Genomic DNA, 576716 nt, shown 5'->3' on the forward strand with positions numbered 1-576716 from the left:
TCATTGGAAAACTGCAAAGATGCCAAGTTTTTATCTGGTTTATTTTTAATATCATCTTTGTATTTCAAAATTACCTGTAAGTCTGAGAATAAATTTGTGACACATTCAGTGTGTGGAAATTCATATTTTTCATTTTCTTATTAAAATATTTTTAAAATGTTGCCTGTCTTTCATTGCTTATATATGCAAATCATTTCAACCAATCTTCTTTTGGTCCTCCTTAGCTTCTCTTCCTCCTCCTCCTGCTTTCTCCTTCATACCCCCTCTCCTTCTCTTTCTCCTTCTCCTCTGACCTCCTGGAGACTCCTACCTTGATCCCTATCTCTCAGCTTATACACTCTTTGTAGTGCCATACTCCAGGTGAATATAAGGGCATAGGCCTAGTGAGTTTCTTTTGCCTTGAGTACTGCTCTTATTTATCTGACTTTTCTGACTTTGACTAGTGCACTTTATTTTCAAAGCATTTGCTCTTTCTTTGAACCTTCTGTTTTGTTTTGTTCTGTTCTAGTTTTGTTCATGTTTTTATTTGGAGATTTCAGGTTACAGATTCTTTTTTTTCCCCTTTCTAGACTTGACAAAGCCATTCTTGTAATCAACTTGTGAGACTGCCAAAATGAAGAGCATATTGGAGGTATGGGCAGAAAAATATCTACCTCCTCTGAGCAGATTTCTTAACTCAATTAACAAAGTATACACATACCATAGAAAGCCAAATTAAGGACAAGAGGCTTTTCTATGTAAACCACAAAGCAAAGCTCACCATTTCTCAATGTTAGTTTCAAAACATAACAAAGTTGTACTTAAAAATGCTATTTTAATATACCAGTCTACCATTCTTTCTCTCTCCCTCCCCCACCCCACCAATGAACTGAGAAAAAGTTTACATTGGGTTTTACTCTAGAGAGAAGACTAAAAAGAAGGCTGAATTTATATGGAAGTGGAGGGATTTTTAAAAATTTATCCTAATTTTTGTTATAATGTCAGATATTGAAAATACAGAGATGATCAAAGCTAGGTTCAAACTCTCAAGAATATGGAAAAAAGAGCTATAAATAACTATTGACAATATTAGGTAGAAAACATTAATTTCCATAACAGAGTCAGGAACTAATCACTTTTGAAGTTCCATTTTTTAAGTGCTGGCATAGCAAAGCAAAATTAACATATTTTTGATTGAGCAGAAATTGAAATAACCTACTCTGATCAGCATTAAAAATTATCTAACCTATTTAAACTAGAAATACATTCCTAGTATTTAATATCATAACTCAGATCTGGATGACTGACAAGGGGCTGGGTTTCCCTTTCCTAAAGGCTGATGGTCCTGAATTAGTTTTAAAGCATTAGACAGAGGTGTGGGACAAAGGATATGTACATTTCTCCCTAAGAGTATAAATTTTTACATTTTTAATATGTTATACCGTAGTCATATGCCAAAGTAAAATTAAAATAGTACTCACCAAGGAAGACGGTCACTAGCAATAGAAACTCAGGCAAAGATTTCACAGAGGGTAATTATCTCTTTACAGAATTTTGAACAACTCTATCTTCAGTGGGAAAATATTATTTTATTGGCTTATTTTTTTTTAAAGATTTATTTTTATTTATTTTAATTCCCCTCCCCTCCCCTGGTTGTCTGTTTTCTGTGTCTTTTTGCTGCGTCTTATTTCTTTGTCTGCTTCTGTTGTCGTCAGCGGCATGGGAAGTGTGGGCAGCGCCATTCCTCAGCAGGCTGCTCCCTACTTCGCACTGGGCGGCTCTCCCCATGGGTGCACTCCCTGCACGTGGGGCTCCCCTACACGGGGGACACCCCTGCGTGGCACGGCACTCCCTGCTTATACTTACTCCAAAGGAAGAAAATGAATACTCATATATGGATACATTTTGTTTTTACGTTGTTGTATTTGTTTTTGCTTTATTAAATCAGTAGAGGTGACAGAACCCAGGTTGTAGTTGAGTCAAGTCTTGGAGCTATATAAAAACAAAGGAAACAATATCACAGAATGTGCTCTGAATAGCCATTTTTTTCTCAAGCACTTAGATTCAAAATTTAATGTAAATGTCAGGGACGTGAGAGACAAGATGAGATATGCACATATTTAGAGGCATTTTACCTTTCCATTGAGAAATCTTAAACACCTATTGTTAAACCCTAAGTGATTGCAAAAATAAAGGTAGCTATTTTATGATAAAGCCTTTGATTAATCGACATTACAGAATTATAATAATAAAATGTGTCCTTCTTTGTTGCACTTTTCAGCCAACTCATAAAAAAAGGAAATAGTCAATATTTATTGAGCAATTACTATTTAATAGCCATCATTAGAGTACCACAAAAACAATTATTTTAATAAAATAACAATGTAAAATTACTTTAAAGTTTATTAATACATGTATATGATGGATAGAGAAACAAAGATATAGAATGGAGTAGGTGAGAAAAGATTTAAACTTAGGAAATTTGTCCCAGAGAACACACTATTTACCACTGTTTCAGTTTTCTTGGCTGCTTAAGCAAAAACTATGAAATGTATGGGGTTAAACAATGGGAATTTATTCACTCATGGTTTGAGGCTGGGAGAAAGTCCAAATTAAGGTGTTATCAAGGTGATGCTTTCTTTCCAAAGACCATGGAATTCTGGGACTGGCTGCTGGTGATCCTTAATCCTTAGCTTGCCACATTGCAAGGCATCTGGACTCATGTCTCAGTCTTTCCTTTCTCTTCTGGTTTCCCTTGATGTTCAACTTCTTGCTTCCTATTGCTTTCTCTCTGTCTGTCAGGACTTCATTATGTGTATATAAAAATTCCCTGCCCTGACTACATGGGCAGTGCCTGGTGAAGGAAGACAGATCATTATGCCAGGCCCTTCATAATGATGATTGTACTTCTGAATTTTTTTGTGTGAAATTGAAACTTAGCATAATATTATATATTGTCTAAGAGTTACATCCTGAAAGCCTCCTAGTTCAAATGTGGTTTTTCTCTAAGCTAAACGCACCATGTTAATTCAGTAACTTCTCCCTGGCATGGGACAAAACTCCCTGGAATGAGCCTCCTTGGCACTGAGGGATTATTACCATGCACTGACTAGTGATGTATCTGGAAAAAGACTTTGACCAAAAGGGGGAAATATTAAATACAAATGAGTTTTTATGGTTAAAAGATTTCAAAATGAGTTGGGAAGTCATTCCAGAGGTTATGCTTATGCACATCTCAGCAGGATCTCTCTGACTGCCATGATAAACAGTGCCTCAAACAAAGGTGCTTTTGAGGGCCCTAGAAACATCTAGACACTTTAAGCAGGTCAGAAAATCTCTCAGGAATTTGATGATCTGTCAGCAGGTCTTACTTTCAAATTCATGTCCCCCAATATAACAGAGTTCAACTCACTTATAATCTCCCCACACATGGCTCTTTGGCCCCATTTATTTGAACCTATAATTAGCACTATACTTGTTAACTATATGCCCCAGAGAACTAAATATTTGGTCTGTTCATATGCCAGTTGAGGCAAGAATCTGAGCAAAGTCGCAGTCAACATCTACTCTCCAGTGCATTGGACTCACCCAGGACAACAAAAGGATGTTAATGAACAACACTGATCCCAAAAAAACAGAACATGTCTACAACTGCAGGCAAGACAGTTTCATCCATCTGCCCCAGGGAATCTAAGCCCCTCTCACTCAGAAACATAGTGGACACCGCTATCTCAAAGTCCTCAAGATTGGAGAATGAACAATGAATTAAAGTAGACTTATTATTATTCTATTATAGACTTATTATTCTAGCAATGGAAGAACTTGTATCACTGATAGAAAGACAGTGGCCACCAGAGATTCTGAGGGGAGGGAGGGGGAAATATTTGTGTGACATGGGGGCATTTTTGGAACATTGGAAATGACCTGAATGACATTGCAGTGACGGATATATGCCATTATACATTCTTTCAAAACCTATAAAATTGTGTGTAGTACAGTGTAAACTATAAGGTAAACTATAGCCCATGGTTAGTAGCACTGCTTCAATATGTATTCATCAATTGCAGCAAATGTACCATACTAATGAAAGATTTTGCTGGTATGGGAAAGTGTGGGAAAGTGAGGGATTGGGGTATATGGGAATCCTCTATATTTTTTATGTAATATATATGTAATCTAAAGCTTCTTTAAAAATAAAAAAAAGTTTTAAAAATTCCAGAGATAGAATTAAGATTATCCTGATTGAGGTGGGCAACACATTAACTCAACTAACCTCATCAAAAGTCATGAAGAACAATGGGTTCACAGCCACAGGAATGGATTAAACTTAAAAAAATTGTTTTTCTGATGTGTAAACAGTTTCAAACAACTGCAACCACCATATAATTCAATTTTTCTTAATTTTATCTTTCCTGCCTCTGTCCATTCACTTTGTGGTGTTCATTCTCTTGTCTTAAAATAAGTAACACTTATGAAAATATTCAATTATGCTAGTTTAATGTGTATTGAGGGACATGGGGCTGAATTAATGAATAAAAGGAGATGCCTAAGAATAGGTTTCTTTAAAATAAGAGTATAGTTAAAATAAGGCGTATTTTTAAAATCACCTTTAAAAAAATCCTTGATTTGATTTTTTCAAATAAAAATCCATATTCCCCTTCTCTCAAAACCAACTTTCCTCTTTCTTCTATGGAATTCTTTTCTATTTCCTTACTGTGTTATTTAATTACTTTTTGTTACTTAAATGTTGGTCCACCATACAACTAACAGTCACCAAATACACATTTCACACAAAATATTTTGTTTACTCCAATGTCTTAACCTTTGCTTGCATATCTAAATTCAGCTTTCCTTTTGTCTCTATTGATTATAACCACATTTATAGAATGTTATTTTCCTGTTATATCATCATATATGTAGATTTCTTGTTTTTCAAATATTAAAGTACTTTTTTTGTCTTTATTTCTTTAATGTTCATTCAAAAAATATGAGAGGTCCCTAAATACTCCCCACCCCACTCACCCCATTCCTCCCCCCTTAACAACAATCTTCTCCATCATCATGAGACATTCATTGCATTTGGTGAATATATCTCTGAGCACTGCTGCACTTCCTGGTCAATGGCCCACATCATAGCCCACACTCTACCACAGTCCACCCAATGGGCCATGGGAGGACATACAATGTCCGGTAACTGTCCCTGCAGCACCACCCAGGACAACTCCAAGTCCCAAAAATGCTCCCACATTACATTTCTTCCTCCCATTCCCTACCCCCAGCAGCCACCATGGGCATTTTCTCCACACAAATGCCACATTTTCTTTGATTACTAATCACAATAGTTCATAAATAGAATATCAGTAAGTCCACTCTAATCCACACTCCATTCCTCCATCCTGTGGACCTTAGAATGGTTGTGTCCACTTTAATTCACCTAATCTAGTTCAATATTCCTATCATTTGTACATATGATATTTTCCTATCTTAAATATAAGATATTTTAATTATGAATTCCTATATCTAAAATATAATGCTCAAAATTTTGTTTCTATTTAATGTATTCAATTTTACTTTTTAAAAAACTTCTGTAGAGCATTTCATCGTAGGAACATATTCTTTCTTTTATCTTTTTATCCCTCATTATTTAAGACTGACTTACTTCATGCTCGGAAATTCACCTGACATATTTTCAAGGATAAAGGAGATAATAACGATTATTATAGGTAGTAGACATAAAAATGTATTAAAGCACATAAAGAACACAAAAACTGAAATTCTTGATGAAACTCTTCTCTTATTAAAAGCTTAGAGTAGTTAAAAATCCATGAATTCAAAGAAGTCACTGAAAATATATTCAGATGTCACCACTGTTAAGTTCCTTGTGATATATTCTGGCCAACAAAAAAAAAGAAAAAGAAAAAAAAGAAAAAAAAAGAAAAAGGTGCAATGCTTTGTATAGAAACCTGATGACATTTCCCTTATTGTGAAAAAAGGAAGAGTTGGCTGTCTTCCAGTGTTATATGGGGACTTATCCCATTTTTATTTGAATTTTTGTGGCCTACTCTTCACAGCTACATCAATGATAAATGAGGACCTTATTTTAGTAACATAACATACACTATAGTTAACAGGTATCTGAAGTTTGACACGTTGCTAATTAAATATTGATTTGTCGAATGAACTCTAAGCCTTTAGTATTTTTCTAATTAGAATAATGGCCTTTCCATATGCTGACAGTTGTTTTTCTCTCTAAAAATTAAAAGACAGAATTATTTTGAAGAAATAAATTATTAAGCATATTGTATTTCAAAGTACTGTTAATAAATTAGAATTAATAGGTTCAGATAAATTGCTTTTATTGCTTCTAATAAAGTTTCCATGCTAATAAACCAGATTGGTAATGGTAAAATATATCACTTGATATTAGGGATATGACCTTTTGGGAATATACTTATTCAGGAGATTTTGCTCCATTCTTAGTGAATGGCTATCCCATTGGATTATTATGTACCATATTAAAAATCAAAAGCTTTAAAGAACTCACAACAGATTTATGTTTCATGTTAATTGCCATAAATAAATATTTATCAATTGAATTAACCCAAATACAAGCAATACTGAATACAAGTGTTATATATAATGGAATTGCTTTAAATCATCCTGAGCATGGAAACAATAAACATTAAGAAGTCAACAAAAGAAAATATCATCATATTTTTTTTTGGGGGGGGAGGGTAACAATAAAGCAGTCCCAGAAATTAAGAGTTCTATGGATAGTGTTATGATGAGTCTTGTCTATGAATTTCCATTTATAAAATAAGTTGAAGCTTAGGAAACAAGTAGTGAAGTTAGAAAAAGATGTGATGTGATGACTATGTTTTAAAGTTTTTGCAGAGTTTACCACTTTTAATCCATATAAGAAGTATATAAGTTAATTTGTTCTTTCTTCTCCCCACATCCCTTCCTTCTTCCTTTCTTTTCAACTCATTTTTCTTCTTAATTCCTATTTTAGTTACTTTTGGTTTTTAAATATCATGTAGATACATAAACGATGTGGGATGTAGAGAAGAACAATACACAGGGCCTGGATATTAATAAATAAAATATAATCATTATCTTGGAAATATACCCTATGTCTCCCTCCCAATAATTATGCCAATTAAATTCCAGAAAAAAAAAGCATTCATGTTCCTATTTCTCCATATTCTTCCAACATTTGATACTGTCCAATATTTCAATTATTTAAAAAAATGAGACTACAAATTTTTATCTGACTGCAAATATTATAACACTCCCCTGATTGTTGATGATGTTCATTTTCCCAAATATTTATCAGCCATTTTTGTTTAATCTTTTATGAAATGCTTGTTCTAGAGATTGGTCCATTTTTCTTTTGGTTTGTCATCTTTATTTCTCTGTAAGCGATCTTTCATGGATTCTAATTTGTTCTATGCATCTTTTGATAGGATATCTAGGACTGTTTAAATATCTTTAATATATCATCTATTTGTCTATCTATGTATCTATCTACCATCCATCCATTCATCTGTTTTGATTTCCTCCTACTCATCCTCTTGGTGAAGGATTGATCACTAACCCTAAATAGTATGAAAAGGTAAGACACATGACACACAACTCTGGGCAGATTAAATCAAACAGGGGTTTATTAATAAAACATTCTCACAGTCCCAGAGTAGAATGTAGACTCCCATGCTGGACCACATGGAGTTTACACTCAGGAATAGAGTGAACAAGAAGAATCTGTGGGGGCAGTTTTTGTGCCAAAATAATGTGTGGTGACCCTAGTTTCCCATGGGAGGATATGATTGACTTCTAGAACATTTAAGGGCCTATTTAATTAAATTTATCCCTTCCTCTCTCCCTCCCTCCTTTCCTTCCTTCCTTCCTTCTTTTTTAATCAACTGTTAATTTCTTCCTGATTTTGTTCACTTTTTTATGACCTCTGACTCAAGGTCATTATTCCTAATCCTATTTTTGTGAGTATATTTAATTCAGTTTGAGTATTGTCTTACAGTTTTCTTATGCTTTATGTTGATTTTATTCAGAGAGACTTTTTATCAGCTAAGGCCTATTACATCATATTAATTAATTTTTATCTTCATTTAGGTCAATTTTAATTGGTATACAAGATTTCTCATATAATGAGAATTACTCCTGGCATAGTGGCAAAGTCCATATCCTTTAGTGGACATGATAATTTTAGGAAGATGTGTTGGAGATAATATGTCCTCTGAATTATGTTTCTTTTTTGTTATCTAAGAATTTACCATTTTTTCTTTTGATTATTTTCTTTTCCAACAACCAACTGCCAAAGGGTGTAATCACTTTTTTCCTTTTTTCTGCCACAGAAGTTGTGCTTTTTGAATTATGTTAATTTATTTGCATTTAGATCAGTAGTTCTCATGGAAATGGCTGGGCATTTTGTCCTAAATGTGATGTAGGGCAATGTCTGGGGCCATTTTTTATTGTCACAACTCTGGGAGGAGTGGAATTTTGCTGCTCACATTTGTTGGAAAGAGACAGGAATGTTCCTAAATATCCTGCAATGTACAGGACAGCATCCCACAAGAAAGAATTATCTGGCCCTAACTGCCAATACTGTGGAGATTAAGAAACCTTGGCTTAGATCACCCACTTATGTACTTTTATTCTTATAATAGGTTTTCTCCTTCTGGCAGTAGTTATACCAAACTTAGAGAAGAGCTTCCCTCTTCTCTATTCTTCATGATTATTTTTATGCCTGCAAGTGCCCACTCTAGACCTGTTTTTGGTAATCAGTGGGGTCAAGTCTTGGATTATATAGTAAAGGCATGAAATCAAGCTCTGTGAGCAGGATAGATATAGGAGTGGTAGGCTGAAGCCCAAGCAAACACTCTAAAGAATATATAATATGTCCTAAATTAAAATGATATATAATATATTAGATTGTTTCCTTTATTATACCCCGCAAAGAAATTAAACTGTTATATTCTTCTAATACTTCGTTGACATCACTCCTCTATTGTTTTCACTTTCTCCACTTCACCTTTGTGTTCTTGAGTAAGAATCCCTCAGAACATATTATCCTTTGAAACAATGAACTCTTCCCCCTATAATTCAACCAATACGAGAATATTGCAGTCAATATGTTTTTATTGCATAGTCTTCTGGTGGCCAATTAAGGGGTAGTCAAGTGTTAAATATTAGAAATTATCACCACTATTATCATCATGATTGATATCAATATAATTCTGTCTTTTATAAGTAATAATTTTGAGTTATGAAGTATCTATAAATGACTTAGGGAATTTCTTTATTTATTAGAGAACAATTTATTTTATATTGAGAACATGTCAATCACTACTGTCAGTATAGACCTATAAATAAGATATGCATCCTCATATTTCTTGATTATATGACATAATTTGAAAGGATCTATTATGGAAGAGGAAGTTTTAGTTCACATGTCTCCATATGTAATTATGTTCTAACCATCCTGCTAGTAGATTTTTGTCTTTATTTTTGTTAAATCATGTTTTAGAGTTTACTTTATTATGAACATATTTTATTTACAAATGTGTCATGTAGTATACATGATTGCATTTTTTGCTTTTTGCAATCATTATTGATAATTGTATTTTATCATTGTGTTTCTCTATATATTTATTGCTAATTGAACCCTGAACTGTCAGCTCCAAGATATGTCCTGCAAAGTTTGAAAATATCAATTTTTGGATCCTTTTTCATAGCCAGGGTAGATGGTGGCCACACTTTTGACCTGTTGCACAGCTTCCATACTGGGAACTCTCTTCATCATCACTCAGAGGATTCTTTCTGTACTGAGTTCCTTATTGTGTAGATTTCACATTTCTCTATTTGGTCCCATATTCTAATGACTCACTTTTTAATGTAACTTCTTGAAATTAGGCACATTGTATTTTGATAAATTTGTCTAAATTTACATTTGATAAGTAAATTTTTTGTGAGTAAAATTTGGGAGAAAGCTATTTATCACTCAAATATTTGAAGACACTTGTATTTTCTTCTAGGTTCAAGTGATGATCCCAGAAACTTGATTCCATTTTAATTTCCATTTATTTTATATGAGCTTTTTTTTTTTTTCCTTTCTGGCAACTTTTGGCATCTTTTCTTTGCCTCCAGTATTCCTTAATTTCACAATTTTTTCTTTGTGTGTGTGTGTGTGTCTTTGCAATTTATTAAAGGCATTTTTGGAGGACTTAGAATTACAGTCCAGGGAGCATAGATTCAGGTAGAACCCATATTGTGTCTGGTCTTGGCATTTCCAGGCAAGGGTTGTCCCAGGAAAAGAAGATTAGACAAGTTTTTGTGGTTGGTGTGTATTTGAGGGATTTTAATTATCCTTCAGGTTAGATAGTTAACTGAGCTCTTTATCCTGAGGTTTGCTTTCTGGTCCAGTTGCAGTTGGGTTTTAAGTAACATCATTGCTTGAGTCTTCACATATTTTAGCTGTTTGTGATACCTGGCTGAGACCTGCATGAGAGGAACTTCCAGAATGAACTCCCAGCTCCATTTCAAATCTTTTTGCCATAATATCTCTTTTTTTTTTTTTTTTTTAATTCTTTTGACAGTCCCTTCTATCAGCTGCTGCTACCTTCCTAGCCTGGCCTTCCATCTGGAGTGTGGTAACTCCCTGCCAAAGCTTCCAGGCACTACTTCATGATAGGGAAATGTTAAAGGGTATTGTAAAAGGACCCCAAGCTCCTAAAGTTACTTAGTTACAAAATAACCCATTAAGAAATGACTTTGCCATCTCAGACCTTTGTGGAACCAGACAAATACACCACAAATACATAGCTTAAATGAGCCTAATTGACTTTTTTTGTGTGTGTGGCAAGCCTTGGTTAGATTTAATTTAATCAATTATAAAAAACAGATAACACTACAACAAACATTTACAAATGTAAATAGTAATTCAAATATAATAAAATAATTACAACATAATTCTAATTTTTATATTACATCTGTAACTACTGGGTATAATAATCTCTAAGATTGAAATAAATTATTGGTGTAGCTATTTAATTTTCATTTAGGCTATAATCCTTTCTAAATAATCAAATTCTTATTTGGGAATTCACATCTTATTGGAATGAATTACAGCAGATAAGTTTGTCAACTCATAATTTTGTGTGGCAAAACATCCCAAAATCTTTTTCAACCATAGTCATGCTAAATCTTTATTGATCCAGATAGATTATCTTAAAAAGTATGAATAGGAAAGGGTTAAAGAAAAATCAATATCCAAAAATATATCTCATCTCCAGCCCTCCTCAATTAAATGCAAGTGTTTATTTTGTGTGAAAAAATTACAGAATACTGATAAAAGGAACAATTAGTCAGTTGGAATGAGTTAATCCTTTTCTTATACTATAATGTTATTTTACATTTATCTGGTCTACTCCAGCTGTTTTTTTTAGTTACTATTTGCATGGAATATCTTTTTCCAACCTTTCACTTTTAACCTGGTTGTGTCCTTATATGTGAGGTGGGTCTCTTGTAGACACCATATAGATGGCTCATATTTTTAAATCCATTCTACCAGTCTATGTCTTTTGATTGGGGAGTTTAATCCATTAACATTTGGATTATTACTGTAAGTGCATTACTTACTTCATCCATTTGTCCTTCAGTTCTTTGTTGTCATATCATTCTGTTGTCTGTCTTTTTGTCTTTTAGTTTATTCTTTTTAACCTTCATTTCTAAACTCTTCTCAGAATCTCTCATTCTTGTTTATTTTTTCTTCTTTCAGGCTGCAGCACTCTCTTTAGTATCTCTTACAAATCTAATCTTTCTATCAAGTTTGTTTTTCTGTGATGACTTTGAACCCTCTCTCATTTCAGAAGGACAGCTTTGCCAAATACAGAACTCTTGGTTGGCAGTTTTTATCTTTAAGAATCTTAAATACATCATACCACTTTCTTCTCTTCTCCATGATTTCTGATGAGAGGTCAGCACATCTTATCACGTTTCCGCTGTATGCGGTAATTTCTTTTTCCCTTGCTGCTTTCAGAATCCTCTCTTTATCCTGATATTTGTCATTCTGAATAGCAGCTGTCTCTGGGTAGGTCTATTTGGACTTATTCTATTTGGGGTGCTTTCTCCTTCTTCTATATTGATATGTATGTTCTTCATAAGGGTTGGGAAGTTTTCATTTATTACTTCCTCAAGTATTCTTCCCCTTTTCCATTCTTTTCTCCTTCTAGGACACAAATAATGTGAATGTTTGTGCATTTTGAATTGTTGTTCAATTCCCTGAGACTCTGATCTATTTTTTCCATTCCCTTCTCTCTTTCTTCTCCTCTCTTTTCCAGTTCAGATGTTGTGTCTTCAAAATCACTAATCCAGTCTTTTTTAAAAAAGATTTATTTTTTATTTGTTTCTCTCCCTTCCACCTCCCCCTCCCCCCAGTTGTCTGTTCTCTGTGTCCATTTGCTGGGTGCTCTTCTTTCGTCCGCTTCTGTTGTTGTCAGTGGCATGGGAAACTATATCTCTTTTTGTTGCGTCATCTTGCTGCATCAGCTCTCTATGTGTGCGGCGCCATTCTTGGGCAGGCCCCAATTTCTTTTGCACTGGGTGGCTCTCCTTACAGGGCACCTCCTTGCACATGGGTCTCCCCTACATGGGGGCACCCCTGTGTGGCAGGGCACTTCTTGCATGTATCAGCACTGCATGTGGTCCAGCTCTACATGGGTCAAGGAGGTCCAGGGTTTGAACTATGGACCTCCCGTGTGGTAGATGAATGCCCTATCCACTGGGCCAAGTCCACTTCACACTAATTCAGTCTTCAAGCAATTCAAATTTGTTCTTATGTGCCTCTAATGCATTTTTCTAATTCTAATTTTCTAATTCTAATGCAATTTATTTTTAATGTTACATTAAAAAGTGAGGTCCTCATATACTCCCCACCCTCCTCACCCCACTCCTCCCATAACCCACAACCTCCTTCATCATCATGGGACAGTCATTGCACTTGGTGAATACATCTCTGAGCATTGCTACACCACATAGTCAATGGTCCACATTACAGTTTACACTCCCCCCCAGTCCACCCAGTGAGCCATGGGAGGACATACAATGTCCAGAAACTATCTCTGCAGTACCACCCAGGATACCTCCAAGTCCTGAAAATGCCTCCACATTACATCTCTTCTTCCCATTTCCACCCTCAGCAGCTATCATGGCCACTTTCTCCATCTCAGTGCTACATTTACTTCCATTACTAATCACATTAGTTCCAGAATAGAGTATCAGTAAGTCCATTCTCATCTATACTCTATTCCTCCATTCTGTGGACCCTGGGATGGTTATGTCCACTCCACCTCTGTATCGAGAAGGTGCTTCAATTCCACTTGGATGATGGATGCAATTCTCCTGTTTGCAGTTGTAGGCTCTCTTGGCTCCCTGGTGTGGTGGTTGACCTTCTTCACCTCCCTGTTAGCTTGCTGGGGTAAGTCCAATAAACCAGAGGGTAGGAGTTGCAAGTCTGTTGAAGCTCATGGTCTGACTATCACATGGACAGTGCAGAGATTCAGGTCTCCTGGGTATACACTAAACCCCAGTGCCAACCACAGGTCTGGTAAAAGTGACAGGAGAAGCTTGTGAACAAAGATCACACCTGAGTCCAACTCCATCACACTCAAGAACACAAACTCCAAAGTAGGGCCAACTGACATGGCACTGAGGTCCAACTGCCATGACCATAGAGACTGTGGGTCTCTGTAGCCCTCAAAAGAACCAATATATGGGGTTGCATCTACATTAGCTGTCTCTGGGACTCTGCTGAGATGTGCATAAGGGCGACCCTTCTGATGACCTCCCAGTTCTTTTTTGGAGACTCATAGTTGTATAAATTCATTTTCCTTTCCATTTCCATTGTCCTTTCCATTTCCCTCTTTTATTCAGGGCCAAAAAGCATTTTTATCTCCTGATAGTACATGTAGGCTGAGATATTCTGCTGATCTGAGTTGACCCTTTTATTCAATGTCTTTCTCTAGCCACATCATCAGCTGGTACTTGGAAGTAATCCCTCGGTGCCAGGGAGGCTCATCCCCGGGAGTCATGTCCCATGCTGGGGGGAAGGCAATGCATTTACATGCTGAGTTTGGCTTTAAGACTGGCCACATTTGAGTATCTCATCCATTGTGTGTTTCATTTACATAAGATCTGTTACTTTTCTTTGCAGGCTTTCAAATTGTTCTTTATGCTCTTCCAGTGTCTTCTGAATATCCATTATTTGTTTAGTCATATTTTCTTTAAATTTCTTTAGTGATTTATGAGAGTTGTGTGATTATCACTGATTAATTGTCTTCAATCTTGTATCTCTTCAGGATATTTGGCTTGTTCTTTTGGCTGGGCTATCTTTTCCTGTTTCTTAATGTGGCTTGTAATTTTTTGCTGATGTCTAGGCATCTGAATATGTTGGTGAATTTACTCTGATGCCTAATATCTCCTTCACCTATTGTTGTGATTTTTTTTTCCCACAGCTCTTCTTTGGTATTTGATTTAACTTATAGTCAGTCTTTAAAATTGTCCTGTTTAAGTTCAAAATTGTGCCAGGGACTCACTGGTGAGGCACAGATTTTCTCCCAGGGGTTGAATACAGAAAGCACTAACAGTTTTTGTCAATGCAATTTCTAGACTGGACGCTATTCAGTGCACCCTTCCATGGAGGTGTTTCTCTCTCAGCTTTCCAGTGTTCCTGTGTTGAATCTCCAATCTGGAGAAAAAAGCAGGCTTTGTTAGCCAAATTCACTGAAGAAAAGCATCAACCTCCCTTCCCTTTTCCCTCAAAACATCTGACATGGAGAAAGATTTCTGTTCCCCTCTCAGACATCTACTGTGAGCCAGGCATTTTGCCCCAGCTTAATATCTTGGGGTGGGGGAAGCAAGCCCTTCCCAACTATCACTGCGTCTTGGTAACTCATGTGTGCTGTTATGGCTTTGTCTCTCTGTCCCTACCCTCCTGGGTATTGTGTATCACTGTCCTAATCAGCTGACCCACAAAACAGATCCCTTGATCCCTTTTGATTCTTTATTGTTTTTGTGAGAGCATTCAGCTCTACCTGTTATTCCATTGCCATCTTCCCACAGTCCCCAGGTACATATTTTTTGATTGAAATGATTGAATCTTTGTTGTCTTTTTCATTTTCAAAACATACTTTATTACAAATGCATACTTATTTGAAACTTTCTTCCCCTAAAATGACTTTCTCTCACTTTCTGGAGATGCATACATCTGGATGATGGAATTTATGATACATTGGGTTATGAACCTTGATCTTAATTCATATTCCTGTGTGTGAACACCCATTGAAAATAAGACCTCTTACTATGCCCCAAATAAATGTGGTTGGGCTTTAATCTGGATTAATGGAGGCCCTGTATAGAGAGCTTGAAAGTCACAGATATGAAAAAGAAGAGGGCATAGCCAGAATGAGAGGCAAATATGTAAGTCAACTAACCCCAAGGATTCCTGGCTAGGAAAAATACTACTTAGTCCAGAGAAAGTAAGCCTTCTGGTCTCCTAAATAGTGAGATTATAAATACCATTGTTCAACTAATCCATGTTTAAACCAGGGGTTCCTAACAAGGTCTGTGGGTTTGAGTTGAAATACTGAAAATATTATTCTCAACATGTAGGTGTGGTTATGATATATTTATTAAATAATACACAATATAGTGTGGATTTAGTAAGGGGTCCATGATTTTCACCGGACTGTCAAAGGGGTCAGTGGAACAAAAAAGGTTAAGAACACCTGGTTTAAACTAACCAATTGTGTGGTTTGATAGGAGTTCTGGAAAACTAAGACAGAATTCACAAATGAATCATCAAAAGTAAATATACATATGTATCTTATATGAATGTGTGTTTTAATTTCTGACATTCATACTTGAATTTCTCCCATTTTGTATGTCATCCATGCCTTCTTTCATGGATCTAATACATTTTTCTCTTTCTCTATGGCTATTAATTTTCCTTTCTCTCTTAAGTACATTATTTATGTATTTCCCAAGTTCTGCTAACTGGTAGCAGTTTTTCCTTTTATGAATTTTCCTCAAATATTTAATGATCCATGGGTCATTATATCCATATAATGTTTCAGACTATTGGGCTCTATTGTTTTAGCTTGGTAGCCATTGACTGAACTTTTTCTTTGGATGGCATGAATCTGTAAATATCTTTGTGTCTCTTCTCTTGGGCTGGTCACAGAGAAAAATATTCCATTTTCCTGTATAAAGAACAAGACTGGCTGCCACCATTCAGGGAACTTAGAGGGGGCAGGACCACTTGTCTCACCTCAGTTTTCTACAAATAGACCTAATAACTGCCTTTTTTTTTTTCTTCAGTAAAAACACCTCAAAACCTCTGTCATGGTGAAGCAGAGACTATGAAGCCTGATGATGTAACTACTACTTCATCAAACATTTGACCAATTCTCTTTTTTTTAGTCTCACCTTAACAGAACTTTCAGGAGTACTTGATATTATCCATTCTTTACCCTTGCTTATTTCTAGAATTTTTTTCAAAAGCAGTTTTGAGTTTGCTAACCACAGTTACCATTCATCTTTCTGCTTTTCAGCTGTGAAAAATTTTTCAGTCAATTTCACTCTCCTTTTCTTGACTGCTATGAGCTTTTGCTTAAAAATCCTTTAATACTCATTTTACTAGTGTTAGAAGAAGGAACAGAAAAAATCACTCTGTTCAGTCTTGAATGTTAAGCAGAAGTATTAGTGTTTCTAAAGTATGCGTAGATTACTTTTATAACATGATATAAACAACCTTCCAAAGGTTACTTATCTTAATTATTTATTCATTAGGTCTATTTTTTAAATTTACTTCTCATTTCCTCATGACATAATTTTTGCTGTGAAAATTGTGCATATTTGCATAGTCTACATGTATTATTAATAATATCTGAAAGTTTTGTATGTATTTTTTCTTGCTAAAACAAATTCTTTTGACTACAATTGATAAATTACTTGCTATGGACTTTCAATATTTTAAGCAAACTCACCCTATTTGGTACCTAGAACTTTCTATAGTCCCTTCCATTTTAATTACATTCTTTAGGGAAAATCTGCTTGAGAAGCATTTATCATGAATATTATTCTGTCATTGTATTATTTGTTTCACAAACAAGCACAGAGCTATATGGGTAAGTATATAGTTGAATTTTAAAATATTCATAACCTTCACCCACAATGTTTATTTAGCATAATTCAAGGAAATTATAGATATAGTAGATTTTCATGTAGAATATTTCACAAGAAAATTATAATTAAAAAGTCCTTTGTATGGAAGGATATTCCATGTTTATGGATTGGAAAACTAAATACAGATTCAACAGAATCCCAATAAAAATCCCAAAAACCTTTTTTACAGAAGTGAAAAACCAATTATCAAATTTATTTGGAAGTGTAAGTGGCCTAAATAGCCAAAAAGATCTTTAAAAAGAAGAACAAAGTTATAAGACCTGCATTTCCAGACTTTAAAGCATATTACTTAGCTACAGTGGTAAAAAAAAGGCATGGCTCTGGCATAAAGAGAGTCACATTGACCAGTGGAACCAAATTGAGAACTCAAAAATAGACCCTCACATCTACAGTCAAGTGATTTTTGACAAGGCTGCCAAGTCCTCCTAGCTAGGCCAAAACCATCTGTTCAACAAATGGTGCTGGAAGATCTAGATATCCATATACAGGAGAAAGAAAGAAGACTATTACTTCACACCTTACTCAAAAATTAACTCAAAATAGATCAAAGACCTAAATATTAAAGCAATAACCATAAAACTCCTAAAAGAAAATGTAGGAAAACATCTTCAAGATCTTGTGGTAGGTGGTAGATTCTTAACCCTTATCCTTGAAGCATACAACAAAAGGAAAAATAGATAAATGAGACCTATTCAAAATTCAGCACTTTTGCACTTTGAATGACTTTGTCAAAAGGGTGAAAAGACAGCCAACTCCATGGGAGAAAATATTTGGCAATCACATTTCTGTAAGTTTTTAATCCATCATATATAAGAAGATCATACAACTTAACAATAAAAAACAAAACACTCAATTTAAAAATGGGTGAAAGACTTGAAAAGACAGTTGTCCAAAGAAGAAATACAAATGGTGAAGAAACACATGAAAAAATGTTTGACATATCTGGTGATTAGGGAAATGCAAACCAAAACTACAATAGATATCATTTTACTACTATTTCACTGGCTGCTATTAAAAAGTCAGAAAATTATCCTCATCTTATTTTCCTACAATTTTTTATCTTTTTTCTGAATTTTTTGTGGCAAAATAATACCTGAATATTAACTGTCAGCTCAATATCTACCATTTACACCCTAATCTTCTTTGAATAATCTGACTGAAAATCATCTATTTTATGTTTGATTACATATAGCATTCTATTTGTATTTATTTCATGGCATTCATCACTTAATAATATATACTAAAAAGACTTCAAGAAAATGACAGAATGATACTATGTTACATGGTATTTTATAAATAGGAAAAATGAAAAAGAAATAAAGATATGTTGATGCACATAGATAACTACTTCTGTCAACTATCCTTCTATTTTATAATAAAATATTTTCTATAGTGATAAATGTCTTCTCTCTGGACATTTTGGATTTTATCATTGTTGATCTTTCTTAGTTTCCTCAACACTGAATGCCAGTTTTATGAATAACTATCCAAAACTATTTCATGATTATGTAACCGTAAGTTTCACACTGAACAGAATGGATAGGTATGTTAGGGATAAAGATATCATGCCTATCTTAGATAACAATATTGTGTTCTTTCTTTAGAAAATCAGCCACTGAAATTTGAACCATTCCCATTTTCACCTGAAAAACTGAAGTAACTGAAACAATTCACTGAGGGCCAATTTGCCAAATATCATTGCTATAAAAACAATCAAACAAATAACTAATTCAGCAAATAAATGTATTTCTTTCAATTATTTAATGTTATTTGATAGGTTTTTTTTTTTTTAGGATATTTTGAATTCAATATGTGTCTGCCCTTATATATTTATCATAGACCAATTTAACATATCATAAATTAATTTAATTTCTTTATTTGTAAACAGGATACACAAATCAAAATGATTTATAATTTACTTTAATTTCAGTTTTTCCCATAAGGATTGATATCTCATCTAATGAATCTGTAGACCCTGGTTTGGATCCTCAAAAATTCATCATAGCAAACTTGCACTTGGCTCTTTTCTAGAAGTGGAAAAGCAGAAATACCACATTACTTTACCTCATTTTGCAGTTAAGGCTGCATTTTTCCCTGAATCCCTTAAAGAATTTGTTTTATGCATTATTTTTGAACATTGAATACACCACTTTTTAAATATCACCAGATATATCTGATATTCTTAAAAGATAATTTTGAGGTATTGATTCAGTGATTGTTGTGAAAAGCTGTAGAAGTTACCTTATCACTCCATACCATAGACTCTAATTCTCTTTACCTAAATTATGAAGACAATATTTGCATGCTTGAAGAGTATTCCATTTAGCTATCTCTTACACTGAAATTATTGTACAGATAATAATTCTCTAAGCCCACTCCTTTAGTTTTAGGTCTCAAAAGGCCTGATTGATATCCTCAATTGCCTTAGTGCTTGACATGTTAATCAATGATTCTTATCTCTTAAAACTTGTGCATGTTTCCTATTGAGCCTTTTTAAAGTCGTTTTTTCCCTCTTGAAAAAATGGCAACTTCAGCCTTGCATGAAGACTTTTTATCATCATATTGCTTAGGAAATCCTTTTCTTCATTTTTCAGGTAACCTTTGCATAATTTACTTCATGTTCTAATTAATCTTAAGGACTCCCATTATGTTTACTGCCCTCCCTATGTGTCACTTTATTTCAAGTCTCTGATTTCTGCAAAGTCATAGAGATAAAGTTATCCCTGATGATGTTGCTAGATAACGTCCTACACACCCCCAACTCCTAAATGATTCAATACATAGTTTAAATTATTCTCCCAAGATAGTTATTATTAAAGAAATTCAATTTTGGAATTTGTCTTCATGATCACTCTCATTGAGGGACATTTTTGGGTTAACTATATTAATCAAAACCTCATACATTATAATATGTGCTACATTGGAAGTTAGTGAAATATTAGATAAAATAACATTGAAAACATTTCAATCCCCAAAGTCAAGTGTTATGATATTGAATATATCCATTAAGTAAATATTTTTATTTTAAAAATATGATATTAACAGGAAAATTGGCAGTAATTTTCAGATCCAACAGCATACGTCAGTAGGTGGAAACCAGACTTAAAAATAAAACAAAAATCATAAACTTTTAAAGAACAAATGCATAAATAGCAATTTATCTCTTAAAGTAGATAAAGGTATAAAACAATATAGAAGTAGAATAGCTTTTCTCTTATAGATAGATTTCACTACAGTGAAAGTTTTGGAATAAAGTATATGTCTAAATATACATTTGCTTCTTTTCTCGCAGATTAAGGATTCATTGCTCTCTGCAGAAGTAAGCTACATATTTTCTAAAGTATAATAATTAACATTCACAAACAGAAATGCAGTTGCATCTCATAATTTTTAATTGGAAAATACAATTTATTTAAGCTTTATGAAATTTCTTTCATCCTGCTTCGACTTTATAAGTGAACATTGCAAATGCCAGACACTGCCCTCTAAGATATCATCAGGTAAAAATTAATAAGAAATATGTGTAGTAAAGAATAAAAAGGAAAGAAATGAGGCTGACCTGAGAATTAGGAGATGTGATCCCTGGCCACAACTGTGCCTCTACCCAGATAGTGTGCTCAGTAATTAGATAGCTTAATTATTATGTGCTTTTGAAATCTTGTTTCTAAGACAGTCAAAGAGCTGCTTTTTCCCGCAGAGTTCTCTGTAAAAGGAGGGCACAGCCATCTTTCTCTGTGGCCTCTTTCACCCCTCCACATATTAATGAATGTTGTGCACAGTGGACCTTTACTAAAGGTTCCAGACTAACAGTGAGGGCTCCTGATACACAGATTCTCTGTAAAGCATTTAACTTAAGAATAGATATGAAACTTACATTGTTGTAAAAATTGACTCCAAATGTTTCCCTACTCTGGTTGCAGCCTCTTCCCAATTTTTTTGCTCCCCCCTTTTCCATATTTCTTCTACACCCAACAACTCATAAAAAAATCAAGAATGAAAACAACTACATCATCATCAACAGTAGCAGTGTCTGTCCCACAGCAGTTGAAATGTCTTGCCTCTTTATATACTCAAATATCCATGAATCTGTTCTACCTAATAATGATGCAAATTCCTCCTGAGACTTAATACTTTCTTCTCACAGTTTACTGTAAATAAAAAATAACAATGCATATTTGTGTTCATAAGTGTATGAATTATGTCTCATCCCTTAGAACGTTGAAGATCCTACAGTACCTTTTCCTTTAAGAATTGACAAAAATAGAAAAGAGCATAAAAACAAAACAAGAATCTCCTAAACTGACTACCAAGGGTATTGTTTAACACTTTACCATATTTGGCTAAATGGTTGCTTTATTTTGCATATTTTAAAAACTGTATTGAAAATAAATCATAATTCAAGATAATATATAAAATCATGTGCAGACTCTAAAGCTGTGCTGTCCAATGTGCTCTTAGTAGGTAAATGTGGCTATTTAACTTTAAATTAATTAAATGCAAATACAATTAAAATTTCAGGTTTGAGTTATTAATAGTCAATGGCTACCATATAGGAAACTGAGACTGAACATTATCATCATCAGAGTAAGATCTAATGGACAATGCAGATTTCATTTTAGGTTTATATTTTATTCCAACTCAAATATTTTGATAATAAAGTACTGAAATAATAATATTTAATATTTTGAGTGCTTACATGTGGCAGACCCCTTTTTTTTTCAGACACTGTTGTGAGAACTTTATGTAATGGTTAATGAAAATCCAGGAACCACAATGAGGTGAAGTAAAAAAAAATCAAATAAAAAAATGGAGCAATTTATTATCACCTAATCACTTGTGAAGAAAACAATGCAGAAGAAAAATGAGATAACTTCCTAAATAACAGAGGTTGCAAAGCTCAAATTTGAATCCAGAATACCTTGCTTCTAAGTCTTTTCATTTAATATTTGTGTTAAGCTGCCTCTTTATCTTAAAATATTAAATTATACTTGCAGAAGAGAGGAAAGAGTACAGACCTTTTGTATTTCTCAGGAGCAGGAATGTAAAGTGACTAGGAGGTTATAAACTATGGGCTTCATATAATCTCTAGGAAGGATTTTTGGATACAGCACTACAGTTGACATCAAGGCTGCATTTATTTATAAGTGACCTACTTCCAAAGAGGTTTAAAAAAAGTTTCCAAGACCAAAAGTTATTGAAGAGATAGTGAAGAGGGATGCTTGTCAAAAACAGTGAAAGATCTGAGATTTTATCTTCCTTGCAAGCTAGCAAGTTAGCCTGCCATTGTTTTAAAGATGCTTCTAGAGTACACAATACCCCTGAGTCAGGGACAAGGGATGTGGCACAGCAAAACTTCTCACATGGTTCTCTAGTCCCCGAAGTCCCATGGGGATGGTGATGAGTGATCCCGGAGAGTGCTGTACAAATAGAGTGTCTGTGTAGTAGCTGAGGAATCCTGAGCTTAGGAAAACCCACAGTCCTATACAGACACTGGAAAACCTGCTCAACCTTCCCCATGCAAGGAGATATTATCTTTATTAGCCTGGTCACAAGAAATTCTGTCCTCTGCCCCAGCAGGAAACATTAAATCTCCCAACGTTGTTTGCTCCACACTCACTCTTGAAAAGTTAGTCCAGAAAGTTGTCAGAAAATATGTAGGAACACATGGAGAATTGTCCCCTATCAAAGTCAACATAATAAAGTAAAAACTATACTCTGAACCTCCATCACAAATGAAGATCTCATCTAGCTTTCCATATTTAATGAAGGGAAATCCAGCTCATCAGGAAGGAGAAACCTTTTCCTGACCTTGAGTTATGAAAATATTTTATTATGAGTATTGTGTAGTGGAGAATTAGGCAAAATATCTAATCTCTGGACTGGCCATGTGCCAGCTGAGACCTGAGCCTCATCAGAGTTGCAGCTCCTACTATCTGGTTTGTTCGAATTCCACAGGTCAGCTAACAGGGAAGTGAAGATGGTCAACTAGCACACCAGGGAACCAAGAGTGCCTACAAGTCCAAGCAGGAGAATTGCATCCATTAACCATGTGGTATCTAAGCTCCCTCTCAATATAGATGTGGAGTGGACTTCACCAACCCAGGGTCCACAGGATGGAGGAATAAAATATGGCTTAGAGTGAATTAACTGGTGTTCTTCTATAGAACTATTGTGACTAGTAATGGAAGAAACCATAGCATTGATTTGGAGAAAGTGGCCACACTAGTTGCTGAGGGCAAGGAGAGAGAAGAGATGAGATGTGGGGCATTTTCAGCACTTGTAGTTGTCCTAAATGATGTTGCAGGGAAAGATGCTGAACATATATCCTGCCATAACCCACTGAATGTACTGGAGGAGACTGTAAACCAAAATGTAAACTATAATTCATGCGGTGCAGCAGTGCTCCAAAATGTATTCACCAAATGCAATAAATGTGCCACAATGATGAAAGAGGTTGTTGATATGGGAGGAGGGGGGGGAGAAGGGGTTGTGTGGTATGAGCGAACCTCATATTTTTTAATGTAACATTTTTTGTGATCTATGTATCTTTAAAAAGAAGACAATTTAATAAAAAAAGGAAAAAAGTATTTATTTAAATTACATAAACAAAATGAAATGAAATACCACATGTGGATGTTTTCCAGGTTTTTCCTCAATGTATTCAAAGGCATCATAAGATAATAAAAATGCAGATGACTTATTGTTGGTTGATAAGAGATTTGACTAAGACTCATACTTTTTTTTATATTAAAAATGTATTCCTCCTTAGTTTAGTACATTTGAAGTAATACATTTACACAACTGATAATGTTCTTCCACAGTAATTAAAATGAATCATTCCTTGGTGTTATGCTTTAAATTTGAATCCTGCTTTATAATCTTTAATTGTCTTGTTTTAAAGGGTTTGATATAGAAAAACTTTGAAATAGTCTAGCTTTTAAATCATAAATATCATGTTTGAATTGCACCTAAATCTTTTTTATTACAGGAGAAAATCTTTATTAGTCTCATGATAATTTTCATAGTCCTTATAATTAAAGAAACATTTTTGGAGAAAAAAATTATAAAAGTAAAAAAAAGCAAATTAAAGTTCAGGAAATTTTCTCTAAGAATTTTTATGTAAATTGTACAAAACTGTACCTCAATTTCTTGCTTCCTGATATACAGTAAGTATCAAGTCATGACAACTAGTAAATTATCCTGGCAAATACAGCAAAATCTATCCCTCTGAAAAACAAAATTCCAAATTCTTTATGTAATATTTTCTGTCAGAAATTAAAAGAGAAATTTCCAACATCTCAGATGCTGTTATGATTTCCTGTTTTCTTTTTGAGTATACGAACCTTTCCATATGAAAAGAATTGAAGTTAATCCAAATGAGTAGAGGATATTCGTATTTAAAAGTCATTTTAGTTATCATTTATCATTACCATACAATACATTTGGAATGATTTTTTCCTCTTATTCCATTTTATTAGAAATATTTACAAGTAACAACATTTTAACTATGCAGGCAATATCCCATATGCAAACTGCTGTTAAGATCCAGGAATACAGGAAAAAATAATTTTGATACTGAAATAGATATATCAAATTTTCCACTATAAAATTCATGCATTTGACTTATAGGAAATGCTCTACTGTTTCAGAGCCTTTTCTAGCAAAACCCACAGTTAATTTGCAATCCAATAGTTAACGGGGGGATCGTGGCAACAGAAAAGCATATTAACTTCTAGCAGAAAGCTCAATCCAGCAGCCTGGTACAACGGTGAAATAATTTTTATACACATTTTATTGGGAAATATTCAAGAAAGTGTACAAATCATAAAGAAAGAGCTCTAAAATATATATTTTTAATATACAAGGAAACAAACACTGGACTGGAGAAAGTGAAACCCTCAGGCCATTTATTCTAAGGGCAACCAGGCATATACAACTCATTACAATCTGACAGCTAAACTACTACAACCAAGCTCAGTAATTCAAGCTTATGATGATGTTCCTGGATTTTTGGGGGCGGAAATAAAACCAATCTTAGAGCATATTACCAATATCACCACACACAATCCTTGCAATCATCCATCGTCAAGTACAGGTTGTGTTAACTCAGTTTTAGGAAAGAACAAAGGGAAACACTATAGAGGAGGGATTTCAACTATGGATATTCGATGTGGATTACTTGGTTCAAACCAGTCTCCTGAACTCAGCAACTGACACAATTTGGTCAGGGTAGCGTCTGTTTTCAGATCTGTAATTGGAGATGATAATATAATGAAACATATAGTATTTTCTGGAAGGTTTTAATAATAAAAAAAAAAAAATCCCAAAAACTATGTATCATGCTTAACAGATGACTCTATATGTAGAAAGTACACAGTAATTATTAGTAATTGTTTTCATTCCACTACTGCTATTTCTCCTGTCACTATTGTTGTTTTTACTACCATTATTATGCTGTGGTAGAATAGGCAAATTTACTAAGAGGATACAGCTACTAATATGCAAAGAGGATACAAACCATCATTTATATTTCAATGTTGGGCCTCGTTCCACAAATTTTCACTTTCACAACATTCCTCTTAAGATACAAGAAAATTATTTATTTATTTATTTTTAATTCCATCATGAATGACAAAAAATCCAGGTTTGGTCAGTGGTTTTGGTCAAGTAAAAATGAATTGCTTCCTGATTTTTCTCACAGACTTTGTCTTCTGTCTTTTTGTCTAGTTTTTCATACCAACTATTTTTTTCCTTCTTTATTTTTTTTAATGTTACATTAAAAAAATATTTGGTCCCTATATACCCCCCAACGCCCTCACCCCACTCCTCCTACATCAACAACCTCTTTCATCTTCATGGCAAATTCATTACATTTGGTGAACATTACCATACCACATGGAAAGTGGTTTATATTGTAGTTTACACTCTCCCTCAGTCCACCCACTGGGCCATAGCAGGACATACAATGTCCAGCATCTGTCCCTGCAGTACCACTCAGGACAACTCCAAGTCCTGAAAATGGCCCCCATTATATCTCTTCTTCCCTCTCCCAACCCTCAGCAGCTACCAGGGCCACTTTCTCCACATCAATGCTACATTTTTTTCCATTACTAATCACAATAATTCCATAGGAGAACACCAGTAAGTCCACTCTAATCCATACTCTATTCCTCCATCCTGTGGACCTTGGGATGGTTATGTTCACTCCCCCTCTATATCCAGAGGGGTCTTAGATTCCATATGGATGATGGATGCACTTCTCTTGCTTGCAGTTGTTGGCACTCTTGGCTCCCTGGTATGGTGGCTGACCTTCTTCACCTCCCTGTTAGTTGGCCAGGGTAAGTCCAATAAAACAGAGGGTAGGAGTTACAAGTCAGCTGAGGCTCAGGGCCTGGCTGTCACAGGGACAGTCCAGAGATTCAGGTCTCCTGAGTATACATCACCCCATTGTCAACCACAGGTCTGGTAAAAGTAACAGAAGAGGCATGTATAGAAAGGTCACATCTGAGTCCAACTCCATCACACTCAGGAACACAAACTCCAAAGTAGGGCCAACTGACATGGCACTGAACTCCAGAGCCATCTGCCATGACCATAGAACCTGTGGGTCTCTGTAGCCCTCAGGAGAACCATTATGTGGGCTTCTACCTACTTTGGCTGTCTTTGGTACCATGCTGAGGCATGCATAAGTGTGACCCCTCTGATGACCTCCCAACTTGTTTTTGGAGACTCATAGCCATATAAACTCACTTGTCCTCTTCATTTCCCCCTTTTATCCAAAGTCATAATGCAGTTTTTAACACCTGATATTACATGTAGGCTGAGATATTCTGCTGGTCTGAATTGACCCTTTTATTCAAGGTCATTTTCAAGTTACATCAACAGCTGGTGTTGGAAGTAATCCCTCGATGCCTGGGAGGCTTATCCCTGGGAGTCATGTCCCATACTGGGAGGAAGGTAATGCATTTACATGCTAAGTTTGGCTTAGAGAATGGCCACATTTGAGCAACATGAGACTCTCAGGAGGTAACTCTTAGGCACCCTGCAGCTCTACACCTAGTTCATATTTCAGGCACACAGACTCATAATCATAGCTATCAGTATTGAGTGCTCATTGTTGGACCATCTGCCTTTATTGGTCTTTGCCATTGTACTCAGGGGATTGTTGCTTTTCCATTGGGGAATGTGATAGAGCTTCCCTGGCTAGGAACTCAGCACTCCCTCAGTTGTCACTTTTAACTGAAACCACTATGAAAATATCCAAACATTTTTGTGTATCCTGTATACATGCCCTGGAGAACTCACTCCTAACCATGTGCCCCTATCAATAACACCCCACACCAGTTCCTCTCCTGCCACAGTTGAACCTTTTTGTAGTCTGAAACTTCTTTAAAAAAGAAGCCTAATATATTGCCAGGTTCCATTAATAGTAAAATATATGATGGGTTTAAAAGTTAGGTATAAAATACATACTAATTTAGAAAAATTAAATAAAGTAAAAATAAATTGGGTATCAAAAAATGAAGAAGCTTTGTTTTTGATATTTTGACTTTCATCACTGCTATAGGTGTTGCCCTGTATGTACAGGGGCAAGGCAATTTCTTCCATTTCTTCCTCAGTGTCTACATCTTTTTATTTTTTCTAATTATTAAGTTTGTCTTTACATAAGTTTTATTTTTTTCCCAAATTCTACTCAATTTATTCATTTTTTTAAAAATATTACATTCAAAAAATATGTGGCCCCCATTCACCCCCACTGCCCCCACCCCACCACTCCCCCCACAGTAACACTCTCCCCTATCATCATGACACATCCATTGCATCTGGTGAGTACATCTCTGGGCATCGCTGCACCCCATGGCCTGTGGTCCACACCATAGCCCACACTCTCCCACGTTCCATCCAGTGGGCCATGGGAGGACATACAATGTCCGGCAATTGTCCCGTGAGCACCACCCAGGACAACTCCAAGTCCCGAAAATGCCTCTACATCTCATCTCTTCCTCCCACTCCCCACACCCAGCAGCCACCATGGCCACTTTTTCCACACCAATGCCACATTTTCTCGATTATTAACCACAATAGTTCATGAATAGGATATCATTAAGTCCACTCTAATCCTTACTGTATTCCTCCTTACTGTGAACCTTGGTTTGGTTGTGTCCATTCCACATCTATGTCAAGAGGGGGCTTAGATTCCACATGGATACTGGATGCAATCCTCCTGCTTTCAGTTGTAGGCACTCTAAGCTCCATGGTGTGGTGGTTGACATTCTTCAACTCCATGTTAGCTGAGTGGGGTAAGTCCAATAAATCAGAGTATAGGAGCTGAAGTCTGTTGAGGCTCAGGGCCTGGCTATCATATTGTCAGTCCAGAGATTCAAATCCCCTAGATATATCTTAAACCCCAGCATCAGCTACAATTCCAGTAAAGTAGTATGAAAGGCTTGTGAAAAGAGATCCCATCTGAGTCCAGTTCCATCATGCAGAAACACCAGCTCCAAAGAAGGGCCAACTGACATGGCAGTGAACCCCATCTGCCATGACCATAGAACCTGTGGGTTTCTTTAGCCCTCAAAAGAACCAATACCTGGGGTTGTATCTACTTTATCTGTCTCTGAGACTCTGCTCAGGTGTGCATAAGGGCAATCCTTCTGACAAACTCCAGACTCTTTTTTAGAGACTCATAGCCATATGAACTCATTTGTCCTTTCCATTTCCCCCTTACTTTAGGTCAAACAGCATTTTTAACTCCTGTTGTTATATGTAGACAGGGATATTCTGCTGGTCTGAGTTGAGCCTTTAATTCAAGGTCATTTTCTAGTTACATCATCAGCTGGTACTTGGTAGTGATCCCTTGGTGCCAGGGAGGCTCATCCCCGGGTGTCATGTCCCACGCTGGGGGGAAGGCATTGCATTTACATGCTGAGTTTGGCTTTGAGACTGGCCACATTTGAGTAACATGGAGGCTGTCAGGAGGGAACTCTTAGGCACAGTGCTGCTCTAGGTCTTGTTCTTATTTTAGGTGTATAGGCTCACAAGCATAGTCATTAGTATCAGGGGCTCACTGTTGGACCCTCATTCCTTCCTGGTCCTTACTGTTGCACCTGGGGGACTACTGCTGCTCCCCTAGGGATGACAACAGAGCTCCCCCCCCTCCCCCAGCCAGGAACCCAGTACCCCCTCAGCTGTTGTTTTTAATTGTTTCCACTATGAGTATATTCAAACATTCCATGCACCCTGGACACATGCCCTGTATAGCTCCCTGTCAACCATATATCAACTGTCAATAACATCCCATACCAGTATTCCTCCGCTGCCATTCTTGAACCACTCTGTGATCCAAAACTTCCTGAAAAGTGAAGCCCATTGTAATGTCAGGTTCCCTTACTAGTAAAATGGAATATAGTGATGAGTTTAAAGGTTAGATATAGAATATATATTGATTTGGAAAAATTCTACATCCTATCTTTTTCTTTTCTTTTTTCCTAATTATTGAGCTTCTCTTCACAAGAGCCTTAGATCACAGTAATTCATATATACAATATACAGTACTCCCACATATCCATTATAAAGCCTTTTCACTTCCACAGCAATAATCTTTTAACTTATTCATATCATATTTACTGAAACTATGTACAGATATTGAGACAATAGCTTTCAAACAAGGCAACATTCATGTTTACATTGTGGCTTATACTTTAGGCTATAGAGTTTTCTAAATTTTTTAGTTATCCTATGTTTTACATTATGGTTTACATTATTAGTCTGTCATCCCCTATATGTTTTGGTGTAATATTACCTGTTTTATATCCATCCTTGTGTACTCTTGTGAACTACTTCTTTTGCCGACACATTTACTTTGGTTCCATCTATTCAATATCTATTTCCCCCTCCCCTTGGGCCCCACAGTGACAGTCAATCTTCATTTCTTGAGGATCCATGTTCAGAGATACTTGCAACAGTGTTGAGGGCTTGACTTGCTCAACTGCCCTAATGCCTTGGGAGCCACCCTTTCTCTTGAGAGATACAGTACCCTCTGTTTGATGGCATTAGTCCTCCCCAGGATGTGGGTCTACCTTCATTCTCATTATATGGGTCTCTACCCAAGGGTATAACCCACTCTGGCAAAATGAGCATTCAGATATTCCCTAGGAGTCTGTCCTGTGTCAGATTATCCCCTTTGAGTATCTTAAACAGGTAACTTTCTTAATTGTATTTTGAAAAGGTTTACTCAGCATTTTACTTTCAACCAACACCTGACAATCTCCTATGTTCTTATGTTGCCCCTCCCTCCCCCCAATTTCTTGGGCAATATTACCCATCCGCCCATCCCTAGCCCCCCTCAAATATGCAAAGCCCCACCCAAAGGTAACCCTATGCCCCCATTTTATATCTTCCTTGTGCACATACTTACCGCCAGCTTATCATAGATTTCACCCATGTAGATGTCAGCTTACATCCTTCCTCTACCCCCCGATTTCCTATAAGCCTATCTTCCAGTCTCTAGCTCTCTGAGGCAGCTTTCTTATTTCATATCATTGAGGTCATGTAGTATTTGTCCTTCAATGCCTGGGTTGCTTCACTCAACATAAGGTTCTCAAGATTCATCCATGTTATCACGTGTGTTTGCAGTGTATTTGTTCTTAAAGCCGAGTAGTATTCCATTGTATGTATATACCACATTTTATTGATCCACTCATCTGTTGATGGACATTTGGGTCGATTCCAACTTTTGGTGATAGTGAACAATGCTGCTACGAACATTGGTGTGCATATATCGGTTTGTGTCCTTGTTTTCAGTTCTGGTGGGTATATACCCAGCAGTGGTATTGCTGGGTCATATGGCAAATCTATGGTTAGTTTTTTGAGAAACCACCAAACTGTCCTCCAGAATGATTGGATCCTTCTGCATTCCCACCAGCAGTGGATGAGTGTTCCCCTTTCTTCACATCCTTTCCAGCATTTGTATTCTTCTGTTTTTTTCATAGCTGCCAATCTTATTGGAGTAAGATGGTATCTCATTGTAGTTTTCATTTGCATTTCCCTGATAGATAAAGATTTGGAGTATTTTTTCATGTGCTTTTTAGCCATTTGTATTTCTTCTTTGGAGAAGTGTCTGTTTAAATCTTTTTCCCATTTTTTAAATGGGTTGTTTATCTTTTTATTTTCAAGATATAGGAGTTCTTTATATATGCAAGTTATAAGTCTCTTATCGGATATATGGTTGCCAAATATTTTCTCCCATTGTGTAGGTTCCCTTTTTACTTTCTTGACAAACTCCTTTGAGGTGCAGAAGGCTTTAATTTTGAGGAAGTCCCATATATCTATTTGTTCTTTTGCTGCTCATGCTTTTGGTGTGATGTTCATGAAGCCATTTCCTATTACAAGGTCTTGTAGATGTTTCCCTCCCCTGCTTTCCAAGGTCTTTATGGTCTTGGCTCTTATATTTAAGTCTTTGATCCATCTTGAGTTGATCTTTGTATAAGGTGTGAGATGGTAATCCTCTTTCATTCTTCTATATATGGATATCCAGTTCTCCAGACACCATTTGTTGAATAGGCCATTCTCTCCTAGTTGAGAGGGTTTGGTGGCTTTATAGAATATTATATGGCTATATATATGAGGTTCTATATCAGAACTTTCAATTCAATTCCATTGGTCTGTGTGTCTCTCCTTATGCCAATACCATGCTGTTTTCACTACTGTAGCTTTGTAGTATGATTTTAAGTCAGGTAGTGTGATTCTTCCAATTTCGTTTTTCTTTTTCAATGTCTTTGGCTATTTGAGGCCTCTTTCCTTTCCAAATAAATTTCATAGTTAGTTTTTCTAGTTCCTTAAAGAAGGCTGTGTTGATTTTATTGGGATTGCATTGAATGTGTAGATCAGTTTTGGTAGGATAGACATCTTAATAATATTTAGTCTTCCTATCCATGAACAGGGAATATTCTTCCATTTATTTAGGTCTTCTTTGATTTCCTTGAACAGTCTTGTATAATTCTCAGTGTATAAGTTTTTTACATCTTTAGTTAAATTTATTCCTAAATATTTGAGTTTTTTATTTACTATTGTGGTGGTATTTGTTTCTTGATTTCCTCCTGATCTTCCTCATTATTGGTGTACAGAAATGCTACTGATTTTTGCGCATTGATCTTATAACCTGCAACTTTACTAAATTCATTTATGTGTTCTAGAAGCTGTGTCGTAGACCTCTTAGGGTTTTCTAGTTATAGGATCATGTCATCTGCAAATAATGAAATTTTGACTTCTTCCTTTCCAATTTGAATGCCTTTTATATCTGGTTCTTGCCTCAGTGTTCGAGCAAGTACTTCTAAGACAAGTTAAATAGATGGGGAGACAGTGGGCATTCTTGTCTTGTTCCTGACTTTAGAGGGAAGGATTTTATGATTTATCCATTGTAAATGATGTTAGCTGTAGGTTTTTCACATCTTTATCATGTTCAAAAAATTTCCTTGTATTCCAATCTTTTGGGGTGTCTTTACCAAGAAAGAGGGCTCTATTTTGTCAAATGCTTTTTCTGCATCTATAGATATAATCATGTGATTTTTTTCCTTCAATCTGTTTATATGGTGTATTACATTGATTTTCTTATGTTGAACCACCCTTGCATACCTTTAATGAAACCCACTTGGTCATGGTGTATAATTCGTTTAATGTGTTGTTGAATACGATTAGCAAGTATTTTGTTAAGTATTTTTGCGTGTAGGCTCATTAGAGAAATTGGTCTGTAATTTTCCTTTCTTGTGGTCTCTTTGTTTGGCTTTGGTACTAGGGTAATGTTGGCATCATAGAAGGAGTTAGGCAATGTTCCTTCTGTTTTGATTTTTTGGAAGAGTTTCAGCAGGATTGGTGTTAGTTCTTTCCAGAATGTTTTGTAGAATTCACCTGTGAAGTCGTCTGGCCCTGGGCTCTTCTTAGTTGGGAGGTTTTTAATGACTGATTCTATCTCTTTACTTGTGATTTGTTTGTTGAGATCATCAATTTCTTCTTTCATCAGTATAGGCTGCTTATGTATTTCTAGGAATTTGTCCATTTCCTCTAAATTGTCATTTTTGTTGGAATATAGTTTTTCAAAGTATGCTCTTATGATAGTCTTTCTTTCTGTGGGGTCAGTGGTGATATCATCTTTCTCATTTCTTATTTTGTGTATTTGCATCTTCTCTCTTTTTTTCTTTGTTAGTCTCACTAAAGGTTTGTCAATTTTATTGATCTTCTCAAAAAACCAGCTCTTGGACTTGTTTATCTTTTCAAGTGCTTTCTTATTTCTATTTCATTTAGTTCTGCTCTTATCTTTGTTATTTCCTTCCTTCTTCTTCCTGTTGGATTACTTTGTTTTTTATATTTCTAATTCCTCCAAATGTGCAGTTAGTTCTTCAATTTTTGTTCTTTCTTCTTTTTTGAAGTATGAATTTATGGCTATAAATTTCCCTCTCAGTACTGCTTCTGCTGCATCCCATAAATTTTGGTATGTTGTGTTATCATTATCATTTGTTTCAAGGTAGTCATTGATTTCTTTTGAGATTTCCTCTTTGACCCACTGTTTTTCTAAGATTGTGCTGTTTAGTTTCTATATCTTGGTGTGATATCTGGGCCTCTGGCCCTTGCAGATTTCCAGCTTCACTCCACTGTAGTCAGAGAGATTTTTTGTATGATTTCGATCTTTCTGAATTCATTTAGCCTTTCTTTGTGGCCTAGCATATCATCTATCTTGGAGAATGATATATGTGCACTTGAGAAAAATGTATATCCTGCTGCGTTTGGGTGTAATGATCTGTATATGTCTATTAGATCCAGCTCCTCTAATATACTGTTCAAATATTTTGTTTCTTTAGTGATTCTCTTTTGAGATGTTCTGTCCAGAGTTGTTAGTGGTGTATTAAAATCCCCCATTATAATTTAGATGCATCTATTCTTTCACTTAGCTTTTCCAGCATTTGCCTCACGTATTTAGAGTCTCCCTTGTTAGGAGCATAAATAATTATGATTGTTCATTCTTCTTGACAGATTGTCCCTTTCACTAATATGTAGTATCCTTCTTTGTCTCCCACAATTTTTTGCATTTAAAGTCTATTTTGTCTGATATTAATATAGCTACTCCTGCCTTTTTTTTTTGGTTATGGTTTGCTTGTGAGATTGTTTTCCAACCATTCACTTTCAGCCTCCATGAGGCTCTGGGTCAAAGATGTGTATCTTGTTGACAGCATATAGATGGATCATATTTTCTTATCCAATGTCTCAGTCTGAATCTTTTGATAGGTGAGTTTAATCCGTTGACATTCAGTGTTATTACTTTCAAGGAATTATTTATGTTAGCCATAATTTGATTGGACTTGTGTTTGACATATTCTGTTTGTTTGTTTTTTTTCCTTCTCTTTTTGTCTTTTTGTTGCTCTTACACTCTCCTCTAACTCTGCCTGTCCTGTTTTTTCCATTCATCCTGCAGAACTCCCTTTAGAATTTCTTGAAGGGGAGGTTTCTTGTTGGCATACTCTTTCAATTTCTGTTTATCTGTGAGTATTTTGAACTCTCCATCATTTTTGAATGCTAGTTTAGCTGGATAGAGTATTCTTTTTTGGAAATTTTTTTTATTTTAGTACCTTGACTATGTCATACCACTGCCGTCTTGCCTCCATGGTTTCAGATGAGAAATCAGCACTTAATCTTATGGAGCTTCCCTTGTATGTGATGGTTTTCTTTTCTCTTGCTGCTTTTAGAATTTTCTCTTTGTCTTGAGCATTGGATAATTTGACAAGTATATGTCTTGGGGTGGTCCTGTTGGGGTTTTTGATGTTTGGGGTGTGCTGTGCTTCTTGGATATGTACATCTGCCTCTTTCAGTAGATTTGGGAAGTTTTCAGCCATTATTTCCTGCAACACTCCTTCTGACCCCTTTCCCTTCTCTTCTCCTTCTGGAATGCCTATAATAGGTATGTTTGAGTGTTTTGCATTATAATTCAGGTCCCTAAGTCCTAGCTGGATTTTTTCTATCTTTTTATCGACCAATTCTACTATCTGATTTCCAATGTACTGTCTTCCACATCGCTAATTCTCTCCTCTGCCTCTTCCAATCTGCTGCTATTTCCTGCGAGTGTATTTTTGATTTCTTGAACTGTGGTGTTCATTCCCATCATATCTGTTATCTTTTTGCATATGTCTGCAATTTCCCCTCCAAGTGATGTCTTCATATTGTTAATCTCTTCCTTTACTTCATCAAATTTGTCTCTGATATATGTTATGACATCTTTAATTACTTGTGTGAAGTTCTGCTCCCCTTCCTGGTTTTTAGTTTGTTCATTGGATTCAGCCATATTTTCCTGATTACTTGTTTGGTTTGTAGATTTTTTTGCTGACTGGTCATCATTTTATCTTGATGGGTTTAATCAGTTCCTTAGCTTCTTTGTCTAGTCTTGGGGATTAATTAGCTGTTGTTTTTGCATAAGTGTTATATCTTCTCTTTGTCACTTTGTTCTTCTTATTCTAGTTTCTTATTGCTAGAAAAGTATTATTGAAGGACAGTATTAGGGCCACAGAAAGGCAATTGTGTAAGCAAGGTAAATGTGTAAATTAGTATTGGTAATAAATGTTAACAGAGCAACAATATGAGATCTGGGAGGATGGATATTAGATTCATGTAAGTTGTGTAGAGTTATAGCAGTAGGTAAAGTACCTATAATGAGGTAGTCGACTGAATATGGGAGGAATATGGTATGAATTAAAAAGATAGTGTCTTTGTGAGAGATGGAAAGAGAAAAGAAAGGCAATAGTATCAAGAGTGGATAAAAGGCAGAAAACAAAACAAAGGTATTAGAAATTAAGAATTAGACAATTTGGGGATCAAAGAAAGGTGAGTGGAATATAGGAGAGACAGTAAATGATGGAGGATATCAAGATGTGGAGCTAGGGGATATTGTAGGTAGCCAAAATCAATTCATACAGAAATGAGGCAACAGAGGATGAGGAAACCCAGCAAATGTGAGGTGTTTCCTGCAGCACATATTGTATAATTAAGATAAAATAAAATAAGAAGAAAATGAGGGACAAGAGAGAAAAAAAAAAAAGAGAGAAGAAAGAAAGAAAAAGGGGGCGGGTAAAGGGAGGGGAACAAGTAAGGAAAAGGAAAAAAGATATAGAACAACCACAACAGCAACAACAACAAAAAACCCTAAATAACTGGAAAAAAAAAGATTTTGTGGGATACGATGGGAGAAAATATTAGGAGATAATGCAATGTTAGCAATCAGGACAATAAAAATTAAAAAATAAAAATAACAAAACAAAACAAAACCAAGAAAAAGAAAAAATGGAAACATTGAGGACTAGGACATTCAAGGACCTCAGCTGGACCTCAGGGCGTGATGGATTCAGGGATGGAAAGTCTGTGATATTTCAGACTCAAGAGGTGTGAGTCTCTGGGGTGTGAGCCACCAGGGTTTAGGGGACTCAGACCTGGCAACCTCAAATCTGGTTAACAGGGAGCCTGGGAGCACCGCAGTGCAACACAGCCTCCAGGGATGCCCGCAGCTGGGTGCCAGCCCTATGGGGGGGGTCACATCTGCAAACTCTGACCTATGTGTCAGAACCCTCAATTCACCCTCTCCTCGGGTCTCTTCTGTGGCTGTATCACCAATTTGACTTCAGGACACCTCCCACCCAGTAAGCCCCTGAAGTGGCCACCTGGGGGCGCCTCTACCCTGAAGCCAATTTAATGATGCTGCAGATCAGTAGCCAGTCCCAGGGGGTGGGGCTCCAGCTGGAAACACCGATATTAGAGTCCAAAACCAAAATTCCCATGCTTCACAAAATATTCCCCTAATTGGCTTCTAGATGTCTCCCACCCTGCCAGTCCCTGAAACAGCCTCCTGGTGATGTCTCTTTATTGCAAGCAATTTAAGGCTGCTGCAGATCGGCAGCTGGCCTTGGGGGTGGGGCTCTAGCCTGAAGCACTATTATTTGTGTCCACAATCAAAAATTCCCTGCCTCACAATAAAACTCCCGTCTGTCTCCCCAAATCGGTCTGCGAAGGTCTTCTGCCCTGTTAGCCTCCCAATAGCCTGCTCAGGGCTTATGAATTCCCCAGTACCAAAAAGTCTCCAGGAATCGCCGCCACAGCACCGGTGCCGTGGCTCCACCCACCCCAGGAGGGAGCATCCTGCGTGCAGCCCCCACCTCCATGTAATAGAGTCTCAATTTTATCTTATACACGAATTTTCTCTGTTACCTTCCCACCAAATCGATGTCCAGACACCTCCTGCCCTGCAAAATCCTGAAACAGCCTAGTCCCAGAGAATTTCCAACGCTGCCCAGTCACCTCTTTGCAGGAGAGATTATCAGGTGTGCTCACTCAGCCATCATCTTGCCCTGCCCCCCTTCACATAAGTTTTAGATCACAGTAATTCACATATACAATATACGGTACTCCCACATATCCAACATTAAACCCTTTGTCCCTTCCCAAGTAATGATCTTTTTAAATGATCATATTATATTTGCTGCAGCAGATGTACAGATATTGAAACAATAGCTTTCAAAAATAGTTTCATTTGCATTTATATTATGGCTTATATTTTAGACTATACAATTTTCTAAATTTTTCATTAACTTATGTTTTATATTATGTTTTACATTTTAGCCTACAGACTTTTATACATTTTTGGTGTAATGGTAATTTAACATGTCCTATATCCATCATTGCATGATCTTGTGGAACACTTTCATTGCCCCACATTTACACTGATTCCATCTATTCAATCCCTCTTTCCCATCCCCTCAGGGCACACTGTGACAATCATCTTCACTACTTGAAGGACCATATTCAGTGATACTTGCAACAATGTTGAGTGCTTGACATACACAACTGCCCTAACCCATTGGGAGCCACCAATTCTCTTGAAAGATACAATTTCTTCTGTTTCAGAATATCAATCCTCCCTAGGATGTGTGTATAACTTCATTCTCATTCTATGGGTCTCCATCCAATGACATAACCCACTATGACAAAAAGAGCACTCACACATTCCCTAGCTTGCCCTGTGTCAGATGCCCCACCTTAAGCATCCTAAACAGGTAACCTTCTCATTATATTTTCTAAGAAATTTTCTCTACATTATAATTTCAAACATATATCTGACAATCTCCTGTGTTCAAATGCTGCCCCCACCCTCCCCCCAATTTCTTGGGCCATCTGACCCATCTTCCCATCTCTAGCCCCCCTCAAACCCACAAAGCCCCACCCAAAGTTATCCCTATGCCCCAATTTTATCCCTTTCCTATACAAATACTTACTTCCAATTTATCAAAGATTTCATCCATGTAGGTGTCAGCTTGCAACCTTTCTCTATCCCCCAACTTCCTTTAAGCCTATCATCCAGTCTCTAACTCTCTGAGACAACTTGGTTTACTTATTTCATATTGGAGAGGTCATGTAGTATTTGTCCTTCAATGCCTGAGTTGTTTCGCTCAACATAAGGTTCTCAAGATTAATCTATGTTGTCATATGTGTTTGCACTGTATTTGTTCTTATAGCTGAGTAGTATCCCATTGTATTTGTATACCATATTTTTTTATCCATTCATCTGTTGATGGGCATTTGGGTTGATTCCAAGTTTTGGCAATACTGAATAGTGCAGCTATGAACATTGGTGTTCATATATCAGTTTGTGTCCTTGTTTTAAGATCTTCTGGGTATATTCCCAGCAGTGGAAATGCTGGGTCATATAGCAAATCTATAGCTAGTTTTTTGAGAAACCACCAAACTGCCCTCCAGAATGACTGTATCCTTCTGCATTCCCACCAGCAGTGGATGAGTATTCCCATTTCTTCACATCCTCTCCAGCACTTGTAATCTCCTGATTTTTTTTTTTAAGATTTATTTATTTATTTACTTCCCCACCCCCTCCCCTGGTTGTCTGTTCTTGGTGTCTATTTGCTGCGTCTTGTTTCTTTGTCCACTTCTGTTGTCGTCAGCAGCACAGGAAGTGTGGGTGGCGCCATTCCTGTGCAGGCTGCTCTTTCTTTTCATTCTGGGCAGCTTTCCTCATGGGCGCACTCCTTGAGCATGGGGCTCTCACGCGGGGGACACCCTTGCGTGGCATGGCACTCCTTGAGCGCATCAGCACTGCGCATGGCCAGCTCCACACGGGTCAAGGAGGCCCGGGGTTTGAACCGCGGACCTCCCATATGGTAGACGGACGCCCTAACCACTGGGCCAAAGTCCGTTTCCCTCTCCTGATTTTTTGATAGCTGCCAGTCTTATAGGATGGTATCTCATTGTGGTTTTGATTTGCATTTCCCTGTTAGCTAGTGATTTTGAGAATTTTTTCATGTGTTTTTCAGCCATTTGTATATCTTCTTTGGAGAAGTGTCTGTTTAAATCTTTTCCCCCTTTTTTCAATGGGCTGTTTTTATTTTTGAGCTATAGGAGTTTTTTAATATTTTCAGGATATGTCTCCTATCAAATATATGGTTACCAAATATTTTCTCCCATTATGTAGGCTCTCTTTTCACTTTCTTGACAAACTCCTTCAAGGTGCAGAAGACTTTAATTTTGAGGAAGTCCCATTTATATATTTGTTCTTTTTGCTGCTCGCACTTTTGGTGTGAAGTTCATGACAATTTTTCCTATTACAAGATTCTGTAGATGCTTCCCCACATTGCTTTCCAGGATCTTTATGGTCTTGGCTCTTACATTTAGGTCTATGATCCATCTTAGTTAATTTTTGTATAAGGTGTGATTTGGTAATCTTCATTCATTCTTTTGCACATGGATATCCAGTTCTCCAGGCAACATTTGTTTAAGAGGCCATTCTCTCTTAGTTGAGAGGGTTTGGTGGCCTTGTTGAATACCATATGGCTGTATATATGAGGATCTATATCAGAACTCTCAATTTGGTTCCATTGGTCAGTGTGTCTATCCTTGTGCCAATACCATGCTGTTTTCACTACTGTCAATTTGTAGTATGTTTTGAAGCCAGGTAGTGTGATTCCTCCATTTTCATTTTTCTTTTCAATATGTCTTTGGCTATTCAGGACCTCTTTCATTTCCAAATAATTTCATAGTTAGTTTCTCTATTTCATTAAAGAATGCTGTGTTGATTTTTATTGGGGTTGCATTGAATCTGTAGATCAGTTTTGGTAGGATCAACATCTCAATAATATTTAGTCTTGCTATCCATGAACAGGGAATATTCTTCCATTTATTTAGGTCTTCTTTGATTTCCTTGAAATGTGTTGTGTAGTTTTCTGTGTATAAGTCTCTTACATCTTCAGTTAAATTTATTCCTAGGTATTTGACTTTTTTATTTACTATTGTAAATGGTATTCATTTCTTGATTTCCTCCTCAGATTGCTCATTATTGGTGTACAGAAATGCTACTGTTTGTGCATTGATTTTATAACCTGCAACTTTACTGAACTCATTTATAAGTTCTAGAAGCTTTGTTGTAGACTTCTCAGGATTTTCTATGTATAGGATCACATCATCTACAAATAGTGAAATTTTGACTTCTTCCTTTCTAATTCGGATGCCTTTTCCATCAGGTTCTTGCCTCAGTGCTTGAGCAAGTACGTCTAAGACTATGTTAAATAGTCTGGTTCCCAATCTTAGAGGGAATAACTTTAGGAGTTCACCATTGTAAATGATGTTAGCTGTAGCTTTTCATATATATTCTTGATCATGTTCAGAAAGTTTCCTCCTATTCTGATCTTTTGCAGTGCTTTTATCAAGAAAGGGTGCTGTTATTTGTCAAATGCTTTTTCTGCATCTATAGATATGATCACGTGATTTTTCCCCTTCAATCAGTTTATATGGTGTATTATATTAATTGATTTTCTTATGTTGAAACACCCTTGCATATCAGGAATGAATCCCACTTGATCATGTTGTATAATTCACTTAATGTGCTGTTCAATAAAATTGGCAAGTATTTTGTTGAGGATTTTCACATCTAGGTTAATTAGAGAGATTGGTCTGTAATTTTCCTTTTCCGTAGAGTGTTTCTTTGACTTTGGTACTAGTGTAATGTTGGCATCATAGAATGAGTTAGGCAATATTCCTTCTGTTTCAATTTTTTTGGAAGAGTTTAAGCAAGATTGGTGTTAGCTTTTCCTGGAATGATTGGTAGAATTCACCTGTGAAGCCATCTGGTCCAGGGCTCTTCTTAGTTTGGAGGTTTTTAATGACTGATTCTATCTCTTTACTTGGCTGCTTATGTGTTTCTAGGAATTTGTCCATTTCCTCTAAATTGTCATTTTTGTTGGAATATAGTTTTTCAAAGTATCCTCTTATGATAGTCTTTATTTCTGTTGGGTCAGTGGTGATATCTCCTTTCTCCTTTCTTATCTTGCGTATTCGTATCTTCTCTCTTTTTTTCTTTTTTTTGGCTAGCTAAGGGTTTGTCAGTTTTATTGATCTTCTCAAAGAACCAGCTCTTGGCTTAATTTTTCAAGTGCTTTCTTATTTTCTATTTCATTTAGTTCTACTCTGATCTTTGATATTCTTTCTTTCATCTTCCTTTCAGGTTAGTTCATAGTTTTTTTTTTTACTAATTCCTCCAAGTGTGCTGTTAGCTCTTCAATTTTAGCTCTTTCCTCTTTTTTGATGTATGAATTCATGGCTATAAATTTCTCTATCAGTACAGCTTTTGCTGCATCCTGTAAGTTTGGATATGTTGTGTTATCATTTTCATTAGTTTCATTGTAGTTATTAATTTCTTTTGAGATTTCCTCCTTGACCCACTGTTTAACTTCCAAATCTTGGTGCCAAATCTGGGTCTCTGGCCCTTACAGATTTCTAGCTTCATTCCACTGTGATCAGAGAAATTACTTCGTATGATTTCAATCTCTCTGAATTCATTGAGACTTATTCTGTGGTCTAGCATGTCATCTGTCTTGGAGAATGATCCATGTGTACTTGAGAAGAATGTATATCCTGCTGTATTTGGGTGTAATGTTCTGTATATATGTATTAGGTCCAGCTCCTCTAATATATTGTTCAAAACCTTTCTTAATTGATTCTCTTTTGAGATGTTCTGTCCGAAGTTGATAGTGGTGTATTAAAGTCTCCCAATATAATTGTAGAGGTATCTGTTCCTTCACTTAGTTTTTTCAGTGTTTTCCTCACATATTTGGAGACTCCTTTGTAAAGATCATAAATGTTTATGATTGTTCTTTCTTCTTGAAAGATTATCCCTTTCACTAATATGTAGTGTCCATCTTTGTCTCTCACAATTGTTTTGCATTTAATGTCTATTTTGTCTGATATTAATACAGCCTCCCTGCTCTATTTTGATTATTGTTTGCTTGTAAGATTGTTCTCCAGCCTTTTACTTTCAACGTCCTTGAATCCCTGGGTCTAAGATGTGTTTCTTGTAGACAACATATATGGGTCACATTTCCTTATCCAATCTTCCAGTCTGAGTCTCTTGACAGGTGAATGCAATCCATTGACATTCAGTGATATTGCTTTAAAAGAATTTATATTAGACATATTTTCTTTGGATTTGTGTTTGTCATGTTTTTTTTTCTTGTTTTTGTCTTTTTAGTTGCTCTTACACTCTCCTCCAACTCTATCTTTCTTGTTTTTTATTTTTTTTCTTCCTGCAGAACTCCCTTTAGTATTTCTTGAAGGGTGGGGTTCTTGTTGGCATACTCTCTTAGTGTCTGTTTATCTGTGAATACTTTGAACTCTCCATCATTTTTGAATTCTAACTTTGCTGGATACAGTATTCTTGGTTGGAATTTTTTTTTTTCTTTTACTACTTTGACTATGCCATACCACTGCCTTCTTGCTTCCATGGTTTTCGATGAGAAATCAGCACTTAATCTTATGGAGCATCCTTTGTATGTGATGATTCTCTTTTCTTTTGCTGTTTTTAGTATTTTCTCTTTGTCTTGTGCATTGGATAATTTGACAGGTATATGTCTTGTGGTAGGTCTGTTGGGATTTATGCTGTTTGGGGTGAGTTGTACTTCCTGGACATGTACATCCATCTCCCTCAATAGGTTTGGGAAGTTTTCACCATTATTTCCTCCAACATCCCTTCTGCTCCCTTTCCCTTCTCTTCTCATTCTGGGATGCTTATAATGTGCACATTTTTGTGTTTTGCATTGTCATTCAGTTCTCTAACTCCCTGGTGGATTTTTTCTATCTTTTTAGGATTCAGTTCTACTATCTGTTTGATTTCAGATGTATTGTCTTCCACATCATTGATTCTTTCCTTTGCCTCTTTAAGTCTGTTTTTATTTGCTGAGAGTGTATTTTTGATTTCTTGAATTGTGCAGTTCATCACTATCATATCTGTTATCTTTTTGTATATGATTGCAATTTCTTCTGTGTTCTCTCCAAGTGTTTTATTCATATTCTTAATCTCTTCCTTCACTTCATCAAATTCATCCCAAATATATTTTGAGAGCTTTAATTACTTTTCAGTGTTCTGTTCTTCTTCCTGGTTTTTAGTTTGTTCATTGGATTGGGACATGTTTTCCTGATTATTGGTTTAGTTTGTAGTTTTTTGTTGCTGTCTGGTCATCATTTTATCTTGATGGGTTTAACCAGTTGCTTAGTTTTTTTTGTCTAGTTTGCAGTTTAATTAGTTGTTTTTGCATGTGTGTTAAGTCTTCTCTTTGTCACTTTGTTCTTCTTATTCTATTTCCTTGTTGTTGGCTAAGTTGATTTTTGCAAGCACTACTTCTATCACGGTCTCTCCAAATTGATGTTCATACAACTCCTGCCTTGCAAGCCCCTGAAACAGCCTGTTCCAGTGAGATCCCAACCCTACTCAGTTGCTTCTTTGCAGGAGAGATTGTGAGCTGCACTCACTCAGATGCCATCTTGCCCTGTCTCCCATACCAACTATTTCGAAACAAAGTGAATTAAAATTGGGAAAGAAACAGCACCAGAACAAAGAAATGAAAAGGGCCCTTTTCAATGAAGAAACACAGTAAGAAATGCTGCCAACTTCATAGGATCATCTTCTATTGCTTTGGAGAAAACTTCAACACGAAATATTCAAAAATAGAAACAAACAAAATTTTTTTAGAAGAACAAAGAAAAAATTAAGTAAATGATACCAACTCCCAGAAGAAAGTCAAAAGCAAAGAAAAACTATAACACAAATCTCCAATGTGAATTAAATATTACTTAAAAATCAATTGCAGGTATGAATGAAGGCCATGGATCAGAAATGTAAAATACCCAGTATAAAAATAGAATACAAGCAATAGGGAATGTGTAGTAAAAAAGGATCAAACATAGGAAACAAATTGAATGAAACATGCAAAATAATATTAACAAAGAAGACAAAATTACAATCCCAAAGAACATTAACATGTAACCAATTGAGCACTAAAGAAGAGAGGATAAATAAAAATAACCAAATAAAGCAAAATTTATGGGAGGTGCAATGTGAGAAAGACTGGAAAATACCAATAATATAATGTATTAGTCAGCCAAAGGGTTGCTGATGCAAAATACCAGAAACTGGTTGGGGTTTTATAAAGGGTATGTATTTGGGGTAGGAGCTTACAGATACTAGACCATAAAGCATAAGTTATTTCCCTCACCAAAGTCTATTTTTACATGTTGGAGCAAGATGGTAGACATCTGTGAGGATTCAGGCTTCCTGGGTTTCTCCCTTCCTGAGGCTTGCTTCTTTTTCCTCTGTGTGCTTACTTCCTGGGGCTCCAGCTTAAGGCTTCAGCAGCAAACTCCAACTTAAAAACTCCAACATCAAAAACCCTGGCATCAAAAGCTACAACTCTGTCCTTAGCCCTTCCTTTTGTCTGTGAGTCCCCACCTAATTAATGATGTGGCCCAATCAAAGCCCTAATCATGACTCAATCATGCCCAGTAATAGACCAGATTATAAACATAATCCAACATCTATTTTTTGGAATTCATAACTATATCAAACTGCTGCATATAACCTTTAACCCATTGTTGTCAATGGAAATCAAATCCAGTAGATAAAAATCTGTAAGGTTAGAGAACTACACCACAACATCTAAAATAGTTCTTAGTAACATAATGACATCATTTGATCAACATTTATAAACTCATTCTTAAACCTAACATTGTTTTGCAGAAAGAAGAAAAATTTTCTTCATAATAGGGAAAAATATAAAGCACCACACACATAAATAAACCCCCAATCAATTTTTAAAAACATTACTAAAATCCAATAAACTCTCATAAGGAGGGAGCAGTCAATGTAGCTTAGTGGCTGAGTGCCTGCTTCCCATATACAATGTACCAAAATGTTAGATATTGGCTATAGATGCAGTAATATTTTGATGGTGGATGCTTTTTAATAGTTTGTAACAAATGTTTCACAATAATGCAAGGTGATGGTGTTGGAGTGATGTACGAGAGCCCTGTATTATATGATATGCATGCTTGTTTTGCAAATTTTATTTTATAATTATTGTTTATGTATGTTTAGGTATGAATAATATACTTCAATGAAATGTTTATAAAATCTAATGTCTCTTTCAAAGATTTGGGAACCATCTCAATGAAATGCAAACATCAAGGAAGTGAGTTCACATTTCTATGTGCATGGGAATTTAGTTTAGGTATTAGGCTACCTGCCATAAAAATATGGTAAGTTTTATCATTCCTTTATATAGAGGCAATTAGCAAACACAAAGACCAAGCCAATTACCAGATGAATTTAAGATGAAATATATTTGAAAAATTGTGCTGTCCAGTCCTCTAACTAGACAATATACATGTAATGTCTTGTATCTACTTGACTATACAAAAGGGTGAGATTTTTTTCTTTCCTTCCAAATCTCTTTAATGGATTACCTGTGATGCATCACATTCTGATTTAGTGCTTATTCAATAATAAAACTGTTTTTCTTTCTCTTCTACTTTCCTGGAGTCATTTTCTGGGCTGGGGGACTATTTTATTTTTAATTGTATTTTCCTATAACTGATCACCAAACATTTAATGTAATTATTTCTGTCACTTTCCAATATAAAGGACGTGAATTTTTTGGGGGGTATACTGGAATTTTATATTTTAGAATATGGTCCTGAAAATAATTATAGTAAATAAAAGCTAACATTTATTTAAAATTACAATTGAAAATTAAAGGAATTTCCTGAAATGTCTTACTTAAAAATATTTTATGTGGCAATTAAAAATAAAGCAATTTTATGAAAACTTATAATGTGCCAATTGTGTTCCTGAGGAATCCCTCCGAGATGGAAATTTGTATGTGGGAATTTTATTAAGGCTTTCAGAATCAAAACCTGTGGGAGACTGAAGGAAGCAGGTTTGGTGGGAAGGAGAAATTGAATTGCTATGCAGTCACAACAAAGGCCTGAAACAATCCCATGCCGAACTTTGGAGCTTGGATGGCACACCACAGCAGCCCTCATTATTTAACCTGCAGACTTCACTTCATTTGTCTTAGAGGATATATTCAATTTTATTAACATGGGTTTTATTTTTAGCTTGCAAATATTCCATGAAGAGTAACTGAGCAATATGTAACTAACACAATCTTAAATATAGGCAAATACAGTAGAAATTAAATACAGGTTCATTGTTATCCAGCAATTAGCAATCTCTTGGTATCTATCTTACACAAAATATTTTTAAATGATATTTCTAAAAATTTATAGTTTACTCTATATTGATTTGTTTTCTTCATATCCTATGAAATGATGTTTAGAATATGTTTTCCATGTAGAGAAAAGCATTATTCCAAATGATATCATAATTTAAACAATTCTATGTTATATATGTTAGTGAGTTATGCATTAAATATATACTTTAGTTGATAAAACTAAACCCAGAATTTTTTTTGCAAAATAGTAGCAAAGCAAAGTTACTAGTGCAGTAGATATCTTCTAGAGCAATGGTAGCAGAAATGCAATAATTGAACAAATTTCTAGTAAATATAATTGTTTAGGAATAGCTTACTTATGCAAAGTGCAAATAACTGAACATATAGAAGAAATGATAATAATTAAAGTATGCTTTCAATTAGATGAAAAGGCTCTCTTCTCCTAGATTTTCTTCTCTGAGGCTTTACTTTTCTTGTTGAACAGATCAGAGATGGGTCCAAGAAGATAAGTGGTAATGCCGAGTGCAGTCTTCCTTTCAATTGCATGTTTGAAAGTGATTTTTATCTTGCCTTGAAAAGTGCCAATTTTATAAAAGATTTGAAAAAAGACCCTCAGGAAGGACCAAAAATAGAATCATAATTTTTACCCTTTCTCCCCCTTGAGTTCTTCTCATTTTTACTATAAATTCCAACATAAAAATAATTATGCATCTCACCATGGTATCAGGGCTATTTCTTGTAATGGGTATGGAATAACTGAGCATTGTAATTATCTGTTCAAAAGTATAATTAAAGTAGTTTAAGAATTTTCTTTCCTTCTTAGTTTTACAAATCAATGTTCAATTTAATAGTACTCTTTATTCTCCTTTGAAAATAAACACAATTTTAATACAAATGGTTTGACCATGTGAGAAACTGTTCAATGTTAAAATTATGAAATCAACATTTTCCTTTGTTAAAAATGACACTCTTATATTTTCTTATTTTCCACCCAAATACTTCAAGTACAAATGTTCTGTTTCAGATATATTGCTTATAATTACTTCACAAAGAGAGGTCAGTTTGTCCCAGTAAAGAAATGTGTTAAGAAATTTTAAAAAAATGAAACGTCTTATATCGAGAGTTGGACTAATTTAAGGTTTCCTCAATATCCTTATAAACTAAGTGTTATTGTTTTTATTTCACAAAAAAAAATTGACAGTGATTTTTATTTAACATACCTTGTAAATAACATACTTGATGTTCAAAATCAATTTTCATGAACTTGACTGGTGCATCTGAATCACTTTACTAAACTGACTCTTTGAAAGTGGTCACTGCATTGGCACAGGCTAAATATGTTGATTTCAACAATGGTATTCCTATAATTCCAGGATGAAAGAGTGACCATTCTTAAATTGTGTCTTTAAGGTAATATATAGGGGATCTTTTAAGTGAGTTTCTGTTTGGGGTGTTGCAGCATATTTTACTGCCTTCATTTATTTAGCAGTAAGAAATTTAATAAACATTGAGATTACTGAAATATATATTTACCCCTATTAGACAAGAATTAAAATTCTAACTTTTCAGACAAAAATCTCTGGTCAAATGGAAATCTTGATGCTTACCTTTCTTCTCACTTAGTGTTCTCTTCTCACTCACTGCTAAAATTTTGGAGAATGCCAACATTTTTTTTTTTTGTACATGGTGGGTATTTTTAAGACCCGTAATAGTTTCTTTCTGACCATTAAATCAATATTAATGGAGAACATTTCATTCAGGAGATAACATTACATGTTCCTGAAATGTACTAGAGTAGCTTCTTATATAATGTTTAAATCAAGGCAGAGAATAGAAACCAGTTCTTCTCAAGATTAAGGAAAACTTAAGAATACTCCAGAGAATTTGTCATTCAGTTCAGATTTGTCATTCATTGCTGAAACCACAGAGTTATATCAACATGCTGATTGGGGAGTGAAATAATAATAAGAGCAAAAATAAAATAGTATTAGTCATCGGCTACCTCCTAAGGGTCAGGCAGTGCACCAAGTTCTTTTTACATGCTATATTTAATCTGAGCAATAATCCTTTAGATTAGGGGGTTATTATCCCCAGTTTATAGACAAATACCAGAGGCTTAGAGAAATTAAATAATTTTCTCAAGGACTGCAGAAGTAATAAGTTGTATATTTGGAATCGGAGCCCTAGGACTTTTGTCTCTAAAGCCCATAATCTTGGGACAGACCATGAATGCAGAGAACATATTAGAAGGTTGTTCCATTAAAAAATTAACAGACAGAATACAACCAGCCAGATGGCAGCAGTGTAAGGAGCTCCTAGAGTCATCTCCTGCTACAGGGCAGTTAGCAAACACCCAGAGCTTTCTGGAGCTAGCTGAAGCACCAGTTTGGGGGCTCCAGGAGACTAGAAGAACATCCTGCCACATCCTTAAAGGAGTGGGAAGAGGAGACTGCCCATCTGCAAAGAAGACTCATAAATAAAGTTCTCCATGCCACAGAGGCTGGTGCCCATACAATACTGGAGGCACAAGCAGCCTCAGGACCTGGTCTGCGGCTGGAATCGAAAGCTCCAGTTTTCCAAAATGGGGGAGGAAGAGATGATTGGGCACCAATTTCAGCTACTGATGAGGAAATTCAGTGGGCTAAAGTATAATCCTGAGAAAAGCTAAAGCTTGAGACTGTCCAAGTCAGAAAGAGGCCAGTAGCTGCCATCTTAACTGTGCACCTGGCATGAGGGGAAGCAGGGCAGATTGAGAATCCTACTGATGGTGGAGACCAGCTTCTTTCCATCCAGATCACATTGCAGGTCTAGCCTAGACCCCAGTGCCACCTCCAGCAGGGAGGAAGCTGTGGTGTCCTGTGCCAGTCTCTCTGGGAAATTACTGACCAAGCCATGGAGGCTGGTGATTGTCCTACTCTGGTGGCATGAGTCACCCCAGGAGCTGCTCTGTGACAGGAACTGGAAGCTCCATTTCTCAGAAACAGGGGAGGAAGAGACGGTTGGCTGCCGATTTTGGCTACTGACTGGTAGACTTGGCTGGCTAAGAGATAACCCTGGGAACAGGGGGATGTGAACCAGCCGAAGTCAGAAAAAGGCCAGTAGCCACCATTCTGACTCTGCTTCCAGTCTGAGGGGAAGCTGGGCTGACTGAAACTCTCAGTTTCAGCAGGAACCAGTTTCTTTCACACAGATCAGTCTGCAACCTGCCTAGGCTTCAGTCCCACTTCTGCTGGGGAGGAGGCTGAGGAGCCCTTCACCAGCCTATATAGGTAACTGCAGGTAACTTTGGCTGCCATAGAATGAAAATCAGAAGTCTACTGGAACAACTGCAGTCATTGTGGAACTGCACTGCATAGAATGCTGCCCACACCTGCAACTCCATCCCTGCCCCAGGCAGGGGAGAAGGGGTTATGAAGATTTCACCAGTCCCTCTGGGCAACTACAGTCTAGGCTTGCACTTGGATTATTCCACATAGCTGTGACTCTGTCCCTACCGCTGGCAAAGGAGAAAGTTGCAAGAAACTTCATTGGTCCCCGGTGCAATGAGGGTAGTTTGAAACTCCACGCTTACATCACCAACTACATGCTTGGCTCCTATTGCACAACCAGCAAGGGAAAAACGATAGGAAGCCCTAAACTAAAGAGAAAAACTGTACCCAGAATAAATACTCTAGTAAGCCATATGCAAAGACACCAACAAAAATTTACAATCCACACCAAGAAACAGGAAACTAAGGCCCAGTTAAAGGAACAAGATAAGCCTCCAGATGAAATAAAGGAATTGGGACAACTAATCCTAGATATTCATACAAATCTCTTTAATAAATTCAATGAGATGGCGAAAGAGATTTAAGGATATTAAGAAGACATTGAATGAGCACAAAGAAGAACTTAAAAGCATACATAGAAAAATAACAGATCTTATGAGAATGAAAGGTGCAATCAATGAAATTAAAAAAACATTGGAATCACATAATAGCAGATTTGAGGAGGCAGAAGAAAGGATTGGTGAACTTGAAGAAATGGCTTCTGAAAGTGAACATACAAAAGAACAGATGAAGAAAAGAATGGAAAAAATTGAACAAGGTCTCAGGGAACTAAATGACAGTAAAAGGCATGCAGACATTTGTGTCATGGGTGACTCAGAAGAAGAAGAGAAGGGAAAAGGAGCAGAAGGAATATTTAAACAAATAATGGTAGAAAATTTTGCAAACCTATTGAAGGACATAGATATCCCTGTACAAGAAGCACAAAGTACTCCCATCAAAAAAATCCAAATAGACCAGTTCCAAGACATGTACTTATCAAAATGCCAAAGGTCAAAGACAAAGAGAAAATTCTGAGAACATCAAGAGAAAAGCAATGCCTAATATATAAGGGATACCCAATAAGATTAAGTGCTGATATTTATAAGAAACCATGGAGGCAAGAACACGAAGGTCTGATATATTTAAGATACTACAAGAGAAAAACTTCCAGCCAAGAATCTAATATCCACAAGACTGTCTTTCAAAATTGAGGGCAAAATTAGAATATTCACAGATAAACAGAAACTGAGAGAATTTCTAAGCAAGAGACCAAAATTTCAGGAAATACTAAAGGGTGTCCTAGAGCTGAAAAGAAAAGAAAGGAAAGAGAGTTCTGGAAGAGTCTAGATGTGAAGATTATATCAGTAAAAGTAACTAAAAGTGTCAAAAGAGTGGTGAAAATAAAATATGAGAGATAAAGCTCAAATAGTCAGGAATAAACTTAACCAATGATGTAAAGCACTTGTATTCAGAAAACTGCAACTCAATGTTAAAACAAATCAAAAAAGCCCTAGATAATTGGAAGAACATTCCATGCACATGGATTGGAAGACTATATATAATTAAGATGTCAATTCTACTCAAATTGATATACAGATTTAATGCAACCCCAATGAAGATAACACTAGCATTAAAGAAAAAAATTGAAAACATGATCATTAAATTTATTTGGAATTGTAAGGAGTCCTGAATAGCCAGAAGCATCATAAAAAGGAAAAGTGAACACTCATCTCCAGACTTTAAATCATAATACTTATCTATAGTGGAAAAAAACAACAACATGGTACTGACCTAAAGACAGACACAATAGACCAATGGAACCAAATTTATGGTGAAGAAATAGACTCTTACAGGTATGATCAAGTGATTTTCGACTGGACTGTCAACCTCACACAGCTTAGGCAGAACAATCCATTCAACAAATGTTGCTGAAAAAATTGGACATCCATAGCTGAAAGAAGGCAAAAGGACCCCTATCTCACACCTTATCCAAAAATTAACTCAAAATGGATAAAAACTAAAAATAAAAGCAAGAGCCATAAAACTTCTAGAAGAAATTATTGGAAAATATCTTCAAGACCTGGTGGTAGTTGGTAGATTCTTAAAGGAGATAAGAGAAGGACTGAATAGACTACTGATGTTTAATGTACATAGAAGTTTTAATTAGTTTTACTGTAAAATTGTGGAAATGTATAGAGTGGATGGTAACACACAGTGAGTAACAGCTAGTTTATAAATGGGATGTGACTGAAAATGGTAGCAGTTACGTAAATGCCTATTGACAGAATGCTTGAGAATAATCTAGGAACTGGATAACACAGTAAACCAAGAGGTGGGTGAAAATTGTGGTTGATGGTACAGATGCAACAGTGTCCATTGTTAGCTAGAATAAATGTATATCACTACTGCAGGGTGATAAGACTGTGGAGAAGCATGAGAAAAATACAGCTGGAGTGACCAAGGACTGTGGTTAATAGTAATAATATAATATTCTTGTATCTATGCAAAAGATGTACTGTGTTGATACTGAGGCAGTATAGGCAGCATGGAAAATGTGAGCCAAATGTACACTATGAACATGGCAACAATCAGATGATATTATTTTCTCTGTAGCAAATGACACACCACATTGTGGTGTGTTGATGGAGGGGTGTTGTTTGGGAATTCTGCACATGTGCATGATTATTTTATGTTTACAACTTCTGTCATAAAAAATATATTTAAAAAATAATAATAGGGTGTGTTGGGGAAAAAAACACACCAAATGTAAGATAAGGTCTATGATTAGTATTAAGATTTTGACAGTGTTCTTTCATAATTTATAACAAACATCTCATGACAATGCAAGGTGTTTGTGATGGGACCCCTGTATGATGTTATGTGTGTTTACTTTGTAAGTTCACAACTTTTACTATACACTTAATTGTTTATATATGTTCATATATAAATGATATAAAGATAATAACAATCGGATTGGTTAGAGGAAAACTACTTTGTTTAGTATTAATATTTTGACAATGCTCTTTAATCATTAGTTTAAGATGTTTAAAAACAATGCAAGTTATTGGTGTTAGGGTGAGATGTTACATATGTTTGTCTGATGTTATGTATGTTTGATTTGTAAGTTCACAACTATTACACACTTATTGTTTATGTATGTTTATGTATGAGTGATATATTTCAATAAATTTAAAAAACTTATCAGAGAAGGGCAGTTTCAGTCATAACATATATGATTGCATGGTATATAGTTATTTAATTGTTCACATAATACTAAAAAACAAAATGTGATTAGGTCAAGGTCTCAGGCACCTACCTGATTTTTCATACTATGATTGAAAGGATCTACCAGTTTTTCTTTAACACTTTTGTTCACTATCCTCTTCCTCTTTTGCATGGCCACCCTGAGGGGTCATGTCTAAACCAAGGCGCTATGTGCCATATTTAAATTTTCAGTTCAGACCTAGTTTCTTATCCCAGTTCCGGAAATCTAATTTTCAACAAATGAACATCTGGCCATGGAGGTATCCTAGTGCTTACAACTTAATTAACATTAATTTAGATTTATCATTGGTAACTCAGGTTTGCTCCTCTCATTCTAAATCTTATCATACCTGATACTCCAAACCAAATATCTGATCAACATTATCTGGTCATATGTTTTATCATTTATCTTTTCAAATCAGGAACTCAGTTCTGCCAATTCTACCTTATTATTTATTGAGTCCATCACCTTCCCTCCTCTTCAACCCATAAAATTTATTCCTGTTTTAATTCAATATCGTTTCTTATCTGGATTGTTGAAACACATTTTCTGTGTTCTCCCTTCTCCATTCTTTCCCTTTCCCATTTCTCTACCACACGTCTTCCAGATTTGCTTATGCAATCAAAATAAGCATGCATTGCCAGTTTAAACCATCTCAGTAGCTTCTCACACCTGCATAGCAAATTCTAAATTAGCAAAATGGTTTATAAAATTTGCATTACCTGGTCATATTCTAGTCACCAGGTTCACCTCTCCCTGTACTTCTCATAATCTGTGGTGGTAGGCAGAATGAGGTTGTCCCAAGTATATCCACAATTTAATCCCTGATATCTGTGAATATGTTACCTTATATGCCAAATGTAATGAAGTTAAGGACCTTGAGATGGGGAGTTTATCCTGGATTAAACATTGGTCCAATATTAAAACAAGGAATCTTAAGAGTGAAAGGAATCAGAAGAATAAAGTGAGAGGGTGATATGACTACAGAAGAATGATTAAAGAGATATAATGTCGTTGGCTTTAGAAATGGAGGATGGGTGCTGAGAGAAAAGGAATGTGGGTGGTTTTTAGAAGCTGTTAAAATCGAGGAAACATTATCCATAGAGACACAATAAAGGAACACAACTCTGATAACGTCTTAAATATAGCCTACAGAGATCCATATTGGACTTCTAATCTATAGAACTATAATATAATAATGTTCTCGTTTAAGGTAAGTAAGTTTGTAGTAATTTGTAATAGAGGATATAGAAAATTAATACAACCATGACTCAGAATACCATCATTTTCATGAGCTGATCAGTTTGTTTCACAATTACATGATTTTGTTCATTTTATTTGTTCTCAACTTACTTGTCTTTTACAAACTTTATTTTTAGAGCAGTTTTAGGTTTACAGAAAATTTTCACAGAAAGTAGAGGGAGTTTTCATATACCACCCTGGCATGCATGCAATTGTTTTCCTATTATTAGCATCTTGCTTTGGTGTAGTGCATTGGTTACACTGATAAACCAGTATGCACCACTAATTTTCTTTTGTTTGGAATAAATTCCTGAATTTTAGACCTTTCAGAGAGGATTTTGTGCAATCTTGTTGCCTTCGAATGTAGAGGATTTTTAGGAAAAAAATACCTCCCCACACCCCCATACACTCTCCAATGGCACAAATGGTACCATGATAAAAATGACACATAGAAAGTCATTTTATAAAATATATATATTTATATTATTATATATAATATACGCATTTACAAGTTTTATAGTGAGTATATAAATTTATCTACTTCTGTAACTTATATATGTGCAATGGTCAATAAATAAAATAATATATTTTCATTATAAAGAGCATTTACATAAAATAACACAATACATGTGTGCCAATTGGAATAATTGAGAGATCTTTTTGATGAACTTAAAAGTAACACTAAATACATGCAATATGCAATATTTTTTTGAATTTGGAAGGCAGAAAACCATAAAAGTGTCATCATTTGCAATATTAATATATGACAATCAATGCACTTTCAATATCCGTCCCAATGATGTTTTCATAGAATTAGAAAATATAATTAAAATTGAAAAATAAAGGGTCATAAGAAATTTTCCCGGTTAATGGAATTTCTGATTCAATGTTTTCAACACAGTTTCAGAAGTTGTCCTTGTATGTCTTTCCATCCTTAAGCACATCATAAAGATGAAAGGATGTTGCAGTAAACTTTGAATACTACCAAGCAGAGTGCTCAAGGAGACAGGTCAGAAAACCTTTCCAAATTCAAACACCTATAATGAAATTATTACTATATGTCCTAAATAATTAAAATGAAATGGAAAGCACCCATTATGAAGTTTCAAAATGTGGCAAATTATTCTATTCAGAAAAGGGGACAGTTTTTAAAACAGATTTTAATTTTAGGATTACATGATGGATTGATATACCAGCCAAGAGCAATGTTTCTGTTCTAAGGGGGAGGGATTAGTGGGGTATATTTTAGTAAGGTCTCCTGTCAGCAATAAATGCAAAAGGTAGAAGGGTCATAGAATTTCCCAGTACAGACCTAAAAGAAAATGAGGAATTATAGTCCAGGGATAAAAACTGTGGGAACTTTACAAACTACTATAACCTTTGCAGCTTTCCCATGTGTGTACTTTTTCTTATTCCTTGTCTTTGCCTTAATATTGATTTATATAAAATAATGTATTAAGAATTATGTAGGAAAGGAAGGAGGAGTTTTATGTATGCAAAAGAACACTGTTGAAATTAGTGTTTTGGGCTCTTTTTATTTTTGTTTCATTCCCTACGTACGATATTTTACAGTAGGGCTGTATTTTTAAAGTCTTATCTTTAATGTGTTATTCTGCCGCCTTACAGGAAGACCTTCTAGAGACTTTCACACCAGTGATAAGAAATCTATGTAAAATGACTTGCATTTAATGCAAATGAGAATTCTGCAAAATTTAAAATCTAAACAAGCACTAATAAAATCTCACTTTATTTGGAAATTTAGAAATAATGTGAAGCTCTTGAGAAGTGTAAATGAATTACGTATTTTTAAAGTGCAGAAGCCAAGCGAAGTGTAAATCATGTTTATAGTTGTCACATGATGGGTGAAAATTCAACTGGCAAAGAGAAATAGCTGCCATAATTTTTCAGAATAATTTTAAACCTACATTTATACATATAAGAAATTTTCTGAGAAACTTTGCAGACATGTGCTATTATTTTAATAGTTACGGTTACTATTACTATGACTAATTACTTAATTTACTTTTTAAATTGTGCCATTAAGAAAAGATGTTTCTTCTAGTGCTGAAAATGTACTAAACCTGAATGCCCGTATATTTATTATAGAAGTAAAAATACCTGAAAGAAAATAAAGATGCTACACTTTGTGATTAAATTAGGAAATAAGATTTGAATATATTAAAGATGAAGCTGAAAAAAAGATTCACACTTAATCGACATAATATTAAAAAAGTATTTTAAGTTTTCAAAATTATCTTGACAAGGCAAGGAATGCATAATCTTGAATTAATTGGGGTGACGATAATATGACGTATTTAGAAATATACCCCTCATATTATTGAAAATATCATGCATTAGATCACCCTTTGATATATTTAAAAATATCTCGGCTATGTGCAAATAACTTATTTAACACATATTCAATTCAGAGTGACAGGACTATTCAAATTATCATAAATAATGCTTCAGAGTAAAGGTATAATACTGCCTGCTGTTTTTCATTGCATTCCTCTTCACCCATCTTTTTTTTTCCCCTTTTCTTTCCTTCTCCTTTCTTTCTTTTGCTTATAGAGCTCTATGTATCTAACAAAAACATGCTCTTAAACTTAATCCATTCCTGTGCCTATGAATCCATTAATTAGTAGGACTTTTTGGTGAAGCTCCTTCAGTTAAGGTGTGGCCCATCTCAATCAGGATGGGTGTTAATCTTGTTGCTGGAGTCCTTTACCAGCAGAACAAAATTGAGAAAGATAGAAAATCATGGGAACCGAGAAGCTGAAGGTCAGCAAAACTCTGAAGGGAGAGGTCAGAAGAGACTGCCACGTGCATTGCCATGTGACAGAGGCCAGGGCCAAGGAGCTAGCCTTAAAAGACCAGTCTTCAGGATGAAATCATTGCCTTGATGACACCTGGATTTGGAATTTTCCCAGCCTCAAAACGCTGAGCTAATAAATTCTCATTCTTTAAGCCAATCCTCTGCATGGTTTTTGCCTGAGTAGCTAAAGAAACTACAACAGTATCATTGACAAGAAAGGAAGTCTTCAAACAAATCCTACTATATTGGTGTAAAAACCAGGCTTGGAATTAAACCTTCTCTAAATTATTATAGTATATAGTTACCAAAAAAAAAGAAACAAGGGCACTATAAAAATCTAGAGATCATTTTAGGTGAACCCAAAGGTCTTTTAGAGTACTAGAATTTTACCTCAAATAACTCCTCAGAATATAATTTAACCCTTAGTATATAGAGTTTTTAATTTACAAAAAGCAATATTGCACTTGTCTTTGTTACTCATGACCATTTATGCTAAAGATTACCTACTTCTCCTGCTTTTGAGTCCTAAATTTCACATTACTGTTCTATTCATATAGACTTCATAATTCATAGGTGACTCCTTAAATTTTATCTGAAACATTATATATCACAGCACAGTTTAACTGTTATGTAGAGATTAAGCATTTTTCTATTTTGTCTGAAAATAAAACAAAGTGCTTTACATAAAATGCAGTGTAAAGTATATTCTAGGATTTTTTTGCTGTATTCTAATTTAGCTATTCTTTTAAATAAGAGAAATTTTGTTCTTATTCTCAAAGTATGTATACTCTCTCTCTTTTATTTTCTTTCACGTTTTGCTTTCAAACCCGCAAAAACTATTCCTGGAAATAGTCTGTTAGATTAGTCCCAGTATGTAATTTTCATTAACCCTCCTTATTTATGCTTCATGTTTTATTTATTTTTCTAATTAGAAACCCAGCCAAGTTCAAATGCTAAAAGCAGTAAGCACGCTGAAGGGACCCACATTTGTCTTCTCAGGTTGAGTCTTAGGTGCACATAATCAGTGTCCCTTATAGAATTGCACTACATGAGCTAATTTTTATAAAACTGGAACAAGTCTCATATAATTTTTATAATACCATAAAACCTAATGTTATATTAAATTATATTTTATATTCAACAAGGACATTAGGAGGAGACAGAAGTGAAAAGGGACATTTTTTCAAAGTTCTTTGCATTTCATTCAATGATGGATGCCCCTTGATTTTCTAACTTCATTGCCAGCGAATTGTGACAATTTAACTTAAAACAACAACAAAAAAATTAAACATTTTAACACATGTGGTTTATTATATTTTCAACTTATTTTCATACCACATACATTTTGGAGCTGATGCATTTTCTTGAATTCTTAAGAGAGATATGCATTGGCAACCAGAAATGTTGCATTCATTTACAAATGAAAGTATTCTTTAGTTAGCCTCCATTTTCAGACTTAAATATTAATCAGATCTTCATAACTTAGGAGGAGTTCGACAAATATACCACGATTTTATCCTCCCTTTGCATTTTACTCTTTGTCAAACAAAAATATCTTTTTAGTAAGTATCCAACTATTGTAATAACAGCAACTTCAAACTAACCAATAATTTTATTAAGATGCTGATTTATTTGCTCTTAATAATGCAAACCCAAACAAGACAAAACTTCAGATGATACTTGAAGCTATTATTACAGCTTGAGGGTTTGAGAATTTATGCAGTTTATACAGGATCACAGAGATTCATTCTTTGACTTTCTACATCTAAATTGTTTTAGATTTTACTTAAAATTGCTCCAGATTTTATATTATTTTCCATTCTTACCACCACCATCCTGTTATAGGTATTACATCAACTAATTATTGAATTATTGAAATAACTTCATTTCTGGTCACATTTTCTCTAGTTTTTCCTCCTTCCAATTTCTCTCACATTAACAGACGGCCAATTATTGCTGGAAGACTGCTTTTTCCCTGTTCCTACATTGATGAGGAGGACTATATTGTACTCTTTATTGCCTAAATATTCTCAATCTATATGCACACTACTTATCTAACCTTTCTATCTGTATTATATCTTAAGAAATGATGTCTGATTGGTCAAGTATTTTCTCGAAACCCCTAAACATATTTCTCATATGTTGGAGATTTGGACCCGAAGTGTATCGGGAATGAAAGAAAGTGAAAGAAAGAACGAGAGAGCTGGGATCAGGGGGTCTGCGAGTAATAACTCTTCAGACAACTTTACTGTTTACAAGGGGCTCTCTATATACCCCAGGGTACGTGACAAGAAGCAGACATATGTAGGCTATGTGCCAATAAGCATAAACACATAGCCTATGTGTCATCAAGCAGCAACATGTATTAACTATCAGCATTACCCATAGTCTAAGGAATTTTAAAAAATCTTATCTCAAGGTACAAAGTCTAAGTGTTCTATTCACAATAAAAGGTATGTGCTCATCTTTTCTTTCAGCCTTTAACACTTCATCCCATTTGCCTGGAACTCTTAATTGCCACATTCCTTAGGTTGCAAGCGTAGTTATGAAGATAGCACTAGCATGGAGACAGCACATCTCTCCTTGAGAGGCCACTGTGCCTCAGTTTCCAACACTCATACCTGACTCTGTGTATTGCTTAGTCTTGTCTTTCAACGTAGTATAGTCTTGCCTATCTCTATGTTTATCTAACTTCCAATCACTAATTAAAAAAAGAAGTTCTGCCTTCTCAAAGGATCTTACTCTAGTGGGAAACTGCTCCAATCCAGGATATTGGACGCCATGGTTTGATAGGATAATCCCTATTCTAAGGAATTCTGCCTCCATCAGTCATGAACACAAAGACGATTTCAAATTCAGAGTTTATTATGGCACATCTGAAAAAGTCTCTCTTTGGAATAATCTGGAATAACATAATACATACAGGCACGCACTCTAAAACTATAAGGATTTGCACCTGGGAGTTTGAATCTTTACCTAAATGTAATTTGGTATTAGTGTCAAGGGTGTTAATTCAGATCCAAATGTTACAAACAGTACTGGTGATAGTATATGGAAGAGTGAGATTTGAGGGTGTTAAGAACAACTTTGCCAAGGAAGTGACATTAAGCAGACAACTAAAGGATGTATTAAAAAGTTTAAAAGGGAGCCCACAAAATTCTTAGAATAGCTATATATATATATATATATGTATACATTCAGATAACGCATTTTGTCTTTTTTTCCTAAGGCAAATCTAGTTATATGTGATTTCTATCTCTGAAATGTTTCTCACCAATTTTGAGATGGATTTGCCTTAATATTTTTAGGATAGGTTTCTTTATGTGGCTTTTTAAACAGACTTTCATTATGCCTCTTTGGTACAGATCTTTTTTATTCTTCTCAGAGATAGTAATTTAATGCCTTGCTTTTAAAATGTAAATAAGCCATATCTCTGATTCCTAGATTTAGCTCTCTTTTTAATTGAATTAATTAAAAATGTAATAATATAATATATAAATGTATAATGATAAAATAATATGAAATGTAATAATACAATAATGTAATAATAAAATAAGGCAGGGGTCCTTGACCAGAGGTCCACAGGGTCTGTCAGATGATTTCAGATGGTCCAGGAGCTTGAAGTAAAAAAAAAAAAAAAATGAGCTTATCTTTATTTTCTCTGACAACTAACTGAAATCTAGCATTTCCTTCACTTATAAATGTATGTAATAAATAAATTACCGTAGTATTCATTCCACCTGATAGGCCAAGGGATTCATGGAACAAAAAGGTTAAGAACCCCTGCTTTAAGAGATCATTTCTGTAGTTCCTTACTAGGAAAGGTTCTCTGAACATGTAAGGTATTGAAAACCGCTAGGAGGCGCAGCGTTCTTTCCTGAGCGTGAAGTAGGTTCTATGCATTGCTTTCTTGGAATTGTCTATTGCCATTGACGATGGCTCTTCTCTTGTATTTTGGGGGAGTAAGAGGGAAAGAAAGCAGTCTGTGTGTTTTGTTTGTTTGGTTGGGTTTTGTTTGTTTGTTTGTTTAGTAAAGGACTTATCTAGTTGCTTTCGAAAAACAGATCTCAATTAATTTACACCAGAAACATCATCAGTGGTGGAGATGCCCCGGCTGCTGGTGAAGTTGCATAAACAGGTCCAACCAACAGCACATTTTGAAAACTAAAACTTTATTAAATCAAATGAAAAAATGTAATATAATATGTATAATATGGAAAAATGTAATATAATATGTAAGCAAGGATTAAAAAAAGCTGAGTGGGAAATAGCAAAGCATCAACTTTTTCTACTATTCTTATGGAATGGCAGTGAGTCAGTCAGCCCAATAAGGTTTAAGTTGAGAAGGGAATTAAAAAGACAATAGTTATTATGATATCTCATAGCCATTACTTGAGAAGGAAAATAAATTAGGAAAAGTTTGGCCAACATATGCAATGTGGATATCATATGTTTACTTTTGTCATTTGTTAATAGGATAAAGCACACTTATAGATCTGTCTATATTTAAAACAACTTTGCATAACTGTTGTATCATCACATTTAAATGTATAACCTTTCTTTTATACAATTTTGGATTCATTGGCTAACATTTATTTTAGGGTCTGTATATTTATTTTATTTATTGAAATAGGCTCATAAGTTTTCTTTCTTGTATTTTTATTCTTGCTTTTGGTATTATGGCTTGTGTGGACTTGGAAATGAAGTGCGATGTGCACGCTTTTTTTCTGGTCTTTAAAACGTTCTCTTCAAAACGTAGTCACAAACCAAAGATAGCTATTTAAATTGTAACTTAAAACAGTAAAAACTAAATAAAATTAAAATTATATTCTTTAGTCAAATCAGGCACACTTCTAGTTCTTATTAGGCAAGTGTGGCTAGAGATCACTTTTATAAAGTACAGATATAAAACTTTACCAGATAAAGAAAATTTCCATAATTGAAGACTAAACACTTTCATTCTAGATTATTTTGTAAAAAATTGGTGTGGTATATTCATTGAAAATAATGTGGGGAGAGTTTAAACTTCTGACAATTTCTTTTATAATAATAAGAGTATTTAGGCCCCAAATCAGTAATAAGTAAACAAACTAATAATATTTTTTAAAGGAGCAGGAGTCAGATTTAAACAGACATTCCTCAAAGAAGGCAAATTAAGGACATGATCAGCTTCATTTTCATTAAGGACATGCAAATTAAAACCATCATAAGATTCACTACACGCTTATTAAAATTACTTAAAGACAAAACAAAATACAATATCATGTACTAGGGAGGATGAAAACAACTGCAGCTCTCACACATTCCTGACATGGATACAAAAAGGAAAGCCTCTATGGAAAGTAGTTTAACATTTCCTAAAAATTTAAACTGATACCATACACTCCAATCAACCCCACTCCTATATATTCAGCTAAGATAAAGAGAAGCTTATGTTTATGCAAAATCCTTCACAATAATGGCAATAGCAGCTAATTTCATAATTGCCAAAATGTTTAATAACTCAAATATCCTTCAACTGATAAATAGACAAAGAAAATGAGATACATAAATACAGTGGAAATTAGTCAGCAATAAAAAGAAAAAAAACTGGATAAATGAGACAACATGGGTGAATCTTAAATGCCTTATATTAAGGGAAATCCAGACCTAAAGACGACTAGTGGTTGATTCCATTTTTATGATATTCTGGACAAGGCAAAATTATAGTGACAGAACAGAGATAATTCATTGCCAGAGGCTGGGATGACCAGAGATGTTTCTGCAAAGGGAAATGAGGACATATTTTTGATTGTTGGAACTGTCTTACATCTTTATCATTGTAGTGGTTTCATTATGTGTGTTTGTCAAAACTCATGGAACTGTATACCAAAACAGGTGTACAGGTGAACAGCTTATTAAATATGAAAATAAAAAAGAAACAGTGGGTGAATGTTGTTCTCTCTGGGATTTGACTTGATGAATTTTTACCTCTATCTGTCTAGATTATGTTTCTTTTATGGGTGCGATATTATTTGAGACATTAATTCATTTTCAGGGTGATGGAATTCTTTTATATTATGATTGGTGTGGTGGTCACAGGATAGTATCTGTTTGTCCAAGCTCAAAATTCTTAAACTGAAAAAGGAAACATTTAATGGACATAAATTATACCTCAAGAAACTTGACTTACATATTTTAATGGAATTATATTGAAAAATATACATAGGAAATGAAAATTAATTATAGGAAATGAAAAATAATCTGGTGATAAATATATTGTGTTAAGATCAATTAATTATAGAGACTCCTTTAGATGTTTAATAATGTTGAGGTTGTACATAAATTTATCAAAGTTTAGGAAGTAAATTTCTTTGCAGTTAGTTAATTTGGTTCTGTTTCCTGAGGTAAGTATTTGGAAAACTGTATTTTGCCTTACATTGTAATTTTGAACAAAAGTTTGCTGGTATGGATCTGAATACATACAAATCTCCACTACCAGAAATAGCTTTTCACCTATTGCATCATCCAAGGAAATGGAAAATGGAAATCATCTACAATGAAAGAAACGCTAGGCAGAATATTTTTGAAAGACCATTTTGTGTCCAGTGCTTGTAAAATTTCAAATTGTATATATGCATCATAAATGAATAACGAGGTTTAATTCAGTAAGTATTTAACAGTCATTTCATTTGTACTGAGAAATTCCTTTCTTCCAGGAATTTTAATCTATCAGAAATTTTTACTTCATTTTTAAATTAACATAGAGGTATAAAGAAATAGATCAGTCTAAATAAATTATAAATGTAGCCCATTTGAGGTTGTATGAGAATTGTTAGTTTTCCTTTTGAATGTCATACTTGTCTTTTTCCAATTCCCCTGTACCCAGGAAAATAAGAAAGAGCACCAACAAGTCCTTGACAAAGAATGCTTGGCAGAATGGATAACTTTTCTAGGGGTATGTGTGTTTGTGTGTGTGGATCCATGTACTCACTTATGTTTGGGTGTGTGGAATAGCTTAATAAGTGGTAGCTTTTGAAACTGTAAAACAAAGGTTCAAAGCTTTAGTGTGTGCATTTGGTGTGTTTGGAAAACCACAAAATAATTTGGTATTATTGTGCAAAGCATTATGTTGAAAATATAAGTAGAGGCTGTACAGTAAAATGCTTTATGATATTTTAAAAACCAAAACAATTCTATAGATGAAAGTGAACAATTGTCAGGTCATTCAGTAAAAATTCAGAAGGTATATTGCTCTGCTAATAGACTGGAAGTCCTGTGATAAGTTAGATGCTATTGACAGGCAAGAGGTGAGTGGACATTAACTAAGCAAATGGAGGAGAATAATGAGGGTTCTTAATCCAGGACAAAATCTTGTATTTAATCTTTAAGCAGAATCATAAGCAATCAGGACTTCACCTGGCCAGCCTCACTGGGGAAGACTGCATTAGAAACATAGGATACAGCTGGCAACAGCTTCTGAAATGCATGTGTGTAGTTTCTCTAATGACTAAGAATAACTTTTTTCTTCTCCTTCTTCTTTGGAAAAAATCAAAGAAATTGATGTCTTGATTTAGGTGGCCATTTCTGGACAAGAGAACTGTGGCAGCAAGGGCAATGTTATGTGTAATTCCAACTAAACTGGCAATTTTGAATAGAGGAAGGAGCTGTCTACAATGTGGCATGTTGAATAAATGAGACATTATATATAGCCAAATATTACATGTGCACTAATGATGTCAACTAAAATATGTGGGCATACATATGTTCAAGTCCATATATGTTTTTGTTTTTCTATTTTTTACTTCAGAAATTTTATGTTTTCTTCCTATAAAATGTCTTTTGTTATTTAATTTAATTACCTTTTGGGAATCTCTATTTAATTAAACATATATAATCAAATGGTAAAACTTAAATCTTTATGCACTAAACCTGTATCAAATTCAATAAAATACAATAACATTATAATTGAATATATATATATATATATATATAGTAATTGAGGTTGTGCGTAATGATGAAACTATTATCTTCTTCATAGTTAGAACCATTATAAGGAGTATCCCCATGCCAATCACTGAATTAAATTAGAGACAGAGGTTAAGAAGTTGTTGTAGGCCAGGATATAATTATTAGAAAAATAACAATTAAATTTTGTTAGATTAACATATTGACACTAAATTCAAGCTTCAAATGAGTTTATCTATAATTATAATTCTCAAAGAATATCATTTGGCTATGATAATACCATTTAATTTCAGAAATTGCAAGAAAGTTCATTCTAATCATGAATGGTCATATTTCTTTAAAATATAAAATTTAACATTTTGAATTAGATTAATCAATGTAAGAAATGTCAGTTTTCTTTGTCAAATTTTATTGAAAATATTTTGGATAATTTAAAATACATTAAGAATAAAATTTAAATCCCTGTCTTTTTTTCACAAAAGTACAAAAAGTTAAGGAAGATTGAAAATTTATCACACTTTTATTCTGAACCATGCCTAAAAACAAATGAAAACTAAGACAGTCATTTTTTTCCATACTGTATCCTTAATTATTTAAGGAATTGTGTGAAAAAAAATCTATTTAGAAAACTACTAAAAATGGCAAAACAGAATAACATTTTATAAGATACTCATTTGTGGGTTGTTATATATGTGTGTGTCTAATGTATAAATGTGGAAAACTGCAATTTTAAAAGGTTCTTGCATATTTGTGTCGTTTCTTTATCAATTTAAGATCATTTAAAGCACTGGAAATAAGGGTGTATACAATATTTGTTATTTTAATAAATTTCGGTTGAGGCAGGTTAATTTTCATGCAATAAGTTTTAACTAGTAATTCATAAGTGAAAGAGAAAGCAAACACAAATTTGCTGCCATATTCAGTCTACTTTAATAGCAATATGCAGATATATTTAAATGTATTTTTTCTATAAATGGTTCTCAAACTATAGTGAAAAAGAGAATTGAAGTTCTGATTACCTTGCAAGTTTTCAGGATCCAAATTCTGAAATATCATTTAATTCCTGGTAGAAGCCACGAATTTATGTATTTTAATATATGTCCTGAAGTGATTAAGATAAGATGGTTCTCAGTGCACCATTTGAGGAACAATATTCTAAATCATGAAAGGTACTTATAACATTAACTGAATATAATTAGTAATTATGGAATACTACTCTTTTTCTTTGGAAAATTAGTTTCAACATTAAAATATTATAAAATGTTAAGTATTTTATAATAATTTCAGCTAAGATTAATTTGTCTTAGATGTCTCTTTCCTTACTTTACTTATCCAATTAATTTAACTTATGCATATTTAAGATTAAAGAAATAAAAAAATTTAATCAGAGCTGCCAGGTATGGAGTTGGTCAAATAGGATACTTTGACAAACTCAAATAACAATCATTAAAGCCTTTATTCACTTCCTAAGGTAGTATAAGCCACAGGCTAAATAAACAAATAAAAAGTAGTGCCAACTCCAAACTGTTCCATTTTTCCCCATGGAAAGGCACCAGACTAGGGTCAGATGACATGGAGTACAGGCAGGGGAAATCATCTCCCTGTCTAAAAGTTGCCACTATTTTATGGCCCCAGCATATGGGACAGAAAGGGAGTGTTTGGAGTGGAAAAGGATCAAAATAACACTGAAAATCAGAAAATTGCAGAAGGGAGAAATGATTCAATATCAGTTTTAAGTTGCCCCTTAAATCCACTTGTAAAACCAAGTCATTTTTCCATAGTTAGATTGTATAACTTTTCCTCAATTAAGTCTCTGCCATCCACATCTATCCAATGAACAATATTTTTCTATATCAGTTCAAGTATATTTTATCAACTTTAAGCGAGAGTTCTGACTGACATAGTTCATTTTAGTTTGCTAATTAGTCTCAAACTATTTGTTGTCCTAAAACTAGAATACAAGCATTTCTTATATTTAAGCAATAACAATTCTAAAATTATCTCACTGATGTGCCACAAAACTGTTGACTTCTGGTAGTTACTTGAGCCAACCTATGTACATTTTATAGTAACTTACTGATTATTTTTTATAAATCAAATTGTAATTTTAATAAACACTCCAACATGGGTTCACAAATTCTATTGGACAATGAACCTTTATAAAGTGAACACATTCATGAAACCACCGCATGGAGCAAGAAATAAATCATTGCCAGCACCCAAGAAGCCTCCTTGAAATTACCCATTGAAATTACCCCTACCTGAAATTAACTAACACAATTTCTACTACTACCCTTAAAGATTTTATCCTGCTTGTATGAATATAATTATATGGTGTGCACCCTTCAGCATACTGTCCTTACCTGCACTTAACATGGTGTTTGTGAAATCCATCCATTGTGTCATTTATAGCATTAATTTGTGCTTTTCCATTGCTGTATAAATATCTTCCAATTTATTCATCCACTTTATGGTTGATGGCATTGGGTTGCTATCAGTTTTCACCTTTTATGGATGCTGCTGCTATGAACATTTTTGTACATTCCTTTGGTACAAGAATACAGTCATTTCTTTTAGATATGTTCCCAGAAGTAAAACTGCTGAATTATGGCATATCTGCATGAAAGTTTCAATTATTTTACATTATCACCAAAATATTGTTCGGTTTGTATGTGTGTTTTCTCTTATGTTCTGGGTAGGTAGTATGATTTCATTGTGGGTTTAGTTTGCACAACCCTGATGATTAATAAGATTAAACACCTTTTCATATTTTTATTAGACAAGATTTCTTAAGTGCCTGCCAAGTCTTTTGTTTATTTTTCCATAGAATACTCTCTGAGAATTTTTTTACAGATTTGAAAAAAGTTATTTATATAAATACTATATGCATCCATTGTCAAATATGTTTTATAAATATCTTACCTCAATTCGTTGCTTGTCTTCCATGCTCTTAATAGATTACTTCAAATCTAGTATCCATTATTGTTGTGCACATTTTAATAAAGAGTAACACAAGAAACAAATTTTCAAAAGAGCTTTTTCACTTAAAATATTCTGTAAATAATTGTGATACAAAAAAATACTCCTTAAAGATTATTAAAAGCTTAAAGTTAGAAAATTTCACTACTCTACCAATTATTTTTCTAGGGCTTCATTTCTTTTCTTTTTTTATACACTTTATACCTCATAAAGCAATATTTCCCTCATTAGAGAAAGGGTGGGTCTTAATAATCTTCCACATTTACCCCTAGGTACTTTTTTTGAACATATTAAGAAAGATTGCATGTGTTCAAGAGGTCCATTTTTATTACATACATGAGAATAGGAAAAGAGTCTCTTGGCAGAGGCAGGATATTCTTGCTTAAAGATACCAACCCTGGGAGAGCCATTAGGTTAAGAGTAGTGGAAGTTAAAATTATTTTTATTGTTTTCTGTTTTCTATTTATTCACATAAAACACGTGGAAGCATATTTCAACCTAAAATTTAACCTTCTATTTGGAAATCATGACTGATGTCCCTATCTGTATATAATAATGGCATAAATAATATATCTGATGCTTTCTTATTATAAGGTTCTCTGTGAGTATGGACACTAGTAAGAAGTAATAGCTTTAGCTCTATTATATTGTCTTAAATTAATCTCCATTTATGACTTCTAGAGTTGTTTCAGTATCTGACGAAATTACTCCTTCTATATAATTGGAGATTATTAACACACTTACTGATTGTCTAACTCAATGATGGAATACCCAACAACTAAAATTAACATGATTTAAAATGAGGTAAATAACTAGAATTTTGGTAAAAATTGAGAAAGCATTTTAATTTCATCATGCCGATATCCTATCACTTTATAAAATGCCAATTTATTATGCAGTATATGTTTGTTATTATACCATTTCATCACTATCTTAATAAGCAACCAAACAGAATGAATCAACTCTTGTTTCATTATTCTAGCTGCAAACACTGAAAAAAATACTTAGCTAATTAAATTTAAAACTATATTAGATCACATTTATATGTTGGTTTCAATCAAATGTAGTTGTCAATTTCTTAAATATCACACATCTAACAAGGACCGCATTGAACCACTGAAAGTAAATTTAGTTAGATACTCCATAGTATTATTCCCAGAAGATTAAATCATTTGCAAACAGTTTTTTTTAAAGATGTTGATAACAATGCAGTGACTATCAATTCTGACAGTTCGTTGTTACATGTTACTTTTAATGCTATTTTAATTTTACTATTGTTAAGCAAACAATACATACAGTATTACACAATTAAGTTATTTACAGGTAATTATGTTACATGAAATTTTCAGTAGTCTAATTTAGTGCTATTCAAATTGATGAAAATAGTATATATTATTTTGAAATGTAATAGCTAAAGAGTATTTTCCAGAGTACCCTCTTATGATGTTTTCCTGTTGTCTTTATTTTTTTTATAAGAGGTTGTTTTCAGTTTTATTGAGGCATAATGGACATATATAAACTGCACATATTTAAAGTGGAAACTTAAGTCTAAACATGTATACTCCTGTGAAACAATTACCACATCAAGACAATAATCAAGTCCATTACCCACAAAAGTTTCTTTCTGCTCCTTTGTAATCTCTCCATCCTAACCGCTTCACCTCTTCTCAAGTAAAAACTGAATAACTTTTTGTCAATATACTTTGCATTTGCTAGAATATTATGTAAGTGAAATTAAACATTATAAATGCATTTTTGTCTTGTGTCTTTTACTCTAGACCTATTCTGATACACATTCATGTTTTTATGTGGATCAGTAGTTCATTCTTTTTTATTGTTAAGCAGCAATTTGCCTATCTATTAATCTGGGTTTTTTGGATGTTTTCATCTGGGGGCTATTACAAATAAAGCTACCAAGAACATTCATGTTCAAGTTTCTGAACAACTCTGTTGAGTAAATATCCAGGAGTGCAATGTTAGGTCAAGATGATTTAAGAAAGTGCCAAGTTGTTTTCCAAAATTATTGTACTGTTTTATAATCACACAAGCAGTGCATATGGACTTTATATGCCCCAAACTCTTTTCAGTGCTTGGAATGGTCAACCTTTTTAAGGTGTATATTGGTATCTCATTGTGATTTTAATTTGTATTACGCTAATGACTGATAATGTTGGTCATCTTTCATGTGCTTATTTGTCATGTATATTAGTCAGCCAGAGGGGTGCAAATGCAAAATACCAGAAATTGATTGGTTTTTATAAAGGGTATTTATTTGGGGTAGGAGCTTACCAAGCCATAAAGCATAAGTTACTTCCCTTATCTAAGTCTATTTCCATGTGTTGGAGCAAGATGGCTGCCAATATCTATCAAGGGTTCAGGCTTCCTCCGTTCCTCTCTTCCAAGGGCTCCAATTTTCTCCAGGCTCAGGTGCTGTGCTTTCTCCACAAGGTCAGCTGTAGACTATCAGGCGGCTGGCTCTGTCTCTCTCCCCAGGGGTTCTGGCCATGTCTAAGGAGCTGTCTCTCTTCCTCTGTGTTCTTTTCCTATGTGTTCACTTCCCAGGCTTCAGCTCAAAAATTCTCTTGTGTCCTCGTTCTCTGTGTCCTTACTTCCCCAGGCTCCACATCAAAAATCCAGCATCAAAACTCCAACTAACTCCTGCTCTGCCATGTAGTTTTATCTGTGAGCCCCCACCCACCAAGGGGGCCAGGACTTAATGTCCTACTGATGTGGCCCAATCAAAGCCCTAATCATAATTTAATTACATCCAGGTACAGACCAGTTTACAAACATAATCCAATACAATTTTTGGAATTCATAAATAATGCCAAACTGCTATACCATGTGTGTATCTTTTGTGGTGAGGTGTACGCTCATATCTTTTTTATTATTATTGTATTGAGTTGCTTGTTTTCTTCTTATTAAATTGTAAGAATTCTTTAAATAGTCTAGGAAAAGTTCAACATTGCATGTATAATTTGCAAATATTTTTTTCCAGTCTGTGACTTGGTTTTTCATTTCTTTTGCAGTATCTTTTGAAGACAAAATTTTCAATATTGTTGTAGTCCATATGTTTATTTTTTCCTTTGTGTTATGTTTTGTAATTTTTTTAAAAATTACCAAAGTTAAGATTGTGGATCTCCTATGTTTTTTTTCCAAAAACTACTGCTTTGGCTATTATGTTGAGTTCATGATGTGTAATGTCACATTAAGTTTGAGGTTCATTTTTACAAATGGCTATCAAAAGTTTCCAGCAACATTTGAAGAAAACTATTACATTTCCCTAAAGAATTGTCCTGGGACCACTGTCAAAAGTCAATATATGTTTCTGTATCTGTGTTTTCTATCCTGTCTCATCTGTCTTTATTCCCAAATTATACCATTAAAATTAATGTTATTTTCCAAGAAGTCTTGACATCAAGTAGTGTAAACCTTCAAACTTTGTTCTTCAATGTTGTTCCTTTGTATTTCTATATATATATTATAGAACCACTTCTCTCATTCCATTAAAAAAATTAGGCTGGCATTTTGACTAAAAATGGGGTGAATTGGCATCCTAACAGAAATTAGTTTTTTAATCCATAAACACAGTCTATATACCATGTATTTAGTTCTTTACTTTTAGGTTTAATTTGCTAATTTATCAAGAATTTTAACATTTATATTCATGAGGTATATGGTATGTACTTTTCTTGTAATAGCTTTTCTACTTTGCTATAAGGATAATGTTTTGTGCAGAAATAAGTTTGGGAGTATTTTGTTGCTTCCTTCAGTGTTTGGTCGAATTCACCTGTGAAGGTATTGGAGTCTGGACTTTTCCTTGTCTATAAGTTTTTAAATTACTTCAGTCAATTTCATTAGAAGTATAAGCATATTCAGTTATCTATATTTTTTAATCAGTTTGGTTTGTTTGGGCTTTCAAGAATATGGTCATTTCAACTAAGATGTCAAATTTATTCATATAAATTTGCTCATAAAACCCCTTATTATCCATTTAATAATTGTGGGATCTGTACTGAGATCATCCTTTGTTTTATTGTGATCAATATGGCTAGAAGTATTAACTAATTAACTGATCTGCTAAAAACAACCTGGATTTTTATTTTTCCCTATTGTCACTTTTCTCTCTCATAAGTTTATCTTTGTGATGCCCTTCTTATGTTTACTTTCCTTTTTACATGCATTTTTTTTTCTGCTAGTTTCTTATTGTAAAGGCTGAGGCCTGTAGTTTTTCATCCTTTCCGATATAAGTGTTGAGTGCCATCAATATCTCTTGAAGGGCTCATTAGCCTCAACAAATGGGATTTTTCCTTTTGGAGTAATGAAAATTTTCTGAAATGGGCAGAGCTGATGATAATATAACTCTGTGATGAAATTGAGTCACTAAGGGTATATTTGGGTGAATTGTACAAGGCAGAGGACCTATAACCCAGTGAACTCCATGGTGAATGATGAACTATGGTTAACAGTACAAATATGAACATATTCTTTCATGAACTATAACAAATATACTATACTAATATGTGTTGTTAATATTAGGATGGCTTATGGGAAAAACACCCAAATACAAGGTACGGGCTATAGATAGTTGTAACATTATGATGATATTCTTTTATCAATTGTAAAAAATGTGTGACAACAATGTAAGGTATTGGATGTTGAGTGATGCATGGGAATCCTGTATAATACACAGGATTGTTTTGTAAACTCACAACTTCTCAAATGAAAAACAAAACAAAACATGACACTTCCATCTTCAATCAATGCACAAAAGTGCTTCTAACTATTTTTACTAATAAAAAATGCATCAGCCAGTTATTTTATTTTATTTTTATTTTATTTTATTTTTTTTAATTTTTTTATTTTTTATTGACTTTGTAATAATATTACATTAAAAATATATATGTGAGGTCCCATTCAACCCCACCCCCCCACCCCCCCTCTCCGCCCCCCCAACAACACTCGTTCCCATCATCATGACACATCCATTGGATTTGGTAAGTACATCTTTGGGCACCTCTGCACCTCATATACATTGGTTCACATCATGGCCCATACTCTCCTCTATTCCATCATGTAGGCCCTGTGAGGATTTACAATGTCCGGTGATTACCTCTGAAGCACCATCCAGGGCAGCTCCATGTCCCGAAGACGCCTCCACCTCTCATCTCTTCCTGCCTTTCCCCATACCCTTTGTCCATTATGTCCACTTTTCCCAATCCAATGCCACCTCTTCTATGTGGACACTGGATTGGTTGTGTCCATTGCACCTTTATGTCAAGAGGAGGCTCAGATTCCACCTGGATGCTGGATGCAATCCTCCCATTTCTCTTAATTTGTATTTGTCTGGCATGTTCTTATGATTAGAATGATGTTATGCATTTTTGCAACAATGTCCAGAGCATGATATTAAAGGTAAAGGTACTGACATGGCTCATTACTGGTGTATTAAACTCAATAAACTGTTTAAGGTATTGTCTATTGGATTTCCCACTGCAAATTTACTACCATTCCTTTTGCAATTGAGATATTGCAAAAATATTTCTAATTTTAGCAGTTGTCAGTAGATCCTGCCTGCAACAATTATTACTGTGGAATTCTAAGTGATTTTCTATTTTCTCTTTCCTTTTACACTAAGTGGAATTCTTCTGTAAGTAGAATTGTCCCTTCTCCTAATATTTGTTCAATTATCTTTTTTATAACAGAATGGATTCATATATATTTCCATTGAGTTATATACAATTTTCTTTCTTTCTTTTTTCTTTTTTTGATTAAATTATTCTGGCTCTGGTCTTTGGGGGTTTTATCAAGTTGACTCTTTGCTACTTTGGATACACCCTCAGTCTACCTAATTTATTTTATTTTAAAAAATGTTTAATCACTTTCTAACATTCAGTACAACAGATGTTACAAGTTTATTTATTTCCCTGTCTGAGCTCTGGAGTCAACCATTTCTCCAAAGAACCCTGATTATTTTGTTTCATTTTGTTTTTAAAAATAGTATATAGAAATCAAGATCCTGGTCCTAGAGGTGTTCTTTGCTTCCTGAGTGCCACTGTTTCTAAGCCCTCTCAGTAACTTAAGAGGAATCATCAATGTCCTTTCTATAATTTCATATATGGATAATATTTGTCTTCTTGAGATTTTTTTTCCTTATCAGTCTTTCCTTTATTTTCCTTGCTTTAGGCTCAATTTATTTTTAAATTAAATATTAAATTTCTTACAGTGCAGTTTTAGATTACTGGTGTGAGACTTTCTTACTTTCTTATTCAATGTTAATGTGATTTTGCCTGTAAATATAAATTTTTCTATAATTTCTGCATTATTTATATTCCACATATTTTCATTTTTCTTATATCTTATTTTTACTTATTTTCTGTTTTTTTTTTTGTTCTTTATATCCCACATATTTTGATACACTGTATTTTTATTTTTATTCAGTTGGTTGAAAATTTTCCTTGTGCTTTCCTGTTTCTGAAAGTGTTGTTTTGTTTTTTTAAATAATTTAATTGACAAATAGTTCACAAGCCTTATAATTCACACATTTTAAGTGTACAATTCAATGTTTTTTAGTATTTTTTGTTCATTGTCTGCTTGTTGTTTTTGCTCCTTGTCTGTTCATTGCTTTTCTTTAGGAGGCATCAGGAACTGAGTCTGGGGCCTCCCATGTGGTAGGTGGATGTTCAACTGCTTGAGCCACTTCTGTACCTTGAAGGTGTTTTAATTGGCAAATATTTGGGATTTCCTGAGTAAGTTATTTACTTGCAGTATAAGTCCTTTATGGTCTGATAGCAACCTTTCAGGGATTTAAATTAAGTGTTAAGGCCTGTGTTATGGCACAGAATATTATCTATCTTGTTGAACATTCCACATGTACTTGAAAGGAATGAGCATTTTGCTGCTGTTGCAGTGTTTATAAATGTCAATTTGACCTTATTGGTTGATACTGTTGTTTAGATCTTCTATATCCTTACTGATTTTCTGCATATTTTCTTTGTTAAGTACTGAGAAAGCAATGTTAAAATTTACAACTATAACGTGAATTTCTGTATTTTCCTTTGGAGTTCTTTCAGTTTTTGCTTTATATATTTTGCATTCTTTTGATAGTTCCATATTTATTTAAGATGGTTATGTGTTATCTTAGAAAATATCTTTATATCACTATAATATGGGTCCTTTATCTTGCACAATATTCCTTGTTCTGAAGGCTACTTGAATACAGCTACTTCTGCTTTCTTTGCATAAGTTGTTTGCATGGTAAATTTATTTCCAAAATTTCATTTTAAACTATTACTCACTTTATATTTAAAGTGACTTCATTGTTATTAGTACATAGTTATGTCTTGCTTCTTTATGAATATGCCAATATATTTATTTTAATTGGTGCGTAGACCATTCACAATAAAGCTGATATCAATACAGTTGGATTAAAATTTATCATGTTGCTAAATTTTCTCTGTTGCATTTTTCTTTCTATTATTTCCCCAGTTTTTCTGTCTTCTCCTTGACTAAATGAGTATTTTTAAAAAAGATACAATTTTGCTTCATTGGCATTATATTTATAAAATTTAATTTTTTACTGACCGTAATAGGGTTAACAAAATATATCTTTAATTAATCAATCTTTGTGTATATCAAGCCATTAGATAATTTCAAACAGTTCTTAGAAAATCTGTTCCTTTTCCACTCTTTTTAATTTTTTTTTTTTCCAGCTAGAGATATTAATACTGACCTATCTTCAATTCACTGAGTCTTTCTTTGGCTGTGCCACATCTGCTGATAAGCTTGTAGAAGCTGATCTTCACCTGTGTTACTGTCCTTTAGCATATTCATTTCATTCTTTCACTTGTTTTTAATTGTTCTGCTGAAATTACTCATCTGATCATAGTTATAAATGCTTGCTCCATTACATATGTTAATGTATTAGACAAAGTTATTTTAAATACACCACCAGATAGTTGCACTATCTTTGTCACATCTGTGTCTGGTTCTTTTGATTATTTTTTGCTAAGGGTTTTTCTCAATGCTACGCTTTAATTTACATTTTCTCTTTGTTCTGCACCTCAGATAGATTCTCTCCATAATTTTCAACTCTTCCAGTGGTATTCCATTCTTGCTTGCTTGTTGATGCTTTTTAGCTTTTTGGGGAGAGTGGATGGTGTTCTCTGTTTTCCTAATAAGCAGCAGATCTAGGTAAGCGCCCTGTCCCAGGCTGTCTTGGATCTGGCCTTCTCATTGTTCCTGTGCTTTTTTTAGGGATAGATCTGGCAGGAGTACATCAGTGCATATTCCTGTCTCTCACCTAGTGTTAGAAGGTTTGCATTTTTTTTTTCCCTCCCCTAAAAGATGTGGGTTTTTGCAGAAGTCAAAATGGAAACAGGAGTTTTACCATTTACTTCACAGATATGGATATGTCCTATAGATGAGAAGTTCAAGTGAATTCTCCTGCTCATGTTGCCGTAGTTGCTATTCTACTTAGTACGTTTGAAGTACAAGAGGCATTTTCTCTCAAATATCGCTGTTTGTGGGGATCGAAACTGATAATTGAGAAAAAATCTACAAAAGCATATAAACACACCTATATCAGCAATCTGCAGGAGCTTCAGTCTCTCACCAGACCACAGGCGACCTCAAACATTTAGATAATTACAGAGCTTAATTTTTCATATTGGCACTTGGCTATGTCTGCCTTCTCAGATATCTGACTATCCTATGATTTCAGACTAGTGGGTTTCCCTGTGATTGTAGCTTTCTGATGGTTTCGAGGAAGTTTACAAATTTGCAGTGTGTGTGTGTACATGTGTGTGTTTAAGGGTAAGGGTGATTATCTTTCCAGGTCTCTACATTCCCAAGTAAAATCAATAGAAATTGCCTTTGTATTTTTAAAGCTGGGAAGAGAATTAGAGATTACCACTCCTATTTCATGGACATGTTTCCCCTCCTACCCACCCACTTACCATTTTAGTGCCTTTAAAATGTTGCTGGACTGAGTTCTGGCTTCCCTTCCTTCTAAAGAGAAGTCTGTTAATATAATTTTTTCCCTTTGTTTACAGTGTGCCCTTTTTTCCCCTCTGGAGACTTTCAAGGTTTTCTATTTGGCTTTGGTTTAGAAAACATAATTACAATACTATTTTGCTTAACTTGATATATCCTCTACTTGAGTTTTTGTTGGGTATTTTATTTTAAGCTTCTTGGATGTGTGGTTTTTCTACTTTTCATTAAATTTGGAAAAAAATGCCATTATGTAGTAAAATAGTTTTATTCCTTCAAAGTATTTCTGTCTGCTACTTTGGGGTCCCTAAATACACATATATTTGGCCAATGCATATTGTCCCCCCATGTAAAGATGCTCTGATCTTTTTATCCAGTGTTTTTCTTTGTTTCATTTTGAATAGTTTCTATGAATATATATTCAAATTCAGTTATTTTATTTTCTGCAATTTTTAATATATTCTTAATCCTATCCTGTGAATTTTTTACTATAGAAATTGTGGATTTATAGGAAAATCTGACACAAAATACAGAAATCACATATATCACCCTATTAGTAACACCTTCCTTTGGTGTGATATATTTGCTACAGTTGATAAAAGACATTTTTATAATTGTACTATTATATCCATGGTTTCACATAGGGTTTACTGTTTAAGTAGTGCAGTTTCAAGGATTTTTTAAAGTTTTATTCTATTCTATTAACACTTATACAACTTAACTTTTTCCTTTTCACCCACCTTCAGATATATTTGTCATTGCATTTAATTACCTCCATGATGTTGTCCTAACACACCACCATCCATTACTAAAATAATTCTATCATTCTAAATAAGAACTCAGTATATTTTAAGTCTTCACTTGCCATTCCTAAACCCCACCCTATTCCATGGTAACCTGTTTTTTAGATTCTGCCCCTATGAATTTTTTAAAATAATTATTTCATATCAGTGAGATCCTACAATATTTGTTCTTTTGTGTCTGGCTTATCTCTTTCATCATAATGTCTTCAAGGTTTATCCATATTATCTCATGTATCAGAAGTACATTTCTTTTTGCAGCTAAATAATAACTCCATTATTGTATATACCACATATTTGTTTAATATTTTCCTTTCACTTTCACTCTATTTATATATTTAAATTAAGGTGAGTGTCTTGCAGGAAGCATATAGTTGTATAATGCTTTTTTAATTTATTCTGTCCAGTCTCTGCTTTTTGACTGTAGAGTTTAATCCTTTGATATTTGAAGTAACTACTGATGATGCAGGACTTTCTTCTGCCATTTTGCATTTTGGCATTTGTAAATCTTACACTTTTCTTGCCCCTCAATTCTGTCAAAGCTTAATTTTATGTTTATTTGATCTTTTGTGTTGCACCATATTGAGTGCCTTCTGTTTTCTACTCTGGATGTACTTTTCATCTACTTTCCTTGTGGTTACCATATAGTTAAAATTTAACATCATAAATATACAAAAATCACATTTGCTTTGATACCAACTTTACGTCAATGGCTATACATACACTTTTCCTATACCCTTCACCCCCCACCTCGTTTTTATACTTGTTACTACCTATATCTTTGTAAATTATATATCTAATATATAGATTTATCATTACTTTTAATGCATTTGCAGTTTAGCACTTGTTGGAAATAAGAATTATATAATAATTATAATTATTATAATTATATATAAATTATTATTAAATATAATAATTATAATGGAAATAAGAAATATATAATAAATTATATAACAAATATATATATAAATACTGGCATTTAAAATTACTCATATGATTACCTTTATAGGCAGGATTTATTTCTTTAAGTTGCTTTGAACCACTGTCTAGTTCCTTTCCTTTCAGTTTGAAGAACTCCCTTTAGCTTTGCTTATAAGGCAGTTCTACTGAGGATGAACTCCCACAGCTTTTGTTTATCTGAAAATCCCTTGATTGTGCCTTTATTTTTTTAATTAATTTATTGAAATATATGACCCACATAGAAACATATATAAACAATAAGCATATAGTAATAGTTGTGAGTTTACAAAACAAACATATATAACATGATACAGGACTCTCATAACTCACCCTACCGCCAACATTGTTGTTAAACCTTTCTAACTGAAGATTAAAGAGTGTTGTCAAAATATTACTATTAACCAAAGTATTTTCCCCCAATCATCCCTGTTATTATCTTTATGTCATTTATATATGAACATATATAAACAATTAAGTGTATAATAAAAGTTGTGAACTTACAAAACAAATATGCCTAACATCACACAAGGGTCCCACACCTTGCATTATTGTGAGATGTTTCTTACAAATTACAAAAAATATTGTCAAAATCTTACTACTAATTATAGTCCTTATCTTACATTTGATGTGTTTATCCCCCAACCCACCCTATTATTATTTTTAAAATATTTTTTATGATAGAAGATGTAAACTTATAAAACAATTATGCACATGTGCATAATTTCCAAGCAACACCCCTCTATAAACATACCACACTGTGGTGGAACATTTGTCATAGATAAGATAATGTCATTTGAATGTTACCATATCCATGGTATACATTTTGCTCACATTTTCGTTACTGCTCCATTATCAACACAGTACATCTTTGGCATAGATGCAAGAAGATTATATTATTACTGCTAAACACAGTCCATAGGTCATTCCAGTTGTATTTTTCCCATGTGTTCCCAACCCCCTCAAGTAGTGATAACATTTGCTCTAGCTCACAAAGGACACTCTTGCATCTGTACCATCAATCACAATTCTCATCCACCTCTTGGTTTACTGTGCTATTCAGTTCCTAAATTTTTCTCTAGCATTCTGTCAATTGGCATTTACATCCCTAGACTACCTTTTCCAGCCATTTCCCCATTTATAAATTAGCTATTACTCACTATTTGTTACCATCCATTCTATACATTTCCACGCTTTTACAGTAAAGCTAATTAAAACTTCTACATACATTAAACATCAGTAGTCCATCTCAGTCCTTCTCTTATCTCTGTTAATAATCCACCACCAGGTCTTGAAGATATTTTCCTACAATGTCTTCTAGAAGTTTTATGGTTCTTGCTTTTATTTTTATGTTTTTGATCCATTTTGGGTTAATTTTTGGATAAGGTGTGAGATAGAGGTCCTCTTTCTTTCTTTTGGCTATAGATATCCAGTTCTTTCAGCACCATTTTGCTGAATGGACTGTTCTAACCGAGTTGGGTGGGTTTGACAGGTTAGTCAAAAATCATTTGACCATACATGTGAGGGTCTGCTTCTGAACCATCAATTTGGTTCCATTGGTCTGTCTTTAGACCAGTATCATGCTGTTTTAGCTTGGTAGAATGATTTGAAGTTTGGAGATTAGAGTTCGCTTTTCTTTTTATGATGTTTCTGGCCATTCGGGACCCCTTACCCTTCCAAATAAATTGGATAATTGTGTTTTCAAGTTTTTTTTTTTTTAATACTGGTGTTATTTTTATCATGGTTGCATTGAATCTGCATATCAATTTGAGTAGAATTGACATCTTGATGATATTTAGACTTCCAATCCATGAGCATGGGATTTCCTTCCAGTTATTTAGGACTTTTTTAAAAATTTCTTTTAACATTGGGTTGCAGTTTTCTGAATACAAGTGTTTTACATCATTGGTTAAGTTTACTCCTATTTGAGTTTTATCTGTCATTTTATTTTCACCACTCTTTTGACACTTTAGTTATTTTTATTGATATAGTCTTTATTTCTAGACTCTCTTCCATGACTCTCTCTCCTGTCTTTTCTTTTCAGGATCTAGCACAACCTTTAGTATTTCCTGAAGATTCTTGACTGGGAGTTTTTCTCTTGTAGTATCTTAAAGGTATCAGACCACTGTTTTTTTCCTGCATGGTTTCTGGTGAGAAATCAGAACTTAATCTTATTGGATATCCCTTATATGTTATGCATTGCTTTTCTTTTGCTGCTCTCAGATTTCTCTCTTTGTCTTTGGCATTTGACATTCTGATTAGTATGTGTCTTGGAGTTGGTTTATTTGGACTTTTTCAGATGGGAATGCATTGTGCTTCTTAAACATGGATATCTAAGTCCTTCAATAGGTTTGGGAAATTTTCTAACATTACTTCTTTAAATATTCCTTCTGCCCTTTTTCCCTTCTCTTCTCCTTCTGGTACACCCATGACATATATGTTTGCACATTTCTGGCTTTCGTTTAGTTCTCTGAGAACTTGTTCAATTTTTTCCATTCTTTTCTTCATCTGTTCTTTTGTATGTTCACTTTCAGAGGCCATTTCTTCAAACTTAGCAATCTTTACTTCTGCCTCCTCAAATCTGCTATTATATGTTTCAAAAGTTTTTCATATTCATTTATTGCACCTTTCTTCCCATGAGATATGCTATTTTTCTATGCATACTTTCAAATTCTTCTTTGTGTTCATCCAGTGTCTTCTTGATATCCTTAATCTCTTTAGCCATCTCATTGAATTTATTAAGATTTGTTTGAATATCTATGATTAATTTTCTCAACTTCTTTATGTCATCTGGAGGTTTATTTTGTTCCTTTAACTGGGCCATATCTTCCTGTTTCTTGGTGTGGGTTGTACTTCTTGGTTGCTGTCTTGAGTATTTATTCTGGGTGCAATTTTTCCCTTTAGTTTAGGGCTTCCTGCCCTTTCTTCCTTGCTGGTTGTACAGTAGGAGCCAAGGATGCAATTGGTGCTATAAACTGTGGAGGCTCAAGCAGCCCTCATTGCCCCAGGGACTGGTGCAACTTCATGTACCTTTCTCCCCTGCCTGGGGTGAATGGAGCTGCAGGTGTGAGCAGCCATCTATGCAGTGCATGTCCAAGATGACCGCAGTTGCCCCAGTAGACTTCTGATTATTCAGTTTGTGCCAGCCGAAGGTACACTCAGTTACCTGGAAAGACTGGTGTAGATCTAAGCAGCTTCCTCTGAGCCAGAGTTGTGACTAAAGACTAGGCTAGGGCTGCAGGCTCATCTGGGGGAAAGAAACCTGTTCCTACGATCACTGTGATATTTGGTCAGGCTGGGTTCCTCTCAGGCTGGGGCAGAGTCAAAAGGGCAGCCACCGGCCTCTTTCCACGTTGGACAAATTCATACCTCAGCTGGTCCCAGGGTTATTCCTTACCCATTCGAGTCTACCAATCAGTAACTGAAACCAGCAGCCAACTGTCTCCTTCTCTCCTGTTTTTTGGGAAATGGGGTTTCCAATTCCAGTTACAAACAGCTCTTGGGGTGGCTTGCATCACCAGAGTAGGACAATCACTAGTCTCCGTGACTTGGCTGGCAATTTCCCACAGAGGCTGGTGCAGGTGCCTGCAGCTTCCTCCCTTTTGGAGGCAGCACTGGGGCTTAGGCTAGAGCTGCAATCTGACCTTGATGGAAAGAAGCTGGTCCCACAAACACTGATTCTCAGTCTTCCCTGTTTCCCCTAGTCCCAGGTACAGAGTTAAGATGGCAGCTCCTGGCCTCTTTCTGACTTGGACAAGCTCAAACTTTAGCTGTTCTCAGGATTATACTTCAGTCAGCTGAATTTTACTCATCAGTAACTGAAGTTGGTGCCCAACCATCTCTTCCTTCTCCATTTTTGGAAAGTGGGTCTTTCAATTCCAGCTGCAGAACAACTCCAGATGTGGCCCTTGCCTCTGGTGGAAGATGGACACCAGCCTCCATGGTGTAGAATGCTCTACTTAGGAGTTTTCCCTGCAGATGAGCAGCCTCCTCCTTCCACTCCTTCAAGGATGTTGCAGGATGCTCTTCTGGCCTCCTGAAGCCCCCAAACAGGTGCTTCAGCCAGCTCAGATAACTGTGGGTGTTTACCACCTGCTCTGTAGCAGGAGCTGACTCCAGGAGCTACTCACTTCCCCACCATCTTGCTGTAATCCTGTGCCCTTATTTTTTAAAGAAAGTATTGCCAGATGAAAAATTCTTGGGTGAGACTTGTTCTCTATCAGCACTTTGAGTATTTAAAACCACTGCCTTATTGGTTCCAAGTTTTCTGATAAGAAATCATCACATAATCTAATTGGGACTGTGTTGGGTCTGAGCTCCTCAGTCAGAGTGGGGGAGTCAGGGCCATTAGCAAAGAAAAAGGCACGTGGAGCCACAGGGAGTTTATGCATATTGAGTTTATTCCATACTCTTTTCCACCTTCTGCTCTCTCTCTGCTCCTGTTACTTTAAGCTTCCTTTGTTCTCTCTAGGCCTGTTTACATGGGGGCTGCTTTTATGTTACTATTATAGAATATATGATTAGCTCTTACAGTGGCATACCTATCATTTACATATACTGATTAGCTGGCATATGAGTTAGTTGGGATCAAGTTCATCTCTGGAAGCTGAGTGCAGTTGTGCTGTGTCATTGCATTCCAGATATAGGAAAGAAGTATCCAGGATGCTTAGGCCATTTAACTTTTAGGCCCAAAGAACTGGAGAGTAAGAGTTGGCTGCATATAAGCTTGGTTTCAGGGCTTTACTAGCTTAGGAAAATACAAAGACTTTAAGTCTCTGAGAAATATACTTCATAGATAAATTGAAAATTATAGGTCAAATAAAAGAAGCAGAACATGGTTAGGGGATTTATAAATGAGTATACTTATGTTATAATGGAGATAAAATTTTTCCTGTAATCCCAGATAGAGCCTGCTGAGGGGGTATTGATTTCATGTGTCCATATGGCTTGCCTATGGTGTCTGGATTTCCCTATGGCCTTCAGGAACACTTTTGTCTGAGACTTTGTTTACTGTGGCAGTTTGTAAACTATGCATAAAGTAACCTCTGGAATGACCTCTGACTCACGTTGAAATCTTTTAGTCATAAAAAACTCTATTTTACTTAATTTTTCCCCTTTTTGATCAAGGTCTTTCTCCAAATACATCTCCAAATGCTTGGTAATAAGCTCTCCATAGAGTTCCATAGAGGCTAATCCAAGTCATATCTCATTTTGGGGTAAAAGTAGTGAGTTTATTTGCAAAGCATGGCTTAGAAAGAACTATACTTGAGTAACAAGTAGTTTCTCAGGAGGTAACTCTTAAGCATTAATTATAATTAGGTTTAATTTCATTATTACAGGAATAAGGTTCATAAGTGCAATATTAAGATCAAGGCTGTATTCTTTTATTATACAAGGCTTAATATATTCCAGCATTTTAGCTAACTTTTTTGAGAAAGTAATGGGAATTTCTGAACAGGGAAGTTTAATATTTTGTTAGCTGCTGTGAAGGCCTCTATCTATCTTGAAAACGTATCTATGACAACAGGGACACATTTATAATCCATGAAAGTATGTAGCTATGTAACATTAAAGATGTTCAAAAGACCCTGTCTGTTAAGACATCTAACCATGTCCCACCTTTACCTTCTTACCAGGGTTATGCTAATTTATATACATGTAGTGCTTGTTGTGTAAAGTTCTTTTCTTTTTTTTTCTGAAGATGAAGATTTAACCTGGAGCTGGCTATATGTATTTTCAGAGAAGCCTCAGAGTAAAACAGAGTAGCTGACAAGGAAATTGGTTGTTTTGTGACACATAACATCTTTTTAATATAAAATAAATACAACGCTCTCATAATCTTCCCTATTGTTGACATTTAATATTGATGTGATATGAACTGCTGTTTTTTATCAATGAAACTGCGACTTTACAAAACAAACATGCATAACATACAGAATATCTATATACCACCCCACCACAAGCACTTTGCATTGTTGCAGAACATTTGTTGCAATTGATAAAAGAACATCTAAATATTATACTAACTATAAATATATAGCTTACATTAGGTGTATTTTTTCCATAAACCATGCTATTATGGAAACCATGTCTTATTATCATGCATTTGTTATAATTCATGCAAGAATGTTCTCATATTTGTATTAACTACAATCCATCACCCACCACAGGGTTCACTATATTATACAGCCCCATGCTTTGTACAATCCAATGGCTCTAAGTTTCATCACAGAATTGTATTGTCATCACATCAGTCAGTTTTAGAACATTTTCCAGAAAGAAAAATCCCTTTCACCTTCTATCCCTCTATTGTTGTCCCTTAGCATTGATGTAGTACCTTTGTTGCTAGTGATGCAAAAATATTACAATATTTCTGTTAACTTTAGACTATAAGTTACATTACTTATATTTGTTCTGTGTTACCATATTCATATTACACCTTGTAATGGTGACATAAATATGTTCTAGTTTATGGAAGAACATTCTTATATTTGTACTATTATCCAAAAACTTAATCCAGTAACAAGTTTACTATGTTATACAATCCCAAGAATATCCTCTAGCTTTCTTTCAATGGACATTTACATCTCTAAGCTACCCCTTTCAGCCACATTCTCGTGTGTGGGGAGCCACCTGCTGTGAGGTCTGTTTATAGCCTCTCACAACACAGCTGGAGTTCACAAATCTGCCCTGTCATTCCTTATTCTTCTCCTCCCTGCTTCTTTGTTCTCCCCCTCCCGCCACTACTCAGGTGACCACAGCAATACGCACGCGCAAGGCGGGAAACTCCGCAAACTGTGCGAAAGGTGCAAACTGTCGGCCAATCCCCTCCTTGGACGTCTGCCACCCACGAGACCAGCCTATCACCTATGTACACGCTCCCTTCCCTCACTATATATCCCCGTGTTTTACCCCCAATAAACGAGGCTTGATCTGAACCTTGTCTTGCCTCCATTCTTCTCTCGACTCCTTCCCCACTCTGCTTCTTCCCACACGTCCCTGGACTCGCCCCCGCCAGCCGGAGCACACATGTATAAATCAATAGGGTTAGTTTTATTCACTATAATGTGTTACCATCAACTCTATACATTTACTAACGCTTTACTGTCAACTCTATTAAAATCCTTCAACAAAATAAGCATCAGCTTCTCCTTCTCAACTCTTGTTCTTTCTCCTAGTGACCTATACTTTAGATTTAAATCCATGAGTTTATTCATCATATTTTGTTCATATTAGTGAAACATAAAATATGTTTCCTTTTGTGTCTGGGTTATTTCACTCAACAAAATGTATTAGTGTTGGGGGGAAAAAAAGACCTCAAAAACAAAGCTATGCTATTCCAATCTGCTTTTGTAACTCACCTGGGAGTTTTTCATTTCAGTTATTGTAATCTTCAGCTCCAATATTTCTGTGGTTCCCTTGAAAAATTTCTTTACTAAGATTCTTGAATTGCTGATTCACTGTTTTCCTGATATCATTTAGCTCTTTCTCTGTATTTTCTTTCATCTCCATTTTCTGGTTTTCTTTGTTGGTGTTTTTTTTTTTTTTTTTTTTTGGATTTTTATCCTTTTCCTTTAGACGGGCCATCATTTCCTGTTTCTTTGTCTTGTATTCTTTGGTAGCACACTGTACATTTTAATATTTTAAAATGTTACGTCTGGAATTTATTTCCTTAGCTGTCTGTTTTTTTTTATTTTGTAACCAGTTGATAATAAGAGAGATATCTTCTTGAGTTTCAGCCTTTCTTTCTGAAAGGTCCCCCAAAGGCAAATGTAGTCTTTAAGGTCCTCCCTGTCTTTCTGGCCCTGTGTCTTATCAGTGGTTTTCACTTGTTAGTTGTTTTGGACTTCCCCTTTTTATAGGAGTTTGAACATCTGTTCTATTTCTCAGGAGACAGACCTCCCTCTCTGAGGGCAGGCAACCATTTGTCCCGGTCTGTCCACTTTCATAGTTTCTTCTATTCCTTTCATTAACCTACTTTTACCTGTAGGGCAAATTCTGGGAGGAGGTGCATACCAGAGAGGAGTTTCCTAAGTCAGTCTCTCCCAACCATGGCTAGGCACCCATGGAGGGAAACAGACCAGTTTAAATGTGCCCTGGGGAAGGGATTAGGAGGAGTGCCAGGAGCTTTTTCCAGTTTCCCAAAACTGAGTTCTCTTGATCTGCCTATATGCAGCCATTCCACTAAATTTATCCCATAGCCCTGAGTAATTTCAATGTTTTTAAGTCTCTTCTGCCACTGACTTTGTCTGGGTGTGTGTTGGAAAAATGGTCATCCTCAGTTTTGGGCTTCCAACAATCCAAAGTTGCTCATCAAAATTTATGTTCAGTGATCTGTCATGCCCATCTATGGTCTTAAGGAAGAGGATTTTTATGTCCTTTTCTGTTACCAGTGAGCTAGCCAGGGCTGCACCCTACAGCAGTCTGCCACCAGAGTGGAAATTGTGTGCCAGTAACCACTGTACACAAAGAATAATTTAATGGTCTTTACTGTAATTTAACAGCTTCTCCTCCCACTTTTTCTTGGATGCTTTTTAGTATTCTCCTGAACTCCAGAATTTCAAAATAGTAGCTTCAGACAATCCCTGCCTGTTTGGTTGTTGTTCTGGTGATGCAACACAAAGAAAGATCAAGAATATGTATAAGGCATTAAAATATCCAACAATAAACAAGGTAAACTTCACAAATTCTGGCATCCAAGGAAATTATCAGACATGAAAAGAAACAGTATAATAATGAACAGGAAATCAATCATCAAAACAGAAGAAATGGAATAGATGATAAAATTAGTAGAAACAGACATTAAAATAGTTTCTATGACTAATCTATATGTTAAAGAAGCTAGAGAAAATATTGAACATAATAAATAGAGACATGGAAAATATAATAAAGACCAGAATCAATCTCATTGAGGTGAAAACTATAATAGCTGAAATGAAAATTAGCTGGATAGGAGGATTGTGGAAAGACAGTAGAGTAGAAACTCCAAGATTCAGTCTATCCACCAGAACAAATTAATTTATATTTGGGAAAAGATCGATCCATTTTAAGACTTGCTTTTAAACTTTCCTAAGTGGTATCGTAACAGTCTTTAGTTTAGGGCTAATTTGACCCCACTTCTGATCTAATAATTTTCTAAGTACTCTACTGGAGGCCCAATGAATTATGAGATTTTCCCATTCATGGGGAAATGATCTATTACTTTCCCTAAGAGCACTCTAGAGATCTTTTCCTTTCCTTTTTTTGTTTGGTTCTTTTTCTAGGCCTCTGTAATTTTCACAAAAAAAGCACTCTCAGGGCTAGAAAGCTGAAGATATGAGGGGAGCCTTTTACAGATTTTCAAAGCAGATTTCTCACTCTCTTTCTCTGCATTTCTTTCCTCCCCAGTACTCTACCTTGTCAATTCCATCATCCTTGGCCTCCTCATACTCCCAGATCCACGTATTTACCTTAGGAAGAGTGGAAGGTGCCATCTGTTTTCCCTTTTTTGTACTGCAGCCTAGAAACCCTCAAGTGAATAACTGCGATAAACTTAGGGCTTGCTTCATTATTACTTCTCTCTTAGTGATTGCTGTTCCATGTTCCTGATGTCCAAAGTCTGGTAGCTTTTTCATATACTTTATCCAGAATTTTTAGTCGATTCTGGTGACAGGATAAATACAGTCCTTGTTATTTCACCTTGGTTAGAAGAAGTCCCTGTTTCATTCTTTAATTATATTTTTTAATTGTTTGCTTATTTAATGAGAAATACGCTATTTAGAAAACATCACCTAATCATTATTCATCTTTCATATTATCTTCTAACAATCTTTCTAGTTGTAAACACATCTTCTGCTTTCGGTATGATCTGAGAGAATGCATATGTAGTTTTGAAGTAAATTTGGAAATGTTTTTAAAATGCAAAGCTGTATGTTGGAAGAGAAAAGATAAAACATAATCTTTCCGCCTTTGCAAGGATTAATTCTTCGGTTTATTAAACCGAAGGAAACAAAAAATACTGAGCCAACTTTCAACTTACTTTGAGTTTATCTTCTCTTTAAAAAATTAATTCTCATAACACACAAGAATAATGTTTAGAGAACCAATTAAGTTTTCTTTTTTTTTTTTACAACCTACCTTTATCATGCAACAATATCTTTGCAGTGCAATGCAGCAAGACAATTTAGATAGTGGCACAAGTATTTGGAAGCAAGATTATTTGACATTGCTAATAATGAAATAACACTATAGGAGGTTTTCTTGTGTATATTCTGTGTTTATAACCAGCAATGAAATACATAAGATTATAGGGAAGAACAACACAATGGTAAACCATCAGAATAATATATTAGACTATACACTTCCTCTATACAGGAAATGAACACCACGAGATTTAAATACAGATACTTTGACATTCAACTACACTCAAAGACATGAGAAAAATTGTAAAGACATTATTTCTCTTCCTTTATAGAAAATTTAAGTATCTTTTCAATGAACAGACCACCTCTCAGTATCTCAGCTTTGATTTATAAATGAATCCACACTTATTGCAAAATTTCAATTATGTTAAACAAGATCAATACAAGAATCTAAATACTTTATAAATGTATCAAACATTAAGTTAGACTACAAGACTCTTTTACTACTATAATTTTATAGAAATAGAGAAATGCATATGCCCTTTACATTTCCTTTCTGAAGTTTCCAGCTGACCTACATAGCCAATCAAGCCCCTTTTTATTATCTTGACCAATATAAAATAAAACCCACATATCCTAAACCCATTCCTGTAAGATTGACAAGTCCTCATCCAATCAGTAGGAATCAAGCTAACTTCCTTTTTATTTCTATTAAAATTATTTGCCATCTCTAGAAACCCAGAGCTATTTCTGTTTTTGTGCGTGATCTGGCTTCCTTTGCTGCAGTAAAACTTTGGTATCCTGGATAAAAATGCAGTGAACTATAAATTTGATTAAAATTTTTCTTTTGACAAATTTGTGGTTCCCCTGAAACATCTGTGTTCTTCCAGTGCTACAGGCTCTGGCAACTAGCTAGGTGAAACTCACAATTGCCAAGACTCTGCCTTCCCTGGGAACCCCTTCTTATATCTGATATCTGCAACTTGCGTCTATTTAAGTTGCCTCTTATTTTGGCTTGAACACAATTTCCAAGGTCATTTTCAGAACTTAAGTATGCAAGGTATGCAGGATGTGTTTTTGCTAAGGAAAAGAGAATAGTTTTGTCCTAAACTACTTCTTGTTGCAGAATGAGAAACAGGAAAGTGTAGGACAAAACTGAATGGATACAGAAAGCTGTAGAAATTTTGTGGAAATGAATTTTATTTGTCCTGCCAATGCTGAATAGGATTTGATAGGCTTATTTATAAGACTTAAAGAGCTTTCATATCAAACTGTGTATTCATGCAAAACTAGAATTTGGCTTTTCTTTCTGTAAAAGTGATGGAATTTTTTTGGATTATTGGTCTGATCTTATTGAGAGTTTATAAAAGGTTTTTCTTAATTACTCTGAGTAATCTGCCTAGTAGGCAAAGATTTAGTCTTATCAGAATAATATCCATTTGATTTTTATGTATTGATCTTTTCATCCTTAGTTTTTGTAAGTCTTCTCATTTGAAAAGAACTATTTTTTTCTTTTCTTCTTCTTTTTCTTTTTTTTGCAATCATGTTAACTCCTACATTTACTTTTTTAAATGGATACATATAATATATTTTTTTAAAATCATAGAATAAGTTACACAATATATTTGGTTCATACTAATGCCATCATACAGTATTTGTCATTTTCTGTCTGGCTTGCTTCCCTTGACATAATGGCATCCGGATTCATCTGTGTTGTCACATGGTTTACAACTTCATTTCTTCTTACAGCTGCATAATAGTCTGACATATGAATATACCACAGTTTGTTTATCCATTCATTGGTTGATGGACAGCTGGGTTGTTTCCAAATTTGGAATCATAAATAAAACTGCTATGAACATAGGTGTGCAGATGTCTACTTGTGCTACTGCTCTCAGTTCTTCTGGGTCTATACCCAGTAGTAGTATTGCAGGGTCATGTGGCAAGTCTCAACACTTGTAGTTCTCTGTCTTTTTCATAGTGGCCATTCTGATAGTGTGAAATGATAGCTCATTGTAGCTTTGATTTGCATTTCCCTAGACATTAGGGATGTTCAGCATTTTTTTCTGTTGTTTTTTTTGGCATTTGTATTTCTTCTTTGGACAAATATTTATGCAAGTCTTTTGCCCATTTTTTATTTTGGGACATTTGTTTTTCTTTTTTATTGTTGAATTGTAACATCTCTTTATATATCCTGGGTGTTAAACCCTTATTGATTGCAATTTCCAAATATTATCTCTCATTGATTTGGCTGTCTTTTACCATTTTGACAAAGTCCTGTGAGGTGCAAAAGTGTTTAATTTTGAAGAGGTCCCATTTATCTATTTTTTCTTATGATATACATGTTTTGGGTATAAAATCCAAGAAACCACCACCTACGATAAGGTCTTGAAGTTGTTTCCCTACTTTTTCTTCCAAAAGATTTATGGTCCTGACTTTTATATTTAGGTCTTTGATCCATTTTGAGTTGATTCTTCTATACGGAGTGAGATAGGAGTCCTCTTTCATTATTTTGGTTAAAGATATCCAGTTCTCCCAGCACCATTTGTTGAAGAGACTGTTTTGTCCTGTTAACATGGACTTGGTAGGTTTGTCAAAAACCAGATGGCCCTGTAGGTGAGGGTATATAGGTGAAATATACTCTCAATTATATTCCACTGTTGGAGGTGTCTATCTTTATGCCAGCACCTTGCTGTTTCGACCACTGTAGTTCTCTATCATGTTTCAAGATCAGGCAGTGAAATTTCTCCCATGTTGTTCTTCTTTTTCAGAATGCTTTTGGCTATTTGGGTCCACGTTCCCTTCCAAATGAATTTGGTAATTGCCTTTTCTAATTCTGTAAAGTAAGTTGTTGGAATTTTTATTGGTACTGCATTAAATCTATAAATCAGTTTGGATAGAACTGACATCTTCATGATATTTAGTCTTCCAATTCCATTTGTTTAGGTCTTCACTGATTTCTTTTAGCATTGTTTTGTAGATTTTTATGTATATGTCCTGAACTTCTTTGGTTAAATTCATTTCTAGGTATTTGAGTCTTTTTGTTGCTATTGTAAATGGAATTTTCCCCCTGATTTCCTCCTCAGATTGTGCAGTACTAATGTACAAAAACATATTGATTTTTGTGTGTTGATCTTGTATCCTGACATTTTGCTGAACACATTTATTAGCTCAAGTAGCTTTGTGATGGATACTTCAGAGTTTTCTAAGTATATAGGATCATGTCATACACCAACAGTGAGAGGTTTACTTCTTCTTTTCCTGCTTGGATGCCTTTAATTGTTTTATTTTTTCTAATTGCCCTAGCTAGAATTTCTAGTACAATATTGAGTAACAATGTCTTGTTCATGATCTTAGAGGGAAAGCTTTCAACTTTTTCCCATTGATTATGATATTGATTGTGGGTTTTTCATATATGACTTTTTATCATTTTGAGGAATTTTCCTTCTATTCCTATCTTTTGAGGTGTTTTTATCAAAAAAGGATGCTGGAATTTATCAAATGCTTTTTCTGAATTAATTGCGATGACCATGTGATTTTTTCCTTCAATCTATTAATGTGGTATATTACAATGGTTGATTTTCTTATACTGAACCCGTCTTGCACACCAGGAGTAAGTCCCACTTGGTCATGACATATAAGTCTTTTGATATGCTGTTGGATTTGATTTGCAAGTATTTTGTTGAGAATTTTTGCATTTATGTTCATTAGAGAGATTGGTGTGTAATATTCTTTCTTGTATCTTTATTTGGCTTTGGTATTAAGGTGAGGTTGGCTTCATAAAACATGTTGGATAATTTTCCCTCCTATTTTTTTTTTTTTTTTTGGAAGAGTTTAACCAAGATTGGTGTTGTTTCCTAAATGCTTGGTAGAATTCACCTGAGAAGCCATGTCGTCCTGGACTTTCCTTTGCTGGGAGATTTTTGATGATGGCTTAAAAATGTGACTTTTTTTTTTAAAGTTCTTGAATTTCTTGTAGTGTCAGTGTAGGTTGTTTGTGCATTTCTAGGAATTTGTCCATTTCATCTAGGTTGTCTAGTTTGTTGGCATACAGTTTCTCATAATGTCGTCTTATGATCCTTTTTATTTCTGTGGTGTCAGTTGTAATCCCCCCCCTTTCATTTCTGATTGTATTTATTTGCATCTTCTCTCTTTTTTCCTTTGTTATTCTAGCTAAGGGTTTGTAAAATTTATTGATCTTCTCAAAGAACCAGGTTTTGGTTTTGCTATTTTTCTCTTTTTTGTTCCCAATTTCATTTATTTCTGCTCTAATCTTTATTATTTCTTTCCATCTGCTTGCTTTGTGATTAGTTTACTGTTCCTTTTCTAGTTGTTCAGTTAAATCTTTGATTTTAGCACTTACTTCTTTTTTAATATATGCATTTAGAGCTATAATATCCTTTCCAAAACAGCCTTCATTGTACCCCATAAAAAGTTTTAGTAAGTTGTGTTCTATTTTCTTTTGTCTCAATATATTTACTGATTTTACTTGCAATTTCTTCTTTGAACAACTGATTATTTAGGAGTGTGCTGTTTAGTCTCCACACATTTGTGAATTTACTTTTTTCCTGTCTGTTACTGAATTCCAGTTTCATTCTGTTATAATCTGAGAAGGTGCTCTGTGTAATTTCAATCTTTTCATATTTATTGAGAGCTGCATTGTACTATATCATATGGTCTAACCTGGAAAAAGATCCATGGGTACTTGAGAAGAATATATAACCCACTGGTTTTGGTTGCAGTATTCTGTATATGTATGTTAGGTCTAACTCATTCATCATAATCTTCAAGTTTTCTATTTCCTTATTGACCTTCTGTCTAGTTATTCTATCAAAAGATGTGAGTGGGGTATTGAAGTCTCCAACTATTTTTGTACAGATGTCTATTTATCCCTTCAGTTTGCCAGAATTTGTCTCATATATTTTGGGGCACTCTGGTTAGGTGCATAGATATTTATGACTGTTATATCTTCTTGGTGGATTGTCCCTTTTATTAATTTATAATGGCTTTCTGTATCTCTTATAACTTTTTTGCATTTAAAGTATGAAATTAGTGTAACTACCCCTGTTCTTCTTTGGTTACTATTTGCATAGAGTACCTTTTTCCAACATTTCACTTTAGTCAGTTTGTATCCCTGGGTCTAAGGTGAGTTTCTTTTAAGCAGCATATGGATGGCACAAGTTTTTGTTTTTGTTTTTTAAAATCTATTCTGTCAGCCTGTTTCTTTTGATTGAGAAGTTTAATCCATTCACATTCAATGATATTATTGCAAATGCATTATTTACTTACACCATTTTATTCTTTGGTTTTCATATGCCATATCATATTTTTGTTTGTCTTTTTATTCTTTTGATTATCCTTTCTGCTATTCTTCTAGTCCTTCCTCTAGACCTCTCTCTCTCATTTTTCTTTCAGGTTCTAAGCTCCTTTAATATTTCCCTCAAAGTTGGATTCATTTTTATGAACTTTCTTAGTTTCTGTTTATTTGTGAATATTTTAAACTAACCTTCATATTTGAAGGACAATTTTGTTGGATAAAGAATTCTCAGCTAACAGTTTTTCTCTTTTAGAATCCTAATTTAATCATAGCACTGTCTTCTTGCCTCCATGGTTTTTGATGAGAAATCTGCACTAAATCCTACTGGATGTACCTTGTATGTGATAATATGCTTCTCCCTTGCCACTATCAGAATTTTATCTTTATTGTTGACTTTTAACATTTTGAGTAGCATTTGTCTTGAAGTAGATCTATTTGAATTTGTTCTGATTGTGATACAGTGTACTTCTTGAACACGTAAGTTCATTTCTTTTGTGAGAGTTGGGAAATTTTCAGCTATTATTTCCTGAAATATTCTTTCTGCACCTTTTCCCTTCTTCCCTCTGGAACATCCATGCAATGTATGTTGTTGCATTTCATTTTTCCATTCAACTCTCTGAGCCTCTGCTCAAGTTTTTCCATTCTTTTCTCTCTTCAACTTCAGCTTTTTTGTCTTCAGCATCACGTTTTCTTTCTTCTACCATTTTGAGTCTGCCATTCTTTGCCTTTAATGTATTTTTTATCTCATCTATTGTGTCTTTCATTCCCATGAGCTCTGTTACTTTTCTGTTCAGGATTTCAAATTTTTCTTTCTGCTCACTCAGTGTCTTCTTGGTGTTGTTTATTTCTTTAGCCATATTGTCTTTCAACTCATTAATTTTATTTTGGAAATTTTTGCATATCTGAGTAATTAGATTTTTCAAATCCTGCATCTCTTCTGGGGCTTTGATATATTTATTTTCTTGGACCATGTCTTCCATTTTTTTAGTATGACTTGTAATTTTTTGCTGATGTCTAGGCATCTGGTTGATGCAGTTTACTCAGATACTCAATTTCTTTCTCTTTTGTGGGGATTTAGTGGTGTGAGGCTTGTGTTACTGCTGATTCTGGCTCAACCAGGATCATTAAGATTGCCCTTTGTAGTTGCTCAAAACTGAGCTCTGGACCCAGTAATTGTTTGCAGACCCACTCCCTAGGCCCTTGGGGAGGAATGTAATAAAGATAGGGAAAAGCCTTTCTTACTTATTTTTAATGTTCTCATTTGCGCTTCCTGGTCTGCCAGCAGACAGTGCTCTTTAGCAGCCCTCTCAGTTCAATGTCTGGTTAGACTCTTTGTTTGCAATGCAGAGTGGATCAATGTGATAGTGTTTACTGTCTGGAAGCTAAAAGCCTTATAATTGAAACTTTCTCAGAGACAGTTCTCCAGCATTCTCTGGAAGCCACCTCCCTTTTCCTGGGTAGGAAATATTTCCACTACTCTCTGCATCCTCAACAATCATTCTTGGTTAGTAGAGAAGGAGATGGGGAGATCATATCCCCCAAGACAAACAATGGAATGGCCCCATCCAGCCTGGCAGGGCTCCATGGACACAGCGGACCAAATGTGGGGTCAACAACTGAGTCAGCCCTAGGCAGTGTCCCTCTCTCAACTTTCATAGGGAGGTGCAACTTTAACAATCAGTACTGGTTAGATTGAGAGAGCCAGATTTCTCCAGTCCTGTGCTGACCCCCAGGGCAAACGATGGCCTGGCCCCACCTGGCCCGGAAGGGCTGGTGGGAAACAGCAGACCAAATTTGTGGGTCAGAAATTGAATTAGTCTTAGGCTATATCCCTTTCTCTTCCCTGTCCGGGGATGGTGGAATCCTGGAGTCCCTTTTATCTGTATCCACTGGCCCAGAGGTCTGAGTGTTCTAAAGTATCTTTAGTGTGGGGGGAGGGTGCTAGAAGCAGCAGCTGCTGGTTTTAACCCACATTTCTGTCATAGTAATTCCTTTCCTTTGTCTCTCTTTCTTCTGGGCAGTGTCAGGATTTTGCCTGGTGTCCCAAACTCTATAAAATCTTTTCCCAGACTGTTTTAGCCTGTCCTCTAGCTATTTTTCTGAAAGAGAAGAGAGTCCCATGTCTTTCTAGTTTTCCATCTTCCCATAAGTCTCTATATTTACTTTAAAAATGTTTTATTGTCACTTTGGGTAAGCAGGTAACTGATTATTGTTTATATGTAACCTAGATCCTATTTGGCAAAGTTATAAACCTCCTGACAAGTTTTGACATTTTGCCTTCTCAAAATAAAATTCTAAAAAATACCTTTTTTCTTTAAATTTTAGAGTGTCTTTGGTATTTCCCAACGGGCTCTTAGAAAATCACAAAGGATTTGTCCTTTCACTTTATACTAAGAGCTATGCTAGAAATAGTTTAATTTATTTGATATGTTATGAGTTACATTGCAAATGTTGTCAAATTAAAAGGGATTTTATAACCTGTTTGCTAAATTGGCATTGGTAAAATTTTCTTCTTCATTTTTTTAAAAGATATAGATCACACAAAATGTTACATTAAAAAATACAAGATGTTCCCATATATCCCACTCCCCACAACCCCCATTCCTCCCACATCAACAACTTTTTTTATTAGTGTAGTACATTCATTGCATTGGATGAGTACATTTTGGAGCATTGCTACACAACAGGGTGAATAATTTCAAACCTATGAATTTTATGTAGCCACTAAATGTTTCTATTAATAAAATTTTACCAACTATAATCCATGCTGTTGGTAAAATTTTATTAATAGAAATATTTAGTGGCTACATAAAATTCATAGCCTTAACAATGTTCTCCCTGTCCATGATATGCCCTGTTACTAATTTGCATATTAGACAATAATGTATTATTGTTTATCTTCTTCCTAAGAAATACTACAGGCCACAAAAACAACCAAATTTCCTTCTCAGTTACATTGTTTTACTTTGATGCTTCTCTGAAAAGTGCTTGCAGCAGCTATTGGTCAGAGCTTCATCTTCAGCAAAATTTTAAAAAAGAAGGGACTTTGCACAAGAGTCTAGGAGAGTAGATCAATCATGCTTAACCTGTCAATTAATATGACACTTGTAACACTGTAAAGGTGGGACAAGATCAAATACCTTGAGCAACACAGTCTTTCTAAACATCTTCAAATAGACTTTACACATACCTTCTTTGGGATATGAGTATGTCCTTGTTATCATATGTCTACTTTCTGGATGGATGGAAGCTTTTTCCTTTTCACTGGCTACTACCCTCATAGTAGCTAAAACAATATTAGAATTTGTTTTCCCACCTGAGAAATTCCTTTTCTCAAGTGGTAGAGGCTTCCAATTTATTGAAACCATGACAAGGAAGTTTGCAAGGTTTTATCCATCAAACAAAAACTTCACTGTCTCTAATATCCACAGTTTTCCAGAAAAGCAGAAAGAATAAATATAATTTTGAAATTTAAATTAGATAAATTATCTTAATCCCTCTCTCTTTTTGATGTAGAGCTTTTTCCTTAACCTTGAGGGCCATAAGAGCAAGCCCATAGGAATACACTGGCTAACCCCTATTAAATAATAATATTAAGACCCATGAAGCTTATTGTTTATCCTCTTATAGCAAGACTCCAACATATCACAATTTGAAATTGTTAATAATTGTAAGAGACTAATTGCAATTACCCAGTTCCACAATTAACAGATCTAGGCTGCCTTTCCTGCAATTCCTTGGCAGCGGATTCTACATGCCCTTCAACCCAAAGGTATGATATACTGGAAGAGATGCAATTGAACGGCTAATTTAGAACCTAGATGGAAAGGATCTATTAAGTCTTATTGACCACCAGTATGGCAGTAAAATTATAGTGAATTGGCCCCTGGATCCACATGACAGAACTAAAACTTGTTCCATACTCTTGGAAGGTTTCCCATATTCGGGGCTTCAAATTAAAATTGACATGAGGATTCCAAAAGCAGATGGCATCCAATGTAGATAGTTTTGCCCAAAACTATGAACAAGTTGTTGATACCTAAGATCACAGATCAAGACACACTTGAATTTCCTTATCTTATTCTCTCTCTTCCTTTTCTCTGTTTGTCTAAATGTTCTGTAAATCATCCTATACCCCTTACAATGCTCAGTTTCTATTCCCAAAAATACTAATAATAATAGCAAATGAAACTAATCACAGTCACTGCTGGATGTTTGCGCATCTCCTACTTAGTCCCAAAACATGTGTTTCTCTGATAGCCATCTCCTTTATATTTGTAGGTTTGGCCTTGACAGGAAACATCAGCTATACACAGTCAAATAGATCTCCTTTTTGGAATGACATTGAGCTGTGCCTTAAGAGTCTACAAGACTCAGATTACAATGTACCCTTCCTAATACAAGGAACACGGTATTTTTACTAGAAACCAGACAGATAAAAATGGCCACCTAATAAAGCATAATAAATATTCAATTTATATATGACAAAATTCCTTTTACTTTCATGAGACAGAAGCATAGTGTAGGGGCCAGATACCCCTTTGGAGGTATATTTTCCTCCAAGCATCCTCAATGTGTTTTCTTTTTTACTGTATTTTTAAAAATTTATTGAAGTGTATTACTCATACAGAAACATACAGAAACAATAAGTTTTTATTAATAGTTGTGAATGTCAACCATACATAACATCATACAGGGCTCTCATATCTCACCCTAACACCAATACATTGCATTGTTATAAAACATTTTTAACTAGTGATGCAAGAGCATCCACAAAATATTACTACTAGCAAAAGAATCTTATACATGGTGTATTTTCCCCCAAACCACCTATTTTATTATTATTATTTTATATAATTTATGCATAAATATACATAAACAATAAATATATAGTAAAAGTTGTGAACTTAAACAACAAACATGCATAACATCATAAAAGTGTTCCATGTATCAACCCACCACCAACACCTTGCACTGTTGTGAGACATTCATTACAAATTGTGAAAGAATAACATCAAAATCTTACTATTAACCATAATCCATATCTTACATTAGGTGTATTTCCCCCCAAACCACCCTATTAGTTTTTAAATATATTTTTGCTACAGAAACTGTGAACTTACAAAACAATCATGCACATGTGCAGAATTTCCATTTAATACCCCTCTCTCAACACACCACACTATGGTGGAACATTTTTTTACAGATTATGAGTTAATATCTTCAGTTTACTACCACTTACCATGGTCCACAGCATACATTTGGCACACTTTTTCCACACTCCTCCATTATTAACATAGTACATCTTTGGCATGGATACATTCATATTATAGTATTGCTTTTAACCACAGTCCAGAGGTCACTCCAGTTGTATTTTTCCTATGCATATGCACATTCCCACCACCTTGCACAATAGTGATGCACATCTGCTTTAGCTCACAAAGGACACTTTTGTTTCTATACCATCAACACAATTCTCATCCACCTCTGGGCTTCCTCTGTTATTCAGTCCCTAGATTATTCTCTAGCTTTCTTTCAATTAACATTTACATTCCTAGACTAACCTTTCCAGCCACATTCCCATTTATAATACTCACTATCATGTGTTACTATCAACTCTATAGTTTCCATAATTTTATAGTAAAGTTAATTAAAACTTCTACATACATTAACATCAGGAGTCCATCTCAGTCCTCCTCTTATCTCTTCTAAGACTCCACCACCTACCACCGGGCCTTGAAGATATTTTCCTACATTTTCTTCTAGACACTTTCTGTTCCTTGCATTTGTATTTAGGTCTTTGATCCATTTTGAGTTAATTTTTGTATAAGGTGTGAGATAAGGGTCCTCCTTCTTCTTTTGGCTATGGATATCTAATTCCCTCAGGAAAATCTGTTGAATGGAGTATTTTGTCTGAGCTGGGTGAGATTAACAGGATTGTCAAAAATCTCTTGACCATAGATGTAAGGGTCTGTTTCTGAATCATCCATTGGTCTATGTGTCTGTCTTTATGCCAGTACCATGCTGTTTTTACTGCTGTAGCTAGTAATGTATATGTATATGCAGATAGCATATAAGTGGTTCATATTTTCTTATGCATTCCACTAATCTGTGTCTTTTAATTGGGGAGTTTAATCCATTAACATTCAATGTTATTACTGTAAAGGCAGTTCTTATTTCACCCATTTCAACCTTGGGTTTTATCTGTTGTATTTTATTTTCACAAATCTTTTAAGACTTTTTGCTACTTTTACAATTAAAATCTTCATTTCTAGATTCTCTTCCAAGACTCTCTTTCTCCTGTCTTTTCTGTTTAGACTGTAGCACTTTCTTAAGTATTTTCTGCAAGGCTAGTCTCTTAGCTACAAACTCTCCCAGTTTCTGTTTATCTGTGAATATTCTAAACTCACCCTCAGTTTTGAAAGACAATCTTGCCAGATATTAAGATTCTTGGCTGGAAGTTTTTCTCTTGAAATATCGTAAATATATCGTACTATTGTCTTCTTGCTGCCATGGTTATTGATGAGAAATTGCCACTTAATCTAATTGGGTGTCCCTTTTATGTTATCCATTGCTTTTCTCTTGATGCTCTAAGAATTCTTTCTTTGCCTTTGGAATTTGACATTCTGATTAATATTTGTCTCAGTGTCAGTCTATTCAGATTTATTTGGGTTGGAGTATGTTGTGCTTCTTGGACATGGATATCTATGTCCTTCAATAGGTTTGCAAAATTTTCTACCATTATTTCTTAAAATATTCCTTCTGCCCCTTTTCGCTTCTCTTCTCCTTCTGGGACACCCATGACACATGTGTTTGCATGTGTCTTGCTGTCATTTAGTTCCCTGAGAACTTGTTCAATTTTTTTCCATTCTTTTCTTCATCTGCTCTTTTGTTTGTTCACTTTCAGAGGCCATTTCTTCAAGCTGACGAATCCTTTCCCTCCTTAAATTTGCTATTATATGATTCCTGTGTATTTTTAATTTCATTTATTGTGCCTTTCATTCTCATGAGAGCTGCTATTTTTCTATGTATGCTTTCAAATTATTTTTTGTGCTCATCCAATATCTTCTTAATATCCTTAATTTCTTTACTTATCTCATTGAATTCATTAAGGAGATTTGTTTGAACATCTAAGATTACTTGCCACAACTTCCTTATGTTATATGGAGGCTAATCTTATTCCTTTAAGTGGGCCTGATCTTCCTGTTTCTTGGTATAGATTGTGATTTTTTGATGATGCCTTGGCATCTGGCTTACTAGTTGTATTTATTTTGGATGTAGTTTCTCACTCTAATTTAGGCCTTTCTTGCCCTTTCTCCCTTGCTGGTTTTGTAATAGGTGTAGAGGATGTTTTTGGTGCTGTAAGCTGTGGAGGCTCAAGTTGCCTGCATTTCCCCAGGGACCAATGAAATGTCTCCCACCTTTCTTCTTCGCCACATCTAAGGACATAACAACAGCTCTGTGTAATAATCCAAGTTATGCAGGACTAGATTATAGTTGCCCAGAAAGACTGATGAAGTTTCATGCCCCCCTTCCACCCCTGCCTGGAGCAGGGATGAAACAGCAAAGTGGGCAGCAATCTATGCCATGTGGATCTAAAATGAACACAGTTGCTCTAGTAGACTTCTTACTATACAGTCTGTACCAGAAGAATATACTTGCAGTTACCTGGAAAGGCTGGTGCAGTTCCTTCTAGCTTTCTCCCTGTAAGAGATGCAGCTGAAGCCTAGGCTACAACTGCAGTATGATCAGAATGGAAAGAAGTAGTCCCTACCAGCACCGATTTTCTGTCCACCCAGCTTCCACTCATGTTGTGTATGATGTTAAAATGGTGGCTACTGGCCTCTTTCAGACCTGGTCAGGGTCGAACTTTAGCTGTTCTTAGGGTTATACTTTGTCCAGCTGAATTTACTAATCATTAGGTGAAGTCAGAGCCCAACTGTCTCTTCCTCCCCCATTTATGGGAAATGGATCTTCCAACTCTAGCCACTGAATAGCACCTGAGGTGACTTGCAGTGCCAGAGTAGGATGATCACTGGCCTCTATGGGGGGGCCTAAATTTTCCTGGAAAGACTGGCACAGATCCCCCTAGCTTCTTCCCTCTAAGAGATAGGGCTGAAGCCTAAGAAAAAGCTGCAATCCAATCTGGATAATAAGAAGCCAACACCGGGAAGCGGACTTGGACCCGTGGATAGGGCGTCAGTCTAGCACATGGGAGGTCTGCAGTTCAAACCCCCGGCCTCCTTGACCCGTGGAGCTGGACCACATGCAGCGCTGATGCGCGCAAGCACCATGCCATGCAGGGGTGTCCCCGCGTAGGGGAGCCCCACGCACAAGGAGTGTGCCCCGTATGAAGAGATGCCCAGCTCAAAAGAAAGTTCAGCCTGCCCAGGAATGCTGCCGCACACACACAGAGCTGACGCAGCAAGAACACACAACAAAAAGAGACACAGATTCCCTTGCCGCTGACAACAGAAGCAGACAAAGAAGCACATGCAACAAATGGACACAGAGAACAGACAACCAGGGAGGGGGAGGAAGGGGAGAGAAATAAATAAAAAATAAATCTTAAAAAAAAAAAAAAGAAGCCAGCACCTATCAACACTAATTTTCAGTCTGCCCCATTTCCCTTCATGCGAGGGGCAAAGTTAAAATGGCAGCTACTGGCCTCTTTCTGACTTGGACAGGTTCATATTTTAGCTCTTCTTAAGATTATACTTTAGCCCGTGGAATTTACTTATCAGTAGCTGAAATTAGCTCCCTATAGTCTTTTCCTCCCCCATTTTTGGGAAGGGGAGCTTCCAGGTCCAGGAATGGAATAGCTCCTGAGGCAGCATGTGCCACCAGTGGAGGATGGGCACCAGTCTCTGAAGCTGGAGTGCTCTACTTACAAAACTTTTCTGCAGATAAGAAGTCTCCTCCTTCCATTCTTTCAAGAATGTTGCAGGATTCTTTTTTGGTCTCCCAAATCCCCCAAACAGGTGCTTTAGATAGCTCTGAGTGATTACTAACTGCCTGGTAGCATGCGCTGACTCATGGACCTCCTTGCTCTGCTGCCATCTTATTGGTTGCCCGCAATGTTTTAATAAAATAAGAATTTATTCTACTCAAAGCAAAAATTTATGGTGGGTTGAAAGGGCAGGCAAAGGAAATTGTTGGTTACCTGGGATTAAGATGTCAAGCAACAATGTTTATGATTCTCCTTTTGGAATTTATACAAAATTAGCTCTGTATGCCAATATCCCATTTCTTAAAGGCAATAGATATCCTTATTATGCTCTTCAAGGACATTAATTTGTACGTGGATGCAAGACATACAAGTACTATCTATTAATTGGGTTAGTTCTTGTTATATTTCTTATGCTATTCCCCAAATGGTTTTTTATGATGTTTCTAAAAGGGAAAATTAGACATATGAGGGATCTTTTGATCTCCTCTCATATTATTGAAAGTCTTAAAGAGACTATTATCAGACTAGAGACAGCTCTAAATGGATGATGGAAAAACTCATTAACCTATACTAAAATCATAGGATGTTCTGCTGTTTTTTGTTTTATTTTTCCCTTTGTCATTAGGGCAGCTGCCTCCTGTTTTGGAAGATACACTTAGTGATTACATATGGTATTAGAAAATGTAGTTTTAGAATTAGAGAAATTTATCTATCACCTAGAGCAAGCTATTAGATTACTAGCTGATGAATTATTGGAAATTCACTAAATGACTCTAAAAAATGTTAATCAACATTTCACTATATTCTGGTATTCTAGCTAGGAGTGTGTGTATGCCCTAGTGGGTATCCAGTGCTGTGTATTTATAAATGACATCAAGAGGAAGTTTACCAAGAGGAATGGCCATAGACACCCATGCTAGAGAAGCAGCCAAATCGTTTTTACATACCTCCTGAGTCTGATTGGTCACATTCTCTTTTTGGTTGACTTCTAGTTAGGATCAGGGTAACTCTGACTCAGAGATGGCCTAATAGGGGTGCTTGTTATCCTCTGAATCATATTCGTAATATCTCATTTGTTGTCTGAACTCTCTACTCTTAAATGCTACTATGCATTCTAAGTTGAACTGAGAATACAAATCCTGCCTGAATGGGATGAAGAAAATCTCAAACTTCAGCTGACTCATGAAGTTGGTGATGAAGCATGAGAATCTTTTAGTGGTGAATAAGAGACTAACAACATCTTTGATCAAGCCCTCATAACCAAAGGGGATTACCAAAGGGAGGGAAACTGATAAAATTACATGGAGAAAAGCAGTGGGACCCTTCAGAGCCAAAAAACCCATTCCTTACTTCCTCTCTAGTTCCTTCTTTAGTTTCCCCTTGATATCTTTTGAAATCTCTACCATGGCACCAGACCCAGATAGTCAATCAAACTCCTAGTTCCTTACATTTGACATGATTCCAAGTAAAGCTCACCTTCCCCGCACTCATCCCTATATGTTGGACAAGCCCTCATCTAACCATTAAGGTCAAATCTATAAAATTTGTTGCCATCCCTAGAAACCCAAAGATATTTCTAGTCTTGCAAGTGATATGGTTTCTTTTGCTGTAGCAAAACTCTGGTATCCTGAATAAAATGCTGTAGTCTGCAAACTCGACTTCAATTTGTCTTTCAACACCCTCTAAGCAGATATATATTTATATCTATTGGAGCCAATATGTTGATTAAAATAATTGCATGGAATATTAATGCTAGTGATTTGTGGAATTAATCAGTGATGATACATTATTAAGATTTATATAAATTCTGTATGGAATGCTACACAATAACACTGAGATAAAATGAAAAATATATGATTGCTATTTCATAACTGATATGTTTCTATTCCTCCTATTAGATTTAAAAATAATTGGTAATTCTTCTTTCTCTAGTCTGTATCATCATTTAAATATCATTTTCTGTAGTTGCCATTTTAAAGAGATTAAAAATCATTTAGGATTTCATAGTAAACTAAAAAACCCTAAATGTAGGGTTAATTTTACTTGTGATATTTGAATTAGACTTACAGGAATCTTTTTAACTTTATCTGCCACATATTAAAAGAAAATTATTGAAATCTCTGACTATAATTGTCAAGTTGTCTACTTCTCCTTGAAGTTCTACTAGATTTTGCTTCATGTATTTTGAAGTTATGTAACTCAGGACATAAATATTTGGATTTGTTAAGTCCTTTTGATGAATTGATCACTTTATCATTATGAAATTCTTTTAGCGCTGGCAATAATCTTTGCTCTGATATTTTTATAGAATATAATCTCTCCAGCTTTCTTTCTGGAAGCCTCAATTGAAGCTCTCCCTAGGTAATAAGATTAGAGAATCATGTGACTTACTCACTCCTTTCTTTCCTTTCTCTCAGGGATCCCTGCACTTTGCTGCCTGGTATCCAGTAAGTTGAAGACTCTTGTTTCATATTCTTTGTCCTTTTTCTGTTACTGTTTCTAAGGTGAAGGTACACCTAGTCTCTGTCCTACCATCACTGCCAGAAATGGATTTCTTTGACATTTCAATTTGGAGGGGATAAAATGATTAAATGCAGGTCTGTAAACTACCATTTTCCTCTATTAGATGGTCACTCCCAGAAAAGATAGAGGTCATTTGCTCAAATCCTCCTATTAACATGCTAATGACCGATCTCTTGGCAAATAAACTAAAGTATTTACAGGCTGCAATATCTGTATGGAGTGGATTTAGCAGGATGTGTCTGTCCTGTCCAGGAATACTCACCGGTATTACACTTGGAATTTTTTGATTATGTGCTATTGATTACTTTAAAACTGTCATATAAGTCATATAATTATCTGAATATAAAATAGAGCTATTTCAATTAAAGAAATCTTTTTTATAAGTTATGTAACTTTATATATTAATTATAGTTATTGTGAATCTGGGACAGAGAGTGTCCTGAAAAGACAAAAAAAGAAATAGGAAAGTGTTTTGGTAGTCTTGGATCTTTCCCTGCTTTATGTCTCATAATTACGTTTATCCTTGAGGATATTAGAGCAGTAAACTGCATGAGATATCTGATATGGATGAGTGTCAGAGTATATGGGTTTACAGTCCAGTTGTTTTTTGTTCATGTAAATGAAATTTTAGTCTTTTAGTTCTTAGACATTTTGTTTTACATTGTGAGAGTTTGAAGCTTTTGTGGACCCCAGAAAATCCTATTCTTAAAGTTAATTCATTCTTGTGCATGTAATCAATTGTAGGTAAGATCTTTTGATTAAATCACACCAGCTAAGGGTCTTTGATTAGATTACATGACCCAGGGTAGGTCTTAATCTTCTCACTGGAGTCCTTTATAAGCAGAATAATAAAGACCTACAGACACCAAAAAAAGCTGCAGACACAGAGAAAAGCCTTCAGAAGTTGAAATCAATTAACCCAGGAGACAGAGATGTCACAGTTGGAGCAACAAGAAATTGAAGGCAATGAAGTCTTAGAGAGAGGGGAAATGTTGTTACCATGTGCCTGCTTGCCCACAGCTGGAACTGAGGGAAAAGGGTCTCCTGGTCATGCCTTGATTTGGATACATTCACAGCCCCAGAACTATAAGCACTTAACTTAATAAATTCTCATTGTAAAAGCCAACCCATTTTTGGTATATTGTTTTGGAAGCATTTAACAAACTAAAACATATGATAATATTTCGTTTTATTTTTCATTTGTTTTTTTGAAAAATTTGGAAATATTATGGTTTTTCAAAACAAATAGTAAGATGTATTGACAATATAGGATTTTAATTTGTGTTTACAACTTTTATTCTATCCTTTACCTATCTATTTTCAAAACTTTACAGAATTATTCATTATATCCTGTACCTATGTTGAGCTCTGTCAGACACCCTTTTTTCATCTTTATGCTTCCCCGACAGTTTCATTTATATACCTTGGCCTAAGAAAATCTATATGGGTTATACTCCAAGTGTTGGACGTAATATCTGTTTGAAGTATTTGTTAATAGTCTGTGAGAAGGTAAATTTGCACCAGAATATGTTAATTATTTAATCAAGCACACTGTTTATTTAGTTAAACTGATATATATTTTAGTTTTGAATTTTAGTAATAGGACTTTATCAATGATAATTTTCATTCTGGAGCAAGTTGTCTATTCACAAACTGGTAACAAATAGCTCCATACCAAATCTTTTTAGTAGCAGAGGTCTAAAATTATCCTTCGAAACTCAAATCACATTAAATCTGTTTGAAAAAGCTTTCTTCATCATCCTGATTATTATGTTGATCATACTCTGCATTTTAATACATATTTATTTTCTTATTTTTTACTGAAATATAGGTATCTAAGGCAAGTATGTATCAATCAACTTGACATATTTTCTAAATATTGTTTGTTTTTTGCTTGTTGTTTGCTTGTTGTCATTGTTTTTGTTCATTGTCCACTTGTTGTTGTTGTTTTTTTCTCATTGTCTGTTAATTTTCTTTAGGAGACACCTGGAACCAAACCAAGGACCTCCCGTGTGGGAGGAGAGTGACCAATTCTTTAAGCCACATCCACTTCATGCTCATTTTGGTTTTTTTCGTTCATTGTCTGCTTGTTCTTTGCTAGATATCTGCTTATTGTTTTTGCTTGTTGTCTTCTCATTATTTGTTTGTTTTCTTTAGGAGGGACTGCAATGGAACCGAGGATCTCCCATGTGGGAGTCAGTCACTCAATTGCTTGAACCACTTCTGCTCCTAGAGTATTGTTTTAATAGTGAATTTTAATTAAACCTGTGTTAAATTCCTCATTCTTTACTCTTGCTTATCCTCCTATTACTAAAGAAATAATACAAAAATAGACTGAATATAAATAAGATAGCTGATAAAGAATATTAAATGAATGAATAAATTGTGCAGTATGAAGGAATATATACATATGTCCTGAAATATTTCTTGGATAAAGCTTAAATTAGATCAACATTATATGCAAATTTCATATCATTTGAAACTCAAGTTTATTATTTAAAAATGATTCACAAGCAAAATTAAGAATATATATATATATTACATGTGTGTATATATAATATATTTGTATTATGTACATATATAGATGTATGTGTATATATTTATATATATAAATATGTGTATACATATCTATGGGTATATATGAGTGTGCATATATACAGACACACACATACACTAACATACATATTTACAGAGAGGAAGAAGTTGATTGATCTGAAGAAATAAAATTTGAGCCTGAGGGTCCACTTGCATAGACCCTTAACCATAGAAAATCTTTATGTGCACTGAAGGCTCCTCTGTGCCCTAGAGGAATTGCTGGTGTTGCAAAGTTCCAGTGGGCTGCCAACACCACTGTCACATACTACTAGTCCCCAGCAATTACCTGTCCATTTTGGACCCCATCTAGTACCTGACTTGGATGCCCTCAATGATTTGCTTTTCAAGACCATCTTATCCCTAGGATCAGAGGAAGGGATGTAAGGGATTTTTTTAGTGTTGGAGAAGTTTCCTCAAGATGTCTAATGGAGCAATATTCAACAAGCAAAGGTGACTGGGTTCTTAGAGGGTTTTTCCTTTGTCAAAGAGCATCACCTAAGCAGTAAATGTGTATATGTGGGGGAAGAATTATAGAATGACATTTCCAATAATACATTCTGTAGCTGGCCAAACTGTTTCTAACAGATAGTAATAATTTTTTTCAACAATTTTAAAAGAAAAGCAGAATTATCTTTCCATATTCTCTATAGAAAATGTTAAAGTATTGTCCTTCAAATGCAAATGAATATGCAGCCAAAAATGTATGAGGAGTGTTATAGACAAGTGTAAAGACTTTATAATAAACATGCTAATTATAGTTATATTATTTTTCTGGATTTTGTGAACATTTCTGTAGTTGATACTTCATGTAATTGTTAGTTTAATATGATTTATTTTCTTTTTCTTCATAAAATGTTCATTTTAAAACTTAGTTTTGTGTCTATGATTTTGTATTCCCTTTTCTGGAGAAAGCCTTCCAAATTAAGTGGAAATTATGCCTTAAAATATATGTTTCCTCCTTTCTGGTATCATTGTGTGGCAGATGCTAGACTGGGCATTATAGATTAAAAAAATGTTATTTTCATTGTGCTCATAATTTACTTGGGGAAAACAACAAGAGAAAAAGATACTCATAATATAATACAGTAAATCTTAAGAGGTATATACATATGCAGTTCTATAGAAACTCTGAGAATGGACTTTATATATACTATTAAATTGAGGATGTTTGGCAATATTTTTCTCAAAATTCAATGAGGGAATTCAATCAGTAGTTAATGAAAACATCATACAAAATATTTTGAAATAAATATATACATATGTATGTATGTATCTATCTAATCTAACCATTTCAAATTAAAAGCACAGCAGCAACATTCAGAGGAAAGCTATATAGTTATACCATAGATTCTGAAAATTGGCATCTGATGAATAACTAGACTATTCTAGAAATCCTTAAACAGCACCTACTAATGTATTAATGCATTAAATTCACTTCAGGATATAACAATTCTAAATTGTATATATCTAATTTTATAGGCTTGCTATATACATACATATATATATATACACACACATATATGTATATATAAAATATATTAATAGAATTCCAAGAAAAACTTAGTTGGAAATTTTAACACAATTCTTAGTAACTGTTAGATCAGGTAAAAAACATAACCTACCTGTTATATAGCAAATATTATAGTGACCAATGAAAGAATTATATTTTTGTAAGCACATTGGATGGTTGAGAAAAAGTTGATATATTCCAAATAAAACAAAATTTTCAGTACTTTTAAATTATTTAAATTATACAAATTATGTGTTTTGAATAAAAATCAATAAAACCAGGAACCAAGAATAAGTGGACAACAAAAAAATGTTCTATGAATTTGGAGATTAAATTATTGCAATGAGAGAAATAAATCATCTCAAACAATAATATATATGCAAAAATCTAAATAAAATATTAGCAAATAAAACAGAAATGTATAAAATGATACATATGTATTCAAGGAAAACAACATTAATAATAAAGACCAATTTTATAATTCATGACAATAATAGAATGAAGTAGAAAAACATCATCATCTTAATATAGAGAAAAATTATTGATAATATTCAAAGTCTAAATAATTTCTTGAAAAATTAATAGGAAGAAACTTTGTAATATTGTGAATGTTTCCTGAAAAATTACTTACAGAAAATACATAATTTATTATAAAATATGGAAATATTTTCCTTTTAGAGAACAAGAAATAATACATATTATCTCACTTCTATTCAACAATGTAATAGGATATTTTGCCAGTGAAATAAAGGCAAGAAAAAGAAATGTATAAGTAATAGAGAGAATAAACATTTCTTTATTCATAGGTGATATGAATATATTTATAGGAAATCAAAGTTATCTACATATAACTGTTAGAGTTAATATGATAGTTCAACCAATTATCTAGAATACAAGTACATACACACACACAATTGCATTAGTGAAAAACAGTTTAAAACTAAAAACAATGGCATTTACACCAGCACCAAACCTTAAAAAATCCTAAGAATACTTTTAACAAAAGATATTCAAAATTTCTAAAATGAAAATTAAGTGATATCATTGGGAACAAAATGGAGAAAACATAAATAAAGCCCATATCCATGAATTGATAGAATCTGTATTACAAAGATTCTAATTTTGTTTAAACAGATTAATGGATACAATGTAATTCTAATCAAAGTCTTAAGAGGTTGTTCTTGTCTGTGTGTATATGAGTGCACATACACATGTGTGCACATGCCTACATATGTGCAAGAAAGTGAAAGTGAGAGAAAGAGAACAAGAAAGACTTCTGTGAAATCTAAAAGACTGAAAAGCACTTTCAGAACTTGTGGAAGAACTACTCAGCTGTGTAGCTTGACTTATTAGAAAGTGACTAATGCCATTTATTATTGACAAAATGATAAGGATAATTTGTCTATATCAAATTGAGTAGAGCTGAGAGCCCTGAAATAGAATTATTCATATATAGAACTTGATTTTGCACTTTAAAAAGTATAAAAAGTACATTATAAAAAGAGTATATAGGGCTGAGTACTTCATATTCACATGAAAAAAATAATGACTCTTACTCTTAACTAGCACCAATTTCACATAGATTGTGATCTAAAAGTGAAGAGCAAAATATTAAAACTCCCATATGGAGTGTTTTTTTCTTCCTAATTTTGAACTTGTTCATTACTTTGCTTGAAATGATATTCACCCCATCTCTGTGAGTAACTGGATCCATCAAAAGTCAGCATCTGAAAGGTAAAGTTAAATAACTGTGCAATTTTATGGGTTGTGCAGACTGGATAACTAAGTCAAATGAACTTTGCTGGACAGGGATTATTTGCCACTGTGTCCTTGTTTGGAAAAGTAGATAGCAGCAAAGGATTGAATGAAATTAAGTGTACATCATTAGGAATTTTGATGTATGTTGGCAAATTGCACTGCAAAAACATTGTTCTAAATTATGATCCATCCAGCAGTTTTTGAGAGTGCATATTTCACTTCCATCTTTTTAGTATAGAGAATTATTTATTTACCTTGACTTCCTTTGAGACTGTTGTTTACATATTAATTTATTTAAAAATTGTAGATATTTATTATCATGTAAAGATGAATATCTTATATTGACTCACAAAATATATATTGCGAAACTGTGCAAACTTTTAATTTAAATATGTGAATATGTCTGTGAATCAGAAAAAACTTTGCAGTATATGCAAGAAAATATAAATAGGGCTCATCTATGAATGATAGGCTTATGGTTGCTATTTTTAATTGATAGTTTTATGGAGATAAATGTAGATTCATATGCAGTTGTAAGAATAATACAGAAAGATCCCATATACCTTTTATTTAGTTCCCCAAAAGGTAACTTCAGTAAAATTATAGTGCAATATCACCACCAGCGTATTTATATTGAAGCAATTAACTCTGCTTATTCAGATTTACTTGTGTATGCCTGTTTATTTCCATACAATTTATCACATGTATGGAGCACATGTGCTCTACCAACACAAAGTACTGAGCAAGGATCCCTTCATCAGCACAAGGTTCCCTCATGCTGCCCATCAAAAACCGCTCCCATATCTGCCCTTAGCCCCTGAATACCACCACTCTCACCACCTGTCCTTATCTTCTTACAACCACTAATCAGTCCTCCACTTTATCATTTTGTCATTTCAAGAATGTTACATGAATAAAATAACACAATATGAAATGTTGGAAAATGACTATCTCACTCACCAAAATTTCCTTGGTATATTTCCAAGTTTTGTATGTATTAATAGATCATTCTTTTTTATTATGGGCAGTTTTTCATTATATGTGTTACAATTTGTTCACCCATTTACCTGTTGAACGGCATCTGGGCTGTTTCAAGTTTTGGGTTATTCTGAATAAAGCTGCTATCAAATTGTGCAGGCTTTTGTGTGAATTGGTCCTAATTTCTTTGAATTAAAGGTCCAAGAGTGCAATTGCTGGTCAGATTGTATTCACATGTTTAGTGTTTCAAGTATTACTTGTTTTTAAGCAACTTCCCAAGCAGTTTTCCCTAATGTCAGTAATGTACAAGTAATACAGTATCAGCATACTCATGTTTATTATTGTTGTTCTTGCTGTTTTAAGCCATCCTGCGAGGGATGTAGTAATAGTGTTAGAAACTGCCAAACTGTGTTCCAAAATGGCTAAAACATTTTTAAAAATTTTGTCCCTTTACTCTGAGGTGTCTTTCTCTCTAGTCCCACAGCTACATGATTACTTCAAGGTAGGATGGGAGATGGAGAGGCTGGGATAGCCAAAGTAGTAAAAGTAAGATTGGCAGCTTGATCAAGAGAAAGAAAAATGTCTTGGTCATTCTACTGAGTTACTTCTGCTCCTTTGTCAAAGATGATTCGACAAATCACTTGCCTATATTTATATGGGTCTCTTCTGGGACATCCATCTATGTCTCTAACCTTTCACTAATACCACAATGTAGCTTTATAGCAAGTCTTGCATTTTGGTAATGTCAGTCCTCCAACTTCGTTGATATCTACAAAATAGTTGAGTTTTCCGATACAAGAACATAGGATACCTCTCCATTTATTTAAATCTTCTTTGATTGCTGATATCAGTTTCATAATTTTCTGCATATAAATCCTATAAATGTTTTGTAAAATTTATACATAAATATTTGATTATTTCAGCATTATTGGAAAGGTATATTTTGTAATAATTCAAATTCTAATTGCTCATTGCCAGCATATTGGAAAGCAATGGATTTTTATACATTAACCTTGTATCATGTGACCTTTTACACTCATTCATTAGTTTCAGAAAGTATATTATATATACCTTAGTTTATCATTCCCAAAATGCTTTTCTTTTTTTTATCTAGATTCAAGTTACTGACACATAATTTTCCTTTTTCCCGAAAAATTTAATTTAATTTTTATTATAGGGTAGGTCTGCTGGGGTTTGTTATGGGACAGAAAAGGGCAGGACCAGGGAATCACAGGCAACCATCTTGACAAAAGCAATCTCTTGATGGAGCCTTGATTTGGGTGTTTTCTCAGCCTCAAAATCATGAGCTAATAAATTCCCATTGTTTAAGCCAACGCATTGCTGGAGTTGCTTGAGCAGTCAAGGAAACTAAAACATTACCCCAAAACATTTTCTGTTTCAATTGATATGATCATATAATTTTCCTTCCCTGGTTTGTTAGTATGGTAGATTACATTGATTGACTAATATCAAATCCATGTTGCATTCTTTGAATAAACCCATAACATACATAGTTTATTTTTATACAGTGATATATGTGCAATATATTTGTTAATTTATATTCAGTGTTTTTAAATATGAGGTAATCAGAGATATTGGTATGAAGTTTTCTTATACTGCTTTTGTTTTCTGATTTTGGTTTCAGATAAGATAAAGCCTACTAAAATGCGTTGGGTAGTGTTACCTCTCTTAGAAGAGTTTGGGTAAAATTAGGGTTAATGCTTCCTTAAATATTTATTGTTATTTTCTAGTGAAACCATCTGAGCCTGGAGATTTCTTTCTTAGAAGATTTTTAACTTCAAATTAATTTTTAGTGGTTATAGGACTATTCAGATTATCTATTTCTTCTTGGTTTAGTGTTGGTAATTTGTAATTTTGAATAGATTTATTTTCTATGTTGTATTTATGAGTGTTTGTAGTTGCTTATAATACTACATTATTGTCCTTTTAATCATTACAGGATCTATAATGTTATCAGTTATTTATTTGCTTAAATTGATAATGGGTCTTCTTTTTTAAAAAAAGTGAGCTTTTCTAGAAGTTTATCAATTTTGTTTTTTCAAGAAAGATATTTTTGTTTTATTTTTTTTCTCTATTTTTTAGTATTTTCTATTGAATTGATGCCTGCTTTTTATTAATTTCCTCCCTTCTTACTCTGTGTTTATTTTGCCCTCCTTTTCCTAGTTTCTTAATTATTTGATTAGTGGTCTGAGACATTTCCTCATATCTAATATAGGCTATACATTTACTTTTATCACTACTTTAGCTGCAATCCATTTAATTTCATATGTAGTATTTTATTGTTATTTAGGTCTATGCATTTATTTTGTTTTCTTTGCGAGCTCCTCTTTGATGGGTTCTTTAAAATTTTCTTTAATTTCCATACGATTACATTTTTCCTGTTGTCTTTTTGTTATTGATTTCTAGTTGGATTTTTGCATTAGAGAATACACTCTGATTTCAGTTTGTTTAAAGTTGTTGAGTTTGTATTATGGCCAATTATATGGCCTAATTCAGTGACTTTTGCCTGATCGTTGGAAAATAATGCGCATTCTCCTATTGTTGGGTGAAGTGTTCTGTAAATATCAATTTGATCTTATTATTTGATGATGTTGTTGAGTCTCTCTGTATCTTTGGTGATTTTCTGCCTTGCTGTTCAATCCATTGTCAAGAGAAGGGTTTTGAATTCTTCAGTTGTCCATGGGGATTTTTCCTTTTACCCTTTCAACCCTGTATATTGCTTTGTATAATTTTCTTAGTAGTTATTCTGCATAATATGATATGCATATATGATTTATCACAGTTTATTGGTATCAGTCAGAATGTATTATGTGTGAAGTGTGATATGGACTATACTTTGATCCAGGTCCCTTTGTTTTCCCCTCTTTTAGATACCTTTCTCTTGAGTATCAGATGGTATCACAATTTTTATATCAAATATCAAATATGATATATAAATACAGTGAGAAGAAAAACAGTCTACTATGTACTCATAATTTTGTTCTTTTTATTGTTCCTTCTATCTTTGTAATACTCCAAAGTTCTTTATTATTGCTTATTTTCTGTTTGAAGAATTTTCTATTGCCAATATTTAAGAGCGGTCTAACAAAGACAAGTCATTTTTTGTTTTCTCTTGTTTGAGAATGTCTTTATTCCTACTACATTCTTGAAGTACACTTTAAATGTATATAGCTTTGACAGCCGGCAGTTCTTTTTTTCCAGAATTTTTAAAATATTATGTCACTCATTGTGGCTTCCATGATTTCAGACAAAAATCAGCTGTCATCAAATTGGTGTTGACTAACAAGTAATGCTTTATTTTTTGAGGCTGATTTCAAATGTTCTCCTTAGTCTTTAGTTTTTAGAAGTCTGATTATGACATATTTTGGTATGGATAAATTTGGATTTATCCTTTTTGTTTTTTTCCACAGCTTCATGAAACTATAAGCTTGTGTGTTTCACCAAATTGGAGAAATTTTCATCTATTGTTATTTTTTTTCTTTTTCTTTTTTTAATGATACTTAGATTGCTTACTCCACCTCTAATTGAGAGGGGGCTTAAATCCCATGGGGCAGATGGATGAGATTATCTTACTTGTAATTGCAGACTCTCTCTGTTCTTTGAGAAGGCCATTGTCCATCATCACCTCTCTGTTAAGTTGTCCTGGGTGAGTCCAATGAACTGGAGATAGGTGGTGCAAATCTGTTGAGATTCAGGGCCCAATTAGTGCATAGACAGCCCAAAGATTTAAGTCTATTAGACATGCATCTATCAACTTTAGTATGCACTATAGTTTGAAATAGAAGGAACAGAGCCATGGATAGGGAAACCACAACTGATTCCAACTCTGTCACACAGGGGAGCATAAATTCCAAAGTAGGGCCCACAGGCAGGATGTCAAACTCCTAAGCTCTCTGTTCTTCCTGTAGTGTATGAATGTCTCCAGAGCCCTCAGGCACCCTATTATGTGAGGCAATATTTTCTTTGGCAGTCAAAGAGATCCTGCTGAGATATGCTTAAGTGTAACCTCTGGAATAACCTCCTGACTCACTTTGAAGTTTCTTAGCCATATAATCTTATTTATTTTTAACCCTTTCACCCTTTTAGAGAAGGTCTTTTTCCAGTTGCTTTGCTAGTTGTTTGGGGCTTGGTAATAATCCTTTGATGCCAAGGAGGCTCATCCCTGGGAGTCATGTCCCACACTCGGGGAAAGGTAAAGCATTATATGCTGTGTTTAACTTAGAGAGAGGTCATATTTGAGCAACAAGGAGGCTCTCAAAAAATAACACTTAGAGACCCTATAATATTAGGTTTCCTTACATATGGCTCTTCTGTTCCTTCTGTTTGAACACCAAGGAAAAATATTGTTGTTGTGGTTTTCTCTCCTATCTTACCATTCTGGAGTTTCTGGGTAGGGAAGAAGAGTTGCATACCTGATGAAAGGATTTCCTCTAGCACTTTCTCTGCCTGCTTATTATTAGCGAGGTTACTGATCCATCTCTTTTGCAGGTGGTGCTGGGTTCTCTTAGCGCTGTTGGAGAGACTACTTTATTAAATATATATATATTTTATCTTTAAAGATGCTTTATTTATTTACTTATTATCCCCTCCCCCATTGCCTGCTCTCTGTGGCCATTTACTGTGTGTTCTTCTGTGTCTGCTAATATTCTCATTAGGTGGCTCCAGGACCAATCCTGAGACCTTCCAGAGTTGGAGAGAGGTGGTCATTCCCTTGCATCACCTCAGCTCCCTGTTCTGCTGTGTCTCTTATTGTCTCTCCTCTGTGTCTCTTTTTGTATCATCTTGCTGCACCAGCACTTTATGTTGGGCTGCACTCCTGTGAGGGGTGGCACTCCTATATGGGCTGGCTCGCCATGCAGGCCAGCTTGCCTTCATCAGGAGGCCCTGGGCATCAAACCCTGGATCTCCTATATGGTAGATGTGAGTCCAACTGCTTTAGCCACATCTGCTTCCCATAAAGATGCTTTAGATTACATAAATGTTACATCAAAAATATAGGAGATTTTCGTATATCCCACTCCCTCCCCCTCATAACATTTTCCCACACTAGCACATTAATAACATTTTTCCTTAGTGTGATATATTTACAGTTGTTGAACACATATTGAAGCATTGCTACTACCCATGGACTATAGTTTACATTACAGTTTACATTTTGCCTCACACAATTGTATAGGTTTTGACAAAATGTATAATGGCCTGTATCCGTCATTGCAATGTCATGCAGGACAATGCCAATATCCAAAAACATGTGCCCCATGTTACATTTATAATTTCCTCTCCCTCCCCTCAGGAGTTCTGGTGTTCATTGCCTTTATATCAATGCTACAAGTTCTTCCATTGCTAGAATAATAAGTTTACTTTAGTCCATAGTTGCATTTCACCCTTTATGTTTGTTCATTCCTCAATCTTGAGGATTTGTGGATGGTGATGCCCACCCTGGCTCTGATTGAGAAAGGGCTTAGATCACATGGAGCAGATGGATGGAACTGTCTTGTTTGTAGTTGTATACACTTAGACTACTTTTGGTTGTGGGGAAGATTGAATATATCTCGGGCACCTACTCTTGTTGAATTGGTGGTTAGCAAACAATGGGTCTTGGTTTCAATCTTCTGTTGGGGTGGGGGGGAAGACACCCAGCAGTTGTAATGTTCTCCAGTCCTAATGTCCCAAACCATTTTCTTTTCTTTTTACCACCTTTCAGAGTTCTCCTTTCATTGTATTTTGAGTTATTTATAGGATTTATAATTGTACTTAAAGGAGCAAGAAGGAATAGGTCTATGACATATTATTGGGACCAGAAATCTTATATTCACTTTTGAATCCAGTATTACTTTCAGATTTAACTTTGTTCTACTTGATCACCTAATCCAACCTTCATATTTAAGTTAGTGCATGCAATTTTATACATAACAAATAAATACCTTGTGCATTAAAAAAAAGCAGTACTTTAAATTCTAATGTCAAATAAATAAATTTGATTATATGACATACCACAATGAATCTCTCATAAAGCAGGAAATGTTCTTCTTTTTCATCAATAAGATAAATTACTAAAACAATTTTTAACAAGATTGCTTATTTTTGCAATTGTTTGAAAATATTGCCAGTGCAACCTCTTTTTTTCCCCTTACCATTTTAAATTAATGCACATGTTTTTTTAAAAAATTGTTCAAACAACTTTTACATTTATCTCATTACTATATGGCAAGTTGATCAAAGGTCCATTCTTCCAGGTTCTCCTCTCTATTATGAACTTTGAATTTCCTCTTCCCTATTTCTAGAAACTCTATCCTCTTGTCCAGCTCTTTTTCACTTAATAAGACTCTACTTTTTATGTTCCTAGGTGAACTGTTAACACTCTTCCCCAACCTTTCCCTGCATTACTCAGTAGGACATAATTTTATATTCTTAGATTGATAACAATCTGAAATGATCAGTTTTTGCAATATTGTACCTTTTCCTCCTCATAGATTTAAATGACACGAGGAAACACTTTGTCTTATAGATCACTGTTTCCATAACTTCTGGAGGAGTAGTCAGCATACAGAAATACTCAAAATGTATTTTTAAATGAACAAATGAATTAATAAGTTATGCCAATTACAATTTTTAAAATGTACTTTTGTTCTAACTAGAATATTTTTATCCCCTTTAAACTTCTATCATGACCATAACAGAAAATAAAAGCACAATATATACTGATCAAATTAGATCATAATGCTAATAGTGAGTCATTATTCACAAAGAAATTGTTCTTATGATTTTTTCAACAAACAAAAATAATTACTTAAACACTAAAGAAACTTATTTTTCTATCATGAAATATCTGATTGAGCAATCCAGGGCAGATATGTCAGCTCTCTATCAACAGGGAATAAAACTTCTACTTTCTTACCCTGCCATTCCTAATAGTTTTCATATTCTGCTTTAAGATAGCTCTACCACTTCCTGCCAATATACTTTTCATTATTTATATTTTGCTGCATATTTATATAGTAATTTGTATTTGACACAGCACTTTCATAAGGAAAATCTTATTCAAACCTCATAACTGTTCTCTCAAGAAGCAGGTGAGAAAGCAAAGCTAAGAGAACATAAGGGACTGTATCAGCAATCTGGTAACGAACCTTGAACAGTTGGATGCTCAATGTATTTTAGCCTCTAATATTTACGTATTATTTTGCATACAATATGATAACATTTCAATAACTTTGCAATTTTTCAAAGTGTTTGAACTAGGAAGTTACTCAAAAATACTTAAACTTGCATTGAGGGACAAATAAATTCACCACATTAGATATTCATGCATTTTTTTCCCCAGAATACTGAGTAAAGAGGTCAATGAGATAATGAAGCTTTCCTTAATCTGACATGAGACACATAATCACTCATACAGTATTCTTGCATTCACACAATAAATACTCTACATATTAAAAGCCTGATTGACTTTTAAGCTCTTGAATACCTTAAGTGATGAAACAACTTTCTAATGTTTAGCAAAGTGTTTTATGGTGCATTTAAGTAGTGTAAAACTTTGTGAATGATGATGGTTTAACGTCTTAAATAACACTGATTTAAATTTTGAATTCCACACTATACTTTTGCATATTTTAGTCCATTTGAAGCTATTAAAATTACAATGACTTAAACCAAACAACTACTGCTATGCTATTATACTCATTTAACAGAAAAACAGTAGAATTAACACTTGAAACTGCATTTTCTTATTAGAAACGCTGTAATGCATTCATTAGGTTGTGTGTGTAGGGAAATATTGAAGTAGTTTGAAAAATGAGATCAAGCAAAATGACTTCATAAGGAGGTAAACACAATAATATTAAGCAAAGTTAAGAGATCAAGACAGAGAAGTATTTATTTTGTCTTCAATCATTGGACAAGTCTTGGGTAGGATTAAATTTTCCATAATAGGCAGGAGTTCTCAGAAGCCTTACCAATTATATATCAGTAGTGGAGAAAAAAATGTAGAATACAGACAAACCATACATTACAGCTTCAAGATCATAGAAAAGGTAGTTATTAAATGTGAGCTTTGATTTTAACAACATTTCTTTGCACAGAGGAAATTCCAGTCCTAGAACTATATCCTAATAATACAACTTTGGATCTGACCTACTGTTTGTACGGAGGCTTGGCAAACATTAAATCTGTGTGACAAGAAGACAATAACTCAAATGCTGGCATGGTAGTGCCTGCTCATCAAGTTGCTGATAGAACAAACTGTAGCTGAAACAAGGAAGCTTTTTTTTCTAAATCTGGTTTTCCTTATCTTTACTGATAAACTATTATACAATCTGCCTGCATGTAACTAATCTCATATCTCTGTACCACCCCTACACCTTGCTCATTCAGTAGTCAGATCTATCCAGGTCTTTATATATACATGTATATGACTTATGTATATAGACATAGGTACATATGTATACACATATACTCACACGCACACATATATACATGAACATACTAATGTATCCAGTTACAATCCAACACCACGTGGTTATTCTAGCACTTTTCATACTTATAATCCCTTTCTCCAATTGAGTAACCTGATTCTGCAATCTTAACACATTTATTTATTTGGTCAAATAGGTATTTCATTCTAAGTATTCTACAGGTTTGACTATATTTTAAATGGTACTATTTTATTTTTTCATTTCCCAAATGTGCAGTGCTTATATACAGAAACAAAATTTATTTTTGTCTTGATCTTGCATAAACCTGTTTTTAATAATGAATCAGGAGCGATTACAAAGAGTAAAGAGATGGTGATTTCATAATAAGTGTAATGAATTGTGAGAAATGGTCATTATTTTATGTTTTGTTTGGCACTTAAGAGGTCGAGAGTGATTATTTCTTGATGGTTTCCAATGACAGTTTATGCGGAGAGATAAGAAGCTTTATTTAAGTGGGTGGCAAAGTGTAATTGACATGAAAAAGTAGAGCAATTGCAGACTTTCTAGTTAAGAGTCTTCTGTTACAGAAAGAAGCAAGAGAGAGTAGGAGGGAAGGGAGGGATGAGGGAAGGAAAGGAGAGAGGGAAGGAAAGAAAAAAGAGAAAGAAAGAAGCTGCAACAATTTGAAGTCATTAGTAGAGAGAGAATTTAGTATTAGAACAAGATTTGAAATGTGAAGAAATTTGAAAGGAGTCAGCTAAAATGTTTCAGTGAGTGATGTCAGAGAAATTAGTTAATAATTTGGAAAGGAAATGCTATACACATATCTACTTATTTTGATTAATCAAATTATGTATATCACATAATAAACCTTAAAATAACATTATGTCACTACAGACGTTTTGGGAAATCACCTGTAAATTCAACCATAAGTCTATAAAGTTTCAGAATACAAAAGTTTTTCAAAGAATGATTCTTATTCAGAAGCAATAAATAACTATTATTTTTACTTCATAGTACTTGAAAATTATAGCATAAACAAATAGGACAATAAAAACTAAAAACAGCATCATTTTTGGAGGAAGACAACATCATAAAAATGTTCATCATTGTCATATTTGGCATAAAATGCCATCAATAACATACAATCTAATGAATTTAATGGATTCTAATATCTTTTAAAAATACAAAAATTCATGAAAATGTATAAAATATGTGCAATGATGAGGACTAACACTACCCGATATAAAATGTATATACATTCAAAAATTTTTAATTTATAAAGATTATTGTAATGCCACCTATAAAGATTTTTTTAATGCAATGGAATAGAATAAAAATTCTTTGAATAGATCTAAATAATTCAGAAACTTAATATAACACAATGTAATATTAATGTAAACCAGTTAGGAAATTTAACTATTTATAAATGATATGAGGAAAACTGGATAGATTTTCTTTTTTCTTTTCTTTTTTTTTTCATTAGTTTCAATCCTCTAACCAAAAATCAAGAAAAAGTCCAATGGGTCAAAATTTAAATGTAAAACAATAAACCATAAGTTCTTTAGAATAAAATAATGTGGTTTTCCATTATTAATTTGCAGTAAAGGAGATGGAGATTTCATAATTTTTCATATTTCTAAGTAGAATTCAAAACCCAAGAGCCATGAAAGGAAAAAAAAAAAGTTCAAACAGCAAACATTAGTGCATGGGATGGGGTGGAGTGAGAGGAAGGTGTAATTCAAAAACAAATGACAAATTGAAAAAAAATTCTGTAATTCATAATTCAGGAAATGGTCTAAACTCCTCAAATATAGAAAGTTTCTGAAAGTCAATAAAATGAAAATAAACAATAGCCAGATAGAAAATAGTTAATAGATACAAACATATAGTTGATGGTCAAGTAAATTAAAATGCTACTTCCATATATAAGAGGGAGCTCAATTTCAGCCATAAAAAAGAATTTCAAATTAAGATACACTAAGACTTCCAATTCTGGAATGTGCCTTTGAAGGATTAGTTTATATTAAGACTGGCTCTTAAAAAAAAAAAAAAGACTGGCTCTCAATAAAGATTTTAGAGTAAATCAAACAAAAAAGGGATAAAACCCAGCTACTAGAAGTATGCAAAAGCCTCAAGTCATTCCATACTTGAGGTAATAAGGTCTTGGAAAGAGGAAAACTGTGTGATGAGCCAGTTCTTTCCAATTGGATTGAACTTTTTGGGTCACTTGTCAATGATTGCTAGAAAAAAATAGCAAACTAGAGCTCTCTGCAGTCTCATAAATCTGATTTGTTAGACATTGTGTTTCTTTCTTAATTATTTTGACTAACCCACTTTCTGTACAGTCCTATATTTCTGTTAGATATATTAAATATTTGCTGTCAATATATCACATAACATCTGTTCTTAAAGCAAGGTTGCTTCACCTGCATATAGAAACCTCTGGGTGATAACATTGATACTGTTATTGTGATTGTAAGATCTTTTCTGTTGTAAGTAATCAGAGAATTTCATGGTGCAACTAATTCTCGATGTTCTGTCCTTTTTCCAAGAGTTCCAAAGACCTCCAGAAACAAGGAACTAGCTAGCAGTTTTCCATACCACCCACACCTCATATCAGCATTGTCAAATTCTTATGAGACATATTCCTTGGGCCAGCTGTATTCCATATTATCAAAAATTTTCACTGAATAGATCTCAGAAGGTTCTCATTCGTTCTTAAAAGTTAAATCCTTTTTTCCTAATGCAGTATTTTCCTTGTCAGTTAACTGCCCTCAAAGTATTCTCAGTGACCTAAATACTGACCTGATATTAACAGTAGGAATGATAGAATCTTCATATTTCCTGGTTTAGGCCATGAAAAATTAATCTGGTCCTGTCCTGAAAAATACTTTCCCTACTAGAAAAACCTAAACTATTAAGGAAGCTATTATAGTTATTAAGTTGAACTTTTCTTTTACTTAACCCTCTTGTTTAACATCTCTAATATGTTAAATTAACTAATTTCTGATTTTCATCATCTGATAAGGACATTAACAGGTCATCAACCAACTTGAATAGTCTAGCTTCCTGCATCCTTTATGACTCCCTGCTTACTTTTATGCCGTTCTCTAATGACCTGTCTCTTGGAAATGGTAAAATATTCTTTGGTAATGTCTGAAACAGTAAGGAATTTTGCCCAAGGCACCACCTTTGGTAACACCTCATGGTCACCACAAGAGTAATTGAAGCTGAGGTATTTACCTTGAAAAAACATTTTAAGTTTCCAAATCACATTTATCTTTCAAACAGGCCATACTGGTGCATCATGGGGTTCATATACAGGGCACATCAATTCTAGTTCTGCCAATCCATCAAGGTTCCTATTCACATCTGTTACTGCTTCATGGGGTATCTACCACATGGTTTACAGTTTGGTGGATGATGGTCCAGCAGCTCCATTTTTTGGCTTAATGTCTGTTAGATTCAGACATCTGTATCTTTCCATTCATCAGTAATCTCTCTTGGATTCTCAGATATTTTATAAGCCTATTACATTTATTTTGAGTAACAATTGACCTCTGTCAAATGTTTGTTATATTGGCAAATTATCTTCATCTATGACATCTTTACATAAACTAGAATTTGAAGAGCTATTAGGGTAAAATTTCCTACAGATCCAATAAAAAATTTCTTTCCTCATCAGGCTCTGTGAACTAGATACTTTTGCACATCTTTGTGACCTAATAAATTTTTATTCTCTCAATGCTTCTATGAGAATGCTTATTCATGTCAATTAAATTTCTGATTATAATAATGCAATTCCAAGTATCTTGATACTAACCAGCCCCTAGACTACAGGCTGGCTTTCCTGGCACTGGGAAAAAAGCCTCCTTAATTTTGTTCCCTCTTCAGTCATCAAGTGTGAAAATTATTACACTTGGTTTATCCTGCTAATCAAGTTTGTGTGCTGTTGTAAAAGTATAATAACTAGTTCCATAGCCTCAGAATGGAATATATCACCTTGATAGCAGGCACTTCTGCTGGGAAAAATTACAGACTTTCATTTTTTGGTAAAATTCATGGCCTTTCTCTTTTAGAAAAATTTATGACCTTTCATTTTGGAAGAATGGCATTGGACCTCATCTAGCTATTTCTAATTGGCTTCAGTTTGCCCTGGCTTCTGAACTGTTGTCAGTACCTTTCCATTTGTTTTCTATATGTTAATGTTTATTTTCACAATATATCTGCTTATTTTCCAGATATTTGAGCATCTGATTTCTTTACTCTCTGAATTTTCGGGTCCATATTTTCTTCTTTATAATATACTCTTCCCAATTTTTACCTCTTATGTTAGCATTAATTAGTGGTCAAACTTGCTTTGTTTGTTGTATAATTAAAGTCTCAATATGTCATTGAGTTTAATTAAGGGTCATATGATGAAATTTATTAGACATTATCATTGGTTAAGAAAAATTTAGGAAGTAAAATTTCAGCCTTGGACATAGTGTACCTTTGAAATTATTTAATTAATATAATATTTCAAGTCATTTCAGATCCCTTTTATATCAAAATATATTCTGTCCAAGAAGGAAAATAGATAAAGGAGAAGTGGTCACTATTAAGGTATGAGTTTAAGAACTTAGATAATGGTAGCTATGATTCCATCAAAATTTGATTCAATGGTTGATTGTGATAGCAGCAGAGAAGAAAATGGAAAATGTAGGAATTAATGTGTATTAGTCAGGGTTCTCTAGGGAAACAGAATCAACCAGAGATATCTGTCAATAGTATGCAATTTTATGAGTCTCTCACATGACCATGGGGATGCACAAGTCACGGTTCCGCAGGCAAGCTGCAAACCAGTGGCTCCAATGAAAGTCCAGTGAAGATTCTTGACAAGTCCTGGGAGACATTGGCTTTCCAAAGACAAGCTGAGAAATTCTCACTCAATGCTGGATTCACTTGCCCTTTTAAGGCATTCAACTGATTGGATAAAGTGTCACTCATTACTGATGGGAATCTCCCTGATTGATGTAACTGTAATCAGCTATCTATGATTTACCACTCCAGTAAATTCAATGGCGATTAAAGTCCATAAATGCGCCTGTATTACAGTTAGCCCAGTGCTTGTTTGACCAAACAACTGGACACAATTACCTGGTTGAGTTAACACAATAGCCTAACCATCACATAATGCTTACCCTTACTTTTCCTTTTTCAATATACAAGGATCTCCACTAAAGATAAATTTCTGGTGTCTTATGTTTTGACCTTCACCCTCCACAAAAAGGAAGAATGCATTATATCCGTTTGGTGTGTGACAACGAGAAGACATAATACATTTTAAGTGTATAAGCATCATTTGTACAGAAAAGGATTGATTTATGCTATCTCCACATCTTGTGGTGCTTCAGTATGGCCAAAAGAGATCTAGATGCTACTAACTGTATTAACTAGATAAGTTCTCAAACCCAGTGTTGCTTTGATAGTCTCATATTTTGCAACATTAGATGTGGAAACTTGAGCCAAGTGTTTTCTCGTTGAGCTTTCCAGTAGGAAACAGCTTTCCTTAGTAGGTGCTTTGGCTATCCATTCACAAACTTCTTCTTAGGAGGTCTCAGTGAAAGTCTGCATGGTACGTGAAAATGGGGGTTGGTTGTAAGGAAGTTGGTAGGAAATATTACCAGGTCAATTTGACCTTCGTACTGTACCACATTTTTCAGCAGTACTATCAGCAATGAAGTATTTACATTTACATGCTAGTAACCTACTATGTTATTTTCAAGAGATTTGTAAAACTTGTTTTCATGCACTGAGATTATTACATTTCTAATTTGCTTACTACTGGAGTCTGCCAAAATTTCTAGTTTAGGCACTAGCAAAAAAAAAAAAATGTTGCTTTGAATCATTTAACATATTGCAGCTCTCCTATACCTGAAACTTCTAAAATACTCATGAAGGGTATGTGGTTTTTAGTTCATAGCCAGTGCTGCCTTGAGTCGATTGTTTAAATATAATTTATTTTCTCTTCTACTTGTTTTCTACTGACTAGTGTGTAGTAATGGCTATTTTCATGAACAGTATCTTGACCTATAAACATTAGACTAATTAGATATTAGCTCATGTGTGGCAGGTCAAATATGACTCATGTCTCTATTGCAAAAGATATTTATTTTTATGAAATGCTCATACTGTTTGTTCATTGATGTGTCATTGATTTGTGTGTGTCTGTGTTCTCCGAAGTGAAGTGGCATTAGATGGGATAGATGCAGCTCCTAAATGAATCACTACCAAGAGAGACACGGAATAATACTGACCTCATCAAATATCCATATAGAAAAAGGCACTAAGCTACCTTTCCTTCTCCAGAAAATGATAAACCATATTGTCATATAAAACAGAGTGAATTTCAGCTCATAGCTTATGTTTGTATGAGTCTTCGTATGTTATATATGTCCCCAATGTGTTATTCATGTGTATAATGTTCTAAGGAAAATATAGGAAATTTCAATGAACTTTAAGCTGGTAAATTTCATTTTGTGTTTAGATTATCAGAGAGGTAGAAGACTGTGTTATCATTTCATTCCCTATCCTGTACATTTACTTGGCTTTCAGCTATTTAACTTTATATTTGATCCCAACTTATAATTTCTGTGATCCAGCCATACAGAACTATCATCTTTCTGTTTCCCTAGCAACACCATTGGCTTGCATTCAAAGCAGTTCATACCCAAATGGCATAATTTTAAATTCTTAATGCTCTGAGGTATAAAAATATATAATATATATATATGTCTCTTCCCCAATACTAATTTGCATAATATTAGACGATTGTCATCATGAAAGCTGCATGGTGGGGAGAGAAAAATCATTCTTCCTTTCCATGTCTACAAAGGAATTAAAAACTAAACGTACATTACTAAAGTGTGAAATATATTAAGAATCTTTTTCACTATTGAGATAGCACTATCTTAATGTTCTATAAGTATTTGTGTGTTTAATTGCTGTCTCATTTGTCAAAAGCATTCATTCATGAAGAAAAGACACTCAGTGTTCAAGGGATATTTTTAATGGAGGAGGCTGATATGAAGCCTGTGTAAATGTTTAGTTCTTTTGATGGGTAACTTTCAATATGAATCACACTTTTCACTTCAATGCTTTCCCCAACCAGCAGAGTCCTGCCTTGGTATCTGGTTAAACTCTAATTAGAATAATTAAATTCTACCAACATATCTGACTTCTTACAGTTTCTAGCCATTTTTGCAGTCTTCTGTTATTTCTTGTTTTGTATTGATGATTACTGTGCCCTGTGTAACAGAGGCTGCACAATAACACAGGAAATTTTCCACCCTGTTTCTGTAACATTATGGGAACATAACAGCCTCTAGCTTTATTTATCATTTCTGTGCAATATTTGTAAAGTAATACTTTCCTTAGTTTCTAGTCTACTTGTTTAAAAAAATTCCATAGAAATCTGTACCCACTCAATTTCTATTAAAATAGTTATCTATATGAAAATTAAAAGATATTATCTTTAAAATATGGATATAAAATATATTGTACTTTTAAAAATTTAAAGTGAAACTTTTGAAATTTAATTTCTAGTCAAGTAAATCTTGAGTCATTAACTTAAAATAGTAGCTTGCTTTTCATTTTTGGATGCTGTGACGGGTTGAATTATGTATCCCAGAAGAAAACATCTTAATCTGAGTAAATTCCTCTGTGTACATGCCCGTTGTAAACAGAACTTTTTGAAGACATTATATTTAGTTATGGTGTGGTCAGCCAAACTAGGATAATCTAAAGAGAAAACAATCAGGAGAAGAAGAAGCTGGAAGTCAAATGAATCCAGAAGAAAAAAGAGAGGGCATGCTATAGGACAGACGATAAGCCAAGAACCTAAGCATTGCAGGCAGTCTGCACCAAAATGCCACAGTCGTCCAAGAGAAAGGATTGCCCTGCTGATGCCTGAATTTTGGACTTCTCCTAGCTTCAAAATCAGGAACAATACATTCCTGTGGTTTAAGCCAGCTCATCGTGTATTATTTGTTTAAGCAGCCAGGAAGATATTACAGATGCCCACCATTATTTGATACAAATCTATGTCTATAATATGTATTTAATACATAATTTATGAACCATGTGGCTTATGCATATTTGGAGAGGTCACATACTTCATCCATGGTGAAGTTGCCCATATCTGTCATTGAAAAATTCAGTGATTCTAGTACTAGCTCATTTTCTTCTTCGAATTTAATGGTGAAGAAGAAACAACATTTCAGTCATTTCAATAATAATGCCTCCTCATCCTGCTTCAGTTTTCATTTCTTGGCCTCAGAAAGTCTAATTCCCACTCCACTGACGTTTAAACTATCATGCAAAACACAGGATAATAACACAAACTCTGCCTTGCCTTTCCACACAAGGTAAAGCATAGTTTATGTCATATTCTAAGATGAAATACATATTACTTTTAGGTGTATTGCATAGTTTCAACCATATAAATAAATTTGAGGTACAAATGAGTTTGGAGGAAAGGTAAAATTATAAGAAAAACAATATGTGGACTCAGTTTATGGTTAATAGTTCAAAGAATTTATGTGGACTCAGGCAATGGTTACTAATTCCCCTTATAAGAACACCAAATATAATATTTAAAATATTCACTTAATTAAGGTAATTAATATAATCTAAAGAATAATATAAATACAATATACATAGCCCCAAATGTATTTCCTAGTTTTTCTCTAGTGAATATATGTATGTATTATATTAACCTCATAATATTAAATAAAATATACTATTATTATTTATTTGAAAAAACATTCTCATAATTCATCTCAATTTAATAAATATAAGTTAAATTTAATAACTATAAATTTATAAATAGATTAATAAATATAATTGTAGATTTTTTACCTTGATATTTGAAAATATTAGACAAAATATAATTATTTTCTAAATAAAAATAAGTCCGTTTTATCTTAGAGACAAATTTTGTTGTGTGTATGTATGTGTGTGGATAGTGGGAAAGGTTGTGTATCTTCCCATTTCACTATTTGGATGGGATGAAGCATATATCCAAACTTTAGCCTCTCCCACCAAACTTAGAAGAAAATCTAATTGTGTCATTAAGGAGAAAGTGGTACCACTGCCTAGTAAATAAAAAAATAAAACACAAAGAAACCCAACAGAATAAAACCAGTTTTTATTTACAGTAGTAACTGGATTACAGTGTACACTTTCTTTTCACTTCTTTTCTTCCTTTCTGTGTCTAAAGAGAAAAGCTGAGTCTGAAAGTATCACTAGTCAAGCAATGTAGCTGCCCTTGTAAGGCCAATGGACAAGAATGAGACCAAAGATTTGCTTACACCTATATCTAAAGAACAAAAGGATATCATCAAGACTCACACACAACCCTTTCCAACTGACCATAATAAGAAACTATTTCTTGAATACCGGACCATATATCTTGCAAAAACCAGTAGCACGCCATAGTAACCACCACAGCTGCTCATAAGAATTCAGTAATCTAATATATTTCACCTGTTCTTTTGCACATTTAAGTAACAGTAGCTCCTTTCCATGATGATGGGGTCCCTTATCCTTTAATCCTGTTTTTTGGAAACAGTTAATTGCATTTTCTGGTCTGACTTAATGTGCCAACATTAGATCCTTAATATGTTTAACAATATATAGATAATGGTTAAGACCAAAGTCAGCCTAGTCAAACAGATCTCATATCTAAAGTTCAGTTTCATGACATGTTTAAAAACTCTGAGCCTCAGTTTTCTTATATATAAAATTTAGATAACAAGGCTTACCTCAAAATAGTCTTTTAAGACAACATGTTTAAAATATTTGACATAATAAATATATTGGCATGTAGTAAGTGCTCAATAAAAGTTATGAATCATTGTTTTAACGAATCTACATGTTAATTTATACAAACACATAATTACAATTATTTATTGTACTTTGTGGTACCATTAGTTTTAATTTATTAATCCCATACTATGTGTTATGTGTAATGTTTTGAATCTCTATTATCATGAACATCTTGAAATATAGGTTGTATTAATTTCCTCTCTTAACCTGAATATTTATTTTACAGGACTAAATGACTTATTTAATATCACCCATAATTAATGGCAGAGATAGAAAAATTTTATTTCTCAAATGGGTGATCTCAGTGCTGCACCGTTAAGAAGCCATTTCATAAGAATGTGTCACATTTATTTATTATTGGAAATAATATATTAAGCTGTATTAGATGATTATGGCTTACTGCTTTTACTCTTTCTCTTAGAATCATATTCTTTCTTGTAAACACCAACAAATCCAGCATTTAATTGCAAAGTGAAATATATTATTTCATGTATTACAGCTTTGGGACAGCTCTGGTTTCAGGAATGCCTTTTTTTTTTTGGAGATACAGGGAATTGCACCCAGGACCTTGTACATGGGAAGAAGTCACTCAACCACTAAGCTAATCCATTTCTCAATGATAAGTTGGTTTTCCCTTTGCTTGTTTTTAGAAGGAAATAGAAACTGGGACCTTGTACATGGAAACCAAGTGCTCAACAAGTCGAGCTGTACCCACTCCCCAGGAATGCTCTTCTTTATCCTGTCTCCTTGTAGCATGCCTCTGCTGATTCTAATTTTCTCCTCTAGAGAAATTAAAAAAGAAAAATCATTGTACAAATACTTTTGTGTCCATTATGATTATCCAAGTTAATGGTACTTTCTACAGGCTCATTTTTTCACCTAAAGGAGAAAAGGAAATCATCAAGATTCACAGATGTTCCTTCCTGATAAAAATCAGTGATTCTGAAACAGAAGTCATACATGTGATATAATGAAAAATAAGGTGGCAGACTTGGCCCAGTGGTTAGGGCGGCCATCTACCACATGGGAGGTCTGCGGTTCAAACCCTGGGCCTCCTTGACCTGAGTGGAGTTGGCCCATGTGCAGTGGTGATGTGCGCAAGGAGTGCTGTGCCATGCAGGGGTGTCCCCGTGCAGGGGAGCCCACGCGCAAGGAGTGCGCCCTGTAAGGAGAGCCACCAGAGCGAAAGAAAATACAGCCTGTCCAGGAATGGCACCACACACATTGAGAACTGACACAACAAGATGACGCAACAAAAATAAACACAGATTCCCATGCCGCTGACAAGAGAAGTGGACAAAGAAGAGATAGCAAACAGACACAGAGAACAGACAATCTGGGTGGGGGGGGAGGGGAGAGAAATAAATAAATAAATGTCTTTAAAAAAAAGGAAAGAAAAATAATTACCAGGTTCCATTAATAGTAAAATAGAATATAGTGATAGGTTTAAAGGTTAGATATATAATACATAGTAATTTAGAAAAATTAAATGAAGGAAAAATTAATTGGGGCATCAAAAAATGAAAAAATGGAAGAGCTCTTTTTTTTACATTTTGCCTTTCATCACTGCTGTAGATGATGCCCTATATGTACAGTGGCAGGGCAATTTCTTCCATTTCTTCCTAAGTGTCTACATCCTTTTTTTTTCTCTCTAATTATTAAGTTTGTCTTTACATAAGTTTTAGATCACAGTAATTCACAGATACAATATATAGTACTCCTACGTATCCAACATCAAACCCTTTGTTTCTTCACCAGCAATGATCTTTTTACATGTTCATATTATATTTGCTCCAGCTAATGTACACATATTGAAACAATAGCTTTCAAACATGGTTCCACTTGAGTATACACTATGGTTTATATTTTTGACTATACAATTTTCTAAATTTTTAGTTATCTTATGTTTTACATTATGGTTTGCATTTTAACTTATAGATTTTTATACAGTTTTGGTGTAATTTAACATGTCCTATATCCTTCATTGCATGATCTTGTGGAACACTTCTATTGCCCCACAGTTACACTGATTCCATCTAATCAACACCTCTTTCCCCCTCCCCTCAGGGCCCACCATGACAATCAATCTTCATTACCTGAGGGACCATACTCAGAGATACTTGTGAAAATGTTGAGGGCTTGATATACTTGACTGTTCTAACCCACTGAGAACCACCAGTTCTCTCGAGAGATATAATTCCCTCTGTTTGAGAACATCAGTCCTCCCCAGGATGTATGAGTCTCCAACCAATGATATAACCCACTATGACAAAATGAGCACTCACACACTCCCTAGAAGCTTGCCCTGTGTCAGATGCCCCTCCTTAAGCATCTTAAACAGGTAACCTTCCTTATCCTTGGTCCACAGGATGGAGGAATAGAGTATAGATGAGAGTGGACTTACATGGTGTTCTGCTGGGGAATTATTGTGATTAGTAAGGGAAGAAATTGTATTATTGATGTGGAGAAAGTGGCCATGGTAGATGCTGATGGTAGGGAGAGGGAAGAAGAGATATGATGTTGGTGCATTTTCAGAATTTGGAGTTGTCCTGGGTGGTGCTGCAGGGACATATGCTGGACATTGTGTGTCCTGCCTTGGCCCATTGGGTGGAATGGGGGAAAGTGTAGACTACAATGTAGAGCACTGTCCATGTGGTGCAGCAGTGCTCCAAAATGTGTTTACAAGGTACAGTGAATATGCCATGATGATGGAAGAAGTTGTTGATGTGGGAGGAGTGGGGAAGGGGGTGAAGGGTATATGGGAACTTCATATTTTTTTAATGTAACATTTAAAAGAAAATAAAGAAGAAGTAAAACGAAAAAGAAAAGAAAATAGTTGGGAAGCAGATTTGGCTCAACGGATAGGGCGTCCTCTGACCACACGGAAGGTCCAAGGTTCAAACCCAGGGCCTACTGACCCATGTGGTAAGTTGGCCCATGGGCAGTGCTAATGCACACAATGAGTGCCTTGCCATGCAGGGGTGTCCACGCATAGGGGAACCCCACGCATAAGGAGTGTGCCCCATAAGGAGAGCCGCCCAGCGCAAACAAAGTGCAGCCTGCCCAGGAGTGGCACTGCACACACGGAGAGCTAATGCAGCAAGATGACACAGGAAAAAGAGTCACAGATTTCCAGTGCTGCTGACAAGAATACAAGCAGACAGAAGAACACACAATGAATGGACACAGAGAGCAGACAACTGGGGGGTGGGGAAGGGAAGAGAAATAAATTTTAAAAAATAAATCTTTTTAAAAAATTGTGTGATCAAGTTCAAAAGATCAAAAGGTAAAAAGAGATAATGATATTTTCTGCTCTATGTAAATATGTTTCAAAATCCTTTATTTTCTCACTAGGTTCTTTTTTCACTTCTTTTTTCTTTATTAGAGAAGTTGGAGGTTTACAGAGTAATCATGCATAAAATACAGAATTCCCATATACCATCTTATTAATAACAAATTGCATTGGTGTGGAACCTTTGTTACAATTGATAAAAGCACATTTTTAGAATTGTACTATTAACTATACTCTATGTTTTCACTAAGGGTTCACTGTGTAGTGTGGTTCCATGGATTTTTTAAGAAGTATTCTTTCATTAAGTTCTTAGAGAAGAGATGCAGAAAATTAATAACAGAGGTAGAAACACAAATATGACTTTCTAAGGTCTTTTTGCACATATCAAATGACTAAATGACATAATCTATAGAAAGCACCTAAGGACATTATCTGACACATAATAAATATTTATAATAATTAGTTTTATTACCAGTATATATGTCGAAATGAGTTTTATGGACATATACTTATAATACATATGTAGTTCTTATTCTACTAATGTGTGTTCTATCTTTTTCAATAAATAATATCATTCTATCAAAGTCTTTAGTCTAAGAATTATTCTAGTTATTTTTATGGATTATATCTGACTGAGACATTTCCAAAGTGGGCAAAAATGAGTAAGAGGTCCCTTTGACAGAATACTCTTTTCACATAATTAGTCTCTCTGAATATGGGAAATAGAGGTAGATCAATCTGGAAATGACAGTGTGTGACTTTAACAGAAAATTTAATTTTGTCTTCTTATAAGTAAGAGAGATGGAAAAATCTTAAAAAGTAATTATGATAGTAAAACTTGCAAATATATATTCCTGTATTTCTTGTTCTAAATATTTTTCCTCTTTCACATATCCTTAGGCCATTTTTAATATCTGTACCTGTCTTTACAACTAACACATATTCACTGGTAAAACTCTCTCCAAATCATGTTTGCACAAATAAACCTGATGTTATTTTATTTTCACTGAGTATTTGCATTTCTTAATTGCTATGAGAGTAGAGTTATATAAATCATTTATTTCTTAGCCTGAAATATCAATAACTAATTTTCCTGTTACCCATCTGTCCCCTTAGGTTATGAAAACACTTGCATTTTCCCTTTTTTATGCAGGCAAAATCAGATGTTTGTTATTTCTATAAAAATCCTTCCTATGAAATTCATGATCAAATGACTTTGGACAGTACACAGATTAAGGTTTATTTTTAACAAATGAGTTTTCCATAAATGTGCTTAACACATTTTCTTCATTACAATTTTTTGTTTTTATGTGGATTTGTTCAGCTTTTCCCAAATTGAAATGGTAGATGACCTTTGGACTTTGAAACACATTTACATATAACATGTGCAATATTTTCAAGCTAATCAGCAAAATAATTTGTGGAGTCACTTGTTCAAAAATTAAGAATTTCAACACAGTGGCAGTAAAGCGTTAAATACCAAGTATCCATCGAGATGTAAAATTATGAAAACATGATAAAATTCTACTTTCTAAAAAGAATGGGGAGGCCTCTTTTCGTGGACTCTCTAAAGAAAACACCCTAAATTTATTCTAATAACTACGATCTAATCTGTTTATATAATAAAGTTTCTAATGACAAAATTAATGACCAATATATATTGGGCATCTATAAGTGCTATCAACTATGTTTTATATTTATTATACCATTAAATCTTCACTAAAACATTTCGAGGTGGTCATCTTCATTACCATGTTAGAAATATGGAGACCAAGCCCCAGAAAGTCTAATTAACTTTCCTGAAGTACAAGATTTATAGGAGTTATTATCAGGATACAAATCTATATCTATTTCAAAACCTTTGCACTTTCCAATATGCCACACTGGCACCTGATCTATTTCATTTCTTTTTCAATGTCATGCAGAAGAGGACATTGTTCTTAAAACACTGACTTTTTCAAAAGCTTTGATAGGGTATAACAACAGTGGGATTGAAAACATGATGTGGATTTGCTTGATGCAATGTAAACAATTTTAATTTTAAATTAATTAAAAATAAAAAACAACCTTGACTTGAATCCATGTTTTTCACCTGTCATTAGCAAGTGATTTTAATTCTCTATGTGAAATTCAAATATAAAGAGTATGAGAAGTTCATGAATTCAATCTTTAATTATAAGTGCTCTGCAATCAATCATGCTCTACCTCATAAGATTATAATATCAAAGTCAGATACATACCAGGCTACCTGACCATGGTCCCTTTTTTTCTTATCTACTATTATTAATTTTAATGTAAGAATGAAATTCCTTTCAGAAGCTGTATTTGTATTTTAAACTATTTAGAATGTTTTCCGCTTAAATGATAGTAATATTCATCTTGGATCAACTTACTAGAGAATACTTTTACACCTTTGTATTTCTAAATGGGACATCGGAGTGTTGCTTGTCTATGTTGAACTTCACTGAAAGACCTTGAAGAACAGAACTATTTCTTACTATTTTCATTTATAAAAATAAGATTCAGATAAAATCTCTGTGTCACAGTGAATAGTATTTCAACAAAAATTCCATTTTAATTCTTAGAATTTAAGATCTTCAAATGAAAATTTGGCATAGTAATCCTTTCATAAGATTTTTGTGAAGACTGCATAAGAAAATGCATCTGTATTGAGTTAGTGTTGTGCTTAAGGTGCAGTCAGAATTTTAAAACCTTAGCTATGATACTTGGTTTCCCTTGATCATCCATCCATTTGACAGTTAAAGGGAAATCTCTAAATTTTTTAACAAATTAACTTTGTTATTTAGTATAATATATATATTAATATATATTAACTTTGTTAATATATATTAATAAATCATAAATCCATACAAAGTGTACAATCAGTGATGTTCTGTATAATCACATAGTTGTGCATTAATCGCTTAATCACCTTTAAAGCATTTTCATTATGCAAACAATAATGATATTGATAAACAAAAACAAAAAACGAACAAAAAAAAAACAAATCACCTCTTAATCTTTCTATGCTTCCCCTGCCATGCATATCTGCTATTTTGTTTCCTTCTCTATAAGTATTTATATTTTGTAGAAACAATCTTATATATGCAATATATATATTTTAAATGAGGTTTCACTATGTTATACAGCCCATGTTAAATATTTTAGCTTTCCTTCCAGTAATATAAATGAGTGGAACAGCAACAATGCCCCAAGCGCAAGGGCAAAGACCAGTGAAGGATGGTCCAATGATGAGTCCTTGATACTGATGACTATGCTTATGAGCCTGCGTTCCTGAAACTTCAACTAGGCCTACAGCTGCAGGGTGCCTAAGACTTACCTCCTGAAAACCTCCATGATGCTCAAATGTGGCCACTTTCTAAGCCAAACTCAGCATGTAAATGCATTGCCTTCCCCTCAGCATGTAACATGACTCCCAGGAATGAGCTTTCTTGGCGCCAAGTGATTACTATCAATCACCAACTGGTGATGCCACTTGAAAAAGATCTTGAATAAAAGGGGTAAATGGTAAAGACAAGTGAGTTTACATGGCTAAGAGAATTCAAAATGAGTCTGGAAGTCATCAGAGGGGTCACGCTTATGCATGTCTCAGCAGGATCCAAGAGACAGCCACAGTAGATACAACTCCAATAGTGGTGCTCCTAAGGGCTACAGAGACACAGGTTCTACAGTCATGGCAGATGGCTCTGGAGTTCAGTGCCTTGTCAGTGAGCCCAACTTTGGAATTAATTTGTGCTCCTAAGTGTGATGGAGTTGAACTCAGATGTGACCTTTCCAGACACACCCCTTCTGTCACTTTTACTGAACCTGTGGTTGGTGCTGGGGTCGGTGTATACTCAGGAGACTTGAATCTCTGGATTGTGCCAGCCGGGCCTTGACCCTCAGCAGAGTTGCAGCTCCTACTCTCTGATTCATTGGACTTACCAAGGTTAGCTAACAGGGAGATGAAGATGGTCAACCACCCCAGCAGGGAACCGAGAGTGCCTACAACTGCAAGCAGAAGAATTGCATCCTCCAAGTTCACACATGTTGTCATATGCTCCACCACTTCATTTCCTTTTACTGTTGCATAATATTCTATCATGTGTATACACTATACTTTGTTTATATATTCAATGGTTAATGGACACCTGGGTTATTTCTAACTTTTAGCAATCGTGAATAATGTTGCTATGTACATCATTGTGCAGGTGTCTATTTATGTCACTGCTCTCAGTTCTTCTGGGTATATGCCTAGCAAAAGTATTGGTGGGTTACATGGCAAGTCTATCTTCAATTTTATTAGGAACTGTCAAACAGTCCTCCACAGTGGCTATATCATTCTACATTGCTGCCAACAGTGAGTGTTCCTATGTCTCCATATCTATGCCAACACTTAGAGTTTTCTGATTTCTTTTTAAAAGTGACCAGCCTAATAGTTGTGAAATGATATCACATTGTAGTTTTGAATTGCATTTCTATAATTGCAAGTGATGTTTAACATTTTTTCTTTTTTGTTTTGTTTTGTTGCAATTTTATTTTTTCTTGGACAACTGTCTATTCAAGCTTTTGCCTATTTTTAAATTGGATAATTTGTCTTTTTTTTTTTTTTTTGCTGTTGTTAAGTTGTATAATCTCCTTATATATCATGGGTATTCAACCTTTATCAGATATGTGATTGTTAAGTATTTTCTCCCATTGAGTTGACTGACTTTTCACCCTTTTGACAAATTTGAGGTTTCAAAAGCATTGAATTTTGAGGGAGTCCCATTTATCTAATTTTTCTTTTGTTGCTTGTGCTTTGGAGGTAAGTTTTAAGAAACTAAGGCCTACCACAAGATCTTGAGATATTTTTCAATATTTTCTTCTAGGAGCTTTATGATGGTTGCTTTTATATTTAGGTTCTAGAAGAATTTTGAGATAATTTTTGTATAAGATGTGAGATAGGGGTCTGCTTTCTTTCACCTGGAAATAACTATCCAGTTCTTCCAGCACCTTTTGTTGAATAGACTGTTCTGCTCCAGTAGGGAGGGTATGGCAACTTTGTCAAAAATCACTTGACTTTAGATGTTAGAGCTTATTTCTGAATTCTCAGTTTGGGTCCATTGGTCAATACTTCTGTATTTATGCCAGTATCATGATGTTTTTACCACTGTAGCTAAATAATATGTTTTGATGCCAGAAAGTGAGAATTCTCAAACTTCACTCTTCGTTTCTTAAGACACTTTTTGACTATTCAGGGCCCTTTATCCTTCCAAATAAAATTGATAATTGAATTTTCCATTACTGCAAAATAGTCTGCTGAGATATTTATTGTGATTGCATTGAATGTGAAAATCAGTTTGGGTAGAATTGACATCTTAATAATATTTAGTCTTCCATTCCATGAACACAGAATGCCTTTCCATTTATTTAAGTCTTGTGAATTTCTTTAAGCAATGTTTTTAGTTTTCTGAATACAGGTCCTTTATGTCTTTGGTCAAGTTTATTCCTAAATACTTGATTCATTTTACTCTATTACAAATTGATTTTTTTTCTTATTTCCTCTTCAGATTTCACATCAGTAGTGTGTAGAAACACTATTGATTTTTGCATATTAATCTTGTATCCCGCCACTTTGCTGAACTTGTCTATTAACTCTAATAGCATTGTTGTAGATTTTTGGATTTCCTAGATATAGGCTCATATCATCAATGAGTAGTGGAAGTTTTACTTCCTCCTATCGTATTTACATGCCTTTTATTTTTTATCTAGCCTCATTGCTCTAGCTGGAACTTCTAATACAATATTGAATAACAATGGTGACAGTGGGCATCTTTGTCTTTTTTCCTAATTTTAGAGGGAAAGCTTTCAGTCTTACACTGTTGAGTACAATGCTAACTGTAGTTTGTTCATATATGCACTTTACCATTTTGAGAAAGCTTCCTTCTATTCCTATAAATGATTTGTTTTTATCAAGAAATGGGGCTGTATTTTGTCACATGCCTTTCATGTATCAATAGGGAGGATCATGTAATTTTTCTTCTTCAGTTTATCAATGTGGCTTATTACACTAACTGATTTTCTCATGTTTAGCTACCTTGCATACCTAGGATAAAAAGCCCCTTGATCATGGTGTATAATTCTTTTAATGTGTTTTTCAGTTTGGTTTGTAAGTAATTTACTGAGGATATTTGCATCTATATTTATTAGGGATAGTGTCTGTAACTTTATTTTGTTATAGTATCTTCGCCTGGTTTAATTATTAGGGTGATGTTAGCATCAGAGAATGTGTATTGTAGTGTTCTTTCTTACTAATTTTTTGGAAGTGCTTAAGCACGATCGGTATTAGGTCTTCATTGAATGATGAGTAAAATTCCCCTGTGGCTTTTCATCTTCACTTTTGATTGGTTTGTTGAAGTCTTCTATTTCTTCTAAGGTCAGTGGAGATGGCTTCTGTGTCTCTAGGCATCTGTCCATCTCCTTTACATGGTCTAGATTTTGACATATAGTTGTTCACAGTATCCTCCTGTGATCTCTCTTATTTCCTCTACATCAATGATAATGTCCCCCTTCTCATTGTGATTTTACTTATTTACATCTTCTATCTTTTTTCCTTTGTCAGTCTAGCTGGCAGTTTGTTGATTTTGTTAATCTTCTCAAAGCACCAACGTTTGGTTTTGTTGATTCCATTTTTTGTTGTTGTTCTTGCTTTATTTCTTCTCTGTTTTATTCTTTGTTTCCTTTGACTTGGTTTGGGGTTAATGTGCTGTTCTTTTTCTAGTTCCTCCAGGAATGAGCTTATAACTTCAATTTTAAGTCTTTCTTCTTTTTTAATGTAATCAGTGAAGGCTATAAATATCCATTTCAGCACTGCATTTGCACTGTCCTATAGATTTTGAAATGTTGTGTCCTCACTTTCATTCATCTCAAGTTTCCAGCTTCATTCTGCTATGATCGGAGAAAGTGTGTTGTTAATTTCAGTATTTTTAAATTTATTGAGTCTTGTTTTATAAGCCTGCATAAGGTATATCCTGGAGAAGGATCCATGAGTGCTTGAAAACAATATATATCCTACCATGTTAGGGTACAATGCTCTAAAGATGTCTGTTCATTCTAGTTCTTTTATCATATTATCCAAGCTCTTTGTTTCTTTACTTATTCTCTGTCCAGATACTCTGTCCAATACTGAGAGTGGTGTATTGAATGCTCCAACCATAATGGCAGAGACATCTATTTCTCCCTTCAGTTTTGCAACTGTGTGTCTCATGTATTTTGGGGCACTTCAGTTAGGTGTGTATTTATTTAGTATAGTCATTTCTTCTTGGTGATTTTCTCTTTTATTAATATATAATGACCTTCTTCATTCCTTATATATAACAGTTTTGCACTTAAAATCAATTTTTCTGATATTAGTATCACTACTGCAGCTTTTTTTTCTGGTTACTAATTCATGTAATATCTTTTTCCAGCCTTCCATTTTTAACTTGCTTATGCCTATACTTCTGAGTTGAGTCTTGTAGACAGCATATAGATGGTTTATTTATTTTTTATACATTCTATCAGTCTTTGTCTTTTGACATTCAATATTATTACTGTAAAGTCATTACTTACTCATCTGTTTTATACTTTGGATTTCTGTTGTCATATCTTAATATTATCTGCCCTTTTACCCTTTAATTTATCCTTTTTAATTATCTTCACTTCTACACTCTTCTTTCAGTATACAGCACTCCCTTTATTATCTCTTGTAAGTCTGGTCTTTTGATAACATACTCTGTTAGGTTTTGTTTGTCTCTGAAGAATTTGGACTCACCTTTATTTTTGAAGGACATTTTCGCCAGCTAAAGAATTCTTTGCTGGCAGTTTTTCTCTTTCTGTACCTAACATACATCATACTACTTTCTGCTTGCCTACATGGTTTCTGATGAGAGGCAGTGCTTAATCTTAATGAAGCTCCCTTGCATATATGATGCTTTGCTTTTCTCTTGCTATTTTCAGAATTTTCTCTTTATCTCTGATATTTATCATTATAAATAGTAGGTGTCTTGGAGTGGGTCTATTTGGATTTATTTTGTTTGGGGTATATGGTCATTTTTGGATATTGATATTTATGTCTTTCATAAAAGTTGGGAAGTTTTTGCCTAGTATTTCCTCAAATATTCTTTCTGCCCCTTTTCCTTTCTCTTCTCCTTCTGCAACACTGATATCACAAATGTTTGAGCATGTTGCATTGTCATTCAATTCTCTGTGACACTGTACCTTTTTATTCATTCTCTTCTCTTTCTATTCTCCTATCTTTCCAGACTGGATGTTCTTTGAAATCCCTAATTCAGTTTTCAAGCAATTCAAATCTGCTCTTATGTGTCTCTAATGTATTTTTAATTCCATCCATTGTGTCTTTCATTCCCATAAGCTATGTTATTTTTCTTTGTAGACTTGTTCTTTATGCTTGTTCAGTGTCTTTTTTGATAACCTTTATCTCTTTAGTCATGTTTTCTTTCAATTCTTTGAATTGATTTAGGAGAGTTCTGTGATTATCATTGATTAATTATCTTAAATCCTGTACCTCTTCAGGATATTTGACTTGCTACTTTTCCTGGGTCATCTCTTCCTGTTTCCTAGTATGACTTGTAAATTTTGTTGATGTCTAAACATCTGAATATATCAGTAAATTTATTCAGAATGACAATTTCTCTCTTTCCCATGTATTTTTCCATAGCTCTTCTTTGGTATTTGGTTCAAATTATTCTAAGTCTTTAAAAATTGCCTAGTTTAAATATCAAAATTGGACCATGGATTCACTAATGTGATGCAGATTTTCTTCAGGATTTCTGATTAAGAAAACTAAAAACAGTTTTTCTCAATGCAATTCCTTGCTGGGCAGCAGACGGCACTAGTCAGTGCACGTTTTCATGGAGATATTTCATTCAATTCTGCTTTCCTGTGTTTTGGAGATTCAAAAATTCAAAGTCTGCGATGATGAGATTTGAAGCATACTATTTTGGCTGAATTCGCTGAAGAGATGCCTAAGCTCCCCTTCCCTTTTCCCTTGTAACAGTCTACAGGGAGGAAGACATCTGTTTCCCTCTCAGTTGGCTGCAGAGATTCAGGTTTTTATCTCAGCTTAACATGTTGGAAGTGGAAGATGGGAACTCTTCCTGGCCCATGTAGAGTTTGGTAACTCAGGTTTGTTTTTTCACGTTCTTTGTCTCGTTGTCCTTTACCCTCCTGTTCATTGTGTAGCAGGTTCCTTGGCCAGCTTTTGGCTCATTCTCCATCGTTTTTGTGAGAGAGTTGTGGCCTGCCTGCCTACTCTGATGTGATTTTCCTGGAATGTAGCTGGAACTGTCTAAATTTTGAGGAATGGTAATATATCATATCCTTATATGTATAGAAAGCACTTTGTTATTCTTTATGTATCTTTGTGTCCTCTCAATTTTTTTTTTCCGGAAATTCTAGTTCTAGTAGCTTGTTTTGAAGATTTGACTCATTCCACATGGCTAGGTATCTTAATTTATATTCTATACACTTTCTTCAAAGAGATAATATAGGGAGCTGACTTCATTAGTCAGTAAAACCTAGATTCCTTATCATGCCTGGTTCCTAAAGATATATATGTGTATATGTATGTGTGTGTGTGTGTGTGTGTGTGTATCAGGGAGATATTTTTTCTATAAGTTCAATTTTTATTGTTTACCAGAGACAGTCTTTTTTTTTTCACTTATGAAGAACTTTAACTGATTATAACTTTCATGCATCCTAGGCTTTTAGATACTTCCTTTATTTGCAGACCAGCCTTTTTTTAAAACTCAGACTTTACTAGTTATTAATAAGTACCAATAATAGTATACCAAACTTATGCTAATTACTTTTTATAGATTGTTACTAAACATCAAATCCACCATGCAAGTTAGATTTCACTTCCTAGATGAAAAAAGTGGCTGGAATAAGAACTCCCAGGTAAGAAGTAGTGAAGTGTCAAGTCCAGGTTATTCCCAACATAATGCTGGTCTTTTTATATTATTAGATCTTAGTTGAATAAAATTTAAAGAACTAAGAAAAAATATGTTTCATTTCCCTAATTTAAAGAAACAATTCTATCATATTTTAAGGAAGTTAATGGTGAAATGATAGAGAAAAATGATGATACATATGGAGTAACATCTAAAGTGAAGATGAATAAATAATATGCATGGTATGAAAAGATCCACTTATTTTAAAATATCATTTATTTTCAACCAGAATGTCAAAATTTGGAATAAGGGAAATAATAGAAACCTATTCAAATTCTGTCATTACAATGCCTCCACCATAGGTGGTGGTGTTTATTTTTTGTTTTTGTTTTTTGGCCTCTCATTCATTTTGTAAATAAATATGCTGCATTTCTATCTAATCATATTGCTCATACAATTTGTACCCAAAATTTTTTATTTTAATGTACATTTTCAATGAAGCCATATATGACACCTACCCATCTCATACAATAACTATACAATGATTTTTAATGTTAAGTACTTTAACTTGCCATTCCCTTATATATTTTTATTCTAAATTTTAGGTTTTATTCAATTTTTCATTCATCAAAATGTTGGAACCATATTAAGTACAATGATCTATCATAAGCAAGGCAAGCAAAAGTTGCTCAGATAATAACAGGCTTTCAATATACTCAAGGTTCTAAATATTCCAATAATTATTTTGTTTTCCTTTTATTCAGATCCTATTTTCAATGGTGGCTCATGTTGACCACATATACTGTGAAAACATTTTATTTTTGATTCATACCACCTTTCACATTTGCTTTCTGTCAGAAAAATATATGCCCTGTCATCATAAATTATACCAGGCAAGCCTTTTTCTTCAATGCACTCATCCTATTCAGAGTCAAGCTACTCATCACTTGACAGGATGCAAAATATAATGGCCATAAAAGTAAAGTCTGCTAACTTTCACTCCTGACAATTTGTCAAAAAGCACATTAAAAAATAATTGGAGAGGAACTGCACAGATTTTTTAAATGTATTGAGTCATTTTTCTTCAATGCTTGACTGGTCAGCTTGCAAGATACCATTCTCTCCATTATTAACAAGCCAAGACTGCTGCTTTAACAAAAGAAATAGCACTAGATTGTACTCATCTTACTCTTGGGGTTTATTGCCACAGACCTCTGATTTATCTCAAAAGTCAACATGTAAAACAGTCCTTTAGCACATGACTAGTTTATGTTTCCAATTTTACCCTTCATTAATTTTTCTCCCAAACCAACTAGTGATATCATAAATACCATCTGAAGTGGAAATAATAAACTCAGAATACTTTCAATATTTTCTTTCTATATTATTTCATTAACAGTTTTGTGTCTTAATAGCATTTATAAGACTCAACTGTTATATATGCTCTAGGTTTGTGTGTCATATGTAAAACATTTGCAACATATTATCAATAGATTTCAGTGTTTTATTATTACATTGTTATATAATTAATTTCTTCTGGATCAAATTTTGCTTGAAATGAACTGTATATTTATAAATTCACCCAGAAAGCTCTTGTGTGGTCCTTTTAATGCAAGGTATTGCACTAGATGAAAAATGTCACCTAACCTATTTACCCTCTTACAGGAGGCTCTAACAAAACATGACAGATGAAATCCATGAAGATCTAATATTAATATTCTTTGGAATTTCTATAGAAATAAATAAAACTTCTACTTTAGGGAACTGAAGATCTAGGAAAAGATAAGTACCGAAAAGAACAGGAAATGTGAACTTGAGTTAATGTGATGGTTAAAAATGTGGTGACAAAGAAAATACCTTTTTAAAAAAAAAAAAGTTAACATAGAATAAAACTTTTTTCTGTGTCCCACTTATGAGATTGTAAGTGGATGTACGAATTAGCAATAATAGGATTTTTAATTATCAACAGGATTATTAATATTCCATAGGATTTCTGGGGTTTTGTGATAATTCTATTAATTAAACTCCAAAAAGAGTAACCAAAATTCATGAAAATTCTTGTCAAGTGATCAGGATTCATTAAAGTAGAAAATTGTTTTCTAATATTTTAGGAACCTAGTTATTCAAGATGAAAAGAATTAGCTTCTGAAAATATCTGATATATTTTGAATGAAACTAATGAAAATATTCTTGGGAAAAACATACATGAGTTTTCACAGAAAATTTTGAGAAAATATCAAAGAATTAAAAATAACTCCAGTCACTTGTATCATTGATGAATGTATACTATTTCCAGAAAGGCATTAATATTCATGATAAATGTTTGATGATGCCCTTTTTGCCTTTTGTTTTATAAATCCTTCCTCTTCCAATTCACTAAGTAAATTAAATTTACACACTTTTGAAGATGCTTTTGGCAGGTTCAATCTGTCTTTAAAACACCATTTTAGCTCTCAAGTGTGATTATTAATAAATGGATTAGGGTCCTGTATTAAGTGAAAATTGGTCAAATATCAAGAAGATTCCTTTTTCTTTTCCATTCATAAATTAATAAAAGACTTAATTGTATAACATAGAATTTGACTTAAAATTTCATAATAAAGGAAATATTCAAAACTCAAAATGGCAAGCATCTGTCAAAAGGACTTTTGAACAAAGTCAATTTACTTTCTGCTCAAGAAATATCAAATGATGATTAGCCATTAAATACATTGCTTTCCTAAACCATATCTACACAAATGAAAAAAGCATCATTTATATAGGGAAACATCTTCAAGAACTTGTGGTTGATAGAGGTCTCTTAAACTTTGCATCCAAAGTTTGAGCCATGAAAGGAAAAAATTACATAAATAGGAACTCCTCAAAATTAAACACCTTTGTACTGCAAAGGTTGTAGACTTTCTCAGTTCTCTGGTATGCTGGTTGACCATCCTCATCTCCCTGTTAGCTGACCTGGGTAAGTCCAGTGACCTGGAGAGTAGGCGTTGCAACTCAGCTAAGGCTCAAGACCCAGCTGGCAAATAGACAGTCTAGATATTCAAGTCTCCTGAGCATACACCAATCCCAGCACCAATCACAGGTTCAGAAAAAGTGACAGAAGAGGTATGAATAGAGAGATCACATCTGAGTCCAACTCCATCACACTCAGGAGCACAAATTCCAAAGTACGGCCCACTGGCAAGGCACTGAACTCCAGAGCCATCTGTCATGACCAAAGGACCTGGGTGTCTCTGTAGCCCTCAGGAACATAACTACCCAGGGTTGTATATACTTTGGCTATCACTGAGATCCTACTGAGATGAGCATTAATGTGACCACTCTGAGGGCCTCTCAACTCATTTTAAAGTCTTTTATCCATATAAACTCATTTGTCTTTACCATTTCCCCCTTTTATTCAATCTCTATTTCTGGTTGCATTACCAGCTAGTGCTTGTTAGTAATCCCTCAGCACCAGGGAGGCTCATCCCTGGAAGTCATGCCCCATGCTGGCAGAGAAGGAAATGAATTTACATGCTGAGTTTGGCTTAGAGAGTGGTCACATTTGAGCAACATGGAGGCTCTCAGGAGGTTAGTCTTAGGCACCCTGCAACTCCAGGTCTAGTTGAAATTTCAAGCACACAGGCTCATAAGCATATTCATCAGTATCAAAGGGTCAGCATTGGACCATTCTGCTTTACTGGTCTTTGCCCTTGCATTTGTGGGACTGTAGCTGCTCCATTGGGTAGTGTGAGAGTTTCCCAGAATGGGAGCTCAGCACTTACTCAGTTGTCATGTGAAACTCTACCCCCTATGTCAATATCCAATGAATATCTGAACATATTTATATACCCTATATGCTTGCCTTGGAGAACTCCCTGTCACCTATGCATCCCCCATCAATGACATCCCATATCAGTGCTCCTTCCCTGCCATAGTTGAATCACTCTGTGATCCAAAACTTCTTCAATAATGAAGTCGAATATATTGCCAAATTCAATTAATAGGAAAATGAAATAGCAATGATAGGTTTAAAAAATTGAAATAGAATACATAATAATTTAGAAAAACTAAAATAAATTTAAAAATAAATTGTGGTAATAAAAAATGAAAAATATCATACTTTTTTTTTTTTTTACATTCTCCCTTTCATCATTGCAATAGGTGTATGTACAGTGGAAAGGTAATCTCTTCTGCTTCTTCCTCAGTGTCTACACCCATTTTAAAATTTTTACTATGTCTTCAAAAAAGTTTTAGGTCACAGTAGAGTCACATATAGAAGATAGGGAACTCCCATATACCCAACATCAAACACTTTTCCCACTTTCCCAGCAATGATCTTTTTACATGTGGAGGTTATATTTGCTATAGCTGATGCACAGATATTGAAACATAGCTACTAACTATGGTTCCACTATGGTTTGCATTATGGTTTATATTTTAGACTGTATGCTTTTATAAATTTTTGGTGATATTTAACATAGCCTGTATCCATCATTGCAGGATTATGCAGAACACTTCGTTGCCCCCAAGTTACCCCTTCTTCCAAATATTCTATTCTTCTCTCCCTTTCCCCTCAGGACCCACAGTGACAACCAAACTTCAGTGCTTGAAAGACAAGATTGATAGATACTTGCAACAATGCTGAGGACTTGACACACTAGTCTGTCCTCCTCCATTGGGAGTGAACTATGCTCTTGAGAGACACCCTCCCTTCTGTTGAGTATATCAGGCCTCCCCAGGATGAGGTCATAACATCTTCTCTTTCATAGGATGGGTCTCCACCCACTGATATAACACACTATGACTTGATGAGCACTCACTCCATAGAAGCCTGTTCCAGGTGCACCCTGTGCCAGATGCCCCCTATCAAAAAACCTTAAACCAGTAATCCTTCCTTATAATATTTTGTAAGAATTTTCTCAAGTTGTAGTTTCTACCACATACACAACAATCTCCCATGTCACTTGTTACCACCCCCCAACCTTCCCCCCAATTTCTTGGACCATCTGACCTATCCTCCCAACCCTACCGTGCTCAAGCCTGCAAAGCCTGCCCCAATAGCCTATGCCCCCATCTTATCCTTTCACTACACAACTATTTACCTCCATTTCATCAAAGATTTCACCCATGTGAGCATTGGCTCACAACCTTCCTCTCCTCCCTCTCCCCTGTAAGCCTACCTTCCAGTCTCTATCTCTCTGAGACAGATTTATTTGCTTAATTCATATCAGAGAGGTCATAGAGTGTTTGTCTTCAATGCCTGGCTTGCTTCACTCAACATAAGGTCTTCAAGATACATCCATGCTAACCCATGTGTTAGTACTCTGTTCCTTCTTACAGCTGAGTAATATTCCATTGTGTGTACATACCACATGTTTATCCATTCATCTGTTAAAGGGCATTTGGGTTGATTCCAACTTTTTGCAATAGTGAATAATGCTGCTATGAACATTGATGTGCATATATCAGTTCATGTTCTTGTTTTCAGTTCTTCTGGGCATATATACAGCAGTGGAATTACTGGGTCATATGGAAAATCTATAGTTATTATTTTGAGGAACTGCCAAGCTGTCCTCCAGAATGGCTGGAAACTTCGACATCCCACCAGCAGTGGATGAGAGTTCCTATTCCTCCACATTCTCTCCAACACTTGTAGTCCTCTGTTTTTTAATAGCTGCCAGTGCTGTATTACTTTTCCTTATATTTCCATTTTTTTTTCAAAGAGTTTAAGAAATATTTGTGCTAGTTGTTTCCAGAATGGTTGGTAGAATTCACATATGAAGACATTTGGCCTAGGGGTCTTCTTATCTGGGAAGAATTTAATGATTAATTCTATCTCTTTAATTGTGATTGGTTTGTTGAGATCATCAATTTCATCTTTTGTCAATGTAGGCTGTTCATGTGTTTCAAAGAATTTGTCAACTTCCGCTAAATTGTTCTACTTGTTGGCATATAGTTTGTCAAAGTAACTTGTTACTATAGTCTTTATTTCTGTGGTGTCAGTGGTGAAATCCCCTTTCTCATTTCTTATTTTATATTTGCATCTTCTCTTTTTCTTTGTTAGTCTAGCTAAGGGTTTGTCAATTTTTTTGATCTTCTCAAAGAACCAGCCATTTGTTTTGTTAATTTTTTCTGGTCCTTTCTTATTTTTTATTTCATTTAGTTCTGCTCTGACCTTTGTTATTTCTTTCTTTCTTCTTCCTTTGGGTTTATTTATTTATTTATTTATTTATTTATTTATTAATAATTCCTCCAAGTATGCAGTTACATCTTCAATTTTAGCTCTTTCTTCTTTTTTTTAAAGAATTATCTTATTGAAATATATCACTCATGCATAAGCATACATAAACAATAAGTGTATAATAATATTTGAGAATTAACAAAACAAAAACATATAATACAGGACTCTCAAACTCACCCTACAACCAATAACATGAATTATTGTTAAACCTTTTTAACTAATGATTAAAGAGCATTGTAAAAATAATACTACTAACCAAAGTATTTTCCCCCAACCAACCCTATTATTATCTTTATATCATTTGTATATGAACATACATAAATAATTAAGTGTATAGCAAAAGTTGAGACCTTACAAAGCAAACATGCATAACATCATACTGGGGCTCCATACATCAATCCCCCACTAACATCTTGCATTGTTGTGAGATGTTTGTTACAAATTATGAAAGAATATTGTCAAAATCTTACTACTAATCGTAGTCCTTATCTTACATTTGGTGTTTTTCCCCAGCCCACCCTGTTATTATTTTTTTAAATAATTTTTATGACAGAACTTATAAATTTATAAAACAATCATGCTCATGTGCAGAATTCCCAAAACATCACCCCTCCATCAACACACCGTACTGTGGTGGAATATTTGCTACAGATAATATAATATCATCTGATTGTTACCATGTCTACTGTGTACATTTGGATCACATTTCCCATACTGCCTCATTATCAACACAGTACATCTTTCATATAGATGGAAGAATATTATAATATTACTGTTAACCACAGTCCATAGGTCACTCCAGCTGTATTTTTCCCATGCTGCTCCATATTCCCAATATGCTGCAGTAATGATGTACATTTGCTCTAGCTCACAAAGGACACACATGCAACTGTACCATCAACCACAGTTCTCATCCACCTCTTGGTTTACTGTGCTATCCAGTTCCTATATTATTCTCTAGCATTCTGTCAATTAACATTTACATACTAGGCTATCATGTTCAGTCATATCCCCATTTATAAACTAGCTGTTACTCACTCTTTTACCATCCACTCTATACATTTCCAAAATTCACAGTAAAGCTAATTAAAACTTCTACATACATTAAACTTCGGTAGTCCATCTCAGTCCTTCTCTTTTCTACTTCAAGAATCCACCACTTACCAACAGGTCTTGAAGATATTTTACTACAATTTCTTCTAGAAGTTTTATGGTTCTTGCTTTCATTTTTAGATATTTGATCCATTGGTCTATGTGCCTGTCTTTAGGTCAGTATGATGCTGTGTGTACCATTATAGACAGGTAGTATGATTTAAAGTTTGGAGATGAGGGCTCACTTTTCCTTTTTATGATGTTTCTACCTATTCAGGATGGCTTACCCTTCCAAATAAATTTAATGATTGTGTTTTCAATTTTTTTTTTTAATGATGGTGGAATTTTTATCAGGGTTGCATTGAATCTATATATCAATTTGAGTAGAATTGACATCTTAATGATATTTAGTCTTCCAATCCATGAATATGGAATGTTCTTCCAGTTATTTAGGCCTTTTTAGAATTTCTTTTAACACTGAGTTCCTGTTTTCTGAGCAAAAGTGCTTTACATCATTGGTAAAGTTTATTCCTGAGTATTTGAGATTTATCTGTTATATTTTATTTTCACCACTCTTTTGACACTCTTAGTTACTTTTATTGATATAATCTTCATTTCTAAACTCTTCCAGACCTCTTTCTGAAATACTGGTCTCTTGTTTAGAAATTCTTTTTTTTTTTTTTTTTTTTAATCTGTGAATATTCTAATCATGATCTCATTTTTTAAAAACGGTCTTGCTGGATATTGGATTCTTGTCTGGAAGTTTTTCTCTTGTAGTATATAAATATATCAGACCACTGTCTTCTTGCCTCCATGGTTTCTGATGAGAAATCAGAACTTAATCTTATTTGATATCACTTATATGTTATGCATTGCTTTTCTCTTGCTGCTCTCAGAATTCTCTTTGTCTTTGGCATTTCACAGTCTGATGAGTATGTATCTCAGAGTTGGTCTATTTGGATTTTTTCAAATGGGAGTATGCTGTGCTTTTTGGACATGGGTATCTATGTCCTTCAATAGGATTGAAAAATTTTCTACCATTTTTTCTTCAAATATTCCTTCTGCTCCTTTTTCTTTCTCTTCTCCTTCTGGGACATCCATGACACATTTGTTCCCATGCCTTTTGCTGTCATTTATTTCCCTGAGACCTTACTCAATTTTTTCTATCCTTTTCTTCATCTGTTCTTTCATATGTTCACTTTCAGAGGCCATTTCTTCAAGCTCACCAATCCTTTCTTCTGCCTCTTCAAGTCCACAATTATATGATTCCAATGTATTTTTAATTTCATTGATTGCACCTTTCATTCCCATGGGATCTGCTATTTTTCTATGCATGCTTTCAAATTTTTCTTTGTCTTCATCCAGTGTCTTAATATCCTTAATCTCTTTAGCCATCTCATCGAATTTATTAAAGAGATTGGTTTGAATATCTAGGACAGTTGTCTCAACTCCTTTATGTCATCTGAAGGCTTATCTTCTTCCTTTAACTGGACCATAGCTTCCTGTTTTTTGGTGTGGATTGTAATTTTTTTGTTGATATTTTGGCATTTGGGTTTCTAGAGTATTTATTCAGGGTGCAATTTTTCTCTTTAGTTTATGGCTTCCTGTCCTTTCTCCATTGCTCATTGTGCTGTAGGAGCCAAGCATGTAGTTGGTGCTATACGTTGTGGAGGCTCAAGGTGCCTTTATTGTGCTAGGGACCAATGAAGCATCTTCCAACTTTCTCCTTTGCCAGGGGTAGGGACAGAGTCACAGCTGTATGGAATATTCCAATTAATGTAGGCCCAGACTGTAGTTGCCCAGAGAGACTAATGAAGCTCCATGCCCCTTTCTCCCCTGCCTGGGGTGGGGATGGAGCTGCAGGTGTGGGCAGCACTCTATGCAGTATGGGTCGAAGATGACCACAGTTGCCCCAGTAGATTTCTGATTTTCAGTCTTACCAGCCAAATATACCTGCAGTTACCTAGATAGGCTGCTGCAGAGCCTGCCAGCCTCTTCTTTGCCAGAGGTGGGGCTGAAGCCTAAGCTAGGGCTGCAGGCCAATCTGGGTGAAATAAACTGGTTCCTGCTGTCACTGTGATATTTTATCAACCTGGCTTCCCCTCAGGCTGGGGGTGTGTAAAAATGGCAGCCACTGGCTTATTTCTTACTTGGACCAATTCATATCCTGGCTGTTCCCAGGGTTATATCTTAGGCATCTGATTCTACCAATCAGTAGCCAAAATTGGCAGCTAACCATCTCCTCCTTCCCTGATTTTGGGAAATGGAGCTTCCAATTCTAGTCACACAATAGCTCCTGTGTCAGTTCCTGCCAACAGAGTAGATTAATCACTGGCCTCCACAGCTTGGCTGGTAATTTCCTGGAGAGGCTGGCACAAGTTCTTGCAGATTTCTCCTTGCTGGAGGTAGCACTGGGGCCTAGGCTAGAGCTGCAATCTGACCTGAATGTACAGTAGCTGGCCCTACCAGCACTGTAATTTTGAGTTTGCCCCACTTCCCCTCATGCCAGATGTGGAGTTAAGATGGCACCTACCGGACTCTCTGACTTCAATAGGCTCAAATTTTAGCTATTCTCAGGATTATACTTTAACCCACTGAATTTACTTATCAGTAGTTGAAATTGGTTCCCAACTGTCTCTTCCTCCCCCATTTTTGGGAAGTGAAGTTTTCAACTTCAGCTGCAGAACAGCTCCCAAGGTGGCATGTGCCTCCAGTGGAGGATGGACACCATCTTCCATGGAGTGAAGCACTGTACTTACAAGTCTTCTCTGCATATGGGCAATCTCCTTCTTCCATTTCTTCAAGTATGTTGCAGGATTCTCTTCTGGTCTCCTGGAGCTCCCAAACAAGTGATTCAAGTAGCTCCAGATAGCTCTGGTAGTTTATTAACTGCCGTGTAGCAGGAGTTGACCCCAGGAGCTCCTTAATCTGTCACTATCTTGCTGGTTCTCCCCTTTCTTCTTTATGATGTATGAATTTATGGCTATAAATTTCCCTCTTAGTATAGCTTCTCCTGCTTCCTATCAGTTTTCATATGTTTTATTGTCATTTTCATTGGTTTCAATGTAGTTACTGATTTCTTTTGAGATTTCCTCCTTGACCCTCTACTTGTCTAAGCGTGTGCTGCTTAAATTCCATATATTTGATCTTAATCTGCTTCTCTGGCCCTTGCAGATTTTAAGCTTCATTCTACTGTGGTCAGAGAAATTATTTAGTATGTTTTCAATCTTTCTAAATTCATTAAGACATTCTCTGTGACCTAGCATGTGGTCTCTCTTGGAGAATGATCCATGTGTGCTTGAGAAGAATGTATGTCCTGCAGTATTTTGGTGTATTGTTCTGTATATGTCTATTAGGTCCAGATCCTCTAATATATTATCCAAAGTCTTTGTTTCTTTATTCATTCTCTATTGAGATGTTCTGCCTAATTATGATAATTGTTTATTTAGTCCCCCACTATATTTGTAGAGGCATTTATTCCTCCACTTAGTTTTTCCAGTGTTTGCTCATGTATTTTGGGGCTCCTTCATTAGGTGCATAAATGTTTATGATTTTCCTTTCTCCTTGAAAGATTACCCCTTTTAATAATACATAGTGTCCATCTGTGTTTCTCACAATAGTTTTACATTTAAATTCTATTTTGTCTGATATTAGTATAGCTACTCCTGCCCTTTTTTGGTTGTTGTTTGTTTGTAAGATTTGTTTCCAGGCTTTCACTTTCAACCTTCTTGAATCCCTGGGTCTAAGGTGGGTTTCTTGCATACAGCATATAGATAGGTAATATTTACTTATCCATTCTACCAATCTGTGTCTCTTGACAGATGAGTTTAATCTATTAATATTTAGTGTTATTATTCTCAAGGAATTACTTACATTAGCTATATTTTCTTTGGATTTGTGTAGGACATATGTTGTTTTATTTCTTTTTATATTTTTAGTTTTCTTTCACTCTCCTCCAACTCTGTTTCTCCTGTTTTTTTTTTCTTTCCTCCTATCAATTCTACTTTCTGTTTGATTTCAGATGTACTGTCTTCCACATCACTAATTCTTTCCTCTACATCTTCAAATCTGCTGCTATTTGCTGAAAATATATTTTTGATTTCTTGGATTGTGCCATTCATCACCATCATATCTATTATCTTTTTGCATGCATTTACAATTTCTTCAGTTTGCTTTCAAATTGTTTTCTTAATATCCTTAATCTCTTCCTTCACTTCTTTAAGTTGGTCCATGATATTTGTTTGGAGAACTGTGATTAGTTTTTCGGTGTTCTGCTCCTCTTCCTGGTCATTTGTTTACTGGATTAGGCCATGTCTTCCTGAATTTTGGTATGGTTTGTGATATTTTGTTGCTTTTTGTCATTTTATCTAGATGGAGTTGTTCAGTTGATTAGCTTCACAATATAATCTCACATTTTATTTAGGTGCTGTTTATGTGTGTGTGTTAGGTTTTCTCTTTGACGCTTTGTTCTTCTTATTATATTTCTTCTTATCCTTGTTGTTGTATAAGTTCCCTTGAAGGAAAAAATTAGGACCAGGGAAAGCAAAAGAAGTAAGAAAAGAAAGAGTATAATAGTAGTAGTAGTATTGATAGTATAATTTTAGGGAAGAACCATATAAGACCTAGGAGAGTGAATATTAAACTCATATTAGTTATGTAGAGTTACAGGAATAAAAGAGTGGAATACCTATCATGAGATGGGAAACTGAATATTGAGAAGAATATAATATGAATTAAAAGGTCAGCATGATCAGGCAAGAGGGAAAGAGAACAGAAAGGACAATAACAAAAAGAGTTAATGAAAGATAGAAAATAGAAGCACTAGAAATAAAAAGCCAGAAAAATTTGGGGCTAAACAAAGAGAGGTGGAATTAAGAGCAACAACAGAAAGATGTAGGAAGGAAAAGAGATAGCATTGGTAGCCAAATCAGTACACACAGAAAAGAGGAAATTGAGGAGGCCAAAGCACAGCAAACAATAAACAAGCCATTAAAACCTAATAAAAAAAAGGGAAAAAAATGGGTGGGGTGATAAAGAGGAAGCAAAGACAAGAAAAAAAATAAAAAAACAACAACAACAGACAAGCCCTCAAGCAGGGAGTCAACTAAACATTAAGAAAAACCAGGTTCCCTCTTATACCTCTGTGGAGCTTGTCAGATTGCTGGTGTTTACCAATCACCCAGCAGCTTTTTAACTACAGATTTTGAAGTGGGTTTAAGTGAGTAAACTAAGTTAAATTATATAACAGAAGTAAACTTTTTTTTTTGGAAAAATAAGAGACCAAGGGAAACTAATACAAGGATAATGTCTATTTTTTTCCATTTCTCAAAGTATTAGCTAGTTGTTTAATATCCCAATGGGTCATTACTCTAAGGGGAGCCAGGAACTGAATCAGAGACCTTGCACATTCAAGGCTGAAACTCCTCTATTGAGCCAAATCCTCCTTCCAGGTCAACCTGCTTCTCAAAAGAGTTCCTTTCCAGGGACAGGATTGACTCTTTGCAGTTAAATAAACTGATTAGGAATCTGTCCTTCCCCTTTTCTCCCTTCCTCACTTCTCTCTCTCCCAGGGTGGTAGGAAGACTGTGTGAGAGCTCCTGTCCATTATTCAAATGGAACCCTGGTGAACCAACTCACCATAGAAAGTAACAACTCGGAAACAGACTTTGGCCCAGTGATTAGGGCGTCCGTCTACCACATGGGAGGTCCGCGGTTCAAGCCCCGGGCCTCCTTGACCTGTGTGGAGCTGGCCCATGCGCAGTGCTGATGCGCGCAAGGAGTGCCGTGCCCCACAGGGGTGTCCCCCACATAGGGGAGCCCCATGCGCAAGGAGTGCACCCATAAGGAGAGCTGCCCAGCGCGAAGGAGGGAGCAGCCTGCCGAGGAACGGTGCCGCCCACACTTTCCGTGCCACTGACAACAACAGTAGCGGACAAAAGAAACAAGACGCAGCAAAGAGACACAGAAAACAGACAACTGGGGGTGAGGAATTAAATAAATAAATAATAAATCTTAAAAAAAAAAAAAGAAAGTAACAACTCATAGTCTCTTTGAGAGAGAGAGCACCCACACCTTGCCACATACCCTAAATAGGCTTTTGGAAGCCTACCAGTCACTTCCTGCTTCCCCCTCCCTTAGGTGTGTTGCACAGGATTAGTTAATTGCCTGACTCCACCTTCTTCCTTACCAATTTTTCCTGTCCCAGGGTATTTACGTAAATCAGGCTGCCTCAGCAGATTCACCTCTCACCTCTTCCTAGTTTCTCCTGAAGCCAGATGGCATGCTTCTCAAAGCAATCTCTCTTTCTGTCACATTCTTTCCAGATAGATGTCCAGAAGCCTCCTGCTCCGTGGGTTCCCCAAACAGCTCAAACAGGAAGTATTTTATTCCCACTCAGCAATTTTTTTGGCAGGAGAGATGATGTGGGTGCACTTACTCTATGCCATCTTACCCCTGGCTATGTTACTTTTGATTGTATTAAATTCAGAAGTTTCACTTTTACTTTATTAAATCAGTATTAGGACTTTGATTAGACCATGTCACTGGGCATGCAGGTTGAGTCTCTAACCCCTTGGTGTGGATAAAACAGAACCTCACTTGGAAATAAAATAAACAGAAACATATGCAGGAAGAGAGAATGCTTCATAGGCACAGAACTGGGAAAAGAGATGAGTTTGATATTCTACAATTGACCTTGTAGAGACCAGAGCAGCTGAGCCTGGAAATAAATGAGCCCTGAGGAGAGTGATGATCCTTATGTCAACATATAGCTGAAATCAGAAAATACTGGAACCATGGATCTTTAAGAGGAAGGGGGATATCTGAACCCTCATAGACATTGCCCACCATCTTGTATCAACATGTGGCAACAGACTTTGGCTGAGAAAGTACCTCTTATGGTACCTTGAGTTAAAACCTTTAGGGCCTGGTAACTGTAAGCTTCTACTTCAAATAAATACCTTTCATAAAAACCAACAGAGTTCTGGTAGTTTGCATCAGCACCCCTTTAGCTGACTAATGTAACTGGCAATACTATTACTAGGTATATACTAGAAGAACTGAGATCAGAGACACAAACAGACAACTGCACACCAATGTTCATAATGACATTATCCACAATGGCCAAAAGATGGAAACAACACAGGTCTCCAACAACTGATAAATGGCTAAACAAATTGTGGTATTTATACATGATAGAATATTATTCAGCTGCAAGAAGAAATTAAGTTGCAAAACATAAGACAACATGCATGAACCTGGCAGACATTATGTCAATTGAACCAAGCCAGATATAAAAGGACAAATATTGTGTGATTGCATTATTATTAACTAAATATATTGTGCAAAGTCATGGAGTTAATAATTCAAATATAAGTCACCAGAAAATAGAATGAGGGTAGAGAATGGAAAGCTGAGGGTTAATCTGTATAAAATTGGTAAAAATGTTGTTTGTAAATCTTAGGAAATGAATAGAAATGATGAAAGCACATCATGGTGTAATTAGTAGTAATACATGGGTATGATAATGGCTGAAAGGGAAGTCTAAGGTTATGGATATCACTGGAAGGAAAGCTGGAAGATGAAATATGGGACTGTATAACATAGCATACTCTCTTTTGAAAGATTAGTGTGGTTAATAATGCATATATATAGATTATTTTTATTTCTCTGAAACAGAACAAATATACATTAATGTTACAAAATGATAATATCAGGCTGATATTTTTTGATCAAAAATACAAGAAACCAAGGTATGGAATGTAGTGTATAGCAATATTAACGATCTTCCATTAATGGTAAAAATAGGAGGTTTGTAAGTGAAAGAAACTATACCAAAATGACTACATATTGTTTGACACCATCTATACAAAATGTAAATACAAATAACTTTTTAGAGACTGAAATATTTTAGCAGTTATATAGAGCATGGGATTGTTAGATAAGAGATGTGACTACTAAGACATAAGATTTTTTGTTATATGTTGCCATTGAATATACACTTTAGGTGAATTGTATCACTTATGAATACATTTCAATAAAATGGATTATAATAAAATAGAAGCATCATCATATAGTAAATGCAACATGTAAACTAATCTTTCTGAGACAGGATTGCCAAAGCCACTTGACATAGCACTTCAATTGTTGATCAGTCAGTTCATTAGTTATTTATATGTTACTTCGGTTTTTGTCAACACATTGTATTGGCAAAAACATGCAGTAATCATACTTGTAAAAATGAATTAAGAAAAATTGTTGCCTTAAGAAACAAATACCATCTTAGAATTCAAAGTCTTCTTGAAAAATATGTCTATACACAATTTACCTATTTTACAGTGTGGGCTATGTATCATACTGTGAATTTTAATTATTTGATTTGATCCAAATTTTCTTCCATAACTATTTATCTATTTAATAATTATAAATAAGATGAGGAGAAGTAAAAAATTAATTACTTATGAGGAAAGGTTTAAAATGAATATATTAGTTCTAAGACTGATGAACAATAATTATATTCTTCTTCTTCTTCTTACTACAGAAATAGTTTTGCCCTGGAAGATCTTTAAATTATAGTTTCAAAGGCTTTTAGAAATGCTCTTTTAGAAGATATTTAGACTTCTTTCCTGGTGTCCCATTAGCCATATTATGTACTTATGTTTGAAAATAGTATCAGGTGTAATATAACACTTTAGTAAAAATGTCTTTCATATAATCAATATTAACAGATATATATTTCTAAAGATTTTTGACATATTTTTATAAAATAATATACACAGTTCAAATTAGTAGTTAATGTTATATGGCAAAGGATAGTATTATTTTAAAAAGTCCCTGTGAGTATATATTTTGTCATTTGTAGCTTGAGATAAAAACAAGCAAATCTTTGGAGTGGGGCTTATGATAGTGGCAAATGGATGGGTTTCACTGAAAAAGTCAGTTTGGATACATAATTAGAAAGAAATATCTTTCCTGAGTGTATGGTACACTGCAGAGTTCAAGCTTTGCTGGTTTGAATTCTCTTTCTAACCCTCACTGATCTCTTGCACCCATCATTGTGAGACAATAATTCCTGACAGGAATCCGGTGGTAGTTCTCAAAGATAGGAAATGATAGGTTTTCTTCACATATCTCTGTATTGTATCACATCTATACTGGCATTCCTGTTAATATCATATTGTATCTTAGCAAACAATTTAATATAAGGTTAATACTTTTAGAATTTGGATATAATCATTGCATATTTTTTGCTTTGTGTCTCTATTATTTTTCAAGATAGTGTGTGCCATGTGTCAAACTGAATAAAAAACAAACATAAAATCAGTAAATTCTTACATAATATTTTGCAGATTCTTAATATAATTTTATATTACTGAAAATTAACATTTGTTTTAAAGAGTATTTTTTGAAATAAAGGGCCATCATTATAGAAGAGTCAATACCTGTTCTTTCTCCCTTCAAATCAACATTTTAAATGATATAAAATTTTAAATTCAAATATACTCTCATTATGCTTTCTTCTTCATGAGAATTTAGTTCTTTTTTTCTTTCTTTTTTCAGTTTTTAACGAGTGCATTGATGGACATCTGGTTGTATGCAGCCCGCTTCTAGAAAGTTAGCACTTTCTGTCTTCATCTGATTTTCTTAGAGTTATGTGCATAATTTGGATCAGTTCCATTTGTAATTACCTATTGCATCAATCTTCAAAGCAATTAGAGTGACTTGAATTATGGTACACATTAAAATATGTACTTGCCTACAACCGTTTTCTCCTTTTTCATAAAAAAATTCTACTTGAGAACTATCCATTATGAAAAAATAATTATTATTTTCCAATGACAGCAATAGAATAAAAGTTTGGTGTAAGCACATATCTAAAATACTACAAAAATTTCAGAGTACCTGTCATATCAAAATACTTTGTGCAATGATTTCAATATAAAAAATACTGAAATTTACTCTTACTTCTTTAAAGAATCTTTGCATTCAAGAAATAATTCAATCACTACTCGTACTTATCTCTTCATTTAGATCCACAACTATCTTATGTTGAATCTCTGTTAAGCTGTATGATATTTCCATTCTCTTTTGTTTATAGTGGTTTCTTGGGCATTTTCTGAGGATGATATGCTTTCAGAATTCTTCCATTTCCAAAATTTATTTAAATTATGCTCACATATGAATACTATTTTCCCTGGACATAAGTCCCTTGAATCATAGACATTTCCTTTCAATATTTGGTACATATTACTGCACTCTTTTCTGTCTTTCAGGGTTGTAAATAGTCCATACCTACATGATTTTCATATTTTATTTAACAACCTGTATTTATCTAAATACTTTTTAACATATTTTACTACTGAGACTTAAGAAATGTCAAGAAACTTGATGCTAAAGGTGAATGATTTTGTTTAATATTGCTGGATTTCTATGAGTTCATTAATAAAAACATTCACATTATCCCTCAATTCATAGCAGTCTGCTTATTTATAACATATGTAAATTTTTATTTGGTCCGCCAAAAAAAAAACAAACCTTAGTATTCTCAACCTTACATGCATATTATTATTATCATTTAAAAATGTTCTCTCTCCCAGAAAATCATAACACAGCTACCCAGGTGCTTTTTTTTTTTTTTTTTTTAATTTTTAAAGAAGCTATAGATTACATAAATTTTACATTGAAAATACAGGGGATTCTTATATACCTCATTCCCTTCCCCTCCCATACTTTTTTCCATTAACTTCTTTCATTAGTGTGGTACATTTATTACAATTGAGGAACACATATTGAAGCATTGCTACTAACCATGGTCTATAGTTTACATTATTGTTTATACTTTGCAGTGCACAACTTGATAGGTTTTGACAACATATATGATGGTCTGTATCCATCAGTGGACCTTACTTTGAAATAGCTTATTCCCCCAATGTATTGGAGTTAGATTCATTTACAATTTTCCTACACATAGTTCTTATACACCTTTTATTTGAACCTATAACTCTGCACTAAAAAATATGTGTCCTACTGTCTTAAATCTTCTGGCAGTTCATATACAAGTTGAATCCTGACTCTCAGCAGAGTTGCTGAATTAATTGAACCATCAGTTCATTGAAATTGCCCAGGGCAACTAACAAAAGGATGATGATGGACAATACACATCCCATAAAACAGAGAGTGTCTACAATTGCAAGCAAGACATTTCCATCACATCTGTCCCATGGGATCAAGCCCCCTCTCAATTGAATTGAGAGAGCATTCCACTATCCCCAAATCCTGAAGATTGAAGAATGAACATACATAAGGGGAGAATTCAACTATGGACTAAAGTAGTCATATTATTATCCTAGAAATGGAAGAATTTGTAACATTGATATAAACTAGTGGTCACCAGAGTTTCTGAGGGAAGGGAGAGGGAAGAATAGATGCAACATGAGGCAATCACTCCCAGGTTCTAATGGCTGCTCATTTTGACAAATTTTGGATTGTTTTAGAAGATACACTTCCTTGGTTCAGTAGCTACCAAGGTATTAGTAATTTTCTGGAGATGTAGATATGACTTGCTATGGAATATTTTTCAGCAATTCAAATAAATCTAAATTAACTCAAATAAAAAATGGTAAAGTAACCAGAAACAGAAAGACTCTGTGGAAGATGATATTATTCATTTATAATTATTTATAACATCTCAGAGCATGTCCTTGTATGATGTTATTGTGTTTGGCTGTGTGACTTATTTTTACCAAAGTAATGTGTGAACATGATATAAACCAAGTAAACTTGTCCACATTCTTGAGTTTGCTGCATGCAATCTTATGACGTTGCCCAGCATAGTCATCTTTCCCTATTTTTCCCATAAACAGGCAGTTAGAGCTAGATATTTGATCAGAGTCTGGTTCAGTTTTTCATCAAAATTTTTCATGTGAGATAATATCCTTGTAAAGTTATCAGTCAGTGATGATTATTGCCTACATCCATTATTTCATTTGCTGTTACAAAGGGTGCTTATTTTATTTCATAATTAATTCCTCATTTATTCATTAGTTTATTTTCAGGGAGAGAAATTTCATGTGATCAACAATTTAATTTCCCAAGGTAAAGTTTACACATGAAAAACAGATTGAATGCTTACTTATTTTAAAAATTATTTGTTTTCAAATTAATGGATTTATTTTTTAGCATTCTCCACAACAGAATAATAAAGATTTGTGTTTGCATTTTCCTTTAATTTTTATTTTGTTGTTGATGACATATTTATATTTAAGTTTTCAGATTTTTTTATTTTTAAAGTTATTTTATGTGCAAGCCTTCCATATCCAACATACATACACTCCCACTTTCCCTCTACCCCCATCCCCTGGTAACCATTAATCTACTTTTTGCCTCTGCAAATTTTCTTTTGTAAACATCTCTTATAATGATATTTTATTCGCCCTTACATACCTTGCCTATTTCACTGAGCATAATGTTTTCAATGTTCTTCCATGTTGCACCATGCCACGAAACTTCATTGTTTTCTTAAGGCTGAATAATATTCCATTGTGTGTAAGTAAGGAAGGAATTAGTCTTCAATTCTTGTTGTTTTAATTCAAGTCTACTGATCCATTTTATAAGAATATGTTTACATGGCAGATAACAATAATTTGTGCCCAGATGAAAACCTTCATCCTCCATGAGCATTATACAATCTTTGAACAGGAACATTTATAAATGACAGTTATAAATTTACAGGGCAATAATGACAGTATTAACAACTAAGTTAGATATTTTTAAACAGTATCTTAAAATAAATGTGGCATTCACAAACCAAATGAAAGTCAGAGTTTAAAAGCTGGCATTTCATAATATCATCTTATGCAAATATGAAGTCTTTAAGCATTTTTGCCAATATTCTCTTCTGTTGATTTCAGCTTTAAAATTTAACTATTGCAATCAATGAATTTTGCAATATTCAATATGTTCTTTTGGCATTCTTTACAGTTATAAATTCAAGACTAGATATTTATGTAAAATAAGTGTTGAAACACAATATTAGACATGTGTTTGGTTGTATTTATACAACATTAAAACATTTTGGAAAACATACGGGTTAAATAAAATCAGAATATATTTCTTAAAGGATATCATAACTAGTGTTAGTTGGCAATTATGTCGCTTGAGAGTCATAAAACTCAGCAAATCTTTTAAGATTTTATGATTGTCATTGTGATAGAAAGAAAATAGATAATTATTACTTAATTATAATTGAAAGTCATAATGTAACTGATAAAAATATCAACATGTTTGAAACTCTTCAGATTATTTGTTGTTTTGATTCTTTTAGAGAGATATCTTTTTTGTAAAGTACAAATGCCAAAGCTGTTTCACAATTGTTAGTTTCCTTTTCTTTGTTTTCTTGGAGCTATAAAAGGCTATTTATAAAATAGAAGCAGACCCTAGTGCAACTTATCTCTCCTTTTTGCCCTCCTTATATTTATATATCCATTCATATAGCATTCTACTCTGAATTAAAGTAAATTAACTTTATTTAAAAAATTTACTTTGAAAAAAAATCTGGAAAAATTTGAATAAAAATCAGGGTTAGGCATCATTTTCTTAATGCCTCAGGAAATAACTCTGTTTATTTCTGAAATCATAGCATTTGAGTCCTTAACATTCTTTTCTATGAAACCCAATGAAGAAATTTTATAATTGATCATCATTCCACTTATTATTCCTTAAGCCTGACCTTAAATATCTCAAAATTTTGGCAGTAATAAATTTTGTTAATGAAATAGCTAATCAAATATGTTAGCCTTTCATTACATCCAAAAAGCAGCAGCAGCACACAGTATAATGCATTGTTAGAAGAGCATTAGTGCAAAATATTTCACTCTTTTCCTGCTACCTTATTTTTATTTGAGTAAACTAGTTTCACTTTCTATTAAATCGCTATAAGAAACAAACCAATTTTAAATTTTTAAAATCATATATAAGAAATAATTTAAGAACTAACATATGATTGTGTGTTCTATTTGTGTTTTACACAAGGTGGAACAAATACTCAGCTAATACATTTTAACCAGCTCACCTCCCCACTTTGCCACTATAATTTCTAGTAAGTTGTCCATCAGATACGTCAATGACTGACAGGAAACAGGGAATTGACATAGTGATTCATAATGTTGGGCAAAGAGAAAATTGACAAAGCTCTATAAATTTGAATGACCTAAGGAGGTTTGAAACTTTTCTGAGAAAAATAGATTTGAAATATTTATTTCAATAAACAGTTTCAAAAGTTTGGAAAAAGTTTGTGGTAAGTAAGGTAAATTGTTTTAATGTAGATGGAAATACGATATATCATTCCTAAATAGATTATATGACCTTGTTTGCTCAAGCAAGTCCAAGTTTAAACCTGTTGCCATGGTAAAATACTTAATAATGTTTCTTTTAAATCCCCAAATATCTTAGTTTTAACAACAAATTATAGGATAAACTTAGTCATAACCCATGTGGTTATAATAGTTAGAGAAAGTCCTCTGGAAAAATGCAAAATTGGGAAATATGGGAGAATCAGTATAGATTTTCTTTCTCAAGAATAATTCCAGTAGTTTAAATTGAAGGGACTAGTGGAATATTTTGACCTTTTAAAAATTATTTGTGAGAGCATCCATCTCTAAAGATACCAATTTGATGAGATTTCTTTTTTTTTCATTGGCCCTTGAGACTGAGTGTGTAATAACATTACTATGCAGTACTCTCTAACTTGCAACACAGCCAATTACCAAATGAGAGGACTGGGAGAAGATGACTGTTATATATTTTGGAATTAGCTTCCTATATAGAATGGAATTAAAATGTATTTAAACAAAATGGAAGATACAACAAAATCTAGAGGAAGAAGATGGTGCATTATATAACAGGGCATCATCAGGTCCTCCTGATACTAGAATTTTAGCTAAGTGTTATTTCAACTCCTTATTGATCTGCTTCCTCAAAATGGAAAATTCTTCTCAGTCAGAATAAGGGGAGCAAAGCTATCTCTATTTATATCTCATGCACAGGTTGGAGATAAGAATTTTAACAGTGTCAGGTTTGGCAAAATGAATACTTTGTGTATCATTCTTAACCTGCTGAACAGACAGATGTTTTTCAGTTCCTATAGCTTGGTAGTGCTGAGAAAGAAGTCCTACTATTAGTAGTATTAATACCATTATTTTATATTGTAAATATTTATCAAGATTTACTTAGATGCTTACTAGATTACTTTTTCAATTTGAGAAAAGATAAAATTCGTATCAATTATGGACTCCTTAAGACAAAGATCAATACTAAAATATTTGTCATTATGGTTATTTTCCTACTGCTTTTCATGCTGTGGAATATCAAATTGGAATGAACATATTGTTATAGCACATAAAATATGGCAAAATGATTTTCTAATGATATATACAAACTCTAGGTATAATATAGCTTATTATAAAAGATATACAGAATCATATTGTTTTGATAAAAATAGGATGATGCTTGGAGTATATGTTATTTCATACAGTCAGAAATTGTTATTCATTAAGTGGGATTAAGTTATTGACTTAAGAAAACTGAAATGGAGAAATCAGAATGCACAAAATTTGGATTAAATTTGTGTCCTAAACAAGAAAATGAACCAATTATTGCATATATTACTAGGGAATTTTTGTATAGTATTGATACAGTAAATATTCAGCCATTTCTGTCATTCAGTCAGCCTTTATCTTCCAGTTGCTAATTTTGTCTATGCCATTTTTATCAGAAATTGCCCTTAAGCTTATTCCAAAAGTACTCTTAGTAGTTTTCTTAGTGACTTTTAGCCACAGGGTAAAAGGCAAATCCACATTGCTGTCAGGAAAGTGTGTTCTCAGGGTGAAGATGAATGCAAGGATATAAAACCTTTTTTAAAATCACATAAAGCTTTAAAATGGTGTCTCAAAAATGTTTTCAAAAAAGACAGAAGACCTTCTATGAATCTTTTCATGCTCTTCAGATCCACTCTGCTAAACAAGAGAGCGTCTACAAATTTTAAGGTCTGTATCCCTTAACGGTCTCTAAGGGGATCAAAGTAGACAGGGGATTTTCTCACAGAATTTGGGTGAGAGGCTTTTGTCCAATGTAGTCTAATTGATAGAAAGATACCATTTTGATATAAATGTTATCAGCCTGGACTGAAAGGAACAGAATGTATGCATAATTAGCAAACTTCATGTTCTCTGGACAGAAACCAGACTGAAAAAGCTGCTCAACAGCAAATGCAGACATTTCTTGTAGGAAAAGAAAAATGACTTTGAGGATGGAAACCAAAGTCATGGAGAATCATTCCTAGGAAACACTAATGTGCCTGTCTGAGATTCAGAATTTCTTTACACTATTGGTCACATAGAGAGGTGTCCGATGTATGCTTCCTGTTTCCCCCCTTTTTTGAAAATGAATGGCTGTTGCAGTCATCCTATGCCTATCCCACCACTGTATCCTGGATATATAGCAGGCAGGTAATTTGTATCTTAAGTTCACAGATTGGCTTCCTCTGCACTGGACCTGATATAAATGATGAGATCCCGGACACTGAACCTGAAACTGAGTCTATAACTACATTAAATTTTCTGGGTAGGATGTAAGAGATATTTTAAGCAATTTGTAGCCATTAGGTGACTGCAGCAGTCTTTAAACTTGACTGCCCAATCTTTTTCACTCCTCTCATGGAAGGGTATGGCTTTGGCTCCTCCTTTTAAAGCTGGACAAGGTATGACTGCTTTGACCAATAGAGTATAATGGAGTAATTCTATTAATGTTCCATAGCCAGGTTCTAGAAGGCTCTTCAGTTTCTTTTACTCTTAAAGCTCCAGTCCACCATTTTAGAATTCTGAATACCCTGATACCATTAGGCTACTTAGTCTTCCACCAACCTTTCTAAGTACTAGTTATGTATGTGGAGAAGCTGTCTTGATATTCCAACCTTTTACCATTCAGAAACACCCCAAATATTTGGGTCAGCTCAAATAAGGTCCTAGAGATCATAAAACATAAAAAAGCATTCCTGCCATGCATTTATAAATTCCTGACCCAATACTCTGTGATAATTATAAAATGGCTTTTTCTATGCCACTGTGTTGTGGGTTGATTTATTTTGTATAAAGAGATAACTAGGATAGAAGTGTGGAAATTTTTGAAGCATTTAATCAGAAAATACTGTGATATGATTCAAATTCTAGAAAACATCACTTTGGCTTCTTTAAAAAGAAATACCCAAAGAGAGGAAAAGTGGAAATGGTATCACCAATTATATTTGATGGAATTAAATCAAATAGATCATTATGACAGTTTCTTGAAGGAATTGGACATGGAAAAGCAAAGAAATAGGTAGAAACAAAATCCATCTAGCAGGTAGAACCATTATCATTGATCATTATGTGGTTGCCTAACTGTTGGAACTAAGAGACAACCCAGGTCAGTCTTCTCTATCTCTATTATGCAGACAAATCAGCTGGCAATCTTTTTAAATTTAGCTTCTGATTCAATATATCTATGCTGAGACCTGAGAATCAGTATTTCTATCATACTCCCAGATGACATTGATGCTGCTTTTCTGTTTCCCACAGGCAGTGTCATGTATCTAAGCTATCTCAAGAACCCCAATCATTGGGACTGCTATCAAGTTCTCTAAAGATGTAAGTTCAGAAATGATAAGCAAGATTGAAAGGTCCCCTCACATCCTGAGAGATTACCTTGAAAAAACAAATTTACTCATTTAGGCTACAAATAACTTGAAATGTCCTTTATTCTAAGGACCAAAATAGTATATCTAGCACACTAAAAATATTCCAGAGACATTGAAAACTCAACTATCCTAAACAACCAATAACCAAAATCCAAGAAAACTTGCTCTATTCAGCATGCATTCCCTATCTCCAGTAATGAAAAATTATTAATGCATTCAATCATTTATTTGGCCAATCAATATTTAGAGCTTTTTATTTGTTTTCTTGTTGTTTCTTTTTTATTTTTAAGACCATTTTATTTTTTAAAAATCAATTTTATTGATACATATTAATAAACATACAATTCATCCAAAGTGTACAATCAATGGTATTTGCTCTAATTACATAGTTATGCATTCATCCCTTTAATAATTATTAGAATACTTTCATTATTTCAATAATACTACTAATAAGCAAAAAACAGACAAACAAACAAATAGGAAATTTCTTCACCTTTCAATCTCTCTATGCTTTCCCTAGTGTACAAAGCTGCTGTTTCTGCTACTGTATAAACAAAAGCTTTTAATATAATAACAATGTTGTACATTCATCATCTCAAAAATTTTAGAACAATTTCATTACTCCAAAAAGAAAGACTCCATACCCTTTAGCATTCCTTCCTCAGCCCTGCATAAACCACTAATCTTTCATCTTTATAAATTGATTTATATTTAAACTTTATATAATTGGAATCATGCAATAGGTCTACTTCACTTAGTATAATGTTTATGGTTTTTATTTGTCTGATAATACCATTTTGTATTATTAACTTATATTTGGGCAGCTTCAAAGAAAAACTGTCTTATATATGCAATTCTACCCATATCATATTTCACATACTATATTTATATTTCACCTAATGTATTTAGTTCTTAAAGGGCAGTCATACAGTATTTGTCCTTTTGTGTCTGGCTTACTTCATTCAACATAATGTCCTCCAGGTTTATCCATGTTGTCTTATGTTTCACGACTTCATTTCTTCTTACCACTGCATAAAATTCCATTGTGTTTATGTGCCACAGTCTGTTTATCCATTTGTCAGTTGATAGACACCCGGATTGTTTCCAATTTTGGGGTATCGTGAATTATATTGCTATGAACATTGGTGTGCATATATCTATACATACCACTGCTCTCAGTTCCTCTGGGTACATACCTGGCAATGGTATTGCCAGGTTCCACAGCAAGTCTATATTCAACTTCCTTAGGACCTGCCAAACAGTTGTTCACAGTGGCTGTACCATTCACATTCCCACCAACAGAAAATAAGCATTCCTATCTCTCCACATCCTCTCTAACATTTACAGTTTTTTTTGACTTTTCAATAGCAATGAGTATAACAGGTGCAAAATGATCTCTCATAATTTTTGATTTGCATTTCCCTAATCTCTAGTGATGGTGGACATGTTTTCATGTGTTTCTTTGCCATTGGTATTTCTTCTTTGGACAGTTGTCTTTTCAAGTCTTTGGACAATTTTTAACTGGATATTTTGTCTTTTAATTGTTGAGTTGTATGATCTCCTTTTATATCATGGATATTAAACCCTTACCAGATATATGATTACCAAATATTTTCCCCCATTGAGTTGGTTGCTTTTTCACCCCTTTGACAAAGTCCTTTGAGGTGCAAAGGTTTTGACTTTTGAGAAGGGCCCATTTATCTATCTTTTTCTTTTGTTGCACATACTTTGGGCATAAGGTTAAGAAACTACCATGTACCACAAGATCTTGAAGATGTTTTACTACATTTTCTTCTAAGGAGTTTTATGGTTGCTATTTTTATATTTAGTTCTTTGATCTATTTTGAGTTAATTTTTGTATAAGGTGTGAGATAGTTGTCTTTTTTCTTTCTTTTGGATATGGCTATCCAGTTCTCCCAGCACCACTGGTTGAATAGACTGCTCTGGCCCAGCTGGGTGGGCTTAACCAACCTTGTCAAAAATCAATTGACCATAGATGTGAGGGACAATTTCTGAGTTCTCAGTTCAGTTCCATTGGTCGATCTGTCTGTCCTTATGCCAGTACTATGATGTTTCTACCATTGTAGCTAAGTAATATGCTTTAAAGTCAGGAAGTGAGAGTTCTCCAACTTCATTCTTTTTTTTTAACATGTATTTTTTTTTTTCTATCAGTGGCCCCTTACCCTTCCAAATAAATTTAATTATTTGGCTTTTTTTTTCTGCTAATAAGGCTGGAATTTTTATTGGGATTGCAATGAATCTGTAAATCAGTTTGATAGAATTGACATCTTAATGATATTTAGTTTTCCAATCCATGAACACAGAAGGTCCTTCCTTTTATTTAATCTTCTTCAGTTTCCTTAAGCAATGTTTTGTAGTTTCCTGAATATAGTTCTTTTATGTCCTTGCTTAAGTTTATTCCTAATCATTTGATTGTTTTTGTGGCTATTATAAATGGAATTTTTTTTCTGATTGCTTCCTCATATTGCCCATCAGTAGGGTATTGAAATGCTATTGATTTTTGCATATTAACCTTATATCCTGCCACTTTGCTGGCCTTTTCTATTAATTCTAGTAGCTTTGTTGTAGATTTTTCAGGATTTTCTAGATATAGGATCATGTCATCAGCAAATAGTGAAAGTTTTACTTCTTCCTTTCATATTTGGGTGCCTTTTATTTCTTTGTTTAGCCTAACTACTCTAGCTAGAACCTCTAGCAAAATATTGAATAAAATGGTGACAGTGGACATTCTTGTCTTGTTCCCGATCTCAACGGGAAAGCATCAGTCTTTCACTATTGTGTACTATGCTAGCTATAGGATTTTCCTATATGTACTTTACCATATTGAGAAAGATTCCTTCTATTCTTATCTTTTGGAGTGTTTTTATGAAAAAATGGTACTGTATTTTGTCAAATGCCTTTTCTACATCAAATGAGAGGATCGTGTGATTATTATTCTTCAATTTATCAGTGTGGTTTATTACACTAATTGATTTTCTTGTGTTGAACCATCCTTGCATATCTGGTATAAAACCCACTTAATTATGCTTTATAATTCTTTTAATGTGTTTTGGTTGCTTATATCACTTATATTTCTTAGTAGAAAATCATCACTACTTCCCTTTTACAACTATCTTTTACATAAAATCACTGGATTTAATCCCTAAAATGATATCCCCAAGATTGTATTTCTCTAATAGTAATGCAGTGTAAATTGATTTATATTATTAAATTACAGTAATTTGAAGGACTGTATAGCTATGTAGGTGAACTCTTGGACAAAAATGAACAAAGATGGGATTTATTTGAGCCAAAAATCTGTTTGAAAGTATTTTACCGAGAACTTTTGCATCTATTTTCATTAGAGATATGTGTATGTAATTTTATAGTACTTTTTATTTATTTATTTATTTATTTATTTATTAAGATATTTAGATTACATAAGTGTTTCATAAAAATTATAGGGGATTCCCATAAGCCCCACTCCCCACACCTCCCCCATTTTTCCACATTAACATCATCTTTCATTAGTAAGATACTTTCACTGCAATTGAACATATATTAGAGCATTGCTATTAACCATGGATTAAAGTTTACATCGTAATTTACACTCTCTCTCACCCAATTCTGTAGGTTATGGCAAAATATATAATGGCCTGTATCTGTCATTGTCATTCAAGACAATTCCCAAGTCCCAAAAATGTCCCCATATTACACCTGTTTTCCAAATCTCTGCCCTCAGAAGCTCCTGTGGCCACTGCCCCCACATCAATGATATAATTTCTACCATTGCTAGAATCAGACTAGGTCTATAGTAGAACACCTGTAAGTCATGTTTACTCCATAGCTGTTATAGCTGTTATCTGGTTTTGGTATTAGGGTGATTTTGGCTTCATAGAATGAGTTTGATAACATTCTTTCCAGTTCAAATCTTTGAAAGAGCTTGACAAAGATCAACATTAGTTCATCTTTGAATGATTGATAGAATTCATCTGTAAAGCCATCTGGTCCTGGACTTTTCATCTTTGGGAAGTTTTTGATTCCTGTTTCAATATCTTCCTTTGTGATTGGTTTGTTGAGGTCTTCATTTCTTCTAAAGTAAGTGTAGGTGGTATATATGTTTCCAGGAAATTGTCCATCTCATCCACATTTTCTAGTTTTTATGGCATACAGTTGTTCATAGTATCCTATTAAGATCTCTTTATTTCTAAGGGGTCAGTGGTAATATCCCTCCTCTCATTTCTGATTTATGTCCTCTCACTTTTTTTTTCTTTGTCAGTCTAGATAAGGGTTTGTCAATTTTGTTGATTTTCAAAGAAACAACTTTTGGTTTTGTTGATTCTCTCTGTTCTTTTTCTTTTCTTTTTCTCTATTTCATTTATTTCTGCCCTGATCTTTACTATTTATTTCCTTCACTTTGGTTGGGATTAGTTTGCCATTCTTTTTTCTAGTTTTTAGAGGTGTGCAGTTAGATCATCAACTTTAGCTCTTTCTTCTTTTTTAATGTAAGCATTCCAGGCTATAAATTTCCTTCTTGGCACTGCCTTTACCATGTCTAATAGTTTTGATAGTTGTATTCTCATTTTCATTTGTCTCACAATATTTGTTGAATTCTATTGCAATTTCTTCTTTTGTTCCACTGATTGCTTAAGAGTGTGTTGTTTGATCCTTATATATATATGACTTTTCCCTTTTTCTGTCCATTATTGATTTCAAGCTTCATTTCAGTATGATCAGAGAAAGTGTTTCATATAATTTCAGTCTTTTCAAATTTGTTGAGACTTGTCTTGTGACCCAACATATGATCTATCTTGGAGAAGGATCCATGAATACTTGAAAAGAATGTATATCCTGCTGCTTTGGGGTTCAATGCTCTACAAATGTTTGTTAGGTCAAGGTTGTTTCTCATATTATTCAATTCTCTCTTTTCTTTATTTATCCTCTGTCCAGATCAGATATTCTATCCAATACAGAAAATTGTGTATTGAAGTCTCCAACTATTATTGTAGAGACATCTAAATCTCCCTTCAGCTTTCCCAGTGTGGCTCATGTATCTTGGATCACAAATGTTAGGTGCATAAATATTGAGAATAGTTATTTCTTCATGCTGTATTGCCCCTTTTGTAATAGATAATGACCTTCTTCATCCCTTATAAAAGCTTTACATTTTAAAACTATTTGACCAATATTAGTACCAACACTTCACTTTTAGCCTGGTTTTGTCCTTATGTCTGAAGCGATTCTCTTGTAGGATAACATATGGATGACTCATGTTTTTTAATCCATTCTATCAATCTCTGTCATTTGATTGGGCAGTTCTAGCCATTAACTTTCAAGTTCATGACTGTAAAGGCATTACTTATATCATCCAATTTGACCTTTGGCTTTCCATTGTCACATAATAATATAGTTTACCTGTTCACCATTTATAATATTCTTCATTTCTACACTCTTCGTCAAATGTCTCACCCTTGTTTTCTTCTTTAGGCTGCAGCACTTCCTTTAGGATCTATTGTAACTCTGGTATTTTGGTAACATATTCTATCAGTTTTTGTTTGTCTGTGAAGACTTTAAATACCCCTTCATTTTTGAAGGGCAACTTTGCTGAATACACAATTCTTGACTAACTGTTTTTCTCTTTCATTGCCTAAAATACATTGTACCACTTCCTTCTTTCCTCCATGGTTTCTGATGAGAGGTCAGCACTCAATTTGATCAAGTTTTCCTTGCATGTGCTGCTTTGCTTTTCTCTTGCTGCTTTAAAATTTTTCTCTTTTTCTCTGATATTTGTCATTCTGAGTAGTAGGTGTCTTAGGGTAGATCTGTGCATGTTTATTCTCTTTGGGGTTCATTGTCATACTTGGATTTTGATATTTATGTCTTTCATAAGGATAGGGAAAATTTTAGTCATTATTTCCTCAAATATTCTTTCTCTTTTCCCTTCTCTTCTTCTTCTGGGATGCCAATAATGCTTATTTTTTGCATTTTGTGTTGTCATTCAATTCCCTAGATCCTGTTGCAGTTTTTCCATTTTTTGTCTTTCACTTCCTGTCTTTTCCAGTTCAGATGTCTGTCTTCAAAATCTCTAATTCTGTCTTTAAGCAGTTCAAATCTGCTCTTATGTATCTTTAATGTATTTTTAGTCTCACTCATTGTGTCTTTCATTCCCATAAGGTCAGTTACTCCTCTTTGCAGACTTTCAGATTTTTCTCTCTGTGCACACAGTTATCTCTTAATATATATCTCCTTAGTCATATTTTCTTAATAATATCTGAGTCATATTTTCTTTCCATTCTTTAAAATTATTTGAAATATTTGTATGATTATCATTGCTCAGTTGTCTCAATTCTTAATCTGTTCAGGATATTTTGTTTGTTCCTTTGGCTGGGCCATCTCTTCCTGTTTCCTAGTCTGACTTGTAATTTTTGCAGATGTCTAAGCATCTGAATATGTTGGTGAATTTGCTCTAATGACCAATTTCTCTCTCTTGCCTATTGTTATTATTTTTTCACAGTTCTTTGATTCTTAAATCAACTTATCCTATGTGTTTAATATTGTCCAACTTAAGTTCCCAAAATCAAGCCAGGGACTCACAAATGGGTTACAGACTTTCTCCTAGGGAGGGGTAAAGAGAGCTCTAAAAGTAGTTTCTGTACATTTATTTTCCAGGCCTGTCAGTAGATGGTACTCATTGGCATATCTTTCTGTGTAGGTGTAACTTTCTTGGTTTTCCTTTGTTTTAGTGTGACCAGAGTCAAGAATCAAATCAAGCTCTGCTGGCTGAATTCTCTATAGAACCGCCTTACCCCAAATTCCCCACACTTTTCCTTTTAACAGCTGGCAGGGAGGTAAGCATCTGCTCCCCTTTCAACCAGATGAAATGAGGCAAGATATCCTTGCTGAATATCTTGGGGGTGGGGGGAGCAGAGTCCTTCCTGGCATCCAGAAGGTTTAGTAACTCATAGTTTGTTGTTTCAGCTTCTTCTTCTTTCTATCTCTTACCCTCCTGGGAGTTGTGAAGCACTGTCCTCTTCTGCTCACCCCCAACGCAATTCTCTCAGTTAGCTTTAGGCTCTTTCTCCAGTGTTTTTGTGAGAAATGAGTGTTACTTGTCTCATCTGATGCCAGGTACCCACAATTCTCTCTCTTTTTTTTTGTTTTATTTTCTAAGCAGATAATCAAATTATAATGATCAGTTAATAGTCAACTAACTTCAGCCAAATAATCTGTTAATTAGAATAACCATTGTTCCTTTTACTTGGAAATTGTATGCCACTTTGGAAATAATGAAGCGAACAAGTAAAACACACACATTTTGATAAGAACATATTTGGAAAACTACTATGAAGGATGAAGAGATTATGACAAGGAAGCTACATTTTAGATTGGAGATTTATAGGAAGAGATATTTACAGACTTGAAGAACAAAACTTGGGAGAAGAAGATTGAACATAAAAGTGTTCATAAAGATCCTGAAAGGATGACGTTTTGAGGTTTTGAAATAAGTGAACATGGTTAGAGAGTTGCCAGATATAAAGAGAGTTGTTTCAGTATCTGGAAATAAAATCAAAGTCAGATCATGCAGTGCACTAAATGCCAGCAGTCATGTCTTGCATATAATTGTGCTTCATCTCAACTTTGTTATCTTTAAAACTGAAAACTGTCAAAGCTAGTCATTAGCTTTAAATGAATCTTTCTGTATACAAAAACATATGTACACAAGAACACTGAAAACCACCCTTCTATTGAATATTTATCAATGGTCTGACACCCTGTAAGTTCTCAATAGTCATATATTCCTCAATAACCATTCTACTAGAATTCATATCTTTTATATTATTGTTCATTCTCACTCACTTTTAAATTCCTTTTAAGTTTCTATTTCTTGGCATAAAAATGAACAACCTAAATAAAAATAATTATAACATAAAATATAATATGTAATTTTATTAATTTATTTTTAAAACAGTGTACATTAAAAATAAAATAATTTTAGTATATAGTTCTATGAATATTAAAATATTTATAAATTTGTGTCATCACCATCATCAGGATACAGAACACTCTTTCACCTCCAAACTCCTTTGTACTATTTCCTTTTTATTATACCCTTCCTCCTAACTGCCAGCAACTACTGATCTATTTTCTATCTCTATAGTGTTGTCATTTTATGAATATCATATAAATGAAATCATAGAGTATATAATCTTTTGACTAACATAATATTTAACTTGAGTTTATTTACTATAAAATGATCATTATTATTGTTTAAAATAATGATTTGGGGCCATTTATAATTTTTCCATTTAATTTGCCAACTTTGTTAAGTTTTATTTCCTAGGCATGTATATTGATAGTACATTTTAGGATTAGATTGAGGATTATGAGACAAGGTCTATCTGTACCTTAGAAACCTAATTAAAGAACTCCTAACAATAATCAAAAGATACATATCTAAACTAAAATTAATTTTAAAAAAGATTTGATTGACTCTAGCCCTAACTCTATGTTTCAACAATAATTTCAACAATAATTAAAGAATAACTTGAAAACAGAATAATCACATTGATTTATTCACATATATATCAGTGATATAATTTATAAAATTATGTATGTGTTTTATATATATTGGATGTTTATAATTATTATGAAATATATTCTACCAATGATTTTCTTCATCCCCCATAAATCATTTTGCTCTGTAGCTTCCCTCATTGAATTAAAGAGATGATGCTCCAAGGAAAGGAACACTAGTAATCAGAATTTCTAAGTAATTTTTGTGCTTTGAAAATCAAATTATTATAGTTTGCATGAAATAATAGGCCCGACCAGATGCTAATGACTATGCTTGTGAGCTGATAAGCCTAAAATAAGAACAAGGCCTAGAGCAACATTGTGCCTGGGAATTTCCTCCTGTCAGCCTTCATGTTACTCAAATGTGGCCAGTCTCGAAGCCAAACTCAGCATGTAAATGCAATGCCTTCCCCCCAGCGTGGGACATGACACCCGGGGATGAGCCTCCCTGGCACCGAGGGACCACTATCAACTACCAACTGATGATGCAACTGGAAAATGACCTTAAACAGAAGGTTCAATGCGGATCAGCAGAATATCCCTGTCTACATAAAATAACATGACTTTAAAATGCTGTTTGACCTAAAGTAAGGGGGAAATGGAAAGGAGAAATGAGTTTATATGGCTACGAGTTTCTAAAAAAGAGTCTGGAGGCTGGCAGAAGGATTGCCCTCATGCACAACTGAGCAGAGTCAGAGAGACAGATAAAGCAGATGCAACCCCCAGATATTGGTTCCTTTGAGGGCTAAAGAGACCCATGGGAGTTATGGTCATGGCCGATGGGGTTAACTACCAGGTCAGATGGCCCCTCTTTGGAAATGGTGTTTATGTGTGATGAATCTGGACTCAGATGGGATCTTCCTTTATAAGACTTTCATGCTAATGTGCTGGAGGTGCAGTTAATGTTGGGGTTTAAGATATATTTAGGGGATTTGAATCTCTGGACTGACAATGTGATAGCCAGGTCCTGAGCCTCAACAGACTCCAGCACCTACAATCTGATTTATTGGACTTACCACACTCAGCTAAGATGGAGTTGAAGAAGGACAACCACCACACCATGGAGCCTAGAGTGATTACAACTGAAAGTGGGAGGATTGCATCCAGCATCCATGTGGAATCTGAGCCTCCTCTTGACATAGAGGTGCAATGGACACAACCAATCCAATGTCCACATAGAAGAGGTGGCATTGGATTGGGAAAAGTGGACATGGTGGACGATGGGTATGGGGAAAGGCAGGAAGAGATGAGAGGTGGAGGCGTCTTTGGGACATGGAGCTGCCCTGGATGGTGTTTCAGAGGCAATCACTAGACATTGTAAATCCTCACAGGGCCCACTGGATGGAATGGAGGAGAGTATGGGCCATGATGTGGACCATTGACTATGAGGTGCAGAGGTGCCCAAAGATGTACTTACCAAATCCAATGGATGTGTCATATGATGGGAATGAGTGTTGCTGGGGGGGGGGAGAGGTGGGGTGGGGGGGTGGGGTTGAATGGGACCTCACATATATATTTTTAATGTAATATTATTACAAAGTCAATTAAAAAAAAAGAGCAAAAAAAAAAAAAAAAAAAGAAATAATAGGCCCGAAAGTTAGGTTTTGCCATGGAAACTTCAGATGGTAACTCTAGATATCTAAACTCTCTCTATACAACTGAGCAACTCAGATCATTGAATTTTCTTTGAGTTGAAGGTGGAGAATGTAGCATATATACACTATATGGAGAGGGCCTGATGGGAGTATGCAGGCCTAGAGTAAGAGAAAGAAGTAAAAAGGAGGTCAGAAATATGCAGATGACTTTGGTTTATGTTGTTGTAATCACAATCCAATGAGACATGTGGAAGCATGGTTGCAATCCAGGTAGGTTGGGGGCTAAGGGCAAACTGCATTTGTGTTCCATTTTCTGTTTGAATCCCTTAGAGGTGATTGATTCATTCCAGGTCAACATAGAGTAAACCTAGCAGAATAGTTATATTGTGGCATTATTAAGCAAAAAGAGAGCTAGAAATAAGACTATAAATGCCTCTGTAGAGTTAAGAAAAGATATTAAAGTCCTTATGGTTGACATGAGAGATGCAAACATCTGTTAAGAATTTAGAGTGAATGTCTTGGTTTAAGTTTGCTTGTGTAAGAGGAAAAGTAACTCCATTGATAAGATATGAAGCTTGTTAGGTTCTAGATAGTGGAGATGTAGTTTGGATTTTGGAAAACTGCTATCACAGTGTGGCCCTTATTAAGGGAAATCTAAATGTAAGAGAATAACTGCCTTAAAAAAAAATCCTGATGGTCAAGAAGAAAAAAGCTTCAAGAGAAATAACCAGAACTTCTCCCAAAGTGAGGTTGGTGTACCACACAGAAGGATACTGTTTCCTAGTCATCTTAAAGGATAAACTGGTAAAGAGTACTGCCTGGAGCAGCAGAGTAATCCAGAACCCATCTGAACTGTCTAAAACACTGAGTTAAAGGAGGTAAGTCAGGCATTCTGAGCTGAGGGGCTGAAGAGGCTATGCCTGCATCTCAAGGAAATGTATTATCAGCTTCAAGAGAAGAAATATTTGAGAATCCCATAAAATGATCTCCAAGTCATTTGCCAATCAAAATGTCCTAGTGCCAGATTTCAACTGTATCATCCTAGTAAGAAGCGCTTTTATCCATTTTATCTCCTTTGACACAGACATTGTGCCAAACACATAATAAGTGAAGAAAGATGAGTAGAGCAAGTAGGGAAAAGAAATAAGATGCCATTGTCCTCTGCCCCCTATTCAGGGTAATGGTGCTGTAGCATCCTAAATTCAGGGAGAAGCAGGAGATTATGTAAAGCTTAGTGCTGTTATTATTTCTCAGAACAGGAAATTTAATTACTGAGATTAGATCTATTTTTGTGATAAAAGGGGAGTTGGCATGCACTATGTCTTTTCCCATAATTGGTACCAGGAATGTGTTTTATATTTTTGCTCTATTGATTCCTGGTCCTTCAATAGAACATAAAATATTTCTGTTGATTTAACTTCATAATTCAGTCAAAAGAGTGAAATTTAACTCAATTAAGTCTTTGATTTAGCTTTTTAAAATTATTGTTATTATATAATCAATTGAGGTTAAATGGAGTCTTTGATACGTTGTTATATACGTAACATCAACTTGTGAAATTAAATGTCCTCTTTCTTTTCACTCCTCTCTTGTTATTTTCCCTTACCAGGACCTCTCCTCTCTTTTTCTTTGTCTCTCCTCTCTCTGTGTCTCTCCTCTCTCTCTTTCCATCTCTCTCTCTCCATCTCTCACTCCATCTCTCCTTCCCTCTCTGGAAATTAAGACATAATGCCTGACTATTCCAATTCCAAAATTATTCATTCTAAACTCTCCTGTGATAGTTGTATTATATTGCTTTGGGTTTTATATGTGTATGTCTTACCTTCCCCAACAACATCTTTGAGGGCAGTGATTCTTTTTAATATTTTCATTTCACATATTATTTAGCACAGTGATAGGTAAGCATGTCTTTCCTTAGTGGTTTTGTATGTCACAATCTTAAATATGGAAAATTTCTGGGCTTTTATTTATGTTTACTTCTTATTATAATAACTGAGTGATAAACTTCAAAATTAAGTTTTGATGTCTGAGAACCAAAATCATTCAGATTAGTTAATTCCAAAGCATTGAAATTTTTTTTGTTGCCTATGCTTATGTTAATAAAACTAAGGGTTGTTGTTTATATAAATAATCTTCATTTATTCATTTCTTACGCTTTTCATTTTACCCCCTAACAAATAGTTTGAAATGTTGACTTCACAAATGAGCTATGAATTAATGAATTATTACTTTATGCAGGGGTATAGAGAATAATTTTTTTTTTTAATTTCAGGATTCAAATAATCAGACTAATACTGCTTTTGAGCTATAGTATTAGGCCTTGAGTTGGAATCTGGCCAAATCTATTGTTGGACCAATGACACAGTAAGAAACAAAAAATTAAGGTATACAATGATGAGGATGCAAGAAATCATCTTATATGATATGATGTGAATCTTTAGAAGTTGGTGTGATCCCTTTCCCTGACAAATGAGGAGAAAAAGTCAGTTTCAATTGATTCCTGTAACCTACATATTCAGGATATATTGATCGATAGACCAATTTTTAAGAAATTGTGAAAAATTGAAATGGATTTGCTTGCTTACCTGTGTATAGCCTTTGCTCTTCTCCCTTGCTAATTTGAAAGTGAACTCACATGAACATAGATATGATCTAATTCTTATTATAACCAAACTTTAATTCCTAGGACCTATCCTTTGTGGTTGGACCTAGCTTGGACATTTCTTATATATTATCCCATTTAAGCATCATAACAATAATTTGAGGCACTCAGAGAAATTAATATTCTCACAATCATGAAGTTAATGAATGGCAAAGATGAGAGTTATATCTAATAGAGGCCCATATCTATTGGACTTTACCTTCACATTCTGGTAAAATTCAAACTGTTGGTTAAACAATAACTTGAAATTTATAGACTTACTCGGTAAGAATCTTTTCTTGCTTTTGTCTATTCATTATATTTGAGATGATGCTGTTTAAAAAAGAAATTTCCTTAACCTCTTTAACTGAACATACAGAGAACAGGGTTTAGGAAACATAGAATATACATTTGGTTGTCAATTTTTAGAAGATATCATATACCATCAGAAACAGTCACTAGCTACGGGAAACTATAGTATTTTAACTTATTCCAAAAAGAAAGTGGGGGGATATAAGGCAAGTCCTTGTCCCAAACACTCAAATTACAGTACAGAAAATTCAGCAAAACCACATGGTCATGTATGGGTAAGTATTAATGAAAACCCAGATTTTTACATTTTCTGCATAGTGGTGTTTACACCATGCTATATCAGTAAATACATTTAAGAGTTTATTTGAAGATATAAATTTTGCTGTATCCCAAAGATAGAGTACCTCTACCATGTTGGTTTAGAACAATTAATTTGTTGAAAGCAAATGTTGCTAAATCACATTTATAAAAATAGCCACTCACTGCCACTTAAGAATTTGATCATAAGTATGTGTTTATTTGTCTGTCCCTCATTCAGACTTGTCTTTATTCCCTTAGTGCTTTGAACTATACTTTCTTAATGGTAGGTGTCAATTCCTTTTTTAAAAAATTGCTTGAGATATCACATGGCCTATCAGTTATCCAAAGAATATTTGAACAAACTTAGTGCTTTTGTGAAAGTGATCATAATATATACTCTGTTGCTACAACTTCATTTCCTTTTTGAATTGTCATTCGAAAAATAAGACCATGAAGCTTAGAAGTAAAAAAAAAAAAAAAAAAAAAAGCAGTAAGTGACTATTTTAGTATACATGAAATATAGGGAAGTTTGTATGTGTGTGTGCATGTAGTTAGAGAGAAAAAAAAAGAGAAAAAGAGAGAAGCATTGGGGAAAATGACAGAGAATGAGAGAGAGAGGAAGAGGTAGAGAGACTTTTCCTATGTAAAGATATAGCCATAATATGCCAAATTTTTCCATCTAGATCTTTTAGTCATGAAACACCACTTAAAAATGGGTATTTTCAGGAAAATAGTCTATATTAAAGGCTGATATTTTAAGCTTATCTGAGAAACAAATCAGAGGTCAGTAATACAAAGAACAAACAAGAAATCATTAATAAACAATTACATCAACTAGTGCAGGAAATAAGCAATTAGAACTTGCAAGAAGAAAAATCAATATCCACATGTAATTTCTTCAAACAACAAATTCCAAAACACTAAAAGTTAGAGCATACTACAGTAATGAAAGCGAGAGATAATATAAATTGAAATGTTAAGTAGAGCAAGATGAGGATAAACTCTATTAGCAAAGCTTAAAAATTTAGGATATATGTATATATCTATATATACACACACACACTCAAATTTAAAAATTCAAAAATATTCATATTTACACTTCATTTTACTGAATCCATTTAAAGATAAAATAAATTGTAATTCTCTCAACATTTTTATCATCTTTATATAATAATTTCAATTAACTATTAGTCCCTTAATTTTACTTTCATTATTGCAATTAAATTTTACTTTATCATAAATTATCTAATTTAAATTAAGCTATATATTTATACACACATACCTTGGATAGATAACACTCTATTGAATCCTATAGCTTATGACAAACTACGATTATCAGTGATGGGTATTCAACCTGCTTATTCACAATGCAGAGAAAATATAACACCATATTATCTTTGTTAGGCAATTAGTTACATATCTCACTATGCCCTGCCTTAAGAAAATCTCATGAATGTGCTTAATTGCTTAATATTCCTAGTCAGCAATGTATATATTGATATCATACTAATATGAAGTACTAAGGAAAGAGATAGCATCCAACATATAAGAATTCTAATTAAATGAGGATCTGAGGCTCTTATTTTAGGAAAAATTCTATAGTTGCTGTCTAATGAGATTTTTTGACTCAAATAAATCCCATCTTTGTTCATTTTTGTCCAAGAGTTCACCTACATAGCTATACAGTCCTTCAAAGTATTATAATTTAATAATATAAACCAATTTACACTGCATTACTATTAGAGAAATACAATCTTGGGGATATCATCTTAGGGATTAAATTCAGTGATTTCATGTAAAATATAGTTGTAAAAGGGAAACAGTGATGATTTTCTACTGAGAAATGTAAGTGATATAAACAACCAATAGCAAAATCTAGAACCGAAACACATATCTGAAATAAAAATTTGTTAGATGGCTTTAAAAGAAGATTGGTTACTTCAAAAGATTAATGAACTTGAAAACTGGCTAAGAAAACTACAAAAGCTGGAAAATAAACAAACTAGAACAAGATACTATAGTATCAATAACTTCTGCGATAATATAAAGCAGCCCAGCACATATACTGTAAGAGTCCCATAAGAAAAAGGAAGAAAAATTGGTAAAGAAAAAAAATTTATAAATATGTAGGTATTTTCCAAATTTTATATTATGAAATGCCATCCACTCAAATATCAAAGAAATTCAACAAGGTACACCACCCGGGGAAGAATGGAAGGAAAATACTGGTCATCTTCAGCAAAGATTGGCGAGAAGATCCTTCCATGTTTCAAAGACCAGTACCCATCCTCTACAGGTGCAGCCTGCTTCTGGAGTGAAGTCCAGGCTGGAATTGGAAGATACACTCTAAAAATCAGGGGTGAAGGAGACAGCAGCCACAGACCATTGTTTAGCAAATTAGGTTAGCTAGAGTCCAACTCTAAGTACAGCTAAAGTTTGAACCCATCCAATTTAGAAAGAAAATGTCAGATCCACATTAACTCCACCCAGGGCAGGAGTGGAAGCAGGGCTAATTGAAAAACAAAGTGACTTCCTGGGCAGTAAAAATTAGCTTTTTTCTACTGGGTTCAGATTACTGTCCCAGCCTAAACTCCAACCTCACACCTGGCAAGGGAGGAAGTTGGGTGAGGGTACATTAGTCTCTCTGGGCATCTACAGATAGTCACAGCCTGTATGGCATAGTTTACCACCCATATCCTGAACTCTATCTCCAACCTGGTAGAGGAGGAATTTAGGCATTAGAGAATTTAGTCTCTCCAGGAAGCAGCAGACAGTTATAGATAGACTGCACAGCGTAGATTGCCATCTTGTCCTGAGATTCAATCCTGCTCCCCGTGGGGGAGAAAAGTGGACAGAGTTTCACCAGTTTCTTAGGACTATGTGGGTATTTTCAGTCCAGTCAGCTCAGAAAGCAATTGGTAGTCTCCATCTCAACCCTGTCTTCAGCAGAAAAGGGCAGTGGCTAATTTAGAGACACAATGTCCTTTTGGAGTGGCAGGAAATAGCTTGTTAAAGGGAAACTCTTTTCCAGGTAAAGGGAAAGTAAGGCCCAGCAGATGTTGTGGAAGTTGATTAGAGATCCCAGAACACAAGTCCTGGAATCTCTGCAACAGTTTCATACCAGTATGGCTGGAAGACTCAGTTTCAACCATTCTCCTAACAAGGTCTAAAATGGTTGAGAATTAAAGGAACAGCACCACTCTGGGGCTGCAGAGAATAGCTGGCTGAACAGCACCACCTGCAGGGGCAAGAATCAGATGAATAAGAGATGAAAATATCTGATTTGTTAAACACAACCTATTATAAAGTCCAAAATAAACTGGATCAAGTGTTAAAGAGGAGCTGTAGCACAAAGCCAATCAACAAGAAAGCTTTAGAAAAAGAGAAAAAGAGCTAAGAATAAAGATATCAAGAAAATCAGATGCTGAGATACCAAGAAAAAATTATAAACCATACAAAGAAGCAGAAATATAAGGCCCAGTCAAAGGGAAAAAAAAATAAACATACAGATGGCATACAAGATTTGAGACAACTACTCACAGATATCCAAACAAATCTCCTCAATAAAATTCATTGACATAGCTAAAGAAATTAAGGATATTAAGGCAACACTAGGTGAGAACAAAGAAGAATTTAAAAACATGCAAATAAAAATTGCAGATCTTATGAGAATGAAAAATACAATAAGTGAAATTAAAATACACTGGAGTCATACAACAGCAGATCTGAAAATACAAAAGGAAGGATTAGTAAGCTATAAGGCAGGGTATCCAATATCAAACACATATAAGAACAGAGAAAAAAGAGTGGAAAAATTGAACATGTTCTCAGGGAACTGAATAAGAGCATGTGGTACACAAAATTATGAGTCTTGGATGTCCTGGAAGGAAAGGAGGAGGGAAAATGGGCAGAAGAAATATTTGAGAAAATAATGATAGAAAATATCCAACTCTTTTGAAGGATGTAGATATCCATTGTTGAAGTATAACAGTTCAATCTGAATAAAAATACAAATACATCTAATACAAGACACATACTCATCAGAATGTCAAATGCTAGAAATAAAGACAGAATTCCAAAACCAGCAAGAGAAAGTGAATTATCATATACAAGCAATGCCTAATAAGATTAAGGTCTGATTTCACATCAGAAGTCATGGAGGCAAAAAGGCAGTGATACTGCCTTTATGTATATGCCTTAAATACATTATTTAAGATACTGAAAGAGAAAAAACACCAGCCAAGAATCTTATATCTATCAAAATTGTCCTTTATAAAGGAGGGTGAGTTTACAGCAATCACAGATAAATAGAAACTGACAAAGTTTGTCACCAAAAGAGCAGGCTTGTTCAATAATAAGAAATATTAAAAGGAATGCTGCAGATTGAAAGGAAAAGTCAGGAGGGAGAGGCTTGGAAAGAGTCTGAAATGAAGATTATCAGTGAAAGTAACTAAAAGCTTTAAAAAGATGGTGAAAATAAAATATGACAGATAAAACCCAAAGGCAATATGGTAAAGTAAATGTTGTCTGTCCTGTAATAACATTGACTGTTATTGGATTAAGCTCTCCAGTCAAAAGACACAGACTGGCAGAATGGATTAAAGCATATATGAAACATTTATATGCTGTCAAAAAGAGACTCATCATGTGCATGAGGATACATATAAACTGAAAAGTGAAAATCTGGTAAAAGTTATTTCACACATACAGTAATAAAAAAAAGAAAAGTTGGGTTAGCTATAGCAATATCAGATAAAATAGACTTCAAAAACAAAGGTATTATAAGAGACAAAGAAAGACTTTATATATTATTAAAAGTGATCATCCTCCAAGAAGAAATTATAGTTATAAATATCTATGCAAATAGCCAGTGTGCCCCAAAATACATGAAGCAATCACTGACAAAACTGAAGATAGAAATAGACATTTCTACAATAATAGATAGAGAATTCAATATATCACTCACATCAATAGATAGAAACCAGACAGAAGATCAATAAGGAAATAGAGGACTTGAACAATTTGATAAACAAGCTAGACCTAAAAGACATATACAAAACACTGCCGCCCAAAACAGTAATATACAAATTCTTCTCAAATGATTATAGATCATTCTCCAGGATAGACCACATGTTTTGTCACAAAACTGGTCTCAATAAATTATAAAGATTGAAATTATACAGAGTACTATCTCTGAGCAGAATGAGATGAAGTTGGAAATCAACAGGTGGAGGACTAGAAAATGCACAAAGATATGGAGGTTATACAACACAATATTAAAAAACAGTGGGTTAAAGAAGAAATTGCCAGAGAAATCAGTAAGTACATAAAGATGAATGAAAACATGAACACAACATATCAAAACATTTAGGATCCAGCAAAGGCAGTGCTGAGAGGAAAATTATAGCCCTAACTGCCTACATTAAAAAGGAAGAAAGAGCTAAAATCAAAGACCTAACTATACACCCAGAGGAACAAGAAAAAAACAACAACTAACTAATTCTAAAGCAAGTAGAAGGAAAGAAATAAAGATTTGAGCAGAAATAAATGAAACTGAAAAATAAAGCAAGAAACAATCACCAAAACCAAAAATTGGTTCTTTGAAAGGATCAACAAAATTGACAGGCTTTAGCTAGACTGATAAAGAATAAAAAAGAGAATATATACAGAAATAAAATCAGAAATGAGAGGGGGGCATTACCACAGATCCCACAGAAATTAAAGAGACCATAAGAGGATATTATGAACAACTGTAAACAAAAAACTAGACAACCTAGACAAAATAGGCAAATTTCTAGAAAAACATGACCAACCTATACTGACCTTAGAAGAAATAAAAGTCTTGAACCAACCAATCACAAGTAAATATATTGAAATTTTCATCAAATGCCTCCCCAAATAAAAAGTCCAGGACCCGATGGCTTCATGGATGAATTCTACAAATCATTCAAAGATTAAATATCTACCTTGTTCAAACTCTTTTAAAAAAATCTAACAGAAAGGAATGTTATCAAACTCATTCTATGAAACCAAAAGCCCCTAAGATCAAAGTTAGATAAAGATGCTATGAAGGGTGGGGCAAGATGGTGTCTGAGTGAGAGCACCTTTATAGTCTCTCCTACAAAGAAGCGGCTGGGCTGCGTTGGAAATTTTTCTGGACCAGGTTGTTTCAGGATATTGCAGGGCAGGAGGTGTCTGGACATCTATTTGATGGGACGGTGACAGAGAAGATTTGTGTGAAAATTAGAATTTAGGGCCTCTTCCAGGGAGATCAGGGCTGCGCTGGGGATGCTTCCCCCTGGGCAGTTGGCACTGCAGTGGTGAGTCCTAGAGGCTCTGTTGTGCTGGGGAATTCCTAAGCCCTGAGCAGGCTATTCGGGGGCTTGCAGGGCAGGAGGTGTTTGGAAACCGATTTGGTGAGACTGAGATGGAGGAGTTTTTTGCAAGACGTGGAATTTTGGGTTTCTGACATGGAGATCATAGCTTCCAGCTAGAGTCCTGCCCCCTAGGGCTGGCTGCCATTTTTTGGCGGTCCTTAAATTGGTTGCAATACAGACGCATCACCAGCAGGCTGTTTCAGGGGCTTGCAGGGTGGGAGGTGTCTGGAAGCCGATTTGGTGAAACAGACAGAGGAGTTTTTTGTGAGGCATGGAATTTTGGGTTTCTGACATGGAGAAAATAGCTTCTGGCTAAAGCCCCACCCCTTAGGGATGGCTGCCGATCTGCAGCGGTCCTTAAATTGGTTGCAATACAGAGGTGCCACCAGTAAGCTGTTTCGAGGGATTGCAGGATGGGAGATGTCCTGAAGTCGAATTGGTGAGACAGCAACAGAAGAGATTCTTCTGAGAGGGGGAATTTTGGGTTTCTGACACAGAGGGTAGAATTTGTGGATGTGACCTCCCCACCAATAGGGCTGGCGCCCAGCTGTGGGGATCCCTGAAGGCTGTGTTGCATTGAGGTGCTCCCAGGCTCTCTGTTGACTGGATTCATTGTTCCCAGGTCTGTGTCCCTTAAACCCTGGTGGCCCACACCTCAGAGACTCACACCCCTTGAGTCTGAAATATCACAGACTTCCCATCCCTGAATCCACCATGCCCTGAGGGCCATCTGAGGTCCTTGATTGTCCTAGCCCTCAGCGTTTGCATTTTTTTCTTTTCTTTCCTTTTTCTTTTTTTTTTTCTTTTCTTTTCTTCTCTGTTTTTGTTTTTTAATTATTGTCTTGGTTGCAAATATTGCATTATGTCCTAGTCTTTTCTCTCATTGTATCCCCCAAGGTCTTTTTTCATTTATTTAGGGTTTTTTCTTTCTTTCTTCTTTTCTTTTTCTTGATGTTCCCCTCCCTTTTCTTTGCCCACCCCCCTTTTTTTCCTTTCTTCTCTTTTTGTCTTTTCTCTCTTTTTCTTCTTATTTTATTTTATCATAACTATACAATAGGTGCTGCAGGGAATGCCTCAAATTTGCTGGGTTTCCTCATCCTCCATTTCCTCTTTTCTGTGTGAATTGATTTTGGCCACCGACACTATTCCCTTTCCCCTACATCATGATATCCTCCATCATCTACTGTCTCTTCTATATTCCCCCTCCCTTTCTTTGGTCCCCAAATTGTCTAACTTTTAATTTCTAATACCTTTGTTTTGTTTTCTGTCTTTTATCCACTCTTGATACTATTGTCTTTCTTTTTTCTTTCCCTCTCTCATGAAAACACTGGCTTTTTAATCCATACTATATTCCTCCCATATTCAGCTGACTATCTCATTATAGATACTCTACTTACTGCTATAACTCTACACAACTTACATGAATGTAATATCCATTCTCCAAGTTCTCATACTGTTACTCTGTTAACATTTATTACCAATAATAATTTACACATTTTCCTTTTTTTACACAATTGCCTTTCCCTGGCCCTAATATTTTCCTACAAAGTGAACTCAGCCAGCAGCAAGAAATTAGAATAAGAAGAACAAAGTGACAAAGAGAAGATATAACACTTACACAAGAACAACAGCTAAATAATCCCCTAGACAAAGAAGCTAAGGAACTGATTAAACCCGTCAATAAAATGATGACCAGACAGCAACAAAAAACTATAAACCAAACCAGTACTCAGGAAAACATGGCTGAATCCAATGAACAAACTAAAAACCAGGAAGGGGAGCAGAACTTTGGACAAGTAATTAAAGATCTCAGAACATATATTAGAGACAAACTTAATGAAGTAAAGGAAGTTTAACAATATGAAGAAAACACTTGAAGAGGAAATTGCAGACATATGCAAAAAGATAACAGATATGATGGGAATGAACACCACAGTTCAAGAAATCAAAAATACACTCGCAGCAAATAGCAGCAGATTAGAAGGGGCAGAGGAGAGAATTAGTGATGTGGAAGACAGTACATCGGAACTCAAACAGATAGGAGAACTGATTGATAAAAAGATAGAAAAAATCCAGCTAGGACTTAGGGACTTGAATGACAATGCAAAACACACAAACATACATATTATAGGCATCCCAGAAGGAGAAGAGAAGGGAAAGTGGTCAGAAGGGGTGTTGCAGGAAAGAATGGCTGAAAACTTCCCAAATCTACTGAGAGAAACAGATGTACATATCCAGGAAGCACAATGCACCCCAAACATCATTAACCCCAACAGGTCCACTCCAAGACATATACTTGTCAAATTATCCAATGCTCAATACAAAGAGAAAATTCTAAAAGCAGCAAAAGAAAACCATCGCATACAAGGGAGGCTCCATAAGATTAATTGCTGATTTCTCATATGAAACCATGGAGGCAAGAAGGCAGTGGTATGATATAGTCAAGGTACTAAAAGAAAAAAAAATCCAACCAAGAATACTCTACTCAGCTAAACTAGCATTCAAAAGTGATGGAGAGTTCAATATATCACAGATAAACAGAAATTGAAAGAGTATGCCAACAAGAAACCTCCCCTTCAAGAAATTCTAAAGGGAGTTCTGCACAAAGAAAGGAAAAAACAGGAGAGGCAGAGTTGGAGGAGAGTGTAAGAGCAACAAAAAAGACAAAAAGAGAAGGGGAAAAAACAAACAAAATATGACAAACACAAGTCCAATAAAAATATGGCTAACATAAACAATTCTGTGAAAGTAATAACACTGAATGTCATTGGATTAAACTCAACTATCAAAAGATTCAGACTGGGACATTGGATAAGGAAATATGACCCATCTATATGCTGTCTACAAGAAACACATCTTAGACCCAGAGATTCATGGAGGCCGAAAGTGAATGGTTGGAAAACAATCTTACAAGCAAACAATAACCAAAAAAAAGGCAGGAGTAGTTATATTAATATCAGACAAAATAGACTTTAAATGCGAAACAATTGTGAGAGATAAAGAAGTATGCTACATATTAGTGAAAGGGACAATCTTTCAAGAAGAATGAACAATCATAAATATTTATGCTCCTAAGAAGGGCGCTTCTAAATATGTCAGACAAACACTGGAAAAACTAAGTGAAAGAATAGATGCCTCTACAATTATAGGGGGAGATTTTAATACACCACTATCAACTTTGGACAGAACATCTCAAAAGAGAATCACTAAAGAAAGAAAATATTTGAACAGTATATTAGAGGAGCTGGATATAATAGACATATACAGATCACTACACCTGAAAACAGCAGGATATACATTTTTCTCGAGTGCACATGGGTCATTCTCCAAGATAGACCATATGCTAGGCCACAAAGAAAGGCTAAATGTATTCAGAAAGATCGAAATCATACAAAATAATATCTCTGACCACCGTGGAGTGAAGCTGGAAATCTGCAAGGGCCAGAGGCCCAGATTTCACACCAAGATATGGAAATTAAACAGCACACTCTTAGAAAAACAGTGGGTCAAAGAGGAATTCTCAAAAGAAATCAATAACTACCTTGAAACTAATGACCAGAATAACACATACCAAAACTTATGGGATGCAGCAAAAGCAGTACTTAGAGGGAAATTTATAGCCATAAATTCATACATCAAAAAAGAAGAAAGAGCAAAAATTGAAGAACTAGCTGCACATTTGGAGGAATTAGTAAAAAAAAAAAAAAAAAGCAAAGTAATCCCATGGGAAGAAGAAAGAAAGAAATAACAAAGATAAGAGCAGAATTAAATGAAATAGAAAATAAGAAAGCACTTGAAAAGATAAACAAGACCAAAGGTTGGATTTTTTAGAAGATCAATAAAATTGACAAACCTTTAGCGAGACTAACAAAGAAAAAGAGAAGATGCAGATACATAAAATAAGAAATGAGAAAGGAGATATCACCACTGACCCCATAGAAATAAAGACTATCATAAGAGGATACTTTGAAAAACTATATTCCAACAAAAATGACAATTCAGAGGAAATGCACAAATTCTTGGAAACACATAAGCAGCCTATACTGAAAAAGAAGATATTGATGATCTTAACAAGCCAATCACAAGTAAAGAGATAGAATCAGACATTAAAAATCTCCCAACTAAGAAGATCCCAGGCCAGACAGCTTCACAGGTGAATTCTACAAAACATTCTGGGAAGAACTAACACCAATCCTGCTGAAAGTCTTCCAAAAAATTGAAACAGAAGGAACATTGCCTAACTCGTTCTATGATGCCAACATTACCCTAGTACCAAAACCAAACAAAGACACCACAAGAAAGGAAAATTACAAACCAATTTCTCTAATGAACCTAGATGCAAAAATACTTAACAAAATACTTGCTAATCGTATTCAACAACACATTAAAAAATTATACACCACGACCAAGTGGGTTTCATTCCAGGTATTCAAGGATGGTTCAACATAAGAAAATCAATCAATGTAATACACCATATAAAGAGATTGAAAGAAAAAAAATCACTTGATTATATCTATAGATGCAGAAAAAGCATTTGACAAAATCAGCACCCTTTCTTGATAAAAACACTCCAAAAGATCGGAATACAAGGAAATTTTTTGAACATGATAAAGAGTATATATGAAAAACCACAGCCAACATCATTTACAATGGTGAAATCCTAAAATCCTTCCCTCTAAGATCAGGAAAAAGACAAGGATGTCCACTCTCTCCCCTTCTATTTAACATTGTCTTAGAAGTACTTACTTGAGCACTGAGGCAAGATCCAAATATAAAAGGCATTTGAATTGGAAAGGAAGGACTCAAAATTTCATTATTTGCAGATGACATGATCCTATACATAGAAAACCCTGAGAGGTCTACAACAAAGCTTCTAGAACTCATAAATGAGTTTAGTAATGTCACAGGTTTTAAGATCAATGCGCAAAAATCAGTAACATTTCTATACACCAATAATGAGCAAGACCAGGAGTAAATCAAGAAACAAATACCATTTACAATAGTAAATAAAAAAATCAAATATTTAGAAATAAATTTAAATAAAGAGGTAAATAACTTATACACAGAGAACTATACAAGACTGTTCAAGGAAATCAAAGAATACCTAAATAAATGGAAGAATATTTCCTGTTCATGGATAGGAAGACTAAATATTATTAAGATATCTATCCTACCAAAACTGATCTACACATTCAATGCAATCCCAATAAATATCAACACAGCATTCTTTAAGGAACTAGAAAAACTAATTATGAAATTTATTTGGAAAGGAAAGAGGCCCCAAATAGCCAAAGGCATATTGGAAAGGAAAAACGAAATTGGAGGAATCACAGTACCTACAAAGCTACAGTAGTGAAAACAGCATGGTATTGGCATAAGGAGAGAAGCACAGACCAATGGAATTGAATTCAAAGTTCTGATATAGAACCTCATATATATAGCCATATAAAATTTGATAAAGCCACCAAACCCTCTCAACTGGGAGAGAATGGCCTATTCAACAAACTTCATATCCATATGTAAAAGAATGAAAGAGGATTACCATCTCACACCTTATACAAAGATCAACTCAAGATGGATCAAAGACTTAAATGTAAGAGCCAAGACCATAAAGACTTTGGAAAGCAGTGTAGGGAAACATTTACAAGACTTGGTAATAGGAAATGGCTTCATTAACTTCAAACCAAAAGCATGAGCAGCAAAAGAACAAACAGATAAATGGGACTTCCTCAAATTTAAAGCCTTCTGTACCTCAAAGGAGTCTGTCAATAAAGTAAAAAGGGAGCCTACACAATGGGAGAAAATATTTGGTAACCATATATCGGATAAAAGACTTATAACTTGCATATATAAAGAACTTCTATATCTTGAAAATAAAAAGATAAACAACCCATTTAAAAAATGAGAAAAAGACTTAAACAGACACTTTTCCAAAGAAGAAATACAAATGGCTAAAAAAGCACATGAAAAAATGCTCCAAATCTAGCTATCAGGGAAATGCAAATAAAAACTACAATGAGATACCATCTTACTCCCATAAGATTGGCAGCTATGAAAAAAACAGAAGACTACAAATGCTCGAGAGGATGTGGAGAAATGGGAACACTCATCCACTGTGGGAATGCAGAAGGATCCAACTATTCTGGAGGACAGTTTGGTGGTTTCTCAAAAAACTAACCATAGATTTGCCATATGACCCAGTAATTCCATTGCTGGGTATATGTCCAGCAGAACTAAAAACAAGGACATAAACTGATATATGCACACCAATTTTCATAGCAGCATTGTTCACTATTGCCAAAATTGGAATCAACCCAAATGCCCAACAACAGATGAATGGATAAATAAAATGTGTTATATACATACAATGGAATACTACTCGGTCTTAAGAACAAATACACTACAAACACACGTGATAACATGGATGAATCTTGAGAATCTTATTTTGAGTGAAGCAACCCAGGCATTGAAGGACAAATACTACATGACCTCAAGGATATGAAATAAGTAAACCAAGCTGCCTCAGAGAGCTAGAGACTGGATGATAGGCTTTTAGGAAATCGGGGGGTAGAAGAAGGATGTAAGCTGATTTCTACATGGGTGAAATCTATGATAAACTGGAGGTAAGTATGTGTACAAGGAAGGGATAAAATGGGGGCATAGGATTACCTTTGGGGGGGGGCTTTGTGGGCTTGAGGGGGGCTAGGGATGGACAGATGGGTAGTATTGCCCAAGAAACTGTGGGGAGGGTGGGGCAACATATGAACATAGGAGATTGTCAGTTGTTCGTTGAGAGTATAATGCTGAGAAAACCTTTTCAAAATATAATTAGGAAAGTTACCTGTTTAAGTTACTTACAGGGGATAATCTGATGTAGGACAGACTCCTAGGGATTATGTGAATGCTCATTTTGCCAGAGTGGGTTATATCATTGGGTAGAGACCCATATAATGAGAGAAAGGGTACACCCACATCCTGGGGAAGACTGCTGCTATCAAACAGAGGGAACTGTATCTCTCAAGAGAAATGGTGGCTCCCATGGCATTAGGGCAGTTGAGCATGCCAAGCCCTCAACACTGTTGCAAGTATCTCTGAACATGGCTCTTCAAGAAATGAAGATTGACTGTCACTGTGGGCCCTAAGGGGAGGGGGAAATAGATATTGAATAGATGGAATCAACATAACTGTGAGGGCAATAGAAGTGTTTCACAAGAGTACGCAAGGATGGATATAGAACATGTAATATTACACCAAAAATATATAGGGGCCGATAGACTAATAATGTAAATCATAATGTAAAACATAGGATAACTAAAATTTAGAAAATTGTATAGCCTAAAGTATAAACCACAATGTAAACACAAATGTTACCTTGTTTGAAAGCTATTGTCTCAATATCTGTATATCAGTTTCAATAAATATAGTATGAATATGTTAAAAGATTATCACTGTGGAAGGGAAAAGGTTTTATATTGGATACATGGAAGTATTGTATATTGTATATACGAATTACTGTGATCTGAAACTCTTGGGAAGATAAGCTTAATAATTAGAAAAAAGAAAAGAAAAAGATAGGATGTAGAATTTCTCCAAATTACTATGTATTCTATATCTAACATTTAAACTCACCACTATATTCCATTTTACTATTAAGGGAACCTGACATTTTATTGGGCTTCACTTTCCAGGAGGTTTTGGATCACAGAGTGTTTCAACAATGGCAGTGGAGGAATATTGGTATGGGATGTTATTGACAGGGGACATATGGTTGACAGGGAGTTATACAGGGCATGTGTCCGGGGTGCATGAAATGTTTGGATATATTCGTAGTGGAAACAATTAAAAACAACAGCTGGGGGGGTGCTGGGTTCCTGGCTGGGGGGGCTCTGTCATGGTCCCTAGGGGAGCACTGGCAGTCTCCCAGGTGCAACAGCAAGGACCAGGAAGGAATGGGGGCCAAACAGTGAGCCCCTGATTCTAATGACTATGCTTGTGAGCCTGTACACCTGAAATAAGAACAAGGCCTAGAGCAGCACTGTGCCTAAGAGTTCCCTCCTGTGAGCTTCCGTGTTACTCAAATGTGGCCAGTCTTGAAGCCAAACTCAGCATGTAAATGCACTGCCTTCCCCCCAGGGTGGGACATGACTCCTGGGGATGAGCCTCCCTGGTGTCGAGGGATCACTACTAAGTACCAGCTGATAACGTAACTAGAAAATGATCTTGAATAAAAGGTTCAACTCAGACCAGCAGAATATCCCTGTCTACATATAATAACAGGAGTTAAAAATGCTTTTTGACCTAAATTAAGGGGGAAATGGAAAGGACAAATGAGTTTATATGGCTATGAGTCTCTAAAAAAGAGTCTGGAGATTATCAGAGGGGTTGCCCTTATGCACACATGAGCAGAGTCTTAGAGACAGATAAAGTAGATACAACCCCTGGTATTGGTTCTTCTGAGGGCTACAGAGACCCACAGGTTTTACGGTCAGGGCAGATGGAGTTCACTGCCATGTCAGTTGGCCCTTCTTTGGAGTTGGTGTTTCTGCGTGATGGAGTTGGATTCAGATGTGATCTCATTTTACAAGCCTTTCCTGTTACTTTACTAGAATTGTAGTTGGTGCTGGGGCTTAAGATATATCTAGGGGATCTGAATCTCTGGTCTTACCATATGATAGCTAGGCCCTGAGCCTCAACAGACTTCAGCTCCTACACTCTGGTTTATTGGACTTACCCCACTCAGCTAACATGGAGTTGAAGAATGTCAACCACCACATCATGGAGCCAAGAGTGCCTACAACTGAAAGCAGGAGGATTGCATCCATCATCCATGTGGAATCTAAGCCCCCTCTTGACATAGATATGAAATGGACACAACCAATCCAAGGTCCACAGGATGAAGGAATACAGTAAGGATTAGAGTGGACTTACTGATATTGTATTCATGAACTATTGGGGTTAGTGATCAAAGAAAATGTGGCATTGGTGTGGAAAAGGTGGCCATGGTGGCTGCTGGGTGCAGGGAATGGGAGGAAGAGATGAGATGTGGAGCCATTTCTGGGACTTGGAGTTGTCCTGGGTGGTGCTGCAGGGACAATTTCTGGACATTGTAGATCCTCCCATGGCCCACTTGATGGAACGTGGGAGAGTGTGGGCTATGATGTGGACCATGAGGTGCAGCGATACCCAGAGATGTATTCACTGAATGCAATGGATGTGTCATGATGATGGGGGAGAGTGTTGCTGTGGGGGCAGTGGTGGGGTGGGGGGGAGGGGGATGAATGGGAACCTCATAATTTTTGAATGCAATATTTTTAAAAAATGAATTAAAAAAAAGAAAAAAAAGATGCTATGAAAAAGAAAATACAGATCCATTTCCCTAATGAATAGAGATGTAAAAATCCTCAAAAAAGTACTTGCTAATAAAATCAAAGAGGAGAATGAAAGATTTATTCATCATGATCAATTGGTTTTCATCACTGGTATGCAAGAAAATTAATCAGTGTAATGCTCTACATTAATAAACTGAAGAAGAAAATGACATGATTATCTTTTATGACATAGAACAGGCACTTGACATAATCCAAAATCCTTTCTTAATAAAAACATTCAGAAAGATAGAGCTAGAAGGAAACTTTCTCAACATGCTAAAGGGCATATATGAAAATTGCACACACAGCAAGCATTGTACAAAATGGTGAAAGATTGAGACATTTCTTGCTGAGGTTGGGAACAAGAGAAGGATGCCCACTCTCACCTTATTATTCAGTATTGATCTAGAGGTTCCAACTAGATCACACAGGCAAGAAAAAGAAATGAAAAGCATCTGAACTGGAAAGGAAGAAGTAACATTTTTGATATTCACAGATAATAAAATCATATACATAGAAAGTCTTGAAAAATCTGCAACAAAGCTACAAGATCTAATAAGCATGTTCAGGAAAGTTGTGTGATAGAAGATTAATATACCAAAATCAGTGGTATTTCCTTATACTAGTAATGAGCAATCTGAAGAGGAAGTCTAGAAAAAGTTCCAGTATCACCTAAAAGAATAACACATTTAGGAATAAACTTAACCAAGGACATAAAAGACCTGTATTCAGAAAACTACAATACATTGCTTAAAGATATCAAAGATGACCTAAATAAATAGGACATTCTGTATTCATGGACTGGAAGAGAATATATCATTAAAACATCTATTCTACACAAATTAATTTACAAATTCAACACAATCCCAATAAAAATTCCAAAGGTCCTTTTTTCAAAAATGGAAAGCAAATTGTCAAATTTATTTGGAAGAATAGGGGGTCCTGAATAACCGAAATATCTTAAAAAAAAAAAAAAGTGGATGGACTCTCACTTCCTGACTTTAAATCATATTACTTTGCTACACTGATTAAAACAGTATGGTATTGGCATAAAGACAACATATAGACCAATGGAACTGAATTGAGAGTTCAGAAAAAGGCTTATTCACATCTATGGACAAGATATTTGACAGATATTCCATAAATGGTGTTGGGAGAACCAAATATCCATATCCAAAGGAAGAAAGAGTACCCCTGTCTCACTCCTTATACAAAAATTAACTCAAAATGTATCAAAGATCTAAATATAAAAAAGCTAAATCCATAAAAATCCTAGAAGAAATATAGGGGAATATCTTAGATACATTATGGCAGTTGCTGGTTTCTTAAATCATACACCAAAAGCACAAGCAAGGTAAGGAAACAGTGGACATTTGAGATATCTTCAAAATTAAACATTTTTGTGTTTCAAGTGAGTATGTTAAGAAGGTAGAATGAAGACTTGTTAATTTTTCACTCTTTAAAGCTTTTATGCATTCTAAAACTTGTAACTGACTGTGACTTGTATATTGAAGTCTCAAAAATCTATTTTTAGCATCCACACTTGTCTCTTGAGCCTTATACCCCTGTAGGGCATTTTTCTTAGAAGTAGCCACTTGACTTTTTCACCAGCACCTCAAACAGAACCTGCCTCATATTCCGTTTCTCTCTTCCATCAATCAGTAAATGTACATAATCCATTTATTTTTTCACTCAGGTTTCTAAGATCTCAGTCATGCTTCGTTAATAAGTATCTTCATTAATTTTTTAAGTTTGAAGATTTTCTACTTTACTCCCAACTTAGATCTCCTAATGTTACTTCCAAAGCACGCTGTTCTCACCTGTTTATTAGATAGATAATTCAATTACTTGACAAATGTCCATACATCTTCAATTTAATCTAAATTTAATGGGGATTCAGTGTTCAAGTTACTCACTTCTCTAGCCTCAATTCTTAGGAAAGCTCTTGTCACAATTTAAGATTTGAAAAATATATTTTGGGGTAATTGTGGGAACGTGGCCATGGATTAGACAGAAAAGGCACAGCTCTCACAAAAACAACAGAAACGGCCAAAGACTGCCTCAAGGACCATTTGGGGGGAAGGCAGACCAGGACACTTGATCACTTGATTCACAACTCTGATGTGGTCTGGGGGTAGAGAGACAAAGAAGAGTAAACAGCAAACTGAGTTGCTAAACCTCCCAGCTGACAGGATAGGCTCCCCTCTCCCATCCCTGAGATCTTCCACAGAGATAAACCCCTGCTTATTTCAGCTGAATGAAAGGGGAGCAGGTATCTTTCTCCCTGCCAGCTGTTACAGTTGAAAAGGGATAGGGAGTCCGGGGTGTTTTTTCAGAGAATTCAGCCAGCAGAACCCCTCCTGAATTTTGGCTCTGGAAATAGGCAAACTAAAGGAAAACCAAGATATACCTCCATGGAAAGGTGTGCCAACGAGCGCCATCTACTGACAGATCTGGAATATACATGCACAGAAACTGCTTTTAGAGCTTTCTTTACCTCACCCCTGGGAGAAGGTCTGTAACCCATTCATGAGTCCCTGGCATGATTTTGGTAACTTAAGTTGGGCAATGTTAGAGACATAGGATAAGTTGAACTAAATATCAAAGAGCTGTGAAATAATAATAATAGTAGGCAAGAGAGAGAAATTGGCCATGAGAGTAAATTGACCAACCTATCAGATGCTTAGACATCAGCAAAAATTACAAGTCAGATTAGGAAACAAGCAGAGATGGCCCAGCCAAAGGAGCAAATCAAATATACTCAAGAGATTCAGGATCTGAGAAAATCAATCAATGATAATCACACAATTCTCCTAAATAATTTTAAAGAATAAAAAGAAAATATGGCTAAAGAGATAAAAGATTTTAAGAAGATGCTGGATGTGCATTAAGAACAATTTGAATGTCTGCAAAGAAAAGTAACTAATCTTATGGGAGTGAAAGACACAGTGAATTAGATTAAAAATTCATTAGAGGCACATAGAGCTGACGTAAACTGCTTAAAGACAGAATCAGCGATTTTCAAGACTGAACATCTGAACTGGCAAAGACAGGAGAAGAAAAAAAAGAAAATTGAAAAAATAAACAGTGTCTAGGGAATTGAATGACAACAGAAAATACAAAAACATGTGCATTATTGTTGTCCCAGAAGGAGAAGCAAAAAAAAGGGGGGGGGGGGCAGAAAGAAAGAATATTGGAGGAAATAATAACTGAAAACGTCTCAACCTTTATGAAAGACATAAATATCAATATCCAAGAAGGACAGTGCACCCCAAACAGAAAAAATACGGACAGATCTACACTGAGACACCTACTATTCAGAATGACAAATATCAGAGGAAAAGAGGATATTTTGAAAGCAGCAAGAGCAGCAAGAGCAAAGCATCACATGTAAGGGAAACTTGATAAGATTAAGTGCCGATCTCTCATCAGAAACCCTGGAGGAAAGAAGGAAAGTATGACACATTTTAAGTATTGAATGAGAAAAACTGCCAATCATGAATTCTTTATCCAGCAAAGCTGCCTTTCAAAAATGAAGGGGTATTCAAAGTCTTCACAGAAACAAAAAACGGAAAGAATATGTTACTAAAAGATCAGAACTACAAGAGATATTAAAGGGAGTGCTGCACCCTGAAACAAAAACACAAGGGTGAGAGACTTGAAGAAGAGTGTAGAAATGAAGAATATTAGAAAGATTAAAAAGATAAACTATAGTATTATATGACAACAGAAAGCCAAAGTTCAAAATGGATGAAGTAAGCAATGCCTTTATGGTCATAGTATTGAAGTTTAATGACTTGAACTCCCCAATCAAAAGACACAGACTGATAGATTAAATTAACAAACATGAGACATCTATATGTTCTCTACAAGAGACTCACCTCAGACATAAGGACAGAACCAGGTTAAAAGTGAAAGGTTGGTGAAAATTATTCCATGCAAATGTAACCATAAAAGAGCTAGAGTAGTGATACTAATATCTATCAAAACAGATTTTAATGATAACCTGTTATATAGGATGAAGAAGGCTATTACCTATTAATAAAAGGGTCAATTCAACCAAAATATATGACATATTAAATATTTATGTACCTGACATGAGTGCCCCAATATGCATGAGGCACACACTGGCAAAACTGAAGGGAGGATTAGTTCTATCTACAATAATAGTTGGAGACTTCAATACACCATTCTCAGTACTGGATAGAACATCTGGACAAAGGATAAATAAAGAAACAGAGAATTGAATAATATGAAAAGCAACCTAGACAAAATAGACATCTATAGAGCATTCCACGCCAAAGCAGCAGGATATACATTATTTTCAAGGGCTCATGGATCCTTCTCCAAGATAGATCATATGTTGGGTCTCAAGACAAGTCTCAATAAATTTGAAAAGATTGAAATTATACAAAACATCTTCTCTGATCATACTGGAATGAAGTTGGAAATCAATAATGGACAGAAAAAGGGAAAAGTCATACATATATGAAGATTAAACAACATACTCTTAAATAATCAATGGATCAAAGAAGAAATTGAAAGAGAATTCAACAAACACCTTGAGACAAATGAAAATGAGAACACACTTTTCAAAACCATTGGACACAGTGAAGGCAGTGCTGAGAGGGAAATTATAACCTGGAATGCTTCCATGAAATTTAAAGAAAGAGCTAAAGTTGATGATCTAACTGTATACCTGTAAGTTCTTGAAAAAGAACAGCAAACTAATCCCAAACCAAGCTGAAGGAAATAAATAGTAAAGATGAGAGCCAAAATAAATGAAATCAAGAAAATAAAAACACTAGAGAGAATAAACAAAAGCAAAAGTTTGTTCTTTGAGAAGATCAACAAAATCAACAAACCCTTAGCTAGACTGACAAGAATAACAGAAATGACACAAACAAAATCAGAAGTGAGAGAGGGGATATTACCACTGACCCCATAGAAATAAGAGAGACCCTAGTAGGATAGTATGAACAACTGTATGTCAAAAAAACTAGAAAATGTAGACAGATGGACAATTTACTGGAAACACAGTAACCACCCACACTAATTTTAGAGGAGAAGACCTCAACAAACCAACCACAAGTGAAGTAATTGAAACAGTGATCAAAAACATCTGAAAGATGTAAATCACTGGACCTGATGGCTTCACAGGTGAATTCTACCAACCATTCAAAGATAAACTAAGACCTATCTTGTGCAAGCTCTTTAAAAAATTGAACAGGAGTGAATGCTACCAAACTCATTCTATGAAGCCAACATCCTCTAATACCAAACCCAGAAAAAAATTCTACTGAAAAAGAAAATAACTGAGCAATATCTCTAATGAATATACATTCAAAAATCCTCAACAAAATACTTGCCAACAGAATCCAAAAGCATATTAAAATAATTACACACCAAAGTCAAGGGGGCTTTATCCTAGATATGCAAGGGTGAAGGTTAATTAATGTAATAAATCACATTGATAAATTGAAAAGGAAAAATCACATGATCTTCTCAATTGCTGCCAAAAAGGCACTCAACAAAATACAGCACCCTCTCTTGATATTATTCTCAAAATACTCCAAAAGATAGGAATAGAAGGAAGATTTCTCAATATGGTAAAGTGCATATATGAAAAACCTACAGCTAGCATTGGACTCAATGGTTAAACACTGAAAGCTTTCCCACTGAGATCAGAAAGAAGACAAGGATGCCTGCAGTTACCATTATTATCTCATGTTGTGCAAGAATTTCTAGCTAGAGCAATTAGGCTAGAAAAGGAAGTAAAGGCACCCAAATAAGAAAGGAAAAAATAAAACTTTCACTATTCAACATATCTAGAAAATCCTGAAAAATCCACAACAAAGCTGTTAGCATTAATAGATGAGTTCATCATAGCAGTGGGATACAAGGTTAATATGCAAAAATCAATAACATTTCTATACATATTGATGTGCGATCATTGAGGATATCAGAAAAAGAATTCCATTTATAATAGCGAATAAAAAAATAAAAAATTTAGGAATAAACTTAACCAAGGACATAAAAGACCTGTAGTCAGAAAACTAAAAAACACTGCTAAAAGAAACTGAGGAAGACTTAAATAAACGGAAGGACATTCTGTGTTCATGGATTAGAAGATTAAATATCATTTAGATGTCAATTCTACCCAAACTGATTTACAAATTCAATGCAATAATAACAAAATCCCAACAGTCATTTTTTGCAGAAATTGAAAAGTCAACAAATATGATCATTAGAAGGGTAATGGGCCCCAAATAGTAAAAAATATCTTAAGAAAGTACAAAGAAGTTGGAGGACTCTTACTTCCTGTCTTTAAAGCATATTACTTAGCTACAGTCATAAAAATAGTGTGGCACTGGCATAAGGACAGACAGATTGATCAATGAAATGAATCAAGAACTAAAAAATTGACCCTTATATCTATAGTCAAGTGATTTTTGACAAGGATGTTAAGCCCATCTAGCAGGTCCAGAGGAGTCTATTCAACCATTGCTGCTGGAAGAACTGGATAGCCATATCCAAAAGAAAGAAAGAATATCCCTAGTTCATACCTTAAACAAAAATTAACTCAAAATCAGTCAAGGACTTAAATATAAAAACAGCATCTATAAAACTCCTAGAAAAAAATATATGAAAATATCTTCAAGTGATGTGGGCAATGGGTGGGAGGCTCTTTGTCTCTTAAGAGATAACCTAAGCTGTCTGTGACTTGTGGGTGTGGGACGGTAAGAGGCTGCAGTCCTGCCCTTGGTGACCATGGCAACGACTCTAGTCCCAGGAAACAGTTTATCAATGCAAACTCTATAAACTTTAAATATTCAGGAAAAATGCAAACCAAATGTGCTTAAAGCTTATCTAGAATGTATGAAGTCCATGCTAGAAGCTTACCTAGTATGTGGAATATATATGCTAATTCAAGCCTATTGAGAACTGAAACAAAAGGACCATTTGACCCTTCCTCTCTGTATAAAAGAAACTCAAAATTCTTGTTCAGGGCTTGGGTTTGAAACAGAAAGTTCCTGAGTCCAGCTGGCCATCAGTAAACTATTTTTCCTTCTCAAAATCATGCCAGAGTCCTGGCCTTTCTATACGCAAATAATTGAACCTAGTATCAAATTCTGCAACACAAGATCTTGTGGTACGTGGTAGTTTCTTAAACCTTAAGGCCAAAGCCTGAGCAACAAAAGTAAAAACCGATAAATGCGACCTCCTCAAAATTCAATACTTGTACACCTTAAGGTACAAAAGGATGAAAAGGGTGAAAAGGCAACCAGCTCAATGGGAGAAAATATTTGGCAATCACATATCTGATAAGTGTTTAATATTCATGGTATATAAGGAGATCATACAATTCAACAATAAAAAGACAAAGTATCCAATTAAAGAAAAGGGTAAAAGACTTGAAAAGACAAATGTCCAAAGAAGAAATACAAATGACGAAAAACACATGAAAAAAAATTTCAACATCGCTAGAAATTAGGGAAATGTAAATCAAAAGTACCATGAGATACCATTTCACACCTATTAGACTTTTTGCTATTTAAAGGTAAGAAAACTGTAAATATTGTAAAGGAGTGGAGAAATAGGAACACTTATTCGTTGTTGGTGGGAATGTAGAATGGTACAGTCACTGTGTTGGCTTTGTCAGTTCCTAAGGAAGTTGAATATAGACTTGGCATGGGACCTGACAATACCATTGCTAGGTAGATACCCAGAAGAACTGAAGGCAGTAACACAAACAGATATCTGCAGACAGATATTCATAGCAGTGTTATTCATGATAGGCAAAAGGTGGAAACAACCCAGATGTCCAACAACTAACAAATGGATAAACAAATTGTGGAGTATACACAGGATGGAATACTATGCAGTGGTAAGAAGAAATGAAGTCATGAAACATATGATAACATGCGTGAACCTGGAGGACATTATGTTGAGTGAAGTAAGTCAGAAACAAAAGGACAAATACAGTATGATTGCCTTATTATGAACTAAATATATTATATGAAATATAAATATATTATATGAAATATGAATATGAGTAGAATTGCTTATATGTGTTTTTCTTTGAAGATGAACACAGGTAAGTCAATAGTACAACATGTTAATATCAGACAAAAAATAAAAAATATTATACTGTGAAAGAGACCAGACACAGAGTACTATATATTGTATGATTCCATTTTTATATAAAATTTAAATATAAATTAATTTATAAAGATGAAAGAGTAGTGGTTACGTAGGTCTGAGGAAAGAATGTTAATGCTTGTGGAATCTTTCTTTTTGGAGTAATGAAATTGTTCTAAAATTTTTGAGATGACGAATGTATAACATTGTGATTATACTAAAAGCCACTGATTATACACTTGGGGTAGAATAGCCAGAAATAGTAGCTATATACAGTGGGGAAAGCACAGAAGGATTGAGAGGTGAGGAATTTTCTTGTTTGTTTGTCTGTTTTATGTTTATTATTATTTTTGAAATATGCTGTAAAAATGCTCTAAAATGATTGAAGTAATGAATATGCAACTAAGTAATTAGAGCAAATGCCATTGATTGTATACTCTGGATGAAGTGTATGTCCATTAATATGCATTAATAAAATTGATTTGTTATATATATATATAATTTATTTATTCATAAATAAATAATGGCTTGTTAATACATTTATGCCTAAAAGGTTAGAATGAAATATAACCCATTGTATGAACTAACTCAATGTTTGTTTGTGGAATTTGTTTTTGAAGTGGGTTTGGGTCAGGTGGCAATTTGGTCTACTCTCAGCATATTAAAGAAAAAATAGAGAATTGTTTGCTAATTGTTTGCATTACTATTTTGGTAATTTCTAGTTGAACAGGTTATAATGATATGGGACCAAATCCATATTGCAGGGTGTTAAAAGTGAGTAGTAAAGCAGTAGAACTAATAGGAATTTATGGAATTTTGAAAAATATGATGATGAAAGCATTAAATAACTCAAGCAGCATGGAAGGCAGATCAAAGAAACTATAAATTTGAATGCATAACTTTTAGTTATTTTTCATATTTTCAACAGTAAGCTAATAAAAATATAAATATGTAAAAGACATAGACTCACCCTCAATGAAATCACTATCTACATGAATAAAACAAAAGTAAATTGTCTCCATACATTTGTTCTTCATATTTACTGCATATAAATGGGACCATGCAGTATTTGTTCTTTTGGGAATTCTATACATGTGCATGATTGTTTTGTAAGTTCACAACTTCTGTAGTAAAAATATATTAAAAAATAATGATAGGATGTTTTGAGGAACAATACCCCAAATGTAAGATATAGACTATAGTTAATAGTAATATTTTGATGATATTCTTTCATAATTTGTGACAAATGTCTCACAACAATATGACGTGCCAGTGGTGGGTTGAAATATGGAACCTCTGCATGATGTTATGCATGTTTGTTTTGTAAGTTCACAACTTTTACTATACTTATTGTTTATGCATATTCATGTAAAAATGATATACTTCAATAAAAAGTGAATTGTTAATTTTAACAGTGTCATAAGTGCTAAACTAAGATACATGCACTATGACAAGGAAACTTTTCAGTGGAAATGACTTAAGAAAAGGAAAATGGTGGAAACAAGGAGAATAGTACTGAAGGATTTGTATATTTCAGGAGTAGTGGGATAACAAAGACTTGAAATAGAAAGTAGCAATTAGAGTAGAAATAGTACTTGGTTTGAATTGAGGAATAGGAAAAACCAATAAAGACTCTCACAGAGCTGTGAAGAACACTAGGGGCATCTGGCTCTATTGGCCAAGGAAAGTGCACTAGCAAAAAGGAGTAATCAAAAGAGGTTGATCTGGCAAATGTCAAATAATACTGAAATTCAAATTATGTATATTATTTGGAAGTAATGTGATTATTAGTAACCCACTTTAAGGATATTAAAAAATACCCAATATTTTTTCCTTTAAAAATAAGATATCATTGGCAAACTTGGTTAAGAATATGAGTATGAAATTTTAAAAGGGAATTGTGGAATAGGTCTTGCTAGATGTAGGAAGTAGTAGATTAATGAGCCCAAGTGTATTGAAGTAGAGAATATTTCTAATAAATGATGAAAGAGTGTGGAGACATACTACTAGACTACTATATAATGGATAATTTACAAACTAGATAATTCATACATAAATTATCGTTTATTGAGTACTGCGGTGGATTGAATTGTATACCCTAGTATAGACAGTTCTTGGTCTTGGTCAACATTCTGGTGGGTGTAGACACATAGTAAATAAGACGTCTTCAAGATATCTCCTCAGTTAAGGTGTGACCCAACTGAATCAGGAAAGAGAAGCATAGGGAGCAGCGAGAAGCCAGAATTTAATGGAACTTGTCAAAATTGCCTGGCAGCCCAAAGTTACCAACCTCAGGGGCAAGTAACATCTGAAACTGTGAGTTAATAAATTCATGATTTAAGCCATCCCATTTCATGGTTTCTGCTTTAAAGCTAGGAAACTAAAACAAGTACATTACAACCTTGTTTCATCTAATACTACTTTGAGCTTTGTTCAAAAATTTTAGAAGTGGAAAAATATATGAGCAAATGATTTGTCATTTTAGTCCCTTTACTGAACACTAAATGGAAACCAGAAGAGTATTCGAAGGCCACAGAAAATGAAGTCTAAATCTTAGATCTGTGTCAAGACATAATGCCCAAGAATTACAGTGATACTAATCCATATTCAAAGGAATGATTATATACTAGAACAAAAATTTGATTTCTTTTGTAAGTTAAAATAGGAAAACTTTGATTTAAATATGTTTATGATTTTAAATTTTCTTTTATTTAAGTTATTTAACTCTTACCTTTACACGAAAGGTCATACCCAAATAGCAGTATATAAAATAGTATGAGCAGACTAGATGCAGTTGTCTGATAAAGGATACTAGCCACACAAAAAAATTCTGTTCTAACAACTGTTCTTACATCTATCTGCAACTGATGTGAAACTTTTGCTAAATAATAACATATACATCAAAGTCAGTAAATTTTAAATTTCCTTAATGCCTCCTTTAAGAAATTTACCAAAAAAACTGCTAACATTCATAATATTAATTGCTATACAGTAATGAATTAAGGGACTTTTTGGTTTTACATTTATTAAATAAATTTTCAAAATGTTAAGCCTTACTTGTAATGATGATGCAATAATGCAGCTGAGAAATGAAACACATAAATTGAGTTCCTTCATATATGCAAACTCACAGAGTTTTAAATACACAGAGCATACACAGAATGTTCATGTAGCATAAAGGAAAAGTAATGGATCTTACTAATGCTACCATAAATATTGTGAGAGTCAATTTCATTCCTAATTTAACTAGAATATGGCAAGATTAATTTTTTGCATCCCTCAGGGTTGTTTATATTATGTATAGTTAGAGAATTTTCTTCTACAGTTTTCTAGTGTCCTGAAGTTAGAATCTAATTTCCAATAAGAAAACAAGATGCTACTTGACTAATCAGTATTATAAGTTTTTCAATAATACTTGAAGAATTTCATATAAGACCTTTACTGAATATTTTTAAAAAACCAAACCATAGCCTGGTAAAATTTGAATAGAGTAAAAAAAGGTCATATTATCTTCCAGTGTATTTTTAAAGAATAGTCAAATTTTATTTTTTGACTATAAATAAGTGACTATAATAAAGAACTTATACCAATATAAAATTGTGTTAGCTCTATTTGATAACAAAAATGCACTTGCAGATTGTACTGCTTTTGTAATGAGATTTAGTCCATCCATTTACATTATCATTCACAAGTTTGACTATAAGTAGCAAAAATGTTGATATATAAATGTCATGTATGCAAAAACCATATGAATGGAAATGAAAAATTCATTTTGAAAGTAAAATGCCAATAAATAAGCAGGCTGAATAAGTTTATAATTTTTTTTGTTAAATGAATATTTTTGAATTATGAATCATGAGGAGGCATATTACTTAACAAGAAAAAGTACATTAATAATTAGATAAATAAATGTAATTCTCAGAGTGATGGCAAAGAAATTTTAGGATAAATTTTGGGTAAATGAAAAAAAGAGAAAATAAAAGAAATTGGATTGTCTTGGATACCAGTGACTATTATTGTTTCTGTCGGTAAAAAAAAAAAGTTATGTGTAATTATCTGCAGATTTTAAATTATGCATATAAAACCTTGTAGAGACAAAGGAGAAAAATATTTTACAGTATGACATGAAATACTGGCATACATCAAATTTTTCTTATAACTTGATAAAAACTATTAAGGTTAGTAAGTAGTATTCCTACTTTATAAAGGCCTCCATTAAGAAGATTAAGACCACTTTGAGCCATGCCTTAACTGAAGTAAGCACTTGCAAACCTACTTACAACAGGTTTACACTCACAGTATTAAACTTAAGAACATAATTTTCTGTGGTATATGCATTTTCAAACCATGACAAAAAATAAATTAATTGCAATAAAATTTCTAATTCACTTTATAATTATAGATATATATGAATGAATATCTATATTGAGAAAAATACAATCCATTTATAGTTTTATTGAGCTACTAAAAGCAAATATATATGAAATATATATTTGCCAGCTTGAATTGTTATTACAACTGAATTTCACATATTCTTTGCATCTTCTGAAATCAAACATTCCTAATTTAAATGTACCTCTCTTCAAAGATATACTGAAATGGTAAGCACTTTCAGGTGATAATTCTGCAGTTCTTGGAACTGAAGACAATATCTAATGATAAAGATCTCTCTATTGATTAGGTTACTTTATTTGCAAGCTACAGAATAAGTAGTGAAGAAAATGTAACATGAATAAAGTATATCATTTGACTTGGAGTTTTTAAAATATATACATTCACAAAAACATTGGTAACAAAACATTTAGTTTAAAATATTAGTTAACAGATAGTTTTGAATGTTACCTTGTACCAGGAATTGCACTAAGAACTGTGAGGTCAATAAGAAAATTCTATCAGGAAGGTGGAACATAATGAGCAAAACCAACTTTAAAACAAAAGTGTACAGTATATTTGGCAATTCTAATTCTAAAAGTAATGTTTTGGACTGAGAGGGAAGAATACTTAGTCCAACCAAAGAAGAATCCCCAAAGGAACTTGTGGACCAAGTTGTAGAAGCTGAGTAGGTGTTGGCCAGGTCATAACGTTTTTGAGGCTCACTATAGGTTGAGTGTTTGAAGCGACCACAAATATCAAAACATGACATAACTCAGTCTAGGGAAATAAGCTACTCAATCAAACTCTAATATAAATTGTAGTTCTAAGAGTGAAGAATGTAGGGTTTTATGTGACTGTAGGGAAGAAGTCATGATAAGTTTTATCCCATGCTGTTTGGAATTTATCAGCAATTCTCAGGCTTAAGGAGAAGAATTGGCTGCCTGGTTATTAAACATATAGATTTCCACTACCAATTTTCAGAGATTTGATTCAGTGAGCATGGGGTGGAGTCCAGGAATCTACATCTTTAACAATTAACCAAGATTATTATAATTTAGGGAATTTGTGAACCGTATCTGGAGAGTATAGTTGCTAGGCAATCACTGAAGCAATTTAAGTAGGGAAAGTGGCATTTATATAAAATACTCTCTTTTGCAATGTTAGTGGTGGATGTGAAAAGAACAAAATTATTCAAGACAGACTAGCTAGGAAAAGAATGCAATAATTTAGGTGAGACATAATGAAATTGATATATTTCATTATCTATTCAAGATATATGAGAAGTGGAGAGGAGGACTGGATACTGTAAGTGTTGAGAAAGTTATACTGGTAGACTAAAAAATTGCTTGAAAGTAGAATGGGGATAGAAAAGATTGTATTAAAATACATACAGATTACAGAATGGACAGTTACAATATTAAAGTAAATAAGTAAGTCAAACAACAAATGTATCATTTTAAGTTGGTGGAGTAGTCATATATTTAAATTTTTTTTTTGCTAAAAAATACAGAAAAATAAAAAAGACATAAATTAATGTCTAGCTACACTCAAACTCTTAAAGCAAACAATTATTCCCAAAATGAAGATTTATCTTGAAGGATAGATAACAGGTGGAGAAAAACAACCACACACATGTGCAGAAGAGTTTTACTCTGTAAGATAGGAATAGAATCAGAAGACTCCAAGGCCAGAGAAAGATGGAAATAGGATGTGCAAACTGGGAAATGGAAAATGCACAAATAAATGGAAATTAAACAATGTACTGTTAAAAAACCAATGGATTAAAAAGAAAATTTCAAGGAAACAATTTGAAGTGAATGAAAATGAAAATAGAACTAATGGAAACTTATAGGATGCAGCAAAAGTAGTACTGAGAGGCTAAATTTTTACCTTTAAAAAGAGGAAAGAATTCAAATCAGAACTTAACCTCAAAACTGGCAGAACTAGAAAAAAGAGAACAAACTAAAAGCAAAGCAGCAATAAGAAGGAAATAGTAAAGTTTAGAGTGAAGATAAATGAGATAGAGAACAAAAAACAATAGGGAAAATCAATAAACCCAGAAGTGAGTTATTTGAAAAGATCAAGAAAATGTACAAATCTTTAGCTACACTGACAAAGAAAGGACACAAATAATGAAAATCAGAAATGAAAAGGGGAACATTACTATTGACTCCACTGGGAAAAAAAGGAATATAAGAAGATATTATGAACAATTGTACACCAATAAAATAGACAATCTAGGTGAAATGGACAAATTCTTAGAAACACCTAATTCAATAAAAATAAATTCAATAAACCTGAATTGCATTCACTAATTCAAAAAGAATTAGTTCTCACCAAATTTCTCACCAAAACAATAAAGGATTGAATCAGTAATCAAAAACCTCCATCAAAGAAAATTCTGAGACCAAATAGCTTCACAGGGGAATTTTACCAAATATTCCAAGAAAGAATTAATATGAATTCTACTCAAACTCTTCCAAAAATTGAAGAAGAGGAAACAATCCCTAATTCATTCTATGAAGCCAACGTCGCCATCATACCAAAGCCAGGAAAGTATACCCCAAGAAGAAAATATTACAGACCAATATCCCTTATTAATACAGATGAAAAAATCCTCAAAAAAACAAAAGCAAAACAAAACAAAACAAAAAAACTAGTGAACTGAATCCAATAACACATTAAAGAATTTTCACCATGCTCATCTGGGATTTATCTGTGGTATGCAAGGGTGGTTTAAATAAGAAAATCAAATAATGCAATATACCACATTATCAGAATGAAGGCATAATAACATGATTGTCCCAATTGATGCAGAAAGGCATTTGACAAAATTCAGCGCCCCATTCTTTTAAAAATACTTAGGAAACTAGGAATAGAAAGACATTTTCTCAACATAATAAAGGGCATATAAGAAAAATCTATTGCTAACATCATAATGATGAAAGACTGAAAATTTTCCCATTAAGATCTGGAACAGAAGAAAAATGTCCACTGTCACCACTATAATTCAAAATTGTACTGCTAGGTTTTGCCAGAGCAATTAGAAAAGAAAAAAAAAAAGACATCCAAATTGGAAAGCAAAAAGTAAAACTTCCCCTATTTTCATATGGCATTATGCTATATACAGCAAATCTTGAAAAATACACAAAAAAACAACTAGAGGTAAAACATGAATTCAGAAATATGGCAGGGTAAAAGATCAACAACCAAAATCAGTACTGTTTCTGTATACAACCAATGAACCACTGGAAGAAGACATCAAGAAAAAAATTCCATTTACAATAGCAACTAAAAGAGTCAAACATCTAGGAATAAATCTAACCAAGGAGGTGAAGGACTTGTACACAGAAAAATACAAAACATATTAAGAGAAATCAAAAAGGACCTAAATGCATAGAAGGACATTTCATGTTCATGGATTGGAAGACTAAATATTGTTAAGATATCAATACTACCCAAAGCAACTTACAGATTTATTACAATACCAACCAAAATTCTAGCAATATTCTTTGCAGAAATTGAAAAGACTGTTATCAAATTTATGTGGCAGTGTATGAGCCCTTGAATAGCCAAAGTCATTTTAAAAAAGAAGAATAAAGTTGAAAGACTCATACTTCCTGATCTTCAAACTTATTTCACAGCCACAGTAATCAAAACAGCATGGTACTGGCACAGGGAGAGACACAGAAATCAATGAAATCAAACGAAAGCTCAGAAATCAACTGTCATGTTACGGCCAAATGATTTTTAAGGAGGGAAAGACCACTCAATTGTGAAAGAATAGTCTTTTCAATAAATTGAAAATATGTCTCCATTTGGAAAGAGAAATGAGGAACCCTACTTCACACTATGTACAAAAATCTACTCAACATGTATCAGAGACAAATATAAAAGCTGGAAATTAATTGAAGTAAATTAATTGAAGTAAATATAAGGAAGTATCTTCAGGACCTTGTGTTAGGCAATGGTTTCATAGAATTGGCAACCAAGGCATAACACAATTAAAAATAGATCAATGGGACCTAATCAAAATTTAAAAATTTTTCATCTGCAAAGGACTTTATCATGAAAGTAAAATGACAGCGTACATATGGGAGGAAATATTAGGAAACCACATATCTCATAAAGTTTTAATATCTAGGATATATAAAGAAATCCTTCAACTTAACAACAAAAAGATAAGAAACTCAATTAAAATGGGGCAAAAGCCTTGAACAGAGAAGATACAAAAATAGCCAAAAAGCACATGAAAAGATGTTCTAAATTCAAAATCAAAATGAGATACCATTTCACATGCACTAGAATGACATATATATATACATATATATAATGAAATATTATTCAGCCATAAAAAGGAATGAATATGGATGCAACATGGATGAATGTTACTACATCATGGGGAGTGAATTAAGCCAGAAATAAAAAGACATGTTATATGATCTCACAGAGATGAAATAATTATAATAAGCAAACTCATAGAATCAGAATCTGGAATATAGGCTACCAAGGGATGGGGTAGGAATAGGGAATAGGGAATAGAACGTTAAGGCTTATAATTTACAGAAATCCTATTTGGAAAAATGGAAGTGCTTTGGTAATGGATGGTGGTGATGGTAGCACAACACTGTTAATGTAATTTCTAGCACTGAAATATATATCTGATTGTGGTTAAAAGGGAAAATAGTAGGTTGTCTATATGGTAATAAAAAAATTTTAAAAATCTATGGGATAACATTGCATGAATAGTGAACTCTAAATTAAACCATGGAATATAGTTAATAGTACAAGAATAGAAATGTGCTTTCACTAGTTGAAAGAAATATAACATACCAACGCATGGTGTTAATAATATGGTTTTATGGGAATTCTGTATTTTATGCATGACTTTTCTGTAAAACCACAACTTTGCTAATAAATACAAATTAGACATATATATATATATTTCTCTAATTAGTGAGTATAAATATTTTAAGGCAGTTGATTCCAAAATATGATTGCAACACCAGTATATAAAGGCATCCTTATCAATTCTTTGTTATTTCTTTAAATCAGTAGTGTCTGCAAACATTTTTGTTTGACTATATGCCTATAAGTAAAAAGAGAGGTTTGAGCAACCACAGTCACTTACAAATTATATACATTTATTACTGCATCAATATATTGTATAAATAAAAAAATCAGATATAAAATTTTAAAAAGAAATAACCAATGAATGAAAAATAAATATAAGAAATTCTAATATTTTCCTCAAACACCCTAAGTATCATCTTACATCCTGTCTTTTCTGTTTTATTGTTGTTCTTGTTGGAAAGTTACAAATTTATTGGTCTGGAAATAATTACAAATATCTCATTAAGAACTCCTCTGGAAAGACTTGTGTACAACAGTTCCCTGTCTCAATTCAGCCACTCCTGTCCTTCACCCTGACCTTCCTGCACAAGGTCAGGGGAAGCCGCTAAGGTGGTAGGGGGAAGGTAAACTGAGTCATTACCCTCTAGCTACCTAGAAGGCTTGCCTAATTCTTTCTGTCAACTCTAGTGTCTTGGAAATCACCAAGTCCTAGCAGCTGATTCACAAGGGTCCATGCAATTGGATCAAACTTCCTATGAGAAAATTCATGGTTAAGTCAAGCTGAAAATCAAAAGGAAGTAGTCCAGGATCTTGAGAGCTCCATTGAGGATGCTCAGATCTGTCAATAGTACCACCCATTTCGCAAAAAGAGGTTTAGAGGGGTGGGGATGACAGAGGAGGAGGGAAAGGAAGGAAAATCCCTTTGAATACATATTCCAAAACCCTTACATCTATCAGCCACATGAATTTCCACCCCTCACAAGAACAAAATTAGATCTGAAGATACAGTGATGTTGCTAGGTCAGAGATGGACAGCCATCAAGGTCAGATTATACCCCAGCCTTCAAAGACTGGAGGCTGGATTTAACTCGGTTACACAAGATTCCTGGGAACCAGGTTGGATCCACTAAAATTACAACTGCACTGGATTCCATCACAACCAAAAGTAATGTTTTCTGTCTAGTAACCCAAATACTACTCTACTACCCTAATGTCTCTACCCTTCCTCTGCATGTAGATTTATCACCACCAGGTACATTTGATCGGAATATTCCCCCTGCATTTCAAGGGATGCACCTACAAATTTAAATGATCTTCCCCACAGATGCCGCGGTGGTGGGGACCCACCCCTTCCTGGCTCTTTCCTCCTGACGGCCTTCCCGCCTCGCTTGTCCTTGCGCGCTGGGCTAAGTTAAGGCGCCCGCAGGAGCTGCACCTTGCTGCGCCTCCATACTTCTAATTTACTTGAGTATTTCCCACTTTACTTAGTCAGCGGTAGAGTTGTGAATATAATGACGCATGAGAAAGGTTAGTGAATGGGATTATAAAATGTGTGGGAAAGAATTTATAGGCTTAGTTTGATGAAATTAAGCATTATAAGATAAACTTATTTGTGAAGTTTTTTATAGCTTTTGGGATACTTTAAAACACAAATCATATTTTTTCCTCACAAATACCTTTTAATGCACCAAGGGCAGCAGGTATTATAATTGCCATTTTACAGTTTATACAACTGACGTTAGAGAGCCCTGTCTTTTTGGACCACCCAGCCATTCATAATAAATCTGAGAATAATAAAATGATTTTCCTAATACTTAGCATTTGACTGAAATCCACTATTGCAATCAGGGCACTCCAGGTGATAGAAGAAGAATGAAAAGGACTGATTGGTGCAATCACAGGGTTGAGCTGGGATTGAAGAATAGGGGACTGAGTGCTAAGAATCACCATAGATCTGGATCAGGAAACAGATTCCAATTTCTGGTGATGATGCATATAGGATCAGGATTCCAGTAACAATAAAACAGACAATACAGAATGAAGAACTAAGCACAAGACTTTTCTGCAGGTTGTTGTTAAGTATATATATGTATGCAAGGAATCCCAAATATCAGGATCAGAAAGCAGATTATTCCTCACAGAGAATATTCATGCTAGATCTTGATCCTTGATTCCCATGGAGGGACACATGAGAGCCAAATGTTCACTTCTTCACTCAGGGATGTTTGCATCACAGGTGGGAACTTTAAAATTATGTTATTGAGAACTTAAAGAGGTCAGCTAGCAGGTGGACTCAATCTCTGCTCCATAAAAAGAAAGGCTTTATTTTGAAATGTGAAAAAAAAATTTCATGAATTGTGCAAAAGGAAGGTCCCTAGGTTTTTACTACTCTGATTGTAAGAAAATGGCTATGGGGAACATAAATTCTTTAGTGTCTGTGATGGTTAAACTATTATGTCAACTCAGCCAGGTAATTATGCCCAATTGTTCAGTCAAGCAAGCACTGGGCTAACTTTAATACAAGGGCATTTATGGACTTTAGTCACCATTGACTTCACTGCACTGGTAAATCATAGAGAGCTGGTTATCATTACATCAATCAGGGAGATTACCATCAGCAATGAGTGACACTTAACCCAGTCAGTCAGTTGAATTCCTTAAAAGGGGAAGTGATTCCAGCATTGAGAGAGAATTTCCCAGCTTGTCTTTAGACAGTCAATGTTTCCTACAACTCATCAAGAACCTTCACTGGACTTACATTGGAGTCCCTGATTGCAGCCTGCCTGTAGAACCTGGACTTGTGCTTGCCCACGGCTGCGTGGGGGACTCTTAAAAAACTGCATACTATTGACAGCTATCTTTTATTGGATTCTGTTTCCCTAGATAACCCTGACTAATACAGTGTCTCTGGAGGAATATGTTCAATGTAGCTTCTAAGTCAATCACAGTTTAAACAAGTTAGTCATTGTTTTTCTGAACAATTTTCAGAAAATCCTGACTTTACAAAAACAAAAATATCCAAGGAAAATTATCTCCCAAAAGTGGTGACAACAGCCAAAGGAAGGGAAAATGTAGCTTTCCCAAATCCCCTAGGAATGATGTTTCCCAGGTATTTCTTGAATTGTTTTTTGAGCTATACAGCTACAAATATAGCCTGGGGTATTCATGCCATTATTCTAATATTTTGGATTTCTCTGTCTAATTTATCTTTTCCTCTCAAGTATTTCTTACTTTAATTGAATTTCTATAAGCTACTAATTTCATCTGTTGTAAAATTTCTTGTAGCCATGAGCACTATTTGACAAAGAGCTCTTCACCTCTTATTTCCTGATGCCAACCTCTGGCTGTACATTTCTCAGATACTCTTGATGTAGGTAACAATAGAGGTATGGTTTTCTAGGTACTGTGGTCAGGTTGATGTGGTGTGACCCATGAAGAAGGTGGAGATTGGGAAGGTGGAGATTGGGAAGGTGGAGAGACATGGCTGACTCTCCTATTTTAAACTTGTATTTGAACAAAAGAGTGTTTTCCTTTCCCTTTAAGAAGCTATGATCACAGATACTTGCCAACAATGCTGAGGCTTAGACTGTCCTCCCCCACTGGAAGCCACCAGTTCTCTCAAAGGACACCATTCCTATGTTTGAGAACATCAGGCTTCCCTAGGATGGGGGTACACCTTCCCACTCATTGTATGGGTCTCCACCCAATAATATACTATGAAAAGATGAGCACTCACACACTCTCTAGCAGTCTGCCCCTGTGCCAGATGCCCCCCATTAAGCACCTTAAACAATTAACCCTTCCTTATTATATTTTCTAATGTGTTTTTTCATCATTATAGTTTCAACCACATATCCGACTATCTCCCATGTTCATCTGCTTCCCCCAATCTTCCCCCCAATTCCTTGGGTCATCTGACCCATCCTCCCAACCCTAGCCTCCCTCAAGCCTGCAAAGCCCCAACCAATAGTATTGCTATGTCCCTATTCTTATCCCTTCCTTGTACAACTACTAACCTCCACTTTATCATAGATTTCATCCATGTAGGCATCAGCTCACAACCTTCTCTCTCCCCCCAATTTCCTGTAAGTCTATCATCTAGGCCCTAGCTCTCTGAAACAGGTTGGTTTGCTTATTTCATATCAGAGAGGTCATGCAGCATTTGTCCTTCAATGCCTGGCTTGCATCACTCAACATAAGATTCATCCATATTATCCCATGAGTTTGTACTGTATTCCTTCTTACAGCTGAGTAATATCTACTATAGAACTACCGTGACTCTAGCAATGGAAGAAATTGCATCACTGATGTCAAGACAGTGGCAACAGTAGTTGCTGAGGGTGGGGAGAGGGAAGAAGAAATGTGATGTGGGGGCATTTTCAGGATTTGGAGTTGTCCTAAATGATGCTGGACTTTATATATCCTGCCATAACCCACTGAATGCCTGAGGGAGAGTGTAAACTACACTGTAAACTATAATCCATGCAGTGCAGCAGTGCTCCAAAATGTATTCACCAAATGCAATGAAAAGTGCCACAGTGATGAAAGAGGTTGTTGATGTGGTAGGGGTGAGTGTGTGGGGGTGTGGGGTGGAGGGTATATGGAAACTTCTTATATTTTTTTAAATGTAACATTTTTGTGATCTATGTATCTTAAATATATATATAAATAAAAAAATAAAAAAGAAGCCATGATCAATTATAATAGCTCAAAATATCATAGTCATCTATGTAACCTCAAAAATAATAAACTGACAATGAATATGCTAAATTCAAGCCCACAACATCATTACTATTTAAAAATTGGCAAACTACATCATTTTTAAAAAAGACTATTATAACAAATTATTAATGAAAGTAATCTTTTGTTTATCAGTCTTTTGGTAGTTTTAACAAGTTTCCTTCTCCAATGCTTTAACAAAATGAATAGACTTACAACATTGTCACTGACAGCTAAGGAAAAACTTAAAAATAACTGACAAAAAGAGGCCTAAGAGACATTTATTCATTTATCCTCACCACAAAGAATACTGTCTGATGATACTTGTAGTATCATCTCTGATGCTCAGCACAAGAAATTACATATCTGACCCTGAATTTTTATAGGCAAATATAAGAATTGCTTGTTATAAAATGGTCTCTTGAGAAGTTTATGATACCAGTGGCATTACATTAAAAAAGAAAAAGACCTCAAAATTATAACTAACTGCAACCATACGTATTCTGCCAATCTCCTTCTGCCTCTTACTGTGGAATATTTAAATCTAAAATACAGAATAGGTTTTGATCCTTTTATGGCTATTTATAGCTTTATATAATAATGCTGTGGAAAAGTAGTATAAAAATAAAGTTCATTTATGATTTCCACATAAAACTTTATGTCAACTATTTTTAACAAGTGAACAAATTAAAATAAAACTCATTCAACCAGCTAAGTTTTTGTTGTTGGTAAACAGAGTATTACAAATTCTTTGAGTCCATACATTTTAAGGACTGAAAGGTGATGAATTTAAAAGAGTTTACCATGATCTTAAACAATTACTCTAAAGTCACAGAAAATAAGGAAACAAACATACAAAAAAAAGCTGATTTTTGTTGGTTGGTTAGCTCAATGTCCAAATTATTTATGAATTTTGTACAATATATAGAGATTTCATAGAAAGTGAATGATTTTTGCTACTTGTTTATACAATGCTTGGCACACAGAAAGTTTTTGATAAATATTAGTTATTATAATAATGATATTAATATATTTTTCCACTATGTATTGTCTCTCATTCGCTCCTCCATTTTCAGAGCAAGGATGGAAATTTTCACTATTGATAATCTGTCTCGTATATTTTCATTCTCTTCTTATTTATTGCTTCCATTTTATCACAGTTAGTATTTGATGATAGTTTTCACAATGAAATGATTGACAGATTTCCAACTTTAAGCTCACCACTGATCATACATACTTCTATTCTACATATATTTGCTCAGTCTACTTCCAGGGCAGCTCAGAAGTACAAGTTCTTTATGTTTTTTTGTTTGTTTGTTTATTTTTTCATGAGAATCCTCAACAACTGAAGAACAAGAGTCAGTTGATCAACATCCGTTTCCTTATGTTTCATTCAGACAATTCTGAAGCATGGTTTCTGTGATATCACAGAGATTTCTGTGCTAGATTTAGCCCTATTTGCCCATGAAGATAAGGCAAGCCTTAACCCACTTTATTGGTGTGTCTTCTCTTCCTAAGTTCCTTTTACCCCTCCTCTAACTGGAACTTCCTAGGATCCCTACCAAAATAAATTGTCTGCTCCCAAGTTCTTCCACAGTATTTGCTTTTGAAAGGAACCCAATCTAAGATAATCTTTATGACACTAAGCTCAATGTACACCTTTAAGTCCTTATCTTTCTTTGCCTTTGACATATATTTGATCTTCTTGATCACTTTGTCTTTGGAAAACACAATTTTCTTTTATTTTAATGACAAGACATTTGTTTGGTTTCTCTCCTGTTACTCAAGTCAGTTTATTTATTCTTTTATCTTTTTCTACCAGAAAGGCTCCATTTTATGACCTTTCTTCTCACTGCTCACTCTTTATACCTTTATTGTTTACTCTGAATCTTTAAATACTACATTTAGATGTATGATTATTAGTTTTCTAGTTTTTTACTACATATCTCTTTAAGGCAATTTAAGAAAATTTTCAATGTCTTTCTTATCATTTATACTTAGATGCCTTACAGAAACATCTATCTTCATAACACAAATGCATAATTTTTTTTTGACCTCCATCAAAAAGTCATTATCATACATGCCTTTAATCTCAATAGCAAATTGATAGTCATTCTTAGCTCCTCCTTTTCCTTCATATCTTATATTTAATCTTATATTTAATTAATCATCAAATCCTGCAGAGTAAATCTTTATATTTCTTAATCCCATTTTCATATCTTCATTTCTATATTCTCATCTCCCAAATCAAGGCCAGAATCCTGGAAAAGTATCTTTCCATTATTGCCTTGTACTAATCCATTTTTTGATAACAGAAAAAAAATTAGAATGCTTTACATAGTTATTTGTTGAATATTTTAGCTGCTAAAAAGAACTTTATTGTGAAATTATAAAGTAAAATAGAAAAATAGATCAAAAGAAATTACAAATTTTAAAGAAGAGTGCAAGGCCAGGTTAGATTTAATATAATCAGTTATAAAAAATAGGATAGCAACAAATATGTATAAATGTAAAAAAATAATTCTAATATATAAATTAATTATAGAAAAATTATAATTTTTATATTACAACTCTAACTATTGGACATAATAATGTCTAAGAATGAAATAAATTTTTGGTTTAGTTATTAACTATCTGTTTTCTATCACATTGTATACCATAATCCAATTAGCAGTAAGAAAATCTGCAAATTGTTTATTATTAGAAATTCCCTTGAACATTTTAAGCTCCCCACTTCACTGGGCTTTTTCTTATCTATCATATTGCCTGGAAGACCCTTACTTTGTTTTTCTTTAACTTGTCCAGTATAAATTTCAGGTTAACATCCTTTTCTCAGAAAGGATTTCCTTCTTCCTTATAAGACCCTGTTGTAGAAGTTTACAGGGCATCCTGTATTCTCCTATTCGTAATTACTCTTAAAAGTTAGCATTTCTTAAATAATACCTTTACTACACTGGACCATAAATTTCACAAGGGCAAAGATCATACCAATACTGTTAATTACTATATTCCAAAATACTTGAGAGCGCCTAGAATTGTAGATAAGGATTTTAAAATACATTGATATCAGAAATTTTAAAATCTTAATTTAATATTTCAGGGATTTGGTAGTATGAAGAAATAGAAAGTCCAGGCTGTTTCTCTAAAGAATTTGGTGACTGAAGGAATATGGATCTGAGATATTGAATTTGAGAAGATTAGTTATGTGAAATCTAAAATGTAGTTTAATCTATAAGGATCTTGAAATCACTGAGGAGAGGAGATAAAAGCTAATATGGAGAAGTACATGATGAATATGTGAAATATGTCAATAATAAAGTGGGTATAATTAGAAAGTCACTATATTACCACAATGAATAAACTCACAGAAAGTAGAATGAAGCAGATAAAAATGATAAAGGAAAAAAAATAACTAGAAAACAAACATACAAGAGTAAGCATACACAAAAACATTTTTTTGCCTTGAGAATATTTTAAAAATTAGCAAAATTCTGTTGGGGACTAATCAAGAACAACCATAAAGAAGAGATAGAACAAAATAGCAAGAATGAGGGAGAAGTAATTTATATACACTATCAGAAATAAAGTGCCAGTTATTTAGCAAATAAAAATGATATTTAAAAGTCATTAAGCCAAAAGAGCACTAAAGAGCAAGTCTAACAAAATATAACTCTTAAGAAAATAACCACTGCATTGTAGCACATCACCACAGAAAAAGACATGACCGTACTCCCACTCACACCAACAATGGCAAAATAGGAGGCTTTGACTTCAGTCCTCACCTAGCAGTAACAAACCTTTTGATGGGAAGGTTTCAAGGAAGGTTAAGAAGGATACTGAACTTCATCTTAGATAGGGGACTTACAAGTCCCCCTGCCGGTTCCCTCACTGTGTCTGTGCAGACCATAGAGAGATTCTGGACTTCCACCTTGACCCTTCAGTAATGAGGTTTTATCTTCTACTTCATTACTGAGGTGGGGCCAGAGGACATGTGAGGAAGAGTCAAGCTTTCAACTGTTACCCAGTGCTATTGAGGCCACTCTCCAGTATAGTGTCAGTGAAGACTGCATCAGGAGCACTAACAAGAAAGCAATAACAAGAAATTAGTTGGTTTTTACAATGGGGATTTATTAGGTTGCAAGCTTACAGTTCTAAGATTGTGAAAGTGCTCAAATTAAGGCATCAGGTGTCATTGGAGGCAGAATCGGATACCTAGACCTGTACTTTACCTGAATTCAATGAGGAAGTGTCTCTCCTCCTGCTGGAGGATGTTGAGAATTCTAAATAAAAGAAGATATAAAGTAAGATTTGGAGTCTCATAATATACACATACAGAAAATGTCTGGATATCAATTAAAAATCACTTACACTAAGAACCAAGAATTTCTGAAATTGAATAAACAAAGACAATCAAGATTTCCCATTACCAACATGGCAGAGATGTTAGAATTATCTGAAAAACACTTAAAGCAGCAATCATAAAAAAAAAAAAAATGCTTCAATTAGCCAATACAAACACACTTGAAACAAACAAAAAAAGAGAACTACAAGAAAGACATACAAAGTCTCAACAAAGAAACAAAAGATATAAAGAAAGGAACAAAAGTTATTGAAGTGACAAATATCATAACATAGGAGATAGAAACTCAATGGATGGACTCAAAAGCATATTGGAAGGGATAAAGGAAGAATTATGAATCTGAAAAATAGAGCAATGGAAATTCTAAGTCTGAACAATAGAGAGAAACAAACTAAAAAACCTTAATAATATGCAAGGATCAGTGGGACTACTACAAACAAACAAACTAGCTAACTAACGTTTGCATCATTGAAGACTCCCACCCCTCATTAAAAAAGGCCAAATATGGCAGAACTGAAACAGCATTCAAGCAAATAATAAACAGCCCAATTTGACTAAAGAATAAAATCTACAGATAGAAGAAACAGTGAAAGACCCAAAATTAAATTTAGGAATAAGGAGACATCAACAGCAAAACATATCAAATCAAACTTCTGAAAACTAAAGACAAATCTAAAAGTCTTGAAAATAACAAAAGGAAAATGATGTTTTGTCTAAACAGGAAAACAATATGAATGAGAGGTTTTTCATAAAACCATGAAAAGTAGAGGAAGTGGGGCACCTTTTTTTCTAAAACTACAAAAGGCTTTTTAAAGAAATCAAATCTCTGCATATTGAAGAAACATGTCATTGAACACAGTAAAGATCTCTAGTCTCTCCAAGTTGATATACAAATTTAATTTAGGGAGCAGGTGTAGCTCAATTGTTGAGTGCCTGCTTCACATGTATGAGGTCCTGGGTTCAATGCCCACTACCACCTAAAAAAAAAAGTTTAATGCAATTCCTATCAAAATTCCAGCAAGAATTTTTGTACCTATAGACAATAATGTTCTAAAATATATATGAGAATGCAAAATAACTATAATAGCTTCATTGAAAAAGAATAAGAATCATCCTTCCTGAATACAGTTCTCATATAGTATCAGCAGAAAGGCAGCATAGATCAAAGGAACAGAGTGGAGAACCCAGAAAAAGATCCATAAAAATATGGCCAACTGATTTTTAATTAGGTGGAAGAGAAATTCAATGGAGGAATGATATCCTTTTCCTCAAGTAGTGCTAGAAAACATAGAAAACCATAGGAGGAAACAATGACCCTTGACATAAATCCCACAAATTATAAAAAATTAACTCAAAATGGGCCAGACTTAAATATAAAATGTAAAATTATAAAACATTTACTAAAAATTTAGGATAAAAACTTCAGGATCTAGGATTAGACTAAGAGTTCTAAAACTTGGAGCCATAAAAAGAAAAATTGAATAAACTGGACTTCATCAAATTTAAAAACTTCTGCTCAACCAAGGGCCCACTAAGAAAATGAAAGGAAAATCACATACTGGCAAAAAATGTTTGTAATCTACAATTTTCACATGATAATTTTATCTGGAATTTATTAAAGCCAACAACTCAACAGTTAAAAAATAAACAATTCAAGTAGTGTTTCAGTTTGCCAAAGGGCTGCAGATGCAAAGTACCAGAAATATGTTGACTTTTAAAAAAGGGGGTTTATTTTGGTAAAAGCTTACAGTTACAAGGCTGTTGAAAGTCCAAACTGAGGCACTGTCAGAGATGCTTTCTCACTAAGTCAGCTACTGTTGATCTTGGCCTGTTGCTATGTGGTAAAACAAGATGACAGAGGATCTCTGCCTGGTCTCTGCCTTCCCCTCCAGACTTACTCTCTCAGGCTCAGTTGCTCTGTTTTATTCCTGAGTTCAGCTGCAAGCTTTCAGGCATAAGACTGATCTCTTCTTGAGTAGCTCCATGAGTTCTGTCTCTTGGAACTTCATGCTTAATCTATCCTTTCTTTTACACAGCAGGATCAAACATTGCTGTTCCCTTTTCCCTCCTCTGTAAGAGTCTCTGTGTCTTCCTTTATAGCAAACCCAGAAAGAGAATAGAGACTCAACATGAAACACAGACCACTGATGTAATACAGTCAAATGGGTCTCACATCCACAGGAATGTGTTAGTTTAAAAGACAATTTTTCTCTTTCTGGCATCCATAAAATAATTTCAAATGGCTACAAGCAGATAATACACAAAAGAAAGGAACATATATATCACTGAAGAAGATATAGACACATACAGATGGCAAATAAATTCATAAAATATAGTCAATACAAGTCATTATGGAATTGCAAATTAAAGCCATAATTTGATATCACAACATACCTATCAGAATGGCTAAATTTAAAATTAAAAAGTGACAGGTTTAAATATGGGCAGGGTGTGGAGAAATTAGTTTATTTATACAATAGATGTCAGAATGTAAAATGGTACAACCACTCTGAAAAGCAACTGAAAATTTCTTTTAAACTAAACATGCAAGTATTATACATTTACATAATTACACATTTATCTCAGAGAAATGAAAATATAAATTCACATGAAAACCTATATGCAAATGTTCACAGCTGCTTTTTTAAGAACAAAAATCCATGATATGTTCAGGTGCTCTTCATTAAATCAATAGTTAACTAAATTGTGGTACATCCATACCATAAATACTACTCAAACATAAAGAGGAGTCAAAGTTGATATTCACAAAACTCATGATAAATATGCAGAGAACTATGCTGACTGAAACAAGCCAATCCCTAAAGGTGATATACTATATGATTCCATTTAGTTAAATGTTTATAGAATGGAGAACAGATTATTGGTTGCCAGAGGTTAAGGATTGTAGGGGCAGGAGGGAAGTGAGTGTAGCTTTAAATAGGAAACATGAGTGACCCTTGTGTTGATGTAAATGTACTTTGTAGTGTCTGTCAATATCCTGGTTGTGATATTGCACTGCAGTTTTGTAAGAAAATAATTTTGGGGAAAACTATGCAAATGGTAGTGAGAGCTCTACATTATTTCTTAAATTTACATGTGAATCTACAATTATTTCAAAAGAAATATATAATAAAAATCCATTAAAGGTACAAACAAATGTCTGGTTTAATAAATAAAATTAATTACAAAGGAGTACATGAGACAGAGCTATAAATTTTTATATGGAGATGGTGAAAACTATTAATAATGTAGCAGTTTGATATTATTTATGAATTTCAGAAAAAAGGACTATGTTAGTAAACTGATCTATTCCTCTGGATGTGATACCCTTTGATTGTATTAGATTCAGCTGAGATGTCTTTGATCATATTATGTTAAAATTTGGGATTTGATTCGACCATATCAGTTATGTGTGAATCAGAGTTGAGTCCCTGCCTCCTTCGTGGGCTGATAGAAACAGACAATAAGATATACAGAAGGAGACACAGGAAGAGAGAGAGGGGTTCATAGACATGGCAGAGGATAACACTTTGATTCTGTGGACTCTGGAAGAGAAATGAGACCATTAGCCTGATAGTTTGCAGATGAGCCTAGAAAGAATCAAAACTCTATGCCAGCCTATAGCTGAGAGAGAGGAAGGCTGAACTTTTGCAGAAATGACCCACCATCTTGTTTCAACACATGCCAACTGACTTGGGTGAGAAAGTACCTCTTATGGTACCTAAAGAGTTGGACTATTTAGGGTCTTGTAACTGTAAACTTTTACCCCCCAAAATACCCTTTTTAAAAGTCAACAGATTTCTGGTACTTTGCATCAGTAATCATTTTGCTGACTAATACAATAACATAATTTTGTGAAAAATAACTCAGGCATATCTCTCTATATAACATTATACTTTATATTTAAAATAAGGTCAAATATATTATAACACATTGAGGGAAATAGAAGTATACACACAAAACTATAAATGATTGTAACCTCTTGTAAGGAGAGTTGTTTGTGTTTCTGTGAGGTAGAGCCAGTTTGTATTATTCTTCTGTAAAATGAGCAAAGTAAGAAGAGGTGTGGTATGGAGGCATTTTTGGGACTTGGAGTTGTCCTGAATGATATTGCAGGGACAGATGCAGGACATTATATATCCTGTCATAACCCACTGAATGGACTGGGGAAGAGCGTAAACTACAGTGTAAACTATAACCCATGCAGTGTAGCTGTGCTCCAAAATGTATTCATCAAATGCAATGAATGTGTCACACTAATGAAAGAGGTTGTTGATGTGGGAGGAGTGGGGGGGTGTGAGGTATGTGGGAAACTCTTACATTTTTTCATGTAACATTTTTTTTTGATCTATGTACTTTAAAAAAAGACAATAAAAATTTCATTAAAATACATTACATATTTATGCCTCATTCTTTCAATTTTATGTGTTTTATATTTGTTTGGTTGTTGGTTAGCTCTTAGATTTCATTTTTACATTGTGCACATTTGGCACTTTCACTGGGTCCTGCTCAGTTTCCACATCCCTGGGTCAGTAAATTTGATGGCCTATACAAGGGACCAATGACTCTGATCATCTTCCTGTCTTCTTCCTTGGCCATTATTTGCACAGTAGCCCCCTTATATCTATGCGCTCCTCAACCAACTTATGTTATAATTGAATATTGACAGGAAGAAGATTATTCGTTGTACCTTGAACTCAAATTGCATAATCCAGCACAGATTTAACAGGATGCCAAGAAATCTTGAATATGTCGATTGAGCAATAATTATGTGGTACTTTGTTATCATATTTAACAATTTCTCCTTGAAGAGCATTTTGTGAATTCCTTTACTTAAAAAAATAATTTATTGAAGGATATCACTCAGACATAAACATACATAAATAATAAGTGTATAATAGTTGAAAAATTACAAAACAAATATATGTAACATCATACAGAACTCTCATAACTAACCCTACCACCAATAACTTGGACTGTTGTTAAACCTTTTTAACTAATGATTAAAGAGCATTGTCAAAATATTACTACTAACCAAAGCATTTTCTCCCAAACAACCCTATTGTTATCTTTATATCATTTATATATGAACATACATGAACAATAAGGTGTGCAGCAAAAGTTGTGGACTTACAAGGCAAACATGCATAACATCATACAGTGGTCCCATACATCAACTCTCCACCAGCAACTTCATTGTCATGAGATGTTTCTTACAAATTATGAAAGAATATTGTCAAAATCTTACTACTAATCATAGTCCTTGTTTTACATTTGGTGTGGTTTCCCCCCAATCTACCCTATTATTATTTATTAAATATATTTCTTATAACAGAAGTTGTAAACTTATAAAAGAATCATGCACATGTGCAAAATTGCCAAACAACACACCTCCATCAGCACACCACCTTGTGGTGGAACATTTGCTACAGATAAGATAATATCATATGACAGTTACCACATCCATAGTGCACATTTGGCTCACATTTTCCATACTTTCTCATTATCAACAGTATATCTTTTGTATAGATGCAAGAATATTATATTATTACTGCTAACCACAGTCCATAGGTCACTTCAGCTGTATTTTTTCCCTTGCTTCTCCACTTTCCCAACACCTTGCAGTAGTGATGCACATTTGCTTTAGTTCACAAAGGACACTCTTACATCTGTACCATCAACCACAATTCTCATCCACCTCTTGGTTTACTGTGCTATTCAGTTCCCAGATTATTCTCTAGCATTCTGTCAATTGGCATTTACATCCCTAGACTACTAACATTATCAGCCACATCCCCATTTATAAACTGTCTGCTACTATATGTTACCATGCACTCTATATAATTCCACACTTTTACAGTAAAGATAATTAAAACTTCTACATACATTAAACATCAGTAGTCCATCTTAGTCTTACTCTTATCTCCTTTAAGGATCCACCACTTACCACCAGGCCTTGAAGATATTTTCCTACAATCTCTTCTAGAAGTTTTATGGTTCTTTCTATCATTTCAAGGTTTTTGATCCATTTAATTTTTGGATAATGTATGAGATAAGGGAACTCTTTCTTTCAGCTAGGGATATCCAATTCCTTCAGCACCATTTGTTGAATGGACTGTTCTGCCAGTGCTGTGTGGGTTTGACAGGCTAGTCAAAAATCACTTGACCATATAAGTGAGGGTATATTTATGAACCATAAATTTGATACCATTGGTCTATGTGTCTGTCTTTATGCCAGTCATATGCTGTTTTTTTCCACCACAGCTATATTATATAATTAAAGTCTGCAGATGAGGGTTTGCTTTTCCTTTTTATGATGTTTCTGGCTATTCATCATCCCTTATGCTTCAATTATATTTGATGATATTTTTCAAAAATTTTTAAATGCTGGTAGAGTTTTTATCGGGATTGCATTGAATCTGTATATCACTTTAAGTAGAATTGCCATCTTAATGATATTAGTTTTCCTATCCATGAGCATGGAATGTTCTTCCAGTTATTTAGACCTTTTTTGATTTCTTTTAACAGAGTTGCAGTTTTCTGAATATAAGTGCGTTACATAATCGTTTAAGCTTATTCCTGACTAACTGTTTTTTTCTGTCATATTTTATTTTCACCAATCTTTTGACACTCTTAATTACTTTTATTGATATAATCTTCAATTTCTAAACCCTCTTCCAGGACTCTCTCTCCTGTCTTTTCTTTTTCAGTCTCTAGCACACCCTTTAGTATTTCCTGAAAATCTAGTCTCTTGCTTAGAAATCCTCTGTTTCCATTTCTCCATAAATATTCTAATGTCACCCTCATTATTGAAAGATAGTCTTGCTGGATATAAGAGTTTTTGCTGGAAGTTTTTCTCTTAGTGTCTTAAATATATCATACCACTGTCTGCTTGTCTCCATGGTTTCTGGTGAGAAATCAGCACTTTATCTCATTGGGTATCCCTTATATGTTAAGCATTGCTTTTCTCTTGCTGTTCTCAGATTTCTCTCTTTGTCTTTGTCTTTTGATGTTCTGATAAATATGTGTCTCAGAGTTGGTCTATTTACATTTTTTTGGATTGGAGTATGTTGTGCTTCTTGAACATGGATATCTATATCCTTCAATATGTTTGGGAAATTTTCTACATTATTTGTTTAAATATTCTTTCTGCCCCTTTTCACTTCTCTTTTCCTTCTGGGACACCCAAGACACATATGTTTGCATACCTTTTGCTGTCATTTATTTCCCTGAGACCTTGTTCAATTTTTTCTATTCTTTTCTTATCTGTTCTGTTGTATGTTCACTTTCAGAGGCCATTTCTTCAAGCTCACCAATTCTTTCTTCTGCCTCCTCAAACCTGCTATTATATTTCCAATATTTTTATAATTTCATTAATTGCAACTTCCATTCTCATAAGATCTGCTATTTTTCTATGTGTGCTTTCAAATTCTCCTTTGTACTTGTCCAATGTCTTCTTAATATCCTTAATCTCTTTAGCCATCTCATTAAATTTATTAAAAAGATTTGTTTGAACATCTATGATTAGTTGTCCAACTCCATTATGTCATCTGGATGCTCATCTTGTTCCTTTAACTGGGCCATAGCTTCCTGTTTCTTAGTGTGGATTGTAAGTTTTGTTGGTGTCTTGGCATCTGGATTACTAGAGTATTTATTCTGGAGCAGTTTTTCTCTTTGGGTTAGGACTTCCTGCCCTTTCTCCATAGGTTGTAATTGGTTGTATAAGCTGTAGATACTCAAGTTACCCTCATTGTACCAGGAACCAATGAAATTTCTCCCAACAATCTCCTTTGCCAAGGGTAGGGACAGGGTCACAGCTGTGTGGACTAATCCAAGCCATGCAGACCTAGACTGTAGTTGCCCAGATAGACTGATGAAGCTTCATGCCCCTTTCTCCCCTGCCTTGGGTGGGATGGAGCCTTAGGTGTGGGCATCAATCTATGCAATTTGGGTCCAAGATGACCACAGTTGTCCCTGTAGACTTCTGATCTTCAGTCTGTGCCAGCCAAAGCTACCTGCAATTACCTGGATAGGCTGGTGTAGGGCCCACTTGGCTCCTCCCTGCCAGAGGTGGGGCTGAAGCCTAGTCTAGGGCTGCAGGCTGATCAGGATAAAAGAAAATGGTTCCTATCATCACTGAGATTTTTGGTCAGCCCGGCTTCCCCTAATGCTGGGGAAGGAGTCAAAATAGTGTCCACCAGCCTCTTTCTGGCTTGGGCAGATTCACACCCCAGATGTTCCCAGGGGTATGTCTTAGCCAGCCAAGTCTACCAATCAGTAGCTGAAATCAGCAGCCAACTGTCTCCTTCTCCCCTGTTTTTGGGAAATGGAGCTTCCAATTCCAGCCACAGAATAGCTCCTGGGTGGCTCATGCTGCCAGAGTAGGATAATCACTAGCCTCTGTGAGTTGGCCAGTAATTTTCTAGAGAGGTTGGCACATATCCCTGAAGCTTCCTCCCTGCTGAAGGTGGCACTGGGGTCTAGGCTAGAGCTACAATCTGATCTGGATGGAAAGAAGCTAGTCCCCACCAGTACTGGGATTTTCAGTCCATCCAGCTTCCCCTCATGCCAGATACAGAGTTAGATGGCAGCTCCCAACCTCTTCCTGACTTGGACAGCTTCACATTTTAGCTGTTCTCAGGATTATACTTTGGTCCACTGAATTTACTCATCAGTAGATGAAATTGGTGCCCAAATGTCTCCTTCTCCTCATTTATTGGGAAGCAAAATTTTCAATTCCATCTGTGGAACAGCTCCTGATATGACTTGTACCTCCAGTGGAGGATGGACACTAGCCTCCAGGGCATGGTGTGCCCTACTAATGAGTCTTCTCTGCAGGTTTGCAGTCTCCTCATTCCATTCCTTCAAGGATGTGGCAGGATGCTCTTCTGGGCTCCTGGAGCACCAAACATGTTCTTCAGCTAGCTTCAGATAGTTCTGGGTATTTACTAACTGCCCTGTAGCAGGAGCTGACTCTAGGAGTTCCTTACTCTGCTGCCATCTTATTGGTTGTAGAATTATTTTACTTTTAAGCAAAAATGCAAAATTCATTTTAGCATCAGTAGCAAATTATATAAGGAGTCTGATCCATTTTTGATGTCTGACTGCTGACAGCTTTAAGCCTGATCACTCTTTTTCCTTTGCTCCACATTTGGGCAAGTCAATAAGAAAGCTACAAAACTCCATCCTTTGGTACCAATAGAAAGTTCAATCCATGAAAGTCCAGGCCTGCTCACACAGGATCCCTTATCATGGTCCTTAAATTGCAAAACTCTGAGCCACTTATTTTTCCTTTCTCTCTCAATCATTTATAGACAAGCTTAAGAGGATGTTCTGTTTTCCTCAATATCTGAGGATTAAAACTTATAATGACATCTTCATATGTATGTGGTGTTATCAGTCTTGATATATAAACTAAATTTTCTGGGGAGGTTGATCTCACAGTCAGTGATGCAACAAAAAGAGAATTGTCACAGGAGCAGGGAATCACCACCATGACTCATGATTCTCTTTTTTTTATTTTGCTTTGGGCTTGTTAAGTGGCTATGCTGCCTGCAGTCGAGCCTGTACTTTGGGCTGCTGACAATTGGTTATGTGACATTTTGAGCTGCACAACTTTATACTGTACTATGATGTATTTTCTGAATCTTCCTGAGCCTCTGTGTAGATTTAACCAACATATATTGGAAGTTTTAATAAGTAACATTTAGATACAAGAATAATGAGTTCAGGCCCTCTTTAGTTGGCCCTGGATCATGTGTTTCAGCTGAAATCTATCTCTTTGTCTCAGATTGTATCGTGTCTTGATTCAAACATAAGCCTAACTAATAATTGACCATTTGTTGAATGGCCAAACCAGACATTGACCCCATTCTACAGAGTATTCAAGAAAAAGATGACCCCCTTCTGCAATATCCAGGCCAACAGGGTAGTTGTGCCTATAAGGTAAAGGAGTCACCATGAGCATGCTGAGACTCACACTTTTAAAAGCACATAGCTAACTTGAAAACTCTATGCCATAAATCACTCTGTCACTATTGATGGCAAATCCTCTGTAGCCAAAAAGGAACCTGATCCTCAGTTATAGGGAAAAGCACCCATGGTAGCCTATGACACAGTTCTTTATGAAAAACAACCCCCAATTTTTATTTCCACCCCACTTAAACAGCCAGAGTACATCATCACCTTATTGAATAAATACAATATGGATGAAAGTTCTGGGTTCTATGGAGTGTCCCAAATGATCAACATGCAGAAGGTTAATTCGAACCTAACTTAAGCCTAGGCTCTGCAAAACTAATACAGCAACAAGTACTACAGGGCAACTACTATGTTATTGATTTGACACTGTCTGAAGGAAGAAAATTATAAGCATAATCTGGGTAGATAGGACCCCTGTGAAGTAAATCCCATAACCACAAAAACAAAGTAAAAGAGATAGAAATAAAGTAAGAGCTAGAGCTAGAGCTAGGTATAGATAGATAGGTAGCTAGGGAGCTAGGGAGCTAGCTAGCTGATAGGAGGAATGAAAGGAAAGATGGGGAGGGGGAGGGCAGGGAGAGAGGAATTGAGAAAGGTAAACTGAAAATTAAAAAAGAACATCTATTCAGAATAGGGAAACCAAAACTAAAACAGAGTTTTAAAATTTTACCCAAGTGGAAATAAAAAATTTACTTAAAAAAAGATTAGAAATTTAAATGTATACAATGAAAATTTTAAAAGGCTTCAAATGGCTTCTGTGTGATATATGTTGTGAATCAACTTTAACATCTAGTATGTATAACAATTAACAAAACTTAACGGCCTTAAACAAAGGCTGGCTTCAATTGCAGTTATATCTGTAGATCCCAATAACACCTCTGCACACCTATACTCATAGAAGTGTTATTGAATGTAAAATAGAATACAAACAGCTATGTCTTAATCATCAAAACTATAGCCTTGCCTAAATTCACTTAGCCACAGCACCCATTGCCCTAAAATATCCCATACTGGGTATGGACACTCTAGACCAGTGAGTAATAAATTGAAATAAAATTAGGTCCTCAGTCCTTACATCAGCTTAATAAAATGGGGTCCCATGAAGCTCACCATCACTCAGTAAAAATACAACCCAATTTAGATTAAAACAAGGTCTGCAGGAAATAAGACCAATCATACAAGACATAGTTTAAAAAGGGAGGTCACTGTTTCTTTCCCTTTAATAGCCCTCTTTGGCCAGTGTCCAAACCTGATAAAAATGGATTCCACCTAACACTGGATCACTGCAATCTTAATGCCATAACATACCTCATTGAGACCCCTATATACAACATTATTGCAATTATGGAATCCAACCAATCAGTAGCTAGAAAATATTTTGCTATTATGGATTCAGTTAATATATCTATCAAGTGCCTTTAGCCTCAATTTGTTTCATCTACAAAGTGACATAATTACACATTCACCTGACTATCTCCAGTATTCTTCAATAGAACTACCATTGAACACAATCTATGCAAGCAAGTCCTTAACCACAATCAACTGCTCTTGAAACACTGGTATATCACATTGATGTTATCCCTCTTAGAGGACATGCATTTGGTGCACAAATGCAGGACATGTAATCATTCACAGTGAAGCAAACAAGAGGAGAGAGCCATGACCCCACACAAAGAACAGGGCCCTGCCACATAAGTTAAGTTTTTGAGCAATACTGGGTGGCTAGATAGATGAACCACTTTTCACACTGTCAAGAAACAACTATTGACCTTTATTTATGATTTTACTTGCAAATGAACCCACTTTAATTAGGATCTCCTCCAATAAAAGACTCAAGAATCTATCCAAGTTACAATTCAATGGACACTGCCATTAGTACCCACTCCTCTACCCTGCATAAACTCCTGCAATTTAGAGACTTTAGCAACATCCTCTCATAGTCTGGAATCTCTAAAACACCAATGATAGCCATAAGATGCCTATATAATTTTAGTGCAAATACTGCAAAAAGGGAGCTCTTCAGACAAGAAAGGAAAGGACACTAGACAGAGGTTCAAAGCAGCATAAAAAAATGAAAATCTATGGTAAAAGTAACCATTTAGGTAATTATAAATGCCACTATTACTGTATTGTATTCTTTGGTGTATAACTCCACTCCTTACTTTTTAAAGGTGCTAAAATGCATAAAAAATAATGATAAATCTCTATTTTTGGACATACATTGTATAAAGACCTAAGTGCTAACAATTGCAAAAGCAGTGCAAGGAACACAGGGATATAAGAAAAATAAATGTCCATGTTTTTTATATTAATTTGGTATCAAACCAAATATGATTACTATATATTCAGGTTATTAAAATTTATCCCTATGGTTACCAAAAGGAAACTTGATGAAAAATATATCCAGATGTAAAAGAGAAGGCACTAAATATGGTACAAATCAAAAAAGGAAAAAAATATATAAAAGTAGGCTATAACAGGAGTGAAGGACAAAAGAGGTGTAAGATTTACAAAGGCTACAAGGAAAAATGTAAAGGAAATACATTAAAACCCTATATTATCAGCAATGACTTTAAATATAAATGGATTAAACCTCCCACTCAAAAGACAGAAACTGACAGAATGGATAAACATGCATGATCCAGTCATATGCTGTGCGTAAGAGACTCACCTTAAAGCAGGAGTTCTTTTTTTAAACATATTTTTATTTTATTTTTTAAAGATACTTAGATTACATAAATGTTACAAAAAATATATAGGGGATTCCCATATGCCCTGCTCTCTACCACTCCCACATTTTCCCACATTAACAACATCCTTCATTAGTGTCTTACATTTGTTATTATTGATGGACACATTTTGGAGCATTGCCACTAAGTGTGGATTATAGTTTACATTGTAGTTTACACTCTTTCCTGCACAATTTTGTAAGGTATAGCAAGATGTATAATGGCCTGTATCTGCCATTGCAATGTCATTCAGGACAATTCCCAAGTCCCCAAAATGCCCCCATATTATTCCTATTATTCCCTCTCCCTCCCCTAGAACATCCAGTGACCACTGCCTCCACATCAATGATATACATTCTTCCGTTGCAAGAATCATAATAAGTCTATAGTAGAATAATGGTAAGTCTACTCTACTCCATCATTCACTCTCCAATCCTGAGGATTCTGGGATGGTGAAGCCCACTCTACTCTAATTGAGAAGGAGTTTAGATCCCAGGGAGCAGATGGATGGGACCATCTTGCTTGCAGTTGTAGACCTCTCTGTTCCTTTAGATGGTTATTGTTCATCATCTCCTTGTTAGTTGTCCTGGGTGAGTCCAATGAATTGTAGAGTAGGTGTTGTGACTCTGTTGAGATTCAGGGCCCAGCTGCCACATGGGCAGCCCAAAGATTTAAGTCTTTTGAACATATACCTATCAACTCTAGTACTAACTATACGTTCAAATAGAAGGGGCAGAAGAGCCATGTGTAAGGAAACCACAACTGAATCCAGTTCTCTCACACTGGAGAGCATAAATTTCAAAGTAGAGTCCACTGGCAGGGCACCAAACTCCAAAGCAGGGGTACTTAATCTTTTTTGTTCCAGGAACCCCTTTGCCAATCAGGTGAAAACCATGGACCCTTACTAAGTCCACAGTATATTGTGTATTATTCAGTAAATATATCATACTCTTACCAACACATCCCCACAAGTATAATGTTTTTCTGAATTTTCAGTTCAAGTTCATGTACCCCCTGAAATTTTTAATATAATTATATATGCACGTACAGCAAAGTCCCAAAATTTATGAAACAGATACTGACAAATTTGAAGGGAAAATTTGATCATTCTACACTATTAGTGGGAGACTTAAATGGACCACTTTCAATAACAGAATATTGAGTCAGAAGATCAATATGGAAGTACAGAATTTGAAAGCTATATTAAACCAACCAGACTTAACAGGCATACATGTAGCAATGCCTCAAACAAAAACAGAATACACATTCTTCTTCCATGAACATGAATCATTCTCCAGGGTAGATCATATATCAGGTCACAAAATGTCTCAATAAATTAAAAAATACTGAAATCCCACAATGTAGTCTCTAACCACAACACAATGAAACTAGAAATCAATAGAGGGTAAAAAAGGAAATTTACAAATATATGAGCTAAAACAACATGCTCTTAAACAACCAATGGGTTAAAAGGAAATTAAAAACAAAATTGGGGAATATCTTGAGTGAAATAAAAATGAAAATACAACATACTAAAACTTATGAGGTACAGCAAAGGCAGTGCTGAGAGGGAATTTTATAGCTACAAATGTTTATGTTAAAAAAGAACAAAGTGTGCAAAATCATAGACCTAACCTCAAAACTGAATTAATTACAAAAAGAAGAGCAAAACACACCCAGAATAAATAGAAGAAAGGACATAACAAGTTTAGAGTGGAGATAAATGAAATAGAAAACAAAAAACAATAGAGAGAAACAGCAAAAGCAGAAGTTGGTCCTTTGAAAAAATCTATAAAATGGACAAACCTTTAGCTAGACTGTCAAGGAAAAAAAATATATAGGATGCAAATAATGAAAATCAGAAACGATAAGGTGAATATTAGTACTGAACCCACTGAAATCAAAAGGACTATAAGAGTATTCTATTAACAATTGTATGCCAATAAATTAAATAAACTTGATGAAATGGAAAAATTCTTAGCAACATACAAACTATCTACATTGTCTCAAGAAGAATGAGAAGATCTTAACAAACCAAGTACTAGTAAAGGGATGGAATCAGTAATCAAAACCCTCTCAACCAGGAAAAATGTAGGACCACATGGTTTCACAGGGGAATTCCACCAAACCTTCCAAAAAAACAATTTCAGTTTGGACAATTTTGCTCATACTCTTCCAAAAAATTAAAGGAACACGAACAATTACTAGCTCATTCTATGAGATCAACATCATCGTCATACTCAAGTCAGATAAAGATACTCCACAAGAAAAAAAAATACAGATTAATATCTCTTTTGCATTGGAGATGCAAAATGCCTCTATAAAACTTAAGCAAACTGAATCTAACAGCATTTTAAAAGAAGTATACACCATGTTCAAGTTGGATATATCCTCAGTATGCAAGGTTGATATAACATAAGAAAAGTAAGTAATGCTCTACACCACAAGAATGAAGAAAAACGACACAGGATCATCTCAATTGATGCAAAAAAGACATGTAACAAAATCCAGCACCCTTTCTTGATAAAACAAAACAAAACACAAAAACACTTAGAACACAAAAAATAGAAGGAAACTTTCTCAACATGGTAAAGGATATGTATGAACAGATGACAGCTAGCAACCTACTTAATGGTGAGAGACTGAAACCTTTCCCTATAAGTTCAGGAAAAAGGGAAAGATGCCCACTGTTCCAACTGTTATTCAACTTTGTTCTGGAAGTCTTGCCAGAGTAATAAAACAAGAAAAATAAATAAAGCACCTAAAAATAGGAAAGGAAGAAGGAAAACTTTCCCTATTTTCAGATGATATGATCTATTAAAAAACAAATCCTGAGAAATCCACAGGACTAATTCCTAGAGCTTATATATGCGTTCAACATAGTCACGGGGTACAAAATCAACAGCAAAATTCCAGTATTTCTATATATAAGCAATGAACACTCAGAAGAACAAATCAAGAAAAAATTCCATTCAAAATAACAAATAAAAGGATCAAATATCTAGGAATAAATCTAATTTAGGATGTAAGGGACTTATTACACATAAAACTGCAAAACATTGCTAAAAGAAATTAAAGAAGACTTAAGTAATTGGAAGAATATTACATATCCATGAATTGGAATACTAAATATACTTAAGGTGTCCATATTACCCAAAGCAATTTATAGATTCAGTGCAATCCCAATAAAAATTTCAACAACCTCTTTTTCAGAAATGGAAAAGCCAAGTTTATATGGAAAGATAAGAGGCCATGAGTAGATAATATCCTCTCGAATAAGAAGAATGATGTATTTGGGTAAGTCATATCATGAATTTGTGTTTTGTGCATAATTGTTCTGTAAACCCACAACTTCCCTAACAGAAAAAATACTAAAAATTTAAGTTTGACACATGCTCAGTTACATTTTGTTGACATTTATTTTTTCTAGGTATATAAGATAATTGAGTAATAACCAAAATGCTATCATATTTGACTAATTTATATAATACAGTATTCAGTATGAGTTCAGGAGGATTACTTACCATTACTTAATAGTCAAAGTTACTGGACTGTTCCATGAAGTTCTTGCAGTAAAATAGTGTGGTAGGCAGAATAATGATACACTAAGGATGTCCACATCCTAATCCCCTACACCTGTGGATATGTTTACTTATATGGCAAAAGGAACTTTGAAGATATGATCAAGTTAAGGATCTTAAAATAAAGAGATTATCTTGGATTATCCCTATGGGCCCAGAGTAAAGACAAGGCTCCTTGTAAGATTTAGGAGGATCAGAGTTACTAGTAGGAATGTGGGCAGACTCTAGAATCTGAAAAAGGCAAGGAAACCTATCCTCTCTTTGCACCTTTAGAAGCAGCACAGCCCTGCTGGCAACTTGATTTTAATCCAGTGAAACTGATTTCATACTTTTGACCTCCAGAACTTTAGGATAATAAATTTGCATTGCTTTGAGCCACTAAATTTGTGGCACTTGGTTAAAGAAACAAAGGAAACTAACACACCTGGTAAACCAAAATTTATTATTTATTGACTAACAATTGATTTTTTTCCCATTATATAGCTTTCAAAGCAGAAAGAATATATAAAATCATTTGAGTTTGTTCATGTGAGGTTTCAGTTTTCTTGCTTTTACAAAGGTTTTGCTTTGTTAGAATTTCTTTTTCATTTGTTTTTTATTATGTTGTTTCCATTACTCTTTTAATTCCAATAGGTTCTATTTTACAATGTGCCTTCCCTTCAGAGATCTGAAACAGATCAGAGAATTCTTATACCATCCTCAAGTATTTTCCTGATAATTTCCTTTTCAAAATTGCTATTTATTGTACAAGTTAATATTTGAACTATTCTTTGATTGAGGTCTTGTTTTCCTAAAAACATAAGTGAACAAGATATTTTCCTTCAGGAATACAGCTCAATATTATGCAAACATTGCTTTTATAACCCTAACTGCACTGTGGTTTGCTCTGTGTAATTCTCAAGTTAAATCCAACACTGCTATACTCTTTGATTTAAAAAAAAAAAAAGAGCTTTAATTTATAGAATTTAGAAATAGAATAATGAAAAGAAAGTTGTTTTAATGAAAGTAAATGCACTTTCATTATTCTCTCATTCAAATGAATGTGTAGGAAAAACGGATATCAATATATTAATACAAATCTAAACAACCATAACAAAAATTCAGTATAATAAAAGCAAGAGCTACATAGAAAAAAAATGAGATCAAATAATTAGAAAAATTAGCCCTCCCCTTGTAATAAGTAACTACTGATAAATATTTGCACAGATTAACATAATGGTAGACTATCATTCAAAAACCACTATGAATGCTTTATATTTAGTTAAAAATTGAGCTATTTCGGAAACAGAGTTACAGTATTTTGCAAAAATTTGTGTAGAAAGAAAAATAAAAATGTTATCATGATGTAAGTACACCACTTTTTTCCCATAAAGGGTTATGGGCCATAACAACTTTAGATATTTAAAAGAGTGCATCAAGATAATTTGAAAAGAACAAAAAAGAAAGTTGACCCACAACATAGTAAACTACCCCAGATGTGACATACTGTGTTGCCACATTTGGCATGGCATTAAATTTAACTCCACTGTTTAGAAAAAAAAAAGTAGATATCAACTCCATGCTATGAATATGAAGCTTTCACTGAAATTTTAACAATGTTGATATATTGTTGGAAAAATCCTTACTACTGGAAACTCCATTAGGGGCAAATTTATTAATTCTTATTTTATTGACTTAATTTCTGACATGAAATTTTTTCCATGTTAAAATTAATTTTGATTATGGATTGAATAAATCTATATCATATTTTGCTTATAACTTATTTCATGATGATTTTTACTGGAGTCATTTCTGCCCCAAAGTCCAAATTTATAGGGCAAATTTTGTCAAAATAATTCACCTTTTCATCAATATTTAAAAAGTCATTCCTGAATTTCAATAAGTTGTCATTTTCAGCAGGCCATTTTTTACATTGTTTTAAATATTACTCGACTAACTCTGGCAGTTAAATACGGTTTGATTTCTAAAGAAGCCATCTATGAACCTTCATCTTCTAAATGGAAAAGGATTCAACAGTAATAGCATTAATGTAAGGCTATCCATCACAGCCAAAATGTTGCCACAGAGCAAGGGGCCAGAGATACCAAGCGTAGGCTCCCATTGTTATTTGGCTGTAAGGGCCATGCAGGTTTTACTTTCTAGGATCAAAAACCCAAGATGTGTGCTTGGATCCTTGGAACCAGGGAAACGAAAATGGAGTTTTGTCTAGGTTCTTTTTAAAAATATTTTGCTGGTCACATAGGCATATTCCTGCTCAGTAATCTGCCTCAGAAAAGGGAGTCTCATCCAAACCAAGCACAGATCATCAATTTCATTATAACTAAAAAAGATGGTTATAAAGAAACACTTCTAATCAGTGTGTTTCATGCCTTGACTAGGGGACCAATGCTTTACAAGTACATTTCTTATTTCAGTAGGACAGGTCAGGATAATTCCAGGTCTGTTGAGATTAGTCCCCATTGTACAGTTAGCAATACCTTATAATAATTTTGTCAGTTTAAATCTCACGAGTAATTTATCAAAGGCAAGTTTGTGCATTTTCAGTGTTGTTAGTATAGATTTTTAAATTAATCTATATTAAAATTTGATAAAATCACATTTCTGTTTATTTATTGGATCAAAGAGCAAAGACTGCTTCTAAGCAAATGTAAACAGACTGGGTACCTGGATGGCTCTAACATTAGGGGTGAAATACCTTTATTTAAAATGATTGCCATTTCTAGTTTTTCTTTTTTAAACATAGTTACGTTGTAACAATATAGTAACTTCTAGAGTGTACTCCTTCCATGCTATAAATTCTGAGACTATTTGTCTCTCTTGGTATTACTATAAACAGATACTGGAAATTGGCGGAACCCTAATGTGATTGAACTAAATAGTCATTGTAGAATGCCATATAGAAAAGGAATATTTACAGTTAAGCCATCAGTATAATGCACCCTTGCTTTAAGAATAAAGATAGCTATAGGTAATAGAGAGATGGGGAGAGGATATACATAGATGATAGATAAATATGTAAACTCTCACCAAACAGTATTTATTACACAAAGTTATAAATTATATTTATAAATAATGAATTAAAGTGACAGTTATATACTATAGAAATACTATGCACCATGATATAAAGTACATTTGCTCCTTTTGAGCTTATAGTAACTGTATGATTAGTTTTTGGGGATTAAATCTTGTCCCTCACAAAAGGAATGTTCAGATTGCAGGCCTTGGTCCTATGGGCATGCACCCATTGTAAATAGGCTCTTTTGAAGATGTTACTTCAGTTAAGGTGTGGCCCAATTGCATCAGGTTGGGTTTCACTCGAGATTACTGGAGTCCTTTATGAGCACAGTGAAATTCAGAGAAAGAAAGAACTTACAGGGAGCAGCCAGAAACTGAAACTCAGTGGAACCCAGAAGAGAACGAAGTCACCACCATGTGCCAGAAAAGACAAGGAACCTCAAGAATTGCCAGCTAGCCATAAGATACCAACCCTGGGAGGGAGTAAGCCTTCTAGCTTTTGAAACCATGAGTCAAAAAGTCCTGTTGTAAAACCAAATCATTTTATGGTATTGTTTTAGCAGTTAAGAAACTAAAATACCAATAAAGGATTGAGTATCCATACTATTATTAGTAAAGGTTTTTTTGAGATTAGATTTTTTTTTCACCAAATTTTGTAACACAAACTGTATCACTTTTGAAACTGTCAGGAAAATGCAAAATATTCCTATTAACCATACAGCCGTTTTAGTATTTGGAGGTCCTCAAACCCACAAGTCACAAACTAAAGGGGTCCATGGGGAAATTTGCTATAATTTCTATGCCTTGAAGAAGGCAGTTGTTCAATACAATTGAAAGAATGGTGACATTAAATTGAAAAAAATAATTTAGTTCCACAGGGATTTATTCAATTTAGAAATTATTTAGATGTTATTCAATTTAGAAATATCCCTTCAGCAAGAGTCATATCTTACTAAGGTATTTCTACATTAGTATGTAATACTAATTAGTATGTAATTTGGAAGGCGTTAAAGGAGATTTGCATTAAATCTTTTACACTTTGGAAAGTTTGCTCTGTAACTATTTTGTCAATGGAATTTATCAGCTATTTTTCACTGAAGAGTGGAAAATACTGGAATATTTTTTTCACTTTCAAAATGTAGAGTTTTCAGTTACAAAAAGTTCTAGGTTTGCACTAAGTAAAGGAAAATGACAGGCTTCTTCTGGAGCCACATCAATTTAAGGTTCTCTTCCAGGTGATTGTGAAGCATTGTAATGGTCATGAACAATGTTGTTCTGAAACACTTGTAAAAGAACTAAAACTAAGCAGACTATTTCACCATGGCATTGGCAAATACAAATTCTTTATGTAGTACAAAGTCAAACATAGCCAAAACATTCAATATGATATCTTTAAAAAAGTTCAAATCACAAATATAAGATATATGTTTGAAGGAACTTAAATGACAATGAAAGTTGAATTCAATGCTTAATTTCTAACATTAAGATTTTGGTCTTCCAATATCATTTTTTAGATGGTGTTTGGTTTAAATCTCACAGGTTTTTTGAGCAGGTTAACTTCAGAATGATTAAAGAGAGAGATTTTGAAAAGGGGGAAAGTCAGGATGGGGCACTGCCCTCTTAATGCTGTTATTCATATCAACTCTGGAAAGAATTACATTAGACCCAAACTCAATTCATGAGCCAGGGCAAAAGGGAGATCAGAGGCCAGATTCAGGGAAAAAAGCGTCTAAAGTTTAGTCAAGCTAAAAGAAAGATTAGGCAGTCTCGGTCCAGCCTAAAATACTACTTTATGTAGGTTTTTTTCTATGAGTGTTTATTATTTTCTCTCATTTTTGATAATATGTAGATTTGAAGTAGAGGAATACAGAGAAATATGGCTACTTATGCTAAATTTTGCCTCATTTGTTTCCCGTGCTAATAAATGAATACCAAAGTTCTGTATAGAGGGACCAATGAAAAAATTTAATTCTGAAATATATATACATATATATTTAGTGAAGGCAGTATGATATTCATTCTATTTTGTGTCCCTTTTCTCCAAAGACTCACTCATTAGTGTTTTAAAACTGTTTTCTGCCACTAGGAAGTTTCACTATATACTCTTGTGAAGGCTTGCTTAATTTCTTAATGCTTCATCATCTGTGAATCTCTATCTCTTTTTACCACTAAATATAACCTTCTAACATTGTTCTTTATTTTTACTAAGGATTTTTAATAAATATTTTAAAACTATTTGAAAATTTTGAAAAGTGATTTTCTTTTCTGATAACTTTTGTGTTTTTTTTTCACTTTTAATCATGGTCCTAATTTCCATGATTCTAAGAAGTTAAAAATTATGCATCATATATACACTCAAACAAGGAACTTGGGAAATACTTTTGATCTCCAAATCATCAAACTCTTTCAAGACTTTCCAACTTAACCAACTCAAGGAAACTTCTGCATTTGAATTTGACATTCAGGCATGCATTTTCAAAAGTAAACTTAGGAAAATTAAGCTTTTTAAGCACTGTCTCTCTGAAAAATAACATTTATGTTGCATTTCTGTCTAATAAAATGTGTCTGTTCCTACTAACAGATAAACATGAATTTGAAGGTGAATTAAACTAATAATTCTGTTTCTTAAGCTTTGTTATGAGTGGTTTAATATTAATGATAATTTTTAAAAGTGGGGAAATGCTCCAAGTTGTATTAGTATGTATTAATTAGAAATATATCTTGAAATGGCAAAAACAATCGGGACTATGACTGACTTATATGTCACTGGAAAACTCTTAAAACTATTAATTCCAAAGGATGTAATGCATAATGCAACCTGCCATGTATAGTAGAACCTTTTCCATGAAGAGGTACATTTTTTAAAACATATTTTCTATTTATTTTAAAAAGATACATAGCTCACACAAGATGTTACATTAAAAAATATAGGAGGTTCCCATATGTCCCACTCTCCACTCCCCGCACTTTTCCCACATCAACAACTTCTTTCATTAGTGTGGTACATTCATTGCAATTGATGAATACATTTCGGAGCACTGCTATACAGCACGGATTATAGTTTACATTGTGGTTTACACTGTCTACCAGTCCATTCAGTGGGTTATGGCAGGGTATATGTCTTGCATCTGTCCTTACTTTTTAAGCTATAAATTAATTTTCTAGATGTGTCTGTCATTTCTTACTATACTGATGCAATAATTAACCAGTAGTGTTATTACTAAAAAAAATACTTGAACAATCATATAGATATTCAAAAACAAAGATAATAAAAAAGAAAAAAAATTAAAAATTATAAATAAAAAACAAGATAAAAATGGTGTAACATGTCTGGTTTAACACAAAAATGTATTACATCAGTTAGAAATGTTAGTGAAAACTGACATATCATTCAGCAAAAGGTAGTCAAACTGTAATGGTTTCAGTATCTTTGAATTATTTCTATACCGAAACATGAGGTTCAGAGTTGATAAATTTTAGTGTCAAAGTAGAATTATACAGAGATTTAATTTTGTCTCTTCTGGATATTTAGAATAAGTACACTAAACAATTTAAAATATAATAAATATTAAAGGCAGTAATATACAAAATAAACATATATAGATATAACAGAATAAATGAAAATCACATGCTACACTTGTTACTGAGCCTGCCTTCCTACCTCAGTGTTGGTGACTATAGCAAGGAGCTATACAGAACGACAGCTTCCCACTCAACTGAGAAAAATATGGCAGAGCAGAGAACAAGTAGGACAAGTCCAGCTTGGCCAGTATATGAATGCTTGTTAGAGGCCTTATGTGGAGTCCTAGTCCTCAGTGGCAGGAAGAGAGAAGACAGATCAGAGCTCAGTTTTCCTAGCCTTGGGGGAAGTTGTGGGTCTTTTATCATGATTACCTCATGCAAGTAAGGCATAAGCATACCTCTAAAAGAAAGCAGCACTTTGCTCTAAATTAAAGGTACATATGTTTAAAGATGTTTATACAGGCATGGAGGAGTACACATGACTTCTACAGAATGTTTCTTTGATTACAGTCAAAGAAGCAGATATTTGTATTGTTTACATAAGGAGGGAAAGGTCAAATAGTTAGTTTTACTGACTTTAAGTCTACTTATCTCAGGAAATGTGTTTCCTGAGGCTTGTCTGTGACTACCTGAATCTGGCTGACAGTTTAATTTAAGAAAAGAGCAGAGTTGGAGAATGCTAAGTTACCTATACCACACGCAGGGTCCACACTAGTTAAATATTCCGAAGTTTTGTGTTCAAATACTTTTCAGGATAGAACAAAATCCAAAAATTGGAAGTTAAGTTCTACATGAAGCATTTTCTTTTTTTAATTCATTAAGTTTGGTGGCATTATTAAGATAATTTTTTAAAACATTTTTAATACATATTGCATTAAACCCATGTTTTCTAATTTGTGTTTGTATTTTTTTTATATTTACTTCAAACTTATAATTTTATGGATTATTTGAAAAATTGGACTTCAGTTCCACACATATTTTGTCATTCAGAACTGTCTGATCTTTTGCTTAAATTTTATTATAGTGTTCTTTTTTCATTTCATAGGGCATAGGATTAATTTCTTAATTATTGGAATGCTTTCAATGTCCCATATTTATCACTCTATCTTACTCAGGTACAATTTAAAAGGATATTTCTTCTTAAAAATTGCACATTTCATTATAATTTTTCCTATTTAGAAATCTATTATTTCCACCTAATACATATATATGACTGAATCAAAAAATACACTAGATTATTTATTTATGAAACATTGCACCATTTCTGCTTATTATCAAATATGGCAAGGTTTTAATTCACTTATTTCACTCTGAATCACCAACATTAACTAGCATGTTTTTTAGCAAGAAGAAAAGGCATAGAGACCCTTTGGCTCCCTGGACTTGAAGATCCTGAAAATGTAATTGTGTACTCCTTAAATAACTAAATATGTTTCCAAATGGCATATATTCAACGAATTCCCTCAAACATGGTAATAAATTACTGAACATATTAAATTCTAGTATGCTGTCATCCTTATTTTTAACAGTACATGGCCCTCATCATTTGACTAGACATACTGGAATAAAATGTTAATATTTTTCCCAGAAAATGACTCTTCTTTTACTGCTGAAGGAGTCAGTGAACAAAGTGCCAAAATACAATTGATATAAATGCTCACAAAATGTCACTAACCATGCTCATAGTTCTTTAATATAACAGAACCAAGAGGAGAATTGTTGAAAGATGGCATCCCTGTCACTGCAAGATAAACTGAAGAAGAGACAAGAAATAAAAAGAGATTACTCTGTTTAGCAACCCACCACCACTTAAAGTAGAGATTTACTTTGGATTTAATACGATAATTATCTTCTCACCTTGATTCTTTTGTGTGATGTAAAAGAGATTCTGTTCAAAGTAGCTCTACAATTAAACATATGTTTTTAGATTAAGCAATAGATTTTTACTGTGTTCAAGTAGAAGTTTTTGAGCTGATTGATTTGCTATTTAAAGTGATTATTTAATACCTTAAAATGGAATGAGGGAGTTTAAATTTGGATGGACAATAAAACATGCACTGTTATATATTCATTTATTATTTTTTCTATACCAACATTTATTTATCTCTTCATCAATCAACAGGCATTATGGTTATGATATTATTTTATGAACTGAGCAAAAATTATAGGTGCAGCATTTCAAAAACAGGTAATTAAAAATATTTCACATGTAGCAAAGTATATAAAAATATGGAGATAATGTAAGTATATATACATACATAAAATGTGTACCTTCTTTTTCCATACTCTCCAAAAATTTGTGTAATACTGTTCTTCTAGGTTTTTGATTGATTAGTGAATTCACCTCTAAACTCATTTGCCCTTGGTGTTATGCTTTGGAAAATTGTTTAATACTAACCCCTACCATCCTCTTTTGCATATGTCAATTAAAAAAAAATGGTAAGCACCCATTCTAAAACTTTATAGTTCTATAGCAATTTTCTATTTCCTTTGTTTAAGTTTTTGTAAAGTTGCAAATTCATTTTTTAAAAAAAACCTGTCATTTATGTAATATTTTGCATTTTGTTCACAACTTCTCATCTTGTTTAATTTCTAGTATAAATTTAACTATGAAGAAATTTTCTTTTCTAATATCATTCATTTGTATTTTCTGTTTTTACCTAATCATTTTGCTCCAAAGAATGAGTATTTGGGTACATTAATCTTTTTTTTTTATAGGGATTGATGATTTTTTTTAATTGAATTTGTAATAATATTACATTAAAAATATATATGTGAGGTCCCATTCAACCCCACCCCCCACCCCCCCTCTCCCCCCCCCCCAACAACACTCGTTCCCATCATCATGACACATCCAAAGTACATCTTTGGGCACCTCTGCACCTCATAGACAATGGTCCACATCATGGCCCATACTCTCCTCCATTCCATCCAGTGGGCCCTGTGAGGATTTACAGTGTCCGGTGATTATCTCTGAAGAACCATCCAGGGCAGCTCCATGTCCCAAAGACGCCTCCACCTCTCATCTCTTCCTGCCTTTCCCCAAACCCATCGTCCACCATGTCCACTTTTCCCAATCCAATGCCACCTCTTCTATGTGGACATTGGATTGGTTGTGTCCATTGCACCTCTATGTCAAGAGGAGGCTCAGATTCCACATGGATGCTGGATGCAATCCGCCCATTTTCAGTTGTAATCACTCTAGGCTCCATGGTGTGGTGGTTGTCTTTCTTCAACTCCATCTTAGCTGAGTGTGGTAAGTCCAATAAATCAGATTGTAGGTGCTGGAGTCTGTTGAGGCTCAGGACCTGGCTATCACATTGTCAGTCCAGAGATTCAAATCCCCTAAATATATCTTAAACCCCAACATTAACTGCACCTCCAGCACATTAACTGCACCTCCAGCACATTAGCATGAAAGTCTTATGAAGGGAGATCCCATCTGAGTCCAGATTCATCACACATAAACACCATTTCCAAAGAGGGGCCATCTGCCCTGGTAGTTAACCCCATCGGCCATGACCATAACTCCCATGGGTCTCTTTAGCCTTCAAAGGAACCAATATCTGGGGGTTGCATCTGCTTTATCTGTCTCTCTGACTCTGCTCAGTTGTGCATGAGGGCAATCCTTCTGCCAGCCTCCAGACTCTTTTTTAGAAACTCGTAGCCATATAAACTCATTTCTCCTTTCCATTTCCCCCTTACTTTAGGTCAAACAGCATTTTAAAGTCATGTTATTTTATGTAGACATGGATATTCTGCTGATCCGCATTGAACCTTCCGTATAAGGTCCTTTTCCAGTTGCATCATCAGTTGGTAGTTGATAGTGGTCCCTCGTTGCCAGGGAGGCTCATCCCCGGGTGTCATGTCCCACGCTGGGGGAAGGCATTGCATTTACATGCTGAGTTTGGCTTCGAGACTGGCCACATTTGAGTAACATGAAGGCTGACAGGAGGAAATTCCCAGGCACAATGTTGCTCTAGGCCTTGTTCTTATTTTAGGTTTATCAGCTCACAAGCATAGTCATTAGCATCAGGGGCTCACTGTTGAACCCTCACTCCCTCCCGGTCCCCGCCACTGTACCTGGGAGACTGTCACTGCTCCCCTAGGGACCACGACAGAGCACCCCTGGCCAGGAACCCAGTACCCCCCCTGCTGTGGTTTTTAATTGTTGCCACTATGAGTATATCCAAACATTACCATGCACCCTGGACATATGTTCTGTACAGCTCCCTGTCAGCCATATATCACCTGTCATTGGTATCCCATACCAGTATCCCTCCATTGCCATTGTTGAAACACTCTGTGATCCAGAACTCCCCGAAATTTGAAGCCCAATATAATGTCATGGTCCCTTACTAGGGAATGGCATATAGCGATGGGTTTAAAGGATAGATAAAGAACTTGGATAAAGTTAGATAAAGAACTTAGATAAAGAATGTTGACTTGAAAAAATTCCACATCCTATCTTTTTTTTTTTTTTTTCCCCCTAATTATTCAGCTTTTCTTCACAGGAGTCCTAGACCACAGCAATGCATATATATAATATACAGCACTCCCACACATCCACCAGAAAACCTTTTCCCTTCCACAGTGATACTCTTACGCCCTATTCATATCATATTTACTTAAAGTGATGTAAAGAGTCTGAGACATTAGCTTTCTAACAAGGTGACATCTGTGCTTACATTATGGTGCATACTTTAGGATACACAGTTCTTTACATTGTTAGTTATCCTATGTTTTACATTATGGTTTACATTATCAGTCTGTAATCTCCTATATGTTATGGTGTAATATTACATGTTTTATATCCCTCCTTGTGTACTCTCAAGAAACTCCTCTCTTACCCCCCATTTACTTTGGTTCCACACATTTTACGTCCATTTTCCCTTCCACCTTGGTGCCCACAGTGACAGCCAACCTCCGTTTCCTGAGGAGCCACTTCCAGAGATAGATGGAATAGTGTTCAGGGCCTAACTTGCTCAACTGCCCCAATGCCCTGGGAGCCACCCTTTCTCTTGAGGGATACAGTTCCCTCTATTTGATGGCATTAGTCCTCCCCAGGATGTGGGTCCACCCCCACTCTCACTACTTGGGATTCTACCCCATGGTGTCACCCACTCTGGCAGAATGAGCATTTAGACATTCCCCAGGAGCCCGTCCTGCATCAGACCCTCCCCTCCGAGCATTCTAAACAGGTAACCCTCTTTATTATATTTTGATATGATTTTCTCGGCATTTTACTCTCCACCAACTCCTGATCCTCTCCTGTGTTCATATGCTACCCCTCCCTCCCCCCACTTTTGGACAACGTTACCCATCCGTCCCTCCCCAGCCATCCTCAAACCCACAAAGCCCCAACCAAAGGCAACCCCTTGCCCCCCTTTTATCTCTTCTTTGTGTTCATACTTACCACCATCTCATCTTAAATTCCACCCCTGCAGACATCGGCTCATATCCTTCCTCCACCCTCCGATTTCCTGTAAGCCTATCGTTCAGTCTCTTGCTATCTAGGGCAGCTTGTTTATTTCATATCATTGAGGTCATGTAGTATTTGTCCTTCAATGTCTGGGTTGCTTCACTCAACATAAGGTTCTCAAGATTCATCCATGTTATCACATGTGTTTGTAGTGTGTTTGTTCTTACAGCCGAGTAGTATTCCATTGTGTGTATATACCACATTTTATTGATCCACTCATCTGTTGATGGGCATTTGGGTTGATTCCAACTTTTGGCGATAGTGAACAATGCTGCTATGAACATTGGTGTACATATATCGGTTTGTGTCCTTGTTTTCAGTTCTGCTGGGTATATACCCAGCAGTGGTATTACTGGGTCATATGGCAAATCTATGGCTAGTTTTTTGAGAAACCGCCATACTGTCCTCCAGAATGGTTGGATCCTTCTGCATTCCCACCAGCAGTGGATGAGTGTTCCCCTTCCTTCACATCCTCTCCAGCACTTGTATTCTTCTGTTTTTTTCATAGCTGCCAATCTTATGGGTGTAAGATGGTATCTCATTGTAGTTTTGATTTGCATTTCCCTGATAGCTAGAGATTTGGAACATTTTTTCATGTGCTTTCTTGCCATTTGTATTTCTTCTTCGGAGAAGTGTCTGTTTAAGTCTTTTTCCCATTTTTTAAATGGGTTGTTTATCTTTTTATTTTCAAGATATAGGAGTTCTTTATATATGCAAGTTATAAGTTTCTTATCAGATATATGATTGCCAAATATTTTCTCCCACTGTGTGGGCTCCCTTTTTACTTTCTTGACAAACTCCTTTGAGGTGCAGAAGGCTTTAATTTTGAGGAAGTCCCATTTATCTATTAGTTCTTTTGCTGCTCATGCTTTTGGTGAGATATTCATAAATCCATTTCCTATTACAAGGTCCTGTAGATGTTTCCCTACACTGCTTTCTAAGGTTTTTATGGTCTTGGCTCTTATATTTAGGTCTTTGATCCATCTTGAGTTGATCTTTGTATAAGGTGTGAGATGGTAATCCTCTTTCATTCTTCTACATATGGCTATCCAGTTCTCCAGACACCATTTGTTGAATAGGCCACTCTCTCCCAGTTGAGAGGGTTTGGTGGCTTTATCGAATATTATGTGGCTGTATATGTGAGGTTCTATATCAGAGCTTTCAATTCAATTCCATTGGTCTATGTGTCTTTCCTTATGCCAATACCATGCTGTTTTCACCACCGTAGCTTTATAGTATGTTTTGAAGTCAGGTAGTGTGATTCCTCCAATTTCGTTTTTCTTTTTCAGTATGTCTTTGGCTATTCGGGGTCTCTTTCCTTTCCAAATAAATTTCATAGTTAGTTTTTCTAGTTCCTTAAAGAAGGCTGCATTGATTTTTATTGGGATTGCATTGAATGTGTAGATCAGTTTTGGTGGATAGACATCTTAATAATGTTCAGTCTTCCTATCCATGAACAAGGAATAGTCTTCCATTTATTTAGGTCTTCTTTGATTTCCTTGAACAATCTTGTATAGTTCTCGTTGTATAAGTTCTTTACCTCTTTAAATTTATTCCTAAGTATTTGATTTTTTTATTTACTATTGTGAATGGTATTTGTTTCTTGATTTCCTCCTGATCTTGCTCATTATTGGTGTACAGAAATGCTACTGATTTTTGCGCATTGATCTTATAACCTGCGACTTTACTAAACTCATTTATGAGTTCTAGAATCTTCGTTGTAGATCTCTCAGGGTTTTCTATGTATAGGATCATGTCATCTGCAAATAATGAAATTTTGACTTCTTCCTTTCCAATTTGAATGCCTTTTATTTCTGGTTCTTGCCTCAGTGCTCGAGCAAGTACTTCTAAGACAATGTTAAATAGGAGCGGAGACAGTGGGCATCCTTGTCTTGTTCCTGAGTTTAGAGGGAAGGAGTCTAGGATTTCTCCATTGTAAACAATATTGGCTTTAGGTTTTTCATATATACTCTTTATCATGTTCAAAAAATTCCCTTGTATTCCAATCTTTTGGAGTGTTTTTATCAAGAAAGTGTGCTGTATTTTGTCAAATGCTTTTTCTGCATCAATAGATATAATCATGTGATTTTTTTTCCTTCAATCTATTTATATGGTGTATTACGTTGATTGATTTTCTTATGTTGAACCATCCTTGCATACCTGGGATGAATCCCACTTGGTCGTGGTGTATAATACGTTTAATGTGTTGTTGAATATGATTAGCAAGTATTTTGTTAAGTATTTTTGCGTCTAGGTTCATTAGAGAAATTGGTCTGTAATTTTCCTTTCTTGTGATGTCTTTGTTTGGCTTTGGTACTAGGGTAATTTTGGCATCATAGAAGGAGTTGGGTAATGGTCTTTCTGTTTTGATGTTTTGGAATAGTTTCAGCAGGATTGGTGTCAGTTCTTTCCGGAATGTTTTGTAGAATTCACCTGTGAAGCCATCTGGCCCTGGGCTCTTCTTAGTTGGGAGATTTTTAATAACTGATTCTATCTCTTTGCTTGTGATTGGTTTGTTAAGATCATCAATTTCTTCTTTTGTCAATATGGGCTGCTTATGTGTTTCTAGGAATTTGTCTATTTCCTCTAGATTGTCATTTTTGTTGGAATATAGTTTTTCAAAATATCCTCTTATGATAGTCTTTATTTCTGTGGGGTCAGTGGTGATATCACCTTTCTCATTTCTTATTTTGTGTATTTGCATCTTCTCTCTTTTTTTCTTTGTTAGTGTTGCTAAAGGTTTGTCAATTTTGTTAATCTTCTCAAAAAACCAGCTCTTGGTCTTGTTTATCTGTTCAAGTGCTTTCTTATTTTCTATTTCATTTAGTTCTGCTCTTATCTTTGTTATTTCCTTCCTTCTTCTTCCTGTTGGGTTACTTTGTTGTTGTTTTTCTAATTCCTTCAAATGTGCAGTTAGTTCTTCAATTTTTGCTCTTTCTTCTTTTTTGATATATGAATTTATGGCTATAAACTTCCCTCTCAGTGCTGCTTTTGCTGCATCCCATAAATTTTGGTATGTTGTGTTATCATTATCATTTGTTTCAAGGTAGTCATTGATTTCTTTTGAGATTTCCTCTTTGACCCACTGTTTTTCTAAGAGTGTGCTGTTTAATTTCCAAATCGTGGTGTGAAATCTGGGCTTCTGTCCCTTGCAAATCTCCAGCTTGACTCCACTGTGGTCAGAGATAATGTTTTGTATGATTTCAATCTTTCTGAATTCGTTCAGACTTTCTTTGTGGCCTAGCATATGATCTATCTTGGAGAATGATCCATGTGTGCTTGAGAAAAATGTATATCCTGCTGTGTTTGGGTGTAGTGATCTATATATGTCTATTAGATCGAGCTCCTCTAATATACTATTCAGATGTTTTGTTTCTTTGGTGATTCTCTTTTGAGATGTTCTGTCCAGAGTTGATAGTGGTGTATTAAAATCCCCCACTATAATTGTAGATGTATCTATTCTTTCACTTAGTTTTTCCAGCATTTGCCTGATGTATTTAGAGGCATCCTTGTTAGGGGCATAGATATTTATGATTGTTTGATCTTCTTGACAGATTTTCCCTTTCACTAAAATGTAGTATCCTTCTTTGTCTCTCACAATTGTTTCACATTTAAAGTCTATTTTGTCTGATATTAATATAGCTACTCCTGCCTTTTTTTGGTTATTGTTAGCTTGTATGATTGTTTTCCAGCCATTCACTTTCAATCTCCATGTGTCTCTGGGTCTAAGATGTGTCTCTTGTAGACAGCATATGGATGGGTCATATTTCCTTATCCAATGTCCCAGTCTGAATCTTTTGATAGGTGAGTTTAATCCGTTGACATTCAGTGTTATTACTATCAAGGAATTATTTGTGTTAGCCATATTTTGATTGGATTTGTGTTTGTCATATTTTGTTTGTATATTTTTTTTGTCTTTTTTGTTGTTGTTTTTGGTCTTATACTCTCCTCCAACTTTGCCTTTCCTGTTTTTTCCTTTCTTCCTGCAGAACTCCCTTTAGAATTTCTTGAAGGGGAGGTTTCTTGTTGGTATACTCTTTCAGTTTCTGTTTGTCTGCGAATATTTTGAACTCTCCATCATGTTTGAATGCTAGTTTAGCTGGATAGAGTATTCTTGGTTGGAAATTTTTTTCCTTTAGTACCTTGACTATATCATACCACTGTCTTCTTGCCTCCATGGTTTCAGAAGAGAAAACAGCACTTAATCTAATTGAGCTTCCCTTGTATGTGATGGTTTTCTTTTCTCTTGCTGCTTTTAGGATTTTCTCTTTGTCTTGAGCATTGGATAATTTGATAAGTATATGTCTTGGGGTGGGCCTGTTGGGGTTTATGACTTGTGGAGTGCGCTGTGCTTCTTGGATATGTACATCTGTCTCTTTCAGTAGATTTGGGAAGTTTTCAGCCATTATTTCCTGCAACACTCCTTCTGACCCCTTTCCCTTCTCTTCACCTTCTGGAATGCCTATAATACGTATGTTTGAGCATTTTGCATTGTCATTCAGGTCCCTAAATCCTAATTGGATTTTTTCTATCTTCTTATTGACCCCTTCTACTATCTGTTTGATTTCTGATGTACTGTCTTCCACATCACTAATTCTCTGCTCTGTCTCTTCTAGTCTGCTGATATTTGCTGCAAGTGTATTTTTGATTTCTTGAACTGTGGTGTTCATTCTCATCATATCTGTTATGTTTTTGCGTATGTCTGCAATTTCCCCTCCAAGTGATGTCTTCATGTTGTTAACCTCTTTCATTACTGCATCAAATTTGTCAGTGATAAATGTTCTGAGATCTTTCATTGCTTGTGCCAAGTTTTGCTCCCCTTCATGATTATTGGTTTGTTGATTGGATTCAGCCATGTTTTCCTGATTATTGGTTTGGTTTGTAGATTTTTGTTGCTTTCTGGTCATCTCTTTATTTTGACGAATTTAATCAGTTCCTTAGCTTCTTTGTCTGCTCTTGGAGGTTAATTAGTTGTTATTTTTGCATAGGTGTTATATCTTCTCTTTGTCACTTTTTTCTTCTTATTCTAGTTACTTGTTGTTGGTTAAGTTCACTTTAGAGGAAAGTATTAGTGTTGGGGAAAGGCAATTGTGTAAGCAAGGGAAAAGTGTAAAGTAGTATTGGTGATGTATGTTAACAAAGCAAGAATATGAGATCTGGGAGGATGGAGGTTAGATTCATGTAGATTGTATAGAGTTATAGCTGTAGGTAGAGTACCTTTTATGAAGTAGATGACTGAATATGGGAGGAATATGGTATGAACTACAAAGCTATTGTTTTCATGAGAGAGGGAAAAAGAAAAGAAAGGTAATAGTTTCAAGAGTGGATAACAGACAGAAAACAGAACAAAGGTATTAGAAATTAAGAGTTAGACACTTTGTGGATCAAAGAACGGGAGGTGGGGGGTGGAATATAGGAGAGACAGTAGATGATAGTGGATATCAAGATGCAGGGGAAGGGGGATAGTGTAGGTAGCCTAAATCAGTTCACACAGAAATGAGGCAGTGGAGGATGGGAAAACCCAGCAAATGTGAGGTGTTCCCTGTAGCACCTATTGTGTACTTGAATTAAAATAAAATAAGTGGAAAATGAGGGACAAGAGGGAAAGAGAAAACCGCAAAAAAAAACTAATTATAATAAAGAGAAAAAGAAAGACAAGAAGAAAGGAAGAAAGAAAAAGAGGATGGGCAAACGGTGGGGAACAGATAGGGGGAAGAGAGATACAGGTATACACGTGTCACAATTGCAACACTATCTAAAACAACATCCAAAAAACCCCTAAATAACTGTATAAAAAAAAAGGACTTTGGGGGACACGCTAGGAGAGAAGACTAGGGGATAATGCAATATTAGCAATCAGGGCGTCAAAAAGAGTAAAAAATAAGATAAAGTGAAAATAAAAACAGAACAATATGAACCAATAAAGATAAAACGCAAACGTTAAGGTCCAGGGCACTCAAGGACCCCAGGTAGACCCCAGGGCGTGATGGATTCAGGGGTGGAAAGTCTGAGACACTGAAGACTCAAGAGGTGTGAGTCTGGGGTGTGGACCGCCAGAGTCCAGGGGACCCAGACCTGGCAACCTCAAATCTGGTCCACAGAAAGCTTAGGAGCCCCGCAGTGCAACACAGCCCTCAGGGATCCCTGTAGCTGGGTGCCAGCCCCGTGGGGGAAGCCAGGTCCGCGAACTCTATATTGAATGTCTGATCCCTGCAATTCACCTACTCCTCAGGGTTTCAGCCTTTGGACAGCTCCCTCCCTGTGCTCCCACACAACGGCCACTTGAGGGCGCCTCTACACCACAGCCAGTTCAATGACCCAGATCCCAAGCCCCGCCGGGTGGGGTGGGCTTCAGCTGGAAACGCTGAAAACAGACTCTAAGATCCGAAATCCCAAACTTCGCAAAATATTCCCCAATCGGCTTCCAGACGTGTCCTCCTCCCTCACTGCACCCTACAACAATCTCCCAATTGTGTCCCTTTATTGCCCAAAATCCAATTCCGTTGCAGATCGGCAGCCGGACCTGTGGGGATGGGGCTCCAAGCGGAAGCTGTACCCTCCCTGTCCGGCGACCAAAACGTCCCCCGCTTCACAACAAAACACCGTCTGTCTCCCCAAATCTATCTGCAAAGGAGTCTTGTCCCAACAACCCCTCACCAGCCAGCCCAGTATCTGCGAATTTCTCAGCACCACAAAGCCTCCAGAAAAAGGAAAAAAAAAAAAACAAAAACCCTGGCCGCTGCGGCTCCGGAGCTGCAGGAGCGCCCGCTACCGCGGCTCCGCCCACCCAAGGAGGGAACTTCCCGCGCCCAGCTGGGACCTCCGTTTATATATTATAGACGTATCCTCTCTGTTACCTTCCCACTGAATTGACGTCCAGACACCTTCCAACCAGCAAAAATCCCCGAAACAGCGCGGTCCCAAAGAGCCTTCAACGCTGCCCAGCCGCCCCCTGCAGAGACATTACCAGGCAAGTTCACTCAGCCACCATCTTGCCCGGAAGTCCCCTGGGTACATTAATCTTATCTAACATTCTTGTTTTATTGATTCTGCTTTTATATTTATCATATCCCTTTTTCTACTTTCTTTGTAATTACTATGATATTATTTTCCATACTTTTTGAAATATTATTTTCATTAAATTTCATTATTTCTTCTATACTAATTAATAATGTGTGGCTGTAAATTTCCCACTATAATCATGTTTTGATAATTAATACTATTATTCATCAAAATATGTTTTAGTTAAAATATGAAATTCTCTTAGGCTCATCCATTATTTCATAAGTTGCATTTTAAAATATCTAGAACTTTAATATAGATATGCTGTTATTGTTGTAACTGTTGCTTTTGTTTTCTAAAGGTCAAAGTAACTTTTAGTATAAAAATTCATGGAAACTTTTGAGACATGAGTTATGACATATTGAATGACTAGTTTTGTATGAGTGTTGTTGGAGACTGGATGGGCTGTGACTTCTCTAATTGTTAGGTTTTGAGTTTTAAATATGTTAATATGACCGTTTAGTAACTTTTTATCACTGTAACATACTATTGTTTGTGTTTTCATTTTTTATTTTTATAAGTACATAGATCACACAAAATGTTACATTAAAAAATATGAGGTTCCCATGTACCCCGCTCCCCACACCCCCTACTCTTCCCACTTTGACAACTTCTTTCATAAGTGTGGTACATTCATTGTATTTGATGAGTACGTTTTGGAGCATTGCTACTCAGCATTGATTACAATTTATGTTGCAGTTTACACTCTCTTCCAGTCCATTCAGTGGGTTATGGAAGGGTATATAATGTCCTGCATCTGTCCCTGCAATATCATTCAGGACAACTCCAAGTCCCAAAGATTCCCCAATAAGTGCACACCTCTTTTTCCCTCTCCCTGCTTTTAGCAACTCCCATTGCCACTGTCTCCATACCAATGATATAATTCCTTCCATTGCTAGTGTCACAACAATTCTACAGTAGAATACCAGTAAATCCACTCTAATCCATATTTTATCCTCCATTCAGGGGAACCTGGGATGGCAATGTCCACTCCACCTCTAAGTCAAGAGGGGGCTTAGATCCCACATGACTGATGCATGGAATCTCCTGCTTACATCTGAAGACTCTCCCAGTTCCCAGGTATGGTGGTTGACCATCCTCACCTCCCTGTTAGGTGACCTGGGTAAGACCTTGAATAAAAGGGGGGAATGGTAAAGACAAATGAGTTTATATGGCCAAGAGACTTCAAAATGAGTTGGGCGGTCATCAGAAGAGTTGTGCGTATGCACATCACAGCAGGATCTCAGAGTCAGCCAAAGTGGATAAAACTCCAGGTAGGGGTGCTCCTGAGGGCTATAGAGGCATCCAGGTCCAAAAGTCATGAAAGATGGCTCTGGGCCCTATTTTGTAATTTGTACTCCTGAGTGTGATGGAGTTGGACTCAGATGTGACCTCTCTACTCATGCTTCTTCTGTCACTGAAACTGTGGTTGATGCTGGGGTTAGTGTATGCTCAGAAGACTTGAATCTTTGGACTGTCCATATGCCAGCTGGGCCCTGAGCCTCAGCAGAGTTGCAACACCTACTCTCTGTTTTGTTAGACAATTGATTTTGTAATATTGAGCTATTGTTTTCTGAGAAATATGTATTAATCTGTCCTAATCAATTTGTTCTTCATTTGTTATTATTTTGCTTATAGAAAGAGTATTGTTATTGTTTTGGTTTTCTATTTTGTAGACTGCTCAAAACAACTACCATGGAATAGGTCAGCATAAATAATGGGAATTTATTTGCTCACAGTTTCGAGTTTGGGAAAATATTCCAATCAAGACATTATCAAGATGTTGTTTTCTTTGCAAAGACAGGAATTCTGGGCTGGCTGCTGGCAATACTGGCTCTTCTGTTACATGGCAAAGCACACAGTAGCCTCCTGGTCTGTACCTTCTTTTCTGGGTGTCATTAATTTCATCTTCTTGCTACCTTGGCCTTGTCTCTCTCTGCCAAGGAGACTCCAGTAATAAGATTAAGACCTATCCTCGACCATGCTTTACCTGAAGTAACCTCACCCAAGTTTCCTACTTACACTTGTCTCATACCCATAGGAATGGATTAAATTATTTTTACCAAGCAATTCTGCATAAAGTTTCCTAAATAGTAATTCAACACAATAATCAAATCAACTCACTGCAATAAAGAAAAAGAAATGAAAAGAAAAATCTATGTCTGAATAGGACGTGCAATTCTCATGTAATGTAAATGAAAATGCTTCAAATTAATAGTTTATATATAATGTCAGAAATTATTCTTCAGAATGTAATTTTTTTGGTAACTTGTTCTTTTTTTCCCCCTCCCCCCTTTCCACCTTGTTATTTTTGCTGTGTCCATTCTCTGTGTGATTGTCTGTATCTATTTCTCTTTTGGTCTTCTCTTCTTATATTTTTCTTCTCTAGGATTTACTGGGATTTAATCCTAGCAATCTCTGATGTGGAGAGGAGTTCCCTGTCATCTGTACCTCCTTAGTTCCTGGTCTCTGCTGTGCTTCACCTTGGCTCTCCCTTCATCTCTCTTGTTGTACCATTACCTTGTTGTGTGACACATTTGTGCAGGCACTGGCTCACTGCACAGGCACTTGGCTTACTGCATGGGCAATCAGCTCACCATGCAGGCACTTGCTCAGCATGTGGATACTCACTTGAGTACTTGACTCACTGTGTGGGCACTAGGCTTGCCGTGCAGGCACTAGCTCAACATTCAAGAATGCTTTCTCTTTTTCTCTTTCCCAGGAGGCCCCAGGGATTGAACCGAGGTCCTACCATATAGTACATGGAAGCCCAATCACTTGAGCCACATCTGCTTCCTGGTACCCTATTCTAACAATAGGATATACTACTACCACAGATAAATAGGACTGCAAACAAACAAACAAAACATGAGAAAAGAACGCAATGGACTAGATTAAATTTAAGCATATGTGTTTTCTGGGGTACATAGGGCTTCAAAGCACCACTTGTGCATAACATTTTCAATTCTTATATTTGTGGTTAATTGGAACTCTATTCATAATATAATAATCAGTTTTATATTCTTTACAACTTTTTTATTTAAAAACTTTAAAGAACAATCGTATAACATACAGGATTCCCAAATATCACACCTCCACCAACATCTTACTCTGTTGTGACACAAAAACATCACCACAATATTACTCCTATCTGTAGACTATAACTTGTATTTGATGTATTTTTCCCACAATCCATCCTATTATTAACACTACGTATTAGTATTGTATATTTGTTTTAGTCCATGAGTACTGTTATAATAATGGTCCTGTTAATCACAATCCAATATTTAGCACAGGATTCAGTGTGTTATACAGACCCCTGCCTTGTACAATCCAACCAAAATGCATATCCAGTGGTTCTCAGTTTGATCAGAGTTGTGCTATCATCAACTCAGTCCAATTCACAATGGTTTCATTATTCTACAAGGAAAAATCCCTTATTACCTCTGTTATTGACCCTTAGCATTGATCTAGTACCTTCTTTGCCATTGTTGTCAATATATTACATTACAGTTAACTATATATTTACATAAGTTGCATTAATATTTTCCCCAGGCATATCCATGTTCTTAAAATATTTTAATAGAGCAGGTGTTCGTAACAAGGGCTCTATGAGCTTGAATTGAAATTCAAAGAAACATAATTCTTGAAGGGACTTATTGGTGCGGGTGTAATATATTTATTAAATAATGCATAGTATAGTGTGAACTTAGAAAGGAGTCCATGGTTTTCACCTGACTGGCAAAGGGGTTCCATGATAAAGATAAGAACCTCTGTAATAGAGGACAATTCTTTTCTCTTACTATTAACCACAATCATCATCCACCACTAAAATCACTATGTATCACACATAGAGGAACAGATTAGATTATACACATAATATTTTAGTTTTTGAGAGTCATAAAATAATCTCACACTCCTACATTATTGTTCATGGAATTTTTCCCTGATTACCTCATCAGATAGTTCATTATTAATGTATAGAAATACTTTTAGATTTGTATATTAATCTTGTACCCACCACTGTGCTTATTAGCACAAGTAACTTTGTTGTAGATTTTTAAGGACTTTCTAGATAGGAGATCATATCATCTGTGACTAGCAAAATGTTAACTTCCTTTCTGAACAGGAGACGTTTTATTTCCTTTTCTTGGCAAGTAACATTGAATATGAGTGGGGACATTGGGCATCCTTGTCTTGTTTCCAATCTCATCAGGAAAGCTTTCAGACTTTCATCATTGAATACAATGTTGTCTGTGGAGTTTTCATACAGTTCTTTTTCATGTTGAGAAACTTTCCATCTATTCCTATCTTGTGGAGTGTTTTTATCAAGAAAGCTTGCAGGATATTTTCAGATGCCTTTTATGCATTAATTGAGATGATCATGTGATTTTTTCCTTAGATTTATTAATGTAGTATATTACACTGATTTTCTTGGGTTGAACCGCCCTTGCATACCTGGTATAAAACCCACTTGATCATGGTGCATAAATCTTTTATTGTGCTTTTCAATTTGGTTTTCATGTATTTTGTTTCAGTTTTTTCCATCTATATTCTTTGGAGGTATTGGTCTGTAATATGCTTTTTTCATAGCATCTTTATCAGGTTTTGTTATTAGGGTGATGTTGGCTTCATAGAATGAATTCTATAGCATTCTTTCCTGTTCAATTTTTGGAAGAGCTTGAGTAAGATTGGTATTAGTTCACCTTCTTAATATCCTTAATCTTTTCAGCCATCTCATTGAATTTATTAAGGGAAGATTTGTCTGAACATCTGTGATTAGTTGTCTCAAATTCTGTATTTTTTCTGGAGGTTTATTTGACTTGGCTCTATCTTCTTTTTTAGTATGACTAGTAATTTTTTTGCTGGTGTCCTGCCATTTGATTTTCTTGATGTATTTATTCTGGATACAGTTTCTTTTACATAGGGACATCTTTGTAATTGACTTCATGCTAAAGCTTCTTTTTGATATTTATTTCAACTTATTTTAGACCTTTATAACGGCTCATGATTAACTGATCAGATTTTTCTTGCCCTTATTCATCTGATTCCCGTCTGAATATATGGTACAATTTTTGAGATTGCACTATTTGTGTAGTTATCTCATCGGCAGAAGAAAGCTTCCCGTCCACTGTTACTTTTCCAGGAATGTTAACCTGTTCTGTTTGTTTGCGATTTTCCTCTATTATTTGTTCTAGCTGTTATTACCTGGATGGCTAATTTTGGTAGGAGGATTCTCCCAGAGACAACCTTTCCAGGTCAGTTTTCCCAGCTAAAACAGGTCCAGGGACCCAAGAAGGGGGTGTAGATAATTTTCAATGTGCCAGGGAGAAGATATGAAAGGCTGCCAAACTGCTTTTTGACTCCCCAAATCTTCACTTTCCTGATGTACCCAGCAGGCAGTGGTAGCCAACCAACTGTTCCCTGCAGCCCTAATATGGTACTGCAAATTTAAATTCTCAGCCACCTTAGCCCCATGTTGAGGGCATGGTTGAGTCTTAGGCTATAAACCATGTCAGCATGAAACTGTTACGCAGATCCTAGACCCTGTGATCTGAGTTCTCTAATTACCCTCCATAACCTGTGTGGGGCCTTTCCTGCCCCTTTTCTTAAGGAAGAATTGCTCTTCAACAAGCTCTTCCCCATTGGTCCTAGAAGATGCCATGTCTCTAAGTAGCCACAGACTCTCCCTTGCTAGAGAAGGAGTTGAAACAGAAGTTGTGAATTACTTTCTGATCTGGATTTTTAATTGTTTGCTTTGTGATAGCAACTATAGACACAACCACTGTGCCCTGTCATAGTCTGCTCTTTCTTCAGGGTTCATTTAAAATGATACAGCTTACACCATGTTTTACAGACCCTCAAAATGGAAATAAAGGCTGCACTATTGATTTTATGTTTTAAATGTCATGGTGAACAAATACCCTACTTTGTAACATATGTTTTTCTTTCTAATTAAATTTTAGGTTAATCTTGGCAATTATAATTTATGAAAAAGCAGAAGGACTGTAAGAGGCCTCTTTTGGGGGTTATGTTAGGAAGAGGGAGTGAACAAATGGATTATTTGATATAAATTAGAGATAAATCCTAGAAAGAAATTTTGGCAGATCAGTTCAGTAGTCTTGTTCATACAATCTTAAGGGACATCTAGGCTAAGATTAAAGTTATTGCCCTTCTATGCTCTATCTAATACCCAGAAGTAGGCCAAGCATGTTTAAGTTACTTCTGATTTCAGGAGCATGTATTGCTCTTGGGTAAATTCTTTCAATTTGTCAGTGCCTCTTTTTCAGTGGGCTCTGGAGTTAATCAGGGCTCTGCAACTGGTCCAGCTTTTGTTGCAAGATATCCTACCTCTTAGCCATATAATGCAGTCAGGTGTTATCAGATCAAGTCATATGTCAAATATGTCAAATTCATAAGGTCAGGAGGGCAAAGCAGCAATCAATTAATTTTACAAATAAAATAGGAAGTGAATTTTAGCCACTCTTATACTTATGTAGTGGCAATTCCCTAAGAATATATGACATTGAGCATATTTTCATATACTCATTTGTCATATGTAAACCTTTGAACTATTTGTTCAGATATTTTTCCATTTTTAATCTTGTTTGTTTGATAATTCTTGAATTTGTATATTCAATCTCTTTACTTCTTATAGGTCTGTTCAGAATTTCTATTTCTTGTTTAGTCAGTTTTGGTAATAAAAATGTGTCCATGTCATCTAGGTTATCTAAATTGCTTGTGAAAGTTTTCCATGGTATTATCTTATGAACTTTTAAAAAGTTTTTTGATCTGGGGAAGCAGCTGCAGCTCAATCAGATGAGCTCCCCTCTACCATATGGGAGGCCCTCAGTTTGAGTCCCAGGACCTCTTTCTGAAGGCAGGTTTGTCCACTCACTGTGGAATGCCACTTGGCCTGCAGATGTTGTGGAGTGCCACCCAGCCCACAGACACAGTGTAGAGCTGACTCAGCAAGGTGATACAACAAAAAAAGGGGGGACAAGTGAGAACACAGAAGAGTCCACAGTGAATGGACACAGAGAGCAGACAGCAAGCAAGCTGCAAGGGGGGATGGGAAATAAATAAATACGGACACAGAAGAATGTACCACAAATGGACACAGAGCGGGACTGCACGCAAAAAGTCACAAGGGGTTGGGGGGAATGAAAATTTCTTTTTGATCTGTAGAAATGTCCCATTTTGATTTCTTATCATAAATATATGAGTTTGTGTTTTTTTGTTTTATAGAATATAACTAATGTTTTCTAGTTGTATCACCAGCCGGTGCTTGGTAGTAATCTCTGGGCACAAGAGAGGCTATCCCAGGAGTCATGTCCCACCCTGGGGGGGGGGGGGTGAGGAATGTAATGCATTTATATGCTGAGTTTGGCTTAGAGCATGGTAACATTTGAGCAACATGGGGGCTTTCAGGAGGTAACCCTTAGGCACCCTGAAACTCTAGGCCAAGTTGAAATTTCAAGCACACAGGCTCATAAGCATAGTCATTATTATCAAAGGCCTATTATTGGACCATTGTTTTTCACTGGTCTTTGCCCTCACACTTGTGGGATTGTTGCTGTTCCATTGGATAATGTGTCAGATCTCCCCAGGATGGGAGCTCAGAACTCCCTCAGTTGTAGTGTGAATCTCTACCTATGTCAAAACCCAGTGAACATCGAAACATGTCTATATACCCTTTATGCATATCCTGGAGAACTCCCTCCCACCCATGCATACCCCATCAATGACATTTTTAATGTGCTTTAAATCACAGAAGGTTTACAACTGTGACAGTGAAGGATCATTGGTATGTGGTGTCAGGGGGATGATACATGGGAGGAAGCTCTCCTTGGTATACATATAAGGCATACAAATGTATTAAAATGTTCATGGGGCATTTTCATGGTAGGTGGAGATTCAGAAAATAATGGAAGAAATGCCAAGTTCCCCAGATATTTCAAAGTCTTAATTTTTTTAAGCCAACAAAACTAGCTTTGGGTCAATTCATATATAAGCTAATTATCTCTCTTCACTGTTGACATTGGCTGATATTTCACCAACTCATGGAGTTATACTATAGACAAATATGGATAAATGAAGAGAACACTTCAATTAGTGTCATTTCTTTAGCATATCAAATGAGAATTTCCTTGTACTGCCAAAAGAATATCAACTCACTGCTCCAGGCCTTGCTTTAGTATTACTTGTTTACATTCTATGTTATTTATAACGATGTTTAATTTTCAATATAAAATATTCTTACTCTGCAGTCTTCTGTTAAAATATTAATGATTTAGCCTTTGTATATAATATTTTTCTCTTATCCTCACTGAAAAATAACTTTATATCGTGTGCTTCACAATACAAGTTTATTAAAATTAACTTCTAATACTCATATCAGAAATAATTGCTTAAAATAAAGCGTGTGGGTATGTTAATAACATTCATTTTATTTTAAAATGCAAAATATGTTACTCTAGTTTTTCCCAATTTTATGTACTCTTTATAATTTATTTTCTTCCTTACTTCATTAATTTAAGTAAAAATACATTAATTAAAAAACAATGTGGAAAAACCATCAAGATGGTGGCGGAGTAAGGAGCTCCGAGTCGGCTCCTGCTACAAGGCATTTAGTAAACACCCAGAGATCTTTGGAGCTAGCTGAAGCACCAGTTTGGGGGCTCCAGGAGGCCAGAAGAGCATTCTGCAATGTCCTTGGGGGAGTGGAAGGAGGAGACTGCCCATCAGCAGAGAAGACTCATAAGTAGAGAACTCCACCCCATGGAGGCCAGTGCCCATCTTCCACTGGAGGTACAAGTCACCTTGGGAGCTGTTCTGTGGCTGGAATTGAAAGTTGCAGTTCACCAAAATGGGAGGGAAGAGATGGTTGGGTACCAATTTCAGCTATGATGAGGAAATTCAGTGGACTACAATATAATCCTGAGAACAGCTAAGGTTTGCACCTTTCCAGGTCAGAAAGAGGCTGGAAGCTGCCATCTTATCTTCACGCTTGGTATGAGGGAAAGTGGAGCAGACTGAGAATTCCAGTGCTGGTGGGGACTGACTTCTTTCCATCAAGATCATATTGCAGATCTAACCTAGGCCCCAGTGCCACCTCCAGCAGGAAGGAAGCTACAGGGACCTGTGCCAGCATCTCTGGGAAATTACCAGCCAAACCACAGAGGCCTGTGATTGTCCTAATCTGGTGGCACAAGCTGTCCTAGGAGCTGCTCTGTGATGGGAATTGGAAACTCCATTTCCCAGAAACAGGGGAGGAGGAGAAAGTTGGCTGCCAATTTCAGCTACTGATTGGGAGACTGGGCTGGCTAAGAGATAATTCTGGGAACAGCTGGGGTGAGAACCAACCCAAGTCAGAAAGAGGCAAGTAGCCACATTCTGACCCTGCCCACAGCCTGAGGGGAAGCCTAGATGACCATTTCTTTCATGCATATCAGTCTGCAGCCCACCTAGGCTTCAGCCCTGCTTCTGGCAGGGTGGAGGCTGAGGAACCCTGCACCAGCCCATATAGGTAACTGCAGGGAACTTTGGCTGGCATAGACTGAAAATCAGAAGTGTAACTGGGCAAATACAGTCATCTTAGGACCCGCACTACATAGATTGCTGCCCACACCTGCAGTTCCATCCCTGCCCAAGATAGGGGAGAAAAGTATGTGAAGATTCATCAGTCTCTCTGGGCAACTACAGTCTAGACCTGCACATGGATTATTCCACATAGCTGTGACTCTGTCTGTACTCCTGGCAAAGGAGAAAGTTGGAAGAAGCATCATTGGTCCCTGGTGCAATGAGGGCAGCTTGAGCCTCCAGAGCTTACAGCACCAACTAAATGCTTGGCTCCTACTGCATAACCAGCAAGGGAAAAATGATCAGAAGCTCTAAACTAGAGAAAAAAAAATTACACCCAGAGAAAATATTCCAGTAAGCAGATGTGAAGACACTAACAAAAAATTAAAATCCACACCAAGAAACAGGAAGCTATGGCCCAGTTGATGAAACAAGATAAGCCTCCAGATGACATAAAGGAGTTGAGACAAGTAATTATAGACATTCAAACAAATCTCCTTAATAAATTCAATGAGATGGCTAAAGAGATTAAGGATATTAAGAAGATATTGAATGAGCACAAAGAAGAATTTGAAAGCATGCAGAGAAAAATAGTAGATCTTATGGCAATGAAAGGTATAATCAATGAAATTTTAAAAAAATCATTGAAATCATATAATAGCAGATTTGAGGAAGCAGAAGAAAGGATTAGTGAGCTTGAAGAAATGGCCTCTGAAAGTGAACATACAAAAGAAGAGATGAAGAATGGAAAAAAAAATTTGCAAGGTCTCAGGTAACTAAATGACAGCAAAAGGCATGCAAACATACATGTCATGGGTGTCCCAGAAGGAGAAGAGAAGGGAAAAGGTGCAGAAGGAATATTTAAAGAAATAATAGTAGAAAATTTCCCAACCCTATTGAAGGACGTAGATATCCCTGTCCAAGAAGCACAATGTACTCCCATCCAAAAGAATCCAAATAGGCCATCTCCAAGACACATACTCATCAGAATGTCCAAGGTCAAAGACAAAGAGAGAATTCTGAAAGCAGGAAGAGAAAAGCAATGCATAAAATATAAGGGATATCCAATAAGATTAAGTTTTGTTTTCTCACTAGAAACCATGGAGGCAAGAAGACAGTTCACTGATATATTAAAATACTACAAGAGAAAAACTCCCAACCAAGAATTTTATATCCAGCAAGACTGTCTTTCAAAAATGAGGATGAAATTAGAATATTCACAGAAAAACAGAAACTGAGAGAATTTCTAAGCAAAAGACCAGATTTTCAGGAAATACTACAGTATGTGCTAGAGACTGAAAAAGAAAAGACAGGAGAGAGCGGTCTGGAAGAGAGTCTAGAAATGAAGATTATATCAATAAAAGTAACAAAGTATCAAGAGTGGTAAAAATAAAATATGACTGATAAAACTCTAATAGTCAGGAATAAACTTAATCAATGATGTAAAGCATTTGTATTCAGAAAACTGCAACTCAATGTCAAAACAAATTTGAAAAGCCCTAAATAACTGGAAGAACATTCCATGCTCATGGATTGGAAGACTAAATATCATTAAAATGTCAATTCTTCTCAAATTGATATATGGATTTAATGCAATCCCAATAAAAATTCCACCAGCATTAAAGAAAAAAAATGAAAACATGATCATTAAATTTATTTGGAAGGGAAGGAGTCCTAAATAGCCAGAAACATCATAAAAAGGAAAAGTGACCCCTTATCTCCAGACTTTAAATCATAATACCTACCTATAATGGTAAAAAGACAGACACAGTAGACCAAGGGAACCAAATTTATGGTTCAGAAACAGACCCTCACAGTATGATCAAGTGATTTTTGACTAGTCTGTCAAACTCACACAGCTCAGGGAGAACAATCCATTCAACAAATGGTGCTGAAAGAATTGGATATCCATAGGTAAAAGAAGGAAAGAGGTCACCTATCTCATACCTTATCCAAAAGTTAATGCAAAATGGATCAAAAAACTAAAAATAAAAGAACCATAAAACTTCTAGAAGAAAGTATTGGAAATTATCTTCAAGACCTGCTTGTAAGTGGTGGATTCTTAAAGGAGATAAGAGAAGGACTGATTGAACTACTGATATTTAATGTATGTAGAAGTTTTAATTAGCTTTACTGTAAAACTGTGGCAATGGATAGTGTGGATGATAACACACTGTGAGTAATAGCTATAAATAGGGATGTCAATGAAAATAGTAGTCTTGTTATGTAAATGCCAATTGATAGAATGCTGGAGAATAATCTAGGAACTGGATAACACTGTAAACCAAGAGGTGTGTGAGAATCGTGGTTAATGGTACAGATGCAAATGTGTCCTTTGTTAGCCAGAACAAATGTGTATCACTACAGCAGGGCATTGGGAATGTGGAGAAGCATGGGAAAAAATACAGCTGGAGTGACCTATGGTCTGTGGTTAGTAGTAATAATATTCTTGCATCTATGCAAAAAATGTACTATGTTGAAACTGAGGCAGTATGACAAATGTGAGACAAATGTCCATTGTGGCCATGGCAATAATCAGATGATATTATTCTATCTGTAGCAAATGACACACCACATTGTGGTGTGTTGATGGAGGGGTGTTGTTTCAGAATTCTGCACATGTGCATGATTGTTTTATAAGTTTACAACTTCTTTCATAAAAAAAACATTTGAAACATAATAATAGAGTGGGTTGGGGGAAAACCACACCAAATGTAAGATAAAGACTATGAATAGTATTAAGATTTTGACAATATTCTTTCATAATTTGTAACAAACCTCTCAAAACAATGCAAGGTGTTGGTGGAGGGTTGATGTATGAGACCTCTGTATGACGTTATGCATGTTTGTTTTGTAAGTTCACAAATTTTATTATACACTTGTTTATGTGTGTTCATATATAAATGGTATAAAGATAATAATAATCGGATTGGTTAGGGGGAAAATACTTCACTTAGTAGTAATATTTTGACAATGCTCTTTAATCATTAAAAAGATTTAAAAACAATGCAAGTTATTGGTGGTAGGGTGAAATGTTATATATGTTTGTTTGATATTATATATGTTTGTTTTGTAAGTTCACAACTATTACATTTTTATTGTTTATGTATGTTTATGTATGAGTGATATATTTCGATAAATTTTTAAAAAGGTAAAAAAAAAACAATGCATGTGAAATGGATGACCAATTGTCTAGGTACAATGAGCTCATGTGACAGAGAGAGACAGTAAGATAAATAAAATATTTCAATAATGTTATGTCATGACTGCAATGATAGAATGTGTCAATGGTTTCTTTGTGGGTGATTAAGATAAAATCCTTTCTTAAGAGAGTTATTATTATATCCTTAAACAATTAACTAGAAATTTTAAATAACTTAAAATAGGTGTTTTCATTTAGTTTATGAAATTATCTCATTTCAAACACTGATTCCATCCATTCTCCTCTATCTTCACATGGAGATCCAATAATTGATAAACAGAAGTCTTCATTGACTCAGTTATTCAAACGGTATAATTTATCATAGCTCATACTTAGGCAGACAAGCAGAATCATAAATATTACAATTGCTACTTATGTAAAGGACAAGGGCGAAAAGCTGAAGGTTTGAAATTATTTGAAAATAATTTATGCTTCAAGGGGCACATCTAGAATATAAAGCAAAATAGTGTCACTGAACTTGCTGAACTATTGTCAATCACTTGTCTCAGTAATTTTTTCATAATCACTTGTATTCATAGATGCTGCACTCAGCTCACAATAGGGTGGCTCGAAGGGAAGGCAATGCAGAAATAAAGGTAGAGACACAAGAGGGGAGACAAACCTGGGACCAGGGGACTCACAGCTTCTGGAACTCAGAGCCTTGACCCTAGTTTCCACCTCATACTCATTGGAAACGACCAAGCAGCTGTTTGCTATCTGAACTGCAACATCATTTACAATAACAGGGAACAACTGCAACATCTAACAATGGCTACATTTAACAGGTGTTATATTTACAATAACAGGTAAGCCAGTTTCCCACATTTCCCCCCCCCCTTTTTTTTTGACAAATCTACGCAAAACAAAGCTTCAACAACAAACAATAAGACATTCAACTAGAAGAATAGACTTTCATTGTTCATGGGCTTAAAATTTCCAACCGGCAAGGGTATATAAGCCAGTACGCGATACTAATGCTGGCTGCATCCAATTTACAGACTAAATTAATACAAACTCTTACCAGCCAACAGCATTTAAGAATTTGATAGAGTAGCAGGGACCTTACAGTTTGTCTCAATTGTTTGCCTTTTTCAGGCCCTTAATATCCACAGGTTTCTTCTATGCAGCAGGATTCATTGCCATCAGGCCAGGGTAGAAAGCCTTAAAGAACTGCAAAAGTACATTGTTGACCTTTTCACACAGTTTTCGCACTTTTTATATTCATTCAGGTTTATTTTACTTTTACAAAACACATTATCTCACTGAATGCTACCAGAATACTTTTACAACTTGCTATATGCATACTAGTTCTGTTCTGCATATCTCCATATTAATCATTTTATTTTAAGACAAAATACACCTTATAACATTTCAGTTGGTATTCCCTCAAACTTTTTACCTTTTTCAGTATTCACTTAATTTTATCATCTTTCCTTTTATCCTATGAAGCAATTTAAGCAAGAATTCTATTAATTAAGCTTAATATAAGTGCTTAATTTTTTCACCAATCGAATAGAGATCTTTTAGATCATATTATATCAAAATATCACAAAAACCATTACTACACACATTGAAAAATTACAACACATACGGGCATTGAACAAACACTTTTCTGGGCACCCACCCTCCTTGGGGCACCTGCCCTTCTTTTTTCTCTTTTTCTTTCTGTGCTCCCACCCTCTTGGGGCACCTGCCCTTTTTTTCACACACACTAACATTAAAAAACACCCTTTTGGGCCTCTTCAGACCCTGGGCTCCCGCCCTTTTGGGGTACCTGCCCTTCTCTTTTTCTTTTTCTCTTTCACTCACACTAGAACAATTACAGCACACACACTAACACTGAACAATCATACAAACACAAAAGCAGTTTTAAATTTACTAATCTAGAATTCTTCATTGCTTCCTTTTATAATTCAACATTTCTTTTTCAGTTCTCCTCCTCTCAAATTCTTCCTTAATCTCTTTCTGTCCCCAGTCATACTTGCTTTATGATGCCATGCTTGAACAAGTTCTGTAGTTAAGATACTTTGATGTCCTCTGAATGAGACCCAGCCAGGCAGTTTTCAGTGTCCATCTCTCCATCCATCTGCATTACCAGAGGTTCTGTTTCCCACATGAACTTTGGTCATTTCTTGGCATTCATCGCGTTCATAATATGGTTTTATCCAACGAGCTGGTACCCACGCAGGACATTCTTTCATTTCTCAAAACAACTCTGGAAGTTCATTTCATAGAGTCCCTGTGCAAAAACATTCCTGAGCTGCAGCATGCGTGCCAGGTGGCCCCTCAGCTTCCCGGCAGCCGCTGGTTTGGAAAGATTGTCCCCACAATCCTGAAGCCACTGCCACTGGCTGGGAAGGTATAGATTCTGCTCTTCATCTCCTGGGAAAATACAAGAAACCCTTGAGGACTTCGAAGGTTTTCCAAACCACTCAGGGCTCTGTGCTTTTTACACCAACTTAAGTTTCGCTTGAGGAAATCCTTTTCTTTGTGTCTCTGGTCTGGCACCAGTTATTGTGAGCCTTCTTTCCTTAATGCCTTCTTTCCTTCATGCCCCACATTGGGTGCTGCTTACTGCAAGCCTTCTTTCCTTTGAGCCCACATTGGGCACCATTTGCTGCATTCAGCTCGCAATAAGTTTGCTCGAAGGTAAGGCAATGCAGAAATAAAGGTAGAGACACAAGAGGGGAGACAAACCTGGGACCAGGGGACTCACAGCTTCTGGAACTCAGAGCCTTGACCCTAGTTTCCACCTCATACTTATTGGAAACTACCAAGCAGCTGTTTGCTATCTGAACTGCAACATCATTTACAATAACAGGGAACAACTGCAACATCAACAATGGCTACATTTAACAGGTGTTATATTTACAATGATAGGTAAGCCAGTTTCCCACAACACATAGACATTCCCATTGTTTGAAAAATTCTTTCTGTGTTGTATTTAAAGGGAGGATAATGAAAAGTCATAGTCCCCCAGGCTGAAAATGATCTTTTGTAGTAGAAATAAGCTGAATTAGTCAAATTAATATCACATACACTCTCCAATTTAATTTACTTTACATTGTTTTGTGAACATATATTTAGAAAAGTTCACCTATTGATTAGAAATCCCCTAATACAATAGAATATATTATATCTAATATATGGACTTAGAATTACCATATGCTGGTAAGTTTTCTATAAGTCGAATTATTTTATTCCTTTTTCTTCTAATCACATGCATGGTAGAAGGAAAAATACAAATAAAAATTCATAATTTCACTCTTCAAAAATAACCATTATTTATATATTGGGTACATCTCCTTCAGTCTCTTTGATTTTACTCTCTGCTCCCCACCAGGAAAAATCCTAATGTTCACAGAAATGCCGTGCTATTTTTGTGATCACCAGGCCACAAGAACCCAGCTTGCCTCAGCTGATAATTTTACCGTTACCATTACAGTGTTTTGTTTTGTCTTGTTTTCTTAATTACAAGAAGAATAAAGTTGGTAACTATTATTGGATATTAAGGGATACTTCAGAGTAGCAAAAGGAAGCAATAGAAATATTTTTCAAGTGCCAGAATATTCAAGGTATTCAAGGGATCTTTGCTGAGCATATTCTCTGAAAGATGAACTGCTTTAACTTGACCAGGGAAAACTTATCCAGCTGACCTCTCCTGCTCACCCCCTTCCTGTCCATAAGACAGTTCCTTATATAAGTTAGGGCCAAATTTTTTCTTCTTCAATCATGAGGAGAAAGAGATTTCCTTCTCTTAAGTCTAAGATCACCTACAGAGATCCCACCCCCACCCCCACAAGATTTAACTCTTAAGGAAAATGGAACCACTTCTCTGCTTTAGGAAAAATCCCATGACCACATACAAGAGTACAATCTGACCATATGGGCCCATAAACTCTCCACATGATAATTGGAAATCATTAAAGTCTGAGTTACTCAGTTTCACCTAAAAGTTTGTGTGTATAAATGGTACTAGGTTGTGAAAAAGTCAATTGAATATTGTTTCAGTCTCATGCATTAAATATATGATTTGCTCTTTTCCCTTTTCTATCTTTGTCTTTCTCTGAACAAATATATTTTAGATATAATGTTCAACTTATATTTTAAAATGCACATTCTAGATTTCTGAGAAATGGAGTCAGAATAGGCAGGCAGGGCTCAACTCCCTCACAAAAACAGCAGAGAATGGGCCAAAAACTGTCTAAGGGAACTGCTTTGGGGGTCAGAAGACCAAGACAGTCCTGTACAACTCCCAGGAGGGCGAGAGAAACATAGAACCTGAAACAACAAAGGTACGTAACCAACCCCTAGCTGTGGCCAGGAAGGGCTCCCCTCCCAAACCTCAAGACATTAAGTTGAGATAAAAGCCCTGGCTCACTGCAGTCAACTGAAAGGGGAACAGACATCTTCCTCCCTGTCAGCTGTTACCAGGGAAAAGGGAGGGGGAGTCAGGGGACTTATCTTCAGTGAATTTGGCCAGCAGAACCTGTTTTGAATCTTGACTCTGGCCAGACCAAAAACAGGAAAACAGAGATTGAAATTCCTCCAGTAAAGGTGTGCAAATGAGCACCATCTGCTGGTCAGTCTGGAAATTCCACAAAGAAAAACTGCATTTAGGTCTCTTTTGACCCAAACTCCTGGGAGAAAATGTGTAGCCCATTAATGAGTCCCTGGCCCAATTTTGACAACTTTAGCTGGGCAATTTTAAATATGTAGAATAATTTAACCAAATATCAAATAAGAGCTCTGAAAAGAAAAATAGGCAAGAGAAAAATTGGCCATCAGTAAAAAATTACAAGTCGTACTAGGAAACAGGAAAAGATGGCCCTGCCAAAGGAACAAACCAAATATCATGAAGAGAAACAGTAATTAAGACAAGTAAACAATGATGATAATCATGCAAATCTCCTAATTCGATTCAAAGAATTGAAAGAGAATATGAATAAAAAGATAAAGGATATTTATGGGAATTCCCTATTTTTTATGTAACATTTATGTAAATCTAAAGTTTCTTTAAAATAAATAAATCATTTTAAAAAAGACACTGGGTGAGCATAAAGAACAATTAATTAGAAAGCTTACAAAGAAAAATAACAGAACATATGAAAAAAACATGATGGATAAGATTAAAAATATATTAGAGGCATATAATAGCATATATAAATTGCTTGAAGACAGAATTAATGATTTAAAAGACAGAACATCCAAACTATTCAGAAAGGGAAGAGAATTGAGAAAATGCAATTTTCTCAGGGAACTGAATGACAGGGAACTGAATGACAATGCAGAATACACAAACATAAAATGCACATTTTAAAACTATTATTTTATAGACATTTTTGTTAAAATGTTTGTCTTCTATGTCAAAATATATATATTGCATGATTCATAACAGTCTTTTTACCAATATTTTCCAATGTCTTTTATTAGAATATTATGTTAATAGCTATTTAATATGTTTTCAACATGGATATACTATAATAATATTTTACAAAGGGATCAAAAAAAGGATATATTATTTATGGTCCTGAATTATTCTTCAGCTATGTAATTTTTTTTAAAGATTTATTTTATTTATCCCTCCCCCTTGCTACTTGCTTGCTGTCTGTGCTCTGTGTCCATTTGCTGTACATTCTTCTGTGTCTGCTTGTCTCCCTTCATTACATCATCTTGCTGTGCCAGCCCTCCGTGGGCATGGGCCATCAGCTCTCTGTGGGTGTGGACCAGCTTGCCTTCATAAGGATGTCCTAGGACACAAACCCAGGGCCTCCCATATTGTAGATGGGAACCCAATCAGTTAAGTCACATCCATTTCCCCAGATATGTAATTTTAAAGCAGTAAATATACTCTTTCTGATGACATGATTGAAGTGCCTTTTTCATGCCAAGCCAATTTAGGATAGTATCATTATCTTGTTTAAAAGTGTTTATAAATTCAATGGCTGAATAAGATATAATTCTCTTAGTGTGTATATTCAATAATTATATTCATGTGTTGTGAGATAATCTATTCATACATTTCATCATTATCATACGATTATTTATATTTTAATGATTTTAAGAGATTATATAAGGATATTCACATTTCATGCTTATGAAGAGAATATTTTACTATTTATTTTACTGTTTTTGTCAGTCTTAATATATACATGTTAGGATCTTATATTCAAACTTTTAATAATTTTTCTTTTGCTTCTATGTTTAGAAAACCTGTGCTGGTTATCTATGCCTGCATAACAAATATCCCCAAATTTAGTATCTTATAACAACAAATATTTATAATCTCACAATTTCTATGCGTCAAGGTCCTGGGTATGGCTTAGCTGTCTCCTATTGTCCAGGGCCTCTGGAAGTTGCCATTAAGGTGTGGACAAGGATTGCAGTCATTTCCATACTTAACTGGGGGAAGCTACTTGCCTGAGATTATTCAAGCAATTTTTAAAATCTCCTCGTGTTGTTGGGCTGGCAGCCTCAATTCTTCCAGGGTTTGAGGCTTCTTCATTGAGGAACTTACAATATGGCAGCTGGTGTCAGAGAGAGCAAGAGAGGGTGAAAGAAGGCAAGTGAGAGAGAAGTCACAGTGCTTTGGTAACCTAGATTTTATAATGATATCCAATTACTTTATTTTTTTTTCAATTTTTAGAAGCAAGTTACAAACAGTAGCACACTTCAAAGCAAGGATGTTCTGCAAGAATGTGAATACCAGAGATCACTGCCAGCCATTTTAGAAGTTGCCTGTCAGATAGGTCTTTAATAATCCTATAGTAATTATAAATACATGTGTATACTGTGTATAACACTATTTTTGACTTTTGATTTTTGATAGATTTTCAAATTTAAATTGTTGCATGTTTTTGCCATGGTATTTTTGTATACATCCAAAACTTCATTTAAATTATACAATTTTGTGTAGCACATGTTATACACATACTCAAATAAATATCTGCTAAATTGGGTCCTGTTTATTTTTTTGTCTTTTTCTCCTTCTTTTCCAATGTTGTATATTCTAATTTAGGGAATATACTTTAAAATGTTATGTAAATGGAGAATAGAAGTATTAACTGCTGAGAAGAGGAATATTAAATCATGGTTTCTGTTTCAATGAACTCTTTCAGATGCACTCTGCACATGTCCCAAAGAAATATATTATTGAAGTGTTATAACTTTCAAGATCTGTAGTATCCAAACCATACAAAAAAAGTTGGAAAGTTTTTTTCTAACTATGCGCTAATGTAAAAGATAAAATTTGAAATTTAAGGTTTAGATAAATGAAACAGATACTTTAATGCTGTGATAGCCATATATATGTGTATATATATATTCTCAAATTAACACTATTTGCTTTTTTAAATGTTTCTTTATATTTGGATGACGAATACAAATGTAAAAATAACTTTAAATAATGGAAATAATGGTTCTTCTCAACCCTCTTTACATTAATTTACACAATCTTAGTATTCATTTTCAGTTACCCATTGAAAGAGATCATTGTTTTAGACTATTATAATTGGACAATTTTTCTCTCCATTTATGAGTATACAGCACTGTAAGAAAAAAATTCTTGTTTTCATGATTGCGGTCGGTACGTCCTGTCCAGTGGACGACGGGGCAGGAGAGGCCTAGGCTCCTGCGGGGGCTCGCAGGCGTGGAGGGCGCGCGGCGGAGAAACCACCACGGAGACGAGGTGAGCACGCAGGTCTAATTTATTAAGGGAAGTACCTGTGTTTATATAGGGTTATGGGGGAGTGAGCAGGGGACTGATTGGCTGTGGCCAAAGGGGGATTGGATTGGCGGTGGTGAGCAGTTGGTGGGGGGAAGAGGCAGATTCTAGGTTGGTGAAGGGGCGGCACCGGCGGGAAAGGGGAATGGGGCTGGGAGTGATTGGTAGGAACTAGTTCCTTGCCTTTTATGGTGCGGCTTGTGCTGCGGCTTGACAGTGCGGGAGGGGGGATGTGAGCGTAGGCAGCTCCTGCTGGCTATCAGCAAGCCAGTGTCGGTTGCCTGGGTGGGGCCGAGGGCAGTGCGCCCGTTCCATGGCTGAGGGCAGTTCACCCGTTCCAGCCGCCCTACACCCGAGTGGTGGGCTGCGCATATCCCCCACTGGGCGCGGCTATGCTTGCCAGCCAGACTTCAGCCTGCCTCACCTCATCTCCCCCTCTCTTTTTGTTTGTGGCCAGTGTGGTTGCAGCTATTAGTTTCTGCTGATTTTGGGTATCTCGGAGAGACAGCAGAATGTGGTGCACACCATAGAAGATGAGGAAAAGAAGAATACAAAGGAGTCCAATAGACCCATATGTGATGAGGGAAGACGGGGAGAATAAACTAGCCAATTTAAGCAGAAAGGTGCCTGAGGTGTTGTCGGCGCCAGTTGCGGTCGGGAAAAGGTCTCCCCTGGTGGAGGGGGTGAATATAAGGGCATTTTGATAGAGGTCGGGGACTGGATCTCCGGTGCTACTGGTAGTTGTATTAGACCCTGTGGTGTTAGGGAAAAAGGTGAACAGGAGAGCATCTGGAGGGGGGGTAAGTGAAACGTTGAATGTAACAGATCGGAGCGCTTCCTTCAGGTTGCACGGTAGCTGCAGAGAACAGTTAGTATGATAAATCTTGGGGTAGGTAGGGCTTTCAGGGGTGAGGAAAAGAAAGCCAGGAGGGTGACGGACTGCAGCCCACATGGGTCATGAAGTGGGCAGGGCGGTGGCTGCGGAGAGAACGAGGATTAGTAGGGCTACAAGGTTGATGGGCTGGTTAGGCAGGGGGGGAGTTTGTGCTCGGACTCGGCGATAGAGATTGAGGAGCAGTTGTTCTTCTGTTGGAGGAATTGGGTCATCCAGAACGAAGCGTGTCATCTGGTGGGTTAGGTGCCTCAGTCGTCGGCGTTCCCTCCTTGTCAGGCGCTGGGTCTGCGGGTGCAGGGCGGATGTTGCGTCCCGGGATCCAGATGGGTTGGGGGGCATCATCTGGGAAAACACAAGCAAACCCTCTCCCTTGGGTGAGGAGGGGGCAGGGCCCCCTCCAAGTATTGCTCTCTGGGTCTTTCCAATAAACAAAGGGGGCTTGTGTGGGCCGGTAGGAGGGCTCCCAGTTCCTATGGAGGGCGGATAGTCCCTCTTTGTCAAAGGTGAGTATATTGAGGAATATTAAGGATGCAGTGACTAGGTCACTTGGTTGCGCTTGGGGAAGCATTTCTTTCTCTTTTTGAATTTGTATTTTGAGCCGGCGGTGAACGCTCTCAACTATAGCCTGTCCTTGCGGGTTATAGGGGATCCCAAAGTGATGAGTAATATTGTAAAGTCGTAGGAAGGCGGTAAAGGAGGTGCTGCGATAGGCTGGCCCGTTGTCAGTTTTTAGGTCCCATGGAACTCCCATGAAGAGAATAGCCTGGCGCAATGCCTTAATGCAATGCTTGGCGGTCTCTCCCGCAAGGGGTACCACGTAACACATGCCAGAGAAGGTGTCAATGGCTACATGCATATATTTGAGGTGCCCGAAGGATGGGACATGTGTGACATCCAATTGCCATCTCGAATTGGGCTTGAGCCCGCGGGGATTAACCCCCTGTGGCTGTAGCAGCCCAAGGGGCAGAAAGGGGGCGCAGGTTTTACAGCTGCGCACCAAGTGTTTGCAGCTTTCAATGGGCAGGCCCAATAGGTGACGAAGTGAGGTTGGCGAGAAGTGAAACCTGGCGTGCAGCGTTTTGGCCTGGTTGACTGTATCTCCAGTGGGCTGGGCAGTAGATATGGAAACTGCTCGATTGGCTGTCTCGTTCCCCAAAGTGAGGGGGCCAGGCAGGCTGGAGTGACTCCTGATATGTGCAATGTACCAGGGAGCCTGGTGGTGTTCAAGGAGACGTTGCAGGCTGGCAAGGGCTTCGTCGATGGGCGTAGAGCCCGGGAAGAAGGTGGAGAGTGCTAGGACCCGACAGACTTGGAGGGTATATAGACTGTCAGTGAAGATGTTGACTGGCTGAGCCTGGAAGGTATGCAGGGCAAGGCATACAGCCAGTAATTCTCCCACCTGCACAGAATGCGGGTTGATGTGGGTGAAAACCTTGGGCTCTAACACGGCAGGTTGGTAAACAACCATGGCAAATTTGGCAGTGGAAGCGTCTGTGAACACAGTGGTGACAAACGGGATAGGATTGGAAGTAGGGAAGGGGTGGAAGGGGCTCTGAAAGGGGAGCTTGGTGATTCCTTGAAGTAACTTATGGCTGGGGTAGTGATTGTCAAAGTTACCCGAGAACCCTTCTAGTAGGACCTGCATGTCTTAATTGTCTCATATTAGGAGGTCGGTTTGCTTGGCATCTAGCGGCCAGATGATGGTGGCAGGTTTGACCTCAAAGGTATGGATAGCTAGGGTGATTAAGTCCGAGGCTGAGCTGATCCATAACCTGACAGTAGGGCAGATCTTACGCAGCCTGCTCTTGGCTGGATGGAGCCAGAGCAGCGGGCCAGTCTGCCAGAGGACTCCAGTGGGTGTACCTCGAGTGGGCAGGATCAAAGCCAACAAAGGCAGGCTGGGGTCGAACCTGTGCAGGCAGCACTTGTCTAATGCCTTGTTAACGGCCTGAATTGCGGCCCTGGCCTCTGGGGTGAGCCTGATACACCGTGTTAGGGCGGAGGCTGGGCCCGAGTCTGATTGCAAAAGGGCAAAGAGTGGCTGGAGCTGGGCCATGGTGATAGGCAGAGCGGAGCGAACCCAATTAATATTACCACAGAGTTGTTGCAGTTCAGTGAGGGAGAGGCGCTCTGGGACAGCAAGCTGCGGAACTGCTGGTGTGACGTACCTGTCAATTTGGAAGCCCAGAAATGTGAATGGCGGTTCAACCCGGACCTTTTTGGGCTGGATGGTAAGACCTATGTCAGCAAGGTTAGTTCGCAGCATGCCGAGAACTATTTGGAGCTTCTCTGCCACCTCGCATGCTACAAGGATATCATCCATATAGTGAATAATGCGCGCCCAAGGCCGTAGTGGCGGGACAGCGCAATCAACATAGCGCTGACAAATGGCAGGGCTGTTGCGCATGCCTTGAGGGAGTACCCTCCACTGGTATCTATCAGAGGCACCTGAGTGGTTAGGGAGGGGTACCGTGAAGGCGAAGTGCTGGCAGTCCTGCGGATGGAGTGGGATAGAGAAAAAGCAGTCCTTAATGTCAATGGTGGCCACGTGGAAATGGCACGGAACGGCTACGGGGTGTGGGAGGCCAGGTTGGGGCGACCCCATAGGCAAGATATGCTTGTTAATTTCACGGAGGTCATGGAGGAGCCGGTACTTGCCAGTGGATTTTTTCTGAATAACAAAAACTGGCGAGTTGTACGGACTTGTGGAAGGTTCAATGTGACCAGCCTTGAGTTGCTCACTTACGAGTGCTCTGAGGGCGGCAAGTTTATGGGAAGGTAAAGGCCACTGCTCCACCCAGATAGGCTCCTCAGTATCCCATTGCAGAGGAGTGGGTGCAGGAGGTGTTAAACGAGCAGTGGCGCAAGTTATTGGGGGTGCTGCGTGGTGATGACAGCTCCGCAGCCCTCTAGGACATCTCGGCCCCATAGTATTTGGTCAATGGTGGTCAGGAATAGCGGTTTAAAGGTACCGCGGCGTCCCTCGGAATCTTCCCATTCTATAGGGAGAGAGGTTCGGAGAGAGGGGGACGTGCCAGTGGCCCCGACCACCGAAGGCCCGTCTTGGACTGCCCATTGGGTGGCTTAGTGGGCAGGAAAACAGGATACCTCAGCCCCGGAATCAAGCGTGCCTTGGTACCAGCGGTTGTTAATTTTAAAGCTTCAGAGGGGCTTCTCGAGGGAGACGGGCACGGTCCACATTATGGTTTGGGGCCAGGCATCAGCTGGGGGTGTGCCTCTTGGGTGCGGGGCTGAGGCCTGCCCCTGGTGGAGTTTAAATGCTGCGGCGTGCTTGTTAGAGCGGCAGTCTCGGGCCCAATGATAACCCTTGCCACAACGGGGGCAGGGTGTGGGGGGCCCCCGGCGGGGTGGCCGCTGAGGTGGAAGTGGCGGGGGGGGGGGGGAGTGGCCGTGGGAGCAGGCAGCCTGGGCATCTCAGGGCACTCTCTGGCAAAATGCCCAGTATTGGCGCATTTAAAGCAGCCTGCATTCAGCGCCATGGCAGCCGAAAAGGCCTGTGTGAGCGCGGCAGTATGCATATCTAGGCCACTGCAGGCTAGAACCCAGTCATGAATTGCCTTCTCTCTGACGGGAACAATGGCCTGCTTACAGATGGGGTTGGCGCCTTGCAAGATGAGCTCTCGGGCAAGGGCTGTCTGGGCTTGAGGATCTGTGACTTTGCGCTCACAGGCTTGGAGGACGCGGGAGACGAAGGCGGAGAAGTCCTCGTCCTTGCCTTGTGTGAGCTTGGTGAAATTGTCAGCTTTAATAGTGGAACATGAGCGAAATGCTCGGAGGGCAATATCGCGCAGCTGAAGCCAGAAGCCGGCCGGGGTGCGCTGGTAGACTACATGGTTGCCGAATTGGCCAGAGCCGGTGAAGGCGTCTGCCGGGATCTGTACGCCGGTTGCGGCGTTGGTTGCAATTTGTTTTTCTGCTTCAGCATGAAAGTGGGCTATCCAATCTATAAACTGGCCAGGGGTGAGGATACCCCGAGCCAAGGAGATCCAGTCATAAGGGATGCAGAGGTTTGTGGAAATCTCTTCCAACATCTGCATGGCATATGGGCTCCCCAACCCGTCTTCCTTGACTGCCTTTCTAAGGCGTCTAATATCCTCCGGGTCATGGGGATACCAGGGGAGTGGGCGCTGCAGGGAGGGAGTGACATTCATGGGGAAGCAGGAGACGGGAGGGGGTAGGGTGCTCGGGGGAGTGCCACCGGCCTGCGGGGGCACCTGTGCTGGGGCGGGAGTGAAAGGGCTGGTGCTCATGGTAGCGGGGCGCTGAGGGAGGGCCGTCATTGGCGCCCAGGGATTGGGCGGACGACCAGCCCAGGGGTCTGCGGGGGGGGCGCCCAAGCGGATGCAGGCGCAGGGCCAGCTGGGGCACAAAATGGCCGCTCAGACTCACAAGATGGCTGACCAGGCGCGCGCACACTGAAGGCATCACAAAATGGCTGCTTGGGCTCATAAAATGGCCGACCTGATGCATGCGCGTTGGTAGCGTCAGAGGGCCAGCCTGCTCTTCCGCCCTCGACAGGGAGGGGCGGGTAGAGGGAGGTCACCGCCCTATGGGGCGGGTCTGGTTCCTCCTCAGACGACTTCCTCTTTTCTGGAGGGGAAGAAGGAGGAAGTTCACCATCTTGGCGGGGCTTAAGGTTGGTTTGCTTGGGCGGGTCTAGGTCGAGCGTGTTGTTAAGCTGCTCAACAAGAGACTCCGCATCGGAGTCCTGGTCTGAGTCGGAGCCAAACCCGGGGCAAGAGGGAGATGCCTTTCCCTTATCGCGCAACTGAGAGGACAGAACCTGTGACGTGGGGGGGCGAGAGCCCTGGAGGCAGGAGCGGATGGTAATCAGCGTAGGCACAAGGCCGGGGGGGAAACGCTTCCCTTCGTGCTCCATGGCATTGGTGACCCAGTTGATAAGGCGTTCATAAGTACCGGGGTTCCAAAGGTGGCAAGTTGTGAGCCAAGGGTTAAAAGGAAGGAGAAGGTCCAAATAAACTTGCAGTCGGCGAACTGAAACTTTGCACTTGTGGGTGTCTAAGAGTCCGGCAAGGGCACGGACTTGGGGTGCTTGGCGAGATGACAGCCTACTGCCCATTTTAGGCCTAGGGAGCCGGAAGGGTTGGGGCCCTACCTAGCGAGTGTGGCGATTGGGTAGCGGTGGCTACCGGGGGTCTCGGACAGGGCGGCGAGCAGGAGGCACCCTACTCAGCAGTAAAGGAAAATGGCGACGACAAAGGCAATGAGAAGGGAGGTAAGGAGGCAGAGAAAGACGGCGGTCGGAGCGGTTGAGCGCGAAAGTGAGGGGCAGTAGTGGTGTAATATGGCGAGGACGGCAAGGAGGATGATCGGGAGAAGGAGAAAGACGGGGAAAAGGGAAAGAAGAGCAGGGTTCATGGGCAGGGAGGGGCCGGCAAGTTATGGAGCGAGGCGGAGTAGGGCCTTACCCGTTCACGGCGGGCAGTGCCCCACGTGGGGCACCAGTTGCAGTCAGTACATCCTGTCTGGTGGACGACGGGGCAGGAGAGGCCTAGGCTCCTGCGGGGGCTCGCAGGCGTGGAGGGCGCATGGCGGAGAAACCACCACGGAGACGAGGTGAGCACGCAGGTCTAATTTATTAAGGGAAGTACCTGTGTTTATATAGGGTTATGGGGGAGTGAGCAGGGGACTGATTGGCTGTGGCCAAAGGGGGATTGGATTGGCGGTGGCGAGCAGTTGGTGGGGGGAAGAGGCAGATTCTAGATTGGTGAAGGGGCGGCACCGGCGGGAAAGAGGAATGGGGCTGGGAGTGATTGGTAGGAACTAGTTCCTTGCCTTTTATGGTGCGGCTTGTGCTGCGGCTTGACAGTGCGGGAGGGGGGATGTGAGCGTAGGCAGCTCCTGCTGGCTATCAGCAAGCCAGTGTCGGTTGCCTGGGTGGGGCCGAGGGCAGTGCGCCCGTTCCATGGCTGAGGGCAGTTCACCCGTTCCAGCGGTCTTACACCCGAGTGGTGGGCTGCGCATATCCCCCACTGGGCGCGGCTATGCTTGCCAGCCAGACTTCAGCCTGCCTCACCTCACATGATTTCTGATTTTAAATTTTGGCTTTATGCCCTGGATCAAGGATTATCTTAAAAATAATTCTCCACTGAATATTCTCAAAATTATATTCTTATGATGTTAATTTTTTCGAATATCTGAAAATTTTAACATGCACATTATTTTTTAAATATAGACTTTATTATTATGGACTATTCACTGGGTCCAATACTTAAAATATCCTCTGTGTTTCCAAATCTTCCAATCCATTTTAGAGGCTCTTGATACGTCTTAAATGAACTGGACACTTTAAAGAACTTTCAAATTGGTTTTCATCTATATTCCCAATGTTTTTGCTCCATATTTAATCTGCCATTCTAACAAGTCATGATAGTGTTAGAAGAGGAATAAATGTTCATTTAGACTCTCTACTTAGAATTTATCAATAGCATATATTAAACTCCAAACTATTTGGCATGACTACCTGTTTTTTCATAATACTGAGACGTTCCTTAATATACGAAGGCAGAATTAGTGTCTTCTTTCTCAACTCTCTATAGTATCTTAACCACCTGTTCATTGAACAATTCATACATTTATTTATCCATGAGTTACCAAAGAGTGAGTTGGGCACTGGGGATGGAATGTTGACTAAAACCAATATTTATCATAATGCACTGAATTCATTTATTTATTTATTTATTTATTTATTTATTTATTTATTTATTTATTATGTCTACACTGGGTCTCAAAAAAAACCTGAAAAAAACTCCCTTACCGCCAACCATTTAGCATAATATCTAACATCTAAGTTTTGAATAGAATAAATTTAGATTTTATATAATGTAATGATCATTCTAATATGCTTCTGTTTCTCCCATAATTTCTTATTTGTTACACTATCACACATATTTCAAATCTGTTATCCTGGCAGATTCTCTATTGTACGGAGTTTGTTTATGTGTTTTTCAACAACATATTCCCAATAATTAGCATATTGCCCGTGATTGATAAATAGCTGTTAAGCTTGAAATTTAGGATTATGTTTTCACTAAAAGTTCCTACACACTCAGAATGTTTATTCCAAGATTTCCAGGACAAGGGTTTCCAGTCATTCTCAGTTTATATATGGTACCATATGAATAACTAGTAGCAGTATGCCAAAGTATCAGATACCTAAGCAAACTAGTAAATAAATATTTCTCCTACTTTACCTTCCAATTTCCTCTATTTGTAAGTCATTAACTAAGGTCATACACAACAACTTTATCATCAAATAGCATTAGAGAGAAACAGAGTTTAAAACACAATAAATCCATACTAAATCACCACCACAAATTGATTGGTCATGTTCAAATCAATAGAGTTCTATAATATAAAAATGAAGATAAGAACTTTATTTCTCGGAAAGAAGAGACAAATTACCATTTTCTTCTGTTGTCCTACAAAAGTAAGCAAGCAATATTGTAACAAATTATAAAAAGAGCCTATGGTAATCAGACATTGAAAGCAGTATCTTAGTTTTAAAACTGACACCATATTTTCATGCAGAAGTGACTTGCTATGTTAGAATTTGTTAGGTTTCCCTGTGAAGATGAATATAAGTAGTAGGATTGTTTAAATTGCCTCTTCTGTCTTCAGTGTATTGATTTTTCCCCTCCTTTGAAAAAGAAATCATGTAATAAAGTACATATAATCATATGTAAAATAAATCATGTAATAAAGTATACCTTAGTGTCATTAAAACCAGTTCACACATTAAAGGCAAAGTGAAATCATCTCATCAGCATATGAGAGCTCATAAAGCAACTGCCAAGGTACCAATATCTTTGTAACATTCATCACTTTAATTTATTTTGGTCATACTAGAAGACTGTGGGTAATTAGGTGTCATATAACTTTAACTTCAAAATAGCACATTAAAGAAAATTGACAAATGGATATATAATTTAGTTTATTAAGATTTGCATAAGTAGTCAAAGGAAACTATTTTGGTTTTTTTTGGGGATTATCAAATTCTTCTCAAAAGGAAAAAAAAAGGAAAAAGAAATACAAGTATTGCCCTTGGCTCAGGGTATATCCTTAGATATTCTGTTATTTAGTGATAGTTTTGCAGAGTTAACATTTTGTTGAACTTTTCGGTTAGTACAGAATATTTCTATTTAAAGCTAATGTTAAACTCTGTATATTTTATTCTAGGAAAAGGCAAAATACTTTCACCCAAATGAAAAGGTGACATTTCCATTCTGTACAGTCTGCTAAAAATGCCAAACAAGCTAGGTTTTAATCCATGTCAGTGAGTTATGCACAGATTGATTTTAAATGTAGCATTTCACTGTGATTGAAAGGAAAAAAATAGTATTTTCCTCAAAATAAGATTAAATAGATATGTAATGGGATTTTAGTTACAGAGTTGAATTTCTACACACATTTGTTCGTTATGCCGTATGAAATTTCCTTTCTGCATTTACTGTCTGCTTAAAATATCAGCTATAAACACCCTGAAGGGCAGGTGCTGAAATGGCAGACTGAGACTTTATTCCATCTGTGGAAAAGGTTAGTACCACTTTGCAATGCTTAACGTAATCTTAAAAATCCATAATTTAAATCTCTTTCTAGGTTATTTCATGCTTTAAATATGACATTAAAATATATTCTAGCAAGTTGACATAGTTTGGGGCAGTGCCTCATTTTGATAAAATAATCACATACTGTATACTTGTCATAATTTCATGAGCTTAGAGTAGATTATACATATATATGTATATATAATATTTCTCAGGCAAAGCATAAAATAAGTTTCCTATTATTAATTTTATTTAGGCATAATATATTTACCTTTATAGGTCATTCCAACAAATTATTGAAGGAGTGTAAAAAGTTTTATTTCCCAGTTTACTTATGGCTTTACATAAAGTCTAGAAAATTCAAAGTATATATTTTCATATTATATAATTTTTACAGAGAGTTAAATTTTTCAATGTTTACTTGATAGCTTCTAATTTAAAGATTTTTCTGGTCAGTATGGAGACAAGGTCATTGAAAATATTGTGAATGTATCATTGTACTTCATCTATTTCAGTTGTGATTCCATTTACATTAAATTAATTTCGTTATTGGAATTCATACCTGTTGCTTAAAAATATCCACTTATACTGTAAATAACATTTGCTTTTGATAAACTTCCCTCATCATTTGAACCCATCTTGCTCTCTCTATTTCCACAATAAAACTTTTCACAATCCTGTTTCCTATACTATTTTTTTGTTTCCTTCAGTTCTGCATCTTCATTATAATATTTTCTCAACCAGTCACAAAAGTCAATGACTCCCAGTTTGCTTCAATAGATTAAAGTACTTCACTCACTAAATATATTTGTCTTTGAAGAAAGTAGTAAAAATTCAAAAAAAATTTCTGTTGGCTAAATAGGTGATTGAAAAATCATTCCCTTCTTTTAGAAATGATCATTTCCTCTTTTATTCTTTCTTTCTTATTTTAAATGTCTGTAAAAGTATTCAGTAATGTTAATTGCTACAAGTGCTGCATAGGATTTAGATCCTGTGATTGACTATTGTTGGTGTTTAAGTATTTTAAGTTAGAAGGATGTGAGAATATTAAGATGGAGGGTCTAAGGAAGGTAAACTATATTCCATCCACAAAATTGCTAAGTAATTAAGTCAGTTCCATACTGAATATAACCATTATCTCCTTAAATCAATTTACACTTAAATTAAGGAAAAATAAACAGCTTCCTTCACAGACTGCAAGTAGACAGATTAAATCATATTTAATAATATTAACTAATATCTTTATAGGTTGGAAAAAATGACTTAAGAAGGATTAATGACAATATTTTTTATAATTAAATTTGTTAAATTATCAAAAACAGCAAGTCTGCTAACATAATACAAAAACATTTCAGCAGTATTTCATCATTTGTCGTTCTGTCAGAGTCTACCCTAGAATTAACTTATTTATAAATATATAAGACAGTCAAGAATATAGATGCTCTAGCTGTTGTCCTGTTTCATTCCTAGGCTCTCACTTTGTTTTCCTGTAAGTTTCAGAGCACTTTGAAAGGCAAAGGGCAAACACAGAATGACTATGATCATTTGCCCTAACTTCAAAGTTAAAGTTTAATTTATTCAATTTTGTAATCAGAGAAATGGCAATGCATTGTTTTAAGACTCCTAGTTTGAAAAAAATGTAATATGAACTGTCATAGATTGAATTGTACAAATTGTATATACTAGCAATCTGGTGGGTGTGGACACACTGTAAATAAGATCTATTCAAAAATATTATGTCAGTTAATGTGTGGCCCAATGGAATCAGGTTGGACTTTATTCCAGACTACTGGAATACTTCATGAGCGGAGTGAAAACAAAGAGAAGCCATGGCTATAGGGAGCAACCAGAAGCTGGAAGTGAACTGAATCGGGAAGAGAAAGGAGGAGCCTCCACCATGTGCATTGTCATGAGATGGAAAAGCCAAGGAGCCCAAAGACTGCCAGCCAGCCATAAGATACCAATCCTGGGAAGAAACAAGTTTTCTAACCTCTGAAACCGTGAACCAATAATTTCTTATTGTTAGTCAACCCATTGGCTAGTATTTTTTTTTTAGCAGCTTAGAAAGTAAAAAAGGAATTGTTCGTGATATTTATCAATCACAGGCAAAAATCCCAACTGATATATACTGGCACATCGAAAACACAGCAAAAAATAGAAAAGTTTATATAGGTATTTGTTGCAAGGCACAAATATGAAAATTTGAAAGCATAAAATATTAAGAAAAATACATTAAAATATCCATTTTGAATGTAAGGAACTAGAAAAAATGTCTTTTGAATATTAAAAAGTAAGTCCACGTTAAACAATTAAAAAAATGAGAATCTGTGGAAAATATAGTTGCAAAACAGAAAGTGCATTGAGTGTTCTATAAACAAATTAAAAACAAATAGATAAATTGCTAATACACAGATGTTAAAAGAGATAAATAGAATTCATCTAATGAAGTCAATTATTTTGTAAAAATATTAACACATTCTACCTTATTCATAACAACATGAGATAATAAAAAGTTTAAACCAATAAAAACAAGACTTAATTGAGGATTCAGTATAGTGAAAATAATATTAACAACAATCAAAATTGGAAGAATATTTTTAGTAGCTAACAGTTATTGGGCCTGTATCATGTGCCAGCCACTGTTCTTTTACATGTATTAATATATTTAGTCTTCACAGAGGTCCAACATCAAGCTAAAATTAGTTTTAATGCTAATGTAGTTTAATGTCAGTTACAGATATCCAAACTCTTACAGATAGTATATATTTACTGGAGGTTGATAACCAGTCAATGGTGAATGACTAAGAACAGTTAGAAAGTACTGCTAGTTTCTTTAAAATAAGAATATATCATATTCTATGGGATTTAAATTTTAGCAGTGATTTAAATAATCATTGCAAGCTATTTGAAACAAAACGAGTCCTGAGAGACAGGTAGCACATTCTATGGCAGTATCCGGGAAAAGACCTTGGAGTCAGAATTAGAAAATGCCACAAAAATTTTACAAACTTAGACTGGCTAGGGACAAAGATGCAATTCATGTGAGAGTTTGCCAGACTTCTCCAATGGTGTAATGATCAATATTTCTATGAAAGTACTTCATTATTGACTAAAATAAGCATACAGAGAGCAACTTGGATTGATTTCCTGAAATTCTAAGGGGAGCAATAACCCTTGGAGTAATGTTTTGCTTTCATATTCTCATTATTAGCTTTTAGCTAATTAATCTATCAGACTTGGAAACTCTGAAGCAAAGATATCAAATTAAAGTAAGGATTATATGTGCTCTTAAATTTCATTGCTATAATTAGAAGCCATATAAATTTTGGTTATTGGGAAATCTAATCATAGGTAAGAATAAAACAAGGCATAGCCATTGGCAAACAGAAAGCGAGATGAAATAGTGTGACTCAGATCTAATTTAGTAAACCCTTATTTAGCCTCTCGAAGACCACTTCCGCTGAGGTGCTGGCCGGGGGGGGGGGGGGGGGGGGGACATAAATGGCTTACTAAATGCAGTCCCCAAACACATTAACCCTAATTAAAGGTTGATACGTCTGGGTACAATAGTTGCTTATCTCCTGTGGTTATTTTTCTTACCTTTTCAAAGAGATTTATTTCAGAGATAAAAAAGAATAAATATGAATAATAATTATGTTTTCTCCTTTAAAATGAACAGTTTGATTAATTTAAACTCAAGTATAAAAATGAAAAAAAAAGAGATATTAATCTCGGCCACGCTCTGACTGACAGCTTCTCCAGTGGTATCTAGGGTAGACAACCCACAATCCTTATTAAAAAGCAAGAGGCAAAGTAGTCTCATATGAAAATTCCTAGCTCTATTTAAAACTTGAAATTTCCCAAGTCTATTTAAACTCCCAACCCAATGTATGCAGCTGACTGTTAACTCTTTAGCTGTGTACTGCCTCTCATAAGACTCATATTCTGAGGATTTTTTCTCTAAAAAGAAAAAAGAGCTTTTGTAATTTTGTAATAGGAATTTGAGAGAATTAATATGTGGGTAGGTACTAACAAATTTGTGTGGGCTGATTCCCAAGAGAAAAGTAGTATTAGTTGGCTTTAAAATATTGCCCTAATGGGGATGCAATCTGTAAAATGGCGAGACGTTGATGTGATATGCTGTGTGTGTGTGGTGTGGGGTGTGGAGTAGAGCATATCATTTAGAATGATGGAGGACAATGAATTGCATAAAGAAAATAATGTATTTTTGAAGTAGGGGGAAAAGAGGTTAATATGAGAAATGGGGTAATAGAGATATGAGAGTCAGGCTATTTTAAAAAGTCTTCATTCATTATGTGCTAACATCCCTTTAATGATGTTGGAGAGTTATAAAAATTCTGGGTTTTATTTTAGGATTTAACCATTAGAGTTAAACATTGCTTCCAGAATGAATTCTCAGGCATGCCTTGAACAGAGTTACAGTGACAAAGATGTCAATACTTTTTAGATGACAACAAGTTTTCATTATTCATTCATAGACCTGTAGATTGGCTGAGAATCTTCCCTGCTTAGTTTGGTTTACATGGGCTTTGCCTAGCTCTGCTCCACGTCTTCACATTTCAAGGCTCAAGGTGACGGTGTAGCACCTGTAAAAGACATGATCAACTCATTCTAGAAGACAGAAACACAAGTGACTGTGATAATCCATGGTATTATATTTAAGGTTCTGTGTGGGGAGTGATGTCCGCATATATTCCATTGGCCAAATTGTATCACATGGCTAAGTCTATGAAGAAGGGAAAAAAGTATGCTGTACATTGAGAGATACTGTAACCCACTTAGCAAATGGTGTGCATGTACAATCCTCTTGCGGAGGAAGGGAGGTTAATTTGGAATAATAAAACAATCTACTACAATCTACTAACACAATCTAAAACAATCTAGTACAATCTACTACACCCTCATCTCTCTTACTCCCAACAAAAACCCAAAATATTGGACACTTTTGAAAACACATAAGACACAAGCTCTTTCCTTTGAATAACTTGAAATTTAGGTAAAATAATAAATAATTTATTAATTCTTTCCTGGATGAATTCTATTTCAGGGCAATAATCCTACTATATGAGAAAAAATTTCTCTTCATAACTGGAATTTTAGTCAATAGCTGTGAAAGGAATCATCATTTTGAGAAATCTTTGATTCAAGAAATAATCATCAATGTAAAAAAAATAGAAAAATAATTTTGGAGTTCCTACAATGGAAGCAATATAATATCAACATATGAAACGCAGATCAATCTTCTCTTCATTTAATATGCAACAACCATTATGTGCTATTAAAAAAAATGTAATATAGATCATCTAAAAGCACCTAAATCTATCATGGGACTCTTCCTGTAATCTAAATTAATAAATAAATTTCACTAAAAGTGGAAGTTTGTAGAATCTATTAAATATAAGTACTGATCTTTGTTGAGCATAATATAATGAGCCTATAAAGCAGATACTATTATTACAGTCATTTTAAAAATTAGAAAACTGAGCCATACATAGAATGTTAAACAATATTCTCAAACTTCCACAGATACTTGTAATAAAGTTAGGTTTCAGGGTATTCTGATTTTGGAAACCATGTTCTTAAACACTGTATAATGCTGTAATTCAATCAATGCAAACTACTGAAAATACTGATTGCTTGTGGCGTGCACCTATTCTAAGTCCTTATTGCATCTGGTCTGATGGGTTCGTGCCCATTTTACTCACTTTATTAGATATTCCAAATATTTTACATGAGCACAATTATACTAGAAGGGCTGATAAAATGTATTTTCTACCTGCAAGGACAATAATCATGGTAACAAAAGATCAGTTTGACTGGAAACCTTCATTTCCTAAGCAGAAAGACCAGAATATTTCAAGAACAAATGTGGATACATTATTTAGGTTTAAATAAAGTGGTCGAAGCTGTATATACCCCAGAAAAAAAAAATGTACTTAAATCTAATCCATTCCTGTGAGTATAAATCCATTGCAAGTAGAACTTTTGATAAGCTATTTCAGTTAAAGTGTGATCCACCTCATTTAAGATGGGACTTAATCCTGTTACTGGAGTCCTTTATTAAAAAAATTAATTCAGAGATAGTGTAAGTCACAGAAGTAGGAGGCTAAAATCAACAAAACCCACAAGAAAGAGATTAGCAGATAAGCCATGTGCCTTGTCATGTGGCAGAGGAGCCCAGGATCACTGGCGTTCCAGAAGGAAGCATCACATTGATGATGCATTCATTTGTATATTTTCCCAGTCTCTAACATTAAGCAAATAAATACCCATTATCCAAGCCAAATCATTTCATAGTAATTGCTTTAAGCAGCCTAGGAAATGAAAATGACTAATAAACATAGTGCACAAAACTTGAGTATACAGCTTAATGATTGTTTCAAACTTTTTATACTACATCATAGGTGTATGTGTGTGTGCATGTGCATATATGCATTTATATATTTAGTTTCATGAAAACAATTTACACCCCCACCCATTATGCTTGAATTTTCCATTTGGGCCACATCTTTTTTTTTTTTTTTAATTTTAGCTAATCTTGTGGGTCAGTAGTGATATTTCATTCTGGTTTTAATTTGCATATTTATGATGACTAATACTGTTTATATACTTATCAGTCATTTGTAAAACCATTTTGCGAAGTGTCTTTTCAAATATTTCAAATATTTTGCCAATTTTTCTTAAATTCGTTTAATGTATAACTAATTTAACTGATATAATGCTATAACTAATATAACTGATACAGTTAGGCTTGATCTACATCTTGTTATAGTTTTCTACTTATCCTATCTATTCTTTCTTTACTCCTCCTTTTCTATGTTATTTTTGTGTTAGATTCATATACAGATCTCATTGCCATGTACATACATATATTCATAATATTTAAGACACATTATTTAGTATTTCCCATTTTTCAGTTGCATTCAAAGTTCTTTTCTGGTTGAATTGAGTATTTGTAGTTATGTTTAGAGCTCCAAAAAACATAGAACCTATCTAACTAATCAAGAATGATGCATCATTAATGGAAAAATGGTCCATTTTTACTCTGAAGAAATTTTTCATGGCTTTGTTAAGACTAATAGCAAGGTATTACATTTTTCAACAACAAATTATATGACATGCCTATTTGCACATTTAAATATATTGAAGAGGGTTTACCTATTTTAATATTTCTTTTTACCAAATATTGCAGTCAATATTTCCAAGAACACTCTTTCACCTACATTTTTCCATAAGAGAATATTCAATAAAAGCCCAATAAAAGGCTTAATTGGGCTCTAAAGAGTGTCTTCCCAGTTTTAGTAATCTAATGTGAAATACGTTGATTTTCCCTTTGACTTTAGCAATCACATCTCCTCAGATTGAAATCTTTCATGTTGACTGAGGAATGAGTGATTATCAAAAATATTTCTTCATTTATGACATGGAGTGTTTTATAAAGTGAGTACTCATATATTCTACAAGTGTTGATTTATGAGTAATGGATTTCCCACATTTAATTCATTGACATGCTTGTCCAGAATAATTTATCTGGTATTCCCCAAGTGTGATACTCTTTCCAAGCAAAGATTTTCCTCCTTTTTTTCCTATTTAGGGGTTGTATCCATTCAGACTTTTCTTGTGCACTCTATGACTGGAGCTCAACTTAAAACTACTCCACAGTGATTATAGAACTGGAGTTGCCCTTCATTATGAATTAACTCATGCTGTTTAAAGGATGAATTATAAATAAAGGCTTTTCCACACTGATTACCCATGTACAGCTTCTATTCCATATAAAAATCATTTGGTCTGAAATAAGTTAGTTCTCTGACTGAAGTCTTTACCACGTTCATTACATTTATATAATTTCTCCCCTTATGTCAATTATCTGGTGTCTATCTATGTATACACTGTGACTGAAAGCTCTTCCACAGAAATTACAGACATAGGGCTTCTTCCCCAGGTGAGCTTTCTTGTGTTTATAAAGGTCACCACTACAGTTGCAGGCTCTTCCACATTCATATTTATAGGATTTCTCTCCACTGTGAATTCTCAGATTTTCTAAGTTTAGAGATAGATTAAAGGTTTTCCTACATAAAAACATTCATTTGGTTTCTCTCAAGTGTGAATTTATGTGAATAGATGAATAAATGAAGACTGAAGCCTCTTCCACATTGACCAGGATTTCTCTCCCATTGTGAATTCTGTGGTGTTGATGTGTCTACTCTGACTAAAGTAACTCTGACATTAATTATTTTTGTAAGGGTTATCTCCAGTGTAATTTAACACAGTATTGAATCTATGTTGAGCTGTGAATGAAAACTTCTTGCAACAATTCCATGTCCTCTGAGATATAGTAACATTCTGTCATTGAGGGGAGCAATGTGCAGAGTACTGACAATTTGGGAAGCTTCTATTATTTTAATTAATCAGTGTTTTTTATTATTTTTATGTGTCTATTCAAATATTATTTTTTGGGAAGAGGACTTGGCCCAGTGGTTAGGGCGTCCATCTAACACATGGGAGGTCTGCAGTCCAAACCCTGGGCCTCCTTGACCGGTGTGCAGCTGGCCCATGCGCAGTGCTGATGCTCACAAGGAGTGCTGTGCCACTCAGGAGTGTCCCCGCATAGGGGAGCCCCACGTGCAAGGAGTGTGCCCCGAAGGAGAGCCGCCCAGTGCAAAAGAAAGTGTAGCCTGCCCAGGAATGGCACTGCCCACACAGAAAGAGCTGCCACAACAAAAAGAAACACAGATTCCCATGCCGCTGACAACAACAGAAGTGGACAAAGAACACGCAGCAAAATGGACACAGAACAGACAATGGGGGAAGGGAAGATAAATAAATTAATAAATAAATAAATAAATAAATAAATAAATCTTAAAGAAAACATATTATTTTTGTATTATTAGGTTAAATGTTCTACAGAAATGTCATTTACTTTATATTTTAATCTTAATGTGAATGTAATTCAAAGATTTGCAAGTGATTTTTATTCATCTTGATAATTAGTAGTGAACAATAGAGTGGCTGTTAGATATTTTGATATTTTTATATAAGTATGTATTTCTTCCAGACTGATTCGAACTATGTATGGATTGAATTATCTTGTATGAAGGGAGAATAGATGTGAATTTAAATGGATGAAGGAAGCAAAGACCTAATAAATTAGAGCTATGATAACAAACTGAACAGAAGAAAAACATGAAGTATGAATACACGCATTCACACCAAAACAAACTTAATACACATCAAACTCAGCAAATTGGTATGTGGAATGTTTTGTTCTTAGCATATTAAGATTATATTATTACTACTAATTCTAAAATGTGATGAGAAATATTTTCAGAATTGACTGTGGTTTAGAATATTACATTTTTCTCATATGATCATAATTGCCACCAATGGTAAGAGTTTTCAAAATGTCCAGTTATAATTTCAATAAAATGCATGTCCATATAAGACATGAAAAAATTAATGGGTTTATATAAAAAGAAAATTCTTAATGCAGACTTCATTAGTAGAAGATGCTTAACAGCTGAGCTACTTAGACACTGTATGTTTTAAGTATAAAAATAATTCTGTGCATCTCTATAATGATTTACGTAGTTTGAGGATTTAAAGTGCTTGTGAAAAGAGGAGAGATTTTTTTTCAACTGATTATTTGCCTATTTCTGCAGGGTTGCTCAATTGAAGGTAGGATTAAAAATTTAATCTATATGTTTACTTTTCTTTTTTATTTAATTTCATTTCACATGAGTAAAGTATAAAAATTCTAAACCTTCACTTACCCAGTTTAGTAGGAGTTCCATTCTTCTCTTCCACTCCCTTAATATGTTAAGAATCCTCATTTTTAATAGACTAGTCTTGGTGGTTCTTACTTTTCATAATTGGGCCCATATTTGTACTTTTGAAGCTAAAGCACCTCCTGATCACTTTCTCAAACCTGGCAGCTATAGAGGATAGTCACATCTTGCTACCAAAGCTACCATTACCACAGCTATAAAGCAGATGAGCATTGGTGTTGTTGGTTGCAGAATGTTTAGGCCTTTTTTTTCTTTTATTCCCTCCAATTATTACCCATATCCAGCTATACGATAAGAAAAAAGCACAAATGTTCTGTGTACTGTTTTCCCTCAACTATGCATATAGTTTTTTCCAATACAGCATGAGCAAAATTCACCAACATGGTCCCATTTCAGACTACTTTCCAGCCTCCTTCTAGATCTTCTTCTAATTGATCCTTCTTCAAATGGATTCAGGCTCTGCCAAACATAATTCTGGAGCAATAAATTATGAGCCTAAGAAGAGGGAGGAATTTATTTTCCCAAATCTCTGGATGTTTTCCTACTATAAGCAGATAGAAAATGGAGACATCAATGCACTCTTGGGAAAATGTGAAACTAATAATACCAGAGAGAAGTATGTTTCCAAAACCCGGCTAAGAACAGATTAATCCAAAAATTAAAACTTTCCTCAAACCTGTGTTTTTTATTCTCTCCTATAGGCAATTTTGTTTCAGAAATTAGTACTCAAATCATGAAAACATTTGCAAAAACTCCCAAATAATTATATCTTCATTAGATATTTATCCTGGCCCAGACTGTATATTAAATTCCTATTAAGCATTATTTCACAGTTTAACTGTGTCTCCTCAAAATTGACAATGGGTTTAAAAGTTTCATATTTTTGTTTCATGATATAGTGATTCTCCAGGATCCTTGTGTTTTCCTTTCTCTTTATGTGTTGAAATGATAATTTTTGAAAGAACTTAAATTTGGTTATTAAAACAGCCTCCCAACTGATGCTTTATATTACCCTACTCTTGACTTAAATGTGCACTTCATAGTATTTCTAGACACGTCACAATTTATAGATAGTACAGTCATTATCACAATGTTTAATGGTACCCTGCTGATCACTAGAATAAGTTTAAACTCCATATCTGGAAGTTTTACAACTTTAATGAGGTATAATTGAGATATAACAAATGGAACATTTCTAAAGTGTACTATTTGATAAAGTGGACATATATACCAGCCATGAAGCCATCATCAATTGAGATAATGAACTGAGCATATTAATCCTCCACCAAAAGTTACCTCCTATCCCTTTATAGTTCTTTTCTCCAAAGCCTCTTTCCAAAATACTGATCTGACTTTTGTCAATATAGATTAGTTTGAAGTTTCTAGAATTTTATATAAATGGTACTATACAATATGCACATTATGTTCAGAAAACAAAGATAAGAATGACATCAGATTTCTCACAGAAAACAATGCGAGTTAGAAGAGTGGAGCAATATCTCAGAAGTAGTGAAAATAAAAAAAAACAAACCTTGAATTCTTTACAAAATGAAAATACATTTCAAAAACAAAGGAGAAATATTTTTCAGACATACAAAACTAAATTTCATCAGCAAATTATCTTCATACAAGAAATAATAAAGGAAATTTTTAAGTAGAAGGAAAATAATAATAGGTGGAAGTCCACCAAAAAGGAATGAATTAAAAATACTGGCAAGGATGACTAATTATGTAATTCCCATTAAAGAAAACTAAAAGCTTAAATCAAAATTAATAGTAATGCTTTATGGGGTTATAACTTACATATAAATATGTGTTAAAATGCTGGTTGATGAGCGATGAATATATACTGTTAGAAGATACTTTTACTGGTGAAGAGCTATTATATCAATGAAGGTTAAATACATCTTTGAAAAATAAACCTTATAACACAACCACTAATAATTCACAATAAATAGTTATAGCAATATGCTAACAATGGAGATAAAGGAAAGCATAAAATACACATCCAAAAGAATACAAAAGAAGAAAAGGAGAGAAAAAAGAATATATTTTAAAAATACAAAAAAAAAATAGGAAGATGGTGAATTTAAACCCATTTAATCACATTAAATGAAAAAGAGCTTCCTTTCTTGTTAAAAACACTTGTATCAAACGTACACACTAATGAGGGATGTTGTTGATGTGGGGAAGCATGGGACAGGAATGGAGTAGAGCACATGGGAATCCCCTATATAATTTTATGTGATGTTTATATAATCTAAAGTTTATTTAAAAATAATTAATTAAAAGGGGAAATAAACACTTCAAAAGATAGGAGTAGAAGGAAATTTCCTCAACCTGATAAAAGGCATATATGAAAAACTCACAGCTAACATCATATTCAGTAGTGAAAGGCTCAAGGCTTTCCTTATAAGATCTGGAACAGAGCATGGATGCCCACTGTCACCACTCATATTTAACATTGTATTAGAAGTAGTAGTTGTTCCAACATTTATACAAGAAAAAGAAATAAAAGACATCCAAATTGGAAAGGAAGAATTAAAATCTTCATGATTTGCACATGGCAAGATCCTGTAGGAAAAAGTCCTGAAAAAATCTGCAACAAAGATTCTGGAGATGATAAATGAGTTCAGTAAAGAGGTAGGACATATGATCAACATGCAAAAATGAGTAGTGTTTCTATACACTAATAATGAGAAATCTGGGGAGGAATTTAAAAAATCTATTTGCACTAGCAACTAAAAGAATAAAATATCTAGGAATAAATTTAGCTAAGGATGTAAAGGAATTATATACAAAAGAAAAGTACATGACATTGCTAAAGGGCATCAAAAAAGACCTAAATAAATGGAAGAATAGTCCATGCTCATGAATTGGAAGACTAAATATCATTAAGATGTCTATCCTACCCAAATTGATATACAGATCCAATGCAACCTCAATAAAATTTCCAACAGGATTTTTATTGAACTGGAAAAGCCAGTTACAAAATTTATTTGGAAAGGTAAGGGACCCTGAATAGTCAAAAATATTTTGAAAAAGAAAAATGTAATTGGAGGAATCATGCTACTTGACAAAGCCTACTAAAGCCTACTATAATGCTAGTGCACGGTATTGGCACAAGGATAGGCACATTGACCAATGGAACCAATGAGAATTCAGATATAGACCATTATATAATGGCCAAATGATATTCAAAAAGGCCTCAAAGCTCAATCAACTCAGATAACATAGTCTCTTAACAAATGGTGCTGGAAGAACTGGATATCCATATCCAAAAGAATGAGCGAGGATCACCATTATGTCCTACACAAAAATTAACTCAAAATGGATCTAAGACCTAAATATAAGAACCAAGATTAAAAGCCTCCTAAAAGATTAGGTAGGGAAACAACTACAAGATCTAGTAATAGGAAATGGGTTCATAAACTTTACACCAAAAGCACAGCCAAGGAAAAACATAGATAAATGGGACCTCCTCAAAATTAAAAACTTTTGTGCTCCAAAGGACTTTGTCAGGAAAGTGAAAAGGCAGTCTCCTCAATGGGAGAAAATATTTGGGAACCACTTTTCCAATAAAAGTCTAATATCAAGCTATATAAAGAAATCCTACATCTTGAAACTAAAAGACAACCATTTAAAAAATGGGCAAGAGATTTGAATAGACACTTTTACAAAGAGGAAATATGAATGCCTAAAAACTACATGAAAATATGCTGAACACACGGTTAGGAAAACGTAATTCAAAACTACATCGCCTTACATCTATTTAGACTGCCTGCTCTTAAGAAACAGAAAACTACTTGCATTGGAGAGGATGTGGAGGAATAGGAACACTCAGCCAGTGCAGGTGGGAATGTAGATTAGTGAAGCCAGCACTGTGGAGCAGTTTGGAGGTTCATCAGGAAGATAAGTACAGAATTGTCATATGATACGGCAATCCCAACACTGGAAATATACCCAGAAGAATTGAAAGAGATGTAAACAGATATATGAACACCGATGTTCATCCTAGCATTGTTTACAATTGCCAAAAGTTGGAAGCAACCAAAGTGTCCATCAATGAATGAATGGACAAACAAAATGTAGTATATACTTACAATGGAATATTACTCAGCTGTAAGGAAGAATGAAGTAGTAACACGCGTGACAAAATGGATGAACCTCTAAGACCTCATATTGAAGTAAGCCAGGAATTAAAGTACAAATATTGCATGATCTCTCTGATAAGAACTAAGGAAACTGAACAGACTTACAGATGTAGAGTCTGGAAAATAGGTTATCAGGAGAGAGAAAGGGAGTAGAGACTGGTGAGCTGATGCTCAGTCTGGGTAGAATCTATGATAAGGTGGATGCGGGTGGTTTGGCAGTGCATGGCGGTGATGGTGGTGCAGTTATGTGAGTGGGGGCGATGGTGCTTGAGTGTGAGTTTGAGCGGGGTTGGGAGAGTGGGTTGGATTATGCATGGAGCTGGGGGGAGGGCTGGAGGACATAACAGTTGAACTGTGTGAAGTTGAAGGCTGTGGTTGAGAATAGTTTTTACATTTTGTCAAAACCTATAAAATTGTATTATGCAAACTATAAACCAAAATGTAAACTGTGGATTCTGGTTAGTAGCAATGACTCAATATTTGTTCATCAATTGTAACAAATGTACCAAACAAATGTAAAATGTTTTTAACAGGGAAAAGTGTGGAAGGGGAAGGGTTGGGATATTTGGGAATCCCCTATACTTTCAGTGTAACTTTTCTGTAACCTATAACTTCTTTAAAAATAAAGTTTATTATTTGAAAAACAAAACAAAATAAAAAAGGGGATATAGCAATCTAAAATCATACACACAATAACTGAGCTTCAATACACATTTAACAAAACTGACAGAAATAGTAGGAGAAATAGATGAATACACAATTACAATGAGAGATTTAAACACTATTCTCCCCCTAATTGAAAATAAAAGTGGGGAGATAATCAATAAAAATATAAAAGATTTGAAAAGCAGTATTAACCATTTTGACATAATTGACATGTACAGAGTACTCCATCAAAAACAACAGGTTACACTTAGCTGCACTGGAATGTTTACAGATACAGAACATATTCTGGTCCATAAAACCATTCTCAATAAATGTAAAATGACTCAAGTCTTGCAAAGTATGTTTTTTAATCACAATAGAGTTAAATTAGCATTCAATAACAAATAGATCTAAACATCACCAAAGATCTGGTAGCAAATAATTCGTGGATCAAAAAGGAAATCAAAAGGGAACTTTGAAAATATCTAGAACTGAATATAAATGAAAACATATCCATTTGACTTCCATGTGTTTAACATCTGAAGCCAAATTATTCTTCAAACTTCATATTCCATTATTCCCAAATACAGCTTTCCATCATAGTACAATTTCTCTCTATTCAGTTTTTGTTTATTACTACTAATTCATCCTTGTTTTCATTCTGGATTCATACAATGTATTTTAATGAGTGTGATATTAGTAGCTCTAGGTCAGATGCAGATTTTTCCTCATAGTAAGTGTCCTTAACTTTACTAGAAATATTTATGCTTTACCTTACAATATGTGATAAACACAAATAATCAGAGAACCATAAAGTATATATAAGTCCTCAAAGATTTTTTTACAAATACAAATATCAGATTTGAAGTTTGCAAGTTTTATCATTGTATTTGCATTATATTTTATGAGTATCTGATTATTAGTCAAACACTGTGAATGTCAACTTTTTTTCTGATGAGTTGTAGGCCTTAGAAATAAATGCTTGCTCATTTGCAAACTTGATTTATTTAGAGAATATCTCATAGGAGTAGGTTCAGCTGCATGTAAGAGAGAATCCAAATTATAGTAGCGAATGTGACAGACCTTTGCATATATTTTTTCACGGATGAGAATTACAGAATTAATCAGTTCAAGATGTAAATTGTCTCATTGATCTGACTCTTCTGTTTCTCCTGTGACATCTTTTCCATTAGCTCTATTTTCAAAATAAAGAGCAAGGGTGAAAGGAGGCTTGCACATAAAAGCCCATTAAAGAGCTGTCAGCAGTCCTATTGAAAAGCAGCTCAACTATCATGTTTAGGCTTTCCAAAATATTGAAAGGAAGAATAAAGTTGGTGGTTTTGTTCCTTTTTTGTTTACCCCTAAACATTTAGGATATGTTAATTGAAAAGTTAAGAAAGTAGGCCACAAACAGCATTGGCCATGGAGTTCAAAGTTAAGCAACCCACTCTCCCACAATACAGAAGTCATGATAAAATAACTATGCCCTCTTCATAGCATTTGTCCTACTAGTTGGTACAGTCCATTGACAATTAAGCTAATTATTTTCCTGTCCCCAGTGAGGGGAAAGGGCATTTTCAGGATCCCTGCTGCATTCAAGCCTTGGTGTCACTGTGGTCATTGTTAACATTTCATCAACAAATATCCAAATTCACCCTGAGGGAGAAACCCCATTTTATGGGAATATCCTGCTCTGTAGAAGGAAAATGGAAATCCGGGTGAGGGTGGGCAACAAATTGATCTATCCCTTCATTTTTATTGCTTAATCCAAATAAATGAGGCATATTATCCTTTGTTAGAGATCTTCACATAACAGTTACTAATTCAATCAGTTAAAGTGTTTGTACAGACGGGATTTAGAAAAATGATGTGCCCTTTCTGTTAATCCCACTCATTCAGAGGCATACTAGAAAAGGCTATTCATTTTGAACATGAATATTTGTAACAAATATGCTGAAAATAAACAAATTTTAATTATTTCATAATCATCATGAGCATTAATTAAGTAGTGGTATTGAAATAGGTATCATCAAGACTAGCCTTCCTTTATGGTTGTTATAATGTTTGCATGGAGGCATTTTTCTTATTTATGTGAAAAACGGACAAAAAACTTACTGGCAGATAATTAAAATGTTCCTTATGACGGACTGATTAGATAAGGCAGAAAGGTATGTTCCCAAAGACTAAATGGCTAGGTTCTCATATGACAGAATCTGAAGGGGAATGGGAAAATCCTGAGAAATTAGATTAAATGGCAGGAAATGGAATAAAAGATATTAAACCTACAGTGTAATTCTCAGGTCCTTGGAAGAGTGGGTGAATACATGGAATACACAGACTCAGAGTCTTAAGGTAACGAACATAAAATATTGGTAGCATATTATTGTATAAGACTAGGGATGTAGTTTGGAGAGCGAGTTGAATGTAGTTCAGTAATTCTATAATTTTGCAGAAATTATATTTTAATGAAAGGATTAGTGACAGAAATGTATTTTATAGGGACTATAACAACTTAATGTGCACTTCTCTCTTAAAATTATGACAGCTTGCTTTGGCTCTGATACAGCATTTCAGATCAAATCTAATCACTTGGATAAAGCACATTTTAATGCAAAAGATTATAAGCATGACATACAAAATAGAGCTCTTTTGGGAACTGTATCCTGTAGGAATAATAAATGACCATCGTAATTAAAATTGTTGTTTCTGTAAAGTTATATGAAGAACATATGCATATCTTAAATGTCATACTTTCTTTTCTTGAACAAAACTTTTAATAAGTCCAAAGGCATCTCAAGTTAGCTAGTATGGAAACATTTAAAAAGTCATATATGAGGCAATTTATTTTCATCAAAAATACATTAAATGTTTTTGCCTTTTGCACAACCTGATTGAAATGATTTCATTTGTTATTGCATTTGCTTATTCATGGATCTTTTAACATAAATGTTAAATGATAATGTTAAAGATAGTGACTTAGTATTTTATTAATGCTTATTAAGCACGTCTACTTCACTTTTTCAGTTCATCTATATTGTGTACAATAGACCATAACAACTTCTACCAAAGTTAATAAGTAATTTTAAAAATAACCCTTTGTCAAACCCCCCAAATTAACATTTCCTTTATCTTTTCCACCTATTCCTTTACTAAATTCCATACATGTATAATCTTTCATCTTCTGGATACCATTAGCAGTTAAAAGAAAAATCACACAATTGAAATATTGGTTTTATTAAAAATCTCCAGACACCAGCATCAATTTAAACTTCAATATTGTAATCTTATACTTTTCTCATCAGTTCACTCTCTCTTCAAAAATTGTTTAAATCCATTCCCACTTTCTTTAAGCCTCCAAGATCTGATCTTCATGTGTAAGTCTTAAATTCTTCTTAGTGAAAATTGTAGAATTATACAATATCCTCACATCCCCTCCCCACCCCTTTGTCTATATCAAATACATTCTTTCTCTTGTATAAATGGTGGCTATAGAACTACACTTCAAAATACACACTTTCTATAGCAAATTGTCTCCTTCTGTCTTCTTAGGAAAATTCAATTTTTGCTTCTTCCTGCATCTTGCTATAATTTCCTGGATCTCTCCAGTTCTCTTATGGTTCAGGCAAGAGATTTTCTACAAAAGCTGTTAGTATTGTAGTAGAATATAATGTCTGCACATAATAGATTCTGTCTCCTCTACTTTATTCATTAAAATTATTCTTTAATTCATTGTGTTTCTTTCTACATTTATTAGGTAATCTAGTGCTAGGCTGGAACATAATGATGATTCTGGTGATATTGACAGGAAAAATCCTAAAATAATAAGTAATCATATTCAAAGTTTTTTTCAGTAAGTAGAAAATATATGTATATTTCCTTGTGCAACTTTATTAAGTTAAGAAAGTTCATTTTTAGTGTTAATTCATGAGTTCTATGAATCATAAATGAACTTTCCAAATGTTTTTTTTCTTTCTTGTTTTTATTTTTATTTTTCCTTAGTTACCACATGAGGTTTCTCTTTAAGGCCATTAATGTAAAAAATCTAAGGCAAGTGTGCATTTTCACTCTTTCTTTTCTTTTCTGATTGAACGATTCAGTCATTCCTGGGATAAATACTAATTACACTTTATTTTATACTGTAATTATAGATTAAGGAAATACTATAAATATATTCAGAACGGTGTGGCTAATATATTTCTAATTTTAGTGATGATATTCTTGTTAGTGCTAAAGTAGCTTAATAAAATAACTGTATTCATGTTCTATATTTTTGGATAACTCATGTATGGTAAGGTCATTGGTGCCTAGGGTTTGGGGATGTGCAATAAATAAATTCCCTTTTAAATTTCTTTCAATCCAAGATTTTATTTGTTACACCAATTTTAGATTTGATCATTTTCAAGAAATTATGTCCATTTTGTCTAATATCGAGTTTAATTGAAATATTTTTAAAACTATATTTTCTTTCCTTTAATTTGTTGCATCTGCTTTTCTCATTTTTCCTTATATATTTTAGATATTTTATCATCTCTATTTTTCTTCATTTTATCTATCATATTATTTACCTAAAATCAGAATTTTAAAAATCACAATTCTCTTCATTTTACTTATTTCTGAGAACTCATTTTAAGTTTATTTGTATTTCTTTGTTCTTTTCTAGTTTCTATAGTAGTGTATTTCATTAGTTTCATTTTCCATTTTTACTGATTGTTGTAGGCAGAGTAATGATCCCTTTCCAATGATGCCCATTTCTTAATCCCCAGAATCTGTGCATGCATTATGCTACATGAAAAAGGAAATATGAGGAGGCAATTAAGTTTAAGGACCTTGTGATTTGGGGTCCACTCTGAAAACATGAATTTTTAAAGTGGAAAAGGGAGGCAGAAGAGTGTGGCAGAGAGATGTGATATGAGGGGTTACCTGCTGTGGATGACTATGAAGATGAAACAGACCCAACCAGACTTGCAAGGGAGAAACAGCTTCTACAAGCTGGAAAATCCAAAGAAACAGATTCTCCTTCAAAGTGTCCATAAGCACAGCCAGGCTTACACCTTCATTTTCTCATAGTCAGTTCCATGTCAGACTTCTGAACTTGTAAAAGTGTAAGATAATAAATTTGTGTTTTTTTAATCACTGTGTCTATGGTAATTTGCTATGATAGAAATAGAAAACCAATACACTAGTAAATATACTTAGCTCTAGATGTCCTTATATGTGCTCTTATTGTCATATTATACACATGTCATTAAGTGTTTTATAGTGTTTTACCCTTTGATACATTTCTTAACCACACTCGCTATTCTTCTTTACCCAAAGATTATTCAAAAGCTTTTGTTTGCTGAAATGATGAATAGTCACTATTATCCTTTGTTATTTATTTTTACATCATTGTAATGTGATCAGGAATCATGGTCTGTATATTGTTTATTTAAAATGTATTGAAATTTATTTTGTTACTAATTCATGGTCACTCATCCAGAATATCCTATGATGCCCTGAAAATAATTATTTTTGTATGTTTACTCTGCTTCATCAAATTTTTCAGATTTTTTTTCTATTCATTTTAACAGCTACAATTAGACATTGTTTCCCAAGTTGTACTAAGAAGAGTCAATTCTCAGATGCATTTTGTGCCTTCTAGAAGAGCATAGGAAGTTGAGATATGGAGCAGGAGTAAGAGATATCCTTAAGGCAAAGAGTAAAGTTATATATTTTCACAATGATGCTGTTATTTTTAAAGAACTTCATTTTTCCATTTTGATTGCTTTACTCTTGCTCATGCTGCTCAATAAATTACAAGCAGAATACTCACTAACCAGTGAACTTCCATATTTTGAATTCATTGAAGATTTTGCCCCTGATCCCACATCCTATGTGGGTCAGTGGTGGTTAAACTAAGTACTAATTTTAACAGCTTTCAGTTGTCTAATGGGTATCTACAAGAATTAATATAGAAAACCAGCAGTCAATGTTAGTTCACTATCTTTTGGAGATCTGGAAGTGCATGATATTGCTATGAATTTTAATCCAAATTAAATTTTATACCTTTGTGGGGAGCCACCTGCTGTGAAATCTATTTACAGCCTCCAACAACATGGCGGATTTCACAACTACTACAGCCCTGCCCCACCACTTCCTTCTTCTTCTTCTTTGTTTCTTTGTTCTCCCCACAACTCTGGTAACCACAGCAGCACACATGCACAAGGCGCGAAACTCTGCAGACCCGGCGCTAACTTTCAGCCAATCCCCTCCTTGGACGCCTGCCACCCACAAGACCAGCCTATCACCTATGGACACGCTCCCTTCCCTCAGTATATATTCCAATGTCCTACCCCCAATAAACGAGGCTTGATCAGAATCCTGTCTTGCCTCCATTCTTCTCGTCCCCTGCCCCCACTTCTTCCCCACAGGCCCCTCGACTCTGCCCCTGCCGGCTCGGACATACCTTTACAGAATTAAATAATAGAAAACAGAATGAAAACAGAATAATAATTCTAACAAAGGTTTCTACAGATAATTTTTACTTAATAAGGTTGCCAATCATTTTAACAATTTTTTTTGAGAAGTAGCAGAACTTCATTTCAATAAAAGTATCTAGTGGATTATTTCATTAATTTTAAGAAATACTGTAAACTTTAGTTTGAAAGGCAATTGAAAATATTACAATCATATTATTACAAAATAATAAAGTAGAATATTTATAGGAAGTTTCCAAATATCATTATAAAGGAAGATTTGAATGGAATTCTCTGTTGTTGTACAGTGCGGTTGCCTTGGTTACATAGAATATGGTATGCTATAGAGTTTGTTGTTTTAACTCTTAATTGAAATAGATACTGGATAACAGCCTCTCTGAAGCTCAGAGAGTATTATTTACACTTGTCTCAAGATAATTGTAAAATGTAAACTGAATCTTAGACATTCACATTCCAGACTTAATGAGAGAAACTGATATCTTCCAATAGATTGAATTTTCAAATCAAGACAAAAATCTTGCTATACAAAATTACAAAACTTTTAAGAATTAAAGTCATCCCCCTTCTGAGGAAATTGATCTCATTGGGTTTTTTCTGCCTATATTTTCATGGTCTTAATATATAACCCGGATATCATAAGAGATTAGACAAGACAGTTATTCTATGCAAGGACAGCTGGATATTAGTATGTGAAAAGCTGGCAACCAATTCAAACTAACACTGTACAATTCATTAAAACTTTCAGCAGTGATGGAAATGTTCCATAAGTTGTACTGGCCAATATGGTAGCCACTAGCTACATATAGATTTCAAGCAATTAGGATGGGTCTACTTTGACTGAGGCAATGAATTTTAAATTGTATTTACTTAATTTAACATTTGTAAAACCACATGTGGCTAATAGCTCCCACATTGGATAGCAAAAATTTAGACAAATTAAAACGACCTTCCATTTGTTTACTGATAGATTCCAGTTACTTAAAAGGTTATAGTTAAGATTATAATGAAACAATTGGGAAAATAGTAAATTATTTTATTATTAAATGTACTGAATGGTCTTATATTTTTTCATGACATTAATATAGAACATTGTAAATATTAAAAATAAAAACACTATAGATAAAAAGAACCATTTGATAGTAAAAATTAATAGAGAATAAGTGTTAAGCTTTTAGAGATATTGGGAAATGTAATTGCAGGTTATGTGTGTGTGTTTGTGTGTGTGTATTTCATTTCATATCTTAAATGCACCCACATATATGTATCCAGTGGATGACCAATGCAATATCTACATATATGTACATATCTGCATATATATATATATACACACACACACGTTTATGGATATATACATTCGCACTCATATATATATATAATATTTTCTTGTAGGATCCTATTTTATTCTATCTCATAGTAGATGCTGAAAACAATTTTACATTTTATGAATTATAAAAACCATCTATGCTGTGTTAAAGAAATTACTTTCAAGTAAATATTAACTCAATTTAGTAAGTGAACTATCTAAAAGTAATATACTTTCCTCCATCATTATTAGCAAATGGAACTCTTCCCTTTTGTGGGGTGTATGGAAAGCAACTGCTGTTTTTGACCCTAGTCAGTGTTATTACCTGTTTTGTGACTACGACCGTCTTTGGTAACTAGTCTCCTACATAATGCTTCTTACAGTCAATAGTCATTTCAAAAGTGTTCCTCTCCCCATTTACAACTATGGTTTATAAGTAGTTCTGAATATGTTTAAAACTAAAAGAGTGATAAAGAAACAGGAAATTCATTCCAGTCATTCTCTGCCTAAGCATGACATGGAACAAGAAAGCTAGAAAGTTTACTCTCACTGTTACAAATATGAAGAGGACAAGAAAGTTTAGGTAGCTTCTTCCTCAGCATACTAATAGTGTATTATTCCACAAACCCACTATCTATGAACACAACACTATCCATTAATTATTATTTTATCACTTCTCAACTTTATATATCGTATTATCTTCTGAAAGTCTTTATAAATTTTAATATATTACATTTTTAATCAGCCTGGAATGTATTTTGAGGTGTATAATCAATATATGAGCAAATATTCAGTTCATCACAAACATTTCTGGGCCATGTTGAATATTTGAAAATTTGATATGAGGTTAGATTTTTTTTCTTCTTGAATTCTTTAGAATTTCTAAAAGGAATTGAGGAAAGAACATTTTGCTTTGTAAAAATACTTGAAATTTTATTTACTGGTTATAGAATGTAAATTGAATTTGTCTTATGTCTTATTGTTTTCTGTCTCATATTGATTTTTTCCTTTCGCAAAGTTTTTCCTATTTTATAAATTATCAAATTTATTGTCCCAATGATGGACATAAGCTCTTAATATTTCTAAAATATTCAGAGAACCATAGTTTTCACTTACTTTTCAAGCCTAATAGTATGATTTTTTATTACCATTTTATTATTCTTGCTCACTGGCATAAACTGCCAGTAAAATTTAGAGTCCTTTTCAAAGAACAAACTTTTGGTTTTGTGGGCCCTGTCTTTTAAATATTTATTTTTTATTTTCATATTTGATTTTATATTTAGTTTCATTTTCATACATTTTTAATATATCTTATTTTTTTAAAGTTACTTAGATTACATAAATGTTACATTAAAAATATAGGGGATTTCCCATATGAACCACTTCCCACGTTAACAACTTCCCTCATTAGCGTGGTTTATTTATTAAAAATGATGAACACATTTTTCATCTTCTGTGTGGATTATAGTTTACATTGTAGTTTACACTCTCTTCACAATTTTGTAAGTTATGAGAAGATATATAATGGCCTATATATGTCATTGCAATGGATACAGACCATGTTAAATTTCATCAAAATGTATAAAAGTGTATGGTCCCAAATGTAAACCCTAACATAAATCATTGGCCATGGTTAGTAACAATGTTTCAATATTTGTTCATCAATTGTAGCAAATGTTACATCCACATATAAAATGTTATTAATAGGAGAAAGGGGGAAATGGGGAGGATGTTAGATGTAAGGGAATTCCTCATATTCTGCATATCACTTTTCTATAACGTAAAGCTTCTTTGAATACAAAATGAAAAAAATAAGACACTGGGGGAATAAATGGAAAAAAAATTCGCTGTACATAAAAGACAACAGATCTTACAATGATGGAAGATGTCAGTTTTTAAAAATTTTTATCTTTTTATTATTTTTTATTCCAAATATTTAACGATTTTTTGTATTTTTAAAACCATCATTTTATACATTATTGTTTTGCTATTATTTTCCTAATTTCTGTGATAGATTTCTAACTTTCAGCTTTTAAAATTCAATTATATGTACATAATCATGGCATTTACAAATAAAAACAGATTTCCTTTTCCTTTTCCATTATTGTATGCCTTTTCTATCTTTCTGTCTTTCTTCCTCCCTCTCTGTCATTATACTGGCCAAGGTCTCCAATAAAATGTGTTGAGAAAAAATATCCTAGCCTCTTCTTTTTTGAAAGAAAGTGAAATTCTATCAGAAATATATCTTTTAAATAATTTAATATGATATAAATGACATTCAATAAACTGTGCATATTAAAGTGTAAAATTTGATAAGTTTTGACATATTTATATACCCATGAAACCATCTCCAAAATCAAGATAGTGAAGAGGATTTAGGGCCAGTGTAACTTTTCTTTTAAGGTGGGATTTGGTTAGGCCCCTTCCTATTTTGTTGGTAGTCTTGCAGATTCGTGAGGGATAAGAACAGATTCTGGCTTTGATTTTGGCTTCACCAGCAACACCTTCTGACTTCCCACTGTGATCTACTGGGAGAACTGGGAGCCCAGTGCACAATACCTTTTCTGTTTTGGAGGGAGGGTGTTGTTTTTTACTCATATTCATATTTATTTTTCTTGATTTCTTTCTTTTTCTTTTTTAGTTTTCAATTTTTCTTATTTGTATTTTATTTTATTTTTCTTTTTTCTCTGGTGGAATGAGGAATAGGAAAACTAGTTTTTCAGAGTCACTAAAGCATAATACTCAGATTGTCCATTTATTAACCAAAATTTAAAATAAATAAATAAAACACTCAAGGAGACAGGAGAGTATGGCACAGTAAGAGGAAAAAAAAGAATAAAACAGATACTACCCCAGAGAAAGCTTAGTCTCTGCAGTTAATAAGCAAAGATCTTAGATCAACTCTCTTAAAATTAATGAATTAAAAGAAAACATGGAAAAAGAACTAAAGGAAATCAGGAAAACAATATATGAACAAAGTGAAAATGTTGATAAGGATGTAGAAATAAATGATAGAGAAGGACCAAATGAAAATTCTGAAGCTGAAAGTACAATGATTGAAATGAAAAATTCAACAGAGAGGTGCAATAGCAGAATGAAGAAGGCAGCAGAAAGTATTAGTGAAGTTGACTATAAGATCAGTGAAATTTTCCAGTCCAAAGGGAAGGAAGAAAAAAATAAATAAAAAAAGAAAAGGAAGGACAAAAACTGAAGAACCTATGGGACAACATATCTGGTGCAGCAAGATGATGCAACAAAGGAAAACAAGTAGACACAGAAGAATGTGCAGTGAATGGACATAAAGACAGCAAGCAAGCTGCAAGGGGGGGGAAATAAATTTTAAAATAAATTAATTAATAAATCTTTAGAAAACAAAACTTATGACATGGCACATAATGTATGATGATATAATATGTGACATGAACAACAAAAATGGAAGGATGCAGAAACAAAAATAAGGCTTTATGTAGGATATTGAAGTTAAGCTGGTATCAATAGAAACTTAATTGTATTGTATTTGGGATGTATAATGTAATCCCCACAGTCATCATAAAGAAAATATCTAAAAAATGTACACAAGTAGGAGTGAGAAGAGTGTCAAAAGGATAAGTATAGAAGATCATTTCAACAAAAAAAGGAGGCAGTAATGGCAGAAAGAAGGGATGAAAAAGTAACACTGACATAAAATGCAATAAGAAAAAATGGCAGAAATGTCTGTCTTTATCAATAATTACCTTAAAGGTAAATGGATAAAACTTTCCAATCAAAATGCAGGGATTGGGAGAATTGATAAAGAAGTATGACTGACTACATGCTCTTTACAAGAAACTAGCCTAAGATCCATACACAAATAAGTTGAAAGTGAAAGGATGGAAAAATATTCTATGCAAATAGCAATCAACAAGGAGATAGGGTGACTATACTAATATCGGATGAAACAGACTTTAAATAAAAAAACTCTTGTGAGAGAAAAAAAGGAAAGTATACAATGATAAAAGGTATTTAACATGAAGAAATAATATTTATAAACATATGCACTAAACAACTGGTTCCAAAAATATATGAAGCCGACAATGACAGAAATGGAGTGAGAAAGATAGTTCTACAATAATAGCAGGATATTTCAATACATCACTTCCAACACTTTATAGAACATATGTAGAGAAGACCAACAAGGAAGTAGTAGACCTGAACACTAAAAATCAACTTACAGACTTATATAGAGCAGTTCACCCAACAACCATAGTATACATTCTTTTGAAGCGCATATGGTTCATTCTCCTGGATCGATGATATGTAAGGGCACAAGGGTTGTTTCAATAATACTTAAAATATTGAAATGACACAAAGTAACAACTCCATCCACAGTGGAGTGAAGCCTGAAATAGCTAAGAGAAGGAAAACTGGAAAATTTGCAACTTTATGGAAATTAAAAGTGTACTAAAACAAGCAAAGGTTTAAAGAAGAAATCACATAGGAAATTATAAAATATGAATGAAAACCAAGACAGATACCACCCAAAATTGTGGCATGGAGCAAAGGCATGGCTCAGAGGAGTAGTTATATCTATGAATGCCTACATTATAAAAAAAGAAATATCAAATTAATAACATAACTTCATTTACTAGGATCTACGAAAAGAAGAGGAAAAACAAACCCAAAGTTAACAGAAAAAAAGGAAATAATTAAGATAATAACAGATAAATGAAATAGAGCATAGAAAACAACTGAATCAACAAAACAATCAATTTTGAAAAAAGTCAATAAAACTGACAAACCTTTAGCTATATTGACAAAGAAAAAAGGGAAAAGATGAAAAAGATTTAAATAATAAATGACTGAGATCTATTCCAGAATACAAGGGTGGTTTAACACATGAAAATCAATCAATGTAGTACACCACATAAACAGAACAAAGAGAAACAGAGGGGAATGGGGGAATCATATCTCAACAGATCCCCCTCCCCCCAAAAAGAAAGCATTTGATAAAACACAACACCATTTCCTGATAAAAACACTCATAAAAGTAGGAGTAGAGGGAAATTCCTCAACATGAGAAAGGTCATTTATTTAAAACCTACAGCAAATATTATTCTCAATGGTGAAAGACTCAAATCCTTCCCCTTAAGATCAGGGCCAAGACAAGAGTGTCTACTCTCAACACTGCTATTCAATATCAGACTAGATTTTTAGTCAGAACAATTATTTTAAAAAGAAGCTAGTAAATGTTATTCAAATTGGAAAGAAAGAAGTAAAACTACTTTTTTTATTTGTGATGCTATGATTTTTATTTATATAAAATCCAAAGAGATCCACAAAAAAACTACTAGAGCTACAAAATTATCACAGAAAGTGACAGGGGACAAGATTGACATGCAAATATCAATTTTGTTTCCATACACTAGCAATAAATAATCGAAAGAGGAAATTAAGAAATCAATTCCATTAACAATAGCATATAAATTAATGAAATATATATGAATATATTTGACCAAAGATATGGTATACTTGCACACTGAAACGTGTAAAATACTGCTAAAAGAAAGGAAAGAAGATCTAAATAAATGACAAGTCATCCCATATTCATGGATTGGGAAACCTAACAGATTAGAATGTCCAGAAATAGAACCAAACATTTAGGGCCAATTGATTTTCAACAATGATGCTAAGTACATGCCATAGGGAAATAGTCTTTTCAACAAATAGTTTTTGGGAAAATGGATATTCACTTGTAAAGGAAAGAAGTTAGACTCCCTCCTCACACCATAAACAAAAACTAACTCAAAGTGGGTCAAGGACCTAAATATAAAACCTAAAATTGTAAAACTTAGAAGATAACTTAGGGGAAAATCTTTAACTGAGATTAGGCAACAGATTCTTAGATATAACACCAAAACTATGAGCAACAAAAGAAACAATATATAAATTTGATATTGTCAAAATTAAAAACTTGTACATAGAAGGACATTATCAAGTAAGTGGAAAGACAACCTGCATAATGGGAGAATATAGTTACAAATCTCATATTGGGTAAGGGCTTAATATCCAGAATGTATAGAGAACTTTTACAATGCAACAACAAAAAGAAAAACTACTCAATTTAAATATGAGCAAAAGTCTTAAATTGGAATTGTTCTGCATGACATTGCAATGAAAGAAACAGGCTATTTCACATTTTGTCAGAACTTATAAAATTGTGTGGAGCCAAGTGTAAACCACAATATAAGCTATAGAACATGTATACTAGCAACATCAATATGTGCTCATCAATTTTAACAAAGGTACCACACTAATGACAGATGTTGTTAAGATGGAAAAGTGTGGGAGAGGGTGGAGTGAGGTACATAAGAAACCCCTACATTTTTATGTAACATTTATGTAATCTAAAGCTTATTGAAAAATAAAAGAATATTAAATTTTCAAAAAGACTTAAGGAGACATTTTCAAAAGAAGTTATACAAATGGCCAATATGCATGAAAAGGTGCTCAACATCATTGATCATTAGAGAAATGCAAATCAAAACTAAAGCAAAATACCACTTCACAGCCAGATAAATTGATATTATTTTTTAAATGGAAAATATCAAGTGCTAGAGTGAATGAGGAGATAGCAGAACTCTATTGCATTGTTAACAGAGGAATATTAATGTTTCCTCAAAAAGTAGAGAATTAACAAATGATCCACAATTCCACTTCTAAGTATATACCCAAAGAAAGTGAAAACAGAGTATCAAACAGATACTTAGAATGTTTAGAACAGCATTATCCACATTAGCAGCATTATTTGAAGCTCAATTGTCCATTAACAAATGAATTGATAAACAAAATGTGGTGATACACAAAATGTATCACATTTAGCCTTAAAAAAGAGATTTTCTGAGAAAAACTGCAACATGAAAGTACCTTGAAAACATTATGCTTAGTGAAAAAAACAAGAAACATAAAGACAAATATTCTGTCACTTAAAAGAGATGTCTGGAAAGAGGAAATACATATATATTTATTTAATATATATATAAAATATATATATATGTGCATATATACAGATAGATAGATAGACAGATTAGATTAGAATTTACCAAGAGATGGAGAAAAGTGGAAAGTGGTAGTTTCTATTCAGTGGAGAAGAAGTTTGTGTAAATAAAATTAATTTAAGGAATGAAACAAAAGTGATAGTGAACCTATCTATTATCATATATAGTTTTCTCATAGCCCTTTGTCAACTTATCCTTCCCTAATGTCATACCCTCAAATCAACCACGGATTTGCACTCTGTCACTTTAAATTGATTTCCATTTTCCAGAATTTTATATAAATGAAATCATATGGTATATATTATTTTAAGTCTGATTTTCTTTACTTTCAAAAATTTTTGAGACACATCAATGATGTTTTATATATCAATAATATTGCTCAGCATAATTTTTATATCAATATTCCACTACATGAGTATTCATGCATCTGTTGATATGATTTTTCCAGATTTTGCATATTATAAGTAAGGCTACTAAGAATATATATATTTATATGAATGCCTTTATACTTTTCTTTAGCAAATGAATGGCTGGAGGACCACATGATAGAGACATATTTAACATGTTATGAAACTGCCAAATTGCTCCTTTACATACTCAACAACTGACAACACAAATATATAGTACGTTTTTATAAATAAAGATTAAAGGAATTAAATAAGTGAATAATGTTTGTATTGTGCCCTGAAAGCAATTTTAAAGTACTCTAGCAGGGTTTTCTTGAGCTTAGTATTTTCATCTAAAGTTAATTTTTTTCTTGTTGCTTTTAAATTGCATGATTTTAAACAGCATTTTTATCTTCTAAGTGAATTTACATAAATAAATCACTAGATGTAAAATTTTGAAACAAGTAGAGTGACCACTACAAAACCTTGATAGCAGTTGATGTAGAAGATTGAAAGGGAAAAAGACAACGCTTCATTCAGAAAGTGGAATAATAAAAATTGCATTTTGATGCATTTTTTGAGGGGTAGAGCTGCCATCCCATTATTGATGCTTCCTTTGTAAAGGAAGCATCATAATGAAGGTGTGAACTCTCTGCCAATTAGATTTGGGAACAATAAACAGAGTAGTCTTAGGATAGCTTTTCCTTTCTTTAGGAAACTCATGCTACTTGCAGTAAATACAGTTTCAATGTTTGTACTTCATGTGAGGGGAATATGTCATTTTGTGAAGGAATATTGTATTTTAAAACACTTTGGCACTAATTGTCCATTTTGGTGATTTAGTGATTAGAAAACAGTTAGCCATGCTTTCCAGAGTTAGTGTTATCAATAACAAAATTGATATTTCTATTCTACACTGTTTTTTGTTTTTTGTTTTTGCCTTACCTACAAATGACTGAATTGGAAAACATTGGACCTCCATTATATTTATTGGTTCTTTCAAATTTTATTATAAAAGGAACAAAGCATTATGAGAATAACTCAACCTCTTGGAAGATAAAAGCCAAGCACTCTATTAGTTACTTATTTGAATAATGATGGGGCTAAGTGGAATAAATTAGATTGCTTTAATTAAAAGTAATAGCAGCATATTTCTTATCATCTATAAAAAGCCTGGCCTTTTCAACAAATATTGGTTTAAATAATAATTACTAAATATCACTATTTATGTAGGTTTTTGATAATTAAAATGTTGTAATCATCTTTTCCAGATAAAAGTGTTATATTATGATTTAGCTGTGCTATTCTAAAATTTCAAACCTGATGGAGATTAAACAAACAAAGAAATGAAACTGGTAAAAAAAAAAAAAGCAGGACAAATACATCAGCATGTCAGTCGTACGTCTGTATGTTATTATGATGAAAACAGATCTGTTAAGGCAAATGCTTTCCTGACAAGCTATTTAATTAGAAGTACAATCATCTTCCCAGAAATGATCCTTAAAATAAATTGTCTACTGTAAATGGATGAAAATAAATAGTTTGTCTCTCCCCAAATCTACTAAAAGAGCCAAAGCAAAGAATCTTGTAAATACTGTAATTTTCAAAATGGAAATATGACAGGAGCAGTTAACATTAAATAACTATAAGTGTTGCTGTGTTTGGAAGTGCTTTTATTCTTTTCTCCATTTTTTTTTAATGAAGATTTATGTGGATGACAAAGTGGTAGTTTTTATGACAAAGTGTCATGACGCAATTACTCTATTCATTGGTGCTTCTACATCAATGAAAAATAAAGATGCCTACATTTTTTTTTATTAAATGTAATGTAACACAATATAAGAATAAAAATGGTTTTAAATAACTGATACCTATATTTATTATCAGGGTAACCTTGGAAAATTCTTCAATCTCTTTCAAACCATTACCTTATCTATATATTAGACACCACATTTTTACTTCATTAGGTATTTGTGAGAATTATTAAATGCAGCATTACTTAATTTCTAAAGCAATGTGTAATAATATAAAAAAACAATATATTTTAACACAGTGGGTAGTACTGGTTTATGTTTTTATGGAAATTAATTAAATTTACCTTTATTAAAGTGAATAAATGATACTTATTAAAGAAGAATATTCACTCAATAAGAATCATGTAACTTCGGAGTTGAGAAGAATGCTGGGTCATCTTGGCTCAATTAGGCCAATTCAAATTAAATTGTGTTGCAAACTTTCCTATATACTTAAATCAATACATTTTTATAAATCACCAAATTTTATATGTGAGAAAGTCTGATTTATACATAATTTATATATTTTTCAACATTTAGATCATGTGCACTGTGAAAAACAATTGGAAAGTACAAAGTAAAAATTTTGAGTGGAAAATAAAGATATAAATTACAATATTTTCTGCACATGCTAATGGATCAGTTTGCAAGGCACACTTCACTTTGGAGATTACTAAGAGATCTAAATATTATCAATGTGTTCATTTGATCTTAAGAAGAATAAACCAAAAGCAATATATCAATTAAATTATTTCTGATAATGAATTGAATATTATGCATGCTTTCTTTTATTGTAGAGCTAACAAAATGCTGTGAAGTATTAAATATGGGGATCTACTTAATTTATTCAAATAAATTTTTGCTATTTGGAGATATGTGAAGTATAGTCTTATTTTAACAATTCATGCATGTTTAAATAACATAAGGTAATTGTTTCATAGTCTATTTTAAGTTTCTGGTGAGGTTTTAAATATTACATTCATCAGAGGTTCATCACTAATCTCCCTTGTAACTTTAAAATGTTAAAAAGTAATGAATTACAATGCAAAATGCACAAACATGCATGTTATCAGTGTACCAGAAGAAGACAAGAATGGAAAAAGGATAGAAAGAATATTTGAGTAAACAATGGCTAAAAACTTCCCAACCCACATAAAAGACATGAATAGTAATATCCAAGAAGGACAACACACACAAACAGAATAAATCCAGATAGACCTACCTTGAGACACCTAATTATTCAGAATGACAAATATGTTGGGTCACAGTAAAACATTCAATAAATTTGAAAAGATTGAAATTATTCAAAATACTTTCTCTGGTCATAATGGGAAAAAAGCTGGAAATCATTAATGAGTGGAAAAAGGGAAAATTTAAAAGTATATGAAGATTACACAAAACACTATTAAACAATCATTGGGGCAAAGAAAAAATTAAAAGGTAATTCAGGAATTATCTTGGACAAATGAAAATGAGAACACAACATATCAAAGCCTATGGGACACTACAGAGGTAGTAGAGAGAGGGAAATTTATAACCCTCAATGCTTAAATTAAAAATTTTTAAAAAGCACAAAATTGAAGCACATCCGCAGGAAATGGAAAAAGAACAGAAATCTAATCAGACGCTAAGCTGAAGGAAAGAAACAGCAAAGATCAAAGCAAAAAATGAGTGATATTGAAAAAAAAATTAGAATCAAACCACAAGTTGATTCTTTCTGAAGATCAATAAAATCAACACTTAGCTAGACTGTCAAAGAAAAAAAGAGAGACGATACAGAGGAATAAAATCAGAAATGAGAGAGACAGCATTACCACTGATACTGAGAAATAAAGAGAGATCATAAGAGGATGCTATGAACAACAGCATGCCAAAATGTGGACAATGTAGATGATATGGGCAAATTCCTAGAAACACATGAACAACCTACAATGACCCTAGAAGAAATAGAAGACTTCAAATCCAATCACAATTGAAGAGATTGAAACTGTCATCAAATACCTCCCAACGATGCAAAAATCCAGGACCAGATGACTTCACAGGTGAATTCTATCAATCATTTAAATATGATCTAATACCAATCATTCTCAAGCTTTATCAAAAAAAAAAAATAACAGGAAAGAATGCTATTGAATTCATTCTATGAAACCAACATCACCCTAATAATAAAACCAGATAAATATACTATGGTAATGTTGTGGAATTTAAGAGAAGTTCAATTAATTGAGTATAGAGAGGCCAGGACTCAGGAATGATTTTGAGAAGGAAAAAAATGGTTTATTGACGGCCGGCCGGACTCGGGAGCTTTCAGTTTGAATCCCGAGCCCCGAACAAGATTTTCAAACGTCTTTTATACAGAGAGGAAAGGCCAAATGGTCCCTTTGTTTCAGTTCTCAATAGGCTTCAATTAGCATATATCTCTTCCACATCTTAGGTAAGCTTTTAGCAAGGACTCCAGACATTTTAGATAAGCCTTGGTTTTTGCATTTCCCCTAAATACTTAAAGTTTATAGCCCTTGCTTTGTTAAACATTTCCTGGGACTGGAGCCTGCTGGTCCCTAAGAGCAGGATTGCAGCCTCTTACCGTTTCACACCCACAAGTCAAACAACTTAGTTATTTCTGAAGAGACACAAGTCAAACAGCTTAGTTATTTCTGAAGAGACAAAGAGCCTTCCACCCATAGCCCACATCAGTAAAAGAAAATTGCAGATTAATATCTCTAAAGAATATAGATGCAAAAATCCTGAACAAAATACTTGAAAACCAAATCGAAAAGCACATTAAAATAATTGTGCACCATGATCAAATGGGTTTTACCTCAGGTATGCAAGGGTGATTCAACACAGGAAAATCTACTAGTGTAATAAACCACATTGATATATTGAAAAAGATAAATCACCTAATCCTCTCAAATCATGCAGAAAAGGCATTTAACAAAACACAGCACCCTTTCTTAGTAAAAAGCTGACCTGGCCCACAGGTCAAACGAACCAGCACCTGAAAGAGGGAGTGGGAATTGGGGGACAAGAGGCGAGAGAAACGGAGACAAGACAGGATTCTGATCAAGTCTCTGTTTATTGAGGGTAGAGCATCAGGGGGTGATAGGCTGATGAAGCAGCTCTTCCATATAAGGCAATAAATGCTGTTACACCACTTGCTATAGGTTGCGAGTCTTCAATGCTGGTCATGGCTTCAACATCTTGTTGCGCAGGCGCGACACTTTTTGCCCAGGAAACTGGGGAAAGGGGAAGAAGAAGACAGAAGCACAGGGGTGGAGTAGGCATACTTATAAAAACCGCCATGTTGCTGGAGACCGCAAATGCACGTAGCTCCGGGCGGCTCCCCACAAAAAACAATCCAAAAGATGGGAGTAGAAGGAACCTTCCTCAATATGGTAAAGTGCAGATATGAAAAGCTTACAACTAGCATTGTACTCAATGGTGAAAGAATGAAAGCTTTCCCACTGACATCAGGAACAAGACGAGGAAGCCCACTGTCACCAATGTTATTCAATATTGTGCTAGAAGTTCTAGCCAGAGCAATTAGGCTTGATAAAGAAATACAAGGCATCCAAATAACAAAGAAAAAGTAATACTTGTATATTCACTGATGATGATCCCATATCTAGAAAATAGTGAAAAATCAATAGTGGAGCCTTGAAAAAGATCTAGGTTTGAGGACACCAGGTGAAGCCTTGAAACTGTCTAGAAGAGAGAGGGACAAAGGAGGAAAATCACCACTACAGAACAATGAATTAAAACCAGCAACTGCTGCTACCAACACCTTCCCTCACACTAAAGACACTTTAGAATTCTCAGACCTCTGTGCCTGAGGCTACAAAAAGGGATCTCCAGGGATCTACCATCCCAGGGAAGGGGAGACAGAAGATCACAGCCTAAGGCTAACTCAGCTTTTGGCCCACAAATTTGGTCTGCTGTGTCCCACCAGCCCAACCAGGCTGGGGGGGACGATACTCCTGGCTTGAACTGTGAGCCTGCAAAGGACTAGAGAAATCTTACTCTTGCAATCCCCCTCTCTTCTAGCCAGGACTGAGTGTTGAGGACCCATTTCCCCAGGAAGGGGAGAGAGAGGGACATAGCCTAATGCTGAGTCACCTTTTGACTCAAAATTTTATCTGCTGTGTCTCAGGACCCTTGCAGGCCAGGTGTTACTGCACCACTGTACACTTTGGGAGCCAGAAAGGGAATAAAGCTATAAGACCCTACCAATCTCCTTCTTTACTAACTTGGATTGATTATTGAGGACCAAAAAAGAAGTGGAAATATTTCCTAGCTGGGAAAATGGAGAGGGCTCCTAGAGATGGCTGGAGAACTGTCTCCGAGAAAGTTTGAACTACAAGGCTCTTAGCTTCCAGGCAAGAGGCTCTCTTATTGATCTGGTCTATACTGCAACAAACATGCTGTGACCACACATTGAACTGAAAGCTGCCAAAGGCCACTACGTGCTGGCAGCCCAAGGAAGTGCATGCAAGAAAATTTAAAATAAGTAGGAAAGGCTTTTTCTGTTCTCTATAGCCTCACTCCCCAAGGCCTTAGGAAGTGAGTCTACAACCAATTACTGGATCCAGTGCCCAGTTGTGAGCAACTAGCAGGGGCAATCTTAACAATCTAGGTCAAGCCAAGAATCAAAGAGCAGTGGTAACACACAGCCTCCTGACACTAAATCCCTATGAAAGAGAAAGAAATTGAGCTTCTAAGTAAAGTTCATCTTGTTCAGATCCCTAGATATCAGCAAAATATTATGAGGCACACAAAATCAATAGTGTTTCTAGACACTGCCGATAGGCAATAAGAAGGGGAAATCAGAAAAAAAAAAGACATTTATAATAGTGACTAAAAGAATAAAATATTTAGAAATAAATTTAACCAAGGATATAAAAAACTGTATTAAGAAAACTACAAAACATTACTAATAGAAACCAAAGAAGACTTAAATGAAGGAAAGGATAATTATTATTCATGGACTGGAAGACTATCATTCAGATGTGAATTGACCAAACTGATTTACAGATTCAATGCAATCCCAATAAAAGTCCCAATAGCCATTTTTTTTTCAGAAATGGAAAAACCAATTATCAAATTTATTTAGAAAGGTAAGGGACCCTGAGTAGCCAAAAGTATCTTTAAAAATAATAACAAAGTTGAAGGACTCTCACTTTCTGAATTTAAAGTGTCTTACTTAGCAACAGTGATAAAAACAGTATGGTACTTGCATAAAGACAGATGGATTGACCAATGGAAATTGTTACAAGTGGTAGTTTCTTAAATCTTACCCACAAACCATGAGGAACAAAATATAAAACAGGTAAATGGGACTAACTCAAAATTATACACTTTTACACCTTAAAGGGCTTTTTCAAAAGGGTAAAAATGGCGTCTAAGGGAAATTATTTAGCAGTCACATATCCAATTTGTTTAATACCCATGATATATAAAGAGATACTACAATTCAATCATAAAAATACAAACTACCCAATTAAAAAATGGGCAGAAACTTGAAAAGACATTTGTCCAAAGAGGAAATACAATGACTAAGAAACACATGAAAAATTGTTCAACCTCACTAGTGATTAGGGAAATACAAATCAAGACTTCAATGAGATATCATTTCATACTTATTAGACTGGCTGCTATTTAAAAAGTCAGAAAACTGCAAGTGTTGGAGAGAATGTGGAGAGATAGGAATGCTTATCTTTGGTGGGAAAGTAGAATGGTGCAGCCACTGTGGAAGACTGTTTAGCACTTCCTAAAGAAATTGAATATAGACTTGCCAAGTGATCAAGCAATACCATTATTAGATGTATACCCAGGAGAGCTGAGAAAAGTGACAAACATAAATGTGCACATTGATGCTCATAATGACGTTATTCTGATTGCCAAAAGTACAACTGTCCATTAACTGATGAATGGATAAACAAATCATGATGTATACCCACAGTGGAATATTATGCAGTGGTAAGAAGAACTGAAATCATGAAGCATATGACAATACAGATGAAGCTGGAGGACATTATGCTGAGTGAAGCAAGCCAGACACAGAAGGACAAATACTGTATGATTGTGCTATTATGAACTATATATTTTGGGTAAGCTCATGGATTTAACAATTAGAATATAGGTCACCAGAAAATATAAGGAATATAAATATATTCTATGTAGAATTGGTATAAAGATAAGTCTTTGGAAATAAATAGAAATGGTTAAAGCATACCATAGTGTTTGCAGTAAGGAGAGATATTATATGGATATGAGAGTGATTGTAAGGGTAAATCTTATTACTAGAAGGAAAGCTGAAAAATGTAACATGGAACTGTAGAACATAATGAAACCTCATGTATAATACTAATATGGGTGGTATTGCATATAAAAGACTGTTTTTAAAAAATATAAGTACAAATAAACTAGAGATATGGAAACAGAATAACAGCTATGTACAGCAGGTTAGCATAGAGAGATCAATAGGGATGAACTTTTTGTTTAATTTTTTTTTTGTTTTTTATCATTATTATTATTGGTGGAATAAAAAATATGCTCTGAAATGATTGCAGTGATAAATGCAAAACTATGTGATTATACCAAATACCATTGACTGTGCACTTAAAAAATGTCAATGAATTAAAAAAAAAAAAACTTAGAAGAAAAGGACAGTTCTCTAGAAAAACACAACTTAAAAACTCACCAAGAAGAAACCGAAAATCTACCCAGACTAAAAAGAAGTAAAGGAATTGATTTAGCAATTAAAAAGTTATGTGCAAGAAAGATACCAGTCCTAAATGGTTTCACTGGTGGTTTCCTTCCTTAATTTAAAAAATAAGTAATACTTATGCTTTCATAAAATAGAACTTCCCAAATCATTCTATGAATTCTAGGATTACCCTGATGCTAAAGCCATACAAAGACATCAGAATTAAAAAACAAACAAACAATAAACATAAAGACCAATATACTTCAGGAATATTGATACAAAAATCTTTAAAAAATATATTGAGGTGTGAATGCAGCTCAGTGATTGAGTTCCTGTCTCACATATGAGGACCCTGGTACCTTAAAAAAAAAAAAAATATATATATATATATATATATATATATATGCATGTGTGTATGTATGTGTGTGTATAGGCAAGTTAATCATGCAACATTTTAAAAATATATTCCTGAGGACAAACTGGGTTTTATGCAGAAAGCCAGATTGGTAGCATTTGCAAATCAATGTTACATATCATATTAAAAGTATAAAAGATAAAAAACCACTGGCTAACTCAATAGATGCAGAAAAATAATTTGGCAAAATCCAAAATTCACTATAAAGTTTCCCAATAATCCAATAATCTAAGGCCTTCCTCAAACTAATAAAGTGCATCTACAAAAGACATACTGCATTTCTATAAACTACACAAATCCAAAGAAAAATGAAATTAAGATAAAAATTCTATTAAATATTTACAATACAATCAAGAAGAATGAAAACAGTAAAATAATAAAGCACAATAAAATATTTAGAAATATACTCAACCAAGTGAGGAAGTACACAATGAAAACAACAAAACATTGCTAAAAAGAACTGAAGAAGATCTAAATAAATGGAGGTATCAATTCTCTCCAAATTGGTCTAATTCCTACACAATTCCTATCAAACATCTAGTACGCACTTTTTTTTTTTGTAGAAAATAACTGGATGGTCATAAGATTTATAAGTAAATGCAAAGAACTGCCTATACAAAAATATATTTTTTTAAATAAGAACACTGGAGAACTTAACATTTTTCAATTTAATGTTTTACTATAAACCCAAATGTGGTATTGACTTCAAGATAGAGAACAGAGTTGAGATCTGAAGTAAATGCCTACATTTATGGCAAGCAATTTTAACAAAGTTGCCAAGACATTTCAAGGGGTGGAGAATAGTCTTTATAACAAAATGACTCTGGGACAAATGGATATCCACAAGCAAATAAATGAACGAAAATCTTTTATTCACACCATACCAAAACAAAACAAAACAAAACGTACAATGGATCACATGCGTTAATGTACCAGCTAAACCATGAAATTTCCAGAAGGAAATATTTAAGAAAATCTTTATAATCTGACGCTGAACAAAAAATTTTTAAATATGAAGCAAATAGGAGTAGACATAGCCCAAGTGGTTGAGTGCCTGTTTCCCATGAATGAGGTACCATGTTGGATCCCCACTACCTCCTGAAAATAAACAAACAAACAAATGAAGAAACCAACTCTCATTGGGAATTGGATATAGCTCAGTGGTTGAACACCTGCTTCCTACATACATGGTTCTGGGCTCAATCCCCAGTACCTACTAAAGAACAAAAACAAAACAAAACAAAACCCCACAAAACCAAAAGAACGATCCACGAAAGGAAAACAAACAAACAAACAGGAATTCATCAAACTTAAAAATATGTGTGTTTCAAAAAACCCAATTAAAATTTAAAAGAAAAACCAAAGACTGGGAGAAAATAATTGTATGTTGTTTATCTGGTACAGGATTTATCTCCCCAATATTTAAAGAAGGCTTTCAACTCCGGAAGACAAAAGCCCAACCAAAAGTTGGGAAAAAATTTCCATACACATTTCCTTAAAGAAGATATATTAATGTTAAGCAATATTTAATGGCAAATATTATAATTTACTATAGCTTATTCAATTTAGTGATAAATTAATAGTAAATGGCAAGGTGCACATTATTATTTATAATGGAAATGCAAATTAAAACCATGATAGGATACCACTGTATATCAAATGCAATACTTACAAGAAAAAAAAAAGACAGACAAAAGCAAGTTTTCTACATAATGTGGAGAAATGGGAATCCTCATATATTGCTGGTGGGGATGTTGAATATACAGACATATTGATAAACATTTTGGCATTTTTGGAAAGAAAGTTAAATTTACCATAAAAAAACAGTTATTCTACTCTAGGAAACTAACCTAGAGAAAGAAAAATATATATCTACACAGATACATGTATATAGTAGTAAAATAGTGAAAAAGTAGAAGCAATCAAATTGTCCTTCAATGGGGGAATTTGATAAAATGTGGTATATATTTACAATAGAATACTATTCAGAAATAAAAAAAAATAATAGACTATTGACATGTGTTATTAATACAAGATTGATGTACCTCCAAAACATTATGCTTAATGAAAAAAAATAAACTCAATAAGGTGCATAATGTAGATTCCATTTACCTTAAGTACTCAGAAAAGGTAAATTTTTGAAGGTGGTTGCTTAGTTCTGGATGTGGAAGCAGGGATTAAATGCAAAAAGACATAAGACCTTTAGACTGATGGAAATATTCTAAAATTGGATTATGGTTATGAGTGCACAACTCTATAAATTTATTAAAATAATTAAATGATATATCTAGGATAGATGGATTTTTATATTATGTAACTTACACTTCTATAATGCTATTTGAAATGTTAATTTTGCTGTTTTCAATACTACCTGGTTGTTGATTTTATAAAGCAACTTAAGGTGGTCTATACAATAAATTAACATTCCTCCTATCACTCTAGTATGACCAACCTTATTTTGTGACCAAGAATAATCTTTATTTTATATTGTTATTTTTACAAAGGGATGGTGTTGATTATTGAAAAAATATATAATGTGAAAATCTTGTATAGTGAGTGACCCATCTAGCTAACCTACTTAGGCTATCTCTACTTTTCACTGTCCTTCAGCTATTTTACAAATTTGCAAATAATAGAAACTGAATGATACAAATGATTTTTGTCTATATAGATATAAACTAATTTTGTCCAGAGGAGTATGATTGCTCATTGTACTATGGATTGACCTGCTTTATCTATTTTAAACTCATTTCAGGGAGCAGATGTAGCTCAAGTGGTTGAGTGACTGCTTCGGATGCATGAGGTCCCAGGTTCAATCTCTGGTACCTCCTAAAAACAAACAAATCAAAAAACAAACTCTCATTGGGGAATGGATGTAGCTTAGTGGTTGAACACCTGATTCTCATTTACAAGTTCCTGGATTCAATCCCTGGTATCTCAAAAAATATATATATCAGAATTCCTTATTCCATATACATGTATCTGCTCATTGAATTTTTTTTTGAATTGGCATATTTTAGTAGTTCACTGCTTCATTAATTAAATAAAACTGTTGACAATTGCTCAATTTATATTTGCATGTATTTCATGTACTGGTTTTTTTGAAAAATTATTTCTCCAGTTTTATGAGTTGTTACATTGTTTACAAATAAGGAAAAGAAAAGTCAGAATGTAAGAGATATCTGATTCACAACATTGTAAATAGATTCAGAATGAATATGTGAATGTTTATATTGTTCTCACCGTAAATTTGGCTTCACATCAGTGTCTATATACTAAAGTTGTGTAATTAAACCTAATTTTTTGTAAAACAGGAAAATGCCCATTTGCAATTTTCTAAATAGTTTAAAGGAAGAAATTTGATATTGTATATTTTTAAATCTTCAAAGGTGATATTATAGACTTAATACCAACAATCTTGAATCTCCATAAGAAAATATCATAATTACAGATGTATTCTAGTCTGTACTATCTCTTGCTGCTCTTTCATCCCCATGTGTCAGATTTAATAGACAAAACTTTTCAAAGAAAATAGCAAACTTCAACTCCCAATTCTTCAAAATTTACTTTTCTTTAATTTCATTTACTATTTTCAGAATTCCCCCAATGACTTTCAACTATAATAAAAGTAAACATATCTGTCAGCAAAAGAATATTTTAAAGAGTGAAGTTTCAGGGTAGTCCAAAATGTAGTAGATTTAGACATTCTAAATAAATTGGATTCATGTATGTATAATAAAATATACTACCCAATAGTTATCTCATCTGTTATCTTTGTGGCCTTTTATACATTCTATCAGAATATAAAAATAACTATTTTTTTCTTATTATTTAAGAAAATTAAACAGCTTTGGGAAATGTGGTATAAAGTTTGTGAGTCTACTTACTGTCAGTAGGTAGAATTCTCCTTATTCTCAATTCTTAAGTGTAATCTTGCTAACCAGAATATTTTTCTTTTCAAACAAACCATTATTAGACCTATTTACCAGTTTATTCAGAATTAAGTGAGTTTTTTTTTCAAAATATAAGACAAATACAAAGGTTTCTGAAGTAGAGAAGAAGAATCACATTCAAAGCAATCAAATATATTTGAATTTTAAGATATAAGTCCCATCCTGTTTTGAGTCTTTTGAGGATCCCAGGGTCATTATGTTCTTAAGCTAACCCATTCTTGTGCATGTGAACCTATTGTATGTGATACATTTTGGTGACATTCAGTCAAGAGACCTTTGATTAGATCACTTCAGTTAAGGCCCTTGATTAGATTAGATTGTTATAGCCAGAGTTCTAGTCCTTCCTTTTACTGGAGTCTTATATTAATTGAACACAGAAAAAGAGAGCTTGAATTTTTACCTGCCATGTGAGAAAGAACTTCAGGATTTCTACAGCTGCAGAAAGTCAGAGAAACCCTGAGAGGATAAGAGAGAGGCAAGAGGCTGTAATCAGCAGAGCAGCCTGAAGCTGAAGAGATGAGGCCTGGGGAAAAATGAGCCATATGCCTGGATCACCTACAGTTGAATTTGGGGAGAAAGTGAGCCTGGAAGTTAAGTCAGAATTCAGCTGCCAATTTGCCTTGCCATGTGCCAGGAAGTCGGGATCATCCAGCAGCCAACTTTCAGTGAGACAGCTTCTCTGATGATTTCTTGATTTGGACATTTTCACAACCTCAAAACTATAAGATTTTACCCTAATAAATTCCCATTATATGAGTCGACCCAATTATGGTATTTTTGTATTGGCAATCATTAGCAAACTAAAGATAGCCTGAACAATTTTTTCTGTCCTTTAAAACTCTGTTGCTACAGCTTTAAAATGAATATTAATTCCTATTGTGATGCATAAATAAGGTAACTATAACTAGCTCAATGCTTGGCACAATTGTCAGTGCTTGGTAAGTATCTAGCTGTCTTTTCTTTTATATTTTTTTTTCCTGAGGGTTCTCGTTGTACCTAGAAAAAGAGAACAGACTTTTAGGATAAAGATTTCTAATAAATCTTAGGATAAAGGTTTTTACATCTTGGGGTAGATACCATGTAAGGTAGGTGAACTTTTACAATTAAGGTTGAGCTGAATGAATCCAGGGCACGGCTCCTGTGAAAAAGTCAAAGAAAAAGGAGTGTTTACCCAAGGACAACATAAATCAGTCCACTGTATAGAGAATGGAATCAACTTGAGAGGAAGTTATGGTCAGATTCAGAAACAGGCTTTCCTTTGTACTACTCCTTTTTGATGATAATGAAGTTGGACCAAGGGCAACAAGCTATATGGGGCAAATATTTTAGGACTTGCACCACTAACTGTGAAAGAATGTGTGGACACACTTTGAGAAAATTATATTGTGAGATCATTTATGATGACCAATTAATACCATTTAGTCAAATGGACTGATTTTCCAGATTCATCCTGAGCTCTTAACTTTCTAAACTGGATTTGTCTATTTTTTTGTCTTCTAATTCCAAAGGGGCACTCTTTGACCCTGTGAGTTTCCTCACCAGATAAGCCCTTCCCTACAGTAAATCTGCACTTTCATTTCCCTTGATAGTACCAAATCTGAAGTTTTTATAATATCTACTTTAATTATTTTAATACTTTCTTATTATTGTGTTTCTGATTTCTTCATTCTCTACCAGTTTCCACATGAGATCATTTCATATTGCCCACAATTTTCTTTAAAATACTGCAATATTCAGAAAAATATGTTTGTATGCTTGTGTATTAACATTAAATGGTACATAGTTGTTGTTAGCATTTGAAGGACCACAATCAGAAGCCCTTTGTCTGGAGTTTGCTAAGGTAATATTGTTGCCTAAACCTATCAGAGGGATCTTTATCATAAGTATGTCCCAAATGGTTTTTCATTGTATTAAATAGTGCAGTTCATGCTAAAGCAGTTAATATAGGATGTTTTGACACCTTTGCATCTTAATGAATGCAGAGTAAAATCTTCAGATTATACTCTAGATTTGATCTTACTTTCAGCCTCTGGAGGATTTGTCACCTGGTCTAACAAGAAAAATTAATATGTATTAACAAGGCTTAGGTAATTTTGTTTTGATTTCATCAGTTACTGAGAATTATTTTAAATATTCTATGTTCTGCCATTTATTTTATATTCTGTATCTCTTTCTAATTGCCAATATAAACTTTTGTTTTCTAAACAAACCAAAAAGTAATCATGATGTATACAAACAGGTCTAGTCATATTCCCTTCAAATGTACTTTATTGCCTCTGTGAGACATATTTCACACTATTTTATTTAATAAAAATGTTGGTGACAATAAAAATTATGATAATGATAATCATGATGAGAATGATAATTATTATTCCTACCTAGTACCAGGCAGTATTTTAGGTTTTTAAATGAAAATATTTACTAATTTTAATTTCCAACAATCAATGATAATCTATGATAATCCTCATTTTATAGATAAAGAAAATCTGGCAAAGTAAATTACTTATCAAAGATCACGCAGAGTAGAAATTCAGACACAGATATTCTGGCATCAACTTCTCTAAGGTTAACCAATAAAATTGCAAAATCTACTTTATAAATACTATTTTTGGGAACTGGTTTTAAAACTTCTATCTCAGGCCATTTGTTACTGATGTTTTCCTTAATGAGATGGGAGCTCTTATTCCTCTGCACACCCATAACATTATCTCTCATGTAATACTTGAAATATTACTTCTTTGTTTATTCATTATTCAAATGCTTGTGGTCATCATAATAATCCCCCCACATTATCATATATACATGAAACACATTAAAGTTCCCTGGGTCAGTAATTGTAAAATATTATCTTGGGATCTTGGTCATAATTACAAATTTCAGACCAAGAAAGGAGCAGAAGTGGAAACTAGAAAAGGCAAAACTACCTTCTTTCCTGAAGATAGATCATGGCTCCCAAAAGGCATAATGACAGAAGAATGTTTGTTTTAGTTTAGTTTTGTTTTTCCTGTGTAGATAGCATCTAGAAGTTTCAAGATGATTTGAATATGTGTGTTTCAGTAGGGTGGTGGAACATGTGATTTACTACAGGATAAGCCAACCAGAGAGGCTAAGGGTTAAAATTAAAGATACTTGTCTGTAGGTAGGAAGACTTAAGTCACATGTCATTAGTTCAGAGACCAGAGTTTACCCGGAGATAGTCAGGAATTCAGTTCAGGTAGATCGGAGTCCTAAGCAGATTTTAGGATAAGGAATTAAGTTAGAGTTTCTCTTCAGCAAAGGGCTGAAAAAACAAGGCCTAAGACCAATGAATGGAATACATGTACAAAGGCAGTGCCTGAACATCTGTAAAGTTGACTTAGCATTTCACTTGATGGTAAACTAGCACTTCTTAATTTCTTCTGGCTGAGCTAAAGCATTCTTCCATTGCCTGAGTTACGGATTGACTCTGGAAAGTCTATAAGACTCAAATGATGGCACATAGCATAGGAGAACTTTGAGAGGTAGAGGTCAGTTTCCTTCAGAAATGAGTGCTTTTTAAAGCATTAATTGGGAATAGTTTAAAATGTTACCTGGGATATGGCGATTTCTTGTTTTGTTTTGTTTTTTAAGTTTGAAATGCACTAAATTGAATTTTAAAAAGTAGTTATTGAGGATAAGCTTACAAGAATATCTTCCCAATTTTTTTTACCATTCTTTCCTAATGCATATTTTCAAATTTCATTAAATAGGAACCTGCATTAAAATACTTTTTGATCTTCACTTTTTAGGCTTTGAACACCACAATCCTACTTTATCTTCCTTCTAAGGTTTCAACCTCAATTTTTATTACATATTAGGCAAAGTGAAATTGACATAAAAGCTGAAGAAACATATCTTGTCTCAATTAGAGTTAGAAATCTATTTTTAAAGTCAGGGAAAAAATGTACCTGAATGAAAGCATCTTCTTTTACTCATGCTAATGTATATCCCAGTATAATATCTACTTAAGTTATACAATTACCTTCTCTTTTAGATTGAGCAAGTCTATATGATGGTGTATTTATGATATTATTTCCAGTTTCTTTGACATTTTTAATTAGTCTGAAAAATAAGTCTTATGTAAACCTGATAATTTTTAAAGCATGCTTTAATGATCTTCTACTTCTTTCCTCTCAGTTCCAGAGAGTTTAATTCTAGAGAGTATTCCTTAAAATCATCCCAAATGCCAAACAACTTTTCAGGGTCTGCTTCCTAAGACACCCAGCCTGCAATAATAACAATACTAATAATACATCCTTAGATTTGTTGAGTGATTTTCATGTGCCACATGCCTCACAATATGTTCTATATTCTTTTTCTAAATTAGCAAAACTCAGAAAGTTCAGAATCTAGTGAACACTTAATTTTCCTAAGTACTATACTTACTTTATAGATAGGAACATTGAAGTTTAGTTACATGCAATTTACCTATTTTCACACAGCTAGTGAGGCCAGTTAGTACAGGGTAACTGAGGAGAAGATGACCCACAACATGGCTGACAGACAATGTGGCCAGCAGACCACATGACCAGCAGAAAACATGGCAGTAAGACCTTGCTGGGACCTTGAATTTAACCTTGAGGTCACAGTTTCTCTTTCTGGGACCTCCTGTTAGCCCCAGATATTCCAAAAAAGCTCACCATTGGCCCCTACCATAGATGGAATAACCAATAACAGCTGGGGCCCATCCCCTTGTCATTAGCAGGGGGGTGGATAATTAACAGTTTAAAAGGTAATCTCTGGAGGCATAGCATGCTCTTTCTACCTAGAGGGGCCTGCACCAAATCTTGGGGTGCATTTCTTTCTTTCTCTTCCATTTCTCAGCGAGTTCTATTCTTTCCCCCATATACCAAATACATTCCATTTACTTGCCTAACTAAACTGGCATGTTCACAAATTCTTTTATGCATCATAACCAAGAACCTAGAGGACTCCAAAGCTTCTCTGTCTTCATTTGGTGAATCAGCCAGAAGAAATATAAGTGAGTGGTGCTCCCAGACCCCTGCCAGAAACTGCTGAGTTTTAAGGCCTGTCTGTGCTCTCTTTTGGGTCCGCTGTTTTAAAGGGAATTAATGGATAAGGGGTTCCTGGATAAACTTTCAAAGGACATAAACTCAGTCTGCCCAAACTCCTGGCTCCCTTTCTGGAGGTGGCAGGGGCTAGTCCCCACACTGTGTAGATCCAAGGAAGTTCTGGGTGATGGGTAAAACTGTCCTTGAGACCTGACTGGTCACATGGCCTAAGTCAAACAGGGGTCCACAGGGAGTTTATAAGACCCTTTCTAAATTCAGAATGGCTATCACCCGGTATACTATTAACTTAGATTGACTAGTTAATTCCTTTTAATTAAATGTGCCTTTTATCTTCCAACTACTGCTGTCCTCATTCTGGGCCCGTAAGATGCTTTAGAATGCCTTAAAAACTGAAAATGCATTTATTTGAGCAAGGCCTAAGCCCCACCCTCAGCAGTGCCCTGAAACCTTCCTCCTTCCCTACCCTGAAGATGTCAGGAGATTGTCTGGGATGTGGGGGAATGGTCCCTGAGGACAGACTTGTCACAGGACAATTAGTCTCTAGCTTTTGATAGGCTTTAAATGTTGGGTTTAACTGATGAACTTGCCCCTAGAAGTGGCTCTGAGGTGACATCACTCATAGCCAGCCCCTAAAATTGCTGCAAGGTAGGCAAAAACATTTAAAGGTCCCTAGCCAGTCCAAATTCCTAGTTGGAAAGCCCAACTTGGTGTTTCATTCTGGGTTCTGGACTGAGATGTCTCCAAGACCTCTAAGGCTCTGGGGACATCCAGACACATAGCTTCCAATCCCCCAAGAATGGGACAGTGAGCAGGGCTCCCCATCTCCAGGATGCTGGCTCAGCAAGCAACCCCATTCCATCAGGACAGTAGTGGGACACCATCCAAAAAGACAAATGCATTTTCCTCCTCTAGGGTAATGGGCAGCTCTTAAATTGGAACAGCCTGCCTAATTTAATCTATGTCTGCCACACCATATGACCACAGTATGGCTGAGAGTGGACTCTGTAAGGAACCCTGAATTCTTGTGTAAGAAAGAAGGAAAGGTCAGAGGAATCTGAGGGGCAGAGACCACAAGCACATGGTTGTGTCTCCTTAAAGCAGGAATTCTTAACCCAGGTCCTTGGAACAAATAAAAGTTGATAATCTCTGCCTTAAAGGGATGAGGAAATGCACTCTAATTACCAAATCTCTTCACTGTAGAATAAGGAACTTCCTCATGTGCCATCTGTTAGAGGTTTCTCCCTTAAAAGATTTACAATGATTAACTGATCACTGATTATAGTGGTTAACAGTGATTTGCATTGCCATGACATAAAACATGCCCTAATCCAGAGCCTACATGTTCAGATACAGTTCATTTCCTCATAAGATTAGGCAAAGGAGCCACATCACACCACCAACCCCTCCTGCATCCCTAAAATTCACTACTCATAACCTACCATCCCCTAGCCATTCCCAGTAGCCCTCAGGTCTGACCCAAGCCCCAATCCCCTCCACTGACTAAACATTTTCCCACCTATAGATGCACTGTATAAGTTCATAACCACCTCTACCAGAGCCAGGCTGAAGTCTCTCCTCACACCCCCACCATGTCAGCAGAGGTGCTGAAGTCTATTCTTTAGACCCTTTCCATTAGAAGAGCTTCCCAAAATACTTCCTGCCTACAATCATGTCAGTCTCCATTCACAGTAAGCACCATTTTTCCCTAACACCATGGATTACAATTAAAAGCTTCCTGGCTTTCTTAGCTCATGACTATTTCCTTATAGCACTCTAATTTATATATCATCAGGGGCAGGACTTCTCTAGACCCCTGAACTCCATATGTAGCAGCTGCCCAGGAATTTTCCTGGAATAATGAAGCTGGAGGGTCCTGTATGAAGTTTCTGTCATTGACAGACCCTGGGAGCTTTGCATCCAGGGGATTCAAAGGCATCTTTCCCTAAGCTGTAAAGTGTGTAAAGTGTGTAAAATTCTCTCTTCTGTTGTAATCTGTGCTTGTTTTAAAACTGTTAGTCTGCTTGTGCCTAGGAAACCATAGATCAGATTTGAGGTTCACCTGTTACAAATTGAATAACCTAAAAATATATATATATATATAATATATATATATATATAGTCTTTAAATGTCAATGCCATCTTGAAATTAAAATTGATATACAAAGAAATCACAAGTGGAATTAATTCAACTATCGGAAAAGAAAAAAGTTAGAAAATTTGTTACTAATAAACTTGTTTTAGTTGCTTAATGAATGAAAGTTCTCAAATTGCTTTTAAGTGAAAACTTACTAGAAACTGTAATTAAAAGTTAAGATCATTATACAGATGCCTTTATATTATAAAACAGCAGAAGAATAGTAACTGAAATTATTATAATTGGGTGAATGTAGCCTAAACAGCTATTGTAATGGTAATCTTAAAATAAATTCCCCTTTGATTATGGTTATTTTGTAACTAAATTCACTTAGTCCTTAAACTTCAGCTATTATGATGGTAATTATAAACTGAGCCTGCCTTTGTTTATGGTTACTTCAAGTCTAGCCTCATCCATTGCCTTTGCATATGGTTATTTCAGGACAGCTTCTATCCCTTATTCAGGATAAAGCAAACCTGAGACACCCCTGTCTCCTGACCCTGCTTTCTCTCATGGGTTTGAGTGTGGACTAAATTGCTGCCTAGAGAATTCTGGATCCTTGGATTTGAACATCCACTCTTCCAGTCCAGCAGTTGTCATAGTCCTCTTATCTCTGAGGACTGGGAAGTGAGGGAAGCCTCCTGCCTTGACTGTTTAGGATTCCTAAAAGCAGAAGTTCATAAGAGAAACCAGTTTCCCTGAGGCTTTGATAGCTTCATTTAGTATACATAGAAGTAGTCTTGCTCATCCAAGTTCTGCTAAAATCAAAGTGGGAAATAAGCAAAGTTCTGAAGCAGAGGAAAATTGTACTAAAGGATTGGGGACATTTTGATTATAAATCAATAATTAAGTAACTAAATTCGCAAAACTGTGCAAATTAGAGAAAAAAAACCTTCAAAGTAATTTTTCAAATGTTATTTTGCTGTTAAATGTATTTTGTAAAAGGATGAAAGTTTTAAGTAACTTTAAGTTGTGTTTCTGTGCCAAACTATTTGTGTCTGCCTATTTGATCAGTGTATATCTTCATACATTGGGATGACAATGTCAAATTAACAAATAAAAATTCCTAAAAGAGCTCTAATCAAATTGTTGAAAGCTAAATATGTGATGAATATTCCTAGAGCCCATATTAGGCTAAGTAGGATAGAAAGGTAATATAGAAATCTGAATATAGGAGCTATTAGGGAAAAGAAAAAGATTTTTCTGAGCTCTTTGACCTATCCATCCCCAAGGGCCTTCTCTACAAGAGCTTTGAGGGAGGGGCTAGGTGTAACAGATTAAAACTCTTCTAGGCAGGGGGAATTAAGGATCAGTTTGTCCTATAACTCTCCAAGTTAAACCATTTAACAGCCTTAAAATAAGGGTACTTAATAATTCTATCACCAAATTTCAGTAAGTAAAAGTCCTTAAAAGCTACTGAAAGATCTTTTCTAAATTACAATTAAAACAAATTAAACAACTGTAATATATTTGAGAAAGCAGTAAGTATGCTTTTAAGATTACTCAGTTTTAAAATTTTATTTAAAGTTTTAAAATTTTATTTAAAGTTTTAGCCTTCTGAAAAGGAAGGAAAAAAATTTCCTTGTAAAAACTATAATTGTTTCAATTTGTTTAGCTTTAGTGTTATCTCTTTGGTTTATAGAATACCAAGTGAATAAATTAACATTACATGTACTAAATCTTGAAAATGATGAAAGTTATAAGATCATGCTTAATGAAATTAAGCTAAAGAAGCAAATGTAGATCTGCCATCTCTTTACTGGAAAAGTACATTTTATTGGTTGCTAACTGTAATTTAATAAGCTTATCTTAAGGTAAAGTAACCAGTCTATGTGGTTGTGGTTAATTATAAGGAGTTTGTAAAAGCATCTTCTAAACTGAAGCATTTAAATGACTAATTCCAAGCAGCCATTATTATTTAGAAACATGAACTAATATTAACAGCAAAAGTTAACTTCATAACAGGAAAACCTGTCAGAGGCCACCTCAATCTGCACGTTAAAGTGGTGGTAAGGAAAGATAATTTTAATTCCATTGGGAATCTTCGGTTTTCATAAAACAACTGAGAAAGTAAGTTTTCCCATGCTGCTAATATAAAATACCCGTGTAATTAGCGTCATCGTGGTAAAAGTGTGAAAGTAAAAAGCAAAGTACTAACAAGTTAACTTCATTTGATATGTTATACATAGCATTGGCAGTGTTTAGGTAGATAGTCTTAAGTATTGCCAAATTATCTTATATGTTCAAACCAGGCCTTCAATACACTGCAGGCTGCCTCTCCACTGGAGTTATTGGCTAGGTTTGTCAGTGACCCCTAAAACAATAAAGGAATCTATTACATCTCTGATTGTGCTCCTGAATTCAATGGAGACTTCACTGCAGTTTCAAACTCCTGCAGCAGCCAGCAATGGCTTGATATAGTCAGATGCACAATGGACATTGTCTCCAAATTGGCATTGATTGTTTCATACTGCTGAAGGGTATGGTGTACCTGGCCACTGGAATACTAGAGCCTACTTTCCTAGCTTCTCTCTAGGGTCAACAATGCTGCAGTTTGCTGGCTGTTTGAAGGGGATACCAAGTGGAGCAATGATTACCAGAGTACTGTGAGTAGAACTTAAACACAATTGGCATTATGGCCTGCTACCATGGGAGATAACATGTAAGGTATTACAAACCTATACTTAACTCTATTAATTGCAGCTCAAAGAAAAAACTTATGCATTGAGTAGTACATTTATTAGTATTACATACTGTAACTATATCCTATTCTAGATATATGCCTTTTGATTATGGTAATATCTTTTCTATTCTAGATCATAAACAGAGAAATACTGAATATGTTAAATGTCCTGGTAAGGTTCATTTTCTAAGTAGTTAATAAACAGGCCTGTAAGATAAAGGAATAGACACCATGCTTAAGAGTAGTGGGGGCAAAAGACATTTTAATTTAAAAAAGGCCACCAAATTAACTTGAGGGCAACCTCTCACTGTCTTCACCCACACCAGGTGAAAGATGTGTTTAACCCAGGTGTCCCTCCTAGCCCTTATTCTAAAACCTGTCACACTCATACTCTGGGGAGTATGGCAAACCCATTTGCCATCTTACCAGGGCTAAGCATTTCCCACCACAAGGGAAACAGCAAACAAGGTGCCTAGGACCCACTTCCGCTTAGTCCCTTAAAGATGGTCTCTGGATAACCCTTCCTCACCCAGCAAATGAAAACCAGTTTCTGATCAAAACCTAGCAGGACAACAGGCCTCACTCTCAATTAAAGCCAAAACTGAAGGGACCGTTTTCAGTGGTTCTGATCACTTCTGTAGCTATTTAAGTTAAAAAAAAAATTTGCCAACTGCATGCAGTTAGCCCAAGTGAAGGCAGTCACCCAAGGAAGTGTCAGCTCACCAAAAGCACCTGAAAGGATGTATATATGCCAGTCATTGGACAGTCTGAAACACCTCTTCAAGAGACATAGCTAAGTAGTGTCTGTGTGAAAGCCAGCTATTTCCTCTAATTCTAGTTCAAATGCCTATTACGAGGGGGAGGGCAAGGCAAACATCCCTTAAGAAATCTTGTCTGTTTTCATTTCCTGTAGTTTCTCTCTACACAATAAATAAAAAGGCAATGTCTCTTCTCATCCCCCTCTTAGCTGTCAAACATAACCACCATCATGGAAAACTGAGATTGGCAATATATACCAAACCCTGTTATCTATTACCATCTCTCCATAAAGCTAACAGCATAGAAGAAACTGGCTGTGCATTTGAAGTCCTAAGACAGCAAACAAATTCTTCCTGCTGTGCTATGGCAAAATCACAAAGCCCTAAAGATGCTAACAACAACACAGGGTGGGGGAGACATGCCCATTTCTCAAGAAAAATGCTGTTTCTATATAAATTGCTCTGGAATAGTCCTAAACAGCATTCAATATTTTCAAGATGCAGCCCACCACCTTTGGGAGGATGCACCTCTGAAGGCACCTGGACTTTCTCATGGTCATGGTCCAGTAAATCATAGCTGGTCCCCTTTTTGGGCCAGCTTACCACCATCTTCTTTATCCTTTTAATGGGACCACCTATCTTCAAAATTCTAACTGCATTTATTTTTTCCAGAATCAATGCCTTACAATACAAGATATTAGTCACATGGAGATTTCAGCCAGTTCCAACCACAGTGTTGGACCTGTCTTCCCTCAACCTCAATAGAATATCCAGAGAGGTTTATGCCTTGTCAGGCAGGGACTACTGCCCTAATCAGCAGGAAATATCTACAGAAGAATTTTTCTCACCCCTCAGCATCCCTTTTAAGAATAAGGGCATGAGCTCTCTAAGGAAGGAGTTGAGGCATGTTAGTATAGTGTTATGGAGGAGAAGATGATCCACAATATGGCCAGTAGACAACCTGGCTGCAAGACCTCACTGGGACCTTGAGTGTACACTTGACATCCCAATTTCTCTTTCCTGGACATCCCCTTGGCCCCATATATTCCAAACAGGTCTTACCATTGGCCCCCACCATTGGTGGAATGACCAATAACAGCTGGGGCCCATCCCCTTATCATTAGCAAAGGGGTGGAATAATTAACACTTTAAAAGGTAATTTCAGGAGTCAGAGTACCCTTTTCTGCCTAGGGGCCCGCACCAAATCTTGGTGTGTATTTCTGTCTTTCTATCCCATTTCTCAGCAAGTTCTGTTCTTTCTCCCATATCCCAAATAAATTCTGTTTACTTGCCTAACTAAACTGGCATGTTCATAAATTCTTTTATGCAAGATAGCCAAGAACCTAGAGGACTCCAAAGCTTCTCTGTCTTCACTAGTAAGAGCTATAATTTGAACTCGTACCCAGTTAGCCTGAGATGAGCATCGTATTCTTTAACTCTTTAGATTATGTTCCAAGTATTGTCTTTTAAGAGTAGTAAGACTTTTCTCAAAAAAACACATTTTTATAGGATATAAAAGAGTGTTAAATAACATCCTGCAGTATACATGAATAATTTGATACAATATACCATCTGATGAGAGCTGCTCAAATGTAGATTATAAAATATGCAAAATTTGATTCCATTCACTCAATGCAAATCTAAATATACAGCTTTGAGACCATAAGTATTTCCATTAAATTTTTATAAACAATATTAACATGCTACATTTAACATTTTGTTCATACTTAGGTTTGTAGATTTACAAAATGAATGAATATCTCTTGAAAGCTGGTAAGCTTTTATGTTAACTGATGTTAGTGTTCTGTGGTTTTTTGCATATGAATATTTAGAGCTTACAAGAAAGGCAAATAGATTAGAAAACATTTTAGTAAATGTAAATCCTTAGCCCAGTGTCAATGAGGAAAAATATTCAGTTTTTTTTTATGTTAAAGTATAGATGAAGTATTTTCTGCTCTTTCTCTTTTCCCTCTCCTCTTCCCTTCCTCCCTTCCTCTCTTCCTCTCTTCCTCTCTTCCTACTTTTCTCTCTCTCTCTTTCTCTCTTTCTCTCTCTCTTTTTCATAAATCATTAGATTACAGTGATCCTGATAGCAGTTTATACCATTGCTGTCCTTTCTAAATATTTCTCTATTAACTGTGTAGCAACTCTAAATTTCATAACTACAAATAACTTCCTGAATTTTGTGGTTTACTGAAAAAAGCCATGTAGAATAAAGAAGGAAAATACAAAGGGGATTTCTCAAAAAAATTTTTTGGTAAGTGAGAAAGTTTTTTAAAGCACACATATATTGCAGGGGATAGAAAACCAAAGAGCAGGTTACAGCCTAGGATCCCAAGTTATAACTTCCATTTCAATATCAAGCCATACCAAATAATCCTGTTGTACTATAAGAAAATTATTAAGAATTATGAATTCATCATCTTTCCAATCTATAGTCTCCATTGTTTCAGCCTAGAATTGTGAATGATTAACTTGTCCTTTGTCCTTATGAATGTTGTAATGTTGCTTTGCAGGCAACCACACTACCTATTAACTAAAAACAAAAGTTTGGAAGGAACAAGTCACCAGACATGATATTTGCACATCCTGTTTGTATCCCATGTAGGGTGAACATTATGTTAAAGCTGACTGAAACCTTTATGTTCCTATTTAGTGTACCATGAACAGAATAGAACAAAGGACCCCTCAAGACACGATGTCTTTCTTGCAAAGGGTTGGCTACCCCCCCACTAAATGGATTCAGTCATTTTTGATGAGGTCATTCCTCACAACTTGCAAGACTCATTGGACTTCTGAGGTTCTGAACTCTTTAAAAGGGATAGTCCCCAAGCTGCTGGTTGAAGTCTCACCCAGGAGAGGATGCTCTCCCTGGGACCATGATTCCAACTGGGACACTGGCCAGCTGTCATTTATTTGATTTTCTTTGTAATTGTTCAATTTTCATAATCATTTGATATAGTTTAAATCTCCTTTTATTGAATAAAGCTTCCTTTAGATAGCATTTGGAGTATCTGCCTCTTTCTTAGCAAAACAAATCCTTTAAAAAAATTCCTCCGTTCCCCCAAAGTGAGTTCAATTGTCCCTACTTTGACAAAAAATATAAAATAAACTTCAGTCTTTTCCAATTGCTATAAATGAATTCCTGATGCTAATCTTAGTATAAAAAAGATTTGTATTCCACAATTCAAAGCCATTTATTTTTAAATTAAAATATCATAATGTTAATATTTTGTGAGAATTTCTTTGATTACTTACTCTTTTGAAAGTATTATATTTTCCAGGTTATTAGAATTCATTTTAATCTTTATTATTGTTTATATTTCAGATTCTTGTAAATTTCCATTTTGTGTTCTCAGTCAAGAGGAATGCAGATTTAAGCCTAAGAACAACCTAAATCCTCCACAAGGAAGTGGTGAAGAGAGATTATGGTCTTTGTCAAGACTTTATATCTGGGATACTAAATGGCTTTAAAACCAGAGACAAAGAAAACAGACAAACAAACCAAAACAAAACTAGTAACTTCTGGGATTCAGGACACTTCAAGAAAGTATAGAAATTGTTCTGTGTAGTGAAAAAAGGAAACAATGGATTTCTGAGTCAGGTAAAAGAAAAGTTAATATCCTACTAGGCAATTTACTCTTTGTTTAAATTCACTAAATTCATTTATCTATACTACCTTGATGACAATAAAGTTTAATGACACAAGTCTAATTACTAGCCATAGTAGTAGGTATTTTAAATACTTTAGCAGTAAATATATTCATCCTGGCATGGTTATTAATCCTCTTCACAGAATAATTCTGCAAAAGTACAATTCTAGAAAGGTATGAAAGCAAAATATCAAACCTTCAATGATCAGATTTCCTTGATTTGTATGGTGATGCTGTAAAATGAAATAAATCCAATATTATTTCCTCTCTCAAAGACCCTCTAAGTCAAAACCAAAATAGTAATAGTAATAATAATAATTATTATGTAATAATATTATGTAATAATATTATGTAGTAATAATAGTAATTATTATGCCTCAAGCCTTCTAAAACCAAACCTCCTTGCATCATTTGGGCCAAAGAGTATAATCCAAGATAATCTTTTCATTTCAAGATCCTTAATCACATTGGCAAAGTCCCTTCTGCCATGTAAGGTAGCATACTTACATTCTGCGTAGGATGTGGATATCCTAGTGTGGGTCATTATTTTGCCTAACAATTCTGTACATCTATTTTCTGAAAATTCTAAAAAAGACACAATTTCTAAGCAAAACAATTTAACAACTTTACAATGATCTTTTAGCTGAAGGATGGATATTATATAAAGACAGATTACAAATAATACAAAATTTTCCAAGGACAGTTTCACTGCCCATGCTTGTCCTCTTCCTTCTTTCCTGGCCTGGCCTAGCATGAGGGGTCATCATGAGAGGTGACATTCACCACAACAATTTTGATGTGAGGAACCCAAGAACCATGACATCTACCAGAGGCTGCTAGTCAAGCTGTACAAGTTTTTGGCCAGGTGAATGAACTCTACTTTCAACCAGTGCTGAAACCATTGTTTAAGAATCACAAAACCAGTTGTCCTTGGCCCTTTTCAGATGATTTGAAAGATGAAGCTCTCTGGCCATGAAAATACAACAGCTGTGGTTATGGAGATCATAAGAGATCATGGGCTGCTTCAGGAAGTGTCCAAATCAAAGGTGTGTGCCCGTCTATGAGCAGCTGGGGGGGATCCCAAGACTCAAGGCCATAGGCAAGATTTTCACCTTTGACCATTTGGCCCTGGGGTCCCTCAAGGACTGCAGCACAGTCCTGCTTTCTGGTCCCCACAAGGACAAGGCCCTGGGAATCCCACGATGCAAAACCAAACTCTACTTTCACTCCAATGGCCAGAAGTTCTAGTGCACCAGAGGCACGGGCAAGCCTCTGTGGTAAAACAAGACCCAGATCTGGCATGTTATTAAATCTGTTTTAGATTCTTAAAAAGAAAGAAAAAAAAATTCCCAAGACCAACGATTGAACAAAAGATATGAGGATTGCCAAGGTAAGCTGGTTATTTTAGGCAATTAGAATTAAATTTTTCTGAAATAGCAAACCTTCTATATGTTTGACCAAACAAATCTCAAAGCCTGTCTGAAGGAACATAAAAAACAAAAGGCCCTCAGATGATCTCATTATAACCCTCCAACAACTACCCACATGTATATGAGTAGTTAGGCTGCTTTAAGAATGTTATCTCAAAAATTGTCACACATCAAAGACCCATTGTATATTGCAGCCTACTCCTAAGTCCGATAACCAAGGCTTATCCTTACTTCAGAACAATTGAAGTCTCAACTAAATTATTCATGTAGTCTTTCGACCTTGAATATATATTATCTTTAAATCTGATATTACACATACAATACAATTCCTATTGCTAATGGAAAGTCCTTAACATTTTGCTGACAATCAATTAATCGTTAATTACTGTTACTTTATTTTCTCTCATATTACTATCCACCCATGTAACACTCTGTCAACTGGGAGAACAAGCAAGAAGCAAGTTTTACTGAAATTTAATTGAGCAAGAGAAGCATGCATGTGGAGGAGCACCAATAGCATTTCTGCTGGAAAGGCTAAGCTATCTAAGCAACTTATTGGAAGTGGAGGGTACGGAGTGAGAGAAGTGTGTTGGATTAATCAGGGTGAAGTGTCCTTGGGCAGTGGTGGGTTAAAGTTAATTAGCAAACTGCAGGAACATGATGTTTGTGCAAAATTTGGGACATCTGGTGACTCTTAGCTGAATGTCATCAACCTAGACTTGTATACTATGCTTTTCCTTCCTCACAGGAGCAGGGATCTTCGATGCTACCACAGAGGATCATTGGTATGCCAATTTAGCTTGGTTGGCCTCATTTTCTTTTTTATAGTTCACTTGGGTAAAATGGAAGTTCAAGCAAATCAATGGTCATTTACCATTCCGTTTTCACAATTCTTATTTCAGGAATTCTATTACACTTAATTGATAAGGAAGAAATTCATGGTAATATTGTACTTTGTGAAGTTTTTATATCAATAATGGATCTTTTGTATGCTGTTAGTGTTAATTAAATCCCGAATTAATATTATTTATTGATGATCTTATCTTAAAAATGATGGACAGTTTTAGGCAGGTTTTGCAATAACTACTCCAGACTTCTTAAAGAATCCAATCTATTATCCAATTCCAAATTTGCTAGGTATAGCAGTTTGGCATGTTTATTAATGTCAAAAATAGATATTGGATTGTTTTTGTAAATTGATCTGTTCCTCTGGGCATATTAGATTGTATTAAATTCAGAGGTTTCACTTTTACTTGATTTAATTATGATTATGGCTTTGACTGGACCATATCAGTAGGACTTTGAGTCCCTGTCTCCTTGGTGGGCAGAGACTCATAGAAAACTACATGAAAGAGGAGAGATATGGAATTTTTTATGCTGGAGCCCCAGGGAGTAAAAACAGAGAAGGGGAAATGTAAAGAAAGGGAGAAAGCTCCATTAAACTTAGCAGAGGTCCCAGGAAGAGAGATGAGTCATTCTCCTGTTAGTATACAGCTGACCTTGTGGAGCACACAGAGCAGCTGAGCCCAGAGATAAAAGAACCCCAGGGAGAAAGAAAAGCCTCATGCTACCCTATAGCTGAGAATTGTATGATCTTGTACCACAGAGCCTTAGGAGAAAGAGGAAGCCTGAACCCTCAGAGACCAGAAGCAATCTTGCTTCAACATGTGGCAACAGACTCGGTGAGAGAAGTTACTTATACGTTATGGCCTTGTGATTGTAAGTTTCTACCCCAAAGAAATGCCCTTTATAAGGGTCAGCAGATTTCTAGTACTTTGCATCAGCACCCCTTTAGCTGACTAGTGCACAAGGTATCCAAACTTATTGTGGGACATGTCAAATTGCTAAAAATGCAAGGTTAGAATAAATCCTGGTGTCCATTACTCTTCTGATATATTTTATAAATTTGAAGTGCTTTGAAAACAAAATGGTTAAATCTCCCCAGTACTCTAATAACAAAAGGGCAAAAAATATGTGAATTACTTAATGCTTTGATGCTACATACAAAAACTTTCCACATAAAAATGTAATGGCATTGACCCACTGTAAAATAGATAGTATAGATGGAGAAAATCATTATTCTAAGTGAGCTGTTCTGATTGATGTCTTTTGCAAAGACAAATCCATGGAGGCATTTAAGGATTGCATGACAGATGCACAGTACCTGGCTCTTGAGTGAAAATAAATTAAGAAAAATTAAGCTGTCCAACGCTAGAGCAAATAGTCTGAGTATTATTGGGAACCAAATCACCTCAAGTGGACATTTGTTGAAATACTCCATGAGAAAACCTATTAAAACAAAGCAAATCACTGGTGCAGAAACCATTACTTAAATAGCAATTCATGACTCACCAGTAAACAACATGATCCCAGAAAGATGTCTCAACCTGACTTGGAACCACAGTCTCAAAGAAATTTTGAGCATCTTCAAATGAATTTTATATGACTGCCTCCTTCTTTGGGTGTTCTGCTAAGGAAGAAGCAGAAACTCTGGATGCTATGCAAAGGCAGCTTTATTCTTTCAATTGAGTTTCAGGTTAATCAAATGATTATAACAATTGAGCAGTCACCAAATAAAGTAATCAATTAAAGACATAGGAAAGAATGAAAGTATATACAAACATTCACCAAATTGGGGAGAAACACAACATCCGATCTTTTATGAGGCCGGGAAGTCCCTTTTGGTGGCCAATCAGAGTCCAAATTAGAAAAACAGTCCCAGGCAGAGCATCCTATCCTGGGTGAGACTTCAAGTGATAGCCAAAAGCGACCCCACTTTTATAAGAGACCAAATCTATGATCTCAGGGTGATCATGCAACTTGTGATTTGTCAGCTCCCCTTGGAAGAACAATGCCCATCTCCAGGCGAATGACCAGTTCCCCCAAGGAGGGACATCATTGCCCCAGAGTTCTCTACTCTATACATGATACACTGAACAGGAACATGAAGGTTTACAGCTTGTAGTTTTACAGGGGTTACAAACAAGAAGTGCAAATGCCACATCTGGTAACTTATTCCTTTTAAGCATTTCCTTTTTGTTTACTAGGTGATGGGGGATGGGGTTGCCTGCATAGTAGTATTACAACATTCCAAAGAACAATGGACAAGTTAATCATTCACAATTCTGGGCTAAAACAGCAGACATTAATGATTAGAAAGCTTATGAATTCACAATTCTTAATAATTTTCTTATAGTTCCTCACTGGGATATTAAAATCTATCAATAATATGTGTTTACTTTTTGTGTAAGTTGAAATATTCACCTGTTTAAAAACTACATAACTCACTGACTTAGGAACTTTGAGAATACCTGTATCATTCTGAATCACTTACTAAGTGATGAAGGGAGGCATTTTATTAGGAGATTTATATGTAAATGATACAAAGCATTGACCCTTACTAAATAACCTCATTGTTTATTTCATGCCTAATACTTTGGGAAAGAAGAAAGCAACAAATGAAATACTAAAACTAAAATAAGTTAAAACCACCAGGCAACTTTGAATGCTTATATCCTAAAGTATTTCCCTTAACTCTCATGGCTCTGCATGCATATTATATCTTAGAAAATCAGAGACTGCGTCTCTAAAAAACAATCATAAGTAGAGTCATGAAATTAGATATCTCTACTCCTGCCTGACTCTAATCTTTTACATTTTTGTCCCAATAACTATTATGAAGAACTAGAGAAATATAACCATCCTATCATCAATAGGTCCTGGCTGCCTTTAATCCCCAATTACCTGATCAGTCCCTACATGGCCATGGTATATCCTATATCAGGGAGAAATTGTACTTGCTCTTCAATGTAAACTACATTAAGAAGCACACAGGGCTACAAGTTTAATTAAAAGGTATTTATCTTTATAAGTTCACTTAGTAACTAAAATAATATTATTATACATCCTCATACAAAATAATTAATTTGGGATATCTATTAGCTCTTGTAAATAGAGAACTTCCAGAAACAGTAATCACATGATAGTTAACTCCTGAGAAGAGCACCTGGAGCAATCAAATGGCTTCATGAAATAGTTAAGGCTGTCAGAAAAAGATTTTTCTAGATACCTGGAAATAGTGCTTGCTACTCTTTTTCTTTCTTTTGTTCTTTATTCTTTTTATTTTGTTTTTCCTCTTTACCAGTTTACTAAAAGGATGTGTACTTCTGACATTGACTATCATGACTACCTATCATGTTACTACTATAGACATAGAGAGAGATTCAATTATTTGTGTATGAAAAGGCCAGGACTCAATAATAATTTTGGGAAAGAAAAAGAAATTTATTTACAGTCGGCTGGACTTGGGAGCTTTCTGTTCAAAACCCGAGCCCCAAATAAGATGTTCAAGTTCTTTTTATACAGAGGAAGAGTTATATTGTCCTTTATTCTCATGCTCAATAAGCTTGAATTAACACATATCCCCCACACTCTAGGTAAGTTTTTAGCATGAACTTCATATATTCCATGTAAGCTGTTAACACATTTGGTTTGCATTTTCCCTGAATATTTAAAGTTTATAGCGTTTGCATTGCAAACTGTTTTTCCAGGACTGGAGCTGTTATTGCCATGGTTACCAAGGGCAGGGCTGCAGCTCTCACTGTCCCAAATGCATAACTTAGGATACATACAGCTTGGGTTATCTATGAAGCGGTGAACAGCTTCCCCACCCTTAACTTATATCATTTCCCCTTTATGCAAGCTTAACTTGCTAAACTTTGGCATAATTTTCATTGGAGTCATGAGGTGGGTGGCTGTTCATTGTTTTGATTAATTACTCCACTTATCATTTTTAAAGACAAAATTCCTGGGTAATATCTGGGGCTTATCCTGTTTTCAGAAGTTCTCGTCATGGACAGTAGAATCCTGGGGGTGGGCCCCCCTTGCAGTCATCCCGGGGGTTATTGATGCCCACATGGATTTCTTGCCAGAATCCAGATCCATCTATTAACTTTATTTTACCCTTAGAGAGTTTACACATTTAATCTTAAAGGGGTGCTGAAGGGAGATGGTCTCTTTTCTGTAACTACTTCCTGCTTGCCATGAGTTGTAGTCCTTACCTAACAAAGTGTAAAAACTTTATTTTATTTTGACTGGAGGAAGATGGATCTGGCATTCTGTATGAAGCTGGATGAAGTTTTCATATGGTTAATAAGATATTGATTCTGAAATAAATAAGCTTAATTAAAAATTTGGAATACTTGTTTTTATTATTTTTTAAAGAGGACATTGGATTACGGAGGTAGACAAGGTTAGGTGCCTGTAAAGATGACACCTTTTTAAAAAAGTTGGTGGGGAACAGTATATATATATATATATATATATATATATATATATATATGTTTATATTTTTAAGTTATTTATTTTCAGAAAGAAATTGTAATAGTATTAGTAATAGTATTAGGTACTTAGCTTTGTTTTGAAGACACATTCCAGGCTGTTTAATGATTGACACTCATGTGCTTCATCAGGTGCTTCTGGTAACCTAGCACATTTTGGGTAGTTGGTTTCATTCAGAATTAGTGCACCAAATTGGAAATTCTTTTCGTTTTTAGCTGTGGGAATCAGAACTACAGAATAAAGATTTTTTTTACATTTTGGTTTTAATTGAATAATTTCTGGTAATTTGGACTGTTTAATAGGTGACCCACTGCTAGGAAGCAAACCTTATTTTGCCACAAAATAAAGTACAGTAGAGTAGTAGGGTGGCTGAGCCCAGTATTAATTAACCAGTTACCTGTAAACCACCGGTGGCTGCAAGATAGCTATTTTATTTTATAGACATGTTTATTAATTATTTAGAAAATGAGGTTTATCAGAAATTTAATATCTAATGTACTTCTGTTCATGATTTAGAATAGAAAAGATAATATTATAATTATTAGGTTTATATTTAGAACAGGACAAAGGTATAGCACTTAATATTAATAAGTGTATTGCTTAATGCATAAGGATTCTGAGTTGCAATTAATAGTTTTAAGTTTTAGGTTTGTAATACTTTACATGGGAGCAGGCCATAATGCCAATTTGTATTTAATTTTTACTTATAGTACTCTGGTGGTTATGGCTCCACTTGGTATATTCTTCACACAGTGAGCAAGTCACAGCATCATTGATCCTAGAGAGAAGCCAAGAAGGTAGTTTCCTGTCTTTTACCAGTCTAGTGCATTGTGCTCTCTGGCACTATGGAACGATACCAGTCTGGAGGTGATATCCATTGTACATTTGACTGAACTGAGCCATAATTAGCTGCTGCAGTTGCTTGAAACTACAACGTAGTTTCTGTCAACTTCAGGAGCACAACCGGAGGCATGATGTAGTAGATATTTTTATCATTTGAGGGGTCAGTGACCAGCCTAGCCAATAACTCATATGAAGAGGCAACCTGTAATATATTCAAGACCTGGTTTGAATGCACAGGAGAGTTTGAGAATGTTGAAGTTTATCTCTTGATTTTATATACCTTTTAAACATTCCAATGAAATATGTTACCTATCTAATGACTTTGCTTACTTCTACAATTTTACCATGAAGATATTAGTAGATATTTTACTTTAGTAATAGAGGGAAAAAAAAAAAACTATTTTTCATTGTTAAAATGAGAACAGAAGATTCCCAAAGGAATCAAGGTAACTTCCCATTATCATTTTCTTAAATATGCACCTCATGGTGACCTTCAGACAGGTTTTATTATCACAAAGCTACTTTTTGCGATCAATACCAATCCAGGTTTTTAGTTAACAATGGTTTCTAGAACTAGAACCAATTAAATGCTTCAGTTTGGAAGATGTGTTTTTACAAACTTTTTACAATTGACCACAACCACAGACTGGCAAATTTACCTTACGTTACAATTAGTAACCAATGGAATTTACTTTATGCATTTAAGAGAGAGCAGTTCTATATTTAATTGAATTTCATTAAACATGAGCTTACAGTTTTTATTATTTTAAAGACTCAACACATACAATGTTAACTTATTAACCTGGTATTTTATAAACCTAAGAGATAATACTTAAGCTAAACAAGTTGAAATTGTTATTGATTAAATTTAAAAAAATGTTTTTCTTTTTTACAGGGGCTTAAAACCTTTGTTTTTGGTAATTCTAAAACTGTGAATAATTTGAGAAGCATACTAACTTTTAGACTCTGGAATATAAAGCAATTATTTAACTTGTTTTAATTGTAATTTAATGAGCATTTCATAACTTTTTTTTCCCCAACAGTTTTATATTTAGAATTTTATATGACATTTTATACTGTTTAGTTTCATTGGGATTTTAGAAATATATATTACTTATATAACTGCATATTTAACTTTAACAATTTGATTAAATAGGCAGATATGAATAGTTTGATACAAAAATACCATGTAGTTATTTAAAACCTTTTTTTGCTGGTTAATTTAAAGTATAGTTTCCTTACTGATTTTCTTGCTTACATTGCTCTATTTGGAGGGAAACTGGCAAGCATTTGGGCTTCTGTTTAGACTGGAAAGAAACCAGTTAGCTTTACTCATTTTTTCTTTGAGACTGCCTGAACAGTGGGGGAGGGTTTGCTTCGTAAGGCCTGGTACACTAGGACGAGTATTGCTTACTCCTGGAAGACCCGGCAACAGTTATTTCTGATTTCTGGTGAAAATGGCCAATCAGAATTAATTTATATTATTTTAAAGATCAAGGAAAAAGACAGTTTTTCCTTTAAAAGGGTAAAGAGGAAATGAGAAGACCAAAAATATTTAGAATGGCATAAATGTGATATGCATAAAACTCTTTCCCTTATTATTTAACTACAAATTTTTAAAATTTAATTATTATGTTGGATTGTTAAGGGATGGGCCAGATTCACAGGAATCATAAACAAAGGCAAATGCAAATGCAGTTTATAATTATCATCACAATAGTTGAAGACCAGGGGTGAAATTAGTGATAAAATAACTATAGGATAAGTTTGAGTAATAACCACCACTATCACAGTAAACATTACATAAACGGAAATAGCCATAATAGAGGCAAACTAATTCAATATCACCATTACAATAGCCAAAATCCAGGCCACATTTACTCCATTGTAATAACTTTAGTTATAAATTTATATATATATATATATATATATATATATATATATATGTACTTATACAATGATTTTCATTCTTGCAGATTTTAGTATGTTTTACTTTAAGATGAATTGGACACTTTTATTAATTAAGTTAAAAGAAACTTTTAGTAACAACCCTGTGAAGTTTTCTTGTTTTTCTAGTAACTGAACAAATTTCATCAGCAGGTTATGCATTTAATTCATAAGCAAGACAGTATTGGCATTTAAAGATTCATTTTTAAGTTACCTTTTACTGTGATTTCTTAGGTGCAAGCAAACTGACAAAATCCAAACACAGATTTTAAAGTTGAGCACAAAGTTAAGCACAGATTGAAACAGAAGAATTCTATATCTTAGCATTTTAAGGAACTCTCTGACCCTAATTGATGGTACATGAGATTTTACTTTGATTACTATTTACACCTTCTTTAGGAACAATTGAGTTTAAACTGAGAAGTTTGAGGTTTATTTTTTCCAATTTTTTAAGGAGACATGACATGAGTCTCTGGGTTTTCAAATTTACCTGTTTCTTTTTCTGCAGATTTTCATGACCCTTACTGCTGGCGGTTCCCAGCCAAACCATTAAAAAGTCTCTTAAGTGAGTAGAGGTTTATGGTTTCAAACAATAGCCTCTTCCATTTTTTTGACAAAGATACTTTACCATATAAAAATATGTTTTTGGCCCTAAGGAAGGACTTTTTATTGCATTTATCCTGATTCTGATTCTGCCTCTCCTTTATCTCCCCCCCTTCCAGGTAGATCAGTGATTAGATAGGAATGTGGCTTACAAATAGAAGGTGTGGACTCACTGGAAAGGGGCAAGCCTCTCCCCCCTTCCCAGCTCTCTGCTTTTGTATGCATCCTCCTAAAGGGAGGGGGGGGGGAGAAGGTAATGGTGGTGAATTCCAGGTTGCTGAAATGGCTTGAAAATAACTTTCTAGGCTTGATGTCTTCCCGGGGACCACCCTCCTCCCCCCCTCCCCCCCGGCAGGGCTATGATTTAAGATACTGGTTTTATCAGTTACCCTAACTGGGGGCGGTTTCAATAAACTTGGGTGCATGGCACAGATATGGACAATCCCCTGAGCACTGGCAAATGGGACAGATCCAGGGATGACACAGTAGAGCATGTGCAAGCATTTAGACTCTGCAGTTTTGCCTTATAAACTATAATCATCCCACACCTTTGCCAATGGCAATGGAGGTTTCCAGCTTAAACAAATTCACCATTTTATATAATTACAAAATTTAGCACCAGCATTTGAGCAGACACAGACAGAAGCACAAAACTTATTAATCTGACTCACAATTTCTATATTTTCTGGACATGGCTGTTCCTGCAACCATTACAAACCTTAGAAAGAGAGAACTTTCAATACTAAAATTTAATGGGATTTTCTGTTTACCCTGACTATTTACAAAGTGAATTCATCTGCAATTCAGCACCAAAACAAAATACTCCAACTAAATTTTTCTCACTGTTCAACCTCACATTCAGATCAAATCAAGCTTTACCGCAAAGCTGGTCCATTTTCCTATAACCAATTTTCTCAAAATCCAGATCAATTTCCAGGATGTTAGGACTTGAACTTATAAACATCCTTTCCTATTATAATCAAGCCTTCCCTACCTCAGTGGAGACAAGACTAGAACCAGATGCTAACAACACAGTTTGCCAAACCCAAACACCAGAATTTTTCCTTTCTGTTTCTCTTTCAGACCTGGAGGAGATACTTCCCCCCAAATTTCTGGAAGTAATGTAGTCTCCTGGGAGGTGATTTGGCTCCCCTTTCTAGCAAATAAAGCTAGGGTTTTCCTGACACTATACTCCCTGGGGGAGTCTTACCTTTTTCTGTGTTTTGAGTCTTTTTCATTCCCAGAATTTTTTTCAGATCTTCCATTGCCCTCGATTTTCATCAGGAGGGTTCCAGCAGAGCCCACATCTTTTCTGGACTAAATGTAGTCCTGGGGTGCCCAGTTTTGGAGTTCACCTGAGTCCTCCTGGATTCCTCAGGAATCTGAATGGGGTAGCAAAATGCTACCTTCTCTCTGGTCTTCATTTGCAAATCCCAGGTGAGCCCCCAAATGTTGTAGATATCAAGAGAGGTTCAATTATTTGGGTATGAAAAGGCCAGGACTCAATGATAATTTGGGGCAGGAATAAGGAATTTATTTATGGCCAGCTGGACTTGGAAGCTTTCTTTTCAAAACCCAAGCCCTGAATAAGATGTTCCAGTTCTTTCTATACAGAGGAAGTGTTAAATGGTCCTTTGTTCCAGTGCTCAATAAGCTTGAATTAACACATATCCCCCACACTCTAGGTAGGTTTTTAGCATGCAGTTCATACATTCTAGGTAAGCTTTTAGCATGAACTTTTCATACATTCCATGTAAGCTTTTAACACATTTGGTTTGAATTTTCCCTGAATATTTAAAGTTTATAGTTTGCATTGCTAAACTGTTTTTCCAGGACTGGAGTTGTTGCTATGGTTACCAAGGGCAGGGCTGCAGCTCTCACTGTCCCACATGCACAGCTCAAGACACATACAGCTCAGGTTATCTATGAAGAGACAAACAGCACCCTTCCCCCCCCCCCCCTTAGCCTATATCATTAGTACTAATGATAATTTGTCAAGGTCCAGGCTTTTCTAGGGACAAACATAACCCAAATGCTATAATTTCATTCTTCCATACTATTGCTAATATAGTCAATGTGACAAATTGTCAGCCACAAAAATGCAGTACCAGCAAATAAATTTACTAAAGTTGATTTATATCCTATTACATATATGCTATCCAACAAATAACATTAAGATCAATGTACATTAGTAACTTTTCAGGACAGGGTTGTTACAATGGTATTTCTATACAGATGGCTACCCAATTAAATTACCCCCCCAATAAATTAATTCAAGCCCCCAGACCTAATCTCTTTTGATTATTGTTTCCTTTGTAATCATATCTTGAATAAATTTTTAAAAGACTCAAACATTAGAAATCATAAATAATTCCTGTAAATTGAATTAATATCCAAAATTTTCAGGTATAAAATCCTAGGCTAATATAAAGGTATATTGCATTAACATTATCCACTCTTGTTAAATAATATATATTTCAGAAAATTTTATTTTCATTGGATGAGAAGAATATAAATAATACTGGGGTTATTCTTAAATGCCAACTCAAGAACAAGGCTAATTGTCCTATGAGCCTGATAGACTCTCAAACTTCCTCTGTATAATGTTCTGTCTTTTCTTTCAAGGGTTTCTTTTTTTTTTTTTTAGTTAAATTGGTATTTTATAATAGTTTTAGATTTACAGAAAAGTTGAGGAAATAGCTTCTATATACTTCATGATTGATTTTCATTTTTGCTAATATAGGCTGCCTATATTTCAATTAATGAACATATTATTACATTATTAGTAACTAAAGTACATGATTTATTCAAATTTTCTTAGCTTTTACCTAATGTCTTTTGTTCTTCTTGTATTCTATGAATGACTACGTTATATTTAATCATTGTGTCTGCTTAGTTCCTCTTGGTTATGACAGTTTTTCAGACTTTCATGTTTTTGAGGATTTGATAGTTTTGAATACTGATCAGGCATTTGTAGAATATTATTCAAGTGGGTTTTCTGTCTAATATCTTCCAATAGTGTGACAAGAGTTATGAGTTTTTAGGGTGGAAGATCACAAAGGTAAAGTAACATTCTCATGTCATATCAAGGGTGAATACTATTAACATGACATATCATTGTTGATATTAAGTGGGATGAGGAGGGTGAGGACCTCATATTTTTTGAACGTAACATTAAAATTTTTAAAAATTAAAATATATGTTCATCTGATAAAAAAATAAAATAAAATGGTGTTCAATATCAAAAATAAATAAATAAATTTGATTACCTGGGTGAGATACTGTTTGCTGGGTTTCTCTACATTGTAAATACTAATTTCATCCCTTTCTATACTGTAGTCTTTGGAAAAGACTCCCTATGTGTAGTTGTAATAATTTGGCATTGTTTATGAATTCCAAAAGTAGAATATTAAGTTGTGTTTGCAACCTGGTTGCTTCTCTGGGCATATTTGCTTTTATTAAATCCAAAAGTTTCACATTTACATGATTGAATAATGATTAGAGCTTTGATTGGGTCACATCAGACTCACTGGGTCATTAAATCACCAACAGCAATAAATAAGAGTTCCTGTTCCTCTGCATTCTTGTTAACAATTTGTAATGCTAGTTTTTCTTGTTTTTTAAAACCATCCTTAAAGGCATGGTTATTTTAATTTACATTTATCAATTTTTTATTTCTAATAACAGATGATTTATTGGTTTAAAAATCATTTTACTGATGCAAAAGTGATCAAGAGAAATTAGTTTTTGAAAGGCTTCTAAAAATAGTTTGAGTTGGAGCCCATTATGTGAAACTCTTAATTTCTTTAATTTTCATTAGTTTATCATTTTCCCCCAGAAGGACAGTATTATTCACTTGGTATTTCAAACACTTGTAAAAAGAAAATTATAAGTTTCCTTTGCTCACATTGGGCTGTCAATAATATGCCCACGGGCAGGCCTGTCGTCATGCATAGCTAACAAATGATGTTCAATATCTTTTAGCATGCTTGTTTGCCATACATGTCACTTCTTTGGTGAAGTGCCTTTCAGACCTTTTGCTCAGTTTTTGAAAAGGTTTAAAATGTTTCTTATTGTTCATTGCATATTTTAGAAACAAGTCCATTTTCAGCTTTGTGTTTTGAAAATATTTTGTACCAGTGTGTATCTTATCTATTTATTGTTTTAACAATGTCTTTAACAGAGAAGAATTTTAATTTTAATAAAGTTTCACTTCATTTTGTCTTTAATTAATCATGCTTTTTGTAAGCTACCTAATATTCATCTCTAAAGGTTAAATATATTTTCTCCTAGAAATTTTATAGTTTTGAGTTAACTTTTAGGTATGTGATCTATTTTGAGTTAATTTTTGTGTAAAGTGTTATATCTGTGTCTAGGTTTTTTTTTTGTTGTTTGTTTACTTTTGGGTGTCCAACTGTTATATCTCTATTTCTTGAAAGAAAATAACATGTCTTTTCTCCACTGAATTCTCCTTTTACTTTGTCAAATAGTAGGTGACTATATTTTATGGTCAATTCTTGGGCTCTTCCAATCCATGAACATGAAATGACTTTCCATTATATAGACTTATTTGATTCATGTAATCAGTTTTATAATTTCTTTCAGATTGATCCTGTAAATACTTTTTAAAATTTATAACTAATTTTTTTTAGTAATATTTGACAATATTAATTTTTCAAAATCCATAGAAACGTGCAGCACAAAGATAAACTTTTTGGATGTAATATTTTATCCTAGTATAAAATGTACTATTTTTTTAAATTTCAAATTTCCCTTTTTTTTTGAAAGTATATAAGAAAGCAATTGGCTTTTTTATATTAAACATCTATCCTGTGACCTTGCTATACTCACTTACAAGGTCCTTTTTAAAATAGATTCTTTGAATAATTGTACGTATTCAATCACAACATCTGTTAGAAAAGGCAGTTTAATTTTTCCTTTCCAAACTGAATTCACTTTATTTCTTTTTATTTTTCTTTTCCACTAGTTAAGAACTTCTAGTACAATGTTGAATAGAAATGGGAATAGAAGACATTCTTTCGTTGTCCTTGATTTTAGGGGGAAAGGCATTCAGTTTCTCATCATTAAGTAGGAGATTAGCTATAGAATTATTTTTTTTTAAATATTCTTTTTCAAGTTGAGGACACCCTTTTCTATTCTTGGTTTGCTGAGACTTTTTTTCATGAATATGTGTTGAATTTTGTCAAATCCTTCTCCATCAATTGATATTTAGCCTGTTTTGGACTATGTTTCTTACCAGAAATGTTAAGCTCTAATTGGAGGTACACCTGAGAACAAAGAAGAGCAATGCCAATTCCAAGGATAAGAATAATCAAGTACTTCTGCAAAAAAAGTTTCCTTTTTTTTTAAGATTTATTTATTTATTTCTCACACCTTCCCCCACCCCCCACACCCTGGTTGTCTGTTCTCTGTGTCTATTTGCTTTGTCTTCTTTGTCCGCTTCTGTTGTCATCAGCAGCATGGGAATCTGTGTTTCCTTTCATTGCGTCATCTTGTTGTGTCAGCTCTCCTTGTGTGAGGCGCTATTCCTGGTCAGGCTGCACTTTCTTTCATGCTGGGCAGCTCTCCTTATGCCTGGGATGCAGTCCTTGAGCATGGGGCTTCCCTACTTGGGGGACACCCCTATGTGGTAGGGCACTCCTTGTGCGCATCAGCACTGCGCATGGGCCAGCTCCACATGGGTCATGGAGGCCCGGGGTTTGAACTGCGGACCTCCCATGTGGTAGATGGATGCCCTAACCACTGGACCAAGTCTGCCACCTCCGTTTCCTTTCTTTTGTTTGCCTAATAAAATAGAACTCATGCCCTTGAAATAGAAAACAGTTTGTAAACCTCAGACAAAGAAACAATGTATAGTATAATATTTTAAAAATACTGTTTGACAAATGAGGGTAGTAGTTTAAACTAATGTTAAAACTTCATATTGAAGATGATTTTGTACCACAAGTGAATTGGTACATCTATAGGAGCCAAAAAAAAAAAAAAAAAAAAAAGGCAACTAGTTACCTAATGCAGACTATGGTGGCCTTTGGGGCTTTCTTTTTATCAGGACTGGGAAATTTTGGGTCATAATTCGGAATCAACTTCCTTTCAGTTCTTACAGAACTTTAGGTATACATTTTTGTATAGTAGTTTTGTAATGACTGCAACCTGGAGTCTTCAGGACAGCCTTTTATCTAAAATACTCCATTAAATTATTCCATTAAGTCTTCATCTGTGGTGAGGGTCTTTTATTTCCTAAACAGTACTGCTTCTTTCAATACCAACTCTACTTGACTCGACCCATGGATCAGTCGAACCAAGACCTGAGGGAGGGAGCATGAATGAAAGGGACAAGAGATACAAAGAATGGAGACAACACAGGAGTCTGATCAAGTCTAGTTTATTGAGGGTCAATCAGGGGTATTTATAGCCAGGAATGAATGAGGTTTTGCGCCACAGATCTGATTGGTCCACGTCATGAAGTCTTTTCGTCGACATTTCAAAACAACAATCTGCAGATGTGCAAGGCGGGAAAGACTTTCGTGCTCTTTAGGGAGTGCCCAATCGAAGCCCCAGGGGAGTGGCATGAGAATAGAAACTTAATTACTTCAGCCAGGGTGGGGAAATAGAAACTTAACTGGGTTAGGCGTTATTTCACAAGATGGCTGGGACTGATGCTAGTGCCAAAAGCAGCCTCCCACAGGTCCCCCTTCCTTATATTACAAGGAGGCGAGCAACTGACAATGTATCTGGACTAGGAGGGGGCTGTGCCTGTCTTAGGTCAGGGCGTGTGACTGAAAAGAAGCTTCTCACCTTACCCGTCATCGAGATTCATCAGCAGTGAAGGCCGTGTCTCTGTCTTAGGTGGTTTTCGTCTGCTTAACTGACCAGCCCAGTTGCCCTTCATTGGCTAGCCATCCAGCACCCCTAGATTTTATTATGACGATCGTGCTATGGCCTTTGAGTAGACTCGTCATAATTTTCACAATCGGCCATGTCTAGTCAGTGGTAATGGACCTGGAGAGGCTGCATTTTTATGGCCTCCAGCTGTTGTTTTAAAAACGCCATAACCTTGTTAAATAGGATAGGTCCTAGTGACACAAGCATTATCAAACCAAGCAAAGGTCCCAAGAAAGGGAGTAAATAGGGCAATAGTCCATTCATCCCACTCCACAGGGGGTTGTCAGCCAGCTCCTTTCTTCTTTTCTCCAGGTCTTCTTGAAGCTTCTTAACTTTATCTCGAACAATGCCAGACTTGTTGGCATAAAAGCAGCACTGTTCAAAAAAAGTAAGTAGAAGGGATCTGTCCAGCATGGTCCAGTCACTTGGAGTGCCAGTGTATAACAGAAGGGCTCCAATGATGGTGACAAAGCTGCATAGAAGGATTCCAGGGGGGCTGCACAGCTGCATTGGTTTTAGCATTGGTTACTCTCCTGCAAGAAAGCAGTATTCATCTCAGGAAGAGTCCTCTACCCTGGATAGATTGTTATTATCCATTTGTTTAACCAATCATTCCGGCAGCCACCTGGCTGCATCTAGTTCTTTTGAATAGATGCAAACTGATACTCTGCCCCATATTAGGATGGGATTGGGTCCATGCCATTATCCATTGGGTCTTTCCACAGAACCGTGGCATAGTTAGTGCCGGGGTTAGAGTGCCAGAAGCACTCAGCTGCAGAGTGTCCCTTTTGGTCTAAGCTTAAAACATTTAAAATGAAAAGAGAGTGGGATAATAGAATTTTGGGGGGTCCTCTGACAGGATACCACTTCCCCTTTTTTATTTTTTTGATGGTATATTTAGAGACAGATGTGCTCTTTTGACTATACCTTGCCCTTGGGGGTTATATGGAATGCCTGTGATGTGTTTTATGCCTAAATGCTGGCAAAATGTGGTGAATACATGGCCAGTATATCCGGGGCCATTATCTGTCTTTATCTGTTGTGGGGTTCCTAATACTGACATGACAGTTAACACATATGCGATAACGTTTTTTCCTGCTTCCCCTGTTTGTGGGGTGGTGAAGATAAAGCCGCTAAAGGTATCAACTGTAACATGCACATATTTCAGATTACCAAATTCAGGAATATGAGTTACGTCCATTTGCCAGAGGGCATTAGGCATCAGATGGCAGGGGTTTACTCCTAGATGAGGCGTAGGTAAAAGGGTTACACAGGAAGGGCATCCTTTAACAATCTGATGAGCTTGTTCTCGGGAAATTCTGAACATAAGCCTTAAAGTATGTGCATTAATATGATGTAACTGGTGGGCTTTAACAGCTTTGTTAAGGTTATTCGAGTTGTCATGCATGCCCTGGTTAACATAGCACAGTAGCCGAGTGGCCTGATCAGCCAAATGGTTTCCTTGGGTGAGGGGACCCGGAAGATTGGAATGAGCTCTGAGGTGACCAATAAAAAAGGGGTGATTCCTTTTATGAAAAAGAGATTTCAGTGGAGTGAAGAAAATAGCTGCCTCCGAGACGTTTTTTATTTGAGCGGCCATTTCAAGTAAAGGGACAGACTGAGCTATATAAGCGCTATCCGTGAAGAGGTTAAAAGAGGCACTTCAGAATGCAGAGAACACAGCTATGACAGCTTGTAGCTCTGTAAGCTGTGCAGATTTTGAATGACTTTGAAACCGGAGAGTTTTGCCATTAAAGACGTAAGTAGCCATTCCCAAGGAGGACCCGTCAGTGAATACTCCAGTGCTCCAGTGACGGGTTGGAGAAAGGTGGTCAAGGGAAAAATGAAGTCATAAGTACTCAAAAATTGTAGTAGCTTATCATTGGGGTAATGGTTGTCTATTTGTCCGGCATAAGATGCACAAGCAATAGGCCAGCTGTCAGTTGTCTGCAACAGCCAGCTGATTTGTTCCTTAGCATATGGCTGAATAATGGTATCGGGTTCTTTACCAAAATAACGTTTGCCTTGTTCTCTCCCCAGGCAGACAATATCTGCGACAGCTTGGTAGAAAGGATAAATTACCTTAGTGGGTAATGCGGGTAAATGCACCCACATTAAGGGAGCTGTTCACCAGAATACTGTAGTAGGAGTAAGAGAAGTTTTACATATGACAAACAGTAAAGGTTGGCTGTAGTCAATAGCAGTGACAAACTGAGGCTGTATGGCTTGTTCAACTGTCTTAAGGGCTTGGCGTCCCTCCAGAGACAGATTTCATGCAGAGTTGGGATTAGAATATCCCTGTAATATGTTAAATAATGGTTTCAAATCTCCTGTGGTTAATTTTATATAGGGGCGAAGCCAATTTATGTCTCCCAGGAGCTTTTGAAAATCATTTAATGTTTTCAGCTTATCCATCCTGAGGTTTGCTTTTTGAGTAGTTATTTTATTCCCCATCATCTGGAATCCTAAATAAATATACGGATCTTGTAGCTGTACCTTATCAGGGGCAATGTGAAGCCCATGTGCTTTCAAAGTTACCGCCATATCATGGTAGCACTTCAGGACGTCCTGCCTGACTCTGCCAGCCATCAGAATGTCATCCATACAATGTATGATATAAAGATTTTTCCATTTAGTCCTAACATTTCATATGGCTATGTCTACAAACTTTTGGCATAAGGTGGGGCTATTGGCCATGCCCTGAGGTAAAACTCTCCACTGGAATCTTTTCATAGGCTCCTTAAAATTGATGGAAGGCTAAACGCAAAACGTTTCTGATCATTTGGGTGTAATGGGATGGTAAAGAAGCAATTCTTCAGATCTATAATGATTTTATAATAGCCAAAAGGAATAGCAACAGGAGATGGAAGACCAGGTTGCAGAGCTCCCATATGTACCATGGTTTTGTTCACTGCCCATAAGTCCTGCAATAAATGCCATTTTCCAGATTTTTTCTTAATGACAAAGATAGGTGTGTTCCAGGGTGAATTACTCTCTAAAATATGCCCTGCCACCAGCTGTTCCTGTACTAACTGCTGTGCGGCTTGTAATTTTTCTGAGGATAAAGGCCATTGATCGACCCATACAGATTCATCTGAAAGCCAGGTGATTTGGTCTGCATGGGGTACAGGAAGATCAATGACCCTAGGCTAAATTTCCCAGGCCCTTTTTGCTATTTTGTCCCTTTATAGATAGGGGTTGAGCAATGCCTGATTCGGATTTTCCAAAACGTTTTCCCAGTTTAAACCATTGCGAGAGCATCTGGGCTGTGACTACATCATTGGGGCTGCACATGAGAAGTCCTATTTGAGAAAGCAAGTCCCTTCCCCAAAGGTTAGTGGGGAGCCCTGGTATTACATAAGGTTGTATAGTTCCCTGATTCCTTCTTTATCCTTCCAGGTTAGTAGTTTTGAGCTTTTTTCGGGATTTTGACTCTGACCTATGCCCCTTAAATTAGTTAAGGTGGGAGAGAGAGGCCAATTGGGCAGCCAATCTCCTCTTTTCAGGATAGTAACATCTGCTCTGGTGTCCACTAACCCACTAAACTCTCTCCCATCGAGCCACAGGGTCATGATGGGTTTATTGGTTGAAATAGCCTGTGCCCAGTCGCTTAAAATCTTTCACTCTAGTATCTGTGCCTATTAATGGGAGTAGTAATAGTTGAGCAATTCTTTGTCCAGCAGGAATAGTGGAAATGTTCTGTGGCGAGGATGCCATTAACTTTATTTCTCCGGTATAATCATTGTCAATAACGCCAGGAGAAATTTGAAGCCCATTAATTGTGCAGCTACTTCATCCAATTAGTAAACCAGAAGTATTATGCAGCAGGGGACCATACACTCCCATTGGTAAGGCTTGTATCCCCATCTGAGGTGTTAATACTGTGTGGGTGGTGGCACAGAGGTCCAGTCCTGTGCTCCCTGGGGTGGCTCTACAGAGGTCTGAAATGGATTGCTGTTGGCCGGAAGGAAGTTGATTGCCCCATAAACTTGTTTGGGTTTGGGGGCCTGGGGCTGGCCCTGGTTCCCATTTCCCTGGGCAGGAGGTAAGGGTTGACCCTGGGCATCAGTTTTTGATTTACATTCATTAGCCCAGTGCTTTCCTCAGTGACACCTGGGGCATAGTCCAGGATTCACACCTCCTCCTCTTGGAGTTTTTTGGCCCTTACAATTTCTGGCAAAGTGTCCCTCTTGTCCACAAGTTAAAACATTTTCCTTTGCTTTGCTGAGCCAAATATTGTTTCACTGTAAATCCTTGTAATGCCACTGTCATGGCCAGACCCTGCTGATACACAGCTCCTATATCAGTGCATAGCCTGATGTAACCAGATAGGTCTGTCTTTTTTCTATATGGTATAATTGCGGCTTGGCAGGCAGTATTTGCGTTTTCATATGCTAATTGCTATACAAATTCAGTGCCCGCCTCAGCATTTCCAAATATTCTTCCTGTGGCGGTTATAAGGCGATGTACAAAATTGGCAAAAGGTTCATCTGGTCCCTGCTTTATATTAGTAAGAAAGGAACTAAGGTCCCCTTTGGCAGGCAATTTTCTCCAGGCTCTAGTGCCTGCAGTTTGAATTTGAACAAAAAGTCCTGCATCATACTGCATTTGATCTTCATTAGTGGTATATTTTACTTCACCTATAAGCATGTCAAGGTTCCACCCATTGCCTGCCTGTGCTTTGTGCCTGGCCGTGTCTTTGCAAAGCTCAACATATTCTGATTTCCATAACAAATAATCTCCTCCAGACAGGGTAGCATGGGCAATAGTATGCCAATCGGTAGGAGTGAGCCAATTTTCTGCTATAGCCTCGAGGATGGCCATGGTATAAGGAGCAGTAGCTCCATATTGCACAACAGCGGTTTTCATTTCTTTGATAACCTTAAAGTCAAAACCATTGTGGTACCTCCAAGTTTGATTCTGATCATCTTTGGTTTCTGTTACAGGAAATGCTTCTGGCTCTCCTAGATCAACTAGAGTGTTAGAAGCTGGAGCACTTTTTAAAATCGCTCCTCGTCTAAGTGGTCTAACAGAGGGCTCAGGAGTTTTATTAGCGTTACCAGTTTTTCTGGTCTTTAACCTTTCTAGCTGAGATATAAGCTCCTGATGTTGTTCTTCTAATTGGATTTGTTCTTTTAGTTTCTCTATATTTTCTAATAACTCCTTCCTTGGGTCAACTACTGGCATAACTATAGGTGGGCCTGTGGGATAGGGAATGTATGGCGGGGGTTGAGACTTTACCATCTCCTCCTCAGATTCACCTGATTCTATATTGGAAGATTTATCATCAGTTTCCACTTTTAATTTTCTGAGGTCAGGGTACGGGTTCCTACTAGATGTGGCTTTAGTTTATCCTTTATTTTTATCCTCCTTACAGGATCTTTTGTTTGCACAGGTTAACGGCTGCTTTGACCTGGTGGCAGGCTTCCTGTCCTCCTTGCTATCTAGTGAGATCAGTTCCTCCTCTGGACCGGACACTCCGGATGCGTCAGGTGGGTTGGACTTTGGGCAGTCTGCTGATTTCTTAGGATTGGTGGCTAGAGCCTCCAGCCCCTGTCCTTCTTGTAAAATTTCCTCACCCTTCTTAATAACATTTGCCACCACCGCGTCCCTATGGCAAATATTTAAAATATCATTAATGAGATTCCAATATGAGAAAGCAGTTACTGGGATTCTTTCAGGGCCAAAAGTTTTGTAAAAGTCCTGTAAAGCATCCCCTACTCTTTTCCATCTCCTCTCATCAATAGTTCCTTCTTGAGGAAACCATGGACATACTTCCTTCAAAAACTCAAAAAACCTCAATAACTGTTTTACTTTCACCTTTACTCCTCATGTGTTTAATGCCTCTTGGAGACCCTCTACAAATGTCTCATGCTGGCTCATTTCTTTCCCCATGATCGCCGATCACTTACCGAGGCTGCAACCGAGAGGCAGGTTCCCTTGCGGCATCCTCCTTTTCTCGCCTACTGGCCAGCTCCTTGATCGGTGTTCCTCACTTCATCCCTCGTACTCAGGCCCCTGTTTGGGCACCACTTGACCTGACCCGCGCATCAGTCGAACCAAGACCTGAGGGAGGGAGTGGGAATGAAAGGGACAAGAGATGCAAAGAATGGAGACAAGACAGGAGTCTAATCAAGTCTCGTTTATTGAGGGTCAATCAGGGGTATTTATAGCCAGGAATGAATGAGGTTTCATGCCACAGATCTGATTGGTCCACATCACGAAGTCGCAGACGTTTCAAAACAACCGTCTGCGGATGCGCAAGGCAGGAAAGACTTTTGTGCTCTTTAGGGAGTGCCCAATCGGAGCCCGGGGGAGTGGCGTGAGAATAGAAACTTAATTACTTCAGCGAGGGTGGGGAAATAGAAGCTTAACTGGGTTAGGCGTTATTTCACAAGATGGCTGTGACTGATACTAGCACCAAAAGCTGCCTCCCACATCTACTCTTTCAAAAATACTATATGTTAGATCACATTTTATTTAGTTTGAAGAATGTACATTGAGCCTATATTAAATTTTTTGCTTAACGAGCAATACATTTTTATTTTGTTAGCTTGAGGTATAATGGTAGTTTATTTTTTGACATAAAAATATATCAAAATCTTATTAATGTTTCTATTTAAAGCATGCTTGTTTATTAAAAAAATCAGAGATGCTTCTAAATTAGCACAAAGAAAAATTTGGTATAATAATAAACATAGTCTGGAACAAAAATTGAAATTTTGACTGGATATCTCAGAAGCCAAATCAGCTTTTCTCTTGTGCTATCGATCTATCTTTTTTATCATGAATTCTCCGTGTTTTTTTTTTGGTCATATCTACTCCATTTTCCTCTTCATACCATGGATCATACACATTTTTGAAATACACTTTTTCTGCTGATTATATGATATTTAGTATTTTTTTTGCCCTTATCTATGGTTAAATTCTAAATTCTAGTGTATTTATTTACATTAAGTTCTTAAATGGATTATCTACTCAGTCTCTCAATTACAAAATGAATAGGTCACAAACACAATAGTCCATGTATTTTGTTTTAATGAAACAGACTACCCAATATGGCATTGTTTGACCTTCAATTAGATATCTATATCTATTTCAGTCCAGTATGTGGCCCCTTAGTCAGTCATACTAGGTGTTACCTTTTAAAAGAGACTGGATTCTACAAAGAAATTTTGACCAATGCTCTCCCTCTTCTTCCCTTCTTCTCCTTATCCTTCTTTTTCTCTCCTCCTGCTCCTCCTTCCTCCTCTTACTATTCCTCTTCCTATGCTTTTCTTTCCCCTCCTCCTCTTCCTCTTTCTTCAGCCATATGTCTAGGAAATCAATGCTTATAAATGGAAAGTCCCTAGTCAACTTAAAGTTCATTGTCATATAACATTATGAGAAAGCTCTCACATATGTTTACACTTGTGTATAAAAGTATAGAAATAAGTATATATGTTTGGTTTTGGATATTACCAGCTTGCATACATTGCCTATTATTAGTAATACTAAAACTCCCTTTCTTTCCCAAATTTATCAGTTTGAAAATGTCCATTTCAGTCCACGGAAAATGCAATGTTTCTGGATTTCCTTCCTACCTGTTGTGAATTGAATCATACCACTTATAAAAGTCATGTTCAGGTGCCAGTTCCTGGTCCTGTGTTTGTGAAGTCATTTGTAAATTGGACCCTTGAAGGCGTTATTAGTTAAGCTGTGCCAAAACTGAATGAATGTTGACCTTAATCTAATACAACTGAAGTCCTTATTAAAAAAAGGGAAATGGGCACAGGATGAAAACCACAGGGACCAGCCAAAAACCGCTCAATGGAACCAAAAAGAGAAAGGACATGTAACAGAAAAAGCAAGGATCAAGGATCACCAGCAGCCAGCCAGAATGCAACAGTCATTGGAGAGAAAGCAATGCCTTGATGAAGAATTGATTTTCAACTTCTCCTAGCCATGAAATCTTGAATCAATAAATTCTTGGTTTTTATGTTAAACCATTTTATGGTGTTTATTTTAGCACCAAAGAAATAAAACACAATGAAACAAGAAAATTAGAAAGAATATATAAAATTATTCTGGGACGATGGAAACATGATCATGATACCTAAATTAGGGGCAAATAAAATAGGCAATTCCTTCCATGGCCCCAGAATTCTGTCTGGGGAAATTTCCTGACAATAGTTCAGAAACAAGAAACAAAGGCAGAGTATGTTTATCACAAAGAATTCAGGAAAATGGAACTTGAGGTTGGGAAGACTGATGTGCTTGTAATTTGGAACAAAAGAACAGAAAGTAGGGAGCTATGCAGAAAAAGGACTATAGAAATATACATAGGGATCCCCTCAAAAGTATTTTGCTCAGCATTAACCCTTAACTACGTAGGATAAAACTCCATGAAGCCAGGAAAAGAACAACTACTATGTAGTTGTAGGATGAAAAATCCCTAGCTATCACACAGGGCTGGAAATTAGATAAATTCCAATCAGTCTGAATAGCCAGTAGGTGTGGAATCCCTGAAGCAATTTTTTTGAGATTTTATAGCATTGCATTTTTCGAATAAGATTAAATTAGCTTTGTAGATTCTAAAACTTTCATTACAAAGCTTAGAAGCAAGCCTTTGACAATCAAGTTAATGTACAAGTTAACTGACTGTTTATCAGAGCAAACCACAATAGTCTTTAGAGGAAGACACAAAAACCCAGCATTCAATACTGTAAAATGTATACTAGTAAATCCAATAAAAGTTACTAAGTATGTAAATAAGCAGGAAAAAGGGATGCATTACCTTGAGAAATATCAGACTTAGATCCATAAATGGCAGAGATAATTGAATTAGCAGACAAGCTGTTAAAACAGCTATTATAAATATGCTTAATAATTAAAAGAAGATGTAAAATAATGAGTACAGAAATAAACATATAAGAATCAAAGGGAACTTATAGCAATGAAAAATAAAATATAAAAAATCATAGTTTGTGGAAGGATAATACAGTGTATTTTATTATACCACAGAAGAAAGACCAAGGAACTTGAAGATAAAAACATATTATCAGTAACATTTGTGACAATAACAAATTGTATAATATATATGTAGCTAGGGTCTTAGAAGGAGAGGTACTCCTTACATTAAAATCACACAAAGATATTATAAACTCTTAAAAATTGAGGATAAAGAGAAAAATCTTAAGGACAAGCTCTGTATATATACAGGAAAAAAAAATTTTTGACTCAAAAATAAGTAAGAAAAAAATGGGAAACATATTCCTAAACTGAGACAGGATAATTTTTCATAAACATGAAAAAAAAAAGCAAAAACAAAAAAAAAATAGATATAAATGATATTAAAATGATATAAATTGGTCTTCATTCAAATTTTTTAAAAAATGTTTTTCAGAAACTGTCATGGAGAGTGAAAAAGGCAAGCCAATATTAGAAGAAAATATTTGCAGTACTTATTACTGACAAGGAACTTGAATTCAGAAATGTATACTAAATTTTTATTTCAATAATAATAAAACAGATGTAATATAATTGTCAGAAAAATTTAATTGAAAATTTGTAAAGAAAGACATAGAATGAAGAGTGAAGAACAAAGATGGAGGTTTAAAATGCTCCAGGATGTGCTTTCTTCTTCAAATCTCCACAAAGCAGTTTAATGATTGCAGTAATTGGGTAAGTGCTGCATTAGGAAAATATGGCTAAAAAATGGCAGGAGAATCTCACGGTGCTCTTGTAGGCTCCTTACCCATCCATCCCCCAGTGCAGTGGAGAGCTAACCTGTGTTTCATTGTGAGTCCTTGGCTCTGTTCCATAGTTAGCAGAGTAACTGCTATGCATATACTACTATGGCTATATGGATATACTAGTCTATCCAGTTGCAACATGAAAGACTCAACCATGAAATTTATCTCTGGCTCTCCCTCCTAGACCTTGCCTTGCAGGCAAATGAAGTTTGAAGACAGCTAAGCCATATAAGGAACAATTAAGTCATAGAGGCATGGGCCAAAGAATAAATGGCTTTAATTATATAATTGAGCACCTGGAAGTTGGGGAGACTTTTATAATGAGTGGAGGGAACATTAAAATTCCTGTAAATGGGGAAATTCCCAAGGCCATGAGAAAGCACAAGCCCAGGCCAAGACACATGCTTGGAGAGACAGAGAGAACCCTACACTTCACTTTCACCTTATGTGATCTTCTTCATAAGAAGGTACCATCAACACAGAGTTAATGTCAAAGATTGAGGAATGTAATTTGTGTACTGGTTTGTTTATTTTTTATTAGCTCTTGGTACTTAAGGAAATTTGTTATATAATGATCCACATACAAACATAAACAACAGACAGATAAGAGTCTAAATCTTAGAGCTAACACATTAAAATATTAAAATGTATGTTGACAACAAAAGAAAAAAGCAAAACAAAAAAAAAACAAAAAACACAGGAAATGATAGCCAATCCAAAGGAAGAGATAAGAATTCAGGAACCTGGGAAGTGGACTTTGGCTCGGTGGTTAGGGCGTCCGTCTACTATATGGGAGGTCCTCGGTTCAAGCCCCGGGCCTCCTTGACCCATGTGGAGCTGGCCCATGCGCAGTGCTGATGCGCGCAAGGAGTGCTGTACCACACAGGGGTGTCCCCCACGTAGGGGAGCCCCACGCGCAAGGAGTGCACCCATAAGGAGAGCCACCCAGCACAAAGGAGGGAGCAGCCTGCCGAGGAATGGCGCTGCCCACACTTCCCATGCCGCTGATGACAACAGAAGCGGACAAAGAAACAAGACGCAGCAAAAAGACACAGAAAACAGACAACCGGGGGAGGGGAGGGGAGGGGAATTAAATAAATACAAAATAAATCTTAAAAAAAAAAAGAATTCAGAAACCCATCAATAAAAAATATCAAATATTCAAAATACCCAATCAAAACATTAAATAAATGATCTTTAATTTGTTCAAGGAGATAAAAGCAAACATAGATAAAAGCAAACATAGAGAAAAAACTAAATGGTTTTTATCAGGAAAATTAAGAATGAACTTTATGAGAATCTCAATGAAGAGATAAAAACCTTAGAAAGGAACCAAAGAGAAATAATAAAGACCATAGTAACTGAAAGGAAATATTCCTTAGAGGGCTTCAACAGCAATTTGGAATTATTAGAGGAAAGAATTAGTGAACTGAAAGGCAAGAAAACTGATATGTCTCAGGTTTAGGAGCAGAAACCAAAAGAATGAAAAAGTGAACCATGTCTAAGTGACCTGTGGGACACCATCAAGCATAACAATATACTGTGGGAGTCTCAGAAGGAGAAAATAAAGAGACAAGAGGAATATTCTAAGAAATAATGGCAGAAATTTCCCAAATTTAATGAATGATATGGATACACACATTCAAGAATCTCAATAAACACTAAGATGATAAACTCAAAGAGAGCCATGCCAAGACACATAGTAGATATATTGTCAAATGCCAAAAAAATGGTGAGAGTTCTGGAAACTGGAAGTGAAAAGCAATATGTTATATAAAAGGGATTTGCAAAAATCTTAAGCAACCATTTCTCATCAGAAACAATGGAAGCAAGAAGGCAGAGGGATGAAATATTAAGATGCTGAAGGAAAATAATTACCAACCAAGAATATTATATCTGACGCGCCTCTTCGTCAACAATTGGGGCAAGATTAAGATATTCCCAGGTTAAAAAAAAAAAAAGGTGGCAGGAATTTTTGACTTGCCCTTCAAACAATGGTAAGAGATTTCACAAGATGGTAATAAAAGAACACTTAACAGTAGATTGAAGTGGCATAAGGAAGTAAAGACCTCTAGTAAAGTTAATCATATAAGTAATTATAAATGCCAGGAATATTGTTTTATATTTTTGGTATGTAGCACATTTTTCTCCTTTTACAGTTTCTAAAATACAAAGGCATAAAAAAGTATTGATAAATCTATGATTTCGGATATACCATCTATAAAGATAGAATTTGTAACATATACACCTAAAAAAAAGGTGGGGACAGAAGGATATAGGAACAGTGTTTGTGTATGCTATTGAAGTGAAGTAGGAATCAAATGAAAAATGTTTGTTACAGATTTAGGATGATAATTTTAAACCTCATGGTAACCCAAAGAAAATATATGAAAAATGTATACAGAAAGAAAAGAGAAAGTACTCAACTGGTGCAATATGAATCATCAAATAAATATGAAAGTAGGCATTAATGAAAGAATTACACAGAACAAATAGCAAAATGGCAGAGGAAAGTCTTTGATTATCACTAGTTGAGTAGTTACTTTAAATGTCAGTGCATTATACTCTCCAGTCAAAAGGCAGAGATTAACAGAAGGATACATAAGTATGGCCTCACTATATGCTTTTTATAAAAGACCCCCCTTAAGTTAAAAGAATTAAGAAGTTTGAAAATGAATGGATGGAAAAATATATACAATGCAAATAGCAATCAAGAGAGAGCTGTGGTGACTACACTAAGATCAGATAAAATAGAATTTAATTAAAAAACTCTTACAAGGAATAAATAAGGATACTATATACTGATAAAGGGGTCAATATATGAGGCAAATATTGACAGATTTGAAGAGAGAAATAGATAATTCTTCATTAATATCAGGAGACTTCAATACATACGCCATTTTCAATAGTCTAGACAAGAGTTCAATAAGGCAATAGAAGACATGAATAATACCATACATTAATTAGATCTACAGACATAGATATGTTATAAATATATATGTTATATATATATATGCACATATATATATATAACACTTCAACCAACATCAGAAGAATGCACATTGTCTTCTACTGAACATGGATTATTCTTCATGATATTCTTTTTATTAGGTCACAAACTAAGTCTGAATAAATTAAAAAATATTGATGTCTGTGGAATGAAGCTAGAAATAATTATCAGAGTCAGAACAGGATAATTCCCAGATATTTGAAAATTAAACAAAATACTCTTAAATAATCACTGAGTCAAGGAAGATATCAAAAGGGGTATTAGGAAATATCCTGAGGTGAATGAAAATGAAACCACAGCATACCAAAAATTATGGCATGCTCGAAAGTCAGTGCTGAGAGGGAAGGTAAAACTTTAGATACTTATATTTTAAAAAGGTCTCAAAGCATAAACCTATCCTCACAACTGGAGATCTAGAAAAAAGGAAAATAAACTAAACCCAAAGTGAGCAGCAGCAGAAAGAAAATAACAAAGATAGCAGTGGAGATAAATGAAAAGGAGAATAAAAAGCAGTAGAGAGAATTAAGGAAATAAAAGTTAGTTTGTGGAAAGATCAATGAATTCAGCAAAACTTTAGCTAGATTAGAAGAGGAAAAGGATGGAGGATACATATAACTAAATTAAAAAATGAAAGGGAAGACATAATGATGAATCCCCCCAAAATAAAAAGGATTATAAGAGGATACTATGGGTAATAGTACACCAAAAAAATTAGACAATTTAGATGAAATGAACAAATTCCTAGAAACAAACAAACTACCTACATGGATTCAAGAATAAATAGAAAATATCAACATAAAAATAACAAGTAAGGGGATTGAATCAGTAAACAAAATACTGTCATGAAAGAAAAGCCCATGAGATGGTTTCACAACTGAATTTTCCCAAACATTCCAAGAATTAACACCAGTCCTTTTTAACTCTCTCAAAATTTTGAAGAGAAGGGAACACAGCACAACTCATTTATGAGGCCAGCATCACCCCAATCCAAAGTCAAATAGATACTCCAAGAAAAGAAAATTAAAGACAAATATTCTTTATGAACATAGATGTAAAAATCCTTATCAAAATACTAGCAAAATGAGTCCAAAAGTACATTAAAGGAATTATACACCATGACCATGTGGGATGTATCCCAGATATGCAATGGTGGTTCTATGTAGGAAAATAAGTTAATGTAATCACCAGGTTCATAGAACAGAGAACAAAAATGACAAAACAAAACAAAAGGAACAAAAAAAACACATGGTCATCTCAATTGATGCAGAAAAGGAGCAGTTAACAAAATCCAGCTCCCCTTCTTGCTAAGAAAAACTTAGATAAGTGGACAAGAGAAAGAGAGTTCTGCAACACAATAAGGAGCATCTATGAAATGCCAACTGCTAAGATAAACCTCAATAGTGAAAGATTGAAAGCTACCCCCCTAAGATCAAGAATAAGATAAGTGTGGTCACTGTCACTACTATTATTCAACATTTTATTGGAAATTCTAGACTGAGAAATTGGGCAAGTAAAAGAAATAAAGAACATCCAAACTGTAAAGGAAGAAGTAAAACTTTCCCTATTTGCAGATGCCATGATGCTCTATATAGAAAATCCTAAAAAATCCATAACAAAGTTACTAGACAAATTCGGCAAAGTGACAGGATACAAGATCAACATCCAAAAGAAAGTTGTGTTTGTATACAGTAGTAATAAATAATCTGGAATTCAAATTAAGATTAAAAAGTCCATTTACAGTAATAACTAAAAGACACAAATATCTAGGAATAAATCTAACCATGGGTGTAAAAAGCATATATATGGAAAACTACAAAACATTGCTAAAAGAAATGAAAGAAGACCAAACTAAAAAAAAACGGGGGGGGGGGAGGGAAGAAGGCCATGGAATGTTCATGGATTGAAAGACTAAATATTTTTAAGATGTCAATTCTACACAGAGAAATATAGAGTAAATACAATCCCAATCAAAATTCCAACAATCATCTTTGCAGGAATGGAAAACCTAATCATCAAATTTATGTGGAAGGATAAGGGCACCCAAATAGCTAGACTACCTTGAAAAAAAAAGAATAAAGTTGGAGGACTTATTCTTCAAAGCTACAGTAATCAAAACAACATGGTACTGGCATAAGGACAAAACTGTATACTAATGGAATAGAGTTGAGATTTCAGAAACAAACCTTCCCATCTATGGCAAATTTATTTTTGAAACATTTTCAAAGGACTCAATGGCAGAAAGAATAGTCTTTTTAACAAATAGTGCAAAAGATGGATATTGAGTCTTACTTCATACCATACACAAAAACCAACTCAAAATGGATGAATATCCTAAATATAAGAGCCAAACTGTAAAAATCCTTTTAAAAACACAGGTAAGCATCTTCAAGACCTTGTGTTAGGTAATGATTTCTTAGACCTTACATCCAAGGCATAAGCAACAAAAGAAAAAAAATAAATGGAATTTTATCAAAATTAAAGACTGTTGTGCATCAAAGGACTTCATTATGAAAGTAAAAAGACAACCTCCAGAATGGAGAAAGTATTTGGAAGCCACATATCCAATAAAAGAATAATATATAGACTATATTTTTAAAAATTCTTCATTTCAAGAACAAAAAGGCAAACAACCAAATTGAAAATTGACGAAAAGAGAAAAAACAAACTTGAATAAACCTTTCTCCCAGAAGATATACACGTTCAAAAAGCACATGAAAAGATGCTTAATGTCACTAGTCATTAAAGTAATGAAAATTAAAACTAAAATGAGATACCATTTCACACCCACTAGAATGGTTACTATTAAAGATATGGAAAAGAATAGGTGTTGGAGAGGATGTGGAGAAATAGGGACATTCATTCATTGTTCATTGTTGGTAGGAATATAAAATGGTAGAACTTCTTTGGAAAGTTTTTGTCAGTTCCTTTTGCAGGTAAGCATAGAACTACATATGTTCTGGCAATGTCACTCCTAGGTTATCTACCCCAAAATATTGAAAACAGTGGCTCAAACAGATATTTACACACAGATATTCAGGATGGTATTATTCACAATTGTCAAAGATGGGAGCAACCCTAGTGTCCATCAATGGAGAAATGATGAATGGAAAAACAAACTATGGTCTAATCATCCAATGGAATATTATTCATCTGTAGAAAGGAATGAATTTCTGCTACATGGGACAACATGGCTGAAACCTGACATCGTGTTTAGTGAAAAAAGTCATATACAAAGGAAAAAATATTGTGTATTCTCACTGATATAAAAAAATTAGGATAAGCAAATTCATAGTCTCAGACTATAGACTAAAGATACCAGGACCCAGGATTGCTATAGGGAAAGAGGAGGTGAAGATTAATTGGTGCAGTTTCTGTTTTGGGTGATGGAGACTTTGGTAATAGTTGGTGGTGATAGTAGCACAACATTGTGAATGTATTTAGCACCACTGAATTATATATTTGAATGCAGTTAAAAGGGGAAAAAACGTGAAACTGTACAATGCTAACAGTGAACCATTATGTGTACTGTGGGCTAAAGTTAATAGAATACTTACATTAGCACTGTTTAATCAATTGTAACAAAGTGCCAAACTAGTGTAATTTGTTAGTAATAGGGAAAACTGCATGTGTGAGTGGGGGGTGTAGGGATCTTTGCATTTTCTGCATGTTTTTTTTCTGTAAACCTACACAACTTCTCAAATAAAAATATACAGTAAAATAAAAGACTGAAAACACCAAGTATAGCCTGGGATTAGAACAACTTGACTCTTATATACAGCTTGTTGGAGCTCAACTACTTAGGAAAACTATTTGGCATTTTATTACATAGTTAAATTTGAAATTAATATAAAACCCAGATATTCCAAATGAAATATTTTCCCAATGTGAATAAAGATATATGTCCACTAAAAGACTTGTAGACACATTTTAATAATAATTGTATACATAATAGACCTAAACAGAGATAGTCAGATGGTCATTTGCAGGAGAATAAACTGTGATATACAAATACAATTGATATTATTTAGTAATGACCATTAATGAACTACTAATATAGACCATGGCATTTAAAAATTTCAAAACACTTTTACTAGTGAAAGATGCTAGGCATAAGAAGATTATACACTAGGTGTTTATATTAAACTTTGATACAGTTAATACTACTCTCTATCATTCCTAAGGGAAAAAAAAATTGATTCTTGGATATGAAAACACTACTTTTTATGTGGAAAGCAGGAATATATATACAGTTTATAAACAGATATGCACAATATCTGGGTAATTGTAATTTCATGAGGAGATACAATTGGGGGAAACCTCTAAAAGGAGGCAAAACTGAAAAAACAAAGACTAATAAACATGGATCTACAGAATCTGAAAGAATTTCAGTGGTCAAGTATGGCCAGTGTTGTATGAAAGGCAGGTAATTAATGAAAAACTTCATAAGGGAGCTATTGGGTAGATGGGGATGTTCTATATTTGAATGTGGTGCTGGTTACTCAGGTGTATGCATTTGTCAACATCCATTGAACAATAAACTTGAATTATGTTTTTTATTACAATTAAATTTCTTGCCAGTAAAATTAATATTTTTTCAAGTGCCTTATTCAGCATAACAAAAGCACAGTAGTTCTTTACCTGGGGTGATTTTGTTCTCATGTCAGCATTGGACAATATCTGGAGACAAATTTGCTTGTCAAAACTGGTGTGGAAGTGTGCTGTTGACATTTAGTGGGTAGAAGTCAGGGATGCTGCTAAACATCCTACAATGAACAGGGAGAGCCCATAACTAGAATTATCTGGCCCCAAATGTCAATAGTGCCAAAGATGAGAAATCCTGTCTAGCTGAATTTCACATACTGATGATATAAGGATGGAATCATATACCCAAAATGTTTTGTTTGGTAAACAAAATGAATGAAAAAGTGAATGAATGAATAAATAAACCACTAACAAAGGGACAATAATTATGATAAGAAAGTTACTTAGTAGAATTAAAAAATTAATAGATTTTGTGTTGTCTGTAAATTTGGGAACTGAAGTGTATAATTATATCTATTATGCACTAATGCAAAAGTCCCATGAACAAGTGCATTTGTTTTATCATAATTATTTCACAGCAACATTAACTGAATTAGTGTGATCCAGAAAAATCACTCAAAGTATTTATAAAACTATGATTGCTGCAAAAATTTTTTAAAAAGAAAAACACTTTTAATTAAAATGTTCCAAATAACCCAAACTATAATAATACCATATATGGCTTGTTATTGCTCTAGGAATTACTCTTTTTACTATTTCATATATCTAGGATTCAAAGTTTTCTAAGTCTTTAGAGCAAAACTCTAGAGATATGAGAGACAAACACTGAAACTCATTTGCTTTTATTCAAATTTGTGAGTTACTGTGATGTCATAAGCAAAATATACAGATTCCATCACTCATTTTCTGTTAATATAACAATCATTCAAAAGCTGAAACAGTATTTATTTAACATGGTTATCTTTCTAAAGCCAGTAAGTGAACATATTTGAAGTAGGTCTCATGTAAACAGTACTATAAATTGTTGTCAGTGGGAATTAATTACGTACAGGATATCCCTTGCTTGAGTAAATGTAAAGCAAAACTGCTATGTTTTCCATTTTTTCCTAAGGCAGTGAAAATCTTGCAGAACTCAATGGCCTTTGTCACATATGTTCTCTTACATTTTAAAGGATTCTCTCAGCAGGAAGCTAGAACATAACCTAGAAAAAGTTCTTAATTACATTCTTAATTCAGCAAAAATTTGGTTATGAACCTGACAACTCCAATTTTGAACAAAAAATAAGACATGAAATTAGGGTTTTTTGAAAATTCTCCCAAGTAAATGTAGTTAAATTTTGCTATGTGATAAATAGCTTACCAATCTTTTTTTAAATTACAAATGTTGCAGGTTTACAGAAAAATCATTCAGAAAATACAGACATCCCATATATCCCCCCCATTGTTAACACCTTGCATTACTGTGGTGCATTTGTTACAACTGATAAAAGATTATTTTTATAATTGTACCATTAACTATAGAACATGGTTTACATTACATTTCACTGGGTTGTACAGTACTGTTTTTTTCTTAAATTTTATTCATATGTACAAATTGAAATTTTCCCTTCTAACATTATTCAAATATATAATTCAATGCTGTTAATTAATGATTAAATTGTATGCCATTTCTATTTGGGATGATGGAAAATTTGTGGTGATGGTTACACAATATCATCATTAAATGTGCTTTGCTTGTTTTATTTTTTTATCACTATTTTGTTTTTGGTAAGCTCATGTGTCAGCCAAAATCTTCTGAAGGACTCAAGCATAATGTAAGTTATTATATTACAAAAACATGTACATAAAAAAGAGATAGTAGCACATACAATATCATTTTAACAATAATTAAAATTTTAATATTAAAATGCATGTATAAACAATATTTATTAAAATATGCTCCCTTTTATCCTATTTATTTTTAAAAAATAAATATCCATCTCTGCTTGCTTTCAAAACAGTTTCATATTTCCACAGTGGTAATTCCAGTATTTATTTTCTGTAACTTCTTTGATTTTTTTTTTTGAGGTAAATATTAATAAATTAAAATCCCTTCAATATCTTGTAAGTTCACAACTTTTACTATACACTTAATCATTTATGTATGTTCATATGTAAATAATATAAAGATAATAATAGAATTGGTTAGGGAAAAATATTTTGTTTAGTAGTAATATTTTGACAATGTTCTTTAATCATTAGTTAAAAAGATTTAAAAACAATGCAAGTTATTGGTGGTAGTGTGAGATGTGAAATATGTTTGATGTTACAAATGTTTGTTTTGTAAGTTCACAACTATTATACATCTATTGTTTATATATGTTTGTGTATGAGTGATATATTTCAATAAATTAAAAAAGCATCTTGAACTAATGTCCTCATACAACACTTCCCCATCCAAGGCTGACCCACTGCCCACCAAAAATGTGTGCTTTATATTGATAATGGAAGCTTGCTCTTTTGAGTTTAATCAAATCTTACAAACACACTTGAAGCTCAGTGTTTGAACCCAATTCCTAATAGACAGGAGTTGGTGAGGCCACGAGAGCAAAGAATATGCCTTACATTTAGTAAGGCATAAAATATATTGAGATTTATGAGAGAATCTTTGATGACTGCCTGTCAAAGAATGAATGAAGTTAGTGCTCCACAAAGAAACAGGAAAAATGAGGGATAATAAAATGTGTCTCAGACAAGGACATTCCACAACATTGACAACAAGGACATTCCATAGGATATTAGAACAGCGTTCCCACTAGGGTCATGAGAAGCATACACCCGGGTTGTGGTGATGTTTTCACTATACTCTTAAGGAAGGACATTTACCAAGGATGTTCTCTGCTTTGGGAGATTATAGTTTATAATGCCATTTATGAATTCCCACCCCTCTGGAGAAGGTTGTTAATCTTTAGTATATGCCTAGGCCACACAGATGGCTACATGGTCAGGAGTTGGTGGGGGGGGGCCTGGTTCCACCAGCAAAAATATTTCACCCTACCATACCAATCAGATCTTATATCTCTTTAAAATTTGACAAATCCAAATTTGTAAAAATCTCAGTTTATTATTTTCTCTGCAAGACACCTACAAAATGCTCAGACCCAATTTCCCATTACTATCCTTTCTCAAAACCATTTTCATTGTAACCTCTTGAATGCCCCTTTCTTTGATTGACAAACACCCCTTCATATGAACATTCTTCCCTGAAATTTTCTTTATTATTTTCTATTTCCGTTATTAGAATGGATGCTTCATGAGAGAATGGACTTTCTCTCTCTTGTCCCTACGACCTAGAAAAATCCCTGGCACACAGCATATACTCAACCTTGAGTGGAATGTTGAATAAAACAAGATCTAAAGCTTATACAGAGTATACTGTGTACAGACACTCAAACAAATACTTTACATTAATCAATTCATTTATTCCTCAAAGGAATATTTTGAGTAAATTAGGAAAAGAGACAGAGATGTGAAATAATGTACATGGCTAAAGTGATTTAGCTAAGGTTGGAAACTAAGCAGTCCATTTCCAGAGTCCACATTTTCTATAATTCTGACCTCTGAATATTTGAAATTATTTTTTCTTTAAAAAGTGATGTTTCCCATTTTGAAGCACCTTAAACTTGAGATTTATCTTTGTAATACACATTGATTTGTTTGCTAGGGTAGATGCCAAGGACTGAATAAATGGACAACAAAGCATCATATGAATGTAAATGTGACACACATACCAGATCTTTTTCTCAAAATATCAGAGAAGGTAATTTCAATCAGGGCAGTCTGACCTGAACTTCATTGACTCACATGAAAGCTGCATTTTTCTTGCTTTAAGCTGGAAATTTGCCATTAATATCATAGTATTAGGAAAACTGTTGAAATGAATGAAGTTTTTTTCCCTTCAATATTTTAATCTTTAGAAATTGTTTTTAAAATAAAGACAGTTTAGAACAAGGTACTTAAATACATAAACTATTTTAGGCTTACGTGATTTGCACTAGGGATTCTGTTACTTAATTCTGGTACTGTTCTCTAAAGAGATACACATTTTCTATGTCAAAAGATTTCAAAGAGTGGGATTATGTTATGTTTGTACCTTTGCTTTCCCAGACCCCATTCTGATGGAATGTAAGCATATGTCTTAGGTTTGGACAGTTAAATATATAGAAATAGGACTTTGACTGTATAGTTAGTACTGCAAAGAAGCAGATTTAAGGAAGAATTTAGTTTCATAGCAGTAATTTATAGCACAGAAACATCCAGATTCTAAAGGCAATAATGAAAGAATTGCCAACACTACCTACAGTTTAATTTTCCAGCAATGTTGCTGTTGCCATCAGGATATTCCAGAATCCAGTGGTGGTAGAGATAGTGCTGTTAGTAGGCATGGACTTTACATATTTTTGGATTGGGTTTCAGCTAATTTGCTTCTATGTTCTTGTAAAGAAGCATGTTGATGCAAAACAGGATTTCCCAGATTCAAAAAACTATAACGTGAGATATACATACAATGGAATATTATTCTGTTGTAAAAAGGAATGAAGTTCTGATACATGCTACAGTAACATAGATGAACCTTGATGATCTCATATTGAGTAAGTTAAGCCAGCCACATAAAGACAAATACTGCATGATCTCACATATATGAAGTAAACAGAAGAAGCAAACTTTATAGAAACAGGGATGGTTTATAGGGTACTGGAACAGGAAGGACGGGAAGGGAGGAGGGAGTTAGAGCTTATTGATGAAAGCAGGGGTAATGGATGTCAGTGATGGTATTGTGAATATAACTATTTCTACTAAATTACACAGTTGAATATTATTAAAAAGGAAAATTTGTGCTATATATTTGTTATTGCATAAAAATTTAAAAGAATTAAATTTTTAAAATCTTTATTGAAAAAAATCACTATGTCTTGAGTATCTCTGGCTGTAGTTTTCAGCTGAGGGAATTAATTGGAAGTAAATAAATCAGTAGACCACAAAAGGTTTAATGACTCTGCCTTGATAGATGATAGTGATAGATATAGATATAGATATAAATATAGATATGTTATGTATGGGATGCATATAGATAGATAGATAGGTGGATAGATGGGTGATATGTATATGTGTAGCCATTCTATTGCTATTGAGTCATGTAAGTACCTTCCATGTTTCTTAATGTCCACCTTCAAGAAATATGCTGGTAGAACTTTTTCAGCTCAAATATGAACATCTTGCTCCATGCCCAAATAAGTAGACATCATGGAGAACAATGGACAAGAACACACTTTCTAGAGGGTAGAACTAGGGGTGAATGACAAGATTCCCGAGTAGCACAATTCACTGTATTGGGCATTTTAAAGGAAGAATATTTTCACCTTAAGAGAAAGAAAGGGGGAGTCAATATTTTGGTTCTTCCTGGATGAGAACAAGAATGCATGGTGTTCCAGCTGTTTGCAGAGTTCTCATAACAGCAAGATAATTTAAACTATGGACACAATTGATAAAAATGCTTGGAGAAAACCAAAAGAATGACAGAAAGTATAAGACTGAAAATTTATTGGGCCAATCTTAGAGCCCATACCACCTCTGGACTTCCAGTTATGCTTGCTGAAATAAAATTTCTTATTTTAAGTCAATTTTAATACATTTTATTACTTGTAAATTAAGGAATCTCAACTGAAACACACATAATCCAATGTCTATATTGATATATTTGGGGAGAGGTTTTTTGTTTGTTTTTTTTTATTCCAGAGTGCTTCAACACATTGCCTTTTTAGCAATCCCTCTTCTTTTTTATGTATGTCTATATGTCTTTATATTTGGATATTATTATCTCAGTGAATAATAATGAATTATTTTAAATAATTTTTATTTTGTTCCATTAGGCCAGTATTTTTGTCATTTATCTAAGCTTTCCTGTTTCATTTATAAGGTTTTCTTCAAATGACTATTTATTTGCAACAATGAAAAGGATAACTAAAGCTCTGTATATGAAAGTGGGTTTTATTCATGACAGATTAAGCTTTAGAAAGGGTGGGAAGGAAAACCTTGCTCTTATGTTGCTGGATACCTATTTGTTAATAATAACACTAGTTTTTGTTTTTTCCAAGAGGATTAAAACACTTTAGAGTATTCGTCTTTGGTTTTTGCATGTGGCAAGATAGCATTTTGTGTCTGCCAGGGTGTGTGTGGTGTGTATGACCGTTTAACATATACAACTTCCCTTTGTCTCCAAGTATGCCTACTACCTTTTTACTCCTGAATTCTATTAAGCCCACTGTATTCATGTTCAGAACCTCTGCAGGCTGCTCCCAGAAACATATGCTGCTACTCAGGCTACAGTTGCTTCACTAATAATAAAAAAAAAATGAAGAAAAAAGTAACTCCATAACCCTCAAGGTTATGACATTTTGTACCCTCCCAGTAAATACTAATTTGATTAAGGTCATCATAGATTAGGTTTGCCTGTTCTAGAATTTTGCATAAACAGAATCACATAGTATGCAGTTTTTGCGTCCAGCTTCTTTGGATGCACATAATATCTGTGAGTTGTATCTACATTTTGTTCAGCAGTTTGTTAATATTATTGTTGAGTAGATTCAGTACTGGAATATATTTGTGCCCATATGTACAGTGTGAGCATTGCCATTATATCACAAATTGTCTTTCTCTCTTTTCAGCTTTTGAGGTACATTTGTATTTTCCAGGATTTGGAACTCGGAAACCATCCTAAAAAGTTTGTGTGGATACTTGTATATATGGTTCTCTGCAATCTATGTTTGTATTTCTTCATAGTATATAGATACATTGGAGGATACTTTTCATTATAGGATATATATGTCTACCACATAAGAAATTGCAAAACTGTTTTGCATTTGTATTATTTTATACATCCACCTGAAATGCATGAGACAGTTCCAACTGCTCCACATCCATGTCAACAGTTTTAATTTTAAGACTTAGAATTTTTTTTTAGTCATTAAAGTAATATGAAGTGGCATCTAACTGTGGATTTAAATAGCATTTCCATGATGATTAATTGCATGGAACTTCTTTTTAGATGCTTATTAACCAGACTTATTAGCTTCTTTAGTGAATTGTCTTCTCAAGCTGTTTTCATTGGTTTGTTTGTCTGTTTTATTGAGTTCTAATAGTTTTTATACATTGAGTATGCACAACATTTCTCAGATAAATAAATGAATGATACATACATACAAACTACATAACATTGATACAGTTTTTGGTTTGTCTTTTAAAAAGCCAATGGTGGTTTTTTTTGGACTATATCCAACTTATTATTTCTGTGACTATTCTTCAATGTCTTCATAAAATCTTTGGCCAACCTAAGATTCCAAATATTTTCTCATAGATTATCTTCTAATAGTTTAATGGTTTTTTTCTTTATCCTTAACTTCTATGACATATTTCACACTAATTTTTTTCTATGGTATAAGGTACATTTTGGAGTTTATTCTTTTATACAAACAATTATTAAATTGTGTAAAATGATGTTGGTATTAAATTCACCTTAATTTTGATAGAACTTTTGTAGTTGGATATCAACCCTGGACCATCCTTTCAAGCTGAAAAAAGTACAGAATACATCCTTTCCTAGCACAGTGTGGAGTGATCACCTGGCAAATGAGATCTAGCCCAGAAAGGGAGTAATACATAATTAAGCAGACTCTAAAACCTCATGTTATTAAAAAGAAAAGAAATTATTAAATTATATGAAATTATTATACTTTCTCAGCTGCTAATGCAAATACCATTCAACAGTTTGTCTTAAAAAGGGGGAGTTTATTGGCTCATAGCTTTGAGACTAGGAAAAGCCTAAAACAGAGCCATCAGCAAGGTGATTTTTTTTCTCAAAGAATTAGTATTCCAGGTCTGGCTGCTGGTGATCATTGGTCCTTGACTTTTCTGTCACATGGCAATGTACTTGGTGGTATCTTCTCCTTTCTCTTTTAGTTTCTATTGACTTCCAGCTTCTGACAGCTCCCTGTAGCTTCCTCCTTTGTGTCCAATTCTCTTTACTTATAAAGACTTCAGACTTATTGGGAATAGATCCACCTTCATTCAGTTTGGGCACACTTTAATATCTTCATGTTATGCTCAAAGATTTTATTTATTAATCAGCTCATAACCACAGGACATGGGGGTAGAACCTGAACATGGCTTTTGTGGGGTACATGATTGAATCTCCAACAGATATCAACTATTTAGGTTAAGTGACTTCTGGAGTTATGCAGCATAATTAAGAGGAACAGGTCAAGAAAACCAAATGTGAAAAATAAGGACCATGACAAGTAACATGTAATTTGTCAATACGTCTCATAAACAAAATGTTAAGCATGGGTCTACTAAATCTCTCTCTAAAGACAAAATTTCCCTACACTATTTGCTAAAATGAACTATATGTTTTCCTATAAGATTTCTAATTCAGTAATTATCAAATTAGACAGCCTTCATTTCAGGTGATTTTCATATAGTCTTGCTATTAAACCAATTGTATTTAGTAATAACAAAATTGCTAAACCTTAATCCAGTAACAGTTATTAAGATTAGTAATTTTAAATGTCGACTAATTTTTTAACAATGTCATATATTTAATGTAGATTGATATATCTTCTCTCTATTAAAATTTGTTTGATAAAAATATTATCTCTAAAGGAAATTATACAGCAATAAGACAGAAAGAATTAAAGAATTTAAGTCTAAAATTACAATTATGAATGTAAATTTAAATGTATCCAATAATGTTTTACAATTAGACATACCACTGGAACAAATAAGATTGCTTGATGTTAAAACTTATATTTTATATGCATAATCACAGATGATAACTAAAATACAAATATTTAAAAGGATTACAATGTTTTGGAAAATATTTAGCTACCTATAATCCCAAATGATAAGGCACTTTCAAATGTACTTAAATCCATAGACATCTAAACAGATGTCCATATATTATCAAAGTAAGACAAAACATGCTTTCTTACCAGTGCTATGAATGGTGTTTTAAATATTTAATTCTTTCTCTAGAAAATTATCATAGTAGGAAAAGACATTAATTTTTTATATTTGCTTAGCTTGTCACAATAAACATCAGAAAATCATTTTTAAAAGAAGCTATAAAATCTGTGGTGTCTCAAAGAGATTCTTCAGTTTTATTTGTATGTTTTGCACTATTTTGATCCTTAAAACCTCCTGCAAAATATGCTTTTTAAACTATTAGTTATTGATATGAAGGAATACCTGTTTTGAAGTGTTTTAATTGATAACTGACATCATACAATTCATTTTTATGGGAGAAATTCATGCTAAGTTACCTTTTATATAATAGAACAGTTTAAACATTGTTCTTCAGCTCAATCCAAGTTGCAATACACATATTTCCCATTGTTTGTGGAATCTAGAATTTTACATTAATTTTTTATCATAAAAGCAGTAATGAGTTTTAAGATATTCTGGAAGTAAAGTTAAATAATTACTCTAAAAGTCAAATAATAAATTGAAGCAAAATATATTTTCTGTTGCATCACTTAATCATATGAATGATGTGAGATGCAAATAATTTGCAAACTAATAACTTCTTCTTTAATAAATTTCTGCCTGATACTAGTAAAGTTTATAAAAGTCAACTTATTCCAATATCTTTTTCATTTGACTTACTACTAAGAAATTATCTTTTTCATCTCTTTAAAATCATTTTAGTTTTCTTCTTTACTTAGAGTAATACCATAAAGAATACATGAAAAAATATTTGAAGTTTAAGCTTTTGAAAATTATTGATATCAAAGAAAACTTTTGCATAATGTCTTCCACAATATTTATATTTTAAAATGTTAATAAGGCATATTTAAATATTTCTTTATGTGGGGAAATAGGAAAAGAGTTATGACAATGCATAGCAGAAGAAAGAATAAATGATCTGTGCAAAGTTAAGGCTTTGGAAAGAATATATGATGATAATGGCAAATAAAAACTTTTCTAAATATACCTATATATTTATTATAAATAAAACCTAAAATCTAGTTTATACAATTAACTTTATATGAATTGTATACACAATTTCTATTATACTAAGGTCTGGGGGCAAAAACTATAGGTAATAAAAGATGTGAAAACTCTTTATTAATCTGAGTTTATTTTCTTAAGTATTAATTTATTTCCTGGAATTTTATACTTCTCATCCCCTTATTTAATATTCAGTTGCAGGGGAATATTTTCATTTATCTTTAACTAACAATTGTAATGCCTTGACTATTATATATATTACAAGATGTTGAGTGTTTGTCTTTATATTTATTCCCCTTTATTTTACATTAAGCCATTTTCATGTCATGTAGAATTATTGCCTTTAATTTATTATTGTATCAAATAGATTCATTTTCTAATCATATATTATAAACATATATCCCTTAAAATCCCAATACTTTAGGAAGCTTTCTGCAGAATGCAGAAAAATCATCTGGGAAGCAGATGTGGCTCAAGCAATTGGGCTACTGTACACCATACAGGGGACCCAGGGTTCAATTCCCAGGCCCTCCTGGTGAATGCAAGCTAGCCCACATGGAGTCTTTGCCCTTATGGAGTGTTGACCCATGCAGCATGCTAGCCCATGCAGGACTTCTGACACAGGAAGATAATGCAACAAAAAGAGACACAAAGGAGAGACAATAAAAAACACATCTGACCTGAGGTGGTGCAAGAGATTGAGTGCCTCTCTCCCACTCCAGAAGTTCCCAGATTGGTTCCCAGTGCTGCCTAAAGAGAAGACAAGCAGACACAGGAGGACACACAGCGAATGGACACAGATGGCAGTAATCACAAAACAATGAGGGGAGAGGAGTAATAGATAAAACCTTAAAAAACATAACCATTTATGAAGACAAAATACATAATTTAAATTTTACTTAATAGTGAAGAAAAAATATCTGATATGTGTTATGTTAAAGAATACTGAACATAACTACACTTCATTTTGGAGCAATATTTTTTCTTGGTTGAATAATGAAAATAGGGGTTTGAAAACTGGGTATTGTTAGAAATATGTCCTGGACTAAATTTAGATGAGTTTGGAGGCTCAGTCTTGTGATTAAGGAGCGAGTTCAGAATTCTAGAGAACAGGAAATTGAGCAGCTGAAATTCTAGAGATAAATCTGGTCAGCTCACTTCTACAGAGATGAATGACCTATTTCTCATTCATGTCATTTCATTACTTGCATTGGATATGAAGTTCTGGGAGAGAGTTACTGCTTGGCCAAACAAGCATAGGCCAATAAAACTCAACTCTTTGGGGAAAGATGGAAAGAGTAAAATTGACATATTAAACCAAATATGTTCTCATCAATACTGTACACAAAAGAGTAGAGGTAATCGCCCAAAAGGAAATCAGTAAATATACAAACAGTACAATTATGCCACAAATAGAAATTTATATAATTGAATAAAAATCAACTGCATTGCAGAGTGGATGTAGCTCAGTGGTTAAGCACCTGCTTCCCAAGGATACAGTCCTGGGTTCAATCTCCAGTACCTACAAAAGAAAAAAAAAAAAAAAAGAAAGAAAATTCAACTGAATTTATAGATGCAGTTTATAAATGAGCCTGGATCTTGAAAAACTGAAGTAAATTTCATCAAGAGGTATTCATATCTATATATATTTATAAAGATTTCTTTTATTTATTTATTTCTCCCTCCTTCCATTGTTGTTCTGTGCTCACTGTAGGTCCGTGTGTGATCTTCTGTATCTGCTTATCTTCTCTTTGCATGGCACTGGGACTGTATTAGTAAGGGTTCTCTAGAGAAACAGAATCAACAAGAGATATCTGTCAATAGTATGTGACTCTGCAAGAGTCTCTCACACAGCCATGGGGATGCACAAGTCCAGGTTCCACAGGCAGGCCACAACCAGGATCTGCAAAGAAAGTCCAGTGAAGGTTCTTGACAAGTTCTGGGAAATGCTGGCAGTCCAAAGAGGAGCTGGGAAATTCTCCCTCATTGCTGGAATCACTTCCCTTTTTAAGGCACTCAACAGATTGGGTTAAGTGTCACTCATTGCTTATGGCAATCTCCCTGATTGATGTAATTACAATCAGCTATCTATAATTTACTGCTGAAGTGATATTCATGGTGACTAAAGTTCATAAATGCCCTTGTATTACAGTTAGGCCAGTGCTTGCTTGACCAATAGCCAACCATCACAGTTCACCACATGTCAACTTGGCAAACATACACTTTATTTTAAACCATACTTAGTAGTCTCTAAGTAAAAACAATAGCAGACATACACACACACACACACACATATATTTCTGACTAACAATGTTCAATGCTCCGGCATACAACTGGAAACACATTAATCCCATATAGAATATAGTGCAAGCTCTTAGGTAATATTCACTCTCAAAATGACATTCTCAAATATTATGACATGAAATGGATACAACTTGATATATGATAAAGGGAAAGTTTGGGGAAGAAGACAAAGAAACTCATTTGGTGTACATATAAAATCATCATCGTAATGAAACAAGGAAGAAAGATTGATGACCATTATAGACCTAATTTCTATAACTGAACATATGGTCAAAATTTATATTTATTACTACCTTCTTCTACTACCCATTCCATGTTTCCATTACCTTCAGCAAGCACTTCAGCAGGCCATGGCTCTTTGTCTGGTGGGGTGACCCAAACTTTCATTCCTGAAGATTCTGGGCCATTGTTAGTCCTGCCTGGATTGGGTTGTTGCTATTTCCATTGACTTTAATCTAAGGATATGGCAGTACTAGGAGATATCCCAGAGTATCTCCTGTATTCCAGGCAAACTCTTCTTTACCGCCATCATGTAGATGCAACCCTATTTTCCCTTGGTAGTCAGGATCGATTACCTCAGCCAGTAGAGTAATTCCCTTCTTTGACTGTTGATTCAGAGGTAAGAGGAGCCCAAAGTGGCCAGGCGGCAGTTTTACCATCCAGTTCAATGGAATAATTGTTGTGTCCCTTGGTGGCTGCACTCCTCCTTTTGGGACTAACACCTGTAGACCAGCAGAGTTTGAGTTTGCAGGGACAGAAAGCAAAAATTTTCCTAGTGGGTCACTTGGGCCCTAAGTGGTGCCACTCCCATTCCCACCCCTTGATTCCTGGACCCATGGGTCCTGGTTATGGGAGAAAAAGCACCATAGAGTGGGTGCTGATTTAGAGCACACACAGTCTCCTGGAGAACATTGACCCAGCCTTGCAAGCTATTACCAAAACTAGTTGGTACTGTAATTGAGTCTTCAAAAGGCCATTCCACCATTCTATTAATCCAGCTGCTGCAGGGTGATGGAGAACATGGTAAGAACATAGAATTCCATGGGGATGTGCACAGTCCTGCACATCATTTGCTCTGAAATGGGTTCCTTGAACAGAAGCAATGTTGTGTGGAATGCCATGGCAGTAGAGAAGACATGTGGTAAGTCCACAGATGGTAGTGTTGGAAGAAGCATTTTATGCAGGAAATGCAAACCCATATCCAGAGTATGTATTTATTTTAGTTAAAACAAATTGCTGCCTCTTCCATGGTGGAAGTGCTCCAGTGTATTCAAAATGCCATCAGGTAGCAGGCAGGTCATCTTGAGGAATGTTGCCATATAGGAGGCTGGGTATGGGTCTCTGCTGCTGGCAGATTGGGCACTCAGCAGTGGCTGTTGCCAAGAGAGTCTTGGTAAGGGGACGTCTATGTTGCTGAGCCCATGCATGACCTCCATCCCTACCTCCATGGCCACTTTGCTCATGAGCCCACTGGGAAATGACACGAGTGTTTGGGGAAAGAGGCTGAGAATTAGCCACAGAGCAGGACATCATATCCCCTTGATTATTAAAATCTACCACAGATGAAGTTACCCTCAGGTAAGCATTCACATGGGACACAAAAATTTTCATGTTTTTTTTGCCCACTCAGAAAGGTCAATCCACAAAATTCTTTCCCAGACCTCTTTGTCACCAATTTTCCAATCATGATTCCTCCAATTTCATTACCATCCAGCAAAATCATTGGTAACAACCCATGAATCAGTGTACAAATGTACCTCAGGCTACTTCTTCTTCCAAGCAAAGTGAACAACCAGGTGCATTGCTTGAAGTTCTGCCCATTGGGAGGATTTTTCCTCACCATTGTCCTTCAGGGATGTCCCAGAAAGGGGCTACCGTGCTGCAGCTGTCCACTTTCAGGTAGTACCTGAATATTGTGCAGAACCATCTATAAACCAGGACTGAGTTTTCTTTTCCTCAGTCAACTGATTGTAAGGGACTCCCCAAGAGGCCAAAGCTGTGGGCTGGAAAAGAGAAGATAACACTTCAGGGGTGGTGACCATGGGCATTTGGGCTACTTCTTCATGTCACTTACTCATGCCTTTAGAACATGCTTGATCCCTATCTCATATATACCACTTCAACATTATTATGGAGTGCTGCTGTGCATGCCCAGCTTTAGCGTTTGGTGGGTCAGACAATACCCAACTAAGGATAGGCAACTCAGGTCTCATGGTAATGTGATGGCTCATGGTTAAGCATTCAGTCTCTACTAAGGCCCACTAGCAGGACAAGAACCGTTTCCCAAAAGGGGCTTAGTTATCTTCAGAGATGGCAGGGCTTTGCTCCAAAATCCTAAGAGTCTGCATTGTGATTCTCCTATAGGGACCTGCCAAAGTCTCAAGACAACATCTCTACTTGCCACATAAATTTCCACCCTAGTGGCCCAAGTGGTAGTACAACTTTCACCACAACCTGAACCTGATGCAGAGACTCTTCTTGTTCCAGTCCCCAATCAAAACTAGCAGCTCTATTGGTCGCTGGGTAAATGGGTCAGGGTAGCACACACAAATGAGGAATGTGCTATCTCCAAAATCCAAAGATACCAACTCAGTATTGTGGCTCTTTCTTGGTCTTAGGAGGAGGCAGATGTAACAGCTTATCCTTCACTTTAGAAGGAATATCTTGACTTGACTCACACCACAGGACACCTAGAAATTTCACTGAGGTTGAAGGACCTGGTGTTTTAGTTGAATTTATCTCCCATCCTCTCTCATGCAAATGCTTAACTAGTAAGTCTAGAATCTTTGCTACTCCTTGCTCACTAGTTCCTATCAACATAATACCATCAATTTAATGGACCAGTGTGATGTCTTGTGGAGGGAGAGATGATAAATTTCCCTGCAGACAATATTATGACATAGGGCTAAAGTGTTGCTATACCCCTGAGGCAAGACAGTGAAGGTATACTACTGGCCTTGCCAGCTGAAAGAAGACTGTTTCTGGTGATCCTTACTAATAGCAAGTGAGAAAAAAGCATTTGCCAAATTGACAAATGCATGCCAGGTACCAGGGCATGTGTTGATTTGCCCAAGCAATGATACCACATCTGGAACAGCAACTGCAATTGGAGTCACCACCTGGCTAAGTCTATGATAATTTACTTTCAGCCTCCAAGATCCATCTGTGTTCTGTACAGGTCAAATAGGTGAGTTGAATGCGATTGTGGTGGGAATCATTACCCCTGCATCCTTCAAATCCTTGATGGTCGCACTAGTTTTGGCAATCCCTCCAAGAATCTGGTATTGCTGTTCATTTATTTTGCAAGGTAAGGGCAGTTCTAGTGGCTTCCACTTGGCCTTTCCAACCATAATAGCCCTCACTCCACAAGTCAGGGATTCAATGTGGGGATTCTGCCAATTACTGAGTATGTCTATTCAAATTATGCATTCTGGAACTGGGGAATTAACCACAGAATGGGTCTGGGGACCCACTGGACCAACTGTGAGATGGACCTGACCTAAAACTCCATTAATCACCTGACCTTCATAAACCCCTACTCAGGCTGGTGGACCACAGTGATTTTTCGGTCTCCTGAAATTAATGTCATTTCTGAGCCAGTGTCTAAAAATTCCTGAAATGTCCCATCACTTTTGTTTCCCCCATGCACTGTTACTCTGGTAAAATGTTGTAGATCTCCCTGGGGAAAGATGGGATGAAGATTAAGAGTATAAATTTTGGGCAGTTTAACAGGATCCTTCTCCAAGGATACATGGCCTCCTCCTCATTCAAGGGGGTCTGGCTTTGAAAACTCTCTCAAATCTGGGAATTGATTAAGGGGCCATTATTCTCTGCATCTGTAATTTGAGTTAGGGTTTCATTCACTCAACCCAGAACTCTTCTGTTTATACAGATCCCCAAGAAATTTAGTAGACTGCCCATCTACTTCACTGCTAGGTAATCCATGATGTATTAGCCAATGTAATAACTACACAACTTTTGAGTGCCTTTTTGGATCTGCATTTCATTGCTGTAGCCACACCCTCTTTGACTTTGGTGATTAACTGCTGACACTTGACTTTTACAATACCTACATCCAATCATCCCCATAATGTTTAAGGATTCTTATTCCATCACTGCTCTCCCTACATTAATATCTGGACTGCAGAGAAGAGGAACCACAGAGCTCTTTAGGGAAGATGGAGTTAATCTTACAAATTTATTGTTTACAGTCCTGGTTAAAGGTGTGTCCTCTGGATATTCCTGGGGTGGGAGGCCAGCTCTCAAATGGTGAATCCATGCTAGCATTCCAATTTCCCAAAGCCTTTGAATTCTCTGTTCTACTGTGTACCATGGAAAATCAGGCATGTCAACCTCAGACATGCTAGGCCATCTTTTGGCCCATGTTTCAGTCAGCCACCCAAACAAACTATTTGAGGCCTTACTAAGCTCTCAAGTTACAGCACTGAATCCAGAATGTCTGCGTAATGGGCCCATATCAATAAATGCAGCCTGATCTAATGTTATCTTCTTTCCACCATTATTCCACACCCTTAATACCCATTCTCACACATATTACCCTGATTTCTGTCTCTATAAGTTGGAAAACTCATGCAGTTCTTTCTGAGTATACCTAACTTCCTCTTGTGTCACACTTTGTATTTCACCTTTGGGTTTTTTTTTTTTTTTTTTTTTTGTAATTTTAGTCCAATAATAGGTATCAAAAACAAGAGAGGTGGTGGAAGTGGGTAAGGAGAAGGATTAGAAATGCCTGGCAAGCTACTGATCTCTGAGCATTCCCTTGAATTTTCTTCTGGTGAGACAGATTTAATCTATTCAGGCAGGGGTTGGAAAGCAGTTTCCTCACAACAGACTGGAGGCTCAGCAGTGTATGCTGGTACTGCCTGGTACATGCCACAGGGCTGGGAGGAGGTCCAGACTCCATGGGACAGGCTGGAGGCTGGGCAGGGCTGGCTTCAGTATGGCTGGTGCCCAACTCAGGGCTGGAAGTTGTTTCAGACTCCCTGGGGCAGGCTGGAAGCTGGATGATACAAGGTTGACAAGGTTTCATCTGGACTGGGCAGGATATGGCAAGCTTATCTGGTGAAGTCTCAGCAGAATTCCACATTCCAATGTCTCCTTAATTATTATCATCATCCTATATCTCTCCATCCCAATTCTCTGGATTCCAGTCTTTTCCAATCAGTGTCTTTACTTTAATTGCAGAAACCCTGTGGGGTTTAGATTTTAGTTTCCTTTGTAACTCTGCTATTCATACAATGAGATTCTGAATTTCATTCTTAGATATTTTGAGCCTGTGGCTACAGGACACAAGATTTTTTTTTCAGAGCACACATAGAAAATTTTGCATCATCCTTTCAGTGTTTAAGTTTTCAAATTTGAACCCTTTAACTTATCTCTTTCTTTTGTAACAGTATCCAGAGTATCTGAGAGAAGCCAGCTAACATCATTATACCATTTGTCTCCACAAAATTCTGTTAAGGTGTTGAAAACACTCTCACTCAGATCCTTGCTTCTTATAAGCATGGAAGTAGGGGAATCCAGTGGTGCTATTTTGCATATCTTAATTGACAACTTGCACCATTGACTGTTAGCAGCCTCATATTTACTGGAAAGGTTGTCAACAGTACCCATGTGTCCAATTAGAGTAGAGAGACAATTGCAAAACTCCCAGAACCACCTCAGACACCTTTTCTTTAAGATCTGTCACTCAAGAACCACTCCTGGTACCAAGCTGTGTTAGTTAGGGTTCTCTAGAGTAACAGAATCTACGAAAGATATCTGTCAATAGTATGTGATTCTAAAAGGGTCTCTCACATAGCCGTTGGTATGCACAAGTCCATGTTCCACAGGCAGGCTGCCACCAGGGGCTTCAATGAAAGTCCAATGAAGCTTCTTGAAGAGTTCTGGGAGATGCTGGCTATCCAAAGATGAACTGGGAAATTCTTCCTCAATGTTGGAATCACTTCCCCATTTAAGACATTCAACTGACTGGGTTAAGCATCACTCATTCCTGATGGCAATCTTCCTATTGATGTAATTATAACCAGCTATCTATGATTTACCACTGTAGTGAAGCCAATGATTACTAAAGTCCATAAATGTCCATGTATTACTATTAGTCCAGTGTTTGCTTAACCAAAAAACTGGGCACAGTTTCCTGGCTGAGTTGATTCAATAGTCTAACCATCACAGGGAACTTCTGAAGTGGAACGAGAGGTGCTCAATCTCTTGTACCTCCTCAGCTCTCTGGAAGTTGCATCTCTTTTTGTGTCTCCTCTGTGTTCTTTTTGCCTGCATTAGCTAGCACTCCTGCACAGGCAAGCACTCCTGTGCAGGCCAGCACTCCACGTGGGTCAGCTTTCCACTCTGGCCAGTCTCTGCTCAGGCCAACTCACCACACAGGCCAGCTTGTCTTTCACCTGGAGGCCCCAGGAATTGAGCCCTTGACTCCTATATGGTAAATGGGAGCCCAATCACTTGAGTTACATCAGTTTTTCACTATATATTATTCAAGGCAGAGAAGCATAAATATATTAAACTCAGTTTTAGTCAATTGTATTATTTTTATTAAAAAAAGGAAAGGAATCAATAAGTGGATATTTAAAAGAGAAATAAAATTACACAATATTCTTGGTAGATTAATTTTGAAGTCATCTCTACAATAGCAGTTTAGATTAACAGTATCAAAGCATTTCCATCATATGATTTTTACTTTATAGTGCAGGCTTGAGAATTGAAGTTTAGAATTCCTAGGTTCCTACTAGATGGTGCTGTCATGAAGCCAAGTAGGAAAATGAAAAGATTATTCTACCTTATCCCATTTTTATGTGTTTGAATAGGTCTGGTCTTCATTACATATATAAAATCGGGTCTTAATAGACTAAGTGAAACAGAGTTGATATGTTATCTTCAAATTTCCACCTAAATGGAATGCTAAATTAGATTAGGAACTAAAACCTAATTTAGAGAGGAAAAACTGGAATTGGACGTCTATTTTGTTCATGCTTATCAGATATTTCCTTCACTAAAGGCTATACTCATATTTTTCACATCTACCTTAATTTAAGTCAGTGATGTGGTGGCAAAAATGCATTTTTTGATAAAATATCTTTGGATGGTCTGATTTACATGCATTTACTATTCACTGGATAGTGAACAATGTATTAGATACTAGCACCGTATTTTCTAGCAAAGGAAAATGCAATAAAAAGAATAGATATTATAAATATCTTAGTCACTAAAGACTACCTCTTAGATTGTTTCCAACAAGAAATATTAGTTTTACTCATATCTAATTTTATTTCAGTCTCACTTAAGGATTCATTGGACAGAATATTTATAAATGACACTCTAAGAACATTAATTTTCGTACAATATTTTTTATCAGATACTATTATATATACAAAGTCTCTACTATTTAAAGAACTCTTGCTAAATTTACTGTGTTATGAGAAATTAGGATATGGGAGTGTAAAGTTCAAGGCATTGTTTTCAAGATTCATAATGTATGAGGGACACATTTTATTAATGGACAGTTGATGAGTCCTTCAATTTTGGTTTCTCCTAGCCTCAAAACAAGTAGCCGATAAATTCCTGTTGTTAAGCCTACCCATTGTATAATATCTGTATTAGCATTTAGAAAACAAATATATTTAATTAAAATCAACATAAGACAAAAGCAAAAACAAATTATGGAAAATATTTATCAATTTGCCAAATACAAATAGTTAGGATGTTTAGACAAGATGAACTATGTAATCACATAAAAAAAAAAACACACACACACACACACAGAAAAAAAGCATAGAGATAAAGATAAGCTTTAATAGAAGTATTTTGCTTATTTGTTACTTCATTCAACAAATATTTCTGATTCAAAGTTTTCTTCCAAACTATGAGCCAGTATAGTGGATAAACACAAGACATATAATAGATGGTTTCAAATAATCCACAGGGAAATAAAAATATTGAGATTTTCTCCACTTACTGTAAATAATTTGAAAGCAGTATTATGAATGTTGTGTATTATGTGATGACTGTTTCTTTATTTTCATTACCTTCGAAGAACCTATTGTAAGGGAACTTGGAATAAGTAAAAACATATATTATTGAGTGTCCCCAATGGAAATGCATGTACTCTTTAGAGCATAGCTTTCTGTATGTCATTTGATTTTAGCCTTTCAGGACTATTTTTACTTAATTGCCAAGTGATCGGTACCAACATGTTTCTGTATTTGTTTTCTTTTTATATATTTCTGTTTCTTCATAGATATTGTACTAGATAGGTAGAAAAGTTTCATAAGGAGATATTAGCTATGCTGACTTTAATTACATATTTATTTCATTTTATTCTTTGATAGTGAAATAATCTGGAAAGTGTTATGCCACATATGATTGTTTGAAAATTTACATATACTTTTTATTTGGATTTCTCACATATGATTTAATGTGTCTTACACATTATGTTTTATGCATATCCATATTTTTATTCTTATAGTTTTTCATATATTATTTCTAAAGAATGGCAGGAAACCTATTGCCAGATGTAATATTTATTTACTGCTGTGTAAAAAATTACCCAAAATTTAGTGGCTTTAAGCAACAAATATTTATTATCTCACAGTTTCTGTGGGTCAGGAATTCAGTTGAATAACTCTGCTTCCAGGATTCTCACAAGGTTTGACCAGAGGAGGATTCACTTCCAAATTCACCAAGGTGGCTGTTGACAGGCCTCAGGTCCTTGCTGATTATCTTTGCCATGTTGATCTCTCTGTAGGGTTACCCACAACATGGCAGCTTGCTTCCCTGAGGGAGAAAAGGAGACAAATTCCTTTTAACCTAATCTCAAAGGTAATATTCCATTTATTTTGACGTATTCTCTTCATTAGAAGTCACCAAATTCAGCCCACAGGAGAGAATTACATAAAGTTGTGAATAACAGAACAAGGGACCTTGTGAGTTATTTTATAGGTTGCCCATCACAGTTTCCTTTGGTTATTGTAACAAATATCACTCATTTGATGGCTTAAAGCACTTGCAAAAAAATGTCTCACAGATCTGGAGGCTAAAAGTCTGAAATCAGGCTATCAGTAGGTCCATGCTCCCTCAGAAACCTGTCGGAGAGAAAGTTTCCTTTCTGTTTCCTACTTCCTGGTGGATTTCCATAAATCCTTCTTATTCTTTGCCTTGTTACAGTAGGACTTCAATCTCCACTTCTGTAGTCCCAAGGAATTCTCCCCTGTGTATTAGTGTCTATTTTCTTTTCCCATCCGGATACCAGTCATATTGGATTAAAGATCTAATCTACTCCATCATGACCTATCTTAACTATCTCCATTTGCAATTACCCTATTTCCAAGTAACATCACATTCTGAGATAATGGGGGTTAAGAGAGGCAACATATGTTCTTGCCCCAAATTCAACTAGTTTTCATCTCTTTCTTCTTTTTTAATGTAAGCATTGAGGGCTATACGTTCCCCTTTTAGCACTGCCTTTATAGCATCCCATAAGTTTTGATATGTGTTCTTGTTTTTATTTGTCTGAAGATATTTACTGATTTCTCTTGCAATTTCTTCTTTGAGCCACTGATTCTTTTAAAGTATGTTGTTTAACCTCCATGTTTTGTGAGTTTTTCCTTTCCCCAGTTGTTACAGATTTCCAGCTTCTTTCCATTGTGGTCAGAAGTACTGTTTTTTATGATTTCAAACTTTTGATATCTATTGAGACTGGTTTTATAATTCAATATATGGTCTGTCCTGGAGAAAGAGCCATGAGCACTTGGGACAAATGTTTCCTCTGCTGTTTGAGGTGCAATGTTCTATACATGGACATTAGGTCTAGTTCATTTATCATATTACTCAAGTCCTCTGTTTAACCTCCATGTTTTGTGAGTTTTTCCTTTCCCCAGTTGTTACAGATTTCCAGCTTCTTTCCATTGTGGTCAGAAGTACTGTTTTTTATGATTTCAAACTTTTGATATCTATTGAGACTGGTTTTATAATTCAATATATGGTCTGTCCTGGAGAAAGAGCCGTGAGCACTTGGGACAAATGTTTCCTCTGCTGTTTGAGGTGCAATGTTCTATACATGGCCATTAGGTCTAGTTCATTTATCATATTACTCAAGTCCTCTGTTTCCTTTTTGATACTCTGTCCAGATGTTTCATCCAAAGATGAGAATGATTGAGGTCTCCAAATATTATTGTAGAGACATCTATTTTTCCCCTTCAGTTTTGCCAGTGTTTGCCTCATTTAATTTGGGGCAACCTAATTAGATGCATATGCATTTATTATTGTTATTTCTTCTTGATTAATTACTCCTTTTATTGCTATAGCATTCCTTTCTTCATCTCTTATTGCACTTTTGTACTTTACATTTATTTTGTTCAATATTGGTGTAGCTACTCGTGATGATTAGGCTATTGTGTCAACTCAGCCAGGTAATTGTGCCCAGTTTTTTGGTCAAACAAGCACTGGGCTAAATGTGATACAAGGACATTTATGGACTTTAGTTACCATTGACTTTACTGCAGTGGTAAATCATAGCTAGCTGGTTATAGTTACATCAGCCAGGGAGATTGCCATCAGCAGTGAGTAATGCTTAATCCAATCAGTTGAATCCCTTAAAAGGGGAAGTGAGTCCAGAATTGAGGGAGAATTTCCCAGCTCCTCTTTGGACAGTCAACATCTCCCAAAGTTCATCAAGAATCTTCATTGGACTTCCATTGGAGCCCCTGGTTGTACCCTGCCTGCAGAACCTGGACTTGTGCATCCTCATAACTGACTGAGAAACTCTGATAAATCTATTACCATCAACAGATATCCCTTGTTGATTCTGTTTTCCTAGAGAACCCTGACTAATATACTATTCCAGCTCATTTTTATTATAATTTTTGCTGTAAAGATTTTGTGATGGTTAAGTTATTGTGTCAGCTCAGCCAGGTAATTGTGCCCAGTTGTTTGGTCAAGCAAGCACTGGGCTAAGTGTAATATAAGGGCATTTATGGATTGTAGTCACAATTGACTTTACTGCAGTAGTAAATCATAGGTACTTGGTTTTGATTACATCAATCAGGGAGATTATCATCAGCAATGAATGAGGCTTAAGACAATCAGACGTAACTCTGGAAAAAAAAAAGACAATCAGACGAATCCCTTAAAAGGGGAAGTAACTCCAGCATTGAGAGAGAATTTCCCAGCTTGTCTTTGGACAACCAGCCTCTCCCAGAACTCATCAGGAATTTTCATTGGACTTTCATTGGAGCTCCTGGTTGCAGCTTTTCTGTAGAAACTGGACTTGTGCATCTCCATGGCTGCATGAGAGACTCTGAATAATCTCTTACTATTGACAGGTATCCCATGTTGATTCTGCTTCCCTAGAGAACCCTGACTAATACAGCTTGGTACTGGGAGTGGTTCTGGAGGAACAGAGTTTTAAACATGGGTTGTCTGAGGTGGTTCTGGGAGTTTTGTCATTGTCTCCACTGGGACACAAGGGTACTGACGACAGCATTTCCAATAGCTATGAGGCCGCAAACAGTCCATGGTATGAATTGGCAATCAAGATACATGAAATAACATCACTGGATTCCCCTACTTTCATGCTTATAAGAAGCAAGGATCTGGGTGAGAGTGTGTTTGACAACTTAACAGACTTGTGTGGAGTCAAATGATATAATGATGTTGACTGACTCCTCCTAGATACTCTGGATAATCTTACCAAAGAAAGAGATTAATTAAAGGCTTCAGATTTGAAAACTTAAACACTGAATGGATGATACAAAAGTATCTATGTGTGTTATGAAAGAAAATCTTGTCTCCTGCAGCCACAGGCTTGAAATATCTGAGAACCAAACTCAGAATCTCATTGTACCAGTAGCAGAGTTGCAAAGGAAACTAAAATCTCAACCCCACAGGGTTTCTGCAGTAAAAGTGAAGACATTGATTGGAAAAGACTGGAATCCAGAGAATTGGGATAGAGACATATGGGATGATGATGACATTGAGGGAGACACTGGAACCCTGAATTCTGCTGAGACTTTACCAGATAACCCTGCCATGGCCTCCCCTGTCCAGACCACACCTTGTCTGAAACAACTTCCAGCCCTTAGGTGGGTATCAGCCAAACTAAAGCCTGCTCTGCACAGCCTCCAGCCTGCCGCAGGGAGTCTGGACTTCCTCCCAGCCCTGCAACATGAACCAGTCAAACTCCAGTCACTGTAGAGTCTCCAGTCTGCTGTGAGGAAACTGCCTTCCAATCCCTGCCTGAAGAGATTAATCCTGCCTCAGCAGAAGAAAATATAAGGGAATGCCCTGAGGTCAGTAACTTGAAAGGCATTTTTAATGCTTCTTCTTACCCACCCCCCAACACCTATATTGTCTTTGTGACCTATTACTTGACTAAAATCACATGAAGCTGTGAAATAAAAGGTGAAATAAAAGGTGAAATAAAAAATCTGACCCATAAGGAAGTAAGGTATACTCAGAAAGAACTGCATGAGTTTTCCAACTTATAGAGACAGAAATCAGGGTAATATGTGTAGGAATGGATACTAAGGGTATGGGATAATGGTGGAAAGAATATAAATTTGGAGCAGGCTGCATTTATTGATATGGACCCACTAAGCAGAAATTCTGGATTCAATGCTGTAGCTTAAGCATTTAGAAAGGGCTCAAATTGTTTGGATGGTTGATTGAAACATGGGCCAAAAGATGTCCTAGCATATCTGAGGTTGAGATGCCTGATTTGTCCTGGTACACAGTATAAGAGGGAATTCAAAGGCTTAGGGAGATAGGAATGCTATAATGGATGTACCATTTGAGAGCTGCTTACACACTTCAGAAATGTTCAGAAGACACACAATTAACCAGGACTATGAAGAATAAATTTGTAAGACTAACATCATCTTCCCTGAAGAGCTCTGTGGTTCCTCTTCTCTGCAGTCCAGATATTACTATAGGGAGGACTGATGGAATTAGAATCCTTAAACATTATGGGGATGATTGGATATCCTTATGGTAAAATCAAGTATCAGCAGTTTATCACCAAAGCCACGGTGGGCATGGCTATGACAATTCAAGGCAGATTCAAAAAAACACTCAAAATTGTCTGAGTCTTGTAGCGTTATGGCATTGACTAATACATCATGGGGTACTTATGAGTGAAATAGATGGGCAGTCTACTAAATTTCTTGGGGATCTATATAAACAGAAGAGTTCTGGATCGAGTGAATGAAACCTTAACTCAAACTACAGATGCAGAGAATCAGGGCCCCTTAATCAATTCCCAAACTTGAGACAGTTTATAGGCCCAGAGTCCCTTGAATGAGGAGGAGGCCAGGTCTTCTTAGGGAAGGATCCTGTTAAATTGCCCAAAATTTAAACTCTTAGTTTTCCTCCCAACTTTCCCTGGAGAGATCTATGGTCTTTTATCAGAGTAACTGATCATTGAGGAAAAGGAAATTATGAAACATTTCCGGGATTATTAGATACTGGCTCAGAAATGACATTAATTCCAGGAGACTCAAAACATCACTGTCATCCACGAGTCTGAGTAGCGGTTATGGAGGTCAGGTGATTAATGGAGTTTAAGGTAGCCAGGTCCATCTCACAACTGGTCCAGTCAGTTCTTAGACCCATTCTGTGGTTAACTCCCCAGTTCCAGAATGCATAATTTGAAAAGATATACTCAGTAACTGGCAGAATCCCCACATTGAATCCCTGACTTGTGGAGTGAGGGCTATTATGGTGGGAAAGACCAAGTGGAAACTACTAGAACTGCCCCTACCTTGCAAAATAAATGAACAGCAATACCAGATTCTTGGAGGGATTGCCAAAACTAGTGTGACCATCAAGGATTTGAAGGATGCAGGGGTAATGATTCCCACCACAATCGCATTCAACTCACCTATTTGACCTGTACAGAACACAGATGGATCTTGGAGGCTGAAAGTAAATTATCATAGACTTAGCCAGGTGGTGACTCCAATTGCAGCTGCTGTTCCAGATGTGGTATCATTGCTTGGGCAAATCAACACATGCCCTGGTACCAGGCATGCATTTGTCGATTTGGCAAATGCTTTTTTCTCACTTGCTATTAGTAAGGATCACCAGAAACAGTCTTCTTTCAGCTGGCAAGGCCAGCAGTATACCTTCACTGTCTTGCCTCAGGGGTATAGCAACACTTTAGCCCTATGTCATAATATTGTCTGCAGGGAAATTTATCATCTCTCCCTCCACAAGACATCACACTGGTCCATTAAATTGATGGTATTATGTTGATAGGAACTAGTGAGCAAGGAGTAGCAAAGATTCTAGACTTACTAGTTAAGCATTTGCATGAGAGAGGATGGGAGATAAATTCAACTAAAACACCAGGTCCTTCAACCTCAGTGAAATTTCTAGGTGTCCTGTGGTGTGAGTCAAGTCAAGATATTCCTTCTAAAGTGAAGGATAAGCTGTTACATCTGCCTCCTCCTAAGACCAAGAAAGAGCCACAATACTGAGTTGGTATCTTTGGATTTTGGAGATAACACATTCCTCATTTGTGTGTGCTACCCTGACCCATTTACCCAGCGACCAATAGAGCTGCTAGTTTTGATTGGGGACTGGAACAAGAAGAGTCTCTGCATCAGGTTCAGGTTGTGGTGAAAGTTGTACTACCACTTGGGCCACTAGGGTGGAAATTTATGTGGCAAGTAGAGATGTTGTCTTGAGACTTTGGCAGGTCCCTATAGGAGAATCACAATGCAGACTCTTAGGATTTTGGAGCAAAGCCCTGCCATCTCTGAAGATAACTAAGCCCCTTTTGGGAAACGGTTCTTGTCCTGCTAGTGGGCCTTAGTAGAGACTGAATGCTTAACCATGAGCCATCACATTACCATGAGACCTGAGTTGCCTATCCTTAGTTGGGTATTGTCTGACCCACCAAGCGCTAAAGCTGGGCATGCACAGCAGCACTCCATAATAATGTTGAAGTGGTATATATGAGATAGGGATCAAGCATGTTCTAAAGGCATGAGTAAGTGACATGAAGAAGTAGCCCAAATGCCCATGGTCACCACCCCTGAAGTGTTATCTTCTCTTTTCCAGCCCACAGCTTTGGCCTCTTGGGGAGTCCCTTACAATCAGTTGACTGAGGAAAAGAAAACTCAGTCCTGGTTTATAGATGGTTCTGCACAATATTCAGGTACTACCTGAAAGTGGACAGCTGCAGCACGGTAGCCCCTTTCTGGGACATCCCTGAGGAACAGTGATGAGGACAAATCCTCCCAATGGGCAGAGCTTCAAGCAGTGCACCTGTTTGTTCATTTTGCTTGGAAGAAGAAATGGCCTGAGGTACATTTATACACTGATTCATGGCTTGTTGCTAATGGTTTTGCTGGATGGTCAGGGACTTGGAAGGAAATATGATTGGAAATTTGGTGACAAAGAGGTCTGGGACTTATGTGGATTGACCTTTCTGAGTGGGCAAAAAAACATGATTTTTTTGTGTCCTACTTGAATTCTCATCAGAAGGTAACTTCAGCAGAAGAAGATTTTAATAATCAAGTGAATAGGATGTCCTGCTCCATGGCTAATGCTCAGCCTCTTTCCTCAACTACTTCTGTCATTGCCCAGGGAGCTCATGAACAATGTGGCCATGGAGGTAGGGATGGAGGTTATGTATGGGCTTAGGAACACAGACTTTTCTTTACCAAGGCTGACATGGCTACAGCCACTGCTGAGTGCTTATTCTGACAGCAGCAGAGACCCACATTCAGCCCCCACTATGGCAGCATTGCTTGAAAGACCCGCCTGCTACCTGGTGGCAGGTTGACTACATTGGAACACTTCCACCATGGATGGGGCTGTGATTTGTTTTTGCTAGAATAGACACATACTCTTGATATGGGTTTGCATTTCCTGCACACAATGCTTCCAAAACTACCACCCGTGGACTTACCAAATGTCTTATCTACTGCCATATTCCACACAACATTGCTTCTGATCAAGGAACCCATTTCAGTGCAAATGATGTGCAGGAATGTGCACATGTCCATGGAATTCTCCATCACCCTGCAGCTGCTGGATTGATAGAATGGTGGAATGGCCTTTTGAAGACCCAATTTTGACACCAACTAGTTGTCAATACCATGCAGGGCTGGGGTAATATTCTCCAGGATGTTTTGCACGCTCTAAATCAGAGTCCATTCTATGGTGATTTTTCTCCCATAACTGGCATTCTTGGGTACAGGAATCAAGTGGTGGAGTTGAGAGTAGGCAGCAGTCCCCATTACTCCGAGTGACCCACTAGGAAAAATTTTGCTTCCCCTACTTGCAACCTCAAACTCTACTGGTCTACAGGTTTTAGTTCCTAAAGGAGCAGTGCTGTCATCAGGGAACACAGCGATGATTCCATTGAACTGGAAGTTAAAACTGTCACCTGACCACTTTGGGCTTCTCTTACCTCTGAATCAACAGTTAAAAAAGGGAATTACTGTACTGGCTGGGTGATTGATCCTGACTATCAAGGGGAAATAGGGCTGTATCTACATAATGGAGGTTAAGAAGAGTTTGCCTGGAATACAGGATATACTCTGGGGCATCTCCTAGTACTGCCATATCCTTTGATTAAAGTCAATGGAAAATAACAACAACCCAATCCAGGCAGGACTAACAATGGCCTAGAATCTTCAGGAATGAAAGTTTGGGTCACCCCACCAGACAAAGAGCCATGGCCTGCTGAAGTGCTTGCTGAAGGTAATGGAAACATGGAATGGGTAGTGGAAGAAGGTACTGATAAAAATCAACTTCGACCATGTGACCAGTTATAGAAATGAGGACCATAATGGTCCTGAATCTTTCTTCCTTGTTTCATTATAATGTTGATTGTATATGCACACCAAATGAATTTCTGTCTTCTTCCCCAAACTTTCCTCTTATCACAAAAAAAGTTGTATCCACTTCATGTCATAATATTTGGGGATGTGAAGTTTGAGAGTGATTATTACCCAAGAACTTGCACCTTATTCTGTATGTAATTAATTCATTTCCAGTTTTACACAGGGGAGTTGAACCTTGTTAGGTGGAAATATAAATATATATACATGTCTGTTATTATTTTTACTTGGAGACTAAGTATGGTTTAAGGTAATGTGTATGGTTGCTGATTTGACAAGTGGTGGACTGTGATGGTTAGGCTATTGTGTCAACTCAGCCAGATAATTGTGCCAGTTTTTTGGTCAAGCAAGTACTGGGCTAACTGTAATACAAGGGCAGTTGTGGACTTTAGTCACTATTGACTTTATTGCAGTTGTAAATCATAGATAATTGGTTATAATTACATCAATCAGGGAGATTGCCATCAGCAATAAGTGACACTTAACCCAATCAATTGAATCCTTTAATAGGGGAAGTGATTCCAGCCAGCATTGAGAGAGAATTTCCCAGCTCATCTTTGCACAGCCAACATCTCCCAGAACTTGTCAAGAATCTTCATTGGACTTTCATTGGTGCTCCTGGTTGCAAGCCTGCTTGTGGAGTCTGGACTTGTGCATCCCCATGGCTGCCTGAGAGACTCTGCTAAATCTTCTACTATCGACAGATATCCCTAGTTGATTCCGTTTCCCTAGAGAATCCTGACTAATGGAACATTACTGACTTAATCAATTATCTTTGGGCTTTCCATTTTTCTGTCTTACTATTATATTCCTTTTTATCATTTTGGTTACCATTATTAATAATCTTCATTTCTACACTCTTCTCCAGGCCTCTCCCTCCTGTTTTTTCCTGTCAGACTGTAGCACTCCCTTTAGTATTTCTTATAAATCTAGTCTCTTGGTAACATACCCTCCTATTTTTTGTTTATTTGTGAAGATTTTGGGACTTATTCCCAGTTTGAAAAGACAATTTTTGTGGATAAAGAGTTCTTGGCTGACAAGTTTTCTCTTTTATTAACTTTAATATATTATACCACTGTCTTCTTGCCTTCAAGGTTCTGATGAGAAATTGATATTTAGTCTTATTGCTCATCCCTTGTATGTGATGAATGCTTTTCTCTTGTAGGTTTCAGAATTCTCTATCTCTGTTATGTGACATTCTATATAGATGGTGCCTAGGAGTAAGGCTCTTTGGATTTATTCTATTTAGGATGCATTTTTCCTTCTTGGATATTGCATATAGGTTACTTGAGATAGAATGCATGTTAAGAATGGGACCTGATCCTTCATGTACATAGAATTTTTAATAAGGTTTATTGTAAATTTGTGGAAATTGATATAGTTGGATGGAAACACATTATAATGAGTATAACAAACACTGCTAATTTATAACTGTGATTGTGGCTGAAAGTAGTAGTCTGCGGATGTAAATGTCAATTGAAAGGAAATGAAACTAGAGAATAATCTAATAATCTAGGGTAGATATATCACAGTGATTTTGGTGGTGGACAAAGATTGTTGTTAATAGTATAAATATAGGAATTTTCTTCTTTTACAAAGTGTTAAGAATATGGTGATACATGGGAAAATTACAGCTAATGTAACTTACAGATAATAGTTAAATGTAATATTGTAATATTTTTGCAGCAATTACAAAGAAGATATATAAATTCTAAGGATCAACAATAGGGGGTACAAGAGGACATGGGTTTTTTTCCTTTTAAAGAAAAGTAAAAATTCTAAAATTGACTGAGAGGATGACAGTACACCTCTGTGATAAAAATGAGAGCCACTAAGTGTACACTTTGATTGGATTGTACAAGGCATGGGACTGTATAACACAATGAATCCTGTGGTGGAAGATGGACTGTGGTTAACAGAACAAATATGAAAAAAGTCTCTAATGAATTATACTAAATAAATAACATTAATACAGTGTGTTAATAATACAGTGTGTTAGGGGAAAAATACACCAAATGTAAGAATGTAAGATATAGACTATAGTTAGTAATATTCTGATGATGGTCTTGCATAATTTATATACATTTGTTATATATATATATTCATGTATGCATGATATACTTAAAATTTTATGTGAAAAAAAGGTAATGAATCATCATTCTCTCTTCTCCTGTGACAAGTGCCTAACAGTTACCATTGATGAGATATACAGTGGTACAATGGTTCTGTAGCTTTTTGCTAATTTGCAAATTTTAGAGATATTTCACATCTATAGCCAAAAGGAAGGTGTTTCTTACCCAGAATCTTAATTATTAAAGGTAATGATCAGAAATACTATACATTCAAAAGTATTGTTGTAGAGATTATAATTATGGCAAGAGAGATGGGTTGATTTAACATGATCAGTAATATATTCTGTTCATGATTCCAACACATGATCAGCACTGAACTTCCTAACTACTCTGATCACAGACTTTGCTAAATTCTGAGACATGCACATTTTTGAGCCAGTCTTCCCCCAAGATCAACAATATGCCTTAGTTTTCCCGGTTGCTATAACAAAATATCACAGACTAGTTGGCTTAAACAAGAGTAATTTCTCACAGTTTTGGAAGGTAGAAGTCCAAAATCATGGTTTTGGCAGGGCCATGCTTTTGCTGAAGTCTATGGTGTTCTGGCAGTGACTTACCAGCAAATCTTAACTCAATCTCTGCCTTTTCTCTTCCAGTCTGGTCTCCACCTATGTCCAAGTTTCCTCCAGGCATGCCCACACTGATTCAGTTTAATGAAAAATATCTTCAAAGATCTTATTTATAAATGGTTTCACAGGCACAAGACTCAGAGTTAACACTTGAGTATGGCTTTGTGAGGGACATGATTCAATTGTTACATCATTTAAAAGTCCTGAGACTTCAACCTGAACTTTTCTCCCATGTCTTGATTTCTGAATTGACTGTATCTTTTAGATAGTACATAATTACTATATATAATATATTTCATATTTAATAAACTATAATATATAATATATTATACAGTATTATATATACTAATGAGATATTAGTATCATTAATACATATTCTGGAATGCTGTCACCACTATTCTACCTTCTATAGAACATAACAAATTTTGGCATACTGACTAAAGAGTAATCAATGCTCTGATACTTGTGTTTCAATATAACCACATGCAGTTCAATTCCCTTTTTAGGTGTGGTTATTTTGCCACATCAGGTATAAACTTAATTTTGTGGGATATTCACTTATATTATAAATCTGGATTTAATGCAAAATGGAATTGAATTTGTAATGCTCTGCATTAGGAAATGAAAGTAGCTTCCTTGTGAAAAACATAGTTGAGTAACACACTTGAAAAACTTCTAATTTTTACCATCTCAATTAAGGTTGTAAAGTAAATTTGTATTTTATCTTTTCTCCCTTGAAATTCTTTTTAAAGATAATATGCAACTCATTAAATATTGCATGTAGGTTCTTTTGCATTGAAATTATGTCATTAAAATATTTATGTCAAAAATTCAGTAACATGTTGGTTGAGTATCACCTACTTAGGAGATCAATGGAAAATACATGAAGCTGGTACAAGCTGCCATGATCCTGCTGGCTGGAAGATAACTTAATGTTATATATAAGTAGAAATCCTTCAAAAAGTTAATTAGCTCATGCTTATTTTGGGGTACAAAGAAATTTCATCCCCACAGGTCCAATACACTAAATCAGTGATACTGATTATATGACCTCTTTCTGGGTAAACTTTTGAAAGGCAAAAGTGAATTAATTTGGTTGATTAGCTTCAAGTTCATTATATCTTTTCTCATGAGCAACATGTGTAAATATGACACTAAATAGCATATTATTGGTACTCTATATTTCATTATCTATGAAGAAGTTTTAGCTGTTGAAATAATAAATTTATATTTAAAGGAACAATGGAACAAATAAATTAGAGTTCATAAGCTTACATTTTTATAAATGTAATTATAGACCAAAATTCATAATAAATTGCAAAGATACTATCAATAACAGAATATGTCTTAGGTGACTCTGGTGGTTTATTCCCAAACATAAAAAATATTTACTTTTCATACAATGTAATATAATTTTTAATGTTTTTGCTAATGGTATACTTTGTTCTATTGATATATGGAATGCCATCAATAACAATTGAGCAAGATAATATCATTCAAATTCTGTGATATAATGATAACATAATATGTACATTTATAATTCATAATTAAATGAAAATAGGGTGAATTTGGATAGTGTAAGAAACATAATTTTAAGCAAACTGAACCATTAGTGTTACAAATATACAATAATAGAGACTGACTTTTGAGCATTTTCTCTGCCCATTTACTTTATTTTGAAAAACTTGTCTTTATTTGGAGGGGCAATGGTCACAAGTTGATAATATAAAACCTTCAGAAAAAATATTTGGGGAAAGTGATTTTTAAATACCAATTTTAATTTTTTTTAATGTGATGCCTATTGCTTTTGAACTTTGTAGAAATGAGACACTGTAGGCTTAAATAAATACATAATATTAAATTATGCAGGAAACTAAACAGGAAATCAACAGGAAATGTTGTAGAATTTGAGAGAGGCTCAATTATTTGTGTATACAGAGGCCAGGACTCAGGAATGATTTTGAGAAGGAAAAATGGTTTATTGACGGCCAGCCAGACTTGGGAGCTTTCAGTTTGAATCCCGAGCCCTGAACAAGATTTTCAAATGTCTTTTATACCACCAGGAAAGGCCAAATGGTTGCTTTGTTTCAGTTCTCAATAGGCTTCAATTAGCATATATATCTTCCACATCTTAGGTAAGCTTTTAGCATGGACTCCAGACATTCTAGATAAGCCTTTAGCATATTTGGTTTGCATTTCCCCTGAATACTTAAAGTTTATAGACCTTGCATTGTTAAACTGTTTCCTGCTCCCCAAGGGCAGGACTGCAGCCTTTCATCATCCCACACCCACAAGTCACAGATAGTTTAGATTATTTCTGAAGAGACAAAGAGCCTGCCACCCATAGCCCACATCAGAAATATTCATCTAAAAGAAAATTTAAAAGGGAGATTTTCAATCTGTCCAGCAATTCTGTCATTTTAGGGGGCTTAGTTTGTTAGGACTACTATAAGAATTATGATCGAATAGTTAGTTCAAACGACTGGAATTTATCATACCATTGTTTTGGAGGCTAGAAGTAAAAAATCAAGGTATCAGTAAGCCATTCTTTCCCTGAGGCTTTAGTGATCTGGTGGTGGCTAAATATCTGTCTTCTTCACATGGCGATCTTTGACCTCTAGATTCCTATCTGGCACTATCTCCATTTCTAAATTTCCTTTATTTATAAGAATTCTAGACATATCAGCTTAAGACTGCCCTGATTCAGTTTGACTTCACATTAATAGGATCTTCAAAAATCCCATTTACAAATGAATTCATACCCACAGGACTTGGGGTTAATACTTAAACTTGTTTTTGTGGGAGGTATTGTTGTGGAATTTAAGAGAAGTTCAATTACTTGAGTATAGAGAGGCCAGGACTCAGCAATGATTTTGAGAAGGAAAAATGGTTTATTGACGATCGGCCGGACCCGGGAGCTTTCAGTTTGAATCCCGAGCCCCGAACAAGATTTTCAAATGCCTTTTATACAGAGAGGAAAGGCCAAATGGTCCCTTTGTTTCAGTTCTCAATAGGCTTCAATTAGCATATCTCGTCCACATCTTAGGTAAGCTTTTAGCATGGACTCCAGATATTCTAGATAAGCTTTTAGCATATTTACTTTTTGCATTTCCCCTAAATACTTAAAGTTTATAGCCCCCTTGCATTGTTAAACATTTCCTGGGACTGGAGCCACTTCCACTGTCCTTAAGGGCAGGACTGCAGCCTCTTACCTTTCCACACCCACAAGTCAAACAACTTAGTTATCTCTGAAGAGACACAGAGCCTTCCACCCATAGCCCACATCAGTATGATTCAATTTACAATATTCCACCTTTGGACTCCTAGAAAGATAAGTTATTCCCACATGCAAATACATTCAACCCATCTCAATGTCCTATAAGCTTTAAGCCATTTCAGTAACAACTCTAAGTACAAAATATCATCTAAATCAGTAATGGATGTGGTCTGTCTTGGGACCAAAGTCCTCTCTGTGAACTTGGGAAACAAGTATAAAAAACAAGTTATCTCTTTCCAACGCACAATGGTTTTACAGACATAAGATATGTACTCCAATTCCAGAATGGATGAATTGAGGAAAACAGAGTCACAGGTCCAAACCAGCCTGAATCTCACCAGGGCAAATTCCAATAAATTTTAAGATCTCAGATTAATCTGTTGTACAAAGCTTTGTCCTCCTGACCTGTTGGAGCAGAAGCCCCATCCTGTCCAAGCACAAGGGTGGTGGCCACTCTGTTCCTGAACCCCAGGGTGAGCCAACACTTTCCAAACACCTGGGTGGGTTGTAGACCTCCAAATGCTGGGGTGGTAGCCCCTCTTTCTTGGCCCAAGGTGGTCCTTTGCTACCATGTTTTTACCCTTGGGATCATTCTTCCTTCATTCTATCCCATCTGTCCTTTCTAGTCTAGTCTGACAGTGTTTTTGCATATACAAAATTCTCATGCTTCTTGTCAGCCTTCTGTGCAGTTCATGCAGGCCCAAGACATCACACAAACATAAATCCTTCCTGGGTAATTTCATCCACATTCCTGCCTTCTTCTGTGATGGTTGATTGGATCCATGTGATACACCTAATTTCTTTATCAAATCTCAGCTCTTCCAGACCCTTACAAGAAGCCCCATCCTCTAGGGATCATTCCCTGGACCTCAGAGAGTGTCCTAATTAAGCCACTTCTGGCTCTAGTCTCAGAGCCTGCTACCTGGATAGGATGAAAAACTTCCAGGTCATCAGTGCTAGTTCCCTTTTGTTTAATTGTTCTGTCTTCAATTCTATCTTTCTTTTCAGATCTTACTATAAGCAGTAAATAGAAATGCACTGTGCCTTCCATACGTTGCTTGGAAATCTCAGCTGTTGTCCACATTAATCATTTACAAGTTCCACTTTCAGTCTAACACTGCGACATAATTCAGTCAAGTTCTTTGCTACTTTATAAGACGGATCACCTTTCCTCCAATAACATTCTCACCATTTCTTTCTAAGACCTCCCCAAAATCACCTTTAGCATCCATATTTCTGCTGAAAGTTCCTTTAAGACAATCAGGGTTTTTATTATTAAGCATCTCACAATTCCTCCAACCTCTAGCCATTATTCAATGCTATGGACTCCTGATCTACCAAAAATTGTGAGATAACAAATGTTTAATACTTTGATCATTTTGATCATTTAATTAAACAAGTGAACACTTGATGAGTTTGATTTACATGATGCACATTTTTAATATTTGTTAATAAAAACAAAATTATGTGTTCTTTTTTCTTATATGTAAACTGCCACCTGGTTTTTAAGTGTCAGTGAGGTTTATATCATCTATTTCTCTTAATGGTCATTCAATAATTGCTAGAGACATATAGAGTAGGTAACAAAAATAATTTCTTAAATGACAAATTCAATAAATTCCTTGGTTATAAACAAATGATTTTTAAAATGTCAATGAAACCAAATAAAACTATTAGAATTTTTAAATTTGCTTTTATAAAAAAATTATTATTTCATTATATTATATGCAGGCTTTAAATCAATAAATGTCAAATGGCACTAGAATCATTCCTTACATATAGTGCTAATATTATTTTTAAAACTAGTAATTCAGGATATCTTCTTCTTAGACTTCCCATTGTCTCGTTTGCTACCATTTTGCATTTGATAGAAAGTGAGGTGAAGTTATAAAAAGATTTATTAATCCAGTTTAGTAAAACAGAATATACACCCACAAACAGAAGTGTGAAGTATTAACACAGGTTACCTCTACTTTATAGGAAGAATGGGTAAAGATTTATTTTTCATTTTGTAGATCTAATATGGCTTGAATTTTGATTTTTTAATTGGAGCATGCATGAAATTAATATAACACTAAGAGATAGTGATAGGAAAAGAGAACTTGGGCTGAAATCCTGAGACACTCAGGACTTCACACTTTGAGTTTAATTTCATAATATTTTGGAAGAAAACTATTAATTATTAAAAATATGAAAGTTTCCTTCAGAAATGAATAAAATCAACTTCATTGATATTTATCAAAGGCTTGCAAGAATCAGAGAAACAATGAAACAATGATGGCAGGTGTTTTAATGTGCAGCATGTACACATTAAAACTTATCCTTATGGATGTATTTGTGCCACTGGACTAATGAATGCTGTCATAAATAAAGGAAAGAAGAATGAACCAAAGTATTTGAATCCAAATATTTTACTCAAACCAGTCTTGGGTTATTTTCTACATAATGGAGAAGACCTTGTACAAGCTATCTTAGAAGCCAATGAAGAAAATAGACTTGAAAAATAATATCAACATGATAATTATTAAATAAATAAATAAATAGGTGAATGTAAAATTATCAATCTCATGTGTGATTTTGAACAGGAAATGCATTTTTCTTTGTTATGAGAAATACATAAATAAGAATATTTTGTTTTGGAAACACTGTTTATTCCATTGAGTGATGTGGTCTTCTCAAAAGGAAAAGCCTATGAAAAGCTATTTTAAAAACCTAGGTTTAAATGTATATGGAACCATAAGGAATCCCGTCCAATGAAATACACAGAAAAAAAGTAGGGAAAATTGCTGTTTTCAGGAATAAAATTGCAACAATTTCTTGATGGGAGAAGTTTTATGATTCTAACTAATGATTTTGTTTGTTTGGCCAGTGCATGAATGATTTGACATCTGTAATTTTCCAGATACGCCTTGACAGTCTTCTCAAGCACATAGCTTTCCTTCACCTATTTTATGAACATCAAGCTTATTAGTTTTCATTGTTGAAAAGCAGTTTCCTCAGATTTATGGTGTTGTGGAATTAGAGAGAAGTTTAATTATTTGAGTATAGAGAGGCCAGGACTCAGGAATGATTTTGAGAAGGAAAAATGGTTTATTAACGGCTGGCCGGACTCAGGAACTTCTGTTTGAATCCCGAGCCCTGAACAAGATTTTCAAACGTCTTTTATACAGAGAGGAAAGGCCAAATGGTCCCTTTGTTTCAGTTCTCAATAGGCTTCAATTAGCATATCTCGTCCACATCTTAGGTAAGCTTTTAGCATGGACTCCAAATATTCTAGATAAGCTTTTAGCATATTTACTTTTTGCATTTCCCCTAAATACTTAAAGTTTATAGCCCTTGCATTGTTAAACATTTCCTGGGACTGGAGCCACTTCCACTGTCCCTAAGGGCAGGACTGCAGCCTCTTACCTTTCCACACCCACAAGTCAAACAACTTAGTTATCTCTGAAGAGACAAAGAGCCTTCCACCCATAGCCCACATCAATGGTAGTCTACATCGTCTCTGTGTGGATCATTTCTTTCATGTTGTTCTTGTACTTAAGGACTCTCTCTATGCGTCACAAAACAAAGTTTTGATTTGGCAACCACTTATTTTCTTTAGTTTATTTATGGCTCTGGAAGGGACCTTTAATGTCTAACTCCAACGCAACTATAGTCACTTAAAGATAAGAAATGTGAGATCCAGTGTTTTAAAGGGCTTCACTAAGGACTCCTTGTTCTTTATTAAATTTATTTTGAATTGCTCCAAGGTACATTGAATAAATTCAGAGCTAAGACTAATATATACAAGATCCTAAATATTTATACTGATAGGATTAAACAGAAAAATATGCAAAAGTAAAATCATCATTAAAATCACAAAATTAATTGAGATGAAAAGGAAGTGTAGAGTCAATTATTTTAAAAATATTAGTGCATAGATGTCAAAACTGAACTTAGGAGATGTTAAATGATTTTTTCAGGAACACACAGTTGATAGAAATTCTAAAATTATAATCAGAATATATTTTCATATGTTTTCTATTCTTTGTACCACAGGATAACAAGACACAGGACATATCAATTCAATGCTCTGAATTTCTAATTTTTCCAGTAAGATCTTTGTGATAATAATATGCTTATTGAAAGCAAAATCAAGAAACCACTATTACTCCATTAAAATCCAAGCTATTTTTCTTAAAAGAAGATGCTCTATAGTTTGATTATAATAAGATAGGTTAAGTTTTCTTTATAAATTTAATTTGATTTTCAAATAGAAAAATTGGCCAATTGGTTTAGGTGACATCATACTCTAATAAATTGAATATTAACATTAAAAACATTTTTCATCCTCTAAATTAGTAGGACATCATGCATATAATGTGTTTTTAAAAAGGCATTTGTAATTTTAAACCTTGCAAATAAAGCATTGGCAATTTCCACAAGTTATAAAGCAGGTCATCTTAATGTGATTATATTGAAATTGCTCAACACATATGCTGTTTTAACTGCAAAGTCACTGAGCAAGTAATCACACTTTGACCTCCAGTTGAGATACAAGCCTGTAGAAAGACATAAGCATACGTCAATGCTCTGCCAAAGAGGAGAAAGGTGATGATCCAAATAATGACACTGTAGGTAGTACAATATAAGAAGGACATTAGTTGAAAGTATAAGCAAAATGGCCAGGGATATGGGTAGAACTTGGGAAGTATGAGTTTTGACTCATTCAGTTGTTAGGTGGTTTGGTTGGTTGAATTACATACCCTAACAAACATGTTTTTAATCTTAATACACATTCCTGAGCAGGGTTAACCCATAGTAAATAGAACCTCTTGAAGATGTTATTTTTATTTAGAGTGTAGCCCAATTGAATGAGGATGGATTGGTCTTAATGTGGATTATTGGAGGCCTTATAAAGGCCTCTCAGAAGTCACAGTAGTAAAGAAAGGATATCCCTTGTTAGGCAAGGATTCAAAGCAAGAAACCCCAAGGATTGTGACAATTCATCACCAGAGTGCTAATGACCCCAGAAGGAAACAAACCTTCTAGTGTCTGAAACCAAGAGACAATAAATTCATGTTGTGGTATTTTCCACAGCAGCCTGGCAAACTAAGACAGATGGACTGAATATTTTCAGGTGTATAATTTATTAAACTTTTGCAGGAATCAGAGGATTAAGAAACTATGTTTTTTCTATGTCAACATTTGATGGATTTTTAAAATTTATTTTCAGAGATTCCTTTACTATCATTTAATCCCTGCTTTTTATGTCTCTTTTCAATTCTTTTAGACCTTCCTCTTCACTTTCTCCCTCATTCCTTCTTTCCTTCTTTCCTTTCCTTCCTTCCTTCCTTCTTCCTTTCTTTCCTTTTTTCTTTTCTTTCCATCAAACACTGACAGGATGCAGTGACAGATATTCCCTAAACTTAATTTATTTATTTAAGATTGCCAAATAAAATGCAGGGTGCTTATTTAAATTTGAATTTCAGATAAACAATGAATCAATTTTTATTTCAAATATATGCCATACAATACAACTTAATGTTCTGTATTTTTTTTTTGCCAATTTGTCAATTTAATTTATTTGATATATGATATATTAAGTGCTTTTATGAAATGCTAATAATTATAAGGGAAAGTTTCAGGCACAGGATTTTTGTTCCCTCAAATATGAGTTGGCTGGAAGAGTGAACATGAAATTTAAAGCCAAATAATATTGGATTGAATAATAACTGTGTGATTCTTTTCAAATAATGTTACCTTTTTAGGTTCAGTTTTATCATTTCAAAAATAGCAATAGCAATATTAATACTTCAGAGACTTGATGTTAAAGTTATTTACAAAGTAAGTTACAAAAGACATGTGTTAATAAAATCATACCAGTTTTGTAAGATAATTTCAAAAATGAAATCAATTTCCTTCACACTAAGATAACTTTCTCTCATATTTGAAAATTTGTCCATTTATTTCAAAGCCAGAGAAATTAATATAAAGTCATTCATTAATTTGTTTAATCTCTCAATTAAAAAGGAAGGGGGCAGTATGCTTGTTGAGTCTGCAAAATGTAAATGAAAATTTGGAGAGCTAAGAAATATTTTGAAGTACACTCTTCAAAAGTAGCTTAAACTGTCATTAAATCTGAATTGTCAGGCCAAATATTAATAGTTAAGTGTGAAAAAGAATATATACAAATTCTGATTGCCAAAGATATTAGAGAAAATCAATTTATTTACAAAGTATCAAGTCAGAGTATACTAGAGATTTTACTATTGCTATATTAGGTAAGACTATATTGCAATCTGCTTTCCAGGAGTTCAAAATGTAGTCTTAGAAAAAGTAAAAGTAATCAATCATGACAAAACAAGATAGTAAGCTATTCTCAAATTACAAAGACAGTATCTGGAGAAAATGATCTCTGAGTTTGGGGAAGGCATGAGGAAAGTGTCAGTATCATGTGTACATGTGTCTATAAGTAAGGCTAATCCAAAATGAGAGGTAAAAAGCATTAAGAGAAAAGATTAGAGAGTCTCTTAGGCCCAAACAAAACAGTGACAGTAGAGTGTAATTTTTAAGAGCTCAGTTTGTAGCACTTGAGATATCCAGATTTAAATCATGATTTTTGTCTCTTATCCTTGGACAAATTTGTAGCCTTTGTATGACATATGTAAAGAAAAAGAAAATATATGGATAAAAGACATGTGAAATAGGAATCACCTTGTGTAATAGGGGTGGAGATAGATAATGCTGAATGTGTCACAGATTCAGAGTTTGGGTGACTGTGTAGGTGATGGTTCCATTATATGTACTAGGAAACATTTGAGATAAACTAGGAGGAAATTTATGATTTTAATTTTTAACAATTTCAAAATTTCCTGGTATATCTAGATAGAGATATGGAACTGATATTTGGTTTTTAAAATGTGAAGCTTAGGCAATTAAGTCTTACCTAAAAATGTAATATGGAATTTAATCAATAAATTCAGTGAGTGTTGAAACAACAAAAATACATGTGAACCCTTTTTCCTTCTTCCCCCAGGAAAATGTATGAAGGAGAAATACATAGAAAAGAAGGTATAGTAAATTAATACTCTGTAAACTATGTTATGTTCATCCTTTTTCTCCTTGCAGTCTCTTCTTTCTCTGAAAAATTCAATCTTAAACTCACTAAGTACAGAAAAGTGATGTAGGCAACTTCAGGAGGAAAGGGGTGTGGTGGAATGAAGAAGAGCTGGAGGCAAGATCTGTGGGTAGCAGATGGAGCAATGGACATAAGGTATTTACCGCATCATAGGGCCTAGACTGCTTTCAGTGTTAAAAGCCAAGCAGTGTGAGATGTGTGGCTGGTTGACTGCTCATGAAGTATGGTGATGCCAGGAACAAGGAGTCAGAGCCCAAGAATGATAATGAGAGCATGCGCACAGATGGTGTGATGGTTTGAAATTTTATGTACCCCAGATGATCATGTTATTAAAGCTAATCCATTCCTATGGGTATAAACCTTTTATAAGTAAGACCTTTTGATTAGGTGACTTCAGTTAAGGTGTAGCCCAAGGCGTGTCTTAATCTTTTTACTAGAGTCCCTTATAAATAGGATAGATATGGAAAAAGAAAGAGAAAACCACAGAAGCAAGAAACTGAAAGCAATGAAACCTGGAAGAGAAGGGAGCGACCGTCAGACACCACTATGTGCCTTGCCATGTAGGAGATGAGTCCAGGATCACCAAAAGCCAGTCTGCAGGAGGAAAGCATCATCTTGACAATGCTTTGATTTGTACATTTTCATGGCTTCCAAACAGTTAGTAAGCTAATAATTTCCCATAGCTGAATGTTGGCGGGGAGGCGCGCCGCTGGCTCAGATGTTGGTTTCGCTTTCTCTGCCACCGCCACTGCAGTGGCTGCTGGAAGCCTTCCTCACACTGCCTTCATGAACGACGGGCTGTCGACACACCTCACCAGCCATGCCCGGGGACTGCTGGCTGGGGCTGCTAGTCAGCAAAGGGGGACCACGCTACAAACTCATGCAAGCCACTGGCCAGAAGTAGACAGCTTTATTGGCAGAAGTGGGGGAGCCAGGGCGTGCGGGCTTATGCGTGATCTGCTAGCGAGTCCGGGGAGGGGGTGGTGGATGGGAGTTATATAGGGTGAACATGGAAACATTATCTGATTGGTTGGGACAGCAATATGTCTATATATGGTAACTATAGATTTACTAGACAAAATGGCGGAAGGAGATGAAATGGTGGCGTGGTGCATGTGCACTGTCCTCATCCTGTGACTCAGCGCTTTGAAGACTATTCCTGAGTTTACTCAAGGGCATGTGGGGGCTAGAGTTTACTCATAGTCCCGTGTCTTGCAGCACAAGTCTCATGGCTTGGACAGCTGCACTGTCGGGCCTTCCCTCACTAAATCCAATGCATTTTATAGTATCTGTTTTCAGCAGCTTAGTAACCTAAAACAGATGGGTACACTTGCTCTTTGTATCTGTGCATGATTAAGGTATAAGATTATTATGACAGAGTTGAGTAGCTCAGTACTGGTTGTCAGAGAGTCCAAGTGGGATGAGGAGGGCATCTTTTGTTGTGTGGCATTCAAGGTCTGAGAGAGGTGAAGAAGATATGCATGCATGGTGAAGGGTGGTGAAGGACAAATGCAGGAGAGGGCATTCCCAAAGTAGCCTGGCACAGGTTGTCTAGGCCTAAATGTAGTAAAGATGGCCCATATGAGTAAAGCTAGCCATTATGGTGTCAGAACCCAAACATGATGAAAATGGCACCTATACTTGGGAAGAATGTTTAGAAGTGTAAAGAAATGAATATAAATGTACATGTTTATGTGTATCTGCCTATATATATATTCATATATTCATATTTATACATTATATTATATATTTATATTCATATTTTTTAGCTATGTCTGCAGAGAAGGCCTAGTAGTGATATTCCAATAGTAATGAGCTTATCTTTCACCCAGATCTTGACTTCTAAATACTATTATCCAGGAGGCAGACTTGGCCCAGTGAATAAGGCATCTGTCTACCACATGGGAGGTCTGCAGTTCAAACCCCGGGCCTCCTTGACCCATGTGGAGATGGCCCAGATGCAGTGTTGATGTGTGCAAGGAGTACCATACCACGCAGAGGTGTCCCAGCATAGGGGAGTCCCATGCACAAGAAGTGCGCCCCTTAAGGAGAGCCGCCCAGTGTGAAAGAAAGTTCAACCTGCCCAGGAATGGCACCATACATACAGAGAGCTGACATAACAAGATGACTCAACAAAAAGAAACAGTTTCCCATGCCACTGACAACAACAGAAATGGACAAAGAACACACAGCAAATAGACACAGAGAACAGACAACCAGAAGGGAAGGGGGAGGGGGAAGCGGGGGGGGGGGCGGAAGGGGAGAGAAATAAATAAAATTAAATAAAAAATAAAATAAATAAATACTGTTATCCAATAAAAGAAACTAGGGCTTTTTGGAGAAATGACTGATCTCAGGACTGAGTCTTGGAAAAAATAAGAAATTTATGGAATATATTGTTTTCTAAAAACAAGGAAATCTTCAAATGGGCACCACTTGAAGGGTATTCCCATTTGTTAAATCTGGGACAACTTGAGCAGCAAATAATTAATGATAGTAGCAAATTATAATCTACTTGTCAAAACTCTCAGGAGAAGGCTCACAGAATTCTATGTGCTTTTCAAGCAATTTATATGATCAATTAGAATAATATGCCCTTGGACAGATATCAATATTTGGCAGTAACTATCAGTGTTAAGACATTTTCAAAGATGAAATATTTAAGATTATCATTATAGATCAGCATTAACAACACTTACAGTTGATTTTAAAGATAAAGAATGCTAATTTTGCATCCTAATTATGCAAAATGCTATTCTTCCCCCCCCCCCAAAATTTATTTATTTTCAGTGGATCTGTATTTTTTTGAAACTGCTCCATTTTTACTTATAATTTTAATTTCTTCAATAAAAATTTAGGGAAATCTGTTTAAGTTCCTTACATAAAGTGTTTGCCAAAATACGTTCTAAGATAGTTATATATTTCACAGGTATTGGTTTTTTACAAGACCAAATTGCAATTGTGCAAATGTATATTATTTATTTCATTTCCTAATAAATAAATGCCAAAGGAAAGGGAATGCCTGATTGTATTGGCATTTAAACAAGCCATCACCTATCAGCATGCTCTACTAGAGTTATGATAATTTACTTCTATAGATGTATTTGATATGTTACATTTTAATTCCCAGTAAAATAACTGTCCATTGAATACCAGTGGTTGTGTGGTGATAATGGATAAGAAAGTAGGAGAAAAGAAATTGAAAGTGTGTAGAGGCATTGCTGCTCTGACTATATTGAGCATATAAATGAGCCAATCTTAATGCCTATTTTATACCAGCACAAGAATTACAGTCAGAAGCTATTTGTGACAGTTTGAAGCTGGGTGATCCCCAGAAGATCATGTCCTTAGAGCTAATCCATTCCTGTGCATGTAAACCGTTGCGTGACCTAGGGTTGGTCTTAATGCTCTTACTGGAGTCCTTTATAAATGGGAGAAACATGCAGAGATGCTGAGGAAACCTTCTAGAAGCTGAGAGGTAAGTTCTGGAAGCCAGAAGCTGAAATCAATGAAACATAGCAGCTGAGATGAGGCCACTGAAGCCAGAAAATGAAAGCAATGAGCCCTGCAGAAGGATGAGATGTGTAGACACCACCAAGTGCCTGACTGTCTGCAGCTGCAGCTGGGGGAGAACGCATCTCCTAATGATGCCTTGATTTGGACATTTTTCTCAGTCTTGGAACTGTAAGATTGTAACTCTCCATTTCTGATAAATTGCCTTGGCAACCTTTAGCAAACTAAGACAATAGTTACTATCATATTTACTGAATGGATGTTTAATACGTAATTTCCTAATATCAAGTGTACTTACCATGATGATCACATGTTTCTAGACATTAAAACTACAAATCTGTCTACATCATTTACAATTCTCCATCTTTTCATTATACCTCCAATAATGTTTAGAATCTATATAGTGAATTTATGAAATTAATTCATTTTGTATTGATTCATATCAATTAAAATGTATAAAAATTTCAGGTGGCTTACCTAGTTTTTTTAATAATAGATTCTATATAGCTACCCTTACCATATTGCAAGGGCTAGTGGTGCAGTGCCCCTGTGATCTGGAAAACCCACTTAAAATGTTTTGACCCCCTCTTCATACAAGAGAAGTCTGATAAATTTTTTTCTTTTTCTTTTATGGGGTGTTTATAGTACCTTATTGTAAAATTTGGGTAAAGTATTTGCGCATCAGCTGTATTTAGGACAATGTAACTAAAAATACTGTATGAAAAAGAAAAATGCAATGTAATATGAAATTTTTTAAAAAAATGAAACAAATTTAAGGAGAATAGTATTGAACATAGTGCATGTATAACAGAAAACATTTAAAAAATTGCATTTGAAATTCCTTAAGCTTTTTCTGTGTCATCTGCTGGCTTTTGTGTATCATCTGAGGCTTCTGAGAAACTCCCTTCAAATTCCCAGTTAAGTTTTTATGCCACCCAGTGATATATCAAAACTGTGAGGGGGAAAGTCACCATGTGGAATGGGCAACTGCAATAATAAGACACACTATGAATATGCGTTCTAGTAGACTTGGCATTAAATCCCTGTCGTTCTTAGTAAAGTGTGTAATTATTAGATCTGTAAGTTGGAATTATATACCTTCTTTCTTTATTTGTTTGTAAAGATTTATTTCTATTTTATTTCTTTCCCCTTCCCACCCGCCACCCCACCCCAGTTGTCTGCTCTCTGTGTCCATTTGCTGCATGTTCTTCTTTTTGTCTGCTTCTGTTGTCAGCAGCACAAGAATGTGTGTTTCTTTTTTTGCATCATCTTGTTGTGTCAGCTCTCCGTTTGTGTGGTGCCATTCCTGGGCAGGCTGAACTTTCTTTTGCACTGGGTGGCTCTCCTTATGGGGTGCACTCCTTGTGCATGGGGCTCCCCTACATGGGGGACACCCCTGGGTGGTAGGGCACTCCTTGCGTGCATCAGTGCTGTGCATGAACCAGCTCCACACAGGTCACGGAGCCCAGGGTTTGAACTGCAGACCTCCCATGTGGTAGACAGATGCCCTATCCATTGGGCCAAGTCCACTTCTCATATACCTTGTTTAGTGTACTGTAGTTATGATTATAGGAATCAAAATATTTAAAGGACCTAGGGTAATGATGATGATATTAAAACAGCTTCTCATATCTATTATTTTCACCTTGTGCTTTCTATAATTTTTGTCATATTTCCCCTTTAATTTTCTTCCTTCTGCCTTGATTTTTATAAAACCCATGTTTACTTCCCATCCTTTGTTCTAATAGCTTCTTTTCTGTTCTTCCAAATTTTAGATTTATAGATGTTCCTCTATATATCCAAAGAGATTTTCTTAAAAGTAAAAATGTGTAACATGAGAGATGAAATGTGGATGAAAATATGTTGGTGCTGCCATTCACCTTAACTGATGAGAAAAATGCAGGTATGATTCAAAATGAGAAGTTAATGAGTAAATTGCCTAAGGACAAAGAAGTAATTTGACAAGTAAGAAATTTACTATGTTTTCAAAGACAAAGCCCTAATAATTATCAATTATGCTTATACAAGTACCTTTAACTATGTGAATTGAAAAAAGAATTCTGTAATGCTGTCATAAAATATTAAAAAGAGAATAAAGTATAAAGAAAATTGACTTCATAGTCAATAGAGACTATATGTCCCTAAGAAACATTCCTTATCATGAAAGAATGAATGAGTTGGAAGCAGAGATATGGGAAAAGAAAGAATTTATTTCTTCTAATATAATTCATTAAAATATATTATATATTCATGGAGGTTAAATTATGATTATTAAATAATTTAAGGAAAGCAATTTAAGTATAAAAAGTACTTTGGGAATTTTTAAATCTTGTCTTCCAGAAATGTAATAAACAGCAACAAAAGCAATAATGTAAGGCATGGATCAGCTAATTAGGGCTCATGAGCCAAATTATGGAACATTTTTAAATAGTTATAAATATAAAGAAGGAAAAGAATATTCAACAAAAACTAAATGGAACCCACAAAGCTGTTTTTTTTTAACAGAATTTTTTTTTCTGTAAATCATTTTATTATTGCATGCAGTTTAGAATAAACATTAAAGTATATAGCTTATGTTTAGGCTCAATTAAAATGTCTATAACTTATTACAATAAGAAACAAGTAAATCAAAGACATTCCATTGATGTTAATTCATACATTTATGATTATCTAAATTAGTTAGAAAATAACATCTGACTGATGTGTTTTTTTAAACACAAATTATTTACAAAATAGAAAGCAGCCACCTGAAAGTTTGCACCCAGACTTTTCTTGGGTTCTGGTTTCAGTTGTAATGATGGTGGCAAGTGTAGATACAAGCCATGGAGGTTCAAGACAACTGTTTATTCCTATGTAGTTTCTAAAACAATAGCAACAATAAACACAATAAGAAAAATATCTATTGAGAATTATTCCTATGTAGTTTCTAAAACAATAGCAACAATAAACACAAAAAGAAAAATATCTATTGAGAATTATTACCTGCTAGGCTGTTCTAAGAGTATTAAATCAATTATATAAGAGCTTTAATTGGTTATCATGGTTCAAAGAGAATATAGCATTAACTATCAAAAGGTACAGTTTATGACTGCAGAAGACATTATATAGGAAGATCATTTTATCAGAACAATCGACTCTTCTTTAGGACCTCTAATTTTAGATGAAGTTTATTTTGGAGAATATTTGAATTTAAACTACTGTATACTTTCTCTATATTGTTAAAAAAGCTTTAGATTACATAAATGTTACATAAAAAATATAGGGGATATTCAATTATGCCCCTTCCCCCACACACACACTTTCCCTCATTAACAACATCTTTCATTAGTGTAGTACATTTGTTACAATTGATGAACACATATTGAAGTATTGCTACTAACCATGGTCTATAGAATACATCATGGTTTACACTTTGTTCCACACAATTTTATAGCTTTTGACAAAAGGTATAATGGCTTGTATTGATTGCAATATCATGCATAACAATTTGAATGTCCCCAAAATGCCACATGTTACACCTACTATTCCCTACCCATTCCCTCAGAACCTCTGCCTTTATATCAATGTTATGAGGTCCCCATTACTTGAATAATAATGTCTACTTTAGCCCATAATTTCATTTCCCCCTTGCTTTTGTTCAGTCCTCATTCTTGAGGATTTGTGATGGTGATATCTACTCTGCTTCCTTTTGAGAGGGGACTTAGATCCCAAAAGCAGATAGGCAGAACTGGCATGCTTGCAGTTGTAGACACTCTTTGTTTTTTGGGATAGACATTGTCCATCATCATCCTTTTGTTCTTTGTACTGGGTGAGTCCAATGAACTAGAGAGTAGGTGTTGGCTAAAACTCTGCTGAGATTCAGAGCTCAACTGACAAATGAACAGCCAGAAGATTTAAGTCTCTGGCACATATATTTAATTGCTGATTATAGGTTCAAATAAAGGGGGCAGAAGAACAATGTGTAAGAAAATTATAAATGAGTCTAACTTTGATACATTAGGGAGATAGGTTAACATGTATTCCAAGGTAATGCCCATGGAAGGAGAGCCAGTTTCCTGGTGTTGTCTGCCCTGCATATAGTGTCTAGATGTCTCTAAAGTCCTCAGGAGCACCCCTGCTTGAGGCACTATTTACTGTGGCTTTCAGTGAGATCCTTCTGAGACATGCATAAGGGTAACCTCTGGAATGACCTCCTGACCCCCTTTGAAATCTCTTAATCATAAAAACTCATTTGTATTTAATATTTCCCCTCTTTGATCTAGGTCTTTTTCCAAATCAATCAGTAGTTGGCATGTAGTAATAATCCCTTGATGTAAGGAAGTTTAATCCCTGGGAGTCGTGTCCACATTTGGGGGAAGGTAGTGAGTTTAAATAAAAATTGCAAACTTACAAAATTGTTCTGCTAGATAAAATGCTTTACTAATGCTTTGCTATATGTGTTTATGTAGAGAGATTGATATGATGACTTAATTAACTCAAGCATAAGAAAGCAATACATGACATATTTATGTATATTATTAAACTTCTGTTAATAATTGGGAGAATATAAAATGGGCAAATGATTGTCTACAAAGAGGGGTCCAACAGCTGTATCATAATCCTTCAAGATATATGTACATATAGATATAAGCTCACCAAACCAGGGACACATCAACTTACCTGGCCCACATCTGGCCAGAGTCTTAATTGGATACAATATAAATGTATATATGCATATCTAGTTTAATAACTCTATACTGACAATTAGAGTGAGAAACAGTAGGATAATCAGTCAAAAGATTAAATCAAAATTGATCAGAGTCATGAAATGACAGAAAAATAAAGCAATCTTACATACAAACTCACCAACATCTAGCTCAGGGCTGGGAAGCACCGAATCAGCATCCGATACCAGAGTCTTGATTGAAAACACCTGTGCAGAGCACCCTTTCCCAAGCTGGGATTAAAACTGGCCTGATCAGGGACTGTCTCTTTTATTGTGCTCATAATCAATGAACTCGATACTATATCCCCAGGCAGTACATTCCAAGGTCAATCCCCTAGAAAGTGCACGGCCTTCCCAGGGAGGAACACAATACTCCCCAGAATGCACCCTATCTGTTCTTAATTTAATTTAATTTTTTAAAAAAGATTTATTTATTTCTCTCCCCTCCCCATGGCCAAGTTGTCTTTTCTCTGTGTCTATTTGCTGCGTCTTCTTTGTCTGCTTCTGTTGTTGTCAGCAGCACAGGAATCTGTGTTTCTTTTTGTTACATCATCTTGTTGTCAGCTCTCTGTGTGTGTGGCACCATTCCTGGGCAGGCTGAACTTCCTTTCCCACTGGGTGGCTCTCCTTAAGGGGTGCACTCCTTGCACATGGGGCTCCCCCTATATGGGGGACACCTCTGTGTGGCATGGCACTCCTTGTGCGCATCAGCACTGCACGTGGGCCAGTTCCACACAGGTCAAGGAGGCCTGGGGTTTGAACCATGGACCTCTCATGTGGTAGGCAGATGCCCTAACCACTGGGCCAAGACTATTTCCCCCTATCTGTTCTTATTTGATATAAAACATCCCCAACGTGACCACTTTTCTAGTTCCCAGCATTCCTTCTGAGAAACATGAAAAGTGCTGACCAGTATGGCATTGGTTTGCTGATTAACAAAGCTTCCTGAATGATATTTCCTTTCTAAGTTTGAACAATACTCACTAAATTTTTTCCTAATACAAAAATAAACAGGCATAACATCATACAGGGGTCTCATACATCACCTCTACACCAACACCTGGCATTGTAATTAAATATTTGTTACAGACTTTGCAAGAGCACCATCTAAATATTACTACTAACTATAGTCCATATCTTATATTTGGTGCATTTTCCCCCAGCCCACCCTTTTATTTTTAAATATATTTTTATTACAGAGGTTGGGAAATACAAAATAATCATGTACATGTGTAGAATTCTCATATAACAATACCATCCCTTTTTTGCTTCCCAGTACTTTAGTCTTTCTTTTTAAGCAATGTTTTTTTTTGTCTTAAATATTATTATAATTAAATAAACTTTTAATGGCTCCCAAAGTCTGACATTTAATTTGGATTCCTTTTCTTGTCTTACCACATAATTCCCCCAATATTAATATTGGTTATATATGTTCATATATGAATGATATTTTTTAAAAATATTTAAGAACTGGCAACTATTTTGGAAAACAGAGATACAGTTTCTTTCAAATTTAGACTTCAATTTACCATATGACAGAGCAATTCCAGGCCTAGGTAATTACACAAGAAAAATGAAAAATTCTGCACAAGGACTTGATTATAAATATTTTTAGCAGCTTCTACTTCATAACACTGCTCAAAAGAACTCAATTATCCATCAATAAGCTAATGGATAAACTGTGATATACTCACCAATGAATGTTAGCAAGCATTATGCTGAGTGAAATAAGACACATGTAAAAATGTGATTAAATTTTTGCAAAAGTCTAGAAAAAGATAAAACTAATCTCGAATGATAGGATCAATGGTTACCTAGGACCAGGGTTGGAAAAGTGATTAACTTGGAGAAAGGGATTAACTTGTGGAAAGACATAAGAGAACTTTTTGAGGTAATAGATCTATAATTTTATAATGCTGGTAGTTTATACAGATGCATTTGTCAAAACTCATTGAATATATTCAATATATACAATATATTATTATATACAATATTTCTATCATTTGCAGTCAAAATCTACTAAATATTCATCTTTTTTCTATTTCTATTTCATTTTTGATAAACCTTCAATAATATTTTAACAGCTTTATGAGATGTAATTCAATATTAAGGATTTTACTATTTTACAGTGTATGTCAATATATTAGAATATTCTCAGAGTTGCATAACCATCATTACAGAATCATATAAGAATATTTTCATGTCCTTACAAAGTGATCCTGTACGTGTTAGCAGTCACTCCCCATCTGAGCCACCCCACCCTAGCCCTGGTCAACTGCTAATCAATCTTTATCTCTCTAGATTTTCCTATTGGAACATATCATATAAATGGAATCATATAACATGGGGTCTTTGTTACTGACTTTTTTCACTTAATATAATGTTTTCAAGGTAACTATTTTTCAATATTTGAAGAACTTTGAAAATGTTTTGCAAAGTGGCTACACCCTTTTAAATTCCCAACAACAATTAATTAGTTTCCAATTTTCCCACATTTTTGCAAACACTATTTATTGTATGTCTCTTTGATTATGGTTATCCTAGAGGATATAAAGTGGTATCTCACTGTGATTTTGATTTCATTGGTGAGAATATTTTCATGTGTTTATTGACCATTTAATATATCATCTTCAGTGAAATATTTATTCAAATACTTTGCCCATTTTTATTTTAATTATTTGTCTTTTCATTATTGTGATGTTTTGGCTTATTATTTAGATAAATGTCCCTTAACAGGTACATGGGTTGCAAATACTTTATCCCATTTTGTGGGTGACCTTTTTATTGTATTCATGGATATCTTTGAAGCAAAAACAATTTTAAATTTGATGAATTCCAAATTATCTGTTTTTTCTCCCTTTGTCACTTGTGCTTTAAGAGTTATATTTCAGAAATCAGGGCTTAACAATAAGGTCATGGAGATTTACTTGTGGTTTTTTTAAAAATGTTTTTTAATGTTAGCTCCTACATTTAGGTTTGTAATATATTTTGTGTTAATTTTTCTGCATGTTGTATGTTTGGGGTATCATTTGATTAGTTTTCATAGGAATATCTATTTGCCACAACACCATTCATTGAGAAGACTATTTGTTCCTAATTAAATTTCTTGATGCCCTTGTCAAAAATTAATTAAGGAGACAATTGTAGGAAGATGGTAGAGTAGGAAGCTCTGATAATCAGTTCCTCCACAGAAACAACAATTGAACTGGCAAGCACTATCTGAATCAACTCTTTTGAAATTGTAGAGACTAGTGGAATACTATGGAGCATCCAAGGAAGAGTCTGGTAAATTGTGGTAAATACCAATGAATTTCACCACCCTGCAGTGGCCACCACAACAATCCACCCCAAGCTCTAGTAGGCAGCAATGATGACTGCAGCTAGGACTCCTGGTGCATGTTGCTGGTGCCAGGGTAGGATATAAAATACTTAGTCCCTCAAATTCTGAAGTAGTGTAGTCTAATTGCTGATTACTGCTTTTAATTAGACACTTCAGATCACTGAGGGTCAGCTCTGAGGGCAACCTTTGTTCCAACCCTTAAACACTTTAAATATTAAAATATACAATATGCAATGAAAGATTACAATACAAAGAAACAGGAATTGATGGCCTGTCCGAAACAACAAGATAAAAATCTAAAAATCAAGAAACCATAAAAAAGGAAGACAAGCCTTCAGACTTTCCAGACAAAGACTTAAAACAAAAAAAAGATCCTCAATATGCTCAAGGAGTTTAAGGGAAATATGGAGAAAGAATGCAAGAATATAAAGAAAACTATGAATGAACAATATGGAAATTATTTCGAGATTCCCAGTGGGAACAAAATAAAAATACTGGACTTGAAGAACATAATAGTTGAAATGAAAAATTTCCCTAAGGCATTTCAAGAGGAGATTGGAGCTATCGGGAAAACAAGAGACAGTGATCTCAAAAGCAAGATATTTGAAATGATTCAGGCTGAGAAGCAGAAAAAAAAAAGACTTAAGAAGAGAAACTAGATTCTAAGAGACCTCGGTGACATCAAGTTTCCAAATTTGCATATAATGTAAGTTGCAAAGGGAGAAGAAAGAGAAAGGGCATAAGGAATATTCAGAGAAAAAAAAGCAGAAAAATTTCCAAATTTAATGAAAACCATGAATATCCACATTCAAGAAGCCCAATGAAAACCAAATAGGATAAACTCAAAGATAGCTATATGCAGTCACAAATTAATCAAGCTGCCCAAATCCAAAGATAAGGATAGAGTTCTCAAAGGTGAAAAAAAAAGCAAAAATTATGTCCTAAGGAGTATCAATAAGATTAAGTGCCAATATCTCAATAGAAATCATGGGGTCAAGATGGCAGTAGTAGAAAACATTAAAATACTGAAAGAAAACAACTGCCAACTAAGAATTTTATATATGGTGAGACTTTCTTCTAAAAATGGAGAGATTAAGACATTCCTAGATAAACAAAAGCTGTGGGAGTTCATCTCTACTAGATCTGCACTACAAAGGGTGTTAAAGGGAGTACCTCAGTTTGAGAGGAAGGACACAATGACAATCACCAAAAAGGTATACATAAATGAAGACCCTCAGTAAAGGTAATTTTAACAGTAATTATAAATTCCAGTAATATTGTGTTGTATTTATTTTGGCATTCAATTCCATTTCTTATTTATTAAAGTGATAAAATATTTGAGATCTATGGTTTTAGACATACTATGTACAAAGATATAATTTTTAACAATTACTAAAGAAGTTGAAGGGAATAGGGGTATAAGGATAGTGGCTATGTATACTATTGAAGTTAAGTTGAATTAAACCAAATACGATTTATACAATTTATGATGCTAAATTTTAAACCTGTGGTAACCACAAAGAAAACATATAAAAAATACATTCAGAAGTAAATGGGAAGTGACTCAAAATATTACAATAAGCAATCAAATGCATTAAGAGAAGAATTGAGGGTAAAATAGTTATGACAAAAGCAAAATAGCAAAATGCAAGAAGAAAGTCCTGTATTATCAATTATGACTTAATATGTAAATGGAATAAATTCTTTAGTCAAAAGGCAGGGATTAACAGAATGGATAAAAAAGAAATATGGCCCAACTATATGGTCTTTACCAGAGACTCACCTTAAATTCAGACATAAATAAGTTAAAAGAGCAACCAAAAGAAAATGGGATAGTTGTACTCATATCAAAAATAGACTTTAAGTAAAAACTGTTATAAGAGACAAAGTAGTTCACTATACACTGATAAATGTGCCAATTCAATAAAAACACATAGTAATTAAAGATATATATGCAACTAACAGTAAAACCTCAAAATATATCAATGAAATATTGACAGGTTTGAAGGGACAAATAGATGGTTCTACATCAATAGTAGCATACTTTAATACACACTTTCAAAAATGGATAGAACATCGGGACAGAATTTCAATAAGGAAATAGTTTTGACCAATACTGTAAACAAACTAGACCTAACAGATAAATATAAAACACTTCACACAACAGCAACAAAATACACATTTTTCTCTTGTGTGCATGGATACACCATATGTTAGAAAACAAAACAAGTCAAATAAATTTAAAAAACACATTGAAATCATACAATATTTATTCTCCTATGACAGTGGAAAGTATCTAGAAATCAGTAATGGAGGGACAAATAAAAAATTAACAAATATGTAGAAATTAAACAATGTACTCTTAATGTACTCAATGTACACAGATGGGTCAAAGATATCACAAAGGAATTTAGGAAATAATTTGAGGTGAATTTAAGTGAAAATACAACACACACAAAATTTTGGAATCCCCAAAGGCAGACACAAGAGGGAAAATTATAGTTCTAAATGCTTACTTTTAAAGAGAAGGAAGATCTGAAATCAAAAACCTAACTTTAACTGGAGGAGCTAGACAAAGAATAACAACAAAACCCAAAGCAAGCAGAAGGAAAGAATTTTAAAATGGTGAGAAGAACCAAGAAAACCAAAATTTGATTCATGGAAAAAATAATAAAACTGACAAATTTTTAGTTAGGCTGACAAAGAAAAACAAAAACAAAAATTAAAATTGTAAATAAAAAGGAGAATATCACTGTGGACCCCACATAAATATAAAGCATTCTAAAAAGATACTATGACAAATGTATGCCAACAAATTAGATAACCAAGGTGAAATGGACAAATTCTTAAAAACACAAACTAATCACAGTGACGTAAGGCTAAATAGATCTCAACAAACTAATAACTAATAAAGAGATTGAATCAATAATCAAAAACTTCTCAGCAAAGTAAATCTGAGGACCAGATGGCTTCACAGGGCAATTTTACCAGATATTCCAGGAAGAATTAATACCAATCCTGTTCAAGTTATTCCAAAAAATGAAGAGAAGGAAACATTTTTTCATTTATTCCATAAAACCAAAATTACCCTCATACCAAAGCTAGATAAAGATACTACAAAAAATCAAATTACAGATCAATTTCCCTAATGAATAGAGGTGCAAAAATTCTCAACAAAATACTAGCAAACCAAACCCAACATATTGTTAAAAGAACTGTATACCATGTTCAAGTGGGAATTATCCCAGGTAAGTAAGGGTGGTCCAACAAAAGAAAATTTTTAAAAAAGGACAAAATAACATGATTATCTCAATTGATACAGTAAAAGCATTTGACCAATTCAGGAATCTTTTCTTAATAAAAATACTTTAAAAACTAGAAATAGAGGAAAAGTTTCTCAACACCCGCAGCTAATACCGCACTCGAGAAGCAGAGGATGATTGTGTTGAAGTAGCTCAGAAAAGTCACAGTGCCCCTACAAAATAAGGGGGAGAGCATAGATTTCATCTAAGGGGGCAGGTTTAGGAAACTGAAGACCAGAAGAGTGCTATGTACATCATCCAGGAGGGATTAAGTGTGGAAAGATGAAGAAGCCAAAAGGAAACCTGTGAGTTGGCCACTGAGGGTGGGAAAACTGTCTATCCCTCACTCCTGAGGTGAACAGCCTTGGTTAAACCTGTGGCTGAGTGGCCAACAGAGAGGGGAAAGGACATATTCCTCCCTGGGAAGAAGGAAGGTGTGGCTCAAAGCTGAGTGTTATTTCTCTTCAGTGATTTTAACCATCATAACTCAGTTTTAAACCACTGGATAAAAAGAACCATGGAAATTGAATAAGTTATCTCTTTGTAAAGGGTTACTGTAGTGTATAATCTGCTGGTCAGCTGGGGCAGTTAAAGAAGATAACACCCATCTCTACTGTTTCTTCCCGAGGCACCATAGATAGGATCTATGCCCCATGTGACTCCCTGAGGTTTTTTAAATAACTTAAATTGGGAAATCTTGAAGTTTTAGAAAAAGGTGAGCCAAAAATAAAAGATCTTTAAAATAAAACTAGTAGACAAGAGACAGAAATTGATCAAGAGGAAAGTCATTATTTATAGCACTAAAATCTTATATTTAAAAAAGAGAAAGAGCTGAAATAAAATACCTAGCTGCACACCTGGAAGAACTAGAAAAAGAAATGTAAACTAATCCCAAAGCAAGTAGGAAGAAATAAATAATAAAATTAAAGCAGAAATAAATGAAATTGAAAATTGTAAAAATAATGGAGGAAATGAATAGAACAAAAAGTTGGTTCTTTGAGAAGATCAACAAAATTGACAAACCCTTAATTAGATCAACAAAGAACAAAAGAGAAGAGGGAAATAAATGATATCAGAAATGAGGAGGATAATACCACTGATGCAGCAGAAATAAAAGTGATCATAAGAGGATATTATGAACAACTTGTATGCTAACAAACAAACAAGATGAAATGGAAAATTTCCCAGAAACACACAAACAACCCTCATTAATTCTAGAAGAAATGGAAGACTTACACAAAGGAATCACAAGTAAAATAGTTGAAATGGACAGCAAAAACCTCCCCAAAATGAAAATTCCAGGTTCAGATTGCTTCACAGATAAACTCTACCAATCATTTAAAGAAGATCTAAAAACAGTCTTTCAAAAATTGTTTAAAAAATTTGAACATGAAGGAATGCTACCAAATTCATTCTAGGAAGCCTAACACAAAGGATGTTTTTTTCCACATAATAAAACTGATCATTGTGCTACACCACATTAATACACTGAAGAAAAAAACTATATGATCATCTCAAGAGATCAGAAAAGACATTTGACAAAATACAAATTCTTGCTTAAAAATTCTGAAGGATAGTAATAGACATAAACTTTATCAATATGCTAAAATGCATTTTTGAAAACCCCAGTCCTAACATTCTGTTCAGTGGTGAAGACTGAAAGCATTCCCACTGAGAGCAGGAAAAAGACTAGGATGCCCATTGTTTCCACTGTTATTCAGTATTGTGCTACAATTTCTAACTAGAGCAATTAGGCAAAGAAAAGAAATAAAATAGTCTCAAATAGGAAATTAAGAAGTAAAACAACTGCTGTTTGCTGATGATATGATTCTATACTTAGAAAATCCTGAAAAATCCATGATAAAACTACTAGAAGTAATAGACAATTTCAGCAAAGTGGTTGGATACAAGATTAACATCCAAAAATCATAGCATTTCTATACACTACAAATGAACAAACTGAGGAGGAATTCAGAAAAAAAATTCCATTTATGATTTACAAAGTGAATAAAAAAATCAAATATTTAGGAATAAATCTAACCAAGGACATAGAGGACCTGTATTCAGAAAACTTTAAAACATTGTTGAAAGAAATCAAAGTAGACCTAAATGTATGGAAAGACATGCCATGTTTAAGGGATGGAAGACTAAATATCACTAAGATTTCAATTCTACCCAAACTGATCTACAGATTTAATGCCATCCCAGTACAAATTCCAACAGCCTATTTTGTTGGAAAGACCAACTGTCAAATTTATCTCAAAGTGTAAGGACACTGAATAGTCAAAAATAATGCATAAATTAAGAATGATGTTGGATGACTCTCAATTCCTGACTTTAAAGTATATTATTTGTCTGCAGTTGTAAAAACAGAATTGAACTGTAGATAGATTGCTCAAATGAATTAAATTAAGAGTTCTGAAATGGAAGCTTACATCTAGATCAAGTGATTTTATCAACGCTGTAAATCCTACTCAGCTAGGTCAGAACAGCCTTTTCAACAACTGTATATCCACAACTAAAGAAAGATGACCCCTTTCTCACATTGTACACAAAAACTAACTCAGTATTGGTCAAGGCCTAAATATAAAAACTAGAACCTTAAAACTTTTAGAAGAAAATATGGGGATATTGAATGGACATTTTTCCAAAGAGGAAATAAAAATAAATTGAATAGACATTTTTTTCTAAAGAGGAAATACAAATAACCAGAAAACACATGAAAATATGTTCAATATCACTAGCTATTAGCTATTAGGAAACAGATCATTTCACACCTTATAGAGTGACCATTATTTTAAAAAAAACTACAAGTGCTGGAGAGGATGTAGAGAAATAGTAATACTCTTTCACTACTGGTGGAAGTGTAAAATGGTGTACTCTCTGTGCAAGATGGTTTGGCAGTTCCTCAGGAAGCTACGTATAGAATAGCCATATGAGTCAGCATTTCTGATACTAGGAATATATTCAGAACTGAAAGCAAATGTGCAAACAGATGTTTGCACACCAATATTCATAACAGCGTTATTTACAATTGCTAAGAGATGGAAACCACCTAAGTGTGCATCAAAAGATGAATGGATAAACAAAATGTGGTATATACATATGATGGAATACTACTCAACTGTAAGAAGAAATGAGCTGGGGAAGCACATGAAAATATGGAAGAAACTTGATGACATTATGTTGAGTGAGATAAGTCAAACAAAATGACAAATATTTATGGTGTTACTGATATGAACTAAATAAGATGAGTAAACATATGGAGTTGGACCATAGAGTGTAACTTAGGAGAAAGAATGTGGGTTGGGAAGGTGGATGATGCTGAATGTATGTAGAATATTTAATAAGGTCAATTGTAAATATGTGGTTATGGATGGAATTGATGGTAGCACATTATAGTGAGTATAACAAACATTGCTGATTTATAAATGTGATTGTGGCTGAAAAGGATAGTCTAGGAAAGTTAATGATATTTGAAAGGTAGCTAGAGGATAATCCAGGGACTGTATAAAATAGTGCTTTTGATGTTAGCTCAATACTGTGGTTAATTACAAATGCAAAAATGGTTTTCTACTACAAGGTGTTAAGAATATGGTGGTACATGGGAAAAACACAACTAACATAACTTATAGACTATAGTTAACAGTGTTATTTTGATATTTTTTAGCAAAAGCAACGAAGGTACTGGTACTCTAGTAATACTAAAGTTAAAAAAAAGGTAAAGTTTTATGAGATGTGAAAATGATCAAGAATTTTTTCCTTTATTTTCTTCAGTAACAAAGAGAAGTTGGTTGTGCCATTAACCAATGTGTGCTCATCTGTGTATCTTTGCGAACATTGGAGGAAAAAATGAGGTTATTTTTAAAGATTAGATGAGATAAATGTGCCTGGACAGAAACTTTTGGAGTGATGCTTCCAAAACTTGCTAAGGTGCCTTTTATCTGTTATTTTTTTTTGAATTTGTTATGAAGTTTACTTATTTTAAAAAATAGACAAAACCCCATCATACTCAATGGTGAAAGACTGAAAGGATTCCCTCTAAAATCAGGACTAAGACAATTTTTTGTTGGAAGTTCTAACCTGAGTAATTTAATGAGAGAAAGAATTAATATGTATGCAAATTAGAAAGGATAAGTGTAACTTTCCCTATTTCCACATAGCACTATCCTATATACAGAAAATTCTGAAAAAATCAGAGCACAGCTTTTAGAACTAATAAAAAATTCATCAAAGATCCAGGGTAGAGGATCAACAAGCAGAAATCAGTAGTGTTTGAATACACTAGTAATGAAAAATCTGAAGAAGAGATAAAGAGGAAAATTCATTTATAATAGTAAGTAAAGTAATCAAATATTTAGGAATAAACTTAATCAAAAATGCATAGGACTTACACACAGAAAACTACAAAACATTGTTAAAAGGTATTTAAGAAGACTAAATAAAGGATATTCCAAGTTCATTGACTGGAAGGCTAAATATTGTTAGGAAGTCAAAATTCCAATATTCTTATTTGTGGAAATGGAAACATAAATCTTCAAATTTATATGGAAGGATAAAGGGACCAAAATAACTAAGCCCATTTAGAAAATGAATAATGAAGGTGGAAGACTCACACTTTCCTTTTTTCAAAAGTTATTACAAAGCTGCAGTAATCAAAAGAACACAGCACTGGCTCAAGGACAGATATATAGACCAACAGAATCAAACTGAGAGGCCAGAAATCAAATCTCAAATTTATGACCAAATAATTTCTGACAAATATGCTATGTCCACTCAATTGGGAAAGAATAGTCTCTTCAACAAATTGTGCAGGGGAAGCTAGATATCCATGTGCAAAAGAATGGAGTTGGACCTCTACCTCACACCAGATACAAAAATCAGCCCAAATGGGTCAAAGACCTAAATATAAGAACCATAACTATAAAACTTTCAGAAGAAAATATTAAGAAACATCTTCCAGACTTTTTGTTATGTAGTAGTTTCTTAGATTCTCCTCCCAAACTATTAGCAGCAATAGAAAAAATATATCAATGAGATCTCATAAAAAAATTGTGCATCAAAGGACTTTATCATCCAAGTGGTGACAACTTACTCAAAGGGAAAAATATGAGGTTTTGTATCCAATAAGTGTTTAATATTGACTATATAAAGAAATTCTACAACTCAACAACTAAAAGACAATAACCCAGTTAAAAAAAATGGATAAATATTTTGTGGTGGTTTTGAACTGTATGTATATGAGAAAATCATGTTCTTAAAGCTAATCCCGTTCCTCTGAGTGTATATCTATTGTAAGTAGGATCTTTTGATTAGTTACTTCAGTTAAGGCAAAGCCCAGGGTGGGACTTAATCCTCTAACTGGAGTCCTTTATAAAGGAATGAAATTAAGAGAAAGAGAAAGCCACATAAGTAAGAAGTTGAAAGTGAGGAAACAAAGAAGAGAAGAGAAAGACTGGAGATGCCACCATGTGTTTTGTCATGTGATAGAGGAATACAGATAACCAGCAACTGGTCTTCAGGAATAAAGCATTGCCTTGATGAAGTCTTTATTTGGACATTCTCATAACCTCAACCAGTATGTTTGTAAACTAATAAATTACCATTGCTAAAGTGAAACTTATTTTATGGTATCCGCTTTTATTTTAGTAAAATAAAACAGAATTTGGTACCAGGACTGGGGTACTGCTATTTCAAACATACAAAATGTTAAAAGAAAAAAAAAAAAGGCTTTCTGATTGGTAATGGGTAGAGGTAGAAAGAATGATGAGGTGCTTGATAGAAAGGCCTATATTACTATGGAGAAACTGTTGTTAGAAATATAGACCTTAAATCTACTTCCAGTGAGAACTTAGACAGAAATGATGAATATGTCATTGCAAACTGTAAGAAAGGTGACCCTTGCTTCAAAGGGGTAGAAAACTTGACAAAATTCAGTCATGATGTCAGATGGAAGGCAGAACTTGAAAGGAATGAGCAATATTTAGCTGAAGAGATAGCCAAAGTAAATATGGAAAGTGCTGCTTGGTTTTCCTTGTAGTTTATAGTAAAATGCAAGAGGATAGGGATAGGCTGAGAGCTGAACTCCTGGACACAAAAAAAAAACAGAAATTGATGATTTGGAAAATTCTGAACTTCCAGAAAGTGAATTTCCAGAGAATAATGTTCCATGTGAAGGATTAACTGACCATGGAACCATTCAGCACAATCAGTGCAAGTCAGGATTGGAAATGCAGTTATCCAGAAAGGATTTGTAGAGAGTTGTTTTATCTGATAATTTTGAACCCTGTATATCACATGTGAAACCAATAGGTTTTCTTTGTGATGTTTTTAGGAAAGGAACCACTGCCAGCTTGAACTAAAAGGGCAAAAAAGGGACAAATTAAAGGGAAAATCACTTTAAAGACAGGATTTTGGAAGCTGAGGACTGGACCAAAGACATCTTTGACCAAGAATGTAAACCCGCATATGTGAAAGAAAAGTTTGAGTATGCTGGTACTTGGTAAAGGTGAGTGCTTTACCCATTTTTCAGGAAGTGTTAACTCTCACAGTTTTCTCAGATGCCTGGGGTTGGGGAGAGTCTGGCCACCACCCCAGTTCTTAAAGGTGTTGGAGCCTAAAGTCCAGCCACTACCCTGATGCTTGACAAAGACAGAGATCAGAACATGGCCGTCACCCCATTGCTTGAAAACGTTGGAGTGTTAACTCCAGTGACTGGGGAGAGCATGGCCACTGCACAAGCACTTGGAAAGGGTGGGGCTTCCACTCTATCAGGTCCAGAGTATAAACCATTGTTCCATTGTTGACTCTCACACCTTGAAATCTAATGGAGTATTTTCTGCAAGTTTTCAGAACTGTTTGGCACCAATGATACCTATTTTTCTTGCAGTTTCTCCCTAAGGTAATAGTAATGTTTATCTTATGATTGTCCCTTCAGTGCATATTGGAAGCAGATAACTTCTTCTCTAGTTTTCAAAGGTTTAGAGATAGAGAGGAATTGTGTCCCAGGACAGATTATACCTATAACCGATTTTGATAAGACTTTGTACTTAGTATTGTTTTTGAAATGACTTAAGGCTTTGCAGATATTGTGGTGGAATGAATGCATTTGCATATGGAAAGAACTTTTCTTTTTGGGGTCCAGATGGTGGAGTTTGGTGGTTTGAAACTGTATGTACCCTAGAAAACCATGTTCTTAAAAGCTATTCCCATGGCTTTAAAAATATTTAAATAGGAGCTTTTGATTAGGTTACTTCATTTACAGCATGGCCTATCATGAGTCATATTCTTCCTAATTGAGTACTTTATAAGAGAATGAAGTTCAGACACAGCACAAGAGATCCATGGAAGTGAGAAGCTGAAAGCAAGGAAACTTAGAAAAGAAAGGAGAGACCACCATGTACTGCCCTGTGCCTTGCCATGTGACACAGGAGTTCAGAATCACCTGCAGTCTTCAGGAAAAAAGAATTGTCTTGATATGGACATTTTCAAGGCCTCAAAACTGTAGCCTTGTAACCTAATGAATTCCCAAGCCAATCCATTTTATGGTATCTGCTTTTAGCAGCTTAACAAACTGAAATAGACTTGAGTAGACATTTCTCCTAAGAAGATAAATAAATGGGCTGTCCAATAAATGCAGGAAAAGATCCTCAACATCACTAGCCATTACAGTAATCAAATCAAAACCACAATGAGATAACATTTCACACCCACTAGAGAACTATTATTTAAAAAATAAAAATTAAAAGTATAGGAGAGGATGTGAATAACAGGAAAACTCATTCATTGTTGGTGGGAATATAAAATGAGTCAATCAGTGTGGAAGACAGTTTGGCAGTTCTTCAGATAAGTATATGATTACCAAATACCCTGGCAATCCTACTTTTAAGTATACATCCAAAAGATTTGAAAGGAGGACCTAGAACTGATATTTGCACACTGCTGTCCATAGTGGCATTACTCACAATTACCTGAAGAGGGAAACAATCCAGATATTCATCAACAGATTAATGGATACACAAATTGTGGCATATACATAGAGTTCAGTATTATTCAGCTGTACAAAGAAGCCTTTCTTTCCTTTCTATTTAAGTATCCTAAAATTATCCTCAACTTTATTTTAATCATTCTACAGGAATTTCCATTTCTGTGATCTTTATATATACTTACCAGTGTCTTTATATGTGTCTACTTATTTTATAATATTATAGATTTTTTCTTTTCTCATGTATGAAATATTATCTTTGATACTTTACTTTACTTCCCCTTGTCCCCCATGTTATTTCTGGTTTCTATTAATTCCTTTACCCTGTATTTGTGGTTTGGTCTCTGTTCCCTTGTAATTAACTGTTTTCAAGTATCTGATGAGTCTTAACTATGTGATTGTATTTAAATTTGAGGAGTAAAAAACTGATTGGATATTTCCTGGTACATTGAAGAACATATCAACTAGTGGGCTTCAATGCTGAGTGGTGTGGCAGGTCAACATCCTTGAGAGTTCATACCTAAGAAAATCTATTAGCTTTTCTTGTCATGTAATCAGCTTTCTCCTGGAGGCATGTTCAGTGCCTTACTTTGTGTGATCTAAGTCTGGTTGTCATATACATCAGAGCTGATTGGATATGTGACAGATTGTTCTCAGTTAGGTATAGCACATTTCATTTTAATATACACTCCTTTCTCAGCATGGTGTCCGTGCTGTGCTAATATTGGATCCATTTCACAGCCTTGCTGATATAATACCACGAGAGATAAATCTAGGCTTGTTTCATAGTAGGGGAAATATATTTGCTTTAATTTCTGCTATAAGGGAAGAAATCTGGAAATCTAAATCATTTACATATATTTTCAAGTCTTATTCTGGATTGTAACCTATCTTTAGCTTCTGCTTTCAGAAGTAGTTGGTGCTATCATAATTGAGCACTGCTAGAGCTCTATGGCATGGGCCTATGAAACATTGCTTTACCCACTAAAGTCACAGGTATCTGTCGTCTTTTAATCTATGACACATTGTCTATTTTCTCTTTGTCATTCAATTTTTATTTCTGACATTCACTCTTCTTTTCCTATTGTGCTTATGTATGTATTCCTTCTATATTCCCTTATATTTTTAATAGGGTTATGTGGGAAAAACAATCTAAAGTTTTCTTTAATATTTTGTGTTTAGCCAAAAGTACATAAACATTCCCCCCCCCCCCAAATTTATTAGGAATGTAAAGCAAAAGAAAGTGCAATTGCTGGAGATGCACTTAGGATATGGTGAGTTGCCTTTCAATGTTCATAGGTTTCTTTTTTTTTATTCCTCAAGTTTACATATTTCCTTGAAGGGATGCTGTATCTAAAATATTAGAAATATTCCAAGACTAAATTATTGAATTTTCTAATTTATATTTGGTATTTTCACACCACCCATAAGACCATTAATATCTGCCAAGGAATGTAAATCTTTAGATGAAATGAGTTCTATTTTTGCATAAAATTCTTGGTAAAGATGGAAAAAAATAAAGTAATTTTCTCTTTGTATGGCTTGTGGTATGATCCAATTTTAATACTTTTGTTTCAATCAGAATTTAATATACTGAAGATCCACAAATATAAAATTAGCAATCAATTGTAAGAATTTCAGTAAATTATTCAACCTTGCTGTCTGTTTCTGCACCTCTGAAACTGAACCTGTTATATTGATAGAGGGGAATTCTGAGCATGATTCTGTTGTGATGTAAAAAGAAGAAAAAATTGTGAGACAGGTTTTGTCAACTTATATAATATGTAAAATGTTTTTTCTATGCATGTATTATTTGTAATTTCATACTCATTTTTGGAAGAAAATTATATATCTTAATATATACTTCATTTGTAATTTAATTCTCTTTATGTGTTACTTGTTAAACTTTTTGATAACTCTTCTAGAGATGATTAAACTCAATTAACTCTATAAGTAAGATAAGAAATTTACAATATGGTTAGAACGGCCAATTAAGAAGTATGTTTTTTCGTGAACTGGAAAAGAGCAGAGTCAACCGTGTAGTGAAAATAGTGAAGCAGTATTGTTAACACTGCTAAATTATGGAAAAATAAGTAAACACCTTTTAACAGACCTGGAAAACTCAGTATGACTCATCTGCAACAGGCATCATGGTAAGAGTGATTCTTAAGTATCATTTGTAATTTAATAGATCTACCTCTTCCCTGAGGTTCTGAAAGGTGTGCTTGCAAATATTACCGATCTAAATGACATTCCTTAGTTCAAACTAGAGAAAATAAAGTTGATATAAATTTAAAAACACACAATTTACTTGAGTTAAACCTAGATTAAGACAGTTTTCTAATTTATTAACATTTTTTTCCTAAAAGAGTCCCTGTGAAGTTACAGAGTGTTTCCACAACCTTGTATAATGATTTGAAGAATTTCCCAAATATGCATTGTGTGTGAACAACCAGAAGCTGGTGTTTTAAATTGATGAGTAACTGGAAGAAAATTTGATATTTTGCCTGAAAAGTATTACAGATCAATAATAGAACTCAAATCAAAGTGAGGCAGTATCCAATTAACTAAGAAATTTCAATATGTTTGCTAAACTTAATAAATAATTACTCATTAAACTGGCAGCATAAATACGCCTTTCTGTTTACATGTTAAAACTGATGCAGGGAGTAAGAAATGGATTTTGACTGTTTTTTTGAAGAAAAGTGGAAAAGGGGGAAGATATACTAGATTTGGAAAAAAGTATTATGAAGAAAGCATAGAAAGATGCATTCAAGAGAAACCATTTTAAGAGGATTCTTCAAAATACAGCTTTATGTTGGGTGGATTTAAATTTAGGGTTAATTGTCCTGTGGATTCATTATTTTAAATTATAAATTTTTATTCAAACAAAGGTCAGAGAAGAAAAATGAAGTCACACTTCCATATATTTTTAACCTTACATTTTCCATGTTAAATACTTCATTTGAGTGTCACAAAAATCATACTCAGAATTCCCTTTTACAAATAGAGAATTTAAATACAGAGAATTTTTCTGTGCTTATCCAAGTTTTGCAACCAACAATTTTTTTCCAAATAGCCACGTCTCTAAAGCCTGCTTTCCTTAAAATTCTCCAGGCTGTTATTTATGTGTTAGTACATAAAAATAGCAAATCATGTAACAGCTAAAATGCAACTGACCTGTAGAATTACAGATAAGCAAACAAAGTTCCTATAGTCAGCAGGTTAAACTATTGTACAAAATAAAATATTCCATTTTTTCTCTTAAATTATTCAACAGTGTTACTGAGATCCTATTTTGTGACCATCATCTTTTTAAGTGCTAGAGATACAGTAAAAAAGCAAGATGGTTGGAGTGAATAAGGGTTGATTTGAGTAATCAGAACCTGATAATTGAGATGAGACTTGAATAATGCAAATATATATTTTGTATATCCCTACTCCTATCTAGCCCATGTGAAATAACTACAAAATAAGACATTAAGTTAGAAACAAGTTTAGATGTCAGGAGAGAAAAAGTAGCTATTGTATATGTAAGGCACTGAAATAAGAGCATCTGCCAATACATGCATCTTTCTTTCAAATTTGTCTGTTCTACAACATTATTTTTTCTTGTGAAAATTCCAATTCCTATTATCACAGAAACCTCATGTCAACTAAATTATATGAAGAAAGCAATTATCTACAGTACCTCAAATTAATGTGTGAATAAATGATAATCTTTAGTCTTTGCAGAAATATTTATATATTAATGAAGATGATTATAAATTTAAATCTAACATAGAAAATAAAAATTCTAGAATGTTTGGTAGAATTCACCAGTGAAGCCATCTGGCCCAGGCCTCTTCTTAGTTGGGAGGTTTAAATAACTTATTCTATTTCTTTAATTATGATTGGTTTGTTGAGATTATTGATTTTTTTCATCAATGTTCAGAGAGAAAAAAATGTAAATATTATGAACAGAGATATTTTGGGAGAGAGGTGTTTTCTTAATTTATGATAGTAGAAGAAGTCAGAAAAAAACACAAGTCAGAAGAAGCCAGAAAGGAGAGATATCCATGTGACAGAGGACTTCTGTCACTGAAACACTCTCCACCTCAATGTGAAGTATGACCTTGTTAGCATATCTATTTTGGTACTCCTGAATTTAAAATCATGGGATAATAAAATCATGGGTAATAAACAAATAAATTGATTAAGCCAACCTATTGTGTGTTATTTGTCCAAGAAGCTCTGGCAAACTAAGAAAGATCACTTATCTGTTTCTGGTTTACATAAATTTACACACCTGGTACATTTTGATAACTGTAGATTTTAAAATTAAATAGAACTACCTCATTATTGTACCTTGTTACATATTATTTTCCACAAATAATTAGAACTGTTAAATATTAGCTTCCTCATCAACTAAAATGTATTTTAGCAAGATTATTTTTCTCTCATTTAGTAATGCCTCTATATCCAAACTACGTAGAAATGAATTGTCTTCAGTTTATTCTTCTCCTTCCATATCCACTCAACACCAACTCCTATTGATTATAACACTTAGTACATATCTATATCATCCAAAGTTTCCATGCATAAGGTTACTGTCTTAATTATATAATTTCTTTCTCCTGATTTGGTCTGGAATATTATTAAAATAGTTCAATAATTCATTCCTTTCCTGTCAATCTCTTTACTTTCTATTTTAATAGCAATCCCTCATACTCAATTTTTTCCATAAAAGGTAAATTTGATTTTTTAAAATTAATAATTTATCCTAATTTTTACTCTTTTTAAAATTTATTTTTAATAGTTTTTTAAAGTTAATAGATCACATAAAACATTACATTAAAAAAATATGAGGTTTCCATATACCCCACTCCCCACCACCATTAATTTTTTAATTGTATTTTTGAATATATATTGATCACAAAAAATGTTACATTAAAAAATATAATGTATATATACTCCCCCACACTCCCTCACCCCACTTCTCTCACATCAACAATCTCTTTCATCATTGTGGGATATTGATTGCATTTGGTGAATACATTTTGTAGCACTGTCACACCACATGGATAACAGTTTACATTGTAGATTATACTCTCCCCCAGTCCATTCAGTGGGTTATGGCAGGATATATAATGTCCACCATCTGTCCCTTCAATATCATTTAGGACAACTCCAAGTCCTGAAAATGTGCCCACATCACATCTCTTCTTCCCTCTCCCAGCCCTCAGCAACTACTGTGGTCACTTTCTCCAAATCAGTGCTACAATTTCTTCCATTACTATTCACAATAATTCCATAGTAGAATATCAGTAAGTCTACTCTAATCTACATTTTATTCCTCCATCCTGTGGACTCTGGGACGATGGTGTCCTCTCTGCCTTTATTTTGAGAGGGGGCTTAGATTCCACATGGATGATGGAAGCAATTCTGCTTGCAGTCCTAGGCATTCTCAGTTCCCTGGTGTGGTGGCTGACCAACTTCAAATGCCCTTTAACTGACCTGGGCAAGTCCAATGAACCAGAGGACAGGATTCACAACTCTGTTGAGGCTCAGGGACCAGTTGGCACATGGACATTCCAGAGATTCAATTCTCCTGAGTATACACCAATCCCAGTGCCAAACACAGGTTTAGTAAAAGTGATAGAAGAGGCACGTGTAGAAAGGTCACATTTGAGTACAAATCCGTCACACTCAGGAACACAAATTCCAAAGTAGGGCCCACTGACATGGCACTGAACTCCAGAGGCATCTGCCATGATCATAGAACCTTTGGGTCTCAGGAGAACCAGTACCTGGGGCTGTATCTACTTTGGCTGTCTCTAGGGTCCTCCTGAGGCATGCATAAGTGTGATGCCTCTGATGGCCTCCTGATTCTTTTCTGAAGACTCTTAACCATATAAACTCATTTTTCTTTGCCATTTCCCCCTTTTATTCATGGTCAAAAAAGCAGTTTTTAACACATGATCCTACATGTAGGCTGAGATATTCTGCTGATCTGAGTTGAACCTTTTATTCAAGATCGCATTCTAGTTGCATCACTAGTGATTGGTAGTGATTGGTAGTAATCCCTGAGCACCTGGGAAGCTCATCCCCAGGAGTCATGTCCCATTCTGGGTGGAAAGTGATGCATTTACATGCTGAGCTTAGAGAGTGGCCAAATTTGAGCAACCTGGAGTCTCTCAGGAGGTAATTCTTAGGCACCCTGCTGCTCTAGGTCTATTTTATTTTTCATGCACACAGACTCATAAACATAGTCACCAATATCAAGGGCTCATCTCTGCACCATCCTTCTTTGTTGATCTTTGCCATTTCACTTGGGAGACTGTTGCTGTTCCATTGGGAAATGTGATAGAACTCCCTTAGGTAGGAACTTAGCATTCCCTCAGTAGTCATTTGTAACTGTCACTGCTATGAAAATACCCAACATATATCCAAACATTTTTATGTACCCTGTATACATGCCCTGTAGAACTCCCTCCCAACGATGTGCCCTCCATTAATAACACCCCACACCAGTGTTCCTCCCCTGTCATAGTTGAAGCTCTCTGTTGTCCAAAACTTCTTCAAAAATTAAGCCTAATATATTGCCAAATCCAATTAATAGGAAAATGAAATATAGAGATGGGTTTAAAGATTAGAAATAAAATACATACTCATTTAGAAAAACAAAAATAAAGTAAAAATAAATTGGGGTGATATTTTGCCTTTCATCACTGCAATAGGTATTATCCTGTATGTACAGTGGCAAGGCAATTTATTCCATTTCTTCCTCAATGCCCACATTATTTTTCTGTTTGTTTCTAATTTTTAATTTTGTCTTCACAAAAGTTTTAGATCAAAGTAATTCACATATATAATTAGGGGACTCCCATATATCCAACATCAAACCCTTTTCCCCCTTCCCTAGCAATGATCTTTTTACATGTTTCATGTTATATTTGATGCAACTGATGTACAGATATTGAAACATAGCTTTCAAATGTGTTCCATTTTGGTTTACATTATGGTTTATATTTTAGACTGTATAATTTTCCAAATTTTTAGTTACATTATGTTTTACATTATGGTTTACATTTTAGCTTATAGACTTTTATGCATTTTTAGTGTAATTTAACATGTCCTATTTCCATGATTGCATGACCTTGTGGAACACTTCCATTGCCCCCCAGTTACCCTGCTTCCATCTATTCTATACCTCTCTCCCCCTCCCCTGAGGGCCCACAGTGACAATCAATCTTCACTATTGAAGGACCAGATTCACAAATACTTTTAACAATGCTGAGGGCTTGACATACTAGACTGCCCCAACCCATTGGGAACCACCAATTCTCTTGAGAGGCACAATTCCCTCTGTTTGAGAAAATCAGGCCTCCCCAGGATGTGGGTACACATTCACACTCATTGTATGGGTCTCCATCCAATGATATAACACACTATGAACAAATGAGTACTCACACACTCCTCCAGAATGACTGGATCCTTCTGCATGCCCACCAGCAGTAGGTGAGTGTTCCCATTCCTCCACATCCTCTCCAACACTTGTATTCTTCTGTTTTTCTGATAGCCACCAGTCTTTTGGGAGTAAAATGGTATCTCATTGTAGTTTTGATTTGCATTTCCCTAATAGCTAGTGATTTTGAGTATTTTTTTCATGTGCTTTTTAACCGTTTGTATTTCTTCTTTGGAGAAGCATCTGTTCAAGTCTCTTGCTTGTCTTTTATTTATTTATTTATTTGAGATATAGGAGTTCTTTGTATATGCAGGATATTAGTCTCCTATGAGATATGTGGTTACTAAATATTTTCTCCCATTGGGTATGCTGTCTTTTCACTTTCTTGACAAACTCCTTTGAGGTGCAAAGGCTTTAATTTTGAGGAAGTCCCACTTATCTAGAGGGGGAGAGAGGTATAGAATAGATGGAAGCAGGGTAAATGGGGGTCAATGGAAGTGTTCCACAAGATCATACAATCATGGAAATAGGACATGTTAAATTACACTAAAAATGCATAAAAGTCTATAAGCTAAAATGTGAACCATAATGTAAAACATAATGTAACTAAAAATTTTGAAAATTGTACAGTCTAAAATAAAAACATGATGTAAACCAAAATGGAACACATTTGAAAGCTATGTTTCAATATCTGTACATCAGTTGCAGCATGCTTTGCATATGATCATGTGGGTTTTTTTTCTTCAATCTGTTTATATGGTGTTTTACATTAACTGAATTTGTTATGTTGAAACATCTCTGCATGCCAGGAATGAGTCCCACTTGGTCATGGTGTATAAGTTGTTCAGTGTGTTGTTGAATATGATTAGCAAGTATTTTGTTGAGGATTTTTGCATCTAGGTTCATTAGAGAAATTGGACTGGAATTTTCCTTTCTTGTGGTGTTAGTGTAATGTTGGCATCACAGAATGAGATAGGCAATCTTCCTACTGTATCTGTTTTTTGGAATAGTTCAAACAAAATTGGTGTTAATTCTTTCCAGAATGTTTGGTAGAATTCACTGGTGAAGCCATCTGGCCCAGGGCTCTTCTTAGTTGGGGGGTTTAAATGACTTATTCTATCTCTTTAATTATGATTGGTTTGTTGAGATTGATTTCTTTCATCAATGTAGGCTACTTATGTGTTTCTAGGAATATGTCCATTTCCTCTAAATTATCCTTGTTGGAATATATTTTTTAAAGTATTCTTTTATGATAGTCTTTATTTCTGTGCGGTCAGTGGTGATATCCCCTTTCTCATTTCTTATTTTGTGTATTTGTTTCTTCTCTCTTTTTTTCTTTGTTAGTCTAGTTAAGGGTTTGTCAATTTTATTGATCTTAAAGAATCAGCTCTTCATTTTGTTTATTTTTTCAAGTACTTTCTTATTTTCTATTTCATTTAGTTCCACTCTTGTCTTTGTTATTTCTCTCTTCTTCCTTTTGGTTTAGTTTGTTGTTTTTTTACTAATTCCTCCAAGTTTGCATTTAGTTCTTCAATTTTAGCTCATTCTTCTTTTTTTCATGTATGAAGTTATGGCTATGAATTTTTCTTGCAGTACAGCTTTTGCTGCATCCCATAAGTTTTGATATTTTGTGTTATCATTTTCATTAGTTTCAAGGTAGTTATTGATTTCTTTGGAGATTTCCTCCTTGACCCACAGTTTTTCTAAGAGTGTGTTGTTTAATTTCCATATCTTAGTACCAAATCTGGGTCTCTGGCCCTTGAAGATTTCCAGCTTATATCCACTGTGGTCAGGGAAATTATTTTGTCTGATTTTAATCTTTCTGAATTCATTGAGACTTTCTTTGTGGCCTAGAATGTGGTCTATTTTGGAGAATGACTCTTGTGCACTTGAGAAGAACGTAAAGTCCCACACTATAATTGTAGAGGCATCTATTCCTTCCCTTAGTTTTTCCAGTGTTGGCCTCATGTATTTGGAGGTGCTTTGGTTAGAAACATAAATGTTTATAATTGTTCTTTCTTCTTGAAAAATTATCCCTTTCACTAATATGTAGTGTCCATCTTTGTCTTTCACAATTGTTTTACATTTAAAGTCCAATATTAATATAGGTACTCCTGTCTTTTTTTGGTTATTATTTGCTTGTAATATTTTTTTCCATCAATTCACTTTTAATCTCCTTGAATCCATGGGTCTAAGATGTGTTTCTTGTAGAGAGCATACAGATGGGTCATATTTCCTTATCCAATCTTCCAATCTGTGTCTCTTAACAGGTGAGTTTAATCCATTAACATTCAGTGCTATAACTTTCAAGGAATTACTTATATTAGCCATATTTTTTGGATTTGTGTTTGTCATATTTTATTCGATTTTTTTCTCTTTCTGTCTTTTTACTTGTTCTTACACTCCCCTCCATCTCTGTCTCTCCTGTTTTCTTCTTGCCTCCTGCAGAACTTCCTTTAGTATTTCTTGAAGGGCAGATTTCTTGTTAGCTTACTCCCTTAGTTTCTTTTTATCTGTGAATATTTTGAACTCTCCCTCCTTTTTGAATGCTAGCTTTGCTGTGTAGAGTATTCTTGGTTGGGAATATTTTCTTTTAGTACCTTGACTATGTCATACCACTGCTTTCTTGCCTCCATGGTTTCAGATGAGAAATCAGCACTTAATCTTATGGAGCCTCCTTTATATGTAATGATTTTTTTTTCTCTTGCTGCTTTTAGTATTTTCTCTTTATCTTGAGCATTGGATAATTTGACAAGTATGTGTCTTGGGGTAGGCCTGTTGGGAATTATGCTATTTGGGGTGCATTATGCTTCCTGGACATGTACATCCATCTCTCTCAATAGGTTTGGGAAGTTTTCAGCCATTATTCCTCCAACATTCTTTCTTTCCCTTTTCCCCTCTCTTCTCCTTCTGGGATGCCTATAATGCATATATTTGTGTTTTTTTGTATTGCCATTCAAGTCTCTAAGTTCCTGCTGGATTTTTTCTATCTTTTTTCAATCATTTCTACTGTTTGATTTCAAATGTACTGTCTTCCACATCACTAATTCTTTCCTTTGCCTCTTCAAATCCACTGTTATTTGCTGAGAGTGCATTTTTGATTTATTGAATTATACTGTTCATCACCATCATATCCATTATATTTTTTGTATGATTACAATTTCCTCTATATGCTCTCCAAGTGTTTTCTTAATATCCTTAATCCTTCCTTCACTTCATTAAATTGGTCCATAATATTTGTTTTGAGAGCTTTGATTAATTGTTTGATGTTCCACTCTTCTTCATGGTTTTTAATTTGTTCATTGGATTGGGCCATGTTTTCCTGATTATTGTTATGGGTTGTAGTTTTTTGTTGCTGTCTGGTCATCATTTTATCTTTATGGGTTTATTCAGTTGATTAGCTTCTCCCTCTAGTCTCAGAGTTTAATTAGTTGTTGTTTGTGTGTGTGTTACATCTTCTCTTTTTCACTTTGTTCTTCTTATTGTATTTCCTTGTTGTTGTATTGATAATAAATGTTAGCAGAAGAACTGTGTGAGAGCTAGGAGAATGGATATTAAACTCATATCCATTCAGCTGTGTAGAGTTATAACAGTAAGAAAAGTGGAGTACCTATAATGAGATAGTAAACTGAATATGGGGAGGAATATAGTAGGAATTAAAAGGCCAGTGTGGTCAGGAGAGAGGGAAAGAAAAAAGAAAGGACAATAATATGAAGAGTGAATAAAAGATAGAATACACAATAGAGGAATTAGAAATAAAAAGTCAGAAAAATTGGGGGCTAAACAAAGAGAGGTGGCATGTAAGAGAAACAATGAATGATGGAGGATAGAAAGGTGTAAAGGAAAGGGGATAGTGTTGGTAACCAAAATCAGTACACACAGAAAAAAGGAAATCAAGGATGAGGAAACACAGCAAATAAAAAATGCTGCCTGCAGCACCTAATATTAAAAAAAGAAAACAGGGGAAAAAAGCAAGCAAGGAAAAGAAAAATAAAGGGGGGCCAAGGAAGGGATAAAGAGGAAGGGAAAACAAGAAAACAAACCAACAAAAAAGACCAGAGAAAGCCTCAAGCAAGGAATCCTCTTTGCAATTGAGTAAACTTCTTAAGAATCTGACCTTCCCCCTTTCTCCCTTCCTCACTTCCCTCTCTCCCAGGGCAGCAGGAAGGCTATATGAAGGGTCCTATAGGAGATTCAAATGGGTCCCTGGTGAACTAACTCACCACAAAAAATAATGACTCTTAATTTCTTGAGAGAGAGCACCCACACCTTGCCAGAAATTCTAAATATGCTATTGGAAGCCTGCAAAGCACATCCTACTGTCCCTCTCCCTTAGGTATGCTACAAGAAGGCTAGTTAATTTTCTGACTCCACCTTCTCCCAGACCTACTTTCCTATCCCAGGGCATATTGGTAAATCAGGCTCTCCCAGCAGATTCACCTCTTCTCTCTTTGTAGGCTCTCCCCAAATCCGCTGGTATGCTCCTCCAAGTTCAAAAAAAAAAAAGGGGGGGTGGGGAGAAACCTGAAAATTGGACCTGCCCTCCTCAGGTCCCTTTGCACCTCCCATCAAAACCTCCTACTCCCAGAGTTAGTCTGAGACTGGAGGGCCAAGGGAATGCCAGATTTCAGGGAGTGCTGGGTTGGAAAAACGGGAAGCCCTGGATAATGCAGACTTGGGGTATGTGGGTCTGTGGAATGTGGGTTATGGGGGTTCAGGGAACATGGGCTTGGGGATCATGCATTTGGGAAACACAGTGCTTGGGAATGCTGCCATGCAAATGGCAGTTTTCAGGGAATTCTGCAGCCCTCAGCGCTAAGGGGAAGGGTTTTTCCTTCTCACAGCTTCCAACTTCAGTGTTAGAAACCCACAGTTTTACCTTGAGCAAGCACTACTTTTGTTGCAGTCTCTCCAGATCAACGTCCAACCACCTCCTGCTCTATAGGTTCCCAAAACAACCTGCTCTGGCAAGATTCCATCCCCACTCAGCTGGTCCTTTGCAGGAGAGATGACGAGAGCATACTCACTCAGATGCCATCTTGCCCCTCTTCCAGTAAATCTGATTTTATTACTTTATTACTAAATATTCTTTAAAGACTTTACTCTGTACTTTTGATACATTTCAAGCTCATTAGCATAATATAAAATGTTCTTTATAAGGTACATGTTTATGCTTGTTTTTACAATCTCACCTCATATCTTCTTGGCTACCATTCATATTATGATGTGGAATGCTTATCAGATTCAAAATATACCTTAGTCTTTAGATGCTTCATAGTTAAATTCCTCCCTCTCACCCTCTCTTTTGTTCCTAACCTATTTCATGCTGCAGCAATTTTGCATAAAATCCACAAAGGAATATTCAATTTAGTACCTTTGGGCAGACCTGGATAAATATCATTGTCAATTTTATTTTTCCACCTTCACCCAGATCAACAGATTGGGAATTTGTCCATTTATGCACATTTATGCTGTTAATAGAAGACCCAATGTAGGTGAAACATTTCCTCACATTTCATAGTGTTGAACGAAAGGGAAATAATATCCTTCTCAACAACATGCAAATTCTATTTCAATCTAGCCACCTCAGGATGTAGCACATCTCATTTACAAAGTGACTTAGCTCCTTGACTTAATATGCTTATATTTTGGTTGTGCCTGATAACTTGTCCCTTATTCCCCTTAAATTTTTACTGAGAGGATGATTGGTGTAATTTAGTAAACTTGGCAGCCTTGGGTTCTAAATTATTTACATTTTTGCCAAAGGCACCCAAAGAAGCCAAAATACTAAATTCTTGACTGATTCCTGCTCTGTCTGAATTTCTTTCATAATCCATGTAATTATTCTCCCAGCTGTGGCACTATCTCAATTTATCATTCATATATTTTTCCTCTTATCAGTGGTCCTGGTGTTTAAAGGACATGAAACTAGGGTGACTTGGATTATTTCCTGTCATCTGAGGTCCTTCATCTCTCTTTATTGATCCTTTCTTTCAAACAAAGTCTTAGCCATCATGTAAATTATGGAGCCAAAGGTCACTTCAATCATCCTCTTCACCGTGCTAACTGCAGAAATCCCACAGAGTTGGAATATTGCAAGTACTTATGAGTTACCACAGGGTGTGCTTGTAGAGGGTAAGAATACAGTATAGTCTGAGAAAGAAATCACAGAGAAAGGCCAAAGAATTCCAAGTGCACCTTTCAAGGCATTTTCTCAGATGTACAAAATGCACTTCATTTTAGATTGAGAACCACCAAGATAAATGAGAGATACCTTTTTCACATGATCCAATCCACAAGTTTACTTAGTAATCTGTTATATCTCACTGGTCACATAGTTAAAATCAGACTGTATAGCATTTAAGTCACGTACAAACCACCAGTCCATACATTTTCAATAAACAATGTTGACCAACAATTTCAGAGTACATATGTGGGTGATTTGGAATTAAACACATATTATAAATTATTAGCCAATATCTTTCATATTTCTCCTGGCCAAAATTCCAAGCAGCTGTGGAGATAAACAAAGAACTATCACAGACTAGATATAAGTTAACTCTGTCCTTGCACACATTTGATACAGCACAATTTCCACCAATTCCCTAGAATTTTGTTTTGTTTAGTTGGATAGCTGGTTTTTGGTTTCAGTCATACCATTTATTTATCTCAATATTTGACTTAATTATAGGCACTTTACAGATGTTTTGTTTTACATATTATCTGTCCTGTTCTTTCCACTTTACCTCCAAATTTAGCCTTTTAATATCTTTTGTGTTTTTCTTTTTGACTGACCTTCCATTAGGTACAGAAAATGCCAATTATTGAGAGGATTAGTGATGTCTACCAGGTATTATATTAAACATTTATGCCTAATTTACTTTTCTGAATAGTAGGTTTGAGAGGCGGGAGCTGCTGTCTGATATAGGCTTAGTATAAGAGAAAGTTTTCTAAAACCTTTTTTCTATACCAATTGGAGAGGATTATACGTTAGAAAGATTTTATGAAAAAGTGAATTAAATGTAAATGTGAGAGAGTAAAATCAATAATCTGAAGCAAAGACACCTTAAAAGTTAACATTTATTTATGTCTCTATTATAGGAAAAGCACTTTTCTAAGTCTTTTTAAATTACTGAACTATTGCAACCGCCCTATAAGGTGGGTACTGTTACAGAGGAGACTGAGGCAGAGTGAGTTTCTGGTAAGTCACTCATGATTTCATATTTATTGAGTAGTGAGGAGGAAAGGCAAACCAAACGATCTCAGTCCACTCTCTGCAGCCTGAACCATAAGGCAACAACATTTTTTTTCCACAGATCTCAGGTCAGAAGGTTGGAAAAATTGTGAATAAAACTGGAGTATTGGACAACTGGAGTAAAATAGGAACTAAAAAGGCAGGATTACATAATTTTGTCTAAATTTTTATATATAGCTGGTTCCTATGTGATTATCAGGTTGTAGTTATTAACACATTATGCCACATTTAGTATTCAAATTCTATTTTATTTTTGATAACAAATATATAGCCTATTTAATAGCTTAATAAGTGTGACTTCAACAAACATTCACTTCAGAATCTTCTTTTTGAACTTAAGAAAAAAGATCTACCTATGTTTACACATGTAAATAGAACCCTATTAAGTCTAAATAATGATCATGGATAATATTTACTCCTTTAAAGACTTTTGTTCCAACCTTCTGATATTGAGCAGAGGTGAACAGACGAGCAAAGGTACAAATAATCTTCAGACATCACTTTCTTCCTATACAAATATAAATATATGTATGATTATTGTAAAAAGCAAAACTAAACACTATCTGAAGTAGTTTTCTATTTAATAAAGCATTTGTACTCCATTCCATTTGGACTTAATGGAATTTAATATGACTTTCAGAAATCTTAAATTTCCTTGCTTTTCAAATGTTTTAATATGACTTTTTGGATACTTTAACTTACGTTGTTTTTTAACTTTAGGTTGTTGAGAACTTTGTATAGCCAAAGTTCTCAGAGATGCACCCTATTCTTCAATGTTTGAATTCGCAATATCCATATAATTTCAATGTTTTTAAAAGTCAGATAGCTGTATCATTTCAAATATTTTGGGATTAGCCTTTCACTATTTATGACCTCTTCAACTTATTGTTTAGCACTACAAAGAACCACATGATTGTTATATTCTCCATTTGCAAATAACTCATATAAATATGTGAGTAGTTGTAAATAAAAGAAATGTTTGAGCGAATTATAGGTCTTCAGAGATAAAGCCAAACTAATTACAATGTGAATACAGTCTTAAAATATGGTTACTGATAGTCAACATTAATGTATTTTAATCTCAGAGTAATCACACCACTTCTATAAAAATTATAAAGTATAGTAAGGGCTGACAAATTGCATTGTTATGTAAAATTTAGAAGGAAAAATTTCCTCACTTTTTATACTTATCTTAAAAATCCAATCTGAATATGGTATTTCCTTTCAAAAACAGAAAGAAAAAAGCTTCCAAGGTAGAAATAATGGATAGAGGCTTAAATACAAAACAAAACAAAAACAAAAATTTAATAAGTAAAATAATTTGATCAGTTAAGATATTTTCTGTTGCAAGGGATAGAATATCTGATTCAAATGGTCTTAAGGAAAACAAGAATTATATTGATTTAAGTGAGAAGGAAAATCTAATGTTAGGGATATTTAGATTCAGGATTCAAATATTTTATCAATATATTATTACTTTTCCTCTCATTCTTGTCATGTTGCTGATTTAAATTCACTTCTAGCTTCATACAGTAACAAGATGAGTTTGTTGCTTCAGGAATCTTATCCATTCAAACTTTTGTTCAGCAGTTAATAGTTTGCATCTGTTTTTAAAACTCCATTAATTTGCATGTTCATAGTCACTGTTTAGGTCTAACTCATATGTTCTTTTCCCAGAGTGAAAACAAATGGTTGGATTAGATTTTACTGAACTCCTTTGGACATGGTTGTTTCCTCAAAAGAAATTGTCATAAAGAGTAACATAAAAAAGGTAAATAGAAGATGGATTTTATATACAAGAGAAAATTATTTTTCTAGTTTGACTTCATTGGCAAACACCACGCATACGCACAAACACACACACACACACAAACACACACATTCCCCCATATAAATTCATATAAACCCTGCTTCTTAAATAAAATATGTCAGTTTCCAACATGCCATGATGGGTGTTCCATGAAAAAAATTAGATAGCTATACAAATTACAGAATTCCTATTTTAAAAGTGTCAGAGAGCTGGAGAATCAGTAAACACTAGACAATTTAGAAACTTGAGAAGAAAATATTGGTAAATTATTCAGAAGTGAAATGAAGATTTGCTGCTGCATTTTCCCAGTGAAGCATTTAACAATTGTAGCCTTGGCTAAGAGACCAAGAAACAGGCCTTGGTCTAGTAAAGCCTGGAATGAGATAAACCACAGAGGTTTTGATTGATGATATAGGATGTCAATAGTCAAGGCAAAAAAGGCCTGTCCAATATCCTTCCTCAATTTTGAAGATATTCATGGCTGAAGGCTAAGGAGTTTAGCAGGTTACATATGAAAAGAAAGCTGAACCTTCCTGCAGTATTAAAATTGTTATAGTAAAGAAGATGCTAAAGAGAGCCACATGGAATACTACAGGTGAGCTCTGGATCCTTAGAAGGAGCAATGAACTGATGCACATATTCTCCAATTGTCTGTACCTCTGGGTACAGCTAAATGCTGAGAATAAAGGTTTAGAAGAGGGTTCATTCTAGGTGTAACAGAAAAATTAACAAATTTTTTTAAAAAACTAATTATTCATGGAGAACTGGAGTGAAAAATGAAGAGATGAGGTTTTTATAATGCAAAGTCAGTCTCCCTTTCCAGATATTTGCCAAAATTCTGAGGCTTCATGTGTGGCAAGATAAAGAGCTAATAAAATTTCTGAAAAGCAGAATGCAAACTCCCCGCTTATATTGGTGCTGTGAGGGAAAAAAAAATACTTTTCATACTGTCAGTTGAAATTTCTTGATGAGCGCTACTTAGGAATAGGGGTAAACCAGAGGTGGACTGACAATTAACAAAATTGTGACACAGTCTTGAACAAACACATCACCTAATTGGGTTAGGTTAACAATACCCCAATTTCACTACCTGGCAAAAATTATTTTTGGAAAATAACATCATCAGAAAAATCTAAATTTATTTTATTTGCATGATCATATATTCAGTAAAATAAAAGTGAAGTTAATAGCAGACATATGAAGATATAAGACAGTATAACTACTGTTTAACCAGACTCACAGTTACTATTGATATAGAACTTAAAAGTCAATAACTTTGAAAAAACTTTGATAAATATGTTGAAGAAACAAGAAATAAAAGTACAAGCATAGATGAAATGGAATAATAATGTCCACAAATATTATAATTTATAAGTGCATTTAAAAAATTCTACAGCTGAATATTATACTATTTGAAGCGCAAAATGTATAGATGTATGCAGCTATAGATTGCACACAGCATAAAATTATATTAGAAGGATAGAAGTTATATGTATTGAGACTATCTAAACTGATGTACAGAAGAGAGGGTATGAAAAGGAACAATCACCAAGGAGTTAAAAGACACATATAAGACACAATGACACATTATAAAATTGATGAAATTGGAGTCACAGAATATTATATTAAAGTAAGTTAGAAGCCCTATGTAAAGAGATAATAGAAGGTGTGTCAGAGTAGTGAGCTCTGAGTCAGCTTGTCCAACATGCAATTAGTTATGATCCAGAGCTATCTAATTACCTGCTTAAGGTGTCCAGGAGACCAGGTGCATCCTGCACCATCCTTGGAGGAATGAAAGACTGCTCATCTGCAGTGAATATTCATTCATGAATAGAGTACAACACACTGTGGAGACCAGTGCCCATTCCACCACTTGAGCTCCAATCCCAGGGGCCTGAGGAGCTATTTCTGGCTGGAGTTGGAAGCTCCATTTTCTAAAAACGGGGGAGAAAGAGATGGTCAGGAACTGACTTCAGCTACTGATTAGTAAATTCAGCTGACTAAAATCCAATCCTAAGAAGAGTGAAAGTTTGAACCTATCCAAGTCAGATGGAGGCTGATAGGCTCCATTTTTTTAAAGGAAAAAATACATATATATATATTTTATATTATATGTGTATTTTATCACATACTCAGTAAGGAATGATAAGATACTTAATCCATTCAATAAATTGTAAACAAAAAATTCACATTTCTCTATTGGTCAGTGTAAGAGTGGATCCTGAACTGTGAATGACAAATCAGTTTTCAAGGAAAGTCACATAATCAGTCAATCTGGCTAAATATTGTTCATTGGGGATTGTGGGATTGGGTCAGGCTCTAATAAGGAAATAAACCTGTTAAAGGAAACATCCAGGGCTCCTGCAACCAGCTTTGTGGGCATAACCATTCTCATGGTGGAGTCAGCTTGCCATCCTTGTTCTAAAATATCTTTCACAACCTCTTCTACAAGACTGCAAAGTCATCATTGATTATGGAGACAAATGACTGAGATACCAAAGTGTAGGCTTGTCTCTTTGCTGCATCTCTTAGTGCTTCCATGATTGGTTGGACAATCTCAACCCATATGTGGGCATTGGTGATCATGTAGATCCCAGGGAAGTCTTTCTGCCAGAATTCTCTGTCTTACTGACCAAATTCCCCCAAGTTCAGAATTGGCAGATTTTATAGCAGGGGTATTCTTTTCCAAAGATATCCTACATTATTCATGTCATTATGAAACATATAGAGTTAGAAACTGACCGTACATTGGAGGTGTGCAATTCCTCCAAGATTCTTGAGCTCCTGATTCTGTCATCGATCTGGCAACTGAAACTGAGGACACTTTCTGCCATGACCACCATTGGCATCTCCCCCACTGGTCGCACTACTTTACTTTCCCAAAAGTCCAGGTAACATCCATTTTAATTCTGCTCCTGGCATGAGGGGAAGCAGGTCACATCGAAAATCACAGTAATAGTAAGGAATGGATTTTTTCCATCCAGGTCAGATTGCTGCCCTAGCCTGGGCTCCAAACCCACTTTCAGCATGAAGAAAGCTGGGGGGGGGGGGAGGTGGGGGACCTGCACCAGCTTCTTCTGGGAACTGTGGTCACTTTGACCCACATAGACTAATTTGATTGGCACCCATTTGACTACATCCTCACTCCAATAGGACAGGAGGGGGTTGGTGTTTCTTCAGCTTCTCTGGCAACTGCAAATGCTTTTGGCCTACATAGACTAGACTGCTGGACACATATAGCTCTTTCCCCACACCTGATATATCAGAAGGGGAGACAGTGTTTCCTCAGCCTCTCCCAGTAATTGTAGGTGAGTTTAACCTGCACAAACTAGATTTTTGGGCAAACTTGTGTCTACATTCACACCCCTGACAGTTCAGTAGGAGAATGATGCCACTTCAACCTCTCTGGACACCTACACTTACTTCAGCCTACATGGTTTAGGCTGCTGGACACATCTGTGGCTCAACCTTGCCTCTGATAGGGCGGTAGGGGCACAGTTTTCCTCAGGTTCTCCAGGCAATTGCAGTCACTTTCTGTATGAGCAGACAAAACTGCTGTGCATTCCTATGGCTCCATTGCCACACCTGACAGGAGAGGAGGGGTCTGGTGCATCAGCAATCTATCTGCACAACTGCAGTCAATTTGCTTTGCACAACTTAATTTACTGCCCACACCTGTGGCTCCATCCATTTTCCAGGCAGAGGAGGAAGGACAAGGAGATTTACCAGTTTCTCCTGGCAACTACAGACAGCCTTGGCTTGCACAGCTTGGATTACTGCACATGGTTGCAGTTCCATCCCTATCCATGGTAGGGGACAAAGGTGGGAGAAGCTTCATCAGTTCCTGGGGTAAAGTAGGCAGCTTCAGTCTACTTGGCTTACAGCACCAACCATAGTCATGGCTGCTTTTCCACAACCATCAAGGGGAAAAGGACTGGGAAGCATATGTGGCTCAAGTGATTAGGTTTCTCTGGGGCTTCCTGGTATAAAGCATGTCCATGCAGTGAGCCAGTGCCCTCATGGCAAGCTGAGTGCCCATGTGGTAAGTTGAGGGCCTGAACAAGTGCCCATGCAGTGAGCTGAGAGCTCATGTGGCAAACTGAGTGCCTGCAGAGTGAGCCAGTGCCTATGCAAGTGAGTCATGCAGCAAGATGATGATGAAACCAAAGGGAGATGAAGGGGAGCGTCAAGGTGAGGTGTAAGAGACAGGAACAGAGATGGCACAAGTGACAGGGAACCTCTCTCCACATCAGAGGTTCTGAGGATTGAATCTTGGTTAATCTTAGAGAAGAAAAATGAGAAAAGACAAACTGAGAAATAGATACAGAAGAACACACAGTGAATAGACACAGACAGCAAAAATCAGCAGGAGGGGGAGGGGAAAAAGGGAGAAATGACAAGGAACAGATAAAAAAAGAGCTGAAAAAATTCATATTGGCTAAACACAAGCCAATATAAAGTTCCAAATTAAGTTAAACTAAGTATCAAAGAGGGATTGTAGCACAAAGCCAATCAAATAGAAAGCCCTAGACTAAAGAAAGAAACTGAGTCCAGAATAAACATAGCAAGGAAATCAGATGCTTAGACACCAACAAAAAATTACTAAGCATCAAGATGACACAAAGTAGTTGAGACAACTAATCATAGATGTTCAAACAAAACTCCTTAATAAATTCAATGAAGTGGCTAAAGAGATTAAGGATAGTAAGAGGAAAGTGGACTTGGCCCAATGGATAGGGCATCCATCTACCACATGGAAGGTCTGCGGTTCAAATCCTGGGCCTCCTTGACCTGTGTGGAGCTAGCCCAGGTGCAGTGCTGATGTGCACAAGGAGTGCCGTGCCACACAGGCGTGACCCCTACAGAGGGAAGCCCCACGTGCAAGGACTGTACCCCATAAGGAGAGCCACCCAGCATAAAAGAAAGTGCAGCCTGCCCAGGAATGGGGCCGCACACACAGAGAACTGATGCAGCAAGACAATGCAAAAAAAAGAGACCAAATTCCCATGCCACTGACAACAACAGAAGTGGACAAAGAAGAATATGCAGCAAGTGGACACAGAGAACAGACAACTTGGGGGGAAGGGGGGAAGGGGAGATAAATAAAATAAATCTTTAAAAAAAGGATAATAAGAAGTCACTGGGTGAGCACAAAGAAGAATTTGAAATAATACACAGAAAAATAGAAGATTTTATGGGAATCAAAGACATAATCAATTAAATTAAAAATAGATGAGGCATACAACAGCAGATTTGAGAGGCAGAATATAAGGTCAGTGGACTTGAAGACAGGGTACAAAAGACCAGATATAGAAAAGAATGGAAAAAATTGAACTGGATCTCATGGAACTAAATGATGGCAAGAGACACGAAAGAATGTTTCATGGGTGTCCCAGAAGAAGAGAATGGAAAAGGTACAGAAGAATTATTTGAAGAAATAATGGTAGGAAATTATTTCTCAACCTTATTGAAGGACATAGATATTTGTGTCCAAGAAGCACAATGTAATCCCATCCTAATAAATCTGAATTGACCTATTCTGAGACACATAGTAATCAGAATGTCAAATACCAAAGATAGAAAGAATCTGAGAGTACCAAGAGAAAATCAATTCATCACATACAAGGGATTCCCAGTAAGATTAAGTGCTGATTTCTCATCAGAAAACATGGAAGCAAGAAGGCAGTGGTATGATAAATTTAAGGTACTGAAAGAGAAAAACTGCCAACCAGGAATCTTATGTCCAGCAAGCTTGTCTTTCAAAAATGAGGGAGAGTTTAGAGTATTCACAGATAAACAGAAAAGGAGAGAGTTCATAACCAAGAGACTAGCTTTGTTGGAAATACTAAATGGAGTGCTTCAGCCTGAAATGAAAAGACAGGAGAGAGAAGCTTGGAAGAGAGTATGGAAAGTAAATAGAACTGTAAAAACAGTAGTGAAAATAAGATATGATAGCTAAAATTCAGGGTCAAAATTGGGTGAATTAAGAATAGTCCTTAGAGTTATAACATTGAATGTTAGTGAATTATAAAACTCTACAATCAAAAAACACATAGTGGCCAAATGGATAAGAAAATAGGAGCCATCTCTATGCTGTCTACAAAAGATTCATTTTAGACCCAAGCATACAAACAAACTGAAAGTGAAAGGCTGGAAAAATATTCCACCCATTCAGTAACCAAGCTGGAGTAGCTGTACTTTTATCAGATGAAATAAACTTTAAGAGTAAAGCTGTGGGAAGCAGATTTGGCCCAGTGGATAGGGCATCCATCTACCACATGGGAGGGCCACAGTTCAAACCCTGGGCCTTCTTGACCCATATGGAGCTGGCCCATGCACAGTGTTGATGCGTGCAAAGAGGGCCATGCCACCCCAGGGTGTCCCCTATGTAGGGGAGCCCTATGCACAAGGAGTGAGCCCTATAAGGAGAGCTGTCCAGTGCGAAAGAAAGTTTAGCCTGCCCAGGAATGGCACCGCACACATGGAGAGCTGACACACAAGATGACACAACAAAAAGAAACACACATTCCCATGCCGCTGACAACGACAGAAGCGGACAAGGAAGAACTCACAGCAAATGGACACAGAGAGCAGACAATTGGGGGGGGGCTGGGGGGGAAGGGAAGAGAAATAAATTTTTTAAAATCTTTAAAAAAAGAGTAAAGATGTTATTACAGACAAGGAATGATATTATATATTAATAAAAGGGGCAATTCACCAGGAAGAAATAACAATCATAAACATACATGCATCTAACCAGGAGGCCCCAAATTACATGAGGTTAGCACTGACAAAAGTGAAGGAAGAAATAAATGTCTCTACAATAATAGTTGGAAGCTTTAATACATCACTCTTATCAATTAATAAAACATCTAGGCAGAGGATCAATAAAGAAGGAGAAAGTGTGAATAATTTGATAAATGAGCATATAAAGAACATTGCACCCCAAAGCAGCAGGCTATACATCCTTTTCAAGTTCTCATGGATCTTTCTCCTGTAAGGAACATATATTGGGTCACAAAAAAAATCCCAGTAAATTTAAAATTTCAAAATCATATGAGCACTTTCTCTGATCATAAGGTAATAAAGTTGGAAATCAACAAAAGCAGAAAAAGGGAAAACTTACTAATATATTGATACTAAATAAGCAACTCTTGAATAACCAATGGGTCAAAGAGGAACATGCAAGAGATATCAGTAGATATCTCAAGACAAATGAAAATAAGAATTCCAAATATTAGAACTTATGATAGGATGCCATGAAGACAGTGTCAAGAGGGATATTTATACCCCTAAATGCTTACATTAGAAAAAAGAAGAAAGAGCCTGACTACAGTGTTGGAAGAACTAGAAGAAGAATAGCAAACTGTTTCCAAAGCAAGCAGAACAAGTGAAATAACAAAGATCAGAGCAGAAATAAATGAACTGAGACCCACAACAGAAATCAATAGAATTAGAAAATGCAAAAGTTGGTTCTTGAGAAGATCAACAAAATTGACAAATGCTTGGTTAGACTGACAAAAAAAAAAGGAAGATGCAAATAAATAAAATTAGAAATGAAAATGGGGACTTTATTACTGACCCAGCAGAAATAAGATATCATAAGGGGATACTATGAACAACTGTATGCAAACAAACTTAGAAAATGTAGATGAAATGGACAAATTCTTAGGAATGTATGAACGACATACACTGACCCTAAAAGAAATAGAAGACCTTAACAAACTAGTCACAAGTAAAAATTGAAACAGTCATCACAAAACTTCCCAAAGTGAAAGGCCCAGGGCCAGATGGCTTCACAGCTGAACTATACAAATCTTTTAAAGAAGATCTAATATCAATCTTGAAAACATTTTCTAAAAAATTGAACAGGAAGAAATGTTACCAAACACATTCTATGAAACAAATAACACCCTAATACCATAGCATAATAAAGATATTATGAAAAAAAGAAAATTACAACCCTATTTCCTTAATAAATATAGATGCAAAAGTTCTCAAGAAAATAACCATTAATCAAATCCAATAACACATTAAAAGAATTATTCAACATGATCAAGTATATTGTTTTTATTTTTATTTTTTTGGTTCTTTTTTTAATTAGTAAGTTTTATGGAAACATATTAAAAAAGCAAACAATCTATCCAACTTGTACAACCAATGGTATTTGGTATGATCACATAGTTATTCATTCATCAATTCAATCACCATTAGAGTATGTATACTATTTTGATATTATAGTAATTATAAACAAAAACATTTTGTCTGATTTATGTATCTTTTAAAAAATTAAATAATAAAAAAGAAAAAATTCCATACAATTACTATCAAAATTAATTTAAAAAACAGACAAATAATTGTACCCTGAATATTCACCTCTCAATCTCTGTAAGCTTACCCTGCAATATATTGCTGCTTTTCCATTTCCCTCTATTTTGTACATTCACATTTTTCTTTACTTAAGCTTTTTTTTCAATTTTATTGAAACATATTAATAAAGTATCAGTCAATATCTACAATCAATGGTATTTGGTGTAATCACATGTGTGTGCATTCATTTCCCAAACTACTCACAGAGCGTTTACATTATTCCATAACAATAATAAACAAAAAACAAAGAAACAAAATCTTCACTTTCAATCTCTCTATGCCTCACTTGTCAAAAGTTGGAAGCAACACAAGTGTCCATCAACTGATGAAATGGTAAAAAATTTATGTTGTATACAAATGATGGAATATTATGCAGTAGTAAGAAGAGATGAAATCATCAAACACATAGTAACATGGATGAACCTGGAGTATATTATGTTGATTGAAACAAGCCAAACAGAAAAGGACAAGTACTGTATGAGTCCACTGTTAGCTGCTATTCTTTTCCCTTCTATGTAGTATATTTGTATTTACATTTTGTAAAAACAGTATTATATAGGCAATATAACCCATATTCATGTTTTTACATGAGCTTTTACTATCTTATACAATTTCATGTTACAGTGTTTAGCTTTCCTTTTTGTAATATGCATGACCTTAGACTTTACTTTGCCAATCACTGCCATACCCATACATTAGTTCTACTCGTTAGAGGTGCCGTGATATGATATGCTTTAAGCAGTCTTCATTTCCAAAGATTTACAAACAACCTTTTTAACAACTCTCCAGTGATTAACCATTAGTTTTTCATTCTCTACCCTCCTTTTATTTTCTGGTGACCTATATTCTAATTATTAACTCCACAAGGTTACACAGTATATTTATTTCATAACAATGGAATCACACAGTATTTGTCCTTTTCTGTTTGGCTTGTTTCAATCAACATAATATCCTCCAGGTTCATCCATGTTGCTACGTGCTTCGTGAATTCATTCCTTCTTAGTACTGCATAATATTCCATCATTTGTATACAACATAATTTTTTTTTTACCATTTCATCAGTTGATGGACACTTAGGTTGCTTCCAACTTTTCCCAATCATGAATAATGCTGCTATGAACATTGGTGTGCAGGTGTCTGTTCATATCTCTGCTCTCAGTTCTTCTGGGTATACACCTAATTACCTAATTATGGTATTGCTGGGTCACATGGCAAGTCTACATTCAATTTCCTCAGGAAATGCCAGAGTACCTCCACAGTGGCTGTACCATTCTAAATTCCCACTAACAGTGAATAAGCATTCATCTCTCTCAACATCCTCACCAACATTTACAGTTTGCTAACTTTTTAATAGTGGCCAGCCTAATAGTTGTGAAATAATATCTCATTACAGTTTAGTTTTGTATTTCCCTAACTACTAGTGATGTTGAAAAGGTTTTCATGGGTTTCTTTGCCATTTGTATTTCTTCTTCAAACAATTATCTTTTCAAATCTTTTGCCCATTTTTAAATTGAATATTTTTTCTTTTATTGTTGTGTTGTATGATCTCTTTGTATATCATAGATATTAAACCCTTAATAAATCACATATATATGTGATCTTTTACAATAATTGGTTTACTTTTGTTCAATCACCATTGCATATCTGGGATAAAATCTACTTGATCATGGTGTATAATTATTTTAATGTGCTTTTGGTTTCTTTTTGCAATCATTTTATTGGGGATTTTTTAACATCTTTATTCATTAGAGATATTGGTCTGTAATTTTATTTTATGTTTTTATAGTATCTTTATCTGGCTTTGGTATTAGAGTGATGTTGGCTTCATAGAATTAGTTTACTAGCATTCCTTCCTGTTCAATTTTTTGGAAGACATTGAGCAAGATTGGTATTAGATTGTCTTTGAATGATTGGTAAAATTCACCTGTGAAGTTATCTGGTCCTGGGCTTTTCATCTTTGTGATTGGTTTGTTGAGGTTTTCAATTTTTTCTAGGATCAGTGAAGTGATTGTGTATTTCTAGGAATTTGTCCATCTTCTCTACATTGTCTAGTTTTTTGGCACACAATTGTTCATAGTATTCTTCCTACAATTTCTCTTATTTCTGCAGGGTCAGTGGTAATGTCCCCCCCTCTCATATCTGATTTTATTTGCATCTTTTCTAATTTTTTCTTTGTCAGTCCAGTTAAGAATTTGTCAATTTTGTTGATCTTCTCCAAGAACGAAACTTTGGTTTTGTTGGTTCTCTCTACTGCTTGTTTTTTTTTCTTTGTTTGTTTTGTTTTGTTTGTTTTTGTTCTAAATTTCATTGATTTCTGCTCTAATCTTTACTATTTTTTCCTGTTGGCTTTGTTTGGAATTAGTTTGCTGTTTTTGTCTTGGTTCCTCCAGGTGTGCAGTTAGATCTTCAATTTTAGTTCTTTCTTCTTTTTCAATGTAAGCATTGAAGGCTATAAATTTCCCTCTCAGTACTACCCTTGCAGTGTCCCATAGATTTTGATGTCATGTTCTACTTTCATTCATCTTTGCAAATCTCTTGTAATTTCTTCTTTGACACACTGATTATTTAAGAGTGTGTTTACTCTATATATTTATGAATTTTTCCTTTTTCCATCAATTATTGATTTCTAGCTTCATTACCTTATGATCAGAGAATGTTTTATGTTTAACTGCAATCTTTTAAAATTTATTGAGAGTTGTGACCCCACATATGGTCTAATTTGGAGACGAAAGTATATCCTGTTGAGTTGGGGTGCTTTGTTCTTTAGATGCCTACAAGGTTTAGTTCTTTTATCGTATTATTCAAGCTATTTCTTTATTATCCTCTGTCTAGCTGTTCTATCAAATATTGAGAGAGGTTTATTGAAGTATTCAACTATTATCTTAGAAATATCTATTTCTCCCTAAAGTTTTGGCAGTGCATGCCTCATGTATCTTGGAGTATTTAGGTTAGGTGGATAAATACTTAGTACTGTCATTTTTTTCTTGTTGAATTACCTCTTTTTTTAATATAAAATGATCTGTTTCATCTTTTATAAGACATTTGAATTTGAAATCTATTTCGTCTGATATTAATATCACTATGCCAGCTTTTTGTTGTTGTTACTATTTGTGTGCAATCCCTTTTTCCAGCCTTTCACTTTTAACCTGGTTGTGTCCTTATGTCTGAGTTGGGTCTCATGTAGACAGCATATAGATTCTTCACACTATTTATTCATTCAATCAGTTTAAGTCTTTTGATTGGAGAGTTCAATCCATTAACATTCACTGTTATTAATATATAGGCATTACTTTCTTAATCCATTTTTTCCTTTACCTATTTCATATCAGTCTTTTGTCTATCTTCTTATCCTTTAGTTTATCATTCCTAATAATCTTAATTTCTAAACCCTTCTCCAAATCTCTCACCCTTGTTTTTTCCTTTCAGTTTGCAGCACCCCTTTTAGTATTTCTTGAAAATCTGTTCTTTTGGTAAAATAGTCTATCATTTTATTGTCTGTGAAGACTTTGAACTCACCCTCAATTTTGAAGGATAGTTTTGCCAATACAGAATTCTTGGCTGGCAGTTTTCTTCTTTCAGTACCTTAAATATATCAAAACTCTTTCTTCTTGCCTCCAAGTTTTTAAAAAAGACTACCTATTAATCTTATTGAGTTTTCCTTGTATGTGGTGCTTCCTTTGCTCTTCATTCTTTCAGAATCCTGTCTTTATCTCTGACATTTGTCATTTTGAATAGTAGGTGTCTTGGGGTAGGTCTATTTGGATTTATTCTGTTTAGGGAGTGTTCTCCTTCTTGGATATTGATACTCATGTCTTTCATAAGGGTTGGGAAGTTCTTGTTCATTATTACCTCCAATGTTCTTCCTGCTATTTTTCCATTGTCTTCTCCTTCTGTGACACCAATAATGTGAATATTTGTGCATTTTTCATGATTATTCAATTCCCTGATACACTGTCCCATTTTTCCATTCTGTTCACTTTCTGTTCTCCTGTCTTTTCTAGTTCAGATATTCTGTCTTTGAAATCCTTAATTCTGTCTCCAAGCAAATTAAATCTGCTCTTATGTGCCTCTAAACCATTTTTGATGTCATCGATTGTGTCTTTCATTCACATAAGTTCTTTTATTTTTCTTTGCAAACTCAATTTTTTCTTTATGCTCTCCCAGTGTATTCTGAATATCTTTTATCTCTTTTGTCATGTTTTCTTTAAATTATTTGAAGAAATTTAGGAGAGTTGTGTAATTATCACTGATGAACCATCTTAAATCCTGTAGCTTTTCAGTATATATTTTTTTCTTTTGACTGGGCCCATCTCTTCATGTTTCTTAGCATGGCTTGTAATTTTTTGCTAATGAAAATCACTGAATATATCAGTGAATTTACTCTGATGGCCAATTTCTCTCTCTTGCCTTTTATTTATTTATTTATTTATTTATTTATAGCTCTTCTTTGATACTTGGCTCAACTCATTCAAGTATTTAAAATTTTCTGGTTTAAGTTTTCAAAATCAGGCAAGGCATTCACTAGTGGGAATACAGATTTTATCCCAGCAGTTGGATACAGAAAGCACAGAGAAGATTTTGTTCTTGCAATTTCCAGACAGGTCAGTAGATGGCACTCATCAGTGCACCATTCAGAGAAGAATTTCTATCTTGGCTTTCCTGTGTTCCTGTGTTGAATCTCCAGATCAGAGATTCAAAGTGGGCTTTGCTGGCTGAATTCACTGAAGAAAAGCCCTCTGACCTCCCCCTCCCTTTTCTTTTGAAACAGCTGACAGGGAGGAAGATATGTGTTCCCCTCTTAGTCGACTGAAGTGAGCCAAGGGTTTTACCCCAGCTTAATGTTTTGTGGGTGGGGGAGGGGATCCCTTCCCAACCACCACAGGGCTTGGTATCTCATGTTTTTCATTTTAGCTTCTTCCTCTCTCTGTCTCTCACCCTCATGGGAGTTGTGTAGCACTTTTCTGGGCTGCTGATCCCCAATGCAGTTTCCTCTGACAAGTTTTGGCTTTGGCTCTTTTTTTCCTTTTTTTGTGTGTGAGAGCATTGAGCTCTGCCTGTAGTCCATTATCACCTTCCCACAATCCATCTGATCATGTGAGCTATATACTAGGCATGCAAGTGTGATTCAACACAAGAAAATCAATCAGTGTAATACATCATGATCATAAATCTAAGAAGAAAACTTACATTTTCACCCTGAATGAGGCAGAAAAGGCATTTGAGAAAATACAGCATCCTTTCTTGATATAAATACTCAAAAAGACAGGAATTGAAGGAAACATTCATGATAAAGGGAATATATAGAAAACCCGTGGTTCACATTGTACTTAATTGTAAAAGACTGAACGTTTCCCATTGAGATGGGAATAAGACATGTGTGCCCACTGTCTCTATGTTTGCTCAATATAATGCTAACACTTCTAGCTAGAGAAAGCAGGCAAGGGAAAGAAATAAATTATATCCAAACTGGAAAGGATGAAGTAAAACTTTTGTTATTCACAGGTTATATGATCCTATAACTAGAAACTCCTGAAATATCTACAGGAAATCTTCTAGAGCTAATAAACAGACTCAGCATTGTGACAGGATACAAGCTCAATATGTAAAATTCAGTAATATTTCAATACACTAGTAATGAGCAACTGAGGAGGAAGTCATGAAAAAATTTAATTTACAATAGTGACTAAGTGAAACAAATATTTATGAATAAACTTTGCCTAGGGTGTAAAGCACTTGTATTCAGAAAACTAAAATACATTGCTAAAAGAAATTTTAAAAAGACCCAAATAAATACAAGAAATTCTCTGTTCAGGTAATGGAAGATTAAAGATAATTAAGATGACAATTCTACCCAAATTGATATACAGATTAAATGCAATTCCAATAAAAATTCCAACAGCATTTTTAAAAGAAACAGAAAACTCAATTATCAAATTGATTTGGATGGGAAACAGGGTCTTGAATAGCCAAAAAAATCTTATAAAGGAAGAACAAAGATGGAGGACTCTCCTTTCTGGGTTTTAAATCATATTACCTAGCTACAGTGGTAAAAAAGCATGATACTAGTATAAATATTGATATACAGACCACTGTAACCAAACTGGTGGTACAGAAACAGACAACCACATCCATGATCAAGTGATTTTTTACTAAGACTGAGGCAGATCTGTCTATCCAACAAATAGTGCTGGGAGAGCTAGATATCCATATCCAAAAAAAAAAGAGGACTCCTATCACATAACTTATATAAAAATTAACAGCAAATTGATCAAAGAGATAAGTATAAAATGTAGAACTATAAAACTCCTAGAAGAAATTGCAGGAAAATGTGTTCAAGACCTGGTGGTACCACACCAGGGAACCAAGAGTGCCTACAGCTGCCAGCAGGAGAATTGCATCCATCATCCATGTGGAATCTAAGCTCCCTCTTGATGTAGAGGGGGACTGGGCATAACCATCCCAGGGTCCACAGGATGGAAGAATAGAGTATGGATTAGAGTGGACTTACTGGTGTTCTGCTGGGGAACTATTGTGATTAGTAAGAGAGGAAATTGTAGTGATGTGGAGAGTGTGGCCCTGGTGACTGCTGATGGTAGGGAGATGGAAGAAGAGATATGGTGTGGGGGCATTTACAGGATTTGGAGTTGTCCTGGGTGGTACTATAGGTACAGATGCTGGACATTGTGTGTCCTGTTGTGGCCCACTGGATGGACTGGGGGAGAGGTGGACTACATGTGGTGCAGTGATGCTCCAGAATGTATTCACCAGGTTCTGTAATGATGGAAGTGGTTGTTGATGTGGGAAGAGTGGGATGGGTGGGGTGGGATATATGGGAACCTCATATTTTTTTGTATGTAATATTTAAAAGAAAATAAAGAAGAAGAAAAAGAAAAGACCTGGTGGTAGGTGGTGCATTCTTAAAGCTCACCAAAAACAGGAGCAATGAATGAAGAAAATGGATAATTCGGACTTCCTCAAACTAAAAGATTTTTGTGATTCAAAGAACTTTGTCATAAGGTGAAAAAACAACTCATTCAATAGGAGAAAACATTTGGAAATCACATATCCAATAAGGGTTTGATTTCCATTCTGTTTTAGTTTGTCAAAGGACTGCCAATGCAAAGTACCAGAAAAGTGTTGGCTTTTATACTGGGGATTTATTTGTGATAAAAGCTTACTGTTCCAAGGTCATGGAAAGTCTGAACCAAGGCACCATCAGAGATGCTTTCTCACCAAAGTCAACTACTGTTAATCGCAGCATGTTGCCACATGGTGAAGTAAGATAGCTGCTGATCTCTGCTAAGGTTTCAACCTTCCTCTCCAGGCTTACAGTCTCTTCTTGAATTTTTCCATGGGCCCAGGCTCTTGGGCCTTTGTGTTTAAGTGATCCTGTTATTCTCTTTCTCCTGGCATAGGGCTTGTCTCTTAGAGCTTCATATATCAATCTCAGCTGTTGTGCTCTCTTCCAAAGTTCAGCTGTAAACTATCAGCTTAAAGCAGGGCTTGTCTCCTCTTAAGCTTCTCCATAGGTCCAGCCCCTTGGGGCTTCATGCTTAAGCAGTCCTCTCTCTCACAATGCAGAATCAAGTAATTCAGCTCCATTTTTCCTCTTTCTGTCTGAGTGTCCATTTATATCAGATGCAGCAAAGGAGTGGAGATTCAACCTGAGTGATGCCTCATTGACATAGTCCAATTGAAAGCCCTAAAGCAACCTTATCATGTAATCTAATTAAAAGTCCTTCAACTGAATTCAATGCAATCAAAGGAGATCACACCTAGAAGACTAGATTAGTTTACAAATATAATTTTTCTCCTTTTTTGATTCATAAAGCAATCTCAAACTGCCACAAATTCTATATAAGGAAAACATACAACTCGACAATAAAAGGGCAAGCAATCCAATTTTAAAAATTGGCAAAAGACTTAAATAGGCATTTCTCCAAAAAGGAAATAAAAATGGCAAAAAAGTGCATGAAAAAAATGTTCCATATCACTAACTGTATTATTTAGGGTTCTCTAGAAAGAAAAACCCACAGGAGTAATCTGTAAGTAGTATAAGATTTTATCAAATTGCCTTGTGCTACTGTGGGGATGCAAAAGTCTGAATTCCATATGGCAGACTGCAAGCCAGGGACACTGATAAAGGCCCATTTTGAGTTATCCAGGAGACAGAGGATATCTGAAGTTGAGATGGGAATTCTCTAACTGAACATTGAAATCCCTTCTCTTTTTAAGGCCTTCACCTGATTGGATGAGATGTTACACATTGCTGGTGACAATATACTCAGTTGGTTGTACATATAACCATCTATCTATGAAATCATCTCACTGGTGATTCAACTTTATGAAATGTCCTTATATTACAATTGGCCCAGTGCTTGCTTGACAAAACAATTGGAAACTATTACTTAACTTAGTCTGACACATTAGCACAACCATCACAGTCCACCCCTTGTCTCTAAATAAAAACAATGACATATATATATATATATATTTTTTTCCACCTAACATTACTCAACTGTCCTGCATACACCTGGAAACACACTAAATCCCTCTAAGACAGGGAGCAAGTCCTTGGGTAATATTCACTCTTAAACTTGAACTCTTTAAATACTATGACAAGACATTAATATAATTTATATCATATAAAAAAGGCAAAGTATAAGGAAGAAAACAAAGATATTCATTTTATGTACATATATGAGCATACACATAACAAAACAAGGAAGAAATATTCATGACCATTTCTGTAACTGATCATGTGGTTGAAGTTCCTTTTCACTACTGAATTCTTTTACTACCCATTCCATGTTCTTTTATCATAAACAAGTACCTCAGCTGATCTTGGTACTTTGCCTGATGGCAAGACCCAAATTTTCATTCCTGAAGATTCTGTTCCATTGTCATTCCTGCCTGGATTGGGTTATTGAAATTTTCCATTGACTTTAATAACAAGGCATGGTAGTACTAGAGATGCCCTAGAGGATCTCTTATATTCCAAGCAAACTTCTTTATCCTCACTATGTAAATGCAGTCCAATTTCCCCTTGATAGTCTGTATTAATTACCCCAGCCAGTACAGTAAATCCCTCCTTTGCCTGTTGACTCAGTAGTAAGAGGAGCCCAAAATGGCCAGGCAGCAGCCTTAACTTCCAGTTCAATGGAATAATTGTTGTGTTTCATGGTGGCAGCACTCCTCCTTTTAGGACTAAGACCTGTAGACCAGAAGAGATTAAGGTTGCAGGGATAGGAAGCAAAAATTTTTTCCTAGTGGGTCAATAGGGGTAGTAGAGGGTGGTGTGATTCCCATTTCCACCCCTTGATTCCTGGTCCTATGAATCCTGGTTATGGGAGAAGTAGCACCATAAGTGGATGCTAATTTAGAGCATGCACAGCCTCCTGGAGAACATTGCCCCAGCCCTGCAAGGTATTGCCATCTACTTGGTGCCATTCAACTATTCTATCAATCTAGTTGCTTCAGGGTAATGGGGAACATGGTAAGACCAGTGAATTCCATGGGAATGTGCCCATTCTCACACTTCATTTGCTGTGAAATGGGTTCCTTGATCAGAAACAATGTTGTGTGGAATGTCATGGTGGTAGACAAGACAAGTCCAAGGATGGTAGGTTTGGAAGAAGCATTGTGTGCAGGAAATGCAAACCAATATCCAGAATGTGTGTCTATTACAGCTAAAACAAATTTCTGCTCTTCCTTGGTGAAAGTGGTCCAATGTAGTCAGCCTGCCAGTGAGTAGCAGGTTAATCACCACAGGGAATGGTGCCATATTGGGGACTGGGTGTGGGTCTCTGCTGCTGGCAGATTGGGCACTCAGCTGTGGCTGTTGCCAAGTCAGCCTTGGTGAGTGGAAATCCATTTTTCTGAGCCCATGCATAATCTCTATCCCAATCTCCATGGCCATTTTGTTCATGAACCCATCAGGCAATGGCAGGAGTGGCTAGGGAAAGAGGTTAAGCATTAGCCAACATAGCACATCATCTTATCCAGCTTGATCATTAAAATCTTCCTCTCTCAAAGTCACCTCTGGTGAGCATTCATGTGGGACACAAATATTTTTTTTTTCCCACTTAGAAAGGTCAATCCACATAGCTCTTCCCCTGACCTCTTTGTCACTAATTTTCCAATCATGTTCCTTCCAAGTTTCTGACCATCCAGCCAAACCATTGGCAAAAGCCCATGAATCAGTTACAGATGCATCTCTGACCATTTCTTCTTCCAAGCAAAATGAACACCCTGGATCACTGCTGAAAGTTCTGCACACTGGGAGGATTTGCCTCACCACTATTCAGTGATGTGCCAGAAAAGGGCAGCAGTACTTCAGTTGTCCACTTTGATGTGGTACCTGCATAGTGGGCAGAACCATCTGTTAAACAGACTCAAGTTTTCTCTTCTTCTGTCAACTGATTGTAAGTGACTCCTCAAGAAGCCACAGCTGTGGAATGGGAAAGAGAAGGTAACATGGTAGATGTGGTGACCATGGTTTTGGACTAATTTCTCATGTAACTTGTGCCCTCAGGGTCTACTCAAGCCCTATCTCATATATACTACTTCCACTTTATGATGGAGTGCTGCTGTGTATGCTCAAATTTATGGTTTGGTGGATTAGACAATTATCAGCTTGTTATAGGTAACTCAGATCTCATGGTAACTTGATGGCTCAGGGTTAAACATTCAGTTTCTACTAAGGCCCAGTAGCAAGCCAAAAATTGTTTCTCAAAAGGAGAATGGTTATCTGCAGATAATGGTGGGGCTTTGTCCAAAATCTTAAGGGTTTGTGTTGTGATTCTCCTATAGGGACCCTCCAAAGCCTCCAGGCAGCATCTCTATTTGTTACTGAAACTTCCAGTACCGTTGGATCTGCTGGATTATATGGCCCAAGTGGTAGTGCAGCTTGCAAAGCACCTTGGGCCTGTCACAGAGCCTCCTCTTTTTCTGGTCCTCAATAAAAACTAACAGATTTTCTGGTCGCTCCATAAATGAGCTGGAGTAGTATACCCAAATTAGAAATGTGTTGTCTCCAAAATCCAAAGAGACCAACTAAGCATTCTTCCTCTTTTATGGTCATAGGGGAGGCCAGATGCAACAGCTTATCCTTCACTTTAGAAGGGATATCTTGACATGCCCTACACCACTATACACCTAGAAATTTCACTGAGGTGGAAAGCCCCTGTTTTTTGTTTTGTTGTTGTTGTTGTTTTGTTTTTTTGCTTTTTTGTATTTATCTTCCATCTTCTCTCACATAAATGCCTTAAGATAAGTCTAGCATCTTTATTACTTCTTGCTTGCTAGGTCCTATCAACATGATATCATCAATATAATGGACCAGTGTGATGTCTTGTGGGAGGAAGAGACAATCAAAGTCCATGTGGAAAATAGTATGACACAGGACTGGAGAGTTGATCTATACTTGAGGCAGGACAGTGAAGGTATACTGATGGCCTTGCCAGGTGAAAACAAATTGTTTCTGATGATCCTTACAATGGCAACTGAGGAAAAAAAGCATTTGCCAGATCAATGGCTGCATACTTGGTACCAGGGAATGTGTTGATTTACTAAAAAAAAATGATACCACATCTGGTACAGTAGCTGCAATTGGAATCACCACCTGATTAAGTTTATAATAATCTACTGTCATCCTTCAAGATCCATCTGTTTTCTGCACATGCCAGATAGGAGAGATGAATGGGGATGTGGTGGGAATCACCATCCCTGAATCTTTTAAATATTTGATGAAGGCATTACTCTCTGCAATCCCACCAAGAATGTGGTATTGCTTTTGATTTACTATTTTCCTTGGCAGAGGCAGTTCTAGTGGCTTCCACTTGGCCTTTCCTACCATAAAAGCTCTCACTCCACAAGTCAGGAATTCAATGTGGGGATTCTGCCAGTTGCTGAGTATGTCTATTCCAATTATACATTCTGGAATTGGGGAAATAACCACAGAATGGGTTTAGGGACCCACAGGACTCACTGTGAGAAGGACCTGAGCTAAATCTCCATCGATCACCTGACTTTCATAGACCCCTACTCTGACTGGTGGGCCACAGTGACATTTTGGGTCTCCTGGAATTAATATTGCCTCTGAGCAGTTTCTAATAATCCCTGAAATGCCTGATCATTTCCTTTTCTTCAATGCACAATCTCATAAAAGGCCACAAATCTCCTTGGGGAAAGGTGGGAAGATGTTAACAGTATAAATTGTTGGCAGTTTAACAGGATCCTTCCACAAAGGGACCTTCCCTTCTCCTCATTCAAGGGCTCTCTGCCTGTAAACTGTCTGAAGTCTGAAAATTGATTAAGGGGCCATGATTTTCTGCATCTGTAATTTGAGTTAAGGTTTTGTTCACTTGACCTAGAACTCTTCTGCTCATATAGATCCAGAAAAAAATAGTAGCCTGCCCATCTATTTCACTTCTAGGTACCCCATGGTCTATTAGCCAATGCCAGAATTCTATGTGACTCAGACTATTTTGAGTATGGCTCTGTATCTGCCTTTCATTGCAGTAGTCGTGCCCATCTTTTCTTTGGTGATTAACTGCCAATTCTTGACCTTTACCTGCCCCAGATCCAATCATCCCCATAATGTTTAAGGATTCTTATTCCATTACAACTCTCACTACAGTAATATCTGGACACAAAGAAGAACAACCACAGAGCTCTTCAGGGAAGTTGGAGTTAGTCTCACAAATTTATTGTTCACAGTCCTGGCAAAAGGTATATCCACTGGACATTCCAGGGATGGGTGGGCACATCTTAGATGGAAAATCCATTCTAGCATTCCAGTCTCTCTAAGTCTTTGGATTCCCTCATCTACACTATACAAGGCTATTTCTGGTATCTCAACCTCAGGCATTGTAGATGATCTTTTCACCCATGTGGCAGCCAACCACCCACCAAGAATATAAAAGCAGACATTAATGAAACAATTAAGGGGAAAATAGTTAAGAGAATTATGAAGATGAAATCCAAAATAGCAGAAGAAAATCTTGCATTATCAGTAGTCACTTTAAATATAATGGATTTAATTATCCAGTTAAAATCAGAAATTGGCAGAATGGATTAAAAACATGACTTACCTATGTGTTCTTTAAAAGATTCTCAACTTAAATTCAAAGACACAAGTTGGTTGCAGGTAGAAGGATAAAAAATATCCCAAGCAAATAGTAATCATAAGAGAAGTGGGGTAGCTATAATAATAACTGATAAAACAGACCTTAAATAAACACCAATGTAGGGATGAAGAATTACACTATATACTGATAAAGGGGTCTATTCCAAAAGAAAGATATAAAAATTATAAACATATACGCACCTAAAAGCATTGCTCCAAAATATATGGAGCAAATATTGACAGATTTGAATAGACAAATAGTTCTACATTAGGAGCAGAAGACTTCAATATACCTGTTTCAATTATGTATTGAACATCTAGAGAGAAGATCAAGAAGGCAATAGAAAACGTGATGCTGCAATAAACAAAGTAGACCTAACAGACATGTACAGAACACTTTACTCAAAACAGCAGAATATACATTCTTCTCTTAATCACAAGGGTCCTTCTCTAGTTTAGACCATATACTAAGACACAAAACAATTCTCAATAAATTAAAGTACTTTAAAATGCTACAATATATCTTCCCCAAACAAAATGGAATGAAGCAAGAAATCTATAAAAAAAAAAAAAAGGATATATGGAAAATTCACAACTATGTGAAAATTAAACAGAACACCCTTAAAGAATCTATTGATCAAAGAAGAACTCAAAAACACATGGAAAGATCATCAACATCTTTAGCCACCAGGGAAATGCAAATCCAAATGACAATGAGATACCTTTTCATACTCACAAAAAAGTCTGCTCTAAAAATGGAAAATAACAAATGTTGTAGAGGATGTGGAGAAAGAGGAACATTCATTCCTTTTTGGTAGGAATGTAAAATGGTGTCCTGCTGTGGAAACAGTTTACTAGTTCCTCAGAAGTTTAAGAATAAAATTAACATATGACCTGGGCATGCCACTTCTGTGAATATACCCCAAATATTGAATGCAGTAACTCCAACAACTATTTGCACACTTATGTTCACAGCAATATTATCACAATTGTCAGAAGATGAAAATAACCCATGCCCACCAAAACTTGATGAGTGAATAAACAATATATGCTGTATATACACAATATAATATTTATTCATTTGTAAAAAGTAATGACATTCTAATGTATGTTACATTTCAGATTAATGTTGAAGGCATCATGTTGAAATAAGTCAGAAACAAAAGGACAAATATTGTATGATCTCATGGATATCAAATTATTAGAATAAGTCTATTCTTAAGTCAGACCAAAATGCAGGTTACTAGGGACTGGGATGGAGGTAAGGAAGGTGAATTTAATGCTTAATATTTACAGAATTTCTGCTTGGGTGATGGAAATATTTTGGTAATGGTTGGTGGTGATGGTAGAGCAACATTGTGAATGTAATTAATGCCACTCTATTGTAATTAGAAAGTATTTAATATGGGAAATTTTAATTTTTTTATGTGTTATCAGACTGAAATTTTTTTAAAACCTTAAGACTGTACAACATTAAAGTTGTAAATTATGGATTATATTTAATAATATAAATTATGATAGAATTGTTTCATCAATTGTAACAAAATACCACACTAATTCAAAGTGTTAATAATATGGAAAACTGAGTAAGTGAAGGGAGTATTTGGGAATATTTTATTTTCTGCATGATATTTCTGTAAGCCTACAACTTCCTTAATAATGATAATAAAACAATATAATAAAACAAAATAAAAAAGAAACAATCTCTTTAAAAATCAATAAGAGTAGCAGCTGAAATTCATTTGGATGCACTTTAGAATGGCATCTTGCAAATGCTAAACAAGAATAAATTAATACCTATGATTCTACAGAGAGAAAGAAATATCCTTTTAAAATGAAATGGTTTAGATAAGTAGACTGAACCCCAATAAGGAACAAAACACAGAGATAAACACCAAAGTTCATCTAAAAAAATTGCTCAAATGAAAAGGTAGAGAGCACAACCTTGAAAGTCAATGAAAATTGTAAGAGAGCAAAATTGGATTAATAATAAAAACTGTTCTATGTTGCCAAAAGGAGTCGCATTTCCCCATAAAAACTCATAATATTTGAAAGAAGAGAAGAAACAATAAAAGTGACATTAACTAAAAGAATATCCAAAAGAAAGCTGGTTTAATTATACTAATATTAAATCAGATCTTAAAACAATGATGACAAAAAATGGTAGTTGGATATATGAGTGATAATTTCATAACAATAATAGTTAAAAAGAAGATTTTGCAACTGTAAATGTGCAAGAATCCAATATTATACTATAATTTAAACATCAATAGAGAAAATATTTAAAAGGTCAAATGGATTAATAAATCAATCATAATGAATAATAAAAAACACATTTTTCTGAATCATTTATGAGATTTCAAAAGAAGCAATCATGTGGAGTATAATCTCTGACTGTTATGAAATTAGAAAAAATAAAAAATAACTGAAGAACAACAAGAACAAAGAAATTATATAATTCTTTTCCCATTGGTCAAAAAATATGACAATTAATAGCTGCTTTTTTAAATTGGAAGCTAATGAAGATCCAGTACTTCCAATTTTTAAAGATAAAGCTATATCGTTACTAGAAGTACAATTTGGAGACTAAAATTCATATATTAGAAAGGAAGAATAGAAAATTGTTCAATAATGTATGATTTCTTTATCAAAAAGCTTTAATTAAAAGAAAAAGATGTCTGAATTGAGTTAAATAGAGGAAAGTATCAAAAAGCCTGAAGTAAATTCCTTAACAACATTCACAGAGTATACAAAAATACTCTGACACCTCATAAAAAAGAAAAGAGAGAGCCTAGGAGAAAAGAGAATTGAGAACAAAAGGGAGTGAGAGAGAACATAAATTATGATACAGACTAGGACTATATAACAAGAATCAAGAACCATCGTAATGATAACAAGGATATTGTGAACATTTATAAACCAGAAAATTTGACAATTGTTGAAGTGTAAATCATATTTGAAAGAAGGGAAAATGGAAAAAAAAAGTAATGATTCTCTATCTATGAAGAAACGGAATTAAAACCTTTACCACATTGAAAACTGTAGGTGCGAAAAGTCCATCAGTAAATTTTTTTCTGACATTTAAGGAAGAAAAATCAGAAAAGTTATAGACAAAGTATCAAATAATATTTCAACTTCTTTGATCACATTAATAGCCTTGAATCTAAAACTTCATGAAGACAACTCACCAGTTCCAACTACCTGTGTCCTTGTCACCAGATGGGGCTCCCCCCTTCCTTTCTTCCTTCCCCACCTAACATAGGCCCTGCAGTAGGTTGGACAATGACCCTCCCTTGGGGTGCAAGAAGGCAGGGGGGTTTGAGTCTCCAACAGTTCTTCACTGGGGCTCCAGCCTACCCTGCCCTCACCCTGGTATCTGAGTGTAATGCAGTAGAAAGATGTCAAGCCACCTTTTGTACAGTGGGGTTAAGGAGGCCCAGATCTCTGCTTTCACTCTAGACCCTTTCCTCTTTCCTCAAAAGGGGCACAAATAACAAGGAGTTAGCCTTGCCCACTGCCACCCCTCCTGTTCCTTCCCACCTCCTAAGCTTCTGGTTCCATCTTTCCTCTGTTCACACATTACCTCTGGACAGTTGTGCTGGTTCTTGTTCAGTGTTTCATTCTTAAATGTCCATCAACACTGCTGTTGCTACAAGCACAGATATTCACCCTCATTGCCTTCCCTTGTCCTGCCCATATTCCTTTCCCCCAGATCCTTCACTGGGAAAGGGGCCTGGGCCAACAGCAGGCTGGGTTATTGACTATCTCAGTCCCAAGGCAGGTGGGGCCCTGCCATGAGGATACTGCAGCAGAGTGAGGAGGGGAAGCCTGCCATGACAGGAAGGTGTGGTGCCACCTTCTCCCCTGTTCTGTCAGGGAAGGGGATAGGCATTATTTGTCCCAGCCTGGGATCCTCTTGGTTTCCTATTTGCAGTCACTTGAATTTTAAAAATATGCTTTTTCTGGAAAAAAAAATTCATAAAGACATTTTTAAAAGGAAAGTTGCAGATTACACTTTTTCCTGAAAATATGCAAAACATCTTTAACAAAATATGGGAAAGTAGAGTCCTATGATGAGAAAATAATATATCAAAATTAATTTGTGTTTACTTAAAGTATTAAAAATTAATTTATAAGATTGATTAATATCATATTAATAGAAAAAAGAAAAAGATGACATACTAATCTCAAAGATGCAGTAAAAACATTGGGCAAGATTCAACAACTATTTTTTACTTAAAAAATAACTCTAAGCAAAGAGTAATATAAAAGAAATTTCTTTAACTTGACAGAAGCTTTTTACCAATAAAACCTATGGTAATCATACTGTTTTTTTTGTGATCTTGAAAATGAGCCCCTGTGAGAATGGGGACAATAAGGGGATACCACATAGAACTTCAACTCAGCCATGTACTTCATATATTAGAATGTAATAAGAAAAAGACCAAAAAACAGAAATGAATACTAGATCAGAAGAATGAAAATGTCCATTATTTGCACATAAAAATTTGTATAACTGTACAATCTAACAGAATATATAGAAGACATATAATAATTTGTAGAATGTAACAGTATTTCTGGATACAAGCTTGAGATACTACAAATGATTTTCTTTTTAAATAATGCCAATAAATCAAACATAAAATTAAACAAATATATATTCCCTAGCAAAACTATGGGATAAAGTTTATTAAATATGTGCAACATATGTTTGGAACAAAGGAACTACATTCAGAAGAGGCAAAAATATCTGACAATCGATTAGAAAAAGACAATACACAGTACGAAAATTATGGAGATTATTCAATTCATTATTCATTATTCAATGATCAATAAATATATGAAAACATACTAAATGTCACTGTACACTAGGGAAATGCAAATTAAAACCATTATGAGATACATTGTCTTCCCACTAGTATGATTGAAATGCAAACGATATTATACTCCAAGTATTGGTAAAAGTGTTGAAAAATGGGAAAACACATGTAATGTTGATGGGAGTAAAAAATGTTGTAACCACTTTATACCCTATTGGGTAGTGTATAAGACTAAATATGTGTATACCTTAAGACAGCAATGTTACTTCTCGATTTACAACTAAGAAAAATGTGAGGATATATGCCCTCCAAAAGGTACTTCTTAAATTATTCAAATCGCCAGCATTCATAAAAGCTTCCAAAAGAGAATAATCAAATGTGTATCAATATTGGAATGGGAATAAAAATGGGCATCCACTACACAATGGAACACTATTAGCAAAAAGAATGAAAAATCCATGACTACATGCCATTATATGAATGTGATAAACAAGCTTGGTATTAAGAAAAAGAAAGCAGACACTATAAAATTCTTCTATTTCTTTAATTTAGATTATTTTTATTCATTATTCCTTGCACCTACTATCCATCAAGACAGTAATACTTTGAAATTGTCACCTTAATCTTAAGAACAAGAAAACTTGGCTATTACATAGCCATCTCACTCAGATAGAAAAATAGATATAAATATAGGGCTAACTTTTTAAGAGTAAACCAAATGAAGTGTTCCGGCATTGCATGTGGGTGTAAGAAATAAATTTGTCACTCTTGACTTAAGGATTGTTGCCCTGGGCCACTGGAAGATAACAATTTCTAGTCTGAATCATGGGAAAAGAAACAAAGAAGCAGGAGTAATACATAAGCATTTTTTAGAGAAGAAAGGTCAGGTATTTGGTTTTTAAATTGTGAACTATGTATTAAGTCATGAAACTAGGTAAGATCACTAGAGGAGTAAGAATGAGTATAGCTAGAAATAGAAAAAATCATAAACTAATCCCTATTCCCATATTTAGAGGTCAGAGAGATAAGGATAAATCAGATATGAAGACTGAGTAGGAGGAGAAAGTATGGTAAGTGCAAAAATCAGGAGAATATGGTGGAAAACAATTCAAGAAAAGAGAATTTATCAACTGGGCCAAATGCTGATGATGAATCAAGTAAGATGAGGACAAAGGAATGACCATTGATTGTATTTAGCATAACTATGAGAAGACCAATATTGGGCAATTTTAGAATGATACTAACATGTTCTCTTAGCTGCTTAAACCAAAGAAAATTTCAGAAGAATGAACAATTAATGATGCAGAGTAGCAAAAATTGCCAAACATGTTTTTGAGTAGGAATAAGAGAATTATGTTGCAATGCCAAAGTAAAAGAGGAACATTCCTAGATTCCCTGAGAGTTTACCATTGTAAAAGTGAGAAAGCAGAATAAAGATTTCAGGAGAGGAAAAGAATGAAATAATGTCTCAATGAAAAGGGAAGTGACTTTCACCCATCATTAGGTGCTTTGTGGAAGTTGATGTCCATCTTTTCTTGTTTTTTTCTTTTTTGTTTGTTTGGTTTTTTTTTTTTTCTTTTTTTGTCAGCTACATTCAACTGTGGGGGGCAAGTAGGATGCACTTAGAGAGCTGCACTTTACCATTGTCACCATTTAGCCAAGGGAATTGAATGAAGGGACTGTCAAGTAAAGGAACTGAGAGAGTATGCAAAGGAATGATTACAAAGACTGACCACAGAATTTAAAAAGGGAATGGAGGACAGTTGGTACAAGACAATAGTAATGAATAATGAAAACTCAGTAGGATCAATAGTTTTATGCATATTAGTTTGTGTTTTATTTAAAACTTTGTCATTTGTTTCCTTAAGCAAATTATATATTATTGATAAAATCTTACTGTTAGCATAATATGGTTGTATATGAAATGATGTAACAGAATATATTTAGTTTAATAAATGATATTTATTTGGTATGATTGTGTATGAATAAAAACTAACATAAAATATAAATATACTCAAAAAAATAGAATAATTTGGAACTTCTAAAGTATCACATCCAGTAAAAATAAATTTAAGAATCTTGCATGATATGCTCTGTAGAAATCTGAAAATATTAGTAGTACTAGAAAAAGTCTTATAGGCAGCTTTAGTCAGGTTGTTATGGTTGGAACTCTTCCCAGAATCATTCTGCTTTGTGCACTGTAGGTTCAATCTAAAGTAGTGGAGGTCTGACTTTTCATTACAAAATTGCAATTAGGAATGAATTAATCTCACTGTTTCAGGGAAAACTTGAAAATATGCAGATTAAAAAGTAGCTAATGGTCATTATTTGTTCAAAGCCATTCTTTCATACAGAAAGAAATGAATAATGCTGTTGAAATATAGAGATTATGCTAGGGGGCTGTGGGTGTGTGTGTGTTTATGTGTATATGTATGTATATACATACATATAAATATATACATATTACTCTCCTGATACATATATATAGTCAGAAGTTTACAGGAGCCTGGTAAGGGCAATGTTTGTATCACAATGAAGATCAGCTGTTCATTTCTTCATGCTTCCTCCTTCATTTTCTCTTCTTCCATTTTTTTCCACACATTTCAATCATTTAAATGGTAGGAAAAGTATTCTGATTCTTAAGAATAAATTTGCAATATGATTCCACTTTTAACTGCAAAATAAATGCACTAAGAATAGAGAGTAAAAAAATACATAAAAATGCAAGGCTACCTATAAAGCTGTTGTCAATTTTAGGTTTTATTTTTTTCTATTTATGTAATTTGCTTAAACTATGATTTCATTTCAGTGTATTGAACTTAGAATATAATTTTCAGAAAGAAAACCATATCTGAAATAGATTATATAATAAGAAGCCCTTATTGAAATATTTTAACTTTGTTCAATTACAAATACTTATTTCCCAAAGGCCGGTGTCTAGAATCATTTGTATTTCATAAGCTTTTATTAGTAATGAACTATGTGCAATGTAACAATCTAATTTTACATTTATATGTAATACATTTCAGTATTAACTTTTCTACTTTGAAGGTATAATCATTGAAACTATTTTATTTGATTAAAATAAAAACTGTGTAGATAAGAGAAAGGGCATTTAGCCATTTGATATCTAATATGGATATTAAATTTATCTTACTACAGAAATTCCAAACAGGAAATAATGAGGAAAGTTTGCTTTCTGGCTTTGAAATATCTCACACTTATTAAAATTCTGTTTGTGAAAATATTTCAATATTTTATAGTGCGATAATCAATAGATGGTTTGTATACCTGTTTTGTTGTCTTGTAGAATGAAAGTGTGCTTGATTTTTAAAACTTTTACACAGGTGAACAAAAACGCAAGAAATATTTGAACATGTGTGAATTTCAATATGGTAAGAATGAAATTTTCTGAGATAAATCAATTGAAATATGTATGACTTATATTATTGGATAATTTAATCAATAATACAGCAATTTTTATGCTGGAGGTGACAATATCTTGTTCAAATTTAGTGTGTTTTAATAATTCAAAACTTCATACATGCTATAAAATGTAAATGCTAGGTGACATACCAAATGAGACATTTATAAGATTAAAATGTGTGTTTTATTGGATTCTGCATGTTGTGTAGGACTCAGTATTGTACTAATAATCTTAAATACTTTGTCTTAGTTTGCCAGAGTTGCCATCACAAATATCACTGCCTAGTTTGGGCTTTAAAACAGGAATTTATTGGCTCATGACTTTGAAGCGAGTAGTTCAAAATCAAGGCATTGTCAAGACTATGCTTTTCCCCCAAAGACTAGCATGTTCATTCTGACTTGCCACAAGAATCCTTGAGGTTTCTTGGCTTGTATCTTTGCCTCCCATCACATGGAGATCTCTCTCTGTTTGTGTCTTCTCTTCAAGATTCTTCCTACTTTCAGTTTCTCTCTCTGCCCTTCTCTAATATCTAACTTTCAGTTTTTTCTCCTCATAAGGCCTACATTGATATTGATTAGGAACTACCCTCATTCAATTGGGCAATAATTTAATTAAAAATAATACACTCAAAAGGTCCTATTTACAATGGGTTCACACCCATAGAAATGCAGGTTAAGATTGCAAACTTATCTAAATTGGGGTACATAAATTAACTCACTACTGAATTTGAAGTGAATACAGGAAAGATGAACATATTTCAGAAATGATGATCTTCAGTGAAAGATAAATTATTTCAACATTCTATAATTGTGATGTTTTCAACATGGTTAGTAATCAAAATGAAGTTGAATAAAATCAAGCCCACTCTCTTTCCCAGGTTTTCAAAAAAAAATTATGCTTTATTAGAATCTAGTCTGTTATATTATAACATTATTTCTAAATGTTTCTTTTTCCAAACCTCATAGAATTCAATATTGTTTTAGTCATTGTTTTCTAGGGAAACAGAATCAACAAGGGATATCCGTCAATAGTAAGAAATTTCCTCAGGCAGGCTGCAACCAGGAGCTCTGATGAAAGTCCAATGAAGATTCTTAATGAGTTCTGGGAGATGCTGGCTGTCCAAAGATGAGCTGGGAAATTCTCCCTCAATGCTGTAATCAATTCCCCTTTTAAGGGATTCAACTGATTGGGTTAAGTGTCACTCATTGCTGATGGCAATCTCCCTAATTGATGTAATTATGACCAGCTATCTATGATTTACCACTGCAGTAAAGTCAATGGTGACTAAAGTCCATAAATGCCCTTGTATTACAATTAGCCCAGTGCTTGCTTGACCAAACAACTGGGCACAATTACCTGGCCATTTATTTACCCTGTTTTATGCACTTTGCTGTTTATTTTCTAACTTTTTTAGAAATGGGAATGTAATTCATCTACCTCTATCAGAGTCATGTTCTTCATCCTCAAATAATCTGAAAATTCTTGTATAATACACTATTAAATTAACATGCAATTATTCTATGCATTTAAAATACTTTGCTGACAATGTATTAGAATAAATCTGGATTTCTATTTCAAAAATTGGTCACGTGATCTAATACTCTTAAATGTGTGACACATTAATGTCAAGAGTTGAGATGGATTAAGGGAGAGCTTAACTGAACTTCTTGGTATTGTAAGTAGCTGATTAAAACAAGTTAAAATAAAAGCAACAAACATTTAATGTAGTGATAATATAATCACAAGGCTATCCTGGCAAAAGTGTTGATTCATCCACTGTTCCATTTTCAATTATGGACAGAAACAGGTCAAGGGTCAAAGAGATCACTGCAGACATGGGCACTGTCTTTCTGCTGATGGAGACATCATGTTGTTTTATGGACTGGGGATCAGTTGGGAGGAAAAAGGGGAAGGGCTAAAAATAGAAAAGTGCTGAGGAATGAGATGGGAAAAGTGTCTTCAAGGTCCCTATCTCTCTTTCCCCTGATTCTGTCAAAATTGCAATGAAATGGGGTATGAAGGTAGCTTTTTCCCATGAGGTCTGCAAGGTAAAGCCTTTGTAATTGCTGATACTCAGGCCTGAAAGATCGAATAACATTTTTGCCTGGAGTTAGACTCCACAATAAATTTATAATGAATCACAGCTATATATGTTCAAAATATGGAAATTTAATAAGTAATGAAAATTTTAAATTCAAAAGAACTTTAAAGATATTAGTATAAAGATCACATCAGCAAAAGTTTGACATTTAAGGTACTGGAAAGTCCTATAATGCATCCTTACAAAACTTACCAGAATATAATTTTAAGAAAAATAAGCATGAAGAAAGCAAATTGAGTGTGTGTACTTTATAAATACACATGCATATGCATACTTATGCAATTTAAGTATTGCTGATTGACTAAGGCAGCTAGTAGTCTTGTTCACACCCAATAGTATTCTGCAGAAATAAATCCAATTGAAATACAAAAAAAATAATAATAATATGTTCATACCAAAAAACAAAGAAAAAAAAATCCAAAACCCACAAAGAAAAAACAAATTGATTGAAGTATTGGACTATCTATTAGAATTGTAATATAAAAGGCATGTAAAAAGTGCAAAAGTAAATGTGCATTTTTGGCCAAGACTATCTGGAAATAAAAACCTTCATCTCAAATTATAGTTTGATCCACCATGGACTGATATTTTCATTGTTTTAGAGCAAATAAATTTATAATAACATATCAAAGTATCATTGGTTGGGATATTTTAGTCCCACAGTAAGTCTCACTAGAATCATGGAGAATAAGCAGTAGACAATTAAGTGATTAAGTTATCTTATGATCAGGAATGGAATTGGTTCTTTCTATATTGAGACATTTAGTGGTAGTTTGCCATCACCCATTAACAAATGTAATTGTGGCATGCTGAGACACACAACACACTCAACTTTCATAAAATATATATAGACATAGCTTTACTCAGAAGCATTTTTCATGGTGCAAATGATACATTTTGGTAACTGTAGGATTCATCCAAATGAAAAATCCCACACTAGCATTTTACATGTACATTAAACATCATGGAAATACACATTCACACACACACACACACATACATACACACAAGTACTTCAAGAGAAATTTAATCATGTCTCACCCATTTAGTATAAAATTTACAAAGTTCTTCTATATAAATTATCTCACTAATCCTTGAGATGTATACCTTATTATTTCTACTTTACAAATAAAATCAGAGGGAGAAAACTGAATGAAAATTTAAACTACCATAAATTCAAAAAAGTTATTAAATATTTGAATAACATCTTTACACTAGGTCATCTCAGTCTATTTTTACTTGACATTTAATAATTATAAGAGCAAATGACAAGTTAGACAGTTACCATTGCTTACATTTCCATTTATAGTTTTGAGGAAAATACTTGAATGTCTAAACCCTCCACTTTCTTAATTTGCTAGTTTCTACCACTCAGCAATTAGTTATTTTTATTCAATCAGTTCAATGATTTTACTCTTCTAATCAACAAACAATTATGCAATATTCTCTAGGCAAAGCACTTGCTATTTGAAATACAGGAGGGAATAATCAGATTTTGATTTTGTCTTCTGATTCCTCACTATTTAGCAACACATAGTTAATAATGGATCTACAGTTATCTGAGAAGTTGCAGCAGCCTGCATGAAGGTCCTCAAAGATGGCCACGTTCTAGTCCCTGGAATCTTTGAATATGTTAACCTAAAGAAGGACCTTGTAGATGTGATTAAAATGATTTGGGAAGTTTATCATGGATTATTCAGGGGCTTCAATGTAATCACAAATTTACTTACAATAAAGAAGGTGATATGAGTAAAGCAACAACAAAAATGTGATTTGTGACCATCAGTCAAGGACTTAGGAGAGCATCCCTCCAGGAAAGTCAAGGAAGCACATTCTCTTTGCCTCTGAAGGAGCCTGCCCTACTGACACCACGGTTTTTTTAAACAAATCAATTTTTGATACATATTAATAAAACATACAACTTATCCAAAGTATACAATCAAAGGTGTTTGGTATAATCACATGGTTGTACATTCATCTCGTCAATTATTATTAGAGCATTTTCCTTATTTCAATGTTAATAATAAGAAACAAAAAACAGACAAACAAACAAGAAACTTCTTCACCTCTCAATCTTTCTATGGTTCCCCTGCTGTACATAGATGCTATTTCTGGCTATTCTTGCACAATAATATGTTTTTAAGCAGTTTTATTGAGATATATTAACATATCATATGATCTATCCAAAATGTATAATCAGTGGTTTTTAGTATAATCACAATGTTGTACATTCATCATTTCAAAAATTTTAGAACAATTTCATTACTCCAAAAAGAAAGACTCCATACCCCTTAGCATTTCTTCCCTAGCCCTACATAACCACTGAATGAATTTCATCTTTATAAATTACTTTATATTTACTTTCTATATAAATGGAATCATTAAAAATGTAGTATTCTGGTCTCCTTCATTTATTATAATGGTTTGGTTGTATTTTTTGTCTGATATTAACATTTCGTAGTATTAACCTACATTTGTTCAGCTTCAAAGAAAAGTAGTCTTACATATGTAATTTTACCCATATTCATATTTCACATAATATATTTATATTTCACATAATATATTTAGTTCATAATAGGGCAATCATATACAGTATTTGTCCTTTTGTTCTGGTTTACTCTACTCAAAATTATGTCTTCCAAGGTTGAAGGCGGCGGTCAGCTGCACCATGGGGGAGCCACACGGTGAGGCAGCTCGTGGACCGGTTCCACTAGGGAAGAGGGCCTTCCTCACACTGCCAGCATGGATAAGGGTTGTCGGGGCGATTCTCTGCCTCGCTCTGGGAACCGCCGCTGGGGCCACAAACCAGCTGCTGTGAAGAGGACTGTGCTATGAACTCACGTGAACACTGGTCAGAAGCAGCAGGAGACTTTATTGACAGAGGCAGGAGAGCCAGGGTGCGTGGGCTCATGTGCAATCTGTGGGCAAATTCAGGGAAGAGGAAGGGAAGGGGGGATATATAGGGATATGGTAATTTAGAGGCTTGCCAGTCAGGCTGGCGAGGTGCATGCACCTTGGCCTTGCCCCATGACTCAGCACTCATGACTCAGCACGGATGACTCAGCATGACTCAGCACCAATGACTCAGCATGACTCAGCACTGTGATAGCACCCAGGCCCACAACATGGCCTAGGCTCCCTTTATCTCACCTCTTTCTGTAAAATAAGGCAGCAGAATGCACATGGCCATAAACTTGCCATGACCACACCTGCCTTAGGTGGCCTTCCTCTGAAAGTCTTACCCGTCATTGGTTGCCGGCCAGGCTCAAGCAAGTGTAAGGGTGCAAGTGGCTGTGCCTGTCTTAGGTTGTCCTCCTCTGAGGATCTTACCCATCATTGGCTACCAGCCCACCAGCCACACCTTTTGGGGAGAGTAAGGGAGGGGGCAGTTGCGGTAACAGTGCGAGTCAATTGTCTGTGGTCATGGAATCATGCATGCTGGCTTGCTGAAGTAGCTGGCACATAGGTGGTGGAGGCTAGGCAAGAGTCAGGGGGTGGCTAGGGCATAGGAAGGGAAGGGAATGGGACATTTTGAGTTCTTTGGAGCAAGGCTTTGCACGATGTTGTTGAAGCAGCATATGCTTCGTGCGGCTACACAGCAGTGGTAGTGGTGGTGGCTTCTTCTCTCGGGGGGAGATGCTGGTATCCGAGGGGGCGTACGTGAAAGACGGTGACAGCTGAAATATACTCGATTCTTCTTTGCAGCTATCACAGGAGACGGTGCTAAGCTGAAAAAGACAACAAAAAGAACAAGGGGGCCAAGGAGCAGGGCAATCCAGGCTGTGAGTGGGGAGGTAAACCAACTGGGAAAGGAGGGAGGGACTAGGGAGTTTTTAGACAGTGATTCACATAAATTTTTTAACTTATTTATGTTTTGCTCTATAACCCCTGACTCGTTAACAAAATAACAGCACTCTTCCTGGAGGGAGAGACAGGTGCCTCCTTTCTCCACAGTAAGGAGATCTAACGCCCTCCTATTTTGTAATACAACCTGAGCGAGAAAGGAGATTTGCCTTTGTAGGGACTCAAGGGATGCAATAGTGGAGTCCAAGATGATCTGTAGCTCCTCTTGGAATTGTGCCGCAGTGGCGATTCCATGACTGAGGGTGCCACCAGCAGTGGCAACGGCAGTGACCATGGTTGTGAGAGAAATTCCCACTAACATGGGGAGAAAGGTGGCTCTGTTTGGTCTAGGTGAAAGCAACTGAATAATTTTGCCTTCAGAATACAGTGTAAGGTGGGGAGTGAGGGTGACTAGGACACACGGTTCAGAAAGAGTGTCATTAAGGCAGGTAAATAGGGATTGATTGCACCATAGGGAAAGATCAGTGGGTACAGAAAAGTTTTGAGGGAGTGTGTGATTGGTGGCACAAGAAAGGAGCTCGGAGGAGGTATGAGTTGTGGAGTTTGGAAAGAGACAAGCTAGATTGCCAGCGTCAATATTCCTTAAGGGTACAGTAGGTATGGGGTTCCCACAACTGGGCCTTGTGCGACTGGAAAAATTAGTAACATCGTAAGGCATGGGTGTAGCAGCGAGTAAAGGATGACTAAGCGCTGTGCAAAGGAAGCAGTGGGTGGTGTTGGAGAGAATACTGGACCAATTAAAGAAACTGAGGATGGCATCAAGTATTTCGATCAAGGTTGGAACAGGAAGTACATTATTGAGGGAGTTTTGTAGGGACGTCTCTGATTCACGTATTTGTTGTTCCACCCGGGTGACAGTTCTGGTGGTGTTGGTGTATTCATAAGAATACTGACAGCTTATAAAGAGGTAGCTGTATGGCCGACTGTTGGGACCAGCGTACAGTGCTCCAGAGACTCCAGAGGCCCACCTGGGGTGCCAGGGATTGAGTACGCATAACATTAATGGAGGTGTGTTGGAGTAGTTATAGTAGACAAGACAAAAGGGAGGTAGCGTTCTGTGAGGAACAGCAGGAGGAACAAGGCAGGTACCATAATCTCCAATATTGCACTGCCATTATGGACAACCACCATAGGTTTGATTATAATTATAGCAGAGGCAGTAACTCTCCATCTTTTGGAAAGGGAAGCATGCATAGGGTTGGTGCCAGAGAGTATCGAGCATAAAAGAGCATGCTAAGGCTGGTAGAGAGAACGTTAGCGCAACCTGTGGATGGGCAGCAGACCGATCCAATGATGGCAGCTGAAATGTGGTCATGGTCAGAAAAAGTTTCCCTAACGGTAAACTCCCAAGAATAGGCCTGTGTTCCCACCAAAGGGGGAGAAAGGATGGTAAGGATAAAGAAGATCAAGGCAAGGGTAGACATATTGTATGAACTCTATCTGCACAGGAGCATTACCAGTCAGGAGAAGGAGTGGTCCATCTCAGTACCGTGAGTTGGCCGGTTACCGGAGTTAGCAGTGGTCTGAGATGCAGTGGGAGCCGGCTGGACAAGTCTCATGGGGATCCAGATGGGCTGATCTGATGATTCTGGGAAAACACAGGCAAACCCTCACCCTTGGGTTAAGAGGGGATGGGGGTCCCTTCCACTCACCTGTTAAAGGATCTTTCCAACATACGAGAGGAAGAGGAGTGGGAGGTGGTTGTAAGCCACCCCAATGTACCTGTGCGGGAGATTTGCCCTGGACCGAGAATGTGAGGTGATTCATTGTAATGAGCACATGCATAACAGCGGTTTGGGGTGTGGGCGCAGGCAAGTGGAGAGGGCTATCCTTTTGTTTTTGAAGTAAGATTTTGAAAGTACAGTGAGCACGCTCCACGATGGCTTGACCCTGGGGGTTGTATGGGAGGCCGGTGACATGTGCAATGTTCCAGTTGGCACAGAAATCCTTAAATGTGTGAGAGGAGTAGCATGGGCCATTGTCAGTCAGTAGCTTCCACGGGACACCCATGATTAGTATGACCTGAAAGAAGGCAGCGATCACATGGCGAGCGGTCTCACCTGCAGAGGCCACCGCATATGTGTAATGGGAAAAGGTATCAACCAGCAGATGGACATATTTCAATTGGCCGAAGGAGGGAACATGAGTAATGTCCATCTGCCACAGAGAATTGGGCTTGAGACCACAGGGATTTACCCCAGCCAGCTGTAGGGGGCCAAGCAGGAGGAATGGCACACAAAAGGCACAAGTGCGAACTATGTGCTTACATTGAGCCTGAGATAGGTGCGGGAATAGGGTGTGGATGGCTGAGGCCGAAATGTGGAACCGAGAATGAAGAACAATGGCCTGATGGAGAGGCGACATAGCGGCTACCAGTAAATGGTCTGCTTCCTCATTCCCAGCTGCCAAAGGCCCAGGGAGCCCCGAATGAGAGAAAATGTGCTGAATATACCAAGGTTGCTTCCTGTTTTCAAATAAGAGTTGAAGAGCCTGGGGGAGGCGGTCCAGTGGGGTAGGTTTAGTGGTAAAGACAGCAAGCAGCAAGACCTTCACAACTTGTACGACGTGTGTGCTGTCAGAGAAAATGTTAATGGCAATGTCTTAGAATCATTGGAGTACAGAAAGCACTGCAAGGAGCTCCTCAAGTTGCGTAGAGCCAGTATGAAGGCAGACCCAGGTAATGTCTGGGTGGCCCTGCCGCTTGACTACATAGGTGCTGCGGGACGAATTGGCGTCCGTGAAAGCAACAGTTTGATGAGGGAGAGGCTTGGAAGTGGGGAAGGCATGTGGGAGCATGCTGAGTGGGAGACTTATGAGAGAGGCGAGAAGGCAATGGCAGGGAAAATGACAGTCCACCTGGCCAGGGAAATCTGCTATTAGGAGCTGGAGATCAAGAGAAAATGGCAGACTATGGGCAAGTTGGTCCAGAGACAGAGGCAGTATTAGGGTGTCGGGCTCGGCACCATAGAGGTGGAGAGCAATCTTCCTCAGCTTGCGGCCTAGGAGGCAGTAGGCGGTGATGAGCGGTGTAATTTTGGATAATCAGTTATAGGATAAATGCACCCAATAAGGGGGTTCTGATTGGAACAAGACACCTGTGGGAGTGCCTACTGTGGGCAGGACCAAGGCTTGTAGGGGCTCCTCTGGAGAGAAGCGTCTCAGTGGTAGATTCCGGAGATTGTCATTAACTACTTGAATACACTCTTTAGCCATTGCGGTGAGATGGCGGAGGCTGCAAGGATCGCTATCACCCTCCAGAAGCTGAAACAATGGCCTCAATTGGGCTGTTGTAATGGAGAGATGAGGCTGCAGCCAGTTTATGTTGCTGCAGAGCTGCTGCAGCTCATGTAGGGAACATGGGTTGGGGCAGGCAATGGAGGGTGCTATTGGCATTACCTGCTATGCAATTTGGTAGCCCAGGAAAGTGAACGGCAGAAGCACCTGTAACTTATCCGGTGCTACCTTTAAACCCAGCTGTGTAAGATTGGCAATAAGCAGCGAACGGCACTGTTCTAAGTGCTCGCCGTCTGAGTGAGAAAGGAGAATATCATCCATATAATGCAAGCCATCACAGTATGCCACCAGAGGCTTGGTGGCGTGCCCAACAAAATGTTGGCAAAGGGTTGGGCTATTCTGCATGCCTTGGGGAAGCATCATCCATTGATACCACTGTGTGGGCAGCTGATGATTAACAAAGGGGACAGTGAAAGCGAAATATGGTCTGTCCAATTTATGAAGTGGGATAGAAAAGAAACAGTCTGCAATGTCCACAGTGATGATAAAATGGTCACTGGGTATGGCTGACGGATGGGGCATTCCGGATTGGAGGGAGCCCATCTTCTCCATGATACGATTGATGCCTCTAAGGTAATGCAGCAAATGCCATTTGTCTATGGATTTTGGCTTAGGAATAACAAAAATAGGGGTGTTAAAGAAGCTAGTGGATGGTTCAATATGCCCCATGGATAACTGCTGAAGGACGAGGTCTGTGAGGACATTCAACTGAAATCGAGGCAAAGGCCACTGGTCTACCCGCACTGGCTGATCAGAGAGCCAGGTCAGTCGAAGTGGCCCAGGGTGACAAATATCGACTGAGAGGGGAACAGTGGCCCTTAGGATTGGGGGTCTTGCATGGTGACGTGCAAGCAGATGCCTGTAAGAACATTGCGGCCCCATAAGGTTTGGGGCAAGTGTTGGAGGACGAGTGGCCTGAACATGCATGGGTGTTGGTCTGGGTCCTCCCAGGTAGCCTCCCATACCAATTGTTGTGAGTGGGTGAAGCCATCAACTCCCTGAATTATGGGTCCTGTGACTGTCTCCCAATTGGATGGGAGGTTGCGTGCCGCCAGGACGGAGACGTCCGTGCCTGTATCGATTTGGCCTTTGAGGGTTACTCCATTGACCTTAAGGGTAAGCCAAAGCTTGTCCCTGGTTATGGGGACAGTCCATTGGACAGAGGGAAAAAAAGGACTGAACTCCAATTGAGGAGACTCAGATGAAGCGGGGTCGATGACCTGTTTCACTTTTGAGAGAGCGGCTGGAATTAATGGGCCACCCGGACAGGTACATTGGGATGCCCATTTCTCCATATGCTATGGTGACACTGTCCAATGTGGCTCATGTATAGGCATCATCATGCTGGTTACAGGAGCCATGGGGCAGGACTCTCTTACTGGTGGGGTTGAGAGCTGCCTCCCTTGTAGTTTAAAGGCGGCAAAGGGCATCCTCTGTAATCGGTTAGAGATTGACAATCGTGTCTCCAATGAAAACCCTTTTTGCAGGGGGTACATTTAGTCCATGGCCCGGGACCACCATAGGGTGAGGCTGGGGAGGCAGGGGCCAAACAAGGAAGCATGTTAGGGCACACACAAGCGAAGTGTCCCTGCTACCCACAGGGAAAACAAGTAGTACCTGGGGGTGAGGAAGAGTGAGCCATGTAGACGGAATGGGAGAACAGTGCAGACAGGTGATCGGTTTGTTGAGAAATAGCAGTGACAAGGACAGCAGTGGCGGATGACCTAGATTGAACATTATGACACGCCAAGAGCCAGTCATCCGGGGTTTTGTTATGGATGGAGGCTATTGCTTGGCGGCAAACAGGGTTGGTGCCATTGAAAAGGAGAGAGCCCAAGAAAGCCTCAGCGGCACACAGGTGTGACACCTGTCTCTCTACCGCCACTTTTACCCGGGAGTAAAACTTTGCAAAATTTTCCTTGGCACCCTGAATTAGCCCTGCGAGAGAGGTGGGAGTACCTCGGGTATTCAGCTTGCGAAAGGTGGCCATGGCGCAATTATGCACTTTATCAAAATAGTCCTTGTCTTGGTCTAATTGGGCCTCAGGGTTGAGGAAAGTTCCTTTGCCATGGAGGGCGTCAAGCAGGACCTCGGTCTTGCCTCTCCTGGCCTGGAGGTAGAGGGACTCAGTCTCATCAAAAAAGAGGGCCCTCCGAGTGAGGAGATCACTGGAGGGGAGAATAGCGCGGGCAACGATTTTCCAGTCCACAGGGCAGTTAACCTGAAGCTCCAGATTATCGAGGAGCATCTGAGCATAAGGACTATTAAGCCCATCCTCCTGCACTGCCTTGCACAAGGTAGTGATGGTTTTGGAGTTGTGGGGAACCCACTTTTGAGGTCCCTCCTCCTCTTTGGGGGTTATTACTGGGAAAGCCTGGTGGAAAGCATTGTGACGGGACAGGGGGGTTGCTGCTTGCTGGTGGGGCCCGTGCCGGGAGAGAAGGACAAGGAACGAGAGGGGGGGAGTGCAGAGGAAGGATCTGAGAGCAGAACAAAGGGCGCAGGGGATTTCTCAAGAGGGGGGGCCAAGACAGGCGGCTCAGGAAGGGGAAGCGGGGGGGGGGGGTAGAGGCGATCCACTGAAGTGTAGCGAGGTGGTTGAGATGGGGTCAGTGATGGGGGTGGGAGGCCCGAATCATCAAGCAGCAAAAGAGAATGGGAAGAAGGTTTGTCATCTGGACAATCCGCCGGGGGGGGGGGGGAGGGCAGGGCGAAGGTCACCCGTCCTCAGAAGTAGAAGCAACAGAGGAGAGCGGGGCAGGGACTTCAGGGAGCAGGGCTGTGGCCAGGCATGCATGGATAGCAAAAAGCACAGGGAGGAGGCCAAGAGGGAACACCTTTCCCTCATTAGCCTCCGAGGATTGACGCTCTGAATAAGGCGCTCCCATGTGCGTGGGTCCCAGAGGAAGCAGTGGGCAGCCAAGGGTTGAACTGGACGACCGAATTCCAGTACTTATGGAGGTCCCTCTCAGAGACTTTCATATGGCAGCTAGTGAGGAGAGCCTTAAGGATTTGAGTTTGGGGGACAGAGGTGGAAGAAGAAAGATTGCCCATAATGGGGCAGGGGTAACTCACATGAACACGGGCGTGACGACATCCATCAGGCAGCAGGGTCCCAATCCATTGGTCCCTGTTCAGGCGCCAGATGAAGGCCGCCGGTCGGCTGCACCATAGGGGAGCCATGCGGCAAGGCAGCTCATGGACCAGTTCCGCCGTGGAGAGGGCCTTCCTCAAGCTGCTGGCATGGATACGGGTTGTCAGGGTGACTCTCTGCCTCGCTCCGGGAACCACCACCAGGGCCACAAACCAGCTGCAGCAAAGAGGACTGCGCTACGAACTCACGCGAACACTGGCCAGAAGCAGCAGGAGACTTTTGACAGAGGCAGGAGAGCCAGGGCGCCCGGGCTCATGCGTGATCTGCGGGCAAGTTCGGGGAAGAGGAAGGGAAGGGAGGATATATAGGGATATGGTAATTTAGAGGCTTGCCAGTCAGGCTAGTGAGGTGCATGCACCTTGGCCTTGCCCCATGACTCAGCACTCATGACTCAGCACTCATGACTCAGCACTCATGACTCAGCATGACTCAGCACCGATGACTCAGAATGACTCAGCACTGTGATGGCACCCAGGCCCACAACATGGCCTAGGCTCCCTTTACAAGTTCTTCCATGTTGTCATGTTTCATGACTTCATTTCTTCTTACTGATGGTTGTATGTTAGAAAGAAAGCTGCACCTATAAGGAAACAAAAGCCCCCCTGAATATGGAGGAGAAAAGAATTTTATTAATGATCTTGCAAGAACGGGTGCTAGACATGGATAAAATAGCCGGCCTGCCAAACAACAAGAAACGGTGATATTTATAACCTAAACTTAACAAACAGGTCTTTTCTTTTCCTTTTCTTTTTTCTAATTATTAAGCTTATCTTCACAAAAGTTTTAGATCACAGTAATTCATATATACAATATACAGTACCCCCACATATCCAACATAAAACCTTTTCCCTTCCACAGCAAAAATCTTTTAACATATTCATACCATATTTACTGAAACTGATGTATGGATATTGAGACAGTAGCTTTCAAACAAGGTAACATTTGTGTTTACATTGTGGTTTATATTTTAGACTACACAATTTTCTAAATTTTTTGTTGTCTTATGTTTTACATTATGATTTACATTTTAGCCTATCAGTCCCTATATATTTTTGGTGTAATTTTACATGTCTTATATCCATCCTTGCATACTCTTGTGAAACACTTCTTTGCCCACACAGTTACATTGGTTCCATCTATTCAATACCTATTTCTCCCTCCCCTTAGGGCCCACAGTGACAGTCAATCTTCATTTCTTGAAGAGCCATGTTTAGAGATACTTGCAACAGTGTTGAGGGCTTGACATGCTCAACTGCCCTAATGCCCTGGGAGCCACCATTTCTCTTGAGAGCTACAGTTCCCTCTATTTGATGGTCTCAGTCCTCCCCAGGATGTGGGTATACCTTCACTCTCATTATATGGATCTCTACCCAATGATATAACCCACTCTGGCAAAATGAGCATTCACATATTCCCTAGGAGTCTGTCCTGTGTCAGATTGTTCTCCATTGATTGGGTACTTCAGGGGTTACAGCCTATCTGAGAGATCAACTAATTTATGTGTTTTCTTCTCAGATTCCCTGCTTTGGCTGGCTAGGCAAGCTCAGTGCCACTTTCACCCCTGGTGTGCTTTTCAAATTGACACCACATTCACTACTGGCCAGGCCACACTTTTCAAATTCTTGGTGCACCAAAGCCACTGGAATCCCTACCCTCCCTCCTCAAACAGCAGAGCTGGCTCTGGCTTCCCCTTTGTGAAAATTAAACTTAACCCTTTCCCACATATATAATAGTCCATTGTGTATATACTGCAGAGTTTGTTTACCCGTTCATCAATTGATAGACATTTAGGATGTTTACAACTTTTAGCTATAACTGACACCATGGTTTTAATTCAGGGAAACTGATTTCAGATTTCTGACTCCCAGAACTGTAAAATAATTTACATAGGTGTTGTTTTAAGCTATTATGTTTGTGATTTTTTTTTTTTACAGCAGCAGTCAGAAACTAATTCAGAAGTCAAGAAAGCTTCCTTGAGTGAGTTTCACTAGAGTAAAGATTTAGTGATAAGAAGACCTAGTGGAAGAGATTTTTAAAAAGAATAACTGATAAATTCAAGAAATCCTTAATTTGAACAAATTTATGAAATTTTTGTTCAAGAAATTTTGAGACACATGTCATAAATACTTAGTGGACAAGTTAAAGACTAATATGAATTACAGCAGGGAAGATAGGTGGGAGAATAAATTGCTTTCTGGCTTTTTGGTCATGTTAAACATTTTGAACATTTTCTTAAGTTTAATAAAATTATCTTAAATTGTTTTAAGAAAAATGACAAAATTATTATTTAAACCATTCTATACATGTTGTGAATAAAGCTAATTTGGAAAGGACACTAGAGAATGAATACTTAGAAGTATTCATGTATACATAATAAAGAATGGATACTTATTTCTAATATGTAAGTGATAGATGATAATATGAGATGGAAAGGTGACTAAAATTACAGAAATAAGTAAATAAAACTGTGAAATTTTTAAGAGATAAAATCAACTAGGTTGGTCAAATGAGAGGAAGACATTTGCAAGGATAATTTCTAATTATCTAACCCAACCACCTGACATCTGAATAGTTTGAGATACCATCTATGAGCTAAGATCCTGGGAGGAGGGAAGGAAGATGGAGTTCATTTATTTATTTTTGGGCTTTAGAGTTTGAAATGTCTTTGTAAAATTCAATTGAAATATTAGACTATAAATGAGTAAAGACTTCAGAAAAGAGAACTCTAGAGAGTGTGGCCTCAGAAGCCCAAGAGAGAGAATATTTCAAATAAAGCTAAAACATTATCATATACTGTTGACAGGTCAAATTGGGGGGGAAAAAATAAAAAGCAAAACTAAAAAAAGATTCAGTTTAACAGCAAAAATCTTTGATAACCTTAAAAGAACTACCTATAAATGCTATTCTGAACTGGAAGAGTGAATTCTAATAATTCTATAATTTTAGACAAAATTAAATTTATTCAGAATAATTTCTTAATAAGTTATAGCCAAAATCTTAAAAAGAAAAGTGAGAGAAATACTCATATGAAAATATATTGTTTGCTTACTCATCCAATATCTGAGCTTTACAGCCAAATTCCTAAAAAATATTACAATCACTAAGGAAATACTCAACAATAGAGATTAGTAACATGCATCTTATTAAAACCTATATTTAAATTATTTTAGATACTTATTGTAAATTTGGAAATAGAGATGAAAACTAGTAAAAAATATACTGTAGTATCTAAATGGAGAAAAAACTGAATGAACAATTCTGAATGATACCAAGGTACCCTAATGCTCTACAAAACAGGAGAAACAGAGGAGAAACATAAGCAGACTGAAGCAGACTGAATGGCAAAGATTATCTTTGCCATTTTCACCAAAGTGGCAAGGTTAAGATTTAAAATTATAATCAAAGAGATTCGATGGGCATATCAGGAGAGTTGTCACTGAAAGTTTTCCTGTTCAAATACTGGTCATGAAACCATGCAAGTTCCTTCAGTCTTCACAGAAAAATACTAAATGACATTGCTCTTTAATATAATGCATTGTGTCAAAGTGAGAGCATATTTAGAGTGAGTTTATCACTTAAAGAAAAGCACTGCTATCTTAGTTTATATTAATGCTGCAATGATTTTTCAGATGGCCTTTTAAAAAATCAGATAATAAAAATAATCTATTTAGAGTGGTTATAGTAACCAACATGAAAACTTAGACAAATTATTTCTATCTTTAGTGCTGATATATTCTGCATTTGAAATTTAAAGCACCAAGATGTGTGTGCACTACAATTTCTCAAATAAATTTAAGTACTATTTTGACAAATATAATATTTGCTTAACACATAGGATAAAAGGAAATAAAGTTAAAGAAGACAAAAATGCATGATGGACTCTAATTTCCCGTTTGTGAATTTTAGAAACGTACTTAAATGTTATACTGAGTAATTGGCAAGACTGAGATGAAACCTAATGTTACTAAAACTATGCCCATTGTTCTTACTTTTATTCTACATTTCCTATTTTGACAATTTAGAAAGTTAGAATTCAATGTTATTACATTCATTACAGTTTAAGTTTCTAAAATCTGATAAATATTTTACTATTGCTGATAATAATGCATAGTAAACTGAAATAAAATAATAAGGTGTATTTTTCTAAATATATGATGGAGATAGTTCAATGTTAGAACAAATTAAAATATTTGTACACATTAATATATAAAGATTTCTAAATTTTCTCCTTATTTTATCTTAGCCAGTGTTCACTCAGTGAAAATTCATCTAACATCATTTGTATTCATAATGCATACGTATATAATTTCACTGGCAGGAGTTGCTAGGGAAAACAATTAACAGCCTAAAATATCCTCAAACACTTATTTTATTACTCTCCTAAATTTCAAGTACCATTAATTTATTCACTCACAATGATGCAAATAATGTTGGAAGTATTACACTGCAATGATTAAGCACAAAAAGTGAAACTTCAATGTGCCCATGTTGGAAAGCTGGCTTTACTACTTATAGATTGTATTTTGTTATCCATTGCTGCTCTAACAAATTACAGCAAACATAGTGGCTTTAAACAACACAAATTAATTTTTCTCCAGTTTTGTTGTATGTCTCAGGTATCACTGGGCTAAAAATCAGTGGAGCTGCATTCTTTCTGGAAACTCTAATGGAGAATCCATTTCCTTCTCTTTTCTCATTTCTAGAGGCTGCTAGAATTCCTTAACTCATAACCACCTTCCTCCATCTTCAAACCAGAGATATTCGGTGGACTTTCACAGACTGAATCATTTTGGCTTATTTACCTGTCTCTCTCTCCCATTTCTAAGAATTATATTGTGTTCACTTTGGTCCCAGGGGATAATCCACAATAATTTCCTTATTTTAATGTCAGTTGATTAGCAACCATATTTCTATCTGCAACTTTAAATTCCTGGTGCTGTGTAAGGTATCCTATTCACTGGTCCCAGAGATTAGGTCATAGGCAATTTTGTAGAGGGGCATTATTCTGCTTGTCATGCTCAGTGAATTTTAACGTCACTTTCATCAGAAAGTAGAGATTTAACATAATGTGGTAATCCTATGTAAGTGCCCTTTAAATATTAGCTATCATTTCTTGCAATTTGACATGGAAATCTCCAATTTAAAAATTCTCATTGACTTTAGATACTGGTTTTTCATAAACATTCACTGTGTTGTATAGCTCTATATTTTCTTAAAATTTTTATTTTATAACATAGACCCTAAAATTTCCTCTTTTAACCATATTGAAATATATAATTCAGTGTTTTTAATTACATTCAAAATATTGTGCTACCATCACCAGCATTAATTAGCCAAATTTTTCCATCACCCCAAATAGAAAGTCTGTACAAATGAAGCATTAATTCCCCATTCCCTATTCTCCCCTAACTCCTGGTAACCTATATTCTAGTTTCTGACACTATTTATTTTAATGATTTCATATGAGTGAGATGACACAATATTGATCCTTTTGTGTCAGGCTTATTTCACACAACAGGTTTTTTCCAAGGTTCATCCTGTTTTTGCTATATGTATCAGAACTTCATTCCCTTTTATGGTTGAGTAATATTCAATTGTGTGTTTGTATCACATTTTGTTTATTCATTCATCTGTTCATGGATATTTGGATAATTTCCATTCTTTGGCAATTGTGAATAATGCCACTATGAATTTCTGCATGCCTGTATTTGTTTGAGTTTCATCCCTCCATTCTATATGTACTTAGAAATGGATTTGATGGGTCAGATGGTAATTCTATATTTAACTTTCTTAGGAAACACTAAACAGTTTTCCACAGTGGCTGTACAATTTTACAATCCCACTAATAATGAGTAAGTATTCCTCTTTCTCCACATCCTCTCCAACAATTGTAATTTTCCATTTGCTTAAAAATAGCTATGGTGGCTTGGAGCTGTGTACCCCAGGAAAACATACTCTTAATTTTAATCCAATGCTGTGGATATGAACACCTTGTAAGTAGGAAATTTTGATGAGGTTAATTCAATTAATATGTGGGCCAGCATAATCAGGATAGGTCTTTACTGTATTACTGGAGAGCTCCATAAGCAGAATAAAATTCAGACTTAAGGGGGTGGAAGTAGCTCAAGGGGTTGACTGTTTGCTTCCCATGTATGAGGCCCCAAGTTTGAACCTGGATACTTCATAAGAACAAACAAACATTTAAAAAAACACCATTCTCATTGGTGAATGGGTATAGCTCAGTGGGTGAACTCCTGATTCCCATGTCTAAGTCTGAGGTTCTGGGTTGAATCTCCAATAAGTAATAATTTTTTTAAAAAAATCAGACATAAACACAGAGAGAGAGAGAGAGAGAGAGAGAGAGAGAGAGAGAGAGAGAGAGAGAGAGAGAGAGAGAGAGAGAAGGAACAGCCAGAAGCTGGAAGTCAGTGGAACCTGGAAGAGAAAGGAGAAGCCTGGGGAGGCAGCCATGTGCCAAGAATCTAGGATAACCGGCAGATAATCTTAGAATGCCACAATATTCTGGAGAAAGCAACCTCTTGAGGATGCCTTGGTTTTGGAAATCTCCTAACCTCAAAACCATGAGCCAATAGATTTCTATTGCTTAAACCAATGCATTGCATGGTATTTATTTTAGCAGTCTGAAAACTAAAACAATAGCCATTCTAGTGGGTGTGAAATAGTATCTCACTGTGGTTTTGATTTGCATTTCCCTAATGCTTGGTGTTGACCATATTTCATGTGTTTTTTTTTTATTTGGCTATTTGTTTATTTTTGCATAAATGTCTATTTAAGTCTTTTGCCTATTTTTTAATTGGGTTCTTTGTTTTTGGTGTTGAGTTGTAGATTTCTATATATATTCTGGAATTTAAACCTTTACTGAACATGCGGTTTCCTATAGGTTGTCATTTTACTTGTATGTTAAATTACTTTGATGCTGAACTATTTTTAATTTTGATGAAATCCCATTTATATATTTCTATCTTTTGTTGCTTGTGCTTTGGGTGTAAAGTCAAAGAAACCATCACCTAACAAAAGGCCATGAAGATGCTTCCCTTTGTTTTTTTCTAGGAATTTTTAAATTCTGATTTTTATATGTCGGTCTTTGGTCAATTTTAAATTGATATTTTGTATGTGGTGTGAGATAGGGGTCCAACTTCACTCTTTTGCATATGGACATACAGTTTTCCCAACACTTTTTGCTAAAGGGACTTTTCTTTCTCAATAGAATAGCTTTGACACCCTTTCAAAAATCAGTTGGTAATAGATGTGAAGGCTGTTTACTGAACTCTTAATTCAATTCCTGACTATACTTGTTTGAGTACAATGGTGTTTTATTATTGTAGCTTTATAATAAGTTTTAAAATCAGGAGTTTGAGTCCTCCAACATGTCATATGCCTCAGTTCTTAAGAAACTCTTTTTCAAATCTTCAATTAAGATAAATGTTGATCATGTGGTAAAGGCAACTCTTGAATTATTCTGTTCAGGTAGGTTTGCTGCCACTTTTATTGAAATCCTGATGATTTTATTTTGGGAGGTATTTCTCTCAAATACATGGACAAGAAAGGCCAGAGCCCTGACAGGACTTTAATATACCTCTGGTTAATTAGTTCTAAAACTAATAATTCAGTAAGTCAGAGCAGCACTCTTTAGCTGTCATCATCATTTGTATCTTTTCTTTCACCTCACCATCTTTTGGTAGTTAAGGTAGTCTTGACTTCAGATCCAATTTTGATGCTTACTAGATTTTTAATGTCATGTAAACAATGTAATGTTTCTGAAGAGATTTCTAATTGTGAAAGGGAGATGATAACACTGATAGAATAGTGTTGGACTGTGATTGAATGAGATTACCTAAAGAAATTTTTAGAGTGTCTTGTCCAAAGCAATTTCTCTGTCAGTTATAGCTTGTATACTTCATCAGCATTCTCTCTAAATGGTTTCTTTCTATTCAATTGTTTTTCTATTAAATCTTTCTATTTTGACTCCAGGTTCATCTTAACTATGTTCAAAGTCACTCAAGAAACAGAATACTCTATATGATACTTACCAATTTTTGCCAGCCCAATTTAAAATAAAAAATAGTATATTGGAAAAAACTAAGGGAAAGAAAAGGCTCTAATTCCCACAGGCTTTTTCCTGCCTTATGGGCCTGTTAGACATCAGCTTTGTCTTTATCACATTGAAAATTCTTTGTATTAAAGCACAGGACATAATTGATATAACTTTAACTTAACCATCTCGGTGAGAAAACTTAGTTTGAATTGATTTTTTATTTTTATTGGAAGACCAAGCAGTTTATTAATACTTTATAAAATAAAAAGTATTAATTAAAAAAAACAAAACAAGGAAACAGGCAGATCCACATTAACAAAAACCCTTCCTGAAGAAACTTATGCAGCTAAAAATGCCAGGTTAGATGAAAAAGTGTGTCATATACCATTCATACCAGTAGGCCAGGGGGGGGAATGGTTCAAGGAGTTGGATTTCAAATAACTAATTGACTTCAGGCTTGGACCAAGAGAGCAACACCTTAACACTGACATACTGTGACTCAACTTCTCTAATAATGAAGATGGACACGACCTCATTTTTATGGCTTACTGAAATTGCTCATGGAATAGCATGATATTCCCATAATTATGATAAGCTATAATTATAGGATCAAGTTTTAAAGCCTGCATGGTAAAAGGAAAATTTGTATTGAGCTAGAAAAGAATAGGTAGGAAGTTCTCTTAGAAAAGTTTCATTTTATTTTAAATTCATTACGCCTTGCTACTGATGAGAGGTTAAAGTTGTTTTTTTTTTTTTTTCTCAATATACCAAAGGTTAACCAAAAATGTGATACTGGCAGTTAAGTATCTCATCATTAATGCTAATACTGTGTCACAAAAACAGAAGTGAATGTGGATGAGAATAAATTTTTATTTTAATTGTCCCAAATTATTGCTTCAAATGTAGTCATGACTGAAAAATATTTAATACAATTCAATATTATTCCAAAATTTCTGCAATTGACTTGAAAAAAGAGAAAGACCACAGATAGAATTTAACAACAGCATGATAAAATACTACTTTCTATTTTTTAAAAATGTGCCTGTTGTCACTCAGTTACAGTGAATTAATAAAATTAATAAAACTCTACATGGAGATTTGGAAAAAGCAATACCATAATTCTTATTCAACAAGAATTTATTTAGTAACTACTTCATTACATTTTTATATAGGACACTAAATCAACAAAATAAACAGAAAGAATATTCTCCAACCCAGTCTATGATAAAGTGAAATATTAACTATATGACACTGGACAAGTTTCTAACCAATCTAAGTGTATTTTCCCTGCATGCTTTTTTTTTTCCCTGAATGCTTAATGATTGATTAATTTCAAGTAATTTAAATTTTAAGCAATATGACTATGTTAGAAAATACTGTGTTTGTTCTCCTGTCCCATCTCAGTGATTTCATTCTCAAGTGCCTCAAAGTTGGTTGGGCACAAGAGATGTCCAAAATGACCAGAATGCTGTCCTCAACTTCCAATTCATTGATTCCCTGGTTAGAACATTTCTGCCTTAGACTAGTCCACCCAAATCCTCTGATTTGGTGAGGTGGACCACTGATAACTACATCCTTTCATTCTTGGACTCACATATGTTCAGCTATAGGACACCCTCCATCATATATTGACTAATGATTTAAGACATGCTGGTTCTACCTCCTGCAGACATGACAATATTTAGAATGTTGTCTCTAATGTAGGACATGGATTTAGCATTCATCAAGCAATTCAACATTTCTGTCAAAGTGGCTGCTTCTGGATAATCAAGCTCCTTGTAAGACTAGCAAATTCCATGTATATGAGTCTATTATTACTTTTTTGTCCTAAAAAAATATGTAGCTCTGTGATTATCACAGCAATAGATAAAAATTGTCTAAGTCCACAATGAAGATGCTGGCTGAAGGACAATGGGCTGGTGAGACAAATCTGTAACTAAAAATGTGACTCTTCCTATGAACAAAAATCATGGCAGTTTTCCATGATAGAAGGAATCCAATATAATCAACCTGTCAGGTGATATGTTTTCTGAAGTCTATTTTGTACACTGCTAAACTAACTTCTTAGAGGGGAAAAGTATGCGATTTATAGTTTTGATGTTTCCCATGATGTGAATATCCCCACCACGGCAAATTTCATGCTACCAACATGATGTCACTGAACATTAAGTTAGAAAGAGATTTATAGATTGACTATCAGGTTTACTCCTGTATTCCACTGCTGGTGGCAGTAGTCATATAAATATTAGTGAGGGGAAGAGTTTTATTTTTTGAACTTATCCCTGTGCTCCTCAAACTTATAAGCAGTCAATCCTGAATCCATTTGTAGTATTGCTTTTCTGGATCAGTGAAGAGGAAACAGAAGGATGAAAAATAATCTACAGGGCAAACATAGATCTCAGGCATAAATAGAAATGCTAATTATCATCTAGTATTGAGTGATAGATTGAAGATCAAAATCTGAACAATATGGCTCTAGAAATGATTATCTAAACCATGCCTAATTCATATGATTATCAAATCTCTATAAAATTATGATTATTGACTCCAAAGTCTCTGAGATGTATTTGGATTTAGAGATAGAGGTATGCATGAACATTTGTATAGGTATGTATAAAATTGATGCAACTTATTTGGAGGAATATAAGTGAAATGCAAATTTTAATGCTTTCCAGCTCATAGTGACTTCATTTTTTTTTTTTTCTGTAGTGACATCTATGCTTTGCAAAACATAGAGTTTCCAGATTCTCAAAATATTTCAGTTTCTATTTTGGAATAACCCAAATGCCAGAAGGATAGAGAAAAATTTATGATGTTACTTAATATCCCGGTGGTGTTTATTTAAAAATATGAGAAAATAATATACTGTGGATTAGTAGAAGGGTTGAGGTTGTATGAGATAAATTATAAAAGTAAAATAGTAGTCAAATTTCTAGACCACAAAAAAATAATTGACACAACAATAAACTGGTGAGTTGATAACACTAAGCTTGTTTGAAATATGTATTACTAGAAAAAAATGAATTTACTTCAGATTAACTAATAGTAAAGTTTTATTATTGACTGCTATGTTTATCCTAAATATATTTAACATCCTTAGTTTGCTGTAGGCTGTGATTGTTAAGTTCATGAGCTAACTTGACTACCATTATGGTATCAAGGTTTTTGTTCAAGTAAGAACTGGCCTGATTGGTACTATGAGGATATTTTGTAGATTTAAAACATTATTTAATTGATTATATCTATTGCTTATTATATCTACAATCAACAGTGGAGACTGCATTAAACAATGAGAGAATCCTTATCCAAACAGTTGAAGGTCTAAAGGCAGAACTGAAGATTTCAGCAGCAAGAAAGAAGAATTTCCATCTTTACCTCAGCCAACCAGCTTCTCCTGGTAGAATTCTTTGAAAACGTCATCAGAGTTCCCAACTTGCAGCCTGCCTTATAAAATTTGATTCTCAGTTCCCACATTCACATGAGCTAATCTTTCTCTCTGTCTCTGTTTTTCTGTCTCTCTTTATCTCTCTCTCTTTCTGTATATATACATGGTTGGTTTTGTTTCTCTAGAGATTCCTAATATATAAGCTTTGTACTCTGTGTAAGTATACTTTAATAGACTGTGCTACACTTGCATTTATCAAATCTTCAATAAGAGTAAAAAGAAAAATTAAAAGACACTAAAAAAACAAAATTGATCAAATAAGTTAATACACACATTTATTCCGTATAAAAGGTAAAAGGCAAAGTTCAAACAATACTTAAGAATTGGCCACCTTTTTTCTGTACTCCACCTCAAGTGTGAAATTTCAGTTGTATCAGGAGTTGTAGGCTATGAATTGTGTGTTAATTTTATGGACAATTGACAAAGCAGGGATGCCTTTAGCCAATAACTGAACCTCCATAGGTTACTAAAAGGTGAAGGAGTCACATGATCTGTTAATGCCTTTCCTGAGGGTAGAAAGTTGAGTTTGTGGTTGATTACAAAATCTCTTCCCAGAAATTCCAGGACATAATCCTTTTAGATGAGATATTGTCAAGACAGATATTATTAGAAAATGACCAAAACAAGAACATATGATTTACATGTATTATTAATTTCTGCTTAGGCAAGCATTATGTATTTGGAAGAAGTCTTGAAGTTTTGCATTTTAAAATATAAGTCATATATTCATTATCATTTTCTGACTCTTAGGAAAAAAGGTGGCTACATCTGGAGATACTAACTACAAATTTTGACTTTCCCAAAATGTGGGTAAAATACAATTTCCATTAAAGCATTTTGAAACAGGATGATGCAATTTTTGTAATTTAAAAGAAAAAGGAAAAAAAAAACATTGCAAAATATTATTGATTGCTTTCTGCTAGGCAATCTCTTGAATATTCTTTATATAATTTTATGACATTGTGTTACTTGTGGCAATTTCAAATATAGGTGATTTTTACAACAGGAGTAAAGTGAATTCAATTAGCATTATTTTCACTGAGGGAATGGAAATATAGAAGAAAACAGTGCAATGACTGAATTGTAAACAATATAATTTGAAAAACCTTAGAAATTATGTTTGCAAAAATGTAAACCTTCATTATATACTAAAATAAAACTCCAAAGCATTGAAGATAAAGTAATATATTTCATTTTATATAAATTTCATGAATGAAAATGGCTTTTAACAATATTCACATTTTGCTTGGAATTGAAGTCTAAGATATAAGTAGCATGATCACTTTAGGCATAAAAGATGTATAAATGGATAAGCATACACACACATATTTTTTTTTATTTTGTACATATATGTGTGCATGTTATTCATTATTATTTTAGTAAAAATTGACAGCAAAAATAATTGCTGAAGGCAGAGTACCCATATTCCAAATTGATTTCCATTGGTAAATAGGTTGCACTTTAAAAAATATATTACATTATGCATAAAACTATAAGCTGTTAAGAAATGAGAGTCAAATGAAACAGCTACTTTATAATATTTTGTGTTATTAACAGATAATTTTCATGGTAATTCTGCTAATAAACTATTCTTTTAGTTGTGATTTTTTCCATTTTCTTTTTATTTTCATGTCTTCTTCAATAGTCAAACTTTCTGCATTAAGGAAGAAATTGAATTGAAATGCTCAACAATGTTCCACAATTGATTAGCAAACTTGTTTCCAATTGCACTCCTGATTGTCTTGCCTCAGTCATGTTATTCCCATACTCAAAAAATTATCTTCTTCCTGATACTTATAACTCAATATTCTTTGTGCATCATATCTAGCTTGAGTCATTTGAAGTTATTCACCTAAATGTGGAGCAACGTCCATGACAGTATTTTACTAAGAAAATGATAAAATGTGAAATCTGCTTCAGTTAGGTCAGTAATTTGATTGTTTCCAAGCGATTATATTGTGTTGTTTTTCTTTAACTTTTGCTTATTACATTGATACAATCCTTCCTCATTCACATATGTACAAATCTTAAGTACTAACACTGAGGTTTTCACTAACGAGCTTATCCTAGTCTGTTCCTCTAAATTACCTCTGCATCAATACTATATACTATGAGATTTATCATTTACTCCCTTACTTTTATATAGTTCTTTAATTATCTCATGCATTCATTATCACCCATTTATTTGCATCAATTAGCTCATATTTCTTACAGAATAACTTGAACATTTAGTTAGACCTTACTGTATACCAAGGAAAGATCCACATAGCTGACTAAACATATAGATAAGATAGAGTGTCTAACTTCAAGGGGCTATCATTTACTAAAGAGCCTTTTTAAATATATCTTCATATTGCCAGAAAGCAGCTAAATGAGCATATAGAAGGAAGTCAATCAATTAGTGATGTTGTTTACATGATTAAAGCAAAATATGTATCAAGGTTTGTTTTAGAATTTGAAAGAATATTATAAAAACATACTAACAGATGGGCAAAATATTTTGGTTCTTGCATTAGAGATGAATTTAGTCATAAAAGTATCACATGTGTATTGTTCCTTTATTTCTGAAATAAACATATCTACTTTAAGTTTTCTGAAATCATTAGAGGAAACCTTTATTTTATTTATAACATCAAATGTTGGCCATCTCAATAAGATGGTGTTAGAAAGAATTTATGTTAGGATTTTGGCTGTGGATGCGTGATTTGGGAGAAGGCCCAAGGAAGCAGGGCTTCTCTCCGGACTGGGTGCTGTCAAGAAATGGGGACAATTCTGATTGGATTTCTCAGTTAATATTATTTAGGAAGGGGCAGACTACAGCAGAGCTAAAACTGTCGTTGGCAAAGATGCTTTAGTAACTCGCTCATGTTGTCCCTAAGGGGGAAGTTTGGTATTTTTGTGGCTTGAACAATGTTTATGTTTTGCTTTTGTTCGGGCATGATTACAGAGTATTTTTGTTTTGGTCTTGTTCCATCATGATCACAGACTAGTTTTTTTTTTTTATGTTAATTTTCTGTGAAATTATGTTGAACAGGAAAACACCAAAGCCAGGCTGATGGTACCAGGCCAGATGCTGGATATCAGGGACTGCTTTTCAATTTCTCAGTATTATATACTGAAAGAGTTCAATTATGATTATTTTGACTTCTGGAAATTGTCTATGAATCACACTGAACCTAGGATACCAGTGCTTTATCCTAGAGATTTCAAAAGATGATAATTTTAGTGGTAAACAAAGGCATTTACTAAAAAACAATTTAAAATATTCTTGAACAATTAATTATTTTACTGCTGATACCATAATTTCATTATCTTTTTGGCTACTTCTGGGTAAAATTAGGGAATGGGAAGTTAAGGAAAATGCTGTGCTCCTGTCCCAAGAGCACTGTGGACTTCTAAGGGCTATAGCAACATTCTCTTCCATCAGTTATTGGCTTTCTGCTTTTCCTGAAATAGAGGTAAATTGTCCAGGCTGGCCCTGGTAAATCAGGTAAGTTCCTCACTTAGCAGTGCTCCTGGCATCTACCAACCCCTACCACCACCACCTCCACCCCCCCGCCGGAACACCCTGAGTGATGGCTACTGCTGTTTCACCAAAATGGATACTAGAGAAGGAGACAGACATAGGCACTGTGTAAGACGTTTTTTCCTTTTATAAGAAGGATGCTGGTGTTTCTTAAAGCAGTTTCATTATAATCAAGTCATATGAAATGTTCTTTTAGAGTTAGCCAACTTTTGGAAAGTGAGTTAAAATGCATACACAAAGTACACCCGATGAAAATTACTCTGAAAAGGAAAATAAGAAAAGATACAAAGTGAAAATAAAGGCCTTCCTGCCTGAAAAATTGTTCAGAGATTCACGATAATTTTAAAGAATTTATAGCAATTTTGTATTCACAAATATTTCTTTTGCCTTAACCTCTTAAAAGAACTCATTCATTCAAGATGTGGAAACACAAGTGATTGAGTCAATACATCAAAGTTAACACTTTTACTTTTGTAGTATATTATAATATTGATTTTTGCATGGAAAGTAAATTCCATCCTAAAGGCATATTGCTGTTATGATGCTTCAAATTAAATCTTGTATTGCATTTGTTTTGTGCCATGGGTTATTATTCTAATATTTGAAATGAGAAAACTGAGGCAGAAAGCTGTTATATATTTTGCCTTAAAACCCAGTGAAATCCAAAACAACCTAATATTGTTTTTTTTTAATATACTCAGGCCTGTTTAACAGAATCAGTTAGAAGAGAATGAAAGGGCAGATTACAAAGAACAATGCTGATTTTTTTTTTTAAAGAGAGCTGGTCAAATTAGTAAAATGGAAAATTGATTCTATGCCTATGGAATTAGAAATAAAATATCATTTTCTTGTGATGAATTTTTATGTATGTACAGAAGCAGCATAATGATTAGAAATATTTAAAATTTAATTACCAAAATAACTTATTTTCTTGTGTTTGAGATCTTTGAACCAATGACCACATTTTCCTTGATATCAACATTATATATCCTGCCATAACCCACTGAATGGACTGGGAGAGAGTGTAAACTACAATGTAAACTAAAACCCATGCTTTTTAGCAGTGTTCCAAGTTGTATTCATCAAATTCAGTGAATGTACCAAACTAACAAAAGAAGTTGTTGATGTGGGAAAAGTGAGGGGTGCTTGGGGTTGGGGCATATGGTATCCTCCTGTATTTTTAATGTAACTTTTGAGTGATCTATGAATCTTTTTAAAAATTAAAAAAAATATATTTGAAAAAAGATGTGAGGATGAATATTTTTCACATTTTAATTGTTCAGTGTATATGTATATGTATTTGTCAGTGACCCTCCATCCTCTGTCCTATGAAGGGTTTATTTTGGAATCATTATTGTAATTTTTAAAATTAAGTCATCTTGGATTGAGAAGAAAGTCATTTCCTCTTCTAAGTTTTTCCTTTTTTTGTTATATAAGCATTTGCCTGTTTTCTCATTTTCCCAAAAATATATGTATAACATTATCTTACACTAATATAGGATGATTTAACTTTTGATGGTTTATACATATTGTTTGACCTAGACAATTTGAAGAGCATAGCTTTTATTTTTAAATTTTATTGTTTATTTTATTATTTGCTTGTTAATTTTCTGTGTATTATAATATACCATTACTCCCATTAATATTTTAGTCTTCTTTTTAAAAATGTTTTTCATGATGATTTTTCTAGTTTCTGACCTCCCCAGTATTTTTGGTAAAGGCATTAGAGAAAAGTAGTAATGTATCCCAGATTTCTACTTTGTCTGTATGGGTTTAGAAAAATTGCCAGAGCATTTTCAATCATTGAATCCAGGTGGACTTATGCATGTTTATAACCTCTTAGTATTCTGAGGAAGAGATTATCTTTGACTTCCCAACACTTTATAGTAACATTGATTTAATAACATGTGTTCTGTAAGTACTGTATTAAAAATGATTGAAGGAAATAAAAAATTGAAAATTATCTGAATTATCTTTGATAATGATTTCATCTTTCACTCTTTAAATACACATATATTTATATATCTAATTAGATTTCAAGAAAATCAAGAATTTCTTGCTTGATTTTGAAAAAGGAAACCTGTTATACAGTTCTCATAGCACCATGTGTTGAATAAACTGTTCTGACCCTAGCTGGGTGGATTTGATGGGCTTGCCAAAAATCACTTGATCATAGAGGTTAGGGTTTGTTCCTAAACCCATTGGTCTATGTGTCTATCTTTATGCCACTACCATGCTGTTCTTTACCACTGTAGCTAGGTAATATGATTTAAAGTCCTGAAGTTAGATTCTTCCAATTTGATTTTCCTTTGAAGATGATTCAGGCTATTCCGGATGACTTATCCTTCAAACAAATTTGATAATTGTGTTTACCACTTGCTTAAAAAGTGTTGGTGGAATTTTTTATTTGGATTGAATCGAATCTGTACATCATTTTGGGTATCCTTTATATGAAATGGATTACTTTTCTATTGCAGCTTTCAGAATTCTCTCTTTTTCTTTGGCATTTGACATTCTGATTAGTATGTGCTTCATATTTGGTCTATTCAGATTTAATTAAATGGGAGTACATTGTGCTACTTGGACATAGATATCTATGTTTTTCAATTGGGTTGTGAAATATTCTACCATTATTTCTCAAATATTCTTTTTGCCCCTTTTTTCCTTCTCTTCTAATTTTGGGATTCACATGACATGTATGTTTGCATGTCCATTGCCATCATTTAGTTTCCTCAGACACTGTTAAATTTTTTTTCCATTCTTCAGGCTCACCAATCCTTCCTTCTACTTCCTCAAAGCTACGGTTATATGACTCCAGTGTATTGTTTTTAGATTTATTATTTTTAATTTATTTCTCTCTCCTCCCCCACCATTGTCTGCTCTCTGTGTCATTTACTGTGTGTTCTTCTGTGTCTGCTTGCATTCTTTGTCAGTGGCACTGGGAATCTGTGTCTCTTTTTGTTGTGTCATCTTGCTGCATTAGCACTCAGAGTGCATGGTGCCACTCCTGGGCAGGTTGCACTTTTTTCATGCAGGGCGGCTCTCCTTGCAGGGTGTACTCCTTGTGCATGGGGCTCCCCAAAATGGAGGACACCCCTGCATGGCACGGTGCTCCTTGAACTCATCAGCAGTGCACATGGGCCAGCTCACCACAAGGGTCAGGAAGCTCTGGGTTTGAACCCTGGACCTCCCATATGGTAGGTGGATGTTCTATCAGGTGAGCCAAATACGCTTCCTGACTCCAGTGTATTTTTAATTTCATTTATTGTGCCTTCCATTCCCATAAGTTATGCTATTTTTCTATGTATCCTATCAAATTTTTCTTTGTGCTCACCTAGCGTCTTCTTAATATCCTTAAATTATTTAGCCATCTCATTGAATTTATTAAGGGCATTTGTTTGTATATCTATGATTAGTTGTCTCATCTCCTTTATGTCATCTGAAAGCTTATCTTGTTCCTTTAACTAGTCCATATCTTCCTGTTTCTTGGTATGGATTGTGATTTTTTGTTGGTGTCTTGGCATTTGGTTTACTAGATATATTTATCCTGGGTGCAGTTTCTCTCTTAGTTTATGAACTTTCTTGCCATTTTTACCTTGCTGGTGGTGTAGCAGGAGCCAAGGATGTAGTTGGTACTGTAATCTGTGGAATCTGAAGCTATTCTCATTGTCCCAGAGACTGATGAAGTTTCTCCCACCTTTCTCCTCTGCCAGGAGTAAGGACAGAGCCACAGTTGTGTGTAGTAATCCAAGTTATGCAGGCCAAGAGAAGTTCTAGTTGCCCAGAAAGATGATAAAACTTCAAGTCCCTTTCTCCCCTGCCTGGGACAGGGAAGGAGCTGCAGCAGTGAGCAGCAAGCTATGCTGTGCAGGTTCAAAATGACTGCAGTTGCGCAGGTAGACTGATGTAGTACCATCCCTCTCTCTCTGCCAGGGGTGGGGGTGGATACTTTGGAGTGCCCGACAGTCTACTCCATGTGGGTTAACTGTGCCTGCAGTTGCTCTGAGAAGCTGTCCCTTTTGCCCTTTAGGTGGAGGGAATAGAACTACTGATGTCCAACTCTTCAGTCCCTTTAGGCCAAAAATACCTGCCATTTCTGTAAAGGCTGAGGAAACACCAAGCCCCTCCTATTCTATTGGGAAGTGGGGTGTATCCACAGCCCAACCAGTTCAGTGTGTGCTGACTGAAAGTGCTTGCCATTGCCTGGAGTGGGTGAAGAACATGAGCCCCTTTCTATCTTATTAGAAGTAGGGGTGGATCACACATACCCATCATTCAAGGCTGTGCAGGCTGAAAATGGCTGCCACTGCCTGGGAATGATGAGGAAATGCAGGTTCTCTTTTATCCTACTTAGGTGTGGGAATGAAGCTATAGTGTCTGACTATTCAATCTGTGTGGGTCAAAAGAACCTGCAGTTGCTCTGAGATGCTGAGGAAACACCAGCTCCCTCTTATCCTGTGGAAGTGGAGGGGTGGAGATGGAATAGAAGGTGCTTGGCAAACCAGTTTGCATGGGCTGAAAGCACTTGCAGTTGCCCATAGAGGCTATGGAAACACAGCTCTTCTCCTACCCTACTGGGATGTGGGGATGAGTCCCCAGCTGTGACTACACAGTCTGTGCTGGCCCAAAGCAATTGCTACCCAGAGAGACTGGGACAAGTCTCCCCAGCTTCTTCTCTTCCAGAGTTGGAGCTGGAACCTAGACTATGGCTGCAGTCCAATCTTGGTGGAAAGAAGCTGGTACCTATTTTCATTGTAATTTTCAGTCTGCCCAGCTTCCCCTTATGCTGGGGACAGAGTTAAAATAGTGGCAATTGGACTCTTTCTGACTTGGACAGTTTCAAACTTTAGTTGTTCTTAGAATTATACTTTAGTGAGCTGAATTTACTAATCAGTAGCTGAAGTTGGTACCCAACCATCTCTTCCTCTCATTTTTGGGAAATAGAGCTTCCAACTCCAGCCAGGAATTAATCCAGAGTATCTGCACTGGCCTCCACAGGGTTGGATACTCTACTCACAGATCTTCCATGCAGATGGCCAGTCTCCCCTTTCACTCATTAAAGGATGTTGTAGGGAGCTCTTCTGGTCTTCTGGAGTCCCCAGACAGGTGCTTTAGTAAGCTGTGGTGATTACTAACTGTCCCCTAGGATGAGCTCCTTACTCTGCAGCATCTTGCCCCTCCTTTTAAATATTTTTGATTGATTTTCTCCCAAATACACTCCAATACAAGACCTAATCATATATATTCAAAATGGATCTCAAATCCATTCTCTGCTCTATACACCACTGTGGAAGTTTGAAACTGTATGTGCCCCAGGAAATATCCTGTCCTAAATGCTGATCTATTTCTGTGGATATCAACCCATTGTAGATGGGCTTTGATTAAAGTACTTCAGCTAATGTCCATTGATCAGATTTCTTCAGTAAGGCCTGACCCAGGGTGGATCTTAAACCTCTTACAGGCTTCCTGGGCCAGTGTAAATGCCCAGCAGTGCCTGGTGGAGCAGCTCAAGCTGGAGGCCGGCATGCAGATGATCAAGGTCTCAGGCTGTGTCAGAGCTTCAACAGTACTGAGCACATAGTGTCTGCAAGGACATCCTGCTGGTCCATATGCCAAACTGGAGCATCCCTTTCTGGGAACCCAAGTCCTGTGCTTTACTCTAACCACTGTAGGGAAGAAGTTCAGGGAAGAATGCCTTCAAGCACGATTACTGCATCCAAGTTTCTCTAGCAAAACAATTTTTAGGTATTTGAGACCCTTTTCTGTGTGTTGCCTTGTCCTACAGACAAAATTCTACAGAAATTGAAGTGTTTCTGCTCAAATAAGGGAACTGTGTGAAAGAGATCTTTTAAATAATAATGGCCTAGTTATTTTGGTGACATACTTTATAATTATACAAAAGCCTACCACCAAATATACCAGAATACACCTCTTTCATACCAGTGTTTCTATTCCTGGAATACCATCAATATTTTATTTACTGGATGTCTACATTTTAGGAAGGAAAATAGTTTTGTTTTTTTTTTGTTTTTTTTAAAGATTATTTGTAATTTGTAGTTCCTAAGATTTTTATACAGTAAAACAATCTGTTCTTGTCTCATAAATTTAGTTTCTAAATGAAGATAAGCAACTATAAAATTGAGGGGGAAAATAGAGTTTACTAATTAAATAATGTCTTGATTTTTCTAAGTGAGAAGACTTTTAAACACTAAACATGAGAGCTGTATCTGGCAAAGTTTTTTAGGAAAGATCAATATTGCATTATGCATGAGGTTGCTCCATTCTGTGTATGAAGGAGATTTAATCTTTGTCTTAGTTCCTCTATTTTATGGTTGTGCTTAAAAAAAATCACTACATTTTTTCATGTCTTTAATAAATATTTAAAATGTAATCTACAGAACATACAAATGGTTAAATACCAAGTAATGTAAAAATATTATAGTCTCAAAGAATTCTTAATGTTACAGTGTTTTATTTTGATGCTGTGCTTTCAGTTTGATTTAGGACACTTTTTAAAAGGATATTTTGTGTTCATAGTAATCTCTGAAGAGCTTGGAAATAAAATTTCTGCCTACTTAAAAAACAAACAAGCAAATGAAAAGCCTTACAAGAGTCCTTTATAAACTGGATGACTGTAGAGAGAGAGCTACAGACAGAGAGAAACCCCAGGAGCTGAGAAGGAAAGCTGGGGAAACCAGAAGCTGAAATCAATGGAAGCCTGGAGAGAGGAAACCAGAAGGTGAAACAACAAAATCCAGAAAAGAAGCTGATGCCTCCATATGCTTGCCTTCAGGGAGGGAGTATTTCCAGTTATTGCCTTGATTTGGATAGTTTTCTCAGCCTTGGAACTATAAGCTTATGAGCCAATAAACCCCCATCGTAAAAGCCAACCCATTTTGTGTGTACTACCTTGAGAGCCATTATCAAACTAAAACAACCTCTATCATCATGCAATTCCTGCCATTATAATACCCACTGTGTCTATTAAAATCTTAGCCTATTTTCTCTATTATCTTCTTATCCATCTCAAAATTATTCTGCCTCCAGAAACATGGTGTTCTATTGAAATGTAAATTACATGACATAACTTTACATCTTAAAATCCTTCAGTAGTTTTCCATTAAATTATAGTAAAATTCAAACCTCTTACCATAGTCAATAGATATCCATGATCTGCCCTGTTTCTTACCCAATTTCAGTCTTCTTTTAACTATTGCCCAGGCATGTCAGTATTTTGTTTTTCAAATAAGGTTGATTTTTAACTAAATCTTTATTGAAATAAGTTTAGATTCACATGCAGTTTTAACAAATAATAAATAATATTCAGAGATTACCATACACTCTTTACCCAGAAGATTATAGTAATGTATCAAAACCATGACTTTGATATTAATACAATCCATCATTCTTATTCAGATCTCACCATTTTCACTTGTTCCCATTCATTTCCTTTTATGTTTTTAATATATATATATATATATTCCTAACCCCCACAGACAAGAGACAGAACAGGTCTATCACCACAAGGATTTGAGATATTATCATTTGTAACCAACTCCATCATCCACTCACCACAGAGATTTGAGACATTATCATTTTGCAACCAACTCCATCATCTATTCCATATTTAACCCTTGGCAAGCACTGATTTGTTCTCCATTTCCAAAGTTTTGTCATTTTTAAAATGCTTACTAATGAAATCAGTATGCAATCTTTAAGAGTCATGTTTTTTTTCACTAAACATGTCTCTCCAGAGATTCATCTCAGCTTTTGTATCAATAAAAAAAATTATCTTTGTAATTGCTGAGTGCTTTCCATGGTATTTATGCATCATAATTTGTTTAACCATTCATTCATTTAACATCTGGATCATTTCTAGTTTTGGGTTATTGTGAATAAAACTTGTATGAACATTAGTGTACAGGTTTTATTCCAAGTATAAGTCTTCATTTCACTGGCATAAATGCCCTGAAGAATAATTGCTGGGTGTATGGTAATTATATATTTTCTTTTATAAGAAATTACTAAAATAAAATTTTCAGAGCAGCTCTACCATTTTACATTTCTACCAGTAATATATTAGTGATCCAGTTTCTCTGTATTCTTACCAGTATTTAATGTTATCATTTTTTTTTCGCTTTTAGCCATTCTAATAGGTCTGTAGGGACTGCTAATTGTGATTTTTAACTTGCATTTTTCTCGTGGTTAATTATATTGAACATATTTTCAAAGTTTATTTGCCATCTATATATCATCCTCAATGAAATGCTTTTCATGTCTTTGCCCCATTTCCTAATTGGATTACTTGTTTTACTGTGGAATTTTGTAAGTTCTTTTTATATTATACTAGTCTTTTATCAAATATTTGGTTATCAAGTATTTTCTTCTAGTGTGTAGCTTTTCTTTACATCTTCTACACAAGAAATTTCCGGCAAACCAAAAGTTTATAATTTTGATGAGGCTTCAACTTATCAAATTTTCTTTTTATTGATGTTTCTTTTGCTGGTAATTCTAAGAAATTATTTTCTAATCTTAGATCCCAAAGATTTTCTCCTCTATTTTTAGTAAATATTATAAAGCTTTTGGTTAAGTCCATGTTTCATGTTGAATTAATTTTTACGCATGATATGAGTTTTTTCTTTTTGCCCATGTCCAATTGCTCAAGAACCATTTCTTGAAAAGGAAAAAACAAATGTTACATTGAATTCTTTTTGAGGCTTTGTCAAAAGTGAGTTGAACATACTAATGTTGGTTTATCTCTGAGTTCTCTATTTTATGTGTAGGTGTGTATCTTCCTTCCCTGTCAATACCATACTGTTCTGATTACTGTATCTATAGAGTAAGCCTTGATATCTGGTTGACTGATTCCTCCTTTTATATATATTTTTTTGTCAAGATCTTTTAAGCTGTGCTATAGTTTGCTATTTCCATATAAATTTCAAGTAGCTTGTCTATTTTCACACACACACACACACACATAAACAGGTAGCTGGAATTTTGCTAAGAATGTCATTCAATATATAGATCAATTTGAAGACAATCAAGATCTTTAATATATTAAGTTTTCAAATCTGCAATACAGTATGACCATTTATTTTGGGTCTCCTCTGATTGCTTTCCTCAGTGTTTTATAGTTATCAGTATGCAGATATTGTACATATTTTGCTAAGTATATATAAAGATTTTATTTTTTTGGAGTAATCATTTTTTTAATTTGGTTTTCTTCATTTTCACTATTAATTTATAGAAATTAATTTGGTTTTGGTGTGCTAATTGCATATTGCAACTTTATGAATTCATTTATTAGTTCTAGGAGTTTTTTTGTAGATTCCTTGTGATTTTCTACATAGGCAATCATGTCATCTACGAATAGAGACAGTTTTTATTTCTTCCTTTCCAATCTATATATATCTTTTTTTATTTTTCTTGTCTCATTTCAGTGACCAGAATTTACAGTACCATGTTAAACAAGAATAATGAAATTGGATATCTTTAGTTTGTTCCCAGTCTTAAGCAGACTCAGTCTTTCACTGTTATGGGTAATAATAACTATAGAAATTTGTAGGTTTTTTAAAATCACGTTAAGGAATTTATGATTAGTCCTAGTTATCTACAGTTTTTATTACATATGAGTGTTATAATATTTCAAACACTTTTTCTACATTAATTGATAAAATCATATGATTTTTTTTCTTTAATACTTTTATTTGGTGGAGGGTAGGCAGAATAATTTCTTTCCTCTGTCCAAAGATATCCAAGTCCTAATCCTCTGAATCTGTATTATGTTATATTATATGACAAAGGAAAATAAAGGTTGCACATAAAATACAGTTGTTAATCAGATGACTAATCAGATGATTGTGCTGAATTGTTAGTGGACCCAACTCACAAGTGTCCTTAAATGTGGAAAATGGAGCCAGTCAGAACAATGTGTTGGGAGGACTTAACTTCAATTTTGAAATTGAAGATGGAAGAAGGGGACACTTGTCAGGAATACAGATAAGTCTTCCTTTAGAAGACGGGAAAGACAAGGAAACTGATATTCCCCTATATACTACATAGAGAAACATAACCCTGTTGACATCTAATTTTAGTCCAGTGAAGCCTATGTCAGACTTCTATCCTACAGGTCTATCAGATAATGAAATGTTGTTTTAAGCTACTAGGTTTTTGGTAATCTGTTGCAGCATAGAAAATGAATACTGAGTTGAATTTTGTGAATCACATTCATTTTCTAATATTGAACCAGCCTTGCATATGTGGAATAAATCTCAGTTGGTCATGTTATATAATTCCTTCATTTCAATGTTGGGTTTGACTTGCTAATATTTTGTTGAGGAATTCATTGCCTAACTTCATGAGAGCTTTTGGTTTGTATTTTTATTTTTGTACTGTCATCACCTGGTTTTGATATCAGAGTAATATTGTTATTGGCAAATGTGTTGGGAACAGCTCCTCCTCTTCTTTTTCCTGGGGAAAATTTTTTAAAATTGAATTTAATTCTTTAAATGTTTGAAACAATTCTTACATGAAAGTATCACAACCTGAAGATTTCTTCTTTCAGAGACATTTTAAGTATAAATTCATCATGGTAATGTTTCAGAGGTTTGTGATTTTGAGGAATTACTCCCTTTCTTCTAAGTTATTGAAGTGATAGACATAAATTTGTTTATATTATCCCCTTATTTTCCTTGTAATGATTGAAGAATCTGTAGCAATATACTTAATTTCATTCTTGATCTTGGTAAATTATGCCTTTTCTCTTTTTACAATTGTCAGTCTTGCTACAGGTTTATTAATAACACTGATTATTTTGAAGAAACTATTCTGTGCTCCATTAATTTTCTCTACTGTGTTCCAGTTTTCAGTTTATTTGTTATCTGCTTTTATCTTTACTACTTTCTTTCTTGTGATTGGCTTAGGTTTACTTTGTTCTTCCTTTCTAGTTTCTTGTGGTAGAACCTAAAAATTATGATTTGAACTTGCCTTCTTTCTAATAGAAGCATTTAATGCTGTAAATTTCTCTCTCAAGACTGTTTTAGCAATGTCTTACATATTTTCATATACTTTATTTTGATTCAAATTTGTGTTTTATTTACTTCCTCTGAGTCTCTTCTTTGATTCATGGATTATTTAGAAATAAGTTGTTCAGTTTCCATATTTTTGGAGATTTCATAATGTTTTTTGTTACGGATTTCTAGTTGATTCTATAGACAGCACATTCTGCATTACTCCCATTTACAATACTTGTAAAAGTTGTATGAATTTTTACAAGAATCAGATCAAATTATCTTTCCATTCCAAATTTATCAAATAAAATGGTAAATAAGCTGCAAAACTCTTACCCTTAGCCACAAAGCACTAGATGCTATGATCCCTGTGTCCACTTCTAAAGTTCATCATATAATCCTCTTTTCCTTGAGCACTGTTTCAGCCACATCAGGCTTGAAGTTCCACAGGCCATCTCAGATTCTTTCAGGCCTGAGACTGAAATGCTTAAGAAACTTAGATTCTTGTCATTTTGATTTAGATGGCCTAAAAATATGTCTATTCAGAGAGATTTTGCAAGACCACTCATTAAAACTTAATTAAACAACCTATTTTTATTTTCATTATAATACTTGTATTCAAGTAATATATTTTTATTTATGTATTATTTGTTGAGTGGATTTCAACTAAAATGCAAGCTCAGTGAACACAAGAACCTCCTTTCCTTTTGTACTGCTAAATCCTCACTTCCTAGAAGAAGGGCTAACTTCAAATTGGTGTTCAGAAAATATTTGCAAATTAAATGAAAAGTGATACATTAATAATTTTTCATAAAGGAAAAAAGCTAGTAAAATGTTACCTATGAAAATACATTGTCATATAATATTAGAAATGAAGTTTCTCACAAATCTTAGAGGTATTGTAAAGTACAACAGAGAAAATACTTTCCCTAAACTGTAGACCCTGAAGACTCTACTGTGTTCCTGTATCCAACAATCATGTTCACATCTGATTAGGTCTCTGGACGTGGGAAAAATTATTGCCCCTGTTGTTAGAGGTATAAGTAAGTGATAAACTAGGGGGTAGAGAAAAGAAGGTGTTTCTCTTTGTTACGAAGTGAAAATACAAAATAGATCTCTGACTTGTTCTCACTAATAAATTAAATTGAAAGTAAGAGCTCATTTATTTCATTAATCATCACAGACTGAGTCTCACATGGACATTGTGTTGAAAATCCTTCTAATAATTTTCAATGTGTTTTTACAATTAAGTTAATGGAATCAGTAATAGAACTTTATAATGATACTTTAAAAGGCTAAAAAGTATTCAAAACTTACTATATACCAAGTACTCTACTAATTATTTTACATTGATTATTTAACTTAATTTTAATGAGGTAGGAATTATGAGGTAGGGAGTATTTTTCCCTATTTTACAAAGGGAAAACTAGTGCTCTGATTGGCTGATTCATTTGTTTACAGTCTCCCAGGGAGTAAAATGTGGAGTTTGAATTTGAACAAGAATTGTCCATATTCATAACCATTACTCCTTGAATTTGACCAAATTAATTTGCAAGATTCAATCAAATTTCAGTATTATTTTATAATGGGACAATTTATGTTACTCTATAATTTTTCAGAGAGTATTAATGGAAATTCGATGAGACATTACGTCTATGAAAATGAGCAATAACATAAATTGAAATATGAATATTATTTACTTCTCTATCTACTGCTGTTTTAATTTCTTCATTGTTAAAGCAAATACCATGCAATGGGCTGACTTAAAGAATGGGGATTTGTTGGCTTATATTTTTGAGGCTAGGAGAAATCCAATTCAAGACCTCACCACGGCAGTGCTGTTTTCCCAAAGACTGGTGTTCCGGGTCTGGCTGCTGGAGATCCTTAGTCCTTGGCTCCTCGGTCACATGGCAATCCACAGGGCAGCCTCTCCTGGCCTCTCCCTGATCTTCCAGATTCTATGGACTTTTAGCTTTTGGTTCCTCTTCCTGTATGTTTTTCCCTCTCTCTCTGTGACCTTGTCTATAAAGCTTTCCCTAATAGGATCAAGGCACATAATCCGAAGTAACTTTATCATAAGGTCCTATTTACAATAGCTCACATCTTCAGGAAAGGATTAAGTTTAATAACATGGGTATGTAGTTCCAAACCACCACAACCACTAAAATGCTGATAAGCATTACAAATAAATTCTCTATCCTAAAATCTTCACCTTACTTGCTATCTATACACTAATGGTTTTCAATTCTGTCTACCTAGTCAATATTTTAAATGAATTTTCTTAGCTAACTCAAATATGATAGGACAGTCACTGAAGTAATCACCTTTATCCCAGAACACTGATTCTGAACTATCTTGTTAAGCCATGGTATCATTATCATCTCAGTTATGCAAATAGCATGTTCAACTCTTCAAATAGATTTATCATGTGCATTTTTTTCAACTTCTAAGTCATTCTTATTTTTTCTCACATTTTCATAGGAAATTCATCACTCTCTTTTTTTAAACAAATCAATTTTATTGATACATATTAAGAAAGCATACAATTTATCCAAAGTGTACAATCAATGATATTTAGTATAATCACATAGCTGTGTGTTCCTCACTTTAATCATTATTGAAGCATTTTCAGTATTTCAATAATAATAATAAACAAAAACAGACAAACAAATAAGAAAACTCCTCACCTCTCAATATCCCTCTGTTTCCCCTGCTATACATAGCTGCAATTTCTGGCTATTCCTGCACAATTATTTATTTGTTTATTAAGAAGTTTTATATTCACATGCCATATGATCTACCCAAAGTATAAATCAATGGGTTTCAGTATAATCACAATGTTGTACATTCATCATCATAGAAATTTTACAACAATTTCACTACTCCAAAAAAATACTCCATACCTCTTAGCATTCCTTCCTCAGCCTGACATAACCACTAATATAATTTCATTTCTATAAATTGATTTATATTTATATTTTATATAAATGGAATCATACAATATGTAGTACTCTGTGTCTGATCTCCTTCACTTAGGATAATGTTTTGGTTTTCTTTGTCTGATGGTAACATTTTGTACTATTGACATACCTTTGTTCAAATTCAAAGAAAAAGTCTTATATATGCAATTTTACCCATATTCATATTTTACATAATATATTTATATTTCACATAATATATTTATTTCAAAGTAGGCAATCGTACAGATACAGGACCAGATAGAGAATCTCTTTTAATATGATCCTGTGTCTGACATGTGTCTCAAGTTTTCTTCCATCTCCATGCCTACTATGGAACTATTGTGATTAGTAATGGAAGAAATTGTAGCATTGATGTGGAGGAAGTGGCCACAGTAGCTGCCGATAGTAGGGAGAGGGAAAAAGAGATATGATGTGGGGGGCATTTGCAAGACTGGAGTTGTCCTGGGTGGTACTGCTGGGACAGATGCTGGACATTGTGTCCTGTCATGGCCCACTGGGTGGACTGGGGAGAGTGTAGGCTACAATGTAAACCACTATCCATATGGTGCAGCAGTGCTCCAAAATATATTCACCAAATGCAATAAATGTGCCGCAATGATGAAAGAGGCTGTGGATATGGGAGGAGTGGGGTGAGGGTGTGGGGGGGTATATGAGGACCTCATTTTTTTTAATGTAATATTTTTTTAAAAATAAGGAAAAAAGTATAATTTAAGAATAATATTTATTTCCTAAACTTCAAGAATTCATTTAAAATAACCATGATCTTTGTCCTAAAAGCATTTATATTATGTAACCATGCACTCACATTTTGTTTTAATTTTAATAAATACATATTCTATATTAAGTCAGATATTTAGTAAATATATACTTTATATTAAATAAAATATTTAGAAAATGAATTGCAATAATTAATAATTGTGCATTAATACAATTAATAGGCATCTATCTCAATTGCCATAAAATAAAGTAACTATAAAAATATATTTATGCAGTTATATGATATTGTTTTATACTTGTATATATACTTAATTTGTGTGTGTACATAAATATAAATGTATACATAGAAATACAAAAATTAAGAAAGGTTTTAAAAATAGGTTTAAAAATCTATCCAGGTACTAAGAGTGCACTGTTGAGTTGATTTTACCACTTTCTAGTGATACAAATTTGAGGATATTACTAAATAAATGTTTCTGATGGTAAAATCCCTTATAAGAATAAGAATATATAAGAGCAACGATGGTGTAGAAATGGAGAGATTGTGAAATCTTTACTCTTCTTACTTCTAAGAGGTGCCTGTATCATTCACATTCCTCAACTCTGATTCCAAACCAACTAATTTTTATTCAAGTGAGGATTGATGAGTTTAGGCTGAAGAACACAAGAGGAGCAACTCGGTCTCTTTCTTTCTTCTGCACAAGGATAATGTATTTCTCCTCTGCTCTCTCCATGCCAAAAGTATTATAAGAACTCAATCTCTCTAGAGGGAAAGTTGTTAGTGTTTTTGAGAGATTATTCAAACCAGATGAATATTTGGATCTGGTTCATAGGACAGAAATCTTGGGAACTAGATTTAGGAGTCGAATAACTAAAGTAAGGAACTGTAAGGATAAATGTTTGGTAATAAAGATGATAAATTTAATAAAGGGCATGTTGGCTTTGTTACCTGTAAAAGACTCAGGGTGACATATGAAAGATATTATTTAATGTCTAGATAAAATTGTATCCATTGAATAGATAAATTTTCCCTAAGACAATAGGTAGAATATGAAAAGAAAAGTAAAGAAAGAAAGAAAAAAGAAAGGCAAAAGGTACAATCTCAGATGTACTACAGTGTATAAGGAAAAATAATTCATAGAGAATGTATCCTTATTCTTTTTTAAGTGCCAGCCCAGCTGGACTTCTCAACTGGTGGATCAATACATCTTTAATCTGATTCTTTCACCCCAAGGGACAGTGCCTGGTATTAAACAGGCACTGTTTCATATAAACAAGGCTGCTCTCAAAGGACACTAGTCCCTCAAGAAGCATGTATGGAACTGTTAAAACTCTGGCCACATAGGTTCTACCAATCAACTTTGGACCAAAGGGTCTTTAAATGTAAGTCCTTGCACTTCCATCTTAAACTTCAGAGGCTTGACTTGGTGTTACAACAAAGGCTGATATGAGTAAAGACATTGTAAACATATTTATATGTGACTTGTGTTTCTCAACTGGATGTATAGTCAGAGTCCTCAGAGGTTGTGATACAGAACTCTAATGTGTGATGCTTTCACTTTCAGCAGATGGGCATGGCTGACAGTAGCACCAGATCAGCTGCCACCAAATCTGTTCTTGTTTTATGTTATTCTGAGCTACATTCAGAGCCTAATAAGGAAATCTTTTGATTTAATGTTAAGCCACAGTATCACAGTATCTTACGTGTCATTCACAATCATATGTATTGTCATAGGATGGCTCTGGCCAATACCTTAGAACACTGAGATGGAAACTAATCTTCTCCAACTGAAGGACATTAATAAAAATAAAAATAAATACTGTTCTTACATTAAAGGGAATGTGCAATATTAAAACAAGTATCTGGGTCAAAAAGTACAGAAAATTAAAGTAAACTTTAGTGCTTAATTTAGAATATTAGAACTATCCTCAAATATATGGGAAAGAAATGCAGTTAATCAGTAGACAAAACTAAGTTTTCCTGAAAGAAATTTCTAAGCATCACAGGAAAACTAAATACTATAATACACATTGTCACTAAAAAAGTAAAAACAATAGATTAAGAATAAATCAAGACTAAATGTTACATAGAATTTAATATTTTTATGGAAGAAGCTTTAGTTCTAGAAAAGGAAAATGCTTATATATTTTTTGCAACCTGGGTTCTCCCTGACTCCAGTTCTTCCTTTAATTTAAGTCATCATCTGTAAATATCTATCTTACTGTATTAGAAAAATGGGAGCTGGATATCCCATAAGTATATTGCGAATAGACAGTAGACATACATATCTACCAGATGTTAACTTAAGTTCTGGTCCAAACAAAATAAATTAGAATGATTCCTTTAGTTTGAACTAAATTGCCTTTAGAGAATTTTTTCTTTGTAAACATTGTAAATGCTAAAAAAAAAAAAAACAGCTTTGTTTTTTTTTTTTTTTTACTGCATATTACATTGAAATAAAAGCAAAACAAAATGAGAAAATAAATAGAATAAATCAGGTATAACTGATAGAAATGATATTCCAGCAGACTCTTACAATGTCTTACTTTAAAAATCCATCACTACCTTTAATTTAGAAATCATCTGAAGTTCATTTTCCACCTGAAACAATGTTGGAACACATCTGGAGATATATTTCACAGGCCTAATCAAGTTTAAAGTAAGATACGTTAGAGTTCACTGGCCATAGCCACTGAGGAAATGGTGTTGACAATTTTTTTTTATGAGAGAGTGGAAGTGTCACTACATATTTAATGTTCAATAACTTATTGGAGCACCAGCAGTAAGAGCCTAAAATGTAAATGCCATTGAGAGTTTTTAAATATTATGTAAAAATAAAAAAAATTATTTTTGGAATAAGAAAATATCTGAAGTTGTCACTATTTCAGATTTGTTTACTTCAAAAAAATTTGAATGTCTTGTGTTTCCTTGTAGCTGTAAGAGTCACAGCAGCTTGCTCCCCAAAACTAGCAACAGAGAGAAACTAGCAAGATTGGGACTATACACTTAAGTTACCACATACACATAATAATGTATACCTTATCATCTTAGTCTAATTTTATTGATTTAATTTTATAGGTGTTCTTACCCTTTTTTGTTCCATGGACTCCTTTGCCAGTCAGGTGAAAACCACAGACACTTTACTAAGTCCACACTATACTGTATATTATTTAATAAATATATCACACCCACACCAACACATGCCCACAAGAATAATGTTTTTTTGAATTTCAAAAAATCATGGACCCCTTGTTAAGAACCTCTGGATTAAAAGAAGATCACATTTCCCCATGGACACATATTCAAAGGGGAGTGGTTGCACTAAAGATGGGTATCATGTGTGTCATCTTAAGTTCTGTTCACCACTCTTACTATATGTATCTATGCCATAATTATCATATCCATATTAGTTATGCAGATATCATTATTTGACCTGACATCTAAAACATGCCCACATATAGGCACTATCTTATTAGACAACTCTAACCCTGTGAACTATCTGACCCACAGATAACAGTAATTTTATGCAAAAATTTTAATTTAATTAATTGCTTGAATAGAAATAGTGTAGAATCTTCAAAGCAGTAATATTTAATCATATATATAACTATGTACCAAAATATAGAACATTTCCTCTTAACTACAACTGTGATGAAAAACATATCAGTATTTCTTGAATGTATTTTATTTTTAGATTTCAGATACTTAAAGACTCAAATAACACAACTCTTTAGTATGAATGAAATTAAGAATGGAATTAAAATGATTACTGAAATATAATTACAACTTAAATGATTTGTAAAAGTGGCACCTTTTAAAATTAGTACATTGGACAGAGTTAGTAAAATTGCAAAGCAAAGTATATTTAATCTTTCTTAGATTACTTGGAAAAGGGGACCTGGTTTACACAATTAATTCTGAGTGTATTGAGCTAAATTTTGTAACGTCTGTATGGTTAGGACTATTCAAACTTCAGCCAATTTCTTAAAAGAAATGCTGAGTCAGAATTGGTATGAGAAATTATATCACAGCTAATTATATAAAGAAGAAATAGTCTAAAATGCTTTCTTTGTCTTCCTGCTTAATTTGAAAATTAAACACAGCTGTGAAAAAGTTAAAACATGTATTCCTTCATGAATAAGTATATAATTTGCACAAAAATTAAAGCTCAATTAGCATTACCAAAAAATATATATAAAACCATTTGGAAATAGTGTAGAATATAACCCTTACAATAAAGAAAAAGTACTTCTCAAACAATAGAGAATTTACTTAAATAGTAGTAACTCTTACTTTCTGTTCTTAGTCTCGGTTTGAAAATCCAAATACCATATAAGCAATATAGTAGACTGGGTTTGAGCATAGCGCTCTGCTGATATACTAACCCTAAGAGTGATGTTTGCAACTGAGAGAGAAGGATGTTATCTGGAATAAGTGCCTTTGGCTTTAAAAAATTGAGGTAAACACGGTGCGAATTAGCTCTGGATTCACAATTATTAATAAAAGATATAAGTTTTAACCATCAAGGGACATGGTAGTGAAATATTCTCAATAATAATAAGCAAATATAAGTAGAAATCATTTTTTAAAATAGGAGTGATGAGAGCTTCTTAAACTCTTTTAGTAGGTTTCCACATAATTAAATCCTCTTCTAGCCCTTCTGAATAAGACTGGATTATACTGATTACTCAATTGTAAAATAAGCCCTCAATAATTATATAAAATTGAATGTGATATAAATAAAAGTAGTTACTTAAAATTATAAAAGGTCTTTTGAAAATTTTGAAGTTTAAATCACTTATCTCTGTGTTACTTACTTATAGTTAATATGTAAAAAATTATTGAATATAGAGGAAAAGGTACAGAATTATGATTGTGCCAGACACTATCTGATTTTACAGATTTGCAATTTTTTAAAAAAGGAAATCACAATCCCAACCTGGGATTTAAAACTTTAAAGTTAATAGATACCTCTTGATAGAAATTTTGAATTAATATACTATTGTTTTAATAGGAAATATTTAATTTTATAAGGTACCTTTTCCAAAAAAATAAACTCTTCTAATATTCTAAATATGTTACACATTATTTTAATATTAGATTGTATTTGCACCATCACTGATGAACATGTAAGCAGAAACAGCATCCTTTTTAAGATTTATAGGCATATTTACACAGACATGTTCAAAAAGAGAACAGGACAAAAAATAAAAACAAAGAAGAAAGAGAACAAGTAAATAGCAAAAATAAATTTAAAATTTCATATTAATCTCATGTATGTATTGCCATTGTTGCTCTATTGGTGGATAATAATTACAGTTTACTTTGGGAAAATGAATACTCTATAAAATCTTACATAGAACATTGGAGTTATTAATGTTCCTGAAATCTTTTCAGATTATCAACTAAAATTATGATTTTGTAATTATTTTAAAAACATTGCTGAAATATTTATCACAGTCATTTCATTATTACATTTTCTAATGTGCTTTTCCTAACTTTTGGTCAAATGATGACACTAAATTTTGTACTTGATTAAATATGCTCTCTCATGCTCATTGAGTTTACAGTTTCTTTACAGTGTGAACACTCTGGCACTAAAGATGCGCCTCTTGGTTTTCCCCCAAAAGAATATGTACTCTACATTATCTTATGAAGAAGCATACTAATAAGGTTCAAAATGTGAACCCATATGTGCTCTTCAGAGACAGGAATTGTGTCAAGATACTTGAAAAGGGTTTCTGTGCTCAGGTTAGATAGGGAATCCCTCCAAATAAGGCTTTACTTTGCTTGGATATTCACAGGGTTTGCTAGCAAGATAAAGGATCTGATATCCATGAAATACATAAAAAGTAATTATTTAACTTTGCATTTCCAAGCTTATTTGAAAACAGTACATGATAAAGTTCGGAAAAATAGATACTCCAGAAAGTCTTTGAGAACATTCAATAGAATCAGACCAAATCTTTCATAGCATCTGAAAATTATCTTTCTTATAAAGTGGATGTTCTTTCATAAAATAGTCTCAATTATTAAATATTTTAATAAAACAGAATTATTAGACTTAGAAGGAAAATAGAATTTTAATTAAAGGGCTACATTCCCAAGTGCCTCAGCATGGTAAATAGATAACAATCCCTGACTTTTGTGTCATCTGATCTGTGGATCATAAGTTCTTTGAGCATTGTGTTGTGAGAAAAATTGTTCTGAAGACTTGTTAAGGTAAATTGGGCATGGGTGGAAGTGTCTATATCAAATATTTTACTCTCTTGTTGTAGAAAAACTATTATTCCTTTTAAATGGAAGGGTTTTATCCCCGTAACATAGTATAGTACCTGGAGAGCAGAAAAGAATGCTCCAACATGATAGATTTAAATTTATAATATTTAATTTTGTTATTGTTTTACAGTGACATTTTATTGAATTATTTGTGCTTTGTGAAATTCTTAGGTGGACCTGGGAGGTCATGTAGTCACATCCCACCTCTCCAACAATAATGTTACCATTCCAGAGCAATGATATATATTGCCTTTAATGAGAAATCACATATTGACACATATGTGAAGTGTACAATTCAGTGATTTTAGCATATCTACACAGTGAAACCACTATCATATTTAAGAACATAGCAATGATTACCAAAAGTTTTCTGTGCCAATTCAATTGTAAGTTTTTTCTCCCTTCCCAGAGTTCCCCAACTATTCCCCAACACCAGGTAACTACTGATCTGTTTTCTCTAGGAGTTTTATATTACTACAATCATAAACAGTGCAGTTTCTTTTGACCCAGTTTCATTCATTCAGCATGGTATTGTAAGTTTCCTCTAATTATTGTGTATATCATTAGTTTATTATTTTTGTTGCTGAATGGTATTCCATTATATGGATAAAACATAATCTGTTTATCCATTGATTTATATGGACATTTGGATTTTGGTTATGATTCTACAAACAAAGATTCTTTAAACATTTGCATATGACATTTCTGTGGATTTATGCTTTCATTTCTTTTAAACACCTATTGCAGAATAATCATTAGTAGGTGTGTTTTTAACATGCGTAAAACTACCAAACTTGTCCAAAAGGGTTGTATAATTACATTTCCACAGACAATGTATGACAATTACAAATGCTCCACATCCTTGCTAACAAATGCTATGATCACACTTTTTTAATTTTAAGGATTCTAATTGGTATGCAGTGGTTTCTCATTGTGGTTTTAATTTTTATTTTCTTAGTGAAAGGTAATATGCTTTCAAGTGTCTTCTTTCCATTGTCATTTTATTTGTTGAGGTATATGATGTGTTCTCTCTCATTTCTGCTATTAGAAGTTTGTGTTCTCTTTATCTTTTCCTGATCAAGCTTGACAAAGTTTATTCTTCTCCCAAAGAACGTTATTATTTCATCATTTATCTGTGTATATTTTTTCTATTTCAATAATTTCTGCTTTTTTACTTTTTCTTTCATTTTGATTATGGGGGGTTGAATTTTAACTTCTTTATTCATACCTTAATATGGAAATGGAAACCAATAGTTTAAAAAGAAACTGTAATTAATATTTTGCCTAAAAACAAAAGGAAACAGGAAAAAATTAAACCACTCTTTGTAACAGTTTTTAGATATTGATAATCAGGCAGAGTAGGACAGTGAACCCTGAGAGATGAAAATAAAATTTTGCTCCAGGTTACAGCCTTCAAAGACTTTTTAGACTGCAGTTCAGAGGTTCTATAGGAAATTATTTCCACTCTATTGATTTATGCAGACATAAACCCCAATTATACAATATTTCACAATATAATTTATTTTTAGATTATTGTACTATTTTAAAAATTGGCCTTGCCATTTTTTCCAATGCTAAAACATTGATACTCAAAGAGAAATTAATTTTCAGTGACCAATAAATGCTATTTACTAAAAATTAAAAAGTCATTAGCATCTACATTTTATTTGATAACATACTGAATGAATGAATAGAGACTATCTGATATGTCCATAGCTACCTAACATATTTCAATATTGAAATCTTAAACTAAATTCATTGAGTTAATCTGATATCAAGCTGATGATTATAAACAAAGTGGTAATTAGTATGTGATTAAAAGTGAAAAAGGTTAGAGATTTATCATTTGTTTTACCTTTTATTTTGTAAAATATGCATATGCAATTTATTTATTCTAAAATTATGAGAAAAGGTAGATAATTAATTACACTAGGTAAAATAAAAATATAACAAAGCTTTCTATCATTTGTTTTAAATGCTTACTGTATATTTATTGTCAGAATATGTATATACAAATATATACTGTGTAAGATTTCTTCTGCTGTAAGAAACAACTGAGTGACTTAAAACTATATGAAAAAAATGACAAAACAAGAAGGTTTCTATTGCTTGCAAATAACATGTTGTATATGCACTTGAAAAATAAAATAAACCTCCAGTTGAACCATATACAAGCACATTGTGAGGAAAAGGTATTATCTCTAAATTTCTAGATGAAAACATACTTTTATTTATTTACTTTTAAAATATTAATTGCCACAGTGAAGTATTTCAATTTTATTAATTAGTAACCTTTTCTTCAGTAGTTAATTTCACAGTGAATGTTAATTGAAAAGTTTATGTGTATTGGCCATACTATCAACAATTTATATACTAAGTGCTCAAAGCATTGCCTAAGCATCCATATTGACTATTATCATCATCTGATATGACAATAAATAAAGACAGTATAACTATAGCAAAAATTAAGAAGGTATTTTAATGGTCTCTATATGAACATTTTTAATCTCTTCAGTGGACACGAAACAAATTTGAACCAATGAACAATTTCAAAAATTCAATAATTATAGTCTTTTCTGAGTTTCCAAAATGACCCTGTAAATATGATTTTTGGAAACCACTATATTTTATCTCAGAATTCACTAGTGTTTTGGGTTGACACCTATTGTTTTCAAATTCTCTTGTTTTTAATGGATAATTTTATTAAGAGATAACATATTTTAGTCATTTTCAATGGACTTTAAATTATTTGTTTGGGGTGCCTATTTTAGTTAATTTTTAAAGTTTTCATTATCATAATTATATTTGCATAAGTGTATTAGCAAGATAAAACCATTCACTTATCTTTTTATTATAAGAATTTTAGTGGTTATGTGCCACACAAAATAACATTGCTAACTTGAGGCTACCACTCTTACTCAAATAAAACTATTTTTTATTAGATAGTTGTTTTCAACCTGACTTTAAAACAGTTCTCAAATATGGAAATGTAATTTACTATGATTTCTACCAAAATTTTAATGACGGAAAATATTCCTATAGAACTTAAGATTTTGTATTTGAAAATCAGTCAAGAATTAATGCTCTATGAAACCTTATTAAATTGAGACATTTTTACATGCAAAATGGATCTCCAGCTGGCAGATAGGCATTCTTTACTCAAAAGAAATAGGTGCCTGTGGTGATAAAAATATTTATCTAATAATAATACATAGTTTGTCAAACAAGACTATAAGTACAATTGCCAAACAATTGATTACACAGTTTCCACATATTTTGTCAGTTGTCAGTTGAATGCCAGAATTCAATCTATTGCAATTAACATATTCAATTTAGTTTTCAATATTATACCTCAAAGTAGAAATGAAAATGTTATAAAGACGGTGTTGTATGTACTCATTTGTCTAATATCAGTGGTTTGTCTTTAATACTTCAACATTTGAGGCCTAGAATTCCTCAGGGTTGTCTTTAGGGAAGGTGTACTCAAAAAAGGCTGTGTTGGTATTAGATATAATTTATCTGAACATTAATCCCTATTTTATTACCACATAACTAAATTTATTTTAAAATGTGTGTATGTTTTTTTTAAAGGACACAATGTATGGAGTAAAATAAAGTTCAAATAGGAGATTTTTAATTACATTTTCTGTGAATAATGTTCTCCAAATATATTTTCTAAAGACCCTAAGATTTTGTTTATGTATTTTCTTCCAAATGCATTGACTTTTTAGACTATATTTGAGTTTAACCTTTAAAAATATCAATGTTCATTAGTCAGCAGGGCTTTTTTGAAACCTCTATTCTTTTGCAATTTTGCAATTTCGCAATTTTATGTACATTTTCTTACATGGAAGGATTTTAATTTCCCCCAAAATAAATCTCTTTCTTAAAAACCCCATAAAAGGAAGGAGATTTGAACCTAAAAAAGGTTTTTACATACAAGTCCTTTTCCAAGAACTTACACAGTTAGAGGCATGCCATAATTAAATCTCTGATAAGTGAATTTTGAAGGTTGAAAAATCTGGAAAAATATAGAAAATTTTATAGAAGAAAAGAAAATTATGCTGTGATTATCAACCACAAAAATGAGCATGACATAATTTGTTATGTTATTCACATTGTTTCATAACCCCTCTACTATCTAATATTGTCTTAATATCTTTGTAGTACATTACATAAAATTTAATTCATTGAAATTCTTCTTTCGTAAATTACTTTGTATTTTTTCACCTATAATAGACCCAAATATTTGTTCATTTATCCAGTCCATTTTTTAAGCTTAAGTAACCCACACTGTTCTATGAGCTGGCTTACAGTAGCAAGCCATTGCTATCCACGTAAGGTTTATATTCTTGTAGGGAATGCAAAAACCAAACAATATAAAAATATAGTGTGTTAGATAGTTGATCAACACTAAGAAGTAACTAATAATGCAAGGAGGCTGATATAAAATATTTGGGATAATAAAATTAGGAAAATGTCTTTTATATTTAATGACATATTTAATATAGTTGACATTCTCTGTTGCTTTGTTCACACCCAACTTACCATTAGATTCTTCTCCCTTTAACCTGAAGAAATTCAATTAATTGGGGTAACTGCAAGTTTTCTGGCCAAAAAATTCTCTCACATTTTCTTTGCTGAAAAAAATCTTTAATTTTGACTTTGTTTTTGAAAGGTATTTTTATTGGATATAGATAATTATTTGTGGAAGATGTAAATTTTTATATAGAAAGAATTAAGCAATCTACAAAATCTACTTGAAGAAATGAGTTCACTACAATATTGACATGTAAGGTCAATATTAAAAATAAATTATATTTCTCTACCATATCATAAATTTAAAATATGTATATGCAAGACCTATACTCAGAAAGCTACTAACATTGCCAAAAAAAAATAAAAATTTAAATAAATGGAGAGATATAAGTTGTACATGGATTTGAAGATTTGAGGCTATTAAGATGACATTTCTTCCCTCATGGTTCTAGAGATTCAATGCCTAAATCCTAGAAGGCTGTTTTGTAGTCATTGATAGGGAAATATTAAAATTTATGTCATAATGCAAAGTAAAACAATTTTGAAAATTAAGGAAAAATTTGAAGGCTATTCACTAGCTTATTTAAAAAGTTTCTATAAAGCTACTTTAACCAAATCAATGTTCTGGTGACATGAGAACAGACATAAAGATTAGTGGAACACAATAAAAACACAGATACAGATCCACAAACATAAGGGAAAATATTTTTTATAAAGATACCAGTGGAATTCAAGGGGAACATAAAAATATTTTCAGCAACTTGGAATAGACCAACTGGAAAACCATAGAGGGGAAAAAGAGCTTCAACCCTTTATTCAACCCACATATAAAAATTAACTCAAAAATATTTTATAATCATGAATATAAATAAAATATTTTATAGGTATAAACATAAATATAAAAATGTGTAACTCTTTAAATGCTAGCACTTTAATGTTTTTAGAATAATAACACTGCCTTCCACAATGCCATCCTATATAGTTTGCCATGTGTGTGGTTTTAACAATCCCAATTGCCACCAACACTTAGTGCAAGTTCCAGTTGTCTCCTGCATTCCAACAGATTGCTATCATCATTGTTTTCACGGTCCTGGGCCTTGCCCAGCTATTGCTATCTCCATTTTTGTTTTTACTAACATCTTTTAAATCATTCCAAATCCCTTTGAAATCTCATTTTGCAACTCAAAATTATTTTATATTTCTGATTGAATATTTAAATTAAGATATTTCTTTCAACTTTTAAATTAAAAATATTAATTAGTTGTGTTAAAATTATACAGTTTGTAGAATTGTATAATCTGATATTATTTATAATAAAATAATATTATTTCGATTTCTTCTAATGTCATATATCACAGGTAATATTGATTTTATGTTTTTATATCATATTTATGTTGTTAAGTCACTGATGATCATTTATATATTGTTTAAGTTGGAAAAACACATTAATTTACCTAATTCTAATTAATAATGCTTGAGGATAACTAAAAGGCAATCACATTTAAATTTAGCTTTAAAGTCCTGTTAAATAAGAAATGTATCATTATTTTTATACATTTTAAGTTTTGAATCTTCCCAAAATATACTAATTTTTGTAACCATTAAAATTAAATAATCTGACTCTGAAAATAAGTTAAGTTTAGGTAGGGATTTTAAAGTGTTGCTATTGTGCTCAATAAATTTAGAGTTACCTGTAATTTTTCATGAGAATCAGCAGTGATGTTTTAGTGAACGGTGAAGACATTTCTTGTTTTATTACTATTATTACTATATACTCAAATTCAATATGCTATTAGGAACTATTCTTATTTAGCTTGTATCTGGCTGATGATGCAATTCATGCATAAGTGCAAATTGATTTGTTTATCAGAATTTGAGAAATGCATTTTAAATTAACTATGGAACTATGAAAAAAGTATAAATAAATTCTATCTTGGCTTTTCAAAACTTTTCTGCTATACAGAATATTGTGAAACATACTGTATTTTTGTTAGATATTTATTGTTGTGGGCTGTAGTCTTGCCTAAGGATAGCAAGAATGTATTTCAAATCTAAATTCAAAGATTTTCTCAAATCAAGATTGTATTACTGAGTTATTCAACTTCACAGGGGCTTACATAGACATACTCAGATCTAGACTTGACTTACATACAAATATGTCAGCAGAGGAGAAAATTTAACTATCAAAGAATATAGAGAAATATATTATCAGTTACTATGAAACAACTGTGGACAAAATATATAGTATCTTTCTAAGCAATAGTAGAGTCAGTTATAAAAATAATTAAAACAAAAACATAAAATCCTAAAATACAGGTAGAATGATAAATTAGACTAGGTAGATGGTACAGCACTATGTAGAGCTAAACTGAAATCTAAAATCCTGTGGCAATTCATTGAGTGAATGAGATAACCTGGAAATTAAGATTGATTAATGGGATAGATGTTAAAAATAAGTAAGGTTTATTTCATATAAGTTTCATTTTTTCATGCATAAGGAAACCACTTGCTCAACTATTCCTCAAGGTTGAATTAAAAACTCAGTAAAGCAGCTCAGATATAAATTAATTTGCAGCTGACATTGTTTAAGCCAAGGAGCTATATTTCAGATTGATAAAATTCAAAGAATTAGGCAATATGATTTAATAAAGAAAGGGGTGTTTTTCACAATGTATTGGAATTAACAACCATAGTTGTTTATTTTCCTAAGATACATCATTTTGCCTCAGTAAATGTGATGCTTCTACTCAGAGTGATCAACAGCACAAAAGAAAAAAAGACTCAATTTTTAGTATCCGATTTTTAAGACTGCTCAGATTCAATGTGAGAATGTATGTTTGTATACATTTTCCATAATAGAGATGAAAAATATATATGACAAAAATGATATTTTTGAACTGTGATAAGTTCTGAACAAGATAGATTATGAAATCTATATTTAAAAAGAGAAATGTGATGGTTGCAAATTATTTCTCAATGAAAGGAATAGTAGCATTTTGGACAACACAATTTTTGGTTTAAAGGGACTGTCTTCCTCATTGCAAGATTTCAGAACTGCTGGATTTAAGCTAAATATAGACTTACCATAAGATATGGTTTTACTCCTAGGTATCTACTCAATTGATTAGGAAATGTATTTTTACATAAAAACCTGAACAGAAATATTTATAGCAGCTTTGTTCATCACCAAAATCTGATGGCAATGTTCTTAGATAGGTGAATGGATAAACAAACTGTAACACAATAGTTAACTACTATTCATGAGCTACCATGCCAAGCAAAATCTTGGATGGAAAGGGTATAGAAAAAAGATGCTGATTTAACTATTGAAATGAATGGAAAATAAAAGACAAGACAGAAGGAACTGTGCATAAGCACAGTACTCTATTTGGTAAAGTCGTTTTCCATTAGGACAGGAATTAAGACCAGTGGCAGTCCCCCAGGTGCAACAGTAAGAACCAGGAAGGAATGAGGGCCCAACAGTGGGCTCCCGATACTAATGGCTATGCTTGTGAGCCTATACACCTGCAATAAGAACAAGGCCTAGAGTACATTGTGCCTGGGAATTTCCTCCTAACAGCCTTCATGTTACTCAAATGTGGCCACTTTTCCCAAACTCAGCATGTAGATGCAGTGCATTCCCCCCAGCGTGGGACATGACACCCGGGGATGAGCCTCCCTGGCACCCAGGGATCACTACCACATACCAGCTGAAGATGCAACTAGAAAATGACCTTGAATTAAAGGTTCAATGCGGATCAGCAGAATATCCCTGTCTACATATAATAACATGACTTCAAAATGCTGTTTGACCTAATGTAAGGGGGAAATGGAGAGGAGAAATGAGTTTATAAGGCTACGAGTCTCTAAAAAAGAGTCTGGAGGTTGTCAGAAGGAATGCCCTTATGCACAACTGAGCAGAGTCTAAGAGACAGATAAAGTAGATACAACCCCAGGTATTGGTTCTTTTGAGGGATAAAGAGACCCACGGGTTCTATGGTCATGGCAGATGGGGTTCACTGCCATAGCAGATGGCCCTTCTTTGGAGCTGATGTTCCTGCGTGATGGAACTGGACTCAGAGGGAATCTCTTTTCACAAGACTTGCATGCTACTTTACTGGAATTGTAGTTGGTGCTGGGGCTTAAGATATATTTAGGGGATTTGAATCTCTGGACTGACAATATGATACCCAGGCCCAGAGCCTCAACAGACTTCAGCTCCTACACTCTGATTTATTGGACTTACCCCACTCAGCTAACATGGGGTTGAAGAAGGTCAACCATCACACCATGGAGCCTAGAGTGTCTACAACTGAAACCAGGAGGAGTGCATCCAGTATCCATGTGGAATCTAAGCCCCCACTTGACATAGATGTGCAATGGACACAACCAATCCAATGTCCACAGAGAAAATGTGGCATGGGTGTGAGAAGGGTGGCCATGGTCCCTGCTGGGTGCAGGGAATGGGAGGAAGAGATGAGATGGGGAGGCGTTTTCGGGACTTGGAGTTGTCCCGGGTGGTGCTTCATGGTCAATTACGGGACATTGTAGATCCCCCCAGGCCCCACTGGATGGAACGTGGGAGAGTGTGGGCTATGATGTGGACCATTAATTATGGGGTGCAGTGATGCTCAGAGATGTACTTACCAGGTGCAATGGATATGTCATGATGCTGGGAGAGAGAGTTGCTGTGGAGGGAGTGGGGGGTGGGGGCAGTGGAGTTGAATGGGACCTCACATATTTTGAATGTAATATTTTAAAAAATAATAATAAAATAAAATAAGAGTTCTGGAACCACTGTATTGAAATTGAACAAGCAAGTAATGGGTGGTGGGTGTTGGGTCCTGAGCTAGGGTGGGAGGTATCAGTATTAACTTAATATGTTTTGGGGCTTCTTAATAAGGAGTCCATGAGTTTGAATTGAAATTCAAGTAAACATTATTCTTGTGGGGATGAGTTGGTATGGGTACAATATATTTATTAAATAATACACAATATAATGTGGACTTAGTAAGGGGTCCATGGTTTTCACCTAACTGGGAAAGGGGTCTGTGGAACAAAAAAGTTAAGAACCCCTGGTTAATATGGGTACAGATAGATCCATATAGAAATACACACACACACACACACATTTTCTTGCTTTGCCAGCTAATAGGGCCTAGAAGCAATGGCACCCCAGCTGTAATGAGCACAACTAGCACCCAGACCATGTTTTCTAATGCCATTCACCATTAAAAGAACCAGGGCTCCTCAGAGAAATAGCTGCTTTTATGGCTAGATCTGAGAATATATAAGAAGAGCCTGGAGAATCTTGTAGCTCCAGAAAGTAAAAATTGCTCAAAACTCTGCTAATGATCGTATATACCAAAGGGTCACCCAATCCAAACAAATGATCTCCCAATGGCTAAAGTTACAACAATTTGAGCAGAAAAATAAACAACATAGCTTTGGGTTGTAGTCCAAAGTTTAATGTAAATATCCTGTGACCATACTGACACAAATACATGATTGAATAAATAAATAAATTAGGTAGTACAGACAAAATCTCTCATGCATAAGAATTAAAATAATTTATATAGATAGTCCTTAAAGAAGTGGAGCATAATTCCTCATTCAATCAAATTGCACATTGTACTATTGTTATTGACTTCCTTCTAAAGAATACAAGAGGAAAATAAGAAAAGAAATTAAAACTTCACAGTGGATAAACCTGGCAGCACTACTTCAACTAAGTGGCCAGTGTCAACATCAACAGTGATAAACTATGTTGATAGCACGTACCATTGATAAATTTAATGAGAATGCCATTGTACTTCTATGGGTTTCTTCCTTACATCCATAATCCCAGACAAACCCAATTTGAGGGACATTGTACAAAACACCAAAGTTAAAACTGTTAAGGTATTTAAAAATAAGGAAACACTAAGAAAATATCAGAGTGTAGAGGAGCCTAAGAACATTGATATTTCATATGTATTACATGCTGTAGTGAAGAGAAGTCCTGGGTTAGAAAAGTAAAGATATCCAATGCAGCTGAGTCTAGGTGCTTAGTTAATGTCTGCTCACAGCCTACATGGCCAGAGGAAAAATGACTAAACTGATTTCATATGAGCATATGGTTGCTTGACTTAAATTTGGCTTAAAGTTTTTACCTCCAGTAAATTAATACATGACTTTCATCTTCAGACTCTTTTAAGTAGTGTTGAAAACACTGTTGTTTGTTGTTTTACCCTCATAAGATTATTATGGAAATCAAGTTAAATAATGCCTTAAAGTATGTGTACATTCTGCTACAAAATGAATTTTTATCTGACATTACTTTATTATTATTGCTAATTGGAAGGCTGCCATCTTGACATCTTCTACAATTTCTACAAGATAATATAATTCTGATTTCAACTTTGCTGTACCACTCTAAATCGGATGTATTTACAGGCACCTATTAATATAAGACTACTGAAGATGTTATCCCTCAACAGATGCCCCCTTTTTTCACTATTTTAATTGAATTTTTATGTACATAATGAAATGCATGAATAAAATTAATTTCCTTTACTACTTAATAGTTTCATTCTTGAAAATTGTATTTCACAGAGTCTTTAATATGAATAGAACTTTTTAAATCACAAAATACACAAATTATTATAAATACATTTCAAATCCTTTATAGTTGCAAATATTTTTCCAGTATATTATGATATAAACCAAATAACAATGACATATAAATTATGTGCTTTGATAAGGAAATTATATTTAAGATTTTCTTTAAAAAGCTGTTTTAAAACTGCTCACATAGACATGTTTTATAGATTATCAAACTTGTATGGATAAAACAAATATTCTTTTTTTGGTTTTTGTGTAATAGCATGATGCACATTATGAGGAAGTACTAGTGGAACTTCTGGGACTCCCAAGCAGGAGGCAGATGATAACATTCTGAATATATAAATGGTCCCTAGATAAAAGGAGAGGTATACAGGTGGGTAAAGCTATGCAAACAATGAAGTACAAGAATTTGAGGAAAGACAACTTAAATTGTTGGCAAATATTATAGAGCTTCTAACTTTGTATAAACATTACACATTCAGAATTTTTTATTTCATTTCCATTACTTGCTTCACTTAGCAATTATTGAAAACTCAGTGGCTAAGAGAATTGTAGCTATCTTGATCTATTAAAGAATTCTTTAACATTATCCATGATTTTTAAAAAAGTGCTCCAAGTAGTTATGGGCCTATTCTTGGGATTTTAATTTTTAAAATAAGAATGCTTTCTGTATTTGTGGAAATTTTCATTATCTGTATAGATGAAATATAATTTTTTATTTTGAGTAACTAGAGTATTTAACACACTATTCTTTATAAGGGTTCTTTCCTTCCTCCCCAATCAGTTCTGTAAAATACCTATGTTTTGTTACTGAAAAATAGTTTTTCCTGTTTTGACATGCATTCTTCTTTTTTTATTATTCAAAGTGTACTTTCTGCCTCTGTGTAATTTCAGTCTATGGTTTAAAAAAAGAAAGTAAAGGGGATGAAAAACTTGTACAATGGCAGCAATTCAACTTAAAACTTGAGGTTTGATCTAAAAACAAACTCATTGGCAAGAAATACATGCTAAGGATCTCCTTTTTCGTTTCTAAGACAGAAAGTATCTTTTCACATTTTACAACTAAACAGTAAAACCAGGCAAAAGGAATAATTATAATATAATTTATATCATTAGGAACAAAAAGCAAAGTTGAGCAAGCATAGTTGATTTTAAGAAGAGAAAAAAATAAAGCAACACTGGGAATCCCTTGAATAGCAAAGTTATAGCACTGAGAGCTCATTCTAGCACTGGAATCTATGGCTAAAGAAGGGAATTTTTTATGAAATTGGTAGTTTTACAATGATGTGTGCCAGGACTGACAGTTTGACACCATTAATCAATCAAGTTGGTCATGACACTTTCAGGGCTTGCCTTTTATCAATTTTACCCCCAATAGCACCTGGGCTATTAACAAATGGAAATTTCATTTATGAGCACTTTTTACTCCCCAGTAAATGAAATTAGGTTGCATATATGTTATATGTAGACAAAAGTTCATTATGTTTGTTATTATTCTTTTTATCTAACCAGAAATATGTGTTTGTTATGTTAAAAATGAGAAACATGCAATAATCATTCATGTTTGCTCCAATAGGAATACTTTGTTTAAACTGGAGTAATAAAGCAGTATTATGTGAATATTTTCAATGCCTTCAATAACTATAGCATCAAAGATATTAAGTACCCAATGAGTACTCAAGATCCAATAAATGGGTGATTGCATTTTAAAATAACAAATCAGACTCATCAAGTAAATATATATACAACATTTCTTCAGAAACTAAAGAGTGATTCAGATAGATCTGAAATGAATTCATCTGTAGTTGTCAGATCCTTAAGATATGCAGCTAATGTGAATGTGTTGATGAAATTACAATGAACAAATGCAGGGCCTTTTATTCTGGTATGGATACTGTGGTATAGCAGGTAAACAGCACTTTGAAATATGTTTACATTAACTATATGTACCAGGGACTGAAATTTGTCCCATTTCTATTCTTCTTTTTGGAGATATCATGGTTACAGAAATAAACACTCAAATTTTCATAAAATTACAAATTATGACAATTACTTTTAAGAAAAATACAGACATGTATGAGAAAATAGGAGTAAGGGCACAGTTTAGATTGTGTGTATGGTGAAGACACTGTAAATTCAGCAAAATTAAGCTACATGAGCCAAGGTGGAGAGAGAGCTTGAGGCAGAAAGAAGGGTATGGATCAAAAACCTTGAGGCTTGAAATAATTAGCAAATTCAAGGCACTGAAAAAATGCAAGCAGAGGTGCAGACCAGTGTCTTGAGGAAAGACGAAAGCAGAGAAGATAAGGCTAAAGGCAGGCAGATGTGGGCTCGCTTAAGAATAAGGGAAATGGGGGCGGGGGAAATGAGGAAGGTTTAGAGAAATTTCGTACGAGTTATTCTGGAGAGCCAAGAGTAAGGAAGATATTTTGGCTCAAAAAATAAAAAATAAAAAAGTATTCTGCCACATTAATAATTTCTGCTGAGTGCTGGATTCCGTACAGAATAAAGTATATAATAGACTTGAAATTTATTCAATAATTTTGGGCTAGAATTCATGTAGAAAAGTGCATCAGGGATATTCTTTTACTCAGTGTTGTTTTTTAATTCTTTAGTGACATTTATTCAAAACATAAGAACAACCACAATGACAGATAAAAGCATTTTCCCAAATAATTCAACACTTATAAATGCCCTCCCTCGTAGAACTTAAATAACTTAGGGAGATAATTATCATTTGAATATACATTATGAAATAATAGGAATAGTTTTAACTTTCTTCTAATATTTCATTATTTGTACAATATATTCTTTAAAATGTGTGAATATTGTATGCTAAATCATAAATACATGATATGGAAGCCAATTAAACTTTTATTTAATTTTGTGTTCATAAATTAATTATTCTTAAAAAGATATGGAACCTCTGTACAATGAGCAAGGAGAAAGGGCAGGAAGCCCTAAACTAAAGAGAAAAACTGCACCAGAATAAATACTCCAGTAATTCAGATGTCAAGACACCAACCAAAAATTACAATCCACATCAAGAAACGGGAAGATATGGTCCAGTTAAGGGATCAAGATAAGCCTCCAGATGACATAAAGGAGTTGAGACAATTGATCATAGATGTTCATACAAATCTCCCTAATAAATTCAATGAGACAGCTAAAGAGACTAAGGATATTAGGAAGACACTGGATGAGCACAAAGAAGAATTTGAAAGCATGCATAGAAAAATAGCAGATCTTATAGGAATGAAAGATGCAATAAATGAAAATTTAAAAAATACATTGGAATCATATAATAGCAGATTTGAGGAGACAGAAGAAAGATTGGTGAGCTTGAAGAAATAGTCTCTGAAAGTGAAAATACAAAAGAACAGATGAAGAAAAGAATGGAAAAATTGAACAAGGTCTCAGGGAACTAAACTATAGCCAGTGGGTGCAAACATATGTGCCCTGGGTGTCCCAGAAAGAGAAGAGAATGGAAAAGGGATAGAAAGAATATTTAAAGAAATAATGGTAGAAAATTTCCCAACCATTTTGAAGGACATAGATATCCCTGTACAAGAAGCACAACGTACTCCCATCTGAAAAAAATCCAAATAGACCAACTCCAAGACACATACTAATCAGAATGTCAAATGTCAAAGACGAAGAGAGAATTCTGAGAACAGCTAGAGAAAGCAATTCATAATATATAAGGCATAGTCAGTAAGATTAAGTGCTGATTTCTCACCAGAAACCATGGAGGCAAGAAGACAGTGGTCTGATATATTTAAAATAATAGGAGGGAAAACTTCCAGCCAAGAATTTTATATCCAGCATGACTGTCTTTCAAAAATAAGGGCAAACTTACACTATTCACAGATAAACAGAAACAGAGAATTTCTAAGTAAGAGCCCAGATTTTAAGGAAATACTAAAGGGTATGCTAGAGCCTGAAAAGAAAAGTCATGAGAGAGAGGCATATAAGAGAGTCTAGAGATGAAAATTATATCAATAGAAGTAACTAAAGTGTCAAAGGAGTGATGAAAATAAAATATGACAGATAAAACTCAAATAGTCAAGAATAAACTTAACCAAAGATGTGAAGAACTTGTATTCAGAACACTGCAACACAATCTTAAAAGAAATCAAAGTTCTAAATAACTGGAAGAACATTCCATGCTCATGAATTGGAACACTAAATATCATTAAGATGTCAATTCTACTCAAATTGATATACAGATACAATGCAACCCTGATAAAAATTTCACCAACATTAAAAAAAATTTGAAAACACGATTATCAAATTTATTTGGAAGGGTAAGGGGTCCTGAATAGCCAGAAACATCGTAAAAGGAATAGCAAACCCTCATCTCCGGACTTCAAATCATACTGCCAAGCTATATGGTAAAAACAACATGGTACTGGCATAAAGACAGGCACATACACCAATGAAACCAAATTAATGATTCAGACATAGACCCTCACATGTATGCTCAGGTGATTTTTAACTAATCTGTCAAACCCACACAGCTCAGGCAGAACAGTCCATTCAGCAAAATAGTGCTGAAAGAACTGGATATTTATAGCCAAAAAGAAGGAAGGAGGACCTCTATCTCACACCTTATCCAAAAAATAACTCAAAATGAATAAAAAACCCAAAAATAAAAGCAAAACCATAAAACTTCTAGGAGAAATTGTAGAAAAATATCTTCAAGACCTGGTGGTAGGTGGTGGATTCTTAACAGAGATAACATAAGGACTGAGATGGACTACTGATGTTTAATGTATGTAGAAGTTTTAATTAGCTTTACTGTAAAAGTGTGGAAATGTATAGAATGGATGGTAACAAATAGTAATAGCTAGTTTATAAATGGGGATGTGGCTGAAAATGGTAGTCTAGGGATGCAAATGGCAATTGACAAAATGCTAGAGAATAATCTAGGAACTGAATAGCACAGTCAACCAAGAGGTGGATGAGAATTCTGGCTGATGGTACAGATGCAAGAGGGTCCTTTGTGAACTAGAGCAAATGTATATAACTACTGCAAGGTATTGAGAATGCATGGGAAAAGTACGACTGGAATACCTATGGACTGTGGTTAGCAGCAATTATATAATATTCTTGCATCTATGCCAAAGATGTACTGTGTTGATAATGGACAGTATGGAAAATGTGAGCCAAATATATACTATAGACATGGTAACAATCAGATGATATTATCTTTTCTGTAACAAATGTTCCACCACAGTGTAGTGTATTGATAGAGGGGTGTTGCTTGGGAATTCTGCACAGGTGCATAATTGTTTTATAAGTTTACAACTTCTGTCATAAAAAATATATTTAAAAAATAGTACTAAGGTGGGTTGGGGGAAAAACACACCAAAAGTAGGATAAGGACTATAATTAGTAGGAAGATTTCAATAATATTCTTTTGTAATTTGTAACAAAAATCTCTCGACAATGCAAGGTGTTAGTGGAGGGTTGATGTATGAGACCCTCGTATGATGCTATGCATGTTTGCTTTCTACGTTCACAACTTTACTATACACTTAATTGTTTATGTATGTTCATATATAAAAAACATAAAGATAGTAATAAGGAGGGTTGGGGGAAAATACTTTGGTTAGTAGTAATATTTTGATAATGCTCTTTAATCATTAGTTAAAAAATTTTAACAACGATGTAAGGTATTGGTGGTAGGATGAGTTATGATAGTTCTGTATCATGTTATATATGTTTGTTTTGAATGTTCACAACTATTACTATACACTTATTGTTTATGCATATTTGTATGTGTGTGATATAGTTCAATAAATTAATTTTAAAAAGATATGGAACCTAATAAAACAGTATATTATTGGAATTTAGAAATTCAAAAATATTATAAAAAATTCTGTTGAAGTAGTTAAAAATGGTAAGAGGAATTTCTTCATTTTTATTTTTCAAATGTAAAGTAAAGATCTAAAAAGACACATGAGATGTTTAACAAAATTGAGTAGGCTGAATATTTTGTTACAGTTTTATATTCTGTCATGATATCTTAGTTCCCCAGTGCTATTTTGAGAAATACACTCTGTAAGCTTAAGCAACAGGAATTTATTGTCTCATGGTTTTGGTCTCTAGATGTCCAAAATCAAGGTCTTGACAGGCAATGCTTTCTTCCATAATCTAGAGTTTTGGTGCCAGCTGCCACAATTCTTGGGTTTCTTAGGCTTGTATCTATGCCTCTATCATGTGGTAATCTGCCTCTCATTGTCCTTTCTTCTCATTTCTGCTGATTTCTGGTTTCTACTTTCTTATGTGCCTGCACATTCTTTGCTTAAATGACTGGATTAGGGTCCACCTTATTTTATTTTTCTCATCTAAATGAGATATTTGAAGATCTTGTTCACAAATGAATTCATACCTTAACTAAAAATAACATCTTCAAAGGTCTTTTTTACAAATGGTTTCACACCCACAGGAATGCAGGTAAGAAAGACATGAACATGTCTTTTGTGAGGTAAATAATTCAGTTCCAAATCATGGTATCTTATGCACATACCACCACCTCCTGAGTATTGATTACACATCAATATGTATCAAGTACAAGACTCTGAAAGTAAATGAAAGCACACAGTTTGTGGAAAATAGTCAAAATGTGGAGAACTGATACATACAGTGGTAGATTTCCCATATTTTTAAAATCTTTTTAATCTGATGAATTTATCCTGAGGGGAGACCCTACCAGCAAATGATGAAGTTGTAGCAATTTAACCAGATACATTTCTGACAGAAACATTTTTGTCTGACCATAGGAACAAGGGAAAAAGCCACTTTTAGTCAGATTGCATTGAGAAAAACCTGGAGAGGAGGGAGTTTGAATAGAGAACACCTTAGTTTTCTGCATAAACCTGCAGGATTTTCAACCTAATTAGGCCCGAGCACGTGTGGGGTGATCCAAACCAGCACAACAAAGCCCAAAATAACTAAAAAGAGATTTGACCCACCTCCTCAATTTTCAACATAATCCCTAAACTGTGTACATGAGGGAAAATGCAAACCAACGTTACAAAGGCTTAGGAAATTGAACTGAAATTTGAATCCTACTCACAAGTTTCAGACTGATCCTCAAACTACATTGGCACAATTCTCAGCTTAATTCCTGAGATCTTCATGTGTAAGCATGTTTTAGATTCCTGGCAGCCAAAACAAATACCATACTATAGGTTGGCTTAAACAATACGTCCACCAATTTTAGGTATTTTCTGGCTAACTGACAATCCTTGGAGTTTCCTGGTTTTTATATCACATGAAAGTGCACATGGTAGGGTCTTCTCCTTTATCTTCTGGGTTCCATTGACTGTCAGCTTCTGGCTGCTTCTTGTGGTTTCTCCATCTGTCTGACTATTACTTTGTTTAAAGGACTCTAGTAATCAAAATTAAAGCCTAACCTGATTTAGTTGAGCCATACCTTAACTGAAGTAATATCTTCAAAGATTTTATCTATAAAGGGTCCACCCCCTTCAGAATGCAGACCAAGGACAAGAACATATCTAACCTGAAGTACAAAACTCAGTCCACACCAGATCATGTGTGGAACGTACTTGAGTTAGCATAAATCTTTGAGACCTGAAGTGTGATTTAAACTGCCACCAACTAGAGGCAAAATTGAATTTAAGGTATAAAAAAATGACTGGATGGATTTGCCAGCTGAAAGATTATCATATTCTGCAGACTCAGAAAATATCCTCAATGCCCAGGATATACTGCATACTTATTTAAAATATAAACAATGCAAAAAGAAATTGACCACTTATTTAGGGAAGAAACAATCAATAAACAGATGTTAAACTTTTGACCCAGGTGTTGAAACTATCAAACAAAAACTATAAACAGTTTTTATAATTATATTCTATGACAAAAAAGCAACCACACTTAAAACGAATGAAGAGGTAGGAATTTTTCTTATGATTTACTGGGAAAAGAAGCATTCATATTCATGCAAATGGGTACTTCCTAGGGCCAAACCCATGACTGTGGCTTTGCAGGAAGGACAAAGCCTAAGCAACCTGTGGACCACCATCAAGCATACCAATATAGGCATTATCAGATTCCCAGAAGGAGATAAAAAGAGGCAGAGGGAATAGTAAAAAAATAATGGCTGAAAACTTCCTAAATTTATGAAATTTATATATCAACAATGCTCAATGAACTGCAAACAGGATAACCCAACCACAATAGCCCCACATTTCACCATGTTATAATCGAACTATCAAATGCCAAAGATAAAGAGAATTCTCAAAGCAACATGAGGGAAGCAAGGTGCCACATACAAGGAATTAAGCTCTGATTTTTTATCAGAAACCATGGAGGCAAGAAGGGAGTGGAAAAAACATGTTAAAAGTGCTGTAGGCAGAAAAAAAAAAATTACCAAGCAAGAATTCTATATCTGCTGGATCTGTGAAAACTCTCTTTCAAAAATGAGGGTGGGATTAAGACATTCCCAGGTAAACAAAAGCTGAAGAACTTTGTCACCAATGGATCTGCCCCACGAGAAACACTGAAGGTAGTTCTGTAGATTTAAAAGAAAGTACACTAGATGATAGACAGCAGTCGCATGATGAAACAAATCTCTCCAGTAAACATAATGGCATGGGTGAATATAAATACTAGCACTATTGTATTTTTTTATGTCAAAATCCATTTTTTTTATTAGAGAAGTTATGAGCAGGAAAATCATGAATAAAATACAGGATTCCCATATACCATCATATTATTAACCCTTTGCATTAGTATACTACATTTTTTACAATTGCTGAAAGTACATTTTAAAAAATTAGTACTAATAATTTTGTTCATGGTTTACTTCACTTTTCACTCTTTTGTGTTATATAGTTCCATGGATTTATATTTAATTTTTATTCTAGTAACGTATAGAAAAACTAAATTTTTCCCTTTAACCATACTCAAATATATAATTCAGTGTTGTAAAGTTCATTCACAATGTTGTGCTACCGTCATCACCAACCATTATCAAATCTTTTCCATCATCATAAATATAAATCTATATAATTTAAGGATCGACTCCCTACATCTTATCCCATTCTTTCCCCTAATAATCTATATATTCTAGATTCTGACTCTATGACTTTGCTTATTCTAATTATTTCATGCCAGTGAGATAATACAATATTTATTCTTTTGTGTCTGACTTATTTCACTCAACATGATGTCTTCAAGGTTCATCCATGTTTGCATATGTATCAGAGCTTCACTCCTTTTTATGACTGAATAGTGTTCATTTGTGTGTATATATAAATTTTGTTTATCCATAATCAGTTAATGGACACTTGGGTTGTTTCATCTCTTTGGCAATTATGAATAATGCCACTATGAACAATGTAGTGCAAGTATCTGTTCAAGACCCTGCTTTGAATTCTTTTGTTTATATACCTAGAAGTGGGATGGATGGGTCATATAATGGTATACTTAACTTTCTGAGCAAACTGTTTTCCATAGCAGTTACTACATTTTACATTCCCATAAACAACTAATGACTGTCCCTATCCAGCACTTGTAATTTTCCATTTTTTAATAGTAGCCGTTCTATTGGATGTGAAATGTTATCTCGTTTTGGTTTCGATTTACATTTCCTAATGTCTAATGAAAAGATTCATGTGTTTTTGTCCATTTATATATCTTCTTTGGAGAAATATTTGCTCAATATTTTTCCCCATTTTTAAATTTAGTTTGTAAATCTTTCTGTTGCTGATTTGCAGGATTTATTTATATCGTCTAGATATTAAACTTTTATTGGATATGTGCTTTCTAACTATGTCTTCCATTCTCTAAGTTACTATTTTATCTCCATGATAAAGTCTTTTGAAAAACAAAAGTTTTAAATATTGTTTAGGTAGCATTTCTCTACATTCTTTCTCTTTCCTTATGCTTTGGGTATAAAGTCAAAGAAACCACTGTATAACACAAGTTCCCGAAGATGTTTCCCTACTCTTTCTTCTAGAAGTTTGAGAGGTCTGGTTCTTATATTTAGGCCTTTAATCCATGGTGAGTTGATTTTTGTGTATTGTGGGAGGTTGGGGTCCATCTTCATTCTTTTGCATATGGGAATCTAGTTTTCCCTGCACCATTTATTGAAGAGACTATTCTTTACCAATTAACTGGTTTTTGCCCTCTTGTCAAAAATCATAAATATGAGGGATGAATTCTGAACTCTCAATTTGATTCCATTGGCCTATGGGTCTATCCTTGTGACAGTATCATGCTGTTTTGATTACTGTGGCTTTGCAATGCATTTTAAGACTGAGAAGTATAAGTTCTAACTTCATTTTTCTTTTTCAAGGTGGCTGTTGCAATTCAGGGTCTCTTTCCCTTCCACATAAATTTGATTATTAGCATTTCCATTTCTGCAAAGTTGCTTGAATTTTGATTGGGTTTACAATTAATCTGTAAATTGGTTTGGGTAAAATTGCCATCTTAAAAATTAATCTTCCAATCGATGAACAGAGAATGCCCTTCCATGTGTAGAGGTCATCCTTGATTTCTTTTAGCAATGTTTTAGAGTTTTCTTTATACAAGTTCTCTACATCCTTGGTTAAAGAACTTGTATAAAGAAAACTCCAAAACATTGCTCCTAATATTTGATACTTTAGTTTGGTAGATGGAATATTTTTCTTGATTTCTTCTTCAGATTGTTTATTACTGCTATATATGTTACTTTACTTTTTACTTCCAAAAGAATCTAAAAGGCGAATAAAATAAAGTGTAATGATAAATCATTGGTTTTGAACTCTGTGACTGTTTGAAGTTCCTTATTTAATCCCAAAAGATTATGTTCTAAAACTATTCTACTCCTGTATGCATTATATTTACTTCAGATCACTTGATTTAGATTGCTTTTGATTGGACTACATCAGTGAGGTATGATGCAGATTGAGTCTCTGCACTTTTGCTGGGTTTTATATAAGTAGAGACACAGAGAAAGACACACACACAAAGAAATAAAGCTGCCATTTTTGATCTTGCACTGTGAGAGAGGACATAAGGATCACTTGCAGTGAAAGCTTAAGCATGAAGCCCCCAAGAGACTGGGCCTGCAGAGCAGCTCAAGGCTGAAGTGACAAGCCTGATAGTTCATTCCTGATGAACCTGATAGCTCATAGCTGAACTTGGAAAGAAAGAAGAGCAGAAGAGCCTGGGAAAGGATGTCTGGAAAGAGACAAGCTCTTTGCCTTGTTGCCCACAGATGAGCTTCGGAAGCTGGTAGATTCTGTAGGGGAAGGCAGGGATCTCAGAGCTTTGCCATATGGCAAGACACCAGGATCACTAGTAGCTAACTTTGGCATCTCTGATGGTGCTTTGATTTGGACATTTCACATTCTTGGGACTATAAGTACTATTTCTGGTGGTTTGCATTGGCAGCCCTATGGCAAACTCAGAAAGACTCATAATATATAAATGCATAATTTGTAACAAAAACTACATATAATTGGGGGTATGAGTTTTATATGAACAGAGTTTAAGTATGCTATTGAAGATTATCAATCAAATTAGATTGCTATAGATTTAAAATGTTAAATTTAACACCCAAGGTAACCACAAAGAAAATATCAGAGAATATGCAAACTCGTAGAGAAAGAAAAGTATAGGCTACAAAGTATGGGGTGCAGGGACAAATGGTAGTTAATATAAAATGAATGTAGGGTTTCTGTTTGGGGTGAAGGGAAATTTCTAGTGAAGCTTGGTGATAAGGGTATACAACATTGTGAATGAGAGCAATGCTACTGAATGGTATGCATGGGAGGGATTGGAATGGGAAGATTTATATTGTGTATATATTTTCACAATTTTTTTAGAAGGTAATAACAAAATGCAATACATGATACTGAGTAGAATTGAAGAATAGAATAAAAAAGACTCAAAGGTATATGGCCAAGGCTTAAGAAAAAATTGAAATATAGAATGTAACCTTTATATCCTAGTTCAATTTCTTGAACTTGATAACTATTCTTAACAATGGTTACATAAGTGAATATCCTTATTTGGAGAAAATACACATGGCAGTATTATTGGTAAAGGATTATGATGTGTGCAACCTGCTCTCAAATTTTCAGAAAAGAGATCAGATAGATAGATAGATAGATAGATAGATAGATAGATAGATAGATAGATAGATAGACAAGCCAATTGGCAGAGGGCACAAAAAGTTGAAATTGGCAACTGGTTATTTGGGGGTGGGGTGAGATGCGGGAAGGAAATCTGGTATTGTGAAGAGTGGTGTTTTAGCTTTTCACTTCCCTCCTTTCTCTAACCTTGATTTTTTTTCCATTTTGATAACTAGTTTCAAGTTTTCTGAGGGCAGGTGTAGGAGAAGGAAAAGATAAGAAGAGACTTATTACTTAAATTACACTATGACTAACTGTTTGTATCTGAATTATCTAAAGTATTTCCTTAAAAGAAAGTGATTTTTTTTTTTTTTTTTTTTTTTTTTTTTTGTCAATTCGATTATCCTTTTTACCCTAGTTGAGTTTCCATCTCCCCCAACCAACGGTCTTGGATACCTCTGACTCTGTCTTAAGTATGGCCCAATTTTGTTTCATGGGAAATCCATCCATCCTTTGTTCAACATTTAGATCCCTAGGCAAAGCCATTTATTCTAATGCCACTTGCTGATTCAACCATATCTCTCTCATTTGATGACCAGGCATCATTTTCCCAAATCTCTCAAATCACAATTTTTTTACACCATCTAAGTCATCTTGCTAAAGTCCCTTCCCTTTTGAATAAGGGTTACATCCTTGTCCCTTTACCATTTTAAATGTTTATGTGTAATATATGTGTATCTGTGTAGTTGTATTTGGGAGTGGATACTCAGCATATTTCTCTCAAAATAAATATCTACCAAAAAATATTCCAATAACTTATCATTCATGATCACTTTATAAACTTGGTGATGGTAGGAGATTAAACAGGCACAAATGTATCTTAAAATTGTGTTGCCTTCAGATCTAATACTTCAGTTTGCAATGGAACATACTTCATCTAATAGTTTCATTTTAACACCCTGTCAGTTGGAACAAATGATAGTATATTTAAATCAGCAAATATAAGTTTGTTGTATGTCCCCTGACTTTTTCAAGGTCCAATAACTGTAATTTATTAAAAATATATGCTTTTCATATGCTCTGTTGAGAGCCATGTCATGGACATAAAAAGAAGATTCAAACATGTTGCCTTCACATTATTCCTGACATTGTCAGTATATATTTTGGCCATGTTAGGTATGCTGAAAAATTCCACTTTGTAGAGTAATATGAATAAATAAGATCACTCTCTATAGGCTTCAATATATATGTGTTTTTAAAATCTATGATAATGGCATAATTTATGCATGTAAAGACTGGCAAATTTAAGAGATTAGAGGAAGCATAGTTCCTGAAACACTTACCATTAATACTCAAGGTAATTTAATAGAAGAAAAATGAAAATAATCTGTTGTTTGAAAGTAAATTTAAAGTACATAGGTTTGGAAGTTTTTGTATCACATTCATTTTTATTTGTGTAAGTTCATTTTGGTCACAGAGTAGGTATGCATACATAGCTTTTATACATTTATTTTCTAATTTTTGGAAGCTACACTCTACCTATAAAAAAAGAAGCACAAATGATGATTATGGAACAAAGATGTCTATGGCATCATTGCTGACTAATTATAATCCAATTTGATTTGAAAATGGGATTGTAACTAAACGTAGCACCATGAAATCTTATTTAAAAACACATTTTATTTTAATGACAATACTTTATAAAAGTCATGATAAGTTTTAGTAAATGAATGCCATTGGAGGTTTACTGAAAAATGCATCAAACTTTGATTCAACTAATTTGGGTTCAAATTTAAAATATTAAACTTTATAAGGTGTTAACAGTCATCTGTATTTCCAGACAGCACATATGTTGATTCCGAATTTCACAGCTCAACCTCAGCCTGATTCCAATTGTGGGAGAAAAGCAGTGCCCAGTTGAAGCTAAGATGAGTTGAAGAGATGTTGGTCAATGCCCATGTGGCATTGATCAGAGTCAACATGGAGTTTTTAAAACAGTGGTTGCCGGGAATGGATTATGTGACCAAATTCTGAAAATTGACAAGAGAATCTAAAGTAGTACATTAGCACTGTCTAATGCTGCCCAATTCTTTTACCACACATATGTGTTCATGCACACCTTTAATATCCAGCTCCAAGAAAATAGCATGGTGCAGGCGTTTTATTGAGTAAAAGGTGTACTCACTTATGGCCCATGATTGGCTCTACAGTATTCGGTCAAAGTACTCTTCAGTTGGGGACCCCAATTTGAAAAGATTTAGGCAAACAATGATAGATACAGACCATTTTATAGTTTGTCATAACCTACAAAACTGTGTGAGATAGAATGTAAACTGTAATGTAAACTATAGTCTACCATTAGTAGCAATGCTTCAATATGTATTCATCACTTGTAACAAATGTACCATACTAATGAAGGGTGTTGTTAATGTGGGTAAGTGTGGGAGGGGGAGAGAATGGGGCATATGGATATCCCTTATATTTTTTATGTAATCTAAATCTTCTTTAAAAAGAAAAAATACAAAAAAAATACAAAAAAAGGAACAAGATTTTAAAAAGTCAAAAAATAAAAAAATATATAGGCAAGAGGATTAATAAATCAACCTGTGCTTTCCACCACTCTAGGTTCTCCTAAAATGGTATAAAGCTACTTGTCATCTTTCTGATCAAGTACTTAATCTAGGTTATTCTTACCCTTACTCCCCATTTCAAATGGTCTGGTTTGCTTCTCACTGGGTGACTGGTTATTCATAGAGTTTGAGCTCTTATCTACTGTGGTTGACAGGTGCATTATTGGCTTCCTTTCTGTTCACACTTCCTTGTATTCGGGCATTCTGGTTTCTCCTCTCACAATTATTCTGGGCTCAACCATGTGATTTGCTTTGGCAAATGAGATAAGAACAAACATAGTATAAACAGAGACTAGAAATGAGTTTGAAAGTTGAATCTTGCCCTCTGTGACTGTGTTTGGAGACCTGAGACTACCATTGGAATTAGCTCAAATTAACCGGCTAAAGAAACAGAGAACTGTGTGGTGGTGAACTCAGGTAATTCAGCCAAAAACCAGCCAACAATCAAATATATGAAAGCAATGTTATGCCATCCAGCCACCAGCTGAATCCCCAGCTGAAGAAAGATGGCTAAGAAAGCTTATTAATCTGTCAAACTGACCCCAAGCAGAAGATAGTAATACAGAAAAAGTCAAACAATATGTAAAACATCAGTCCAGTGTGTTCCTACTTGTATTCAATAGAAAAATGACAGATTAGCAAATTCAATAAACATGAAAATATGCATGCATTTGCTAGCATTTAATTAAATGCAAATTAGTGTTGAGATATGGCTTTTTTATACTCATTTGGACTAAATTATATACAAATGATAATGCAAATGTTGGTATAGATGGGAAAGTAACAACCCTCATTCACAACAAGGGGAAATGCAAACAATTTTTTTGGAAAGTGTTTTCCCAAAATCTGTCAAAAATACAGGCATATTTAAAAGTGAGTGGATTGGAAGAGAACTTACTAGTTTGCCATTATAAAATCTTGTAATACATTAGTTTTTCTTTGTTTTAATCTTCACTTGTTTAAGTTATTTATTATAAGTACACATCTTGAAATTCCCTAATATTCTGTTTAACTAGTAATTTTAAATTAGAAAGATTACATCATTTGAACAAATTTCCAATATTGGCAAACAATTTAATATTTATTTAAATGAACTTTTACTGAAGAAGTTTGTTTGATATATAAGGTGAATTCAGAAGGGAAATGATAATTAAATTATTTGACTCTGTAAGAATGGTTAATCATTGTTGTTGAATCTTTTTCTTAGCAAAGTAAATTTGATGCAGTTGTTATGTGCCAGGCCCTCTTTTCAAAGCCAACATGAGTATATTATATTTCTTGATATTATTAAAGCATACAATGGAGCACCCAAATTATTAGGCTTCCCTATCAAAAATCATGTGAGTTGTAGCAAACATGACATTGGTAAATATCGTTATATATATTTCACATAATTTCTACTGGAAGTAGAAATTCATTTTAGCTTGGAAAATTTTATCAGGAATAATATTGTTCTGAAATAGGAAGACATGATTAATATTAATCCATTGATGTGATATATAATTAAAGAGAAATAAAGGTAAATTATTATTTCTGTATATTCAATTTCTAATATTCAAAGACAAGGAAAAAATATTCTGTGCTTAACCTTGTAATGGAATTTTATGTGTATAAAATTAAAAAGAATATGTAGACTAACTTATTTTGTTTTTCTTTCCTTGATAGTATTTCAGAGTTAAATTCTATTCATTTCTATAAATGAGTCTACTTAGGACCTACCACGTGTGTGTCATTAGGATAAGGACTGAAATTTAAAAAAAAACAAAAACAATGGAATTTCCCTTGACTACAGGGATTTATAGAAATTAACAGGTAAAATCTAAAGAGCCAATTTCCGTGAAGATTGGCTAGTGCAATAATAGAGGTATGTATGAAGCAAGTGAAATAGCAGCAAGGAGGAACCTTCTACTCTTCTAGCGGAAATATCATTGAACATGTATTGCGAAAGACGAACAGTTAACTCTATCAATCATGAGAGGAGGAGAGAAGGTATTTTCCAGGCAGAGAGATCAGCATGAGTACATTCATTTTAAGAACAAAAAGCATTCGATACAGCTGTACATAAATATACTGCGTGAGTTGTGGTTGGAGGAGAAGCTGGACGGTTAGTTGGAGGCAAAGCCACGGGGGCCGCTGTGTTCTAAGGAACCTAATGATTCTTTCATGGGTAATGGATATGTATAGCATAATCACATAGTCACATAGTCCTTCCAGCAGCAGTGTTGAGGATGACTTGCAGGGTATCTGCGATCCTTAATGAGTTCCGGGGGGAAGTTCCAAAAGACAGTCCTGGGTTATGACTCTCAAAGTGAGTTCAAGATGTAGGATGGAAAAATTACCGCAGGGCAAAGGATCTATAGAGTTATAAATAGCATGTAGGCACCCGACCAGATGACCTTATGCCTTTAGGAGTCACTATATCCTAGGCACTCCACTTTTCCTAATCTAATCAAATAACACGGAGGAGAAACAAAGGGTAAAAATATAAAACACTTTGCCAGCCTTTGCCCCATCTGTGACTCAAGTCCCTTCTCTCTATATTCCTCAGTCTTCTGTAGATTTAGTGGTTTCCTACATTATTTATGTTAAACTCTGGGATCCTTCTCTTGCTATTTTAATAGGAATTATTTTGAATACGAAAAATTATGAAGGATTTTCTAAAATTTCAAAGGAAAAGATTTGGAGGAGACTTTTTGTTGTTGATGGTTAGTTTTATTGCATTGCATGGAGAGCATGTCGTCTATGGATATAGATTCGTTTAAAATTTGTTCGAGATTTTAAAAATTCATTAAGATTTTCTTCAGGAAAAATACACAGTCAATTTTGCAAATGTCAGTAAATTTAATGTGGATACAGAAAAATAAGTTTTTTTAAGAAACACTATGTTTGTTAAAAATATTCACCATGTGTATGTATATTCTACTTTACTTTCTTTTTCCAAATATAAACCCCACACCTGTTAATTTTGATAGTCAAATCTTCTCTAGTCATACATCTTTTAATGGATATTTTTTTTCAATAAGTATTAATCGATTTTGACTTAAAAATAAATAAGATATATTCCCTATTTTCTTTTTGTTTATATTTTTGTGAATTTTTTTCCCCACTTCTATCCATATATTATTCCTCCATTCTGTGGACCCTGGGTTAGCAATGTCCACTCCACTTCCACATTGAGATGGGGCTTAGAATCCTACATGGTCAATGGATGTGATTCTCCTGCTTGGAGTTGTAGTCACTCTCGGTTCCCTGGTGTGGTGGCCAACAATCCCTACCTCCCTGTCGACTGACCTTGGTAAATCCAATTAACCACAGAGTAGGCGCTGCAACTCTGCTGAGGTTCAGAACCCAGTTGGTCCATGACCAGTCCAAAGATTCAAGTCTCCTGGGTATACACCAAGCCCAGCACCAACCACAGGTTCAGTCAAAGTGACAGAAGAGACATGTGTAAAAAGGTTACATCTGAGTCCAACTTCCTTACACTCAGGAACACAAATTCCAAAGTAGGGCCCACTGACAAGGCACTGAACTCCAGAGTCATCTGCCATGACCATAGAACCTGTGTCTCCACAGCCCCCAGAAGCACCAGCACCTGGGATTGTATCTACTTTAGCTGTCTCTGGGATCCTGCTGAGGTTTGCCTAAGTGCAACCCCTCTAATGACCTCCCAACTCTCTTTTGAAGACTCTTAGCCATATAATCTCATTTGTCTTTACCTTTTCCCCCTTTTATTCAAGGTCTTTTTCTAGTTGCAACACAAGTTAGTGATTGGTAGTAATCCCTCAGTGCCAGAGAGGCTCATCCCCGGGGGTAATGTCCCATGCTGGAGGGAAGGTAATGCATTTACATGCTGAGTCTGGCTTAGAGAGTGGCCACATTTGAGCAACATGGAAGCTCTCAGGAGGTAACACTTAGGCACCCTGCAGCTCTAGACCTACTACAAATTTCAGGCACACATGTCCATAAGTATAGTCATCAGTATCAAGGGCTCACCACTGGACCATCCTTCTTCAGTGGTCCTTGCCCCTGCACCTGGAGGACTGCTGCTCCTCCATTGGAGAATGTGACAGAGCTCCCTCGGTTGGGAACTCAGTATTCCCTCAGTAGTTCTTTATAACTGTAACTACTATGAAAATACCAAATGACTATCTGAACATTTTTATATACTCTATATACATGCCCTGGAGAGCTCCCTTCCAGCTATGTGTCCCCCATCAATAATACCCACACCAATGCTTCCTCCCCCACCACAGTTGAACCCCATCTTGTGGTCCAAAACTTCTTTAAAAATGAAGCAGTGAAGGATAGTACTTAAGTAGATTTAGAAGTAGTAGAAAAAAATCTCTACATCATATGGGTAAATAGAAGGGAATGCTTTTTTATGGTGTGATCAGTTGGTATCATATGGAAGTGGGAGCATTTAAGTTGAGTCTGAAGAATCATTAGTCATTTAGCAGGAAAATATGTTATATAGGGATTCTATGCAAAACAAATGAGGACTGGAGACACAAGGGGAAACTTGAAAGAAATGTAGTGTAATTTATCATGTTTCGTGCTGTTTACAAAAACAAACTAATCTGGCTTATACAATAAGGAAACTATTGACTCTCAAGTACAAAAGTTCATTGCTAAGCTGGATTTTAGTGCTAATTAATTTAGTCTTAATGCTGATTTCACAAACTCATATTCTTTCTATCTCAAGTCCTGTTCCTCTCATGGACACTAGAAGCAACTGGGGATCTATAGGATTATAAAAAGTAGTTTTTGTTTCCCAGTTGGCTCTCACAAGAGTAAGAAAAAAATTTTCTGAGACATTTCCAAGAAACTGGTCCTTGAAGTCATCAGCCCATATTGAGTTATATATTTATTTTTATATAAATTGTAGCATGGTTTATTGGACTCCTTTTAGAACAATAAGGCCTTGCCTTTGAGATAATATCATATCTCTTAATCATACTTTGCCATTTCTCAGTCGCATTAGGATGAACTTGTATTGGACATTTAACCATAGGGTCCAACATAGTGTCTTCTGGGAATTGTAAGTAGGTAGTTTTTTAAGTGTATTATTTCACTGAGTTGTTCCTTTAAATGAAGTAAATTTATGCTAGCTTGTGCTATTTTAAATGATTTAATACATATGATTCAAATTAATATGAATATTTAATTGACCAAAAATCATGTTACCATACTTTTTAAAAATCATAATAATATTCTTTACATTAATTTTAAAATAATATGATAGGTGGTGGACTTAGCCCAGTGGCTAGGGTGTCCACCTACCACATGGGAGGTCCGTGGTTCAAACCCCAGGCCTCCTTGACCCTTGTGCAGCTGGTCCATACACAGTGTTGATGTGCGCAAGGAGTGCCCTGCCACGCAGGGGTGTCCCTCGCGTAGGGGAGCCCCACCGTCCAGTGCGAAAAAAGGTGCAGCCTTCCCAAGAATGGCGCCGCACACACAGAGAAGTGACACAACAAGATGACGCAACAAAAAGTAACACAGATTCCTGTGCCGTTGACAACAATAGAACCAGACAAAGAAGACGCAGCAAATAGACACAGAGAACAGACAACCGGGGTGGGGGGTGCGGGAGAAGGGGAGAGAAATAAATAAATCTTTAAAATAAAATAAAATAAAATAAAATAAAATAATACGATAGACTGAGTCTTGGAGGCTCCGTTGTGATTCATTGCCAAGATTTAATGATCATCACTTTAGTTTACTATTTGGCCAAACTGCTCATTCACAGTCACAAGTATACCAACTGGATGACATAAATTCTGGTGGAAAACTCATGTGCATATTTTTCCTTATATAAAAATTAACTTCATCTCAAAAATGTTTAATTTTTAGGTTAAAGTCCAATCATATGTTTCATGATTGAGTTTTGCATTAAATTTATGAAAAAGAGTTAGACTATATTTTACAATATCTATATTCACTAGCAAACTGAATTTGCAATCACATTCCTTAACTCCTTAAAAAAGTTCTGTACAATCCAGCAGTAAGCAATAAAGAGTGTCCATTAATTTGTACTAGCCAGTACAGTAGCTACTAGCAAAATGGCTATTGAGCATTTGCAATGTGACAAGTGCAACTGAGGAACTGGTTTAATTTTATTTAATTATAAGTAATTTAAATTTAAATAGCAACAGGTATCTATTGGCTAACTAATTGGAATGTACAGTCTTAGACTTGAAGGGAAAACATTTTGTCTCTCTGCCATGTAGGGCACTCACAAAAAGCTCTAGCATGCAGTGTATTAGAAAGAATGGTGTGTATGACAATATTAATGATATACATAGTATGGAGAAAACTATATAAGAATAATATGAGTGAGAATAATATTATAACATTATGTTTTTCATTGTGGGCCATATTTTATGGACATATCATAAAAATAATATCATTAAGTATATGTTATGATTGTAACATATATCCAGCCAAAATAATTGAATCCATAATGCTTGCTACAAGTACTATAAAATGCCATCTGTGTAATTTTCAACAATTACTCTTACTGTTGGTATTTACAGTACATTGTCTTTGCTCTTTTCATGATATTGGCTGGCCAGCCATTCCAAATATAATAAAGGAATTAATGTGCATTAACTTCTAAAATAACTCAATTTATTTTCAATATTTAGTAGATTCTCAACTCTTGCTGGCAATATTTAAATTAACTTAGTCCTATTTTCAATGGACTTGCAAACAACAATATGTTTCTTTTAGAGTGCTACCCCAGTGGAAGCAAATTGAACTTGTATTCCAAATGGTGATCACATGGTAGATTTATAGCATCAGATCTTGTAATTTTGTTTGATAGTGCCTAACTTTATTTAATGCAATTTTAGTAAAAATTTTGTGTCCTGCCCTTTGCAAATAGAAGGTCTACTCAGAAAAACAGTTTTTTTTCTTTAATGTGCACCAAATAGGATCATTAACTGAAATTACAATCATAGGTATATTCATGTTTTATGTTTCTGCTGGGTCAGGGATATGGTGGGAATGATGGGCCACTGTTTGCACAGAGCCATGTAATTTATCCACTCTAGTAAGACTTAAATAATACATAGAAATGTATTTTCAATCACATCATATTTAACTATATTTAATAATATATCAGCATTATTATGAAACATTTTGAAAACAGAACCACATTAAGTATTCATTTTCCCTAATTTGTAATTTTTTCTTTGTTGCATCTTCAGAATGAGAACTAAAATAATTTTAAAAACTACAGCTGCATTATAATTTAAGTATCTAGTGTTGCCCTGAGAATTTGGTATATTTTGGTATCTTCATACTTCCTTTTATCCTTCATTTCTAAAATGTGTAAAATGCCTTTTTATGAAGACATAAACCATGTTCAGCAAGGTATGTTTTCATATAACATAAACTATTTTACTATTAAAACCAGTGTTTATAAGTTTCTTTGTGTGTTCACTAAATATTGCATGTAAATCTGTGTTATAATGCTGCCTTAACAAATTACCACAAATTTAACAGCTAAAATTGTTTAAAGCACTTATCTCACACTTCTCTGATTTAGAAGTCTGAGCAGACTTAGCTTAGTTCTTTCTTGAGATCACAAGAGTGAAATTAAAAAGTCAGCAAAGGCTGCATTTCTTACTTGAATTTCTGGGGAAGAATGCACCCTTACGCATTTGGGTTGTGGGTTGAATTCAGTTCCTTTTACTTATGTGACTGAGGCGCCATTTTCCAGCTGGCTGTCAGACAAAAATCATTCTTAGCTTCCACAGGGTGCTGCATTCCTTGGTTTGTGGTCACTTCCTAGATCTTCAAAGCCATTAACAGCTAATAAAGTCCTTTCTCATGTTTAGAATCTCTCTCACCTTCGCATTAGCCTTATCTTTCCTCAACTTTCCTCCCTGCAGTCCTCTGATTGACTCTTCTGCTTTTAAAGACTCATGTGATTACATTTGGCCCACCTAGATAATCCAGGACAATCTTAATTCAAGAATCATCTGATTAATAACCTTAATTCCGTCTGCAAAATTATTTCACAGGAGTACCTAGATGAGTGTTTTAATAAGCAGTGGTAGGAATTTTGGAAGGGTGCCTTCAGAATTCTATCACAATTTGCAATATAATTATCAAGGGAAAAGGGAAGGAATTATTTTTAATAAGTGCTGATCATTGACAAGAATTTATTGCTGTGCACTTTAAAAGAAAGACATATCTGGTAATGGCTTTTATATTAAAAAGGCAACACTTTATATAAAATGGCAGGACAGCTAATTATTGTCAATCACAGAATCCTGGATGTGAGTAGAAAAAGGGCTATTTCACATTTGGAAACACTGTGTTTTATTGCAGGATAGAATTAATAATCTGTATGCGTATACATACAGTCAGTTCTGTAGTTTTGTTTGTGATTTTGACAGCCACTCTATATACTGCAGTCTGCTATATTCTAGAGACAAATAATAAGAATTGTCTTTCATCTGAGCACAGACAAGTGACTATGTAAAATGTTGAATGCCAATGTTCTGTTGAATCCAAGCACAGTGACTTTCTGTGGTTTAAACCTGCATTCTGCATTCTACATATCAAAGGTTTAAAATATGCCATCTGCCTGCGTTTTGCACAGCATATCTAATTATCTCTATGTAGCAGAATTGATCTTACATGTGAAACTCTATGCATTCTCCCAGATTTAAATGGATTAATTCTACCAAGCCATTAATTTATTCATTTGCATTTCCATAAAATTTAAAATATGATTTTAAAAATGATTCCATGCAGTGAGGCATTTTATAGACTCCTGAATGTAAAAGTGTAAAGAACACGTAATATAAACATTTAGGTTGATTGTGGATAAGTGGCTTATCTGCTCACATCACAAACCACTTCTTTGTGGTTTATAAGGATTGTATACTCTAAAATATCACTTTTTCAAAGTCTCTAATACATGTCTCACAGGTGTTTATAAAATAAATTGTCACTTCCTCTTATCCTTGGTCACATAAATAATTTTTTTAATTATATGAGTAGTTTTCCATGCATTCTATTTACAAGAATCTGAGAGAAATAGGAGAAGAAAAAAATGATGGAATATACTCAATATAATAATTGAGTGCTGGACTACAAATCCTGAAATTCAATGAATAATATTCTTAACCTCTTAGGTTGTATGCCAGAAAAAAAAAAAAAAGAACACTTACTTGGGATGAGAAAGAGTCAAAAAGGAGAAGTGCAATATAGAAATAGTATTGAAATGT

At 35.0% G+C, this 576716-nt stretch overlaps 1 non-coding gene and 1 pseudogene across 1 annotated transcript; one reads left to right on the forward strand and one right to left on the reverse strand.

The window, feature by feature from the left end:
* Positions 1-61234: 61234 nt before the first annotated feature.
* LOC111766555 (small nucleolar RNA U3) lies at positions 61235-61451 on the forward strand. The gene has a single exon (XR_002798576.1). It is a non-coding gene; the product is annotated as a small nucleolar RNA U3 (small nucleolar RNA).
* A 404217-nt stretch (positions 61452-465668) lies between these two features.
* LOC101433189 (COP9 signalosome complex subunit 8 pseudogene) lies at positions 465669-466277 on the reverse strand (annotated as a pseudogene).
* Positions 466278-576716: the final 110439 nt, after the last annotated feature.

Source organism: Dasypus novemcinctus, chromosome 13 (genome assembly GCF_030445035.2).
Source record: "Dasypus novemcinctus isolate mDasNov1 chromosome 13, mDasNov1.1.hap2, whole genome shotgun sequence".
Taxonomy (NCBI): Eukaryota; Metazoa; Chordata; class Mammalia; order Cingulata; family Dasypodidae; genus Dasypus; species Dasypus novemcinctus.